This window comes from Perognathus longimembris, chromosome 4, assembly GCF_023159225.1.
Source record: "Perognathus longimembris pacificus isolate PPM17 chromosome 4, ASM2315922v1, whole genome shotgun sequence".
In the NCBI taxonomy this organism is placed as follows: domain Eukaryota; kingdom Metazoa; phylum Chordata; class Mammalia; order Rodentia; family Heteromyidae; genus Perognathus; species Perognathus longimembris.
The window spans coordinates 33,239,040-33,815,755 of NC_063164.1; the positions used below are offsets into that span (position 1 = coordinate 33,239,040).

At 37.6% G+C, this 576,716-nt stretch overlaps 4 protein-coding genes across 8 annotated transcripts in view; 3 read left to right on the forward strand and 1 right to left on the reverse strand.

The window, feature by feature from the left end:
• Hecw2 (HECT, C2 and WW domain containing E3 ubiquitin protein ligase 2) overlaps positions 1 to 20,775 on the forward strand; it is a 336,885-nt gene extending 316,110 nt beyond the window's left edge. For all 3 annotated transcript variants that reach the window (XM_048345051.1, XM_048345052.1, XM_048345053.1), the window contains 5 exons: positions 98 to 244; positions 1,006 to 1,120; positions 3,428 to 3,513; positions 4,774 to 4,886; positions 17,976 to 20,775. In XM_048345051.1, coding sequence (XP_048201008.1) covers positions 98 to 244; positions 1,006 to 1,120; positions 3,428 to 3,513; positions 4,774 to 4,886; positions 17,976 to 18,087 — 573 coding nt within the window. In that variant the 3' untranslated portion in view covers positions 18,088 to 20,775. The remainder of the gene's footprint in view (positions 1 to 97; positions 245 to 1,005; positions 1,121 to 3,427; positions 3,514 to 4,773; positions 4,887 to 17,975) is intronic.
• A 22,757-nt stretch (positions 20,776 to 43,532) lies between these two features.
• On the forward strand, positions 43,533 to 71,361 carry Stk17b (serine/threonine kinase 17b). The gene is made up of 8 exons (XM_048345054.1): positions 43,533 to 43,768; positions 53,698 to 53,863; positions 58,415 to 58,627; positions 60,270 to 60,414; positions 62,909 to 63,035; positions 64,717 to 64,765; positions 65,831 to 66,010; positions 68,178 to 71,361. The coding sequence occupies exons 2-8, from the start codon at positions 53,742 to 53,744 to the stop codon at positions 68,458 to 68,460; spliced, it is 1,119 nt and encodes a 372-aa protein (XP_048201011.1). The 5' UTR covers positions 43,533 to 43,768; positions 53,698 to 53,741; the 3' UTR covers positions 68,461 to 71,361.
• Positions 71,362 to 111,118: 39,757 nt separating this feature from the next.
• Positions 111,119 to 317,475, forward strand: Dnah7 (dynein axonemal heavy chain 7). Its single transcript, XM_048344207.1, has 65 exons — positions 111,119 to 111,238; positions 117,151 to 117,213; positions 119,766 to 119,828; positions 121,244 to 121,352; positions 122,498 to 122,645; positions 126,409 to 126,496; positions 127,500 to 127,680; positions 130,131 to 130,206; positions 132,296 to 132,421; positions 136,668 to 136,787; positions 140,928 to 141,111; positions 141,706 to 141,885; positions 147,669 to 147,941; positions 148,725 to 148,852; positions 151,240 to 151,318; positions 155,467 to 155,691; positions 158,857 to 159,003; positions 161,104 to 161,789; positions 164,461 to 164,647; positions 178,080 to 178,273; positions 180,141 to 180,339; positions 183,612 to 183,752; positions 187,282 to 187,494; positions 188,468 to 188,577; positions 192,687 to 192,855; positions 193,714 to 193,816; positions 193,941 to 194,068; positions 197,772 to 197,984; positions 200,705 to 200,803; positions 203,609 to 203,857; positions 205,012 to 205,161; positions 207,118 to 207,300; positions 208,387 to 208,563; positions 211,990 to 212,121; positions 213,613 to 213,837; positions 217,240 to 217,437; positions 221,168 to 221,323; positions 223,963 to 224,131; positions 225,923 to 226,049; positions 227,547 to 227,766; positions 231,353 to 232,225; positions 234,766 to 234,995; positions 238,224 to 238,554; positions 239,155 to 239,501; positions 245,229 to 245,409; positions 247,088 to 247,273; positions 251,633 to 251,796; positions 259,226 to 259,380; positions 266,192 to 266,382; positions 270,535 to 270,668; positions 271,311 to 271,646; positions 277,069 to 277,195; positions 278,094 to 278,288; positions 280,581 to 280,673; positions 283,973 to 284,149; positions 286,994 to 287,155; positions 288,039 to 288,239; positions 292,483 to 292,644; positions 294,018 to 294,203; positions 295,066 to 295,203; positions 301,386 to 301,616; positions 303,868 to 304,020; positions 305,331 to 305,508; positions 309,151 to 309,254; positions 317,269 to 317,475. Exons 1-65 carry the CDS (start codon positions 111,224 to 111,226, stop codon positions 317,473 to 317,475), a joined length of 12,075 nt encoding a protein of 4,024 aa, XP_048200164.1. The 5' UTR covers positions 111,119 to 111,223.
• Positions 317,476 to 317,693: 218 nt separating this feature from the next.
• On the reverse strand, positions 317,694 to 397,466 carry Slc39a10 (solute carrier family 39 member 10). Of its 3 annotated transcripts, none has more exons than XM_048345057.1 (10): positions 397,446 to 397,466; positions 351,729 to 352,750; positions 348,806 to 349,013; positions 336,860 to 337,029; positions 335,131 to 335,319; positions 332,120 to 332,240; positions 329,650 to 330,018; positions 328,882 to 328,962; positions 321,189 to 321,379; positions 317,694 to 320,474 (listed from the first exon to the last, which is right to left on the reverse strand). In XM_048345057.1, exons 2-10 carry the CDS (start codon positions 352,737 to 352,739, stop codon positions 320,316 to 320,318), a joined length of 2,499 nt encoding a protein of 832 aa, XP_048201014.1. In that variant the 5' UTR covers positions 352,740 to 352,750; positions 397,446 to 397,466; the 3' UTR covers positions 317,694 to 320,315. The 3 variants fall into 3 exon arrangements, with proteins under 3 accessions (XP_048201014.1, XP_048201012.1, XP_048201013.1); XM_048345055.1 differs by lacking the exon at positions 397,446 to 397,466 and adding an exon at positions 394,572 to 394,645; XM_048345056.1 differs by lacking the exon at positions 397,446 to 397,466 and adding an exon at positions 368,573 to 368,713.
• Between the last annotated feature and the right edge of the window lie 179,250 nt (positions 397,467 to 576,716).

Sequence of the window (576,716 nt, forward strand, 5' to 3'; positions counted from 1 at the left end):
TTGGGGGGCCTGTAAGCCAGCCGAGTTCCACTCATTGATAGCAGCATATACCATCAAGTTATCATGTTGGGTCAGTTCTTTGTTTCTTTAATCCCAGATTACTGAAAGAGAATTGAAGCCAGGGGGTGCCAATATCCCAGTGACCGAGAAGAACAAGAAGGAGTACATTGAGAGGATGGTGAAGTGGAGGATCGAGAGAGGCGTGGTCCAGCAAACTGAGAGCTTAGTGAGAGGCTTCTATGAGGTAAACAGCAGTAGCCCTCCTGCAGGAACAGTAAACCACACTTTGTCCTGTGGTGCCTTCCATGTGTACAATGCTCCCATCTCCTTTCTCTTCGGCTATTTTTACTCTTGCTCTCTTTGTTGAAAAAGGCCAGCATTTTCCCTACATATCTTGGAAGCACACACTTAAAGGCTTAGTCTGCTTGTTATAAGAGATTACTGAAATCAATACTGCAACCTGATTTCAAGTAGCATATAGTGTTTGAATGCCTGCTAATAACATTTGGGTCATTATTCTTATTCATGCTTCAATGTGGATAATCAAATCTCATGCTTGATTAGTGAAACAACTTTATGTGTGGCTCACAATGAGTTTGCTATGTGTATTACATGTGACTTGTTCTGTTCTGTAAGAGCACTAGATCTTTTTCAGAAGAGAAACCACAAACTGGTATTATCAGCCAATTATGGTCAATTATGAAATTAAAATCCTCCTCCCATCCTACTACTAACCAGACTCAACCCTGCTTAGCTTTTGAGACTAGATGAGATTAGGCATGTTTAAGATGATATGGCAATAAACAGAACTGAAGCAAATCTTATCAACCTTCTACCAAAAATGGGGGGACACATATTTGCAGAAAGGATGTACAGTTTTCTTACATGAGGTATACTTACATTATTCCCACAATTCCTTGTGCCCTCTTTTCCTGATGAGACTTAATGAAAGCTGATGTGTCTTCAGGCCCAGAAGCCATACTCTGTACTCTATTTTCTTCCCAGGTGGTGGATGCCAGGCTGGTGTCTGTTTTTGATGCAAGAGAACTAGAACTGGTCATCGCAGGCACAGCTGAAATAGACCTCAGCGATTGGAGAAGCAACACAGAATATAGAGGAGGTGAAATTTGATTTCTAAGATGGCACGATTTTAAGTTTCAATTAAAGGGAAGTGTGGGTCACCATGCCGGTTGAAACACAGGACAGACAAAATTATTCTCCCTTGAGACTTGGGCAAGGTATATTCCCCATTCCCCCTCCCCCACCCCATCACCTCATCAGCCAAAAGAGGGAAAGCCTGCTTACACCCCATCTGAGGATGTCATAACTCTTAATTGTCTGTGAGGAAATGTGATCATCAAAACACTAATTAATTATTTTATGGTATTTTTAGTGGAGCAGCAGGGAGCTGACATCCAGCTGGTCAGATTCCACCTATTCCATTTTCATTCTAAATCTTCACAAGGGACATGCTTTGAGTTTGCTAATCGGCAAGTTTTCTGCAGTTCAGTGAACTATCCATTTTAACTCATTCTGAGATAAGGTTCTCAAAATTCAACAAGTTTGGGAAATCCCTTCCAAATTCAAGCATTATGTTCAATTCAAGAGGAAGCCATTGCCAGTCCTCCAATTATCTGTAAGTTGAAACAGAGATTAGAAGCAAGAAGTAAGTTGAAACAGAGATTAGCAGCAACAACAGTTACATAAATTTGGAGTACAAGAAACCTTAACATTTTCTGCATTGCTTTGGGGTTTACCTGACCTTGGCTCTCCCACCTCTTTCTGGCTCCCATGGCTGGCCTTGCTTGCCTTTTCCCTCTGACAGATTCCATCACATGGGTGTTTCCATTGCTGCTCTTTCTGAAGTTCTGAACTAAGTTTTACAGTTGGCCTCAGGTGTAATCCATATGTGGCTTTGGTAATTATAACGTTGCTAACCTATAGCTGGTCAGACTCTACCTGTTCCATTTTCTATTTAATATTCAGGTTTCTTGTACTCTGAACTTACAAAACTGTTGTTTTTTTTTTAATCTGTTTGAACTTACAAATAACTGGAGAAGTGGTTTGTTAGCAAAATGTGTAACTTGTATCTTACTGTAAACTGTGTCATCATTCCACCTCAGGAAATCCTAATAGAAATACATTTGATCAGATCAGCCAATCATACTGACTATATCTGACTAATCAAGGACCTGTTTCTATGGTTACTGTTGATCTTACCACGTGAGCTTCTTCAAAGGGAGCAGCAAAGGGCAAATACTCAGCTGCCATGTTTACTCACTCAATTGCTGGCAGCGAATATAGAACCAGCTAGTCTGCCACTTGCCACATGTTCACCCAGCAGCTTTCACATTCACTGCTCCAGAAAAGCCTGAGCACAAACAGCAGAGGCAGAGTAGAGAATGGCTGATTCATAAGATCAGAAAACATAAAGGCCACAAAGACCCTATGAACTTATTTGGTAAATGAGAGCACTCTAATTGCTCAGTAACAAGACGTTTTTACTAAAGACTGGACATGGACCCTGGGCCTCAACCACACCCAATCTAATTTTGCTTATCCTTCCCCTGGTCTCCTCCAAATAAGACTAAACATCACTGATAAAATGGCAAACAATAAAGTGAGATTCCCCCAAATCCTGCAACTATGAGAACCTGTAAGAAAACATTCTGATTAAGATCACTTCTAACCCCTTCCCTTTTGGGGTGTTCATTTAATTCTGACCCAGAATTCAAGTGAATGTCATGCATATAAAATATGACTATTAATTGGTTTAAATCGTTAATTGTACCTTAATCCTTTGTCAGCCTTCTCTCTGAGCTTAATTCTTTTTCACTGAAAAATAGATTCCACAACCACTGCCCTGTGAGATAGGACTTTTGACATTCTGTTAGACTCTACCAAAATGTGGACTAAAAGTCTTTGTAGTTGATGACTAGAAAAGATTTGTTAGTTGAGTTAATTGTTACTTTTCTGTGATTATTTTTGGACTATGAATATGATATGTTGGTTAATGGCTCTACGCGAACCCATGTGGGGTTCTGCCTTATTTGCTATTGGACTCTGAAGCTTCGTATAACATTCAACTTTGGTACCTGAAAACTATTTCTATAGGATTGACTGAGAGTTCATCATTTCCAATCACTGCAATTATATTTTTCAGAAATGAGAGCTAAAATAGCGTATTTGTTATTCATCCCATTTAAGTGGTGACTAAATGAAAATGGATATCTTGGTTTCATTTAATTTTTTTTCTTTACCTTTTGCTACTTCTGGGATCATATTTCCTAGTTGCTATTCCTTAGTTGTAAGTTATAAACTACCTTTAAAGAAACTAAACTGCTGAGAGTTTGTCTTTTGTCATGTTTCTTGGTGGGCTGAGGTAAAGGAGTCAAAATTAAATGCACTTTTCTGGTTGCTTTAATAGGATACCATGACAATCATATTGTAATTCGGTGGTTCTGGGCAGCAGTGGAAAGATTCAACAATGAACAACGGCTAAGGTTGTTACAGGTAAGATGCCATTAGTGTCCTTAACATAATAGTATAAATATTGTTGGAAGTGTATATTTTTGACAGTCACTAAGTATTTTCAACAATCACTATGTATACTCTGTCATGCATACATTTTTATGTACATACCATTTTATGTATGTATTTGGGATGTCCTATTTCCATACTACAAGTTTTCTGAGGGCATCCTATGCAACTCAATTGCTGAAGAACATCCAGGCCAAGCCAAGGCATTTCATGAGAAGTATCAGGAAATACCAGTGCCAACCCAAGAATCCCAGGGACAGCATTTGCCTTCAGGACGCCTGGGTGTCCTTCAGTGAAAGGCCCAGTACTCTGCAGCCAGCATCTCTAGCAACAGAAAGAGTCAATGTCCAATCCCTCAAAGAGAACCAAGTTAATTTTCAGTTGTTTTGCTTTTTCTTAACTCCCCTCAACCTTTAAGACAGGTTTTAATGGATTTTATGCAGTTCCTTGATTTTTTTTCAAAAGTCTTTTCCTTCATCTAATTTTCTGCAAATTTGGAAAACAGTGACATGCAGAAACATTGAGAAATTTTTCTTTTTTTCCTTTCTTTCTTTCTCCCTTTTTTCCTTCCTTTTATCCTTCCTTCTCCATCTCCTTCCTTCCTTCTTTCCTTTCTCCCTTTCTTTCTCTCTCTCTGTTTCCTTCCTTCCTTCATCCCTTCCCCCCTCTCTCTCTCTGTCTCTCTCTTTCTCTCTTTCTTTGCCATTCAGTTAACCCAGGCAATTACTGATTGCTAGCAGCTGAAGTATCAGAATTGAGGAAGTCTCAGGCAGAGTTTACAAGTTGACTGTGTCTTGCCTTCTTTGGATTAAAGATCTGAACCCTAAACTTGCAAACTTAGAAACCTTCTTTTCAATTCACTTCAAGTTGATAAAGAACCGAGGCTAAATAGACCTAAGTTAACTGATACGCCTGCCTATTCATTTTTAATGAGAAATATCTCTGGTTTCAGCATTTGCAATAGTCAACTGAACCTATAATTTATTTTCTAAAACCCCTATAACAGCCCCTTCTGCTTCATAATGCACTGTCCTTTCTTACCCATAAAACTGTTCTACAAACTTCCACCTGTCCCCTTTGCAAAGTAATGTGCTTTGCTGGCTACAGTCTCTGTTAATTCTATCTATCTATCTGTCTGTCTGTCTATCTATCTATCTATCTATCTATCTATCTATCTATCTATCTACCTAGGGGTTTAAGTACACCATATTATTTCCTTCTATTTTTTGACAGTTTGTTACAGGCACATCCAGTATTCCCTATGAAGGATTTGCTTCTCTCCGAGGAAGTAATGGCCCAAGAAGATTCTGTGTAGAGAAATGGGGAAAAATCACTGCTCTTCCCAGGTAAGACAGAAAATTGCATTGCTTTACTACCACCCCAGGGTTCTAGGGGAGACCTTAGATTATTTGTATGTGGATGGATGGATTAGATTCGATTAAAATAGATTTCTATTTTCATATCAAAATTTTGGAAGAAAATTTATACAATGAATGTCTGGTTAGCTTTCTAAATGAAGAGCTCTCTAGCCATCCTTAAAATATATACATCTGTATCGTAAAATATTAGTTACAACAGAAGCAGAACATTTGCCAGTATCAGTTAAGCAACAATGGGCATCGTACTTCTGCCTCCAACATAACAGCTAACAGCTGGCACAAGCTCTAAAAGTTGATATTGATTACTATTTCAAATTTTTATTGCCATTGTGGTGGCTAAGGAGTTTATATCTTAGTTTATATGGTACATAGATGATGTCTCCTGAATATTGTCTGCCTTACTTGCAACAAGATCATACATTTCCTTGGAGCAGAAAATTTTTACTTTGTTTCTGCTACTAATAAATTAACTAGACTGGCAAGATAGTATTTGTTAATAAAAAAATGCCTGAGGGTGAATGCACTTCCTTTATCTAATCAGTATTTTTCAAATAAAAAGGACCTTACATCACCTATAATCTTACTAATAATTAAACTACAACCTGGAAAAGCCAAAATATCAACCTAAGTTTCTTTCTGTAGAGGTAACCTTGAGAATTGTTATGGTAGCTATAAAAGATGATTGTAGATGGCATGGTAGATGTAAAACCAAATTTGAGAAATCTTTCAAGGCTTTCTTGGCAACTGCAAGACTTTAACTCTCAAGGATTGTATTTTTAGCAGATGAAATAAGATGGGGAAGGGGTACCGAAAATACAAATGCAAAGAACAATGAAGAATGCAAATGCTTGCTTGTCTAAGCCTCCTGGATTAATTTTCAGGCATCACAAGCTGCATAGGGGCACTGATTAGTATCAGGTGGTCTTGATGTACCCAAACGTGGGGGGGAGTTGTAATTTTATTATTTGAAGAAGTCATTTATTGTAGTTGTATACATCTTTGTTTCTAAAAAAAAAAAAATCCCAAAAGGTGCTGTAGACACTAAGACACTTCACTCTTCTGAAAAACGTAAGAATTAGCAAAGAAAAATCAGGAAACAGCAAATTAATCATGTGGTACCTTCTGTTGACATTTATTTATTACACTGAAGTATAAGGGAAGAAACTGGGGTAATAAATAGATACATTGGCTGTTTGCATTTGATCAAGGAAGTTTCATGAAACCTGGTGAGCAGAGAAAAGTCATTTATTGTTTTCTCATCTACCTTGTAGATTCGTATTAAACACTTTCATCTATCAGGTGTCTGTGTCTCATGCCTATAGTCCTGGACACTCAGAGGATTGAAATGGAAAACATTGTAGTTTGAAGCCAGCGGGGCAAAAGTTTCTGAGACCCCCTGTGTCAAACAATAGCCGGGTGTTACCCATATGCCCGTCATCCTAACTATGTAGGAGGCTCAGTTCAGGAAGATTGTGGTTCTGGATTGGACTGGGTGAAAACAAGACTCTATCTCAGAAATAACCCAATCAAAAAGGGCTCAGGTGGTAACATGCCTATGTAGAAAGCATGATGTCTTGAGTGAAAATCCCAAGCACTGGCAAAACAAACCAACAACAACAAAACAATTAGTCCAGTCTTTGGCCCTGAGGAAGCATGCAGTTAGTGGTGACTACCATTGATTACCATGAGCCGCCAGCTGAAATACATATTAGGTAGAAGAGTGGAAAAAGAACAGAGCTGGAAGTTAGAAGACCAGGGTTCTCATCTCAACTCTGCCATCATCTGACCCTGAACCAACAAGATGACTTGATCTTTTCAGTTTTTTTTTATCAAAAGACTGAGAGTGATGGCAGGTTGGGCTTAGTTAAGTAAGAGGTAAGATGAAAGGTTGTTGCAGCATCTTGAATCTTGGGGGTTGGACTGAAATCACATCTCTACTTCCCCCGGGTAGCTCCAGGAAGTTCCTGTGCTGACTCATTAGAGATGACCTCCGTAGTGTTGCACACATGCAGTTGGGTAACACACAGTGCCATGTACACCCAAGCCTGGTTCTGCATTCTTAGTTCTACTGGATTCTAAAGAAGCACAAATAAAGACAACAACCTCTATAAAGTGGAGTGACAAAGCCATGCTTAGAGAGTATTTGTGATGTCCATTTATAATCTTCAGGGTAATGTGTTCCCTTTGTTCTTGTCAAACCTTGGTCCTGAATCTCTGGAAGCCTGAATCTTTGTATAACTGTGTTAAAATATGAAAAGAAGAAATAATAAAGCACTTCAGTGCATGACAGTATAGTCTTAGTAGAAGCACATCCTTCACTGACAACCTAGTCATCACTCTTTATGCGATATATTATTTAGATGTGAAAATATAGATTATTGTAGACTACAGAGTCCATTTCTTCCCTTCTCAGAACATATACTCAAGCTGTTTTCCACTAGTAGCTTTATATATATATAAATTATACATAAAAAGTTATATATAAATATATAATTTATATGTATATAATTTATATATATTTAAATATAATATTTATTCATAGGACTGAAAAGCTGTTTGGGCTCATGCTTGTCAGCCCATTAGTATTTCTGTGTCTATAGGTATTTTGGAGAGAAAATGGATGAGTCCTTCTTACTTTAAAAATGTACCCGTTTGCAGTGGGGAAGGGACTATGTGGGGCAAGTGTGGGCTGTTCTGGAACCCAGAACAATGAGGGAGAACACCTTAGTCTTTCACACATGATGGTTCAGGGCCATTCAGTCTTTCACATAAGAAAATATCTCATTCTTTTCCCAGATTTCTTGTACTCCCTTTGTGGTAGCACAATGGGAACCAAGAAGCATATTAAAGTGTGTATGTGTGTTCTCTGAAGCCTGCACAACTTGCTTCTGTTTCTCTTTTTCTCTTCTGTGATAATCAAGTAACTAAAGGTATAGCTGGTAAGTGATGATGGAGACCTATGGCTGTTTCCAGAGGAACATAGAGCCTGAGCACATTGCTGTACTTCCTCTGCTTTGTGGTTAGTGGTTGGATTTACTCTGTCTTCACAAGTCCAATATCTGCTCATAATGTGTTGAACTTAAGAAGCAGAGAGCGAATTCATTTTATTGTTAATCCAAAAATTGGGCTGCCCACAAGCCAGCTTGGGAAATGCACAGCATGGAGTATAACATTCTAGTGTTCACAGAGTTCCTGTGATTGTCCATGCGAGTTTTGCCCTTTGGTCTGATGGATCAGATGAGTTGGGGAGCTGAAATTACTATGGGGCATGTGAGATAGTGTTGGGCTTTGCCAAATGGGAAATGGAAATTTTATTGTAATTTGATTTTTCCAGACAAGTTCTTTCTATGAAGCCCAGGTTGGCATTGAACTTGCAATACTAATGATTCATCCTTCCTAGTGCTGAGATTACAGGGATGTTCTAATATGCCCAGCAGAAATTCTAAATCCTTCCTTCCTTCCTTCCTTCCTTCCTTCCTTCCTTCCTTCCTTCCTTCCTTCCTTCCTTCCTTCCCTCCCTCCCTCCTTTCCTCCCTCCCTCCCTCCCTCCCTCCTTTCCTCCCTCACTCCCCCCCTCCCTCCCTCTCTCCCTCCTACCTCTTTTGATGGTTAATAGGAGATATGAGTCTTATGGACTTTCCTGACTGGGCTGGCTTTGAACCTCCATCCTCAAGTCTCCACTTCCTGAGTAGCTAGCATTACAGGTGTGAGCCACTTGGTGCATAAATTTAAAAATATTTTTAAATGAAAACTGTGTTTTAAAGTTCCATTTTTTACTCTTATTATAAAAAGTATTTTTTTTTCAAAAATGACAAGAAAAAATATAGACAAATCTATGAACCACTTGTCTCCAATTAAATAGCAAAAAGCTAGAAGTGAAGGTATGGTACAAACAGTAGGGAGCCAGCTGTGAGCAGAAAAAGCTGAACAAGAGTTTGAGGCCCAGAATTCAAGCCCAAGTACTGGCACAAAATCAAAAGACAGGATGTGAAAAAAACAATATATATATATATATATATATATATATATATGCACATGTATGTGTGTGTGTGTGCACCAAAAGCTCACTATTGAAATAAACTCTGTGAACACTTTGGAGGATCTGCTTTCTCTCTCAGGCCCAGTTATGTCTGAAAGGCCTACCTTCCTTCTGCACCCTGTGTACCTGCCATGCTATATTTCCTTCAGAGTACTTACCCTGCTTACCTCTTGCATAGTTATTAGCTGATTTATTTATGTGCTCCATCCATAATATAACCCCTTGAGAACAAGGACTTTGTTTAAATTTATTATGATTTTTTCCTTACCTTGTACCTTGCACTCAATACATACTATTTTTATGAGCTTGTTTCTCTCTCTCTCTCTCTTCTTTCTCTCTCTCTTTCTCTCTCTCACCCCCCTCCTGTCTCTCTCTGTCTCTCTCTCTCACACTCAGGATACTGGGCCTTCCACTTGCTAAGCAGCTTCTCTAAAATTTAGCCACACCCCTGTAACTCTGTTTCTCACTGATTAGTTTTAAGAGGGTTCTCATTTTTTTTTTTATCCCAGGCTGTCCTGGATTCCAACTGTCCTGTTTATGCTTCCTTTAATATAGTTAGTATCACAGGAACGCATTTACACACTTCAGCTTTTTCTGCTGAGATGTGGACTTATGAATTTTACCCCTTCAGGCTGGCCTGAAACTTTGACCTTTCTTATCTGAACCTCCAGTGTAGCTGAGATAACAGGCATGCATGACCTTGCCCAGCTATTGTTTGAGATGGGAGTCTCATGATTTTTTTTCTCTAAATGACCTTGAGCCTTATTACTCCCACTCTCTCCTGAGTAGCTAGTGCAAGCATGAGCCAAGCTCAGGAATGACGGGGAGCCACTCTAGATAAGGTATTTCCAATAACTTTGGTAGCCTGAAAAATTGGAGGCAAATACTAGTATTTACATTGTAGAGCTTCAAAGATGGCATAAACTGAGTCATGCAAAGTGCTTAAAATGAGGCCTAACACACCACTCAGTAAATGCAGCTGCTAATTCTATTGTTCATAATATCTAGCCTTCAGGGCTGGCATGGTGTTTTAAAATATTTAGATGTGTCAAATGTTCTATATCCACCTAGGATATTGTATTTTCTTTGGACTGCCCAGAATTCTCAGCCCTGGAATTTTCCTGATTATTAAATGTAGTTACCCTTCCCCTGTGTGAAAAGCTTTCCAGAGGCAAAGAACTTAATATGCTCAGCATGCACAGCTGGAAGAATTCCTCCTACTAGCCATTGGGGAAGCCGGGACTCCCACTAGAGAAGCATAGATCTAGGCTCATGCTCACTTAGGTGGCCTACTGAGACACCAGAATAAGACATAGTAGAATATAAACCAAATTTCTCTAGATAGCTTATGATATTCCTCATGCCCTCACTATGGGCAAAGCCTCATGGGAGATAGAAGCTGATCTCTGTCCACATGAACCTTGAAACACAGAGGGAATTATTAGATATTTACATGAACAGGTAGCCAGCATCATTGACCACTAGTGATAGGAAAAGTGAGTGGTTGGAGTAGAGTACTGTAGAATTATTTCACGTTAGTTTACATTTTTGACACCTGATTAACATTGAGTGTAGTTTGTGTACATATTTATGATCTAGTCTTTGTAGGAACTCCCTATCCTTTATTGTCTAACAACGTCCTAACAAGAAATTTTGAGTATTACCAATTATTTTCAAATATATGTTTATCTAGCTATTTCAACCTTTTAAACATATAAATAAATAAAGGTGTTGATAAAACTCTTTAAGCCAACAAGACTCCTGCTGGATGACTTTGATGGGGTTCTATCACTGCATAGTTGGCACTGTGTGTTCTCATTTCTGTTTCTAAGCTCTGGATTTGTCTCCTATCTTACCCACTGCGTATATTCCCTGCCTGGATACTGGTACTTCTGCCAACCCCTGAACACCTGTCTCTTGTTCCCTTTCATCCAATAAATGAGAAGGACCTTGCTGTACCCCTTGGCTTCTCAATGAGGCTCTGCCTCCCTCTAAGCCTCTGGGCAAGCCTGGTTCCTTTTTTCCAGTTTCCTGCTAATGCAATGCTTTCCCAGGCTTCCCTACCATTGGCTGAGAAGCATCTTTGTTGATCCTGAAAACCCTGCCCACCTACAAATCATCTGAGCCTTGACAAAGATAGTGACCTCTATATGGCCTGCTGGACTCTGCTGAGCACACGTGAAGCCCCTGTGTTATTATTGTTTGGACACTGAGCCACAGAGAGATAGCCCATGGTAATCTTTTGATTAATAAACAACATTGTCTACATCTTCAGGAGCCAGGCCCGAGTGAGGGCTCAGTTTCTCAAGCTGATCCAAAAGAACGCCATACACTTGTCCGGGCCAGATCCCCTAGTTGCCAGCACACCCTTCAAGGGCTCCCATTTTGAGGTCAGAACATAATAAACCAGAGGGCTGAAATCAGACCTTTACTTTTATCCTCATCTGCCAGGGAACAGTTCACTGCTTGGCCTGCAATATATGCTTTTTAAGTATTTGTTCACTAAGTGAAGGAATAAAAGATAGATATTGCAGATGGAAAGTTTTTCTCATTGTATGGCAATGACAAGCTTTCACAGTGTGGGATCATTGAAGGAAATAGTCAGAGCTGTTTCTTTGTTTTTTTGTAAGTGGAAATAAGAGGGTTTTATTTGTAAGTTGAAGAGTTGGAGTCTGCCTGAAGTTAAAGGGACCCTGGAAAGACAGAGAAGTAGAGGAGTGAGATGCAATATCAGAATCTTTGCAGACATGTCAAAGCAGCCTGGCTTTGCCTATTGTGTTCTGTGAGGAAGGATAGCTACTACCACAGGCATCCTGATTTACTGATTTTCAGGTACAACTGTGAATGCAGAGTGCTTTTGCGTCATTTTTAAAAATTCATCAATTGATGAAGAGGTGGTAGTAAGTACACTGAAATTTGAAGTGAGCTGAAATTTGCACACTATGACCAATTGAAAAGAAGAAAGCATTGACACTTTCTAAATTATAATGCAAATTAAAAGACTTAAGTCAGTGCAAAGATGTTTTATTTCCAGGATTACATGTACTACATAAAACAAGGCTCATGGTATTTCCCTCTTCTCCTCTCCCTGTCTTAAAACCTTCACTGTAATCTCTTCTTTGTCTTCAGTTTGGGATGTTTGTACAAACTCATTTCTTGGAACATGAGGAACAAGTGGGTAATAAATACATCCACCTCCACACAAAGAGAAAATACATTCGTTGATGAGCCAACCCAAAAATGTGGATGGAACTGTGATACTTTTGACTCACAGGGTTTGGATACTTGACTTGTTGGTCTATAGGAAATTAGAGAGATTAAGCATGTTAACAGCTGAAGGGTCTAGAAAGCACCAAGACATCTATTAAGTCAGACCAGATGTCTGGACAGTTTTAAAAATCTCCTTGATATGGATGCCAACAAGATTTCCTAAAGATGGGTTCAGACCTGCTCTCCTTGAGTGGTTTTGGCTGCGTAGATTAAAACAAGGTAAACTCATTATAGCTTCAGTGTGGTAGGCTTTAAAAGATTTGAAAAAAATGTTCCTTTACTGAGACTGAATAACTGGATGTAGTTTTGCTGCCAATATCAACACAGTGCAAGGGCCCTCCTATTATTTTCTACTAGAGTTTTCTTAGGACATAGAATGGGGTGGGAGCAGGAGTGTGAAAAATATCAGAGAATTTTGTTTTTGTTTTGCCTTATTTTCCTCCTTCTTGTTCTTGGCTCATGGAGCAAGTTGATGGTAAATATTGGGCAATGTATTTAACCACACTGTTCCTCAATTTCCTTATTACCAGTGCTGCCTTGTTGACAAGCAGTTTTGAAATGTTTGCAAACACACACAATTGTGTGACTATCCAACATGGATATCATCTTTCTAATCTACTTGATGTCTATTTAATAGTGGTGACCATTGACATTAGACTCACTTAGAGGGGTCCTTAAAATGAGTTAGAATATTAAGGGGTATATAATCCCCCAATCTCTGTTGTAAATAATTTCTTATGTGATTCTGAGGTAATTCAAAATACCCTCTTGAGTGTCTCTATTTTCTGGTAAACTTGAGATTGAATCTAGATAATATGATCATTTAAAAATCTCTGGATTTTCTGAACAGACCCAGTCTTGGCTGTTTCTCCCAGAGCTACTTCAGATTGTGTCTGAATGGTTCATTAAAAAGTATTATTTTTTTAAAAAAGGCAGACACCTGTGTGACTCACACCCTAATCCTAACTACTCAGGAGGCTGAGATCTGAGGCTCATGATTTGAAGCCAGCATGAGCAGGAAAGTCTGTGAGACTCTTACTTCCAATTAACCATTAAAAAGCCAGAAATGAAGCTGTGGCTCAAGCTGTAGAGAACTAGCCTTGAGGGGGAAATAGTCCAGGCCTTGAGTTCAAGCCTTAGGTTCAGCACAAAAAGCACACACACACAAACAAACAAAAAACCCTGACGTTTACTTTATCAGCTCTGATTCTCAAAATTTGTGTAATCATGTGGAAAATGTATGTTGTAGAACGATGGAGACTGGAAGTTCACAGTCAGGAGTGGGATGAAGTTACCACTCAGGCATTCAAGAATAGAGGAATGGAGCCAGCGAGAAGAGAATCCCCCTGCTTTTAGTTTACTGCTGGACTTTCCCTAGGAGATCCAGGGGTGAGAGTCTATACTTGATTTAACCACTGACTCAGCTTTGACCTTGGGAAACCCATTTAATTTTACCCCACAGGTTTCCTTTCACAATATATGGTGTCTCCATCCTCATGAAACATTTTACAGGAGTTATTTAGTTTATTTAGATGGAAAGTTGTATTATGATAACTATAGGTTATGCAACCAAGTATAATTTGAGAAGTCTTGCTAACATTAGATTATGGACAGGTAGTGGTGATTATGTCTTATGACTGAATAACAAAAAGATATGCTGTCCAGCTTTCCCCTTTATGTTGAAAACTGATTTGTGTCCAGGGTTGGGGATTTTCTGGATGAGGTACTATACAGATACGACAGGATCTGCAGAGAGACCTGAAGAATTCAGATAACTCTGCTGGAAAACTGGCAAAACAGAAGGACAGTTGCTTCATCCTAGCTTTGTCTCAGCAAAGAAGAAAGAAGTTTCTACTGTGTCACCTCATTGTTTGCCACCTTCCCTTAGATGTTTCACAGCCTTGAGACTTGTTGCTAGTTTTTTAATTGCTGCAAGACATATATAAACTTAACAGCTTTAATCAACACATGTTTATGATGTTGCTATTTCTATGGGCAGGAATCTAGGCACAGCTTAATGGAGTCTTCTGCTCAGACTCACAAGTCCAGAATCTGGTATCTATAGGGATGCATTCTCATCTGTAGGCTCAGGAAGGGTCTGCTTCTGAGCAGTTTAGGTGATTATGACATTCATTTTTGAGGATGTGGAATTCATAGCAGTTTACTTTTTCAAATCCAGCAACAGAGTCTTTCTTTCTATTGTACTACTTAAACAAAATCAGTAAGAAACCCTACAGCTTTAGAAGATAAGTGGATTTCATACCCATTAGGATGGCTGTTGCAAAAATAGTTGTTTTATAAAAACATAAAAATTGAGTGTTGGGGGAGGGGGGCGCTGGGAATATGGCCTAGTGGGAAAGTGCTCGCCTTGTATACATGAAGCCCTGGGCTCGATTCCTCAGCACCACACAAATGGAAAAAGCCGAAGGTGGTGCTGTGGCTCAAGATATAGAATGCTAGCCTTGAACAAAAAGAAGCCAGGAACAGTGCTCTCAGGCCCTGAGTTCAAGTCCAAGGATTGGCAAAAAAAAGTGAGTGTTGGCAATAATATGGAAAGATTAAAGCTCCTGTTTACTATGGATAGACTAAATGGAAAATGGGCAAGGCACTGTGGAAAACAGTGTGATGGTTCCTAAAAATATTAGAAATGCAATTAACATGTAATAATTCTACATCTGGATATATACCCCTACACCAAAAAATCCCACTGAAAGCAAAGACTTGAACAGGTATTTGTATACTCGTGTTTTTAGTAGCATTATTTACAACATTCGGAATTGAAATAGTTCATGTCCATCAATGGTTGAGTAGATAAATAAAATGTGTTACATGCATAAAGTACAATACTATTCAACCTTTATAAGAAAAGAAACTCCGGGCTGGGGATATGGCCTAATGGCAAGAGAGCTTGCCTCGTATACATGAGGTATACATGAGTTCAATTCCCCAGCACCACATATACAGAAAACGGCCAGAAGTGGCGCTGTGGCTCAATTGGCAGAGTGCTAGCCTTGAGCAAAAGGAAGCCAGGGACAGTGCTCAGGCCCTGAGTTCAAGGCCCAGGACTGGCCAAAAAAAAAGAAAAGAAATTCCGATACTGACCACAACATAAACCTTGATAATTTTATGCCAAGTAAAATATTAGCCAGATACAATAGACAAATATTTTAAGGTTCCACTTATATAAAGTACATAAAGAAATAAAAAGAATGGAGACGGGAATTACAGTGGTGGTTCCCAGGATCCTGGGAGATGGTGGAACAGAAATAGCTGTTTCGTTTTGAAAGGTACAAAAATTCTGAGGATAGATAATGATGATGACTGTCAAATAATAGAAGTGCACTCAGTTCTCCAAAAGTATGAATTTGAAAACAGTTCCAATGGTAACTTTCATGTTCCATGTATTTTACTGCAATAAACACAGTCAAAGGAAAAAAAACAATAAGCAAAGGAGATGAAGATGACAATTCACAAATAGGCAAGGCAACAAGTAAGAAGACCCATGAAAAAGTACTCAACCTTGTAGGCAATAAAGAAACAAATATTAGAAAGCAATAATGTAGCACCATCTTTGAGTCTAATGGGATTTTGAATATTCAATGTCTGACATACAAATTCTGGCATGTAATTCTACCAGAACATGTTTTACTTTTCTGCTTATTCCTCAAACCCTTCCCTCCTCAGAACACAGATACAGTCTTTATTTAACATTTTAATATTATTATTTTTTAGTATGCTACTTAAATTTCTTTAACACCTTATCCTTAAGGCACAAAAGTGAATTATAGTATAAAGAGGCACCAGAAGAATTGTATTAAATGCAATTCTGAAATGCCTTTTGTATTTAAAAAGAAAACTACTTGCCATCAAAGATTAGATTATTCCCACTAATATATCCAGAGTTTATAGTATCAGTAGTAAAATGTGAGTCACAGTGTTTCTATGTCCTAGCACTGGCATCCTTACAATCAAACCACGTGTATCCTTACAACTCTTCACAGTCCAATTTATGCTAAATCATGTGACCACACATCTGTTTATTATCTGTTTATTATCTCATAGTTTTCATGGGTCATTGTTATCTTTTGGCAATTTATTGAAGGTAATTAGAGTAAATTATTTTTTTTCAAATTTTTATTATCAAACTGATGTACAGAAAGGTTACAGTTTCATACGTTAGGCACTGGATACATTTCTTGTACAGTTTGTTACCTTGTCCTAAATCTTTTGGATGACAAGGAAATGTGGCTAACAGTGGATCTATTATTAGGCAAACACATGTGCCAGGCATTCTAGTTAGCATATTTATGCACACCGTTCTGAGAAAAGTTATATTATTCCACTTTTGCAGTTGAGCAATTTAAGTCTCAGTGTCCTAATAAACTCACTTCAAATCATACAGCTAGTTCGTAGAGCTGGAATGCACACCCAGATCTCTCTACCCGCAAAGATCTGATCTTCCCACTCTTCAAAGCAACATCTAGGAATATTAGCTACCTGTATTTCATACATATATGCTTTACTACACATGTCAATGTCTTTATTGTGGTAAAATACATCACAGAAAATTGATTTATAACAACAAACATTTAAACAGGCCACCGTAGAAATCGCTCCTAAAATTTCATATTGGAGCATTTTAAAAATCACTCCAGCCATCAAGCTGGTGTGCATTCAGAATAGAGTGCTTCCTGTTCTGTGTCAAAAGTGCAGATGGTGTTTCCTGATAAGATGTACTATTCAGAGACTGTCTACTTTTTTAAAAATTGTGATTCAGGTGCAAATAACAGGAAAATGTTTTTTTTTTAATTTCCTATCTTGGCAAAAGAGGAGGTTATTTCTTTAAAAAGAATACATAGTGTAATAGTGATTTAAATGGCCATTTTTCTACATTGTGAATGGGGAGAAGACAGATTATACTACAGGATTCAAAGAAGTAACAATGGCAGACTGACTTGGACAGAAATTTTCGGCTGGGACTTTCCCAGGATTTGGAACCACTAGGCAGATCTTCACAGACTTTTGGTGTTCTTCCCTGCCCAAGATGATGGAAACACGCCAAACCACAGATTTGCAATGAGCCATCCAGGCAAATGCCAGTGCCGAAGCAAATTGTTTTGCAAGGCCTTTTTCTGGGTCTTTTAAAAAGTCTAATACCACAAGAAAGTAATTAAATAAATGAAACTTGTCCTTGTACTTCTTACACAACTCAACAAGTAGTGATATATGTGTAACAGAGCTTTTAAATGGTTGTGAAGGGGTAAGAATTGTTTTTTTTTAATATCATGCTTCCCTTAGAAAAATTCAATTATGAATTCTTTAAGTCATAATATTTTCAGTTTTTTTCCCAAAGGAATGTAACAATTGGTAACAGTGGTGGTCATGCCTATAATCTTAGTTACTCAAGAGGCTGAGGTCTGAGAATTGAGGTTCAGAGCCAACCATACCAGACAAACCCATGAGACTCTTATCTCCAGTTAACCAGCACAAAACCAGAACTGAAGTCATGGCTCAAAAACAGAACGCCAGCTGTGAGAAAAGCCAAAAAAAAAAAAAAAAGTCTGAAAATTCTGGAGTTTAAATCCCAGGACTGGGACACACAAAAAAGAAACAACAAACAAATTGGCAACAGACTTGAAAATGAAAGACAGGCCAAAGTGTGTGTTTGCACATGCGTGCATGTGTGCAATCAGGCATACTTATTTCCCTAGACTAGTTCTAAATCATGTACTGCTCTTCTTTTGCAGAGCTCATACTTGTTTCAACCGTCTGGATTTGCCTCCATACCCATCCTTTTCCATGCTTTATGAGAAACTCTTGACAGCAGTTGAAGAAACCAGTACCTTTGGACTTGAGTGACTTGGACACACAGTGGCCAGCTCTTCATGGACAGGCAGAGCAGGCAGCTGGCCCTCCAGAAGAATGAACACTGGAAGTCCAGAGACGAGGCTTCCACAGAGTAAAGTGGGGTGCTGTTGTTTTCTGGGAACAAGTGCTCTCCCGTTGGGAGAGTGGCCGATGACAAGTCTTCATGGCAGGATTTGGGTGAGCTTGATGCCCAGGGGAAAACCCAACAGTCTTTCAATCAACAGTTCTTGACTGCCAAAATTATTTTCCCATTTTTTTATGTTCTGAGATGAAGATGAACCTCTACGTGATCAGCTCCAGGATAACTTTTAGGGACTCAGGAGAATCTTGAAGCTTTCCCTTGAACGTGATTCAAGCCAGACTGGCAACACTTCACCCAATCTCCAAATTAGTGTGAGTTAAATCTCATCATGAAAACCAATCTATTTCCTAGAAGTACATTTATTTAAACCCTCTGTTTTTACAGAATATTCAGTTCTTGCTTATGAGTGCCTGCATGATGTACACTATAGGTTTCAGTTTTCATTGGACACAAATGAAAACTGAAACCAAAGTCAATATGAAGTAACTTTTAATGATTTGCAATGAGGTGGTCTGTGACAATGTATATGCAAGTGGTATGTGTGTAATTATGGCTGAAGACAAACTGTAACTCAATGAATTACTAAGGACAGATTTTATGCTTTATAATGCATGAAAACAAGTTTAAAATAACTAACAATTAATCACAGCATATCAGGAAAAATGTACACAGTGACCTTTGATTATTTTTATAGGTTCATTATATTTATGTTCCTTAAGATGTAAATAAGAACCTATCATACTATATGTGTCACCTTTCCATTTTCATGTTCCATGCTTACTTGGGCATCATGCTGGTATGTATTTCTTTAAGCACTCTCAAGGGAACAAAAGGGCCTTTTATTTTTATAAAAGTAAAAAAGAAAAAAAATCCCAAAATATTTTGCACTGAATGTACCAAAGTTGAAGGGACATTACAGTATGACTAACAGCAAACCCATCACTCGACAAGTTCAGTAGAAAGTAGCTTCTCAATCAGACTTCCTTCACAGTGCCATGTCAAACACTACAAGGACTGTGCATCTAAGTAATAATTTTTTAAGATTCACTATATGTGATAGTATGATATGCATTTATTTAAAATGCATTAGACACTCCTCCATCCATCAAATACTTTATGGGATGGCATTTATTACAGGTATTTCGTATCTCACCCACAGCTTTTTATTTTTACAGCATCATTAAACACTGATCTTGGTTAGGGAACCATCAACCACACCGAAGAGATCAGCTCTCTTTAGTAATAGGAATTCCATTTTCCCTTATCAGTAAAGATATCACAAGGTGAAACACACAGCACTATATTTCTAAGCCTGCATTTTCACAGATGCATAATTTTCTTATTAATTCCAAGACAATTTTTCTATGGTATCTCAAAAATGCAAGACATCATTCACCTTAATTCTGCTTAATTTTTTGAGAGGATATCCTTCATTTTCATTGCTTTTGAGATTATTCTACATCATTGTCGGCTCTTTGATTTATGGCCATCAAGGATTCAGACACACAATGCAGTGGAGATCAATTGAGGGTGATAAAAGTATTGGATTAGTATTTAGTTTGCCAGCCTGTGGGTTCCTAAATTTTTTTTTAAGAATCATGTATTTAAGTAAAAAATGGAATTCCTGTTATGAGATACAGGCAATCTTATATTTTATAGAAGTTCATATGCCCAGTTTTCATAGGGGTTTTATAGGAACTGATTGTTTTCCTCTTCATTAAGCTGTGTTGATCACTGGAGCCATCAAGAGAATACCACTCAGGTTGCATTCCTGCACTAAAAGCAGGTACTATGGGGTGGGAAAATGTCTGAAAAAAGGTTAAAGGAATCGGGGGGTGGGAAGGAGAAGGAGCATATTTATCTCTATACTATAATTGGACAGAAAAAAGGAAGAGAAGAAATATCTAACTGGAAATACTTGTTTGTATATATTGACCATGAATACAAGTATATATTTAATTTGGCAAACTATTTTTACTTGTTTGTATTTTTTTCATTTTAAGAAAAATAGTATAATGCACTAACATACTTTTTAAAATCACCTTTTTGATATATCAGAGCTAGAATTCTCAACAGCTTATAGGGAAGGTTTCATTTCTTAAAAAAAAAAAAAAAGTTACACATTACTAAACCCTATCAGCATTCATTTTGGTTTGAAACACTTTGTTTCCGTACATCATTTTGCTCCCTTAAGAGAAATTTGAAATAAAATGTATCTCCCTAATTATTCCTAACAAATACATTTCCTTGTTAAGGCATTCAACTTCTAAAATAAATGTTCTCTTTAATGTATGCAGACATCGTTCATGTCTAGTAGAATAGTCTAGCTGACACTTCTCAGAGTTGGGAATTATCATGGATGTATTTAACATATCAAAAAACCATGAAAGTTTATTATTCTTCATTAAGAAAATGAAAATCCAATAATAACCACATAAAACAGTGAATAGCATTTCCACAAAATAAATTAGATATGAATATATTCTATAATTTTAAATATCCAGAAATATTTTTTCTGGGTTATAAATTCAAATAACTTTGTCCTTTGATCTTGTTTTCTTTAACAAATTAATAATCCATAATTGATGGCCTTATAGTTAAAAGCCAGCTGTGATACAGCACATATTTGGCAGAACATTTCTTAGAAAAGAGAATAGGCCCACTATTGGCATACCCTCTAGGTCAGTTGCTGTGTGTAATGATGGAGCTACAGATTCTGAATCTGACCCTTAAAAGCTCACAGCCTACAAGAGGAGACATCAATATCCCTCCAAAAATATTTTAAATAAAACCTAATTTCTACAGTCAAGAAATGAAGAGAAAAATCAACAACGCTATATTATAAACTGAAGTGGTGTATTTACCAACTCATGTATTGGATATAGTGCAGCTAAAATAAATAACACAAATACTGTTTTTATTGGTAACCAACAATACATAGTAACTCACAGTGAATTTGCACAGTGATGGTTTGCAGCGTGTATGTGGAGAGCTGAAGTGTGAAGGAGCAGCAGCTCAAGAATTGGCAAATTGTGGAAGGCATGTGAAAATTAAGTCATTTCCTTCTGTTATCCTTCATGTATACGACCATATACTTTTGGTTTTCAGTGTAAAAAAAATCCAAGTTTCTAGGCCCATACTACTTAGGAAGTCAAAACATTTTTCTTGTGCACAAAACGAATGGATCCAGATCAAGGAAATATAGTTACAGATTTCTAGCATATGTTGAGTTTATAATTTAATTGAAATTTTATAATAACTGAAATCTGGAAAATACTATTGAGCTACAAAGGAAAGAATAGCTTGCAAAATTTTGGTTGCAGGTGATACTCATTAACTTAAACTCAAGCTTCATGGTGGAATGATGACTAAGATTTTAACCATTGCAGGCATAATAAATATGTTGCAACAATAGCAAAGGTGGTATGTGTTTGCCCAGTGCTCTAGAGTTCTGCAAGGCTTTCTGGGTTTTATCTCTTCTGCTCCTCAAGTACATTATTGGGGAGAAGTATCCAGCTGATACTTCAGGGTCAAAGCTGGTTTTCATGGCTAACTTGTGGGATCAATTTCAGTCTGTACACAATTGTGTGCTTCAACTCAACACACGTGGCAACAAATGTTTATGCTACTATGTTCACTTGCAGCCAGTTTTAGACCATGCTTCATTTTCCCAAACTTTCCCTTTCCTAAGTTAATACACTTCAAGTGTGATACCTTCTAAAAAAAGTCCATGAAAAAGTAGTATACTCATGGAAAAAATTATAGGCAATAATTTTTTTAAAATTTTTATTGTCAAAGTGATATACAGAGCAGTTATAGGCAATAATTTACTTCTCATTATTTTTCATAAGAAATTTAAAACAGGAGGCAGAATTGGTTGGTTTGGATGGATTGATACAGTATTGCATAAGAAGCAAGTGCATAGAAAACAGGCATGAAGTAGCAAGTCTTGTTCTACTTTTTCAATTGTTAATAAGAATGGATGTCAAAATGCCTTGATAAGTGGAGCCCAGGAATAGGGAAGAAAGAACTATTGTGGATTCCTATTCTCTATCTTCCTTACATTTGTCCAAAGGATTTTTTTTTCTTTTTTGCACAATTTTTATTTATAACTGGGCTATTTATAACAAGGCAAACATCTTATAGTGTAGAGTCTAGAAGTCTGCTCAATTTATCCTTACTTAGGAAACTCCAGAGATGGGAGACGGTGCCATACCACCATTAAAAGGCATCACTAATCCTTCCTAATAGAAAACATGCATGCAAAGATCCCAGCCTAATCTCTGAGCCAAGTTTGAGTTTCAGACCCTGTTTTTCCACTTTATCTCTTTCTGATTTACTTGATGAGGGACCACACTCAATCTTAGCCATCGTATGTCCCTGGGACTTGACTTTAAATTAATGAGAATGTCACTTAGAACAACATTCTATTGTGGAAAAACGGATGTCTTTCTACTTTAATTGTGTTTTCCAGATCATTTGTGTAGCATGGAAGCAAAGGAATGCAAGACATTACAGTTTTCTGAATTGTGGCTTATGGCCAACTGCTATCCACTAAAAGGGGGATAAAAATAAAAAGTGGAAAAATAAAAGCCCAGCAGTTGTGCCACCCCCAAGAAGTGAATGCTAATATTGACCAGCTGTCGGGCATCAGGACTAGGGCTACATTCCGAAGAGCTGGCATAGGGATAAAGTGACCATGTGTGTTGCCCATATCACAGCAATTTGGGTCGGGAGTAGAAGGATATTTAAGTCAGGAGAGTAGTTGAGAGAGTCTGCAAACAAAAGTGCGAAGATCATCTTAGAGTATGCTGGTTATAATTTGGTTCCTGGCTTGGTGCTTAATGAAGGCACTGCTTGGAAATCTTCCAGCTTTGGGGGGCAGGGAGGGGATGTCCTCATTTTATAACTCAGTAGGTTAATATTTTCTATATGGCAAAATGGAAGTTAGCCCTAAAGTATTAAAGCTAACCAGAGTGTAGGCAGGAAGTTCAGCAATTTTTGCATTAAATTATGTTGTAGATTGTTTTGACTTGCATAATTACTATTGAATACTGTATATGAAATAAAGAAAGGGTGCTTTTACCTCATTATTCTTAATTTGTTTTTAGCAGACATTCTTTGATACTAGAATAGCTTTTTTGAGACATTGTTGTGTATCCAGCAGTAACTGTTCCCCTGTAATCTCAAAAGAAAAATCCCAAGAGTGAGGTTACTCAGTTGCAGATGGAGACTTAATCAGTGTTTCCAATTCAAGAAGACAGGAAATACATTGACTTAGATTTCTATCTTCAAGGTACTTTATTTAGCAGCATTTATTGAACAACATTAGCAGAATAGAATGATTATTTGTATGGTGTCTGGAAACGCAGGAAAATCAAATGTGTGTATGTATGTGATTTGTATGCTAGTGCCCTTGGGTAGCTGATATCTGCCTATCCAGCTTTTATTAAAAGAGATATTACAACCCCGAGGAGTGTTGATAGGCATGTTGAATGATTCAAACTGAATCAGCTATTACTGATGCAGATCAGGAACCATCAGTAAACTTCTGGTTACTATCACCTTCTAACTAAAAAAAAAAAAAAAAAAAAAAAAAAAAAAAAGATGCAGAGTGTTCAAGAAATAGCTTGGAAGGATTAACCAGGAAACACAGAACTGAATGTTCTTTTAGGACCCTAATGCTCTAAAAGATGTAATTTCAGCCTATTTTTTCTTCATGTACTATTATAAGTAAACTTTTGGGCTGTTGGTAGGTTGGAAAGTGCATAAGATTACATGTTTTTATAATAGGGATGCAGGCATTCCAAAATAGATGAATTAAATTACATGCATCTCTCTTGCCACTTACTGAAAGTATTAATCTAATTTTATAATAATGCTTACTTTTTAATATCAAGGCTCTGTAAAAAATCATTTATTTCTAAGATCTCAGTAGAGCACAGGTGGTGTATTTTTTTAAGCCTTTCCGTTTCTCTTCACTATTACCCCACTCATTACATCTAGTACACCATCTATCACGGGTAATAGCAAAATTTCTATTTTTGTTGTTTTGATTTGTTTCATATTTATTCAATGTGATTTTTAACAGAGAATAATAATGGGAGAGATTTGCTATTAGAATCAAGATTATACAGCACTCATTTCACTTTACATTTAAAATACTTTTTCTCGAAGCCAATTATGCAGATTGTGGACATCCTAGAAATGGTTCATGGTGGTATTATATTAAAGCTTTGGACTCTGAATCGTGACTAGTTGTTTGTTTTTCTGGGAAGTCTGTATTCTTTTCCTTACCGGAATTCCTGACTCTTGTGTTGTATTTTTTTATGATTATTAAATGTTTTGAGGGAAAGATATTTTAATGTGTACAATTTGTTTTATTTTCATACTGATCTCTATTTTTGTTTAAAACCATGTTACATCATGAAATCACTTAATCCAAAATAAATCTTCTTTAAAAAACAAATTAGGATTTTTCTGTCATACTTGTTGGGAAGAAAATTTAGAAGGAAGTACAAAAGTCATGATAAAGATGTTGGGATTTGTATGCAGCTCTATGCATTTATAATGAGGAATCTTTTTTGTTTACCCTACCAAATATGAGTTGAGATTGTCAAGTCATCTTGATTGAATGCATGAACACACGTGTAACCCTAACACAGCTACCACCCACATAAATTCAATTCTGTTGTCTCTTCCCACAGGGACATGCTAGGTATTTAATGAGTCGCAGCAAGGGATGGAGTATTGAAATACTTTGGTCCAGCAGATCCTAACTGTATGAAATTTAGATCCACTATTAGAATAGATGCTGATTTACCAAGAGGAACCTAGAAATCCAGTTTGGGGAGGCATGAGGGTAATTTTGTTGTTGTTGGTTTTGTTGTTTTGTTTTAAGACAAGGTTTTACCATGTAACTTAGGCTGGCCTGGAATTTGCTTTATGGCTGGGGCTGGCCTGGAGCTATCATCTCTCTGCTATAGCTTCCTGATTGCTGGGATTAAAGGCATGCACCTTAATACCCAGCACCATGATGCCCAAGCTAGAAATCCAAATTTTTGTTATATTCCCAGTTTTTTTTAATTGGGTGAGTCAAACTGGTTGTGTCTATAGGTTGAAGGTCTGCAATGGAGAAAAGTGAAGACCTATTAGGAAGGTAGTTGGCCACTGAAGGACAAGGTGAGTACATGCTGTGGAGGAAGTCAATTGCTGAAAAATCTACTTGTGGTTGTCCACTTTTCATCTCTCTCTTTAAACCAGCTGATATTCATTCGTATGAGTTTCAAAGGATCCCTGTCAAGATTTTGCACAACAGATGTGCCATTAAATTATTTACTGTTGGTTTTAGATTGGAAATCAATTTCACATGTTACATGAAAGCAATTAAAGTAGAAGATGCAACTTCTATAACATTTACCTTGTTACTGAAAGGGAAGAACCAGAGACTGTATTCATGGCACTGACTTCCTTTTTGTGTCTCATCACTCTATTCCCCCAGATCAACCTAATTTTAATAAGACAGATTGCCTTTGTTATGTTCTTTTAATATAAAATATAAACTCAGTGAATGTGTAATAACACAAAATTTACATCACTCAGGAAATATTTGTGAAACAAACATTGGGAAATACAACAATAAATGAGAACATCTATTAAAGTTATGTTTACATTGATACTCATAAGTTCTATATACTTTATTTGCCTGATTAGTTAAAAACAAATTTTTCAAAGATATTGCCACTAGTTTTTCATTTAGAAAGAAAATGCCAGTAACTTTCAAAATACCATTAGAAATGTGTGTACATATATGTATATATAAAATAATGTAAAAATACAACTCTGACTATACAAAATACTTAGAATAATAATTCATATCTAGGTTGACATTCAACTGACACTGGAATGAACTCAAGTAGCATCTCTCTCTCTCCATGCTTCCACCTCCAATTAAATTCCTTAGCTCAAGGCCCAGTAATGGCCTGCTGTTTGTCTAAATGTTAAGTATGATTTCTTTAGAATTAGATATAACAATATAAGGACATCTTTTACAGTAAGTAAAATCAAGTAAAAAAAAAACCCAAATGTGGTTTGCCCCTAATATTTGTATGTGGAACCCTAATTCCCAATGTGATAGTGTTTATGGGTAGGGACTTTCAGAGGGACAAAAAGATGGAACTCTCTTGGATGAGATCAGTGTTCTTACAAAGAGATCACAGAGAGCTCCTTTACTTCTTCCTGGTGAGGACACTGCACAAAGGGAACCAGCTACCAATCAGAAAGTTGGCTTTCACCACACACTCACTAGACCTAGCTTTGGCTTCCTCGTCTAGACAGTTTGACCCAATGCACCAAACTCCAGTGGAAAGGCCAGCTCTAGGAAGAAAAAGCCAGCCAATAAAAAGAAGAAAATATACCTTCTAATACTTAAAGCAGAGCCAGTCCAGATGGCCCACTCCAGGTCTCCTCAGGGTAGTGGAGTCTGAAGGAAAACAAATTTGTCTGGTGAGACCAGAAACAAAATGAGACATCCAGACTTCCATCCAGAGCTTTGGAGCTCTGGTCACTTTCCATCCTCAGGGCCTGGAAATCCAAGAGAAATTTCAAGTGATAAAATCCCATAATAGAATTCTTAAAAAAAAAAAATAATGTGGGCTGGGAATGTGGCTTAGTAGTAGAGTGCTTGCCTAGCATGCATCAAGCCCTGGGTTTGATTCCTTAGTACCACATAAACAGAAAAAGCCAGAAGTGGTGCTGTGGTTCAAGTGGTAGGGTACTAGCCTTGAGCAAAGGGAAGCCAGGGACAGAGGCCCTGAGTTCAAGCCCCAGGACTGGCAAAAAAAATAATTTAAAAAATAATGCGATCCCAAACCCAGCGGATACAGAACAGCATTGTTTTTTTTCTTGGAGATGAAAGGAGAGTTCTATTCTCAAATAACCTGGCTTCCTAAAACAAAATTCAACAACAAAACGAACAAAAGCAATTTCAACTTCTGGCTAAAGAATTCTTTACCAATTAGTGTTAATTTACTATTACTCAAGTTTTAGTTAGGACCCCTATCATGATCTCTTAAACTTTAAACGATGTACTGGTAAGGGTAAAGGACCTTTCAAATAAGGATGTAGCTTGATGCTAGTCCTACCCATACCAAGTTAGTTGTATGTTTCATTTTTTTAAATTAAATTCTTCACATACCAAACTTGGTTTCACTTTGAGAATAGGATGCTTCCCCCTTTAGCAATAGTAAAAACTAATTACATTCACCCTTTCCCCAAATCTTAAAGACATTTTGATGATGCAGTAAGATAGCATCTTGTTTTATGAATTCCTTGGCAGCTGCTGTGTGCCCTGGAGTGTGCACACATTGACTTGAAAGCACGGTCTATAAAACCAGTCTCTTCCGCACATAGTACTACTAATGATTTCCAGCTCAAATGTTTGGGTTTGTTTTCTCTCATCTGCAATTAGCCTGTCTGTTATATTGCTCATTACAATGTTTAAGGGGGAATGAAGATAACAGGCTGTCTGAATCTCAGAGCCCAGCAGGAACGTCAGCAGTGCTGTGCCTGATGTATATATATGTGTATGTATGTGTCTTTCCTAACTAGCCACACAGCTCAGGGGTGGCAATGGATGCTCCCGTACCTATTAGTGAGTCCTATAGCTAATTTGGATGTGTACTTAACTAAGACATAGACCTCTGTTTCAAAACTTAGCCTAACTCCTTGGAGAAAGTACTTAAGTAATTCTAGGGAAAATATTGAACCTGGTACATCTTGTTCCACAAAGCAAGGAAGTGAGATGAAAACAAATTCACACACACACACACACACACAATGGGAACTTGTCAAAAGGATGCAGAAACTAACTAAAGAGACAAGTGGCTAAAGTCAAAACAATTTGAGCAACACAATAAGTAAGTACTTTCAGATTAATTTAAATGATAAAAATAAATGCTGTACATAGTTAAATACATGGTTAATTCAGTTATTAAATGATGCTACAGGGCTGGGGATATGGCCTAGTGGCAAGAGTGCTTGCCTCGTATACATGAGGCCCTGGGTTCGATTCCCCAGCACCACATATACAGAAAACGGCCAGAAGTGGCGCTGTGGCTCAAGTGGCAGAGTGCTAGCCTTGAGCAAGAAGAAGCCAGGGACAGTGCTCAGGCCCTGAGTCCAAGCCCCAGGACTGGCAAAAAATAAAAAATAAAATAAAATGATGCTACAAATATCCTGTGCAGAAAAACTGTAAATAAGTTATGTATCTCCTTAATTTATGTTGATATTAAACATGTCTGCCACTAGTGACTTCCTTCCACAGAATACAGCAAAGGGAGGGAGGTAAGAGGGAGAAAAATGATTACTTGGAAGAAGACTGACAAATGCTACTACATCAGCCAGAAGATGAAGGTCAACAGTCACAAATCATGGGTACTGTGTACCTTTTACTCTAAAGTGATAAAAATGGCATATCATAATCCCAGTCTACCCATGGGAAAGGTGTCCCACAAATTCCAATAGATGATCAGCAAAATACTTAGCCAGTGTGCTTCACAACTGCCAGGAACATCACAACCAAGAAAACCAAAAAGTGTCTGAAAAATGGTTTCTCAGACAAGAGTTGACTAATGAGAAATGGTAACCAAATATAATGGCAACCTGGATTGAAACCTAGAATAGAAAACGTTCACCAGGTAAGTATAAAGGAAATCTACAAAGGCCCAATAGCTATACCCTTATGAACACATACGATGATGCTAAGTGAAATGAACTCCATGTTATGGAAACAATTGTTATATCACAGTTGTAACTACTTTCAACGTCACGTGTATCTGTAGCTTCTATTATTGATGATGTTCTTGTATCACCTTCCTGTGGTTGTACCTACACTATCTCTGTAATCTTATCTGAGTATATTGGAAACCATGTATACTGGTATTGGAAGTAGGAAATTGAAAGGGAATACCAAATTTGAGAGACACAGGGTAAAAAAAAGACAAACAACTACAAAAGCAATACTTGCAAAACTGTTTGGTGTAAGTGAACTGAACACCTCCGGGGGGTGGGGGAAGGGAAAGGGGGAGGGAGGGGGGTATGAGGGACAAAGTAACAAACAGTACAAGAAATGTATCCAATGCCTAACTTATGAAACTGTAACCTCTCTGTACATCAGTTTGATAATAAAAATTTGAAAAAAAATAAAGGAAATCTACATAAAGCACAGACTTCAGTGAATAATTGCATATTGACATTACTTTTAATTGTAATTAATATAATTAATAAGTCATACTAATATATTAGGGGGAAAACTTGAATACAGATGGATGTGAAAAGTCTATATGATTTTCTCCATTTTTCTGTAAATCTAAAAGTATTCTAAAAGCCAAGGATACTGAAAACGTTGAGAAAAATTAGCACAATTAGCAACAAAGCCCCCAATTCAACTCCTAGGATAAATAGATCACAATTATATTAATTCATTACTGGACTCAGAGATGAAAAAGAATCAGTTACAATAGTGTAATTGAATCTCACAGACAAAAGATGTACAGCACCAAAAAGAGGACATAGTTAAAAACTCCAGAGATATGATGCTTAAAATAGACAACTAGAGCCTGCAGTGAACAAATCAGGAAGATGGTTGCCTTGAGATACTGGCTGGAAAAATGCAGGGGAAGCTCTGGGCTTCAAAGTTTTCTCTTTCTTGAGCTTGGTGATGACTACAGCTACATACATATTTACTTTTGATCAACTCTACACCTAAAGTATGAACACTTTGTTATAGGTCAGTAGGACAGGAAAAAATTAACCTTCATATTCAGGCTGTGTTGCTCTCAGAAACCTCACCAGCACATCTTTGTGGTAGTGAGAATTGAAGTCATGGCCTTGTGCTTGCTAGACAAGCATTCTACCACTTGAACTCTGCCTATCTCCAGCTAGGATTACTACCATGTGTCAACATATCCAGCATTTATTTGTAAAATAGGCATAATTCCATTCTCCTACTGTTTTTCATATTAAATAAGATAGTGTGAATGTAGCACATAACTTTATTCTTGATAAGTCTCAGTACCTGTTACTTTCTTTCTCTGCTCTATTCCAGGGAACTGGCCTCTAGGGTCCTATGTATCCTCTCGGAAGGCCACTAGATCTCAGTTCTATTTTGAGGAAAGGGTGACTGACCTACTTGATCCCAAAGTACCAGTCTTCCCTAGACCAGCTGACCAAATTACGTATTTGTTTAGAACCCTGTGGAAACTCTTGTAGGAGTGACTTGTCCATCTAGCCCTTTATCCATCCAGTCAAGTCATTGAGTTACTGTTTTGTGCCAGGCACCATGGGAAATTACTAGGAAAACTGCTAAATAAAGCAGCCGTGATTGCTTACCTGTGGAACTCCCTTTGAGACATTTACAGTTTTACAAGAATAAGAGATAATAAACAAACGAATCTGTGATTTCTAATGGTCAGTTTTTTTTAAGTGCTACAAAGAACAGAAAACTGCAATGAACAGAAAAAGGCTCTTGGAGGCTGTCACAGGTCAGAGAACTTAAGGTGGAAGAGCGGCAGCCATGGCAGATCAGAGGGAAAGCTCCCACTGCATCCTGTCATTGCAGCCCCATAAAACACCCAAAATAATTACAAGCCATGCACAAAAGAAGAGGCCCTGCCAAGAGAATCTTCTTGTATATGAACGCTGTAACGTCTACCTTGCTTCTCAGAGGTGTTTTCATCTACTTCCTGCTCCTTAGAAGTTACCCAGATAAGTAGGCTTCCACTGTGGTAATATAACCTCATTTATATAATGAGTTATGGAGACGGAGCATAAAGGAATGGGAGAAATGAGGACAAGTGACCTGTTCTTGTCAATAGTGGGGCGTATTGAAAAAGACATGAGATGAGCAGTCTGAGTTCTAATTCTGTCTCCGTCTAGTGGGCATCCGGCTCTCTGCGCAAGTCCTGTTGAGCCTGAATTTCCTCTCCTGAGAAATAGAAATAATTAAAGCTGTCCCAAAGCTGTACTTCACGAATTAAATAAACTGACATACATAGCATCTTCCATGAAAATCAATGGTCAAGTTGTTTTTAACCCCATTTCATTTCACTGTGAAAACATCATTCCTTTAGGTTCCCATTTATGTTATCTCAGAATGGAAATATCTACTTTTAAAAATAGGTATGTTCCTTTCTCTAGCTGCAGGTATGACAGCCACAGCACTTAGTGTATATTGCTGTCTGGACTTTGGATTCTCCTGATGAATTACTTTTTCTTTCTTCCTCATTACCCATGGCTAATGCATCCATAGGGCCTCCTATAATGATTCAGATAAAGGGCAAGAGTGAGAAAGGAGAGAATAGGTCAGCATGTTTCTTTCTGAATAGCTTTCACTGTTAAGGTAGCCAGAAAGGGCTATGACGTTTAGCTCTAGGCTGAACCTTGACCTCTGATGTATAAGTCCCTTTTACATCTGTAAGACAGAGTGATACTAGCCTTGGTGACAGTCATCTCATGATTTTGAGACCCAAATAAACACTGTGCAATGTTGATAACTGGCTCTATGTTAACTCTAAATTCTGTACAGACTTCAAGAGTCATTTAGTACTAGCATATACTGTGTCACATTCATGGCTAGTTTAGAAGCTTTAAGCCTGTGCAGGACTGAGCTACTCAAAGGGGATTTTTCTAGGTCAGAGAGTAAGGAAGAGTGTCTCAGAGGCACTACCTATTTTTACCTTGAAAGAACAACTTTCTCAGAGACACAGCTAAGAGCAATGAGAACTCAAGGGTTGAAAGCCTGAGATAATTATATTGCCAAACAAAAATAGCTATTTTTGATGATTTGGATAATTTTTCAGTAAATAGAAATGTGCTAGTTGCCTAGGTTAAACTGAACAAGGTTTACTAATGTAGGGGGAACTGATCAAATCTTTATTTTTGCAATTTCCTGTGCTTGGCAAGAAGAAAAGACAAACATCTTGAGTGATGAGCAGGAAGAAATAAAGACAAATGATTTTATGCCCATGTGACTTCTCTCCATCATGCCAAGATAAGCAACTATATGGTGTTCAAAAAATGCATATTTATAAATATGTACCTCTAATTTAGGTTTGCAAGAAGTAGGTTTATTATTAGCTATTACACATACCTGTCTTTCAATATCTCAACTTGCTCTCAAGGTGAGGTGTATTGATTTATGTTTTTCAGTTGGCTTGTACTATACACAAGCCTTTCTTCTAGATAGCCAAAGTCCTCTAACCTCAAACCCAACAATCTAAAAGCATGATAGGGGAAAAGTAAATGGTGTTCCCCTTGTATGTTTTTCCTAAGTTATTTCAAGATACCTCTTCAGATACTCTTTAATCTGTAGTACTAGCTCACTTTCAGGTAATATTTCTCCTTCCAGAAGAAGATACTATTCTAGTCAAAACTAATTGAATTCTCTAATGATTCGAGTGGCCATGGAATGGGTAGACCTGAGGAGCCTATCTGGTCTGTATACTTTGTTCCTTTGATGTCTAGCAGAAAAAAACACAACTAGAATTAAATAAAATACTTCAAATTTTGCTTGCAAAAATGTAGTGGGCAGAACCATTTCAAGAGCTAGCAGCTCAAATAGAAAAGCATTATATTTCATTTACCACATAAAATAATAATGAAAAGAAACCAAATAGTAACCAGTTCCCAAATCTTTTCTGCATAATTTGGTACATTTGAAATCTAGTATGCATTTTATGCCTCTTTTAAGCACTCCATAAAACAAGATACTCTCAAACACGTTAGGACATTTCTGTTTTGATTGGCCAGAATGTCTGGAGGTACTTGAAATGATTTATAATGAACTAAGCACATGGCATGGAGTCACCAGCCGTTCTCTTTAGTCTCTCACTTATTTTATAGAGACTGCATAGCTGGGAAGTAACACAATGAAAAGTCTCCCATTCTTCTGGTGGAAAGTGAGCTCAAAATTTCGAAGTCTAAGTCAAAAATTAAAGACTAGAGTAGCATCTTGGCTGGTATTTTTTTCACATCTCATATTGCTAATTTGTTTCATTTGTTTCAAACAGTTTTTTTTTTCTGTGACAGCTAAAGTAAAGAGTAAGCGTGTTTTGTTTTTAGGTGCTTTGATTATTTACATCTTATTTACAGAATTTCAGGAATATTGGTTGATATAAAGGAGGTCAAAATATATAACACAAATAGTTGAGAGTCCAATTTTTCCTAGAATTCTTGCAATTCAGAAGTGAAAGTAAAAAAAACAGAACTCCCAAGGAATCAAGAACTCAATTAACAAATGGGCAAATTAACTGACTAGACAATGCTTGAATGAAAAATACAATTGGCCAACATATGACAAAATGATCAATATCTCTGATGATAAACACCATTGAGAGTTCATCTGACTTAGTCAAAATGTACATCGTCAGGAGCACAAACAACAAATGAGATGGTGAAGGTGGAGAAAATAAATTCTTACATACTGTTGGTGGGACTGTAACCCAGTGCAACTATTATGGAAATCAGTATGGAGATTACTCAAAAAGCTGAAAAGAGAACTACCTTATATTCTGGGGATATGACTTTCAGACATGTTTCTGAAGGAATGTAAGTCAGGATGCAGGAGAGGCATTTGCACATGCATGGCAGTGCAACACTATTTGAAACAGCCAAACTATGGGGAAAGCCCAGATACTCTACAAATGACGAGTGGATTGACAACATGTGGAACATATTCCAAATGGAATATTGTTTAGCCAAAAGAAGAGTGAAATTATTTTCAAGGAAATTGATGGAACTGAAGACCATCGAGTTAACCAAAGTAAGCCAAGTTCAGAAAGACAGAGATTGAATGTTTTCTCTCATATGGAGATACTAGATCTAAAGATATGAAAGACAAACATATGTAAACAAAAAAGAACATATATTATGTATATATTATATATGCAACATTTGTAATTCTGGCACTGTTTGAGAGGATTATAAGGTGTTCATTTCATCTATGAATGAAGTTTATAAAATGAAATTTCCTGAAAGCTGTTGGGTTGGGGAAATTAAGTGAGGGGTTAATCTGACTAAAGTTTTGTATATGCATATGTGGAATGCCATGGTGAAGCCCCTTTTAACAATTAGCATATAGTAAAAAAGAAACTAAATGACAGGAAGTTAAAACAGGTCCTGTCTGGGTTTTAAGTACTAATGGGAGGAGGGATGGTGAACTGAGAGGGTGAAGTAGGAAAAATATGGTCAAAATACTTCATGTACACATATTCAATTGAACAATGAAGCTCGTTGAGATTGATTTGGGAAGTTAAGGAAGAAGATGAGGGAGAACGATGGAAGAAGTGAGTCTTATCAAGGAAAGGAACTAAAAAGGAATGTATTTAAAGGTATTTCAAGTTATCCATAGAAAGGAGGGAGGTCCAGGTTCAGGAATAGAAACAATATTCATGTTTGTGGATGTCTTAGATGAAGCACAGGAGCTTAAGATCAACTTCAAGTGGGCATCGCTAGCAGTGGATGTGGAACGCAGTAGAACTATTGTTTCTGGAACTGACATCCCTGTGACTACTCCTTCTATGTCAACATTGTTTATGGCCCAGTGTCACTAGCTCCAGACTCAAAGGTCAAGTGTGTACGTGTAGATATGAGAGTCTAAAGTACCTGCTCCTGCCCAGCTGTCCTGGAGGTGAAGAGGCACTACTTTCATTTAGACTCAAGGAAAAGTTTGAGATCCAGGGTGATGAACACCCCAGTACTGATCACTAGGATTAGAATAGAAAATCTCAGTCCTCAGTCTTAAACTTTTTACTTTAGAAAAATTACTAGGATCTCAAAGAGTTTTTGTTTTATGTCAGCTGTATCTATCAATTCCTCCTATACTGGAAATCAAGAGAAAGTTTCAAGATAAAATTAAATGTTCAATTAATAAAAAGAACAACTGCAGATTACCAAGTTCTTTTGTAAAAACGAGGCATATTATCCAATCACAGAAAAAGAGCAACAAGTTACATTGTTTTATATTTTTGTATTTCCTTTCATATCTGACTTAATAAGAAGCAGTGTACATTCATACATGTTTTTGTGATAATTTGTTGTAATATTACATGTCCACTCTACAGAGAGACTATAAGAAGTGAATTATTTTGAAAATGATTTTGACCTTGGAGATTCTGAAAAGGTCTTGAAGTCTCCTCATAGCTTAAGAACTGGCAGAGGGGAGATACATCTTGTGGTTGAAATTGGAAGAGGCATGTTACACTGAAACACAATTCTTTTCACCTCTTTCTGCATTCCAATCACATACATTTTTTTTCTCCAAGGATGGCATGAATCAACCTGCATCAGATTACTAAAATAATCACATTGCAAATAGACAACACAAATAAGAGTAGAACCATTTTTTGGTCCTTCTGTGGAGCTTCTGTTCTTTGACATCAGGGTGGCTCTCAGCTCTAGTTTTTGGTTCTGCATTTTCTGTATTTGGGCAATGGCAGACTCATTCTCTCTCTTTTTTTTTTTTTTAAAAAAAACTGTTTATTTTAGTTTTAATTTTTCAAAATCATTACAAAGATAGTAGATTTATTGCATACTCTATGACTAGTTTCCCCTATTATCTTGTACTAGGAAGGTACATTTATCATCTTTAGTGAATGAGTACAAGCACATTCTTATTAACTAAAACCTACACTTTACTCAAAGACCAGTTTTGACCTAATGTCACATTTCTGTTCCAGAATTGCATCCAGAATGCCACATTACAAATCCTTACATCTCCTTGGACCCCTCATGGCTAGGCCCATTTTTCAGAGTTCCTTTCTTTTTGATGGCCCAGACAGTTTCGGGAAATGTGGTAAGGTACTTTATAGAATGAACTCCAACTGGATTTTTGTCTGACTTTTTTTCCTCATAGCTGGACTGAAGCTATAAGTATTGTGGCAAAAGACTAGAAATCACTTACTTTGCTGTTGTATTAAGGGTGAAAGCTCAGTACAGTGTCTAATAGCTGTAATCCCAGATACTCGGAGGCAGAGATTGGGAGGATCACTGTTTGAGGCTAATTTGGAATGAAAAGTTCACAAGATCCCATTTCAACAAATAAGCTGGGTGTGGTGATGTGCCTATGATCCAAGGTACTCAGGAGCAGAGGTAGTAGGACTCAGTGCAAACCAGCTAGGGCGAAAGAACACTGGAACCCTAGCAACATAATAGAGGGGATAACAAGTTTGACAAGAAATGTACTTACTACCTTATGTAACTTATGTAACTGTAACCCCTCTGTACATCACCTTGACAATAAAATTGAATTAAAAACAACAACAACAACAAAAACAAAAACGGGCTGGGAATATGGCCTAGTGGCAACTCTCGGTTCGATTTCCCAGCACCACATATATGGAAAACGGCCAGAGTGGGCACTGTGGCTCAGGTGGCAGAGTGCTGCTGGCCTTGAGCGGGAAGAAGCCAGGGAAGGTGGTCAGGCCCTGAGTCCAAGGCCCAGGAATGGCCAGAAAAACAAAACAAAACAAAACAAAAACCTAAAAGCTTAGGGGATGTATGTCGAGCAGTAGAGTACCTGCTAAGCAAGTGCAAGGCTGTAGGCTCAACTTCAGTATCTCCTATTAGATAAATAAATAAATAAATAAACAAAACATCAAAGGCGCATACTATCAATGTGACTTAACAACTGCTGATGTTAATCTTGATCATCTGTCAGATTTCTCCACTGTCCTTCCAACTTAGGTGAAATAGCTACATATTTACGAACATTTGCATGTTATGAATATCTTCCTAGTTCTTCCTCACGAAAGATAGGTTTATTCTTTGTCAAACACTTACTCAATTATTCACTTAGCTCAATATAAACTCAAAGATATTTACCTATACCTTTTTCACTTACTTATTATTGAGTAATACGTTATACTTCTCTATTTATTTGATGTCTCTAAGTGTCCTAGCTTTGGTTATGGTGAGTTCTTTCACTTGGCTCCTGGTGCCTTTGACATGGACTGTTACTGTCTAAACTTCTTTCTTTCTGAGAGTAAAAGATGCCTCAGACCCTTCTGTACAGCTCTACCCACAGCATAGAATCAGCTACTTTCCTACAATGTTTTGTTTATTTTTATTGGAAAATGGAATTAGAAGACAAGACCTGAGTACTATGCACATTTGGTGTTTCTTGGGTCTAACTACTTTTAAGTATTCACAGTTGACAGAGTAGGGAAAGAGAGATCACACACTAACTCATGTATCTACCTGTGCACATATACAATATACAAATACTTCTCCAATTCATTGCCCCAGGGAACATTCTAACCTCCTCTTGCATTTGTTATGTTTTCAAATGTATTTGAAATGGTAGGTGTGAGAGGAAACAAAAGGATGAAAAGAACAGAGACTGAGGTGAGTTGTTTATTTGTGATGGGGAGGGGGGTGTTTGAACATCACCTGCTAGGCGAAGGCTCTGCCACCAAGCTAAAACCCCAGCTCTAAAGAGCTTTGTCCTCTGGTAGAGACCCACAGTAAATGTGTGGTGGGTGGACTTGAATCTGGACTCCATGTGTTACTACTTGACTTCCTAAAGTAGAATAGAGTCCTATGTCCCTTATCTTTTTGGAGTGGGGGAAGTCCTGGGGCTTGAACTCAGGGCCTGGGTACTGTCCCTGAGCTCTTTTGCTTAAGGCTTTACCACTTGAGTCACACCTCCACTTCTGGCTTTTGGTGGTCAAGCTGAGATAAAAGCCTCTCCGTCTTTCCTGCCTAGGCTGGCTTCAAGCCACGATCCTTAGATCTCAACCTTCTGAGTAGCTAGGATTACAGGCATGAGCCACCAGTGGCTGACCATGTCCCTTTTTTTTCAGATAAAAAAAGAAGGAAACTACAGTACTGTAACTCATAAGAATGTGAGGATAGGCAGAAATGAGCACAAGCAGCACATTTAGAACCGTGCCAGGCCCATTACTTGTGAGCTGTTCTTACAATGTCCATCATGAGGCAAGTATATTATTATCTCCATTTACAGATGAAAAAAACCAGAGGTAGATTTTCTAACCTGCTCAGAATCTCACCGCTTATAGAGTACTCTCTCATGAACTGTGACTCTTCAGGGGAGATGCGAACATCTCTAAACTTATTTCTCTTTCTGTGAAAATAAATAAAATAAATAAATAAAATAAAGTAAAATAAATTTCTCTTTCTGTGAAATGCTGTTCTGGAAGTCTCCGGGTGAGGCTATTACTCACAGAGATGCCTTGATTGTTCTCATGTCAGTGATAGCATGAGACTCAGCACCATGAAAATTACCATGAACCACATGGTTTAAACCTTTATGCCACAAAGGGACACACTCAGTGAGTAGACTGACTTTCTGTGTGCATGTGTGCTTTGTCACCTTCCAGCCCATGAGACTCACTCCTGACAGGGGCTAAAAGTCAGCTCCACTTCACCTATCCCTGCTCCTGCCTGTTGTAAGAAGACTCGCTCAGCAAATGATTACCTGCCAGGTGCTCTGGGGAATGTGGCACCAGTTCATTATCCATGGTGGGTACTGTTGGCAGAGGAAATGTCTTAGGAAAATAAAAAGGGGAATGACCTTCTAGGGAGCACTAGCAGGTATTGTCTACTCACAGCAAACCAATGGCCATGCTAACTGCTGTATTCATTGCTTTACTCCATTCACTGTTTCTCTTCAATTCTTGGTGATGACTTTCTTTATCTCACACAAGCCCTTTGACATCATTCTTGGTTAGTATTCACCTTAAAGATTCATTTTGAACCTGGTGCTTCTACTAGGCAGATTCTGAAAAGTACTCACTCCCCTTTCTTTTCCTTACCAGTCACTTTACCATATTTTCCCCTCAGTGATTCCTTCTAGTGCCTATAAAGTTATTAGACAAGTCCTCACACAAGACCTACTATGTCTCTAGCATTTGCTAATGAGAAGGGACAGCTGTGAGCCAGACATTTGTGGCCCTTTCTTCAGGGAGCTGGTAGACCATTGGTGAATAACAGCAGCTGACATAAGACAAGTGTTTAATCTTGTCAGGCACTGTGCCATGGTGCACACTGTCCCATTTAACTCTCCTCAAGGTAACTATTCCTATTACTTCCATTTCCCAGAGAAGAACACTGAGCTCTAGCACCTGGATTGGGAAGTTCTGCGTGTGGAATATACACCAGATGAACTGCACATCTGTCCTCTCTTTCTCACAGCTTCTGAAGAGGTAGACTTCAGAGCCTGGTGCATTTGTGGCTGGAGGATATCTGCTCTTCTACAGCTCTGCTGAAGTTTCTACTAAATACTTTGTTTTGCAAATATAAGGGAGTCTCTGAAGCACAACTTTAAACAACTGTGGAAGACAGCTGGGAAAGGACAGCTGTAGATAGAAAAATGTGGCTGGATGCTCTGGAGATAGGCGGGCTCTGTGTGCAAGGACAGGAAGTAGTGACAGCCTGAGGTGAGAGGCACCTACAGACTGAACCATACTACAGTGATGGAGGTATAGTAAATAGTGAATGATTTACTTTTGCCAGGTTATGCAAATGCAATTAGAATATAGGCTTGCTTCCTTGGTCCATATCATTTGACTGCTTCTTCAAATAAATTTGAATTTTTTTCCCCCTGAAGTATGTCTGATGTAAGGAGGAGAGAGGCTCTTAGGATTAAGAATCAGGAGCTCTATTGTTCTAGTATTTACCAAGCAGTGTTTAGGTGTGTGATTTTTTTTCCATGTCCCTAACTTCTCTCATTCTAGGTTTTCACATTTCTGAAACAAGGGAATTAGGTCATTGACCTTTAAGGGTTTTGAAGTACAAAAGTTCTCTGCTACCATGATTTATCTCAAACCTAGTATTAGGTTAAGCAAGTTGAGCTGTAGACACAATCATAAGGGCAATTTCCTATCCATTAAGACCTGCTGCACAGTAACCACCAACCATGAATGACTGTGGAACACTGGAAATGTGGCTCATATGACTGAACTTCAGTTTTATTTCTTTGGAATAAGAAAGTGATACTGTATTCACTTATTGAAGACTTTTCATACGTTCAAAGTAATTTAAGGATGTGAATCTCCCTTCTTCAATGCTTAACTTTGTGAACTTTAAATACAGATAATAGCACCTGGATTATGAAGTACTGGGGGTGTGAATACAGACAGCAAATTAAGGCAATCTAAGAAAGAAAATAAAATATTACAATAATTTTCATTACACATTCACATGCCCATACTTTTGGACACGCTAAAGTAACTTTTTATTATTGAGTTTAGCTTTACCTGTGTTTTGCTACTAAAAACACTGCTATTCGATCATTTAAAACGATGAATGTTCATGACATTTCTCGTGGACAGCTTTCGAGGTTGGATTCTATAAACTTTGGTAGGTGGTTTAGATTGGCACCCTGACCCATCATGGGTGTTTTCAGAGAAAAGAGTTGTGTCATCTTTTGAGGAAGACACTTGTCCCAATCTGAGTCACTACCATCATCAGGAAAGACTTGCCCCAATTACCTCTGTTTTATGAGATCCAGGGAATGTGAGGCCTGGTAGAGTCTGTCTGGTTCCCACTGCTTTTGTATTTGGGAGGTGGTGCAGGCACTGTGGACCCACACATGTTGGCATCTCCACCTCCACGTGAGTACACCCAGCCCTCTTCCATGGGGGATCTGATGAAGCAGTTATCGCCATCCAATCCTTCTGGTGGTGGAAGCTTTAGCCCTGCCTCTAGATGTGGATGACTATCTTTGGGTCTGGCTTCCTTCATTCAGCCTGGCTACAGATGGGTGTATTGGTCAGTTGTAGTCAGACAGTAGTGCTTGTTTCACTCTCCATATGGATTTAATTCTGAGATCTTAACATTAAAAAATAACTGTGAGACTTTGCTCATAAGAATATGTGCATGGCAGGAGTTTTTTGAATTTGAGACCTTCTTTTCTGTGAAAAATCCTACCTGCTTCTCTATCTATAATATAGTACACATAGACAAGATTAGTCTAATGGAAGTACACTCTATGGTCATAACCTTTGGTACAATATAGAGCAATAAAAATTAAAATAAAGGTATTTTCTTGTAGCTCTGGAAGTGAAAAGTCTAGGTCAAGGTATCCAATTTAGTTTCTTCTGAGGCTGCTTTGCTTAACTTTCAGATGGCTGCAGAATCCTCACATGGTTGTCCCTCTGGCTGTGCTGTCCTAATTTCTCCTAGAAAGGACACCAGTCATATTGCATCAGCACCTTCTCATATGACCTCATCTTTAAAGGCTGTATCTCCAAACTCAGTCATATTTGGTATGTGGTGTTAGAACTCAGCATATGGATTGTGAGAATGCAATTCAGACTGTAACAACAACCATGCCTGATCAGCGTGTGGTATTCAAGGATTTTCAGCCTTATGAACTATGTGGTCAGAGGCACTCCCATAGAACAACCATCAAGCCCCAGGAGGATGTCCGGCTCAAGGTATGGGAGGAAGAACATAATTTTTGGCATTGCTCTTAGTGTGCTTAAGTTAATCAGGCAGCATAGAGGAATGAGTTGAATATTGAATGTTCTTGAAAGGCTACACACCTGTAGCCTCCAGACTTCTCAGAACCATGAATTTCTTATTTGAACCACAGTACCAGAGACCAAGCAAGTGTCTTTGAGAAAGCGTGACTAGTCTGACAATGGCTAGGCACTGGTGGTTTATGCCTATAACACTAGCTACTTAGGAAGCTGAGATTTGAGGATCTTGGTTCAAAGCCAACTCAGGAAGACTCTTACCTCTAATCAGTCAAATATTCTTATGTCTAATCAACAGAAAGCCAGAAATGGAGACATGGCTCAAATGGTAGAGCATCAGCCTTGAACAAAAAAGGTGAGTAAGAGCACGAGGCCCTATGTTTAAGACACACAATGAGAGGTGGAGAAGGAAGGCTGGTTGAAGTTAGTTTAGATCTGGAGATTGAGTGTTGAAATTAAGGAGGTTCCAGAGTAATATACCCACACCCACATACAACCTCAAAAGGCACTCCAAGGTTGCAATGTGAAGAAGTGCTAGTGTTCCAGTGGTAGTGCTGGGATTTCTGTGAAGTAGCATCCATATCGATGAAAGAGATGATACTGATATGCAGACTCTGAACAGTAAATGTGGGACTTTGTTTCCATCCTAACTTCAGGCTTCTTCTGCTGGCCCTGTTGTTAGCAAGAAGGAATTAGCCAGATACAAGCAATATTTTCCACTTGACAAGGGAACCAAAATTAACCTGTGAGTAAAAACTTCATGAAATGGCTATGGGGCATTCAGTGTATTTATTGTAGGAAAAAATACAACGGGAGGGAACAGATGAGTAGGAGGAGGATTTGTTAGGTGTAGTGTTCTATAGAAAACAAGAAAGCCTTCCATTCAAATTGTTGACTAGTATAAAAGGATGATTTTATTCCCAATAGTTTCCTACAATTTTAAAAAAATATATCTCCATCGATTCCTAGATATGTGTGTGTGTGTGTGTGTGTGATGTAATCTAGGATCATGTGGGTGTGGTAGTATAGACATGGTGTGTGTGTGTGTGTGTAGGATGTATATCTAGGATCATTTATGGGTGTTGTAGTATAGACATGGTGTGTGTGCGCACTGAGGGTATAGCTCTGAGGTCTAGAGGTTAGTCCACAGAGGTTAGTGCAAGGACCTAAGTTCAGTCCCCAGGAAAGGTAACATCTGAGTAGGAAGTTGCATATGACAAGCCTGCAGTTCATCCATCCTGTCCAGATTCTTCCCGCACCGCCTCCAGCCAATGCCTCAGGACACCATTCTCTAGCGAGGACATCAGCAGTGAGACCCAGGCTCCATAAATCCGGAAGCGATGTTGTTGATTCCAGAAAATTCAGCCCAGCGGTAGCAAACTGGACTGTGTCCACTTGTGGAGTAGTTCGAGGTTTAAGGGAGACGGATGGAAAGTCAGAAAGTAAGTCCCAAGTGGGCACCGAAGTTTGGTTAGGAAGCCACAAACAGCTGGGAGGAACTTGGATTTACTCTCCCCACTGTCCGGATAGTCTCACCGCTGGAGATGGGACGGGGTGCACTCGGAATGCCCGCCCGGTGCACGGCGCTGCGAACCGACTCACCCCTGCCGGGATGCATTGGTCAGCGGAGTGCCCCACCTGTGCTCCCAGGCAGGCCAGACAGCCACGGAGCCGGGCGGCCGGGGGCACACCGGCTCCCCGCTGGTCTCCGCCCTGCAGCGCGGCGCCACGCCCCTGCGGTCACGTGACAGCCCCACCCTCATGGCGCATTGCGATTGGCTCTCCCGACGGAGGGGGCGGGCTCCCGAGCACTGCCCCGCCTCCGATGCGGCTGCAGTTTTCAAACCTCAACTGTAAAAGCTTTGGGTTGCCGTCTTCGCTGCCGGTCGCCGGGAGCCACCGCGCTGGTATCCGAGTCACAAGTGTCGGCTTCGGTCCGGAAAAGTAAAAGCGGGTCGTGCCAACCCCGGGGCCGCCCAACGCCTCTCCCGGCCAGAGCTGGAGACCACGTCCCGCGGCGGCCACCCGCGCGGAGCCGGACCGAGCCCCCTAGGAGGGAGCCGCGGCCAGAGGACCTGCGGCGGCCGGAGCGGTCAGTGTCCAGCGCCCCGCGGGGTCGGGCTGGGGGTAGGGGGATTGACCCCGAACCCTCGACTTCAGTATCGGAGCCCCTGAGCGGGTGAAGGGGTCTGCAGGAGGGGTCCGCGCGGGGCGGTCGGCCTGGGGGAGGTGGGTTGGGACCCCGTCACGCTCAGGTGTCCGTCCCGTTGCCCGGCGGTCTGGCGGCGGGCGCGCCAGCCCGGGAGCTCGAGTGCGAGTCCCGGCCTGCCGGTGCCCGCGGCCGCGCCGCCCCGGCTCCGCGCGGGGCCCCTTCCCGCGGCCCCTCGCGCCTCACGGCGGCTGCTGCCCTCCCTGGCTCCCCGCGCGCTTGGGGCTGCAGGGCCGGCTCACATCTGGATTCGCGGACGCGTCCTGGCCACAGCTGCCTTTTTTGGGGACAAAGTTTGTGGGGGCTCTCTGCTTTTCTTTTCCCTACTTTTCTCTTTCCTTCTTTTCTTCCTTTCTTTTAAGCTACGTGGCGGCTGCGGTTTGACATTTATCCAGGTTCCTTGTTTTATCATAAGGGGAAAAGGCTTCTATTGCATTCCCTCGGAGGGATAGATAAGTGGAGATGAAGTTGAAAGAAAACTTTTTAAGGTCAGCTGGTAGCTGGTGTGAGGTTTTTCCTGTCTCTGTGTTGGGACTAGGGGCACTCTGCCATCAGTTTATATATGAAACTAAGAAGAAGAAGAAAAAAAACTTAAAAAGAAAGCAGTTATAATACTCAGATTTCGATAATATTTAATAAGCTCGTTGGTTTGGGCTGTGTGTATCACGTCCAATGGTTGTTTGGCAGATGTGATGTTTACACGTGCGGTGATCTTGATACGCTGAGCCTCGCAGGGACTTTTGATTCGGCCGGGCCCTTGAAGTTTTCATGCTTGTGCGAACGCGTGCCTGAGACAGCAAGATCGGTAGAGATGACTGGGCATCTTGAACCAAGTGGAATCTTGAGCCAGGAGCACAGTTTTCTTACAGGGATAGATGGAGCTGCTTCCTCACAGGCAACAGCCTTCTACCATTCTGTGGCGAACTGTCTCGAGGTAGCTTTCAACAACTTCAATGGTTGGCATAGCACACACCTTTGTCATCCCTGCACTTACGGAGGCAGAGACAAGAGGATGGAGGGTTGGAGGCCAAATAAGACTATATGAGTTGGGAGTCCAGACCCTGCTTCCCAGCCAAACAAAGCAAAGCAAAAACAGAACAACAGCTAAGTGTTTACTTTATAAGCATTAAACCACAAATTGTGACAATAAAAGAAAAGCTAGTCCATAGAAACAGTGCCTAAACTTTTAGACAACTTTCTCCCCCAGTCTCCTCCTCCTCTGAGTGGATACTCAATTTTCACATACTTTTCTAAAAGTTTAATAATTGGAGTCACCACTAGCTGCTTTAGTTTTTTTTTAAGATCAGTTTGTAGAATCTACAATGGAAATAAATTATGCTTGTGTGGTAGTATGTTTTAATCAGAAAAGTAAAATTTCTCTATTAATTTGAAAATAATTTTGTGTGGATAAAATGATTGCTGTTTCTGTTGGGATCGTGGAACAAGAAATTACAATTTGGTTAGACAGGATCCCATTATTTTAGGAAAATGGATATTTGGCTAATTGTTCACTATGTCAGTGTATGACTAACAAATCTGAAGAAGATACAGGCATCTTGTGCCAGGTGCACATGCCTAATCAATTTTATTTTTAAGTTTTGATTTATGTATTTTTAAGATTTTGTTTTGACACTGTTTGGCAATTATAAAGGACTAGTTCCTTGTCAAAACTGGTCCTGTTTAATTTTAGATATTCAGCTTAAAACTTGGGAATCAAGAAAATAAATTACTACTACCTTATTTACTTAATCCTTGTCTTTAAATTGCATATACAGTATAATACAGTGTATATTTCCATTCTTCAGTGGTGAGCATTGAACCCCGGGCTGTATCTCAGCCTCCTCTTACCACTTTTAAAAGATTTTGATTTTTTTTTTCTAAAGAATGATTTTGCAGTCTGTACTTGTTTGTGTCACAGTAGTGCCATTTAGGTACTCCCTTTTCACTTGGGAAAACTTCACATGTCTTCATTTGCTTGCATTTTCCATAATATTCAGGACAACATTCACTGATTTTATTAGTAAGCAGATTATATTCTATGAGAAAATATCAAAGAATATTTTTTGAACTCGGTTCAATCCTCATCTTCAAAGGGAAAAATGCTTTTATAAATTAAGATCGAAGCTCATCTTTTCATATATATATATATGTTGTATTCTTGCAAGTTTCAAGACATACTTTGTTAAATTTTATGTTTGATTTAGTTGTCTTTTCCCCAAAACGTTTTATGGGAACCTCACAGCCATTCAACATGTAAATGAGTAAATTTCTTTTCATATTTATATGCAACCTATTTTGGTTCAGCCTTTTCCCTTTGCAAGCTACTCCAAAAGAGGGCGCAGTTAGACTCTAAGCATTGACAAAAGACTGAGATGGCTGTCTCCTCTTCAATAATCCTTAAAGGACCAGATTCCATTTTGCATTGTAATAGTAACTGAATAAACACTACTTCAGTGGTGCTCTTAAGTAAACAGTAATTTATCTTACAACAGAAACCTAATTTTGCTTTCGATGAATGACAAGCACTGAATGTTGGCCCACCACATTTTTCAACATCTTTTTTCTTAGTTCACAATTATGGGATTTAATTCTGAAGAGACAGCATCAGGCCTCAATGTCTTGGCCCACAGTTAGGTCTTAGTTTGTTCATTGTCTGGGACTTCAGCTTTTGGATAGTGCATACTAGACTAGTTGGGCTAAAGTTAGTCTAGCTGACTCCCTATTATGATTTTAAGGGGATTAAATTGTTGAATTGTGATTTATGTTCAGTATTTTAAAACAAACAACATAAACTTGTTAGTAAAATACATAGAAGAAATACAAGCCCTTTGTTGAAATAAAGTCTTTCTCCTTATCTCTTATATAAGTTTTTCTTCCAATACATGGATAATTAAAAATGGGTCCGTCTGCCACACCAACAAAAAGGTTTTCTTTACTTTTTATGGATGATAGATAAACAAATCTCCACATCCTCTGTTTTTTTAGGGATAATTTGGTGTCCATAAATGCCCAGATAGCTAAGAATTGCTTTCCTGTAATCTCATGACTTGCTTTGCTTTCCATTGCTTTTCAAATTTGCTTAATAAAGATCAAGATTTAGATTTTCTTCATTAAAATAGTTCTTAAAATATTGATGCCTTTGAATTCAGTATTTATGTGAAAACAGTCTCTTAGTTTGAAAAAGTTGGCAAACACAAAGTAAATGGTCCATTCTCCTTATATTACAATAAATGTTAAAAATATTTGTGTGTGTGTTTGCTAGTCATGGGGCTTGAACTCAGGGCCTGAGCACTGACCCAGAAGATTTTTTTGCTCAAGGCTAGTGCTCTACCATCTGAGCCTCAGCTCCACTTCTGGCTTTTTGGAGACTAATTGGTGACCAGAGTCTCAAGGACTTTGCTGCTCTGGCTGGCTGTGAATCACAATCCTCAGATCTCAGCCTCCTTAGTATGACAGGTGTGTACCACTGGCACTCAATGATACAAATAATTTTATCCATGTTTCTGGGCTTCTTGGCCACCTTCTTTTAAGTTAAATTTCTTTAAATACTTTTAAAGTAATTTTAATGCTTCCTTATTTAGCTAAAAACTAAATTAAGCAGACTAGCTCATGTTCTGTAATTTCAAGATCGATCTCAAGTTATACTGACCTGTTGAAAATGAGAGATGTAGCTAGAAATTGTTAAATGTTACCATTCATACAAACATTTTCTGGATTCTTATCAGTTTTGCGATACCATTCTGGTTGTCTAATAAGCATAGAAGACAACAGGCAGGGTGCTCTTCTCTGAAGTATAAAGGAGAGACATTTAAGTCTGTGTGTTGATTTTTAGGGAACGCTTCCTGGAGGGGAGAACATGCAGAAGAACTACCAATTTACAAAATGTAATTGAAAGGATGATTGCGAGAAGTATAGGAAGATGTGGAGACAAAGTATAAGATTAGTGAGGGCAGAAAATGAATCTTGTATGTACTGTCTTTCGGGGTCTCTGTGTATCAAGTTGTTAGGGTTTTAGCTCACAGATGTCGGGGTGCTAATGAAGGAATCAAAGCAGTTTCATTCTCTAAAAATTTTCATTATTGTATGTTGGAGCATCTAATTTGATAAACCTTTATAAGTTGGTAACTTTGATATGAATTATTTTGAAAATGAATGTTTTAAAATGGAGCTGTTTAGAAGTTTATAGGAACTGGCTGTTGTATTTTTTATCACATACTTGCTTTCTATATTCAAGTCAAGGCCCAGCTCAAACTTAACATTTCCTTTTGTTCCTTTCCTAATCCGTATCTGGATTTTTATTGTGATTACTGTAATGGAAGTGAGTGAAAAAGACTGAAAATTAAGTGCGAGACACCATTGTTCCTAGTAGTGTCTGCATAATTGAAATCTTAATGATTTGTCTCACCTCTATACTCTATGCAGTGTCTAGCGCTTGTGTCTATATTTGTGTACAAACACAAATTTACTTACTCATGTCTCTTAAGACTTGTTTATTGGAATAGCTTAGTAAAATATTATGATGTGGATTTCAATTGGAGTAAGACATTTCTAATTTAGATTCTTTTATAGGTCTATGAATAGTGGTAGAAGACAAGAAATGGCCTGCTTATTGTTTATTGGAAATGGAAAAAAATGGTGGGAAATTTAGAATATATATGGAGAGTCTGAGTGGCTGATAACCTTGTATCTTATATGAAGGGCATCCAGATGTTCGTGAAGGGTCCAGTGGACAAAGGCAACATTCATGCTCTGTAGATACCAAATTGGCCTTAGAAGGAAAAACAGCAAAACATCTAGCTTGAAACAGCTGGTTTAGTTGCAGTAAATACAAGAAAGATTAACTTAAGAAATTCTGTGTGGACACTTAACACAGTTTGTGATATAGGTATATTAGCATTAAGTATAGGAGCTTAGGGTAGAGTTTTTATTCTTATTCTGAGAAATGGCTTTTGTTCCAGCATATTCTGAGCCAGGGCGAAATATGTCATGATTCCAAAAAATGATTTTTGTATTAGCACTGAAAAACTGGCGTTTACCCAACATCAATTACAACTACATCTGTCATATACATATCCATACAGTGACCAGCAGTACATGCAAATGGTACAGAACTTGCGAGGTAAAACATTAAACACATGCCAATGTCCACTGTTTGAAGAGTAGATTGGAGAGAGATAAGATTAATAAACAAGACTCTGTTTAAATTATCATTATCCATTTTTATTCCCCTTTAAAATGAAACACCCAAGTTCTTTTCCCCCCTAATATAAATAAATAATAGGCTATACCAAACATAATTTTCATCAGTAAATTTGGATATCACATTCTGGATTTTTTTAAATGGGTTCCAGGATAAGTCTGAATTCTTGTACGAATACCCATGATAAAGGCATATGTCTTAAGGGTAATGGTTGTTATTCATTACAGAGGATTATAATTGTAAATTGAAAATTTGCTAAGTGTATTTCCTATTATACTAAAAACAATGAATATCCCTAAGTGCTGTTGTAAGTAGATACCCTAAATTCTTATATGGGTCTCTACAGAAGAACTGATGTAGGCTTTGTATAATGAACACCATCATCTACATGTAAATGCAGAGAAAATTCTGAGTCCTGTGAAACCTTACCTATGCAGGCTCTTGAGCTTCTGGCTTAGTAAACCCTTGTCATCTAAGTAGATACCTTTTGTTTTTGAGTATGAGTAAAGGATTTGTATTTTCCTAGTCTGTCTTTTTTTCATAATTTTTTATCAAAAATTATTGTCATAAGTATTCATATCATTTTGGATTAATATATTCAGTCTCATTATATAATGAAACATCACAGCCATCTTTATTTTTGCCCAAGATCATTTGTTTTTTTAGATAATTTAAACATAGGAAATGATAAATACTATCCATAATCTCACCAAAGATAATTACTGTAATAATTTGCCTTAGTTTTCCAATCTTTCATTTTACTCAGTCTTATCATCCCATATATAAAATTTTATGTCTTTATATTTCCATCTAATAGTACATTTAAAAAGTTTCTGAAAGAAATACAATTCTATTTGTATATACTTAACTGTTTCCTTATTGTTGGATTTGGGGGGCTCATCAATTCAAGTTTTTGAAGTTTTCTTTTTACTATTATAAATCAAATCACATTTAATTGAACAAAGGCCTTTTACTACATGAAAAAGACCATATTGCTCTTGAAAATTGAGAGCAAGATATGCTCATTCATAAAATACATATTAGTTCTACCCAGAGTTCTTATGAATGGATCACATTGAAATCAATATATTACACTAGGGGATAAATACCTAGAATGCAGAATGTAGGTGACTTGACAAAAATATAGAATGAAGACTCTATACTGCTGTCTCTGTGATTGAATTTGGCATTTTTTTAAATTGATAAACGATGTTAGCAGAGTAGCCCAGTTGTATCATGATGATGACCTATCCCTTCTTTTTTTTTTTTTTTTTTTGGCCAGTCCTGGGGCTTGGACTCAGGGCCTGAGCACTGTCCCTGGCTTCTTCTTGCTCAAGGTTAGCACTATGCCACTTGAGCCACAGCGCCACTTCTGGCCCATTTTCTGTATATGTGGTGCTGGGGAATCGAACCTAGGGCCTCATGTATACGAGGCAAGCACTCTGGCCACTAGGCCATATCCCCAGCCGATCTATCCCTTCTTTATGTAGATGTGTGTAATGTGTGACCTTTTATTTGTAGACCTTTTATTTTAGGCATAAACCTGAAAGTCCAAAGATGACACAGAAAAAAGTAACAAACTGATTGACCACAGAAATTGATGCCCACAATAAAATTTTAAGAAAATAATATATGGCCACTCAGAAGAAGCTGAATGTCCTCAGAACTAAGATTTTGTTTTGTTTTTGTTGCCAGTTCTGAGGCATGGACTACAGGGCCTGAGCACTATCCGTGGCTTCTTTTTGCTCAAGGGTAGCACTCTGCTACTTGAGCCACAGCGCCACTTCTGGCCGTTTTCTATATATGTGGTGCTGGGGAATCGAACCCAGGGCTTCATGTATATGAGGCAAGCACTTTACCACTAGGCCATATTCCCAGCCCCAGAACTAAGATTTTAAAAAGAAATCAATAAAAAATGAAAACAGAAGAGTTTTATAAGTTGAGTTTGGACTAACTTAAGGTGCAGTTGTATGTAATGACATAGTGCAGCTACTCAACAATGTTAGGGCATTACATAATGACTGTGTGTGTGTGTGTGTGTGTGTGTGTGTATCCTTTTTTTAAAAGGGATAGTCATGGTGTGCTATCTTGACTAGCACCTTACAATTATCATTCTACAAGAATTTATCATTTTTTGGTGTTTACTCCTTAGTGATCTACAAGATGAGTTCTGTTTTATCCATGTTTCAGAGATAGTAGAATTGAAAATTTTCTCACCAGTAATCAGGGAACTGCAAAATAAAGCACAGTAAAATCCCATTTTTCCTTCTAAACATCAGAATATCCAGAATTAAATGTCAGAATGAGGCCAGTGTTGTCAAGGTAGAGGTAAATCCTTTTCTCCGGTGCCCATGAGGGAGGATATCAGTTAGAAAAGAACAAAGGTATGGCCAGGTAATAAGGTAGGGAAGAATAGGTGTTATATTCATATATTTTTGTATACATTTGAATCATTTCATGTTTTTAAGATAAGTGGATTGGCACAGACTGGATGGCTTAAACAAATTCATTTTCTTGCAGTTCTGGATCAAGGGGTCAGCAGTGTCAGTTTCTTCTGAAACTTTTTCTCCTTGGCTTGTAGAAGGCCATCTTCTGGTGTTTTAACATAAGCCTTTTCTGAGTTTTTGTCCTAATCTCTCTCTCTCTCTCTCTCTCTCTCTCTCTCTCTCTCTCTCTCTCTCTCTCTCTCTCTCTCTGTCACGATGCCAGTTATGTTGGATTAGGGCACACTTTAATTATCTCATTTTAACTTAGTCACCACTTTAAATGGCCCTTCCTCTAAAAGCAGTTACAGCTGGGGTTAGGATTTCAGTGTATGAATTTGAGAAACCCATACTGCAGTCTGTGATTTGAATTGTGTAAATTGTGCTCCAGAACTCATATTGAAATCCAAGTCCCTGTGTAAAGAGGAAAAATGGTAGAAGTAGAGTACTGGGAAGTGTTTAGGATTAGATAAAACTCATTTGGAATGGAAACCTCCTTGATTGAATCCTGGTAGCCTTGTAGAAAGACACCTATTAAGGCACATTCTTTGCCTCTTGCCACATGATACTCCATGCTGATTCAGGGTTCTTCAGGCAGAATGCTGTCACCAGATGAGGCCCCCAGGCCTGGAACCTCAGGATGATGAGCCAGGATAAACCTTTTTTTTTTTTTTTTTTTAAAGCAGTCTGCCTCAGGAATTCCACTGTAGTAACAACAAAAACAAAAGAATTGACCCAGACAGCAAGGAAGTTAAGGACTCATTTCTGGTACCATGGACCATTGTAATCTAGTCCCTAGTATATTTCAGCACAAATGTTATTTTCAGTATGTACGCTGTTGCCACTGTACTCCTGGGGGTGTGGGGAAAACTCCTAGGTGTTTCTTTCTCTGTAGACCAAGGGATTTAGAGCAAATGAATTTACTGCCTTGAGACTAAACCATGGAGAGAAGATATAAAATTGAACCAATGGACTCTAATCACACTACCTACTTGCTAAATAGATGGTAGTTAGTATTTGAATACAGGACAAAAAAGAAAAGTAAGTATCAAGCAGGAAATAAACAGTAGGAATGGGGCCAGGAAAGAACACAACCTAGAGGTTTATCTAGGAGAGAAATAGTGCTCAATCTTTTCACTAGACAAGCAGCAGAAAATCAGAAGTATCTTGAAATACATAATTTCCTATACTCATGAATTCGTTAGTATAAAATAGTCCATTTCATATTAAAATGAAATACCACAAAGGTAACAGATAAAATGAACTTAAGATATAGATTAAAACTTTAGAATAAGGCTTTGTATATGGCAAGTCACTCATCCAACAAAATGATGGCACTCTCATGCATGGCAGGCTCTGTACCTGCGCCTGACAGAGGAGAGACTCCAAGACCTAGGAGAGTTTCTGAATTTAGTTTTGATGAGATAGTCCATTAGACAAGTTCCTTCTTGTAGTCATCCACAGGTCAGTAATATAACACATATGTGATTGGTGAACCAAGTTTGGCCATGTGAAATTAAAATAATAACCATTCCCTTGGTATGTTAAATTACCTACTTGCTTGAAAGCTCTAAATAATGGGGACTTAAAATAGAGTGGATTACTTGCATTAATGTTTTATGATTATTTCTTAAGAAGTTGGAAGGATTTTTACAGTAGTTTTATTTTTTATTTATTATTAGTATTTTATTTTATTTTATTTTTGCCAGTCCTGGGCCTTGGACTCAGGGCCTGAGTACTATCCCAGCTTCTTTTTTGCTCAAGGCTAGCACTCTGCCACTTGAGCCACAGCACCACTTCTGGCCATTTTCTATATATGTGGTGCTGGCAAATTGAACCCAGGGCTTCGTGTATGCGAGGCAAGCACTCTTGCCACTAGGCCATATTCCCAGCCCAGGAATTTTATTCTGAAATGAAGCCAGTAGCTTTATTCAGGTGCCATGAAGGTGACACTATTTATATGTGCTTTTTGTTTTTCTTCTGTCAATAGAATATGCTCTTTAAATCATTAAAAAAAAAAGTTCTACCTCATTGCTATATTTGGAGCTGTAATGCACATCCTGTCTGAGATAGCATTTTTTCTTGGTTACATTTAAGTTACATCCTGTCTCTTTTCTCCTTTTAAATAGGTAAAACTGAGTGAGTAGAGAGGCATATCTGAGAGTCATTCACTATGTCGCGGAGAAGATTTGATTGCCGAAGTATTTCAGGCTTGCTGACTACGACTCCTCAAACACCAATGAAAATGGAAAACTTCAATAACTTCTATACACTTACATCTAAAGAGCTTGGAAGGTATGAGACTATGATATGAGTGCTGTTTGAATTCAAATTTGGGGGTTATGTATCTACTACTCTCACTCTGGACCATTGACAAAGACTAAAAAGAAAAATTCATCATGTCTGTTGCCATCTGAGGCTGTGAACAGAAGAGAACTTGTTATAATGAGTTCCAAGTTCAGCTCTTGAGTTCTGCCATGTGCTCACTGTGTGACTTCAGTTAAATTGCCATGGCGCCTTTGTGCCATACTTTACTCATGTGAAGAAGAGGAGAAAATATTATATTTATCTTACTTGTGAGTTATATTGCTTCATATTTGTCAAATGCTTAATATAGAGTTACAGAAATTTTTGCTTAATGCTTTTTTAAAAATTGTGCTTGAGGTAATAGGGAGAAAAAGAGGCAATAGGGAGACTCCTCATGCTCCAAATTCTTGTTTCCTAAATTAAACAATAATTAACTTATATCTGATTATTATAGTTCTATATTACAAAAAAAATGAGTGTTCTATAAGTAAAAGCTTACCTAGTCTGCCTCACCTGACCACAGTAAGCTTCTTAAGGCCAGAAGTGGCCAAATGTCATGAGACCACGTAGTACTACCATTTTAACAGGCATAAAAGTTACAAAAGCCATGTCAATTTATTTACCTGTTCAGTCTTCTTGGTTTTAAATTAAATGTAATAAATGGTGATTCATTTATACCTTTAGTTTGATTGCAGTGATGGAGGTAAATGTTGGCTAAAATGGTTTATTCAGTGTTCGTATTGACAGACTACATTTATACCACTTTTTAGTGCTTATTTTCTCTCTTAAAATGAGCCTGTCTGGCTCCCTCTCTGACCCTCCCTTCCTCCCCCTTCTGTCTCTCCCCACCTCAATTTCCCTGTCAAATCTGTGTCATATATTAGTAGAAACAGAGCAGATTATCAGTTGACCTTCTTTATGCTGGATGTAAGTTATGTGGTCTACTTAGCTCTATGTTTGCTTTTTTTTTTTTTTAAGTGAGAAGCTGGACATAAATGTCTCAAAGTTTCCCTTTATTACTAGAATACTTGGAAACTTCCCTGAGCAGTTAATTAGATATAAAAAGCCTTGATCAATCCACAAAATAAAATTTTGCTTTTATTTTACTAGGTTGCTATTTTGATAGGTAAATTTACTCTTTATTAAATTAACTTTACAAAATACCAAGTATTGTGGGAACGATGATGTCTATGACCTCTTTTTTTTTCTTTTCAAAGGTTTTTGGAGAACTTAAACTTTGAGGAGACCATTTTCCTTAACTCTAAATTTATTTTTACATACCATCATAAGTAATAGCTATAAATTTGAGTCAGCATACTTTTAAAAATAGTTTAGCACAACATCTCTTGGTAGAATGTGATTAGAACAAAACTGGATTGCTAATACTCCATCTTCTTTTATCTTCATGAGACATATAGCATCTTTCTTTGAATTCTTTCCAGCTAATGAGTTACATGCTGAATATTTATGTACTTGATTTTAGACATTGATGATTAAAAATTATGACTTTTCATCTGTCAGGAACTATCTTAAAGTACTTTCAATATTGTAACTTTGTATACTATACTGTGGCATATAAACATATAATTCTGCTGTATAAAACTATGAAATTATCTTTATAAATGAACTGGTTCTCATTAATTAAATTTAAAATGTTAGTGTTTGGGAATTATTTTCCTTTAAGAATCTAAAGGAAAATTCTTTTTTTAAAAAACTGTTCTCAAAAACCTTGCATTGTTCCTGTTTTTAAACATGTGGGGTAGGTTTTTTCCACCCCTCCCCCAGCTGAGGCAAAGTTTCTTAGGCCTTGTGGTTAGAAGGGTGAGGCGGCTTCAGAAATCAACGTCAGCTTCCTTTGTGGCTTAGTCTCCCCATCCCTTTACATTTTATTGTGTGTTCTAGAATGTAGAAGGGTAACTAACTGCTAGACCTTTTCACTACTGGGAAATCTAGGCAGCCTTGGCTCTTTTGACCATATGTATTAAGTACAATTAGTAAATTTCAAGTTTTCTTTAATGTTTCTGTTAAATTGGGAATATGAACTTTATATATTGCAGATTCTTTTTGATACTTCTAAGCTACAACTATCATTTTAGACTAGAAAAATACTTGCATTTTTCCCAAAGCATCTGATAATTATGATAAAAATAGTTTCCTTGTTTCACAATAAATGCATATATGCACATATGCATAATGTTATAGGAATCTCATACTTTAAAAAGCACACTGTTTTACCACAGGATAAAAAATAGCATAGTAAATGGTAGTTATTTCAGTTGCTTTTAGACATTAGGTAACTAAATGTGGATTTGACAATTACTGAAGTAATTGGGTCAGATATGTCTCTTGCTTTCATGGACCCTTTACTTAGTGGTAAACAATGGCAGATAAATCATTACCCAGGTCATTTGGTCACCTTTGCCCTGGTTTACTGAGAATTAGTTTTTAAAAGTTTCTTAATACCTGAGACAATTAGATAAAAGGTGTTATTCATTTTTGGTCCTTGTTTCTGGGAGAATTCTAGAAATACAATAGATATAAACAATTGTAGAAGAACCAAATTGTCATAATTGATACTGCAAATTATTTTTTTCAGATGCACAATTGTCTTGGCTAACTAGTTTCCTGAATTTTATAAGATAAATCATTTGTAAAATTCCTTTCTGTTTTTGACAGGATTTTGCATCTAAATCTAAGAATTAGCGGAAGTGAATTAAGTTTCCTAGCCTGGGCAGAAGTGGGGCGGGGCAGGGGGAGGAGTATAATTTTACAGGGAAAATTATTATGTAATAGAACAGAAAGTTAGAAATTCACATTTCACTGTTTTAATTCTTGACACTCCCAATTCTTTATATGACTTTCCATGAACCATTTGATCTTCTTCCTACTCAATTTATCCAATATAAGTCACCAATGATTTTGAATATAAAGCTAAAAGATTGGTTACCTTTTTATATGCTTATTGAAATACATCTATCTATTCCTTCTGCATACAGTAAGAAAATATTTTATAGTTAAACATTCTCAAAGAATCAGTTCCATATATCCTTATGTATTTAATGCAGATATATTTTAATGAATTGAGAAGTCAAATTATAGCTGAGATACCCCTGCCCATTGCTAGCTGTACGCTTTAGCTTGTTTTCCCAGTGGCGCTCCTTGAATTTTGAGAAAATTTGTATAAAGAATGAAGAGAAGGAATTTTTGTCTTGCTGGAATGGCAAGAAAAGTACAATTAAATAATTTATTGTTTCACTTCACACATACCCTTTACACCAAATGTGTTAAAAATGTTTTACTTGTGAAAAAGCACTGTTAGAAGTATATTCAGAAGGGAAGTGATGCAAGGGTTGTTGAACCAAAGTTACTTGCTGAAGATTGTTTACTTATTCCTAACTTGTTGAGACCAGAAATGAGAGAGTAATTTGAGCCTTAGGGCAGAAGTTCTTAACTTTAAATCCGCTAGACTTAGGTTTAGAAGACTTATGGATAGTTTATGGGTACAAGATCTGCCAACTCTTTGGAACTGACTGTAAAGCTTCCAACCTGTGGGCTTATATACATTTTCTCAATCTGCAAGCCATTCTCTTTTATTAGTTTTCAAAGTAATCTGACTGTAGATATCTTTAAGTCATCGTAGAACCAAATGTTGGGTGATTGTGGGCTCCTTATACATAATATTCCAATGAGAACTAATTCTGGCATGTTCTTAAGTTTTGGCCAAGAAGTTGGGAACTGTTAGTGGAGAGGAATAAAAACGTATTTATTTCTAATGTGAAAATTATGACCTTAATGAATAGGATTGCATCTAGCTGTTAGTAACCATTAATTTTCTTAGTTGATTAAGAAATGTCTTTAAATCCTCTCCACACAATACCCTTCTCTTGGATATCTGTTATAGGCAACCTTTACTAGTGAGCATTACTAAGGAATACACTGGCAAAACAAATTGAACATTATGATAGGAAAATTCCAAGCTGATAAAAAGTTATATTCAATGACCAATTATTACATTAAAGTTATATATATGAACGTTATATATATGAACTGTTTTGCCTTCATTTCAGTTTCTTATATTTGAAAAAGAGATATTTTGCTTAGAGATTGTATGTGATCCCTGAAGAAAGGTACAATTTGGGAAATAGTTTGTTTGAATCTTTCCCTTGACCAAATTATGTGTCTTCTGTGAGGTCTACAAAAACAGGATTTTCACTTCCTGCATAGAATCATAGGAATCAAGAGTATAATGTGGAGTTAGTATGTGAGAGAGATTATCATTTGAAAATGTCATGTTAGTCAGAGTAAATTTAATTCTGTCTTACCTTGGTACTGTAGCTCCATCATTTGTATTTTATGTGGTAGTACTCTACATTTTATAAAAATACATATGATAAGTGATCCACTGTAAAGAATGAAGACAAATTTCGATAGCATGAATATTTGAAAGAACTGACTTTAAGATGGGGATGTAATAGTACCTGTAATATTCCAGTTGTTGTTCTCTATGGAAAAGTTAAAACTGTTCTTTTATCTCCCCAGGGGGAAATTTGCAGTGGTTAGACAGTGTATATCAAAATCTACTGGCCAAGAATATGCTGCAAAATTTCTAAAAAAGAGAAGAAGAGGTCAAGATTGTAGAGCAGAGATTTTGCATGAAATCGCTGTGCTGGAATTGGCAAAGTCTTGTCCTCATGTGATTAATCTTCATGAGGTCTATGAAAACACAAGTGAAATCATTTTGATACTAGAATAGTAAGTACATAAACACACAAATATGCTTATTTATTTATTTATATATTGGGACTTAGTGGGCATACTGTGCATGTACAACCCTCTTCTTTCACTAGAGAAGGCATTTGGAGCCTGTTATGTGTATGATGTCATGTTTTTCAAAATAAATTTTCATTGAACAAATACTTGAGTTCAGCAAGAAGCCTTCATATTCAGAAAGGCTGGGTATTGGCTGGAATTGGTACTGTTTGTTGTCTCGATGTAATAGTAACTAAATTTACTGAGTTATTTATAATGTGACAGATATTGTGGTAAATACTTAGGAAAATGTTCTACTTTGATCTTTATAACATCTATTTTGCTCAATATTTTAAATGATTCTCTAATTTATTATACCCGTGTATGAACTATATTTATTCATACATCACAGTAGAAATCATAAAAACATTTTGTCTCAGTTCAGATAGCTGATTAGTGACAGCTAGATTGAAAAATGGCAGTCTTGGTTTCCATAGACAGGCCCATAGGCACCCTGCTGTCCTGGATCTTATTGCCTAGACACTGGGAAGTGCTTTCCTCCATAACTTTCTCTGTTTATGTGTTACCTTTCAACATGCCTAGTCAAGAACTTGTTTTATGAGAATCTGAAGTTTCATCTCTTCATTTTCTTCTTTGCTAACAAATACATTAGTGATATTAGTGAACATTATTAGCTATATTATCTTGAATCTCTCTTCATGAATGTGTTTAGACCACTTTCAGTTTTGAGTGTTTTTGTTTGGTTAAAATTAAATGATGTAACTAACCAGTAAGGAGAGAAAGTGAAGGTGTCGCTGTCAGCCTGTGCCTGCCCAAGAGATCCTGAGAAAGCGTATGCTAGGTACACACTGACACACATATATATCGCACATATATATCATGTATATAATCACATATTTGTTTGTATATGTCATATATACATTTATATGTGTACACATATATCATAGGTATGAGCCACCTCATACATGGCATATATACATATATAGAGATGACACACATATACATATGGCACATATATGATATTTTGAGGTTCTAGTCCCAAGTATTCTAGGGTAAAGTACAATACAGAATATTGGCTAAGAATGTAGAGCCTTATGCACATTCATATTTGGGGCCCATTTATAGTGTCACCCCTTACAATTACTTAAACTATAGCTATTTCTTCATCTGTAAAGTAGGAATAGTAACCACTGTAGTTGTGATGATCAAAACAGATGACATTTATGTGTGTGTGTAGCTCTATTTATCTATGTATACACAAGAGCAGAGCTCAGTGATAGCCACTATTTTTTATTACAAAGGTAAGGGAGACTATAGCATTATTAGATTATAAAATGGTTCAGTTTTATTTACTGAGTATGCACAATAAATTTTATTAATTTCATTAAATATTATTTATTAAGTATGAGTATTAGTATCCAGATTTAAATTCTTCTTGTCATTTGTTCTCTTGTTTAAAAATCTCCTTCCTCTCACCTGCCCATTTTCTCTCTCTTTCACACACACATATACACACAAGCACATACACAAATTTGGATGGCTTTGTGCCTTTCACCAAAGAGGTCTATAAAATTTTTAAATGATGGTTTATTTTTTAGGTAAACTTTTTTGAATTTTGTTTCAGTGCTGCAGGTGGAGAAATTTTCAACTTGTGCTTACCTGAACTGGCTGAAATGATCTCTGAAAATGATGTTATCAGACTTATGAAACAAATAGTTGAAGGAGTTTATTACCTACATCAAAATAACATTGTACACCTTGATTTAAAGGTAAGGTAATGTGTGATTTAAAGCTACACAGCACTGTTGTTCCTTCTCTGCTCTTAGTAGGCAGAGTTTTAGACTGCTTGATAGACAGTCATGTCCTTACCACTTGGACACTGCACTACCTGCCTGCATGCTACATCGACTGAATTTGTCTTGGCAGATAGTAGACTGCATGTGTGAGCTGCTGAGATTAATTACTGTTCATTTAAAATAAATCATTCTTGAATCCTGTTGTCTTTGTACTCCATCTCACTCCTAGGGCAATGACTTAGGCCTTCTTGTTTTATGAAACTTCTACCTCTGAAGTACCTAATTCTTAGATCCTTTTCTGATGATGGGCTTTTTATGAATCCTTGCTCATTGACTCTAAATATTTTTACTTATCTCTCTCTTTATATTATGGAACCTTTGGCTCCTTCCAGATCATTCCTCCCTGACCATACCCCTACAACTCTGAATTTTCATGTTTTGTCTTTTTTCCTTATCTTCTTGTCACAGCTACTCAAAGACATTAAAGTCGATATTCATCGGTCTCTTTTTAATTTTTTTATTTTTTGCCAGTCCAGGGCCTGGGTGCTTTCCCTGAGCTCTATTTGCTTAAGGCTAATGCTCTACCACTTGAATCACACACCTCCTCCACTTTAGGCTTTTTCTAAGTAGTTTATTGGAGATAAGAGTCTCACAGACTTTTCTGCCCAGGCTGGCTTTGAACTGTGCTCCTCAGATCTCAGCCTCCTGGGTAGCTATGATTACAGGTGTGGGCCACCCGCACCCAGCTTTGGCTCTTATTCTTTGAACATTCAGCTCTTCTTTTTCTGTACATTGTTTGCATCTGCATGATCCTTTGGCTTCAACTCTCATTTTCAACATAAAAATAATAATTCTAAAAATTTCTAACTATATCTCAGGCTTGTCTCATAATTCCCAAATCCTTTTTCAAACTGCAAGTTTGATACCATTTGAATGGCCTGTAAAATCTTTAAAATATGGGCTGGGCATAGTGGCACATGCCTGTGGCACATGGCCCAGCTACATAGTAAGTGTAGACAGGATCCCAGTCAAACCCAAAAACTACCAAAGACAAAACAAGCCAAGATGTACTTGAAACTTCATTGGCTATCTTTCCTTCTTTTACCTACTTTTTAACAAGTGTTTTCCATATTGGATGGAAGAACAAGCTTTCTCTGTGTAGGGGGAATAATTATTAGGATTTAATAGCCCTCCCATTTCCACTACTGGCAAGATATTAGAACGGAAGCCACGTAGTAAATACCAAGATAATTGTGCTCTCATTACTTTCTTTTGAACTTTTGTACTGGCAAAGGTAAACCAAGTGTATTATATAGGATTATGCAATACTGGGAGTCAGGGGTAGCTTGTAAATGTGATTTTTTTTTATAGTAAAGCCTGAAGTTGACAACAGGACTAATTACTCTTACAGTAACACAAGATTTCCCAGAAGTTAGGAGAGGTTGTGAGAACAGAATCTCTGCATATATCTTGGTTTTGATAGCAATAAGGAACTTTCTCATAGTCTACAGACTACAGACCTACAATAACCAAGCAAAGTCACCTGTTCTGAGAGGTGATGGATGAGGAGTGTGCAGGCATCTTTTTTTTTCATTTCTTTTTTCTTAATTATTATAGTAAAGGTGATGTACAGTGGGGTTGTAGTTACATAAGTCAGGTAATGAGAACATTTCTTTTTGGATAATGTCACCCCTCCTCTTTCTCTCTCTCCCAGTTTTTTCCACCTGTCCCCATTCACAAGTTGTATAGTTCTTTTTCAACATAGTGTCTAGTGAGTACCACTGCTGCATTTGTTCACATATCTGTATGTTTTTTTTTTTTACCATCCATTGTGTTTACTTGTAGATTTATAAGCACATTCTAGTTACCACAGTGAGGGAAACTATGCAACCTGTGTTTCTTTGGGTCTGGCTTACTTTGCTCAATATAGTTTTTCCAAGTCTTTCCATTTCCTTATGAATGTGTATCATGTATCTTAATGCTCTCAGCTGTGAACTTGGGAGCAGCAAGACCCAACTCATCCAGAAGCATTACACTCTACTGAACCATTTTCTCCTTCTGGCAATGTGTGCGTACTCATTCCTTTACTGTACTACTCCAGAGCACCTTCCTCATTGGCCTACTCTTGTGTGTCTTTGAGACAGCGTAGGCATCCTCTGTACTGTACAGACATCCTGGCCCTGTTAATGTCAGAATTAGATAGCCTTGTCTTTGTTACAGTCTCCTCCATACCATATCATCAATATGTCTATCTGACTTCTCTTTTTTCCAAACCGACAATCTTTTTTTAGTATGTTTGTTACTTTTTGCATTAATAAATATGTAGCTCTTCCCAAATAGTAATTAAGTATTGGTAAATTGTGTAATGAAATACATCATAGCTAAGCAATACATTCCACTTAATTTATCTCCATCCTGAGACTAGTATTTTTGCATTGCTAATTACTTTTTGTTGTACTTTCTTTAGCCCCAGAATATATTATTGAGCAGCATATGCCCACTTGGGGATATTAAAATTGTGGATTTTGGAATGTCTCGAAAAATTGGGAATGCTTGTGAGCTACGGGAAATCATGGGAACACCAGAATACTTGGGTAATGATTTCCTTTTATTTTCTATAGCGTTTTGAAATTTACTGAGTAAATGAAACTTCTTTAAAACTATTTTATGATGAGGGGTGTAACTCAGTGGTAGAGCACTTACCTGCATATATGAAGCCCAGGATTCAGTCCCTCAAAGTGAAAAAAAAAGTATTTTATAACATATTCTAGGACTTAGTTTAATACACTGGAAGTGGATATCACACATTTAAATGAACTACAATAGGTATAGAACATTTACAATAATTCACAAGAAAGTAAATGCAAAAGTTTAATATTTGTGTCCATAAGGAAAGAGAAATGGGTAAGAAGGAAAATAGAGAACAAATGAAAAGAAGAAACAGATAAGATTTAACCATTCTACTTTAAGAACCTTGCCAATAAAATGAATATAAAATGAAAAAAAAAGATAAATAGAATCAGATAGTCCATGATGACTTTGAAGCCTGGCTTCAAAGGTCTCACTTCCACACTCCTGGCCCTAGCTCCAAGGCTTTTGCAGCACCAGTATCTCTGGCTTGCAAGGAAGAATTGTCAGCAGGACAGTTTGTTGTTTGTTTTTGCCTCTATTAGATGTAAGGCTTCCCATGGGGTTTTCAGAAAGAAGGATACAAAGTTCTCTTTAGGACTTCACCTATAATTAACCAGTCAGAGAATATTGTACTAACTCCATAAATTAGATCATGCATTTGAGAGATTCTTAAATTATGTGAAGCAGCATGTAACTTTAAGGTGTTTTGAATTAGAGCAATGATAATTTCATCTTTTGTTGTTGTTTACATATTTGTTGAAAAGATAAGAGTAACAGAATATGTATCACTCAGTTCAGTAGTTCTCTTCCAGAAATGAAAATCAAAGCAAATTAATAACTTTTGAATACTAATATAAGCTAAAGTTTCATAGACTAGGTAGTTGTAATTACTGGCAAAATAACTCAGAGTATGTGAAAAGGTAGTAGTTAGTTTAATGAGATTGGCGATATATATGACTGAAAGGCTTTAAAAGTAAAAACATTAAGCTTGAGACATTTCTCTTTGTAGAAATTAAGAAACTATATTGTGAAACAAAATGACTTTTCAATCATAAATCTTAATGTAGACTTTTTGTAGTAATATAGACTTAATGTAACTAATTAGCAAAAGTATATGGTAGTGTTGATTTAGAAAGTACAATGAGTTATTTTTGTACCTTTGTTTTGGCAGGAGCAGAGAAAGCTGGACATTTATCACTGAGGAAATTAGGTTATTGACAGGGCAAGAATAGTATTTATTCTTGAAGACCTAGCACTTCTAAGAAGCATAATTATAACTGCATATGATCTTTTAACCCCTTAAATAGAAACTTAAATCAAGCCAATAAAACAATATAAATTAATTCCTAAGAAAGTTTTAAAAACTTTAAAAAAATCTAGCTTCTAACATTTTATTTCTTTGTAATTTTCTTCTTTAATGATTTTTTAACTACATAGTTGTCAGCATTTTGAACCACCCGGTCATACAATTTGCTTAATATTGGAAATGTTAAGTGTCTAATCACAAGATGATTAAAGCTATGCTAAATTCCCATTAAGCTTGTATCACTTGACTTTTCAAAGTGAACTCCACTTCTAATTTATGATAATTATCATGGCTTAACATTTGTCAATGTTGAATTTGAATTTTATTTTCATTTTCAGCTCCAGAAATACTGAGCTATGAGCCCATTACTACAGCAACAGATATGTGGTAAGCCTCTGTGTGGTCTGAATGCCTTCTGGGGTATTGGATAGTGTGTATTCTAAAGTCTTTGTCTCAAGTATAAGTAAGGTTTTCTTCAAAATATTTTATTTGAGTATCATTATTATGCCCCAGGACAGTGATCTCATGTCCACCCTTTTCTAAGTAACAGGCTGTGAGCCAAAGGTATCAAAATAAATAGGAAAGCCCTTTCGGTGATGAAGATTCAGATGAGTAAGAGAGCAAAACAGTCTTAGTGCATCACCTCGTGTTCTGTTATAATGATACAGTAGTCTACAAACCTGGATGGAGTTTGTGAGGTTCCTCCTGCCAATGGGAAGCATCTGGTCTATGTCTAGAGGAGTTAGGCAAAGGTATTTGCTACGCAGAGAAATTTGGTGGTGCCCACACATTTGTTTTATGAAGGTACATCTCTAGGGAGTTGGATGTTTTGTTGGCTAGCGCAGAGACTGTGATAGGGAAGCTGACTTCCTAGGTCAAGTGAAAGCTTAAACTTCCTCTTGTGTTGTAGGAAACTACCAATAGTTTGCCAGAGAGAAGTATGTTCTGGCTAAGTGTGTGGGCCATTCACTGCATTGTCTTCATCTGGCTCCCAAGTACCAGTCTGGTTACTAATGCATTCAGTTTCAAAAATTTTGTAGTGAGAAACATGTCCAGCCACATACTTTGTCAAACTTATTTACCCTCCAATTTCACTGAGCCTCTGTTACATCTCCTAGATCCTTGATGTATCATGGATACCATTGAGAGACTGCCACAGCAGTTTTACGCCTGTGCTGAAGGCTGCACTATAGAGGAGATGATGTATTTTAGGACCGTGGGTTTATGCTATATAACACATATGTGTACATTTCCTGTTCTCTTTGTGAAGCAAACTTTGAAGTAACCCCATTATTTTAGTTTTAATAATATAATAACTTTTATAAGTAATTTAAATCCACAGTTTATCTGAATCAGATTTAAAGATGGGAATTTGTAGCATATTGATCATATTTTCTATATGTATTTTCAAATTAACATAGAATTTATGTTTCTTTCTCCCTTGTTTTTCAGGAACATTGGCATAATAGCATATATGTTGTTAACTCATACATCACCATTTGTGGGAGAAGATAATCAAGAAACCTATCTCAATATTTCTCAAGTTAATGTAGATTACTCAGAAGAAATATTTTCATCAGTCTCACAGCTGGCCACAGAATTTATCCAGAGCCTTCTAGTAAAAAACCCAGAGTAAGTAAGAATATTCATTTTTTAACATTATAAAATAAATAATATGAACCTATTTTGATAAGAATGTACCTACTTCATTACATGTAGATTGGGTACCATTGAGAAGAGAAGTCTGAGGGAAGGGACATAAGAGAAGAGAGAAGGGAAATAAATATCCAGAATACACAGATACAGAGTTTAATCAATACACATATGTAATTTTCCTAAGGAAACCCATTGTTTTGTACAATTAATATATAACATTCAAAAAGTAAAAGATAATAGCTTACATTTTGAAAAATCAAAAAGGATACATTCTGGACTGGTATACAATTATTAGAAATACTAAAGTTTGGAGTAAAATGGAAGGACAGGTAATAGAAATGATCACTGAATAATGAATTGGTAACTTCAAATAGAAAATATATAGCAGGAAATTCAGAATGAAGGGAAGGTTTGGGTTAGCTCTCAGCTAGCTGATCCTTGTAAATAGTTAGAAATAGACTGCCCATGATAAATTAATTCATTGTGAATGATTTATAGTTTAATAATGTAAACATTACTGGAGGATCAGCTACTTTTAATACAAGGGACTTGAAACTGTGTCTTAGTATCCTTACTGATTTGGCAACTTCCAGGCAAGAAAATAGAAAATGAAATATTTTTTTGTGTTAAACTTACAATTATGATTATAGCTGAGTGTTTTCCCTCCTTTTGCAAATTGTGATATTTTACTATATTACTATAGTAATTTAGTTGAAACCAAAATTTCAAATCTCCTAGTGTTAGCTTAACACCATGAAAGACTAGCCTGTGTGTTTCAAGACTTAGAAGTTGCTACCTTTAACAATCTGATATAATAGAGAATATAAATTACTTATTTACTTCCAAGGGTTTGTAAATGCAAGAGATTTTAAGAGTTTACTAGTTAAAAATGTGATATTATAAATAAATTGTCCAAAGGGCTTCATTGGGATATTTATATACATATATTATACATATATTTATATACACACATGTATAACTTTAATCTAATTCAACCATCTATATTACTATAGCTTAACTCCTTTCCTTCCTCCCCTCTCTTTATTAACAGTTTTTTGGCCAGATTCATCATGTTATTTTCATACAAATACATTAGCATACTCAAAAAAAAACATATTAGCATACTCCTATGATAGTCATCCTCTGTCACCCTATCTTCCCTCTATCTTGTTGGTCACCCCCAGTTTTCCTTTTACAGTCATGTCCCATTATTACTTTAGTTAGGCCTTGATTCTACATATGAGTGATACTTGTCTTTCTGAACTTGGCTTATCTTAGAAGTCTAATTTTATTAATTTTACCTGTGTTTACAAGCTTTTTGACTGGAGTTTCAGGTGTAAGGTCCATGACAGGTCAGGATTGGTTTTCCCCTACAGCTGTCTCAAGCATTGAATATACACAATAGCACACAGCAGAATCGGAGGTACGGGGGACTCAGAGCTCAAACTTTCCCTTGATGTATTTCACTTCTGTGTCTTTAGATGGACTTATAGCTGCAGTGCTATAACCTGTCTACCTGCTACTGGTACTTAGAGCATCTCTTACCTGAACGTAGCCAGTTTATAAGAAAATCTGTCACTTTCTTAAAAAGTCATATAAATGTTTTTCTGCAATAACGGAAATCTCAAGATTAAGTAGTTTCCACTGTCTTCTAGTCAGTGGCCAACCAGAATCAAGATTTTTGGTTAAACTAGTGTTTTGCCCACTAAAAATTATTTTCATGTAAATTGCCTTTCCAACAAGAGACTTAAAAAATAGACTTTTTTTTTTTTTTTTTTTGCCAGTCCTGGAGCTTGAACTCAGGGTCTGAGCACTGTCCCTGGCTTCTTTTTGCTCACTCTGCCACTTGAGCCACAGCGCCACTTCTGGCCTTTTCTCTATATGTGGTGCTGAAATTGAACCCCGGGCTTCATGTATACAAAGCAAGCACTCTACCACTAGGCCATATTCCCAGCCCCCAAATAGACATTTTTATACCTCCCATATGAATATAGCTTCATGCACTGAAGGTATAGTTCAGGATAAGGCCCAGATTTGAAGAATTTGAGCCCCAGCAACACCCTGCTTCTCAGAAAAATCCCCACACTGAAAATGTTTCCATTTGACCTCAGTTCTCAATTTTCCCTTGGTGTTTGTCTCATAGGAAAAGACCATCCGCGGAAACCTGCCTTTCTCATTCTTGGCTACAGCAATGGGACTTTAGAAGCTTGTTTCATCCTGAAGAAACTTCCAGTGCCTCTCAAATTCAAGATCTCCCTGTGAGGTCCTCTGAAGACAAGTGTTGTAAATCCCCCTGTAATGGGAGCTGTGGTGACCGGGAAGACAAGGAGAATATCCCAGAGGACAGCAGCATGGTCTCCAAAAGGTTTCGCTTTGACGACTCTCTGCCAAGCCCTCACGAACTGGTTTCAGATCTGCTCTGTTAGCACTTTCTCTCTTTGACTCGTTTGGACTGACCGAAATTTGACATCCACTCCAGGATGTGATTGTATTTTTTAGCTTTCTATATGTTTATATTATATAAATGCACTTTTACATAGAGGAATTTAGGGAAGCATTTTAATGCTAAATTTATAGTTGCTAGCATATCATTTCCTCTCCTAAGATGGTTCTACAGAACAGGAAATATTTAAATATATGGCAAAAAATAAAACAATACATGTGAGTTCACATGTGTCAATTCAAGTTCAGATGAACTTATAAAAAGGTTTGACATATCAGGGGAAAAAATGGTTTTGTGGTGGTTGGTACAAAATGGAGACATGAAGATTTACTAGCTTCCAAGGTGATTCCTTTGCCATGACTCTCTTGAAATAATGTGTTTTGGAAAACAGTGCCAAGTTCAAAACAAACTATGTACTAATTTGTAGGTCCTCTAGGGCAGCTTATAATTGAAATTATTTTCCAAATACAAGTATTTTGAAACTTTTTGAGATTTCTGTTTTATATGACATGCTCTGTAAAAGATTTCCTTCAGAATGAAGAGGAATCTAGGTCAAAGATAGTCTCTAAAAGTCAGAGAAAACAGTAGCATCTTCATCTTTTAACACAAATGTCTTTTACCCACTCATCATACTCAAATCTAATAACAACTGGAAGATTGGAACTGCCTCATATACAAGTATAGAGGTTCATTGTTCTTTAGCTAAGAGCGGCCATGCCATCTTTCTAGTCAATAGAAATATTTATTGAATGTTGCAGAAAATGTTGACAAAGCCAGGCGGCTCACTAAATCTTAGATGTCTTCCAAGTCTCAGAATACAAGCCTTCATTGAGAATTCTTAAAGTATGCCTATCTCTGATAGGCCTGTTACACAATGCCAGAGTCAGCAGTAGCAGCAGCATAAAGCAGAACATCAAGCTCTTCTAAAACTATTGTGTGTAATTCCCAGCGAGGAGCCTCCCTTCAAGGCCATCTACAGAGTGGCCTATAAACGTGGTCTTCTGCTGGGAGCAATTCAAGTAAGGATCTGGGGAGATCACTATGATTGACTGGTGGCTGGTGACTAGGTTCAGCCCTAATTATGGGAGGAGTATTATGAAGGGTATGTTTGGGGGTCCTCTTTGATGAGTTTCCATCTTGTGGTCATTAAAAGCCTATTGTAATGTTATGTTCTGATAACTATAATCTCAGGACATGTTACTAGTTCAGACTATATGTTGACAAAAACAAAACCATTTTTCCCAATGAATCAAAAAATACTCTAAAGACCTTTATATTATTAAAATTTTAAGAAGACTCCAAATTCTTTATATAACTCTAAAAATATTCATCATGTGACTATATTTGATCATATTTCAAGTTCCTTTAAATCTTTGGCATTTTCAAAAGAAAATCTATTTGTACTTTGTGTTTGTGTGTAAATGTGTATAAGTGTAGGTGTGTGTATATATATGTATAGGTAAATAGATAAAATACTGTCTTTAAACAACTTTTTGTTCTTTTGCTCTAGTATACTGTGTTCAACTCAGGTGCCAAAGGAGCTCTTTTTCAATGAAAAGTAAATAATAAATAATAAGCATAAGTTCTTTGGGAAGTAGTTTGTTGGTCCATTGAAACTATAGACACTGTAGATCTTTTTATCTTCTGGATTAAGATAGTTCAGGTGTTGTTGAGGTATTGGAGAATCTTTCCCACAAGATCATAATATATTTTTTTTAACTTTTTAGAGGAATTATACCAGACCAATCAAAAACTAAAAATGAAGAGATATTTGAATTTTGAATTAAAAACGATGTCTTAAAAATCATTTTACACTGGCTTTCTTTTACTCTGAGGAATCTTAAAATAGTTTAAATGTTTCTCCCTTAGTTAGTAGAATACAAAGTGATAAATTTCTATATCTTTTCGCCTAACATAAAATTTTATTGTAAAATAGCAACTAATAGTTGCATAGAAAATGTCAAAACTGTCTTTGGATAAAGGTGTACTTAAATACTTTGATTTATTAAAATGTGGAAATAAATGAATTCATGAGAATTCATTAGCAAAGATTCACTAGTAAGAGTTTATTCTTATTCTTTTTTTTTCCTCCCAACCTTGAAAAGAAAATCAGTCAAAAACAAATGATGTGTCTTTACAGCACACTGAAACACATGTGAAGAGAACTTACAATTGGGATAGTTTGTGAAATTGAATTTGCTTTTTGGATAAGATCCCTGGATGGGTGAGATGATGTGTAGATGAAAACACAGTTGTCATTTTAATTCATTCTCCTGCTTTAAATTTGCCTAACTCTGAGCAGTGAAATAATGATGACAATTTAAACAAAGCAAGGAGTTTCTGTCCTGTAGTCTGTGAGGCAATAAGGTGATTGTGCCAGAACATAAGTGTGAAAGAAAGTCAGCTGAACCAGGGTGATAACAGACGCTGCTGACCTTCATCTCTCACGTCAATAGATTGCAAATAGTTCATGGACTATACTTTGAGAAGCTTTGCTCTAAGCGGCATTGATAGGTATTGATACTTTATAACTGTTTACATTTCCTCTGGTTTTGAATTTTTGCTTTGATATCTGACTTGGTAACTTGTCCTTATTGTGTAAACAATTGTGCTTTAATTTCAAGTTATATTAAAATAATTTGATTTCCAATTTGGGAGAATATTGTCAACTTATAATTTTATAAAAGTATTTTAAAGAACAATAGCTGTAAATTTCACATAAATGGCAACTGCCCAGTCACCTAAACTTTCATTAAATAATCATGTTGTTTATGAACACATAGATATTGTGATATTCTAGGTTTTAAAACCTAGAAAACTGTGTATTATCAACTTAATGACCCTTTCCACAAAAAAATTAAAAAGCACTTTGGTTTTTTACATTTATAGTTGTCCAGTATTTTAAATCATTTTCAATTTGTTGTTCTTCAAATCTCGTCTTGATGTTCTAGCCTTTGGCTCAGGTTATCATTGAACTCCCTTTCTATTACATCTATGTTTAGTAGGTCTTCTCCATTGGAAAAACCAGGTAAGTTTGAAAACAAGCAGCGTGATATGGATAGAAAACAGAGAAGTCACATGTTGAGAAGTTGAATTAGGAGTCTTTATTAGCTCAGTGACCACAGACTCTTAACACAAAGACCTGCAGCCCCATGAATACACTTAACACTTAGAAAACTGAGCCATGAGAGCAGGGAAGTAAGAAGGAACAATAGCAACAAACCAGATCAGTGCCAACAGAGAGCTGAGGTGGGATGCCATGTTAACTGGAGGAGAGACAAGAGACAGGACAGGAGCAGACAGGAGACATGTGGCATGGTGTCCCCGTGCCTGAGCTGATCCAGGCCTATTAGGGTCAGGTCAGGGGGCAGAGTCATAGAGAGCTTGATAGTTTAGGACCCAAGACTGGCAAGGTCTAGTAACTTACTGTCCACGTCCCCACTCCTGCCTCTAGGAATTCAGGTATGCCCATCGCCTGGGAGGTGGAATTTCCCTGCCTCTACCACGAAGACAAGATGGCATCAGTTAAACCCAATACCCTGTCATCCACTACATGGCCAAGATGGCACCTTTTAGATTCAGTATCTGTACTTCAGCAGGTCTATTATCTGGTAATATTAAGTAATTTTAGGAAATTTGAATATATTACTTATTGAGTGTTTTTTGTTTTGTTCTTTTTTTTTTTAAGTTAGAATCTGGATGGAGACTAAGGGGCAGTTGGTTCTCATTATTCATGCTAGTGGAAGTCTATAAAAACTTCCATACTCACTGAAAAAATGCTGAAGGATTGCATCAACATTATGCTTCCAGGACATTTTAAACAGTGAAAAGCAGAAAAATTAAAAAGAAGAGGGACACCAAAATTACTGTGAAAGAACTTTCTTTTTTTTTTTTTTTTTTTTTACAGAATGAGAGCTGGATGGAAAAGAGTACTACTCAATTGCAGCTGAGAATAGTTCTGCCCGATGAACTCAGCTTTTGTTTAGAGAAAATAGTAAGGATTGGCAGGGAGGGGGTGTTGAAATTAGATCATCACAGAAGACACAGATAATTTAACTCTCCTGAAAATTTTATACTTTTCCAGGTGATCAACTCCTTATGTAAACAAGTAGAATACACAATTCAGCAAGTATTTGAGATAGTATTGGAAACAATGGACACACATTGGAGAAATAAAAGGGCACACACAAAGGGAGATTCAGTACTGAATATCTTTGTGATGAGTTTATTGTGTCAAGTGTGTGGCCAAGCATTCTTGGTATAATTTCTGCCTTTGTATAATTTCTGCCCATTTACCCTTTCATGTCATTCAGCTGCATTTGTGGGTGTGTTGGATGAAGTATCTGATAGCATGTAAAGCAGAGAGAAACCCCCAAACTTTCTTTTGGGATTTTATTTGTAAATGCACAAGTCCATTGGAGAAAAGAATAGAAAAGCCTCAGAAGGAAACAAAGAGATCTCTGGGTCTGTGGACAGTAAGAACATCCCCCTACTCTCTAGAGAATGTTGAACATATCACAGGACCTTGCTAACAGTGTAGCTCCAGGAGCTCAGGTCAGACCAAAAGGGTTCTGGAATGTGCGTGGCAGGAGGAAGAAGACAGCATTGCACCTAAGAAGAGTCTCATATGGGTCCTATGATAGCATCCTTTATTTTATGCAACTCCTCATGCACAGAAAGTTCCTACTAGAGAAACAACAGGTTTCATCTAACAGATTCGAGTGGTGTCTCTTGGTAAAAATTCAAAGTATTCAATCACAACTCAAGGCTCAAAGATAATTTTAACCATTGTTAAAGATACTCTTGATTCATACCCCACCATCCATAGTCAATTTTTCCCCCAGCTCCCTCCACCTCAGGGGCTGTTACAGCTCACTTGGAAGTAGGGGGTGAACTAGAGTATGGCTAGGTAGTTGAGTTTCTCTAAGCGAACCAGAAATATTGCTTTCTGCTCCCAGCATCTTAAGTGAGAGCTATTTCCATCTCTTGTAACTACAAGAGAGAGGACAAGGGAATCCTGGAGATGCTGGCCCTGATGTCACAAACCTTCTGCAGTCCCTGAAACAGAGGTGACTACCATTCCTTTCTTGACTTTTCACTCTGTGAAAAAAAGTCACTTTTCTAAAGTCACTTTTCATTGTGTATTCCGCTATGAGCATCCTGGAAGCATCCTTGTTTCTGAATCTCACATTTCCTCCTAAGGCGGCAAACAATGCAACAAGGTGCCCAATTATGTTCTGGAAGCACTGTGCTCGCCAGGGTTGATAGTGCTTTTTTTTCTACTGCAGTATTACTTGGAGGCTTTTTATTTACACTGGAAATCCCCAAAGTGAAGATCAGTTGTGTTTCATAATAACTTTGACTGTACTAACATCTCTTTGGTCTTTTATAGTTGTTTGTTTTTTTTTTTTCCAGAGCTGAGGACCGAACTCGGGGCCTTGTGCTTGCCAGGCAGGCGCTCTTCCACTGAGCTAAATCCCCAGCCCCTGTACTAACATCTCTTTGGATATTATCCATGGAAAGAGACTTAGAAACAGTACTAGATGTCAAAGCAATATGGTTCAATAATCTCCTAAATTGTAGCCTACCCAAGAATAGTATCCAAGCTACTTTGTAAGAACCAATCAGTTGTCCTGGAGAAGGGACTGGAAAAGTAAGTTTCTGCTAAGTAAGTTTCCAAGGTTCAGATAAGTAAGATTACTTTCAGTTGCCCGCTTCTTAGCATGGTAGCCTGCATATCATTATTAGGAATCATCAACAGATGAGACACAACAAACTTGGTTCTCATAGGACCTATTGTCTTCATGTTTCCTTGGTAGAATGGCAGTCACAGTCTTCTGCTTGGGGTGTCTCATCCCAGCCATGCCTTGGTTTCTAGAATCTATACTCCTATTGATCCTTCACTTCTATCAGTTTACCTTTTTGGTGATACTTTCCAACATCTGAAAGTGAAAGACCTTTCCATGTCTTCTGATTTCTTGATCTATCATTCCCTTCTGATTGAGACTAAAAAGTTCCAACATTTCCCATCTAATCTTCTCATAGTCACACACACACACACACACACACACACACGCACACTTCTGTCTTATACAGAAATGTTTTGCTTTGTAGAAAACAAATCAATCCCCCACCTTATTAAAATGTATTGTCATTTCTCTTAAAATACATTGCTAAAGAAACCTTCAGAGCATCGCAAGTGAAGAGGGTGAGTACAGGTATGGTTAGAATGAAATGAATAATCTCTCACACTCAGGTTCGATTCCCACCCTATGCTGTGGACAACTTTCAGAACATGAAAAAAAAAAGATTATTTTATAACTACTTTGGAAGATTCCACCCAATGTGGTTCACCACTGGAATTTAAATTTAGTGATTATAATACCCCTTTGAAAGGCCAAAGGAAAGATATATGCTAATTATCCCGATATTTTTGGCCAGGGTAGAATGCAACTGAGTCACCAATTACAGACACAATTGCTAGTTAAATGTGTTGCTGATTATATTGCCATATTGAATGACAAAAAAGAGTACAAATTGTGAAGAAAATTACAGAATTATTGAACAAACAAAATATAACAGAATCTTTATGTCTGGTAATGATAGTGCACCTTTAAACCCCATAACTCAATAATCATAAATAAGTTATAAAGCTTCAGGATCTTCCTTTGTTTCAGTGTTCATCATTTTATATTTAAATTTTATAATTTTTATAACTGCCTATATAGTTCACTCAAAGTCTTTATGAATGCAATATTGTACTTTATTCCTCCCTTTGAAAGCAGCCCAATTTAATAAGAACGTGATTAGGTTTTAAACTGAGATTTGCACAAAAAGATCTCTGAAATAAATGAATATTAAAGTAATCACAGACCAAAGACCATTGAAAACAAGTTTAAAGGGAGAAAAAGAGCTTGGCCATTTATTGAAAGGCCTTTTTGGCTGCTTGAACCTGTGTGAACATCAACTACTTCTTTCTTTTACAAAATAGCAGTCATCAGCTGTTTGCTTCTTTGATTAGTTCTGGTCCCAATTCATTTAATACTAATGATTAAGCATGGGATACTACAAATGAACCTGTCTCCTTTTTTTCCCAGTAAGAGAATAATTACACTGGCCAATGGATGGAACCTTTTATATCACTAAATTTGTTAGAGATTTAATTACTTTGGCTTTCTTCCAGTTCCCCTGACCAAACATGACAAACAGTCCCACAATATTGTAACTAAGTAGTCAGTTTAATTTCGGAAGCTCTTTCTAGTGTGTGTCTTTATTAACTAGTTGTTTTTGTGTTTATAGCAAAAGTATTTCCTGTGGGTATTCCTGTATGCTGAGATATAAAAATATATAAATTAGAAAAGGAAGAATAAATTTGCTGAGGGCCTGCTGTGAATCAAGAATTACATTAGGTTCTTTTATTCTTGCTGTTTTAATTTGCATGGCAATCCTACAAATCAAATATCACCCTCATTGTGTAAGTGAGAAAACAGTGTCAGGGACTTAGACAACTAATTACCATGGCTGAGATTGGAGCTCAAGTTCTCCTAACTTCAAACGCCTTGGTCTTTTCTGTCATACCAAATGTGAACTAAAATTTCCAAGATCAGTTCACAAACTACAGAAAGTGATTGGCATGTGTCTTCCTTTAAAATGGGATTAAGCATTTTAATTTATGTGTGTTTAAGTAAAAGCTGAACATATGTCAAAGAAATTTAGACTGAAATAGTCTAAAATGTAGTACATGGTGCGTTACAGAATATACTTTGCTGAGTAGGAGAGAAACACGAACAATTCACACTTCAGTGAGCCATTTATACTATGTACAATTATTGGATGTTTAAGATGAAGGAGCATAAAAGATGATTTCCAGTAGTGTTTTTTAAAGCAACCGTTTTGATGGCTGTCTATTTAGTAATTGACTGTCTATTACTAATTCAGGGAATACAAAAGGAGGAACAGTCTTAGGCTACATTGTTGGGATCCTGTTTTTATTCACTTATTCTTTTGGCAGTATTGAGGGTGGAACTCAAAGCCTCAAGCTTGCTCAGCAAGTGCTCTACCACTTACGCTGTGGTCCTGGTCCTATTTTATTTCTATTTTCAAAATGCTTTATTTGTGTATATTCATAGTACAAAATAACCAAATTAAGGGGTTTCATTATGAAGCCCAAGCTCACTTCACACATGCTTATGATATGCCTGGATCATATTCATTCCCTCTCGTTGTCTTTCTTTTCTCCTGCTTTCTCTTCCCAAATAGTTCCCCTTCCACTCACATGTCTTTTCTTTGCAAATCTAGATTCTGCATATGAGAGAAAATGTGTGATGTTTGTTGTTCTCAGTCTGGTTTATTTCACTTAAAATGACCATCTTCAGTTTCATTCATTTTTTTCTTCAATCAATGTAATTTCATTCTTTATAGCAAAACTCCCCCCACCACTCCATTGTGTATTTGTGTATGTATATGTATGTATACAACATGCATGTATTTGAGTACATATACGCATATATATGTATATGTATTCACAAAAAACATTTCTTCATCCATTCATCTGTTGATGGGCATCTGGGCCAGTTGAATGAATATTGTGAGTAGTGCTGCAATAAACACCATGTTCTAGCAGGTCTGTTGTATAGAGTCTCTGATTCTGCAGGAATATACCCAAGCAGAATCATAATGTAGGTCTCTTCTTAGTTTTCTGAGGAACCTTCATTCTGGTTTTCATTATGCTGGGCTAATTTAAATGGCCACCAACCATGTGTAAGGATTTCTTCCCCCCTTCCTCCATCCTGAAATCATTTGATTTGTTTCTTTTCTTTTCTTTTCTTTTCTTTTCTTTTCTTTTCTTTTCTTTCTCTCTCTCTCTCTTTCTTTCTTTCTTTCTTTCTCTCTCTCTCTCTCTCTCTTTCTTTCTTTTTTTTTGATAGCCTTTCTTATTGGGGTGAGATGTAATCTTAACGTAGTTTTAATTTGCACTTTCCTGATGGCTCAGTATGTTGACTATTTTCTCATGTATTAGTTGAGGATTATGTGTTCATTTCCTTTGCCTATTTATTGGCTGGATTATTTTCCCTTTTGGTACTTAATTTTTTGTTCTTTTTGTTTAATTTCAACTGGAGTCTTTTTATGTAGCCCGGGCTGGCCTGAACCTCATTAGGTAGCTCAGGCTGAACTCAAACTCATGAGTGTGAGGATAACAACTATGTATTACTATACCCAATTCAGTGTTGAATTTTCTTGAGTACTTATTCTAGATATTAATCCTCTGTCATGTGTAAATGACAAAGATTTTATCTTGTGTTCAGGTTAACTTGAGCCACAGTGCCATTTCTGAGAAGCAGGTTGTTGCTGGGGCTCGATTTGAGCCTTATTCTGGGCCTTATTCTGAACTATACCTTCAGTGCATGAAGCTATATTCATATGGGAGGTATAAAAATGTCTATTTGGGGGCTGGGAATATGGCCTAGTGGTAGAGTGCTTGCCTTGTATACATGAAGCCCTGGGTTCAATTTCAGCACCACATATATAGAAAAAGCCAGAAGTGGCACTGTGGCTCAAGTGGTAGAATGTTAGCCTTGAGCAAAAAAAAAAAAAAAAAAAAAAAAAAAAGCCAGGGACAGTGCTCAGGTTCTGAGTCCAAGCCCCAGGACTGGCAAAAAATATTATATCTTAAATGAAGTTTCTTGGACATCCTGCTTTTGGATACACAGTTTGGGAACTCAGGTTGTGGCCAGCCATGAAGGTATAAAAGCATGTTTCTCCTTCAGAAATCTTGCAGATTTCTCATTACTGCATAGCTGATTAGATGATGTGACTAGCTCAGGGTAGGGCAGTAAAGCAGACCAATGTGGGAAATTATCCTCCACATTTGAAGGCTGACTATCAGTCTTATGACATATTTTGAAACCAAGACTTCCTTATAATATTGTTTGAAATGGAAGGAAGTAATTGGATATGCAACAGAAGGAACTCAGAATCATTTTTTTTTTATCGCACATCCACTTACCCTATCTACAAAAGGGAACAATTACTTCATAGGATGTGGAGAGTGTGTTTCTCGAAATTGCTGAGTAGCTACATGACTGACTATTGGTTGACATATCTATGCTTCTACAGCACCTCATCTTCTTGCTTTCTTTTTTAAATCATGCCTCCTCCGTAATTCCTTGAAGTCTTGGTATTCACTCCTCTCCCTATTATGAAAATCTCTTTACAGAGAATCTGCAAAAATTAGTATAACTAGTATAAATACATTTTCCAACAGCAGATTGTTGTTACAAAACCAAAAACTACTTAGTCTCTTATGCTCATTCTCAACCTTTCTACTGTCCAATCTCATTCCCATTTGTGTGATTGAACCAATAGGTGACATTTGTAAGCTGTCCAAGTGCGTGTGGATAGTTAAACACAAGAATGCCAACTTCCTCAAATTGCCAAGACTACATTTATTCTTAGAAAGTTTAGAAATGAAAACAATCTGACTATATGCGAGATGCACAGAATTATTGTCAATTTCCTTTTGCAAAATAATGTTCAAATGTGTACAAATCTTATTTAATTCTTTGAATAGGAGATGTTCCCATTTGCGTTGAACTTATAGCAAAAGCCTATGAATTAGATTACTTTTCAGAAAAAAATATCTCTCTAGCCTCCCTCAGGGAACAGAACCAGCTTGTTAAATATCACAGGTATTTATCAATCAACAATCTGCAAACCTCACTAGAAGCTTCAATGATTATGTTAGAGAGCTAAAGAGTCTTCTAAAACATACACTAAGATATTTGTTACTAAATGGTGCCTTTATATTGGAAGATTTCATTGTCAGAATATGATGTGACCACTCAGTATCTTTGAAACCACAGAACAAATGAGATACTGTGTAGCAGAAGGAAGCTAGGTCATTGGAGGTGGGAGATGCCCTTTAAGACAGAATTGTGGCCCAGTTCCTTTTTTGTATGTTTATTTTGCGTCTTGGCTGTCACAGGTCTCTTCTGCCACATGCCACCATAGGCACAAAGCCACAGGGTCAGAAGACTCTGGACTGAAATCTCTGAGACCATAAACCAAAATAAACCTTTCCAACTTTGTGTGTGTGTGTGTGTGTGTGTGTGTGTGTGTGTGTGTATGTGTGTGCACCAGTCCTAGAGCTTAAACTCAGTGCCTGGGTGCTGTTCCTGTGCTTTTGTGCTCAAGGCTCCCAGTCTACCTCTTGAGTCACAGCTACACTTCCAGCTTTTTGTTGTTAATTGGAGATAAGAATCTCGGAGACATTCCTTTCTAGGCTAGATTCTAAGTTCGGTCCTCAGATCTCAGCCTGCTGAGAAGCTAGGATGACAGAAGCCACCTGCACCTGGCCCTTTCCAATTTTAAAATTGACTATCTTAGGTATTTTCTCAAAGTAGAGGAAAGCTGAATGTGCAAATCAGTTTTTTTTTTTGTTTTTGTTTTTTTTTTGGCCAGTCCTGGGCCTTGGACTCAGGGCCTGAGCACTGTCCCTGGCTTCTTCCCGCTCAAGGCTAGCACTCTGCCACTTGAGCCACAGCGCCGCTTCTGGCCGTTTTCTGTATATGTGGTCCTGGGGAATCGAACCTAGGGCCTCGTGTATCCGAGGCAGGCACTCTTGCCACTAGGCTATATCCCCAGCCCTTTTTTTTTTTTTAATGGTCATCACAAACTCCTGACTCAAAGGAGGAAGAATTCATTTTGGTTTATGGTACCAGAGTTCTTAGTCCATGATGGCTTGGCTCCTCTGCTCCGGGACTGGGGTGAAGCAGAACATCGCGGCAGAAGGAGCATGGAAGGAGCATGGCATCCAGGAAGTAGGGAGGGGACAGGATATGACCCATGGACCTACTTCCTATCACAGGCCCCGCCCCCACTCCTTCCACTCCCTCCCAACAGTGACATCAAATTCTCCACCCAACCCTGGATTAATAATCCTCTGAGTAAGGCTGAGCCCTCCTTCTCCAACTGTTTTCCAAAAGCCTGACCTCTGAACATTGCTGAATTAGGAACAAAGCCTTCAACATGTGAGCCTATGGGGACATTTCACATTTCATCAGAACACTAACATAGAGGTGTGTCAGTGAAAGCAGTACTGCAGTGCTAGATTGAAAACTGGGAGTTTTCCCAGTTTCTAGTTATCTACATCCAACATGCTTTTTATTTCTTATTTTTAACAATAGAGCATTTTATGAGATTGGGGGCAAAAACTGTCTCCACAGCAATAAAAAATGTAAAACTTAAACTATAGACTGCCTTTTTAAGGAGCTGGGATGGTTTTGGGAAGTTTGTTGTGGTGTTTCATGACACATATATATCTTTTTTGAGTAATGGCAGAAAATTAGAGTCATTTTTATCTACTGTGTCCCATAACCATTTGTCTTGGACTTATTTTCCCCAAATGTTTAAGTTACAACTTGGAGGGTGGACCGGATACCCTTGGTCAGAAACAATTATTATTCCTTTACTTCAAATATCTATAAAATCCTGATGATGATTTTCCAGGCCCTTGTGGCTCATTCCTATAATCCTGACTACTCAGGAGGCTGAGATCTGAGGATCTCAATATGAAGCCAGCCATGATAGGAAAGTCTGTGAGAGTCTTATGTCCAATGAATCCCCAGAAAACTGGCAGTGGCATTGTGGCTCAAAGTGGTTGAGTGCTAGCCTTGAGCGATAAAGCTCAGGGACAGAGCCCAGGCCCTGAGTTCAAGGCCCCTGACCAAAAAACAAAAACAACCTTCTTGTGAAAGATGACTTTTTTGTTTGTGTATTTCTTTGCTTTATCTATTATTGACAGAGAGGACCAGTAAACCTTGAAAAACCACTATTTTGTGCCACTAAATTTTATTCATGGTGTTTTTTCACCAGATTCCTGTGATTGTAGGCAAACAGTGGATCTCTGGCCTCAGTTCTCACAACTGCTGTCATTTGGAGACCAACCACAAATTGTTGAGGAATTCACTGTGAGCTAAAAAAGAACTTCAAAGCACACTCCTTGAAACCTCTCTTAGATTTCTCTTGTTGTCAGGCTCAAATTCTCATTATCCACTGCAGTTTCCATTTCCTCCTCTTCATGCGAATGTATTTTAAGGCCAAATTGCTTTGCAAAACAAAATGTTCTGGTGGGTTTGGATCCATAACGATATAGTGATGTTGGCACAGAGCTGCGGACACATGTCCCGGAAGTGCTGTTGTATAAATGTGATAGCAATTTTACTAAAAATAAGGCCTTGCTTTGCAATTTCTTGAGGTAGGGATAGAAGAGAAGCTCAACAGTCCTTCACTTTACCAAACGCTCTTTCATTTCCTGCTGGGTGCTGTGCTTCAAGTCTCCACAGGAATGAAACTTCCAATGAGATTTCCATAGTGGTTTCTTGGGAATGTCCAGAAATATTTATTCACTTTGGGTTTTTGTTCTTTGTAGAAAGTGCTTGCAGTTATCCATTTTCTAAATTCTCATTCTCCCCCCTCCCCCCACCTCAAATTTTTTCCTCTGTCTCTCTTTCTCTGTGTCTATATCCTTAAGAACTGAAAAGTTATCTTTTATGTTTTGTAGGAAGCAAACAAAATTTTCTTTCCTTCCCTGCACAAGGCTGAGAGATTTTACTTCATGATTTTAGAGTTTCCAGTGATGGATTCTACTTGACGGTGACAGTAAATTTACTAATGTTTTCCTCTTTAAATCAATTTCTCCCCACACTTTTCCTGACATTAGTTATTGTGTTAGTGGGTTAATTATTTTACCATACAAAGTGGTCATTGTTCTCTGTGCTCACACAGTGAATAGTTCAGGCTGGTTTTTTGTATGGAGGCCACTCAACACTGGGCTTTGGGGATGTTTGTCAATTTGCGGAGAGATTTTCCTTCATCTATTTCAAAGTTTTGTAATGTTTAAGAAATTTTGAGGAAGAACAAAGAATCATGCAGTTCAAAGTAGCCCAATCCTTGCTGGACTCTGGGTCATAAGACTAAATTCCTTAGTTTGTAGGGCTTAGCTTTGTTACCTATGGTGGATGGGGCCTTTCTTCAACTACATTTGTGTGTGTGTGTGTGTGTGTGTGTGTGTGTGTGTGTGTGTGTGTGTGTGAGCCCTGGGGCTTAAACTCAAAGTTTGAGCACTATCCCTGAGGTTTTTTTTTGTTTTTTGTTTTTTTTTTGCTCAAGGCTAGTGCTTTACCACTTGAACTACAGCTGCACTTCTGGCTTTTTGCAGGTTAACTGGAGATAAGAGTCTCACGGATTTTCTTTCCTGGGCTGTCTTTAAACCATGATTCTCAGATTTCAGCCTTCTAGGATTCTCAGATCTCAGCCATCTCTAGCTAGAATTACAAGCATGACCCACCAGTGCCCAGCTTTACTTTAAATAAATAAATATATATGCATATTTCTTTAAGGCAAACACACACACATATCTGTAACATAGGAATATAAAGGCATTTCAAAATTTCATCCATTTTTGCAGCTCGTCCTTGAATTCATGAGCATCCTGCCTCTACTTTCCAAGTGCTTGGATGACAGTGTTTGCCACATAGGGCTAAGCAGGTTTTAAACATACCAGCTGTGCAGTGAGTCTGTTGATGGTATTCATAGCTAACAGCTTTGAAGTATGATAGAAATCCTACCGTTATCACTTCTCTTCTCATTGAAACCCCTTACCAATTGGCAAGGGCAAATGTTTTTATAATTATTTTTTTTTATTAAGACTTAAGTGAATAAGCCAAAGTTGCATAACTCTCAGAGGTACCTCAAACTGCTATTTTTAAAAAGACCATAAGCACTAGAAATTTGTTTTATATAGTTCTGGAGGGTGAATATCCAAGATCAAAGCCAATTTATTTAGTTCTTGATTTTCAGACAGATACCTTCTTGCTGCACCCTGATACACTGAAGAACAAGAGATGTTTCCTCTGGTCTCCTCTTCTCTTGGCATCATGACACCATTCATGGGTGTCTCCCTTCATAATGTTATTAGCTGCAGAGATCCCAAATCCGTTATACCATCACCCTGTGGGCTTCAACAAGTTGGGAGAGATACAAATGTGCAGTCCATAGCGAGAGACAATTTAGGATAGAGGCAAAAATTAAACTAAGCCAGTGTGTTTGATTTTTACCTTTATTGTTGAAGACTTCAAAATACCTACATGCCTGCAGTTTCTATTATTCCATGTGCTTCCCATAGGCTGAGTACAACATTGCAAATTTCAACTGTCCACTGAACCGGTGCATAAGCACCTTAAGTCCAATACAAAAAAAAAATACCTGAACGGGAGCACTAGAATCTTACATTTCTCAATGCCTTCAGCAAATACTATATTCTGTATTGTTTGGAATCAAATTGGTAAAAAAAAAAATAGCAGAATATGAATTTTTACAAAATTATTCTTACAGACTATAAAGCAAACTTTGATATGTTTGCTTTAATAGAATTTAAAAGGTTATAGATATTCAAGAAATATCACAGTATAGTTTCTCATCTCTCGTATTAGAGGTATTCCATCATGTTTTATTAATTTTTTAATTAAAGTGGAAACCACATTTACTTTAGATGATGCATACAAATGAAATCAACCTAGATCTTTATGTGGTAATCCATGTTGACTTACCTTTTTCTTTTCCACATTACACCGTTAAGTGTATACTTGACTCAAAATATTCTAGCGTACATTATATTTAATCATTTCATGCCATATTGTTTTGTGGGTATAGCATCTTGCATTTATAGAATCTACTGTTGTTGGATATTTCAGTTTGTAAACTATTCATTGTTGAAAACAAATTCTTCTTTTATCCTTGAAGGAAAAAATTCTTTGGAAACATTCATTATTTTCTTATGGTAATTCCTTAAAAATAGCATGCCACGGTTCAATGGGTTGATGCAGCATATCATCCCCAGCTCTGGGAACGCAGGAGAGCCATAAGTTTGAGATCAACCTCAACTACACAGCAGGATCCCATTTAAAAAAATAAAAGACTGTCCAAGTCAAAGGCTATATAAAATAATTTTTCTCTTCCTTTTAGAAAAATTATAGTATTTTAATGTCCACCAGCTTACTGAGAGTTCTCATTTTTCCACCTTTTCTAAAATAGGGGTTTTCTGGATTTTTAACTCAGTATTAGTTTAATAGGAGAAAAATAGCACTTGGTTATAGTATTCACTTATTATGATGAGGCCAGGCATCTTCTTATGGTTTATTGACACTTTGTCCTTCTCTTTTTAGTGTCTCAATGTGTTTGAGAAAAAAAAATGTTCAGTCACAACAATATCAAATAGTATTCTAATGATTAATCGAGAAAAAAATTAGATTTATTTTTAAGAGTCTTTTTCCTTTATTTGGATGCTAAGGCCATGCCTTTGGGGACTAGAGGCTTCTTTATAAACCATGTTTGAGGCCCTCTAGCCATAGTCTTGGTCAGCTTGGTGGTGCCATGCTTTACTGCTGTGTTTGAACATGCATACGGTAGACAACAGGTGAGCATCTATAGAGTTGGGCAAATAAACAATCAAAGGACCCAACATAGACCCTTTATTGACCTGACTCAAAATGAAAATGCTGAGTTGCCAGGTTATTTGTGGTTACAGAACTCTTATTCCCTGATACTTTAAGACTATCAAATTCAGCCCTATCTGTAATTGAATTAGGAACCTACATTCTTTTCTCCAAAGGGATTGGTGATTCAAATCCTGCCTTTGACATTGGATAGTACTAAAAGGATTTCAGCCAATGAATGAAGTTTCTATTTACAGAAAATGTCAAGGATGTTAAACATGAAAGAGAAATAATATCATTGCTTTCTATCTAACTTAATCATTGAACAGTGAGAATGTTTCTGCCAAATAAAATTCAGGACAAACATTTATTCCTGAGAAACTAGATTAAAGGTTTGTGGAATTTTAAAAGATCTAAAAGAAATGGAACATGAGCAATTATAGGTGGAAAGTCAGATGGAAATATGTACATGTTTCAGTCAAAACGAAAGAGCTTTGTTCTTCAATGGCCAAGATAAATGTCAGCAATTATTCCCCTGTTTATGGTTGGTATATTTTCCAGAATTTGAAAATTGTCGTCTGTAATTGTAATGTCCGCTTCCCCAATGCTACCTCTTCTGTGTGTATGCACGTGCACATACATGCATACCCACACACATGTACTCTCAATTACACACCCATCAGTCCAGGATTGAATATTCTTCTACTGGAAATTATTCAAGGTAATGGGCTCTGCATGTCTAGCTTTTAAATGAAACTCGTGAAGAGCAAGAACTCAGTAAATGGAATTGTAGTTTATGGAAGAATCTAACATAGCTATCACTCACACAAGAATAAAGCATTCAGGTAGGCAATTCTGACATTTTTATTTCCATGTGTTGGATAGAAGCCTGAGCCTGATAGATTTGAGACTTATTCAAGATTATATGGTTAGTGACAGAGCCAAAACTTGATGTCAAACCTCCTATTTCTAAAAGTGTAACCTTTTAACTGCAAAAGAAGACCAAGTTATATATCACTGAGTTTCTATTCCATATCATAAAAGTGAATTTAATGTCATTTTAATACTATTTCAGTAATATGTTTTCCATTCTATACTTGTATATACCTTGTTTCATATCCCAAATAGTTTAGAGCAACCTATAAGGTGGATGTGGAGTGGGAAGAAGAGGGGAGGGGAGAAAAGAGAGAGAGAACATATGAAGATCAAGAGTTGTGAGAATGTACACACTAGAATTACCATAGCTAACATTTAGAGACTGCCATGTGCCAGGCACGGTTCTAAGCCCTTTCCACAGATGAATTCTTTCAACACATACAATATCTCTGGAAGATAAGTGCTACTATAATTCCTATGTCATAACCACAGGAACTGGAGCAGAGAACGCCAATAACTTTCTCTGGATACACATAAAGCTCACAAGTGGTGAAGCCAAGACAAAAAATTTAAGTAACCATAGCCCTAGCACCAGTACTCAAAGCATGGGATCCTGTCTCAGACTTAGCATACTTCTACCTCAGTAAATTGACATTTATTGAAATCAGTATTGAATAAGGCTTTTTAGTTTTCTCAGCAGGAAGTTACGCTGACTGTATACTCAAATCTGAGTATACAGTAAACTTTGTGCCTCTGTTTCCTCATCTGTCCAATTTTGATCATATTAGTATCTGCCATATTAAGTCTCTAGTGTGAGCATCAAATCTGATCATAGGTGAAAAACACAATATTTCAAACAAAGTATAATTAATGCTAGCTGTTATAAATATTGTATAAAAATTTAACACTGAGATTGTTATTCGTAGGGCCCAGTTTGGTCAGATTCTCAGAGAAGAATCTGAATCATCAGGACTAAGAATATAAAATCAGGCCTAAACCATACAGCCACTAATTGTTGGAAGTTCAAATGTTAAGTACATTCCAGCTGTTTGGGTCAATTGCCTGACCTAAATTTGCCAAATTTAACTATCCTAGATCAATAAAAATCTATTGAATTTTTTAACCTTCAAGCTTTCTTGGCTAGTTTATTATCCTTTTACTTTTAAAGGTACATAATGCTAATCACAGAAATACAGAATAAATAAAAGACTGTGTAATAGGAAGACGTGACAAATAAGCTCCTGTCTTATTACTAGGTAGTGAGAGTGGAGTGAATCATAGTCCTCGTCATACTGCTGCCATTGATGCATGAGTGATCATATTTTATTCTGTTGACATCGTTAAATCACATGACTGACGAAGCCTCACTGCCAGAGCAACAAGTAGAACATTGCTAGAATCTGCCTCCTCCTTCATGTTGTTTCCTGTGAATCTTCTGACCCTAGGTCTTCCTGCTAGATATGACCATTATCTTGAATTCTGTGTTTCTCATGTCGTTGTCCTTCTTCATGCCCACATACTCATACACTCATATGTGTGTAACTTTTGATCCATTACTGAGATATTAACAATCACTTGTGTGGACATATAGAGCTGAGGGTCAATAATTTACAATATTTGTATTGTTTTATCATGTGGCTCTTCCACAGTTTATTTAGCTTTTTCTGATAAAGCTGGAGGTATATATTTCTTTTTGTCTTAAATGTTTATTTTTTTTAAACATTATTAAGCTGGGTGCTGATAGCTCATGCCTGTGATACTTGCTACTCAGGAGGCTGAGATGTGATGATCACAGTTCAAAGTCAGTCCAGGCAGGAAAGTCTGTGAGACTCTTCTTTTCACTGAACTACCAAAAAAGCTGGAAGTATAGCTGTGGCTCAACTGGTACAGAGTTAGCCTTGAGCAAAAGAAGCTCAGGGACAATAACCAAGCCCTGAGTTCAAGTTCCAGTAATGGCATACAAAAAGCATTTAGAAGCTGGCTATGCTGGCACACACCTGTAATCTCTGGGCAGGTAAAGATGAGAAGGATCACAGTTGACAGCCTCAGTAAAATGTTAGCAAGACTCATTTTTTTTGGCCAGTCCTGGGCCTTGGACTCAGGGCCTGAGCACTGTCCCTGGCTTCTTCCCGCTCAAGGCTAGCACTCTGCCACTTGAGCCACAGCGCCGCTTCTGGCCATTTTCTGTATATGTGGTGCTGGGGAATCGAACCTAGGGCCTCGTGTATCTGAGGCAGGCACTCTTGCCACTAGGCTATATCCCCAGCCCCAGCAAGACTTATTTTAACTAATGAGATGGGTATGGTACTTTAAGCTCCTCTCATATCTGAGAGGTACCAAAAGGAGGATCAAACCTAAGGCTGGCTGCAGGGAAACAATAGGAGTCTCTAACCAAAAACCAACTAAAGTCAGTAAGAACTAAGTGCATGTCCCAAGAGAGAGAGCACTGCCTAGCAAGCATGAGGCTCTGAATTCAAACCCCAGCAGTACATAAAATAAATTATTAAGATCAATGATGAATGCAACTTTACATTCTGCTTTCTTCCTGTCCTTGAATTTGCTATTGTATTCAAGAATTTTCTCATTTTTTATTATAAAACTTTAAGACAATAACATCTTTCTGAATGGGTATACCACAATTTACTTGCCCTCTTGTTATATAAGACATTAAGATTATTTCTCATCTTGGTTAGCATAATTATCATTAGAATGCACATTGTTGGACATAAGGAGGGTTTCAGAACTCTGTGTTAATTCCTGAGAACGATTTGTGAAAGCAAATCTACTGTGTCAGATGCTCTAACATTGCCGATCATGTGCCTCTGCCCACATGGTCCTCCAGTGCCTCAACCTAATTAAAACTCCACCAGCCAACTTTATTCATAAATATATGACAAAATTAAATCACTCTTTCATACTTCTGTAGCCAACTGCTTTCACTCACTTCACTTTGGAAATAGTTAAAAGTACAACAGGATTAGACAATGAGTTTGGAAGAGGACAAACTTATTCATTACATTTTCCCTTCTACCATACCAAATATCTGTTTTAAATGTCCAGATAAATGATTAATGTCATTTTATTTTTCTTCTAGATATTCGATCTGTTTAAAGAGAGCCAAAATGAAAACACCATAGTGCCAGAATGAAAACAGGAGCCATCCCTTGTGGTTGCTTAAGCTATTTCCCCTGGATGAACTTCTGAATTAGCAATGAGCTTTCTTTCTGTATCTGAATCTGTCATCTATTACATGAGGATTTAAAACTGCCTCCACTCATACAGCTAAGGTGAAATGATTTATATCAGGCCCATGTTAAGTAGGGTTCTTTAAGTCAGTGTAATACAATTATTTATGCCTCCTGAAATCTCAAATGGATTCTAAATACCTACTCAAATTCTTGAGAATCAAATACTAAGAAGATAATACCACTAGAGACACAAAATAATAGTCACTGGCTCTTAATTCAGGAAACATTTTAAGGTCTATTCTAAGCAAAGAAAAGTATAAACTAAGTGTATACTTCCTTGATCAGAAGCAAAAACTGCAAAACAATTAAGGAGTATACATGCCTGCCCGCCTCACCTAACACACAGCCCTCTTCTACAGCTCTGTCATGAAATGTTTGCTCCCTGATAAGGCTGATTGCTCAAAAGGAAATGTTATCTCTTTGCTACACCAAGCTGTAACCTCTTTTCTTCCTTCCTTAATATAAAGTAAGCAGTCAAGCTACCAAGCCCTTCCACTGTCCCAGGGTAGGGTTGGAGGTGGGAATATATCTTGATTCCCTTTCCTGGTGAATGATGTAGAAACAGCCAAATGATTCAGTTCTTGATAATTCCACAAGACTATGGGGGACATCCATAGACATGCTCCTAGTGCTTAAAAAAGAGACAGATGAGGGCAGAATGTGGTGATGTATGCCTGTAATCCTAGCGGCTCTGGAGGTAGAGATTACAGGAATCACAACTTGAGGCCCATCCTTTAATGGTTCACAAGACACCAACTCAAACAACAAGACAAGAATGCTAGTCTTGCCTGTAATCCCAGATATGCTGTAGATTCATAGGTAGGACTCTCAGGCTGGGCCTGAGAGTGGGGAAGGGAAGACCCTATCTGAACAATAACTAAAGCAAATAAGGGTTTGGTGGGGAGGGGGGGATAGCACCAATGGTAGAATGCCTTTTTTTTTTTTTTTAATTGTTTGTTTTCTTTTTTTTTGGCCAGTCCTGGGGCTTGGACTCAGGGCCTGAGCACTGTCCCTGGCTTTTTTTTGCTCAAGGCTAGCCCTCTGCCACTTGAGCCACAGCGCCACTTCTGGCCATTTTCTGTATATGTGGTGCTGGGGAATTGAACCCAGGGCTTCATGTACGCGAGACAAGCACTCTTGCCACTAGGCCATATCCCCAGCCAGTAGAATGCCTTCTTAACAAGCACAAGGCCATGTGTTAAACTGTACCCTCAGAAAGGGGTGTTCACATGACAATTGCTCTTATCAACTTCTGGCCACTATGGTGTCAGAACATAGAGTATGGAACTGTGTCCAGTTTCAAGCATGAATGGACTAACCTAAAGCCTTCCTCTTGGGAAGACCAGAAATCTGAAAAAATAAAGTGACATCAAGATCTCATGATGTCATTGAGCAGATGAATTAACCAACCCCAACACTCTCCCTCTGCTGCTCTGCTCTTCATATTTGAGATAATAGAAACCCTCCCTCCTGCAGCCACGTGGCAGCTGTGGCTTCTGTGGTATCTGAACAGCAACATCCCCACACAGGAGCACATCTCACCTGGTTACCTAGGACTTGGACTTCCTGAGGCTGCTGTAAGTGATGACCACATCGGAGTGGCTTGCGTGACTCAAATTTATTCTTACAGTTCTGGAAGTTGGGAGTGTACAATCCATTTGGTGGCTGGTTTGGGTTCCTTTTGGAGTCTTAAGGGAGAAATCTATTTCCTCGGATTCCAGATACTGCCTCTTTATATTCCTTGGCTTGTGGCCTACCCTAGTCTATGCAGGCTGGTATAATAAGATGCCCTAAACTAAACTAAAAAAAAAAATTTAGTGCCTATAGTCCTAGAGGCTAGAAGTCCAAGTTCAAGATATCTGCTGGTTTGGTGAAGATGAAAGTCCCTTTCTCACATCTGGTCTTTCCTGCTGTATTTCCACTGTCAGCCCCTCACAAGCCCCTCCTCTTTTGTACCATTACTGGGGCATGAACTCAGGAACTGGGCACTGACCCTTAGCTTTTTTGCTCAAGGCTAGCACTTTAACATTTGAGCCACAGCTCTACTACGGGCTTTTAAGTAGTTAATTGAAATGAAATAAGAATTTCATGGACTTTCCTGCCCCAGGCTGGCTTTGAACTGAGATCCTCCTATCTCAGCTTCCCGAGTAGCTGGGATTATAGGGGTAAGCTTATTATATAACCCAGCATGATCAATCCTCTTTGCCTCTTCTCTATAATAATACATACTTTTGATGTTCCAGACACAATACGCTGGAAACTTTATCTGTGTTCATCCAATCCTCTGAACAGGCCTCTGCAGTCCCTACCATTGCTGTATCCATTTTACAGAGGAGCAAATCCAACTGCATTTTCCTCCACTCACATAGCTTGCTATCAATGCTTATTTTTCTCTGTTATACGGGAATTGGTAGCTTGGGTCCTTGAACTCTTCCAGAAAAAGACAGTAACTTCAGACTCCTACCCCTGTGAACCAGTTAGAACACCATTAGCTACAATTTTCACTTATCCAAGAAGGTTTAAACAATAGAGTTTTCCATGTCTCCCAACTAGCAGTCCAGAAGTGGGGCTAGAGGAGTAGGCTAATTAAGCAGCTCAGTCATGTGGAGGTTCCTTTTATTGGAGAAGAAAGGCCTCCTCTTCCCCCCAAGTCCCTAAGCAGTGTTTCATTTTTGGCTCCATCCCTGCCTCATTCACTGGCAAAGGGAAATGGCAGGTTGTGATTGGTCTCTGGGCCTGAGCCTAATTACCATGAGCATATTGTTGCCTGATCCCTGAATAAAGCCAGGGTCTATTAGCAAAGAGGAAGACAGGGAAGCAGGGAGCCTGGCCTCTCTGGGACATGAATACCCACAGAATGCAGAATTCAAGATGCCTACTTAGGAAAAAAACAAAACAAAACAAAAAAAAGCCCAACAAACTATACCACTGGCCCCAGCCAGCATCATTGCCATGTGTAACTAACTGGCCCCCTGACTACTTTTGCTGTGATGTAGAACAGACTTCAAGGGCTGCTTCTCAGCTGAGCTGTCCACAAAGCAGAATACTGTGTAAGCTCCTTCCATATCCTGTATGACTCAATGGGCCATGCAGTCCCCAGTCCCAAATAACTGTGATGATAATCTTTCTTTGTTAGGAAGGAAAAAGTTCTCATCATAGGTCCAATGTGTTATCTTTACAGATAGAGACTTTTCGTGGTCACACAAGTTTTTATAAGGTTTCTCACTTTGTTCCAAAATAATTTATTTCACTAAGAGAAATGCATGTGACAATTTATCTCCTCCAGAGCAGAACATGGCTGAGTCACTGACAGAGGGATTCAACCTTCACTGCTAAGCAACCTCAGACCCTCAGACCACCCAGGCAGGGTCTCCGTCCTCCTGCCTCTCTCTCCTACGATACAGATTCATGTCAGAACCGGTGGGGGAACATGTGATGCATATGGCATAGTCACTCAACAAACCATTGGATCAGGCCCATGATTGTTTTCTCTGATAAGAAGAGTAGGATTGTTTAGACTACATATTGAAACTACATATTGAAACTAAATGTCCCCTTACATTATCTGAGCACCCAAACAAAGTCATGAGCAGCCTCTACCTAGTGAACAATATAGAGCTGTCTGTGGGCCAATCCTGCTGTGGTAGCCCAGCTCATGCCTCTGGCACTCAAGGGAAGGCTGGATATGGCTTCACTATCTGTCTTTCCTGTTCTTCCACATAGAGCCACGTCTCTGGAGTCATTTCACCTCAGGAAGCACAGCAATGCCCTTTGCACAGGTGGAGTCCTCCTTGTAGTTCCAGCCAGGCCATCTTGTATTTGTCAATGCAACATTACACAAAGCCCAGTGGAATCAAGGATGATATGTAAGTGGAATGGTCTTGAGACAGGGCAATAAAGAGTTGATCTGGCCCATTTGGTTCTATACGTACCCTGGATGGGAGGCAGGGATTGGGCTGGGTGCTGCACATCTAAGTGTGACCTTTGCCCACTTCCTGCTTTCTCTGTCCCCACCCTCACCCAGGATTTCACCTCTGACTCCACTCAGCCCCTGAAGCATCTGAGGACATCAGCTAAACCTGTGTCAGAAAACAAGCTTGTTTTGCTCTTCCTCTGAGTTGTGCAAGTATACTTTGCAGTTGTCCTTCCTGCCTCCATGGAATTCCAAAGGGAAGGATGAGTTTGGTAATTGCAAGTGAAATGTTATCAGATCTCCCTCTTCTAGCGTGAGTTCTTGTGTATGCTGGAAAAATGAAGCCCAGTCCTGATCCTCTGTTATGGATCCTGGAAGCTGCATGCAAGGAATGGGCCCCTGGGGCTGAGGACTCACATTATGAATCTCACACCATCCATGCCCTGGCTTTTTCGAGAGACAGAGCGAGGGTCAATCTCTGAGGTAGAAGGTATCGTAAAAATCTCTGATTTTAAGAGGAGTATTTTGAATCGATGACACATTGAACTTTATTTAATAGGCTACACTTGAAGGAAAATATTTCCTTTGTAGAAGCCAGCCTCTATGATGTTTGGGGGGAATTTTCCAGTAAATCATCTGACAGCTGCATTACTGTACAGACCTGGAAATATTATCCTTTCATTCGTTTACATGCGTTTTGGCTTCTGGAAACTTCACATGCTTTTCTTCACCAGTCATATTTTGTTCCCAAAATATCAGCTCCTGGGGAGGAGTTCATAAAGGCTGACAAGACAAAGAAGGGTTGGGAGCAAACCTTCTGGATAGCTCTGGTTATTACTACATACAAATGTAGAGATTTGGGGACAAAGGGAAATACTAACCACCAGTTCACAGAAAGGCATTTGTATCTGTGAGTACGGAAGTAATGGCTGCAAAGGTACTAGTGCAGGCTGTGTGTGTGTGTGTGTGTGTGTGTGTGTGTGTGCACGAACATGCCTGTGGGTGGGGATATAAAGCGGGACAAACCTTGGCAGAAATCTGGCCAGTGGAAATCCCCTCCTTAACATTGCAGTGTGAAGACTCTCTTTCCAAAGGACTGGATGGACTATGCCACTCCATTGAGTTGTGTTTGCACAGTCCTGGGACTTGAACTCAAGACCTGAGAGCTGTCCCTTAGCTTTTTCCAATCAAGACTGGTGCTTTACCACTTGAGCTTTTGGGTGGTTAATTGGAAAGAAGAGTCTCACTGACTTTTCCTGCCTAGGCTGACTTCAAAGGGAAATCCTCAAGTCTCAGCCACCTGAATAGCTAGAACTATAGGAGTGAGTCACTGGCTCCTGGCTAAGCTTAGAATTCTAAAGCCTGTCTATGTGACAGCTCCCTGGAAGGTACCAGTTCCAGAACACTGTCATGAAGTTTGATTCCTACAAGGGGCTCATGGCCAAGAAAGACTGATAAATCAAAGATTGCAAGCTTTTAAAAATTGAAGTTGGAAACTCATCATCAATGACTTCAGTTCATTGGAGCAGAGTTATTTAACTGCCTTAAGGGAAGAGGCGTTTCCTATAGAGAATGCAAGAGGGCAGTGAAGAAACAAGGGAGAAGTAGAAAGCTTTGTTCTCAGAAGCTGGCATGGGTCACAGTGCCAGCAATGGCAGACCAGGGGAGGTTATGTGGCTTAGATTGGAGTTGATCAATGAAAGAGCTGTCAAGGAGATTCTCAGTGACTGGTAAGAATAAAAGCAGGAAAGGGGATCATTTGTGAAAAGTTTGCAAATCACTGGGGAACATGGTTTTGTTATTTAAATGTGTCCCCCAAAAGTTTGTGGTTGGGAAAGTTAATCCCCAAACTCTAACATTGATGGCATCTGGAAGAGGAATGTTTGGGATGTAATTAGGATTCCATGGGGTGATGAGGGTGGAAGAGAGGAAGAGATTGTTGAGCCAGAAGGCTTCCTCCCTCCAACCCTATGATGCCCTTAGTGTTAGGAACTGCCTGCAAGCCCTTACCCCATTCTTACTACTTAGACCTCCAACCACCTCAGGATTATAACACACAAAATTTATTTTCTTTATAAATTACTGAGTCTCAAGTACTCGGTTACGGCAACAGAAAACAGATGAACACATCTAGATTCTATTTTAGCTCAACTATTAATTTTAAATCAGAATAAGTCCTCACTTCAGAAATTTTTATGCACTGATACATTAAGAGATAAGTAAAATAAAATCTCTCTCTCTCTCTCTCTCTCTCTCTCATCTTAGATGGTGAGCTACCTCAATGGAAATGAAATGGTCAGCCTGATTACTGAATCAATTATATTTGAAGGTATGACTTATGAGAATGGTCAAATTAGTTTCCTAACACTGTTCTCAGTCTTAGACTAAATTCAGCCCAACTGTGGCAGTCTTAAGACTCTTGTGTTATGTTGGTTCAGTCCATGGAGGGAAGAGAGTAAATTTCTAGTAGTTACTGGTTTAAACTTATTTGTTTGTTGGTCATGAAAGTTGAACCCAAGGTCTGGGTCCTATCTCTGAGCTTTCTTGCTCAAGACTATAGTGCTTTGAGCCACAGCTCCACTTCCAGTTTTCTTTTTTTTTTTTCTTCATCCTTTCGTGTTAGTATTTGTGTCATTAGGTTTTGGATCTACTTCTCTCTCTCTCTCTCTCTCTCTCTCTCTCTCTCTCTCTCTCTCTCTCTCTCTCTCTCTCTATCTCTCTTTTTTTTTGCCAGTCCTGGGCCTTGAACTCAGGGCCTGAGCACTGTCCCTGGCTTCTTTTTTGCTCAAGGCTAGCACTCTTCCACTTGATCCACAAGCTCCACTTCTGGCGTTTTATATATATGTGGTGCTGAGGAATCAAACCCAGGCCTTCATGTATGTGAGGCAAGCACTCTTGCCACTAGGCCATATTCCTAGCCCCCAGTTCCAGTTTTCTAGTGGTTAATTAGAGATAAGAGTCTCATGGACTTTCCTTCCTGGATTGGCTTAAACCACAATCCTCAGATCTCAGCCTCCTGAGTAGCAAGGATTACAGGTGTGAGCCACCAGTGCCTAACTTTGGTTTAAACATTTTTAAGTGGACAAGATTTACTCAAATGAAAGCAAATTTTGCTCACTAAATTGAACAGGTGGAACAATATGACAAGAATGAAGCTCTTATCTCAAGAACTCAGAAAATTTTTATAGTTTTGCACAAGACATCACATGTAGGAAACTATAACATTCATAAACAACACTAAGCAAATGGGTGAGTTATCTTGAAGTTAGGGAAACACTAGCTTGGGAACTCTGGCCTCCACAAGCCTTTCCAGGCTTGGCTTCCCTGACACCTGTTTGGGGTCCATCATTTGCTCTGGTATGGAATTTGAGCAAACTGATTGGCAAACTTTAACAGATATCCTACGTATTTTCTTTCTCTCTTTCTTTCTTTCTTTCTTCCTTTCTTTCTTTCTTAATTGAACACAAATTTTTTGACAAGGTGTTGTGCAAAAAGGGTACAGTTACATAGTAGGGCAGTGTGTACATTTCTTGTGATATCTTACACCCTGTTTTTCTATCTATTCTCTAGGTCAGGTAGACATATATACAATATACAATGTATCAAGAACATATACAGTAGCCACGTGGCCACGCCCAAGAAAGTTCGCCTAGGGCTTTAAATGTAATGTCGACATTAGACCATATGTCGACAGTAGTCCTATATGAACATACATACATAGCTTTTGAGCTATTGTATTCCCTTGAGAGGTCAATTTTTGAACTTTATATGTTGAGTAATTGTTTGGTTTTAGTTACATACTGTTGGGTCGCTGCCCCAATCCTGTGGGGAATACTATTTGACAAGCAGTTTTTGGTTTCACAGACTTGGTCTCTACTGTCTCTCCGTCACCCTTTGTTAACAGTCATATACCAGGGAGATCATGCACCTTTGTTTTCTGTGTTCTAGGCTTGTCTCGCTCAACATTATTTGTTTGAGTTCTGACCATTTCACCATTCCTAATCGCTATGTAGTATTCCATTGTGTATAAGTACTATATTTTTTGGATCCATTTGTCTGTGGAGGGGCATCTGGGTTGTTTCCATATTTTGGCTATTGTGAATTGTGCCGCGATAAACATGGAAGTACAAATGTCTTTTTGGTATCTTGGGGTTTGCTGTTTAGGATAGATGCCTAGGAGTGGTATAGCTGGGTCATAGGGTAGGTCTATATTGAGCTTTTTGAGAACCCTCCATACTGTTCTCCAAAGTGGTTGTACTAATTTGCACTCCCACCAACAATGGAGAAGGGTTCCTCTTTCCCTGCACCCCCTCCAGCATTTGTTGTTGCCTGAGTTCAGAGTATAGGCCATTCTAACTGGGGTGAGGTGGTATCTCAGGATTGTTTTTATTTGCATTTCCTTTACTACCAGGGATGTTGAGCATTTCCTCATGTGTTTCTTTGCCATTTTTATATCTTCTCTTGTGAAGTCTCTCTTTAGCTCCTTTGCCCATTTCCTAATAGGTTTATTGGGCTTGGAGGGGCTTAGTTTTTTGAGTTCTCTGTAGATGACAGATATCAGGTCTTTGTCTGTTGCTTTGCTGGTAAATATCCTTTCCCATATCATTGGCTGTCTTTCTATTTTGGTGGCTATGTCCTTAGCTGTGCAGAAACTTTTTAATTTGTTGTAGTCCCATTTGTTGAGTCTTTACCCTATTTGTTGTGCCCCTGGGACTATATTCAGGAAGTTTCTTCCTGTGCCTATAAGTTCTAGCGTCTTTCCTACTCTGTCCTTCAGTAGTTTCAAGGATTCAGGTCTGATATTGAGGTCCTTGATCCATTTTGAGTTGATCTTGGTGCATGGTGATAGGCTTGGGTCTACTTTGAGTTTTCTGCATATGGCTGCCCAGTTCTCCCAGCACCAGTAGTTGAAGAGGCTATATTTATTCCATTGTATGTCTTTAGCTCCTTTGTCAAATATCAGTTGGCTGTAAGAGTGCGGTTTTATTTCTGGGTCTTCAATTCTAATCCATTGGTCTTCCGATCTGTTTTTATACCAATACCATGCTGTTTTTGTTATGATGGCCTTGTAGTAGAGCTTGAAGTCTGGTATTGTGATACCTCCTACACTGCTTTTTTTTGCCTAGATTTGCTTTGGCTATTCTAGGTTTTTTGCTGTTCCATGTGAATTTATGGATTGCTTTCTCTATTTCAGTGAAGAATGTAACTGGGACTTTGATAGGTATTGCATTGAATTTGTATAACAATTTGGGCAATATGGCCATTTCCACTATATTGATTCTGCCTACCCATGAGCATGGGAGGTCTTTCCATCTCCTTGTGTCTTCTTTGATTTCCCTTATTAGATTTTTATAGTTTTCATTAAATAGGTCCGTCACGTCCTTGGTTAAGTTGATCCTTAGGTACTTTATTCTTTTTTTGGCTACTGTAAATGGAATTGTTTCCATCATTTCCTTTTCTGTTTGTATATTGCTGGTGTACAGAAAAGCTGCTGACTTTTGTGGACTGATTTTGTATCCTGCTACTTTGCCAAATTGGTTTATTAGGTGTAGGAGTTTGGGTACTGAGTTTTTTGGGTCCTTCAGATATAAGATCATGTCGTCTGCGAATAGGATAACTTGATTTCTTCCTTACCGATGTGGATCCCTTTGATGTCCTCCTCTTGCCTTATTGCTATGGCTAGGGATTCCAGCACTATGTTGAAAAGAAGTGGGGAGAGTGGGCATCCTTGTCTTGTTCCTGAGTTTAGGGGGAATAATTTAAGTTTCTCTCCATTTAATATGATATTAGCAGTTGGTCTGTTGTATATGGCTTTTATTGTTTTGAGGAATGTTCCATCTATTCCTGTTCTCTCCAAAGCTTTTAGTAGGTATGGATGTTGTATTTTGTCAAAGGCTTTTTGGGCATTGAGTGAGATAACAATGTAATTCTTAATTTTAGATCTGTTTATGTGGTGAATTATGTTGATTGATTTACGGATGTTGAACCATCCTTGTGACTGTGGGATGAAGCCTACTTGGTCATGATGTATGATTTCCTTGATCAGTTTCTGGATCCTGTTAGCTAATATTTTATTGAGGAGCTCTGCGTCTGTGTTCATTGGTGATATTGGTCTGTAGTTCTCTTTTTTTGTTGGGTCTTTGCCTGGTTTGGGAATGAGTATGATATTAGCTTCGTAGAAAGAGTTTGGGAATGAGTATGATATTAGCTTCGTAGAATGAGTTTGGGATTTCTCCCTCTGTTTCTATTTCGCGGAAGAGTTTGAGGAGTATTGGTATTAGGTCATCACTAAAGGTTTTGTAGAATTCGTTGGTGAATCCATCTGGGCCTGGGCTTTTCTTTGTTGGGAGGTTCTTGATTACCTCCTGTATCTCACTGTAAGTTATTGGTTTATTTAGTTGATTTATTTCTTCTTGGTTCAGTTTGGGCAGTTTGTACTTCTCTAAGAATTGATCCCTTTCTGTAAAATTATTGTTTTTTGCTGAGTAGAGGTTTTGGAAATAGTTCCTTATGTTTGTTTGAATATCGTGTGTACTTGCTGTAATTTTTCCGGTGGAGTCCTTGATGAGTATATGAGTCTCTTCTCTTCTTTTTTTTGTAAGTCTTGTCAATTTTGTTTATTTTCTCAAAGAACCAGCTTTTAGTCTTATATATTTGTTGAATGGTCTTTCTATTTTCAATCAGATTCATCTCTTCTTTAATCTTTGTGTTCTCTCCCCTCCTAGTCGTTTTAGATTCTGTCATTTCTTGTTTCTCCAGTTGTTTTAGTTTCATCGTGAGGTTATTCACCTGCTCTGCTTCCATTCTTTTACTGTGAGTGCTGAGGGCAATGATCTTGCCCCTCAGTACTGCCTTAGCTGTGTCCCATAGGTTTCTTTGTGATGTGTTTTCATTGTCATTGTGGCTTATGAATTCGTTGATTTCATCTTTAATTTGGTCTGTGGCCCAAGCTACATATTTTCTTACTTCACTTTTTTGAGGCAATCATGAGATTTTCTTCCCCCCTTTAATATTTTAATCAGTGTAGTATGCTCCAAACAGTCCTCTGATTGTCTGACCTCAGCTGAATGTGCTGCAATTCAAGTGGATTCTGCCACTAACTACCCAGAGTAAGCACAGACCCTGAAGACACCAATCCAGTACCTGGAGGCCACGTGCATTCTGACTAACTGCTTGTAAATCCAGGGCTTTGCAAGCTCCACTTCCCTTCCAGTCTGACAATTCCCTGGGATGACTCATTGCACTCAGAAAAGCCTTGTAAGTATGATCATAGCTTTATCATGAAGAACACAACTTGAGAACAGCCAAATGAGAGGAATGCATAGGGAAAGCACTGAGTTCCCACTCAGTGAGGTGGTGTGGGGTGGTGCACCAACACTCTCTGTGTGTGTTACCATTGCAGCCTAACTCTCTGTATGTTACTATCCAAGAACAAGGGGTGATCACTGACCTGGACTCTTTCTGCACCTTGTAGTTCAATAGTGCTTTATGAATGTTTTATTACATCAATGTGACTGACTGAAGACTAAATCATTAACCAGTAAGGATCCAACAGTCTCTAGCCTTCCTTCCCCTCTTCAAAGATCAAGTGATGGGGCAGAAAATTACAACCCTTTGTTTGCTAAGTCTGATGAATGGCTCCTATACCATCACTTTCTAGGGATCTTGAAGGGTCACCTCAGCATAATCTTGGGGAGGGGAGGGTGAGAGGGCTTTATTACCAATAAAAAGAAGTGGATATTCCCATTCCTCAGGAAATCTTAAAGCTTTTAGAAGCTCTGTGCTATTTATCTATATTATACTAGGGCCATGACCAGGGGCGTGTGTGTGTGTGTGTGTGTGTGTGTGTGTGTGTGTGTGTGTGTGTGTGTGTGTACTATATCACAATAATGGAAATTATATTAATGTCTTTGAAGTCTTAACGAAGTCAATCTTAAATAAACTACTTGTATTCTGTATTCTAAAATGTTTGGGTTTGGATTTGGGTTTTCACATGGCAAGGGTAGCCTCGAATATTTTTTATGATGCTGTCATTATCTAATTTTATTCACTAGGTTTGACTGGGCTTGTTAGTTTTTAAGTCTTAGAAAGGTTTAGATTAGAACTATGTGTTTGTTGATGGTTTTAATATTCTATACAATATTTTTTATGCATTCATCCACTGCTGTATAATTCAATGGATCCCATATGTTGGCTGCTTTGAATAGTGCTACAATAAAGATGGCAGTTCATTTGACTTCTTTAAATATGTTAATTTCATTTCCTTTGGGTATATACCCAATAATATGGATGCATAATGTTTTTTGTTTAGATTTATTTTGTTTTCTGAGATAAAGTCTTATTTTGGAGCCCAAACTCAAGATCTTCCTGTTGAGCTCAACCTCTTGAGCAATGAGATTATAGGCCTGTGCTCAATAAGTGGGATATTTTCTGGACCCTAGTGACATAAATATGCTGGAAACATGAATTTCAAAATAATATCACAAATGTCAGAAGAGTTCTGCTGTACCTCTAGGAAGCAGCCATTGCCTCTCATGGAAGAAATGATAATATGTGATCATTAATGAAAGTCCTTAGTTTACACTAAGATTCACTGTGTTCATGGTTCTGAGAAATATCTGTGTTCAGAAACCCATCATTATAGTATGAATTTATTTTTATAACTACAGTAAAAGTTATAAAAAATAATGTTTATTTTCTAGACTATGGTGGAAAGCATTACTTATCGTGTCAGGATCTTGCTTTGTTCCCTGACAGTTGAATAATGTTGAGAGACCATGTCTATTTATTGCTTCTACTACTACTACTACTAAAGGCTCAACCTAGAAAAATAGCTTTCCTTGTTAATTTATGTACATATCCTTTGGTTTAGAGAAGATAATTTTATTAAGGTCATTCTTTTTCAAAATATAGAACAACTGGAAGATGCTTTCGTATCTGTTCAATTATATGTCTAAAACTATGCTGGATTCATTTGGAAGATACAATTCTCTGGAAAAATCTTCCTAGAAGAGTTGATCTTTGAAGTGAAGAGAAAAGGTAACAAATAAATATCTATCTATATCTATCTCTAGATATTCACAAAAATCTTCCAGTTGGCATACACGATACCTTCTCATCCATATCTACAATTGTATGTATGTATGTATGTACATACGTACATATCTATCTATCTACCTACCTATCTATCTATCTAGAACAGAGTAGCATCCATACAAACTATAGTAGTTGATAAATATTTAGGAGCTAAAATATCTGTGTAAAATAACAATATAGATAGATACTCTCATAGGTACGAAAAAGAGAAAGTGGCATCCATTCAAATGATAGTAATTAATATTGGAAGATTACACTATCCAAATTTTCACTCAAAAATTAACAGACAATTATAGGTGGGTGTTTAAACAAAAGCTTAATTGATGGCACAGCGTCAAATTGGATGGGGTAAAGTTAGATGAAGAAAGTTGCAGAAGATAAATAAACTCAGTCAAAAGTGCAGACATTCACAATAGGATTAGAGGTTCTGTGAGGGACGATATAGAGTCTGTACAGGAAGAGAACTGAAGAAGATGTTGGGTGAGAAGAAAAAAATAATGGATAATCTTCTGAGATACGGTTTGATGACACCAAACCAAGATAGTTTCCTTACAGATTACATCAGTGGTTTCTGCTTTTAAATATGCATGTTGGATAAACTGGGACAAAAAAAGACAATTATTTAGACGATTCATACAGGGAAGGATGATCAAAGTAATAGCAGGAACTGGATTTAGATCTGGAGGACAGGGGGAAAAAACAATATGAACTTATGATATTTAACTTAGAAGACAGGGGAAGCTGAGGGCAAAATGCAAAACAAAATTGAGAAGATTGAGTTTGAACCTGTAGTTGTAGATGATAGGGAAATAGAAGGGAAAAGTCATGTGGTCACTAGACATGAGAGATAGGTGAGAGACATGTGTTCAATGCGTGACAGCATAGTAGGGAACTCAAGGTTAGGAGCCATAAGCACCCTGGGGACCAACAAAACTTTGAGATGAGTCCTTGGCATGAGAGCTGCGGGACTGGGTACAGAAGTTCGAGGACTCACAGTGGATGGCGAGGGATAGAAGAGCAAGAAAAGGAAGTGTGAGAGAGCCAGGGGGTGAGGCAAGACAGTCAAGGGAGACCTCGAAATAGATGACAGCGTGTTACATTCTTAATGAGTTACTTCTCATTTTTCTTGATGAGAAATCAGGATCTAGAGGCAGAAGAACAGGGACTTGGAAGCCAGCCTCAGTTACACAAGGAATCTCTGTCACACACACACACACACACACACACACACACACACACACAGAGAGAGAGAGAGAGAGAGAGAGAGAAACAGTGACACAGAGAGATATATATCAAGAGGTAAGGAAATTGATCAATGGGTAAAGATGACTCATTTGAGGATTTCATATGTGAAAAGTAGAAAATGATTGAAAATTCAGAAAAAGTATTAAGATAATGTTTATCACAGCAAATTAAGTCTTATCAGACATTAAGAACAGAAGGGTAGGAGTTTGCTTCCATATATTTTTCTGTGTCTTTTAAACTTTAGATATTATTTGAATACACTAAACATACATTATGCAATTGTTTTGAACATGATAAATGTCACTTATTAGCATCTGAAAGTACATACTTACCTTGCCTTCTTCTTCTTTTTTTTTTTTTTTTTTTTTTTTGGCCAGTCCTGGGCCTTGGACTCAGGGCCTGAGCACTGTCCCTGGCTTCTTTTTGCTCAAGGCTAGCACTCTGCCACTTGAGCCACAGTGCCACTTCTAGTCATTTTCTGCACATGTGGTGCTGGGGAATCGAACCCAGGGCCTCATGTATAGGAGGCGAGTACTCTTGCCACTAGGCCATATCCCCAGCCTTACCTTGTCTTCTTGGAGAACATAGGGCCTTGCCTATGTGGTCCCTTACCGGAGATCTGGGGCCACCTAAACCAGTCATACTTTACAAAGTGTTAAGTTGCTCCCAGCAATACAGAATTAGGGTAATTACTTATTTTTAATGACTTGCCACTTAGGGAACAAATGATCCAGTTTATGTGTGAGGCTTTCTCCTTCACGATCTTGAAGAAGATTCTAATTCTACTTTTAACACCTTTTGATTTTTTTATGGTTAGACTTAGCTTTGTTCTTTTTTATTGTCAAAGTGATGTACAGAGGGGTTACAGTTTCATACATAAGGCAGTGGGTACATTTCTTGTAAAGAAATAATAAAAGCTTCCATTTCTGTTCCAGTTGTGTATATGGTTAGAGGCAGGTATATTTACATGTGTCAACTTTTCATTACTATGTTTTATGACCAGTAATTAGATCTGACTGAAGAAAAAGCGGCTAATGGGTGATAACAATATTTATCTCATACATTTGGGGTTGGCATCCATCATATGATGGCAGCAGGAACATGTTCCAACTCAAGTGAGCACTCTGGAAAAGCTATAGCATAAGTACCAGGAAAACCACACAAATAGAAGTCAGATGTGTTTCTGTTTTGTTTGCTTATGAAACATTACAGGCTACAGTTTGGAGTGGGGGGGAAAGGGTAAGTTTCAGATGCCAGCAGAAAACTGATTGAGACTTCATCTGCACACTTATCCCTGATAGAGTTGTCATCCACCTGTTTGTGACAAAGCAAACTGAAGGAAAAGGGTCACGGAATGACATTCAAGTGTGAACTTCGTATAAAGCACTGTAGTGTGCACAAGTGAAACACTACAACATAGGACATGATTTCTACCTTACAAGAACTCCCCACCTTGGGAGACAGGAGAATAAAGTGTATATAAGCATGCATTTCCAGATGACTTGAGTTGGAAGATATCAGCAGGGCTTGGAGAGAAGAATTCAGTTAAACTGGGAATGGAAAGGGGAAGAGGAAATGTTGACATTTGTGGAGGTAAAGGGGAAGTTACTTCATGGACAATAATCCTTGCCTAAATTTCAGGTGCCTTTCTCCCTTCTCCCTCTCTAAGCTCATATTTAGGAGTGGGAGATTATGGAACACATGGGATCTTGGAGAAGCCTGATTGCAAGGAGTACAGGACACTAAGCCTCAGACTATATTCTATGCAGTCTGCAAGATTTCTTTGTGAATGTGGTCCTGATTTCTCTATGGGTCACATTCTGTACTTGTCACCAGCACTGAACAAATCAGTTCATAACACATGACCCATGAGCAGATCATTTACAGGGTCATTACAAGAAAGGGTTTCAGAGGGAATGCTAGCTTTGTACAAGGAACTAAACTGGGTGTTTTTTGTATACTATGTGAGTCAGTCTTCACCATGATGCACACCTGTGTTGTTATTTCAATTCAGAGAGATGAATGGCAATTTAGACATGTAAAGAAATGGCTGGGCAGTAGTGGCTCACACCTGTAATCCTGGCTACTCAGAAGCTGAACTCTGAGGAACACAGTTCAAAGCCAGACTGGGTAGAAAAATCTGTGAGACTCTTATCTCTAATCAGCCACCAGAAAGCCAGAAGTGGAGCTGTAGCTCAAAGCGGTAGAGCACTAGTCTTGAGAAAAAGAGTTCAGGGACAGTGTCCAGGCCCTGAGTTCAAGCCTTATAACAGATGAGAGAGAGAGAGAGAGAGAGAGAGAGAGAGAGAAAGAGAGAGAGAGAGAGAGAAAGAGAGGTAAAGAAACGTGCTCACCTTAAAGCAATCAGTAGAGACAAAGTGGAGATTCCTAATAGCTTAGAATTTTTTTTAAATTTTTATTGTCAAGCCGATGTACAGAGAGGTTACAGTTTCATACGTTAGGCATTGGATACATTTCTTGTACTGTTTGTTACCTCCTCCCTCATTCTCCCCTCCCCCTCCCCTTTCCCCCCCCCATGAGTTGTTCAGTTGATTTACACCAAACAGTTTTGCAAGTATTGCTTTTGTAGTCGTTTGTCTTTTTACCCTGTTTCTCTCTATTTAGGTATTCCCTTTTAGTTTCCTAGTTCTAATACCAGTGTACACGGTTTCCAATGTACTCAGATAAAATACAGAGATAGTGCAGGTACAATCACAGGAAGGGGATACAAGAGGATCATCAATAATAGAAGCTATGGTTTCACATTGCATAGAATTTGTAAAACAGCCTCTTTTCCTCCATCATACTCCTGCCCTAGAGACAGAAAAGGCATCTTTTTTTTCTCTCTCTCTCTTTTAATTGCCAGAAAGATTTCAGTGTTGGATGTTACAGTAAAGATTTATTAAATTAGAAGGTCAAACTAAGTATTTGGTAGGCTGACTTGTTGGATGGAATTTCCACTCAACCTTTGATTAACAACAGAATGTCTTTGCAGTATGTTCTTTGGAAAGATTACCAAAGTAAATAGAAAGTTTTTTTAGTTGCCCCAAGCAATCATGAAAACATTACATATCTATGTGATTACCATGCAGCAAAGTTTTATTGGGCAAATAAAAGGTCCAGAAAGAACTCTGTGCCAATGACCTTTCAGCCACCTGAGAACCGGGGAACATGACGAAGTATGGTATACCCATGTCCTCAAAGTCCACAGGCATTTAGAGTCTCAAAGTTTTGCTTTGACATTTTGGCTTACAATAATCATATTACCAGAATTCACAGAAAAGAAGAGCTGATGTTTTCCTAAATAAAAATCAGCTGATGGATTTTTTTTACTTCACATTGCTCAAGAGAAAAATGGCTTAAAGTGTCACCTGAAAATGTATCATTACCATAGAAATATAAAATAGCTTGTTAATAAAACATGGCTTAACAAAGAAGTCAGATTAGTTTCCAAATATTTATGTCATTTGCTCTATTTTTTTTTTAGTTTAAATTTTATTGTAAAGGTGAAGTACAGAGGGATTAGAGTTAAGTAAGTCAGGTGATGAGTACATTTCTTTTTCAATAGTGTTAACCCCTCCCTCATTTTCTCCCATTTTCCCCCTCCCTGCTTGTCTTAATACATGGTATTTCTTGTAGAATGTCTGATGATTCCGTGTTGATTAGTTCTGTAGATTCCCCCCACCCCCACCTCATTTTTCTCTTCCTGATTTGCAGGGGCCATATCTCCCTCTAGTGTTCAAAGAAATCAGTGCAGCCATCTGAGTTTTCATCAATCTGGTTGTGATTAGTAGAAGGTCAATGTGGTAACAGAGCAACAGAGTTACTTGTTTTTATGGGAATTTGTCCATACATAGCTCAATATTTTCACAAACAAACACCACATGCATGAATTGTCAACCACTTTGTAGAGTTCGTGTATACCTAAGTTATTTTAGTAACTCTTAACTCTGAACTTGTATAACTTTCTGTTAAAGGGTTGAACATTATGTACAGTAATTTCATAATCTCAGATAAAGTCATAATTTCAAGTCTTGTCCTTGAGTTACTATTCTTTCTTTTTCCCCTTCTTGGTTGAAGGGCTTGAACTCAAGACCTAGACACTGTCCCTGAGCTCTTTTTTGCTTAAGGCTAGTGTTCTACTCTGGCTCTCTGGTGATTAATTAGATATGAGTCTCATAGACTTTCCAACACAAGCTATCTTTGAACTGTGATCCTCAGATCTCAGCCTTCTTAGTATCTAGGATCATAGGCATGATGCACCAGTGCCCAACTTGAGTTACTTTGCTCCCTAACCCCCCCCCCCCTTTTATCTCTCCCTTCCTCTTACCACTCACTTGATGACTTCTATGACTATTTCTGAGCATCTTTGAGTGACTAGATAATAGCCATTCAGGATTTAATTCTTTGTTTTCTTTATTAGAAAAGAGCTTGAGTCTGGCTGTGCCTGTATTTCCTGTGTCTAGATAGTGCCTAAAAGAGTCCTCAAGAATTAAGAGTTGACTGGGCAAGATGAGCGAGACAGGATGGAATATAAGTTTACAAAGAAAAGTCCAATTCTGGACTTAATTTCTGAACTTAATTTTCTCACCTTCATCTCATACCCTATAAGAATATAAAGCTGACACCCAGCTTCACAAGGAAGCTAACTAATGTCAGCTTCCTTCCACACGTGCTACAGTTTCAAAAGTAGGTTAAAAAAAACAACAAAGAATTCAGCAGATGCTTAAACTTATTCAATGTAATTTAAAGGAAAAAATGTTTTAAAAAGTTTTACAAAAGACTCTTTTTACTATCAATACAAATTTGGCAATAAAATCTTTACACAAACAATTGGCTCGTGCCTAATAAAATCATTTTAGCAACAAAAGAGCAAGAAAAACCCAGCACACAAACTAAGAGAAAGCACAAGACCAGAAATGCAACTGAACTAATGCTCAGTGCCCTAAAATATCAACTAGCCACTGCAGTTACTATTTCCAGAGTCTATCTCTTAAAATGGACTCCCATGTTTTCAAAGTAGTAAATCAACATTAGTATACAGATAGCTCTTCCCAAATTAAGCAGGATATATCTAAGGGAATCTTTCAATCAGACAAGTAATAGGAGTGATAATTGGAGGTCTCCAGTGGCCCAACACATCTAGTGTACAAGACATTTGGAGAAATGTTCGTTGGAATTGTCAGAAGTTTGACCTGGTGTTAATCTGGACAGTGGGAACAAGGGATTAATTTGCTTAATTCTGTCATGTCAGTACATAGTCAATTAGTCACATTACTGATTATTATGAGAATTACTGTGGGAACCCAGTCTCGGGAGCCACATTCCCTTTGCTGGACAGAGATCAAAATAACTGGAAAATACTAAAGAGGTGTCTTTGCCAATTTTCATAAAAATTGTTTTCTTTCTATACTTCTGGCGAGATGCCGTTCCAAAGACAAATTTAGAAACAGGATTGTTTCTCAACTCAAATGAGAAGTTGACCCCAGTGCAGAAGCTATATACGGAGGCCTGGCAGAGGCAATGTAGAAAGTCAAAACAGCCTATTGTTTACGTTACTTCCATTACAGCTTTTGAGATTGGGGTGAATGGATAGGGAGATAGCACAGGATTGAAGAACTGTTATAGACAGGAAACAGTGAGAGGTGAATGGCTGATTTCTGGGACTCATCTCTGTCTTGTGCTGTTGCTGTGAATTTGTCTATACCACTTCCTGGCCTGCTCATATGAACTGTGACCCTCAGGAAGTAATCACTTGACGTTGGACATCTAAACACCTGAGAACTACTGGGAGTAGTTCTGGCTGTGGGTGGGCAGCCATATTGCCATCACCACCACCTATCAGCAAAACTCTTATCATCTTTATACACATTAGGCAATCTTTCATTTTCTCCCTTGGGGTTTCCTTTTTGCCCCCAGTTCCTCAACCCACCCTTCTGCTTTCTGTCTTTATAAATTTGACTAGTTCAAGTAAATTCTACATGTGAATTCATACAATATTTGTCTTTTTGTGACTGGCTAATTTCCGTTAGCACTGTGTTTTCAAGGTTCATGAATGTTGAGTATGTCGTAGAATTTCTTCCTTTTGAAGACTGAATATTCCTCCTACTACATGTATTCACTACATTTTGTTTACCCAACCATTCATCAGTACACACTTCCATTTTGCTATTACAAATATCACTGCTATAAATATGAATGTACACATATTTGTGTCCCAGCTTTCAATGATTTGAAGATTTTAGGTCATGCAATTCTATTTCAGTTTTATGCCCCCCCCACCCCCACCACCACAGTGTCCCAGTTATGTTCTTTTTCAAGATTATTTTGGCTTTGGCTATGAGGGATCTCTTGAGATTCTATAGGAATTTCATGATAGAGCCTTCCCATCCTGAGCCTTCCCTGTCCTCTCCTCCCCTTTCTGTCTCCTTCCTTTTCCTCCCTCTATCTCCCTCTCTCTCCCCCTCATTTCAGTCTCCCTTCTAACTCTCCTAGTTTCTCTCTCTCTCTCTTTCTTGAGACAAGGTCTCACTATGTAGCTGAATCTTGCCTCAAACTTGGGGTCCTCCTGTCTCTGCCTCCCCAGGGCTATTTCCTTTTCTCCCCTGGACTCTTCTTTTTGCCAGTAGGATTGAGCCACGATGATGCTTGCCATTTCTTAACATAAAACGTTTCAGCTAGGGGATGTATGCCTGTACTCCCAGCACTCTGAGCTTTGCCACGTCCAGTCTAGATGATACTCTGAAACCCTGTCTCAAAAATAAAGCAGAAGCAAAGAATAAAGCAGGATGAAATCAAGCAACACCAAGTTGCCCTATGAGCCTTAACTCCTTATCATGACTTATAAGGATTTTAAGAATGACAGGCTTATCCTTTTAATTTGCTCACGAGACTATCTAACCTCTCTGTACCCAAATGTATTCTCCAATCTTTTAGAACTATTTGCAGTACTGGGACATTCTTTTCATGGCCCTATCTCTTCCTTCAGACCTAAGCTTCTACTTCCTTTCTAGATTTCCATGAGAAATCAGCGATTGCTTTGTGTTCTCCCTGAGGACTCACTCACAACACTTACTTTATAAATGCTTGGCTCCCCGCCCCGACCCCCAACCCCATGCTGAAAGGGACTGTCTCCCTCCCTCTGTGCCTGGCTCTTTGCACAACACCCTTCATGTAGTAAACTGTCCCTGAACATGGATTCGCTTGCATTTTTTGGTGCTTCATTTTCCAGTATTCTTCCAAGGGATATTTTCTAGTGTGGGTGTGGGTAGGGGATGGGAGTTTGACAGCAGGAGGGTAACGAACAAAGGTGTTTACTGGTTCCAGTCTATCATGCTTATTCTCATTATTCCACTCACTCCTGTTAGCAGTGCAATTTGCAATCACTGCATTCCACTCGTCACAGGTAAACCTGCGTCAGGCGTTGAGGCCCGGGTAGGAGGGATGCATCCAACGCGGTTGGAAGGTGCAGAAGGCCTCACTGAGGAGCTGCTTCAGGGATCAGAGCATTCACACCTCATATAGCAAACGCCCCGGATTCTCCGGGGTTCCAGACGCTCTGGACCATCCATTCACACCACCCTAGTGCCAGTGCCGCGCGGGACAGCGCCCCCTGCCGGATGCGCGACCAGGCTCCGCCCAGGTCCCAGCAAGAGATGACCGGAAGTGGAACCTGCGCCCGGCCAGTTGCTTAGCAACCAATGCTACTGGGACGCTAGACCGCCCAGGAGCCTAGGGAGCAGGCAGCGAGCAGGCAGAGCGGAGACTGCCCACACCGCACACCAGAGGGCACATTTGTGGTCCCCGGGGTCCGAGAGGACCGACGAGGAAGAGGAGCCAAGAGCCGCCCGGGGTGGCCAGTGAGTTCTCGCAGCCATGAACAACGGGAAGGTGAGAGGCGGCTCCTCGCCAGGCTTGCGGCGGTCCCCACGCAGACCCCGCGTTGTCCAAAGTGTCTGAAAGGCCCCCACCCTGCAGATTCTCCGCTACCCCAGCTGTGACCCCGGGGCGCACAGCTACCTTCACCCCCTTTCCCAGCCTGAGTATTGAGCGCTTTGCCTGTTGCTTCGTCAACCGCTCGCCTCTGCCGTCGCCATAGCAACCGAACATAACAGTCCAGCCCCACAGCGCCCCCAGCGAGCGGATGTGGGAGTGCAGGTGGAGAGGAGGCTGGGCCCAGAGTTGGAGCAGGCTTGGGTTCTTGGCTGGCTTGTGGGACTTGGGACAAATCCCCTATAGAAGAGGAAAATCAGAACACTTATTTTCTAAGCTTGAAAAGTTCTAATACACCACAGTTATAACATATTATACAAAAGAGGGTTTGGTTTGCAGGGAATACCACTTAAGAAAATATGCCTGCGGTGTATAATAAAGGCTACATTTTACAATGGTTACTTTTGGAGAAAATGACTTTCCTTATAACTATAGTTCAAATAAAAGCAGCAAAATCTTTTAAAGGTCAGCACAGAATGGGAAGGAAGATGTATGAGCTTTTTTTTTTCTGACTCACTAAGGAAAGAACTTGAGCTCTTTACACGGGTGAAAGAGGAAAGAACCCATTGAGCAATCTGGATCAAACACAGTTTTGTTTTTTAATGTCAAATTTTCCTTATCTTCTTTGTTTTGATACTAGACTCTAATTCTATCTTTTCCATTGCTCCAGTGCAGGGCTACTTGGCTTGTTTCTGGGCCTAAGATGAGGACATAGTGGAGTAGAACTGTTCACCTTATGCAGCCAGAAAGGAAAAGAAAGGAAGAGGAGAGGAGAGGAGAGGAGAGAGGAGACAGAGAAGGAGGGAGGCAGGGAAGGAGGGAGGAAGGCCAGGAGAGAAGCTGGAGACAAGATATCCCTTCCAAGTTGTGCCCACACCTTCTTCCCCCTGGGCCCTATCTTCTGGTAGCCACTCATCTATGAACTCATCAACAGGTTACCCTGTTAGCCCTCTTCTGATCCAGTCCCCCTCAATAGCACCACCAGCTAAGAACCAAGATTTAAGAGTTTTGGGGGGACATTTTCTACACAAACTATAGCAACTATCTATTGGATTGTAGATTATTATCAGAAAATGTCAGGACTTTTATCCACTCATCAATCAGATAAATGTTCAAGAAAATGTAACTCCAGCATTTATCAAATTTCATAAAAACTGAATGCTAAGAAATGGACACTTGTGGACATATACCAAAGTATTATTAGTTACTAGTAGTAAAAACAGTCATCACAAAAAGAATGTTGATGCAAATAACTTGTAAAAACAAACCCTGAGAAACTGACTACTAGTATCACTCCTAATTTTTTCTAAAGTTGTAATCAGAATATTAATTTAAAAGGTATGTGAACATCATCATCACTATATATTAAGTAGTCTCTTTGATAGATAATCCCAAATTGGTCCTTGGCCTGATGTTGAACTTTATCCTACATTGTCAAAATTTGAAATATACCTTTTCTACATCTTTCCATGGTAGTCAATAGCTATTGTTTCACAGTTTTCTTAACTCTTCTACTCCTAAGAAGCAACCATTAAGTATTGTTTCTTTTGCTGGGAATATGGCCTAGTGGCAAGAGTGCTTGCCTTGTATACATGAAGCCCTGGGTTTGATTCCTCAGCACCACATATATAGAAAATGGCCAGAAGTGGTGCTGTGGATCAAGTGGCAGAGTGTTAGCCTTGAGCAAAAAGAAGCCAGGGACAGCACTCAGGTCCTGAGTCCAAGGCCCAGGACTGGCAATAAATAAATATATAAATAAGTTTTGTTTCTTTTCTGTGAAACTGATGCAGGGAATTGAAACCTATCAAACCCCTCCCCGCCCCCAAAATATTGTGTTTTATTGGAGAGCCATCAGGATCTTAAACAATGGGCATTAGTTCACCTGAGATTTTACTTTCTACACACTATTTTAAGCAGCAGATGGCCCTCTCCCACTGTTTTGGTTGGTTTGTAATTTTAAAACTTACCTTGCTATTTTGTTTTATGCTAATTTAAAGTACATTTTTCCTTCTGGAATGATGGAAATTTTTATATATTAATCTAAATCCAATAGAATGGATTAAACTTTTGGAAATGCCATTTTAGTGTGACATTTACTTACATATTCCTTCAGTTTGAGAAATCGAGCAGGTGGTAAAATTGTATTTACTGAGGAGGTTTTAACATATTCGTCTCATTAGTGGAAGGTTGAGAGTGACACGGCATTTTGCAGAAATAGCAGTCTAGCTTTTTTCTCTGAGGTATTTAAAAGAAGTAGAAGTCTTTTGCAGTTTCTCATTTCATTCTCAAAGTTAAAACTTGTGACATTTGAGTTTTAGTTGAAGAACTTTCAGAGGTTTAAAGGTATACATACTCAAAACCTTCCACAAAATTCTTTGCAAATTAACCATGGATTGTGGCAGAAAAGAGGAATAAAACCTGTAACGTTCTCATTCCTATAATGCACTTTTCCTATTTCATTATATGTTTTCAATGCCATTGCTTTAAAAAGAGGTTAAAAAAAAAAAGACTGGAAAAAGTGGGCTACAGACTGACGGCACAGTGATAACTTTATTGACTATAGCTCACACTTAGGTTTCAGTCTACCTGATTAAAAGTTTGTTTTTGAGACAGCATCTCAATATGTGTCTCAGGTAGGCTTTGAACTTGAGATTCTCCTGTCTCGTCTCCCAAGTGCTGGGAGTACAGGTATGTGTGATCACACCAGCAACCTTATTCATTTTTGAGAGGTTATCAATCAACTATGCATGCTAAATCACAGTGGTTCACACTTGAGTTACATTGTTTATATTGACTCTTCCAATGGATGAAAATCAATAATGTAACCTCAATGCAAAGCCAGCTGATTTGGGATCAGATGTTTCAGTTTTCATTGTGGAATGTGAAATTATAATAGGATTCCTACAGAAAACAGTGAGCATGCTAAGTATTTAATTAAAGAGAATAACAAAAGCGATCACTTAAAGAGAGGAGGACTCGGAACAGCAAGCGGTCTTGTGGGAAGACCTGAATGTCAGAAAAATTCAACCACTGCCAGAACCAAGGAGAACAGGAGTTCAGGCCGGACACTCCAGTCTACTGAGATGCCTCTTGTTGTCATCAGAATCTAGTGTGGAGGGCCCAGACAATGCCCATGCATAGAATTCAGCCTTACTGCCACAGAGCATGAAGAAAAAGGTAGACATCAGCTCAGGGACAAATACAGTATAACCATCACATAAACTATTACAAGTGCATGCAAATGTCATGGAAATTATTCTAAGTAGATACAATTCCTTGTTTTAAGTGGTTGTGTTAAAAATCTTAAGCTGTTAAGCCCTTGTATATATTTTTTTCTATTCAAAAGTTTATCTCTAACAAAGGAAATCTATCACCTTTATGAAGAATTATAAAAATCTCTTGAAGTATACACTCCAAGTATCAACAAAGCAATATATTGTTAATCAGGTAATGGAAGAATTACTACCACAATGATGCCAATTTCTTTCAAATTATGCTAGAAAGTTAGTGTGTTTCTATTGAAGCTCTCAAAGGTTTCATACAACGTGTATGCTAAAATTCACACTTAAGATCATATTTAATAATAACTAGTTGAAGGGAAGTCCTTATAAACCTCAAGAACTGTTGTAAATTATAGTGATTTAGACAACGTGATGCAATTTGTATAGATAAACAAACCAAAGAAATTAAAATGACAAAAGGTTTGCATACACAAATCTGTATGTGTTATACCTACCTAAGAAGTGTTTATACTAAAACACTCAGCAAAGGTTATTTACAAAGACTTGTTTTGTAGTAGGAAACAGCATTTTATCATCAAATGTAGGTGTAAGGAGAAGTGCCCACCAAAGAACTCAGGAGAACCATTCTCACCCAAAGTTTGATTGGTAACTCATTGGAGATGTGGTGCTTGCTCAGCCTGCCAGTAACAGAAGCATTGGGAGGTGTAGCAGACCAAGGCTGAAGGAGGACTCCACCTGATGAGATGTGGAAACTCCATGTGATTCTCCCATCCTCTGTCGTGTTCTATGAAACTTGTGGAAAGCCAAGGAAATATCAGTACAGCCTGCTGGAGGGAGTATCTGCCACAAGTTCAGCCATGCAACCCAGGTGAAGAAGGTTCCCTCAGGCTTCTGGGCAGCCATACTGTGGGAGCAATTGGAAAAAGCACTAGAACCCTGAAGAACCCTCTGTGTCTTTAAGCATGTTTTATAATAGTGTGTCAGTGGACAAAATAGAAATTTGTTTCCTGTCAAATATCCCCAAAGAGGTCGTTTAACAGGTGCTAAGTAAGTGATTTTTCCAAAAAAACAAAAACAAAAACAAAAAAAAAACAACCACTGACTCCACACTTGGGCCTGCAGATATCCACAGGGCATGTAAAAGCAAGATAAAAAGCTTGTCCTTTCTGCCTCTATTGTATTTTTGTTGTTCTCTGCACTGTTCTTTCTGCAGCCACCCGGAAGCCACCTGGAATCGTGCATGTGCAAGTCTGATCAATAACACCTCAGGACCAGAGCTAGAAACTGCCCTGGGAACAATACTGCCTTTATGCTGGTGATCAGAAGAACATCGTGAGAGGAAGGTCAATGTCCACCTCTGACTCCAGCACCACACCTGTGGTCAGGACTGTTGAATAGTTATGCATATCTCTCACTCCTTGTCCCAATTCTTCCCATGTTTAAACCTGAAGCTCATGTCTGCACCACAAAGATAAACTGAAAGGCTCTGCACTCCACCACCATTCATCTTTCTATTGGCCTATTAGGCCAGTGGCCAGACCTGACATGTGGAGCCCCTGGGGTTAGACCTCTGGGCTAGAACTCAGGCTCAAACAGATTGCATATTTGGAGGGGATTGGTAGTATGACCCATATTCCTGCTTACAGTTCAAAGTACTGTTATTGCTCTCAACACTGCTTTCTGCCTGGGATTATTCACTGTTGCCAGGGTGGCAGCAGTGCTTTTGTCTTAAGGGCACTACAGTTTTTACCTGTGGTAACCTGAAGATGCCTTCACTGGAATCCATTCGCCTTAGGATGTGGACCCCTCTGGGAAGACATGAATTCTTAATCATAGGGAAGGGGGTGGGGACGAGGAAGCTCTGGACACTACTTAAATTCCAGGAAGTCCTCAGGAGAAAACAGCACTCCTTTTCTTCTTCCTTTTTGTTGGTCCTGGGGTAGAACTACTTTTTCAATAAATTGTCTTGGCACTCTTATCAAGAATCGATTGATCATGAATTATGAGTTTAGTACTGAACTGCCAGTTCATTGTGTCTGTTTGTCCTCATGCTAATATCATGTGCTCCTTATTTCTATGGTTTTATAGTAACTTATGAAAAATGGAAATATTAACTTTATTGTTCTTCAATACTGTTTAGCGGTTCTGGGTTCTATTCAATTTCTTTTTCTTGAGAATTGTATGATCACTTTGTTAATGTCTCCCCAAGTTATAGTAAGAGTTGGATTAAATCTGTCTATTTTCTTGTGGGAAGGGGCTGCATTACATTATACTGATGGATGTAGTATAAATAAACTTGTTTCTTGATTTCAGTTTTGATGTTTTTATTGCTTGTGTCTATGTCTAGAAATAAATTTTATCTATTGATCTTATGTCCTGCAATCTTGCTGTGTTCATTAGCTCTAATAATGTCTTCTTAGTGGGTTATAGATTTTTCTGTATGTAAGATAATATCTATATGGATTATATATGCTGTACTTTATAGTAAACATTGTGTAATTTGGCTTAATGGACAATTCTGGCACTAGCAGGTTAAACAGGTTTGTTTTATTATATTTTTTTACACAGGATAAGGCACCCAGCAAAGAAAAATCCAAGGTGCCAGTAAGATTCCAGACACCGTTGTCGACGGTAATTTATGAATATATTATTATGCTTACCTGCTTTTCTAATAATGTTGTTTATTAATTTTGAGGTTAAAGAATTTCTACTATCAAGTTCTTGTTTTATCTGATTTTATTCCAATGAAGGGATTCTACTAAGCACATATCTTAGGAAAAATGACTATAATTTTTTTGTGTGTGTATGTTTGTGTGTTGATTGTGGGACTTGAACACAGGGCCTGGGCACTGTCCCTGAGCTCTTTTGCTCAAGGCTAGTACTCTACCACTTTGAACGCCAGGGCCACTTCCAGTTTTCTTGTAATTAATTGGAGATAAGAATCTCCAGGGGACTTTTCTGCCTGGGCTGGCTTCCAACTGAGATCCTCAGATCTCGGCCTCCTAGGATTATGAGCATGAGTCATCAGCGCCGGGCTCTATCTTAACTAAAATCACTGTGTCTATAATGTCCTAACACATACTCAAATCTGAGGATTCTGAATAAAATAATTACCGAGATTAGCACTAAGAACTAGAGTTGGAACTTTGTCCTTCATGACTCTGTAACCTTAAGACTGTCCCTTGCCTCTCTAAGCTTCAGTCTTGGAACCTGAAAATGAGAGGATTTGATGGTCTCTGAGGAGGCGGCTGTTGTATTGAATGACTATGCCACGAAGATATCATAGGATTTGCTATCCTTTTTCACAGTTTGGCAGTGTTTCATCATCTTGTGGAAGAGGTGGTTAATAGGCATTCCAGTTGATAAAGTGATGGACAAATAAACAAACTGTTTAGTGATTATACTGTCTAATGCTATTGTGTTAAACTCTTATGAGTCTTTGGAGTTGTGTTGAATGTGGAGTTTCTATGTAAATATTATTTTAAAAACTCAGAATAAACTCTATAATGGAATGTTTCACATACAGAGATAATTCCTATTAATTTGAACTAAAAGTTCTTTCAGCTTAAAAAAATAAATGAAAACTTAAGTGAACAATCTTGAACTTGTTCCAAGTATATCTTTTACTTATGAGTCTATTTGTTTTGTTAATAATATTATTATTAATCATACATTTAGAACTCTATTGTAACATTTTTTAGTTCTATGGTTTTCTACTTCACAGTTTCTAGTTCATAAGACAAAAAGTGAAATGAAACAGACACTTCATGTTTAAAACCTAACAAACATTAGCTAGGTGCTGGTGGCTTCTGCCTGTAATGCTAGCTACTCAGGACTCTGAGATGTGAGGATCAGGGTTTGAAGTCAGCTTGTATGGGAAAGTCCATGAAATTCTTATCTGCAATTAAGCACTAAAAGCCAGAAATGGACCTGTGGCTCAAAAAGGTAGAGTTCTAGCCTTGAGTCAAAAAGCTCAGGGATCAGCCCTGAGTTCAAACCAAGGGACTGGCACAAAAAATTAAAAAGACATTTAACAAATTTTGCAATTGCAAATTTTGCATGATCCATGTCACTCCTTTCAATATTCTCACCCATCCTTATTAATCTACACCTTTCCTTACTTTTCTTAATTTTTTAAGAATATGTATTGAGTTTTTGCCATTTAACATTGCAGTTTATGTAAACAGTGCATCTTGATCTGTGTCATCCCTTCAAAATCTTCATTCACATACTGCATACTAAATATTTACGGTTGAAATGAATAATCTTTTCAAGCCAGAAAGGCTTACAGTTGTATAAAATCCTTTTTTTTGTTGGCTGATTTAGACCTTGCACTGTTCATATTGAACTATAACATTATTTGCCTTATTTTTCTTCTGTATTATTTTGAGTTTCATATCTTTTAAGAGAAATCATTTTTAAGGTTTTTTGGTATTTCTTTTTTAAACATTTTTATTGTCAAACTGATGTACAGAGAGGTTACAGTTTCATACGTTAGGTTTTTAAGTGTCATTTAAACAATGGTCTGTTCCAGGTATGTTGTTGTTTTGGTTCTTGTTTTGTTTTTTTTTTAGATAATAAAAATTTGAAAAAAATAAATAAAATTTTCCACCTGAGGGAAGGAAAAAAAAAAAAGAACCTGCAATTCAGACCACCAATTTGGAAAATGTTGCTTGGTGGTTTTCAATTTATACATTAGATTGATTTTTGGAAATAAGATCCAAAATTTTCTATGGCAAAAACATATGATTTCAGACAATTTTAGTTTGGTTTACTTTTTTAAGTCTTCATCCTAAAGCTTTTGTGTCATTAATACTTCTTTTTCTTTTCTCCAGTGTATTTTTCTTTTTTTTGTGAAGTAGTCATTTATTTCAAACAAATTTCACAAAACCTTTCTTGCTAAAACATGGATAGTTTTGAAAACTGACAGTCTATCAGTAAACAAAAAGTATGATGAGGAAGCAAGAATTTGTTATCAATATTATACCCACTTCTCTTCAGTTATGAGAGAACCTGTCTCAAAAACAAGTGAGGAAGCAAACAGGCAAACACACACAAATAGCATACACTTTATTTTATGGTAAGCATGGTAAAATTGAGTCAGGTGAACCAGTTTTTGGTTTTGTTTTGTTTTTTTGCTGTAAAAGAGTTAACAGCCCTCCTCCCCTGTATTTTTCATGCAGGATAAACCAGCCAGCAAAGACAAGTCCAAGGCACCAGCCGGGATTCTGCCACAGTTGTCCGTGGTAATTTACCCACACACCCTCTGCATATGTTTGCCATTGCTGATATGCTGATCCGTCCTTGCACTTGAAAATGCATAGCTGAATTTCTGGATTTGAATTTTGTGTCGCAATTTCATTTTTTGCTGATGAAGAAATTCTATGAGATATATGTCCAGGAAAACATGATCATACGCACAGCTATCTTAGTAATGTCACTGCACTTATCATTTCCTCATATGTACAGAATAATTGGGGATTCGCAATAAAAGAACTGCTAAGATAAACTAGCAGAAGGAATAGCAGTGTTGATTCAGGAATGGAGAGCTGGGGTTAAGATGGTTCTTATAGCTCTGTGACCTTTGGGCAGTCATTTAACCTCTCTGAGCTTCAGTTTCTGGGCTTAAAAATGAGAAGACTTGATGGCCTATAAGGAGAGGGCTCTTGCAGTGCTGAAAGGCTTTCCTAGACCTTGATGTCCTTTCACATGACTTGACAAAAATTATTGACCTGTGAAAGAGGCAGTGAAAAGGCACTTTCAGTTCTCAACCAGTTGGGTGTTACTGGAATAAGATTTATTGTGTATGAATAATGTTGAACTTTAAATGCCATTGAGTTACTCATGAAGCTCCTGGGAGACAACTTTTAAGTGGGGTTTCAATGCAAATAATGCTCTTTTAAAACTATGATGAACAGAAAAGAAGTTTATGATTTTAGCTATTTTAAGTATATAGTTCAGTGTCAGTCAGTAATTCACATTGTTATGTGTCCATCATGGCCATACATTTCTAGAACATTTTCTTGTTCCCATACTGAACCCCTGATGAAAACTCCTGATTACTAGTTCTCCCTGGTCCCTGGAAAGCAGCCACCCATTTTTGTCATTATATATTTGACTATGTATAGACTATGTATATATGACTATGTTTCTGTATATGTTGTCTTTACATATTGGAATATATATTATAACTCTATATATTTGTCTTCTCATTTGTAGCTCAGTTCATATCTCATAATCTTCAAGTTTCAGGAAATGCAGTATTTATTTTGAGAGGCATTTGAAAATCTCAAAACAACTGTATCATTGGACTTGTAACATTGCTTGCAACAAATCATTTTCACTGAAAAATTTGATTTAACATTCTTAAGTAAATTTAAGCGATAGGAAGCTTAAGGAAACTTGCCAATACTGGAAGACTGTGTGGAATGAACACCTCAGTTTTCAGTAACAGGCATCCACAATAAACTAGCAGCAGGACTTGTCTCCACATAGGGCTCACGGGGCCCATTCACAGGTTTGTGTGTTCATGCTTTCTTCCCTGATAGCTCGGTCTGCTTGAGAAAATGTCTGTGCTTTTCATGAAAATACTTGTGTGTTGCAGGGAAAGAGATTTTTTTTTCTAGCTTGTTTATTAATACTATTGAAATCTCATGCCTAGGCGAGTACAAAGCCCCAGTGGCAGCAGACCCCACCTTCATTCCACTTGAATATAAAGCAGGATGAAGAGATTCTAGAACCTTTTACTCTCAAAAATGAGCAATCTTATGGTAAGAACGTTATCATTCTGTGTTAGATTTTCTAGGGAAATTTTCTAGAGAAGAAATTGTACCATTTCGTCAAGAGAACCTTAAAACTAAAAAACCTAATTGGTATTCATGTCATGTAGAAACATTTCTTCCAAATGTTTTCTACCATGCAATAATTGATTCCAGTTCTTATGTATTTCGGGCTATTGTAAATGCTATATGCTGATATTTTAGGAACTGGGTGTTTATTATAAAACTTTGGCTTATCATCAGAATTTGCCTCTGGCTGGGTGCTGCTGCCTTATTCCTGTAATTCTAGCTGCTCAGAGAAGCTGAACTCTAAGGATTGCAGTTTGAAGCCAGCCTCAGGAAAGGCTGTGAGACCCTGAGCTCCAATTAACTATCAAAAAGCTGGAAGTGGAGCTGTGGCTCACATGGTAGAGTGCTACCCTTGAGCAACAACAACAACAAAACATCAGGGACTGTACCCAGGCCCTGAGTTGAAGCCCCATAACAGGCACAAAAGAAATAAATAAATAAAAATTGACTATGCATGAAAGGCTGAAAACTTTTATTTTTCTAAGAGGAATCTGGTAAGTTGTAAATAATGCTACCAAAGTAGTCATTAAGATTATTTTGAGGAATTGAACCCAGGGCTTCATGCCGGAAGTGGCGCAGTGGCTCAAGAGGGAGAATACTAGCCTTGAGCAAAAAAAAAAAAAAAAAAAAAAAAAAGAAGCTCAGAGACAGTGCCCATGCTCTGAGTTCAAGCCCCAAGACTGGCAAAAAAAAATTATTTTGACTCTAAAATATAGATTGTTAGATTGACTACATTTAATTTTTACATTTTGCCATGGTTAATTTTTTTCTTGAATGTGTATATTATTTTTTATCAGCATTGATCTTGTTCATTTTAAGACTAATACAAACATAATGAATAAATAAATCAGCTGAATATTCTTAAAATAGTTGGAGGTTTTTATTATTATGGTGCAGAGCACAAGTTATTTAACAACCTGATAAAGTTATATTTCAAGTTCCTTGAGACCTTAAGGTACATTGTTTTTTCTTGAATGGTACTTTTTCATTTTGTTCTACGTTCTCCCATATTTTAACTTACTTTTTAAATGAATGATTTGTGTATGTTTCTTTTTTTTAAATTCAAGCTGAATATATTGAACACCTTGGAAAAAAAGGCAAATTACTAGACCAAACTGATGATAGTCAAGCTGGGCCATCAACTTCTAAAGCAAAGGTCAAATCGCCACATAAAGAACGAGAAAATTTTAGAAGTACTCTTGTTAATGTTATTATGTAAGTTTTGCAAACTACCTCTTACATGTTACTATAGCTGTATTCACTTGGGAGCTTAAACGCCACAATATAAGAATTCTGGGCTTTCTCTAAGGTTGCCTCAAAGCCTGGTTACAATGAGATTAGTATATAAAGAATGAAGGAGTATGAACGTCCCACTTTAAAATATGAATTGCAAAGGCACCAATGTGTACACTTTATGTTGGCTGAGTGATCAGAATTTCTGAGAGTTCTGGTTATAGTCAGTAAAAGATTTGGCCTCCCCTCCCCCTCCCCCCTACACATTTTGTGTGCTTAGGGGATGTGGGTTCCTTGTTGAGAAAAGGAATCAAATCTGGTGGAACGGTCCCAGTCGAAGGAGGCATGGGTTTGTCTAGTCTGTTTCAGACCTTTTATGGGGCACTGTAGACTGAAAGTCCAGTTCCTCCTTGACTGGGTTCTTCACAGCTCTGTGCTAGTTGTTTAGGACCATTTGTTGGGGCTCTACCTGTCGGCCAGTTTCAGGACGGTTTTGCCTGGCTGGCAGGAAGCACGGGGCACGGGGAATATCGACAGGAATATGCACCGCTGGACTGAGGGTGTGCCCATAGTCTAGAGTAGCTTTAAAGTCATATTTTAATTAAACCATGGTCTGGCTATCCATTCCAGTCTGTCATGAACCTTGCTAGGTAAACCAAGCTAGCCTCAAACTTCGGCTTCTCCTGCTCCAGCTGCCTGAGTAGCTGATACTACAGGACTCTGCTACCATCACTGGCTTAGAAGAAACTTTTTTCTACCTGGACATGGAGCCTCTGTCCTAGACTGATAAACTGATGAGCTGTTTTCTTTTTTATTCTTTACTTCTTTCCCTACCTTCCTTCCTTCTCTGCTTTCCTTCCTTCCCTCTCTTTCTCCTGCCTTCAATGATACATAGAGAATTTTGCCATTGATGAATGCACTAGATGGAAGATGGCTCTTTGGAACAGGGGTAGAGGACTTGGAGTCTTCTTCCATGCTGATGGGTCAGACAGACAGAATGGACTGTCAACACATGGAGTGACTGAGATGAGCTTTCTTGACACCTTCCTGTGCCTCTTAGTTCTGCTCATCCTTCACTTGAAGGTGAGCTCATCTCAGGTCTCCAAGTCCAGGACCCCTCCCCACAAGCACAGCTGTGACCTCAGGATCTGCCTTGCAGTTACTTGTTTCCTACTATTTCCTTTTTTCCCTGTGTGTTATGCATGTGAAAGGTACATTTTTGCTTATTATCTAGCATTGACAGACTAGTGCAAATAGGAGAGTTTTTATATTATCTTTGCTATGTTATTAGAAGCAGAAGTATTTTTTTGTTTACCACAGTATGTAGTTTTTTTCGTTGTACCTTTTTGTAAGAAGGCTATAGACAAACATTGAAATTCAGCTTTTGAGCTTTTGTACTTTAATCCCAGTTATCTTCATTGGTAGTTCTTATATATATGAACTTAACTGTCACCAATTTATTTTAATTTATTTTATGTGTTCCATTTACCATGTGTTGCCCTTGCTTAGTTTCTCTAGGTTTTGCTTTCTGTTGAACTGAGTTTGTTCTATTCCCTGACCCCTTATTTGTACTGTTATGACAGGAGCTGGGCATTGGTGGCTCATGTCTGTAATCTTAGCTACTTAAGAGGCTGAGACCTGAGGATCATGGTTCAGAGCCAGCCTGAGTAGGAAAGTCTGAAAGACTCTTATTTTCAATTAACCACCAGAAAATCAGGAGTGGTGCTGTGGATCAAAGTGGTAGGGCGTGAGCCTTGAGTGAAAGAGCTGAGGGACAGTGACCAGGACCTGAGTCCAAAAAAAATTATGACAAAAAATTATGAAGTATATTTTTATTCTTTTAGTGATTATGATAACATTGAAGATTATTTAATATAGTTTCTATTTTAATATGTTTAAAATTTTAACTTATACTTTAAAAATTTTTAATTCATCTTATCTGTTTTCCCCATAAACAATACACAAGGACTAAGAATGCTTTTTACTTGGGAGGTTGATGAAGGAGGATCATGATTCTAGCGATGTTCATGACACACTGTCTTGAACCAAAAGCTTCCTTAGTTTTATAAAGAAAAAATCAATATAGTATTTTCATAAGTAAATTCTATTTTCTCTTTAATCAGGCCAAGTATCTCTTGTATTGTTTTACTTTTGTATACAATGCTGTCCTGTTGGGCAAAACATGATGGTATGGAAAGCTATATTGATGAGCAAATCCTTCTTTTCACACTTAATTAGCTGTGTGACCAAGGGGAAGTTATTTGATTTCTCTGACATTTAATTTCTTGGTCTGTGAAGTGGGTAAAATTATGTCATGTGTCTTTTAACAATAGACCAGGGTTAGAAATAATATATGTGGAACTACTGAGGATTGCAGTATGTGATTAATTAAAAAAAACAACAACACTATTATTTTCACTGTTTCTGGTGAGCAGAATCTTTGTGAGTAGTCCCAAAATAGTTGAGCCACGGAGTTGTAGAACAGACAGAATCTTCACTATAACAGACAGAATCTTCACTAGGATTGCAAGAGCTTCCCCAGCATTCCTCCTTTGCCTCTTCCTTGACATCGGTGCCCTCGTAGGCATTATTCACAGGATTAAGTAAGTTAGGTAGGATGAGCTTTCCTGCCATTAAAAAAAATACCTTTTATTAGCCGGGCACCAGTGGTTCCTGCCTGTAATCCTAGCTACTCAGAAGGCTGAGATCTGAGAATCACGATTCAAAACCAGCCAGTGCAAGAAAAGCCATGATACTCTATCACCAACATACTACTCAGAAAAAGCCAGACTGGCACTGTGGTACAGTGCTAACCTTGAGCAAAATAAGGTCATGGACAGTGCCTAGGGTAGTTGTGTTTATGCACACACATGCACACATGCACACACACACAAATGCCACTTATTCAAGTTTTATATTTTATAGTGGGACAACACGAACCCAGGAGTCCTGATTCCTAAAATACTTTACTGTTGTATTGATTCCTCTTTTCCTCAGTAATATCATGAGATTACATTGTGGTTAGAATAATCAATTTTTTTTTTTTTTTGCTAGTCCTGGGACTTGAACTGACGCAGGGTCTTGGGCACTGTCCCTGAACTTCTTTTGCTCATATACAACTGGGATCCTGAGCACAAAGGAGTTTAAGGTGATTCCAGAGAAAAATTGGTATTTTCTTGAGGTTGTGAACTGTGCCATTGTGCACTGGAGCCTCAGGACAAGTCACAAAATTGGATTATCTCAGAAATAGGTTTTGAATTGGATTAAGGCAATAAATGTTATAGTATACAAACAATATGAAAAATATTGCTAACTTTCTCTAGAAATAAGAGGAAAGGCCTTCAAAAATATGTGTGTCTATTGTAAAATAGCCTTCAAAGTACTTTCTATCAGTTTTTTAAGCATTTATATATATATATAAAATACTTAATTACTATGTATTTTAGGAATAATACAAGAATGCAAGTTCCAAGAAGAGGGAAGCATATGCATTTCCCCTCTGGAGTGCTGGGGATGATCCCTGGGTCTTGTGCACCAGTCATTCCAATGTAATTGCCTCCCCCTGACTACAAGGAGAATAATTTTGGAGGACTATGTTAAGAAAAAAAATCTATATACCATTTATAAAATGTTCAACAATTTATTTTTCTCCAATTCAATAGAAAACAATCCTAATATTTTGTATCAATTCTTTGTGTTCTTCCTGCCCTCAATCTTCTGACTGTTGTGTTTGTTAATTTCCTAGGCAACAAGGTGCTGATTTAGACTTAGATGACCTTGATGAAAGCAAACTTTCAAAAATGACCACTTCTGCCATAGAGAAAGACATCTTGGTAACAAGTTATTTCTTTTCACAGTAGAACTGAAAATAAAGGAAACACTCATATTTGGTGTTCCTCCCTTGTGCAATGTGAATGTGGAGTAAATACACAACACCATAAAATTGCTATATTGGATTAATGGAGGAAATGTTCTTTTCCTGGCTACCTAAGACCACAATCAAGAAATCCCAATCTATGATTTATAAAAAGTTTATCTCAGTTATGCATACTTTTACCTTTTTATGTAACCCTTACATGACATTATTCTTAAAAGAAATGATCTTAATTATGTAATATACAATTTACAAAGCATACTAGCTTTGTTTAGACAGTAATTTTTCAGGCAATTCAAATACATAACCATTTTTAAAATGTAAATAAGAAAGACTAACATTGCTAATTTGCAAATACTTTGAAATTTAACCTTTTTCTACTAAATGCCATGTCAATACTTGTGGAAACATATTTAAATTAAATTTTCATCATTAGAGAAACATCAAGTTTCATACTAACACTTATAAAAATTATGTGTTAATTTATGTTAATGTATGTACTGGTTAATATAGAATGCTAACAAACAAATTAAAAATTTTCTAAATCCCACTGTGTCCTTCTGGAATTAAATATATAGGTATTCTGGTTTTCATGTAGTTTTTAGGATATACTTCTGATTATTATTACTAGAAGAACAAAAATGAACACATCACATTTTCAAAAACATATGAAGATGTTATACTATAATGCAGCATGTACTCTGTTAAATACATCCCATAAATATGTACATATGAATATAGAACTTGACATTTTATAATAGTTATAAATGGAATTTTCATGAGCTATTATGTTTTAAATTTTTTAACTTTCCAATGAAGCTTTCATGAATTGAACAAATTAAGTTTTTACGGTTTGTGAGTATTTAGGTTTTCTAAAAGTTGGATTTCCTCCATATTTTTATAATTCATTGAACATATGAAAGCACTAAACCCATCTCTGTTTTCCTGTTTCCTCTTTGTAGAGGTATTACTATTATATTCACCATGGAATTGACACTGACCATGTAGCCCCAATGGAAGATTCTTGGCTGGAACATGTATTGAATTTAGTTCCACAGCATCTTAAGGTTCTCACTGACAGCATAATTGTATTATCGGATGAAATGAGAGATGATTATCTTCTTAGTGTAAAGAAATCTATAGGTAAATTGCTATTGCTCTTTGTATTATAATTTAAATATGAATCATAATTAGGGATAATTTTTTGTATTGAAGTTAATACTTATACTAGAAACTACTGTATTGTTATTTATAAAGATTTTATGCAAATTGCATTAATGAAGTATGACAAGGAATTTTTTAAAAGTTAGCCTTTCAAGTCACAGCAGAGGATCACAAGAGCCCAATAGCTATACCCTTATGAACATGTAAGATGATGCTGAGTGAAATGAACTCCATGTTATGGAAACGATTGTTATATGATGGTTGTAACTACTGTCAACGTGCTATGTGTAACTGTAGCGTCTATTATTGATGATCCTCTTGTATCCCCTTCCTGTGGTTGTACCTACACTATCTCTGTATCTTATCTGAGTATATTGGAAACCATGTATACTGGTAAACAGTGGTATACAGGGTAAAAAAAGACAAACAACTACAAAAGCAATACTTGCAAAACTGTTTGGTGTAAATGAACTGAACAACTCATGGGGAGAAGGGAAAGGGGGAGGGGGGAATGTGGGAGGAGGTAACAAACAGTACAAGAAATGTATCCAATGCCTAACGTATGAAACTGTAACCTCTCTGTACATCAGTTTGATAATAAAAATTTGAAAAAAAATAAAAAATTCAAAAAAAAGTTAGCCTTTCTATTTTTAGGGAGACATCCCCTCAGTAAAGGTCAATAATGAAGAAAATTAGAAAATATAAATATTAACTCCTCAGAATATTTATTGTGTCTAATATATGGAAAGAATTATCACTTGAAAAATAGTTTCTCCATTTAAGATGGTCTGTTCCTTCAAAAATCTCTTGGGGTAGGTATGAGATGCAAGTGTGTATGTGTGTATGATTAATTAAAAGTTTTAGATGTTAACAACCAACATCATTATTACTGATAACATAAATTTAAATATGATGCTATGTTGTTGGACCAGAAACTGGCAAATTATAGCTCAGAGGCTACTTTCATGTTTGTAAATCAAGTTTTGTTAGCACAGACATACCCATTTATTCTTACATTGTCTATGGTGACTTTGAGGCCCCAAACAGCATTATAAACCTGCAATAGAGACTTTATGGCCCCAAAATGTTGAAAGTAGTTATATTCTGATCTATTACATAGAAAATACTTGACTTATGATACAGAACAATTAGATTGATCCTAAGTTTGAGTGAGTCATAAGAATTATGTTTAAAACAGTGATTTCTGGCTCAACCTAAGTTAAAATCCATCAAGTTAGGGCCTTGGAATATGTACTTTCATAAAAATTTTTCTGGTTGATTGTGGTAGTAAAGCTGGCTTCATGAATTCTTTGCTAAAAGTAGGAGAAATCACTGGACTGATTTGCTGAGCCTTCAGGGAAATGGCATTCATTTCATTTAAGACTGTTATTAAGTATCTTGTTAACATCAAATTGAGAAGCCAAATAATAAAACAGAGGGAAAAAAAATCAATAGACTCTAAAGCATCAGGTACTGTGATGAAGGAGAAGAGGCTATCGAGACTTGTTAGGAAGGGCTCTGGAGGCTCCTGAAGGAGTCTTGAAGGAAGAGGACAGGCATGAAAAAACAAGGGTGCACTTTTTGGTATCTTGAAGGCCTACAGTTCCTTACAAATAACCTCCCATTCTTTATAACCTCCCATTCTTTATATTGATGGATCTCTTGTCATCTTATTTTAAAAAATTATATTGACTCCACTGCTGAATACAAGAAAAAGAAAATATTGAGAGCCATAGCAGACATATATGAAAGTCTGTTCCAGCCTTATAAGCAGTTCTGAGGGCTGAAGCATAGATGCATTTGAGGGGAAAGTCGCTTTCTGAAGGACTTTGTAAGCTTTGTAAAATCATTAAAGGTAAGGGCCAATCTCTGAAGAATTTCAAGCAGTGGGTAATGACAGTTAAATTTTAGAAAGGACATCTTAAAAAACAGGCAGGAGAATTAGAAATCACTGTGAAATAAATACCACAGAAGACAGACACAGCGAGAGTTGGCCTTAGTGACCTTACAACAAGATGGTTTTATGTTCTGCAATTTAAAAGGGAATGAGGTGACATGTGAGTTTTCTCAGTGAGAGAAAACATCTCTGCTTTGCTAACCTTCATCAGGAATACTTTTGGTATAATAGCTTCTAAAAGAAAATGTAATATTAAAGGCAATATCATTTTCAAATGAAAGAACAGAGACTCATTGTTAACAAAGAGAACACAAAATCTCACAGGCACACACATAGAAGATGTGAGAACAAATGTGAGAACAGATGTGAGAATTTGTGAGAACAAATTAAATTTTTGTCGTAAATTTATAAATTATTGATTATTAAAATAATATATTTAAGTGGTTAATTTTAATTGAATTTGTTTTGTAGCTGTTTTAAAATATACTATTACTACATAGTTATTTATGAAAACTTTTCCATTTCCTTTCAGTTGATTTTGTTCTAAAGGATCCTAGAGAAAAAGAGGATGACAAAAAGACAGATGAACTTCCACCCCATCGTGCTGAGTAAGGGATTGGGTTTTTCTATTGTCATATATGATCAATAATATAAAAATAAATAATATCTAGCAGATAAACATTTCAGTATATGAGTATATGCTGCTATACTCTCTCAAACATCTTTATAACTTATACCTAACATACATATAGTATCTATATATGTGCATGTATATATTTCCTATAAAAATTTAGTTCTCATGATCCTTATTTAAACTATGATATGTTACATTTGAAAATTATTGGATAGATGTATAGACAAGTGGGTACATGGACATATAGGTACTTAGATGCTTAAAATATCAGTACCCTAACCAAGTGCTATGGCTCATGGCTTTAATCCTAGCTATTCAGGAGGCTGAGATATGAGCATCCTGGTTTGAAGTCTAGGCAAGCAAGTCCATGAGACTCTAATCTTCAACTAACCACCCAAAAGTTCACAGTGGGGCTACAGCTCAAGTGGTAGAGCACTAGCCTTGAGCACAAAAGCTCAGGGATAGTGCCCAGACTGAGTTCAAGCCCCAGGACCAACAGAGAGAGAGAGAGAGAGAGAGAGAGAGAGAGAGAGAGAGAGAGAGAGAGAGAGAGAGAGAGAGAGAACACAGAGAGAGAGAACACAGAAAGAGAGAACACACAGAGAGAGAGAACACAGAAAGAGAGAACACAGAGAGAGAGAACACAGAGAACACAGAGAGAGGACAGAGAGAGACAGAGACAGACAGACAGTGACAGACAGAGAGAGAGAGAGACTTTGTGGAAAGTTCTTGGTGTAGGCCTTTGTGTCTCCTCAGCAAATGGTATGGGCTTTGGCTATAGTTGGGAACAAAAGTTTGGTAATTATCTGCACAAAACTACATTGAGGATATTGCACAACATATGCATACATAAGGTTGTATGGATTAACCTATAGAACAGACAATGGGAATCAATTGGGTATACAAGTAGATTTTATTTTAGCCAGTTCACTTATGTACACAGTGCTTTCTGATCCTAATCACCCCCTGACATTCTCTCTTCACTCTCCTCCATTTCCTAAACCAATTTCATTAAGTTGTCTTGTTCCATTTTCACACTCCAATTACCCCTAATATAGCCAAAAAAAATTTCATGTAGCCATTTCCCTGCGTCTTCTACAGGAACATCTAATCTAGGCAAGAAAACAAACATGCTTAAAATCATAGCCAGGAGGAAGATATGTTTAAACATACGGCTGCTTAGAAATAGTGTGAGGCCAATGCACTTGCTAGAGCTAGGCAGTAATCATAGTGCTCTGCCCCACACACAGTCTGGCCTGGAGCATCCAGGCTGCTGACTGTAAGCTGCAATGCACTGCTGAGGCCTCGCACCCTGGAAGAAAATTCAAAGTCTCAGCTCAAATGAATGTGTATTCCTTTTGCACAGTCAGAAAGCTTAAAAATTGTAAATCCAAATGTTTTATGTTGGTTAATGGTATTATAAAAGACAAAAGATAGCTGTTGATACATATCAAGCTCTAGGAATTATGGAATAAAGGTGTCTTCAAATAAGAAAATAAGAACATTACACAGTGACTGTGGTTTGTAAGTGATCTTTCCTTATTAATAGATGGTAAAGTGAACAACTTCCAATAGATAGGCTACAATGTGTTCTTTAAAAAAAATAAGGAAAAATGTGTATTGTGAAATGAACAATTATTGATAAGAAGGAGCACAATCATATCAATCAGATTGATTTTGCTTGACCGTTGTCAATATTTGATCCTACTGTGGAATGAGGAAGATCAAGTATTTAGACAAAACTTACCTTTTGTGTTTAAGATTCAAATCGATTCCATAGTTATCACTATGATGAACTTGTACTAATCCATAAATAGTATATCCTTTATATATTTTAATACGTATTTGCAAATTTTTATCTCTATAACATGAAATACATCATGTTTTTGTTAAGAATCCAACAATTACTCACCATAGTACATTTATTTCTGTAAAAATGCTTTTGTTGTGGTGTTTGGGGCTTGTCCACACCAGTAGCTGCTCCACACCGAGCTGTATTGCTAGCTCCATACTTTCTTCTCGTATTTAAGAAAGATGATGGAATGTTTGTGCTTTGTTTTCAGAATGGAAGTTCTGCCAAAGCCTTGGAGGAGGTCGTTTTTGTCTGCATACAGTTACATTAGGGAGCACTTGAATGCGATGAACCCCACCATGCTGGCTGTGCTGGATCTATGGCACAGTACATTTAAGTGAGCGTTTCTGGTTTTAAAGATGAATTAAAGAAGTTTTAAGATGAATTAAAGCTATTTATAATCACTTGATTATTCCTTTCACTATTTCAAGTGAAAATTAAAATCTCAATGGCACATATTATGAGAGTTTTTCAACATGGGTTTAAGTAAGCTATAAATATAGAGTTGTGTGGAATGGTGAAGTGTGCCTCTGGCCCCATTGTATTCTACTTATGTAGACATGTTCAGGGGCTGAGTCACCACACCCTGCACAGAACACTAGCTGCTGCAGTCTAACCAGTTTGTGTTTTCATTTTAGTCAATTTTGCTAAATTTCTTTCTAGGAATTTTTGCTACATGGCATTTCCCACAATAGTGAAGGAGAACTTCTTGTTCCAAAACTCTAGCTATGTGTATCATACCATTTATCTAATTGCTGCAAAACGTTATTTCATTGTTATTTGTTTGTACTCATTTCAGAACTAGAGGATGTGAGCATCTTTTTGTAGGTTATTTGGTACTGTTGGTCAGTTCCTTTTATCTTAGTCTGTTTTTTATTGGATTCGTTGTCTTTCCTTACTGATTTTTATAGCTTCTTTCTACAGTAGAGGTTTTAGTTTTTGTGCCCATTAGCCTGAAACAGATCAACAGCAGAAACTCATATTTACACTATGTCCATTAACTAAACAGATGGTTTTCCATGTTATAATATTTTTTTGGCTTAAAAATTTTAAACATTTTATTTTTTGACCATTTGGAGATTCCGCCCCCCCCCCGGGTTGTATTTGATATTCTTTCAGATAGCCAACCATGCCATCATCATTTATTAAACAATTCATCTTCTTCTTTTTTTAATTTAGGCAAACTTTATTAATATACAAATAACACAATATCTTACTAGGCACAAATTCTATTAGGTATTATATAATTAGACACATTTTTCAGGCTGGTTTTCTAATATAAGACAATGTATGTTAAATGTTGCAGAACCAGTAACAAGTAACTCAGTGGATTTTTGTAAATTTTTCCATTATTATGTAGTGTTGATTTAAGCTAAAAAATATTAGTCATTTACCCATATCCATATAACTGTACCACATGTAAATTAGGAGTCAAACCAATATAGTTGAAGGACTGAAAAATCAGTTCATAAATTTGTGGCTGGATACTGGTCAATCATTCATGAAATCCTAGCCACTCAGACTGAGATCTGGAGGATCATCTTGTGAATTCATTCAGAGCCGAAACTTCTGCAAGACTCCATTTCCATCTTGTTCTTAATTGACCATCTTGGATCTAGATTAAACTCAATCTATAGCAATGCAGAGAATTCATAGTAACTCACAAAATGTTTTCCTAAATACTTTGTTTCTTTAATCTTTGAATTTCTTTCTGTATAAACATAGCATTGATTTGAAAGTGACTTGATCATATTTTTGTTTGTTTTAGATACAGTTGGTTTATTATTAGTCAATGTCAGGAAACCGAGGCAAAAAGAGAGAGAGAGAGAGAAATAAATGAAATGAGAAAAGGAAAGAAAAAGTAACAGTGTGAGGAAACAGCAGAGTAAATGTGTAAAAATTAAGCTCTTTGGTTATGGTGTCAAAGATGTTAGCAGCAGCAAGTGAAGCAGACCTCAAGGCATGCAGGAGAGACAAATGGAAAAGAACTTTGGCAGTAGGTCTATGTAGAGAGGGAACTCCACCAAGTCCATTGTTGTTTTTAAAAGTCTCCATTGTTTTTACTTTGTGTGAGTAGAGTAGGCAGTATCAAGTGCTGCCTCTTTGAGCAGTGGTCAGTACTGAGTTCACAGGGTGTCCTTACACTGGATGACAGTTGTGGGCCCCAAACGCAGCAGAACATGTTACCATAAGAAATCTGTAATGTGACAGGGGGCTGAGAGATGTGACGGGAAAAACAGTCATCAGAACAACTAAAAACAACAACAACAACAACAAAACAGTGTGGAACCTGAGGGGATTCGCTCTGGACATGAATGTAAAGACACAGGCCATTTGCTCTCCATGGCTGGGTTATGGTAGGGACTGTCCTGAGGAAGTAGTTACAGTGTCTGCTGGTATTTTATTTTTTATCGTAACAGTCAGACTTTTGACCCAGTGGGAAATGTTACTGCCAGAGAATTGGTGGGAAAGTTCTAATGCAAAACCTTTTACCCTCAAGGCAGGACAGAGGGCACTGAGCCTCGAATTGTGTCTCAAATCAAACACTAAGGATCTAAGAAAACTTGGTCTGTTAGCTCAGAAGAAAGCGTATTCTAGGATCCTTGCTCAGCAACAACGACTGTTTCACAGTATATTCTCTGTATCCTAACTTACACCTATGGTTTTAAGATACAAAACAATGTTGAAAATGTTGGCCATGAGGCATAAAAAGAGAACAGAATATATGGGGTACTTTAGACTTTTATTTCAGATATTGATTTGCAGTGCTGATTGTGCAACATGATGCATAAGAAAAGTTCACTAGTAGTCATTGTACCTACTTATGCCTAGTATATTATTGATGTCACATATGGAGTGCATTGGAACTTAAGAGATGAATTTCAGCTTGAGAAATAGATAGAAGCAAGCAGATGGGTTTTGTTTATTAACCAGTATTTTACATTGATCTTTAGTTACAAATTAAATGTGATGCTCCTAATAGTGTGTTTATTAACTTCCAGAGAACATAAACTTTACTTACCCACATGCAAACTAAATAGCAGTTTCTCAATAGAAGGAATTTGTACTTAAATTCAAGACAGTAATGCATCAATGGTGCTAATAGCTAATATCATTCTTATCATTTTAATCTCCCAGAGAAAAAAATTTAAATGCATGTAATGAAGGTATACAGAAAGGCAATTGGCAAAGGAATTGTATTAAAAGCTGTGGGTGTAAGCAAGCCCTGTATTTATCCTAAAAATAAGACAGGTTCAAAGATTTTGATACACTGGGTCTCCATTAAGTGGGAGAACTTGGCCACCCCAGTCGCTCACTGCTATCCACAGATGCTTTCTTCTTAGCGAAAGAACAAGTTTTCTTTTAGAAGAAGTAGATCCTGTTGGTTTCAATCCTTACCTCTTTTTTTCTGTTTTAGTTTGAGTGAAAAAACAACAGTCTCTATTCCCCATCAAATGATCTATTATGATCTTCTACTTCAAACTGAAGTTTCACAATATCATATTGTGTTCCTTTTCAATTTAACTATGTGAATTATTTTTAAATTTGGAAACTATTATGAGTTGGACCTGAAAGTTTCTCCCAAATCTCATATATTAAAGGCTTCATCCCTAATATAGGAATATCGAGAGATAAAAGGGACTTTTGAGAAATAATTATATCATGAGGGCTATGACCTCATCAGTGGGTTAATCACTTGGTGAGGTCATCATTTGATATAGTCTATTGAAAGGTTATAGAAACTTAGGAGGTGGGGTCTACTTGAAATAGTGGGTCCTTGGGTTCTATATCTTACCCAGACCCTTTCTCATTATCTATCTAATCTATCTTCTATCTATCTATCTATCTATCTATCTATCTATCTATCTATCTATCTATCTATCTATCATCTATCTTCATTCTCTTTTCCTTCTTTTTTCCGCTCCCTGGCTTCCAGGAAGTGTGTGGCTGTACATCATTCTTTCACCTCCATAATGCTCTATCTCACTATCAGCCTGGAAAGAACAAAGCTAAGTGATTACAGATTAAAACCTCTGAAATCAGGTGACACTGATTAAGATGCATTGTTTTCATAAACTGCCTTGTTCAATGGCATCTCATTTGTACAACTATTTAAAGATTTTTTTTTCTTTTTTAAAACCCTGGAAACCAAGAGCCAAAATTAAAAAGTTTCCTTCTTTGCTTTTCTCGGGTATTTTGTGACACCAATGGAAAGCCAACAAATGCAGAAAATATCACATTCTTGATTGTTTAATCTAGTAATACAATGTTTTGTGACAAGTCCAAGTAGTAAAACTATCAAATACCAAAAAACTTTTAACTACTCTTTTTTATTTTTAATTTTTTATGCCAGTAACAGGGCTAGACCTCAGGGCCTTGTGTTCTTGCTCAGATTTTTCACTCACCCTTTGAGTCATGCCCCCTGTCTGACATTTTGGCAGTTAATGAAGATGGATTCTCAAACACTTTGCTGCTCTGTTGGCTTTAAACTTTGATTCTTTAGGTCTTAATCTCCTGAGTAGCTAGAATTACAGATATGAGTCACTGGTAGCTAAACTACTATGTATTTTTATCGTTTGCAGAAAATTACGCTTAATCGATATAGAAGAATTTCATAATCGCCAGGATTCATTAGAGCTGTCCACTTTTCAGAACCTTGTCATGAAACACATGGAATCAGCAAAAGAGACTCTACTTAAAACGTAAAGTTAAAAAAAACTCATGTAAAAATAAATTTAAAAGTATAATTGATTGAATATTACATTTTAACTGCTTTGAGAAACATCCTATTTCAACAAATTTTTAATCTTCCATTTGAGAATATATATGTTTGCAATTATCTTGATGTGTAATGTACATACGCATATGTACATATGCATATGTTCTGCATAGCATAGTGTATAAAGAAACAACCATAACTATCCCTGGAATTTCCTAAATGTCTAGTTTCTGTCTTTGACCTGAGAGCAGTGTCGGATACTATTCAGGAGTGATAACAAAGTCATCATCCACCAACTACTTGATTTGATAGCTATTATTAATACAGCCAAGGCACTGTGCCTCTTTCCTTGTCTTAAATTGAGAGATGCCAGAAAAATGTAAAACACAGTTAAGAAGAGGAAACATATAATTTAAATAAGTTTATAACCTCAGTGGAGGTTAGACATATTGACAATGAAAAGTCTTCTTGGATTAGTCCTTCAGAATGGAATATGATAATTAATGGTGTAGGTGCCAGACAATATACTCTGGAATAACATGGGACAATTATCTCTATCATGGATCATTAATGTGTTATAAATAGGACATTAAAACTAGATCAAATTCAAATTAAGATAAGCCAAATTAAAGTATAATGTAAAAGTAGGAGTGGTTGCACTTCCATGATCATGGCACTCTAGAGGCTGAGGCAGGAGGATCAAGAGTTCAAGACCAGCCTTGACTATGTCCTTTGGACTATTTTTGTCTCTTTTGTTCATTATCTGTGCTCTTACCACTTCTACCCTGCCCTGGTCATATCCTGTGTATTGATATTCTTTTTTTTACTGGTATGTTATTCACTTCTTTTTTTGTTCATTATCTGTGCTCTTACCACTTCTACCCTGCCCTGGTCATATCCTGTGTATTGATATTCTTTTTTTTACTGGTATGTTATTCACTTCTTATAGCATTCACCAGTTTAAAGTGTGCAGCAGCACTTTCCCATTCTCTATTCCACAAGCACCTGATACACTCTTGTCTGTATGAATAGCCCTCATCTTAGAACTTTCATCTAAGTGGAACAACATACACATGGCTACTACCTCTGGCTTCTTAGATTAGATTGAGAAGAACTGGAGATGAGCAAACTTAGTGTATCTTTGAAGGCATTTCTAGAGGTGATCCTGAGGGCTCTGACCTAGTGAGTGGATTTACCCCCGATGGATTTATAATATGATGGCATTACTGGAGGTGATATAAAAAAAAGGAAGTGGGCCTAGTTGGCAGAAGTAAGTGACTTAGGGCATGTCCCTGGGGGCCATATTTTGTCCTAGTATCCTCCTAAATTGTTTTTATTGTACTTCCTATCTACTGTGAGGATAGGCAAGCACTTCCTCTGTCACCTAGTACCAGCTCTAAGTTGTTCTCCTTAAGCATGTGGGGCCGACCAATCATTTGCAGAACTCTCCGAGACCAAGTGACAGAAGAAATCGTTTCTTCTTTAAGCCAGTCTCTCAGGCAGTTTGGCCAAAGCTACCCAAAAGCTAACTAACACATATGTGTGTCCCTCCATCTGAATTTACACTGTTATTGCCTTTGGCAGTATCACAGAATTGGAATAACCTATATATCCTTTATTCTTTTTTCTTTTCTTTTTTTTTTTTTTTGGCCAGTCGTGGGTCATGGGCCATGAACTCAGGGCCTGAGCACTGTCCCTGGCTTCTTTTTGCTCAAGGCTAGCACTCTACCTCTTGAGCAACAGCGCCAATTCTGGCCATTTTCTATATATGTGGTGCTGAGGAATCAAACCCAGTGCTTCATGTATAGGAGGCAAGCATTCTTGCCACTAGGCCATATTCCCAGCCCCCAATATATCCTTTTGTCTCTGGTATTTTCCCTTTTCAAGTATCCTGTATACTCCTAGTTCAGCCTCCCATGCAAGTTCATATTTTTCAACCTGCTTTTTAAGATCTTCTGCAACATGAACCTAAATCTACCTTTTCCATCCTCGCCACTCAAAAGACTTTCACCTTGGGCCATGCCTGTAGAAATAATCATGATAAATAAAGCAAAATATAGCTTCTATGGCTTGTTTGTAACCACTTTTACCACTGTTGGAAAAAAAACCCATTTCAATGGGTTAAGTTTAACCACCTATAGAGTTTTAAATCTGTTTCTTTCTATGATCAGATAAGAATGATAGGAAGACTGGAAAATTATCCACTTCCGTTCTTCTTAACCTCATTGATGCTTAGTGTTATTTTCTTTCTATGTGTAATTGTAAAGATTTAGGTATAAGGAGATTAAAATGGGGCAAGGATGTCTTGCACATCATGAGCAAAATGTTATTTACCATGTGTGCTCCAGTTCATTACCAAAGAAACATTTCTTTTGTCCTTTGGTGTGCAGCCTGTGACCCTTCATCCATTAAATCTTCAGTTACCTTATCAAAAATGATCTTGTTCTTTTGAGTGCCTGTAGAAATGTATTCTCTTTTAACTTACTCATCTTAATAATATTTCTTTACATACATCCCTCTTTTTCTTCACAAGTCTTTGAAAACCAAGAAATACTTTGTACTCCAAATGTTTTACACATAATAGGGACTTATATAAATATTTTGGAGGTAATGAGTAAATTTTATTCATCTTTTTCCCAGTTCTGTAGCCCCAGGCTTATTTCATCTTGGTCTGAAACTTGGAAACTTCTCAATCCCTTTTGTTGACTTAGCATGTTTTTCCTTCCTGAAGTTTCTGCTTGTTTTTCCCCCCCTAAATGTGTTGCTTTAACAGTGATGCTTCACTGTAGAAGCAGCTGTAATCATTCCATAGAACTATCTATGTTTCTTCCTTTTTTTCCTTTTTTGGGGGCAGGACCTCACTGTGTAGTCCAGGCTGGCCTTGAACTCTAGATCCTTCCTCATCAGCCTCTCATATGCTGGGATTATAGGTGTGTACCACAACACCCAGTTCTGAATTTGTAATTTTTAGTTCTCAAAGTTTTGCAAAAATTGTTAGTGAATTTCTTTCCATTCTCAATCCCCATCTCCTATTACCTCTATTTTAGACAGTAAGATGATCAGATATGTTCATCCTATTTACCTACTAAATTTTACTTTTTATCCTATTTTTGCCTTTATATCCTTTTAGGGATTTCCTCATTCTTATTTGTACTATTTGGTGAAATTGCCATCCCTCTTCATTATAAAATACTATTACTTAAGTGGAAAATTATATCTCTATCCTTCGACTTGCTGTTTTCCTGTTATGACACATTTCCTTCATTGTTATAAAAGAAAGGTGATGACATACGTTTTTTTGTATCTCCTACAACTTTGTTTCTAACACATAAGTGAACATTAGATATGTATTCTAAATGGGGAAGTCATATATTTAAAGCTTGGATTTGTTTTCTTGGAATATTCAAATAACTCTTGAAATTATCTTATCCACCATCTTTTATGAAAGAAAATCCAAGTATTCCCTAATCCTCAGAGTTGGGAAGTGGTTTTATAAACTGAAAACCTCACTTATTTTCACTACAATATACTATGTATGAAATTGTGTCATTATTTTTCTATTACAAGGACTCCTGGACATTTGAAACTTTTTTATAGAACAATTACTCTTGCAGCATTTCACAAAAAAAAAAGAAGTTGGGAAAACAAAGTGTATGATTTTGTTGATTTGTGTTTTGGGAGCAAGTGGGAAACAGGGACATGAAATACCATGCACACTCGCTTGGCAGAGGCTCTTCAATCAGCCATTCACATTATAGTTCTAAACTAACAAACGTATTCCCCAGAGAACATTTAGGAGGCTGGAGGGAAGTAGCACACAGTATCCAATCAAGTGAGCTCTCATATTTCTTCAAAAATGCCAGGACTCGTAGTTGCAGGAGTTAGATTTATGTCTCACAGCATCACATCACTGAGTCATTTTCTATCGCTTATGATTTCAAATTTCTTTTTGTAGGAGCAGTGAAATATTCTGGCACTTACATTTTGGAGAGTGGATAATGTCACTTAGCAATATACTCCTTTATGAGGACCTTTGGATGTCTCGAAATTACTATTAATGCTTAATGTAAAAGGAGTAATTCACAGAGAGTATTGACTTTGAAAAGTCTTTTGTTCTTTCAAGGTGGTTTCCAGAAGTGCAGAATATTTATTACCAAGGTAATAAAAGAAGGCAATTGCCAACTAGTGACAACAGTTCCAAATTGGAATCTTTTTTCAACTGTGCAGCTACCCTCATGACTTTACAGCTGCAGGAACTGACTTTGGTCTCCATGCAAGATTTCACAGACTTAATTGCACAGCCCCCAGTGAGTACGGCTTGGGTATCAATTTGTGTTTGCTACTGTTCTAAAGTAACTTTTCCAGGGAGAGAGCACTTGCCTGTGGACAAATTTATGCAATTTGCACACTTAGCATATATGATTATCACAATAGGTGAAAAATAAGTAAAATTCCTATCACTAAGAAATTTGCCTGGATAGAATTTTCTCTCTACTTATAAGACTCACATACTTACAATGTGAACAGGGCTTTGGAACTAGAATGGTCTCTTGAGCTCATTCTGTCATGATTTCAATAGCCACTGCTGTGCATGCTCTACTTCCTTTGAGAGCGTGGCAATGTGGGTAACCTGTAGTTCCAATGGATACAAGATACCAACTAGACTAGCATGGTGCTTACTCACTCTTGTTTTCTTTCCAGTCCAGTGCCTTGGCCTAAGAGTCTAGAGTGTGAGAGGAAGTATGGGTGGGCTCCTATGTATTCTAATTCTTTGCTTTATCTCAACTGATACTTGCAAACATACATACACAAATGCATGTACATATGGCTTCTTGTATGTATCTGTGTAATAAATATATAGCGATCTAGAGGAATATGTGTAATTTTAATTTTTTTTGTAGGAATCTGTGAGAGCTTTTGAGCATCCTGGTTTTATCATGAGGCTGATTCTTGACATTGACACCATTAAGTTTGAACCTGATTTTAATGACTATATAGATATCCTCATAAATGTTTATGAGGTCATGATTAAGGCTGTCAGTTTTGTGCCACGAGTTGAAACCAAATTGTATTCCAAGTGGGTAAGTAATGAAGACATTCTGAGGGCTTGGATGTACAGAGTGATATTAATCTCAAGTAACTTGTGGAAGATAAAGATGATTTCCTTCATTTGTGCTATCTGGAATGTGCCTATAAATCTGTAAGTATACATACAAGGTAGTGTGCAAGTGGTTACAAGTGAATTAACTGAAGTATAATAGACTCTATGGAGAGACCAAATAGTATAATTCTTTAGAAATACTTAGTTGAAGCCCACCAAAATAAGTACCAGGAAATAGGTACTTGCAAGAGGGGAGGGTGAGCCAAGGGGAGAGAGGTAGAAGAATGAAGGGAGAAGAGGGGAGAATGCAGGCAAGCATTCCTTGTATATGCCACAGAACTGAGAAATATAAGGGAAAGGGTGGGGTGAAGACGTTGAGGGGATGACACAGGTCAAGATGCATTGTATACATAAACGTCTTTTTTAAATGGCAAAAGAAACCCTCAATACATAACCTAAAACTTAAGAAAAGTGAGGGAAGGGGTGGATTGAGAGGGGTGGGTGAGAATGTTGAAAGGGACAACACTGATCAGGACGCACTGTATTCATAAACTGCTTTGGTGAATGGCAACTCCTTTGTACACCTACTTAAATATAATTAAAATATTTAAAAAATATAGGTGCTGTCCTGAGAATAAGAGAAATGAATGGCCAGGTAACATTGGCTTATGATACAGCTCTTATTCTATAAAGTACTATTTTCCTATTAGCTTCTCTCATAAAATATATTTTCCTAGTCTAGTCCTCCACTGAACTCAGTTGGAAACTTTCTTAGTATAAGAGTTCAAGGGCTGGGAATATGGCCTAGTGGTAAAGTACTCACCTCGTATATATGAAGCCCTGGGTTAGATTCCTCAGCACCACACATATAGAAAAAAGCTGGAAGTGGTGCTGTGGCTCAAGAGGTAGAGTGCTAGCCTTGAGCAAAAAGAAGCCAGGGATAGTGCTCAGGCCCTGAGTCCAAGGCCCAGGACTGGCTAAGAAAAAAAAAGTTTCAGGGACTTTACTGCCCTGGCTGGCATTGAATTGTGACTCTCAGATCTCAACCTTCTGAGTAGGTAGGATTAAGGCATGAGCCACCAGCATCTGGCTGTTCTTAATTTATTTTTTAAATTTCTTTCACTTGTTTTTTTTTCTTTTACTTTAAAAAAAATTATTGTCAAAGTGATGTACAGTGGGGTTACAGTTTCATACATAAGGCAGTGGGTACATTTCTTGTACAATTTGTTACCTCCCCCTTCCCCCTTCCCCCTTTCCTTCTCCCTGCCAGAAGTTGTTCAGTTGGTTTATACCAAATGGTTTTGTAAGTATTGCTTTTGGAGACATTTGTCTTTTTATCCTTTATCTCTCGATTTTGATATTCTCTTTCCCTTCCCTAGTTCTAATACCAGTATATACAGTATCCCAGGGTACTCGGATAAGATACAGTGATAGTGCAGGGACAACCACAGGAAGGGGATACAAGAGGATCATCAACAACAACAACAAGAAAAGTACCATTTCACATGGCATGTTGAGCGTAATTACAACAGTGATACAACACTTGTTTCTACAACATGGAGTTCATTTCAGTTAGCATCATCTTATGTGTTCATAAGGACATAGCTATTGGGCTCTTGTGATCCTCTGCTGTGATTAGTCTAAACCTGTGCTAATTATTGCCTATGAGGGAAACCATGTAATGTAGTCCGTGTTTCTTTGGGTCTGGCTCACTTCACTTAGTATAATTTTTTCCAAGTCTTTCCATTTCCTTACGAATGGGGCAATGTCATTCTTTCTGATAGAGGCATAAAATTCCGTTGTATATATGTACCACATTTTCACACTAAAGCTACCAGCACAACAATGTTCATCGCAGCACAATTTGTCATTGTCAAAATATGGAATCAACTTAGATGCCCGTCAGTAGATGAATGTTCTTAATTTTTTAAAAAGAGACTTAAAACATCTCTGTAAATTCCTAAATAATTTCTGCTGGGATTTTCCATGTTTCATATACATACAGTTGTCTCATATATAATTTATAGCTTACTGTATTTCATTTGAAATTATAATTCTGAAATTTCTTCATTTTGAAAATAATATTCTGTTCATTGAGTTCCTTTTTTATTTTTATTTATATATTTTTTGCCAGCCCTGGGGCATGAACTTATGGTCTGGGGACTGTCCCTGGCTTCTTTTTGCTCAAGGCTAGCACTCTACCACTTGAGCCACAGTGCCACTTCTGGATTTTTCTGTATATGTGGTACTGAGGAATCAAAACCAGGGCTTCATGCATGCTAGGCAAGCACTCTACCACTAGGCCACATTCCTAGCCCGAGTTCCTAATTTTTATTTTCCAAAATTCTGTTAAGTAATTTCTTTAATAGAACTGGTTATTTTTGATAGTGTTTTATACTTACTCAGATTTCATTAAGTGTTTGCTTCTCTTTATACATATTACTTTTTTTATATCCTGTATTTAACAGGTTCAACCGCTCTGGTCTTTTTCCTATCTGGCTAATGCACCTGAAGGTTTATTTTTTTAGGTGCTTTCCCCTGGTTATTATAGGGTCATGTACATAATAACTTTATGTAAGGCCATTTTTGAAGCTGTGGATTAAGTTGATTTCTTTGCAAATTTCATATTTTCTTGGGTGTTTTGGAGACCCCTACGTTAACCTAAGATCACTCTTTCTTTCTTTGTTTTTTCCTTTGTTCCTTTCTTTTCTTTGTTTGTTTTTTCTTTCTACTAAGTCATTGCTTAATGAACATTGGGCAACACTGGTAAGGTGAATTTTTACCTAAATCTAAGATTAAGCTTGTGGCTACAAATTCTTTGTCATTGATTAAAAGGGTAAAAAGAAAACATTTCTCTAAGTCTCCCTCCATCCCCTCTTATTTAAGGAGTCTGATATCCTTGAGTTTTTTCTAGGTTTTTCTTCCTCACACCCTCATTTAATTGTGTTATGCTTCAGTGTTCTGGGGTGTATGTGGGCAGGTTAATTATGACTTCTTCCTGCTGACTCCTGCTGAGGCTCTGTCTCTAGGCCTTGCTAGTTAATGCTCACCCCTTCTACCACACCACCTCACTGGAGAGTAGAAAGCAAGGCACAGACCACGGGCATCAGAAAATCCCCAGTGCAGCTGCTGCTCCTACATCCAATGCCCTCTGACTTCATCTTTTTTTTTTTTTTTTTTCATTTAACCCCTTTCACTTTCTCCTCCTGTTCTGGGTCCCTGTCTACACATTGTAAGAGATCCATTTAGCATTTTTTGTAGCATTATTTATTTGTTTTGAGATAGTTGTTTTTACCTGTTCCCAAATTCTCATAATTAAACATCTCTCAAGAAAATTGCAGTTTATTTTGTTCTTTGTATAATTTCAATTTATTTAGTGCATTCGTTACAATTCTAATGATACCCTGGAAAATGTTGAGGTAGATTATGAAGCAGACAAACAGAACAAGCTAGCAAGATAAGAATAACTAAGCTTCAAGTAGAGAAAAATAAGTTATAGTTGTGCTGTGATTTTGTACTTATAAAATATGACTCTAAGCTTGCTGATGTCTAAGATAAAAAGGAAACTGTGACTATTTTAATTTAGGATTAAAATAGTTAATTTAGATTTCTGTAGGAGAGAATGATATTTTTCCTGGTATCAAATTTTGAGAGCAATGTCTTTCATGTGTCATTATACAGGAGATAATGGTTTTAGTTTCCTGTGTACTAGAATTACCTGGTAACATTTAAAAAATACAGATTCCAGGGCTCACCAAGCCAGCACTATAAATACCTGTATGTGATTCTAGTAATCATCGGGTTTGGAAACAGAATAATTTATAATAATTGCAATTACTTCAATGAACTTTGATAGCAACTAAAAAGTGAAATTCACATTGTTATTTTAAATCACATTTGATAAGAACTGAAAGCAGACTAGAGGGGGAGGGGGGAGGGGGAATGAATGAGGAGGTAACAAACAGTACAAGAAATGTACCCAAGGCCTAACATATGAAACTGTAACCTCTCTGTACATCACTTTGACAATAAATAAGAAAAAAATAAAAAATAAAGTAAATAAAAATGAAAGACAAAATTGCAAGAGGCTAATGTACTGAGTCCCAGCATGTAACTATCTAATGATCAAATTTGATATGCCCTAGAACACCTTAGCTATCTCATACAAAATATAATTTCTCTAAATTCTTAATGGGAGCTGATTAGGCTTCATATCAAAATTATACTTTCTAACATACTTCTAAAGTCCCAGTGTTTAGTTCTTCTTAGGAAGTTAGCTTTATAAACTTTAGAAATTAGACAAATTGTTACTAAATGTAAAAAATATTCTATAATGAATAAAGAACTTCACAAGAGAGCCAATAATTTCACATTTCCCATTGTACGGTATAGATTGTAATCTTTTTTTTTTCAGGAAATATAATACTGAGTACTGAGCCTGGGGTGAATTGATAGTGGGGAGATAGCAGGATTCACTAATGTTCTCATCACTGAAATTGAAAGAAAGAAAGAAAGAAAGAAAGAAAGAAAGAAAGAAAGAAAGAAAGAAAGAAAGAAAAAGAAAGAAAGAAAGAAAGAAAGAAAGAAAGAAAGAAAGAAAGAAAGAAAGAAAGAAAGAAAGAAAGAAAGAAAGAAAGAAAGGAAGAAAGAAAGAAAGATAGTTTCTTAGATGTCCACTAGGGGGCAGAGAAGGCAAATGCTCCCTGATAAGGAATCATTTGATGAGATCGTTTTAACACTCGGGGAATATAACTATGGATAATAATTTTTGTTCATTACCATTAAAGAATCCTGTTTTTGGTGAGAAAGATATAGCATAGATATTTTTCAAAGTAACTTAACTTGGATAATAAACCATGTCCACACATCTATTTGTCTTCTTATTCAAAAAGGAAAAGAGGCAAACTTCTTAAGATTTGTTTGCTTATTTAAGCTGGTCCATACTTGCCCACTGTTATTCTAATTATGGCAACAGAATACAAGCTTTAAAACTAAGGAATGTAGTCTATTTGCACTGCTATTAACAGGATCAAAGATCAGAGCTCAGTGCAGGAGTCAACTGCTGATTGGTTGTCTTTTCCACTCCAGGTAGAAGTTGGCTTACTGAAGAGCATGTTGATGATATTATGCTAGAAATTTTTATTTTCATAATGCTCAATACAAGTAGTACCATAAAAAGCTAGTTACAAAGTAAAATATGGAGTTTGCCTTTCTGTATTCCAAATCTTGTTTGCATATATTTCAAATGACTGATCTTTCAAAAAAAAATCACAACTATGTGAGTCTTTAAGGAAATAAAAAAAAATACATGAAACCTAGAGTTTTTAAAACACTACTGTGATCAGATCAAATACATTTCTATAGATTATTTGGGCGCCAGTGGCTTACCATGTAACCCTAGCTACTTAGGAGGCTGAGATCTGAGGATCTTGGATTGAAACAAGCCTTGGCAAGAAAGTGTAAGACTCTATCTCCAATTAGCTACCAAAAAGCCAGAGTAGAGCTGTGACTCCAGTGCTAGAACTCTAGCTTTGAGTAAAAGAAGTTTAAGGACAGTGAGAACCCAGGCTCATGTTCAAGCCCTGTAATTGGCACAAAAATGAATGAATGAATAAATAAAATTTTAAAAAATAAAAAGAATTCCTCGTGAATAATAAAGAAAGACAATATCATCATAAGATTGGTACTTTTACCAAGGTAAATAAAATGACTATGTTAACTGAAGGTTTTCAAGATGGCTTCTTATTTCTCCTCTTTGTTTAGGAAAGCAAATCCAAGCCAACAACCTTGAAGCCCATAATTCTGGATGACATTGTAAAGGCGCACAAAGAAAAGATTCAAGAGGTAGTCATGAAAGAGAGTGCGGGGCCTATAGAACACCTCAAACTCTATGACAAGTATAATTTTTTAATTACTAAACAAGCTGAGAAAGATGTTGATGCGTTCCTGGCAGAAAATCATAATTATGAAGCTATAATAGAGGAAATTCGCAAATACCAACTGTTAGCAGAGGAAATACAGTTCACGTCTAGAAAGGTGAATGGTTCACTTTGTACAACTTGGATCTGTATCTAATGTCTTTTCCCAGTGTCATTAGCATGCACTTTGAGAACACATTGTGAAAGAATTGGAGAGCCTATGATACATGCCATGCACTGTGGTCAGCCCTAAACACAAGGGGCAGACTGTTCTCATGTAGCTGAGTTTCTAGTTCCATAAAACTTTCTTTATAATGCTATCATCTTCACCCTCAACTCTAAGAGCCTATTTTTTTCATGCTTTATAAATCCTTTGAAAAATGTGCTAATTACACAAATATGTGCTTACTTCTGTTTAGGAGTATCTAATTTTTTTGTGTGTATGTGCTGGTGCTGGGGCTTGCACATGGGGCCTACGTGCTGTCCCTTAACTTTTTCCACCCAAGCTTGGTGCTCTACCACTTGAGCTAAATCTCTATTTTTTTTTAAAATTAATTGGAGATAAGAGTCTCATGGACTTTCCTGTCCTGGCTGCCTTTGGAAGATACTCAGATCTCAGACTCCTAAGTAAATAGGATTAGCCTCATGAGCCTATTGGCCCTACTACTGTCCTGAAACAGAATTGGCTCCAAGACAACAAACTTCAAGATATTCATTCAGAAGATAGTTGTAAAATACAAATGGGTATTCAGAAAACCATCCTTGTATGAACTTGAAAAACAAACCCAACTCAACCTTGTTAGATTGTGCACAAAAATTAAGGCGAGAATGTCAAAAGTATGAGAATCTTTTACATGTTCTTATTTCTCTGTATGATCATTACACTTCTGAACTGTTGCAGACTGTTCGTTTAGGAATGTTTGAAATGCACTGTGAGGAATTAATCCGAGCTCTGGTGAAGCGAGCAGATGTTATTTGTGGGAGACTTATTGCTAGAATGTTCCGGAACCATCAGGAAGTAAATACAAGGTAACTTTGTGATGCTCCTGGTGTACTTTTACTGGGGGGACGGGGCAGTCCTCAAGTGTGATCAACTGGAATAATCGCTTAGGGCAATGCTGTAAGTGACCCAAAGGAGAAGAATCCTGGCATGCTTATTTGTACCTGGCTCTAAGTGACATTTTGTGATGTCGCTATTAATATTATCTCTCTTTTACCATAAATGTGTGTTCCTAATTCTCTAAATCAAGGGCTGAATGTGTTTGCATTTCATTGGCACAAATCAGGCAGATATGTTCTAACTTTAGTGTGTGTGTGTGTGTGTGTGTGTGCGCGCGCGCGCACGGGCGCGTGTGCCAGTACTGGGGTTTTAACTCAGGGCCTGGGCACCATCCCTTAGCTTTTTTGCTTAAGACTAGCACTTTACTATTTGAGTTATAGCTCCAACTCCCAGCTTTTTGGTGATTCGTGGCAGATAGGTCTGACAGATTTTCCTGCTGGGCTAGCTTTGAATCTCTAATTCATATCTCAGCCTCCTGAGTAACTAGGATTACAGGCATGAGCTATGGGTGCTCAACTACTTTTAGATTTTGCTATTTGTGTACTCAGTATACAAAGTGAGTTTTCTAAGCAGAATCACATAGTAGTTGTCATAGTCTATAAGGAATTCTTAAATTTGGAACTTTGTCTTATTATCGTTACTTTCCAAGGCTCTGACGCTGTTGTTGGCTGAACTGGAAACTCAATTGTCAACTAACCTGGAGGTTGGTGGGAAAGCTGACCCGTGTCTGTACATTCACTGACTACTAGTAGTGTGTACATCTGCGAATGTGTTAAAGACAAATCTCACCAGCGTAACTAGTTTTCCACCAACTGCTGCTGGTTGCTGTAGGAACCTCTTTTCTGGTATCAGTCACAAGGGATGGGGGGACATAGCAGTTTGTTTCTGAGAGTGTTCTGCTATATGGACCAGGCTGCCTGTTACTTGCAATTCTCCTGATTCAACCTCCTGAGTGCTGGGATTATAGGTGTGTAATGCCATGCCCAGATCTCAGATTTTTTAAAAATGACTATCAGAGAAACAAGAAAAAATTGCTTAAAATATTTATCTGAAGATGCATAGAAACCCCATGGGAGCTCACTTACTTAACCTGTGTTGGGTCCGGCTCTAAAATACGAATGAAACGGCTGAAGCAGGAAGAAAGGGAAACCGGAATGTTAGAACTGAATGTGGGGTGCCCTATACTGGGCGTTGAAAGTTGGACAGAAAAACAGATTTGATTAATTTCCCTCCCGTGTGAGGTCAGAGAAGAGGGGGAACTAGGGAAGGTGTCGCGTGAGCCCTGTGGGTGAGATTCCGGTTGAGCCGAGTGTTTTGCAGGGCTGGGCGGCTGTCCACGCTCTGCCAGGGAAGAGAGGGGCGCAGAGGACGGTGAAGGAGGCCCCACGGTTCTATATAATATAAAACAGAACCGTATTTCCAGCTTAAATCATGTTTTCCTCTAAACATACCAGAGGGACAGTGAAGATGTCTTTTACTTGTAGCTTTCCACGCTGGGTGAAACGTTTCATTTGATTTCACAGCTGTTTTCCCTACGCTCATGCCGCTGAAGTTTCTCCTCCATCTTTTCTTAATTGTGCTGGGCTCAGTCCAGAGGCCACGCTGGAGGACTGTAGATACGCCGTGGACTCAGCCTCGGGCTCGCTATCCATGAAGCCCTTCACAATGGCCTGGCCCCTGCCCCACCCCTCACCCCTTCTGTGTTCTTGGTGTTAACCTCACCTCCTCAAGTTTGCAAACAGGCTCAAGACCCATCCGTCTTCCAAACCAGACTTCAAACCCAAATCTCCCCTCCTTCACCTTACTGTCAATCATTGTGAAGAACTTGTCTAGATTTTCTTAGCCCCCGTTCCTTTTTTCCCTCCTTTCCTACTCCAGAGTAAGTTCATTATGTACATGTGCACTGTCCAAAGCACGAAGAACTTTTTGCATGACTGAGAAGCTTCTGAGCACAAAGGCCCATTTCAGCCATTCCATCTATGCAGCGCTGATCATTCCTTTCCTCTGTACTATCCTAACTAGAGCTCCAAAATAGTCCTTAAAACTGTGGACTATGAGAATGGCGGTTCATGGTCCTTTCTGCCAACTTGGATTCTGAGCTTCTTGAGAGCCTTTACCTCATCTTATACATTTCTGTAATTAAATATTGTACTTGGGAATGTAAGAGATGATTATTAAATTTATATTGAATAAGTACATGAACACAAATAGGCATTTAGTTCATTAGCTGCTCTATAGGTAAGTTATCATCTAACTTTTCATGTCATGAAGCATTTACTTAGTAAACAGGGAGCTATTTTAGAGTGAAATTGAACCATGAATTTATTTGTAAGATTGCTTTTGTCTGGTGTTTCAGATTATGTGAAGAATTTGAGAGCATAGCAGAAAAAGCTCTCAGCACTCCACCAAACACAGCAGAACTAATGGAAATGAAGGTATTGCTTATAAATGGCTTAGAGCATGGATTTCTGTTCACTATTGACACATAATTCAGAAAACAAGTCACCACAGAGGCTCACACGAAAAGCATTAACACAATGCTTCGTTCGTGGGTGCTCAGAGTGGTGATGGAGGGTTCACTGTCCTGACTGGTCTCCTGGTGTCAGTAGGGTCACTCTTTCCGGTAAGTTAATTGTGGTGTTCCCTCAGTTGGCTCAGCTGACTCTCCAGTGGGTTGAGCACTGTAATCATCCCCCAGCAGTGCAGCTTTGCTCTACTTGTCTTTCAAACTCCAGTAAGGGCACTGAGGTATTTTCTCTTGGTATGCAGAGACACATATGCAGCCCTTTGTGTAAGTGATTTTTCTGGTTCTTTGGTCCCATTAGCTGACAGCTCATTGACCAAAGCAACTCAGAGTGAGAGGACAGCACAGCGATGGGATCTTGGAGAGGTGAAGTATTGGAGCAATGAACGCAATTATCTCCCAGGAACATTTTGAGAGCAGTACTAATAATTATTAATAATCACCCTAATGGGGATAGGCCTGTTCTGTCCAGGGCAAACTGAAAAGTATGGTTTGTTCCCATTTTGAGTACTGAAAATCCCAGTCTTACTTTGGTTCTTTTTCACTATCCTGTGTTTGAAGCCCACCCAGTGACATAAAACAATACAAAACAATTATTTAATTGCCATTTCATTTTCATTCTTACAATGCTACGATTTTACAGAATTAAAAAGTTTCAGTATGCCCCAAATCCCAACAAAGCCCTTTTATTTTTTGATTTAAAAATACTTAAACATGTAAATAATTGAATATGTAAGAGCATTCAAAACTTTGTGTAGTCAAGAAATTATTTTTAAAAAGCTGAAGTTGTGTACATTTTATTTATATTTATTATAACCTTTAGAATCAAGTTTTACACACACACTGCTTAAATGTACTTTGTCTTCTTAAATTATGTGTGCTTTGATTGGGTCATTTGTATGTGGCTCTGTGTGCATGCATGCGTGTGTGTGTGCATGTATGTATAAAATACACACAAAGGTTCATATTATGTTGTGGGACATTTTAATATTTTGCATTAGGTATTGAAGGCTGTCAAGTGATCCTTTAATTATGGATGATTCTAAATATGGTTACAGAGTTATGGAAGTATGACTTCCTCTTCATTAAAGGAAAAGTATTTAGGAAAATTATTGCATATGAAGTGTACTTTGTTTACGTTCCTAGTCAGCAATGGAATTATTTTGGAATTTGGGGTTATATATAACCATCTTAATGGGAATTAGCAATTTGAATTTATTGTTCACTGTTTAAAATGTTCCTTATCTTTAAAAAATTATTCCCATGAGCAAACCAGCTGGAAAATTTAATCAACATACAAATTGCTCGTGTGTTCTAAGTAAGATGAAATAAAAATCCAATTATCTGACTCCATTGAAAGCTGATTAACTAGCTTTAAATATGTATTTTTTCAATTAGTCATCTATTACTTGTGAAAAACACTATAGTTTACATCTTATATGTTCAGATTTTTAACATTAAAAAATTCTTTTTATGGCATAATGATTCTTTATACTTTACTGTGAATTCTTTTCTTCTCAAAGTTATTTTTATGTAAGTAAATATATAAGGGAAGGAAGAGAGAGTGAATGAGAGAGAGATAAACAAAAAGAAAGTACAATGGAGATCACAAATTAAAATTTCAGTGGTACTTGTGTTTAAACTCGGGACATTGTGCTTGTCTGACTGACATTCTATCACCTGAGCTACATCTCTAGCCCTGGTTTTTGCTGTCTTTTGGGGGTGTCTGGTAGACTTTTCTGACTAGGTAGCCTCAAACCACACTCCTTCGTATTTCATCCTCCAGACTTGCCAGTGTTACATGTGTAAACCACCAGTGCCTGGCTAAGCCCCTAAATATTCTTTTATTTGAAATAAAGGATCATTTTCCTTATAGACAGAAAGTTAGCTGATAGGACAGAGAAGGCAAACATAGATGGGAAGGTTACAAGAGATTGCTAATTTTGTCATGTTTTGCTTGGTAGCAAGTTTCTTTTGGGAATTTGTGTCATTAAAACACAAACATTTATTTAGTCATGTTCTGGTGGCTTGTGTGCTTATAATGTTAGCTACTTCAGAGGCTAAGAATGGGGGAATAATGGCTGCATGTCCCCCTGGGCAGAAAAATCTGTGAAACCTCCAACGCAACAGAAGGTTCTGAGTGTGGTGACATGTGTCTGTCATCCAGTATGACTGAATGTATAAAAAGAGGCAGATTGTTTTCTTGACACACACCTAGGCAAAAAGTAAAATTCGGTCTCAACACAACCAGTGCATAAAAGGGCTGGAGGCAGTGAGAACTTAGTACTACAAACATAAGAACATAAAAATAAGTAAATATATATGCATACATATCAATTAATATGTATGAAATAGGTTTGAGAGAACTATATGGATACAAGTACACAAAAAATGTGCACATACGTAGGAACACCTGAATATACATTCTCTTATTCACATGAACATAGGGAGATTTGTTTCACAGAACAGTCTCAGTCTGCTGAAAATTACTTTCTTCACAATATACCTTCTCTCTATTTCTTCTACTAGATCACCAGGGCTCTTGCTTTTTTCTCCAAAATCAATAACCAATTTCTCTAACCAATTATTTTTAATACAATTTATGAACCATTTTTCATTTCACTCCTGACATGAAACGTTCCTTTCAACACTAAATTACTATGTGTACTCTCATCTCTTTTTGAGCTTTCTCTGTGCTGGTCTATTCTCTAGTCCTAGGACAGAATGAAAATCTATTCAATTCCAGCATCTGTATAGTATGCTATGGTTCTGACAGGGAGAGGCCTTATCATTTTCTTTTTTTCACAATTATCTGTTATTCTTGGGTATTTACTATCTCACATGATCTTAGAGTTGTGCCAAATTTAACTTTTAAAAATGTCACTGAAATGTTTACAGAAATTGCTTTTACTTTTATATATTATTTGGGAAAGTGTTTATATTTTTCCAAATGTGTTTTAACACATATTTCTCTACTTACTCAGGATTTGAATGTTGTCTTCCAAAAATTTTTACAGTTTTCCTTATGTAGCTTTAAACTCTTTCTTATTGAGTTGTCCCACAATTAATTCATAGTTGTTAAAACTGTTAAGAATATAGAATGTTTTCCAAATTGATTACTGATATATAGCAAAACTATTGGTTGTGTACATTTATTTCATTATCTGTCCAGTCTAGACTCCTCTTATTTTCTAAAATCTCTATCCATTTTATCAATTGTTTTTTGTGTGAGCAAGATCGATTCTATTTTTGTCATACTTCAAAGGTATATAATCTTTCTCCCTGCAGTTCTACTGTGCTGTTGACTAGGTCCCATTATCCAGTGGAGTCTGACCTTCATTTAAAGCCTCCAGTCTCCTGGCTTGCCCTGCTGCTTCCTGCCAGGGGCTCAGACACTGGCTCTGTCCCTCCACTACCCTATCACGCTCCCTTCCACTACCTGGCCCTCTCACATCTCTCACATTCCCTCTCCTGCACCTCTGTCAACCTTCCTCATCTCCTCTCTTCCTGTTCCTGCTCTCTGGCTGTCGTTCACTGCCAGCTACCATAGCTCCCTATCCTGTGCTCTAACTAGGATTCCATTCCTAGCAGCACTTGTGTGTGCCAGGAGCCTGTAGTTATACTGGTCATTATTTGACTTGTCTCCCTAACTACAGTTTGCAAAGTGTTTAAGGGTAAAACCCATGTTTTCTTTACCACCTGGAATTATCAGCACCTGGCCTAGTGTCCATAACTAGCTGATGTTTCAAAACGCAGTTCTGAAGGAAGTAAAATTATGTAGTTTTTTTTAATCTTTTCTTATCTTCTGGGAGTCTAATCCATTCCTCTCTGGTTTTCCATGGCTTTTTACATTTTGTTAGGTATCTTTTGTCTTTTTCTTCTACCATTTTAGCAAGGTACTTGGGAGGGAGAAGAAATAAACTAACGCCATTCGTTATGCGAGCCAGATGCCTTTATTTCTGATAAGTGCAAATTTATGTAGTGTATTCCCCCAGGCTATATTTTGACAGGAGCTGTTCATTACAGTGCTACCCATAATTTTTGTTTGTTTTCTCTCAGGCCTATATTCAAAAAGTGGAGACTACTGACATGATTGAACTGGGACAGAGATTATTGGATTCTAAAAACTGCCTCGCCTTCCTCATTGAGTGTGTCAACTTTTCTCCTGCAGACATCAGACTGAATAACAGTGTTTTCCAGTGGTATTCAAGAATGGGAGAGATTTTTGAAGAACACAGAAAAATCATTAAGGAGAAAACAGAACAATACCAAGAAGGTCTTAAGGTTGGCATCATAGATGTTTTCTAGAAATGTTTAAACTTTGTACATAGCATTGCCTATTCCTATATTTTGCAGGTTATCTATTACAGTTTTCTCACACTGTAATCTTAGTAAAAGGCAGTACACCTATTAGACCTTTTATAGTACTTGCTAGATGATTAAGTACTGATTGAGTGGTGTATTGATCAATGTGAGGTCATTTCATGATTGCTCAAGGTAAGAGGGAGAAACCTTTGGAAAATATTACCCATAAGTGACCATTAATAAAAGACATTACGTACAGTGCTATTTTCAGTATTTGTTTTATTGCCTAGACATCAGTATGCCCTTGGTGAAAGCTTCCTATATGCCTCATAATCACTCAAGCTGTCCTAAAAATGGGCCAAGAATGAATGTTTTTATTATCACATTAACCATTTTATAACCATATAAAATGGTTTGGAATTTGCCTCTTTCTATCCATCCAGCCTTACCTCCAGTCGCTCCTTTCTTGAGTAACTTCCAGTACTCTGTTTCTCTATGTCTCTCATCTCATCTCTTGCACATTCTCTCTTGTACACTGAGCACATGCTGCCTGCCTTCAACAGGCTTGTCTGTCAATCACAACTCATTTTCTGAGATGCCTTCTCAAACCTCAGGAAAGCTTTTCTTCTGAGAAGCTTTTGTTTTTGCCAGTCTGGGGACTTGAGCTCTGCCCGGGCACTGCCCCAAAGCCTCTTTGTGTTCAAGGCCAGCACCACTTCTGTCTTTTTCTGAGTAATTTATTGGAGATAAAAGTCTCACAGACTTCCCTGCCTGAACTGGTTTTGAACCGCAGTCCTTAGATCTCAGCCTACTGAGTAGCTAGGATTAAAGGTGTGAACCACCAGTGCCCTGCTTCCTCTTACTATACTTTTAACATATCTCAACAGAATGCTTTGCCTAACCATTAGGGTATTATTTTTAGGTATATCTCTCATTCAGTGGTCAGTTCCTTGAGAAAGAAAAGTTGCTTTCCTTTCCCCTTTCCTTTATTTACATCTCACTGGCTAGCACAGTGATTAATCCACAGTAGGTTAGTCCATTTGATCTTACTCTAGCAGAAAATGTGAGACTGGAAAACCAGTGCAGAACAGACATTTCTTTCTTACAGTTGTGGACGCTGAGAACTCCAAATTCAGGGGCTCACATTTGATGAAAGTCTTCTCTACAATCCCATGACAGAGGGGGGGAAGGACAGAGTTCATGAGTACACATGCGTAAGAAAGCAAATGAGAATGAAAATAACAGGCAAGGAAGAAGAGGGGTGGGTTGAATCCCTCTATCTCTTAGGAATGCACTCTTGAGGTACTCTACCGTGAAGGCATATTTATTCACTCATGAGGGTAGAGTGTTCATGACCTAGTCACTTTTACCCATCCCTCCTCTCAGCTGTTTTTCTGTGGGGATTCAGTTTCCAGCATTTGAACTTTGGAGGGTACAATCAACTTATAGCCCACTGGATTACTGCAAGCACTCCATATCTATTCTCTAGTTAAATGGCTCCATATTTTCTTTTTTTTAATTTTAATTTTATGACTTTATATTTTTATCTCATTTGATAAACTAAGGTTCTCAAATATTTAGAGGTTAGTCATTTGTGATTGCTGTTGATCACAGGCCTTCTTCTCTTTCTACTACACTTTAAATAATTAATTCTTTGGGTATGTTATTGGAAGGTAACACATAGACTTAAAAAAGTCTTTGTTTTAAATTATGTTCTATTTTTTACTTAGGCCACTTCAAAAATTTTAAACCATGTAGAAAACACAAGTAGTAAATATTAGATGCTTAAGTATAAATAAATAGACTCTTAGAAAATTATTAGACATTCTAGATTTGTCTGTACTTTATTTTTTAAAGTATTCCATTAAGAAAAGTAGGCATGACATTAGTGAATTGTTCCTTCCTTTATTGGGCTAGAACAATAAATTTGCCAGGTAATTAGATGAAAGAGTACAGAAATCAACCCACATAATCTAAAAAAGTAGAAAGCCTTCTGTTTTTCAATAACTCAGATTTGACTTTTGAAAATTTCATTAGTAGCTATTTTTAGAGCCATAAAGTTTTGGGTGGCTTATCAATGACAACCTTTACTTTTTACATGAAAAATGTATATCTTTTATATTGGAATATTTAGAAAAATTAGTGTTATAAATCCAGATTTATTTTCAAATTTCTTGTGATGAGAGTTTGTGGATCAACAAAAGAACTATTGGGTATCTTGTTTTTTTGTGTTTTTTTTTTTTTTTTTCTTTTTGCCAGTCCTGGGGCTTGAACTCAGTCAGGGCCTGCACACTGTCCCTGGCTAGCACTCTACCACTTGAGCACCACTTCTGGCTTTTTCTGAGGAATCAAACCCAGAGCTTCATGTATTTGAGGCAAGCACTCTACCACTAGGCCATATTCCCAGCCCCTGGGTATTTTGTTTTAATGTTGCTAATTGATATGCTAAGTATTGCAACACAATGGGACATTTCTGTTTATTTATTTATTTTGTCAGTCATGGGGCTTGAACTCTGTACCTAGGTGCCTTCTCTGAGCTCTTCAGCTAAAGGCTAGTGCTCTACCACTTTGAGCCATAGTACCACTTCTGGTGACTAATTGGGGATAAGAGTCTCAGAGCCTTTCCTGACTGGGCCGGCTTTGAAATGCAATCCTCAAATCTCAGCCTCCTGAGTAGCTAGGATTACAGGCATGAACCATCAGTCCCCAGCTAAATCTTTACTTTTCTCCAATTGCTATGAAGTCACCAAATACTACTGAAACCTTTTAAAACAGTTTTCTTTTAGCCAGATACTGATTATTATGAGATTTTTTCCAGAATATTAAGACATTTGTTAGCATAAATTTTTCATCATATGACATATATCATTATTTAACCCATTTTAGTTCAATGTATTATAACTCCTTACCTAGATAGTAAGGTAAACCTTTAAATATGGGAAACAGAAAAATTTTACTGTGTTTATTCTATAGTTAGTATTTTTCACAGTTTAGGTCCCACACATTGGGTAAGACATCTTTATATTTTGCCAGTGACAAAGCATAATTTAAAACAATAATTCTGAAAATCCTTATAAATAAAGGTTCTTGGTGCCTACAGGATTCCACTTTTAAAAATAATAACCAAAATATTGTTGTTATTAGTTACGGTGTGACCGGTTTGTGGAAGAGCTGGAGAGTTATGCAAAACAGTCAGAAGAATTTTATACATTTGGCGATATCCAGGATGTGCCACGGTATCTGAAAAAAGCCCAGACCCTGAATGGCAAGTTGGATATTGCAGCAGACAAGGTATTGCTGAAAAACTTCAAAGAATGAACTAGTTGAAATGAAAAAGTAATGAATTTGTGTTGGTGACTCACCTTAGAGAAATAGCCCTACATAAGTCTGCTTATATTCAAATAGAGAATAATGGCACAACCCAAGTAGATTTCACAAGATGCTCCACCAAGGAGGAGCACTGCTGCATTCTGTTAGAAGTGATGCCTTCATCCTTCATTGTAAAGACAGAATTGTGTCTTCAAATTCACTTTTCATCATTTAACTATTGGCACCGTAAGTTCTCCCATGAGATTTAGAAACTCATTTTTGAGCAGAAGCAAGCAAATAACAGTACCTGGCCACCGTTTTAGCTATCAATCTAGATAGAAGTCAGCGTAGACATTAAGGATGAGTTGTAAATTGGGTTCATTTTTTTCTCTAAGTTCTGTTCCTTCAGTCCTTCTCTTCCAGAAATCAGCCCTGTCATTAGGAATGCCTGGACGAGGGAAAGCTATATATAACCTTTGCAATGTATAATGTTTGAATTCTTACATTTTATTTTTGTAAAAAAAAGGGACATATGAAAATAAGTATCAACTATACAGGCTACTTAAAATTTCAGTAGCCCTTGTTTAACAAATATCTAGAGATTATTTCTATTTTCATAGTATATGTTGAAATATTTGTGATTATTATAAGCCACTCAGATATCTGAATAGATTAAAAAAATTTAAGATGCTATCATATAGAAGTTCCTATATCCAACTCCTTCCTGGCAATTCTGTAGATTTGTCAGCTGAACAACCCACCTCCCTGCAAAGTTCAGAAGTGTACTAAGAGAAAATGAATGATTTCTTTGCCTGCTTGTCTCACTCATCTTTAAAACAAAAGTCTGGTTGCCTTCTCTATATTGGAGCATCTGCAACTGCACTACCCCACTGTCATATCCTGCTGCCAAGTTGCCATATACAAATACAGTTGCTCATTTTCTGGAAAACAGTTGCTGCTCTGAGACACCTCTTTTATTACACTGAACTATTATTGTAAAACTGGTATTAGATTTTCACCTATATATGTCTTGTCCCCTAAACTGGATTACTAATTCTTAGGAAAGGGACTTTACAATCTAGTCCTTTTTCCTATTTTCCAAAAACAATGCTGCCGTATTTGAAATACTTGAATTATTTACACAAATGAAGGCAGCACCATAATATATCTCATAGGAAAAAAGTTCTTTATGTGTACATGCTTATTTAACTATTCTAAGTAATTTATCCAAACATTATTTTCTGAAAACTGCAATACAAAAAAATAAGGTAATACTATTGAGCTTAAAAGAGTAAATTCTATTATTTATTACAGTATGGTTGAATTTGAAAGACATGTGTTAACTGAGTAAACCAGGCAGAAAATGACAAATGCCTCATGAGCTAACAAAATCAACCTTGAAGAAGCAGAAATAGAATAGTTGTTACCAGGAAATGGGACTCATTGGTTGGGAGGTAATAGATGAGAACTTTTGGTTTGATAGAAGAAATAAGTTCAAGAGATTCATGGTACATCATGATTATAGTTATAACAGAAAACTTGAAAATTGCTATGAGAGTAGATTTTAAGTGTTCTCGTGACAAAAAGAAACAAATATGTAAAGCAATGCACATGTTAATTAGCTTGATTTATCCACTGCAAAAGGTTTACATTTCTCACCAGGCACCCATGGCACCCATTACAGGGGTGAGCCTGTAATCCTAGCTATTTGGGAGGCTGAGATCTGATGACTGCAGTTCAAAGCCAGCCCAGTCAGCAAAGCATCTGAGACTCCTATCTCCATTTAACAACCAAGAAGCAGGAAGTGGAGGTGTGACTCAAGTAGCAGGGCACCACCAGCCTTGAGTGAAAAGGCTGAGGGACAGGGCCCACGCACTGAATGCAGACCCCAATACCGGCCAATTAAAAATGAAGTGAAAATAAATAGGAAACAGATCACGGCTCAGTTTTTTGTGGGTTGAAGTTTAAATTTCAGGGTTTACTGAGGGTTTTTAATTTCATTTTTAAAATACTTAGAGAAACTTGATTTTCAATGCCATTCACTTCACCTCTCTACCATCTATTCACCACCTGTCCTTTCAGATTGAACAGTTTAATACTGAGGAGGAGGCGTTCGGCTGGGTGCCATCCGTCTATCCTCAGCGTAAAAAAATCCAGGACAGTTTGAACCCCTATCTTCGTCTCTACGAAACGATCGTCGAATTCAGCACCAAACACCGAGCATGGACCGAAGGTCCGTACCACAAGGTGAATCCCGACCAAGTGGAAACCGACGTGGGAAACTACTGGCGGGGGCTCTACAAGCTGGAGAAAACCTTCCACGACTCTCCAAACGCTCTGGCGATGACCAAAAAAGTGCGCGCCAAGGTGGAAGAGTTCAAGCAGTACATCCCGCTCATCCAGGTCATCTGCAACCCGGGGCTGCGCGCCCGTCACTGGGAAGCCATGTCGGCCATCGTGGGCTACCCGCTGCTGCCGGCCGACGACTCCACCGTCTTCTCCTTCCTGGACATGCACCTGGAGCCCTACTTGGACCGCTTTGAGGGCATCAGTGAGGCAGCCAGCAAAGAATATTCTCTCGAAAAGGCCTTGGAGAAGATGGTTAGCGAATGGGACTCGATGGAATTTGTCATCCATCCGTACCGAGAAAGCGGGACGTTTATTCTGTCCTCCGTGGATGAAATCCAGATGTTGCTGGATGACCACATTATCAAAACACAAACCATGCGCGGCTCTCCTTTCATCAAGCCTTATGAAAAGCAAATGAGGTAAAGTGGGACTGTGTGGTTTTCATGCGACGCTAACATCACTTGTAAAGTCTGAGTCGTGATTTTTCATCCCGTACTTAATATTTTATGTGTGTGTGTGTGTGCGCGCGTGCGCGCGCGCTCTAGCCATTGGGGCTTAAACTCAGGGACTGGGCAGGGTCCCTTTTGCACAAGATTGGTGCTCTACCACTTTAGCCATACACAGTGGCTTCTGGCTTTTTGCTGGATAAGTGCAGGTAAGAACTTTCCTGACCTGGATGACATCAAAACTTGATCCTTTGATTTCAGCCTCCTGAGTAGCTAGGATTACGGGTGTGAGCCACGAGCACCCGGCTTCAGGCTTAATATTTTAAATAGTTTTAAGGAATGGTAGTCTTCATTACTTTCAACAAACAGAAGGTCCTTTACTGTCACAACAAAGATAGCAGATGCCTAGCCTCCAGAGAGTCATTTTAACGGCCTATGATCTGATATTATTTGTAGACCCTCAAAAATGATTTTGTCTCTGTGAACATTGACATAAAATATAAGATAAAAGTTAATTATGCCAGTTCTGAACTATATGAATTAGCTGTCAGAGATGCATGATGGGTGGTACTGAATAAAAAAGAATCAAAATATAATTTTAAACATGAAGTTTTAAGCAGCAAACACAGACTATTTCATGAAACCCTATCTGTCTGTTAGTGTTTTCAGGGTTTCAATTTGTATTGAGCAGTTTCCCTGGGTTCGATTCCTCAGCAACACATAAACAGAAAAAGCCAGAAGTAGCACTATGGCTCAAGTGGTAGTGTGCTAGCTTTGTGTGAAAAGCCAGGGACAGTGCTCAGGCCCTGAGTCCAAGCAGGACTGACAAGAAACAACAACAACAACAAAAACCCGATTGCCATCCTCAGTGTGAATTTGCATGCCGAGGAAAAAGGAGCTGCCTGGTAGGCTCTACCCTTAGTTACAGCATATTTAACATGCTATCATAAATTTGAGCGAGCTCTGATTAGACTTGACTCACTGGACACATTCACAGAGAACACTACCTGAAAAGGGGGATTCCTTGAATTGTTTCCCATGGGAATTTGCACAATATCGTTAGATATTGGGAAATTTTTCATATTAGCCAGAGATCAAAGAAAGAAGGGCACCAGAAGAAAATAGAGACATGCATATTGTCTTATGCAAAAAAAAGTTAAATTCATGGAAAAAAATGGGAAGAAGTGTATTTTTAAAGGACACTGTAAGTGTAATGGCATATGCATGTAGCGCTAGCTGCTCAGGAGGCAGAAGTAGTAAGATCCTGGTCCAGAGCAAGCCCAGGAAAAGTTAGAGTGGTACTCTATCTGTAAAACAAGCTAAAAGCAAAAGGCTGAGGTCTGGGGATCAAGTGGTAGAGTGCTGACTTGGAGAGCTACCTGTACTTCTGGGTTTCGATTATCTAAAATTTCAGATTGTCACTTATAAAAGATAAGGAATGTGCAAAATACACAAGAAAAACTATCCTACTTGTAAGCTTTGTTATTATTAATATTCTTCATTATGGCTGTTATCACTGATAGCAGAGTGGCTGTGGTCAACCTGGGTTCAGATCTCAGCTCTGTCATTCAATCGCTGGTGAAATTGAGTCTGGTACTGTTTTCTATGTGCCTGAGTTTTCCCTAAGTTAATATTATAAAGGACCCAACCTCAAAGGGTTGTGGTAGCATGAACAAAATACAGAGATTTTAGAACTCTGCTTGTAAAATCATTAGCTTATGGAGAATTTTAATGCCTATTTATTTACTTTTTGCTAGTATCAGGGTTTGAACTGAGGGCCTTTTGTTTGTTCATCTGACTTGGCTGGAATTCTGCCACTTGAGCCATATCTTCACATAATATTTATTCTTAAGGACATGTCATTCATATAAGTTATCTATATTTAGGAATTACTGAAAACCTACTGTAAATGTGAAGATGCTTTCTTCTCATGAATAATGTACTAATATATTTAAGAGTATGAAACAAGAGAGGGGGTAACAATGTTTATTAGAAGATGTGTATTCATTACCTTACTTATGTAACTGTAACCCCTTTGACATACCTTTAAAATAAAAAAATAAAGACTGTAAAATACCAATGACATAAGTTGAAATGTTTTATTATAAAAATAAAGATGTTTTATCATTATTATCTTTAAATCATTGTACAGAGGAGTTGCCATTTAACAAAGCAGTTTATAAATACAAGATATCTTGATTAATGTCACCCCTTTCAACATGGAAATAGAGATTTTTATGGCTCCAAATTAAAAGGACAAAAGAAATGTTAAAGGAAATATAAGAGTTTTTGATGTACCTAAATTTCCTGAGAATTTCATAGTACCAATCTTGAAGGAAACTTTACTGTTTCCATATTTTGCATTGAATTTGATCACAGAAAGATTTATTGCTGACACATACAGAAACCAACTCATTTGTAGATAGGTGTATCTAAATGTCTCTATCTGCATAAGCATGAATATTGTTTTGTAAAAAAATCATCCTGTTGAATAAATAATGCTAATCTTTAGATGAAAGGAGAAGAATGGAAATTGAAATAACATTGCACACAAGATTGACAGGCCAGTTGTGGTTTTGACTTTTGTTCTCTGAGACCATTGCTTGGTTTGCTGTTGATCAGAGGTATTTTGTTTGCTCCTCAGGGAATGGGAAGCCAAGCTCCTTCTTCTTCAGGAGATCCTGGATGAATGGCTGAAGGTGCAAGCCACGTGGCTGTATCTGGAGCCCATCTTCAGCTCTCCAGACATCATGTCTCAAATGCCTGAGGAAGGAAGACGATTTTCAACTGTGGATAAAACATGGAGAGATATAATGAAAACTGTTGTACAAGTAGGTAATAATCTCTGGAAATGTGATTATTTGACATTCACATAAACTTATTATTTCTAGTGAGCAATGATCTTTTTCTTATATACATCCTCCCTTCAGCTCTTACTTCAGAATTCTAGGAGGAAGAAATATGGTAATCTAAACCAGATAGTCTTTACTCATTGGTCCTTGAGGTCCAAATGGAGTGTTATTCAGTGGCCTTTGGTACTCTTCCACACACTCTGATAAAAAGACAGTGGATTCGGAGCAGGTTGTCTCCATCTATCCTATAGCAACTTTGTTATGATGGAAAAAAAGATAGTTTTCTCTGTAAAAGGAGGACTTGATTACTTGGCTGTATTTGTATCAACACCTCAGACTGCTCTTCTACCCTGAGCTCTCCTCTTCCCCAGGATGCAGGTTAATCTGAGGTCTCCATGTTGGGAGATGGAGGGCACTGCTTTCCCACAGGACTTTTCTCCCCTTTCTTTCCATCCTAGGTCTGCCATTTAGTGTGAGGATAAGGATGAGGTGAAGAGAAAAAGAAAAGCCAGGGATGTGGAGGAGTAAGAAGGAGGGAGCAAGAGCAAGAGAAGAGATCAGAAGGCAGGAAAGTGTCTCCTATTTTCTTGATTCTGCAAGATGGACCGTTCTTTTTGTTTGTGGGCATAAGATACTCAGCTTCTTCTCAGAGATGTTCAGGGGTTCTTTTTCCTCGTGTCCATCATTTCTGTGTGGTAGAAAGCTTTGCAATTCCTTCTAGTTTTTGAAATATATAGTATACATTTGTTACTGGTAACCATGCTATTATGTAATGATTGCCCATCAAAACTCCTCCTAGTCTGTCTTAATTATAACATAGTATCTATTGATCAACCTTTCCCAACCCTCCAGGTCCCACTATCCCCCCCACCTCTGGTACCCACCACTCTACTACCATCACCTTCTAGGAGTTCAACGGTTTTAAGATTGTATAAGAATGAGATCATGCAGTGTCTGCCTTTCTGCTAGTAGCTGATTACACTTCACAAAATCATGTCCAGTTCCATCTATGTTGTCACAAATGACAAGATCTCATTGTGTTTTTATGACTGACCAGTATTCTAGCATGTATATATGCCATGTACAAGCCTTCATCCATTGATAGATACTTAGATCGTTTCTATTTCTTGGCTCTTGTGAGCAATGCTACAATGCGCATGGAAATGCAGCTATCTCTCAGTATACTGATTAAATCTCTTTTGGATATATACCAAGTAGTGGTTTTGCTAGATCATGTTCTATCTTTAGTTTTTTGAGGAACCTCCATACTGTTTTCCATAATGGCTGTATAACTTCATTCCTGCCAACAGTATGCAAAAGTTCCTAGAATCTCTGTTATGCTTAGCAAGTTTTATTATCTTCCTATACTTACCTAATAATGTCTCTTTCAGCTTGAACTCCACTTAGAAGTTCTTGTAGGACAGGTCTGATAATGATAAATTCTCTCAGCTTTTATCTTGGAATATCTTTATTCCTTCTTCATTCCTAAAGGCCAGCTTTGCTCTGTACAGTATTTTTATTGTTTTGTTTTATAGAAAACATAGTCTCATTATGTAGGCAATGCTGGCCTCAAACTCAAAGAGATCTGCCTCAAGTATCCTTCATACAAGCCAGGGCCACCATGACCAGCTTGGGTATAGTAGTCTTGGTTGGCAGTTTTTGTTTTTCCTTTAGAACTGTGAAATTCTCATGCCACTGTCTTTTGGTCTCTAATACTTCTGCAGAAAGGTCTGCTTGCAAGACCCTTATGTATGGCTGAGTTGTTTTGGGTTCCCCCCCACTCTTGCTTCCTTGAGAATCTCCTCTTTAACTTTCAAGATTGAGATCTTGGTTGTATCACAATGACTGATAACTTCTCCCTTTCCTGTACCTGGGTATTTCTCTCTCTCTCTCTCTCTCTCTCTCTCTCTCTCTCTCTCTCTCTCTCTCTCTCTCTCTCTCTCTCTCTCTCTCTCTCTGTATGTCTGTGTGTGTGTGTGAAGTTTTCTGTTGTTCCTACTCATTTGGCATCCTTGAGTTTCTTTTTAACTCCAATAAACACATATATTTGCTCTTTTACTACTGTCCAAAAGTTCTCCTAAACTTTATTCATAGTTTTTCTCATCTAGCTGTATATTTTGACATAGGGTGGCTGCAAGCTCTCTCATGGTTTCTTCTGTTTGAGCTACCCTGCTCTTAATGCAGTCTTTTGCATTTTTAAAAATTTTCTTAGTTTGTTTCCAGCTCAAAGATTTATATATGAAATTTTAAATGCTTCCATCTCTTTGAATTTCTCTGTTTGAATATTGAATCATTTTCTCTGTGTCCTCTGGAGTCTCATTGAATTTCTTTAAAAATAGCGTTTTAAATTTTTCTGTCTAAGACTTCCTCCATACTGATGACTTCCTGGAGACCTTCTGGCATCTGATTTTGACTTTAGGTCAGACTGTGGTTTCTGAAAGTGCTTGCTGCTTATTGACTAGACACCATATGGGCCTTGAAGGACTAGGTCATTTCTTTTTCCTCCTATCTTCATTTGTGTGTGCCTGACTTTTTGGAACTTTTAAGAAAATAGGCTCTTCTCTCCTATCTTTGAGTCCCTTCCATCATTAGTACTGAGTACTTACCAGGGCCAAGTTTGTAATGAATTTGCTATTGATGTGTCATTACTCTTTCAGTAGTAGAGAATGATCTAAGCTCATACGTGTCCCAAATTTACAGTTGGCTCCTTGTTCTGAATGAACCAGAGGCGTGTCTAAAAGCATAGTTGATCTCCACAAGCCTTTCCCTGGCCTGGGATAGACCTAGGCACCTGGAATTCTTCCTGGATCTGCAGAATCATCAGGAATAGGACAGTGCTGCAAAACTCCATCATATTCTGAGTCCATAGCCCATTGGGACCAACAGAACACTGGAAGAGGGCCAAAGCCCATGTCCCTGCAGGCTGCCTCCTGTGCGATCATGTGCCATGGCTGTTATTACCAGTCACTGCCGACAGTGGCTGCACTAGGAGTCTGGTTGACTTAGACCCCATGTCTTCTTCTAGTACTAGGGCTACTTCAGACAACCTGGTAGGTCCAGGAATGGGGACCATTTGATCTAGTTTTTTGACCAGCTGTGAATAGGTAAAGTGTTCAGATTGGCTCAGTGTAGTTGCATGAACTATCTTGCTCTGCTAGTTGAGGGACTTCTAGCTGTAGGCATCTTTTTGATATTTAGTGGTATCTTCAAAATGATAGCTTTTACCAGATGTCTCTAAGGCATATCTCTGCCTACACAATGTAAAATTGAGCACTGATAGTACTTACACATTACCAAAAATTCACTTACTTAAATCATGCTCTGGGTCTTTAAAATCATTTTTGGAACAGGTCAATATTGTGGAAATTTGAAAGACAAAGATGTGAGATGGGTAGAATTTTTTCAAAAGCTCCAGAGAAGTTAAAGAAAAGGCATAACTGATGATTTTATGTTTTCTGCTCAAGATGTGGTTAGAAGACTAAGACACTTCTGTGGTCGTCTTTACAGAGCCCCTTACTTCTTGTAGGTACCAGTTTGACACAGCCAAGCTTAAGTTTTAGAGTCTCATCTAAAGGCTTGACAAATTATAATGTAATTTAAATGGAAATCATAGTTCCTTTCACTTAGCATAATCTTATATGTTCATATGTACATAGCTATTGAGCTATTGTAATCTTCTGCTAGGACTATTCTAGACATGTGCTAATTATTACCAATGAGAGAAACCATAGAGTCTATGTTTCTTCGGGTCTGGCTCACTTCACTTAGTATGATTTTTTTTCTGAGTCTTTCCATTTCCTTACAAATGGAGCAATGTCATTCTTTCTGATAGAAGCATAGAATTCCATTGTATATATGCACCCCATTTTCTTGATCCATTCATCTACTGAGGGGCTCTGGGTTGGTTCCATATTTTAGCAATATGGTGCAATGAACATAGTTGTGCTGGTGGCTTTAGTGTGGTCTTGCTTGTAATCCTTTGGGTAAATGCCCAAAAGTGGGGTTGCTGATTCAAAGGGGAGCTCTATGTTTTGCCTTTTGAGGAACCTCCACACTGCTTTCCAGAGTAGTTGAACAAGTTTATACTCCCACCAACAGTGTAATAGGGTTCCTTTTTGGCCACAGCCTTGCTAGCAGTGGTTTATCATTGTTGTTATTTTCAATGGACCATGTGAAATTATGCCTTTTTCTTTTGTCTTTCTTCCCCATGGTTTTACCACTGATGTCACTGTAACTGATTTTGGTACCCTGGTATTACATATATGTTTATCGGAACTAGGGAAGGGAAGGGGAACATCAAATGGAGAGACAAAGAGTAAAAGGCAAACCATTGCATCAGTAATACTTAGAAGATTATATGCTGTAAACCAACTGTGCAACTTCGGGGAGGAGAGGGAATTGGGAAGGAGGGAAAGTAGGAGAAAAATGAGGGAGGAGGTTACAAGTTTGATAAGAAGTGTACTCACTGCCTTACATATGAAATGGCAACCCCTCTGTACATCATTTTGGCAATAAATTATTAAAAAATAAGAAATCACAGTTCCACTTTAGGGTTGGCCTCAAAGGACAATAGTTATGGAATCTTTCCAGTGAGCACAATTTCAAGACAAAACTGGTTTATTTAATTTTTTAACCTTTCTTAGAAAGAGAGATGATTAAAAGGATTATGTCAGTATTGACCATGGTCAATAGTATACTTGATTATGTAAACTTTATTATGCAAATGTAAACTTATATGTAGTAAACTTGATTATGCAAATTGAGGACCTACAATAAACACATTGGAGAAGAGGTATATAAGCAACCATAGAAATAGTCCATAATGCGAGGATCTTTATGTTCCAGCAGAATGCTTAATAAAAGGCACTAACTGCAAAAAGAGGAACTTAATTATCTGGTTGACTAGTTGTCATATTTTGTGAATGTCAGCTGGAATATGTCAGTGATTGCACAGTGAGCTATGAAATAGAATAATCATGTAATATATTGTCCAAACTGGATAAGTTTTGAGAGGTAGGGCATTAATAATTAATCCAGGACAATAAGCATCAACCTGACCTCTTCTTATCAAATAGCTGAGATGGGTGGTCATTCGAGGTATACACCAAGAGTCATGCTGGCAGGGGTGGGGACTGTGGGCAGGTTTACCATCACTAAGGCTCCCCCCTTCCCATTCTCACCCACACCGCTGGAGCTCAAGCTGCCAATCACAAGAATGATCATGATGCTTCAGATACAGTACCACACCTGGAGGCAGCCACACATGGGACTAGAATACACTGGCTTTCTTTCAGTATGGAAGGGAGCCATGTTTGTCTACAGCAGACAAATTTTTCTTTTTCCAGTCCAAGTTTCTGCCAATGCTGCCATTCACTGACTTACTGAATGACTTATTCCTTCTCACAGTTTACACACAACACTGCTTCTCCAAAGAACTAACATTATAAAGGAAATGAGGCAATTGATTGACATTCATTAGATTTATAGGTCCTCCTGTGAGAGTTGACCTTATCAAAGTGGAATGACTCATACTAAAGAATCATTTGCTGTGCCTGAGAGAGGACAATAATTTTCTGGCTTGAGGTACATTTCCAGAGTGTATTTTCTTCACAAGCTCCACAAATACCAGGTTCATCCTATAGGTATCATGTATGGCTCGGGGAGTGAAGTGAGAGTGGCCCTTTGGCTTTGTTTGTTATGAAGCCAGTACTGATCATTTTAGAAGATTAAGTGATTTTCATATCCGGCGAGAAATGCTTCTTTCTGTGTGAGGACATAGAATGGCTTTATTCAGTGGGGCGTTCTTGATGTATTTTCACCACCCCTTTACCCTCTCTGTCCTTGGAACTTTCCACTATGATTGGTTTCTTCTAGACACCATGGCTTCCTTCTTGTTTTCTTTTCCCCTCACACATACCCAATACATTCTTCTCTAGGGCCTTTGCATTGCTTGGATCCTTTTCCTGGAGTGTTTCATCTCAGAATATCTGAAGAGCAGTAACTTCATTCCTAGGTCTTTTCTCAGGTATTAACTTTTGTGAAGAGGCTCATATTGAGCTTCTTATTTAAAATGGAATCAACTTTGCCCCTTGGGGAGGCACTCCTTATCCCCCTTGCTTTATTGTAGCATCTACCAGCTCCTAACTCATTACAGGTATGCCTTGGGAACATTTTGGATTTCATTCCAGCCCTTTGCAAGAAAGAGAATATTGAAACAAAGTATCTCATATCAAGTATGTAGTTTCCTAGTGCAGATAAAAGTTTTATTTTTGCTGGTCAATTCAGTGTGTAACAACACTATGTCTGGAAGAGAAATGTACATGGCTTATATAAAATATTTTGTTTCCAACAAATGGTTATCAATAATCTGAGCCACAATTTACTCTAGGTGTAATCGTTTTGCTGTGTGTAGGGCCCTGGACTCCATGATGATGAAAGCTGTCTGGTCAAGGCCATGGTTGCTGATACTTGGAGTGGCTGTGGCATTTCCTTCAACTAAGGCAGCAAGGAAATTTTCCACATCAATCTGCTCTTCCTTTCACAAAAGAATTCTCTGTAACATGCAGTGCAATCCTATTTGGTGGTACTGTCCCACAGTGTAAGTTTCAGATTGGAGTCTATGGCCACATGTGGTGACTCATACCGGCAATCCCACCTACTCAGTAAGGAATAACTTGAGGGGATAACAATTTTAGGCTACCCTTGCTAAAAAGTCAGTGAGATCCCCATCTCAACCAAAGAAGTCTGTCAAGATGGTGTGCTCCTTTCATGCTAGGTATGTAAGAGGCAAAAATAGGAGGACTGTGGTCCTGACTACGGTCCTAGTAAAACCATAAGATTACATCTTAAAAATAATTGACTGTGTAAGTGTTGGGCCATGATTGAAGTGGTGGAGTGCTTGCCTAATAAGTGCAATGTCCTGAGTAAAAACAACCCAGCACTGTGAGCCAGTCAATCAATCCATCCATCCATCAATTAAAATGGAGTTATTCATCTCAAATCCCGCAAGTGCTTTGACTCAGGACCTCAATCTTACTGGGCAACTTGTGTCACACCCCCAGTCCCTGTTGTTGCCTATAAACAGTAGATTCCATCTCAAGAAAATAATCTCCATTGATCAATAAGCCAGGCACCAGTAGCTCACTCTTGTAATCCTAGGTACTCAGGAGGCTGAAACAGGGTCACAGTCCAAAGCTAAGCTGGAAAGAAAGATCTGTGAGGCTCCATCTCCAATTAACCAATAAAAGCCTAGCTAGCCTAGCATTGCTTCAATGGTAGAGCAAGGGACAAGTGAATGTGAGGTCACAAGTTTAATCATCAGTACTGGGGTAAAAAGAGATAACTCCTCCTCTGTTAGAATTTTAACATCATTTTGTCACAAGTTAGTTGCTTCCATTTCTTACCTCAGGTTGTCTTGCTATTTCCACTGCATCTGTAGTTATTTCCTGCATGGAGGTATTATACAAAATAATTAGTTTCATAATGACACATATGACCTATATATCATGACCTCATGGATATGTTATATGAATATATACATATATATATATATATATGAAATGCACTGTGATTAAGCTCACCCTCCCATACCCTTCCCTCTCTCTCTAGTGAGGCATATATGTATATTTTTGCCAGTCCTGGGGCTTGGGACTCAGGGCCTGAGCACTGTCCCTGGCTTCTTTTTTTTTTGCTCAAGGCTAGCCCTTTACCACTTGAGCCACAGTGTCATTATTGGCTTTTTCTGTTTATGTGGTGCTGAGGAATCAAACCCAGGGCTTCATGCATGCTAGGCAAGCATTCTACCACTAATCCACACTCCTAGCCCTAGTGAAGTCTTTTTAAAAAAGTGTATTATATTTAAGTAGTCCTACAATCAACGTTATCTGTGAGAATTTGGATCAATTTCCAAACTCTTGTGCATGCTGCTGGTTTGGGCTCCACTTCCCATAAGTCACAGCTGCTCCTAATGTCATCTAGGATGGAGAATCCTTTTCAGATTTTCCATTTACTTTACCCAGATCAATAATTTGATACACAAATGTATTTTTTAAACAGTGAGACCTGTAATTCAAACTTACTTTTTGATCCTTAGGCCTATAGAATGGATGTTGTGTTCACAAGCATGAAAAGAGCATTTGTCTTGCTGTATGTCTCTATCAGAGCTTTTGGTGACTAGGTGTATTTTTAAAGAGCAGTAATATTTGGAAAGTCTTTTTTTTCCCTGAGCAGTGGTTCTCAACAGTAGGATTAAAATGTGTAGTATATCCATGCTGGAGACAGATATGCTGTCATCCTGGCTTTGTTTTCCCATTTATAGAGCACAGGCTGAGTAGATTTAGTATATTTTCTAAAGGTCGTAAGATTTTTGGAATAGTAAATGACTGATGGCTTAGCCAAAGTTGAAGTTACCAGTTGTATTATCCCCAAACAAGAGAACCAGCCTGTCCTTTGAAGCTAGCATTGACACTTCCTCCTAGCTATAAAAGTCTAAGATGACATCTTCCACTAAAAGAGGTGGTTTTTTAAAAATAGATCAAAACCTATTGTTAATGTAGGTAGCCACAGCCATGAATTTATCTGAGCTAGATTTTTCTGAATAATTTGTGCAGCATCTACCTTAACAATTACTACTTCTTCATCTACACCTTGATGTTCTGGAATCTTCTTTCCTTTTAAACTCATGAATCAAGCTCTGCTGGCTGTTTCTGATGTAGCTTCCTTGCCTCTCAGCCTTCAGAGAGTTGAGGAGGGTTATGGCTTTGCTCTGGATTAGGCTTAAATTTAAAGGAATTCTGTGGCTAATGTGATCTTTTATCCAGCTCACTAACACTTTCTTCATATCAGTTATAAGGTTGTCTTATTATTCATGTGTTCACTGTAGTAGCATTGTAATTTTTTTTCTTTCAATGTTTCCAAAGCAACTTTTTCTTTGCATCCACAACGTTTGACACACCTTTGACAGGCCTTCTTCCCTTTGCTTAGTCCTTTTTACTTTTATGATTTAAAGTGAGAAAATGTGATACATTGACTAGAGATCACTGGAGGTTTGTCAGTTGGCCTAATTTCATTATAACAGCATCTCAAGGAATAAAGAGGTCTTGGGAGGAGAAATCAGGGGTGGATCTTTCGTGGAACAGTCAGAACACAGACATCTATTGATTAGGTTTACGATTTTATATGACTGTGGCTTGTGCCAACCCAAGACATTACACTTATAACATCTAAGGCCACTGATTTCAGAACACCATAATAGATACAGTAATAATGAGACTGTCTGAAATACAGTGAGAATTACTCACATCAGAGAAAGGAACATGCTGGGTGCTTGTGGCACATGCCTAGAATCTAGCTACCTAGGAGGCTGAGATTTGAAGATCACAGTTTGAAACCAGCCCGATCAGGACAGTTCATGAGACTCTTCCACTACAAGAAACAAAAAAAACAAGTTGGAAGTGTAGTTATGATTCAAATGGTAGAGCACTGGTCTTTAGCACAAAGGCTCAGGGACAGTGCCTAAGCCTAGTTCAAGACCCAGCACACACACAGAAAAGGAAACTAAATAATAATAATAATAATAATAATAATAATAATAATAAAACAAGATGAAGCATGATATAATGAAATATACACCTGATATATGTTTGTACCTTATGATGCTGATGTTTATGAATCATTACATTTGTTATTTATTGTCTGTCCTACCTGGAGTCTGAGGGTACTTGTCTTGTTCATTCTTGACACCCAAGCACTGAGAACAGTTATAGAGATATGACAGAGAGGCTTATGGTAGATATTTGTTGAGTGAATAAAAAAATAGTCAAAACTGATGCTTGAGTTGTGTTTCTGAGTGAAAAAAATAATTCTCTCGAGATTCAATTTCAGGTGCATGATCTTTGAGATCTTAGTCCTTAATCCTAGAAATATCCCCATCTTAAATAAAAAAATAATTCTACTCCTGATAAGATAAAAGAATCTTAAAACTGTCAAGGGGCTTAAAGCACTACTGAGTCAACACCCATTTCCTTTCTGAGAGCAAAAGTTTTAAGGAGGGGCTGACCAGCTTCCCACTGTCAGAGGAGGTCTGATGAGGAAGTTAATGCCTCTAGAAGTTTACTAAGCAGGTTTGAACTTCCTCCATTGAGCACGCACACAGCTATATTTTCTATGATGCTCCTTAGCTGCAGTAATTAAGTTTCAGTCGGTGACATCCCAACCCATCAGCACAGAGACTCCCATTCAAGCTGATGAGATGGTGATGCTTGGGAGCAAAAGAACACATAAAATTATAAAGTTATTTTTTTAACATATGGAAGTTAATAATTCATCTTTTTCCCCTCCAGGGGGCATAGCATGTCAAGTTCCAAGTTTCAAGTAGGTTCTTGTTACAGTATCTTATTGCTGTGTCCTGTGAACATAGCTAATCAGTGCCAGAGGACAGAGGGCTGCTGTCTGTCTGCAGGCTGAGCAGGTCTATATTCGCAGCGGCTCGAGCACTCAACAAGTATTCATGGAGTGCCTACTCTCCACCAGGCTTTATGGCAGTGCTTAAAGGGACTCAAAGTCAGTTGTGTTTGAAATTGTCTAAAGTGTCTCATTTTCTGACCCCTTTCCCCCCAGTCTACCAGGATGTCCCTACCCATATTCCTTCACACTGGTTACAGGTATGGAGGATGGATGAAAGGCCTAGTTTTAAGTATGTGTACGCCATCTAAGCACCATATTAGTCTCTTAAAATACGTTATCTAAATTGGCTTTTATACTAACCTTGAGAGGGGCTTTTATCCCCATTTTAAAGTCAAGAGGTTGTAAATAGCCAAGGTCACAAAGGTACCAAGTAGCAGAGGGAGAGAAACCAGGTCTGTCTGCTTCTAAAGTCACTTTTTTTTATCGGAGACATTCCTTATTACATTTATCTCTCACTGGGAGAGAGGCGCTATAGGGTACTTCCAGTCAGGTGATGGTAACTTGCATGCATATCACTTATATCCACACCCAATGTCGATTATTATCCATGTTCATCTAGAAGCACTGTATCTGCCACAGATTAAGTCATTGAGCTAATCTAGCTAAGTAGGCTTGACCTGGTCACCCAGGTCAACTTTGTATCAGGTTCAGGATCCTTCACCTCAAACCTGAAACTTTTATTCTGAATCCTGAGATTCAGGATGCTCAACTGGTAAAAAGTGTACAGAAATATACAATTTAAAAATCTAGAAATCACACACTTCTTGTCTCTAATACTTCATTTACTTTTGTGTGGTCATTGCAATATTTCGTGAAGGAATATGACCTGCTGTCTTGTTTTATTTTACTTTTTATTTTCTGAGACAAGATTGGGCAGGATTTCATAGTGCAGGACTAGCCTGAGATTCTTCCAGAATGCTGGGGTTACAGTTGTATGCCACCATATATGGCTGACTGATTCTTTTAAAAATGGTATCTTTCAGCTTTAAGATATTAGACGCATAACACCAATCATTTTGGTGAGAGTAAAGCAGCACTGATAATTTGTGAAAGTGGTTTTTCATTTTCATTTTATATCAACAAAGAAAAGCGTTTTTTTCCAGCAGGTGGTGCTCAAAGCACACCTTTTTGGGGCTTGGATTTAGGCATCCACGACTGTTGCTTCTGCACTGGGTAAATTGTACATTTAGAATGATGGTCTGACAAAATATTCTGAAATCTATTGAAGAAATGGCTTAGCAAGAAAATATGAAGTGGAGGCTTTAAGATGAAATAGAGATTAATCCAGCATTTAACAACAACAAGAAGATTGATGACCTGAGTCTTTTTCATGTTTTGTATATATGTGTGTGTATGTCATGTGTGTTTGAAACACAAAATGGTTGGAAATTATAATAGACTGTCTTGTTACAATTGTTTTAATGGTAAGTTCACCTCTACAGAGGATACATCTAATATTTTTTGTTTTACTTAGAACATAGTTGTTAATAACAACTATCTTGATGAAATTTTTTACGAGATTGTTGTCCTCAAGTTACCTTGTTATAATTCAAATTATATCTTTTCTTTTATTATCTTTAAGTAGTTGTGCAAGGGAGGTATCATTTAACAAAGCAATAGATGAATACAATGCATCTTTATCTGTGTCATCCCTTTATATCTTTCCAGCTACATTCAAAGTACATTACCAAAAACATACAGTAGTGATTCTTGCAATAGAATAAAAATCATATATGAAATATTTTGTAGCCCATATTTTTGGTTGTTTTGTCACTTATGGCTGAATACAAAAAATCAACTAGTTAACCTTGAAAGTCCATATTTACTTCAAAAATAACATTCTGTTATTTCTAGCTCATATAAAACTTCCAGAATGCCCTGTAATTTACATTAACAAATCTATGGTATGTTTCCATGTGAGTTATTAGTTTGTCCAGTGATTGAAATATGTATTGTGCTTTAACATCTTTTTAAGATAAAAGCATTTTAAAGCTTATTTAGAAAAGACTTTCTTTCACTTTGAGAACTTTTCTAACTTATAACTCCACACACTGAGTTTGGAATTATAAGACTAAGAATATACTCAAAGGACATTGATTATGTTAAAGAAAGGAGAGAAGAGTTTTAATTATGACTGTATCTAGACTGTATTTTATATGTATTTCTAAGATTCTCATAAAAACTGTGGTTAGTGTATATATAGTTTGAGGTATTAATGAAGCACTTTAAAAATATGATTTTCTAAGATCAGCCTTTCATTCTATTTCATTCTATTCTTATTTTCGAAGTTGCAGCATGAAAGGAAGTCTTTTTTAAATGCTTGCTTCTGTGTGGCTCACTTGGAAGCAAATAGCTTGTGTGTAGAAGCTGTATCATGTGACAGAATGGCCAGAATGCTATGCTGTATAGGTGTGCCAGTCCTTTAGCAAGCAGAATTACAAGGTGGTTGGAGGTGGGGGGAGGCAACGACTTGCAAAAACCTTACAGAAAGCTTCTTTCCCAACACTTGCTTTTTCATACAACAGGGTTTGAATTTTTTCACTCTTGCTGATAACAATACTATTCAAAATAATCTTCTTCACAATGACTTACTATTTTGAGTATGGTCTTATCTTCAAAGAATAAAAGACAACAAGTCACATCTCATTCTACTTTGTTTTCCTTCTTATTTCAGATGTGTGCTTATTGTTTTTCTGTCTCTTTCTCACCTCTTCCCTTTTACACTTTTTAGGTTAAAAATTCTGACATCGTGGATGTGTATCTTGTCAGTGTGAATGTTACAATTAAAGAAACTCAATAGACCTAAACTATGCAAGCCTACTTAAAATATTCCTATTAAAATATATATAATCTTTGAGTCAGAATGTGTAATCTCAAATATAATAGTGATATAAGTGAAATTAATATCCAATATTTTTAGTTGAGTGCTTTCTCTTTTATTTTTTAGGATAAGCATGTTCTGTCTGTTGTAACTATTGAGAAAATGCTGGAAAGAATGAAGAAATCCAATGAACTTTTGGAACTCATTCTTAAAGGACTCAATGAATATTTGGAAAAGAAACGTCTCTTCTTCCCCCGATTCTTTTTCTTGTCCAATGATGAACTTCTCGAGATCCTATCTGAAACTAAAGATCCTACAAGGTAGGTCATTTACATAACAGACGCATGACTCCATTTATCAGCTTACATTTACTTTTAGAATGAAATGTAATAGAACTATTGAGCTTTTCTTTTACTTGTGGGAGTTAAGGGAAAACAAAGCAAAATTAATTAAAAAAAACCAAGGTCATAGAAGTAAAAAAGGGACCACTGGGGAGGTAGAAGAAGAGAAAAAAGAGAAGGAGGAAGGGATCAGAAAGAATAACAAGGGCAGGAACAAACTCAAAGTACCTTATGTACATTTATGGATGTTCCACAAAATCCCTTACTGCAAGTTAATATATGGCAATAAAATGTATATTGTATAATGATTTATACTTGCGTATGCAAATGTCCATCTATATAGTTCATAAACAAGTATATTCATGTAATTTTAAAGGTGGAACAGATAGATTTTAAAAGATAGAACAGAACTTATTGTATATAACCAACGTTTATGTAGTCATTTGTCTTCAAGAATAATAAAGTAGTATCAGCAACCAATTTGAAGCATTTTGAATCGTTGTCTAAAACCTAATCACTGGAGGATAGTTCTTCCTAAACATTATGAACCTTGGAATAAGTTCTTATTTTTTCACATTCTTAAAGATTTTTTTCAAGGCCTACTCCTCTTGTACATCACATCCAGAATAAAGAAATGCCCTCAAAGGCTGGCAGTGATCCACACAGAGGCTCCCACAATCTTCTCCCTGTATCTCCTGCTAGTCTTTGTGCTCACTACTCCACCAGCCCCTTGGCAATTCCTCTACACACAGGCCAGCTTCCTTCCCCTCCCCCGCCCTGCATACAGTACTCCTTTCTAAGATACTCCTTATTAAATGTCCATGAGACATCTTCCTTCATCTTCTAGAGGTCTCTGGGGAGACTTGCTCAAGTATCTCCAGTCAGGGTGGCCTTGCCAGACAATCCTGTTTGAAATACCAATCCCTTGCCCCAAGTCCTCCCGACCACCATTTTTATATTTATCTTTCCTGCCCTGTTTGCCATCTATTTAATTATTATCACTATGCACAGTCTACAATTTATTTCTTTGTTTACCATTTACCTTCCTCAAGCAGAATCTAAGCTACTTGATTATGATAGAGATTTTCAACTGCTTTTCCTATGCCAATTCTCCATTCCTTAGAATAGTGCTTATTATATAGTAGGCAATGAATACTTGCTTTGTTAAAGAATTTCATTTTTGTATCTATGCTTTCAGAGGAGGAATAACATTGTCCAGATTAAAAAGATAAATTTAGGCTCAGGTTTCCATCTGAGCTTTATTTAACTGTTTTTTGCACAGTTGAAAAATGATTTCTACTGGTTATTGGTAATGTAGCAAAATTGAGGGGTTTCATCCAGCCCAGTGATAATATACTGGATCCACTAAGAGTTGGGTATGTCAAAGCAGTTGGTTTAATAAATGGTAAAGTACTCAAAAACTAAACCTAGTCTATAATTTTCAAGCAGTCTCTGGCAATTCCACTTGAAATGGTGACTTTAGTGTATTTGAAAATTCTTTGTGTTACTTACCTTCTGATTAGTTTCTTCACATGTTAATTTAAGCATCTTTCTACTCACTGTTTTGCAGACAAAGACTCGTTAGTGGATGTCTCCCTTAGTACCTCTTATTATAATCATAAGCTTACAAATCATTTTTCATTATTCAATTAATATTGACTGGTTACTGAACTATATAATCAATGTGGTCAGAGATTGTATTTGGTTTTGTTTTTGCTTTATTGTGGTTGTTGACTAACACTTAGTATGTACACATAGATTTTCAGTTACCCTGTGACATAAAGTATCTGGGTATTCTAGGAATTGCTTTAATTGAACAAATTCTTTAACATTATTTTGCTTGTAGGGTGCAACCTCACTTGAAGAAATGCTTTGAAGGAATTGCAAGGGTGGAATTTACAGAAACATTAGACATTACTCATATGAAAAGCAGTGAAGGAGAGGTGGTGGAGCTCATAGAGACCATTTCAACAGCCAAAGCGAGAGGTCAAGTGGAGAAGTGGTTGGTTGAGCTAGAGAGAATCATGATTAGCTCTATCCACAAGGTAGCTGGTTTTCTTATCATTATTTTTAGACTAAACTAATGTTATTACAATATGTCATTGATAAACCTTAAGTGGATTACCTTTCCAAGGGTAATAGATAACTTGAAAGCAAAGAGATACTGTAAGTTATTTTGCAATGGTTCACGCAAACTGGGACAAAAATGCAATCCATACACCATCTACGCCAATGGGATTTCCTTTAGTAATACATCTGTCTCATTTTGTACAGCCACCTTTCATGCTTTCAGTCCGAATTAAACTCACATTTGCCTTTGTGCTCCCTTTCTCATCCTGACTTGAAATAACCCGTCAATATGTTCTCAGTAATCCCCTTGATATATGTGGCTCTGTTCTATGTGTGTCAAAGTGCTGTGTTATCCACATGTACATCAAAATGCTGAAAATCATGCCTCTTTCCTTTAATTAAGGGTTACTCCACGTTTTTTACCTTTCATAAAACATGCTCTTAGCTAAGTCATTTGTAATGATTTTTTTTAGTTGAGTTTGGAGTCATATCAATAAATAGAGCCCTTGAGTTTTTGTTGCATATGGGCTTAGTATTAAAGTTTCTATTCAAGAACAAAAATCATAATCTAGTAGAGGAGTATAATTAATGAACCCACTATAAAATTAATATTCTATAGTTTTCCAGCACTGGAAAAATTTATTAGACTCCAGGTTTTCAATATTACTATATGTCTCAATGTTTCTTTATAGTTTTAATGACCTCCTTTACAATATTTTTAATAAATGCAAAATGATTTTGAAATTTGGATTTTATTACTTCAATGAATTATGTGACAAGGGATGTACTTACACTTTTTAGTTCTTTGAATTATTATTTTTTTGTAGCTGGGCTTGAACTGAGTAGTTAGGAGTACAGCTTCAAGCTTCCACATGTGGTTGAATGACTTATTTTCTTCAGATAACTCCTCATATTTATAAATATTGGAACAGAGAAGATGATCTTTCACAGGCTTTCAGTTGATAAACATTAACAAATAGCATGGCTATTTATGGGGCAATTAGAAATGTCCACTCTGACCACCATTTAACAATACTGAATTGGAGTCTGTGGTTTACTAATTGATGTGTGACATATAGTGAGAATACATTATTGTAGGCATATTTTATTTAAGGTACCTAGAAAAAAATATTTAGTATGCTCCAGAACGTTAAGATATAGTGGCAAGAAGATCAAAACCTAACAGGTCTAATTTGCTAGAAAACAACTTCTATCTGCAAGTTAAAGTTTCTGTATACCTGACTTTCAGTATATAAAATATACACTGAAGAAATCCTTTGCATGCATTTTCCTCATTGTACTAAACACATAACAGTGATATCTACAAACTCTCAAATCACTTAGCGACAAAACAAACACTTTCAAAGTTGCAAAGCACGGAGGAGTTGAAATACAAGGAAATCATGGGAAGCTTTGTCTATATTCTGTAGAAGAAACCAGGTCTGATTTTATTTAACTATACTTGGATTTTATCCTTTGTGCAAGTAAATAAAATAACTATGGAGTAAATATTAGTCGCATGCCCATTCCATTTCTAACATGCCCCAGTTTGGATAATAAACTATATGGCCATGAGAAAAAAATATAGTGGCAAGTAACTGTATAGGAAGAAGTTTTTTCACAAAATGCTCACATGTAAGTTTTTGTGGTTAAAATATGCAAAAATTCAACATAAATACTATAAGTAGGGGAACATGTGTTGTGCTACATATGTATATATTATGTTTGAAAGGCTGTTGCATATATACACATATGTGTGTATATATTATGTACATAAGGATATTAATAGATTTCACATCAAACACTATAGAATTTTTTTTTTCTTCTGTCAGTCCTGGGGCTTGGACTCAGGGCCTGAGCACTGTCCCTGGCTTCTTTTTGCTCAAGGCTAGCACTCTGCCACTTGAGCCACAGCGCCCCTTCTGGCCGTTTTCTATATATGTGGTGCTGGGGAATTGAACCCAGGGCTTCATGTATGGGAGGCAAGCACTCTTACCACTAGGCCATATCCCCAGCCCCATTATAGAGTATTTTTAAATTTAATTTTATTGTCAAGATGCTGGACAGAAGGGTTACAGTCACATATGTAAGGTAATGAGTACATTTCTTGTCACACTTGTTACTCTCTTCCTCATTTTTCTCCCATATCCCTTCCTTCCCCCAACATGATATAATTGCATTTCTTCTCATCTAACTAAATAGAATTCTTCTTAGTGATTTATATTTTAATATCTTCCTCTTGTCCTCCTCACAATGTCCTAGGGCACATATTCACTCCATCTTGGCATTCCTCTACTGAGCCTTTCTCTTCTTTTCCTGTGTCTCCACCTTTCAGTTGTCCATTTTCACCTGCCCTTTTAATGACTTCTTGGTTTTTAACAATGTCTTTATTATCAATAGCCATAGTTCAGTGTTTTATCTTCGTTCAGTTCCATACATCTCCTAGTAAGACTAGAAATCCAGAAAGTTTTCGCCATTCTTATATATTTCTCTGAGAAATTTAACTTTGACAGTCCTTTCTGAAGTTCAAACACTAAAGTGTATATCACTTCTTAGAGGATTTTACTACTTTTGGTTGGTGTCTGTGACAGAGTAATGTATTTCCCATTGATGGCTGGTAGCAAAAGTAGACAAAGGAGTACAGTGAACGTATGTAGAAAAGTACATAAAGTAGACTTTCTGACTTTGTAGGCCTTACCTCTCCATGAAAAAAAATTATACCCTTGTCCTCATCATTGTTGCCTTGGGCATCAAACTGTAAGGGACTGCAGTCTGGAATGTGGATATATTTTAGAGGATAATGTGGTTTGTCTGTACATGTGTGCATATGCATACACATAGTTGTGTGGACATCTGATGTAACAGAAAGAAAATTACCTGCCATGAATTTGATGCATCTCCATCTGGAATTAATTAAATTTAGATATTTTCAGTAAAATCACTCATTCTTGTCAAATTGAAATGTATGTAGGATGTCTTTGGCTAAAACTGGTGAAATGGTCATTCAATATAATATGTACAATATGAGTTGATAATGTATCTGCAACATGATCTGCTATGTAACCACCAATTTGCTCACAAGTACTCGAGTAAACTAGAATTTAAATTGTGTAATCACATGTTTTATGTGAGTTTTTCATAATTGGTTAAAATGTTATAAAATGTTAAGCAGTATGAGAGTTAGTTTAAGAGTTAAGCTCTCAACTGTCAGGAAATTTCACCTTTAGAATTTCCTCTTTATCATTAGGTAATTGGAGATGCAATTCTGGCGTATACAAAAGTTGAACGAATTAATTGGGTACGAGATTGGCCTGGACAGACTGTTCTCTGTGTATCACAAACCTTTTGGACAAAAGAAGTACAAACAGCTATTCCAATGGGGCTAGATGTAAGTTTTTATTACCCTGAGGGTTTTTAAAGTGCTTTAAAAATAATTATCATCGCTCTAATACATCTACTCTTTTTTTTTCAATTTTTTATTATCAAACTGATGCTAATACATCTACTCTTAAAAATAAAATTAAGTCAATCACTCAAAGTCACCTTTATGCTGCAAGCCAAATTATATGCTCTTAAAATAAAAATTCACAGTATTTTAGAAAAGAGTATTCTGATATTCAAAGTTTATGTCAACACAGATTGTTTATTTACATTTTGTAAAAGTCAACGGCACTTGATTTTCAGTCTTGCTACTGTATCTTTCTACATTTTTGTGCCTTTAAAGTAGAAAGATGATGGACCAACAAACTTCCTAGGTAGAAACCAAAGCAAATTAAATGAGACTCCCTAAGTTTAGATAACTTAGGAGGATATACAGTAACAATTCTCTTTTGTGCCATGCATACACAAAGCATTGGTTGACTTTCTTTGACTGTTTTCTTAAAAATTTTATGTGATGATTTTGAATAAATAAGAAATATTTTGAATGATACTCACTATTAAATATTTTCCAGTGTATTTGGGCATATGAATTTAATATTATTATTTGGTTGGTTGCTATTAATTGGAAGTCAATTACAGCTGATGCTGGTTTGTAACACCTGCAATCTTACTCAAGAGGCTGAGGTCCAAGAGTTGTGATTTGAAGCCATCCCTGGCAGGAAAGTTCGTGAGACTCTTTACTTCCAATTAACCACAGAAAAGCCAATGGCTCGAGTGGTAGGGTGACCAGGCATTGAGTTCAAGCCCCAGCCCCAGCACTGAAAACAAACACACAGACTCTCAGACTCAGACAGACACACATACCAATTACACTGAATGTAATGTACTCATTTCACATGTCAGCTGTCAGATGACTGATGGGTTAACTGGAATCAGTAATTATAGATCTTTACTTTTAAACGACAGGGTTTGAGTATATTTTTGACAGGGAAATTAATATACCTTTAACCATTTAATGTATGGTTGAACATTAATAAATGTGGGAGTTTGAGTGGAAAACATTCTTGGTAAGCAGACAGATTCCAAAAGAAGAGCAGGGTAACTAATGCATCAATCATTCCATGTCATCAAGCATCATCACTTTCTTCTCTGCAGGAAAGATAAGGGTATCAATCAAGATTTTTTTCAGGTAAAGGTTTTCTTTGTGGAAATCAGAGCAACGAGGCACAAGGGTTTCCCTGGTGGCAGGAAGAACCTAAATTTACTCTCATGAGAAGAATCTAAATTTATTCTCATGTCTCCCCTCTTTTTTTCCCCCTCCCCTCCTTTTCTCTTCTCTTCCTTTTCCTGTTTCTGTTTTCATTTTTTCTTTTGTCTCTTCCCCTCCTTCTCTTCTCCTTTTCTTTCTTCCCTCCCTCTTTTTAAAAATTTTCTGGTACTGAGTTGTAAGCCTTTAACACTTATTTTACCAATTAAGTTATAATGTACCTGTTTTGTTTTTTCTTAGTGTTTTTTAGATATTGTTTTAATTAAGATTTTTATTAGCAAGTTAGTTTTACAGGGAGATTTCATCGTGACATTTCCATATATGCATACAAGGTACTGATCAAACTCATTCCCTCTATCACTTTTCCTTATCCCCCTTCCATCTTAAAGCAGGTTTCTTCTTTCTATATTTATATATGTATATAAAGCACTTTGTCTGTATTCATAAGGTATCATTTTTCCCCAACAGCATTCCTCCTACCTATAGTCTCTTGCACAGCGTGGATGATGGGCCTGTGCCACCACATGTGGTTTATTGATTGAGATGGAGGCTCACTATGTCTGAGCTGTCTGTGACTATTATGCTCCCAATCTACCTTTTAATTAGCTAGGATTACTGGCATAAGCCACTGTGTCTACTGTCTTTTCATTTTAAAACATTTCTCAGGAACTTCCCTACATAAGGAATTCCTTTACACAAAGGTGTGTGGTCTCTACCTCCTTGCTTGACAGTTTTCCAACCCATTAAAACAACTTTGCCACTCAGCCCTTGGAGAAATTGGTGGGAGGGAACAAAATAGCAAATGTGGGCAAATAAAAACATTTATATATCTTAAATTTCCTCAGTTTAAATGTGTTGTTCATTCTATCTCTATCCTATGTCAAAATCATGTTTGCCTCAATCTTATGACAAACCAGCTAGAACAAGCAGAATTGAAATCTCAGTGGTATGTAACATTCCTTGCTGGTATTTCAATATGTCCTCTGCCCAAGCTACCTGTTTTAAATTCTTGCACATTATGTAAGGATACAAATCCATTTTTAGTTGTTACTTTCTTTTGTTTATATCAATCTCCATTTATACTTAGTTCAAATTACTCATTTACTAATGATTATTCTATTGATTCTGTTACATAATATACACTTAATATAGGTTTGGAAATAAAGGCATAATGAGAACTCACAGTGCTTCCCTGAGTAGCTGTTAGGTAATATAAACACATTGCTTTCATAGCTTTCAGGTTGTACTTTCGTATGTCCCCAAATTATATCTCATCTATGAGTTCTAAGCCAACACCAACAAGATTTGCATGAATCCCTTCTGAGGGTGATGCCCCATAATTGAATTACTTTCCAGTAGGCAGAAACACCACAGATCAAGCCTCCAGAGCATGAAGCTTTGGGGAACTCACTTCAACCACATACCGTAACAGCATCTTTGTACTTAAGTGGCACAAATCCCACTCAGAAAGCTATGTACTAGAAGAGGCCTTAGGGCTTCATCACTGCTGTGGTCTTACCTTTATCTGTCTCTCCCGCTTCATCTGGTCTATGCCAGACTTCCGTCTGTAGTGAAGATGGAGGTTTGTAACAGGTCAGATTAACATATTCACACTCTCCTATGAGCTCATGAAAGTCATGTTTTTCTTTTACTCTGTAAAGCTTGGCTCTGATTAGCTCTCATGCCCTCTCCTTCATGTTGCTATCGTGATGGAGTTATATGATTGCCAGCTTCAACAGAACCATAGAAAATAGAGAAGACTACGACGGGTGCTGGTGGCGCCCACTGTAATAATAGCTACCCAGTAGGCTGAAATCTGACCACTACAGATAGAAGCTAGCCTGGGTAGGGAAGTCCATTAGACTCTTATCTCTAATTAACCACCAGAAAACAGGAAATGGCACTGTGGCTCAAAGTGATAGAGTGCTAGCCTTTAGCAGAAAGGCTCAGGGATAGTGCCCAGGCCCCGAGTTCAAGCCCTATTACCAATAAAAAAAATAAAGAAGAAGTAGAAATAGTAAATGAAAAATGTTGACACAGACACCATATGTCCTCTATATCTTGCCAGATTGGTCTTGTTTATCAAAGACCTTTGTAGTATAGAAAACAGACTATACTTAAAGCTTATAGAAAATTATGATTAAAAAGCAGAACATTATATATATGTATGTTTGCACATATATGTATATATGTATATATGCTAGTTCACTGTTTTTTTGCCTGAAATGATTCTGACTACATTTGGAAATTATATCTTATTTTCTTTCAGTTTCTTCATAAATACTTGGAAAAATGTAACAAACAAATCGATGATATTGTCACGTTGGTCCGTGGCAAATTGTCCAAGCAGAATCGTGTTACTCTGGGAGCCCTGGTGGTACTAGATGTCCATGCTAGAGATGTCCTGGCTGTACTTGTGAACAAGAACGTCACAGATGACAATGACTTTGAGTGGTTAAGTCAGCTTAGGTACTACTGGCAAGTAAGTGACATCACTGGGTGTTATCACACAGCAACTTCAGCTCATAGCTTTTTAATTTGTGCTTGCTTATTCATATATGAAATAGTCTCAGTAAACAGGATTTTTGCTGATGGCTGACTACACATACACACATGAGCATTTTTCCAGATTGAAGACTAAGGCACTGAACAACTATATATTATCAGTAGCTATATTTACTATCCTTATTTCTATTGAATTGTTATATATAATCCTGCACATATACATATTAATAGAAACAAATGGGCAAACACTACTTATGCTTTCAATTTACAAAACATTGGGACTAGTCTGTTTAAAGTTGTGGAATTAGTTTTTTATTCTAGCTACATCTGAAGAATGCACAAATTAAACTCTTTTAGTTTGATTTAGTCATTAAAGCTTCCTCTTATTGATAAAGAGAAGCAGTTGGCAGTCATCTGTGTGGATGATTTTCATAAGGACTGGGATGGAAGGAGGAACAGTTAGTACTGTAGGCCAGGAGAGCTGAAGACAGGAATTGGGGCTCAGAAGTACCAACCTATGGGTTGTTATGGACATCTTCAGATATACAGGCAGGAGGAGAAGAGAGGTAAGACCCAGAGTCCTCAAATGCCTCTGGAGTGCCTTGTTTCAAATGCCCCCTCCTCCCTTTGCTAATGTATGACCTTGTTCAGGCTTGTTGCTCCCTTATGCATCAGTTTCCTCATCTGGAAAACAGTGACAGAAGTAATAGCCATTGTATGACTGGTGATACAAGGCACCTAACACATTAATTCTAAATCATTCTGTGGGAAAAAGAAACCACTGAGCTCACCTGCTTACTCATGGAAACTGCTTATGGAATTCTTCTACTTATTCGAATATATGGAAAAGCACATTTTAACATATATTAGAAAGCTTGAGATTTCATTTTGTCTAACATTTGTCATCTAACTTCAATTCACTTCCGCCCCCCCCCCCCAATTCATCCTAGGAAAACCAGTTACAAACAAAGATGATCAATGCTGGTTTGCGATACGGGTACGAATATCTTGGTAACTCCCCTCGGCTGGTGATTACTCCGCTCACAGATCGATGTTACAGGTAAGTCCTTTAAGGATATATTGGAAATAAATTTCACTCACCTCTGATCACTGATTTGTCTTAAATACCAGATTATCTTTCACACAATGTATTTATTTAACTTGGGTGGATTTTTGTCATAGTCCCTTAATTCTTTCCATTTTATTTTTAATCCTCCCCCCAATTTCCTGAGTATTTTCATTTGTGCTTGGGCTTCTATGTTCTATGTCCTGGTGACCCCAAGTCTGTGACTCTCTTGTGTAAGTTTGTGCTGTATGCATCTGTGGGGTGTCTTTCCTGGAGACTCCATAGGTATTTCCAATTTTTGCAAAAGAAAATTTGCCATGTTATCCCCTAAATTCACTCAGCCTCCTTTCAACTTCATCACCTTTATAAATACCTGACTCTGCCCCTGGCTTTTTCTCAGGTCTTCACATCTAGTCACACACAGAGTCATACTGATTTATTTGGTTTAAGTTTATTAATTTACATTTTTTATTTCTGCTGTTCATTAGCTTTCTTTTTCAAACTAAACTTTTCTGTAACAGTTCTAGATTTACAGAAAAACTCTGCAGAAAGTACAAGGAGAAACTTTGCAGAAAGTTGGCTATAATTGATAAGCCAATATAGACGTATTATTATTAACTAAAGTGTTTAGTTTATGTAAGAGTCTACTGTGTTGCATGGTATTAGACAAATGCATAACCTTATGTCCCCATCACTGCAGTGACACACAGAATATTTTCATTGACTTTAAAATTTTTGTGTTCCACACATTTATCCCTCCTCTCTCTCGCCTATATTCCAGACAACCACCTATATTGTTTGTTCTGTAATTTTTCAGTTTCCCCAGTGCTATATTCTTGAAATCTAAAGATTGTCTTCTTTAGGAGACAGTCGCCAAGCATTATGTATTTAAGTTTTCTCCACAATTTTCTAAAGTTGGATGGAGCATTTCTCTTTATCTCCAAATGAAACTCTCTTGTATGAATATACAATGCTTTTCCATTCACCTGTTGAAGGACATCTTGGTTGTTTCCAGTTTTTTTGTGATTTTGAATAATCTGCTACAATATTCATAACCAGTGGTTTTGTGGGAGAGTAGATTTTAACTCATTTTGGAAAACACCTGGGAATACAATAGCTGGATCATACAGTGAGTCTATGCTTAGCTTGGGAGGAGAAGCCAGAATCTTCCAAGGTGTCTGCACTAGTCGCATTCTGACAGCAAGGAAAGAGAGTTCCTGGGGCTCCACATCCTTGGCAAAATTTTGGCATTTGGGTATTCTAGACAAACTAATAGACGCATTGTGCATCTTATTTTGCAATTCTTTAATTATATGTGGTGTTGGAAGTATTTTCATATGTTTGTTGCATATCTTACTCAGTGAAGTATTGTTAACTCTTCTGCCCATTTCGTAATGAGATTATTTACCTGTTGTTGAGTTTTGTTTTTTGCCAGTCCTGGCAAAAAACTCAGGCCCTGAACTCAGGGCCTGAGCACTGTTCCTGGCTTCTGTTTTTGCTCAAGGCTAGCACTCTCCACTTGAGCCACAGTGCCACTTCCAGCTTTTTTTTCTTCTATATATGTGGTGCTGAGGAATCGAACACAGGGCTTCATGTATATGAGGCAAGCACTTTACCACTAGGCCATATTCCCAGCCCCCCAGCTGTTGAGTGTTGAGAGTTCTTGTATCTAAAAATCTTGTAACTGGGGCTGGGGATATGGCCTAGTGGCAAGAGTGCTTGCCACTATACATGAGGCCCTAGGTTCAATTCCCCAGCACCACATATACAGAAAATGGCCAGAAGTGGCGCTGTGGCTCAAGTGGCAGAGTGCTAGCCTTGAGCAAGAAGAAGCCAGGGACAGTGCTCAGGCCCTGAGTCCAAGCCCCAGGACTGGCCAAAAAAAAAATAAAAAAATCTTGTAACTAATATATATTTTTAAAAAGTATTTTCTCTCCATCCACAGCTTCTGTTTTCTGTGTGTGTGTGTGTGTGTGTGTGTTCCTGTGTGCTGGGGCTTGGGGCTTGAATTCAGGGACTGCAAGTTGTCCCTGAGAATTTTTGCTTAAGTATTTTTGTACTCTACCACTTGAGCCACAGCTCCACTTTGTGTGTGTGTGTGTGTGTGTGTGTGTGTGTGTGTGTGTGTGTGTGTGTGTGTTTAGTTGGAGATACGAGTCTTGTGGTCTTTCCTGCCCAGGTTGGCTTGGAACCACAATCCTCGGATCTCAGCCTTCTGAGTAGCTTGGATTATAAACATGAGCTGCCAGTACCCAGCAGTTTCTGTTTTCTTAATAGTACCTTTTGCAAAGTAAAATGTTTTTCCTTAGTAAAGTCCTTTTTTGTAGTTATTCTTGTGGAGAGATGTTTTTAAGACATTATTATATAGATTACACTTTTTGGAACTTCTTTTGTGGTTTTTATATAAGCCTATAATCCACTTTAATTATTTTTGTGTCTAGACTCATTGTTGAATGGGAGAATATACAGTTGTATCAGAACCGTTTGTTGAAAAGAACATCCTTTCTTCATTGTGCTCTCTCTTTGCTGATTTGTCAGTGATCTGATTTTATTTTAGAAATGTTTATTAGCCAAAGGTTAGGGTTTTAGAATTTACGTTCCTTTCCCATCAGAACACTGAAAATCTAGTCTATAGAAAACAAAGTTTTAGTAGTAATGGCCAAGCAGGCATCTGATCCTCAGCTCTGAGCTCTTAAATAGGATCTGGGCTGAGGAAGATACCTAGCCTGATGATGGTTAATTATCCCCTCTTCTTAGAGCTATAGGTGTTTTTCCATATGAGTAGAGAGCTGAATCAAAGAGAAACCATGGTGGGTCAAGCACCAAGCTTTGGTTGAGGAATGAGAACCACCAGTGACCCCTCCCTATGTTTAAGCAAGGTCTCATTTGTGTCAGAGTTGGGTGGAGAAAACAGCTGGAAGTTTCTGCTGAAATTCTCTTTATATGACTTACAGAGCCAACCTAAGAGGAAAGGAAGGAACATATAACTCAACAAAATCTTCTTTCCTTTTGTTCTCACCTATCACAATTGTACTTTCTCAAGGATTGCATTCAAATACAGCCTATGAAGATCAAATAAGATCTGTATTAAGTTCTATTCCAAACTCTTCCTCACTCATACCATTTATTTAACTCAGCACTCTTCTATGTATTGTTTCATCTTTTTCAAGGAAGTTCTTCCTCCTTTCATTTACCAATAGACATTAACACCTTCTTAATTCCCTTAAAACATCACTTTTCACAGGCAGACTCCTTTGACTTTCTGGCCTACAACCTTTCCTGATTCTCATCGTACCTGGGAATTTCTTCTTAGTGCTCATCACAATGAATTGAAAATGCATTTCATGTATTTTGTATTATTTCTTGTCACTTTTTCATGTTCTGTGCTTTTCTCTGTCCTCAGTATTAATAATTCTTTTGGCACAAAGGAGGCACTTAATAAAATGTATTGAACTCTTATAAATAGAAGAGCAGTTTTAAATTATATTGTTTTCTAGAGAATTCCTAGAATTGTATTCAAGTGACTGATATAACTTCTCATGTTTTCATCAAAAATGATGATGCCTTTCCAGGGGTAGCTTAATGGTAGAGCACTAGCTTTGAGCAAAAAGCTCAGGGACAGCTCCCAGGCCCCCAGTTCAAGCCCTGGGACAAATGTGTGCACTTCCGCTCTCCCCCCAGGAAAACACAAGCTATGGACTGAGAGAGACATTTAGAGACAGATGAGATTTCCAGGTTTCTATATTGATATGGAGGATGCACCTCAGTTCCCCACATTGCTCAGTTATGAAGATCTATTATCAATTTCTGTATAGGCAGAAATATGGTTTTTGTGTCCATGTACAGATATTAAAACAAGATGAACCTCTGCAGCTTTACTGCCTGGTTAATTTTCGCTCGTTGCGTTCCATATTTATTGATGTCACTTTTTTCCCTTTAAAAATGGCCAAGGGCTGGGATATAGCTCAGTGGCAAAGCATTTGGCTAGCATGCACAATACCCTGGATTGGATCCCTAGCACTGAGTTAACAAGACTAAGTCCTGGTATGTATGTTTCTAAACTTTCATTACTCTACATATATTTGGTATTTCTTCTCTTTCAGAACCTTATTTGGAGCCCTTCACCTGCACCTTGGAGGAGCACCTGAGGGTCCAGCTGGCACTGGAAAGACAGAAACTACCAAGGACTTAGCAAAAGCTGTGGCCAAACAATGTGTTGTTTTCAACTGCTCAGATGGGTTGGATTATTTGGCGTTAGGAAAATTCTTTAAGGTTTGAATTCATTCCTCATTAAAAAAAAAAATCTTTTGCTAGTGCCAAGGCTTGAACTCAGGGCCTCCCTCTTACTTGGCTTGTTTGCACTCTGCTTCGATATCTATGCCTCCAGCCAGCTTTTTGCTAGTTATTTTGGAGATGGATACTTACAGACTTTTCTGACTAGTGCAGCTTTTTGATGCACAAACCTCGATATTTCAGCCTCCTGAGTACGTAGGACTACATGTATGTGCCACAGGCACCTGGCCCAGCCATAATATACTTTTAACGACACATCCTAATTAATCTTTCTCAGTGAACTTGGAGTCCTTGTTTTATTTTTGCTTTTTTTCTTTATTCTAAATCAGATATCTACTCTTGCAAGTCGGAAGATTCCAAAAGCTGGAATTAAAGATATGAAAGTCCCTATTACAAACCTGAAACCAAATAATACCTATTTGCCAGCTGTTAGGTACTCAGGTGTTCAAAGTATAATTCAATCTCATTGACAGCAAAAGGCATCTTAAACAGATTATTATAACCTATTCTATTGGGTTTATATAGAAAAAGCAAATAAATCAACTTGTAAATAAAAAGCAAGTGACACTTGGGAATTCCAGGTGTACATCTTAATGCCAGAAGATATACAGTGAGGGAAAAAAATAAATTGGAAAATTTTCCAGTTGATCAAGCTCTTTATTCATGAAGAATAATGAATTGGTAATGAAGAAAAAGGCTGTCTTTAAAGATAAAGGCAAATAAGCAATTTCCGTGAAAGGATATTAAATCCTTGCAAAGATCGGGTGGAAAATGTAACATTTCAATGTAATATTCAATCAGATAAACTTGAAATTTTTCATTACTCTTTCCTCCCAGGGACTGTTATCTTGTGGAGCCTGGGCTTGCTTTGATGAGTTTAACAGAATTGATTTGGAAGTACTTTCTGTGGTTGCTCAACAAATCCTTACTATCCAAAGAGGTAATGGTAGTCTTTCTTTGCATCATGCAAAAACGAAAAGATATAGAGGATGCAATGAATACCACAAGCCGCATATACACATGGAGATGCTAAGTCCTTGCCTTTCATTCTTGATTACCCATAGGTATTAATGCAGGTTCTGATATACTGGTGTTTGAAGGAACTGAGCTAAAGCTGGACCCCACGTGTGCTGTCTTTATCACAATGAACCCTGGGTATGCTGGGCGGTCAGAACTTCCAGATAATCTGAAGGTACGGAGGGTACCACTACATCACCTATTTCCTTTCCACAACATACAAAGCTAACCTAAACAAGAAAGTTTATGTTACCCTAGGATTTTATCCAAAATACATGCTTTTAAGCATATTAAGCTGTTTTAGAAAAATAGCCAGAAGGTATTGTTGAGCTTTTTATTATTCTTTTTATAAGTACATATTAATTATACAAACTAATAAATTTTATTATATTTTCGTATAGATAGATAAATGTAATATAGTTTGTTCAAATTTACTTCTATTTTCCTCTATTACCCCTCCCTCCTATCTTCCACTGGTCCAGAAGATAATGTTTAAAGCCTCAATTGCCTTTTTTTTTTTTTTTTTTTTGCCAGTCGTGGGCCTTGGACTCAGGGCCTGAGCACTGTCCCTGGCTTCTTCCCGCTCAAGGCTAGCACTCTGCCACTTGAGCCACAGCGCCGCTTCTGGCCGTTTTCTGTATATGTGGTGCTGGGGAATCGAACCTAGGGCCTCGTGTATCCAAGGCAGGCACTCTTGCCGCTAGGCTATATCCCCAGCCCCTCAATTGCCTTTTAAAATGTAAGTGCTCATATCATGTACAAATTCCAAAATTTATATTTTTCATATAGTGCTATTTTAAAATGTGAAAATTTTAAAATATGCCAATTCTATGGCTACGATATTGTAACCCTTCAGTTATAAATACATTCTACAAGTTTAAACAAGACAGTTGTATATGCTTTTATGCATGCATGTGTGTAGACTGCATATTCTTTCAGGTTGGTATTATAGCATGAGTGTTTTCTCATCTTTGTAAATGTGATTCAAATTTTAATAAATTCATTGAACTGGAACTTTTTTCCTGTTAGACATTTGGTTGCTTTTAGTTTTACTGAAGACAGAAATTGAAATTATAAATAATCATAAAAGACAGCTTTTACTTAAGGCTTTTCTCTGTTTTAAAATGTTTCCTTAGCTAGAGTCATAGGATGAGAGCTATGTTGCTAAATTGCAGTCCAAAACAGGCTGAAACAATTTGCCTCCCACCTCAGTTCTCAGTTCTCATCAACATGCAGCACTTTTTTTGTTGTTGTTAAAAAGGAACAAAGGCTGAGCTTTATTTCAAAACCAACTTGTATTTATTAGTAAAGCATGGTATTTGTTTTCCATATCGTTCTTTCCTGGATAATCCACATTTATTTGCAGCTAGTGGATAACAACAATGGAGAATTGTTCAATGATGACAATAGATCCCAAACCAAGTCCTAGGACAATATCCCACATGCCTTGTCCGGCGCCCAGTGGTAGATTGACAGTGCTTCAGAATAAAGGAGCAATTTCTCTTTTCTAGCATCAAAGCTTTTGTAGGACTAATGGCTGCCAAGTATTTTTGCATTTCTACTTTATGCCCTTTTATGTGTTAGGTCAAATGTCCTTTTGAAGGAAGAAGGTATGGCTTAAAAGGAAGACTAGGAAATCCTTTAAGAAGCATCTGGTGACTTTTCATTGCAATTTTCTCTTGAAAAACCCTTTTTGTAGAAATTCTGTTATGCATTTACTTATGCTATTCCTTTATTCAGTAGGATCAACCTGAATGCATAAATATTTATAAAAGCAGGGATGGCAAAACCCTGTGAGTAGTGTGTGATAAAAGCTGGACACCATCATTACTGTAGCTACAGAGTGTTCCACGGTGTGCCCATGAAATCATCTCAGAGTGTCACATGGTGGGGTTGTGGAGGATAGATTCTTCTATACTGAGCCAAAGGTTCATCTCAAATTCTGATAGCTTCTTGTTGTTCCCATTGTGCTGTCTTCTTGGCTAGAGCTGCTACGGAACATCTGTTTTCAGTATATATGTATAGAAATTCCTAACATGTCTGAATGTATTCCTAAAAATAAAAATAAAGCCAGCTGAGCCCTCAAAAGTGTTGTTATTAGTCTCCAGAATCATCCTTGAGCCCTCTCTCTCCTTTACCTGGTGAGTCAGCCAGTTACCCACTTCAGGCAATCCTGCTCTACTGGGACACCTTGTGGCTGTCTCCTCCCACCCCCTCACTTTTGTTTCCACCCACATCTTTTATGTGGCTTATTACCTGTCATCAGTCTCACAAACTCTTCTGCCCTGGATGGCCTCAAACAGATCCTTCTGTGCTTAGTAAGTGGGATTAATCTGCATCTGACTATTTTCTTGGCTTAGTCTATGAGAGCCTTAGCATTAGGAGCCAGTGTGCGTATGTACTGCCATTTCCCTGCACCTGTCAAATGATGACTTCCTGCTTTCATAGTCCCATGGCTTTCCACACCCTAATTGCTCTCTCTTGAGTGTTTTGCTAAATTGTCACTTCCTTGCCTGACACATCAATTCAATATCATCTTTTAAACTAGCATGCATATGTGCATACCTGTAGTACTGCTGTGACCACCTGTGTGATGTCTGTGGAATTGGCAGAGGTTTGGAACTGAATCCTTCCATGCTTGCCAAAGTACTAGCCTGGTAACTACAGACTCACAAGATTTGGAATATCTCAAAATATTTTACTTATCTACTGTAATCTTGTTTTTAGGGGTTACCTAATTAGCTTCAGGTTATGTAATTAATTGGGTCCTCAGCAAGTACTGATTGAGGCCCAGCCTCCCAACAGCAGGCACTTTCTCAGTCCCCGTGAGAAGCCAGACTTGAGACACTCTAACAGACTCATTTTATTGTTTGTTTAATACTCTATATTTTTGGGGTTTTTTTCTTTCAAAATTTTAAATTTTGTATTATCTTTTTTTTTTTCCTGGCCGGTCCTGGGGCTTGAATGCTGGGCCTGGGCACTGTCCTTGAGCTAATGCAAGGCTAACGCTCTACCACTTGAGCCACAGCACTACTTCTGGCTTTTTGTGATTAATTGGAGAGAAGAGTCTCATGGGATCAAACCTAAATAAAGATCCTTTATAACCTATTCTCAATTTGTGTCTTGAGACCCGTGGGAAGGGGACTAGCACTGGTTGTAACCAACCTAGACAGATGTTAGATGCATTGTAAGGTAGATAGGGATCTTCATCCTCTCCTCAGATACGTACACTGAAGCTCAGACAGCCGTGTGTAGCTATAATAAAACATTTGAGACTGTGTAGTTTGTAAATAAAAGATGCTTACTTGGCTCATGAAAAAAACAGAGTCTCATGGACTTTCCTGCCTGGGCTGGCTTCACATTGCCATCCTCAGATCTCAGCCTCCTGAATGGCTAGGATTACAGGTGTGAGTCACCAGCGCCTACCTGTGTTATCTTTTTTTTTTTTTGGCCAGTCCTGGGCCTTGGACTCAGGGCCTGAGCACTGTCCCTGGCTTCTTCCCGCTCAAGGCTAGCACTCTGCCACTTGAGCCACAGTGCCGCTTCTGGCCGTTTTCTGTATATGTGGTGCTGGGGAATCGAACCTAGGGCCTCGTGTATCCGAGGCAGGCACTCTTGCCACTAGGCTATATCCCCAGCCCCTACCTGTGTTATCTTTAAATAGTTACACAATGGGGTCTCAATTCAACACACCAATTAATCAATGTCATCCCTTCCACTTTGATATTCTTTTCCCTATAGCATGTTACTTCCCATAAAGAATCTAACATCATTAATACATAACATTTAGAAGAAAAAAAGCCTTACAAAACTTACTGATATAATTATGATACTTCCTTAATAGCAATTCAGGCTTTACTTTTATCTTTGCCTCAAAGGCTCTCTTTCGGACAGTAGCAATGATGGTCCCTGACTACGCCATGATAGCGGAAATAGTCCTGTACTCCTGTGGGTTTGTCACTGCTCGGCCATTGTCAGTGAAAATTGTGGCTACGTATCGCTTGTGTTCGGAGCAGCTTTCATCTCAGCATCACTATGACTATGGGATGCGGGCTGTGAAATCTGTGCTCACTGCAGCTGGAAACTTAAAGGTAGAAACGCAAGTACTTCTTCTTGTACATTTCCCATTAGCCCATCTTTGGACTGTTGTCTGCACTGAGGGCTATTAGCTAATTGGTTTCATTAACTAACTGAAAAAAGTAGTGTTCAAAATAGTTTATTATTGTTCACACATGAAAAAGAAATTTTTATAGTGATTTTTAAGTCTTGTCCATGAAATTCTTAGTGATTTAGGTTATGTTTCCATAATTTAAAATATTAAAAACATGTATGACCAATTAAGAAAAATAGCTTACTGTTGAGAAATATTTTGAAGGCTTTGTTCATATACCCTTAACATAAATACCAATTACATCTAACTCTGAAATAATAGTAAGTAGTAGTTTTACAGTACAATGATTGCACTAGTCTGGTGCCAGTGGCTTGGCTCATACCTGTAGTCCTAGCTACTTGGGATGCTGAAAATGGAATAATCAGAATTGAGGCCAACCTATGGAGAAAAAAGTCAGCAAGACCCCACTTCTCAACCCATAGCTGGGCACAGTGGCATATGTTGGTCGTCCCAAGTTCCATGGGAGGCTGGTTAGAAGGATCTTGGTGCTAGGCCAGCCTGAGCTGAAAGGTTTGTGAGATTTCATCTCTATAAAAGGGAAGTTGGAGTCTGTGGCTCTCACTTGTGAGCCCATGGATGATGGGAAGCCTTTAATAAGTGAATTAAGGCCCAAGCATATGCCTGAGTAGAAAGAAGTGAGACCCTATCCTAAGAAAATATAACCAGTGAAAAACAGGACTCAGTAATACTGCACCTGTCTAGCAAGGACAAGGCTCTGAGTTCAAACCCCAGTATTAATGAAGAAAAAAAGTTTGCATTTAAAATAGCTGAAACTACAATATATAAATATGAAAACTCCAAATACTTTGGAGACTTGGATATTACATTGGAAGCATTTAATGGGAAGCATAAAATATAACTATACATGATTAGTTTCTTTATGAAGGCAAGACAAGCTACAGTTAACAGCATGATGAAAAATGTGACCTTGGAGTTTACAAGATTTTCACATTCAGGATTGTAAAAGATACACATTTAAAAATATATCCTACATGATTGAAAACAATGGCATACATTTTTATCTTCTGTAATAATGCTATCAAGAATTTTGATATATAGTGGTGATATTCTATTTCACATTAGCCTAACATAGCTTCAAATTATAGGTCTTTTTTTTGCAATAAACAAAAGTGCCTAGAAGCAACAATTTATATTAACCTGGCACGTCAGGATTGCTTTGTGGTCACATAATGCATTCATTGTCCTAGTGGATGTCATCACTGAATTCTTGACTATAGAATGAAGCCATTAAAGTTAGGCTGCAAATGAATCCTGCAAATGAACACCATCATTCTTTGTCAAAGGCTAATTTAAAGTTGTTGAGTGTTTGGGCTTGAATATTTTGAAGTTTGTTTCTATTATAGCAAGAGACAATTTCAACATTTGCCTCAAAGTAATTGCCTCTCAAATAACAAAATAGGCCATCTGATACCTCCTAACTCATTTGTGGTTGGGTAGAAAACAACACCCAGATAAACAGGGTGAGCTTTTCTGTCTAGAGCCCTAGAGATTCACAGTTGGTTGAACCTGACAGATGGGTGTCTGTAGATTTGTTACATTAAAGTTACTAAAGTAAGAATAAAGGATTTTCTGGGTAGAAATATTTTGGAAACCGAAAATGAGAGAAAGAGTTTATAAAATGAATGCATGATAGTAGAAACTTTGGAGTGACACATTAAAGTTGGGAAGTTTGTGTTTTTGTTCATCCTGTGAACATTAATCTGAGAAACAAGTTCGGGTTCAGTCAGAGTCCATAAAAACTAGGAGCATTATTTAAGAAAGATTGGAGATGGATGCCCATGGCTCACACCTGTAATCTTAGCTACTCAGGAGGCTGAGATCTGCGAATTGCAGTTCAAAGCCAGCTTGGGCAGGAATGTCTGTAAGACTCTTATCTCCAGTTAACCACCAGAAAACCAGAAGTGGCACTGTGGGTCAAGTGGTACAGTGCTAGCCTTGAGCAGTAGGGCTCAGAGACAGCACCCAGGCCCAGAGTTTAAGCCCCATGATTGACAAAAGAAAATTCAGTAAAGATGAAGTATTGAAATAGTGACTTCAAATTTGGTATGGATGAGGAAAATGTGTAAAAGGATGAAAAATTGGTAGAACTCTTATAAAATTATGACTAATTTTTTTAAAAAGCACTTAAATTGTCTCTTGAGACATTTTAGTTGTCCCTTAGGTATGTATGAATGAATATTAGCCCCTGCCAAAAAAATAAAACAACACAATAAAAGTGGATGGAGTAGTGATGCATTATTGATATAGTTTTTGTAAAAAAACAAAAAGGTACAGAACTCTATACTCAAAAGTCTCAGCATCAAAATATGGGCAAATGAGAGAATGTTATTTATATGTTTTCAATTTAGCTATAAAATTTCAGAGTGATTTCCTTCTTCTAATAATTTGTTTTATAGCACCAACCTAATGCTAATATTCTCAGCAAGTACTACCCAACACATAGGCAATAGCAGCTCCAATGTAAATGTCAGTTTCTGTAAGTAAAAACAGTCCAAGAAAATGAAAAAAGACAGATACTTTTGCATTTATTTAACTTGCCTGTTTGTGTATATGTGAAGCACACAAAAAAATAATGTATTTAGCAGATTCTGGTAGTTTCATAAGTCTGTTTTCTTACAGCTGAAATATCCAAATGAAAATGAAGAAATTTTGTTGTTCAGATCTATTATTGATGTAAATCTGCCAAAATTTTTGTCCCATGATTTACCACTCTTTGAGGTAAGAACATTTATAATTCTAATATATCAAATCTCTTATAATAATGTAGTATTAATCAAATGTCCAAGTTTGTAAAACTCCCAGCAAGAAATTTCCACTATAAAAGACAGTGACATAGTTCATAGAAATACAGATCATTTTTCTAGTTTTATTTAAAGTGTGTCCAGATAGCTTTGTTGCTTCAGATGACTTTCAACAACTTGAGATTTTTAAGTACACTTTTTTCCTGTAGAATATAATGAGCACACAAAAGTTATAAAACATTTACTTGTAAATCCCATGAGAATCTAGGCTCTGTGAAGAAAAGTAATTTGCCTAACATTATACTGAATCCTTATCACAAATTAGGGGTTTGGTCAATGTTTGTTCAATCACTGACCAAAGAAATAAAATAAATGATGTAATTTCCTTAAAAAATTAAATGATGTTTATGAAGATTATTTTTCAGGATAACTTTAAAGAGGAATTGAGATTTATTAATCATGTTTTTTAGTGATTAGACTTATGAGTAATTGAAAGGAGAGAGTATTAAAATAATGTTTTTAAGTTTCTACAATAATTGGGTGTCATTCTTTTTCTCTTTTCCATATCAGATAGAACCAAAAGGGAGCAGGCTTCTAAGCATCCTATTGTGTTATGTGGCCCTCTCACTCCTCCAGAGGAGACATTTAGCTTTCAGCCTGTAGGGACGGATACTATGGCCCAGTGTCGCTAGCTCTCTGTAGCTGTTTCTACCACTTATCTCTCATCATTCTAAAAGGAGTTTTCTTTAGTATTTAGAGTTAACAGTGCAGACATTTTCTGGAACAGCTCATCAAGGAAAGATTGCAAATTTTCCTTGGCATTCATGTACTGTACAGATTTTCCAGGCACAAAAGCTGTTTTCAGGATGTGGAAATACATCTCGCTAGATGTTTTCTCATGCAGTTGTGCATTCACTCAGTACACATCTATTGAACTGTGCTTCTCCAGTGAAGCAAGCTTGACATTTTCAATTTCTCTTGCTATGAGACTCTCCTGTGTGCTTCAGGCCACAGCCCTGGCACTAGATAGCTATAGAGCGCTCCAGACTGACAGGCAGGATGCCTCTCTGTTTCTAGCTCTACGCCAGAGTGAGAGTGGGGGCTAGTGGTCTTGGGTGAGAGACACTGTTCTGCATTGTCCCCTTCTTTCAGGGATATATTTAAGCCATTTGAATGATATGACAGAATATTTCTGTTTATTTACCAAACATTATGTTCCTAATGTAAAGTAGAAACAGTCTATAGATGGGGTGGAGGGAACTCCTGGGAACACAACCCAGGACCTCACACATGCTAAGCATTAAGTCTTCTACTGAGCTACATTCCCAGCCTGGGCGAAGTGCTGTTTTAACCCTTTACAAGTAGTAATTTCTTCAATGTTCCAAACAACCCAAGGGATAGGTATAGTCATTATCATTATTTTACAAATGATGTCACGGAGGAACAACAATGACAGATAATGTATATTTATGGTGAGTACACAGGAGTAGAGATTTGAACCTGGTAGTCAGGCTGTAAGATGTCTTTAACCTACTCAGCTTTGTGGATATTTTCTTTTCTTTACCCTAGAGAAAATTAAACTAGTATTGTAAGCTAGTATTTTTTTTCTATACCAATATCTAAAGATCAAAATTTAGGAGTAACTCAACTGATAACACAAATTCTGAAGGTAGAGCTTGACTATATGCTCTCTTTCTAAGCACCCCTCTGAAATTTAGTTTGTATTTTCAAAGTAAAAAAGAATAGTTATGTCTAATATAAGTCATGGTAATACTCAGAAAACATGATTACCAACCTATGAAAGGTCCTTACACTTTGTCATTAATTTTATGCTAAGTATGAACTGTAAATTTTTCTAAACATACATTATATATCTGTATTCATAATGAAGTACCCAGACGCGAGGCAAAATACCACACTTTTTTTTCTTGTAGTTCTGGAAGCTAGAAATCTGATTAGAGTTGGTGGGAGAGCATGCACCCCCTAAAACTCTAGAGAAGTGTTCTTCCATGCCTAGTCCTGTTTTTTCCTGGCTCCCTCCACTCCTTGATATTCATTGGCTTGTAATTGCTTCACACCAGTTCAAAATGAATCCATCACAATGTGACCTTCCCTCTCTTTCCATGTCAGAATCTCTCTTCTTTTCTTTCATGTAGCTACCATTGACTATATCTAGTACCCACCTTAACCCAGTATGAGGTCTTCACGAATTTAGTGTCTTAAGACTTTATTTTCAGAATCAAGTTATATTCTCAGATTGTTGGTTGACATGGAATGTGAGAACACCACTCAACTGCACTGTCTACCAAATAAACTACCTCTAAACTAATTTTTGCATATATGTAGATATTCATTAAAGTCAATTATTTGGGTGGACTAGTTGTTCTAGCACTATGTCCTGGCAACTCTTCTCCACTGAATTACCTTCTCACCTTCATTGAGACATCAATTGTTTTTATATATGTGGTTATCTTTCGGCACTCTTTGTTCTATTAACATATTTATTACTTTTTGACAATATGACAGTCTTAATAATGAGCTTTGAAATTACATAGTGTTAGTATTCTAGCCTTTTATTTAAACTATCCTAAGATGAAATATAAAACTTCAAGCTATGACAATTCTAGCAGAAGACGAACAGCAACTTCAACTATTATTAATTTATGACTTTATTTTCATCTATATTAAACATGTATATATTTAAGCCAATGCAAAACTATTTATTTAGGTATATTTACTATACATACATAAAATGTAAAATTTCCAAATTATCTCTCATCAGGGAATTACTTCGGATTTGTTTCCTGGGGTGAAACTACCAAAACCAGATTACAATGATTTGCTGGCAGCTATAAAAGACAATTGTGCAGCTATGAATTTGCAAATGACCAAATTCTTTTCTGAGAAGATTCTTCAAATCTATGAAATGATGATTGTGCGCCATGGTTTTATGATTGTTGGAGAGCCATTTGGAGGAAAAACAAGTGCATATCGTGTGTTAGCTGGAGCACTAAATGATATATGTGAAAAGGTAAGTGTGTTATGAATGCATAATTTAGTTTTAGTAAGTTTTGTGCTCATCTTTTCTTTAATTTGCTAGTTTGTATTGTAAGCTCTAAAAGTTTTGAAGAGAACGAAGCATGTTCCATTGCTCTACAGATATATAACAGTAAATAAATTATTATGAACATATGAAACATGGAGAATTTTTAGGATAAACTGGCATTTGTGTAATGGCTGCTATGGGATACTATGTGTGGGGAAAATCCCCTAGAATTAAAACAATGACAAGAGTCAGTCGTCATACAAATTACTGACTTTAGTTACGTTTAGCTTAGTGTATTAGTATAAGTTAATAATAACATTGTGTCACATCAGTATTAGATGTTACTAGTAGGGGACATTGCTGTCAGGGAACATTTGGGAGTAGAGCATTTTTGAGAATCTATTTCTTGTACAATTTTTCTATAATCCTGAAACTTGTCTTAAACATAAAAGTTCTATTAATAAGAAAAAAGGAATATGCTCCAAGAGCACTAGCATCTCTTATGAGAATGCCACACACCAGTTTTGACAGTTCTGGCTCAAATGGAATATTGTGTTCTCTATCAGAAGTACATATTTCTCTGTGTTTTTACATCTTTAATTGTTTTTCTTGGATGACATTTTATCTCAAGGTTCTGCAATTTTATCCACTGACCAAATTCAACCAAAGCCTATTTTTATTATATCAGTGAACTCAAAATGGTGCTAACATTTTTAAAAAGTAAAGAAAATTAAAGAAAGCAAATCAGAATGTGAAGTCCAGAAAGTCTATAATATTTACTATCTGACTTGTTACAAAAAGAAAACATGCAGTACTGTGTTGTAGTTTTAAATTCAGTTGCATAAACTAAGCACTAATTACTTCCTATGTATTTTGTAAGCTTTATAAATATTATTGTACATAAGACTTTAGAGTCTTATTTTTCCATTTTTCATTGGTATTGTAAGGGGAATACAATTGTTTTTTATATATATACATTTATGTTGTGCCCTGGTTCCCTGTTAAATCCGTTCCTTTCTTCTGGTAGTCTCTCGGTATATTTCTCACGATTTTCTAGAAATGATATTTTCTGTAAATATATATATATATATATGTATATAGAACTCTTCAAAATAAATGACTGAATTTTTTTCATTAAGGGGCTAATGGAGGAAAACAAGGTTCAAATAACTGTTCTAAACCCCAAGTCTGTCACAATGGGCCAGCTGTATGGCCAGTTTGATTTGGTGTCCCACGAGTGGTCCGATGGGGTCCTTGCTGTCAGTTTTAGAGCATTTGCCTCATCTGCGGTACGTACTAAAGTCCTTACATGCATATTTTTAAAACATCATGATTTCTTGTGATCAATTTGATTTTTTCAGTTATTTCAAACATTTGTATTTATCACTTAAGATATTGATCAAAATAAGCATATGACTGGCCCTCAGGGAGCATTTTTGGTAACGAGCAATATAGACACTTACCCACATGCCAGAGGTCTGTGTTAAGAGGCGCCTTTGCCTGGTGAGGAAATGAAACAATCAGAAAGAGACAGTTCCCATTTCCTCTCCAATGCTAGATGATTCAGGAACACAAGCATCTAAATATCACAGTCCTTCCACCTATCTGGTGGTGTTCTTCCTTTGCCCATTCTTTGAGCTGCTGCCACTAATTGTGAGATACAGTCCTGTGCTTTGAGAGAAACTGCATATCTATCTTGGAAAATAATACTATAAAGTTCCAACACTTTCCATCTAGTCCATTAGAGAAAGAATTGACTGCCCATGGAAGAGAAAACAATGTGCCAGCTGCTGTCTTACCTACTCTTGGCTTATTCTGTTCAGTTTTTGTTGCCTGTGTCCATGAATGTGCCTACCGACCAGAACAGTATGAACTTGGTTGTCATCTTTCAGCAGGTTCTGTATCACAGAGTGTGATGTGATCATACAGGGAAATACAGCCTGCTAATGTTTGTAGGAAAGGAGTCTAGACTAGACATATCTAATTTGTTTATTAAATCATTCTCTTTATAAATTTTTTCTTTATACCATACATCTTAAATTTTATGTTCTTTGCTACTTAAGGACGGTGTGAACCATGACTGATGACTCAGTATAGGGACAGAAATCTCATCTCTACTCTTGATTGGCAGAATGACATGAAAAGCAAGTAACAGATAGAACCAAACTCTTATGGTGGCAAATACCTTTCTGAGGATCAAATTCAACCTGTAATTTGAGGAAAAAGTAACTTTCAGGCACAGGCCAAGCAGACTGAGGTCTGGAACCACTGATGTGGCTCTCAAGTTCTCTCTTGCCAAGGTTCAGTCACACTGTTCCAGAACAGCTTATGACATCTCTAGATAATATATAGAGTTCTGTTGTTTATACAGAAATGATCCTGCAAAATCTCTGTTGTATATTCAGCAACATTGCTTATGTTTTTCAGGAAGCTGCATCCCATAAATAGTGAGTTTTAGTGGCATTAGGTAGATTAATCTGGTCACCCAACTCATTAACAGTAGAGCCAAATGAAAAACAAGATCCTTTGGGCTGTGATGCTCAAGGTTACATTTACATGACTGTGTTTCCCAAGGGAAGGGTAACAGACATGGCAAGTGCACAGCTCAAGTAAAACTTGAGGTGATCATGGTGTGTGTGTGTGTGTGTGTGTGTGTGTGTGTGTGTGTGTGTGTGTGTGTGTGTGCAGGTGTGTGTGTGAGAGAGAGAGAGGGAGAGAGAGACAGACAGAGAGAGAGGGAAGAGAGAGAGAAAACAGCTCTCCTATATTGCCTTCTCTGACAGAATTAGCTCTGAATGTGGATACAGGTGGCCTGAGCCCAAGGCAGACCCACAGTCTTTTAATGTGCTGTCTACAGGACTGAATGTGCTATATCTGAATAAAAATTATATTTCCCTGCCAATTATATTTTTACTTCGAATATGTTCTAAAACATAAAACATGATGTAAGTCTGAGTAATATGAATTATGAGGAAATATGTTAGGTTTTCATCTTTTCTATGGCAAAAAATAGGTTTCCTTGACTATAAATACATGACATATACACACATAGAAATATATACACATAAATTATATATTGGTATACATATATTTACCTGTATACATACATATATACCCTGTTCAAAGTTATCTTTATATTTCATACTATAATTAACTCTGGGTTGTATTATGAAATTTTAAACTGTCACTGTTGAACTGTTTTCTTTGTCTCATTTTTGCCCTTCTTGACCATGTGCATAAAATAGACTCCAGATAGGAAGTGGCTAATTTTTGATGGACCAGTGGATGCTGTGTGGATTGAAAATATGAATACTGTGCTAGATGACAACAAAAAGCTGTGTCTGATGAGCGGGGAAATTATCCAAATGTCACCACAAATGAATCTGATTTTTGAACCAATGGATTTAGAAGTTGCTTCCCCTGCCACCGTAAGTTCTTAGTTTTGACATCTTCTTATAGATTTTGCAACGTTAGAACTGTCTTATTTACTCATTGGCTTTAAGTGAAACTTATTGGGAGAATTTATTATGAGAGTAATCTATGATTCTCATGGACAGACATATCTGTTGACATACTCGGGCAAATGGAATGATCAGGGTATTTTTCTTTTGTTTTTGTTTTCATCTACTTGGTAAAAAAAAAATTGAAATCACAAAAATTGAGACCATGAATAAATATTTACCCTCCCAAGACCTTCCTGACATTGGTAAGAAACAGATGTGGCAAGTCATAGTAAAGTCAACTGACACCAGATCTAGGGCCCGACTTCTTGTTTAAATTCCCACCTGACCCTTGTGCTCACAGTAATCACATGAAGTTTTTTTTTGTTTTTTGTTTTTTTGTTTTTTGTTTTGCCAGTCCTGGGCTTGGACTCAGGGCCTGAGCACTGTCCCTGGCTTCTTTTAGCTCAAGGCTAGCACTCTGCCACTTGAGCCACAGCGCCACTTCTGGCCGTTTTCTATATATGTGGTGCTGGGGAATCGAACCCAGGGCTTCATGTATACGAGGCAAGCACTGTTGCCACTAGGCCATATTCCCAGCCCCGTCACATGAAGTTTTGTTGCCTTTCATTTCTCTGAGTGTGGTGATCAACAAGAGGGTCTCAGGGCAGCTATTCATTCTGTCTTGCTCAGTCAGGACTGCATGTAGGCAATCCAGTCAATAACAAAAATGGCCTGAGGAAATACTGAGCCTTGCTCTTGGAATTTTCAGAACTGTGAACTATCTGATGACGAGACAATTAGGTGCGCACATGAATCATTTGTCCACACACCTCCAAGTATGAGAGCCCAATTAGCTTATATCACCCATCTCCTATAGAAAGGATCTGTGAAGAGCCTCCTGGGAAGGTGGTCTCTATCTTGTCTGATCAGCTACCTTCTCTATTTTAGTAAATCTCTTCCTGCATCAACACCTCTTCACTAGTTAGTTGACTTTTGTTCTAAACAGACCGAGTCCGCATGTGGCAAACATACCTGTTGTGTCTTAGTGGTAAACGGTGATTATTTCTCCAGGTGTCCAGATGTGGCATGATCTACATGGAGCCTCACATGCTAGGCTGGAGGCCACTGATGCTGTCCTGGATCAATGTCCTACCTGCTTCAGTCAATGCTATGCAAAAGGAGTTTATAGTGGGCTTATTTGACAGAATGGTTCCTCTTTCTGTGGAATTCATTAGAAGGCATACAAAGGTAAGAGGAATAGGAACTTTAAGATTAAGATAATAAATAGATGAAGGATAAACAGAGTTAGTCAGCCTCTCTTACTTAACATCCACAGGGCTTTCAGCCTACACTTCCCAAAGACTAAAAAATAGCTGGCTTAACATACTCATTTAACCTGGAGTGTCTTTTGTACTACTTCAGGTAACTTGAGGCTATGTTTGGCCAGATGCCACTTTGGTTTAGTGGGAGGATAAACAGACACCATTGTAAGCAGTCTCTGGATGGACACAATGTGAGCCTGTGAACAGTGAATAGAGAATGTGAGTCTGCGCTGCGATGAGCTGGGGTATAGAACACTGCTGTGCTCCACTGCAGCAGCTGCTCAGTCTGTGAGAAGCCTGTGAATGCAGCAGGCTGGCCATTCCCACCATGCCTGGCATTTCCTTTGGAGAAGAACAAGCATCACAATGGAAAACTCATGTTAACCAAATATATTAATCTCAATGTCTTTTTTTAATCATCAACGAATGGATAAAATGTTTGCAATTTTTCTTCTTCTTTGCCTATTTTAACTTTTTTCTTCCTCATCTTTGTGAGATGGAGTCTTATTCTGTCACCTAAGCTGGTCTCTAACTGTAAATCCTTCCTGCCTCAACCTCAGTCATGCTGGAATTACAAGTTTGTACCACCAAGACTGGCTGCAACCTTTTATCTGGTTAAAATGAAAATATTTTAATTCACATAATGATTCTCCAAATATACTGAACGGGAATCATCTTAAGAGTTTGAGAAAACATTATTCTCCTGGTCTTTTAAAAATGTTTTTAAAGCTGAAGGAGGATGAATAAGGTCAAACGCTTTATGTACATGTTCAAGAATGGCACAGTGAAGCTTACTGATTGGTTTGGAAGACAGGGGAGTGACCAAAGGGTGGTTAGGATCAAGGTATATCATACCCACACATGAACATGTCAAAATGGAACCCCCTGTAACAACTAATTGATGCTAATAAAGTAAGTGGGAAAAGCAAAATCCCCAAAGGCCTGTGTAACACTGTCTGGATAGAAAAAATATATATAAGAAATGTTGTTACTTCTTACTTAGGATGGGCTATTGTACTTTAATTATTTTTTTTTTTGCCAGACCTGGGGCTTGGACTCATGGCCCGAGCACTGCCCCTGGCTTCTTTTTGCTCAAGGCTAGCACTCTACCACTTGAGCCACAGTGCCACTTCTGGCTTTTTCTATATATGTGGTGCTGAGGAGTCGAACCCAGGGATTCATCGGTGCGAGGCAAGCTCGCTCTACCACTAGGCTGTATTCTTAGTCCCACTTTAAATTTTTGTTAAGTTTCTTTACTTTTCAGATTTCCAACAATAAGTCAGTTTGTGGTATAAAGATTTGAAAGAGATATTAAAGTAGGAAAATCTGTTCTCACTTTCACTCTACCTTAGGTTAGGAGGTGAGTAGGAGGGAAGTGGGAAGGGAGAAAAGTGGTAATGAGAATGGAAGTCCGCCTGAGTTCTTGAAGCACCATCAAGACTCTTAACCTTTCTCCAGCTGGAAATTACAGGGATGCTTAATTTCTGCGTTGGAAGATGTTAGTCGGAAGTCTTTCAGAATGACTTTGGCACAGGAACAAACAGGGAAATTGGACTGATATTTCTCCTGCTGTTGGAGGAAGACTGAATGCAGATGTTTGGCTTGGGGAACAGATTTAGAGAATGGATTTAAAAACCATGTTAGTGCTCATCTACTCAGAGAAAATCTGAGGCTGAAGGAGGAGAGCAAAGGCTAGAAGCCTTTGTGAGTTAGGCAAGATGATGGGAAGGAGGAGAAGATTTTATTAAGGAAGTAGTCCAAATTATGGTATGCTACTAAGAAATTAGGTGAGGGCAGACTCACAATCCACAGAATTGGCAATTGATAATATGGGCTATCCTTGGCAAAGCACGTGAATGGGGAGACAAAGGCACTTTAGGGTAGTTGGCTGAAAAATGTGAGCATCACCAATGAGAAAATGGGTGTAGGCTGCTCTTTCAAAACACTTGACTATAACATGTTGCTGATACAAAGTCATATTCACAAACCAATTGCACATACATGAACTAAGGTTCACAATAAAACAAGCTGCGGAATTTAGTTTTTACAAAGAACTGAAAACATTTTCCACATAAGTTCTTTCTATAGCAAAATGTAAAACTTGTAAAGCAAAGTTTGTACAGCATGACTTTTGTCCTCCTTGAAGAAATTCTAAATGTCTATTCTTTCTCATGTGTAATAAGAACCTGCCTTTTTTAGAATTTTTAAATTGTCATTAAATAGTTGTACAAAATAATTGCCATTTGACGAAGCAGTTTATGAATACAATGCATCTTGATCAGTGTCACCCCTTTCCTTTTTTTTTTTTTTTGTTGCCAGTCCTGGGGGATGGACTCAGGGCCTGAGCACTGTCCCTGGCTTCTTTTTGCTCAAGGCTAACACTCTACCTCTTGAGCCACAATGCCACTTCCGGCTTTTTTTTTATATATATATATGTGGTGCTGGGGAATAGAACCCAGGTCTTTATGTATACAAGTCAAGCACTCTTGCCACTAGGCCATATTCCCAGCACTGTCACCCCTTTCAATAGTACCCATCTTATTTGTTGTAACAACGGTGTCTATTTTAGTATCCCATTAGTGACAGTTCCCGTCTGAGCCCCAAACTCACAGATCTTGTCTGCCACTTCTTCTTAGTAGGTGGGAATGGGTAAACAGGAAGCCATCTGCTTTTGGCCTTGCAAGGGCTGATTTCAGGGAGTGAGCTTTTACATGTTCACTGTGAAGCAGTCCAACTCTTAATGCTTGGAATAGGGCTGGGAGGGCAGCTGACAGAAGTTCCTTGAGACCTTTATATGCCACTGGGTTCCAGGAGCTCTACACGATATATCATTTGTCAGTTGTTATGGTGAGTGCATACTGTTTACAGAACGCCAACAATGGTTTTGTGGACTTGAGATTTGGAAATGTATTTCATAGGGTGGTGTTTACTCTAATGACTGCTGTGGCTCATAAATATTTTCTAAAATGGGCTTATTTATTAAAGCTTGTAAATTTACTAATTAATTACCTTATCTGAAAGACTATTTAGTGATTTGATTTGTGAAGTTAGTAAAGCATAGAATCCATGCAAATGTGTACCAGGATGTTTCTTTTCTGAATTTGAGAATTAGTGTAAGAGAGCTTGAAGAGCATATACTACATAAGTAAGACATTGCCTACTGACACACTTGAGGCAAGGAATTACTATGCCTCAGTTTCCCTTTATAAACCAATAATTAGAACAGTACCTATTCATGTGTATAATAGCAGTTTGGATTAAATGAGCTGAATAAACACTAGCTGATAATATTTTATCTAATGCCTAATTTAATACCTAAGTTATTTATTACAGCTTTTCTCTGACTTTTCAGGAATTATCTCCTACTTCGGATACAAACTTGGTCCGATCCCTAATGAATCTGATAGATTGTTTTATGGATGACTTTGCTGATGAAGCCAAACAAAAAGACCGAAATGACCGAGAAGCATACTCTTTGCTAGAGGTAGGACCCACCATTTTGTGCAGGGTAGAGACTTATTTGGTTCCTGAAGTTAGAGTCAGGACAGCAGTGGGAGCTGAAGTGAGAGGGAGAAGTCAGGCCCCAAACCAAGTGCTTGCCCACCAACTTCTGGCCCAGTAGTTGTGTTGCATCATGGGGTTTGAGTGGACCCCAGTGATCCCTGGAATCATCTGATGACCCTCAGCAACCATTTATTCTCAATATGGGGCTGGGAATATGACCTAGTGGTAAAAATGCTCACCTCATATCCATGAAGCCCTGGGTTCGATTCTTCAGTACCACATATATAGAAAAAGCCGGAAGTGGCGCTGTGGCTCAAGTGGTAGAGTGCTAGCCTTGAGCAAAAGAAGCCAGGGACAGTGCCCAGGCCCTGAGTCCAAGCCCCAGGACTGGCAGAACAACAACAAACAAACCATTTATTCTCAATATGTTGTAATTCCCTTCCAAATTATAACTCACTACCTCTTTTTCTTTTATTTTCTTCTTTTTTTCACAAGGAAAAATTATATTACCTTACTACACACAAACTATACCTAGTAAGGTAGATGCATAATGTATATAAGTATACATTTTGGTTGAGGGAAGCAAGAAAACATAGGTAACTGATAAACAGGTTTTAAATTTTATTCTATCTGTGCCTCCCATAATGCTGGGACCACAGGCACCTGTCACTATGGCCATTTTCTTTATATTGTTGGGCTCTTGCTAATAACTTTTTTATTTGGCTGGCCTTGAGCTGTGTGATCTTCCCAGTTTTACCTTCTGAGTAGCTGGGTTTACAGTCATGTACCACTACATCCAGCTTGTTTTTAAGGTGGGCCTCCCTTGCTAACATTTGGACTAGGATGGTCTCAAACCACCACACTCTGATCTCAGTTTACAAATTTGATAAGCATATTCATTACTCTGTTGTCTTTAGCATTTAAAAGGAGATTGATTTTTAAATAACCAGATTTTCTCATCTCCCTTGCTGGAGTTTGGTAAGAAAAAAAAAGTGTCTTTTGTTTCCTGTGGGATGGTAATTCTTGTTTATATAATTAACATTCAGATATTATCACAAAGGAAAGAATGAAAACCTGTTCTACTTATACCCAGAATTTCAATATTTAAATTATAAAATGTGTGTTATTTACCTATTAGTGTGTTCTAACACACTAATAAAACTTACCTCAATGCTCTTTTTAAAATCAATCTCTTCCCATGCATTTAAAAATCATAAGATTTATTAGAGTAATTATTCTAAAGTTTCACTATGCTAGAATTTATACTTTGTATTATCGGGAAGATTTTATAAGCTATCCAATCTGAAAGAAAAACATGTAATTATTATAAAAATCCTTCTGTGATCTGTGCTGTGTTGTAGTTCATGGATTTCCTTTCAGAGATACACATCTGGATAATACAATTTCAGCTGCAAGGATAGTTTGGAGTTACGTCTTAATTGTGCTTCATCTTCTCATCTTTCCATTGCAGGGCATTTTTCTGTTTTCATTGATCTGGTCCGTTGGCGCCTCTTGTACGGATGAGGACCGGGTGAAATTTAGTAGGATTCTTCGAGAACTAATGGAAGGTCCAATTTCAGACCTTACTCGAAATAGATTTAAATTACAAAGTGGTACAGAAAATACATCCACAAAGAAATTAACTGTCCCATTTCCTGATAAAGGAACAATTTATGACTACCAGTTTATCAGTGAGGTGAGTTCTGAAGCAAGCTTTGCAACCGACAACCTGGCAGTATCCTCTGAGACACAGCCCATGTGGGCCTTGTGGCCATTTCTCCATCGCTATTCATCTTTACAGACTACCTCCATTCAAGGAGGGTATACTGGCTTTGGATTCAGATATACCTGGGTTTACATCCTAGCAAACTTTCTTTCTATGCATCTGTGGATTAGCTAATTTCCCTGAACGTAGTTTTTCTTAGCAACTAAAATATGAAAACAATAACACTTGGCAAGCTCATTGTACTCATTAAATAGAATCACATGCATGCCATATAGATTAGCGGCAGGCACATCTGTTAAAAGATACCTGTTGGGGTTTCTTGTTAGTATATTACAGGCAGTAAATCCTGGTGAATTGCAGCTGTTTAAATGTTAATTCAACATATCCCAAGTGGATTGAATAATAAAATGAAGCAGAGTGCTGGTGGCTCATACCTATAATCCTAGATATTCAGGAGGCTGAGATCTGAGGATTGATCATCTAGAAGCCAGCCTAGTGAGACGTTGTTGCCTAAAACTCTTTATCTCCAGTTAATCAGCAAAAAATCTGGAAGTGGAGCTGTGGTTCAGGTGACAGAGCACCTTACTTGGTTAGAAAAAAGTCAAGGTAGAGTGTGAGGCCTGAGTTCAAGTTCTAGTAGTGGGGCTGGAGATATAGCCTAGTGGTAAGAGTACTCGCCTCGTATACATGAGGCCCTGGGTTCAATTCCCCAGCACCACATATACAGAAAAAAATGGCCAGAAGTGGTGCTGTGGCTCAAGTGGCAGAGTGCTAGCCTTGAGCAAAAAGAAGCCAGGGACAGTGCTCAGGCCCTGAGTCCAAGCCCCAGGACTGGCCAAAAAAAAAAAAAAAAGTTCTAGTAGTGACACTAGTAGTACTAATACTAATGATAATAAAAATGTAGGTGGTCAAACAAGAACACACTAAAGCCACCAGCACAACAACGTTAATCGCAGCACAATTTGTCATAGCTAGAATTTGGAACCAACCCAGATGCCCCTCAATAGACAAAGTATCAGAAAAATGTGGTACATATACACAATGGAATTTTATGCCTCTATCAGAAAGAATGACATTGCCCCATTCGTAAGGAAATGGAAGGACTTGGAAAAAATTATACTAAATGAAGTGAGCCAGACCCAAAGAAACATGGACTCCAGGGTCTCCCTCATAAGGAATAATTAGCACAGGTTTAGGCTAGTCACAGCAGAGGATCACAACAGCCCAATAGCCCTTATGAACGCATAAGATGATGCTAAGTGAAATGAACTCCATGTTATGGAAACAACTGTCATATCACTGTTGTAATTACTTTCAACATGCGATGTGAAACTGTAGCTTTTATTATTGATGATCTTCTTGTATTCCCTTCCTATGGTTGTACCTTCACTATCTGTGTATCTTATCTGAGTACATTGGAAACCGTGTATACTGGTATTAGAACTAGGAAATAGAAAGGGAATACCAAAATCAAGAGACACAGGGTAAAAAAAGACAAACAACCACAAAAGTAATACTTGCAAAACTGTTTGGTATAAATTAACTGAACAACTCATGGGGGAGGAAAGGGAAAGGGGGTGGGGGGAATGAAGGAGGAGGTAACAAACAGTAGAAGAAATGTATCCAATGCCTAACATATGAAAGTGTAACTTCTCTGTACCTCAGTTTGACAATAAAAATTTAACAAAAAAAATGTAGGAGGTGTTTGCTTGCTTGTTATATATGCCATCTCTGTGCTGAGGACAGAGTTTTGGATACACACACACACATACATATATACATATATATCCTAAATATATATTATATATACATACTATATATATCCTAAATTTATATATATATATATGTATGACATCATATCATATCCCCATAGGTGGTCAGGGTTTTGTTTTCTCTTGCTTTTCCTTCAAGGCTAACACTCTACCACTTGAGCCACACATTCAATTCTGCTTTGGGGAGGAGGGATATAGTTTTTATTACAGATACTAATTACATGTACTTTCCTACTTGGACTGGCTTCCAAATGCCATCTCAGCTCAAACCTTCCTGAGCACCAAATCCTGGATTTAAAAAACATTTTTTTCACTTTATTAAGAGAACACTTTATGTCCCATTAATGTTTCTTCAGCACATTTGTTTTCTAAGACCTCTTTAGAGTCTATCCAGTCTTTGTTGTTGTTGTTGTGGTTGTTGTTTTCAGTTTTTCTACTTTACAAATACTTCTTTGGTGATTATTGGTGGACACAATCATGGTATACATATCTAGTTGTTTTCTTCAGAGAAGTTTCTAGAAAAGGCATTGCCTTTTCTTTACCCTGAGCCTTGACACATTGCTATGTGTTCCAGGACACTTTTTTTTTTTTTTTGCCAGTCCTGGGCCTTGGACTCAGGGCCTGAGCACTGTCCCTGGCTTCCTTTTGCTCAAGGCTAGCACTCTACCACTTGAGCCACAGTGCCACTTCTGGCCGTTTTCTATATATGTGGTGCTGGGGAATCGAACCCAGGGCTTCATGTATACGAGGCAAGCTCTCTTGCCACTAGGCCATATTCCCAGCGCTATGTGTTCCAGGGTGAGACTGATGCACTCATCCATGAGAACTGTAGGTTACATGAAAATGGGAAGGAAAGATGGGTCTGAATTCTGATAGGAAGTGAATGACCAGAATTTCTATTTTATCCTGTAATAAGAACAGAGAGGGGCAATGGCATTCTACCAACAGTACAGTTTTGAAAATTTTTTGTGATAAACACTATCAAAATAAAAATTATAGTTCACAAGTTAATCAGATGTGAAGTTGTAGTAATGTTTGTTCATAATATAATAATCACAGATTAGAAAATTCTGCTGTTCTGTGACCTGTCAGGCTGCCATGTGAACACAGTTAAAGCTACAGACTGTATATGAGTATTATATTTTAGTGCATTATTTTATTAGAATTAGAATTTTATGAAAATAAACTTGTTTTTGAGAGGACAAGCTGATTTAACAAACAACACTGTAAAAGTCAAGCAATAAGTAACTGATCATCCAGGGTTCTCCCTGTAATATTCTGTGTTAATATTTATTGAATAAAATTTCTTTTTATTTAACCTATGGATGCAGTGAATTTTTCTCAGTGCTCCTAAATAATCCTAGGTATTAGCATAAGCAGTGATTTTTTTCATTTTAATTGAAACAAGTGCTAATTTCTCCTTAATTTGCATATGAAATTTAGCTTTTGAACTGAATGTTGTGCTTAAAAGAGTAAAACACATGTGTACCTCTCAAGGTTTGTTGGTCTTGATGTTCTCTACAGTGCTTTCAGAAGTACAGAGCTTTTAAAGATTTTTCACAATCTAACTTTCACTGCTTTTGCTGTTTGTTATTAACAGGGACTAGGAAAATGGGAACCCTGGATAAAGAAGCTGGAAGAGGCTCCACCAATTCCCAGAGATGTGCTATTTAATGAGATTATTGTGCCAACTCTCGACACAATCCGGTATTCTGTATTAATGAACCTTTTGACCACACATCAAAAGCCTTCAATATTTGTAGGACCAACAGGAACTGGAAAGAGTGTTTATATCATTGTAAGTATTGTAAACACCTAAATATTAGGATGTGTGTAATAGTGCTACCCATGCTATTTTTTAAAAATAAGATTTACTTTTAAAAGTATTCAAGTGTTTTGTTATTTGAACCACAGAGAACTTGGGAATAATTGATTAGCTATTAAGAAAGTTGATTAAATATACAATGCCTTATCTTTTATTTTATTTGTTTTCTTAACAACTCAGCTGGTTGGGTTCAGATTTTCTTCTCTGGTAGGCTGGGCTTTCTGTGTGAGTAAATTATTGTTCCATTTGTTTTGGCATGTAAATAACAATAGCTTGATCAAGATAAATATTACATCACTTAAAAAGTATGCTTTAGGGGCTGGGAACATGGCCTAGTGGCAAGAGTGCTTTCCCCGTATTTATGAAGCCCTGGATTCGATTCCTCAGCACTACATATATAGAAAAGGCCAGAATTGGCACTGTGGCTCAAGTGGCAGAGAGCTAGCCTTGAGCAAAAAGAAGCTAGGAACAGTGCTCAGATCCCAAGTCCAAGCCCCAAGTATGCTTTAGTAAGACTTCATATTTAACTTTAGAAATTATTTTATGTCTGCAAGATTACTGTGTAGTTAAATCCCTGTCCAGGAAAGATAAGGCAGCTGCTGTTAACAATTTTAGCAGTTTACTCCTAGCCCCTCTGCAGTCCCAGGTTACCACTTAATTTACATTTCTACATTTTCAAAAGTAATTTTTACTTATTTATTTTGCAGTACTAGTTTTTTATTTTAATTTTTCTTGTCAAGGTGCTGTACAGAGGGGTTATGGTTACATATGTAAGGTAGTGAGTACATTGCTTGTCAAACTTGTTACCACCTCCCTCATTTTCTGAATCTCCCCCCCCAAAGTTGTACAGTCAGTTTATAACATATGCTCTTTTAAGTATTGCTGTTGCGTTGGTTCACCTTTTGCCCTTTGTCTCACCATTTTTACGAAATGCAACAACCTGAAGAGAATATTATTTCAGGCATTAAGCTTCCTGGTTAATCACTTTAATAAAATAAAATGTAGGTGCATACAAAAGTTCCTTATATGAACAAATTCTCAATAAGATTATTTGATAGAAATGTCTCACTAAAACAAACTCATTCAAGTAATTTCAATGAATGCTACTTTCTCAAAGTAATTTCTTTCACAATAGAATACATTTTGAGCCCCCAGACTTACATATGTATTATTTATGACAAAGATATAATTACTTCACTGGGGCAATAAATTGTCCCTGTAAGGCATAGTAGACAACTTGATTCAGTATAACCCTTCTGAACAACAGCTTAATTATTATTGAAAATTCAACTAATCTACTTCTAAGAACCTAAGCAGAGATAGCAGAGATAATAACAAAAATTTACCCACAAAATTAATTTGAATCTTATTTTTAATGCAAAATACCATGAATTGAATTGTCATAAAATGTTAAATTTTTATGACATTCCTGTAATTATCTTGTAGAAGAAAAATGAATTGCAAACATATTTATAATACAAGTGAATAAGAAAAAAAGCAGATTATAAAATTATGTTCCCAGGTTTATTTGTTTGTTTTTTTGTCAGCAGTGGGGCTTGAACTCTGGGACCGGGCACTATCCCTGAGCTCTTAGCTCAAGGGTAGTGCTCTACCACTTAAGCCACAGTGCCACTTCCTTACGTTCCCAATTTTACAAAAGTTAATGATTTTAATACTAGGCCAGACTATCATCTGGGCTAAATTCGATGGCTATATGTGAGAAAACAGCTAATTTTTTCTTGAAACATTACCTTTATTTATGCAAATCTCCATTCCCTATCTCTTAATGTCATAGATAAGCCCCTGATCATTTTCAGAGTTGTTTTTTTCTTTTTTCCAAATACAAGCCAAATCAACATCAAGTCAACTTCTCCCCTGCTCTCTTGTGACTATTCCCTGATATAACAAGCACTTCGTCTATGATAACATGTAATTCCAACACTTTGTAAAAGAGATTACATAACAAATTAATACTAGGACAATTATTTCACTACATTCTTAAATACATTCCAGAAAGATTAAGGATTCAATTTAAAATCAGAGTCAGTGAAAAACCAGAAACAAGGCATTGTCAAAAACTGGGAGAGCTGAATGCTGATAGCTCATGCCTACCATAATAGCTATTGAGGAGGCTGAGATCTGGGGATCATAGTTTGCAAACAGATCAGGAAGAAAAGTTTGGGAAACTGTTCCTAAAATAATCAGCCACAAGTGGAGCTGAAGGCATGGCTCAAGTTGTAGAGTGCTAGTTGTGCAAGCATGCTAAGCAAAGTGTAAAGACTTTAATTCAAAATCTATTACTTCACTTAGTATGATGTTTTCCAAGTCTTTCTATTTCCTTACCAATGGGTCAAAGTCATTCTTTCTGATAGAAGCATACAATTCCATTGTGTACATATACTACAATTTCTTGATTTGTTCATCCACTGAGGGGCATCTGGGTTGGTTCCATATTTTAGCTATGGTAAATAATGCTGCTATGAACATGGTTGTGCTGGTAGCTTTAGTATGGCTTTGTCTATGATACTTTGGGTAAATGTCCAAAAGTTGGGTTGCTGGATCATAGGGGAGCTCTATATCTATGTCTATGTCTAGCCTTTTGAGGAACATCCGTACTGCTTTCCAGAGTGGTTGAACAAGTTTACGCTTCCACCAACAGTGTAGTAGTGTTCCCTTTTGGCCACATCCCTGCCACCATCTGTTGTTATGCAGACCCAAAGAAACATGGACTCTATGATTTCCCTCATTAATAATAATTAGTATATGTCTAGGATAGTCCTAACAGATGATCACAATAGCTCAATAGCTATATACATATGATCACATAAGATGATGCTAAATGAAATGAACTCCAAGATATGGAAACAAGAAATTTATCATTGTTGATGTTATTTTTAACATACTATGTGAAATTATTTCTTTTTTCTTTTGCCTATATTCCCTATGGTTAAGTCCCTGTTGCCACTATATTTGCCCTGGATATTGTATGTATGTTTGTATATTTTAATGTAGCAATGAAAAATAAGTAGTATTCTGGTTAGAGATTACAGAAAATGCAATGAATTGGGGTGGAGTAAAAATGAAATGAATTATAATGACATGTCACAAAAACCTTTCTAAAGACACTGGTGACAGTAGATACATTGAAGAAGTTAAAACTCTTATGATGAGAGTCTATAATTGCACATAATTTACATTTCTAGTGAGCTTAACTTAAAACAAATGTACAAACGTAATAGTTAATGTGTCATGTACGTATGTACAACTGCAATAGTTAATATGTATTATGTCTACTTCACATTTACATATCAGCTTTACTGATGTGAGTAATTTCCTTCCACATAAGCACATAGTTTTGTAGAATATTTTTAATTGATGTATACTTTATCAATTTAAAAATGAGTCATTTTGTAGGCTTACACTTAATTTTGAGAGTTTTGTATATTAGCATCATATACATTTTTACCCAGGGGGCCAAATGGAATTTTGTCTGTGGGAAAATTGTAAGAATTACTAATAGTTTATTCAAACTGAAGACATGTAATGATCAAACAAATTACGCAAACATATATTTTATTTATTTAGTTTTTAAAGCATCAAGTTAAAAATATACTTTTTTAAAAAATTTTAAATCAATAGCTATCAATTTCTATAGTTAGAAAAACTTTTTAACACTAGCTTACTTACTATTTCTCTTACACAGAATTTTCTTTTGAATCAAATCCATAAGGAAATCTACAAACCTCTCATAGTAAACTTCTCAGCACAAACTACAGCAGCTCAAACTCAGAATATTATCATGTCAAAATTGGACAAAAGAAGAAAGGGAGTTTTTGGTCCTCCTTTGGGCAAGAGAATGGTAATGTTTTTGAGAAATTATTTACCTTCCTAATTCTATCTCTCCTTACTTTATTGTTGAGTAAGCATATATTAGTAATATGAAGTTTTATCATGACATTCCCACACATGCACATATACTTCAATTCTCCTCACCCCTCAGTTTCTCCTTCTTTCTTTATGGTTCCCCCACTTGTCCTTTCCTAGACAGCCCCTCTTTTGCATTCATGTTCTGTTACCATTACTGTCATCACCACCAACATCATCCTAGAAGTACACTTCACAAATGAGTGAAAACATTTGATATTCAGTTTTTTGGTGTATCTTGTTCAATATAACAATCTCTTGTTCGATCCATTTTCATGTAAATGACATAATTTTTTTCATTATGGTTTAATAATATTCCTTTAGTATATATGTACCATATATGTACCATTTCTCCATCTATTCATCATTTATTGGCACCTCAGTGGATTTCATAGGTCAGCTGTTGAGAAACAAATGTTCAATAATTATGGCAATGCAGTTACGTCTCATATATTGATTAACCCTTGTTTAGGTATACACTTGTTTATAAGTCTTGTTTAGGTATAATATGGTATGGTTGTAGGATAGGTTCTCTTTTTAGTTTTCTGAGAAACATCCATCCTGATTTCTGTAGCGGTTGTACCAGTTTACATTCCTTCCAACAGTGAATGAGATTTCTTCCTCCTCCTATGACCCTCTATCCTTGCTACTATTTGCTGTTGATTGACATTCTGCTTTGGATGAGATGGAATCTCAGTGTAATTTTGATTTACATTTCCTTTATGGCAATGATGTTAAATATTTCCTCGTGCATTTATTAGCCATTTGAATTTCTTCTTTTGAGAACTGCCCATTTAGCTTGTTTATTTGCTAATTTAATTATTTGTTCATTTTCTTCTTAATTTTTTGAGGTTTTTATATTTTGGCTATTAATCTTTTATCTATTGAATATCTGGCCGAGATTTTTTCCACTCTGATTGTCCCTTGATTCTAGTGGTATATTATTTGAAATGCTCAAACTTTAATTTGATGCAGTCCCATTTGTCAATTCTTGCTCTTGTTTGCTAAGCAATTGGAGTCTTATTCAGAAAATACTATTTTTGCCCATATCTTCCAATTTTCCCTATATTTTCCTGGAGTAGTTTCAGAGTTTCAGGGATTAAGACCTTCAGTTCATCTTGAGTTGATGTTTATGTGTAGGGTAAGAAACAGTGGTCAAGTTTCAGTCTTCTGCATATAGATCACCACTTTCCTAGCATCGTTTGTTGAAGATACTGTATTTTCTCCAGGGTATGTTTTGTGACTCCTTTGTCAATGATTAGGTGGCTGTATTATGTTTTTTGTTTCTGAGTCTTCTGTTTTCTTTACAATTGTTTTTGTGCCCATACGAATTCCACTGTTTTTTTTTGTTTGTTTTTGGGGTTTTTTTTGTTTGTTTTTTTACTTGAAATATTGGGCTTCTTCTTTTCCAGAAGTTTAGTTTGATTTTTTTTCAGGATTTCTGTACTATTGAATCTCTTTTATATCTTATATTTTTCTCTATGTCATTTAGCTGTGTTTCCTTATATTCTCTTTGAGTCCCTTCAGCAGCATGCATCTTCTTAAATTCATTCAACTTCTTATATGTCTCCTTTTACATTTTTTGTTCATTCCTATAATCATGCTTTTGAGTTCTTTGTGATTTTTCTCTCTGCACTATCCTTAGTGTCTGTTACTGTCTGGTTGGTGATATTTAGAGGTTCCATGATGCCTTGTTTTTAAATACTTCTTTTGCTCCTGCATTGAGATTTACATAACTGAGGCCAATTCATTGATTGCAAGTTTGAATCATCTCAAACAGGACACAAAGAGATTTTGGCTTCTTCTTCCTCCTGCCCTACAAAAAGCACCTAGACTAAAGCTGCAAATTGTTTCTTAATTTTCTCTGTCACCTTTCTGTTTTGTTACACTTTTCAGTTGAACTGGTCTTCTCATATGGTTCTTGTTATTCTCCCTCACTTTCCAAACATCTCTCTTTTGTTACTCTGATTCTTCTTATTCACTGACTCCAACAGAAAAAGCTTCTACCATACCATCTTGCTTCTTTCCCACTTATTTTGTATTAGCACATCTCAATTGTACAAAAGGATTTCTTTGTAATCATTCTATGCATGCATGTATGTACTTGGATAACACTCACCCCCTCTTATTCTTCTCAATTCTTTCGGTAACATATGTTGTCCTCAGAGTGTTTTCTGCTTGCATTCCTAGACCTTTGACAATTCAATGAATAATTGACTGATCTCTGTTTTTCTGTAAAGAATTTCCTTTTTATCCTAACTTTTACCCCTCAGTGGTTGTAATCTAATGCCCACACCTTTCTCATCTGTTTTGCAATGAAAAAAAGCCAAAGAAGATTGAGAAACAAATTCTATGAGAGGATAACTAAATACTAATCTACTAACTTACAAAGAATGGTAATGGGCAATCTCCATTCTTAGGTAAACAATAAATAGGGAAAATATTTCCTTGTCCCATGTTTGGAAAATAAGCCATCACTTCCTTTACATGTGCTTTGCAAGAGAGTCATCTAATAATTTGTCTCAACATTGTTTACATGATATTTTCTAATGCCTCCTCTCTTTTCATGTTTAGGTAGTCTTTGTAGATGATGTCAATATGCCTGCTCGAGAAGTCTATGGGGCCCAGCCTCCCATTGAGTTACTTAGACAATGGTTAGATCACTGGAACTGGTATGATCTCAAAGATTGTTCTATGATCAAACTAGTGGACATTCAGATCATGTGTGCTATGGGACCTCCAGGTATATATTCCACTATTGTCATTATTAAGATGGGAAATCACTCTGGCTATATCTAGAGATAAATGGAGAAAGAAAGAGAAGCCCAAATAGACAATCTGAATACACACACACACACACACACACACACACACACACACACACACACACACACGTTCTATGTATACCCAACATTACTTAATGAAATTTGCCACAATGGCCACCTTTATAAAGTGGGTAACCTTTGTTGTGCCATTCACCCCCCACATTTTCCAAATCTTGGTTTCTCCTACTTTATTGGACTTAGCATCTCATTTCATGCCCTTCCATTCCAAGAAGTCAGACAGAGCTCCCATCACCTTCCCAAGACAGTTCATTTCCTTCTTCTTCATTTCTTAATGCTTCATTCTGATAGAATTTTTCTTCTTCCTCCCAATTAACTCCTATTCTTGCCAGTCTCTGGTTTCAGGTAGGCTGCTTAGAGGAATTTAACTAGAAAGTGTCTGGAGGAACTTACCTTTAGGATTTTAAAGAGAAATTTAAAACGTGAAAGGACTCTGTGTATAGGAAAACTGTGTTAATATTCTAAAATGACTTGATTTGACTGAGTTGTTAACTCTCCTCTTAATGACATGGTAGTGTGTTTAAGATACTTCTTGTGTGAATATTCCACTTTAAGAACTTTCTTGTATTGGTCTCCTATGCCAACCTTTTCTAAATATTTGATGTGGATAATTCATTTTAAATCAGTAATTTCTCTCATCATGCTCCCTGGACCATTTTTAACCCTTTGTTTTAAGTATTTGTCTGTAAGGCTCCTGGTGTCAGTCCTTTGTACTCAAGTACCCAATTTTACCTGCAAAATTAGCGATTGATCAGAGTTGTAGACCGATCCACAGCATATCCTTCCCAGGACCTCACTTATAAAAGCACTGCTATTTCTGAATGTCCTAGGGGAAGCAGTTTAAAAACAGTGTTGGGATAGCTGTTCTCTACTTCCCTTCTGTGACTGTTGCCACTTCCTTAAACATGCCCAGGTAAATCAGTGAGTATTATAATTTTATTTAGAAATCACTTCTTTCCCAAAAGTTGCACAATAGTTTCATACTTAAAAAGCAAATGCATTTGTCTATGCATTTATTTTATTTGTTTTTCTGAGGATCAAATATAGGGCCATGAGCATACTAAGTACTGACCCTTATACATTTTAAAGGAGATGTAATTTTATTAAATTACATACTGAATTCCAATTCACCTATCAAACCCCAATATTGTAAGTGCATTGTATGAAAATGAGATGATCTCCCCAAATTTTACAAATAAAATACGCCAATGAAGTAGATTTATGTAATGCATAGGTCAGTCAAAGAAATTCATTTCAAGAATTTGGGCTGAATTTCACCTACATGAGAAGGATCCTAAAGTTTAGCCAGTTTGATTCTCCAGGATATTAATATAACACTCTATCTTAATATTGTGCAATAATGAGAATATTTATTGCTTTAGGCTGTGAGCCTTGAAAGACATGACGAGCAACCCTTTTTGTATATTCTGATTTCCTTTGGAGTGTATATCCAAGATTATGTCTAGCTACTTGGTTGTTTTCAAATAATTCAAGTAGAAAACACTATCATGAATTTGAGAGGAAAATAATTTTGATATCAGGACTTCTCAAATAGTAGATTCACTTTAAGATTTTTGAATGTCATGAATTGGTCAGTTTTCAATGATTTTTTAAACTGTAAGGTATTTGGAGAAAAAACAACCATCTGGTATAGTCTGGTAATGTTAAGAGTTACTCTTTTTAATATTTAGGTGGTGGTCGAAATCCAGTAACTCCTCGATATATGAGACATTTCAATATTATAACAATCAATGAGTTTAGTGATAAATCCATGTTTACAATCTTCTCTAGAATCTTAACCTGGCATTTAAAAATCTGGTAAGTATTGTTTGTTTATATATTGGGTGCCATAAGTCTTAGAAACATGTAATATAAGGAATGCATCTCAAACATTTCCATGAAGATAATATTCCCCTTCCCTTCTCATATGACAACACAACACAAAGAAGCAGTGTGTTCTGCTAAATAAAATCCATCTTTAAATTACCATTTTGAGTCTTACAACTGATGACAACTAATTCTGGAAAAGTTTCCCAGAACAAGCTTATGCTATGACTTTGTTTCTCTCTCTCATAGAGCTCCTGTCTAATTTTGAGGATGTCACCTTGGAGCCTGTTCCATGGGGAATTGTGCCTCCCTAGCTCTGGAGTTATTCTTACCCATAGACATGCATGTCAGGAATCCATGCTCACTTGGCCAGTAACTCTCTTGGTTCCCTGAGGCCCATTCTTGAGAAACTGTCATTCCCTACCCTATCCAATGGTGATGGAGGAGAGCACTGGCTCCTTGTCTTGATATGTAGAGTTCATCTTTCCCAGAGAATATTCTTTCCCTGTGTTTCTACTCTAAATAGTGTTCTTTGTACTATATATCTTAACTTAGCCTCTTACTTTGCTTTTTATTTTTAATTGGTCATGGGACATGAACTCAGGGTCTGGGTGCTGTCCCTGAGGCTTTTTCACTCAAGGCTAGAGCTCTACAACTTTGAGCCACAGTGCCCCTTCCCATTTTCAGGCGATTAATTGGAGACGAGTCATGTGGTCTTTCCTGCCCTGGCTTGCTTTGAACTGAGATCCTCAGATCTCAGCCTCTTGAGTAACTAGGATTACAGGTGTGAGCCACAGGCACCCTGCTTGCTCTCCCTTTCTTTATCATGTATTTTTATTTTTTCTTTTTTTTTCTCCAGAAAATACTCATTTCAATAATGTTGTTTATGGATTCTATTTATTTGCAATTGAAAGTACCAAGAAGTGAAAGTGTTTGTTTGGTAGACACTGGATTTGGAGATTCAAATGGGTTCTTTGGTTCTATTACGTTGTTTAAGTAGTTATAAGTCCACCATGATAATCCTGCTTTGATCACAGTGGCTTCTTTGGACATAGTATGAAAACACAAATGGCAATAGTTGTACAAGAAATGGAAACCAAAGATTGTTGTAATAAGAAATGGGTATTTTTACAAATCAAATGAATACAATTAGAATTAAAATTTTATGGGGCTGGGAATATGGCCTAGAGGCAAGAGTGCTTGCCTCGTATACATGAGTCCCTGGGTTTGATTCCTCAGCACCACATATACAGAAAATGGCCAGAAGTGGCGCTGTGGCTCGAGTGGCAGAGTGGCAGAGTGGCAGAGCCTTGAGCAAAAGAAAAGAAGCCAGGGACAGTGCTCAAGCCCTGAGTTCATGGCCTAGGACTGGCAAAAAAAAAAAAAAAAAAAAATTAAAATTTTATTACTGGTCACCTTAATTGTTGGTTAAATAATGTGATTCTACATTTGCTTTTATTTTTCTCTTATTTAAATTCTTTTTTAAAGTTATAAATTTCCAGAAGATTTTCTAGATCTGACCACACAAATTGTAAATGGCACCATGATTTTGTATAAAGATGCAATGAAGAATCTCTTGCCTACTCCAGCCAAATCTCACTATCTGTTCAATCTTCGTGACTTCTCACGTGTCATTCAAGGTATTTGCTTGTCAAGACCAGAAACAGCAGAAAATAAAGAAGTGATAAAACGTCTTTGGGTTCATGAGGTAAAATTCCATGTTATTGAAATGCAAGAAATAAAGACTTATCATGCCAACTGAACAAAAGGAACTATTTAGCAATTTATATTGTTGAATATTTAACAATTTGAAATTATGAAGGTCATGAGTGAGATAATTCTTACATATTTAATACTAAGATATTCATAGTGTTTCTATGGCTAACATACCATACTTAAGAATTTCTCATGACTTATAGAATATTTTGAAGTAGGTAAATGATTTAATTTATGTAATTTAAGTAATTTAATCATTAGTTGAACAAAAATTTTCTGTGATGCTGAAACATTTCTCAAGGAAATGTTTTATAAGAGGTGAATTGTTTATCTGTAGTACTACCTGCTGTCCCAAACAGATCAAAACTACAAAACAAATTTAAGGATTAATAATTCAACAACATGAAAACTGTGGGAAAACGTGTCTAAGTTCTCTTGGGAATAAGCATATGGATGTGCATTTTCTCATAGAAACTTTATGGAAAGAGGGAATAGAGGGGGAAAAAAGAAGAAGGAAAGGAAGAGAATGCAAAATAGAATGTATCAAAAGTGATAATTCAACTTTAGTGGGCAAAGGCTGTGCAAAAATGGAAGCAAAATGTGTATGCCTAATCCATTTAAATCTGTAGTTATTTTCATTTTATAGTTAATTTAATTGCACATAACTAAGAAACATTGGAAATGGGAATATGCTACTATATTTAAGCCATGTATTACAGTTACCATCTAAAAAGTCTTAACAAGTCACTTTCTATATATATTTTAAGATACATTATTTGAGTGCCTAAATCCTTACAAATTCATATGTGTATTCAAATTTGAGATCTATTCCACTGGGAAATCTTGGTCACAGCATGGTCACTAAAAGTGTTGTTTAGTAAAGACTGTCTAGTGATTCTCATAGCTCATCATTGAAACATATTTAACTGGCTGATGCATGCCATACTGAGAAATATGCTGAAAGCACAGAAAAGCTAAAGGGAAAGATAACACTGAATTCATGTGAAGAAGTATGCCTTAGCTTGTTTAGATTATAATGACAAAGAAGTACGCCTCAGTTTGTTTAGACTGTTGAACAAAGAACCTTTCATGGCTTATCCGTAATGAGCATTTATTTCTCTGAATTCTGGAGGCTGATGGGTCCAAGATCAAGGATTTTTTCTGTAGGGAGAGCCCCTTCTTTGCTCACAGTGCCTCCCTCTGAGCGTTCTCATGGAGCCTGAAAGGCTCCTAATTATCTCTCAAAGGCCCCATTCCTTAACACCATCTTAATCCTCACCTTATGGTAGGATTCAACATATTAATTTTGTGGAGACGTAATATATATATAACAGGTTGCATTGCCAACGGCATCATTTTGTCCTGAGCAAATTGTGTTCCAGGAAGCATCTGGCACTCTTCATCTCTGGAGCTTTGCCCTTTCTTCCTGGAATATTCTTTCACCATTGTCTATCAGGAGCCTTGTCCATTTCCCTCCTTACAGCCTACTTGATGTTTAGTCTGCCTGGGGTGATTTTTTTCCCCCTCCCTAATACTGATCCGCCCTGAGCTCCCTCCCTGCTTTTAATCAAATCTCTTCTACTCAATGAGCTCTATGCTGAATCTCTATTTAATACAAGCTCAATGCCCTGCTCCCACAATAGCAGTTCCTGTAATTTATCAGCCTCTGTCCCTACCATACAATTTATTGGTTGTGTTTATTTCCTCTTCCTCAGATAGGCTCATGCTCACACAAGGAAGAGATTTTTTTTTTCATTCCTTTATATGTAGTACCAAGCACAGTGTTTGGCACATTGTTTTCAGCACTTCAAAAACTATACTCTACACTCTAACTGGTACTTTATTTCTGTTCACTCAAGAAAGATTCCTACAGGAGCCAGTATGACTCAGAGTCTATGGTAGGCAGCCTTTTCTTCTGTGCATATTGTTACCACATTAGAGGACCCAATAAAATTCTAATGTTTGAAACATTAGAAAACACTGGCTTCTCTATGGCTTTCAAACTTTACTGAGAATCTTAGATAGTTTGCTTGATAAATACAGATATTCTGCAAAACTGCTCTAAGATATAACAGAACAATAACAAAATAAATAGAACCTGTCATGCTCCAAAGGATGTTACCAAACCATAGAATGAGAGAGGATACTTGTAAATCATTCATTTGGTAAGCGTGAAGTTGTTAGAATACAACTGAGCTTGTTTTTAGTATATAATATAACCTATTTAATAGAAGACAGATCTGAATCCAAACATGATATTCAAATGGACAATTAAAACCTGAAAAGATGCTTAAACTGTAGTGAAATACCTTTGTTACCTAGTAGGGTAGCTGTCATCAAAATGTAGGATAATAAGTATAGGTGAGAATGAGAATGTGAAATATTTGGCACCCCATTCTTTTTGGTGGAAATATAATATGGAAGCCAGTGTACTGTGCCTGTGAAGCTTCCATTCCTGAGAAAGGAATGGTGGCATTCAATCACTGACTTAGCAATAAACTCAGTTTAAAACCAGGATTCTCCCACACTGTTATCCTCATGTCAAGACAGTTTGCTTTACTTACTTCTAGTGTGTGTTTCTCATGTGCTGTCATTTTATTTGGGTGCAAATCCATGAGATTTTTAAAGTAGGTAACCCCACTTCCAATTTGCAGGTGAGAAAGCTGGTACTGATGATTCAGTGGCTCGTTCATAAAGGTGGCCAGTATCCAAAGTTCTGCTGACAAAAATATGTACTATATACAGCATATGTATAGTAGCCTGCTCAAGACACCATGACAAAACATAACAGACTCAGTAGCTTAAAAGAAGTTGATGTTCTCAAAGTTCAGATCAAGGTGCCATCAATGTTAGTAAAAATTAAAAGAAGAGAGGCAAGCATTCCAGTGTCTCTCCTTTTATGAGGACATTACTATCAATCTAGGGCCCTATCTAGATGATCTCACTTAGTCTTAAAAATAGATCATTTACTGAGACACTCCAATGGCTTTGAAGAAATAGTTGTATGTATGTAGCATACTTGACTATTTCTTGCAGTGCATGTAAGTGGATTCGTTTTCGAGGTTTGTCCTTTGCAGTGACTTCTAGGAAAAGCAATTAATAGATTTCCAAAACAACCTCACCACCTAAAACATTTCCTCTTCAAATCCAAACAAATGATATCTACTGACTTTCAAATACTTTCAAAAAGTTGTCTGTCTTGGGAAAAGGAAGTGTCATGGTGAGGGAAGTAGCAAATCCGGGGTACCAATGCCCAACTCCAAGACTGAATGATCATCAAAGACAGACCTACTTGAGGCTTCCATTCCCTTCACATAGACACAAACTACACCAGCTACTCCTCCAAACTACCTCTCAGTTAAAGAAAACCCAATGTCACCGTTTATAGTCCAGATGAGTTATGGTCAAAATTCATATTTAAATTTTATTTTAAAAGTCTTATTTGGATGTGCTTGTAACCAAGCCTATAAAAATTTGCTGACAATGTTTTTATATTATTTATTTTATGACTGACATTATAGAAATAAGAAAACAAAAACAATAATTTGTTCCTAAAATCACTTTTCCAAATGATCTAGGTCCTGAGGGTTTACTATGACCGCCTTCTGGATAATGCAGACCGAAGTTGGCTTGTTAACTACATACAAGATGTTCTGAAGAACTATATGTATGAAGATTTTCATGAGCTTTTTAAAAGTTTAGATTTTGATGCTGATGGAGTGGTGGAAGAAGATGACCTAAGAAGCCTGATGTTTTGTGATTTCCATGATCCCAAGAGGGAAGATATCAGCTACCGAGAAGTAAAAAATGTGGATGCTCTTCGAGTAATAGTAGAGTCTCACCTGGAGGAGTACAACAACATGAGCAAAAAGCCCATGAACCTTGTCCTATTCCGATTTGCCATAGAACACATCAGCAGAATTTCTAGGATCTTGAAACAGCCCAGAAGCCATGCCCTCCTGGTTGGAGTTGGGGGCAGTGGAAGGCAGTCTGTTACCAGATTAGCAGCCCACATGGCTGATTACTCAGTTTTTCAGGTTGAAATCTCCAAGGGCTATGGTACCAATGAGTGGCGTGAAGACTTAAAAGTGATCTTAAGAAAATGTGCTGAAAGTGACATGCATGGTATCTTCCTATTTACAGATACTCAGATTAAAAGAGAATCATTCCTAGAAGATGTCAACAATCTGCTAAATGCTGGGGAGGTCCCAAATCTCTTTGCATTAGATGAGAAGCAAGATATCTGTGAGAAGATGCGTCAGTTAGATCGCCAGCGAGATAAAACTAAACAAACAGATGGGAGCCCCATAGCTCTTTTCAATATGTTCATTGAACGTTGTCGCAACCAACTGCATGTGGTTCTTGCCATGAGTCCCATTGGGGATGCATTTAGGAATCGGCTTAGAAAGTTCCCTGCTCTTGTTAACTGCTGCACCATTGACTGGTTTCAGGTATTGCTATGTACATTTTAGATAGACTGCTAGAAATATTGGATCTTCACCAGGGCTCATTTTATAAACTCCTGCCGTACTAAATGTAGGTTACAAAAATTATTTAGAGGGCTGGGGATATAGCCTAGTGGCAAGAGTGCCTGCCTCGGATACACGAGGCTCTAGGTTCGATTCCCCAGCACCACATATACAGAAAACGGCCAGAAGCGGCGCTGTGGCTCAAGTGGCAGAGTGCTAGCCTTGAGCGGGAAGAAGCCAGGGACAGTGCTCAGGCCCTGAGTCCAAGGCCCAGGACTGGCCAAAAAAAAAAAAAAAATTATTTAGACCACCATCATGCATTTCAGTGGATTTTAATTGTAGAAGTCATGGGAAATAGGAGTATATGTATGTGGTTATTAACTCAATGTGTTACAGACAGTATACATGAAAGACTTCATGGAGAAAAGGCTACAGATGTAGGCAGGGTTAAGGGGGCCAATAGGGTATAATTGAAGGTGCAGGTGGCTCACACCTGTTATCCTAGTTTGGGAGTAGTTATCCTACTTGGGAGGCTGAGATCTGAGGATTGAAGTTTGAGGCCAGTTCAGGTAGGAAAGTTCATGAGATTCATCTCCAATTAATGACCAAAATGCCTAATGTAGAACTATGGCTCAAGTAGTAAAGTACCAGCTTTGAGTGAAAAAGCTAAGGGATAGTGACCAGATCTTGAGTTCAAGGACCAGTACTGAAACAGGAAGAGAGAAGAGGGGAGATAATGAGAGGGGGAGAAGGGGAGGGGAAGAAGGAGAGAGTGGGACTGGTAGGGGGGAGATGGGGAGAAAGAGAGAGGGGGTAGTCAAGGGCTCAGCAAGTGGTAGAGTAAAAGCAGGAAGTTGTTACTACACCTGGGTATAAAAGGGCAGAAGGAGGGAAGTGGTTCTCCTGGAGAAGGTAGAGCCCTAAAAGGCCTTTGCAATAAGAGTAGAAACTAGAAATTCAGAATTCATCTGCTATATTCAACATGTCTCTCTTCTCTTATATGCTTCTGTCTTCCCTATATCCAACTCCAGCAATAAAGAAAAGGATAAGGGGGGAAATTTTCTTATGATCAACTTCTGAATCAGAAAACATAGAGCTGAGCAGACAAAGGCTGAGAACATAGGATAGGAGTGAGGGAAGGAAATAGAAAAAGGAGACTACTAGGCTCAGTGTGAAAAACAATTCAGTTCTTCCTTCTGGCTTTAACAATGCATTCTCCATATGGATGGTTAGGGAATTTGTGGGCTGTGAGTAGGAGCTAATGCATAAGAATTGATTATCTTGAAAATTTGCAAAGACTCCTCATATTTCCTGGTATAATTATTTCATGCTGAGCAGATTTTCTGAGCTCTTTCTTGCTCTGTAGTCACTCTTACTTGAAAAGTTACAAATGAAGAAGCACTTAGAGTACACAAGATGTCTTCTCTCCTTGAGCTTACTTTCAATGAACAAAAAAATAGTCCATCCTATAGCACATCAAATAGGGGGAACAAAGGCTTTCTTGACAGACATCCTCTAAGAGGAAACCTGAAAGACCAGAGTACCAGTACTGAGAAGATCTCTAACCTAATCAAGGCAGGAGACTAGAAGGAAGGAATGAGAGGGAGGAGGAGCCATCAGGATGACATGAGCTAAGGATACTTGGCATACTTAATCTCAGGAAGGTGTGAAGGCCCAAATCAGGAAATGATTTTCAAAGTTTATTTGGATTATTATGGTATATATGCTGGACAAACATCAAAGGATTTTGACAAAAGCAGATGGACATTTTAAAAGGATTCCCCTGGCATGTTATGGGGTGAATGAAAGCAGCTGGAGCAAAACTGGATTAGTCCAGGCAGGTAATGGACACCTGAGTTGGGACAGTTGTGGTAGACACAAAAGAAGAGAAAGGAGTTAGAAGCCATTTTAGTCAGGGCACCTGTATCACTTGTTCATGGAATGGATGTAAGAGGATCAAGGCAATCAAAATGATTCCTGCTTAGTGTTTGGCTCAAATGATTCATTGAACAGTGGTGATATTTACTGAGTTAGCAAAGACTGCCACTCTTTTGTGGGAGTCAGGAATAGTGTTTGGGGCTTGTTGAGGTTAAGATTTTTAGAAGTCATCCAAAGTACATCTAGGAGGTTCTCATTTATATGATTCTGGTTGAGTCGAGGTAAGAGAACAATAGCATTTACCTCAGAGAATTGTTGAGAGAATTAAATGAGATAATATCAATAAAATATACACAGAAACTGGCATTGCATACTAGGTTCCTTACTTCTTTTTGCTAATACAATACTCATAAATAATTTCTCTCATCTCACAACACAGTACAAAGAATTGCTGTTACACTAGCCCCTGCCATCCGCTCCCAAACATGCAAGTACAGGACGACAAAGTGTCTTTCCCACTCCTCCCCCATCCCTCATGCTACCCCTACCCATCTCTAATATTCTACAACCACAGGGGTTGCCATAGTAGTAGATTTGTATACTATAACCTTGACGAAGTGCTAAAGCATTTTTTTAAAATATAGTCATGGCCTGAAGATGCTTTGGAGGCAGTGGCCTCACGATTCTTAGAAGAAATCGAAATGTCCGAGGAAATTCGAGAAGGCTGCATCGACATGTGTAAAAGCTTCCACACATCCACCATCAATTTATCAGCATCCTTCCATTCTGAACTTCAAAGATACAATTATGTGACCCCCACCTCTTATCTTGAACTGATCTCCACCTTCAAAGTACTGTTAGAAAAGAAGAGAAGGTAAAAATGAAGTTTCATATTTCTAAGTAAATTATGACTTTCAAAATATTTGCGTATAGAAAAATGACATAGCAATGATATAAGAGAAAGCTATTTCACATAGGTACTGTTTTGTTAAAACTTCCAGAGATTGGACCTTTTAACCCATAAGCATGGGGGAAGGGCTAGGAGGCCAGTTTTAATTTTTATATATAGATAGATCACCTAACATATCATAAATGAATAAATATTGACAAAATGAAGGTGGGTCCTCAGAGGTGTATGGTAAGACAAGTGTTCTCTGACAGTGGTGTTTAGTATTTATCACTAAGATATTTTCTTTTACCAGTAATTAGATGACACAGTGCCTTCTATATGAACTTCTCTTTTCTGATAAGGAAACATTACTGTATGTTACAAGCTATAGGAAATACTAAATTGAGTTTTCCAAAAACTTGCCTCAAGAATTTAAATAGTGAGTAGGTCTGTTAAAAAAAGTTTTAAAAACTACTAACATTCAGCTAGAAAGTTGAAAGGTTAGAAAGTTTTAGTGATCTACTTTGAGTGAGGATCTTCAATTCATATTGGATCTTATTCAAAAACTTATTTTACTTTTATCTTGCATTTATACTTTTGAGGTATTCCTTGTACTTTTCAAGTTCTGATTTAACAAATCAGTCTTTCCCAGGATCTTAAATAATTTACAATCCTAGTGTGGTAAACTTACACATGTCGTGAGACCTAAGTTCTGTTCAATGTTTAACCATCTATAAAATGCATGAGATTTTTACCTAAAAACATAAGTCTTAATCTGTGGCCCAGTTACTTAATATTTGTATTTGAAATTCAAGGCTAATCTATTAATCTAACAGAACCAATTATTTAAAATATTAACAATATACTTAAAACACCAACAGTCACAGATTGCTTGAGTGTTAATACTTTGGTTTTTATAATAGACATTATAGCTATTTCTAAGTTTTTCAGTAGCAAACTCATAATCTCAAGCATTTCAAAACCATGTTAGTCATTTTGGCCAAGATGCTATTTGGATACGGATATGACAGTTTTCACCAGCATGCAGGGAGGCTTTGGTTGCACCATCAGAAGCTGCACAGCCCTAGTCACTATAGTTCACACCCATGGGCTTCATGCCATCAGGAATTGCTTCAACAACTTAATAAAATCTGCACCTTCTGCACAAGGTTCCTTGGTTCTGTAGATAATTGTCTTCCTATGTAGATCCTTATTTAATAGAATCCTGCTCTTCCTTTTTCCTTATTTTTCCAATCCAGGAGGATCAAAAGTGCTTGAAGACTGATCAAATTCTGGGAACCACTCATGGTCAAGGCTCTGGTTGTTCCAATATCTAAGGCCACTTCTCTGAAGACAGGATTATAGTAATGAGATGTAAACTTATAGAAAGGTGGAAAGAGCTTTCAAAGCATCCGCAAAATCTCTAATTTTAATCTTTCAATTTTTATTTTCCATTCTCTGGTAAAATTAAAAAAAAAAACAGATTCCTCTTTACCTCCACTAGAATCCCTTCCCTGTGGTTACATTTCCCTTAGTAAAGGAAGAAGCAAGTGTCCAGGTCACCTGCCAAGGAGTCGTGGGATGGCGCACCATCTGAACCAGTTTCATTCTGAGAGGGATCAGGTGTTTCCTGTGCTTGCTGCACAAGGTCTTAACAAGACTACATCCAAACATATCACATTGTATGTGCAGTCACCTCATACTGTATTGTACATTTAGTCCAGTTCCCGTTACTGTCAAATGTTTTGCTTACTCAGAACAAACTCAACATGTGACAAATATGTACAAGGCCTTTACTTCCATTTCTCTTTCCTGCCCCCCGCCCAATCTTTTCTAGCTACCTTTATTCAGCCTAAGTTTGTTTCCTACATGCTTTTCTTTGTTGATGTTTTGGTTTTGTTTTTTGCCAGTCCTGGGGCTTGAACTCAGGGCCTGAGCACTGTCCTTGGCTTCTTTTTTGTTCAAGGCTAGCACTCTACCACTTGAGCCACAGTGCCATTTCTGTCTTTTTCGAGGCAAGTACTCTACCACTAGGCTTTTTCTATATACGTGGTGCTGAGGAATCGAACCCAGGCTTCCTGCATACAAGGAAAGCACTCTACCATTAGGCCATATTACCAGCCGCTACTATTTTTTAAAGTGTTTCTAAAATGTATTATTTTTTCTTGGAAACATATATACAGCAAGTATTTAAAAAGTAAAGCAAGCACTGAGAGTGAGCTTGGTAGTAGAACTCCTGCCTAGCAGATATGCAATAACATAGCAAGAAAAGAGCAAGTGAAGGATAATTTTGTCTCTAAAGAGAACATATATGAATATGGGTCAAGGTTCCAGAAACATTAAGATATTGAGTATTAAAGTCCTTCAAATTTTTATATTGTTTTTAATCAGTTATTTTTACTTTATAATGACTTTTCACCAAAGTTACTCAGAGCATTCTATTATTATCTGTCACTTTTGTCCACTTTGTCATAATAAGGAGCTTTTGTTTCAAGACAGAATTAATCTTAAATACATTTTCACCTCTGGCAACATTCCAAATAATATATTTTTGGTTACTGAAGTCTGTTTCAAAGGGCTTCAGGATTATTAATGTAGAGGAATGAACTTAACACAGTGACTAATTTTAAAGGTGCATTGTGTGTGTATGAGAGAGAGAGATAGAGAGAGAGAGAGAGAGAGAGAGAGAGAGAGTTGGTACTGGGGCTTGAACTCAAGGCCTTTTCACTTTTTCACTCAAGGCTAATGTTCTATCGATTGAGCCACAGCACCACTTCTGGCTTTTTAGTGATGAACTGGAAAAAGAATCACAGATTTTTCCTGTCCAGGCTCCCTTTGAAACAAGATCATCAGATCTCAACCTCCTCAGTAGCTAGGATGACAGGCAAGAGCCACTGACATGGTGTATATTATTCATTTTGATAGAAGAGTATCTTGTCTTCTGTTCAAGATATTTATTCTTTTGAATTTTGATAATGTGCCTAGATATTCTGCAGATCCTGAAAAGACACAAAGGTATTAGACATAGTGTTTGCTCTTAATTATGCACAATCGACTTTTTCTTTTTCACTAACTATTCATCTCTGTGGAAATCTCTCAGAGCTCTCGATAGTTAGATCTGAAGACAGCCTAAGGAGCTTAAGGACGTTTCAGTATTTCCTCCATGTGGGTGCAGGTCCTCACTCTCGCCTGGTTTTGTCTTCTTGTTTTCAGCGAGGTGATGAAGATGAAGAAGAGGTACGAGGTGGGTTTGGATAAGCTGGATTCTGCCTCATCTCAGGTAGCCACGATGCAGCTGGAGTTGGAGGCCCTGCATCCTCAATTAAAAGTCGCCAGCAAAGAGGTTGATGAAATGATGGTAATTATCGAGAAGGAGTCGGTGGAGGTTGCCAAAACTGAAAAAGTAGTGAAAGCCGATGAAACAGTGGCGAACGAGCAAGCCATGGCTGCCAAAGCGATCAAAGACGAGTGTGATGCTGACCTGGCCGGGGCCTTGCCAATCCTGGAGTCTGCGCTGTCTGCGCTGGATACCCTGACTGCCCAGGTGAGAGCTTAGCCAGGCACCTGCTAGAAAACACGTAAGCGCAGCGCCACAGAGCCCTGATCAGCATGGTGGGCCACAAATCTCCTTGGTCTCTCCAAATTCAGTCTGAAATTTTAATGAAATTGTAAAGATCCACCTGAGAGAAAGAAATGCATGTGCATGGCAAAGACAGTTTTAGAAAAGAAGCAGCCAGGTGGGAGAAGCTGTCATAAAATGGCAATTCTTCCAAGAACTTCTCACAACTTTGTAAGATAATAAGAAACCACTTAGAGTTCTTTCTAGTTCCTTCCTTCCTTCCTTCCTTCCTTCCTTCCTTCCTTCCTTCCTTCCTTCCTCCCTTTCTTCTCTCCCTCCCTCCCTCCCTCCCTCCTTCCCTCCCTCCCTCCTGCCTTCCTGCCTGCCTGCTTGCCTTCCTGCCTGCCTTCTTTTCATCCTTTGTCTCCTCTCTCTCTCCTCTCCTTACTCCTCGCCATTTCTCTGTCTCTCTCTTCCTCGCTGCCTCTCTCTCTGGCTCTCACTCTCTCTCTCTCTCTCTTTCTGCTTTTAATTTTCTTTGGGACATCATTTCCCTTTATAAAACTCAGAATGTTGTTTTTCAAGGATATCACAGTGGTCAAATCCATGAAGAGCCCCCCAGCTGGTGTTAAGCTTGTCATGGAAGCCATATGTATCTTGAAAGGCATCAAGGCAGACAAAATCCCTGACCCAACAGGTTCAGGAAAAAAGATGGAAGATTTTTGGGGCCCAGCCAAGAGACTTCTTGGGGACATAAGGTTTCTACAGTCGCTTCATGAGTATGACAAAGACAATATTCCTCCAGCTTACATGAATATCATAAGAAAAAACTACATTCCAAATCCAGATTTTGTTCCTGAGAAGATCAGAAATGCATCCACTGCTGCCGAAGGCCTGTGCAAATGGGTCATAGCAATGGATTCCTACGATAAGTGAGTACTGATTAAAAAAAAAAAAAAACACCTAGTTGACACATTGTATTTGGGGGTTGGTCATTTAGACAATTTATCCTAATTATGTTATACTCAATTTATATGTAACTTAAAAGTTAAACAAGTGAAAACCCCATCAGAATGTCATTCTGGGTCTGCTGTGTGTTTATATATCTACTGGAGACAACACTGTACCAAATAAATAGGACACATAGTTGAATGGCTCATCAACTTTTTGAGCTCAGGATGCTTTTACACTGTTAAAAATTGCTGAAGACCCACTCATGAGCTTTTGCTTATATTTACCATATTAGAAATGAGAGAGAGAGAGAGAGAGAGAGAGAGAGAGAGTATGTGTTTGTGTGTATACTGGAATTGGGGCTTAAACTCAGGGCCTCGGTGCTGTCCCTTTAGCTTTTTTGCTCAAGGCTGGTACTCTACCACTTGAGACAAAGCTCTACCTCTGGTCTTTCGGGAATAAGAATCTTACCAACATTCCTGCCTAGGCTGGATTCAAACCAGGATCCTCAGATCTCAATCTCCTGAGTAGCTAGGATTACAGGCTCAAGCCTCGAATGCCCAGCTAAAATGGGACATTTCAAAATGCTTTTTAGTTCATTTTAAATGAGCAATAAGCAAGGCACTGGTGGTTTATGCTTGTTATGCTACCAATTCAAGAGGCTGAGATCTGAGAATACAGTCCAAAGCCATCTCAGGAAGGAAAGTCTGTGAGACTCTTATCTCCACTAAATTAACAAAAAACTGGAAGTGACCCCTGTGGCTCAGGGACAGCACCCAGACCCTAAGTTCAAGACCCAGGACTGGTGCACACATAAAAGGCAATAAAATGTGATGTAGATAGCCTTTTGATCACTGAGAAATGTATATTTTATCACAAGAAAGGGAAAGGAGGCAAAATAAGGCCTTATTTTTTTTTCAAGTTTCTACAGGAAGTGCTTTAATGTTAGACCACTAGATTCCCAAATCTGCTTCATCCAATGTGATGCAGTTTCTTGTTTTGTTTGAGACACAGAAGGAAAATCTTGTACCAAGATGTAGTCGTGGGGACGATGCTTGTCTAGCCTGTCTGAGGCCCTAGGTTTTATCCCAATGCCAGAAACAGACAAACAAAAGCAAGGGAGACTTCATGAAGCTTCCAAAGATGGGGCGGTCTTCAGGATCCCGGTTAAAGGCCAGGTTTTTAAAATGTCTGGTATAATATGTATTTGTGTAACAGGAGCTTCTTTGAAGGTTACATGAGAACCTTTGGTATTATGCTCAAGAATAGTACAACTTTTTAGTTTTATTTTCCAAAAAAAAGAGCAAATATTACAGGAAGTCTTTTAAACTCATATCCAGTTTGAATCATTATACATATATAGCAGTGGCATATGTTTTATACTATCATATGTTATAATAACTTATCTTAATTTTTTTCATTTAGAAAGATAAGATATTTGAATCTGTTTTCTATATAGTGAGAAGAAAACAGAGATCCATTTCTTAAATAATTCCTTTCATTGCCATATATATTTGTAGAGCAACTGCTTTGGCCCGATATGGTCTAGGATTTTTTCCAAAAATAAAATAATAATGTAGGTACTGATGGCTGATGTGTATGATTCTAAGTACTTGGGAGGCTGAAATTGGGAGGATTGCACTTTGAGGACAGTGAAGAACTGGGCGCATTTCCAATGTGGCATACTTCCAATGCCCGAGGTCTGACAGAACTCTGATAGACAGATAGTGCCAGTGCCGAAGCACATGCTAAGGTAAGAAGGTGATACCTTGTCCCAAAAACAACCAGCAGAAAACATGGCTGGAAGTATAGCTTAGTGGTAAGAGTGCCTGCATAGCAAGTGCAAAGGAGAGTTCAAACTCCAGTACTAAAAACAAAAAAAAAGAAAATGACAGGTAAATAAGAGTACTTCACTACTACTTCTCTTTCTCCTCATCAATAGCTTAGGCTAATTTCCATTAGCTCTATGACGTTCTACATTAATGTTCTGTTCTCTACTTGCAAAGTCACCAAAGTTCACCCTAGCATATATTTTATGGGTGTGTTTACAACACATATTTGGCAGCTATTTTAGTAGTTCTTTCTTTTTCCATTAGCACATACTAATTGTAAAATGGTGGGTCTCGCTTGACGTTCAAGGACATGTTTTGATCATATGCACCACCCCCTCATTTCTCTCTTGTCCCTACTCGTTTTCACTCGATTTCCTCTTCCCAAAGAATTCTTCTTCTATGTCTTTTATTTAATCTAGGTTCTGTATATGAGAGTGTGGTACTTGTCTTTCTGAGCCTGGTTTATTTAACTTAGTTTGATATTCTCCATCCACTTTCCTGAAAATGACACAAAAAATGTATGGCTTCCTTTTTGTCCACTTCCTCACAAAAAATTGGCCAGTTGTTTTCTTCATGAAAGCCATTCTGCCTGGAGTGAGTTGAAATCTTAATGTGTTTTTATTTGCAGTTTATTGATGGCTAATGATGTTAGACGTCCTCTTATTTTTTCTTCTTTTTGTGGTAAAGGGGTTTGAGTGCAGGGCTTTGTGTTTGCTTAGGTAGGCACTCCACCATTTGAGCCACACATCTAGCCCTTTTTGCTTTGGTTATTTTGGGGGAATAGTCCCACTTTTTGCTTGGTCCAGCCTAGGCTCTTATCTTCTTATTCATGCTTCCTGCCATAGCTGGGATGGCACATGTACCACAACACCCATCTATTGGTTGAGATTCAGTCTCATGAACTTTTTGCCTGGCTGAACTGGAACTGTGAGCCCCCTGATTTCTCCCTCCCACGTAGCCAGGTTTACAAAAGTGAACCACTGGCACCTGGCTCTTCTATGTATTTAACAGTCACTTGTGCTTCATCTTTTTGTTTTTCTCTGCCAGTATTGAGGCTTGAACTCAGGGCTTAATAGTCTCAGCTCATTTGCTCCTGACTGGCACTTGACCACTTGAGCCCACACACATTTCACCTATGATAACTGTGGAGTTCACACATGCCAATTAGTGTTTGGACATTTGTTCTTTTGGTGTTTAATGCTTTTAGTTCTTTGTATATTCTAGATGTGAATCCTCTTTTGGATGAGTAGCTAGCAAAGGTACTCTCCTGTTTTGTAGGCTGTCTCTTCATTTTGGTGTTTGTTTTTTTTCTTACTGTGAAGAAGCTTTTAATCTGATAGGATTCTATTAGTTAATTCTTGCTATTATTTCCTGAGCTATTAGAAACCTACTCAGAAAATCATTGCCTGTGCTGTTATCTCCAAGTGTTTCCCTACATGTTCTTTCAATATTTCAAAGTTTCAGGCCTTAAAGTCTACTTTGAACTGATTTTTAAAGAAATACAGATCTAGTTTGAGACTAGTTTGCATGTGAATATCCGGGTTTCCCAGTTCTACTTTTTAAGCAGACTCTTTTCTTCATTATGTTTCTAACATCTTTGTTGAGAATCAGATGGGTGTAAGTATATGGTTCATTTATTCTTACTCTATTCTAGCCCATTGATCTACATGTCTGTTTTTATGCCAGTGCCATACTATTTTTATTACTAAGGTTTAGTAGTATAATTTGAAGTCAGGTGTTAGGATACCTCCAGGATTACTGATTTTGCTCAAGATTGCTTTGTGTACTCAGGGCTTTTTAGGCTTCCTTAAGATTGCTTTTTCTACTTCTGTAAAGAATTAAGGCAACCCAGGGCCATGGGCCAGGGCCATGAGCTCCCAAGTCTCTCTAGGGATTTCCAGGCAGTGGGGGCTGGCTCCTCCCCACAGAGGGTGGGGCCAATCTCAGGATGACCCCTTGGGCTGATTTGAGCTCTCTGCTGCTCACACAAGTCCCCAGACAAACCCTTGCCCTACCCATGATGGACTCTCCTGGCACCTTCTACCCCAGTACTGTGGTAGTGTGTCCCTAGGTCCCTGACTTGTGATTGTTCCTTGTTTTCAGGTGGCCATAGTAGCTCAGTCTCAAACAGTAGACCCCTTTTTCTTAATGGAATTTGGTCATGGCACTCCCAAGTTGGGAATGGGGTGTGAAGATCTCTTCTCCCATGGTGGGCTGCTATGCAGGAGGAGTCACTGTTACAGCAGTTACAACCAATCCCTGCACTGAATTTAGTGCTCAGGAGAAGTGTGCATTACCTCTGTGTTAAGACTACCGTTCTCTTCTCACTGGGGAGCCAGGCTTGGGGTGCAACTATTTCCCACTTTTCTCTGTGCTACCTTTCTGTTTTTCAATGCTCTTCAGTTTAGAGTTATTCAACTCTCCCTTCCTTCCTTCCTTCCTTCCTTCCTTCCTTCCTTCCTTCCTTCCTTCCTTCCTTCCTTCCTTCCTTCCTTCCTTCCCTCCCTCCCTCCCTTCCCTTCCTCCCTTCCCTCCCTTCCCTCCCTCCCTCTCTCTTTCTCTCTCTCTCTCTCTTCCTTGGGGTTTTAGGTGGTGTGGGTTGGTATCAGTCCTGGAGCTTGAACTCATGTCCTGGGCTCTGCTTTTCTGCTCAAGGCTAGTGCTCTACCACTTGAGCTACAGCTCCATTTCTGGCTTTCTGGTGGTTAATTGGAGATAAAAGTCTCATAGACTTAAATACTTGGGCTGGCTTCAAATTATGATCCTCAGAATTCCATCCCTTGAATAGTTGGGATTATAGGTGTGAGCCACTGATGCTCAGTTTTCACTTCTTAATTCTTGTTTCTTTTCTTTCTTTTCCTTTGTTAGACTCCTCTCACTCATAGACTGAAATGGGAAGGGCTTATCTGCCATTTTGCCATGAAAGTCTTAATAGCAATTTTATGCAACTGTGAGATATAGCTGGATTATGAAATGAAATATCAAATATAGAAATCAATGTAGAGGGGCTGGGGATATGGCCTAGTGGCAACAAGAGTGCTTGCCTCGTATACATGAGGCCCTGGGTTCAATTCCCCAGCACCACATATACAGAAAACGGCCAGAAGTGGCGCTGTGGCTCAAGTGGCAGAGTGCTAGCCTTGAGCAAAAAGAAGCCAGGGACAGTGCTCAGGTCCTGAGTCCAAGCCCCAGGACTGACAAAAAAAAAAAGAAAAGAAAAGAAAAGAAATCAGTGTAGATTCGTTTTTATCTGTTCCAGGATTCATTTTTTAAACATAATAATTACTTATTTATTGTCAAAGTGGGGGGGGGGGTAACAGAGGGGTTACAGTTTCATATGTTAGGCCATGGGTACATTTCTTGTACTATTTGTTACCTCCTCCCTCATTTCCCCCTTCCCCCTCTCTCTAGATTCTTTTTTAAATTTACTTTGTTGTTATGATGAAGGTGATGTACAGAGGGATTACAATTAGATGAGTCAAGTAATGAGAACATTTCCTTTGTAAAATATCTTCTGTTCCCTCATTTTCTCTCAGTCCCTCCCTCTTATCTCCACCCATGAGTTGTATAGTTGACTTTCATCAGTGTCCAGAGAACTCCACTGCTGCACTTTTTACCTTTTCTCCCTTAAGTTCTGTACCCTCCCACCAACTCTGCTAAAGATGTGCACTTGATTACTCTACCCATAAGGAAAAGAAGATATAATCATCAAAAATTAAAATAAAAGAGATCTCTTATTTCCATATCTTGGAGTTCCACATCAATGTAGATTCTTCATGAAGTGTTTTCAGTCATAGTTAGGATATTAAAAAGTAATTTTAGAAAGTGTTCTATAATGTTATTTACTTTTCTAATCGCCAACCCCTTCTTTTGCAGAGTGGCAAAAATAGTAGCTCCCAAGAAGATAAAACTAGCTGCAGCCGAAGGGGAGCTCAAAATTGCCATGGACGGTCTCAGAAAGAAGCAAGCAGCCCTTAAAGAAGTTCAGGACAAACTGGCCAGGCTTCAAGACACACTCGAGTTAAATAAGCAAAAGAAAGCTGACTTGGAAAACCAGGTACATGCTGCTATATGCTAGTATGAGCAAATCCTCAAGTGCTGTGAATATGAGTGATTCTTGTAGCACATAACATACCAGTCCAGTCCTTGACCATCTTTTTCTATAGGATCATCCCTATAATCTGTATTAGCACAAGTGTAGGATGTTCTGCCAATCTTCAAGATGTGATCTTTGGGATAAAACAGGGAAATGATCAGTTTCAGTGTAAAGTAATATAACCAATGCTAGATATCTAGCTGTTCATTGTAAACTTTCTTCAACTTTGTTCTGTGGTTGACATTTTTACTTTTTATGATAAAAATGAACAAATACAGATATTTATGGTAAATGTCTGCCTTTGGAGAAAACATTTTAGGTAAGACACTTCTTTTACTAGTTTGTAATGTCAACTATATCACAGTTTAAGGCTTGACTTGGTTTAGTAAAGTGTTGTTGAAAGAAGAATAGATAAAGAAGAAACTATGAAAGCAAATTAGAGAGATTTTTTTTTAAGATTCACATTTGGAGCTGCAAAAATATTGTCCATTACATAACTTTTGATTTTCAGACCTATCTATATGCAAATTTATGTTTTAAATGCACAAATTATCTACAAATATTTATTTAATACAAGTACTGAAGTACTAGGAAAAAAACATAGGATAAATTCTAACTAAAATAACATAAGTGACTTATTTGAAGTAAGTGTTGAGTTTCTCTCTTTAGGTAAATTATATCTATTTGAACCTCAAAATTAACTTTACTTAATGTTGTCTCTTTTTCAAGAATAATGATTCACAATCACTTAAAACTAGTTAAAAATAATTCAAGCATTAAGCTGGGGTATTGTTGTAATATGAATTTAAATGGCTTTTCCTTAAGTTTACTACCTTCATATCCCTTTCCCCCAATTTTAATTAAATTGTTTAATTATATGCAATCAAATCTGGTATTTGTCTTATGTACAAAGTAGCTTTTTAGATATTGAGTAATTTCCTAATTTAATCTTGATTGCAAGTATATGAATGGCACTGTTTAATAACTTGAGACTATACTAGTTAAACGTATAGACTGTTGACATTTGTAACTTTTGAAGTGATCTTGAAACCAACCATAAGTTAAATAAGATAGAATGTTTGAAATACAGTGCATCCAGATTCCCCCACTTTGGCTCCTACTCTAACAGTTAATCTTAACCTTTCTCTTTGCTTTTCCCTCCACTTTTTACAAATTCTTTCTCATTGAGATGTAGGACAATCTTCAGCTCTCTTTAAGGCCAGAACTCCATTACCCAGGACATGCAAGTGCCCTGTCCTACCACTGAGATACAGCCCAAGCCCCCTTTTTCAGATTATTTTAAGTGGAATTCAAACCCCTATATTTAGAGAAGAATATTCTTCAGTACCTTAAGTTCCAATGTCTTGTACTGTATGTCATTTCACTCATTTTCTTTGTATTAAATGTTAAATATCTTCCATGATTTCCATAAATTGTATTAGAATAGGTATTTTCCTTAAAAATTAAAACTAACACAGACTTTCCCACATTATAGCCATATGTCATTTCCTTTAGATTATTAATATTTTTTTAATTCCAGAGCAGTTTAGAAGAACACATCTCTGAGATGGAAATCTTGCAGAATTTTTAACTTATTCTATTTAGGGATGTTGATAAAAGGCTTACTTTTGTTTTCGAGGTTGACTTGTGCAGCAAAAAACTGGAAAGAGCTGAGCAGTTGATTGGAGGCTTGGGAGGTGAGAAGACTCGGTGGAGTCACTCAGCTCTGGAGCTTGGGCAGTTGTACATCAACCTGACAGGTGACATCCTCATTTCCTCTGGAGTCGTTGCTTACTTGGGAGCCTTCACATCCAGCTACAGACAGGTGAGTGCCGGCCTCCCATCATAGCCAATGCTAACCTCAAGACTTTGGGTGTGATAAGACAAGGAATGTCCAAGATTGTGAAATGATTTGTTATTCAATAAATTATCCTATGCTCTATGAAATACAGTTCTAAAATCTCAAAGCCCCAACCACTGTCCACATCATCCCATTCTACCTCTGACAAGGCTTGAGGGAATGCTGTTTCCTTCTTTGCTTCACTATTTCACGTGAGGGCATACTTTTATTCACGAGTCTATGATTCCTGTGAATTTATTCTCTGAGTCCCACTCTAATCTTAACTCTTTGTCTTTCTCAGATGAAGACATCTGACAGTTCCATCAAAGGTTTCTCACTCAGTTTTGCTTTGTTTTGGTTTTGGGTAGTGCTGGGGACTGAACACAGGGCTCAATACATGCTAGGCAAGTACACTAGAGCCGAGCTACATCCCCCACCTCTGAAAGCCAAATCGTAAGCCTAAAGGTTGTCATGCCAATATATCAGTGCTCTGCCCAGATGCCTGACATCTGTGTGCTTTCACATCCAGAAGCTGACACTTAAGAATCTGTTCTCCTTCTCTCTGGTTGGGACAAGTCCTTGAAACAACTTACACTCTCACCGTTCCTTGTAAGACCAAATAGAGGCCAGGCTCTTCAGTAAGGGGCTGATTCCTCACCTTTGATTAAGTTCTGCAATTTCCCTTGTCATGTTCCTCTGGAATCTGCCCCCAGTGTATCACCTCACACAAATCATCATCTCATATTCTGCTTCTGGGAAACCTATGAGGAAACAGAGTCCTTCCAGCATATAGTCCTCCCACCCAGACAGGGCCTGAAGCCTCTAGATACCAAAGGCCCTTGACAAAGAGGAAGGTCTCCCCTCCCAGCCTTAATCTTAAGTTACTGTCAGTAATTCATTAAGCCCGTTGGAGTATTTCCAATATTCCCAGAGAGTTTTGTTGACAAGCAGAAAGTTCTAATCAGGCCCAAAGTCGTCCAGGCACAGTACCCATGCCATTCCCTAGAATGAAAATCCCATACTGCTGGAAGGACATAGAAGCCCTGAATTTGACTAATCTGAACTTTCTACCCTAACTTTTCCCTGTCAATAATGAAAGATCATCTTTTATGATGAACACATTTTCTCAATAACACAGTGTAATGACTTTCATCACTTACACCAAAGTCCTTGGCTCATTTCTTGATTTACAAATTAAGAGTCCCCTATGTTCATTCATTCCACATATGTCTTTGGTGTTGCATTCATATAGACAGTAATCAGGCCCTTAACTTGCTAACTCAGGATTCATCTGTGGTAACACACAGTACTGTCAACTTTCAGCAGCATTCCATAGCAACTGTTGCTTCCATTTTCTCTGCTTTCCCTCTATCATTGGTCACTTACTTCCTCCAGCATTAAGCTGTGTCTGAGCAAACTTGCAGACCTCCTTCGCCCCTATAGCCTACAGGTCAACCCTACAGCTTGAAAACAAATAGAAGAAAACATGCCAGTAAAACTGTGTGCTAACAGAAATTATTACTGACCCTCCAGCTTACATAGCCACACCACCTGTTCCCGGTATCAACAGCCAGTTAAACGAATCAGCCAGATGATGTTTATTAAGTACTGGTTAGGGTAAGAAATTTAGTTCCCATGATCTTGATCTTTAAGTGTGAATGCATGCATTCCTATATGTTTACACTTGCAAATATGTCATCTGGCAAGGGGAGTTTGCAGACAGAATTAAGGTTGCCAAATCTTACATATCACTGCAAGATAAGCTTGAGATATTTGTTGTAAATAAAAGTAAGGAAGTGTCCAAAGAATAAAAAGGACAGGGGAAAACAAAATCAAATTTAACTTAGGATATAATTTCTTCATCACAATAAATAATAGTAATAGTAGAAATCGTTGAATAAAATATGAAAAGATGAATCTATACTGATAGAAGTTGATAAAATTTGAAACTATGAGTGCTTGACAAAAGCCAGAACAGTTTTCTAGTCACAAAGCATCTTTCCACAAATGGCTTCAATATGATTGCAAAGGGAAAACTAAAAAGAACAATGTAACAGGAGAAATGCTACAATATATCAGGACCATGGTCTTCACTGTTTTGAACCATGGTAAAAAGTCTGGATTCCTTTTATATACAGTTTACTAGATGTTTGCCCCACTGATTTTCCTTATGCTCTAGCACTACTGCTTTATAGTAAGCAACTTCCAGAAACTCCATATATCCAACACCCAATGACAGACATTCTTTGTGCCCATAAAATTCCTCAACACACCCAGCACCAGGAAGTACATGAAATCTAGCTAATGCCCCCGTTTGCCACAAAGAAGCTGCCTCTTACAGCTCCGGCTTGCAAGTTACCCAGTCTCTATCTAGTACAATACCATGTATGTTACCCTCTTTCTCTGTGGAATTGTAAATAAGAATTCTGCCTTTCATCTATCTAAGTATCTTTGTGTTGTATCCTAATCTCCAAAGACCCTACAATCATACGTAAATCAGATAGTAATGAAATGGCATTCTTACTAAGCATTATTACTAATATCAATAAGTAAATAATTCATGTAGTATCGTTGATGGGTTTCCACAAGAGCCTGGTTTCATTTTTGTGTAATGTTCCTCCCAGAGTCCCATGACTCCCATCTAGAGGGAACCTCATACAGACTCGAAAGTGGTGAAATTCTACGTATTAACTGACATATTAGGGTCAAAAAGTTATCAACTCTTCCAAAAGTTATATGACTTTTCCTCTGCAAACCTAAAAAGAATATTGGGGCAACCTACTCTGTGCAGACCTGGGGGAGATGGTTTACCCTCCATGCTGTCTCAGCCAGTGTCTTCCTCTCCTTCACACAGCGTCTTTATCAACCCAAGGGTTAGTACCAACCTCTTGAATGTCCACCTTCCCATTTTGCTTGCTGATGTCTTTCCTTTGTCCAGCTCTAACTTATTTTCTCTCCAGTCATGACTTTTGGTATCTTAACCCAAACTTGGACATTGACTTCTATCTTTCTGAGTATGACCTTGGCTTGACATTCTCCTGGCCTTTGGACATCTTAACTGACCCTGTGTCAGGTAGAATGCAGTAGGCTCCTAAGCATGTCCTGGTCCTTGTTGGAACCTAATAGCCTGGTGGGTGGTTCATCCTCCAGAGTACATGAGAATCTAAACTAAGTGTTTTCTATAATATACTTTCATAATACTGTTGAAGTTTTTCTGAATTTAAAGAAAATGCACAGAAGGCCGGGTGTAGTGATTCACAGCTGTAATTTCAGCTTCTTGGGATGCAGAAGTCATGTTCATCATGTTTTAAGGTCAGCCTGAGCAAAAATTTAGTGAGAACCCATCTCAATCCGTTATCTAAGTATGGTAGTACACACCTGTGATCCTAGCTATGTGGGAGGTATAAGTAAGAAGAACATAGTCCAGGGTAGCCAGGGAAAAAATGTGAGACAAAACCCTGCCTGAAAAATAACTAAAACAAAAAGGGATAGGTGGTATGGCTCAAGTGTTAGAGCATCTGCCTGTTAGAAATAACTCAAGATGGTGGGATGTCACGTAGGAATAAAGACACCAGCTTGAACTCAGAAAGGCAAAGTTTAATTCTCAGAAGGGCGCAATGCTATTGAACAAAAATCTGGCAAGTAAGCATACAGAGCAGGCATGCCACTTGCTTTCCATTCCCAACCCAGAAACCCTGCCCCTCTGCTTATATTGGCTGAGTTCAGTTTCACAATCTGCAAAAGGATGTGGCTTAACAAAATTTAAGGAGCTTCTAACAGGATGTGTTAAAGTGCCCAGGAAAAGGATATCATATGTAACTAACGTGTCAAGCCACTGGCCAAAGCAGAACCCTTTAGAAAAGTAGCTGTCCTCACATTAACAGAAAGGAAGCAAACTACTTTGATAGAAAAAAAAATGCTTTTTTTGCTTTTCGCATACCAACAAACACAAGACCCTGGGTTTAACTAGCATTACAACCCTCCCCCCTCCAAAAAAAAAAAAAGGAAAATACATAGGAAGACATAACAACTTCCACCTACTTTGTAAAAACAAAGTTTTAGAATAATACTTGGCGGTTTTTTTTTCAGATACAAAATTCTGGCTTCATTATGTGATTGATCTAGGATTTATCTCAACCCCAATTGTAGTTAACTTTCATTTAAGTGCATAGCTAACTGTAACTAATAATAGCAAAGTAATTTTTTATTCTGATTGACAAGTCATTTCTGAGGTGGAGTTTCAAGAATGGCTTGCTTCTCAGTAAGCAGTTAGTGGGATTTTACAAACTATTCCATGGGTGACCTCCAGCCTCATATTTACACCTTTCTGTGAATGTTTTAAAGAACCAAACCAAAGAATGGACAAGTTTGTGCAAAGGAAGAGACATCCCCTGCTCAGATGATTATTCTCTTATGGGTACCCTGGGAGAAGCTGTGACAATTCGAGCTTGGAATATTGCTGGATTACCTTCTGACTCATTTTCCATTGATAATGGAATCATCATAATGTAAGGAAAATGTTGTTTCTCACAAATGGGTCTTTATTAATGAGTCACTAGATATATTTGTCTGCAAACATTTGATCAATTTTAGGTTGTAAATGTCTGGGTATCAAAGCCAAATAGATTTAATTAGCCAATTAATGAATAATCACTTCCTTATTTTAATATCTAAATACTTAAATATTGGAGACTATTGCGAGAAAACAAATGTATGATTTTTTTTCATAATTTTTATTAGGAAATAAAGGGAAAACTCTGCCTTAAGTGAAGTTAAAATTTTTTCTTTCCCATAAAATATGGAGTTTTGTTATTATAGACTATTAAATGTTCAGTCATGAATTTTTGGTGGTGGTTGGTTAGGTTGTTCCAAAATCTGGCCCAGGCCCAGATATAAAACCAGTTTTAATTATACAGATATATTTTTGGCCTTGGGCTGACTGGTACTTCTAAGCTAGTGGTCACTCTTTCTGGAATCTTCAGGCTAGTAGATAAATCCCAGGGGGATGCTAGGACTGTGTTCATCCTCTTCTCCAGTTCGCACCTCCCAGAAATCAAGAGCTTCAGCCTGTCCCAGTGTGAGGACAATTATGAATTGTGTTACTGTCAAACTCGCATTACTTTGGGGCATCTGATAACTGGGTTAGTCTTCCTTGATTTTACTGTATTGGGAATAGAACAGTTGCTTCCTCTTCCAATATAGGAAAACAGTTCTGTTTTACAGGACTATTTACTATGGGAAATATAACTAATATGATGACTTAACTTAAAGTAAAAATGGTTGGGGTAGGGATTTGATTTAGTAAAGTAAAAATAACCAGTAAATATGATGACTGGTTACTCTTAATTTTTTATATCTTGCAGTTTGAATGCCATCCCATAAATTAAAACTTTGGTAAACATGTTTCTGTGTTTCATTATTACTTACCAATAAATTACAATGGTGTATGGATTTCTTTAGAATCTTTTTCCTGACTTGTTTGTTCTACAAAGATTTGAAGTATGTACAATTTGATTATAACATAAAAGGAGCTAAATCTGATGGAACCACATGAGGCAAGTTAAAGGAATAATTACTATTGGATCCTTGAGACAAGCTAATTCCTCTAGTTAGGCCCTGAAGTAAACTCAAAAGCTTTCTGGTAACTAAGGGGGGAAAAAAAGCTATCTCACACAGCCAAGGAAAGCTTAGGCAACATTTTTCAGGAAATGGCTTAAACTTAATTATTTTGTTGGTTTAGGGAAAAAAGGCTTTGGAAAGATTTTTGTTGGTCACTAATGTATTCAATTCTTCTATTCAATAATATAAATTAATCCAAAAAGCAATTCAAGAATATAAATAAATAATAAATATGTACATTAGCTTTCAACCAAAATAGCAGAGTTTCTAGGTGTCTTTTCACAAGTATAGAATGAGTTCACTGTTGAATTTACTTAATATAACTGGCATGCCAAATGTGTCTTGATAATTAATATGAGAATACATCTGAGATATTGACATATATATATAATTTCTGAGATTTTTAGCATCTTAAATTTTCACTTTTGTTCATCTGGACCAATCAACTCAAGAATGAAGTATGGCCCAGTTTTTACTGTTTCTATTAATGTTGCTGCCGTAATTTTCTGCTTAGAAAAGAGCTTTGACTCTTCTCAAATATAGCTGTGTGAATCCTACAGAGTGACAATTGTGTTTTTTAAAAAAAATGTTATTCCACTTAGCAAGGCATTTGAAATTTTTGTATCCATCTGAGGTCAAATTGCATCTTATTTTACTGGAAATAAATATACCTTTTAATTTTGAATCTACTCACATTTCAATAATAGCAATACTGTTGCTTTTTTAAAAAATTCCAGACCCTTCATTAATTATTACTCAAGACAGCACTATCATGTTTCAAGAATGAAGTAGAAAATGAGTCATAACTCTTGCATATTTGCTGTTCATTTGAAAAATGTGGAAATATTAGTAAACAAAAAACAAAACAACTTACGAAGCCAACTTTACTAAGAAGTTCCATCTTGCTTCCTTTGCCAGTTTATATCAGTAATCTTCTGCTGAGAGGCTTCAGTATATAGGTTTAGGGGATCATTTAAAAGTAGCAGATAAGCATCTTATTTACTTGCATAGTGCCTCTTTCCATTCCCCTAGAGATCCTGGCTTGATAATGATAATAGCTAATGTTGAGCACTTATGTGGACTAATCCTTTACAAAGTGCCCCTTTCCTCATATTATGTTAGCTTAATATGGCACTGATTATTTAGGAAAACTAAAAGTCTATAACATCTGGATAGATTATAATATAATTAACTTTTGGGGCCACGGGCATATTAAAGTTCCTTGGTTTATCTGAATTTCAAAGGTTAGTGATCACATTAAATATAATTAGATCCTATCTGAACATTTCTCCAGTAAAGGATGAGGTATTTAACTGCTTGGTAAATTCAGACCATAAGTGATACAACTGCTTTTTATTTAAAAAAAAAAAAAGCCAAGCTTCCATTTCTGTAGGAGAGAGACATACTAGATTTATTTTTGGAGCTATAATAACCTCGAGGGATTCCCCCTTTTCCTTGTCTGTGTTTATGCATTTGTATCTGTATAAAGAATACAACTAAATTTCTAAATGCCCCACTTCTAGATATATAAATCCATTGCTCTTCCCTGCATACTGCTGTGAATATGTCTGTCTTATCACTGTTAGAAGTCCATACTTTGCAAGTAGCCCAAAGAGCACCTAATAACATTCCTCTCCAGACAATAATGAAAGAACAATCTCTCTCACAACCTAGACCAGGAAGTGTTATACAAATTCACTTTTCACTTTGGAACTACAAGTTTTAAACTACAAGTTTTCGATCCAAGAATATTTGATATAGGGGGCTGGGAATATGGCCTAGTGGCAAGAGTGCTTGCCTCGTATACATGAGGCCCTGGGTTCGATTCCTCAGCACAACATATACAGAAAATGGCCAGAAGTGGCGCTGTGGCTCAAGTGGCAGAGTGCTAGCCTTGAGCAAAAAGAAGCCAGGGACAGTGCTCAGGCCCTGAGTTCACGGCCTAGGACTGGTCAAAAAAAAAAAAGAATATTTGATATAGGGAGTGAAAGATTGTAAGAAATAACATTTTCCTATAAAAATTATTGATGGTAGAGATGAATTAAACAAGAGAATTCTGTGCATTTGGAATTTGGATTTGTTTGCATCCAAAAAGTGAAGTTATTAGAACCACCATTTGGTGAAGATAGCCTTCCACAACAATTACTGGTACATTTTATTCTGAAACCTAGTTGTATCTTTTCTATCTACCCTGGAGAGAATTTCTTCTGAAATTCTATTCATCTAATATTTTTGGAAGCCCTAATTTTTAAAAAGAGACACAGACTAAAGTCACATGTCCTGTCTTTGAATCAAAAAAAGATTTCACATTGAAAGTGTTTACTGATAGAAGTTTGATACATTTGTTTATTGAAAACAACAATGTCCATGTAAAACTCACACATACAAACTTAACACACATAGACACACATAGCAAGGAGGAGGCAGAAGGATTTCCAGTTATTCCAGAGCTTCTTGCTCCTGTGTAACACTGACTTCCCACCCAATGGTCAGCCTCCTGCTCCCTCTGTCCCTGCCTGTGTGGTAACAGACACCTGCTCTCAACTTCCGTGTGTTCAACATTTTAAGGTTCCACTGATGATATTATTCAGCACTTTTCTCCTGGATTATTTCACTTATCACCACTTCATCCAAGAGTCATAAATGGCAGGAGTTTAACCTTTTGTAGAACCAGATGTTTTTCTACTGTGTATATTGCAGCATATTTTCTTTATCCATTGAAGGAAATACAGATGTCTCTTCTACATACTGACTTCACAGGTACACATAGCACATGTTTTACTGGCTTCACACATGGGTTTTAAGCCATGGTAAATGTTTTCTTTGCTGTGTATAAGCTCTTTTAGTGTTACCCCTTTAAATGATTTTGGCTTTTTAATTTCTGTGCTTTTGAGGTTTGTTGGTTTTTTTTTTTTTTTTTTTTTTTTTTTTTTTTTGGCCAGTCCTGGGCCTTGGACTCAGGGGCCTGAGCACTGTCCCTGGCTTCTTCCCGCTCAAGGCTAGCACTCTGCCACTTGAGCCACAGCGCCACTTCTGGCCGTTTTCTGTATATGTGGTGCTGGGGAATCGAACCTAGGGCCTCGTGTATCCGAGGCAGGCACTCTTGCCACTAGGCTATATCCCCAGCCCTGTTGGGTTTTTTTTTTCAAAAAAAATCCTCACTTATCCCAGTGTCAGGAAATATTCCCCTACATTTTCTTCTAATAGTTTTGAGCTGTTTTGAGTTAATCGTTTTAACTGCAAAATATCCAATTTTATTAGCCAACTTTATTGAAAGACTAATTCATTCAATCCATGAATATGGGAAAGCTTTCCATTTCCTTAATCAGTATTTTATAATTTCCATTTCTTTGGTTAAATTTATTCCTAAGTATGTTTTATAAATAATGTAAACAGATAGGATTGCTTTCTTTTTTTTTGGCTAGTCCTGGGCCTTGGACTCAGGGCCTGAGCACTGTCCTTGGCTTCCTTTTGCTCAAGGCTAGCACTCTGCCACTTGGGCCACAGCGCCACTTCTGGCCGTTTTCTGTATATGTGGTGCTGGGGAATTGAACCCAGGGCCTCATGTATACGAGGCAAGCTCTCTTGCCACTAGGCCATATCCCCAGTCCCCTAGGATTGCTTTCTTGAATTTTTTCAGATAATTTGCTACTGGCAATTCTTTACTCCTTCCCTCCATCCCTCCCTCCCTCCCATGCTCCTCCCTCCCTTCCTTCCTTTCCCTTTCTTCCTTTTCCTTCCTCCCTCCCCTCTCTGCTCCCTCTCCCCTCCCTCCCTCCCTCCCTCCCTCCCTCCCTCCCTCCCTTCCTTCTTTCTTTTCTTTTCTTTCTCTTTTGGTTATAGGTTTTGAACTCGGGACCTGGGCACTTTTCCTTGAGCTTTTATTGCTCAAGACTAGTGCTATACCTCATTGAGCCACACTGCCATTCTGGTTTTTTGATGGTTCATTGGAGATAAGAATCTCACGGACTCTTTCCCAGGCTGGCTTTGAACTGAGATCCTTAGATCTCAGCCTCCTGTGTAGCTAGGATTACAGGCAAGAGTCACCAGCTTCTGGAAAATATTTTTAATGTGCTATTTAATTCTATAATGGCATTTTGTTGAGGATTTTTGCATCTATGTCCATCAAGGATATTTTTTCCTATAATTTTGTTTTCATGTAGTGTTCTTCACTGTATGGAGGTAATGCTAGCCTTATATATAGATTCATTCCACTTCTGTTTTGTTTTGTTTTGCCAGTTTGGGGGCTTGAACACAGGAACTGGTTGCTGTCCCTCAACTTCATTCACTCGAGGCTAGTGCTCTACCCTAGAGCCACAGCACCATTTCTGGCTTTTTCTAAGTGGTTTAATGGAGTTAAGAGTCTCAACAGATTTTCATGCCTGAGCTGGCTTCAAACTGCAATACTCAGATTTCATTTTCCTGAGTATCTAGGAATTCAGGCATGGGCCAACAGCACCTGGCCCACTTCTATTTTTAAAGAGAATTAGTATAAATGGACTTGATATTAATTTCTTTTTTTTTTTTTTTTTTTTTTTTTTTTTTTTTTTGGCCAGTCCTGGGCCTTGGACTCAGGGCCTGAGCACTGTCCCTGGCTTCTTCCTGCTCAAGGCTAGCACTCTGCCACTTGAGCCACAGCACCGCTTCTGGCCGTTTTCTGTATATGTGGTGCTGGGGAATCGAACCTAGGGCCTCGTGTATTTGAGGCAGGCACTCTTGCCACTAGGCTATATCCCCAGCCCCGATATTAATTTCTTAAGTGTTTTGTAGGATTAAATCATGAAATCTTCTGATCCTGCATTTTTATTTAGTAGGTTTTTATTACTGATTCAATTTCATCACTAGTCAGTGGTCTGTTTGAGTTTCTTATTATTCAGTCTTGCTAAGGTACATTTGTCTAGAAGTTGTCTACTCATAGATTATTATATTTGTTGGCATGTAGTTGTCCTTAATACTCTTTGATGATCTTTTGTGTTTCTGTGGTATCCATTGAAATGTTTTCCTTTTATCTGACTTTATTTGAATTGTCTTTGTCCTTTTTTTTCATTTGGCTAAGGACTTACTTTTTTATCTTTTTTAAAGAACCATCTTTTTGTTTTACTGATTTTTTGGTATATTTTCTTCTACATTTCATTCATTTCTGTTTTGTTTTTTAGTCATTTATTTCCTTCTAATTATTTTAAGTTATAGATTGTTTAGCTGGAATGTTTCCACTTGCTTTTGTAGTGGTGGCACTAGGGTTTGAACTCAGAATCTCATACAGGCTCTGTATCATGAAGCTACATTGCTAGTCGTGTTCTATTTAGAGCACCGGAATTTTCTTTTTCTTTTTAAAATGTTTTTATATTTAATAGTTGTACACAAGAGTTACCACTGAACAGGAAGTTTATATGATTAGTGTTACCCTATTCAGCATTCTCATCTATCCCTCCAATCCAGTCCTCCCCTCATTTTTTCTTAATTGTGTAGCATAAACATTGAATTTTGACTGCATTCTTCCTCCCCCACATCTCTTCATTTGTATACTCGTCTCTCCTTGGTTTCTATAAACTATCCTTCTTAGTATTGCTTTGGCTGTGTTCCACAGGTTTTGATATATCTCCAGTTCTCTTTCTATTAGAAATTTTTCAGTTTTCTTCTTGAATTCTTTTACTTTTATTTCTTTTTATTTTTTGCTGACCCTGGAGCCCAAATTCTTAGCTTGGATGCTGTCCATGAGCTCCATTTTGTAGCCCTCTACCACCTGAGCCACAGCACCACTTCTGGCTTTTTCTGTAATTAATTGGAGATAAGAGTCTCACAGACTTTCCTGCCTGGGCTGGCTTCAAACCATAATCCTCACATCTCAGCTTCCTGTGTAGCTAGAATTACTGGCATCCAGCTTCTTGGTTTCTTATGGTGTAATTCACAAAAGCAGAAACTATTTTCACACATGTAATTTAGCACTTAGAGATTGCAATTTTTCAAAAAGAAAAAAAAGAGCAAAGAAACTTGTTTTATTTTTTGTATTTGTTTTGGTTTGGTTATTTGGTGCTAGTGTTAGGTTTACACTTAGGGCTGGGTGCTGTTACTTAGCTTTGTAGCATGCTGCCCCTTAAGCCACAGTTTCACTTCTGGATTTGTGTCATGATTTTTGTAACTGTCAGTTAAGTAGCATATTCTAATCTTAATGTGTCTGTCTTAAAAACATTATTTCTTGTCAGGTTAAAAGTAAAATGTTACCACAATGGATAAACTTTAAGAAAATGATGTCAAATGACTAAAAAGCATAGTGGTAAATCATGATTTGACCAGAATCATCTCTCATCTCCTTTTCAGGAATGCAAGAAGGTGGCCTCTAATGATAGATCCTCAAGGTCAGGCTAATAAGTGGATCAAGAACATGGAGAAAACCAATAGTCTTCAGCTAATTAAATTTAGTGACCCTGACTATGTCAGGACTCTGGAAAACTGCATTCAGTTTGGTACTCCTGGTATGTAGCTTAGATGTTCGTTGTTGTAATGGCTGGGGATGACACAGTCTGCCAAAAAGCTATGTCAAATTAAAGGGAAAAAACCCCACAAACTTATTTGTGTCAGGTATAGTCCTTATCAATAGCAATCATAGGAGAACTTTAGTAGGCAGAAGCCTTGTAGAAGATACTAAGGTTTACTTTTTCACGAGACTCATTTGCTATGTTTCCACCCAATTAACTTTTAATTTTTGTCTGTTTTCATTATAACTTTACTCAGTAATTAACAGGCCACTTGGTATGGCAGTAGTACTTTAACACAACATTTGTCCAGTTTTCTGTTTGTTTTCCTTGTCTTTTTATGCCACAAAAGTGGCCAGGAGAAGAACAGATTGTACATGTCTGGTTATGATCTGCTATTTACAATGGAGAGATTAGAGAGAGGATACAGGATTTCCAATTGAGCTCTTATGTCAAAACATAAACCAGAAATCTGTGATTTGAGTTAATTGAGGTCATTAATCCTGCTTTGAAATTCATCTGAATTATCCAAATTTGAACAAATAAATATAAACTCTTATGAAACTATGACATATTTACTCTCTGGACAACTTCATGAAGACTCACTTGCTACTAGTCCTACTATGATATGGTAGAATCAAAATGAACACGTTAGTAACCTAAAAAGCCATCCTAGGCTTCCATGTTAATAATGGGCTTTCAAATATTAATTCTAATTTTAGGTTCTGTCATTTAAGTGTAAAATAAGAAAAGTCTATTTCTACTATAGAATATTTTATTTATGTAATGGATGCAGATGCATACCAAAACACAGGTAATTCATGTACTGTTATCTATATACATATCTATTGCAAGCATTTGTCATTTCTTTGTGATGAAAATATTTAAAACTTTTCTTCTAGTTTATTTAAATATGTAATACATTATTTTTATAGTTACTGTACTGTGAAATAGATCTTATATTGTCTATACAGGTGATAAAGAAGTTAAACAAAAAGTATACCTTCGCTCTCAAATATTTTTCTTGTTTAACATTTCAATCATTTTATGTGCCACTGTAATAAAAGTAGAAAGTGAGCATCTATCACAATCCCTTACTGGAGCAACTGTTACAAATACAGACCCTTGCTCTTGATTCAGATAGTATCTGCCTCTGACATTGTTTTTAATTCAGCTATTCAATTTCTTTATTTGTATTTAAAACCAGAAAGCCTGAGAGCAAAATGAATTACTGTATATTGGATATGTAGAACAGTGCCGATAAATGCTCAATGTGTGTTTTGTTTGTTGTTACATTTTTGTTGGTTTGTTTGCTTTTTTATGCATGCTAAGCACATGCTCTGCCTCTAGACTATAGACTCAACCTCATTTTGTCTGTTGCTTTAAGAAAGTTACAGATAATGCACTATGAGAATTCAAGAGAGTTAGGGAAATCTTTTTTTGAAAGAATTGGTATGATAAATACTTTAAGTAATTAAAATTACTTTATTTAAAATAAATATTTCTTAATATAATAAAATGTAATCAAATGATAATTGAGCATTTATCATCTGCTTGACATTGTTAAGATTTCTCTGATTTCTGCTATATACCTAGACGTTTAAAAATCTATAATGATAGAGGAGAAAGGGACATAGACAGCTTATCTGTCTGTTTTTCAAGTTTGGGTGACAGCAATGGGAGATAAAACTAATTTAGCAAGTCATAACCAATATTGTATTAATAAAATATGATAAGAAAGAATATATTGGATTAAAAAGCAAAGAGTGAGAATAAGCTTTATTTTATAAAGCTCTAATGTGTATTATATCTATTTATTTTTTTTTTTTTGGCCAGTCCTGGGCCTTGGACTCAGGGCCTGAGCACTGTCCCTGGCTTCTTCCCGCTCAAGGCTAGCACTCTGCCACTTGAGCCACAGCGCCGCTTCTGGCCGTTTTCTGTATATGTGGTGCTGGGGAATCGAACCTAGGGCCTCGTGTATCCGAGGCAGGCACTCTTGCCACTAGGCTATATCCCCAGCCCATCTAATGTGTATTTTATCTAGATTGAAGATTTGGGATGTATTTCTTACTTTGAGTTAGGTCCATAAACACTTGAAATCCAATAGTTATCTAAACCACTTCATTTTATTAGCATGGTAAGCAGGGTATTAGAGAATGTTAATTAAATGGCTTCACCAAGACTGCATCCAATTAAGCAAAGTGAAAAAAGTCATTCCTAGGTCTTCTGCCTCTGGTCCACACAGCTAGACTTTCAGTTGATTTTAACTCATTTGAGAAGAGGGATTGCTTTTAAAATGTATAATGATTAATTTACCATTTCCTCTCAGAAGTGGAAAGTTTAATCGTAGAGTAAAAACAGGTGAAAGATGTATAACTATTTTTGTATTTAACTATCAAAAATGAATTCATTGCTGTGACAGTTCTGAAACATACGATAGGTTGATGACTTTCCTACTTAAGAAATTATCTTTAGATATTGTCCGGTTCTGAATGTCTTTGATCCTCCCTCACAGGAGCCTGGTCCCTGGATGGAGAAGGTAGAGGGTTGCTGCCTTCACCTATTTTAATGTATTTCAACCAAAGGCAGTTCTCCATTTTCTCTTCTCCCTTTTCTTTTCTTTTTTTTTTTTTTTTTTTTTGCCAGTCCTGGGGCTTGGGACTCAGGGCCTGAGCACTGTCCCTGGCTTTTTTTTTTTTTTAATGACACTCTGAAAGTTTAAAAAGTATTCTGCTGCCAAAAAAGACAGCCAATGTTCCAGAAGATGTAGGTACATTGTATTCACTGTTCCAGTAGTTAAAAGTATGTGTGGGATATTAATTATATAAATACTGCTGAGAAGGAAATCCATGTGAACACATCTTTTAATGACTTTCTATTGAATCTCTGGAAAAAAGACTCTATCCACAGCAAAAAAATGTCCTGTTTGAACCTAGTTTGTTTTACCTTTTTCTCTTAATTTACATTTTCTTGTTTTATTTACATTTCTTTTGCCCTTGCATATAACAAATCAAGGACACAAAACTATTACATTTTATGTTTCTTTAATTTGGTATTCATTCAATTGTAAACATTTATTTTGCTACTCCTATATCCCAAGCACTAAACTACAGCATAAAAAAGACACAGTGGTAGTCTTTGCTTTCATTGAACCTATTGGTTTAAGGGGGATAAGACAGAAACTGCAGATGAAGGGAGAATTTGAAGGACTGGGAGGAGGAGTACTTAAAACAACATTGTTTCACATCTCAGCTTCTGTCTGTTGTCTTCTGTCAACCTGGTGAATTTCTTTAAATTTTATTTAAAACTATTAAACTTATTTAAATCTTTCCTCTGCAAAGCTATTTTTCTTAGGCATTTGGTTACATTGACAAAAGGCTCAACTAGCATATGCATATATTTCCTAACCTCACGGTGGTTGTAGTTTGCCATCTGTCTATAGTTGGGGTTGGTTAGATGACTATATTCCAACAAGATGAAGGTGGAAGCACCATTTGTGGCTCCCAGGAAATATCTAGAGAAGACATTTTTCCCTTCTTCCTGATGGGTGGAGTATGGCAATTGACCAAAGAGACAAAGCCACATGTGGAGAATAGTGCAGAATACTGTGAGGGGATGAAGACTTAGATCTCTCGCAGTTCAGACACACTGCCCCTTTTTCCCTGGAATAAGTGTCTGAGGCTCCCATTTACATGAAATACAAATTCCTTTTTATTTACATAATTATTTTAATTTGAGGATTTATGATAGCTACCAATAAACCTAACCATTAAGAACATATCACCCAGTGAAACAAAAATGAGCTAATATGTAAACATTAACCTGTAATTCCAGAAGAAAATTATTTACTTAGCCCATAACAGCTAAAACACCCTAGCTGAAGCAGCAATTTTACCTACCAAGCTACAAAAGTAACTAATACAATATTTAATGCCGATAGTGTCACATAGTAGTTAGGAAAGAAGCATATAAAGCAGTACTGCCTCAGCAAGTAGGTCCTTGCTTGGTCTACTAGCTGATATAACTGAAAAATTTACTTTAATTGTCTGTGCCTGGCTCATCTGCAAAACTGGGGTGAAAACAGCCCACGGTGCTTCAAGCAGTAAGGATTGTGAGAAAATCCAGTCAATATGTTATTTAGCATCTGTAAATAGTGTGATGTTGAGTAAAAATAGACTTAAAAACAAGTGACAGTCTCATGCTTGTAATGGTAGCTACTCAGGGGACTGAAATCTGACGATCACAGTTCAAACCCAGCCTAGGTTGTGAGACTGTTTTCTTCATCCACCACCAAAAAGCCAGAAGTAGAGCTGTGGCTCAAGTGCTAGAGCCCTAACCTTGAGCACAAAAAGCTCAGGGACAGTGCCCAGGGCCTGAGTCCAAGAACAGACAGACACACACGCACACGTATACACACACCATACCACATCACACACCACATATATACACACCACATACATAAAAGACAGCTAATTGAAACTCCAAAATCTCTGCAGATTGTCAGAAAGTAGTTTATTCCCAATAGTTAACTTTTAATTCCACCTCTAGAAATCCAACCTATAAGCAGACTGAAATAAACGCAAAGATCTATTATTCAAAATGTTCATTGTAGGATTATTAATACTAGTGGAAAACTGGAGCAACCTAAATAATAGAAGATTAACATTTTTAATATATTATGATGCACTCATTATTTAGCCATGAAAAATAGTCATTTTGTGGTAGTACAAAATGGAAATAAGTTTAAATATCAGCCAATATGTCCCTCTGGCCATGATCCCAGAAGCGGAGGAAATTGGTAGGACAATTTTAGAAATCCAGTTAGCCAGGACTAAGCTGTGGGAAGCGAAGGGTATGTCTGCATTTCAGCGACAACAGAGATCCAAATCCTTGTCGTGTCAGTTCCCCAAATCCCTCTTCCTCTCCAGAATGACTGTGTACCCATCCTTTAGGGGATATCTGCAAGGTGCCTGCTCTAGTCTTGGCTGTGATTGCACCACAAGCACTAAAAATCTTGGCAAATGCATTTAGATTTTTAAACATTGTCATCAATCTTTTATCCAGGGTTTCTTTTCTAGAATGTGATTCAAAGAAAATATTCTGAAGGGCAAAGTTTATAGTAATGCTTACTACTTAGAATGAGAAAAAAAATCCTTTTTTTTGTTTGTTTGTCACAGACCTTGAACTTACGGCCTGGGAACTGTTCCTGAGCACTTTTGCTCAAGGCTAGCACTCTACCACTTTGAGCTGCAGCACCACTTCTGTGGTCAATTGGAAATAAGAGTCTCACAGACTTTTCAGCCTGGACTGGATCTTCAGATCTCCGCCTCCTAAGTAGCTAGGGTTACAGGCATGAGCTTATAGTACCTGGCTAAAAATCCTAAATTTCTAGTAGTATATTGTTTTTAAAAAAGAAAAAATATTAATGTGTTTATTAGAACTTGAATAAGCAAAAACTGTTACAATAATTTCCAAATTTGGGGGAAATATTTATGCTAAACTATCAAATAAAATAATCAGGATGCAAAAATTAGTATATTGTTTAGTTGTCTACATGTGGGAAAAGATAGCCTAAAGAAAAAACAACCTTAAAGGGGTCAAGTAGAGATGAGTAGAAGGATGGATGGGGAAATGAATAGAATGCAGGCAAGAATGCATTGTATATGTCACAGAACTGAGAGAAATAAGGGAAGAAGTAGGTGGAAGGTTGGGGAGAAGATGTTGAAGAGATGACACAGGTCAAGAAGCATTATATACATAAATTGTTAAGTAGCAAAAAAAATCCAATACATAACCTAAAAATAACAAAATTGAGGCCAGGGGTGAGTAAGAATGTTAAAAGAGGTGATATCAATCAAGATAAACTGTTTCCATATACATCTCTGTTGAATGGAAACTCCTTTGTACAACTACTTAAAGAAAATGAAAAAATATAAGATATTTTTTAAAAATTAAAAAAAAAACTGGAAGGTCCAGGAGTTAGCCACTCAGGAGGTTGAGACATGGAGGATCATAATTTTAAGACAGCCAGTCAGAAAAGTCTGAGAGTCAACATCTCCCAAAGTAACCATCAAGAAACGCAACTGGAGGTATGGGTGAAATGGTAGAGCACCAGCCATAAACAAATCAAAAAAGTGTGGAGCTTTGCCTTCAAACACCCATGCTAGCAAAAGTTTAAAAATCCAAAATATTAAAGAGAAGATGCAATTGACTCCACAATTATTATTATCCACAATTATAGTTGCATACTATATTGCATATGCAATATAGTTGCATAGTTACTCCTTTTCTGTCAACCTGTATATCGTATCAATCAATTATATAAAACATTTACTGTGAAGAGATGAAGATTAAGAAAATGTGATTAGAGGTAGTTCTCTAATTTCTTCTTTATAGTTGCCTACATTTACTATCTGTTTGACAATAGGCATGAATTATTTTTATAATTACAAATACATGACCTTTTAAGTCACCACAACTGGAAACCTTTTCTCCCCGGTGTCACAGATGGTTAGCTTAAACAGCCATCATGCTTGGACACACAGTGTCTCACAAGCCAAATGGGGCATATCAGCCAGGGCAAGTTGGCTTGGTTGACTAAGGGGCCAACAGGCAGACCTGCCATGTGATCCTGTCCCACAGAGATACAATATTTTTTATGGCATGATTTCTCTGTTCTTACTTAGAAGACAAAAATAATTTAGAAGGTTATTAGAAACAAAAGCATTTTAAAAGCTGGAAACAATCAGGGTTGAATGTTTATAGACAGTATTTGAAATAACATGGAATCTTCTGTTAATTTTTATTCCAGTACTGCTAGAAAATGTTGCTGAAGAACTAGATCCTATTTTGGAACCTCTTCTACTGAAGCAGACTTTTAAGCATAGTGGAAGTTTGTGTATCCGACTCGGGGACTCCACAATTGAATACTCTCCTGACTTCCGCTTCTATATCACTACGAAGCTGCGAAACCCTCATTATCTTCCTGAAACCTCAGTGAAGGCTAGTACCTTAAGTGAATGTTCTTTATCAAAATTGACAGTTAGCAAATGTATTTTCCTCAGAAGCTGTAAGAGGAGAAAGTCTTTCTCAGAAATTTGAATTTTCTCCTTCTTTGCCGATTCTTGAAATTGCTATAATAATTTCCAGCTGTTGCTTTTGTGCACATGTGAGCAATAAAGGAGCCTTCAGTATTCAGTGAGAAAAGGCCATTAGAATCTAATTTCTACAATTGATATTATTCTTAGATTTTTCCTTGTTAGAAGTACATGACATATTTACATTCCTTGTAGTCCATGATAATATGCCAATTAATATAAGAAGAGAACTCCATTCTTCTTTGGACTAAGGCTGAGGCTGATTTTATATAATTATTTAAAATCACCATTTGGATCACCATCCTTTGAAGATACTAAAAATTCCTCTAATGAGTAAAATTAGTGTTGTTCAGTGACTGAGTTGACTGGAGAGCTTGGCCTGCACCGAGGCTCCTGACGGTCTAGGGGGTACGCCATATTCTTTTGTATTTCTAATTCTTAGTCTCGACTGTCAGTCAATACATGTTTGTCAGGGGAACTAATGAATGACTCAGTGATGGAAGGACTTCACCTATAGAAGCACACAGGAGAGGACATGAAGAAAAAAATTGATTCCGATTTTGTAAGGCCTGTGTAGAGTCTCTAGCTCTGCCAGTGGTGGGAAATGCTGTCTTTTATTGGAGATATTTAAATTAATGCAGACTTCCTTCTGCAGAGAAGCAGGAAAAGGACTGTGATGGCATAATTTGTCCTCTCCATTATGATTAAACACGATGCCTGCTTGGTAAACATAGCAGTATCCACACACAGCAACTACCATGTGTGAACACAAGAACTCAGGAGCAGCTGTGTGGCCTGGGAGCTCAGATCTGAGGAAGAATGGGGGAAGATGGGCTGACCCTTGAGCTTAACTTTGAAAACAAAACGTTACAATATAGAAATTCTTAGCCATTGTTTTAATTACTTAAAATACAATTTGCTATCTAATCATCCGAAATTATCAGTTACTTTTTACCTGTTCAGAAAGAGACTACCTTCTGTAGTTGGGAGCCTGGGTGTGAACTGCTGCTCTGTTACTCACCAGTATTTTTCCTCGGGGCTTGTCATTTTACCTCTCCTGCCTCAAATCCCTTGTGCATAAATGGCAATGATGAAAGCCTCTGGCTCAGAGAGACTAAACAAGCTAACTCAGGCAAAATGCTCAGTTGCTCTATGAGTGTTAACTATGAGCATTATTATTTAACTTTCAAATATATATGAAAAAGAATGAAGCAAGACAGAAATCATAAAACCCCAGAGCTGTGTTATGAAAAAATAAATAAATAATATGGGAAACATTTTTACATCCCAGTAAAAAATGTTCAGATACTGAACATAACATAAACAATGCTTTGTTTCCTAATAACTGGTTATAGTAGCAGTCGTAAACGCCATGGGGAGGAAACTGATATATGATTCAGTACTGAAATCCTTAAGATCCCCAGAGTGTCTTACTGTTCCATTATTTTTAATTGCTGGGATTGATTAAACCGGGATTAGAAAACATAGTGAAACAGCTCTATGCTTTCATTTACAATTAAAATACTTCCTCTTGATCCCACTTTGTAGGGTCTGTTATGTACCTTTTGTTTCCAAAAGCACCCAAGGGCTAGGTATCGTGCTGCTATAATCCTTTTGAGTCTAAATGAAAATAAAACTATGACACTATTTTTGTATGACTTTAAATGTTTAGGAATAAGTGTCCAGATCTGCAAAGTCTTGATTTCAAAGATCTAGCTTTATGGAATAGAAATTCTTTCTTGTGTTTGAATGTAGTCAAGTGAAAATTATAAAAATAATTATAAAAACAAACAAACAACACTAGTGCTCTGCTAATAAGCCTTCTCACAAGCTACATGTGTTGTGTTTGGTAAATTGTGGTAGGAAAATATCTTTAAAACTTTTGGACAAAATGGTTGCTATGTACAGAGTTCAGTGCTGTTACCTGAGTTGAGAAGGTTATTTCCTAATTAGAAATCTGCTTTCATGGGGAAGCTAATGAAATCTGGGGCAAACACTGAGTTGGTTTGTGGTAGTTTCTGAGATTTTTGTAGTATCATAGAGGGTAAGAAAGCGTGTCTAATGTGAATAATAAAGCAGAGTTGGATTCTCATATGACATGACAGAGACCATGTCCCTGCGCTTATCTACAACAAAAGAAGACTACTCCTTGGGGCCCACTGCACCCTTTCCAGTGGTAGAGCAGTGCATTTTCTGACTTATGTGCCCACCTTCCTCAGCTGATTAGCCTGTCCTGTTTTCTGTGCCAGGAGTCATCCTTCTCAGCCCTAGCTGTGCAATCAGAACACCACCCAAAGAATCAGACCAATTAATCGATTAATCAAGACACTATTTGTGTCTAAATTCTTTAGAAGACTCCAACAATCAGCCAAGGCTGAGACATTCTGCCCTCATCTTTCCCTTGAAATGAAGTCCGTTCCAGGAGAGAAGGGTACCCTAGGAAGAAGCTGTCTTGGACTTCCAGAACTGGGTTTGAAGCCCTTCCTCTTTGAGCAGTTTGTTTACCATTGTCAGTGCCCACCTTGTCCCATTGATGTTGTTAATATTTCCAGATAAAATAAAGATTCCAAGGACAAGGACCATACAACTATATTACTCTTCCTCCTAACATAGGTCTTGATTCACTGTAACTATACTTTTTAATGAAATGCCTTGAAGAATGCCTAAAATTTTAGGAATCAGGAACAGCAGAAAGCAACTCCATGTACAGTGTCTGTGGGCAATCTGATTGTTCATGCAGTGCATTTTAGGGAGCATTGCTTTGTGCCAGATAATAGAGCTACAGGTTCAAATAAGAGATGATCTCTGTGCAAATGTGACTTTCACTGTAGTCTAGGGGAGAGACGTGCAACTCATGCCTGCATTGATGAAATGTGTTGCTCTAGGTGTTAGGATCCTAGTGAACCCTCTGTCTGTCAAGAAAAAGTAGCACTAGATTTCCAACTTGGCAGATGGACAGTTGACCTGATGGATTACAGGAGGAAGGGTATGCAAGTAGGGAATACATTGAGGCACATGGAGGCATTTCACAGCTGGTATGCACACAATTCTATACAGTTCCCAGTGTAGCTATAATGAAGGAAAAACAGGAGCCTGAAGACATTGGTGTAGACCTTCCCTTAGGACATGTGGGCAGATATACTGTCAAATACATGAAAAATAATAAAGTCAGGATTTCAAAGAAAGTCAGGCTCAAGAAAGTACTTATTGGATTATGGATTGGTCAGAGCCAAAAAAATTGCTATGGTTTATTGCTGTGTGTATTGATGGATACACAGAGGCATGAAAGGAGTAGATTGTAGAGGGCTGATAGTGAAATGGGTTGGAAATAGAAAGCACATATAAATAGCATTTTCAATTAAGTATAGTTGTGCGGCAAATAGATCATTTCATAGCAGAAAGGGGTTGTGGGAATAATAGTAAGACTTGTTTGTTTTTAAAAAGAGAGACCACAATATGTAAGGATGAGAAAGAACCTGGAGGAATTTTAAAGATAGGACAACAGAGAGATCTGCCTGAAAGAGCTATTAGGTACCCATATGAATCAGTGCATGCAGACAACCTCTTGATTGATACTATAAAATGTAAATATCTTAGTGTACAACAGTGGCTCATTACCATATTGTAAAAAGTTCACGTGTAACCTACAGTGATTTTTTTTGTTCCTCTTTTCTCACTTTGTAATATTTCTTTTAGTTTTGACATCACTTAGATACTTAATATGTAAATCAGCTAGTAGGGCCAATACGAAGGGTTGCTTCCAGCCTGATTCTAGTGGATTTGGGTGTTAAAAAAGAGTTATCAGAAGTCAGAACTATCTGAAAAGAAAAATGAGTTGATTACCAGCAGACCCTTTGGGTATTGAACCTCTGATTAGGAACAACTTTTGTGAATTTTTAATGCAGCAGTCATGCTTGCCTGTATCTGCCAGAAGCCTACTGTCATGTATATTATAACAATAAGCACAGTGATTTTTTGGCTAGAACTTGAGGCATATAAGCAGAAGCTTTTTCTTTGAAAACAATACATTTTCAAATATATTCTTTCTTGCTTCTAGGTAACATTGTTGAACTTCATGATAACTCCAGAGGGAATGCAAGACCAGCTCTTAGGAATAGTGGTGGCACGAGAAAGGCCAGACCTTGAAGAAGAAAAGCAAGCCTTGATACTACAAGGAGCAGAAAACAAAAGGTTTTCAGCGTTGTAAATCATTTTCTTTTGAGATCACTTAAAATGAGCTATGGCTCATTTTTTTTAAGATCTAGAAAGTTTTAAATGTAAAGAATGATAGCCTTCTACATTCATTTAGAGTGATATTACTGAGTATATTTTTACATGTAAGTTTTAACACTAGGGCTAGAAGGCCTGCCACAAGTGGGGAAAAAATAAGGAATTTCAACTCTGTCACTGTTTTAACAGAAAGGTTACAGTGTTTGTTATGTAACCAGAGATGCCTGTTTTCACTGAAGTACAGCTGGATTGAATGTACCCTATCCAATAATTTCCATACTACAGGTAGAAAGGGGGAAAGTCTGTACACTGTATAAAATGTTAGAAAGTAAACAGAATGGAACTTTCTGTTCTCTCTGAGCTGCAGCACGCAATGGCTGTGTTTCTAGACGAGCCACAGAAGGGGATCATTAGAACAGGGACTGAGCAGTCTTTGTGACATTTCGTAAGATAAATTAATTATGTGACATTGCTATTATAGACATTTGTCCCAGAGCAATGCATTTGTTTAGTTTACGAGTTCTTTTCTCCTTTTAAGAGAACATATATGTGAAGTGATTTTTCAATGTTTCTTTCTTCTGAGAAAACTGTGTTCTATTCCAGGCAGTTAAAAGAAATAGAAGACAAGATTTTAGAAGTTCTTTCATCTTCAGAAGGCAATATATTAGAAGATGAAACTGCTCTTAAGATATTATCTTCCTCTAAGGCCTTGGCTAATGAGATTTCTCAAAAGCAGGAAGTGGCGGAAGAAACAGAGAAAAAGATCGATACCACCCGCATGGGCTACCGGCCCATTGCCATCCATTCCTCCATCCTGTTTTTTTCTATTGCTGATTTAGCCAACATTGAGCCTATGTATCAGTATTCACTAGTCTGGTTTATTAACCTATTTATCCTATCCATTGAAAATTCAGAGAAATCAGAGGTGTTACAAAATAGGTAGGTAAAAGAAATAATAACCAGTACTATATAAGTTATGAGAATTAATCATTTGTAGCTTTCGTTTTTGTTTCAGAATGTGAACATGGCCACGGCTTACCTTTTTTATCTTTGATCATTGTAAATAAATTTGTAACTAAATGGTGAGTAAATCTGACAGAAATTGTAGAGGCAATCAAATTTAGTCTGTTAAAAATTGTATATAGAGGTAAAGGATTATAATATATCTCTAGAAAAAGGAAAAACCCTTATTTATCATTGCAAAATATATTGATTGTTGGAGATGTAGAAAGAGCAGTTGATAACCTCAGAAAATATTTCTCCTACTGTTTGAGCTTGCCTTTCAAAAGCCGCAGTTATACATTTTGATACAAACATGTATAAAATTGGCCAGATACTAGGATGATAAAACTCATATCTTACTGTGATTACTTTTTGTTATTAAGCTTCTTTTATTTATATTATTATTTACATAAAATGTAAATAACTATTATACTAAGTAAAGGAATTAAAAGCTTAACAATAACTGTAGGAGAGAATAAGATTGATATCTTATTGAGTCTTTCTTTATTAGACTAATAAATATATACAGCTAGCACTTTGTGTGTGGCAAAAAGAAAGAGAAAAAATTGAAATATCTATGAGAAACAGAAGAGGAGAAAAGAGAGTTGCTTCCTGGGAAGGAATGCAAGATGATAGAGTATATATTTCATTTGTACATAACGATACTGAAAGGGTTTATGCTATTTCTCTATTCCCAATTCCTGAAAATCTCCAGTTAGCAAAATATGAAAAATTTCCATGATCTTTCTTTATATTTCCTAGCTGCTTGCATTCTATTTTACTTAACTAAACATGCATATCTAGTTTTCACTCAAGCTCCCTAGATTTTTTTTTCAAATTCCATCACTTATTACAGTGCTAATCACATAACTACTTATATCAATATTCAGGTTTTCACTGTGGTTCTTAATTTCAAACTTTCTTAAACAATAAGTGCTTGAACATTACCCTCTAATTCGTTTAAAGCCCAAGTATCTTCTGAAGTCTCGAGAAAAACATTTATTTAATGTGCCACTTTAGGGCATACTTTTACATAAAATTTAAAACTTAAGACAATTCTATGCTTCAGATCTAACTCTTAGTCCTTTATATTACTATATCTAATTAGAAGCCTTCTAAAATATGTCATCTGTTGATTTATAACATCATTAAAGATTTAAAGAAAATCAAAGACATTTACCCAGATGTTCATTTGAATGAAATGTAGAAAATAATTATGGCTTTTTCCGACCTGGGCCAGTTCACCCCTCCTTAGGCAACCTGGTCTTCCCTGGCTCCCGGGAGGTCACCATATTGATGCCGAATTTAGTGCGGGCCCTCAATCAGCATAGTGCACTGCAGCCCAGAACTCCTGGACTCAAGCGATCCTCTGGGCTCATCCTTCCGAGTAGCTGGGATTACAGATGCGTGCCACCGCGTCCAATTATGGCTTTTTCTTTGGAATTAATTTAGAAACAATGAAAATCTTATGTATGACAATAATAAATGTAAAATATAATTCTAGAACTAAAGATAACTAGAGAAAATATAATTTAAAGCATTTACTGGAGTTATTATCATGCTTCCAGAAATGTGAAGGAATTAATGAATTTTCAGAAATGAGTCCACCTGTATAACTAGCCTGCAGCTCAAGACACAGCACATTATCCACGGCCCAGAAAGCACTGCGCAGGAAGTCACTGACTCTAACACCATAGATCCTGCTCTAACACCATAGATAGGGGCTGACTGCTTCAGAATCTTGTAAAATAGAATTGCCGTTTGAATTTTCTGTGTCTGACATTGTGTATGCCACACTGTGCTTGTGTAATTCATGGATATTGTTTGGTATCTTTCAGTGTTTGTTTGTTTTCATTTTGACAGTACTCCATTGTGTGACTATTGGTGAGGAAGTATAATTAAAATCTGAATCCTCTTCAAACACAGAAATCCTCTTCAGAAAGGTAGTAGAGAAAGAAAGCAGTTTCATTCCTACATAAGCATTGAACCCGAACTTGATGTGAATCCTAGCCATCTGTAGCGATTGCAGACAGAAAGAGGTTCTCACTTCCTTATGGTAGCCAAGTATGAAGTCACAGTTCACCCTAACTCTTCCTGTTAGTTGAAATATCTATGTTAGCAAAGAAGCTTTATCTGGAGGAAATACACACTTTCTATACAGACATGACAAAAGATTCTTTTCTGCCCTTGAACTGAAGTGAGATATTCCTGATGATTCAGAGCTGGGTTTCCATGCCTGTGAGAAAGACATTCCTGGGACGTACATCAAAGGCCTGATGAGCTTTTGATAGCTTTTGGGAATGTTTCAAAAAGAACATATTTAGAAGTTTGGGTGCTCTACCATAAAAACTCTTAAGAAAAAGGAAAAAAGGAAAAGATTTCTGATTTTCAGCAGTAGATCGAAGCTTTTATTTGTTTTTATTTGAATTAACACTTTGTCCTAAAGCATTTATCCATTCTACTGTTGAGGATATTTCAGCTTAGTGTTGTTACAAATTTTTGCTTCCTCAAGCATTCCTGTGATGAGTTTTCATCCAGATGAGTATACATTCCTACATAGAGAACAGTAGGAATCGAGCTGGCAAATAATATTCCTAACCAGCTACAATGATGAGAAACTTTTACCCAGTTCTATTCAATTATTTTCAATAAAAGTAAGTTTCCAAGTAAACATTTTCTCACCAAGAATTAAAGAGCTGTCATAGTGAGCTGTCATAGGGATGACATGTTTATCTGCTGTATTGGTTATTGTTTGGCATTGTGACCAAAACACTTTAGAGAGACAGCTTAAGGGATTCAGTACATGATTACTTGGCCTCACGCACTTGAGCAGGACAACATGGTGGTAGAGGCATGCTATCATAAATTCATCTCTCATAGGACAGGAAACAGAGAGAGCAAAAGGAAGAGGCCAAGGACCCACTTCTAATGACTTACTTCCTCCAGCTAGGCTTCACCTTCCAAAGCTTCTCAAGCCATCACCACCACGGGGTCAATGACATGTTATATCTCAAGCATAGTATCAGCTTATCCTTGATAAACATAAGATAACCTCTGGACTTTAGTGAAGTATTGGGCTCAACTATACCAAAAGCATAAAGAACACATCTATTAAATATTAATCTACCAAATTGTTTCAGAATCTTAATGTTGGTCTAAAATTACATCTCATTTACTCTTATTCAAATATATAAATATTTTATTCTTCTTTGACTTTTGATAATTACTGATCACATTTATGTAAGACAGTATGTTATTACTACTTTGATCAATATTGTAAGATTGTCATAAGGATTTGATTGATCTTATTTATAAAATGCATTGCACTGGAGTTTATAGAGATAAATAAGGAAACGACTGTAGAAGAAAAATTGTTTAATTAGGATAGTTTTGTTGAAGAAACAAACTGAAATCTACCTCTATATATGTACGTATATACATATAAATGACCTACATGCTTTTATTTTTCCTTCCACTTTTATCAAGACCATTTTCTTTGTCTCTATTAGTCTTTTAAAACAGAATTTGTAGTGCTACATACCATTTTATGAATGTAAGATAAATTTATTATGATAATATTTGTAGGTAGTATCTAAATTTTGACTTATAAATAATATTGCAATAAACATAAATGTCTATGTCCCTAATTATTTCTTCATTTATGATTTCCTTTTCTGGATGATTACTTTAATACACAAGTCAATCAGAGGAATATAAATGAATTTATATTACAATGTATCACTCATCAGCATGGAATGTGATAAATTTTCATGTCTTTCCTGCCAGTGGAATAAATTTTTAAAGTACTATGTTTTAATCTACTTGTTATCACTAGTGTGACTGAGTTTGAACTTCAAATACCATCAACCCTTGTAATAATTTTCCTTTTGATCTTATACACAATAGGAAATTTGTCTGAGCAAACAGACATTTATATTTTTGTTCTAAAAAGACCAAATAGGAGTAACCTATTTGAAAGGTGAAACAAATTAAGCACTATGCAGGAAAAGATCTGTGAGTGTAACAGTGGAAATAAGATTACTGTGATATTTTAAGTACTCTAGGAATTTAACCATATTTAGTAACTACTATCAAGATATTCTCTACAGGGTTCTCAGCTAGAAATAAAACGCATCAATTTATTATCATTTTCTTTATGGAATGATGGCACAGAATAACATGGATAAGAAATAGTCATCTAAAGAAAAAGAGGATGTGTGACAGCATAGAATATCAGTATGCAAATTAAAAGATGTGATTATACTAATATATTTTTTCTAGAGATTAAGAAATACGAGTTTGATTTATTGATTTTCTTTCTTCAGATAAATTTATCTTCTTAGAAACTTGGGGCTACTAGTCAGTGTCATTCATTAGTTATTTGAAATATTTTTAATCAACTGTTCTTTTCTGTTAAAATCTATATTAAAATCAAAATGTTAAAAAAATTTTAATATAATGATAATTTAATTTTTGTGTTATTTAGGTTAAAGTTCACTATATTCATGTTAAGGTTTATTGCAAATTCAGATCACGCATGCTAGCAGTTCCTAGAAAATCACTAGTCACAAATATTTGTAATTATTCATATTTCCATGTTTTATCTCTGTGGAAAATTAAAAATGTAGTTTAAATTTTGTAATTTTTCTATATTCTCTTGGCTTTATAAATGAGTAGTACAGCTCTAAAGTTGCTGTAAATTTAATACAATGCAGACATTAATTTTGCACTACTTAGTTAATACATCACATAAAGTATTTAGAAATATGTTTAAAGGAGTTTAAATTTTACCGCAAAATACTCAGAAAGTTAAAAATAGTCCACAAACCTTTACCTATAAAAGAATTGTTTTTACATGCATTTTTTCCCAGAAATAAAATTAAATTTAAAAAAAATCAGTGACCAGGCTTTAATGACTCACATCTGTAATCCCAGCTACTCAGAAACCCGAGATCTGAGGATCTCAGTTCAAAGCTAGCCCAGGCAGGGAAGTCTGTGAGATTCTTTTCTCCAGTTAGCCGCCTCTAAGCTGGAAGTAGAGCTGTGGCTCAAGTGATAGAGCACTAGCTTTGAGCATGAAGCTCAGGCAGAGCACTCAACCCGAGATTGACAAAAAACAAAAAAGAAAATTAGTGGTCAGTAAAATGCAATTCAACTACAGTGTTTCTACATCTCATAGCTCTCAAATTGAGAATGAAGATCCTTCATTGCTTGGGTAGTGTGGAGTAATTGACCAGAAATTTTACTAAAATATTTTACAACCAAATGGTTTATAATAGGTTTTCTTAAAAGCATTTTTCTTTCAAGGCATAACTTATCTATTTGTATGTATTCCTTTTATTTTTCTGTTGTCACTTAGGCTTCAGATTCTCAAAGACCACTTTACTTACTCACTGTATGTGAATATCTGCCGGTCACTCTTTGAAAAGGACAAGCTGCTCTTCTCCTTCTGCCTCACTGTGAATCTGCTGATCCATGACAATGCGGTCAGTGAAATGCCATCACATGAACAGTGATTTATCAATGTGCTCATTTGCATGGAAATATCTGTTTAAAGTTGTAAACAGTGTAAACATGATATTGATGATTGTGTAGTTAAGGCAAGGCATTTGAATAAGACTCAGCTTCACAGAAACTATAAAGCTAGCTCAGAATATAGTTACTGTCTCTGAAACATATGTTTTAATTTAAAAAAATAGATGTTTCTATTAGAATCTCATACAACATGCACACGTTTGCTAGTTACATTTACATATTCTCACCAAGTAATAATGTAAATGGTAATATTTTAAGACATTGTGTCAAATTCCACCATTATCTTATGTAAACGTCTGTGATTTAAAAAAATCTGTTCATTGATATATAGGAAGCACTTTTAGGAGAAAAGTGTTGTATAAAGTCACTACACATTTATGTGAGATATTTTTAGCTCATATATAAATGTATTAATAATTGAAAAACTTAAAGCTTTATTCTTTGCATTTTGTGTAGGACTTTCATAACAACTCGTATTTTAAGAAAAACAATTGAAAATGTCAGATTGATGGTTTTCTACTTTTTTTTTTTTACTATTTTTATAGCTGATAGGACTTTAAGCAGACATTTTGACAAAGGTATATTTAAATAGGATATATTTAGGTTTTCATGTTCGAACTGACCATTCTGGAGGAAAATGAATAAAATTAGCTATTGAAAATGGAACTATTTTGGAATCTAGTAATAGTGGACACTTTGGTGTCTTGTGACACCAAAGCTGAGCTGTCATGGTTAAGAATTTCATAGGAACCATATTTGAAACTTGTAAAGTTAGCAGTCTTAAAATGGTCATAAACTAGTTTATGAGGGTTTCATTTGTGACTCTGTATGCTATCTTGCTTTTCAAAGATTAATAAAGCTGAATGGCGATTTCTGCTCACTGGAGGAATTGGGCTAGATAATCCTTATACCAACCCTTGTACGTGGCTTCCTCAGAAGTCCTGGGATGAGATATGCCGCTTAGATGACTTGCCTTCCTTCAGGAGCATTCGCAAGGACTTTGTGCGCTTAAAGGATGGGTGGAAAATTGTGTATGATAGTTTGGTATGTTTTAACCCTTTGTCTTTTTCCAAAGTGTTTTAATGGAGAAAATACTGTTAAATAGCTCATCTTTGCATAAAAGCAAGATTTTAATAAGTTTCAAACAACTGGTCAGATGTTAAAATACAAGTTATGACTGATATTATCTCCACCTTCCCAGTCAGTGGCTGTATTTTTAAGTTTCCATCCAAACTCCTTGAAATGTATAGAAATGGAAAGACCTACAGGGTCCTTAAAAATATTATTTTGCAACTGGGCATTGGTGCCTTAGGCCTGTAATTGGAGCTACTCAGGAGACGAAGATTTGAGATCATGGTTCAAAGCCAGTCAGTCCAAGCAGGAAAGTCTGTGAGATTGTTACCACAAGTTAACCATCAAAAAAAGCTCTACCCCTTGAGCTGTGGCTCAAGCCTCAATTGGTAGCAAACTAGCCTTGAGCAAAAAGCTCAAGGACAGAGCTGGGAATATGGCCTAGTGGTAGAGAGAGTGCTCGCCTCATATACATAAAGCCCTGGGTTTGATTCCTCAGCACCACATACATATAAAAAGCCAGAAGTGGTGCTGTGGCTCAAGTTGTAGAGTGTTAGCCTTGAGCAAAAAGAAGCCAGGGACAGTGCTCAGGCCCTGAGTTCAAGCCCCAAAACTGGAAAAAAACAAACAAAACTCAAAAACAGCATCCAGGCCTTGAGTTTAACTCCTAAAACTGGCGCACACACCCCTCACCCCCCACACACACTATACTCATTAGCATTTCTATGCCATTTTTGTTTATTATATTTTTTTATTTTTTTGTAATTTAAATTTTTGTAATTTTTATCACACAGGTGCTGTTTATATTTTCTGAATGTGGAAAACAAGTTAATATCTTTCTATTTGAAGAAAAGGACTATGTAGTAGTTTAAAACAGTGACTCAGATCAGTTGTGTCTATGCATAAGCTCACATCTTTAGAATAGATCACGTTTGAGTTTCTCTTATTAATAATAAATATGCATTATTTATTTATTTTTAATGGTACTGGATTTTGAACTCAGGGCCTCATGTGCAAGTAGGTATTTACCATTGAGTCATGTCTCTAGCACTTTTTTTTGCTGTGTGTGTGTGTTCACACACGCTGGTATGGGGCTTGATTTCAGGACCATACATACTCTCACATTTTTGCTCAAGTGTACCTCTCTACTACTTGAACCACACTTTCAGCTTTTTGCTGGCCAGATTTGCATGTCTGATAGGTGTGATCCACTGTGCCCAGTTATTGGTTGAGGTCTTGTGTTCATACCCAGGCTGGCCTTGAACTGCAGTCCTTGTGGTCTTAGCCTCCCAAGTAGCTAGGAGCACAGGTATGAACCACCAGTGCCTGACTGCTTTTTGCTAATTTTAAATTGAAATTGAGTAAACTATGTTGAGGCATGAAGATGTATGATTTGAGAAACCACATAGCTTACCCTGAAATCTCAAAGGTATCAATGTTGACAGTAATTTTTTTCTTATTTATTGTCAAAGTGATATACAGAGAGGTTACAGTTTCATACGTTAGGCCTTGGGTACATTTCTTGTACTCTTTGTTACCTCCTCCCTCATTCCCCCCTCCCCCCACCCTTTTCTCTCTCCCCCCATGAGTTGTTCAGTTGGCTTACACCAAATGGTTTTACAAGTATTGCTTTTGTAGTCTGGTCTTTTTATCCTGTGTCTCTCGAATTTGATATTCCCTTTCACTTCCCTAGTTCTAATACCAGTATATACAGTTTCCAATGTACTCAGATAAGATTCAGTGATGGTGCAGGTATAACCACAGGAAGGGGGATATAAGAGGATCATCAACAATAGAAATTACGGTTTCACATGGCATGTTTAAAGTAATTACAACAGTTGTTTCCATAACATGGAGTTCATTTCACTTAGCATTATCTTATGCATTCATAAGGGCATAGCTATTAGGCTCTTGTGATCCTCTGTGGTGACTAGCCTAAACCTGTGCTAATTATTTCCTTTGAGGGAGACCATAGAGTCCATGTGTCTTTGGGTCTGGCTCACTTCATTTAGTATAATTTTTTCAAGTCCTTCCATTTTCTCATGAATGGGGCAATGTCATTCTTTCTGATAGAGGCATAAAAATCCATCTTGTATCGAGACTGTTGACAGTAATTTTACCTCAACTTTAACAAAGTAATAAGATTTGCCCAGGCATTCTTGATTTCACTGAGTTATTATATGTCTTTAAGAATTGCTTTATATGTCAAAATACGGTTTCTTTTTAGACATATCTGACATTGAGTTCTATGCATTGTCATCTTAGGATCCACACCATGAGTTATTCCCTGAGGAATGGGAAGATAAAGCAGATGAGTTTCAAAGGATGCTCATCATTCGTTGCTTAAGGCCAGACAAGGTAAGTGTGAGCTTTGGAAGCAGTTCTATGAGTTCTGTCCCTTTTCTCTATACAACCCATCACATGTGGGTTATCTGTTCCCTTATGTGCATATGCAGTTATTGTGCTTGTTTTTAAATAAGGGAACATTAAACTTATTCTACCCAATACTTTAGTTCTCTACTTTGTAACTTCTCAGGTATATTCACTAATCTCCTGTAGAACTCTTCCATTGCCCTTGAAAACACGTGCAAGTGTATAGACAAGGATACTTACTAATATTTCTGGTTTTCCTCTCTTTCTGTGTCTACTTAAAGAGATTTGGGTCACAGACCCTTTATGAACCAAGAAAATGTGCACACAAGTGTCAAGGCAGAAGCATGTAACTGCCACTGTGAGACTCTCCAAGGCATGTCCCTGACACCAAAATTGTGGTCGTGTGTTGACTTCTAAGTGCCTTAATCACTCTTGATTGCTGAGCCAGCACATGGAGGGTTGGCCGCCTGCATACCTTATTTCTTTCCACAGTCAAAAAAAAAAGAATTTCTTTGTAATAAGCCAGCACAATGAGGAAATGCTTGTAATACTTGTAGAGCTAAACTCAGTCTGCCCTGATACAATTAACTAATTACTACTATCTATTCCATCACACCCATGCTTTAATATGTTATTGTACATTTATTAATACAAATATTAAAATATAAATACTGAAACAACTTTAGCATTAGGCAAATGTTTATATGACTATTAAAAGAATATAAATACTAAAAAAAGGATATAAATACTAATAAAGGGGCAGCACCCAGGCCCAGAGTTCAAGCCCTACAACCAACAAAAACAAAAAAAATTGATTAAAAATTAATATAAGATATTATTAGGATGCCATTATATTATATGGGAGCTTCAAAACTCTTTCCTCTTTGTGTTACAAGGTCCTCTAATTCTTGTGGTGATTTGATTATTTTGGAATCTATATATTATAAAATATAACATTTTGACAGTATGTTTTTAAAAGGGAGTTTTCAAAGAAGAAGGGTTATCAGTATATTTGAGAAAGAATCAGTGCTTTCCTGAAAGCTAGCAGTCCATAGATCTTATTTCTTTCTCATCTCTAAATCAAGATATTGGATGTGTCACCACCAGGCAGTGACAACTTTTAACAGTATACTTTGTTAAACCAACTCATGTATACTGGCGGGCAAGGGGTGTGGGGGGAGTAATATCCTCCTTTCCACTTCTTTCCTCTCAAAACCCAACTTCACTCAGTGGTAAAATGTCACAAATGCCAGTCCTTCAAAATGTTCTAGTTGAGAAAAATATCAAAGATTCTTACAAAATCATTGGTAAGATAGGCCAGTACTTTACAATTAAATAGTTGATATTTTACTGACAAAAGAAACACACCAAATGGATTTATATTGGAGTTTGGGATGTTTGGAGCCCATTTACCATCTGAATAGCCACTACACACAGTTCTTTCCTTCTAAATGCAAACAAAAAGCAAATTAATCAGGTTTCAATAAGGAATGTGTCAAATATAAGTTAATATATTGGTCTGACTTCAGCTAAATCATGGAGGAATCTGCAATAAATAGAAAAATTGTACAGGGAAGTCCACAAACATCTTTCCTGCCTTTGAGAAGATGGTTGCCTAAATTAATTCATAACTTTTGTTACTGACAGGTTTCATTTTACAAACCTAATGCTGGCATAATAGGTTGTGAAATGGATCCAATTCTATTGCTTTGCATAACTAGCTGGCACTGCTTCATTTACCTCAGGAGGAAACAGTTCAGTCTTGGGAGTAAGCAAGTTTTTATTTGGTTCTTAACATTAAAAGTGAAGCAGTGGTCAGGAACCAGTGTCTCATACCTGGAATCCTAGCTACTCAGGAGACTGAGATCTGAGGATTGTGGTTCAAAGCCAGCCCAGGCAAGAAATACTGTGAGACTTTTATCTCCAATTAACCACCAGAAAACAGGAAGTGGCGCTGTGGCTCAAAGTGCTAGAGTGCTAGCCTTGAGCAAATGAGCTCAGGTACAGCAAGCACCCAGGCCTTGAGTTCAAGCCCCATGACCAAGAAAAAAAAAAAAAGAAAAAAAGGAAGGAAAAGGAAGTAGTACACGTTGTCTCCGTCACCCTTAAGTGAGCATCCCTGACTTGGTCATCTAGTGCTACCAGAAGAATCATTTGACCACATTGCCCTGGTTTGCATACAACTGACATGACCTCAAACCACTGGCAAATGCAGGACCATTCATAACTCAAACCTGCCACAAGTAAAAAATCATAGTCCTCATTCTTTTCATGTGTAGTAGTACAATTTAGTGAAGAAGTTAGTCTTGGGAGGACAGACAGAACTTATGAGATAAATGCTTTACTTTCTTTTGCTTATTATCTTTTAACCTGGTGGGGGGAAAAAAAAAAGATCCGCCACCAGAAAAGAATAAGAAAGTGAAGGAAAACACAATGTATGCCTGGCACAAGCATTTAGGGTAGTGAGCCTGACATCTCTGTTAATTCACCATCAGGTGTCTGGTGTAGGAGCAGGCCCCATCCTCTTAGATTCCTCTCAACACTGCTCAGGCTGGGGGTGGCTTCTACTTCCCTTGAGTCTAAAGCAGTGTATCTCCTTGTGGAGCTCGGTGAATCTCCAACTCAGGCCTTCTGTAGCAGATGGGCCAGATAGTGCTCAGCAAACAAGTGCCCAAGCCTTGCTGTGTGTTCCCAGAGATGGACCATCGTTTCTCTGCTGCAGAAGTGAACTTTCTCTAGCCAAGACTCCTGCCTGGTTGGACTAAACCTCTGCTCTGTTTTGAGTGGAATATTAGTAATGTGTTCTAAGTCTCGTATTCTTTGTTTTGTCTCATCTCTTTTCCTTGGTTATATCAATTCTTTCTTGATGGTATAGAGATTTTTTGTATAACTTTCCTAGTTTTGAGTATGGACTTCTAAGATTGTAATTCATGTTTGTAAACTTAGTAAAGAATTAAAGAGCGGGAAGTGTAGCTCAGTGATAGCATACCGTCCTAGCAACTACCCTGAGTTTAAAATCCCCAGTACTATAGAAAGGTAGTATTAAGGTTGCTTTTTAATTCTCCTTCTATCTCTTCAATAGTCATTAAAAGGAATGAAGTGCCTAGGAATTTAAGTCATTTAAGTTGTTTTCTCTCTAAAAGATCTTTATGTACATCTCTTAAAGAATACTGGAAGTTAATATAGCTAGTCTTTTGCTTTATAAACACCTTTGAATATGAAGTTTTTAGGTTTTTAAAAGGATTTTTGGATATTGTTTCAAACATATTTTTGTTTTTTTCTAGGTCATTCCAATGCTGCAAGAATATATAATCAGCAAATTGGGGCGTGCATTTATTGAGCCACCTCCGTTTGATTTATCCAAGGCATTTGGAGACAGTAACTGTTGTGCACCACTGATTTTCATCCTCTCTCCTGGAGCAGATCCCATGGCTGCCCTTCTAAAATTTTCTGACGACCAGGTATCTTACAACAGATGGGGTTATCTGATATTATTACTGCTTTTATAGAGGAATATTTGGTTGCAATTAAAACCTTGAGGCATGAGAGAAAAGCAAAAGCTGTCACTCAGTTCTTGAAAAGCTTGGGGTTCCAAAGGTTGGAAGAGACCCAAGAGAAACAATACTTAAATGGCAGCACTGACCTTGAACCACTCCTCAGTCCTTATGCCAATTACAAAAGGAGAATTAGGATTGGATGGGAATGTGCTTGCATTCTGTTTGGATGTCAGCTTGGATCTCTGTGACATCATTTGTACCTGAGCTTGCATTGACTTAGTGTGGACAGTGACCCAAGGTCGAACCTTTTGTGATCCTGCCTCTCTCCCAATCTCTGACCTTCCAGAACAACTGTGCCTTGTAGTCACCTTGCCAGAGTAAAATATGTCCTACTGCCTACATTTCTAGACATTAAAAATCATTCAGATAAATTCACTATAGCTGTTCTTATGGTATAGATAAAGAAAAAATGAGTATTCTTCAAATAAATTTACTATAGTTATCACTCAAATAATTACTTAAATTATCAAATTCATTATAATTATTCAAATTAAATTTAAATTGTCATTATTCAAATAAATACACTGTAAATGTTCTTATGGTATAAAAAAAGAAGAAATAATGGGTGCTTGAACATTTCTGAATTGATTTTTCTCCCGCTTGCGGTGCATCCACAAGGTTATTAACCTTGGTATGGTAACACTGGTAAAATTTTAAAAATCAACACCAACACTTATACTGAGTAAATAACATATTTTAACTTTTCTAGATGTTATTATAGAGTTTATCTTGAACCCTTACAGAACTCTAAGAGGTAATTGGTATCTGCACTTCACAAGGATACTAAAGCATGTAGTCATTGCCTTTTAAAGTACTCTGCTGGGACAATTTACTCTTTAATGGCTCGTTTCTTTGCATCGATATAATTCTTACATTTTGGAAGATTTATTGCCTACCATAGTACTTACTGTTTGCCAAAAACTGTTGAGACAAGGCTGTCATGATTGGAGGAGAAGAGGTCTGAGAAGTGTTAGAATTCTGATTATGTTGGTTCTTATAGGCTATACCAATGACTGAGTAATATGGAAAAATTGGTAGGATTTTTAGAAACAAAGTGACATGATTGAATGTGTAGTTTATAAAACCATATTAATTAATTTGAGGCATGGAATATGGAAGCAAGCCACTAGTCAGAGGGCCTGGTAAAATCCAGAATGAAGGGGAGAGAGGGTGGGAGGGGTCCAGTGGAAGTGGTGAGATGTCTTAAAGTATCAATTGTAAGTGGATTCACTTCACTCATTCTCTGGCTACTATGTAGGCGCTGCTCCATGCATGTCTTCATTTTCTTCCCATGCATGTCCTCACTTTCTCTCCTTGTAAGTTCTTTCCTTTCCCTCCCCTCCCTCCCTCCCTCCCTCCCTCCCTCCCTCCCTCCCTCCCTCCCTCCCTCCCTCCCTCCCCTCCCCTCCCTCCCTCCTTCCCTCCCTCCCTCCCTCCCTCCCTCCCTCCCTCCCTCTTTTTCTTCCTTTCTTTCTTTTTTGGTTATGGAGCTTGAACTCAGGTCCTGGGTGCTGTCCCTGAGCTGATTTGTGCTTAAGGCTGGCACTCTACCACTTAAGCCACAGTGCCACGTCCAGTTTTTTGAGTGGTTAATTGGAGATAAGAGTCTCATGGACTGCCCACGCTGGCTTTGACCTATGGTCCTCAGATCTCAATCTCCTGAATAGCTAGGATTACGGGCATGAGCCACCCATGTCTGGCTGCATGTCATCATGTTCCCTCCATGAGTGCCTTCACTTTCTCTATATGCATGTCGTCACTTCCTCTTCTTCTTCCAGAAGTGGAAGCAGCTAGTGACATTAAGCCATGGGTATTCAGAGAGAGCCCAGGACCCTACTCTTCTGCTGCTACCATAACTTGAGGTCCTTTCCAATAAGGAAGTCTGATAATAAATACTCTAAAAAATACAGAGATTCCAAAGCCACAAATGAATCAAGATTGATTTCTAAATTCTGGGGAAAACTGAATTCTGGATAAACATTCCCATAGATTTTTTTAAAGAAACCTTTAAGTTGGACTCGGTAGTTCATTGTTTTTTATTGTCAAAGTGAAGTACAGAGGGGTTACAGTTTCATATGTAAGGCAGTGAATACATTTCTTATCCAACTTTAAAAGAAAATAATTTGGTGGTCGCGGAGCTCAAACTGAGGGCCTGAGCACTGCCCCTGAGCTTTTTTGCTCAAGGCTAGTATTCTACTACTTTGATCCAAAATACCACTCCCAGTTTTCTGGTGGTTAATTGAAAATAAGAATCTCATGGCCTGCCCAGGCTGAATTTGAACCACGATCCTCATGTCTCAACCTCCTGAGTATGTAGGATTACAGACATAAACAACTGGCACCATTCTCTTAATTTTATGCAGTAGCCAAATTAGTTAAAATCTACTAAGCACTGGCCTGAATGAAGTAGAGCAAGCTCATTTATGCATTCATATTTGTCTTTTAAGCTTTGGATTTTAAAAATTACTATGAGGCAACTAGTCCTTTTCATTTTCTCTTTGTTCTACGGTCTTCTTAATGTATGTTTTTCTGTTATTGCAACTAAGACACTAAAGAGTTTTCTGGTTATTGCCATCATTGCTCCCTGTATACTGACTTTTTATCTGTTGGCTATTCTAGAATATTTATGTTTGAAAATTTGAGCCATGTTAATCATTGCACTTTACCCATTTAATAGTTTTGAAATGATAAAATTGATTCCTCTAAAAATGTGATGCTAAATAACATCTTTATTGTTCTTGTGTACAGGGATATGGAGGCTCAAAACTTAGCTCTTTATCTCTTGGTCAAGGCCAAGGGCCTATTGCTATGAAGATGGTAGAAAAAGCTGTCAAAGAAGGAACATGGGTGGTTCTTCAGAACTGCCACCTTGCCACCTCTTGGATGCCAACCCTGGAGAAAGTCTGTGAGGTAAAGGTGCAGGTGTATATTTAGTTCTTAGATGATGTTTCCTCAATTTAATACATGGTATACTTGCCATTTAAGGACCTTCTTCCAGTCCTCTGATTTGAAGGATTGCATCTTAGTGGCTGGCCTGCATCACAGGAGGGCTGGGCTTGTAGGCAGAGGTCAATGTGGAACAACAGAGGAAGACACGCAGGCCATGCCAGATTTCCTTTAACAGAGCCGAGGGTGCCTCCAGAGTAATGAGAATATCCTTGATTCAGAGGACCAGATTCACAGATGAGAAGAGACCCTAGGATAGAAATAGCCTCATTTAATTTTTGCAGCAGTACTGCCGACCCATGGTAATATTCCTAGGCCTTATATAATTGTGCTAATTAAAAGTTCTATTATTACCCTCTATGGTTCAAGCCTGGATCCTTTATCAAATGGAACTAATAGTGATAATTTTCGATGATTCAGGATATATCAGTCCTGCTTACTCTTTAAAATATTCTCTTATTTATTTTTTTAAATCCTTGCTTGGTTTCAATGGACTTACCTGAGTTCATTGTGTACTTTCATAGCCTGGCTACAGCAAGAAGAACATTTCAGCAACAACAGTGCACACAGAGAAATTTGGGGGTGGCCTAATTTTTATGTTGGCCAACTTTCATTATAGCTTTATAAATTAATTTTATCCAGGAGAAGGGCAAAACTGGATCCCCTTAGAGGGGCCTGTTGGTTCAGTGGCAGAAACAGAATTTAAGGCTTTGGCTAATAATTGAGACCAATCTCTACTATGTGTAAATGCTTCCTCTGCCAGCCTATCTGTCCCTTACCCATATTCTCTTACAATTTTTCTTGGTGCTTTATTTACTCTCTTTGTTTCGGATTCATTTTCTTACAGGAGTTAAGCCCAGAAACAACACATCCTGATTTCCGACTTTGGCTGACAAGTTACCCATCTCCAAATTTCCCCGTGTCCGTACTGCAGAATGGCGTGAAAATGACCAATGAAGCACCAAAAGGTTTACGGGCTAATATCATCCGATCATACCTCATGGACCCGATCTCTGACCCTGAGTTCTTTGGCAGCTGCAAAAAGCCTGTTAGTAATGGCTAAGTCTTGTTACCTTAGCCCTGTGAAGCAGTTCAAGTGGCCTCTGGTGATCAGGAGGTGTACGTCGAGTAAAACTACAAATTAAATTGGCCACTTGCACTGTGGTGCAGTTGGTTTTGATTACTGATTATTGACTGTGCTGAAGTCAATTTTATTAATATTTGATTTTAATTTTAGCACCCGCCTCATTCCTGCCCAGCTAAGATCTTATGTGGTGTCATTAATAATGTAGCTTCCTATTTAGAAAGTCAGCTGTAAGCCATTCCTGGTACAAATCTGCAAGGTTGGAGAATCTTGTTTCAGGATATTAACTGAGCCCTTTGCTATTCACAGCCATATCTCTAAATTAAAACATAAAAGTATTTCCCCCATATAACCATAATGAGAACCAAAATGATACTCCTTCTTGATTGATGGGACTCATAAGGGTCTTTTTCAGCATCACCAGCCAAGTAGGGAAAACCCCCACTGTTTTCATGATTAGAATTCTGCGTGAATGTCTGTGACCTAAAATTGTCTCACAGTGTTTTGCCATAATTAAAAATGGAAGAGTTTCTTTTTAAAAGGGGTTATGAACCTTTGTAAGTTTTGCCATTAAAAGGCTTACACTCTTGGTGTCCAAATATGAGTTATGTGCACAACAAATGAAAATGTAAAAAGCGAGGAAGTACTTTCATTAGACAAAAGCTCGGACATTAACTAAAAGAAGCTTCCTACATTCATAGCTAAGTCAGTTTTTATCCCAAGCTTCCAAAACCTGTCATATGGCTAGGTTTTTGCACTGATTAGGCTCAGAAAGAGCAAGTTACTCTCACGTAGGTGGTGAAGGCATTTCTGAATAGGACCAGCTGACCAGAGCCCTTAGTGCAATGTTCATTAATGTCCTTTTTTCCTATGTCAAAAATTATTTCCAGAAGTTGTCATAGATTTTTAACAGTCCAGGAATTTACAAAACATCCCAGCCCAAACCAAAATCTCCTAAAACACCAAAGCAGACCCTTACATTTTTTCTGTTGAAACTTGTTTATTTGAAACTAATTTTAAACTTATGGAACTGTTGTAAATATAAATACAAGTTGAAGGAATACCCCTATAGCCTTTGTCTGCACTCATCTCTTGTTAATGCTTTATCCTATTTGCTTTAGCATTTACTATGTTCCCCCTGCCCCCTCTCTTTGTATGCACCTGGTAAGTTATCTGTCAATATCCATGGATGATGAGTTCTAGGATCTCCCTCAGCTGGCAAATCTGAAGATATTGAAGTCTCTTATGATAAATGGCATAGTATTTGCATATAAATTACATTCTTCCCTTTGCATACTTAAAGTTGCCTCTAGATTATTTATAATGTATAATAAAATATAAATGTTATGTCAATTGTAATATTTTCCTTCCTTGTTTAGGGAATAATGATAAGAAAAATCACAATCCTTCTCTTGAGTGTTTTCAGTCTGATGTATTTGAATCTGTGAATGTAGAACCAGCAGAAGATAGAGTTCCATTGCATACACACACACACACTCACACACACACACACACTGGCAGTGCTTGGGTTTAACCTCAGAGCCTTTACCTGCTAGTCAGGCACTACTTGGAGCTATACCTCCAGCCCATTTTTTGCATGGTTATTTTTTGAAACAGGATCTTACTTCCTGCTCAATGTGTTTCTAGACTAAGATATGACTACTGCCCATCATAGTGAAGATGACAGATGCACACTACTCCTCCTTCTATGAGCTAAGAAGTCTCCATAGGCTGATACCAAACCATAATCCTCTTGTTCTCAGCATCACAGTAGCTAGGATTACATATGTAAGCTACTGGTGGCTAGATGTTTTTTAAGAATAGGGATATTATCTCATCATGCTATAGGGTTTTTTTTTCTTTAGTAAATTTAACAAGGATACACTTTGTGGTTAATCTACCACTCATATTCTATTATTATATACTGATGCAAGAATGTCATTTGGAGAATTTCTCCTGTCCATGAAAGCATGTTACATTTCTTTGATACTTGTCTACTTAATTAGTTAGTTTGTTCATTCCTTTGGGGACCATACGCATGTTAGACAAATGCTGATTTATACCCTTGGAACTCTTTTACTTCTTGGACATTCCCTCAGCCTTTCTTTATGACACTGCATTTCTGAAGGACTTATTTCTCCCTTTAAAAAATAGAATGTCTTGCATTTGAGGTTTATTTGATGTTTTATCATGATTACATTCAGATTATTTATTCATCCTAAGCCAAAACACTAAGGTCATTAAGTGTGACCTTCAAATACCACATCTACTGGTATATGATGCTCATTTGCCCCTCATTGACATTGCTATATTTTAGCATTACTAACTTTTATCATTGGGACCAAATATTGACTGATTTCTCCATTGTGTAATGTTGTTACAACTAATAACCAGTTTGTGGAAACACATTTTAAGACAGTGAAATATTTTTTTCCTCATCCAGACTCAGCCCCATCCTGATTAATATCCACTCAATATCTTAAGTGATAGAGTCAATGCTATAATGATTTCAAAGCAATTACTTCCCAACTGCAGACTCACCATATTTTATATTTGACACTCTAAGCAACAGTTCTTCCTTCTTTCATGTTTATTTATCTATTATTGGTGTTCATTTAGAAATTTCTGAGATCTTTTCCCCAATGATTTGTAATTTGTTACTATATTTAAGGCCTTTGGTTCTGTTTCTGGTATGACCAGTAGGAATTCCTTAGACTAGTTCATCTATACTTATTTCAGATCCTCTCTCTCTTTTTTCTGGTCCTGAGGGTTGAACTTGAGGCCTGGGTACTGTCCCTAAGCTTTTGTGCTCAAAGCTAATGCTCTACAACTTTGAGCCACAGCTCCACTTCCAGCTTTTGGTAGTTAATTGGAGATAGAGTTTCAAGAGCTTTGTTGTTCAGACTGGCTTTGAGCCACAATCCTCAGATCTCAGCCTCCTGAATAGCCAGGATTACAGATGTGAACCAGTGATGCCCAGCTCCCATCTCTTTAAAGAAAATCTAAAAACCATTATTATTAGCACCTCTTCTGCTATAAAATGCTCAAGGGACATCTTGTATCTATTCTGCACCAGCTATAGGCTAGACATTTTTCAGAAAAGCACCACTTACTTGCAATGATAAATGATACCGGAGATCATGATACGATTGCTGGATGAGCTCATTGATACTATATTGTCTTTGGTTCATTAGAGAGAATTTGAAAGTATGTATATGTTTAAATATATTCATATGTCCAGATATTTGAACATATACACAATACTAGTACATGTATATGTGTATATACTTACATAAATATTTTAGAAATGATTGATTTACACCAATACTTCTTATTTCAGGGTGTTTTCCCAAAGTTGTTGTTGTTTTTGTTTGTCTGTTTTTCTTCATTCCATATTTATATGTCTCTTCCTCTACATTGAGAAACCTGGCTTTCAGTAACACCTACACAATAATTGATTTGATCAGATCTCTAATATATTCATTCTAGAATTAGCACAGCAAGTTATACTTCATTTTCTTTAGTTAACTTTATCCTACCTTTCTTTTGTCAAATTTGAGGACTTTGTCTCTCACTATCCCTCCTTTGTTTAAATTTATACCATTTTTCTTTTGCCTCCTATTTTCCTTTTTCAATTTTGTTCTATATGCAAGGAAAGCCTTGCAATATATAAAATAGTAAACCTCTAAGTAGAGTGTTAATTCCTTCTAACTTGAGTGTAGAAAGTAGACTTCACATTGCCTTTGGCTTCTAGGCCTCAGTTACTGTGTCTGAGGAAATCACTTCACAAATCTTCTCTCAAGCTCTATTATGACCACTTGGTAATTTCCTAGTGGTTTCTAGAGCTATCTAATTGACTTCAATGATCTCCTTTAAAATTTCTCCATGGTTCTCTGGTACTACCCATTAGAACTCATAATTTTTGCCTGTGATGCTTTTGGGGGGACCTCCAAAATCCTGTAAGGTAACTGAATTAAATGGGCCCATTCTGTTTCATAAACATATAATGTAAAAAGCAGTGTGTGCCAACTGGACATGGTGACAAATGGGCATATTTTTGCTTAAAGAGTCTGAGTTATGCTTTGGTATGAATACATACCTATGATATTTATAAATAAGGAATTTAATTGGTGTCAATTTAAAATATGATACATAAGATATAATGTGAGGCACAAAATGATATGACATACGTTTTTTCTCGTTATAGGAGGAATTTAAGAAGTTGCTTTATGGCCTCTGTTTCTTTCATGCTTTAGTACAAGAGAGACGGAAATTTGGACCACTGGGATGGAATATTCCTTATGAATTCAATGAGACTGATCTGAGAATCAGTGTACAACAGCTCCACATGTTCCTGAACCAGTATGAGGTATCATAAAAATCACAGCAAGGGCATTACCTTTTTTGCTCTTTATCATGTTGTAAGTGTTTGTACAGTGAGCAGGGACTTCTGATTAATTCTGTTCTTATAAAAATAAATTGCAGGGTAGTTCCCAACAGCTTATTAAACAGTACTTTATTATAACAGGATATTATAACTGCTCTGTTAGGCAGTTAGGATGTCAGTTTGTCTCTTAGGATCCTATATTTTATCATTTGTTTTGACACATAACCAGCAGTGGAAATCTGAAAACTAATGGTATCATATTTATTTTGAGAAGGACTTGAGAACATAAGTCAACCAGACTCCAAATGAGGAGAAAAAAAGAAAGACCAGTTTTCCTCTTTTCTGGAGCATGACTTTGTTTTTAGAGAAATGACATTATAATTTCATTCCAGAATTTCTCTGGACCATTTGTCAGGAAAACGAACTATTTCAGCCAGTGATGTAAAATCTGAAGTATAGATTCTGAAAGGCAGCCAAACAACCCAATGTTAAATCAACCACATCTCTTCCTCTACAGTTTTCATCCTCACTCCAGCCCCCCCCCCAGGCACCCCCATACTACACATGCATACCCAGAGACATAGTTTGGCAACATTTTCAATTTGTTTTTTATGTGCTCCTTTCCCTGGAAAAGAAGTAACAATTTCAAAGGATTTTCAGAGTATTTCACAAAGTGAAACCAGATATGTCATGAGATTTGGGGAACAATAAATGTAGAGTTAAATATACTATTAGGATACAGATGGATGCAAGAAGGTGCTGGGGGAGAAGGATCCATGATCTCTGAATCACACTGGGCTTGCTTGGTATGCCACTCAGAAATGAAGCATTTGTTCAGGGAGGCCTTTTGGCACATAGTAGGTACTGAAATAATGTCAATCAAGTAGTAAATGGGTTTGCAACTAAATGAAGGAGTTCTCAGTGAGACAATAAAATAACAAAAGGAGAGAACAATCTTGGGAAAATTGCAACAATTTGTGTGTGTGTGTGTGTGTGTGTGTGTGTGTGTGTGTGTGTGTATTTTCCAGGAATGGGGCTTGAACTCAGGACCTCACACTCTCACTTGACTTTTTCAATGAATTCTGATGCTCTGCCATTGGAGCTAGAGCTCCACTTCTGGCTTTTGGGTGGATAATTGAAGATAAGGTTCTCACAGACTTTTCTGCAGAGCTGACTGACTCATGAACTTTAGATCTCAGCTTCCTGAGTAGCTATGATTATAGATGTGAGCCACTAGAGCCTGGCTTTATTGCAACTTTGGATAAGATGTTTACCAGTAAGTGTCAACAAATAACACAATTTCACGTAATTTATTACTGATAATCACTAGCCATGACTTGAGCTCTTAATTTCAGGAATTGCCGTATGATGCCCTGAGGTACATGACTGGCGAATGCAACTATGGGGGCCGGGTGACGGATGACTGGGATAGGCGCACCCTGCGCAGTATTCTGAACAAATTCTTCAATACAGAACTTGTCCAAAATCCAGACTACAAATTTGACTCAAGTGGAATCTATTTTGTCCCTCCTTCTGGAGATGTAAGTGTGCCCTTTGAGAAATCTGAAAGCAGTCCTAGAGTGTAGGTCATTCATATGGTAGACCAAGTCAATATGAGGAGTTTGGGCAAAGTCACCAATGATTGTCTGGTGCAGGAAATACACACAAATACACACACACACACACACACACACACACACACACACACACAGAGCAGTGTTATCAAACCACCAATGGCCAAACTTCTCTTGCCATACACATTTAAGGATTTTTGCCTATGATTTTGTGGGCACCAGGAAAGCATAAAAATTTTAAAATAAAGTGTATATCAAATATCAAATGTGCACAAAAAGATGCAAGTAGTGGCTGTTTTAGAATAATCAAATTTCAGATAATTATACTCTGAATTAGGAATATCTGAGTAAACCAGAAATAATGACAATAATAATAATTGTTACTATTACTAGTTTTTTTTTTTAAAGGATTTCTCTGTGTAGCCCAGGTTGGCCTCAAACTTGCTTTCCTCTTGGTTCAACCTTCCAAGAATTAGGATTATGGTTTTGTACAATTATGTTCACCTCAGAAAAGATTGTTTTTATTGTGATTTTAATAGTCATCAGGAAAAATGTGACACACAAATTTCTCAGGAAGAAATTTCTAATCAAATCAGAAGAATTCCCCTTCATTAAAAAACCCATTCCAACTGAATGATAATTTTCCTTTTCTTATTTTTTAAAATCAAATCTTGTCCGCACTGTGGCTGGGCAGAAAGGACATGAAAGCATTCAGATTGCTGTCTCACAGGCTCATCCACACAATAACTCTGAAAGTTATCTCTTTTCTGCTGAAAATTCTACTGTGCAGCTGATTTTTAACCTCCTGACATTTAATTTATCTTTGCAGCACAAAAGCTACATTGAATACACGAAGACTCTGCCATTGACCCCATTACCAGAAATCTTTGGGATGAATGCCAATGCAGATATCACTAAAGATCAGTCAGAAACTCAACTGCTGTTTGATAACATTCTTCTTACACAGGTGCGTGATCTGCTCAGGAGCTGGCTCCTGAGCCATGACATGTTCCAAGGGGTCTTTGTGCCAGCACTCGAGAGCCCTTGGCATGATTCTCCCAAAGTGGTGTTGCATTTGAAGGAAAACTCACATACATACTAACATACATACCTTTCATATAGATTAAACAATAGAGTACCTGAATATGTGGATTGTTTCTCCAACAACCTTTGGAATGTTTGAGTATCATCCTCCATATAGAATTCTAGTTTATCTGTTTTACCTAAACTTCAACCGAAATACATAATAAATTGTGTTTATATTTTCTTTTTTATTTTTAATCTTTCTTTTTTTCTCTCTCCCCCTTCCTTCCTTCCTTCTTTCCTTCCTTCTTTCCTTCCTTCCTTCCTTCCTTCCTTCCTTCCTTCCTTCCTTCCTTCCTTCCTTCCTTCCTTCCTTCCTTCCTTCCTTCCTTCCTTCCTTCCTTTCCTTTCCTTTCTCTCTGTGTGTGTGTGTGTGTGTGTGTGTGTGTGTCCTGGAACTCGAACTCAAGGTCTGGGTGATTTCCCTGAGATTCTTTTTTTTTCCTCAAGGCTAGTGTTCTACCAATTGAATCACAGTGCTACTTCTGTCTTTTTCTTGGTATTTAATTGGAGATAGGAGTCTTGTGGCATGGAATTTTATGCCTCTATCAGAAAGAATAACATTGCCCTATTTGTAAGGAAATGGAAGGACTTGGAAAAAATTATACTAAGTGAAGTGAGCCACACCCAAAGAAACATGGACTCTATGGTCTCCCTTATTGGGAATAATTAGTACAGGCTTAGGCAAGTCATAGCAGAGCATCACAAGAGCCCAATACCTATACCCTTATGAGCACATAAGATGATGCTAAGTGAAATGAACTCCATGTTATGGAAATGATTGTTATATCACAGTTGTAACTACTTTCAACGTCCCATCTGTATCTGTAGCTTCAATTATTGATGATGTTCTTGTATCACCTTCCTGTGGTTGTACCTACACTATCTCTGTAATCTTATCTGAGTATATTGGAAACCGTGTATATTGGTATTAGAAGTAGGAAATTGAAAGGGAATGCCAAAATTGAGAGACACAGGGTAAAAAAAGACAAACAACTACAAAAGCAATACTTGCAAAACTGTTTGGTATAAGTGAACTGAAACCTCAGGGGGGGAAAGGGAAAGGGGGAGGAGAGAGGGGGGGTATGAGGGACAAGGTAACAAACAGTACAAGAAATGTATCCAATGCCTAACATATGAAACTGTAACCTCTCTGTACATCAGTTTGATAATAAAAATTTGAAAAAAAAAAAAAAGAGTCTTGTGGCATTTCCTGCCTGGGCTGGCTTTGAATCATGATCCTCAGATCTCAGCCACCTGAGTAGCTAAGATAACAAGTGTATGCCACCAGTGTCAGGCTCATTTTCAGTTTTCTTAAGGTTGAAAATAGAGTTTCAAACAGTACTGCCAAAACAAATTCCAAAAATATACTTGGGTAGCAGTTTGAAAACAGAATAAATCTAGAATTTTACTTATTTTAGATTATGGCCTCTTACTAATTCAGCCGCAATTATTTTAATGATTTATCTTTTAAAAATATTTCAGAGCATTTTACCTCATTTATAGAGAAACAGTTCCTTTCAACTAATATCATGTCAGATTTTCATGGTGTGTGACACCCACGAGTGCAGCAGTTAAGTGTAAGGGATCTGGGTGCTGGTGGCTCACACCTATGATCTCAGCTACTAAAAAGATGAGATCTGAGTTCACAGTTCAAAGCCAGTTCAGGAAGGCAAGTCCAATTAACCAGCAAAAACAAACAAACAAACAGAAGTAGAGGTATAGCTCAAGTGGTAGAGCATCAGCAAAAAAAGCCATGCCAAAAAAAAAAAAAAAGCATAAGCGCCTGAGTTCAAGCCCAAGTACCAACAAAGAAAAAATATACAAATAAATTTAAATTTAAAAGGTTAGAAGAAAGATTCATCTGATTGTTGGTAGGCCCAGGAAGGTAAGAGAGTAATTTAGTTTAAGTGTTGTAGGTGTAAATCTGTACATCTGAATGAACACCTGCCAATCTTGATTGTCAATGAAGAGAGCTCTCATGTTATTCTTCCTTCAGAAGATTCACCCGTTTATTTTCATCGGTGAAAGCAAATTAATCCACCTGGCAGGAGTACTCTTGTATTAAATACACTTTTAATAAACTAAGGATAAATGTTCAGTCAAGAGAATTATCTAACTAAATTCTGATATCTTTTTTGTGGGCACTCAGAGTGAAATAATAATGACCGATTTTTTTATATAATGCTTACTATTCACTGTTCTAAGTTTATATAACAATGTAATACTTAGATTAGGTGGGGAATATTATCATTACCATTTTACAGCTAGAAAATTGAGACACAAAAAGATGAAATACGTAGCCAAAGTCAGCTGATAACATTTGAAGACAGACTCGAGGTTAAACAGTAGTTTGGCTTCAGGGCCTATGCTATGTATTGCTGTCCTATGCTTTCTACCTACATTCACAAAATGAGATAAGACAAAAAAGGCAGACCAAGATGCTGAAAAAGCTGAAATTAAGAGGATGCTGTGGGGTGCCATTATTGATGATAGAGTTTGTGAAACTCATATTTCTTTTTTATTTTATTTCTATTGTAAAGGTGATGTACAGAGGGGTTACAGTTACATATGTAAGGCAGTATATTTCATGTCAAATTTGTTACCTCCTCCCTCATTTTCCTCCCACCTTTTCTCCTCCCCAATTTCCCCTCCCACCACACACACCCAAGTTGTACAACTGATTTACAGCATATTGTCTTGTGAGTATTGTTGCATTGGTTCACTTTTTACTATTTGTCTCACCATTTTGATGTTCCCCTTTCCTTCCCTAGTTCAGATGAATATATATATATAGTACCCATGGTACCAAAATCAAATACAGTGATAACGGGTAAAACCATGGGGAAGGAAAACAAAATTAAAAAGGCATAATTTCACAACAACAATGATAAACAACTTCTTTCCATAACTTGTCATTTATTTCACTTAGCATCATCTTATGTGATCATATGTATGCAGCTATTGAACTATTGTGATCATCTGTTAGGACTGTCCTAGACTAATTATTGCCAGTGAGGGAAACCATAGAGTCTATGTTTCTTTGGGTCTGACTCACTTCACTTAGCATGATTTTTTTACCAATGTGGCAATGTCATTCTTTCTGACAGAAGCATAGAATTCCATTGTGTATATATACCACAATTTCTTGATCCAGTCATCTACTGAGGGGCAGCTGGGTTGGTTCCATATTTTAGCTATGGTAAATAGTTCTGCAATGACCATGGTTGTGCTGGTAGCTATAGTATGGTCTTTCTTGTGACCCTTTGGGTAAATGCCCAAAAGTGGGGGTCCTGGTTAATAGGGGAGGTCCATGTTTAGCCTTTAGAGGAACCTCCATACTGCTTTCCAGAGTGGTTGAACAAGTTTACACTCCCACCAACAGTGTAGTAAGGTTCCTTTTTGGCCACATCCCCTCTAGCATCTGTTGTTAGTTTTCTTGATAATGGCCATTCTTATTGGGTGAAGTGGAACCTCAATGTTGTTTTGATTTGCGTTTCTATTAAGGCCAATGATGTTGAGCACTTCTTTATGTGTCTCTTGGCCATTCTCATTTCCTCTTCAGAGAAGTCTCTTTTTAAGTCTTCAGCCCACCTATTAAGGGAGCAGTTTTTTCTTTGAGGATTTGTTTTGGGGGAATTTGATTTTTGAGTTCTAAGTATATTTTAGATACAAAGCCCATGTGTGCTATATGGCCAGTGAAGCTCCCAGGCTTTCTTTGTATTGATCATTCTATTTATCTTCCAAGCTATGTCCTTTTCCATGCAGAAGTTCTGCAGTGAAACTTGTATTTCTAACCTACTCTATAATGACATTTTCTAATAAGACAAAAGGAACAAATACTGTTGGTTTTGCACATCGATGACATTGAAGCTTGTTATTCTTGCAGTGGGGCATAAAAGCATCTAAACAAACATAAATAAGTAAAATTTAAGAACATTAGGTGCATACAGAACACAATGGTCTGACAATAGGACATTTACAGTGTCTTTTGGCTTTATTTAAACGTGATGGTGTGTGTCCCATTACAGAACACATAAAATAGTGAGCTCATTCCAACAGAAAATAAGCCCAAACCAAACAAATAAGTTTAATACACAAGGGGTATCTTCTCATTATGTGATGAACCAACCTATTATGAAATCTTCAAACCCAGCCTGACATATACGAGTGTAGAAATGGTTAAAGTACCCAGAGTCACAGAGAACTACAGACTTGGGAAAGCAAGTTAATAATGCTAATACTTTTGCACTAGCAAATTTAACTGAAACTTCTGAGAAAAAAAGACAGGTATCAGCATTAGAATGAAATTTTTTGCAGAGATATTTTGCTTATGTTTAACTATCATATTCTATTTTGAATAGGTAGATTGTTTCAATGTAACTTATTATAGAGGTTTTCTTAAAAGGTTAACTCTGTGATGTCTCCTTAAGAATGAATTCCCATTACCTTATTTAATTAATGAACAATAACCCTTAGATGATTTCAAGTGGCAATTGAATTCCTTTAGGTGATACCTAAGAAAAGTAGAATAAAAAGTGGAGATGACTGAAAGAAGCAATTACAAATAAGTAGAATCCAGTTGCTCTTCTCTTAGTCCTTAATATCATCTGGATATCACTTTCATAAGCTAGCCATCACAATTATGTGATTATGATGTGTGAGAAGTATCTGTATTATTATAGTATTTTTCTTACCTATGTGGTGGGGTTATATAGGCCTGGAGGGTTTTGTGGGTTTTTGTTTTTTTGGTTGTTATTGTTATTTGGGAAGGTGCACAGTTATTTCTAGAAAAAAATTGTTTTAATATAGTCCCTTATATCACATCAAATACAGATGTAAATCAGCATATGACTTTTTAAATGCTGTGGAAATAGATACTCGATCAATTTTTTTTCCTTTATTGTCAAAGTGAAGAACAGAGGGGTTACAGTTTCATATGTAAGACAGTGAGTACATTTTTTGTTCAGCTTGTTACCTCCTCCCTCATTTTCCCCCCACCTCCCCTTTCCCCTTTCTCTCTTCCCCCAAGTTGTACAGTTGGTTTACACCTCAAATATTTTTTCTCTATTATTTATTTATTTAGCTGTAAAACAAATACCTTAGAATAATAATGAAAGATTATTTTATGGGCATATCTCATTTTTACTAACATATTAAAACTCTGTAACATTTAATTATTTTATTGTACAATTTTATAGGATCTTATAGTGGTATATGGTAGGCAGGTTGAAGCTTAAGGAAAAACAACAGTTAATATTTATGGAGTAGATTTATAAAATTTAGTATTTATAATATCACAAGCAGAAAACATAAAATCTGACTGAAAACTGAACACAATTTTCCTTTGGGTTGGAAACTGTCAGATATATTTATTTTATTCTAGTAGTGCTTGTTTTCTCTATACCCAGAGACACATACATGCATATATTTGTGCTAAGATTTAAAGAGCCTTTCTAAAAAATATAGATTCATTTGCACAGTGCCATTATAAACATAAAAAACAAAAATTGAATTGCAATTCTTCTTTGCTTCCAACGTGAATCACTAAAGTCTGTCTTTTCTCCATAAGTCTTCCAATTTCTTAGAAGAGACAAATTTGTTTTCCTTGACCTACAACTTCAAGGAGAAAACAATATCTCTATTTTTGGCAACCAGCCTGCACCACAGTTATTAGCAAATATATGTTGTAGCAAGCTTACTCAGTGCATGATCATATTTCCTCCTGTGGGTTTTAAATCAAATCATCTGTTGGTTAACTCTGCCACTGTGAATGCTTTTCCCTACCTGCAATGTCAAATCCATACCCTCTACCCCAAACCAATAGTTTATTTCCTTTCTCAACACCCTCTTTTGCCTCTGGAAATGTGATACACTCTTCTTCCTCTCCTTTTCACAAACGTTTTCTCCAAAATGTTTATCCTCTTCTTATGTGGAGAAGGATCATAGATAATGTAGCCAAACAGTGTACTTTCTTATAAATATTTATCTCAGAGGATTTTTTTTCCTTTTTAGCTATTCTTAGACCTTTATGAAAAGCTCTGAGTTATAGTTTCCATTTTTCAGTCCCGATCATCAGGAGCTGGTGCAAAGTCATCCGATGAAGTAGTAAATGAGGTCGCCAGTGACATCTTGGGCAAACTTCCAAACAACTTCGATGTTGAGGCTGCAATGAGGAGATACCCAACAACTTACACCCAGAGCATGAACACTGTGTTGGTCCAGGAGATGGGTCGATTCAACAAATTGCTGAAGACCATAAGAGACTCATGTATTAATATCCAAAAAGCAATCAAGGTAGGGTGAACTACACAAAACAATCCTGGAATCGTAGTCATTGATGTAACAAACATTTATTAGGCAAAGATGCTGTTAAAACACTGTTCTTTGTTCTAAGGGTAGGAAAAAAGAAAAGCCTCTCTACTCATTAGGAGTTATAGAAATCTGTGGATAAAAAAATTAATAAACAGTTAAATGTTTGTACTGACTAGCAGTACTCTGTTAGGATGTATCCTAAGAAGACAAAATGAAAGATAAGTACCTGTGTGCTCATAAGCTCATGCTCTTGTGAGAAGAGCAAGAAGCTAATACACACATCATTTTGGTAAGTGATAAATGCCATGGGAAAAAGAAAACCAGATAAGGGGATAGAAAATGATGGGTGGGAACCTCTTTCAGTCACCCTAGGTCCAGCCCCTCTGAGCAACTGACCTTTGGATAGAGGCCTCACTAAAGTTAAAGGAAATGCCATGGGACTGCAGAGGTAAGAGCATTTCAGGCAGAGGCCTTGACAAGAAAGTTGCTGCCATGGTGTCATCTGGGAGGATTACAAGGAAGGCTGGTGTGGCTAGAGCAAAGCAAGTGGCTAGAGCAAGGCAAGGGGATGGTAAGATCAGACCATGGTGGCATAGTCAACTTTAGGCTCCTGAATTTTATTTTAAAATATAAAAGTAAAGAGAAGGCTTCAGATGGTTTAAAGCAATGAAGTGAAATAGTTCTGTTGCACATTTTCTTTTAAAATATACTCTGATCACTGCAGAAAGATTGTAGGGGCGCAGGGGGATTGCAGACAGGTGAATCAGCCCAGTGTGCTGCTCTCGTAGCAGCTTTGGAGTGGAGAGTAGCAGTTGCCTTTGCATTGTGATTGACCCAACGAGTCTACTAGGGTGACGGAAAACCAGTGTGGAGAGGAGCAAGACAGGAGTCAAGGAAGACTTCTAATTGTTTGACCTAAGCAAGTAGAAGCCTTTGGGGAAAGGGAAGGTTTCAGAAAGAAAACCAAGAATTTATTTTGATCAGCTTAATTTGGAATGTCTCACAGATGCAGCAAATTGGATTGCTCTTAAATACATGCTTGGAAGTCAGGGTTGGAGATAAATTTAACTCTGTTAACATGTTGATTAAATGTTGAAATAAAAACTTCAAATTGTCTCAAATATTTTGGTAGTACTGAGGAGCAGAAGTTACTTGAAGCATCATTTCTCCCCCCAAAACATTCAACTCATATGAACTACTTATTGTTTCCTGTATCAGAGGAGCCTTTCATCATTCTCTGAATATGTCCCCAGTATGGGGGGAAAATTCCAGTTTGAAAAACCTAACTTGAAATGATCTTCATGATGATCCTTAAGTCAATTTATAAGTCTCTTGTCTCTCTTCAGTATTTCAATGACCCAATTAATGAGCCTAGGATACCTCATCCCAGATTCTTTGGTAGAATATATTTTTTAAGAATTATGACCAAGAAAACAGCAATTCCCAGGATTCTTTTTAAAACAGGACAAAAACCTATTTTGTACACGTCAAAATGACAAATTTAACAAAGGACGATATTGAACCTGTTTTCTTTAAAAAAAAGTAAGCTCTAAATTTTCTTAGTAGAAATTTAAAAGAGATTATAAACAAATGGGAATATCTTGATTTTAGATTTCCAAAAAATTCAGTATCATACAAATGTCAATTAAACACATGCAGATATAAGAAGATTCTATTTTTGTTTACATGGTACTATAATAGTGTTTCCATAATAGTCAAGTAAATTCAGTCAAACTTACATTGATTCAATAGCTAATAAGTAGTCAAGGCCTAATGAAGATCAGCTGGCCTTTTTATTTCTAAACAGTACAAGAAATGTATCCAGTGCCTAATGTATGAAACTGTAACCTCTCTGTAATTCAGTTTGATAATAAAAAATGTATATAAAAGAAAAATTTAGCAGTGATACTTACAAGACAATATGTTATCAACTAACTGTACAACTTGGGTAGGTTGGGGAGTTGGGGAGAAAAATGAGGGAGGAGGTGGTAAGTTTGTCAAGGAATGTACTCAATGCCTTAGGTATATAAATGTAATCCCTCTGTACATCACCTTGACAATAAAATTAAATTAGAAAAAAAAAGAAAAGTTCAAGAACTCTATGCCATACTTCCAGACAAAAGCAAACATCCTCACTTTCTGAAGACAGTGAGAGGATAATTGTGAGGAAGGCATTGAAAGGAGGCTGTTCCTAATCCATTCCTTCATCTTAACCAGGTTAAATATGTTTCAGGGGCTTGTGGTGATGTCTTCAGAGCTTGAAGAAGTGGTGAGCAGCATTCTGAATGTCAAGATTCCAGGAATGTGGATGGGTAAATCCTACCCAAGTCTTAAACCACTTGGCAGCTACGTGAATGACTTCCTCGCAAGACTAAAATTCTTGCAGGTGAATTCATGCAAATGACATGTATTAACCTATATTATCAAGTTTCTTCTGGTTTCATTTGCCCCATTAGAATACTATAGCAAGAAGAATTGCTCTCAAGTTACCCTGCACACCCCAGATACAAATAACCACTAATGAATACTATGCTATATAGTATGTAATTGTCACACTGAACTGCCCAGGTAGTGGTATTGCAAGTGGAAATATTGCCTAAAACCTCAAGGTAGATGAAGTTAGGTAGTCATCATCTAGCATGCTGATTATCCCAATAATATGTAGCATTGAAGTCAATCCCGATTGCTGATCTTTATAGGGAGCCAGAGAAGATAGTAGTGATTAGTACTCTTCTAGGTCTTGAAGTCATTGGATAGATGGTTCAGCCCAAGACAGCAGTACCTTCAAGTGTCTAACGGCCTTCAAAATGAGAATGGGCAGAAGTCTGCCCCCTTATTCTGTCTCAATTCTGATGGTCCACTATATTCTTATTAACAAATATATTCATTAGAAATATCAGTAGATTTTCTAGAGACCATACACAAGGCATTGAAAACTGAGCACATTTCTGCAAAGATAAAATACATAGCTCATTTCTCATATCAATCCTGGTAATATCAGTTTCCCTACCTTGGGTTCTTATAGAGACAAGAATTTCATAATAATTTCTCCAGACTGGCTTCTGTGATTTGCTACTCAGTTAAAGTTGTTATTCAAATGCTCACCTTTAGAATCTATTCCAAGAATAAAGAATTAAGGCATTTCAATATTTCTAAAGACCTTAGGCTCACACTACCCTTCTTGTTTCGGGAGTTTTTGTACAATATGTTTCCATAAGTTTGATTTCATTGTATTTTGGTGAAGTAGGAGGAAAATTTCCTTAAGGAATATTCTACTGGATACTAATGACTAATTAGAACAAAGTGAAGAAAACTTTGCCCTATGACCAGACTTTATGGGCTAGGGGACTCATATTCTACTATAGAACAAACTTTGTACCACACATATGCACTATAGTATGCCAACTTTCTGAAGGAATGATTGGTATGAAACATTTACATCTACATTTGTACACTCTGTAGTTCCCAAGATGGTGTGATGGACCTGAAGTCAGAGCAAGCACTTGTGATGCTATTTGTTTTTGGGTTTTGTTACTTTTTTTAATTTAAGGGTATGCCTTGTTATTCCTCATTTACTAGCTCATTTTCTGGGTTACCTAAAGGATCACAGGAGTATTTGAGGACACATTTTGTGAAGCAATGTTGAATTTTAAAAATAAACTATTATTCATACACTTGTATTTTGATCCACCACAGCAATGGTATGAAACCGGCCCTCCTGCAGTCTTCTGGCTCTCTGGCTTCTTCTTCACACAAGCCTTCTTGACTGGTGCCCAGCAGAATTACGCCAGGAAACACACAATTCCCATCGATCTTCTTGGCTTTGATTATGAAGTAATGGAAGACAAAGAGTACAAGACTGCCCCTGACGATGGTAAGTGTGGTGGTAAAGTGTCGTCATGACAGATTGTGTGGGCTCATGGACACTGAGCATTCACATTTTCACTTGCCTTCCTCAGCTGTTGAAGAGTAAGTAGGTAGTGACATTGTCTACAGTTCATCTTCAAGTGGTTGAGAAAAATTATAAGGAAGGGGAATACACATAAAGAAAATGGGGAGAAAATAACAGGAGAACATGTATAAATGGTATATATTTCCTGTATATTTCCAAATTATTTAAGTTAGAAATTATTTTAATAAGAACAAAATAATCATCAAATTAATATTAAATTGGATAATTACCCATAATCTTATGCTGGCATTAAGGAATCAAAATGGTTGAGCAGTGAAAAAAATAGAAATTTTCCTTAATCCTCAAAGAGTACAAATTACAGACCCTTACCATTTGTATTCTCTCTGATTACATAAATCATTCTGAAACTCATAACTAATATGTACATTTTATTGGTAGGCTGATTGTAAGGAATCTATTTTCTTTTTTTTTTTTTTGGCCAGTCCTGGGCCTTGGACTCAGGGCCTGAGCACTGTCCCTGGCTTCTTCCCGCTCAAGGCTAGCACTCTGCCACTTGAGCCACAGCGCCGCTTCTGGCCGTTTTCTGTATATGTGGTGCTGGGGAATCGAACCTAGGGCCTCGTGTATCCGAGGCAGGCACTCTTGCCACTAGGCTATATCCCCAGCCCCAGAATCTATTTTCTTAATTGATTGACTATCTAATACTTTGTAACTACTCTTATGTTTTATTTCAAATTCAGCAGATAGAACCACTGTTTTAAACAAGCATTATTTTAAAAATATTGTAGATTCCTAAATTTTACCCAGACAATGCTGACTTTAAATGAATGACATCAACCTAATATAATTCTTCATGTATACTGCTTTAATGTGTCAAAGACAAGTTCAATTCCTTAAGCATCACTGAATGATAGAGTGACTTGCTCACTCAGGCACTGGAGATATCAAAAGGGAACAACTTAGAAACTTTCCCTCAATTAATTTGTATCTAACCTGTTATGAAGTACTAACAAGTAGACAAGTAAATAACAATAGTATCTGATAATTATATTACTCTGATATGTGGCTTTATTTTAAATGGTCACATATTATAAAATGTAACAACTCATTTAAAATTAGCAGGCGGATCAGGGTGACAGGCTTGAAAGCACCAAGCCCTATTAGAGTCTAAAGCCCCTAGAAATGGGTTTTCATACAATTAAAAGGAAACATTCTACATAATGAAGAGACAGCCTACAGAATGGAAGATAATCTTTGCCAGCTATTTTTCTGACAGAGAATTAATATCCAGATTATATAAAGTAGTCAAAAAATGAAACATCAGAAGAATAAATAATATAGTCAATAAGTAGGCAAATGAACTCAGGAGATAATTCAAAAGAAACAGCAGTACTGGAAACAATTAAATGAAACAAGTGCTCAACATTATTGACCTTTAGAGAAATATAAAACAAAACAACACTGAGGTATTATCTTGCTGCAGTTAGAATATCAAAGAAAAGAAACTACAATAAATACTGGCAAAGATGCATGGCAAAGAAACTCACAGTGTCTGTAGAGCTGTACATTTGAATAGCTATGGAAATTAGTTTATCAGAAACCATATTCCCAAAACAGTCTAAATAATCATACAATAAGGTTGCTACACATTTCTGCTTATTGTGACATTATTCACAATAACTAAGTTATGGGATTAGTCTAGATATCCATAAGTGGGTTAAAGAAAAATAAACCTTAATGTTTTGGGAAGTAGGGGATGAAGGAGAGTGATGGAAGGTATACTTGGTGCATATATGGACATGTCAAAATGAATTCTCCATGCACAAATAATTGATGCTATTAATGTGGGGAAAATCAAAGAAAACATGCTGTGTACGTGTACGTATGTGGTATGGGCTTGTGTGCGTATGTAGTATCAACCACAAAGAAAAATTAAATCATGCCACTTGCAGGAAGTGGATGAAACTGTAGACTGTTTTGTTTAGTAAAACAAGACAGCCTCAGAAAGACAAGTATTGCATGTATTCTCCCATTTGTTGGCTCTCAGGGGGAAAACAGCAAAGAAACAGGGAGACTATTAGAGAAAGGGAAAGGATCATGGGATGGTGGGTGGATAGGATCAAAGTATGAGGTGTGCATGAATGAAAGTTCACAAAGAAACCCATTAATTACTGTGCACAATTTTTTTAAAATTCAGTCCAGTAGTTTGCTAGCCACAAGGAGCTAGTGACTGCCATATTGGATGATACAGGTATAGAAGATTTTTATCATTTCAAAAAGCCAGATAGACAGCACTGCTTCAATAGATGTTTTTCAACTACACTAATTGATTTTATTTATGCTCCAAAAGGGACACAAAGTAGCCATGATTATTTCATATGTGTTCAGGTTGATCTCCAGAGGGTTGAACAAGGTTCTAAGGTTCAATGAAGTGCTCAAGGTCACACAGCAAATTAGGAAGCTAAACTATAATCTTTCTAAGCTCTGAATTCTTTCTCATAATATCTGTACAATAATAATTTTAAATATGTACGGGTATATACATGTATTCAGTCTCTGAAGCTTTAGGGACTGGAATAGAGAAGGTAACCTGCATCTCATTGGTTTCCTAATTTGTGCTCTTCAATTCATGTTTGACATCACATTCTAGGAAGAGTTTATGCATGGGTCTAAAGAGAGGTCTTGGCAATGAGAGTAGTTTCTAAAAGGGGAGGAGAAATTTAATTTTCATGACACTAGATATGTGCAGAGTAGTTTACTGGTTACACTCTTCCTAGCAAACTCTGGGTCCTTGTAATCACACTAACATCATGGTTGTGAGGAAATAGGGATGTTTTCAGACTTAATAGTGTCTGACAATATACAATCATGATCAATTAAAAATACAAATCTTTTCTTTTTTTTTTTTGGCCAGTCCTGGGCCTTGGACTCAGGGCCTAAGCACTGTCCCTGGCTTCTTCCCGCTCAAGGCTAGCACTCTGCCACTTGAGCCACAGCGCCACTTCTGGCCGTTTTCTTTATATGTGGTGTTGGGGAATCGAACCTAGGGCCTCGTGTATCCGAGGCAGGCACTCTTGCCACTAGGCTATATCCCCAGCCCAAAAATACAAATCTTAATGGGGCGCCAGTGGCTGACACCTAGCTACTCGGGAGACTGAGACCTGAGAACAGAGATTTGAAGCCATCCCAGGCAGGAATTTCATGAGAAGCTTATCTCCAGAAAACCAGAAGCGGAGTCATGTCTCAAAGTGGTAGAGTGGTAGCCTTCAATACAAAAGCTCAGTGACAGCACCCAATCCCTACAACTGACAAAAGAACTAAAATAATGTCAACATGTACAAGAACTTCTCATAGACTAGTTTCAAACTCCTTTCTGGTTTTGTCTCACACACCTAATTTTAAAGCTGTCTTACTTAACCAGGTAAAGTATAATTTTTGAAATATGGGTGCTAAAACAAAACACTTTGGATATGGCCTTCTTTTAGAAAAGCTATTGGCTACTAACCTAGTACTACTACGTGTATAATATTTACATTTAATAATTGCAGATCAATCAACATGTATATGAGTAGTATTCTATTAACTGCTGTCTCTTATGCTTAGGAGTTTATATTCATGGATTATTTCTCGATGGGGCTTCCTGGAACAGGAAAACAAAGAAACTTGCAGAATCATACCCCAAAGTTCTTTATGACACAGTGCCTGTGGTTAGTATTTTCTAATGATACATGCTGTATGTGTGTATGTGTGTATGTGTATATATGAACATGCCACCCATGCAGTCAAGTTTTGTTATCCATGGTAATTGTATTCTGTAAAGCTGCTACCAACAGTGAATTAGTGAATTGTGACATTAACTGCCAGAGAAAATAACAGCTTGAGTTTTAGTAGTCTCAATGACTTTTGTCAGTTGATTGATGCATAACATTGTTTTGTTTTTTTAATATATTAATTCATGAAAAAGATTGCACAGCAGCTCACACTTGAGAATCATTTGAAACAAGAAATTCACCAACAAAAATGACAAACAAAAAATGTGAACAATTTAGCACTACATCAACTCTGAAGATGATTCTCATTTACACTTACAATAGCTGAAAAGTTATATCCATGAGCTTTAGACACAGAGGTTGCTTTATGCAAGTCTTTCAAAAGCCACAGAGCACTGCCAGCGCTGATTTGACAATTAGGAACTCACTTTGGTGAGTAGAGGAACTTGAAAACAGAACAGTGAGTAGCAACTGCTTATACTTAAGCCTGTGTGAATGACTATATCATGAGAAGGGGGCTTTTCACACAATTTAAAGGGCAGGTCTAGGATGCTATGAAAAAAATACAAACTGAGATTTGCATGAACTATGGGTTTGTAGGAACAGCTTGTAGACAGGCAAAAAGTGCCCAGAACAGCTGGGGTAAGTTTGGGATATATACCAAGGCTCACAGTGAAAAATCACAAGGTAAAAATAAATGGTTTTAATTTCAGGAGTTGTTTGGGGTTAAGATATTTTCTTTCACAAGTAAACTCATATTAAGTAACTTGGAGGGAATGAAAGTTTATTTACAAACCCACAATGGCTCTTCTAAATACAGAAATGAGCTAAGGAGAAATAAAAATTCTTGTTAGAAAAATTCATTTTTTGGTTCAAATGAAGTATGTCCAGGTTGAGAGTGTTTGGAGGTGTATCTGGGCATCTAAAACTCCCTTGTGGCTCCCTGCATATCAATCTGGATTCCAAAATTATATGAGAGGATTTACAGAAACGGTCATTATCATTTTAACCTACTTTTTCTTCTTAACAATACCAGGGTTTGACTGAGAGTCTCACACATATTAGATACTCTACCACTTGAGCCATACCCCCAGACCTATTAGTTTCTTTAGGTGATTTGTTTTAACCTGAGCAGCCTAAAAGGGCTCAGAACAATGTTGTTGTCGTCATACAGCTTGAAGGATTACTTGTTATTCCCACTAAAAATACCTTTGCCAACTGTTCATCTGACAGAGGTGAATCTCCAGAACTCAAAATCATAGCAAAAGAACAAGTAATCCAATTTCTCAAAAGAAATCCAAATGATAAATATGTGGGGAAAAATGTTCCATATCATCAGCCATCTGGGAAATACATATCAAAACCACAATAGGTTCCTATCTTACCTCAGTTAGAAAGCTGTTAGAAAAAAAAATAAACAAATGATGAGGATGTGGGGAAAGGGAACCCTTATACACTTTTGGTAGTAATGTCATTAGCTGTAGTCTTTGGGAAAAAAATATGGAGGTTCCTCCAAAAGCTAAAAATAGAAATATGATATGAGCTAGCAAACCCATTCTTGGGTAAAATATTCAAAGGAAATGAAGTGGGGCTGGGAATATGGCCCAGTGGTAGAGTGCTTGCCTTGTATTCATGAAGCCCTGGGTTCAATTCCCTAGCACCACATATACAAAAAAAGCCAGAAGTGGCACTGTGGCTCAAGTGGCAGAATTCTAGCCTTGAGCAAAAGAAGCCAGGGGCGGTGCCCAGACCCTGAGTCTAAGCCTCAGGACAGGCAAAAAGAAAAAAAAAAAAAAAAAGGAAATGAAGTCTGTGCACAAAAGAAGCACCTGTCTGTCAAGGATATGGTGGCTCTGTTGATAATAGCTACTTGTTCTGTTTTTAAAAGTCTGTTTTGTCAGATATATGTATAGCCAGTTGAGCTTGTCTTTAAAATCCATTTGCTTAGAATATCATTTCCCATCTTTTCACTTTTAGTTTGTGTACATTCTTAATGGTGAGCTGAGTTGCTGGTAAGCAACTTTTTTTTTTTTGAGAATTAAGACCATCTGCATTCCAATTTGTACTTGTTATTTACTGATTTTCCCCTAGTTTTAAATATAATGTAGTTCTTTATCTCTTTTCCATCTTTGTGGTTTGATGGCCTACTGTATTGTTTTGTTTTTGTCTTTCTCATTTGTGTGCATGTTCTTTTAGTGATTTATACTTTTCCCTGCTATTATGATCGTAGTCATCTTTCTTCCACTTTTTTTTCCCACATTAAAATAGTAAGGTTATATTTCATTGCTATTGCATAGATAAACTTACATCACAATTACCAACAATGAGGTCATTATAAAATTTTAACAATCTTCAGTATAATTAAAATATGGGACTGTTCAGAAAGCAATGTTTTTTGGGAATATCTAGAAAAATAAAGACATTTCAGTAATTTTCCTGGAGGAAACCCCTTATTTGGTGCTCTGTTTTTCTTTCAATTAAGATATTGGCTACAGGGCCGAGAATATGGCTTAGTGGTAGAGAGCTTGCCTGAAAGGATATGTCCCGGCCATCCCAGGGGCTTTCTTCCACTTTTGAGTATCACATTCCCTTAGCTATCTTTTGCAAAACATTTGCTAAATTTTAAGTTCATATCTCCTTATGATCATGAGTTCCCTTAGTTTTTCTTGGAAGGTCTTTATTTCTCCTGCTATCCTGAAGGATAATCTTGCTGGGTATTATAATCTTGCTTAGGAGTTTTATGGTTTGGGATTTTTTTTCATGACTTAAAATATATCATTCCACACTATTCTGGCCTGTAAGTTTCCTGCAGAGAAATCTGCTGTTAATCTAATTGGGTTGCTCTTAAATCTCTTCAAGATTTTAAAGCAGATGTGCTACTATCGAGCCATGCTTTCAGCCCTTTCTTCCACAGGTTATGTTTGAGGTAGAGTCTCACTTGCTTCCTTCTTGGGCATACATAAGGACCACACAAGCTTTCTATTTTTCACTTCCTCCTATAGGTTGACAGGTGTGTGCCACAGTACCCAGCTTCCACATCAATGGAATCATGCAGTCGTTTCTGCTTGGGGCAGCCTGGAACTGCAATCCTCCCAAACTCAGTCTCCAATGTAACTAGAATTACAAGCAGAAGCCACCACACCCCCTAGTTGGGCAGGAGTCTCACAACTGTTTGCTTGGGCTAGCCTTAAACCAAGAATCTCCAGACGTTAGTTCCCAAGTTACTAACATTACAGACATGAGCACACAGCACCTGACCACTTCCTGTATTTTCACAGTTTGACAATTATATCTCACTTTGAAGATCTTTTCTGGTGTTGCCAGTTTGGGAGTTTCTAAGCCTCCTGTACCTGAATGCTTATGTTATTTTCTGCTATTATTTCATTGAATAGGTTTTCTATACCCTTAGCCTTTATTTCTGCCCTTTTGTATATGCTGATGATGCAAGTGTTGATCTTTTAATCTTAGCCTTTTAATCTTTTAATCTTTAGTCTTGAGAGAGGATCTTATATGGCCTCTTTTTATTAGGTTTTTTTCTTTTTTTTTTTTTTTTTTGGTGTGTGTGTGCTGGTGGTAGGGCTTGAACTCAGGGCCTAGGTGCTGTCCCTGAGCTTTTTTTTTGCTCAAAACTAGTTCTCTACCACTTCCATAGTTCCACTTCCATTTTTGGCAGTTAATTGGAGAGAAGAGTCACCTGGACTTTTGTGCCCAGGCTGGCTTCAAACTATGATCCTTAGAGCTCAGTCTCCTTATTAGCTAATATTGTAGTTGTGAGCCAACAGCACCCAGCTTACTTTTATTTTTGAGTGATTGTAATGTTGCAAAAGACCAGTAGTCTTTCTTCACCTGATCTAGTTTGTTGTTGAGTCAGTTGAATTTATCTGAACCAATTTATTATCTGAACCCATACTTCTAATTGTTTCTTTTTCAAGCTCTCTTTTTGCTAAACTTTTATTCATATCCTACTCGTCTTCCTAATTTCATTTAATTATCTGTATTTCTTGGATCTCATTGAATTTTTTAAAAATATGATTCTTTTGAATTAACATTTTACAGTACTGGGATTTGAACTCAGGACCTTATGATTGCTAGGTAGGTACTCTTCCAATTAAGCCATGTCTCTAATCCATATTGCTTTAGTATTTTTCAGGTAGGGTCTCACATTTTTGCTTGGGGCTGGTCTCAGATCATAATCTACCTACCCCCGACCCCATCCCCCACCAAACTGGGCATTATCAAGTCTGGCTCATTTTGTTGAGATGTGGGAAAAGGAGTCTCACTAATTTTTTGCCTGGTGTGAGCTCAAAGCATAAACCTCTTGATTGCTACCTCCCAAATAGCTGGGGTTGTGAGTGTGGTCCACCATACATAGATCCTTTGCTCTGTTAAATTTTTTATCAGGCATTTATTTCATCCACTTCAGGGTGTTGGGAATATGTTATTAGAATCATGAACTTTAGGACAAGTCATATTACCATTTTCATATTTTGTGCTTTTATATTGAGATTTATGCAGTTGGTTAAATAGATTATCTCCCACTTCTATGGACGGCTTTCTTCGAATTTCTCCTAAAAAGGTGTTTTGAATTATCTGCTTGTTATTTGTAACTGAGTTTTTTCTTAATAGCTGAATACATAGCGTAATTTTTCTGGAGCTTTTCTTGGCTGTGATGAGTTTAGACACATACTGAAATGGAGTCAGGCCACATACTGAAATGGAGTCAGGCAGGTGTGGTGTAGATAGTTGAGTGTGTAGCGTGCACACTGTCCCATCACTTTTCTACTGGGAAATGAGGGTTTCCTCAGGCACTGTTGACATTGGCTGCCCTATGAATGAGTTTCTGATCTTCTGAAGCATTGGTGCAGGTCACATGCTTCAGGGGAAGTTAAAGGCAGGAATCCTCCATTTGGATACCCTACCCAGGATTTGGACCTCTGAACTCTTGCCAAGCTGTGCATGCCTGGGGATGGGCAACAAAGCAAGAGGATTTTGTCTCTGAGTTTAGTTCTAGCACTCTCCAGGGACCAAGAGAGTATGGCCATGGCTGAAATTCTTCTCAACTGAGGAATGCAATAAGGCAGCACTGGGCAGTTTCTTTGGATCTGCTTAGGCTGTGTGCAGAGGAAGGCAGAGCTACAATCAAAGCTGTGTTGACATTGCTGAGTCTACTCTGGCACACCTTTGTGGATGGGAGAGCAGTGAAATGTCAGGACTCCTTTCTCCACCTTGCCAGCATCAGGGGGCTGGGAGGGAGCAACTTTCCAGTCCTCACACCATGCAAAGCCATGGAAGACTTGTCGCTCCTCTCTCATAAGGCAGACTCTCTGAACCCCAGTTCTGAGTGTGAAAACCAAATGAAAGGTATAGAGGAACCCCTTCTTTGAGTCCTTAGAAACATCAGGCTTTGACAAAGTAGTGAGCCTGGGGAGGGGAAAACCTAGGCGGAATAACAGGAGTCCAAAACAGCTGGGCCTAGGCAAAAGAAAGGAATGAGGAAGACCACTCAGGTTATGGAAAATTCTGGGAAGAGAAAGCTTAAAGCTTAGTCACACCTAGAACCAGGATTTTTATTGGTTTGATTGCCTTTTTTTACTGGAATTGTATCACTTTGATCACTTTGATTGCTGGGGTTTACTGGAATTGTTATCACTAACAGTAACTCTGCTTTCTTACTTTGCCTAACCTGCCAGACCACCTGTGTGTGGTAAATGTGATGACTGTCTTTAAAAGTCCAGCCCCAATGGGCCCCAGCACTGTTTGTTACCATCCCAATGATGGCAAGCAGATGCTGTGCACAGCTAAATAGACTCCTAGCTCGATTGACTGAGTGCTGGTGACTATTTTTGTGGTTTCAAGGCCCACCTGGGTATCTGGTATGCAACACTGAGAACAGCACCTTCCGCTTCTGTTGCCCACTGTCTCAGCAGCTTTGTCTGGGCTGGCAAGGCAGTGCAGTCCAAGGTCAGAAAACAGGATCCTTTGAGGGGCATCCACTGAGGGGATGAATGGATCAAGAAAATGTGGTATATATACACAATAGAATTCTATGCTTCCATCAGAAAAAAATGGCATCACCCCATTCTTACGGGAATGGAAAGACTGGGGAAAAAATTATATTAAGCAAACTAAGCTAGACCCAAAGAAACATAGGCTGCATGTTTTCCCTCATTTGTAATAACTAGACTATGTCCGTAAATCTACAAGTTAATCCAATGGCTTGTAAAAGACAAATAATTACACCTGGAGATGATTAATTAAACAGTACTGTAAGCATTTACACAGTGAGAGCAAAGGAGGATATTATTAGGAAAGGAGAGGATCACAATAGATTAATAGCTCTGTGGATATGACCATGCTTATCACAATGAGCTCCAAGAAATGGAAACAAGGTTTTTTATTGTACTGTTTGTAATTTTTTTCTCCCTTTGGTTTATTCCCTTTTGTAGCTGTTTTTGATTTCTGTACCCTTTGTCTTGTATGTAAGTTTATCTGATTTGGGGAAGGAAAGGGGAAATACAGAAATGGTGGGACAAAGGTTGAACAAATTCAACCAATTCAAGTGATGCAAACTAGACACTGTTGGAAATGAATTTTACAATTGGGTGGGGGGCTAGGAAGGACTAAAGTGGGAAAAATGAGGAGGGGGTAGGACTGTTCAAAAAGAAATGTACTCATCACCTGACTTAAGTAACTGTAACCCCCTCTTGCACATCACCTTTACAATAAAATTTAAATTAAAACCTAATTAAAATGTAAAAATTACACACACACACACACCAACATCCTTCTCAAGATGTCTTTTGCACCCTGGGTACAGACTCCTGGGGGTGCTGGGAGATAAAGTTTCTTCCCAAAGGCAGACCCTCCCATGGATTTCAGGCCCCTAACATGCATGGAAGCACCGCAGTACTCTTCAACATATAGAATTCCAGCACCAGCACTTAGTAGAAAAGGAAACCTAACATTCTTTTACCTTCACCCTATAGCACTGTGGTCCTCTCCTCACCATGGAGTGGGAACTGATATTGGGCTGTTTTGTCTTGCTATGTTGCTGTCTCAGATCTCTACACCTTACAAGGTACCTTTTCTCCTGCTAATGTTGTGATGGTCACTCCACTCACTCTGCACCACTGTGCCTGCTGCTTTAGTTCTCTGTAAAGGAGCCATGGGGATGCTAGATGCTTCTGTTCCACCATTTTGCAATTGTTTTATATTACTGAATTACATTTTTTATTGTTAGGCATGAATACCTAAAAAGACAAACCTAATTCAAAAGATTTCTATTATAGAAATTAAGAAATCAGATCATAGTCATTGGTCCTAAGTAAAATATATTTTCAGCACCCTCTGTTGATGCTCTGAAGTCTCAAGATTTATGAAGTTAAAATACTGATTAAAGGTTTTTCCTATTACATTTTTGTTTATCATGAATACAAAGTGGGGTCAGAAAGCATCAAACTTCAACAGAAGTCTCTATAAAGTGACTGCTGCAGTTAATCATTCTCAGTAACACATCAAGGTTAATCATTAACTTGTTGTAAGCATAGCATAATATACATACTATGCATCATAGGATAATCTCTCATAATGGAGAGGTGGACTGGTTGAACAATTGGTTGAAAATCTCGATTTTTCTTTGTGACTAGATTAAAATGAGTAATTAAGAAACATGTCTTAGGATGTCTTAGGATTCTGAGTAGCAACCTTCCCTTTGAAGATGTATTTGATTTTTGCTATTATTAATTCCACAATTCACTCCCAGAGGAAAAAATGGGAGAGAATTTACAAATAGTTGGGTAACATACCTTTTGAAAGGGTAAATAAACACTTTATTTTTTCATTTAGTTTTTAACAGGTTCTAAAATTAGCTATGAGAATTCTTAAAAGTATTTTACTCTGAGAATACATGTAGGTTTAATAGCCTTGACAGAGGTGTTGTACTCTCTTGCAGATGTGGCTAAAGCCCTGTAAGAGGACGGATATAACAAAACGCCCAAGTTACATTGCTCCGTTATATAAGACGAGTGAGCGGAGAGGAACGCTATCCACGACAGGCCATTCCACGAATTTTGTGATTGCTATGATTCTTCCCTCTGACCAACCAAAGGAGCATTGGATTGGAAGGGGCGTAGCACTATTATGTCAACTGAACTCATAACCCCAACTGTAATTCACTTGTTCCCACTTCCTGTTAGATGGCTCAAGTACATTTTCCTGTTTAAGCAAGTTTTTGGTTGAAATAAAATGGATTATATCTCTATTCTAATTATGAACTCATGTGCAAAGTTACCCTATATTTAAAATGAGTCATAGTTCAATGTAAAGAAATGTTCTGAAATACATACTAAAGAAAAAAACGCATTGGTATATTTGCTCTTTTTGAATAACTTTATTTTGGGAGAGTTCCATAAGCATTAGGAACACACACAAAATGACACACCACTGTTGACAATGAAAAAAAACAGCATTTTATCATTTCCAGCTTTATAAATTTTTTTTAAAAAATGATTCAGTTACAACAAAAAAAGAGTTTAGATATTTTAGCAAGTATCACCTTGCAGGACCATAATCACATTTAAGCCACTGACTCACTGTTAATGGAAAGAATTCACACTGCATCTAGTTACTATAGTATTTCTAAGCATAATCACAGCTGATTGACTGCAATGTGATATACACCAAAATTCATTTGGATGTCACACAGTGACAGCATTGTACAAGTAACAATAATGACCTCCAACAAACACAGGTTAAAATCGGACTGGTCAAGCTAAACGGAATGTTGGAGCCAAACAGAAATGTAGTGGAATTAAGATTGTCTAGTAAGACTTGAAACTGTACATTAGGATGATGTGAAAACTAAATACTGGTGGAACCCTATCAAAATACTAGCAGCAACTGTTACCGCCACCGCCCTCCTAAAAGGTTAAGAAAATCTAGCAAATAAAGGAAATACCATTTTTTAGAGAATATAAAACATATACTTTAGCATAACCGATCTGCTTGAAATGAGGCATTTATTTTAAGAATGGGAGTTTATTCCAGCTGTTGCTCTTAAATGAAGTAGATTTAATGTTGGGATGCACAATCCTCCTTGCTTTAAAACCCCCCAAAATGAACTACAAATGTATCTTGGTTCAGAAAGCAAGATACTGTATCACTTAAAGTTGGCAGTATTAAATAAAATATCAGCACCTTTCAGCTAGGTTGCTTGAAGGGCCAAGCAATGAGATGAGGACTGTCCTAATTCAGCGCCCAGTGCCGAAAACAATCTGTGTACAGAACTCCTACTTACTACAAGGAGGCCACAGAGAAAGCCAAAAATAATTTTTCAAATTCAAGCAAAAATTCAGATGTAACAAAACCTAAGCAACCTTGCTAACAGCATTAAGAAAAAAACACTGACCATAACCTTACTAATACCGGGATACATGTGCTGCTCTTAAAGTTCTGTTTTAAAAAGTCCATACAAAGAGAAAAGGAATTGTGTGAGAAGGAGTAAATGAAAACATGTAATATGGAATGGAAAGAGTTTGGCTCTTAGAGAGTTTTGAATTGTAAGTTTTTAAAAAGAACTACACAGGTTGTCAAGCGGGTTGAAAAAGCTAGCTGCACATAGTTCAAATACAGTTTACCTGGCCTAAATGACGACCATGTGGCACAAGATGTAAACAGAAAGCTACATGCATGTGACTAGTACTATAAATTACCGAGTAAAACTTGAGGATAAACATGGCTTGCACTTCTCACAAATCATTTATATTATGTAGAAGAGGGCACCTACACAGGAAGCCAATCCCTATTAGGCACAAACAATCTTGGCACAAAATGAGGGTGATTTCAGCTTCATCATTTGCTTGGTACCATAACAGTCAAGGTATCAACTAAGTTTTTATCCTGGTAACTGTTTGACACTTCATATGCAGATTAAATATGAAAACTTGGATTTCCTGCCTTACAACTTTGCTGCCAGTCATAGCATGTGCTTTTGGTTGCAATGCCAAACTAGGGAATGATGTGAATGTTCAGATTTCCATTTCGTTAGTCCTTAAAATTGGAAAATTAAGCATTATGTTCAGGTTTATTTCTTTGACATTTTCTAGAGGGTTAAAACTTTAAGGAAAAAGCATCTGACCACATGCTCTTGACCCCCACCTTCCTCCACCAAAAAAAAAAAAAAACCCAAAAGCAAAAACAAAAACAAAATTAAAGTTTAGGAAAAAAAATACCATCCCCAAATACCAAGTATTGTAATAATACAAAGAACTGTTATGAATCTTTCATTAAACTGAAGCTCACACAAACATACAATCACAATTTTCAGTAGTTTAGGCTGCAAGTTTAAACACTATGCAAATATATACAAAAATAGTAACTCTAGATTCAAGAATAAGGGTTTTCCCGATGCTAAATTCATATTCTAATGCAGCCTGGGCTTTCCTCTAGTTTCTACAGTCTACTTTATGCGGTTTCAATGTTGTGTCAAGTTGATCCCTATTACCCGATATATATATGTGTGTGTGTATATATACATATACACATATATCTATGTGTATATATATATGTACTGAATGAAAGGGCACTATAGTTCATACTTAGCACAAAGTCTGCTCAAAGTCCATTTAAAATATTTTTAAAATTTAAGTGATTTTTTTGGTTTGATTTCTATTTCTGCATAGTCACAGAAGTGTCTACTAATAAAGAGACTAGTGTTTTATATGATTATTTTTTAAAAAGTCTTAATCAAACTTGTATCAGCATTGGTTCCTGGAGTCCTTTTCTCCTATCTTTATCACAAACTTTATGTTTTTAAAACCCCTTCATGCATGGAAAACAGTACTGAGCACCAGTCTTTCGCTTTTAGGCTCAAATCTATGGAACTTGTAACTAGTGCAAGCCACTGACTTTTCTTTGAGCATTGTGCATACAGTACAAGAACAGATGCAAAGCTGCTTCAGGGTTAACATGGTCGTAACCAATAGCGATTACTGGGAATGGTCAAAACTGGATGTCAAACACAATCTTGTCTTCATAGAGGGCGATCACCAGCATGATGGCAAATCCAAACAGCAATCCCAAGTTCTGAAGAATGAACTGCCCCACTGGACAAAAGCCATGTTCTTCATTGTCGCCATCACCATGCAACATTTCTGGAAGCTAGAAAAAAGAAATTCATCTTTAGAGGCAATTTAAAGTTTGTTATGTTCACCCAGTTGGCAACTTGTTCCTTTTCCTTAATGTTTACAAGATAAATCTTTTTAGCATGGCATTTTGTGTGACTGTCATCATCGGGCCAGTACCTGTCTGATAATATGGATGCAAAATAGTGCATTCTGGTTTTTTTCCTGCTTAACCTAGAAAATACATTAACTTTGGAATCCTAATGGATTCATGTAGATGCATGTTTCATTGCTCTTGAAATAACTTACGGTCAAAGGACTGTTGTTATTTATCATTTGGCTTCCTTATAAACCCTTTACTCTTGCTTTTAATAAACTCTTATATATTCTTAAAGACTTAGCTCAGATTTCCTATTATAGGAAAACGCTAGTAACTCTCCCTTTTAGCCAGTCTCTTTGGAGCTCCATAAACATGCTATATCTAACTATACTAACACACATCAGAACACTTGTGACTAATGGCTACTTTTATTCTTCATTAAAAGTATGAACCCTTCTGTTAAAACACTCAGTCATTCGTATCTCTACCTTCCTGGTTCTTGACTCGGTTCACTCAATCCTAATTATGAACTACATTTCCTATGGCACATAAAAAACAAAAAAAGACTTCAAATCATCACTGAAGACTTTCACAACCTACAGCAGCTGTAATGGAAAGTTCAGTATAACATACAAACATAAAATTTCTTACCATATCCACTAAGGCTACATAGAGGAACATGCCTGCTGTGATTGCAAAGATCCACAGTGTGATATTATTGGCATACTGGCCAACAGCTGTGCCTATGAGCATGCCTATGTAGGCCATCATGGCAGAGAGGAGGTTGTACACAATTGCCTGCTTTACAGTCATGCCTGCTTTCAGAAGAACTGCAAAATCACCTGCAATTAAGACATAATAGGAGAGTTTTAAAATGGTATGATTTCAAAACACAAGTCTGAAAGGAGAAAAGTCCTTGAAAGATACATCTTTAGTAACATGAGTCAGTTTGATGGGGTGACAGACTATTCTGTATCCTGACTGTGCTTATACAAATGTAATATTTGTTAAAATCCAAAGAACTGTATACATTAAAAAAAATCTTACTGTGTAACTCAAAACATAAGATTTCTTTTTGAAAAAAAATCAAGAGAATCACAAGTAAAAAAAGAACAGTGGCACTCTTTTTTCAAGTAACAAGAGCTGTCTGTTCTCAGATTATTTTGATTTTTCAAGGGATATGACTTCAGCAAGAAAAGACAATCTCTTAAGGATGCTTTATGCAGTGTCAGAAATATGCCTTATTTCTGAAAATCCTAAAATCTATGATCCTATCACAGTGTAAATTATTGTCCTAACTAATGCCTGTCAGAGCATCCAATACCTCAAAGAGCAAACACCAGGTTCTTAGTAGGTCTTACTGTCAGGTTTTTACCTGTGAAGAAACATGGATACAAGAACAAACCAAGGCAGAGCACAAACAAGAAAATCCTGATTTTCTTTTTAGACATCTAAGCAAAAAGCTACAAATGTCTCAATGTACAAAAGAACAATCAAAAAAGGATTACTGCTCCAAGAAATGCTAGCAGAGGGCAAAATGTTGCCAGGTAGTATTTTTGAAGCTGAAGGATCAAAAGCAAGCAACTACTTATTTATAACACTTTTGGTTATCAAGTCAACTACTGAACATGCAATATATTCAAGGTACTTTATATACTAAGTGCTCTGGAATTGGTGAGGGTTTTCCTTTCACCCTTGGGGAAGGATCTTACATCTTCATATCTAAAAATGCAGGAGCTATTTTTCTCTATTTTCTCATGACTACCAGGGCCAAGTCAGTATTAGGTAAGGAGAAGTTAACAAAGAAACTAGTACAACATCTTTTTCTTTTCTTTTTTTTTTTTTTAACAGATTCCATTAAACTGCTACCAACTACAAAGATGAAACGAAAAAAAAACATTAGTTTGAAAAGGCAAATCACCAAGGATTTATCTTCCACAGCTTCTAAATTTTCATTCTTTACTATTTACTAGGATCAAAAATACTGTAGCTTAATCATCCTGCTAAGAGTTAGATTTTAATATCATCCTTATCTCTTCTCTCCTTTGGGGCTCCATTTAATTTCTTCTTCTTTTTCCCTCAGCTTCCTTAAGAGCTCCTCATTTCCTCCTCCACAAATTTCTCCTCCATTTTTCAATTAATCATTTTGAGTCAATGGTGCTATATGATCAATTTTATGGGGGGGCAGGGAGATAGATAAAAGAAATGAGACTACAGAACTGTCGTTTGGGTTATGAAATGCATATGATTTCATAGTATGGCTTGAAAAAGAGGATGATTTAATACTCAATGAACAACTGATTACTCAATGAATGAAATAGGAACAAAATAGTCTGTTTCATTGTCATTGCTACCTTCCCTGTTATTACTGGATAGCAGGATAATTTTCTTCATTCCCGAGTAGCAACCACATAGCATGATTTAACTCATCAAGACCCAGCATAAATTACTTTTGTTTAATATTTTAAAATTGATATAAATTACTTCATTGATGTAGAGTTGTATGGATTCTGACAAGCATATATGCCATGGAGATAACCACTATTTAACTCTAAAACTGTTTCATTACCTACCTCACAAAATTCTCCTCAACCTTTAAGAGTACCTATAATTTGCTTTGTGCCTCAGTTTTACCTTTTTTGGATGATATAAATTATCATCCAATTATACAATACTTCTTCATATTCTGACTGGATTTTACATATATTAGAAAATCATGTTTTATTGTGAAACAATATTCATCCTAGAGATAACACCATAGTATGTTTACATTCATTCACAAGTTTGGGGTCATTGTTTGCAGTTGGGGGCCATTATGCATAAAATCACTATATAAACCAAAAGCAGGTTTTTATGCAAACCTAAGTTTTCATTTCTCTTTGGTAGATATATACTAAAGGGGAATTCTGGACATTACAGTAAACATAGTCCCCAGAAATTCACATAGTTCTAAGAAGTAAAGTTCAGCTACTTGAAATTTCACCAGCAAAGTGTAAAAGCTCTTAGTTGCTCTACACCCCTGCCATCCTTGACTGTAATAGCAAATCCAGCATCTGAAATATCACATTTGATTTCTCCTATGTAAAACTTCTTCCAGTGAAATGTCTTTCCAAATCTTTTTGTGCTTTTTTTTTTTCCTTGAGGGATAAGGGTGGATGTCACTAAATTGAGAAATCTAAGCCTCTTTTGTTCTAAAGCCCTTTATTCTTAATGGATTATGCTGTGTCTAAAATCAGTTTGTTGTCCAAGGACACTAAAAGTATTTTGTTTTCTTTTGGAAGTGCTATATTTTAGGCTGTCCATTCAGATCAATGATTTATTTCCAGTTTGTATTTGTGTATATTATAAGGTATGGGCCAAAGATTTTTGGTTTTGTGGCAGTGGATGTTACCGTTTATTAAAAGGAAGGAACATCCTTGCTACAGCATCAGTTGTTAAAGACTATCCTTTTTCTACATGGAATTTGCTTTACATTTCAGTTGAAAATAAGTTGTCTATGTGTATGTGTGTATGTGTGTGTGTGTGTGTATGAAGCTCCATTTCACTGATATTTATGTTGATTATTTTACCAAAACCAATTATTTTTATTTTTGTGGCTTTGTAATAAGTTCTTCTTTGTTCTTTTCAAAAATTTCTAGCTATTCAAGGTCTATTTCCTTTCTATATGCATTTTTTAACTCACTTATTTTTGCAAAGAGTCTGTTGATTTTTTTCAATCTACAAGAATTCATGTCAACAAAACTGAGTCATTTAATTCACGAGCCTGGTGCATCTCTTCATTTAAGCCTTCTTGGATTTCTTCTGTTAGTGACTTGTGGTTTTCAGCATACAGGCTTTATATGTACTATGTCAGATTTAAGCTAAGAATTTTGTGCTGTTAGTGCTATACCTCAAATGTTTTTCTGTAATCTCTGTAACAAGTGAATTCTTTCACTTGAAATCTATCTTCTTTTTTTTCCTTATTTTAGGCTACAAATTCTCAAAGGTTGCTGTGTATTTTCTCTATGTCTCTTAGTAAAAACCTATACAAACATTTTGAAAGTATGTCAAAAGATTCCTCACATCTGGGATTTAAGCTAAATTTTCAAGTCTATCCACCTTTTGACAAATCAATATTCCTTCCTTTTGACAAAGGACATTGTTAAAACAACAAAGTATGCCTGGCAAAGGCATTGTGATCCAATGCTATAGTTATATAATATCTGCTAACAGCAACTAAGAATATTTTTTAAAACCAAGAATTTATTTATGGTTCTTTATTCTAATCTTACATAATACTTACACATACACTGAAATTCCATATAAACCTATAAAATGAATGAATGTTCAATCTTCCCTGGACAGTGTAGCACATCATGCAAAACTCATTTTTAATTTCAATTTGACTGAATAGACTGACAAAAAAAAAAAGCAGGGGAGAAAATGTTATAACACTATAATTGACTGTAGCTGAGTCTTAAAAACATGGCTGTATTTATTTCCCAAAATGTTATCGCCTTGAAGCTGAAATACATTGCTCAGCATCAAAAAGAGTTAGAATTATCTGTCCTTCTAGATTACCCTAGTTCCTTTCCCCTTTAGATGTCCTTCTTCAGGCTTTCTTGCAAAAGCTTGTAACGGTCCCTTATTTCAGGGATGAGAAAGTGAGTAATACAATAATGAGTCAGTAATTCAGGCAGTTTTAATCATTACTTATATAACCCAGGGCAAAGATGAAATGAGGATATGGATTCGCTATTTCCTTGGATGGTTTCAATTTCTTTTCTTTTCTTTTTTTTTTTTTTGCCAGTCCTGGGCCTTGGACTCAGGGCCTGAGCACTATCCCTGGCTTCTTCCGGCTCAAGGCTAGCACTCTGCCACCTGAGCCACAGCGCCCCTTCTGGCCATTTTCCATATATGTGGTGCTGGGGAATTGAACTGAAAGCTTCATGTGTAGGAGGCAAGCACTCTTGCCACTAGGCCATATTCCCAGCCTGGTTTCAATTTCTTCATGAAAAATTTCCTTGCGAGTTGTATGATTCTAAGGTTCTAAGGATATATTTGTTCATATATCTGTTCATATCTAAACACAAACAAAAATAGACCTAGTATACCATTGGGAAACAGCAATTTGTTCAGAAGAAGAATGCCAAAACTTGGAATCAATGACTGATTGAGAGTAGGGCTCTAATATACAGCAATGTGATTTAAATAACATTTTTTTCCTCTTAGGGTCTCATGTTCCAATTTAAAACTATGGAAATCCTGGAATGGGTTTTTAAAAATTATTATTAAAGGGGGCTGGGGATATGGCCTAGTGGCAAGAGTGCTTGCCTTGTATACATGAGGCCCTGGGTTCAATTCCCCAGCACCACATATACAGAAAACAGCCAGAAGTGGCACTGTGGCTCAAGTGGCAGAGTGCTAGCCTTGAGCAAAAAGAAGCCAGGGACAGTACTCAGGCCCTGAGTTCAAGCCCCAGGACTGGCAAAAAAAAAAAAAAAAAAAAAAAAAAAAAAAAATTAAAAAAAACCTACATAGGACAAAAGAGATTTTAGACCAAATAAATTATCCTGAAATGTGATAAATTATACTTTTGCCAAAATCTTCCCAATCATTAAGTAAACAACACAATATCCACCTCAGCCTATCAGGCACTGATTTTACTCTTTCCTGAGACTTCTGAGAAAGAAGACTGATACCTGTGCACATCCTGTTTCTTCCTAGGTAAGTAAGAACAGATGATCTAATCAGAACTAAATATTCATCTGGTCTTCTTTTACAAAAACTACTCCATTGCTATGCTAAACAAAACCTGCGCCCTGAAATAATGTTTTATTTCCTTATATGTGGTCAGCAGAGTAGTTCATGTTGATAGAAGCAAATGTCACTTCCAGGGTGGGGGGGAAATAGGGTTCTCCCACCCCCATGTTCTTTCATTCTTAGTAACCTATCCAGATAGGTAATATATGTCATTCTATCACTAGGATCGGACTAGGTTGATGTGCCTTCTCACAGCAGTGGCAAAACCCCAGCCTCTGGTTAGGTGAATGAAGTTAAGGGGGTAAATAGGCAGACACACTAGGAGTCTAAATGGCTCACTCAGCAGTCCTAGCCCAAGGAGAGTTCTCCAATCTAGCTTTTTTAGCCAGAGCTCTGCATTGAGTACCAGGATTTACCTAACTAATAACCAATGACGGAATTTGTTCTACATGTAGCTAGTATGCCTCACCTGAATCTCCTTCAATGAGGAACTAGAGAGAGAGAAAAAAATGAACAAAGTGGTTAAAAAAAAAAAAAACCAACTGTCCCTCATCTCCAAAACTTCTTGTTTCCAAATCTGTGCCTGCTTCCCTGGAGGTAAGGCAATTTGATAAGGCCATACTTAAGCATAAAATGGCCCAACACACTCTATTCAAGGGAGTACAGATAGACGGGCAGGGAGAGAAATTGTGTGTGTCTGTGTGTATGTCTGTGTGTGTGTGAGAGAGAGAGAAAGAGAGAGAGAGACATTATCCAAATCTGTTACTAAGAAAACTTTGCAAAAGTGGATGACTAAAATATGAGGTAAATCAAGATTCTCATGTACAAAAATCTTGATTTGCTATAAAATTAGGGCAATGGTATGCTATCTGCTAGTTAAAGAATGGTACAGGGGCTGGTGATATGGCCTAGTGGCAAGAGTGCCTGCCTCATATACATGAGGCCCTGGGTTCGATTCCCCAGCACCACATATACAGAAAATGGCCAGAAGTGGCGCTGTGGCTCAAGTGGCAGAGTGCTAGCCTTGAGTAAAAAGAAGCCTGGGACAGTGCTCAGGCCCTGAGTCCAAGCCCCAGGACTGGCAAAAAAAAAAAAAAAAAAGAAAAGAAAAGAAAAGAAAAGAAGGGTACAGATAATTTATATTTAAAAACCTACAGTTTAAGAATTAGGCCATGTAAAGAGGAAACATACTAAATACCAAAAGAAAGATGGAAACAAAATAAAATTTAGTAGGAAAGTAAATCCAAGGCATAAAATAGTGAAACACAGTAATGAAGCTAGAGAAAGATTCTAAACATGACAAATCAGGAATTAGTATAAGTAATGAAATAAGCTTGGCACTGGTGGCTTACAATTCTAGCCACTCAGCAAGCTAAATTTTGGAAGATCATAGATTAAAGCCAGCTGGGCAGAAAAGCCCATGAGACTCCATCCCCAATTAACCAACAAAATGCTGGATTAGAGGCATGGCTCAAGTGGTGAAGTACTAGCTGTGAGCAAGAAAACCAAGCAAGAGCAGGAGAGACCGAGTTTTTTTTTTTTTTTTTTTGGCCAGTCCTGGGCCTTGGACTCAGGGCCTGAGCACTGTCCCTGGCTTCCTTTTGCTCAAGGCTAGCACTCTGCCACTTGAGCCACAGCGCCGCTTCTGGCCGTTTTCTGTATATGTGGTGCTGGGGAATCGAACCTAGGGCCTCGTGTATCCGAGGCAGGCACTCTTGCCACTAGGCTATATCCCCAGCCCGAGAGACCGAGTTTTGAGCTCAAGCTTCGATATTGGTACCCAAATTATAATTTAAAAAAATAAAGAAGAAAGAAAATAGATTTAGTACTCACCCCACGTTTGGTAAAATATATTAAAGTGAAGTAGAAAGGCTAGGTAGAGGACAAAGGTGAGACCCACTCAAAGGACTAATGAATCTAGCTTTATACATTGTGAAGTTACTGATATATAAGGGAAGCTTAAATTCACTTAAGAAAATAATATTAAGATATTGGGGTACTATGATTATGTAGTATTAGATCATACATATACATAAGTATGCATATAGAAAACAAGAAATCATACAAACCTCTCATTTTATACATGAAATGTGAGAATTATAGGGAAGGACAATGGTTCTGGGCTAGCATAAGCAGAAAACAAGATCTTATTTGAAAAATAACTAAGGCAAAACAGGGATGAGAGCATGATTCAAATACTAGAGCACCTGCCTAGAAAATGTGAAATCATAAGTTTAAATCCCATACACATGTATGTGTCTGTGTGTCTGTGTGTATATATATGTGTGTATGTATATATACATATATATATATATGTTCTTTCTTTCAAAAAGAATGTTCAGTGTGCTAGTCATAATTTACAACTCTTCATTATAGTAATACAATTGTTTCTAAGTACTAGGAAGGCACCTAGAAATGAAATAATTCATCACTATATTAGGATGTTACATTATTAGGATACACCTTAGGATTAATGACACCTTTTGTGCTTGTCATCAGTCATTTTTTAAATGTTTTACCATTTCTAAAATTTAAATGTATTTCACAATTAAAGAAGTCTTAGCTTTGATAAAATCTGGTAAAACTTTTAAAGCTCCATTACCTAATTCATGTGGCAGCTCGTGACAGAAGACTGCTATTGAAGTACTGATTCCTCCTGTCAGTCCAGCACTAAATGCCGCTCCTGAGGAAGACGAAGAGAAGACAAGTGAAGCTTACTAATCTTGTTTTTCCCATTTACACTACAGATGCAAAGCTCTTGTCCATGAATGTCTTTGTGTCTGTGGGGCTCACCTATCTTTTATTCTTAAGTGCTAATAGCCACTATGGATACTGAAATATGGTCTTTGCTTTCTGAAAGATATCAAAGCCTGCTTCTGAATAATTAATAAAGTATAGCCCAAGCAAAGCCATTTATGGGTCATATTTATTGTTCTCTTAAATTGGTAATAGGTATTTGATACAACATATTTTTAACACTGTAAATTTTTCTTCACTTACTCAAAGATATAAAAATTTATAAAACAAGGTTAAATTGAACTGTTCTCTTTCAGATATGTAGATGTACTTGAAAGTCTAATGTTGAGGTTGCACTTTCAATATACCATGTTTTGAATGAGAAATCAGTTATCTAAGAAATTTACTATAGCCAGTTGTTTACTCTACTTCCCAAATTAATTTTTACCTTTATACTTCCAAATATATCTATCAAAGGCAGGACTGTAAAACCTGAATGATAGCAATAATAATCTAACAGTATATTTGTTAAGCTCTAGGTGAATTTTCATCTGATAAATAGTTCATAAGATTATAGACATAGAATAAGAAAAAACTTCAGAGAACAAATGATACCCAAGTTGCAGTCACTTACCAATTGCGAGCCCATCACTGAAGTTGTGGATGCCATCCCCCATGATTACCATCCAGGCTATATTAGCTATTCCTGTCTCTTTCAGATCTGATCCAGAATGACAGGGACCGTGAGAATGATGAGAGTGTTTGTGGTGCCACTGGTGATTATGTTTCCTCAGCACAGTTTTATTCTCATCATGGTGGTTATGAGCAGTAACATGGAGATCATGCTCATGAATGGCATGTAAGCCATCACTGTGAGAATGGTCCATGATTTTCTCCTCTTCTATACAAAGGAAATTTTTAGGAGGAGATTCTTGTTGGCCTTCTAAATCTGTCATTTCAGTTTCATTAAGTCGATCTTCAGAAACAACAGAATCATCAGTTCCTACAGCAGAGCAAAAGAAATGTTTAATCAATAAGCAAATGCCTATTTGTGAGCCAGGCAACTAGTAGTGTAACAAACATTTCTAAAATGAGTCTCTTAAAAGTTTTAAGGAAATATATTTCTTTTAAATATTTAAAAGTCATTCCAATGGAACAATGTTGTCTAGAGGAGTTCTACTAAAGTTTAAATTTGTCGAATCATAGAGTTGGACAAAGTTCTTCACACCTCTCAGTGCTCCAGCAACTACTGACAAGCTATTCAGAAACTCAGGCAAGTGACAATATCTGATAAGCTTATTCTTAAACACTGAGGTTGGCCTTTCAATGGGTTTTCCAAAACCTAGTTTGTTTCATGACAATGTTCTTGACTTCCCAAATGTGATTTAGAACAGAGTTTTACTAGATTCTAGGCTTCCCTTTTTTTGAGGGGGTGGGGGGTGGGAGGGGACAGTTGTGAGGCTTGAAATCTGGGCCTAGGCACTGTTCCTGAGCTCTTCAGCTCAAGGCTAGCACTCTACCACTTTTAGCCAGAGGGCCACTTCTGGGTTTTTTTGGTGGTTAACTGGAGCTAAGAGTCTCATAGACTTTCCTGCATGAGCTGGCTTTGAACTGTAATCCTTAGATCTCAGCCTCCTGAGTAGCTAGGATTATGGGCGTGAGCCACAGGCTTCCTTTTTTTGTAGACAATCACTGGTACATTGAGGGAAAACCGTTAAATAGAAAGTGAGAAAAATTAGGTTAAAAAATTGTGTTGCTCTGCAGACCAAAAAAAAAAAAAATCCATAAATAGAAGGATGGTCTATAAATTTCTACTAAATTCTGGACCCAACTATTCAATTACAAACATTGTTTACTTCAAGCTCCAAGAAGATATGTAAAATGTAAGGCAAATATGAGACCTTCTGGAATACAATGAGAGAACATATAGGATTAAATTGCCTCCATGAAAAGGACAAACTTCATAGTAAAAAGAGTGTCTGTTAATGAAAGGGACACCACAATTATAGCAGAGGGTCATTAGCATACATTGGAAAGATTAATTCTACTTGGGTGATTTAGATAAAGAACCATGTTGTGGATGTAACCAATTCCACAACCATCCTAAAGATATGGGGGGAGCAGGTGCTTTACTTTTTCTTGAATATACCTCAATATATTGAGTATTTAAAAATAAACAAAAAAATTAAAGTGAAAAAATTTTTTAAAAGTTACGTTGCTCTGAAAATTAAGAAATCTCATATCAAGCAATACAATACTTGGACCTTGGCCTTAAAATATAAGGCCAACTTAAGCAAAAAAAAAAAAAAAAAGAAGAAGAAGAAGAAGCCAGAGACAGTGCTCAGGCCCTGAGTCCAAGGCCCAGGAATGGCAAAAAAATAAAATAAAATAAGGTCAAGACCATTTTTTTCCCCTTCAGTACAGGCAACTTTTCCAGATGAGACCAATTACATATGGATAATAAAGAGATTTTTCACTATCAAAAAATAAAACACTGGGCTGGGAATATGGCCTAGTGGCAACAGTGCTTGCCTCATATACATGAAGCCCTGGGTTCAATTCCCCAGCACCACATATATATACAAAATGGCCAGAAGTGGCGCTGTGGCTCAAGGGGCAGAGTGCTAGCCTTGAGCAAAAAGAAGCCAGGGACAGTGCTCAGGCCCTGAGTCCAAGGCCAGGACTGGCCAAAAATAAAAATAAAAATAAATAAAAATAAAACACTAAATCACTACTTAGAAAGACTCTTTTTTTTTAGAGACATAGCTTTACTATGTTGCCCAAGCTACACTTGAACTCATAAGCCTCCCTGCTTCTACCCTTCGACTGCTGGGACCACCTTTTCAAATTTTACTTTTTTTTGGAAACTAAAAGTACAAACTGTTTCTTACTCCTAATATATTTCAGACCACATTAAATTGTAAGGCAGAAATTGACTAAAATGAATAAAATCATAATTAAGACACATTAACAGTTTGGGAAAGCTATTAATATTAACTAAAATTAAGGAAGTTAAGAGAAATTGCAAATGTAGGCAGTTTAGAATCAATATTTCAATTTTTTGTTATTTTGAAAGTTTCTCTTTAGTCAGAATTATTGACTACCAGCAAGAGGCTTGAGTTGAAGCCAGTCAGCATCGGGGGTGTTGTTTAACTTATGATCCGAAAGCTTTCTTCCAATAGTTGATTCTTCCGTGCTCTGCTTCATAAACCATTTCTGTTTTCCCTGAAAATAAACATCAGTTTAAGATCTATAGCAACAATTTGCACTAATATCCACTTACTAGTTCCTATGCGGAACAACTGGTGCTAACTTTATACATGTATATATAAATTATTTGGAAAAGTAGTGAGAAAAAAAAATCACAGAAGTCAAAGAATCTAACTAGTTGCAAAATCCCATTAAAGAATGAGAAGTGCAATGTACCACCAATGAAATGTGTAAAATACATGAAATATCTCTCTAGAGGTATTAGGTAACAGAGTAGTAGTCCAATAGTACTTGGAAAGTTCTGAAAGTTATAAAAATTAGAGCTTATTCCTTTTAATTTTAGTACATTTAATGGAATTGCACATTTTTCTGAAGGTGACTAAAGTGGGAAAAGTCAAACTTGAAATACTAAATTTGTAGCTTACTTCTAAGACTTGTGAAGTTTACTAATGTCGAACACAAGTACATTCATCTGTAAAATGAAAACAAGATTGTTATGAGGATTAAATGAGATGGTATATGACCAATCTCATTAATTGAGTCTTAATACCTTTGCAATAATAACAAGTATTCTTTCTTACTACTTTGAATTTAGAGATCAACCATAATTTAATCTATCCTGTTACTTATTACTTTATTTTATAGTAATTATTTTATTTCATAGTTTACATTTAAATATTTCAAGTTTGGCTTTTTATTATTTTCCAATACTTCCAATTTAAATTTCTGCTCTCCTTCACTGTTAGTTCAAGGAAGCTAATATGCTAGGACAGTGTTAAAATAAGTCAGTGCTATCAGGGAGATGTTACTACCTGGAACAACACTTTGTTGGTTTTGTTGATAGGCTAAGCTATAGTCAGCCGCTTAAGTCTTTTAACTGCAGCATAAAAGTGAGCCTATATGGCAGTTGAACAGGAGGTAGTATGGCTATCATCCATTTCTTCCTTCCAAATTGTATCCATAAGCAAGGGGACCCTACATATTGCCCTATAATTTCGACTAGTGTTTTGGTTCATTTTGACAACTACAGTGCAGCATATATTACAATATGACTTTATGGAAATAATAAGCTCTTTTTTCTATTTTACATCCTTTCCTTTCTTTTTACCAACATTCTAATTGTGCATATAAATAAGAGTTCACTTTGGTATTTCAAAGCATGCACACAGAACATACTGATCAAACTGGGGCACATGTCTCTCCATACCATTTTTATATTACTAAGCATTTGAGCTCATTTCTAGATCTTCACAAAATATATAAAAGGTTACTGTGAACTCTTCTGTGATTTCTATATGTTATCCTCTCCTTCTCTTCCTAACCTCTAATAAACACTATTCTACATGGACATTTGTTACCTTTGACATATGTGAGAATATGTAGCGCTTGTCTTTCTGTGTCTAGTTTACTTCACTTCACTAATACACTTCACAAATAAATCCAGTCTATCCATTTTGCTACAAATAACAGGATTTCATTTTCTCTGTGGCTGAACAATATTCTACAGCATACAATACCACCAGTTTATCCACTCATCTGTGGATGGACACTGAGGCAGATTCCTGTCGGCAATGGACATGGGCAGTTTAGTACGCCTCAGAGGTTTGATTCATTTCACATATATATATAGATAGATAGATAGATAGATAGATAGATAGATAGATAGATAGAGATAGAGATATAGCTAGATAGATATAGATAGATATAGATAGATACATACATATACTCAGAAGTGGAACAGCTGGATTATAATAGGACTATTTTTTAGTTTTTGAGGAACTCTTCACTACCAGTTTCCCACTAATACTGTGTAACAGTTCATTTCTTTCCAACACTTCACCAGGATTTATTAAAAATTGATTATAGCCATTCTAACTGGTAAGATGATAAACTATAGGTGTTTTCCTCTTGGTGGGTGCTGGAGCATGAAGCTCTACATATATGTTGACTGTACAGTTTACCAGTGCACTCTCAACTATCCCCTCACTGAGGTTTTGATTTGCATTTCCCTTAAGGGAACTTTCTATATACTTCATTGTCATTTTTTTTTACTGCTTTAAATATTTAAATGATACATAAAAATAAAATTTCCAGGGGCTGGGGATATGGCCTAGTGGCAAGAGTGCTTGCCTCGCACACATGAAGCCCTGGGTTCAATTCCCCAGCAACACATACACAGAAAATGGCCAGAAGTAGTGCTGTGGCTCAAGTGGCAGAGTGCTAGTCTTGAGCAAAAAGAAGCCAGGGACAGTGCTCAGGCCCTGAGTCCAAGTGCCAGGACTGGCAAAAATAAATAAATAAATAAATAAAAATAAAAACTCCATATATAATGGCTCAATTCTATGTTTTAGTACATGTGTAAATTGTATAACATTTAAAGCAGATTAGACATAAGTATTTTCTCAAATATCTCACCTATATTTCTATTTGGTGAGAACTTACAAAATTCTTTTTTCTAGCTTTTTGAAATTTATAGTTTGTTGTTGTTATTTATGGTCATCCTATTATACAGCACACCAGAACTTTTTTCCCTCATTTTTCATTTGCAACTCAAACTACCACTTTATAAGTGTATCATAAACTGGCTAATAGAGTCATCCATCTTATTTAAATCAATTAGATGGGATGCTGCACAAAAGATGCAAAACTTGAACCAAAATGCTAAAACAAATGTACTAAGAAAAAATGAGTAACATCAAAGTCAGCCTTTCCTTACAAGATTAGCTGTTAAAGACAAAGATAAGAGCTGCTAATGGCACTCAGTGGTAGAAGACCTATAAGAAAAATTAAGATAAAAATAGGTAATGTAACAGCATAACAATTAAGAAAAGGGTATGTATGGGAAAACATGAATCTTGGTTTGAGTCTATATCTCAGCAAATGAAATATGTTAAAAAATACTTACTCTTTGTTGTTTGTAGTGTTTAAACATTCGAATGCAGTGTTCAATTATAAAAAGCAAGTAAATGCCTCCAAGAGCAACAAGTCCTTTCAACACAGCATCATACTCTTCCAGAAACTTCTTGGGTTCGTGCCCATGAGAATGTCCATGTCCGTGTGCATGCTGATGACTGTGATCATGTCCACCCTGAGACTGTTAACAAAAATGAAGATATTTCTAAACAGGTAACTGAAATGATATTTCAAATTTGGGGATCACAACTTACAATTTATTATAAAACACAAAATACTTATTAGCTTTCACCTTAAAATTTAGTTTGGCTATTTTTATTTCTTAATACATAGAAGTTCTATATATTTATAAGTGGTATATAAAGTTTCAACACATACAAACATTATATAATGATCAAATCAGGGTAAACATATTTAGCTCCTGAAACATCTTATCACCTCTTGGTGCAAACATTTGCAAGTCTTCCTTCCAGTTTTATAAAAAAAAAATATAGTTCATACATGAAGGAATGGGTTCAATTCCTCAGACCACATATAAAGAAAAAGCCAGAAATGGTGCTGTGGCTCAAGTGGTAGAATGCTAGCCCCAGGACTGGCCAAAAAAAAAAAAAAAGTTCATTATCCTTATACTACTATACAATAGCTTACTAAGAATCCTTTCTCCTATCTAACTATGAGTTAATACTTACTGAACCTACTCTCCCTATTGCCCTCTCCTTTGTACTATCCCCAGCCTCTGGTATGGAAAACACTATTCCATTCTCACCTCTTATGAGATCACTGGGTTATTTTATACAAATGAGATCATATGTGAGTATCTTTTAATTTTCAAAATGATATTTTAAATAGTATTTCACTTAAAGGCATCTTCCATTTAATTTACATGACTCTGTTCTCTGGAAAGTACTAAGCTTTGTAACAAAGTAAGTACCATAAATTTTATCCTTGTGCTGGTAGCTCATACCTGTAAATCCAAGCTACTCAGGAGGCTAGGACCTAAAAGAATTTGGTTCAAAACCAGCCTAGGTAGAAAAGTCTTTGGCAATCTATCTCCAATTAAACAGAAACAAAACAAGTTGAAGTATGGCTCGTGTGGTAGCAATTAATCCAAATTAGAGTATAGACGACAACAAGAACAACAAAAAAACCCACAACAAAATAGAATGATATATTAATTAAAATAAAAATTACCTATATAAAAATAATACAAATATTAACTAATAAAAAGCTGTATACTTGGGGCTGGGAATATATGGCCTAGTGGCAAGAGTGCTTGCCTCCTATACATGAAGCCCTGGGTTCCTCAGCACCACATATATAGAAAACAGCCAGAAGTGGCGCTGTGGCTCAAGTGGCAGAGTGCTAGCCTTGAGAAAAAGAAGCCAGGGACAGTGCTCAGGCCCTGAGTCCAGGGCCCAGGACTGGCAAAAAAAAAAAAAAAAAAAAAAAGCTATATACACAGCTATATATACTTTTTCTTACATAGTTTTCCTAATGCTTTCTTGATATACTACAAAAATAAAAGATATACCATTTATTGCTATTTAAAAACATAATGATTCAATTTGCTTCATAAACATTCCTATAGAAACAATGAAAATGAGAAGGGGCTTTATTCTATAATCAAATAAAACAACAGTAGTACTAGCATGGTACTGTGACAGTGTATAACTTAATAGCACTATCCTCTAAAGCATTTTTTAAACAAAAAGAGTTCTTACATGGGGCAGTAGATGAAGAAGGGCATCTCCACTCATTGTTCCTACAGCTAATGCAACAAGGAATGTGAGAAGGAATTTGAAGCATCCTTGGTTAATGATGGGGACCAAAATCACGCCCAGCAAGGAAAGAAGGCTAATGACAGTGATAGAAATGATACCACAAATCCATGCTGTAGGAAAAGAAGAGTCAACATTAGTGAGACAGTAGCAAAAAAAAAAAATGTTCTGAAGAATAAATAATGTAGATCTGCTAGATTTAGATTCAGTGGCATCAATCCTTGCAACAACTTAAGATATACAAGACATGGAAGACAGATTATCTTACCCAGACTATGTATGCTTTTAAAGAGGCTTTACAGCACTGCTGTACTTAAAAATAAAGCAAAAACAAGACAAATAATCAATGTGAATACTTCAAAAAAAAAAGAATTAAAGGACTCAGATCAATTTATAAGTAGTACTTTCAGTAGTTTGCATTAGAAAAAGCAACAGAAAATGACTTATGGCTATGATTCACTCAGTATCTAGACTGTAAATAAGCATTTCCTATGTTTTAAAAACAAAGCATAAAGCAATAAAGCTGCTTTAAGGATATAAAGGACATAATTTTTAAAATTTTATTGTCAAGGTGATATACAGAGGGGTTACAGTTACATATGTAAGGTAGTAAATAAATTTCTTGTCAAACTTGTTACCTCATCCCTCATTTTTTTCTCACTTCACTCTTCTTCAACACCTCTCCCAGTTATACAATTAATTTCCAACATATTGTCTTGTGAGTATGGCTATTGCATGGGTTGGCCTTTTATCCTTTGTCTTATCATTTTGATATAATTTTACAACTCTCGAGTGTTAAATGAAGCTAAATATTATAATCTTTGTAAATTCTTCTAGTACAAAGTTTAAGGAATAAATCAGATCAAAATTCAAATTTAGGGCTGGGGATATAGCCTAGTGGCAAGAGTGCCTGCCTCGGATACACGAGGCCCTAGGTTCGATTCCCCAGCACCACATATACAGAAAACGACCAGAAGCGGCGCTGTGGCTCAAGTGGCAGAGTGCTAGCCTTGAGTGGGAAGAAGCCAGTGACAGTGCTCAGGCCCTGAGTCCAAGGCCCAGGACTGGCCAAAAAAAAAAAAAAAAAAAAAATTTCAAATTTACTCACAAAAAGAGGTTAATAACAAAAATGTCATATTACTGATAGCTTTATGGTTACAAAGAATTCAGAGGGCTGGGAATATGGCCTAGTGGCAAGAGTGCTTGCCTCGTATACATGAGGCCCTGGGTTTGATTCCTCAGCTCCACATATACAGAAAATGGCCAGAAGTGGCGCTGTGGCTCAAGTGGCAGAGTGCTAGCCTTGAGCAAAAAAGAAGCCAGGGACAGTGCTCAGGCCCTGAGTTCACGGCCTAGGACTGGCCAAAAACAAAACAAAACAAAACAAAAAAACAGAAAATTCAGAGCCAGGCATGGTGGCACATGCTGAGAGTCTCAGGTGCTCCATAGGCTGAGGATCACAGTTCAACGCAAGGCTATACAGTACAGTTCAAGTGGCACTGTGGCTCAAAGAATGCTACCCTGAGCAAAAATACTCAGGGACAGTGGCTCGGTTCTGAGTTCAAGCCCCAGGACTGACAAAAAATTTTAAAAAAGGATGTGTGTAACTCAGAAGTAGAATACTTGGCTGATATGCACGAGGCCCTGAGTTTTGTCATCAGGGTTGGAAATAAAAAGAATAATTCAGTTGTCTTTCCTTTCATTTAATTAATATCAACAACGCCCAACCCAAACTGATGTACACAGAAAAACTATCATTTATTTGACAGTGAAACTAAAACCTTCCACAACAAACACAATAACCGTGGGAGATTTTAATAACCCACTTTCACCAAAGGACAGGTCAACCAAACAAAAAAGAAGCAAAGAAGCCTCTGAACTAAATGACACCATAACCCAAATGTATTTAACGGATTATCTACACAGTAATCCACACAGGAACAACCCAATTCACATTCTTCTCAGCTGTCCATGGAACATTCTCTAAAATAGATTATGTCATAATATACACAAAGAACCTAAGCAAATACAAAAGGATTGGCATAATTCCTTGCATCCTATCTGACCATAGTGGAATCAAACTAGTTCAACAACAAAACATACTGCAGGACATCACTCAAATACATGGAGGTTGAATAACAAACTGAGTCATAGAAGAAATTAAAAAATAAATTAGAAAGTTCTTACTATTCATTGAAAATAAAACACATCACAATGGAAATCAGTAGCCTTTCTATATGCCAACACTGTATAAGTAGAAAGGGAAATCATGAAAACAGCCCGCCATTTGCAATAGCCTCAAAATACCTATATACAATGGAATTTTACACACCCATTAGAAAGAACAAAATAATGTCATTTGCAGGGAAATGGATGGAATTAGAACAAATCATGTTATGTGAGGTATGCCAAGCTAAAAGTGACAAAGGGTGTATGTTCTCTCTGATATGGGGAAGTTAGATCTAAAACACATGGGATATGCAAATTACACAAGATTCTAGATATACACAGTGAGAACAAAATGAGGACAGTCTTAGAAGAGAATCATAAAGGTACAATACCCAAGCACCTCTTCATGTATGTAAAATAATACACATACTAAAATGAACTCTAAAGATATGGAAACAAAGGACTTCGTTAAATGTCTTTTTTCTGATGACTCTATATAAGGAAAAGGTATTATATTGAACTTAGAAAACTGACTCTTCAAAATGAATATTTTTATACATATTAAAAATAAATGAGAAGCGGGACTGGAGATATGGCCTAGTGGCAAGAGTGCTTGCCTCGTATACATGAGGTCCTGGGTTCAATTCCCCAGCACCACATATACGGAAAATGGCCAGAAGTGGCACTGTGGCTCAAGCAGTGGCAGAGTGCTAGCCTTGAGCAAAGAGAAGCCAGGGACCCTGAGTCCAAGGCCCAGGACTGGCAAAAAAATAAATTAATTAAAAACAAACAAACAAACAAATAAATAAATAAATAAATGGATGGATGAATGAATGGATGAAAGGTGGTTCAGCCTAGTTACATAATATAATGCTTGCCAATAAGTTCATACTAAACAGTAACAAAATGTCAAAACTCAAAAAGAACAAGACAAAGTTATGACCTTGAACCTTTAATTTTTAAAGGCTTTTTCTACTTCTTCAACTAGAAGACTATATAGAACATGCTGGCTAATATAATGTCTTATAGGCTGCCCTCAATTGATTTAATGAACACAATTCTAGGACTAAATATGACCCTACTTTTTAATAATGATCTTTGCTGTGTACACAAAGAAGCCATCAACAGAATCAAAAGCAACTCAAAATGGGTGAAAATTTTTGAAAATCTTGTATCTGATTAATACACAAATATCCAGTAAGCAAATGAAAATAATCTTGCCATCACCAATTATGTGTGTGTGAGATGGGGGGTGGGGGAGGACACCCTGGGACTTCAACTCAGGGCACTGTCCCTTTGGGTGGTTTTTTTTTTTTTTTTGGTAAAGGCTAGCACTCTGCCACTTGAGCCACAGCTCCACTAACAGCTTTTTGGTAGTTAACTGGAGATAAGAGTCTTGTTTCACAAATTAAATATTAATTCATATTTATCAATAAAACCACTTGAGCTTATAGTTATATGACACTTTTAAATTTAAAATTCAATTGTATTTATAGACACATAACTATTAAAACATTTTAAATTTTTTTTAAAGTCTCAACATTTTCCTGCCTGGGCTGGCTTCAATCAGTGATCCTCAGATTTAGCTTCCTGAGTAGGCAGGATTAGAGATATGAGCCACCAGCACTCAGGTGAGGTACCATCATACACTTGCTAGAATGACTAGTACCAATAAAGGTGGTAATAACAATAACAACCATAAACTATAGAAAAAGCAAGTGTTTGCAAGAATATGGAGAAAGTAGAGAAACTAGAACCCTTGTACACTGTGGAAGGAAATGTAAAAGTGGTATGGCCACTTTGAGTATGATAGTCTCAAACAGAATTACCATATAAATATACAATCCCACTTCTGAGTAAATGCCCCAAAGTCTCAGGAAATGTTTATATACTTACTATGGAGGAGTATATAAAGGATTATTAACAAGAACTATCCAAGTGTTCATGGAGAGTTGAGTGGATAAACAAAATGTGCTATATACAAGTTATGGAGTATTATCTATCCCAAGGGAAGAATGAAACTTAATGACACAATCCTAAGTAAAATAATCAGTCACAAACACACAAAAAAACCACTATATAATTCAACTTACATGAGGTACTAAAAATCATAAAGAGGGATAGCGTGCTGCTGGCTTGTGCCTGTAATCCTAGCTACTCAGGAGGCTGAGAGCTGAGGATCACTGTTCAAAACCCAGCCTAGCCAAGAAAATCTGTGAGACTCTTACAAATGGAGGGAACAGGGCCTAGGCCCTAAATTTAGGCCCCATGACCAACTTAAAAAAAAAAAAATCATAGAGATGGTAGAAAGGAGGCTTGCCAGAGTCCGGGATATATGGAGAGCTACTGTTTAATGCATATAAAGTTTCAGATTTACAAGATGAAAACAGTGATAACAACTGTATAACATTAGGAATGTATATATCCACTGAACTGTACACTTAAAAAATTACTCAGATCACAAATTCTGTTATGTGTATTTTTAAAGTATTTGAAAAAATTGTTACAGCAGCTAATTTTACACTATTTGTATTTTAACACAATTTTTAAAAGTTAAATTGACAAAGCGCAATGTCTAAACTAAACCCAGGAGCTGCTAAATGGCAGAGGGTTTGCCTGGCATGCATTGGACCGGACCAGAGTGCGGGGGGGCACAAATGGGGGAACCTAAACTGAAAGTCCTTTAACTTTTAAACTACTGTTTAACTAGAAATTAGTATCTGAAGTAAATCCTTGACCAAGTGCTTCATTTATTACTCACACGTTTGCCCCACAAAAGTGACTCTACAGAAACAAAGATTTATAAGAAACCAAGTATAGTTACACATTAAGAAAAACTATTAGTTGGGGGGTGGCAATATGGCCTAGTGGCAAGAGTGCTTGTCTCGTATACATGAAGCCCTGGGTTCGATTCCCCAGCACCACATATATAGAAAAGGCCAGAAGTGGCGCTGTGGCTCAAGTGGCAGAGTGCTAGCCTTGAGCAAAAAGAAGCCAGAGACAGTGCTCAGGCCCTGAGTTCAAGCTCCAGGACTGCCAAACAAAACAAAACAAAACAAAACTATTAGTTACTTTAAGTGGCAATCTTTCAAAATTCAAGCTACTTATAATAAAGGAAGAAAGGCAAGAGTGCTAATTAGGGGCTGGGGATATGGCCTAGTGGCAAGAGAGCTTGCCTCGTATACATGAGGCCCTGGGTTCGATTCCCCAGCACCACATATACAGAAAATGGCCAGAAGTGGCGCTGTGGCTCAAGCGGCAGAGTGCTAGCCTTGAGCAAAAAGAAGCCTGGGACAGTGCTCAGGGCCCTGAGTCCAAGGCCCAGGACTGGCAAAAAAAAAAAAAAAAAAAAAAAAAAAGAGTGCTAATTGCATAAAACATACTTATCAGAATACACTATTTCAGCACTAATTATATATATATATATCTTATTCAATTATTTCAGTTTGTTTTAAAAAAATTATTTCAGCACTTTAGCACTACAGAATGCATTGTACATTCTTTCTAACATTTATTAGTCTTTAAGGAAACAATTTTCTGACCTGTAAGTGTGAAGCTATTTTGAATTTATTGTATTTGAAATGTTCTCCTGTTACTTATTTTTAATTTGTAACATTTATCTGTAAGGACACATAAACTATTAACTTCTTCAATATAGGAAAATCTCTTGGTTTAATTTGTAGCTACACTTCTATTTCCCATAAACGATACCACTGGAGATACGGCTTTTAAAATACTTACACCAAACTAACAATATACAAACTATTAAATACAACTAGTAAATGTTTTCTTTATTTGTACCTAAGACAGCATATGCAATAAAAAGTGCTAAATGTCTGAAACAAGCTTCACTTATTCTGCAAATTAGGTCGCTTAAAACATTAAAGGTCTTCAAGCTTAGTTATTCAACAACTCCCTTTCTCATTATCAAGAGAGAAAATGCATTCTTTTAAAAAGAAGCGCTCATCTGTGGAAACTTTCTAATTAACTTGGTGCAGAGCATGTGCAAGATGGCAGTTTTCTACACTGTTTCAGCATTTTAATTGGCAGAAAATGCTTAGCGGCCTGTTCACAACCTCCCTTGGTAATTAAGCTAGGGTCAACCCTATGACTAAATGAGCCAATCTTGTGAAACAAATGATTTCCACCATGCACAGTATACAGCATATTTGGTTTACAGCAGTCTTTGAACAAAGTTAATGAGGTAGTAGCTGTGTCACTATGGGAGATTTATATAGAACAAGTTAACCTTTCTTAATGGTGTAGCAGTCATTAAAAATAATTACTAGCAGGGCATTCTCTGTAACAATTATTAACATCTATCAGGCCATAATTAATTCAAGCTGCATTTTGACGCTGCTAATAACCACCTGCAAACAACTCATCTATATTCACTATTAGTAAGGTATTTGTTTTCAAGACAAATACTATTTCCTCTAAGGCTTTTCAGATTGAATAATTTGTAACTTTTAATATTACTACAATTAAATATCTATCAATGGCTTCATTACAATATATGGATTACAGAAATATTACAAAAGACAAGTCTAATTAAAAGTCATAATTCACAAACGATTATGTGAAACCAACTGGAAGTTTTTGAAGCCTTCACAATAAAAAAGCTATCGGTTTTAACTTCAACCACGTCAGTCTCCCTTTTTCCCCTGTGTAGATCAAATGTATTTTATTTAATTCTGGTTTCCCTTTTTCTTCTGTTATGGAAAGGGACTTGAGAGGGGCCTGTGTTGTGCCTCTCAAAGGTAGTATTCACCTGCATGAGGTCATTAGGTATCTCAAGCCCAGTTTGTAGACCTACCTTGTCTGTCTTTACTGTTCTTGCCTGACTGAACCCAGACTGTCTACTTTAGAAGAAAACAATTCTTGAAGATTTTTTTTCACCAACGAATCTATACTTCAGAACAACACATACCAATATCTACTCTCTCACTTTCCTATGTCTTCAAATCTTTCAAAGATTCCACTCAATATAGATGTTTATAACTCTCCTCCTTTCTCAGTCACTTTCATTGTGGCAAAGCATTCTTAACAACCCTTTCTGTAGGAAGCAGTAGAACGAGAAGTGTATTGGTGGAGAACAGTGCCTGCCATTCTAAGCTTTGGACAGAGACTCTGCAGTTCATATTGCAGCTCTTCTAACCTAGCAGCTAAGTTACTTAAGTTCTCTAAACCTTCTTTTCCTCAGCAAATGGAAACAAATAGAAGTACCCATCTTGTGGATTAATAAATTATATGAGCCAGGCACAGTGATGCATGTCTGTGGTCCCAGTTACTGCAAAGGCTGAAGCAGAGAATCATGTTAGGATAGAGTTTGAGGAGGCCTAGGCAACGTAAGGAGATCCTCAACTCAAGATTACTGATGGATGAATGAATCAATCAATCAATAAATGAATGAAATATCCTTTCAAAATTATTCAGCACATAAGGTTCCAATAAATATAGCCTATTACAATTTATTTATCTAAAGTAATTTTTCTATTAAAAATTAATGAGAAGTAGAAATACAATTAACCTAGTCTTATTTTGGTAAATGACAGCATTTGTATTCTTTGAAACTTTAAATTGTGCCTATTTTGTTTCTTTACTATGAAATTTTAAAAGTCTTTCAATCATTTATCTTGCTCAAATTTAAATTTAAGTCCGAATATATTCATAAACATCATTTTGTCATTTTGATTACTATCCTCAAGGCCACCTTGACCCACATTTCTGTATTTATTCACTATTAGTAAGGTATTTGTTTTCAAAACAAAGACTATTTCCTCCAAGGCTTTTCAGATTGAGTAACTTGTAACTTTTAATATTACTACAGCTAAATATTTACCAATGGCTTCATTACAATACATGGATTACAGAAATAGCTCAAAAGACAAGTCTAATTAAAAGCCATAATTCACAAATGATTATGTGAAACCAGCTGGAATTTTTAGAAGCCTTCACAATTAAAAAAACTATCTTGGCCCACCTAACTGTATTTATTATTCAAAATCCACAATAATTTTATTATGGGTTGGCATCTTGTAAAGTAGCACATGAAAATCCCTTGTTTTAAAAAATTTTCTATCAATGTTACTAGGTTGATTGATATAGCTAATGATCTTCAAAGATGCATTTTCAACAACCATCTCTCCTGAATTCTAAAAGTTTGCATACTAATATATTTTTCCATTCAGTCAACGAGTGGTTGCTTTTTTTCCAAAGTTCTCTTTATTGAAAGAACTATAGACAGAGATGAAAGGTCCAGTCATTGCCTTCAAAATCAGTACTATGAAGGAGATAGGTAGGTCTGGCAAGGAAAGGTGGTTAGTAAGTGAACCAAGACAGTCTAATGCCTAAACTGAATCTGTAGAGTATAGTAGTCATGCAGAAAAGAACACAGAACAATAACATATTAAGGTTAAACTACATAATATGTTAAGGTTATCAATGGAAACAAGAAAAAAGAATGAAAGCTAAAAAATAAGATGCAAAGGCAAAGCGTCAGAAGTATTACAGAAAGTCTATGTGTCAAGTAGGACTCTGAACTTTAAGACAATAGAGCATAATCCAGATACACATAAGAAAAAGAATAAATATATATATTTATATATACATATGTATATATGTATGTATATATAGATGTGCATGTGTGTGTGTGTGTGTGTGTGTGTGTGTGTGCGTAATTAGTACATTACATGAAATCCATGCTCTCAGGGAAAGAGGTTAAAAAAAAAAGTATTAGTTGCCAAGTATTAAGGAGTATAAAAAAGTATGTGTCAAAAATTATAAAGGGGCTGGGAATATGGCCTAGTGGCAAGAGCGCTTGCTTCCTACACATGAAGCTCTCGGTTCGATTCCCCAGCACCACGTATATGGAAAATGGCCAAAAGGGGGCACTGTGGCTCAGGTGGCAGAGTGCTAGCCTTGAGCAAAAAGAAGCCAGGGACAGTGCTCAGGCCCTGAGTCCAAGGCCCAGGACTGGCCAAAAAAATAAATAAATAAAATTATAAAGGTGAAGTGTTATATCATTGTTGTAATTATTTTCAACAAGACATGTAAAACTGTAGATTTTTTGTTCCTCTTGTATTCCCTTCCTGTGGTTGTGCCCTGCTACCACTTTATCTCATATGAGTACCTTGGATACTGTCTGTATATACGTGTATTAGAACTAGAGAAAGGAAAGGAAATATCAAAATCGAGAGACAAAGGATAAAAAGACAAGTGACTCCAAAAGCAATACTTACAAAACCATGTGGTATAAACCAACTGAAAAACTCATGGGGGAGAAAGGGAAAGAGGAAAGTGAGGGGGAAGAGTGGGGAAATGAGGGAGGAGGTAACAAGTTGAACAAGAAATGTACTCACTGCCTTATATATGAAACTGTAACCCCTCTGTACACCACTTTGACAATAAATAAGTAATTAAAAATAATAATAATAGGGGCTGGGGATATGGCCTAGTGGCAAGAGAGCTTGCCTCGTATACATGAGGCCCTGGTTCGATTCCCCAGCACCACATATACAGAAAACAGCCAGAAGTGGCGCTGTGGCTCAAGTGGCAGAGTGCTAGCCTTGAGCAAAAGGAAGCCAGGGACAGTGCTCAGGCCCTGAGTCCAAGGCCCAGGACTGGCCTAAAATAATAATAATAATAATAATAATAATACATTATAAAGGTGAAACCAGACTTAGCTAAATTGAGAAGATAATGGCATAAGAATTATTTGCTCAGATAAACCTTAGGGTTTATGGGCTTTATCATTTATTCGACTTAGGAATTATACACAATTTAATTTTTGAAATGTGGGCCCAGCCAGGAGCCAGGGGCTCATGCTTGTAATCCTAGCTACTCAGGAGGCTAAGATCTGAGGATTGCAGTTCTAAGCCAGCCCGGTCAGGAAACTTTGTGAGACATTTATCATCAATAAACTATCCAAAAGAGCTGGTAGTGGTGCTGTGGCTAAAGTGGTAGCCCCAGGACTGGCAAAAAATAAAAATAAAAATCTTTAAATTAAATGTAGGCCAAGATGGCCTAGATGATAGTAATCAAACTATGGGCAAGCATGGAATGTCCTTATCTACATGAAAAAATATCTTCTTCAAGATGAAATTTAGTGGAAAACGCATATAAAATAGTTGGCACATACAGAGCAAAATGGTTAGTCATCAGAATTATATTCTCCAGTAGTATCAACTGCTGGTTCTGAGATCTTGGTGCTTTTTGGGAAAAAAATATCATTACCTCATAAGACTGTGAGAAGTAAAGGAATTGAGTTTGGAAGAGTATCTGCAATGTATGTTTTTTAAAGTAAGTAGAAAAATATGTATCAAATGTTAGCTATCACTAAAAAATTCTGTATCAGAGGATCTAATTTCAGAAAGATAAATTTAGTTTAAATGTTTAGATGTTTTGTAAGAGGGACAAGAAAAGTAAGTAATAGGGCTGGGGATATGGCCTAGTGGCAAGAGTGCTTGCCTCGTATACATGAGGCCCTGGGTTCAATTCCCCAGCACCACATATACAAAAAAAATGGCCAGAAGTGGCGCTGTGGCTCAAGTGGCAGAGTGCTAGCCTTGAGCAAGAAGAAGCGAGGGACAGTGCTCAGGCCCTGAGTCCAAGCCCCAGGACTGCCCCCCCCCAAAAAAAAGAAAAGTAAGTAATAAAAGAAAGTAATAAAAATGTCTCCTCAAAAAACAAAAAAAAAAAAACGGATTCAGGCACCAGATGGTACATCCTCAGGAGGAAGAGAGCAGAAGGATCTTGGTTTGAGGCCAGTTCAAGAGAACAGTACGTGAGTTTAAATTGATAATAACCAGTGAAAAGAGTGGGCGTTGGGTGTGGCTCAAGTGGTAGGGTCAGCCATCAAGTATGAAACTCTGAGTTCAAACCCCAGATGTACCAAGCCAAATTTAGGGTAATACATGATATAGTAGAAATAATTAGAAGGTATTTAAGGTATTTAAGAGCTATTCAAGTGGACTTTGTAATTGAGTATGCCAGAGGAAAAAGGTAAAAATAAAACAGAAGAAAAAGTCAGAGTTCTAGATTCTATCAAAAGAATGATTGGCATTTGCGATCTAATAAGTACAAATTTTCCCATGGTACTAATTTTGAAACATTTAGAGGGAAGTACCTATAAATATGGAAGCAGAGCTACCCATCTAACTAGCTGCATATAATGGAGAGGGGGTGGGGTGGCTTGAGAAATTTAAAAATGTTATTAGTTTTATTCTAGTTGAAGCTTGCTAAAAGGTTGATAAAGTTCATATGCTAACCAAGGGTGATAAAGTTCATATGCTAACCATCTGGCATTCCTCAGACATTCCTGGAGTTTAACCACATTAGCTTCTCTTTTCATTTCTTTAAACATATAAAGATCTTTGCTTTTTGCCAGTTCTACCAGTACTAAAAGTTAATTATAACATTTAATGATTTTAATTAGAGAGCTCATTATTTACCCTTGCTCATCAAGAAGGATCCAGTTATCCGAAACTTTTATTTCCCTTTTAATCTAGTTTTCTATCCATAGCAAAACATTCCTTGACAATGCTAGAATGTTTGAACCTCCTGTCTTCCTACAATATTTTTAAAACAAGCACACTAAAACCTGATGCACTAGAGTCTGATACTGACAATAAATTGACATTTCTTTCTAATTCAACCATATCTTGAAACATAAGTACAAGCAGTATTTTAAGGGGGGAAACAATGAAATCTCTTTCTTACCTGATGCCCCTACATTTGCCTTATCTTCAGGAACCAGATTTTTATCCTTATTTAAATCTTCAACTAAAAGTTTGTCAAAATGCTCAATACAAAATCTGCTGTCGATCTGATACAGCAATGCAGGGCAAAGGTATGTAAATAGATCAGGTGAGATGGGAGCATTGGCACCATGACCATAGTACTTTAACAACTGAGTGACGTTCAAACACTGCAAGGAAATTGATAAAACAAATTAAGAAAAAGGATGTCTTAAAGAAGATTATGCAGGAAAAATAAATTATACAATAAAAATATTCTACTAGTTGAAAATAATATAAGAGATATCTAAAATAAATCAAACTTTATAGGAATTTATGTAAAAAAATTGTGGTGATACATTCAATAAAACTGCTCAAGACTTTTCTATGGGTTTTAATCAGTTTTCTACTCCAACACTGAAAAATGATTTATAACTATATCCTCAATATTCTTATTATATAGGAAAAAAAGTCATTTCTCTATCAAATTACAACCATAATCAACTCAAAATTCATAATATATAGCTTAGAGTAGCTGCTTAAGTGGTCCTGTGCAAGGCTCTAATTACAATGCCAGAACAACAACAACAACAACAAAATCACATTAAAAAAATGTGGAGGTGGGAGTGGGGGAGCTAGTGGGTCATGCCTGTAAACCTCAGGAGGCTGAGATCTGAGAATCATGGTTCAAAGCCAAAGTGGGTGGGAAAAAGCCCATGAAACTCCACTCCATGAATCTTCACTCCAATTAGCCACCAAAAAAGATGTAAGTTGAGATGAGGCTCAAGTGGTAGAGTGCCAGCCTTGAGCAAAAAAAGCTTAGAGGCAGTGCCCAGATCCTAAATTCAAGCCCCAGGACTAGCACAAAGAAAGAGAGAGACAGAGACAAGGACAGAGACAAACAGAGAGAGACAGAGAGATAGACACAGAATATTGGATTGGAAAAGTCTATCCCAGTGTGGGCCAACGCAGAAAAAAAAAGACAAAAACAAATCTAGTATATATAAGACCCTTGGCTAGATCCCTAACACACACACACACACACACACACACACACACACACACACACACACACACACATCTATGGGCAGGTTAATCCGCTGGTATATTAAAAACAAAACAAAGTAGGTAACAAATGGCAAGCAAGTTTGGATCTACCATGAAGTAATAATACAAGACAAAGAAAAGTCCTGTCCTTCTTGCAGTTATAACACCCTTGCTACCAGCTTTTTCATTGACCTGCTATCTATCTCTCTGTTCTCTGTACCTGATTTTATCTACTGCCAAAAAAAAAAAAAAAAGACCAAGAAACAAAACAATTAAAAAGAAAAAAAGAGAGAGAAGAAGAAAACCACCAGAAGCTGAGAACTAGTAGTGGCTCGAACCTATAAATCCTAGCTACTCCTCTAGAGGCTAATACCTGAAGAGCATGGCTCCAAACAAGCCCAAGCAATAAAGCCTCTGAGACTCTCACCTCCAACAAACTACAAAAACAAACAAATAAAGCTAGAAAGTATACCTGTAACTCAAGTGATAAAAGCACTATCCTTGAGCAAAAACGATTAGGAACAGCACCCAGGTCCTGATTTCAAGTCTTAGGACCAGCATTATTTTCTTTGGGCTGGGGATATAGCCTAGTGGCAAAGAGTGCCTGCCTTGGATACACGAGGCCCTAGGTTCGATTCCCCAGCACCACATATACAGAAAACGGCCAGAAGCGGCGCTGTGGCTCAAGTGGCGGAGTGCTAGCCTTGAGCGGGAAGAAGCCAGGGACAGTGCTCAGGCCCTGAGTCCAAGGCCCAGGACTGGCCAAAAAAAAAAAAAAAAAATTTTTTTTTCTTTAAAAATCAGGAAACAAAATCAGAACCAGCAAAAAGAAGTCAATTCTCAGGTCCTAATTACCATGACATGCTGACATGCCTCATTCAATGTATATAGAACATGTTCAAAAACCCTAAGAAGGCTTGGGAATGTGTCTTAGTGGTAGAGTGGTTGCCTAACATTCTCAGTACCACATAAACAGAAATGGCCCGGGGTGACACTGTGGCTCAAGTGGTAGAGTATTAGCCTTGAGCAAAAGAAGCCCAGGAACAGTGCCCAGGCCCTGAGTAAGTCCTGGGACTGGAAAGAAAACAACAAACAAACAAAAAACAAAACCCTAAGAAAACTGTGAGGATACCAATAACCAGAGTAATAAAAACCTCACAGGTCTGAGACAAATTAACATGACTGTTATCAAGATGATATTATATAAACTTATCCATGGTAAAATTTAAAATCACACTAAGATCTTAATAAATGTTACTTTAGAGTCAGTGTTTATGACTGTTAAAAACCAAAGTATCTGATGATTTAGCTAAAGGAGAAATACAAAATTATTTACTTACATGCTAAACACATCTCAGTGATAGTTACAGAAATGATATTGATAGAAGGGTAAGGTTGAATGTTTTCTACATTCAATAGTGATGTTTTATTATTCATATGAAAAAATATACCAATTCAATAATTTTTTCTAAACTGTAAAAAGGATGCTAAGTAAACAAGGCTGTTGTTATACCTTTAATGAAGCAGAAGTAAATGTGCATAAGGAAAATAGCTTTGCTATTTAGTTGGGTTGAATCCAACTAAAATGGGAAGCATAGAAGAATATGAAATCTAAAAGAAAAAACACCACTCCATCCAATGGAGTTTCCTATTACTGTATTCTCAAACATTTAAAGTTAGATTTGAGAAACTAGATAAGTAAAAATCCAGACAAAAAAGAAATCTTCACACTAATTTTGGTTCCTCAATATTTTTGTGTGCTTGTTTTCCTCAGGAATGTGATCCACATGAAAGTTTAAATGATTTACTAGTTTATCTAAAATGAACCACAAGATGTTTCCATCTCTTTTTGTACTTACTTCATGTGGATGGTCATCTTCATTATGATCTTTGTGATTAGCAGCTGAATAAATTGCACTTTTTTTAACATGTGGTGCTTCACGCTTTCTAGTATGTCGAAGTTCACCGTTCTCAGGATCAAGCTCTTGGTGTCCATGACCAGGATCATGGCCACTATGTTCTGGAGGATGTACATGAGCATGACCCGGGTTATGTACACGATCAGGCTTGTGGACACGGTTGTGTTCATACTGTTCACCCTGATCATGGTTAGGGAGCAAACCTGGAGTAATGACCTCAGAGTTTTCATTACTTTTCTTCACTTTTTTCTTTCTCCTTCCTTTTAGTGGCTTAACTTCAGATTGTTCCTGGGTTTTATTGGTCTCTGTTGAAGGTCCATGACTAGGCTCCCCACGCTCACTGTGAGTAATAGAATCATTGTGAACATGGCGAGTGGTGTTGTGGTCAGGGTGATGATGGAAATGATGGTGATGATGTAAGCGATGATTATGGTCATGCATATGTTTATCATCAGATTTTACAGGTACTTCAATTGTCTCTTTCTCTGGATCACATTTATGGTTTCTTTTTGTTGGTACACTGGTCACAGTTTGATTTTCTGGATTTAAATGATTATGGGAATGCTGGTGGTTATGTGAATGAAAATGCTTTCCCTCTTGAACTGCCAAAATATCTAAGTGAGAAACATGATCATGGCCAAGATCATCATGATTAATCTCAACTACTTTTATCTCTCCAAGGCCCAAGTTTGTTAAAAGTTTCTCCAGACCAAAAAATGATAATCTTCCATTTTCGCCATAGCGGTCAAAAAGTTTTTCAATATAGTAATTTTTTTCATTTTCAGCATCCTGCACTGAAAATTTGCTTGACTCCAATTCTGTCGTTCCGCAATGGTGTCTGTGAAGCTCCTCAGGTCCATCGTCATGTTCTGCATGGCAATGGTTGCAATGATGGAAGATAAATGTCAGCAAACAAATGAGGCAAAATTTTGTGTGCATATGTACCTTCATTTCTATTTTTCCTAAAAGGATTTAAAAAGACAGAGGGATTAGTTCACATGCAAGAACACTCAAAATAATCAAATTCTCTTTCAGTTGCTGATCCACTAAGCAAATATTTCACCTTATTTATTTCATGTCTATCATTCTTTTGTTATCCAATCCCCTATTCAAAAGGGTCTCTCTTAATTAATAATGTTAGTGTAAGCCTTTCAAGTTAATATAAATTCCTCCAGATTCAAAACCACATCTTCTCCCTTTAAGTAGAAGACCAAAGTGTCTTTATAGAGTTACACAAAGATTATTGGCTTCCTATGTGATACTTTACAAAAAGAGTGCTGGTCCTGGTAAAGTGAAGTCTTGGTTACTGCAAAAAACAAAAGGTAACAACTTGAAAAAGTCTTTATTTACACATGGTAAAATTGGTAATATGGAAAACCCAAAGACAGTTACAAAACCAATCTCAAATAGTTGCTAGATATAAGTACAATAATTTAAAATCAATTGTTATTTCTAGATACAAGAAATACTTTCAGAATAAAATTAGAAATGCCAGTTATAATAACAAATAATAAATGTAACAACACAGAAGATCTTTATATATACAAGAATTACATATTACTCAAAAAAATTAAAGACCTACATAAATGGAAGGCTCTATCAGTTTTATCATTAAATGAGCTACAGATCTAATTCCATCACAATCAAAATCCTACAAGTTACTCCGTAAAATATGATGAGCTATTCTTCATATTAATATGGAAAAAGAAAGGTTCAAGAGTGGCCGTATCATGCTTGAGGGGAAAAAAAAAGTAGGGCAGCCAGGCACTGGTGGCTTATGCCTGCAATCCTAGCTACTCAGGAGGCTGAGATTTGAGGATCGTGATTTGAAGCCAACTTGGGCAGAAAAGTCCCTGGGAGACTCTTATCTCTAATAATCTACTCAAAAAGAAAGAGAGAGAGAGAGAGAAAGAAGAGAGGAAGAGCGGAACAAAGACAGATGGAAGGAAGGAAGGAAGGAAGGAAGGAAGGAAGGAAAGAAGGGGCGAGCAAGCCAGAAGTGGCACTGTGGCAAAGGTATAAGAGTGCTAGCCTTGAGCTTTGAGGCTAAGAGACAGTATCCAGGCCTTGAGTTCAAGCCTCAGGACCAGCAAATAAATAGATAAATAAAAAGGTGTACGTACTTAACTAGTTATGAAGGACATTGTGATATGTCATATATGAACAAATTGATTAAGAGTAATAAGGTACAAGAACAAATAGATCAGACAAACAAATAGTCTTTTAGTTGATTGTTTGGTTAATCAGACTTCCACATAGAAGGAAAAGAAAATTCTGAAGTTTTCAATATATATATACACACATAGACATCTACATATTATTAGAAATAAATGTACATAATGTATATACATATTATACATATACATATATATGACAGCTAATTACATAAACCATTAGTCTGTCATAACCTAAATGCACCAGTGAAAGAATGGATAAAAGAAATGCAGTAATTAAAGATTAAATTGTGGATGTAATAGTATGTCTTAAGGCAACATACACTAGAGAAATCTCAAAAATATCATAAGAAGTTATGTAAAGGTACATGCTATGTCATTTATAATTTTCCAACACACAAAAAAAACTTTCCTTTTCAATAACAATATGACACCTAAGTCTTTCCTTCTGAGTATTAATACATGTAGCCTATAACATGGATGTGATTACATTTTGAAGAGTGTTTATCTTATGTAGGACAGGATGGAATGAATCGGCCAGTGGAAGCATTTATACATAGTTAACTTTAACTGCAGTGTTTATTTCTTTAACAGAGGCAACAGGATGAGGAAGGAAAACATTGAATATTTCTTAAAGCATGATAAACAAATGCAAGTGTTTTTTATTGATCATTGCAGTTTTTTATCATTATTTGATCAGTATTATTGATCATTGCAGTTTGGAAAGACACCATATAACTTAGATCAGTGGTAAATGAAGATGTGGTTAGGGGAGCAGTAGTGTAAGGACCATGTGAGCATGCAAAATGCCAATTATTTCACTCCATTCTTACCTACATGGACCAGCCATGTTTTTGCTAGCTTTTCTAGTATGCCTGATACAAGATGACATATGAGATGCAAAGTTTATACCAATGAACTATCAAGTATTCTAAAATGGTACTTAAGTCAATCAAATATTATGATTACCTAATAAATCAGGCTGACATGTCAGGATGTAAATATTAACTTATATTCTAAAGAATGTATTTCATTTCAAAGTTACACTGAATTTGAGATTTAGCTTTTAATCTAAACATTTCCATTTCTTACATAGTCCCATGATTCCATTCAGTCAGTGTGTGTGTGTGTGTACATACCTCTACTGGGAATTGAACTCAGGGCCTGGGATCCATCCTGAGCGTTTTTGTTAAAGGCTAGTATTCCACTTGAGCCATAGGTCCACTTCTAGCATTTTGGTAGTTAACTGGAGAAAAGAGTCTCAAGGACCTTCTTTCCTGGGCTGGCTTCAAACTTTGATCCTCAGATCTCAGCCTCCTGAATAGCCAGGATTATAGGTATGAGTCACCTACACCTGGGACAATCAATTTTATTTGTTCCATAATGAAGATGAATGGGTATGGGTGATTCAGATCAGTCAATGTTAGGGGGGGAAAAGACACAAATACTTTCAGTTCCTAAATACTTTATTTCTTGTTGTTATCTAAGATTCTACTAGAAAATGCTAGTAAAAAGGTGAAATCCTGAAAGTTGTTCTGTTTTTTGAGACATGTCATGAGGTTTCTTCAGTACACATTATTTCATTGTCATATGAATAGTTACAAGTAGTTTGATAGGTATACATATATTGATAAAACACTATCACATGCATGACTCCATGAAACATAAAAGCTCCATATAACATACACAAAGTTTAACCTGGACATTTATCGCTACTCTTTAAGTGCAAAGATTCAAAATGTAGAGTCCCTTAATCTCTTACATTCAAATTATTATAGAAATGAAAAGCTATAAGGGACATCATAATCTTAATAATCTTAAATCTAGCTTTAAAGTAAATCATTCATAAATTTTGCATATTTAGTATAGAAGTGTTTTAAAACTTAAAAATCATGTGTTTGAAAGAAGTATGCAAGCATCAACTAAAGTAGCTATTTCCCAAAAGGAGGTCCCCAAGGGCACAGGTCTAAGGATAGCTCTGATCCAGTCATTTTTAAACATACTAGCCGTATAATGGTGCTAATTCAGCCACTGAAAAGAGGTCCAGAAATTTCATCTTCAACAACAAGGACGTTGGAGTTGCACTTAGCAATTTTCACTCTATTGGCAAGAACTTAGCAATGTAGCCTCAAATAGGAGGCTAGAAAATAGCCTCACCTATAATTTTATAGAAAAGTTCCACCTATAATTTTATAGAAACTTCTATATAGAAAAGTCTCACCTATAATTTTATATAATATCACCTACAATAAGCATTCCACATTCTGATCCACAGCACAAAATATCTTTGATGTTAATCCATACACCATTCAAACCCTAATTGCTCCCCTTTATAGAACTCAAGTGTGTCTTCCTTAGCCAAAGTATTTTATTATGACTATGTTTTGGAGTTTTCCAGATTTTGTACACTTAGAGTATTATTTATCGCTAAGAACACTTTTTCAATCTGGCAAATCTATATGGAGCTAGATAACACTCAATGTTCTTACTAGATGCTATGAATACTGCTGTTATTATCCTACAAATGAAATGCAAAGACACCACCACAAACTTCACGTTTTCACTATTGATTTTCATCATAGTTAAAATTTACGTGTTCTATCATTGTGTAGTATCATTTTGTTTTCTTTTCTTGAGACAAGGTTTCACTATGCAGCCTAGCCTGGCCTAGAACTCATGATCCTCCAATCTCAACCTCCTGAATGCTGAGATTACAAGCATATACCACCATGTCTTTGTTCACTGCATAATTTCTAATTAAGAAGAGCATAGCAAAACCAGGCGTGGTGGCTCAAATCTGAAGTCTTTGCTACTCAGAAGGCTGACATCTGAGGATCATGGTTTGAAACCAGCCTGGGTAGTAAAGTCTGTGAGACTCTCATCTCCAAATTAAGCACCAAAAAGCTGGAAGTGAAGCTATGGCTCAAGTGGTAGAGCACATGCCTAGAGCACAAAACCTTAGGGACAGTGTCCTAGGTCTCAAGTTGAAACCTTAGGACCAGCATGAAAACAAACAAAAAAGAGGATATAATGAACTTACAGTAATACAATTTAGTCATTACCATTTTACCTTTTTTTTTTTTTTTTTGGTGGTTGTAGGGTTTTTGTATTCAGGGCCTGAGCATTGCCCCTGAGCTTTTGCTCAGGGCTAGTACTCTACCACTTTGAGCCACAGCACCATTGCCAGTTTTTGAGTGGTTAATTGTTGATAGAAATCTTATGAGAACTTTTCTGCCTGGACTGGCTTTGAGCCACAATCCTCAGATCTCAGCTTCCTGAGTAGCTAGGATTATAGGCATGAGCTACCAGTGCCCAGCTTATTTTACTATTTTTTATATAAATACTTTACTTTGTATGAAAAGAGAAAATTAAACTTACTAACCTTCTGCATTTAACATTCATATTAGAACTAAATATTCAGTAAAGTTAGTAGTTATACTTTTGGTATATGAAGTAACTAGTTCCTCCTACTGGGAGGAACTCTGGACTGTTATTAAAGTTCCATTTCTTGACCTGGTGCTTGGTTGCATGAGTATACTTTATTCATGAAAACTGTTTATGTTTTACACATAACTTTTCTGCATGTTAGAAACTGAAACTTAATTTTAAGCCCTTCAAGAAGAATATATATTTCATCTTTCAAATGGTTAAAATCCATTTTTAAAAAGCTACAACCAGACCAAGCACTGGTGGCTCATGACTGTAATCCTAGCTACTCAGGAGGCCAAGATCTGAGGATTGTATTTCAAACCCAGCCTGGACAGGAACATCCGTGAGACTCTTATCTCCAATTAACCACCAGAAACTGGAAGTTGAGCTCAGGGACTGAACCTAAGCCTTGAGTTCAAGCCCCATGACTGATTAAATATAAAAATAGAAAGCTTAGAAACATTGAATAGATTCAGTGCTTGTAAAAAAAAAAAAAAAAAAAAAGGTCAGTTTCTATGTCCTTTTTTATTCAGCTTGCCCCAGTAATAACATCTACGAACTAAACTCCAGATCTTACTAGATTTTCATCATCTTTTACATGCACTCTTCAAAACACAGTAATAAGAGGCTTAGGAAGGTGGTCAAAGAGATAGGAGGAAGGCTAATGAAAAAGCTGAATGGTAATGACTATAGGTTTACTTACATATATTATGAAAATGGAACAATGAAACTTGTTGAAATCATTGGGTTTTTTGGGGGGGCGTGGAAGAGACAGGCGGGGAGTTTGTAAGGCTATACCATTTACATGAGTAGAAATGTCACAATGAAATCCCCTGTACAAGTAATGTATTGTAATAAAATTTAAATACTGCAATCTTTTTAAGCAACAAGGAAAAAGAAAGAAAAGATAACATTGTTAACTGAGAGATCTTGCTTAGCAAAAGCACATTCTTAGAAGAAAGGCTAGCTAGATCCTTAAGGAAAGGAAATTAGGGATAACTTCAGCAGCACATACACGAAAACAAATTACACAGCAAAGTTTAAATAGTGCATGAGATAAATTTGTTAAGTGTTCTCATAAAATAAGTGTAAGATAATGCATAATTTAGCCATTCCATACTGTATACATATGTTCAAAGACAATGTTGTACATAAAAAGGCACAATTTCTATTTATCAATTAAAAAATTAACCAAAAAGAAGTTGGGGTTGACAGTTTACAAAAATCTTTAAGAACAGTCTTACTATTAGTTCTTTACTGTATGAAGTGTAAAGTTACAGGACTGTATTTATTTATTTAGTGCCAATCATGGGGCATGAACTCAAGGCCTGAGTTCTGCCCTTGAGCTTTTTGCTCAAGACTAGTGCTCTACCACTTAAGCCACAGCTCTACATCAGGCTTTGTGGCAGTGAGAGATAAGAGTCTCATGGACTTTCCTGGTCCAGCTGGCTTTGAAGGCAATCCTCAGATCTCAGTCTTCTGAGTAGCAAGGATTACAGAGCTGAGCCACCACCAGCACCTGGCTCTGAAATGCCTTTTGAAGGTACAAAAATGTTTTACAGTTTTACTCTTTCAGTAAACAGGTTTCAATCCCTTTCCATTGCATATGGAGGCATACATACAAAACACCCATGATTTCAGCACCAACTTGCCACATATTATAAAATGGATCCTTAGCGGATTGAAAGTATGTTGGCAGCACAGAATGTCCAGAGTCATTTATATATTATACACATACACACATACCACACGCATCTATCTATATATATGTGTGCTGGGGTACTGGGGCTTGAAATCTGCGCCTCGCACTCTCAACCAGATTTTTTGCTTATGGTCAATGTTCTACCACTTGAGCCACACTTCAGTTACAGCTTTTTGTTGCTTATTTAGATAACCTCCTGGATTTATCTGTCAGAGCTGGCTTAGAACCTTGATCCTTAGATCTCAGCCTCTTTCGTAACTAAAAGCATAGATATGAACCACCAGTGAGTGCCTGGTTAATACTGACAGTGGCTACTTCTTCCCACAGGTAAGCTTTCTGCTCAATTATTTTCAGCTATCCTTATGGTTTTGAACCATCAAAGCCTTTGTAACTATTAATGAAGAAGATACAGTTTGGCCACTTAAGGCACTTAAATGTTCTTGCAAATTATCCAAATGCCAAAGCTACTCTATTTTTACTAGAAAACTACAATTTAATTATCAACTATCAATCCAGTATCTTTATTACAAAGTTTAATAATTTCATATATAAGAAAACTTCACAAATTCCTGAACATAGTCCTAACTATATTCCCTTTCCTTTCATAGGTACATTCTAAAACACAGAGCAGCTTTAGATTTTGATGTACAACAGGAAAATTTTGAAAAGAAAATTATTAATGCTAGAAAGAAAACGTACTTCAGGAAGAAAACATTTCTACAATGCAGCTACTGTATATTGAATTTACATTTAAAAAATATGTGGGGTGGCAGTAGCACTCAGGCCCTAAATTCAAGGCCCAAGATCAACACAAATAAAAGAAAAAAGGAAAAAAATAACACTATATTTAATATTCTAAACCAAAATACAACTGGGAATTAAGAGTATAGGACATGGGAATGTATGCAAAGAAGTGGAAGGGACATAATTTAATCACTTTTCACTACACAGAAAATGGTTGAAGTTCAAAGTCAGCAAGAAACAAGGAATATGCTATTGGGAGATGTGTGAAAGTGAACAGCAAAAGCAGCAACAAGAAACTAGGAGCTTGTGATCTCTAAGCAGACTGAAAGGAAAAGAATTTCTCTCCTCCTAAAAAGCTTCAGAAACTTCACAGAAATATTTGAACTATTTAAAGAACTATTTTATTAAGTCATGTTTATGCATTAGTTCGATTAAAAACTGGAGTAAGCATTTATAAATTTTGTTGCGCTATCAGTAAAATTACATCATCTGCAAGAAAATCAGTTACAGCTTAAGATTTTCACAAGCATTTGTAGTTTAAACCCCAATATGCAAACATTTTAATTCCAATTAATGCCATTATTGTTGGTTGTTTGCAATTAATTCCAAGGTATGGAGAAAGACTACAAAAATGTTCATGTTTTTTAGGTCTTATAAATGATTTCTGGATAAAATAATCTTGGTTATACTGCCACCAACAGTACGATCACAGCACTCTAACAGGATTGCTAATTATGAAAGCAGTAAAAAGATCTTGCCTTTTTGTTCCATGGCCTAAAACTGTAATCAACATATATGGATTTTATGTAATATAAGTTGGTCATAGTTCATTTTTCAGTTCTGCGTGCATATTAAGTCTTTAAGTCCCTGTTGTACACAGTTTCATGTAAAAAGAAACAAAATGTGCTGTATTTTCAGGTTCATGATTTTTAAATTTAAGAAGCCTTTTCCATTTCTTCTCTAATATGTAGCCTCCTTCAAAAGAAAATACAACTAAAAAGAACAGGATCCATCAAAAAGTAAGACCTCTAACACCCATGAAAGAAGTCCCCTCACAAAAGGATTGTCAGTTTGAGGTAAGTCAGGACTATAGGACTTTCTTAAACTTGGACAGAGTGCTTGCTTAGCATGCACCAAAAAAATAAAAAATAAATAAGACTTATCAGTTAACCCAAGAGACTGTTTTAGACTCAATGACACATTCAAGTACTTGTTTGTATGGTAAAATCTTTATAGAAAATTTAGGGTTGTTAATAAAGTATTCATTATGTTTACTGCAAATTTACAAAAAGTTTTACTACCTCTTTTTGTGATCTAATTTTAGTACAGTTTATTTCCTTCTGTTTTTAAATGTTGGTAAGAGATTTTTTGAAAATAAGCTTTATATTTATACTAATTTATTTATTCTGAATTATTCAGTTCGAGAAAATAAGAATATCCTAAGTAAATATATATTCTAAGCATTCTAATTCATAAAGTAGTATTCTATACGAAAATGGTCCACGGGAATTGAACACATGGACACATTACTTCATAACGTATTTATCACATGTAAGATTGTTACATAATTTTATGTACACTGCCAATTAAGTTAAATACTATTTTATAATGTATCAGATATATTTATTTTTTGTTACATATGCTGACCTCATTTTATAATGTAATTAGTATATTATTCTACCTTACTGATAAGGTATGTAAAGTAATCTTTCCATAGCCCACTTACTAGGAGGCTATGTACCTCTGTAACAAAATGACAAGTATATTTCTTCACATATGAACAGAATATCAAAAGGATTTGTCTCCAGTAAGGTCCACTGAGAGGTAACAAACCAAAATATGCATTCACTTATCATCAAATTATGATTTCTTTATGAAATCAGAGAACAGAAGAATAATATAATCAACGGGAAAAGGGTCAGGGCCAAGAAGACATAAAACATTAAAATCATGCATTTTCAGCTCTGAAGAAGTTAGGAAGACACAACCACTTTCTCAAGGACAGAAGATAAACCGAAGCATGCTAAGTAGCAGTAGAGACAGTCTGGCAGAGTTAGGTGGTAGACCAGCACTGAAGTGAGAGCTTCATATTCCTTTTGCAATGTAAAGCAAGATAAAGGTGTTATTTTTCCAAGAGGGAAAGTGGAAAAGATAAAACAGAAACACCATGATTTAAGTTGAAATCACCCATGGACTAAACATATGCACATTTTACTATTTTACAGATAGACATTCTAAAAGAATGTAGATATTTAAAATTAGAACAAAATATAAAATAACAACAGAACATTAGGAACTTAAGAGATACCAGACTTGAAAGGGTCAAATAATAACAGGATTGGTGGGTTGGTGTCTCACAACTTACTCCATTCTAACTTTACAGCACAAAAGTAGACATGAACAATAAATAAGGAAGCTGAGGTCAAGTAATATTTACTTTACAATTACATGCTTTGCATTTGATTTCTACTAAGTATTGAAATGTTGAGAGATGATTTTTTAAATTTTAATAGTGTCTTCCATGGTTGAAAAAAAAAAAAAGATTGTCCTACGGACCAATTTGCTGAGCTCTGGGTTTTGGCTACATGGTTAGAAATTTCTACTCAGGGCGGGGAAGCTGGTTTAGTGGTAGAGTGCTTGTCTTGCATGCATGAAGCCCTGGGTTCAATTCCTCAGTACCACATACACAGAAAAGGTTGGAAGTGGCACTGTGGCTCAAGTGGCAGAGTGTTGGCTTTGAGCAAAAGAAGCTCAGGGACAGTGCCCCGGCACTGAGTTCAAGCCCTAGGACTGGCAAAAAAGAAAAAAAAAAAAAAAAAAAGAAAGAAAGAAATTTTTACTCAGCAGGACAACTGTAGAAGAAACTGGCATTTTTAAAACTCAAAAGTTCTTACTATAACAGTAAGTTCAGAAAAAAAAAGTCTAGATTTGTGAGGGCACATCGGAAATGGCTTCTTCCAGCTTAGATACTAAAGGAATAGCACGATAGGATATGTTCCCTTATTGCTGCAATTTAATTTTCTATTTCCTATATTGAATGAAAATAAATCTAAAACTTAACCTAATCACTTCAAAGTTGTAGATAATTAAAGATGATTAAAATTACCTCTCAAAGTTCATAGCATTTCTCCTAACAATACTTCTGGTCCTATGAAAGTACATAGTCTTATTCTATCAGTAAGATGAAGATACATCCTACAACATTCTCATTTACTTTTCTCATTGCTAAAATCCCTTTCTTAACTGGCTGACTGATCTCTGGATACATACTAAAGACAAAATTAGCATGTGTGTTAAAAATATTTATAGTAGTATTAACTGATGTTACCTCTTTTAGCACCAGAATATCTAAAAAATCATAAAATGTAACTATACAACCAGGTAGTTATAAAATCATCTGCCATTAGCTTTTTGATGGTAAAAATAAACAAGATTTCATCCTTATATTTGTATTAACCTGTAACCACCAAGTAGCATCCTATTATATCTTTCAGCATTATTCTATTAAATATATAATCCTATATCTGAGCAATCTAAAATTCTTTTTTTTTTTTTGGCCAGTCCTGGGTCTTGGACTCGGGGCCTGAGCACTATCCCTGGCTTCTTTTTGTTCAAGGCTGGCACTCTGCCACTTGAGCCACAGTGACACTTCTGGCCATTTTCTGTATATGTGGTGCTGGGGAATTGAACCCAAGGCTTCATGCAAACGAGGCGAGCACTCTTGCCACTAGGCCATATCCCCAGCCCTAAAATTCTTATATCAACATTTCCTGCCAAGTGCCAGTGGTTTACCACCTGTAATCCTAGCTACTTGGGAGGCTGAGGTTCTGGTTCCAAACCAGCCTGGGCAAGAAAGTCCATAAGCCACAGCTGGCTCAAGTGGCAAAGCACTAGCCTTGAACAAAAAAGCTCAAGAACAGCATTCAGGCTTGAGTTCAAGCCCCAGGCCTGTAACATACACACACACACACACACACACACTCTCTCTCTCTCTCTCTCTCTCTCTCTCTCTCTCTCTCTCTCTCTCTCTCTCTCTCCTCTCTCATTGTGATAAGACAATGTTTTATAGTATTCTAAGTATTATGGTGCCCTCCTAAGTAGTGAGTGGGAAACAACTTGTTATTCTTTACTGAAAACTTTGGTTTGATTTGTAAACTGCTTCATACCTATTAAACATTTTAAATATTCCAGTAAAATTTTTATAGTTTGAGAATATATGTGGTTATTTAAAAAAAAAAACAACCTTAAGTTACTGTGTAGCCCACCCAAAGAACTTCTAGGAAACAGAAAGGATAACAATAGTGTAAAAAATACAGGGCTGGGCATATGGCCTAGTGGTAAAGTGCTCGCCTCCTATACATGAAGCCCTGGGTCCGGTTCCTCAGCACCACATATAGAGAAAAAAAGGAGCCAGGGACAGTGCTCAGGCCCTGCATTCAAAGCCCCAGGACTGGCAAAAAAAAAAAAAAAAAAAAAATACAGATAACTGTTAATAATTTCAAACTTTCCAGTTCATATAAATGAGGACAAAATCTTGTGGTTACAAAAAGGACCCCAAGACATATTTTTTCAAGTCATTTGTCTAATAGACACATCTCAAAATAAACAACAAAAAACTCACCACGTGAATTTGATATATTTTCCAACTTTATTTTGCAGTACAGTAGAAATACAAACATATGGGACTAAATTAAGCCAGATGCAGATTTTTGTATCACCCTTTTCAAGATAAGTCGAAATTAAATAAAGATTTTATCATTCATATACAAAGTTAATTTCAAAGGAAAATCCTTAATATATTAATCATTTCTCATTTTGGAAGGGGGAAAAAAGGCCCACATATACTTTCCCAAAATAATTTGACATTCTAGTTTTCTCTCCACCCAATTTTTTTTCTTATGATTTGGAGAACTAGGGGCTAAAAAGTAATCAGAATTAACCAGTTCAGAAGGACCAGATGGACAAAGTCCAAAGGCCTGACATCAGGTCTATTATGCTAGTATAATTAATTTAAACAAGTATTTTTTGAAAATGTGCAGGTGAAGCAGAGCTCACCATGTTGAGAAAATAAGACCACTAGGGGGCAACCTCACACTGTTGCGACTTCCACTGGGCAGTCAACCTATTGAGTACATCCTATGTATTTATCTAAGCATGTATAAATATGTACATATGTGTAATATATACACGCATCATGTGGATTACAAGGGATCAAGCTCCAATTAGAGCCTGTGCTCTACCACTAGTGATAGCCTGTCCTACAATGAATTTTTGTTTGTGTGTTTAATGTCATGAGTACTATATGACAGCACATCCCCTTCAAGGGTTTTGGTTTGGCAAACAAAACAAATGTACATTTATAGAAATGCAAGCAAGGAAGTAAACTATTATATGGTTGGATGCTTATGAGCAAAAGTAGTATGCTCTCCAAGGCCTAGTAGAAACCATCAAAATCTGACCCAAGTAGTAAATTATCTGCCTAACAAGTACAAGCTCTTGAGTTCAAATTCCAAAAACTCATACACACGAAAAAAAATTCTAAATGCTGAAATGAATGACATGGACTAAAATGAATTGTATACATAAGCTGCTTTGTTAAATGGCAACTCTTTTGTACAATTAAAGATAATTTTTAAAAAATCATTCTGGGGTTAGTCATTACTGAAGGAAAAGAAAATAAGAAAGTAGTCCTTTGACAATGAAAAGAAATGGTTGTACATTTAAAAAAATAAAAATGAATTAGGTATCTGGTTGATTACCTTATAGTTACAGTACTCGATAGGTTCTATGGTACTTCTAATGCACAAATCCACAGGATAACCAAACTGGTTAACAGTAACTATTTCAAAAACAGTAGCTATTTTCAATGTTCATTCAAAACTAGGTTTTAAACTTTTACTCACTCCAAAGCCCCAAATTCTTTTCACTACTGGCGATACCCAGGATGGAGAAATGATAGGGGAATAGAATAGTGTCAAATTTAATTTAATTTTAAGTGACTTATTTTTCTCTTTTTTGGCAGTACTGGGGATTGAATTTAAGAGCTTCAAACTTATTAGGCATGGGCTCCACCACTTGAGCCACATCCCCAGACCCTTGTTGCCTTTCAATTCACTTTAAAATTATTTTTAAAAGGAGCACTTTTGTGCTATAACTATTTTTTCGATAAATCACTTAAAGATAGAGGGAAGAAGGGGCATTTAATCTCTACAGCAGTGTCTGCTAAATACCTCCTCAAAATACTTTAAACCAAATGGTCCCCCACCCCCATCCCCATCCCCCAAAAGGGGCAGAGGACTAGCAGGGAATAGTGGTACATGTAATCCCAGAACCCCTAAAGCAGAGGCAGGATCCTAAAAATTGGGCCTCCTGGATTACTCTTAAAACAGACTTTGCAAAAAAGTCTGCTCAGCAAAAAAGATGGGGAGGGTGGGAAACTGTTAGCTTTAAGCTGTTTGTGGAATATAAATTGGTAAAACAGGTTAAGCACCCCAATATAAAATCTCATGTGTCACAAACATATCTACATCTGATTTCAACTCAGTTTGACCTGAGTTAAAATGACGGTACAGGAAAAATAGAAATATTTCAAAATTACAAAATAAAACTTCCGGTCACATTTCAAATAAGACATTCAACCCTCTACAGCTGACCCTCATACATCACTGATGTCTCCTTAAGTTTTCGCAGTCCACTTCTTTTAAAATAGCACCCAGGTGGTTCTTGTATGGGGCCTATTGACAGTCTATTGACAGAGTTCAGGTAGATGAATTTGGCCAGGGAAAAAGAATGTATATTAATCTTAACTACTGATATTTAATTAACCACTGATATATGTGTTTTCCCACCATTATTCCTGAATGCAGGCCAAAACTACAGGAATAGGCCACAGAAAAAAATTCTAACATTAAAAACCTTAAATATCATTAAAACACTTTAGTTTGCATTAAGCAAGCCATAGTGCTATTTAATACCTCTCAGTGACTACTTCAGGATACTCGTTGTAATCCTACATAACCTTTAACATTTGAACCCAGTAGTCTTGATATTTGAGCCACAAAGAGGTTTGAAAAAATTTTCTTGGCAGCCCGTCACTGTTCTTATTTCCACAAAATTTATCACTGACATTATGTATTTGCTTCTCTCCCTGGTGTTAATGTTCAGCTACACCTAAGACTTGGGCTCTGTCTGGCATAGATTGCCTAAGTCTAGAAAAAAAGGACTGACTCATAGTTAACTCAGAATTATCCGCATCTGATTATTACAGCAACTGACTCAAATCATCTGCAGAACAGGCAGTCCTCCTATAAAACCGCACACCCGAGTCTGGGGTTGAGGCTTTCAGTTGCATGGAACTGACTCGATTCTAATACCTACTTTGTTACTTTCTTCTTAAAATCTGGTTAAGGCTTTTTAGGCATACATCTACAAACAAAACACAAAAATATAAAACCTGTCACATGCTCGTTTTGCTCCAAGCATAATTCTGTTGCACAGGTTAAAAAAGAAAAACAAAAACGCAGCAGTTAGCAGGGAAGACATAAATGAAAGTAAGGGGTGGGGGAGGTGATCCCCCTTTTTCCTCCTGAATTTCAGTGTGGCAGGTTTGGGGTGGGGGTGGAGCAGGACCCTCGCAGTGGGGATGAGGATGGTGGTGGGGATTGGGGGGGAGGGGGTCCCCTCCTGCACGTGCCCAGCTCCTTACAGTCACTCCGCGTGCACCGGGGGCTCCCACGTGAACATCTCCATGGGAGCCACAGGAAGACCTTCCACGTCACGTCGCCCGCCGCCGAAAGGGTGTTCCCCCCACCCCGGGTCCCCTCCTGGGCTCGGACCCCCATCCCCGCCCCAGCAAGCCGCGCAGGTTCCCACCGACGCCCCTCCAGCCGCGCCCACGGCGCCCTCCACCTAGGAACAAAGCCCGGGCCGCCGTGCCACCTTCCCACCCCCACCTCCCCGCTCAGCCTCGCCCCGCACCCTTCAACTCCAAGGGACCCCCAACAGCCCCACCTGGGCTGGTGGTTTCGGTTAGTGCGAGGGGGTGGGGGGTGAAGAACGAACCCCCCGCGAGGCCTCCGCGGCTGCAGCACGGCCGCCGCTGCCGTCCGTTACCCTCCGAGGCCGGAACCGCGGCGCCCGGACTCCATCCCGGGGTCCCCGCGCCCGGCCCCGGCACAACTGCCCCGCAGGACTTCCGAGAAAGCCTTGGAGACCCGTGGCCGGCTTGGCTCACCTCCCCCCCGCCCTCGGGCTTCCCCCTTGCCCACCGCCCCTCGCTCGGCGCGCGGGGTCCCCACCGAGGCCCCGGACACCGCCCCGGACGCCGCGCGCGGCCCCCCAACCGCCGCAGCGCGCGCCCCGGTCGCCGTCCCGCCGCGGCCCGGCCCGCGCAGCCACCCCGACCCCCCGCAGGAGGCCGGGCGGGACCCGGGTCCCCGCGGACGGAGTCGGGCTGCCGCCGCCGGCCCGGCCCCGGACGGCCCCGGGCGCACACGAGAAGCCGCGGTGCCCCCACGCGCTGCCCGCCGCGCGCTCCGCTCCGGCTGGCCGCCGCCGGCGCCGGCTGCAGCAGCTGCGGGAACCCCAAGCGCCCCGCTCCCTCGGGAACCCCGTCCCGACTCCCCGTTGGTGTTCTCCCCGTCTACCCCCACGCCGTCCCGGGACTCGCAGCCTCCGCCGCGCATGGGGCCGGTTCTGGGGGAGGGAATGTAAACAAATCGGGGTTTTATAGTTACCTCACACTCGAGTGCCGTGTGCATCTCCTCTCCGCTCGGTACCAAACCCCGGCTGCACCAAATCGTGTATTCACCAAAGCCGACTGCGCTAACTGCGTCGCGGAGGCCAGCGCGCCCGACGCCCGGCTACGCCAACGGCGTACAAGGCCCACTCAGGTCCCTGCGCAGCCGCACCCGGTCCGCCTATGGGTGCTACGCTACGGGCGTACACGCACCAACCAGCCATTCACTTCGGTAGCGCGGCTTGCGTAGGGAAACTGCACCACTCGAGGATTCTACACGGACGGTCGGAGCCACAGGAAACTCGAGTCTACGCAAAGTGCGGAGATCCAGGGCTCCGCGCTAGTTTTGTTCCAAGAAAGGACGTCGCGGGGGAGTTGGGGCGGCTTCTAACGCATGCGTGGAGCGCCCTTCACCACTGGACACCCGGCCCAGCGTGGCACATCATGGGTAGCTGAGGCCTTTGGCAGGCGGATGAGGGATGTACGCCCTCTGAGCAAACGTTTTATTTTAGCCAAAAGGTTACAGAATGATAACGGAGGACTGTTTTTCTTTTTTAATGTACAGGAGTTAAACCATTACGTTAAATCAATCCCTCCTTCCCTGTTAAAGTAAACGTTTCCGTCTTAGTGGGGAAAAACAACTTTCATGATAAGAGAAAAATGTTTTGTATAACCTCCCCAACACACACACACACACACACACACACACACACCCGCCACCGCATCCCCCATTTAAAGCTCACTTACTGAAGGCCTTCCAAAACTAAAAGGAAAAGTTGAGTCTTGACAGCATGCCATTCACTTCTCGCAGACTCCTGCCCAACTTTTGCTCACCACCTCCTACTTAACTGATCGGTGGTGCTACCACCTCAAGGCAAAAGCTCTGATCAGCCAAACAGTTCCACCGACTCAAGCCCGCTTCGTGCTCATTCTTGCTCCCATTCCTATGCCATACCACCCTGACTCGCCTGCATGGTCTCCTCCCCTCTTCTTAAGCAACTAACAGCCCACATTTCCCTTAAATGGTGGCTCTGGAAACTTGCCCTTTGCTCACAGCTCTGCTTCCTGGCTCTTAATCCACAGGTTGAGGCTCATTTGTATTCTGCCTGGGGTGCTAGTGTTTCTGTATTCAACCAGAATCTGCTAATAGTGAGCGAATTCTAGGGGATGTCTCACCAAGTGATATGCAGAGTGCACAGCGCCACGACCAATAATGCATGCCAAACTTTATGTATCAGGTACATCCAGGGGGCTTCACTCGTGTATTGTTTTAATACCCATAGCAAAGTAGAAGTAAGACTTAGCCAGAAACAGAAGCAAAAGAAATTCAGGTAATTTACCTCTGATTACAGAGCCCTAGAATTGGGATCCAAATCTATTCAGTATGGCTGCAAAATTCTGCTAATCTGCATGTTGTACTTTTGTGGAAGGTTGTCTGGTGATTCTTTTAGACACTTATTAAATGTCTTGCCCAAGTGCTGTGACATTAAACTTCTCCTAGCTTCCCATTTCTTTCTTGGGGAAGCCAGCCTATGACTTTACTGAAGCCAAGAAAGGAAGAAAGAAATTCCTGAGGGGTGTAGGAAAAGAGTGTCAAGTCTCACTCTTGCCATTTTGTGAAGGACAGTGGTCATGGTTTTTAGATCCATAGAGAAATTCAGGAGATAAAGAAACACTATAGACCGGAATCTTTACAAAGTTCATAAAATTATGATAACATATTCTTTGAATTTTAAAACATAGAAAAACCATCCAAGCCAGGCACCAGTAGCCCATGCCTGTAATCCTAGCTACACAGGAGGCTGAGATCTGAGGATCATAGTTTAAAGCCAGCTGTGGAAGGGAAGCCCATGTGATAACTATCTCCAATAAACTACTCAAAAAAAAAAAAAAAAAAGCCAGAGGTGATGCTGTGACTCAACCACTAGCCTTGAGCAAAACTCAGGGACAACGCCCAGGCCTAGAGTTCAAGCCCCAGGACTGAAAGATGACAACAACAAGAAGAAAGAAAGAATGAAAGACCTTCCAAATTACCCTCATAGTTTATGGCTTGTATGTATTCAGCTGAACACATTATCATCACCCTTAAAATACACATTTCTGTCAAGTAGCATACCCCATTTGCATTCCGTACTGCCTTTTCTATTATATATTTATAAGGTTTGTGTTTACTGGGTACATGTAAGAATAGCTAAACCCTTGATGAAGTGCTTCCATGCAAGTTGGTCAATAGGTACTGCTCTGAATCCTCCAGGCTTCCCACCTCTGCCCTAGTCTTTGTAAGATTTCTTAAACCTCCAGATTTTAGAAATTTAAAGGCTAAGATAGGGGCCCTGGGACTCACATCCTAGTCTACCTGTTGGTGCCTATTCATTATATTTTAAATGTCACTCCTTCATAAAATCATATAGTAAGCTACTTGTGAATGAAGATCATGACTCCAAGTACTTTTGTAAATTTATTCAAGTGTTCATTCACAGATATCCATACTGATCTGACCAAAATTATTAGCTAAGATAAATGATCAAACTACAAACTTTCTACTAGGAAAAGGAATTCTGAAAGCAACTTTTAGGTTTACACAAAATAATTTGTTGTAACGAGTAATATAGCAAAACTACTGCTAAAACAAATGACTACATGTTAGGATAAGGACTATTCCTCCCTCCCCCCAAAAACTTTTATTAGTTGAAAAGGAAATTTCAAGGAATCTAATATGTTAGAATCATAGAATTTTCTTAAAAGTTATGATACTTTCCCCACACATTCAGTTTATAAAGAAGCTCATTTAAAGCACAAGCGCAATACAAGTGGCTTCTAAGCCCCAGGGCAAGAGGAAGTATCCAGTTAAGTGTAAATGATTTACCTTTTATTGTTTTGCTTCCTCACACTGCTTCAATCACAATATTACAACACATATGGAAAGTTGTAAATGTGACATACCTAAACTTTTAAGTGTGACCCATTAAAATAGAGAAAATAAAAAATCATACCTCACACCTTTATCAGTAACTGTGATTGAAGGAACCCCATGTCATAAACTTCATTTTCCCTCTCAGTGAGTAGAAAATTGTCACCATCCACAACAGTGAAGACGTTCTAAAAATTAAATCTATAAAGAATATGAATGATTCTAACACATCAGGACTTCCAAACTCAACTGTTCTTTCCATGAATCCAGATTAATAATCACCGAAGAGAGCAAAACTTTCTTAAATTCATCTTCAGTTTTAACTCTGATTTTCATATGGGCCAAAGGTTGAACCAGAAAATGTTATGAGTTATAGAGACTACTAGTCAATAGTATATAAAGAGTAAATTATGCTGATATATCAGTGGTGTAGAATGGGTATACCAGAATGGATGTTTAAAAATTGGGAAAAGGGGCTGGAAATATGGCCTAGTGGCAAGAGTGCTTGCCTTCCACACATGAAGCTCTCGGTTTGATTCCCCAGCACCACATATATGGAAAATGGCCAGAAAGGGCGCTGTGGCTTAGGTGGCAGAGTGCTAGCCTTGAGCGGGAAGAAGCCAGAGACAGTGCTCAGGCCCTGAGTCCAAGGCCCAGGACTGGCCAAAAAAAAAAAAAAAAAAAAGGGAAAAGAACACATAAAGATTATGTAAGTGGCTTTAATCTTAGGATGAAAAATTAGTAAATACTCATTCCATTTTAGGGATCATTCATTTCAGCCATAGATTTAGATCTAGACAAAGAAATGTAAAAGATATGTATCATTACTGTACTTTGAAATGAGTGACACCATGTAACAACATCCATCAATGAAATAAAGAAATATGGCCCTACAGGGAGGTCTTTTTCAATAATTTGAGGGACTGTGGCTGTATTATGTATTTTACTTATATCTTAAGATGACTCTGCACAATTTTTAAATTTGCTATTCCTAGATCAATGATGCTGGGGGTTTGGCTCAGTGACAGACTTAGTACAAAGAACCTTGGTTCCTTAAAGAAAAAGAAAGAAAGAAAGAAAGGAAGGAAGGAAGGAAGGAAGGAAGTGGGCCTTGAGAGGTTCATGGATGTTCTCTGTGGTAGAGCTCAGCTCCAGCTGTCCTATGCCTGTTTCTGAAGAGTGAGGCTTGTGTGTCTGAGAAGGCCATCCTTTTTCATAGAGCCAGCACTGTACGATGGCAGAAAGAGATAAACCAAATCAACCCTGGTGACAGACACCCATCTGACATGTCTTGTCAAGAAATCATTCTGAACCAGTAGGCTTATGCAGAGACAGAGATAGATTGGAGGAATGAAACAACACAAAAAAATTAAGCAACTTCCCACCCAGAGGAAAAAACTAACTTCTTTATGATTTGTCTAGATGACTCTAACATCACACTAGCCAGCTATTTTGTCCTACCACGGCAAGGCAAACAAAAAAGACCCTTGGCATGAAGCATCTCTTATTATAAGAGTGGTAAAAACAGGTTTTAGAGTTGCCTCTAGTTCACCCACAAGTTCTTTATTAAAGAAAAATGTGACCTGATTCAAGAGAAAAAGACCTACTCATGAGAATAAACAAAAGTGAAAGAACGCAAAGTAAAAACCAGACTCACAGATGGGTCACATGCTTGCCCAAATGACGTCAGCAAACTTTCTCACTCCCAACTTCTCTGAGCACATTCTCCAATCCCTCCCTGGGTAGCCCTTTACCAGAAACGGAATGCAATTTGGCTGTTTACCAGTAGGATACTGGTAGTTTAGAGATAATATGTCTTGGAACTTAGTAGCAAAGCAGATATGGGGAGGGCAGAAAAAGTGGAACTAAGGAGATCTAGTTTAACCAGCTAGGATAGTACAGTTATCATTTATGAGGTGATAAAGTCTATAAGAAATGCTAGTAGAAAGAGTAGACTTGGCAAACATCCAAAGCTGAGCTGTGAACATTGTATGGTTGCAATGTCTTCTAGGCATTCAACAAAACAGATTCAAGTCTAAAGATAGAAATAATAAGAATCATTAGTCAATAATTCTTTTAAAGGAGGAGAGAAAGAGAAAGAAAATTCTTAGAGCATTTCAACATTCAGGGACCAGGGAGCAGCAGATGAGCAAAGGACAAAAAAGACTGAGAAAGAAAAGCCTGGAAAGGTGAGCAGAAGACCAAAGGTTTACTTAGAAAAAAGTAGTTCAAAGAGAAGAAAGGAATCAATTGTCAAAAGATGTTATAAGCACAGAAAAGTGAAGAATGGATATGTCAGCTATACTTAGCAATGTTGAGGCCAATGGAAAATTTGACAAGGCAATTTAGGGAGAGCAGTCAGGAGAAAACTGATATGGCTGTATTCAAAAGAGTAGAATTAACAAATGCATGATGGTGATGGCTGAAGTAGGAACTGGACCTCTCTCCTACCTTTTTGGAGAAAATAGAAGTAGCACAGTTTATATGCTGATGGCGGTGGTCCAGCAGAGCAGATGCAGAAAAGAGAGGGGAGAGTTAAGGGAGATGGCATTTGTAGGATGGTTCTAAGGAGCAGTAGATGGGGCTTGCCTCAGCTAAAATATGGAGTCCTTCATAATAAAAGGAAGGCAGGGAACTGGAAGCAAGTAGTCAATATGGTGATACAAACTTGTGCAAACTGTTTTGACAGCTTCAGGGTGCCCATGAATATAAAACAAGGTTTAATCTGCTAAGGATTGAGGATTGGAAATAAAGAGGTTTGAGAATCGGGCACCAATGGCTCACTGTAATCTTAGCTACCCAAGAAATTAAGGTCTGAGGATCACAGTTCAAAGCCAGCCAGGGCAGGAAATCCTGTGAGACTCTTTGTGTGTGTGTGTGTGTGTGTGTGTGTGTGTGTGTGTGTGTGTATTTAATTTAATTTTATTGTCAAGGCAATGTATAGAGGGGTTACAGTTACGATCTCCAATTAAGCACCCAAAACTAAGGAGTGGCACTGTGGGTCAAGTGGTAGAAACTGGCTTTGAGCTGAAAAAACTAGGGGATAGTGCTTTGGCCCTGAGTGAAATCCCCAGGACCAGCACAAAACAAACAAACAAATAATTTGAAAATGCCATCTGATGAGAACAAATTTCAAATCTTCTGAAATCTGAAGGAGACATATTTCACAACTAACATTTATAGTTATTCAAATAATTTCTAGCAAGAATGTAGCAAAATTCTAAATATTATAGAAGGCAGTCAATGAAGTGTCTTAACAAGGGTGGCAAGTGTAGAGATTTCATAAATTTTCATGTACTCTCTAAGTAAAACTCAAATCTTTTTTTTTTTTTTCAAAATAAAACAAACCTCTTTCCTGGTCTTCCCTTAATCCTATTAATCATAATTTTTTCCATCACACATTGCTGGAGAAATTTTTTAATATCCCAATGTTTGTGAGGAAGGATTCTGGCAATGCCTGTTAGTTAGTGACCCACAGTACTTAGTTTGTGGCTTTCTCATAGATGACCTCATCATCAGCCTCTGATGATGTCATCACAACCAAGTTTCATTCTAATTACAATGACAGCTGCTTTTTCTAAGCAGTTAGGTTTCAGAGTTGATCTTCCCACCCTAAAGTTGCAAGATTAAAATGCATCAGGCACAATTTCAATGTTGTAAATGTTAACTCCTTGAATTCCCACAACTTTGTGAAAGAGATATTATGTTGTGCATCTTATTAAAATCCTAATATTGAGAGGCAGGATGCCAGTTATACTAACTCTTAAGCAAGACCCTGTGGGGACCTATTTTTGTGAGAATATCTCTGAAATGTTGGAAGGAAAGAACGAGAAGGAGAAAGAAAAACAAAGGAGAGGAAGGAAGGGGAAAGAGGGAAGGAGGGAAGGAGGGGAGGGATTAGTAGATTCTAATTGTAAATGCCAGTGGTTAGTAGAAATTTTTTGTTAAATGAAATAAAGGATAGAATAAAAACATATTAAGATTTGTTTTGAACATTTGTTCTCTTTTGCTTTAGTTTTCAGCCTGACTAACTTAAATCAATTCCAAGGACAGTGCTAATCCAGTCTTTTAAATTAAAATTTTCATTAGCCAATCAGACATATTCAGTTAAATGCTTTCCCTCTTTCACAGTGATTTCAGCTAATTGTTCGAGTATTCATTTAGATCAGTAAAATTACATAAGAGGAATTACATCTCTTTTAATGACTTCAATCCTAGAAATAGAAATAAGAGCAACTAATGTACACAACAACAAAGAACTGTGCAGGACAATTTAAAGAAATTCATTCAGAACAAAAATACATGTCAGTTTGTAGTTTGTCAACATATTCTGTGCATCTACCTTGGGAAAGAAACAAGTATTAAGGGGTAGACATAAGTATTTATGTACAAGTTTGTGTTTCTATTATGTGCAAACCACTACATTTAGTATCTAGGATGCCAATATGAACAAAGGTGAGATTATGGCCCTATCAATGCCTATTGTCTGGTGGGGGAGGTAATTAGAGGTAATTACAGTACACAATTGAAAGTGCTATGTTATGTAGGTATGGATAGCTATAGCAGCAAAGGCAAAAAAATAAAAAGGAAAACACTCATGTGTTTTAAAAGTGACATTTGCTTTCTGACTTAAGGATAAGCTGGAGACAGCCAGGTAAAGGGGAGGTGAGGTGGGAGAGACAATCCAAGCAGATGCATGACATGAGTGAAAGCATGGATTTAGTTTAGAGGAAGGAAACAACACAGTCTTGTGTGTTTGGGGGATGGAGGATTAGGAGAGATGAGACAGGACTGGTAAGCAGGGCCTTTGTGTACCATAGTAAGGAGTCTGAATGCAACCCCGAGGGCCTTAAGAACCTCTGAAGAATGTTAAGTAGGCAAGTGGCATGATCACGGGCAAGAAGGGAAGTGAGAGAATGTGATTAGTATGGTAGGCAGAATAGAACCTTTCCCCCTCCCCCAAAATGCCTATGTCCTAGTAAGTGGAAGCTGTGCATCTGTGAAGTTACTCTTGTAAAAGGGACAAAAACTAAAGGTGGAATTAAGGACTCAATTTAATTGCAGAAGTCCCTAGGCGTGGAAGAGGAGAAAGGGAAGAAAGCCAGAGGGAGATAAAACTAAGGCAGAGGAGAAATAGAGTGATTATGGATAAAGGAATTTGTGCACAAATGGAATATGGCAACATCTAGAAGCTAGGAACCATGGCAAATGGACCCCTGCTCTCGGAGTCCAGTTTATTCTCCCGAATAAAGGCAGTCTTGATGACAACGTATTTTTGGCTCAATGAAGCCCAAGTCAGACCTCTATCCTACAGAACTGAGAGATAATAAATCTGAAAAGTTTTAAGTTTTCCATTGCTATAGCACCAATAGAAAACTAAAGTTAGGAACCTACTATTAATAATAACTTTGTGTGAGTCATGAGAGGCCTCAGGGTAGTGGGGCAATTTCAAATGTCATCTCTACTACCTTTCTACCTGAGGCATTAAGATGAACTTTCAGCCTCATTTACAGTACTTGAAGGATAAGCAGTATTTTGCAGGGTTTTCTTTAATTTTTATTTTTAATCAACACAATAAATATGCTAACACTAGCTCCTAAATCCATATAGAAATTTATCTTACAATGTGAATAGTGCTAGAAAAAACTATTTTAAATGAAACTTACATTTACCAAAAACAAAGAAACAAACAAACATTATGTTGTCTGATTTCCCAGTGTAAAATACCCAGAAGAGGCAATTGATAAGACATTGACAATAAGTCTATTGCCTAGAGGGTAGGAGAGAGGGGGAGGAAGTAAAAGGGTTGGAAGGGAATGGAAAGAGAAAAAGATAGGAAGTTAATGTTAAGTGGGTACAAAGTTTCTGTTTTCTATTTGGAATGTTAAAAATAATGAAAGGGGCTGGGAACATGGCCTAGTGGTAGAGTGCTTGCCTCATATATACATGAAGACCTGGGTTTGATTCCTCAGCACCACACATATAGAAAAAGCCAGAAGTGATGCTGTAACTCAAGTGGTAGAGTGCTAGCATTGAGCAAAAAGAAGCCAGGGACAGTGCTCAGGCCTTAAGTCCAAGCCCCAGGACTAGAAAAAGAAATTTTTTTTAATTAAAAAACATTGCAATACCAACAAGTCTATAGTATTCAAAGAATGAACTATGTTATAGCACATAAATCATTTAGTTTGGTTTGTTTTCAGTGCTAGTGATGGAACTCAGGCCTCATATAGCATGCTAAATGTATACTACCATGGAACCTCACGGGCCTATAACAAGTAATTTTGGAGAAAATTTTCAAGAAAGACTTTGTAACTTTCTTCTTAGACTTCAAATAAGAACTTCAAATAAACAACAGTAGCTTGGTAGATGAAGCAATTCTGATATAGTCAAAATTATGTAGATATGGGAGCCAGTTCGAGGTCATAATTCTGCTTAGTACTCTTGTTTTGTTTTGTTGTTTTATTTACTCATTTATTTTTTTAAAATAAAGCAGCCAGATTGGTCATGGATGAATCCACCTTAAATATGATGTAAATATGATTTTCAGATTAATAGGCTTCTTTCCAAAACAGAGCTACCTTCTTTGGAGCAAACTTAAAAGTAACTACTTTATCCTTAACCTATCAGTTATGATTAGCAGTAAGGTTCTAATACTCCCATTTATAGCTTTTTTAATTTAAAATTTTATATTTTGTAGCTCTCTACATTTATACTAAAAGTAATATTTTCTAAATATTTACTGCATCTGTACAATATTTAAGATTGTACCCAAAAAATGTTAAATTACAAGTTTAGTGGCTGATTATCAGACATTCTCAGTTAACCAGATTATGGGAAAGTACTGAAGGATAGAAAGGACATATCAGCTAACACAATACTGTAGCAATCAAGTGCTGATAGCCTCTAATTTATTAAAATCACATAAGTGGTTTGTGGACTAACTAGAGTTAAATGATCTTACTAGCCCGCTAGTTTGGGACTAAAGAGGAGAGCTCTACCAGTTATAAATGATTGGCCAGTAAAGAACAAGTAAGATGTTAACTAAGAAATTCAGGTTCAAAGTTCAAGTTTCTTCTCTTTTCTCATCTCTCTCATTCAAATCCAGCCTAACAGGTCTTTCAAAGTACTGGAAATAAACTAGTCTGTAAAATTATTTGTCCATTAATAATTAGTAAGAGAGGTAATAGTATGACTGGGAATCATTTGAATGACTGGAGCAAGTATAATATTCTTTAATAACCCTATATTCTATGATACACAGATTGCATGGTTTCACAGTATTGAATCATTCCAAACCAACAGAAATGAAGTAGGCAGATTTAGAAGGGCATCTATCTCTCAGCATTTCCGAAGTCATTATCACTGTGTGTACTCTACCTTCTATTTCCTCTTCTTCATAGCCACACATGCTTAGCTAGATCTTTCTACTTTTCTTACTTGACCCCCTTTCCAATTCACCTATTGAAGTTGACTTTAGCTAATGAACCTATTTGTCACATTAACTTGTGTTCTGTTTTCTCTACTACACTTGAGGTTGTTTACCACTTCTTCCTTGTCCTCAGTGAATATAGTGAGTTTGATAGAGTGAGAAGATATGCCTAGTACACATAACCAAAGTGGTCCCTTTTCCTCATTCTGATTTTCCCACTATATAAGATTTTTTTCCCCTGGCTGGTTCTCTGGCCTCCAGGCTCACTCCTCTTTAGGTACATTGGTACAGATAATATGCTTCTGATGTTTAAAGAATCTCTCTCTGGTTCATTTTCTAGTTTTTTCAAGTGTTTTTTTCTCTCTAAGCTTCCATACACATAGGTAATTTCTTCTGGCCCTCTTATTTACTATATCATAGCAGTGTTGTAGAGGAGTGCTTAAGGACACCATATATAAAAGTCTGTAGGTACTTTTATTGAAAGGATAGTTTCCACTCGTCCCCCAAACCTGCAGATCCAGCATTTTAGAGGTGAAGAACAAAGACTAATCCTGCTCATTTTTTTTGAACATTTAGAATGAAGGGGTTGTAGATGTAGGTCAGTAGTAAAATACATGCTCAGTATGCATGAGGACGGTCCCTAGGTTAACACTCTAGCACCAAAAAAAAAAAAAAACCACAAAAAAAAAATTACATCAGGGAAATTGTTTAACACATTTGTCTGAGTGTATACTCCTGTAGTAATCTATGTTCGATTATTATAAAAAATTCCTGAGACTTTGTAAAGAAAAGATGTTTATCTAAGTCAGTTTTAAGAAGTTGAAATTCGGGATTGGATAGCACCATTTATTTGTTCCCTGGTTTAACCACCTTTGCTGAGTTATCCTATGGCAGATAGTACCATCATTGAAGAACATGCATGTACAAGTGATCACATGGGCAACCAGAATGAGGGGACTAGAGAACAAGACTTCTTGGGGATGGGGGGTGGGGAGGTGTTGCTCATTCTGAGGCTTAAACTCAGGCCCTGAGCACTGTCTCAGAGCTTTTCTGCTTAAGGCTAGCACTCTACCAATTGAGGCACAACTCCACTTCTGGCTTTTTGGTAGTTAATTGGAGATAAGAGTCTCATGGATTTTCCTTCCTGGCTAACTTTAAACTATGATGCTCAGCTCTCTCAGCCTCCTGAGTAGCTAGGATTATGAGTGTGAGCCACTGGTGTACTCAGCAAAGACATTCTTTTTTTATAACAATATTTTCACAGGAAGTAATCAGAGCTCATAAGAACACCCTTAACCTATCTGAGAGTAACTCTCCAGCAGCACTCCAAAGACCTAAAGACCTCCCACAAGTTCCAAACTCTTTTTTAAAATTTCTTTTTTTTTTTAAATTTATTTATTTAATTTCAAAGTGAAGTACAGAAAGGTTAGTTTCATATGTAAAGTCCTACCACCTCATAGCTTCACCACACTGAGGGCCAATTTAAATTTGGGGAATAAATCATATGTAAATCATGGAAAATGCCATGGTCTCTGTTAGTATCTATTGTCTGTTTGTACCTATCTGTCTGCTTCAGATGTAAACATCACACTTGGATGTCTCACAGACAATTTACAACATTCCAAATTTTAAAAAAATTCTCTCTCCATCTTTCCACTCTTTCTTTTGTTTCCCCTAGTTCTCAATAATTCTGTAGTACTTCTAGGCTGGGGGAGGTTAGCACAGCTAGGGAGTCATTTTTTCTCCTCTTTAGTGCACTCTCAATACCTATGGGTTATTTTTTCCTTATGATACTTTTTCTTTTATTTTGTTCTGTTTTAAGGCGACAGTCTCACTTTCTTGCCCAAGTGTGCCTGAAACTCCTAGGTTCAAGGAATCGTCTTGGCTTAGTATTCTCAAATAACTGGGGCAGTGGGCATGTACCACTTGGCCCTACATCTTGTGACTCTTGTGACATCTTGTGACTCTCTACCATATCACCCACCACACTGCTGTGATAGTTATTATCATTTATTACCTACAACTAGTTGGCTCCTGATCAAACCCACCTCTCATCCATTCTCCACAATGACTATCAGACTCATCAATAATTGTCAGTTATTTTCATGCATAAAAATTCCAAGTTCAGCCATGGTCCTTGGATTAAATTTAGCTGACAAACAATGATTGAATCTGTTCCCATCATTGTCAATTTACCTCCCATTATTTCACTCTAGATTTATACTGCTCAACATGGTAGCTTCTAGTCGCAAGGGGTAAAATGTGGGCAGTCTACATTGAGATACAATGTACGTGTACATACATTGGATTTGTAAAACCTAGCACAAAGTTAAAAATTGTCTCAATAATTTTTCATGTTGATTACACATTAGATGATAGGATTTTAAATACACTGAGCTAAGTAAAAAATGTTAAATTTTACTAGGTCTTTTGTATTTTCAGTATGCCAACCCTGGCAGACTCCTATTTCCAATGAACCACCAAAATCCTGAGATGAAACTGTGGCTCCAATGGAAAATCACTAGCTTTGAACACAAAAGCTTAGAGAGAGTAACCAGGCTCTGAGTTCAATACCCAGGGCCAGTTTACAAAAAAATATTGCATTGTTTTTCTACAGGATAATACAACTCTAGAACTCTGTAATCTAGCCATAACAGAAGACTTATACTTCCTTATATACCATGCATTTTGTTGCTTAAAGTGCCCCCCAACCCTTTCCCTGCGCATCTTTTCCCCTTCCTTTATTTCTTATTTGTCCTTCAAGGTTGCATTTACCCATCACTCTGAGCTGCCTTTTTCCCTTTCCCTTCTCAAAGCAATTATAAATTAGGAGTTCTTATATTTATTGGCACTCAGACTTCTCACCATGACATATACCCTGCACTATAATACACTTGTGGTTTGCTTGTCCACTCCCTCCCTGATATGTCTAATACCAGTTTCCCAATGGCAGGGCCTGTGCCTTGTTCTATCATCCCTTCACCATCCCGCACTGTGTGCTTAAAGCAGGTACTCAGTATAAACTACTAGATCGACTACTGGAAGTGGCTTTCCTGGATCACAAGCATGACAGGTGGCTGATTATAATAGTATGTGTGGGCCGAGTTATAAATTAATGTCTTCTGTACATCCCTAACCCATCTGCATCTTATCCAACAACAAACACAATTCATTCTCAGTAAAAAATAAACACATATACATAAATCTCATTTGCCCTCAATAAAAATAAATAAAACGTCAATAGTTAATTTGATGGAGGAAATTATCAGAGAACAAAATGAACACAACTTTTGTCTCCTAAATATTTTTAAACTGCTTTACTCCTAGAAGATATTCACTGTGAAAAAAATTACCTAGTTGATAGAAAACATTTTTACTGCATTTCTGAAGCTAAATCTTTGCAAGAATTTAAATATGACCCCAAGTCAAATCACTTCCCTTATAATCTACTATTGGCATTCACAGAGAAGTTTGGCATACATCAAAAATTCTGGCATACTTGCACATTTACCACATTACTCTGTTCAAAAAATTTTACTGTATGCCAAATATAAAAGTAATAGGAACAGAGAGTAATGATTTAGTTTCCTCAGTCTCATCAGTGACACATTTTATCAAGTAGCTTCAGTGTCCATTCAATCTGGCCACTCTTAGACCTTTATTTATTTATTTTTTAATCCTCTGGGGCTTTTTATGACTTCACTAGGGCTTTTGTCAGTTTGTGTTTTTGTGAGATCAAAATGTCTTGAGGAGGGGCTGGGGATATGGCCTAGTGGCAAGAGTTCTTACCTCGTATACATGAGGCCCTGGGTTCAATTCCCCAGCACCACATATACAGAAAACAGCCAGAAGTGGCACTGTGGCTCAAGTGGCAGAGTGCTAGCCTTGAGCAAAAAGAAGCCAGGGACAGTGCGCAGGCCCTGAGTCCAAGGCCCAGGACTGGCAAAAAAAAAAAAAAAAATGATGCTTAAGGTCTGATCCCCAACAACCACAAGAAAATTAAAAGGAAATGGCACTTTACCTCTGAGGTCTTCTACCCAAAAACTCCGAGTACCTATGTAGTTGTGAGAAAAACAACCAAGTCTTTTATAAAATAAAATATCTGACAGTTTTCCTCAAACTGTCATGGTTATCAGAAAAAAAAAAAAAAGAAAACAATAAACTGTCACAACCATGAGGAACTTTGTGAGTTATGAAGGTTACAGATAATGTGGTAGCTGTTCTGGAATACATAGAAAAGATTCAGTTAAAACCCAAAAAGTGGTATAGACTGGACTTCATTTGATAAAAGTATATCAAGGTGAGCAGGCACAGTGGCATGAGCCTGTATTCCTAGCTGTTTGGGGAAACTAAGGTAGGAAGACTACAAGGCAGGGCACTTAATACAAGCCTGGACAACCTGGCAAGATTTCTGGCTAAAAAATAAAACTCATAATTGTAGCAAATATATCATCCTAATGTAAAAAGTGAATAATTGGGAAAACTGGTAATGAAGTATATACGATTCTCTGTACTATCTTTTCAATTTTTCTGCAAATCTGAAACTGCTATAAGGTATTTTATGTTTAAAGTCCTCATTGACTTCTTCCTTGTTAATTCTCATTAGATTTTTAATATCTTCCTCCTGCATTATAGGATAACATTCTCCTTTGGTAAACAGTTTCTTCCTTTAGCATCTCCAATGATGCCTCCTTGTACTGCCTCACTCATTTTTTCTTCTAATCTTCATTCCCTAGCATGATGACAGTCGCATGACTTTACAGTATCTGTCAGGAGGAAAAAAATCTCAGCAACTCCTAGAGCCTCAACTATGTCCTTTTACTGAACATACCCAAATCTGTACTCAAAGTGTTCTCTCTCTCTCTCTCTCTCTCTCTCTCTCTCTCTCTCTCTCTCTCTCGTCAAACCATATTTCCCACCATCTAGTGGCCATTTCTACTCACAGACATTTAGGCATATTAAATTCAACATGTCCAAAGGAAAATGCTCACATAAATTCATCACTGTTTTCTTCATTTTTATTCTTTACCATTCCTTACTATTCCTTTACCACTGTTTTCCCTGGTTTCATACAAATATTGTTTGAATCTATTTCTGCCTTGTCTGTCCACTGTCACTGCACTGATTTTCTTGAACAGTTTTCAATGTGTCATTCACAACAGTTGTGCCTGACTTATGGGGTAAACTGTGGAGGTGAATCCAGCATGCCCTTATAGTCATGACAGACAAAGGCAACACATATTGGTGTTTTATATTCCCTGAAAAAGCAAAAACCTCTTCCAAGTGGAGCAAAAGCTCTCAAATTGATTTTGAGAGCCAGATCAGAGGCTCAGACATCTAACTGCCCCTGTCTACTTTTTACAAGCAGTTTGTGAAGAAAGCCTTTCCCTAAAGTCTAAGGCTTGAACTCAGGACCTGGGCACTGTCCCTGAGCTGTTTTTGCTCAGGTCTAATGCTCTACCAATTGAACCACAGCTCCACTTCTGATTTTGGGGTAGTTAATTTGAAGATAAGAATCTCATGGGCATTCCTGCCAGGACTGGCCTTGAACTTCAATCTTTAGATCTCAGAGTAACTACGATTACAGGTGTAAGCCACCAGTGCCAGGCCTCAATCTGGTTGGTTTTTGTTTTTGTTTTCTCTTTTTCCAATCTTATACACACATGTACTTAAAAGGGAAGTATTGTATGAACATGTCTAAGTAATTCTAGATATTCTTGTCTAACACTCAAACGTCAAGACACTTTTAAATTAATTGCAACATAGACTCTGGAAACAAAACAGTAGCATTTGTAGTATACTACCCATAATATTTTAGTCCTTATAACTCCTGTTGAATGGGTCTTTTTAACTCATGAATGACTTTGGAAGATGGGAGAAGAAGTGAAAAAATATGGTTTCACTGAGTACCTGTATCTTTCAGTGTTGACCTATTTCATCATACTATATTTACAAAACATGTTTGATAATATGACCCCTTATCTCATTATCTGGGAGTCTGTCAAGCTCTCAGCAGTGGACACAAGTTCTCCAGTGTTGTTTTGTTTTATTGTGTTTTGGTCTGAAAGCTGGAATTTTATCATTTGTAACAAATACTGTCAGTGTTTTCCTTGAAGTGACAGGCTTGCTTTGTTCATGTTCAAGAAAATGTCTGTAAAATACCCAAGTCTGAATTAAAAGGCTGTCAGTCTTTCAGGTTAAAAAAGGGAAAAAAGCTTCATGAAAAAGGTGGATAATTTCAGTACAGAAATCAAACAAGTGCACAAGGGATACTGAGATTGATATGTAGAAAGTACTTTAGCATGCATCCAAAAACAAAAATGAAGAATCAAAGCATGAAACTTTGTAGACTCTCTTGACAGTGAAAGATCTGACTACTAGCATATACTAATATGTTTTGGCACCTTTCCTATGACTGGTATTAAACTGCTGGCAAAACTACCACCATTGCTGCTGCTTCATCTTTAGCAGTAAAAAATCCAGGTCATATCTTGTCATTAGTAGGAAATGATCTCAGATCTCAAATCAATGTGATATTTTATACGATTTTATTTACCTGTTAATTACAGAAGAGATATCTTCTCTTCCCTTCCCTTCCCTTTCTTTTCTTTTTTTGTGGGAGGTGTGCTGGGATTTGAAGGGCTTTGTGGCCACTTTACTCATGAACCTAGCCCATTTTGCTTTCATTTTTTTCAGATAGAGCCTCCTATTTTTGCCCAGAATCTGCTTTGGACCATGATCTTCCTACCTACACCTCCCATGTAGCTGGGATTACAGGTGTTCACCACTGTGGAGCAGGTGTAATAAAAATGTAAACTTAAATAAAGATACGAAGACACTTACAGGGGAAAGAATACCTCACTAAGAATTTAGAGACTCAACAACATTATTCCTTCATTATAGATTAAAAAGTAACTAGGTGTTGAGGCAAAAGCCTTGGATAATTCAAGTGTTAATAAGACCAACAGATTTTTATTACAAATCAATAAAACACAGTACTATTCTTATGTTCTACCACCAAAGCAGAGATATAGTCATGAATATAAGCAGCAAAGCAAAGCGTATTTATGAATTGTTAACTTACAATTGATTCCTATACAGAATAAAAAAAGAAGTCTGTCTTTAGATATCTGAATGTAATTTTAAAATTTCTAACCCAACTCTTTTAATCTTTAACACACTGTGAGATTCAAAAGGTGAAATGCAGCACTGGGGATATGGCCTAGTGGCAAGAGTGCTTGCCTCCTATACATGAAGCCCTGGGTTCAATTCCCCAGCACCACATATATAGAAAACAGCCAGAAGTGGCACTGTGGCTCAAGTGGCAGAGTACTAACCTTGAGCAAAAAGAAGCCAGGGACAGCATTCGGCCCGAGTCCAAGCCCCAGGATTGGCAAAAAAAAAAAAAAAAAAAAGATGAAATGCCTACATCAGAGAAATACTTCAGAAAACAATGGTCTTACTGACATAAAAGTTATTTTTTAGCTCTCCTATCTACTTCCCCTTTGTATGTTAACAGAAAAGCAGAAATGATTCACAGCTATTTGTGCCTTACAAGATGAGAGTTCCTGTTTCTACAAGGAGGATTTAGTCTACTATATATAGAATGGTTTTAAGAGAATAACAATATATGTAAAAGATAACTTTAAAGTTCTCTAATCTATAAAAGTTCTAAAGCCCGAAAGACAAGGATACATTTTAAGTTCAAACATGAAGTACCACCAAATTACTTTCATCTTTTAATTAGATGTGTTCAGGAATCAGTAGATATCACATTAAAAATATTTTAGAAATCAGGTACTAGTAATTCACTCCTGTAATTTGAGCTATTAGGGGGCTGAGATCTGATTATCTCAGTTCAAAGCCAGCCTGGTAGGAGGCTCATATTCCCAGTTAACCACCTGGAAAGCAGAAGTGGAACTGTGACTCAAAGTGTAGAGTACCTCAGGGGTAGTGCCTAGGTCCTGAGTTCAAGTGTCATGATTGAGAAAAATAGACAAGTTGTATCTTGATGAGAAATAAATGAAGAGACCAAATTGTCAAGTCAATGTAAGTCTAGATTAGAGGAGAAATGAAACAGTGAACCTTAATTCCTAGGAACAGATGAAGTATGAGTCATTTTGAAGGAATAAGAAGTGGGGCCAAGTGCTTTGTATTTGATATTGTGATGCAAATAGGACTTTATGGAGAAAGCTTTCACCATGAAGTTCATTGTACTATTACCTCAGATCAAAAGCATGATGGAACTCTTGTTCTCTAAAATCAAATCAAATATGGCTAATGCCATTCTCTAAAATCTTTTGAACAGAGAGCCTCCTCTATGAAAATTATATTACCCAAATGAAGAGTTACCGTCCTGACTTCTTCAGTAATTGTGCTCTGTGAAGGCAATCACTGATCATAGCATAGCAGTAATTATGCATTTACTGAAGGTTTTCATCCTGTGAGATGCATTCTAGTTGCTTTGTCCTTTCTTGCTTATTAACAGTGATCAGTGTATCCATAAAAGTCTGCATTGCTTTCTACTTTAAAATGGAGTAAAATTGATCTGTGGTGCAGTCGATACTTCCTCATGTCTCTGTTGCAAATGGACATCGATGTTCTGTAACTGGTAAATATTTATGACTATAAAGTGCAGTTGCTTTCAAGGATTTTTTTAAAGAAATAACTTCAAATCAAAGATTTGGCAATGATTAATTTATATTCTTTAAACCATCATGAAGTTGTAAAAGAAAGCAGGGTAGGTTATTAGCAACTTTTTTTTCTTACATTTGCAGTACTCAGGATTGAACCCAAGAATGCGTACATATTAGGCAGGCACTCTACCACTAATATCCCCAGCTCTATCATCAAGTCCCATAAACTTTGAAATAATGTGTTTTGAGGGTGAGGGTACTGTTAAAAATGTCATTTTAAAAAGTTGCTGTGTGCATTGGGTCTGAGTTATATATAGTGTGGGCTTAAATTAGAAAGTCGGTTTGACATTCTAAATATGGATGCCAAAGTGAAAAAAACAAAAAAACAAATTCAGTTCTAGTAATAGTGTGAAAATATTTCTTCTCTAAATTGTCCCTTTCAATCAGATTTCATAGGATTTGATTGAGATATTTATTTCATTGAATCAACAGAAAGCAATTTTGATGAGTCACTTGTTTTAGTGCAGAACATTTGTCATGACCCAGACTGGAAAACAGGATATGATACACTCAGTCTGCATTTGCATTCAAATACAGATACTGAGTTTCTGCCTACTGGTGCTGTGGTGGTACCCTTGAGGGGCAGTGCTGCTGTAGACGCATTAGCAAGAAGAGCAGACAGACTAGAAATACACCTAGGAGGTTGAGTTGACAAGACTTGATAATGAATAGTAGGAGTGTAGTTATATACTACATGCATGGAGCTATTTTTTAATAAGAGGGAGAAGACAAACAAGGGGAAGAAATAGAGGTGAAGGCTGAGGATAAAAGACTTGAGAGTTTGATCCATCAGACACCTCAGCAGAGAAGTCAAGTAAATAATGGACCATACAGGTCTATTTCCAAAGAGACATGTTTGAGTGAAGTTAAAAAGATTAGAGTTGTATTTATGTGACACTTAAAATTAAAGGGCAGATAAAATTCTGTAGGAATAATTAGCATGAAAAGACCCAGGATCTCTACCTAGAAAAATTAAGGAATTCACTATTTTTTTCTTTTGCATTAGTTAGTTTAACTTTTTGGGTTTCTGCTTCCTTTTCTCTTTTGGGAATGAATATCTCTGACTCCTAATCTAAATCTGGCAATGCCTCCACCATATATCTTTACCCTTTTTCTTCAAAATGCTAATGGAAAGTTGCAATAAATTACTCAGGACTACTTTGTATTTGTCTCTACACTAGAATTGTATTACACAAGACAGAGGTCTGATTGCTACTATCATTAGCAATATTATTACTCATCATTATTATTTATTGTACGTGGGATGGTTAAGGCAAAGGCTTTCCATTTTAGTCTGCATCCCTAGTGGTAGGCACATAATATACTAGAGGTTCTGAGCAATGAGTAGATGTGGTCAATGGTTGATATAAAATGAGGCCACAAAGTTGCTAGTACAAATTTAATGAGGACTAATAAATGTAACAGTTTAAGATGTTATTTATCTTGACTTTCCCAAGGGGAAAGTAAATTTAATATAAGGTATTAAGACTGGAGGGAGAAAGAATAACTCAATGTTAGAAAATGTGCTTAGCATGTACTGAGTTTCATTCTCAGAAACAAAAGAAAAGAATCAAATACTTTATGATTTCCCTCCATTGTGAGTCTGGGATGTATGAATGTTTATTAAGAATTTTAGATAGAAAATTAATAAATCTTTCAAGTGTGTTCTCATAAACTCTGAGGGTAGAGGGCTGTGTGTGTCTCACAGTTCTCTTAGAAACAGTCCATAAATGTTTACTGTTTCAATTCATGCTTTAATTACAACTTTAAGACTTTATTCACATGCTTTAATTAAAGCTTTTGCAAACAAGTTAGCAATGATATTGATTTTTCTGGCATTTTTGTTGATCTTAAGTGCCCATTTCTTGTAAATGTCTTTTATTAAGACCAAAGGTTCATTTCTAAAATGTATTTTAATGTCTCTTTACAGAACGAGCTCTCCCAGAGGACTTAATAAGATGTACACATAGCACACACTAGCAGAAGTTTGAGGTTTAGAGTTGTATTTTGACAGTGATCCATTACCATCTTCCCAATTCCTATTCCTTCTCAACGGGGTTTCTCTGCCCCTAAGTACTTAGAGATTCACCATACAGCTTCTGGCCCTCCAGTATACTATGCACATACTGCATTTTCCTTCCCTGAGGTTTACTTCTCTTGTTTCCAATTCCTTCTTTGTCTCATTTCCTATTCTACAAAGCACTGTATCCTTGCGAGCAATAAAACAAACATAGCATGTTAGAACTGGCAGGTCCTTAGAAGTCTCTCTCCTTGCTGGCTACTATTCTAGGTACATTAATTTGAATAATATAATTGCCTTTTGGGTGTGCTACTAATGGTGGGAACTGGTGCTGTTCAAATCACATCATGAAGCCTCTCCTATACAGAATACCCTAAATGTCGCATTTATTTAAATGAGCGTCTCCATGTTACTTCATTATAAAACAAAAGAATGGACAATTATTCAAGTTGTAGCTATTTTGCTTAAATTGCTGAGGTCGTATGAGTCACTGGAGGTGGATGGCTTGTTTTTCCTAATAACGTTGAACTTATAAACTTATTGTTTCAAAATATTTTAAGAGATAGCTCATGGAAGACTGAATTCTCCAATGCCATTTCAGAAAATTGGAACTTCTGGTTAAAGACCCCTGATCTAGATCACCTTTTAAAAAATAGTAAAGCTTCATTTAATATAGAAAAGTAATATTGTAGAATACAATTTTGAAACAGATCTTTGAGCAGTTGAGAATTTACAGATGCATCATCATGAATATTTTCCCGCAAGAAATATACATTCATGCTTTGAGATAAAAACAGCCAAGGGATATGGCAAGACAGTTAATGTGCAAGGAGAGAAACTATATCTCCAGGCTATAACTACTTATCAATTTTCTTGCCAATAAAACTTGGCAGCCAGTTTGTGGGTCTAGGATCAAGATGAGTAATTCTGTATAGGAAAATCATGTCTATGGGGAAAATTTGCTCAAGGAAATAATTCCCCTTTGGTAGTATTTTACCTGACATCCTTTTTACTTTTATCTGCACTGCACACAGATACCACCCACAAGACTCTTAATATAGTCTATGCTGTGCAAGAGAAATCCAAAAAAAATGTTTCCTAAAATCTATTGAGGAGGCTTGTTTTGTTAGTTTGTGTTTTTAAAGAAAATTCTTCTACTTTCATTTACACAGAATTAGAAAAGCTCTAAGTGGTTTTCAAAAAGAATTATATGGAATAGTAATGAGTTACACAGAATGGTAACAGTAATAGTATTCTGTATAATTAATTAATTAATTAATTTTGAGTTTATTATCTACTATCTCAAAGTAGTAGAAACAAAGCCACCAAGGAAGAAGTAAATTGGAAAACAACCCTATTAATGTCAGCCCACTGAGATAGATTGGCTTTCCTTGCCACCAGAACCATACTGTCTTGCTGACTGGAGTATGAGAATATCAAGGGTATTTGATCAAAAGAGAACAGGACAAAAGAAACTCTCAGAGGAGTTTAAGATTAGGAAGGTAAAAGAAGGACTCATTTTAGAAGAAATCTGTGATTTAAAAGAGATTGTTAGTATTAACATATTGCTAGTAATCATTAAGCTATAAACTGCAAAACATAAAGCTTACAAGTATATAGATATCAGAGACAAGTAGGGATGGAAGAGGAGAAAAAGGAGGGGTCCAAGAAGTGAAACTACTGCAAGAGATAGGTTTAAGAAAAGGTGAATTCAGACAGATACCAATGGAGAACAATATTCAATAAACTGTGATTTGATACATTCCAGAATGGAGATCTTAGATTTGTGGTAAATTTTTTTCTGAAAAGATCAGGAACTTTAATTTCCTTGTACAGAGTACTTGCTAAATAAGGGATTCTCCATGTAGCTCTTCATACTTTAAAAACTCACAGATAGGTCTCACTGTGTGAAAATGAGCTTGCATACTTAACCTTCATCCTAGGAAGTCTTGTTACATCTCTCATATGTACCATTTAACTGAAGAACCACGCTAGCTCTGAATGCTAGAAAAGTATTTTCATATTTGTCTACTTACTATTCTTTTTCCCAGGTTTACTTAAGTATACTTTCATAACTCAGCTATTTTCTCTAACCCTTTAATTATCACTGTTGCCTCTTTGAATGTTCTTCAGGATTTTAATGTCTAAAGCCCCGAAGCCCAAGCTAGGATATAACATGCTGGTATTGGCAGGCACAGGGTAATGCTAAATTATTATTGTTAGTTAACTTGATGCTTCCTATTCCAGTTTACAAGGCTTCTGTAGTTTGTTTGTAGCTTTATTTCTTTTCTTTTTGTTTTTTATTATATGCAAGTGAAGTGACCTCTTCCCAGAGTTCCCAAGTCAGCCATCGACTAAAGTGGGAATCTGCAGATCTACATTGTCACTTTGCTAGCTTCTCTCCAGTTTCTTTCCTCAAGGACATTACATGAATCACATTAAACCTTCCCTTTATTTCTATATTTATCAAAACCTTGGCTCAGCGTCAGGCAAATGCAAATAGTCCAAATATGGTACTGATATCTGAAATTCAAAAACAAGCTGTTCTTTTCATTATTATTTATACATCTGCAAATCTGTTCCTCTTCTTACATTCTCTGTGTGGGTTCTCAGTGCTATCACATGCCCACGCTAGAAGGTTTAGTTGTGTGTGTGTGTGTGTGTGTGTGTGTGTGTGTGTATCTCTTCTCTCTTACTACCCATGGCAAACTCGTTTTTTAAGCTCTGATGGTTTTTAAATATCCTGTTGAGTTTTCATCTTAACTATGGCCTTTCCACTCCATTTCACTCTTCTACCTGATTTCAGGACTTTGACGTGCCAGGATTGGGCTGTCACACTAACCTTTGGTTTCCTTTTTTTTTTTTTTTTCCAATTCAGTACATCTTTTTGTAAACATATACCTTTTCAAGTCATTTTCTAACAAAAAAAAATCACAGCTGGTGCTGGTGGCTCACGTCTATAATCCAAGCTACTCAAGAGGCTGAAAACTGAGGATCAGGGCTCAAAGCCAGCTGGGGAGGAAAGTCCATGAGACTCTTATCTTCTTGTTTTTTGTGTTTTTTTTGCCAGTCCTGGGCCTTGGACTCAGGGCCTGAGCACTGTCCCTGGCTTCTTTTTGCTCAAGGCTAGCACTCTGCTACTTGAGTCACAGCGCCACTTCTGGCCATTTTCTGTATATGTGGTACTGGGGAATCGAACCCAGGGCTTCATGTACACGAGGCAAGCGCTCTTGCCACTAGGCCATATCCCCAGCCCTCTTATCTTCTTTAAGTACCAGAAAACTGGAAGCAGAGCTGTGACATAAAGTGGTAGAGTAAAAAAGTGAAAAAGCTCAGGAACAGCACCCAGGCTAGTACTTCAAGCTCTAAGATCAAATAATAATAATAACAACAACAATAATAATAATGAGAAGAAGAAAAGGAGGAGGAGGAAGAAGATAGACAATCATAAGTATCAAACCCCAAGATTTTCTATGAAGCAAAGACAAACAGGCCAACAAATCAACAAACAACTCCACAATACCATATACAAATGCCAAAAAGCCAATTAGGAAAATCATTAGCAACTCACATCAAAAAAGGGTAACATGTCTAAAATATAGAAAGCTTTTGGAAATTAATAGAAAAATTTTCAATGACCCCAAATTTCAAATGGGCAAAGCATGATCGGCCTTTTCCATTGTTTCTGTTTTCCATAATGCTTTAAAATATGATTCATAGCTGGGTGCCAGTCGCTTTCTCCTATAATCCTAGCTACTCAGAAGACTCAGATCTGAAGAACAGGGTTTGAAGCCAGTCTGGAGAGGAAAGTCTGAGAGGCTCTTATGTCTAATTAGCTATCAAAAAACAAAAAAACTGGGGGCAGGGAATATGGCCTAGTGGCAAGAGTGCTTGCCTCGTATACACAAAGCCCTGTGTTCGATTCCTCAGCACCACATATATAGAAAAGGCCAGAAGTGGCATTGTGGCTCAAGTGGCAGAGTACTAGCTTTGAGCAAAAAGAAGCCAGGGACAATGCTCAGGCCCTGAGTTCAAGCCCCAGGACTAGCATAAATAAATAAATAAATAAATAAATAAATAAATAAATAAATAAGCTGGAAGTGTAGCTATGGCTCAAGTAGTAGAGCACTAGCCATGAATACAAAAGCTTGACAGTGCCCAGGTGCTGAGTTCTAGGCACCTAGACCAGGAAACACACACACACACACACACACACACACACACACACACACACTTAATGGATAAAGAAGAGTATGGCTCAGAGATAAGAGTACAGTGCTTAGTACACATTTGTTTGGGTATATTTAAAGAGGCACACAAAACACACAGACAACAATGGTCAGAAGCTCTTCAGGTAGATGGGGAACAAGAAGAGCTAAAAGCAGATATATACCTTAAATTCTCTTCTCTTTTGTGTTTGTTTCCAAGCTGAAGATCAAATCCAGAGCCTTGTATTCTTACCACTGAGCTCTATACCCTACCCCATAATTATTTTTAAATGTAAATTCATCACTAATTAAAAACTTAAAAATAATTTTATTTTGATATTTCCAGGAATTATAGCATGGCAAGAGCAATGTTCAATTTTTAGAATCATTTTTACCTTCCAGTTGTAATCAACCAGTGGAATCAAATCAGCTAGATTTACTGTTAGTTCCAAATGCTGTGACCATACGAATGGATCCTGTAACCTCCTAGAGACTGAAGTCTGTGACTCTAATCATTATATAAGTAAATAACTGAATTCACTATACTAATATTTGCTTTGGGTGGGGAGGACTCATTATTCTGTCATTAATATTTATTAAGCTTCTTCTACTTTACTAGATACACAGAAATGTCTCTCAATCTGAATCCTCTCGATTACAACCAGTCCCAAAGCCCTTCTTCTGCTCAGTACCATGATCCTTTGCAACACACGTGTTATAAATGTTTCTATACCTAGAGTTTCTGCATTCTCCTTCCTCATCTCCACCTAGCATCATAGGATTCAGAGCTCAAGCATCTCCTTAGACAAGCTCGGTTTCCAGCCTGGGAAAGTTAGAATTGCTCATGTCTCCTTGGAATCTTCCAGTTGCTTTTGTGAATAATTCCTGGTCCCACATTAGAAGGTGAAACTCCTAAAGGATGGAAAGAAAGGTATCTCTTTTTGCTCACCTCATCAGGGTCTGGCATTTTGACACGTGAAATCCATGTGAATATTTGTTGATTGAGCTAGTCCATGCTCAGGGCACTGTGTGGGAGCACAGAATAGGAAACCACAAGGGAAAATGAAAGCTATGAGGCAATCTCTGCCTTCAGGTAGTTTATCAACTAAGGAAGTTACAAGAAATACTAGTAATTATAAGGCACAGTGGTCATTGCTTTAGGAGTTAAACATATATTTGTATGGAATTGAAAGTGACATAACTGCTAGAATTTAAAAATACAAGTACTATTTATCTGAAAAAAAATCAAACAGTATTTGAAAAGTGGCTTTGAAAGAGTAGGGTGATAGTCATAAGAAAGAGTAAGGCATTTCATTCAGAAAGCCAGGAACCCACTGAGGAGGGCAATGGCGCTTATCAGTGAATGGAATGGAGGAAACTGAGGAAAGAGATCCTGGGAGCCATTTAGCTAATGCCTGATGTGAGAGATATTGCTAGGCTCTGTGGAAAGAGCCTTCATTATGGAATGCCATCTGTCCCATGTTTTGAAAAAGGAAAACAGACTTTAGTTGCAACTGTTCCTTTCCCCCCCATTAATATTGATAGCAACAATGCACATAGTTGAAATCAGGCATAAATAATCAGAAGATGGTGAAGACTTTGCACTTTGCTAAAGAGGGAGTTATTAGTTAGTAGAGCTTGGAATGTTAAAATTTATATGTGCAGCTGGGTGCTGGTGGCTTATGCCATAATCCTTGCTACTATGGAGGATGAGATCTGAGGACCAGGGTTTAAAGCCAGCTGGGGTAGGAAAGTCTGTGAGACTCTTATCTCCTATTCCACATACCCCCCTCTCAAAATAATATTTTAAAAGAGCAGAAGTGGAACTGTGGCTAACATGGTAGAGTATTAGTCTTAAACAAAAGCTTATAAATTCAATTTTGGCAAGGTAAAGTTATTCTTTTTAAAAGCATGATTATAGGCTACAATCCAAATAAATGAGAAAATGTTCTCCCTTGTGATCTCATTGGATATATTTAATACAGAGGGATCAGCCAAGGATTTCATGTGAGGAATTCTTATCAAGCTCCTAGTGTGTATCAGATGCTATTCTAAATTCTGTAACTTCATCTCTTCTGTGGTCATAGATTTCATTTTCATTCCTACAGAGCCATCCTCCTGGAAAATGGATATCATTACTCATGGGGTGAATGATCTCACAAAATAAAAGTGAAGATGACTGAAATTAGTACAGCCCTCCATGGAGAGCAAAGACTAGGAGCAGAAAAGTTACTTTGTTTTGGAATATTAAGGACCCCAGAAGAAAAGGAGGAATGGAACAGGTGCTAGTCCACTGGGAAGTCTTTCTTTATACCTCTACATTATTAAAGAATTTGTCAACAATCACAAACTTTAAAATGTCAACACTCACATGTGGCTTTCAAGGAACAACAAATATCAGCAACCATTTTCTCTTGCTTCCTCCAACAGTTATATGACCTGGTTTCTTTCTTCTTTTTTTAAAGTGTGTATTTGTGTGTGTGTGTGTGTGTGTGTGTGTGTGTGTGTGTGTCTAGGGATCTAATTCAAAGCCTTTCAGCATGCTAAGCAAGTGTTCTAACACTGTGTCATGTCCTCAGCCCTATACTTTTTTACGTTACATTGTTATATTGAGTGATGTTTTCAACCTTTGTATATTGAAATATTACATAAAATTACTTCCATAAGCCAGATGCTAGTTGCTCATGCCTATAATCCTAGCTACTCAGGAAGCTGAGATCCGCAGACTAAGGTTCAAAACTAGTCTGGGCAGGAAAGTCTGAGAATCTCATCTCTAATTAACCACCAGAAAACCAGAAGTGGTGCTATGACTCAAAATGATGGAGTGCTTGCTTACCTTAGGTGAAAAAGCTCAGAGACAGTGTCTGGGCCCTGAGTTCAAGCCCTATAACCACCATCACCACCACCAACCCCTCAACCTCCTCAACACACATAAATAAGAAAAAAGAAAAATCACTTCCATGGATAAATATAACTGGTGATTTACAAATTAAAAGGTCAGTCTAAAGCTTCAATCTGTTAAATATCTACTTCATTATTGCATAACTATTTCTGAAACATACTAGATATTTTTGTAACTAACCCATAAAAGCAAAAAAATCAAACTTTCACAGAAATAGATTTCTATAAGAAGCTTATTGGTGTTTTTTAAAGAAAATTCTTAAGCACTTTCAACACTTTAAACATTAAAGCATATCTGAATCTATATTCACTGAGAGCAGCTGTATTACTCCCTCTACAATTTTATAAAGCATGCACTTCACTACGTTTTGATACAAAGCTCACATGTGTTTTTCAGATGTACACACCCATAGTGTGTGTGAGGAAAAGGAAACAATGGCACCTATTGGATAGGCAAGGCACACAGGCATTGACAAAAAAGGAAAAGAAACAATTCTTCGGAATTCAGAATTCAAAAGAAAGGGGCGAAGGTGCTATCACTAAGGAGGAAGAAAGATATACTTCCAACAAGAAACATTTTCCCACCCGGGCACACAGGACACAGGTGGCGGCAGGGGTGGGGGAGGAGGGAGCACCGGGAGAGAGAATGTTGCCTATGGCCCCTTCCAACAGAAGCTCCATTCATATAATAAATTAATCCACTTACAGGACGTGCTTTACCTGTTGTAGGGAGGTAAGTTCAGTCTCTTTCTCCTTCTCTGAATGAATGGAGAAGGCTGGCAGCTCACCCTCTGCCTCCCACCACAGGAATGTGTACTATCTAGAGAACTGTTTGGAAACTCGGGGTACTTAAAAGGAGCTGTATCAACAGGTTTTTCCTCCTCCACAACACTGGGCCAATTGTAAAAGTTGAATGAGAACCTTGAACAAGTTCAGCACTATCATAGGAATTCAAAACCAGTTCTGGCTAGGTCGCCCCTCCACCCCTCCCCCACCCTTTGCAATAGAATTACAATTTCTATCCTTATCACTTCAGTCTTTTCTGATGGGGCCATCAAGCAGACAAAGGGCGATTTCCTGGCATCCGACTTCAGCGAAGCTAGAAAGCAGGCTTTGGAGTTTGGTTAGGGAAGAGACCTGCAACCTTTCTTCCCCTAAGGAGGTTTTTGTCAAGAAAACTCTGGAGACTAAAACTTGTTCTTCCTATATTACCAACTCTAGTCTTTGACATATATAGTAATTCTAAGGCCACCACCCTTCAACAAAATATTTCTTCTTTTTTTCCTCCCTTAACTTTGGCCTACAAAATGTTCACTCTATCTTGAAATAAAATTGCTTCCAGTAAGTGAGTGATGAGGTTACAGTGGTCAGCGGCTTGTCCTTGTCCCACTGGTTGGGTGAGTCAGCTCTGGAGCCCCTCTCATTCTCTACCTATGAGTGGATACGGAGTTCCAGGAAAACTATAGTCCTATTTTAACTGTCTACTGATGACATAAAAACTGGGAGCTGAGATATCACTTTTTTAAATGATTAATTCATTTGGATTTTAGAGTTAATGTCCAGGACTTGGCTTGTAGTGTTTATGAAGTAGTATCAAACAATTACCTGGGGGGGGGGGGTGTCAGTCTAGATTGGTCTCGAATGTGAAAACCTACTTAGCTTCAAAGTGCTGAGTTTACAGACTTGAACTACCATGCATGGCTTAAATCGCCACTTTATTTTTTTATTATTATTTTTTTTTTGGCCAGTCCTGGGCCTTGGACTCCGGTCCTGAGCACTGTCCCTGGCTTCTTCCCGCTCAAGGCTAGCACTCCACCACTTGAGCCACAGCGCCGCTTCTGGCCGTTTTCTGTATATGTGGTGCTGGGGAATCGAACCTAGGGCCTCGTGTATCCGAGGCAGGCACTCTTGCCACTAGGCTATATCCCCAGCCCGCCACTTTATTTTTGTATGTGCCAGTACTAGAGTAAGGGTCTAAGTGCTGTCTCTTCGAGGCTTTTTTGTTTTCCTTATTTATTTTCTCAAGTCTGGTGTTCTACCAGTTGAACCACAGCTCCATGTTGGGCTTTTTGGTAGTTAATTTGAGATAAGAGCCTCCTGGACTTTCCTGGGCTGGCTTAAAAACTTAATCCTCAGATCTCCAGAGTACCTAGGAGCCACTGCTACCTGGCTAAACTGACTTGTTTTAAGAGAAGTGGTTTGCCATGAAGCTTCCCAAAATATAGCTTGGTCTTAACTGAAAATAAATATACTCTCATTTCAACAGTGAGCAATATTAGAAAAATATGGGTTTCCATCATCATTAAACAAACAAGAATTCCATTAAAAATAAGCCAACACTTTCAAAATGAACACTAAATAAAAGGAAATCCTTAATGATAGAAATGTAAATATGAGCAACAAAAAGTACACTGACCAGGTACCAGTGGTTCATACCTGTACTGCTAGCTAGTTGAGAGGAAGTGTTGGTGAAGTTATCTTTGATGGAGACCAACTGGAGCAAAAGTTCCTAAGGTCTCCATCTGAAGCAATCCCAGCACATATCTGTCATCCTAGCTAACTTGGAGGCTGAAATTGGGAGGACTGTAGGTCTAGGCCAGCCTAGGCAAAAGTGAGGCCCTTCCTCAAGTAGTAGAATACTTGCTTAGCAATCATGAAGCCCTGAGTTTAAACCTCAGTACCACAAAACCCAGTAATTTTCCAATTATGATTTCTGAGAGATTCATAAAATTGAAAAGGGCATAGTGTTTTGTTAATTAATTTAGTAATGTGACAGATTCTAAGGTTCAAAAAAAAATCACAATCTAAAAAATAAACTTTTCTTGGTGCCAGTCCTGAGGCTTGAACTCAGGGTCTGAGCATTGTGTTTAACTTATGTGCTCTGTCACTTGAGCCACAGCTCCACTTCTGTTTTTTGGTGACTAATTGAAAATAAGAGTCTCACAGTCTTTCCTACCAGGGCTGGCTTGGAACTGTGATCCTCAGATATCAGCCTCCTAAGGAGAGAGGATTAGAGGTATTGCCATCAGCATGTAGCTTAAGTCTAAAAAGTTTAAGGATTTGAGGAAGCAAAATAAAGTTGTAACAATAGGAACGAAAAACACATAATTAAAGTGGAAGACAAAGTACAAAGAGAAGAGTCTGAGGTAGAAATGAATACAGACGGTGTGTTTTACTATTCTCCTTGCTGTGATTTTCAAGTTTCAGATTCTTCATGAAGAATGGAAAAAGTAACATCAAGAATTCTCCCATAGGAAAACTACTAGATCAACCAAACTGCTTAGTGAACTTGGCCTTGAAACTTATGATTTTACCACTTCTTAAGGTTATGATGGAACTCTTCAAGTAGTTTCCACAGGGCATGGAGGGTTTCCAAAAATGAGGTAAAGAAGTCTGTAATCATGTAAGCATTACTTAGTCACTGCACATTATGATGATCAGATATCTCTATAAAATGAGAATTATGAGTTTCAAGATTTTCATACTAACATGCCTCTGCATTTCTCTTTCCCTTCCTCCTCTCTTCCTCTTTCCCTCTTTTTTCTCTACTACTCTTCTTCCTTGTCCTCTCCTTCTCCTACCCCTCTCCCTCTTTTTTGCTCCATCTTTCTAACTTGGAGCAACAGCAAATTTTATCTTCCTTTGTGTTCTGATATAAAAAAAAAATAACTAATATGAAGCAAGATTAGATGGGCAACTATAAACCCTCCAGAATTGTACAGTCACAGTTTTGGCAGGGAGATGGTAGGGAAAAACTAAAGAATCTACACCGGATATACTAGAGGCAGCCTTACTTACAATAGACAAACATAATTTTTCATCACCAGGGAAAGAAAAATGTTAAGATATATTTTTTAATGTAATGAAACATTACATAACAAATTACTGACATATGGAACAATATGGATGAACCCACTGACTTAATTTTTATTAAAATACACCAGATATGAAAAATAATATGTAACTAAGTACATAGCTTGAGGTTCTATTTATATGAAGTCCAAAATCAGGCAAAGCATTTACCAGGAAAAGGCTATTAATTGGGAAAGTGCTTCAGGAAACTATCTCCTAGATCTTGACTGGGGAAATCTGTGCAGGTGTGTGGGCTTGGGATACCATTAAAAATCTACAGAAGACATTTATTCATGGTAATACAGTTAAAATGTGAAGTCAGCAAAAAGTATGGTTAAATACCAAATGATAACTACATACCATCCTCCCAATTTAAAAGGAGAGTACTGAAGAAAAGAAAAAAATGACAATAAAGCTGGATGTTGTTGGTTGCTCATGCTTATAATCCTAGCTACTCAGGAGGTCGAGATCTGAGGGTCCATGTTCAAAGATAGCCCAGGTAGGAAAGTCTGTGAGACTCTAATCTCCAATTAACCACCACAATGCCAGAAAGGGCTCTAAGTGGCCTATCCTTGAGCACAAAAATAGGATTGTGGAGAGTGCTAGCCTTAAGCACTAAAGCTCAGAGACAACACCCAGGCCTGAGTTCAAACCCCAGAACTCACACACACACATACACAGTGGGTACTAAATTGCATTAGCTTTTAGGAAAATTAGTTAGTATTTCTTTTAGTTTATTCTACACATAGTAACAAAAGCTAGCATAACATGATATAATTGATCCTAATATGGAACCACTTCAAAGAAAAGAGTAAAAAAGCATGCACATACAGAAGTAGAAGATAAAACCCAAGTAATTATTTTTTTAAAAGAGATAAAACTCAAAGGAGACAACTAAAATTCAACCATTAGTGATCTCATACTGATAGTCAATTCTTTGCACCATAAAATCCTAAGCTGATAGAAAACATTCTACTGGGCTTGTTTGTTATTTTATTTTAGCTTCTCAGATGAGAGACAAGTTTGAGTAAGATTTAAAAAATCTGAACACTTCACTTTTTTGATGAAAATGAGTCTGAATTCAGTTTAAGTCAGTTTTAAATTAAAACATAAGCTGTTACTGAAAGAATTGTACCAGTGCCTATATTGTTAAAGATTCTTTGCAGTTAATGCTATAAAGCATTTTAAGGTAGTATGCTTTGTTGTTTCTTCTCACAATTCAGGCAATACATTTGCCTGATATAGAGTAATCTGGAAGTTAAAATTTTATCATAGAATAAAAGTCGTAGCAAATGTGCCAAGGCCTTAGTAAATGAGCTCACTTGGCTTTCAGGGAGAATTTTTCAGGTTTGTAGTAGTTGTATATTTGGTTCAGGAATAACTAGAATAAATTTGTGTGTGATCTTAAACTTACTCTTGGGTAATCAGTCCTTCTTCATTCCATTAATTACAAATATACCTGCTTAAGTTTAAATTTAGCATTGTAAGACAACAAAAAAAAAACAGAACAGGACACTTTTCTTTCAAGATTTTGGCTCTCTCATTTGGTTCAAAGTCAAGACAGTAAATTGCTATTTTTGAAACTGTAATCATATGTACCTCTACACTGCAAATTCCTTCCACTATTCTTCCAAAATATTCACTGCCAATATATACTAGGACATTTACTCTGCTAACTATATCATGTAGCAAATGGTAAATAAACAGAACTCACCTTCTAATGAAACTTCAATAGATGATTTAGGATCTTCAGTTCATTTCAGTTAACTCCAACCCAGGTAGCCAATCACTGAAGTGTCATGGGTCCAGGGGCTGTGGAGACTAAAAATAGGATAAAGCAAATCCCTCCTCCTAAACTTGCATTCATTTAGATCAGGTTGGTGTTAGGGCTTTCAAATACAAGTTTCAAATGAGTGTTTTTCTTGAAGGATGCTCACTGTTATCCCTAGCCAGCTAGAACCTCACATTCATTTCTGTTTAAACCTTCAAGTAGTTCTCTTTTATGTTGGCTAACCCTAAGGAGTTTATATCCAACATCCATATTTGATGTATTTTAATTCTGCCTTGTAATGATCTATAGATAAACGCATTCATGAGCTCATCTTCCCCTTAGGACTTACACAGGTCACAGGGGTTAAGCTGACATGTTTTACTACTTCCTGGCAATTCCAAGTCTGACTTCATAAGTACCTTTATTTCTGTGCTTGCTTCCAAAAGTTTGGGAGTGAATGTGATTAAATAAATAAAGCATAGTATTTTGGATTCATCCCTTTACAACATCATGACTATAATAAGCTAGTAAAACACACATTCTGGCGTCCCTTCTTATTTACATGGCTCCTCTCCAATTTTTTTTTGCTTTCTTTCTGTGAATATCACCTTGAAATCTTGCAAATTCTGTATCACTTCCTAATAGCATGAATGACATCCTGAGTTGAATATAACACATGCACATAGTTTGCCTACTTTATTAATGATGGTCTGAAAAATACAATTTGCATTTGAAAATAAAGTATTTTTTAAATGTATTACTCCTTCTTTTGGTTAAAAAAAATAGGAAAGAAGAGACTGGGAGAAAATTAATAATCCAAGGAGAAACTAAAGTTGATATGACCTGAGTCTTTTTTTGTTGTTGTTTTTTTGCAGTCCTGGGGCTTGAACTCTGGACCTGGACCCTGTCCCTGAACCTCTTCATACTCAAGACTACTGCTCTACTACTTGAGTCACGGTGTCACTTCCAGCTTTTTCCGCGTAGTTTATTGGAGATAACAGTCCCATGCACTTTCCTGCATCTCAGCCTCCTGAGTAGCAAGGATTGCAGGCATGAACCATTGGCACCGGGCTTTGGAACTCTGGAGGGACTTTTAATTGCAATGATATCAAACACCACCTTCTAACTTCAGTAACAACATAATTAATCCAATCACAGATAAGTACACGGCCAGGTAATTGTGGCTTATGCCTTTAACCCCAGATACTTATGAGGCTGAAATTTGAGAATCTCTGTTTGAAGTGAGCCCCAGCAGGAAAGTCCATGAGACTCTTATCTCCAAGAAAACCAGAAGTGGAGCTGTGGCTCAAGTAGTAGCACAAAATCTCAGGGATAGGACCTAGGCCTTGAGTTCAAGCCCCAGGACTAACACACACACACACACACACACACACACACACACACACACACACACCCCTATTGAATGAATTTATTGAATCTTAAGAGAAATGCAAATGCAAATCACAAATGATATATCACCTCACACCTATTAAGAAGGGTACTACCAGAATGATGATAGGCAATAACTGTTGACAAAGGTGTGGAAAAGGGAAAGAAACTCTTGTTCACTAATAGTGGGGTTGTAAATTAGTCTGATTGTTATGGAAAATAGTATAGAGGTTCCCAAATCTAAAACCAAAATTACTATATGACTCAGAAATCCTACTTCTGGATATTTATCCAAAGAAATTGAAATCAAGCCAAGTGCTGGTGGCTCATGCCTATCATCCTAGACACTCAGTAGGCAGAGATCTGAGGATCATAGTTCAAAGACCGCCTTGGCAGGAAAGTCCATGAAATGCTTATTTTCAATTAACCACCAGAAAACCAGAAGTAGTACTGTAATTCAAAGTGGTAGAGCACTAGCCTTGAACAAAAAGCAAGCTTAGGGATAGTGCCCAAGCCCCAGCCCAATCACTAACAAAAAAAAAAAAAAGAAGAAAGAAAAGGAAAAGGAAATCAGTATGTCGAAGAAATATCTACATACCAGTGTTCATTGTGTCATTATTCATGACTTTCTAGAAATAAAATCAACCCAAGTGTTCATTTCAGAAAAACTGACAAGGAAAATATGGCATACATGCACAAGTGAATATTCAGTACTGAAAAAAATAGGGAGTCATTTCATTTGTGAAACACTTAAAGCTAAATGAAAGAAGGCATGCACAGAAAAGCAAACACTGGAGGATCTCAATCATGTAATCTCATAGAAATAAAGAGTAGAATGGTAAGCACCAGAAATCAGGGAAGGGAACTGATGGGAAAAAGGAAAGATATTGCTCAAAGGTTAAATGGTTCTCTTAGGATGGGTGCTGCAGTTGCCAGTGGCTCCCGCCTATAATCCTAGCTTCTCAGGAGGCTGAGATCTGAGGATCAAGGTTCAAAGCCAGCCCAGGCAGGAAAGTCTGTGAGATTCTTATTTCCAATTAGCCACCAAAAAGCTGGAAGTAGAGCTGTGGCTCAAGTGGTAGAACACTAGTCTTGAGCACAAAAGCTCAGAAAAGTGCCCTGAGTTGAAGCTCCAGGACTCACACAAAGAAAACAAAAGTTTCTCTCAGAAGAAATAATCTTTAGTGACTTACTAAAATGAATAGTGAATATAAAAAAGTAATAATGGGAACTAGGAAAGTGACTTAGTGGTAGAGTGCTTGTCTTGTATTCATGAGGCCCTGGGTTAGCTTCCTCAGTACCACATAAACAAAAATACATAAGAGAAATAAAATTGGAAGAGAAAAAATTATTTTTAAAAAAGTAATAATGCATTATATACTCCAAAATTTGTAAACGGTATATTTAACATTTTCAGCACAAAAATGAGTATGTGAGGTGATGAATCCAACTGACCATTTCAGAATGTATGTGTTTATATTTATTTAGGCATCTAATGAATGTTTTCTAAATTGGAATAAATTAATTTTACTCAGGATTCCTTTTCTACCATGAAAAAAGAAAACAGGCAAGTTATCTTTGTTAATACCGTCAACTTTATAGAGCACTATGCAAGTGTATTGAGTGGCCAGAGGAAAATAAAGTAACATGGTTGATTTTTCAATTGTTTTGTTTCTTGAGAAAACTCAAATGAGCAGCTCTTGCTTAATGCTTAGTGCTTGCAGTAAGTCCTTACCAATGTGAGGGGCATGTTTTTGTGACATTTAAATGCCTTCTGGATAGCATGGGTAATAACCAAGAGTAACTAGAATCCCTGAAGTAAAACTGAGGGCAAGTTTATGAAACAAAAAGCAGCCCGCACCTGAGTTTCCCTTCAGCCATATCCACATGGCACACTGCATCATAAAAAGTGCAAAGGATAAATGAACCCTTGGATTGTTTATGTTTGAGTTTCTCCACATTCAAACCTGGAAAAATCATAGACTAAGCTGACTTGATTTTATTGCTTGCACAATTGGGATGGGTCAGGGAAGGAGAGACAAAGAAGGTAAACTAATAATTGTACAGTATGTCTCTGTACCCTTTTCTGTGAATTTATGATCTCTCCTATGAAAGCTAAGGTACAAAACCATCACCAACAAGGCAAAGGAATAAAAGCACATCCCTGTTCTGTTTGGAAGGTTAGTGTGTCAGACTGGTTTTTAGTACTAGAACTTTACTGAAGATCAAATATCCTATTTTATCTGGGTCTTGTTATGAAGAATTACATCTACTTTCTTCACTTTTTAAGTCAACTTATTTATTTTATCTTCTCTGTCATCCAGATCTTCAACATGTATGGAGAATGAAGAGGTTAGAGGCTTATGATATAGTTCAATGGTGGAATGCTCTGGGACCTGGTCTTAAACCACAGCACCACAAAAAAAAAAAAAAAAAGAAGGAAGGAAGAAAAGAAGGAAGGAAGGAAGATGAGAACAAGAACACCAAGCAAACACAGAAAGTAATTTATAGTGCAATTGCATATATTAAAATGCTGTATAAATTTACATGTATACCATAGACAATTGCTATAACTCTACCTAGCAAATAAATGTGTGTAGCACAAATATACACAAATTTGGTTATAAAAAATGTTTTACTGTTGTTCATTTTCAGATGACTATATTCAGTGAGAATTTCTCCTACTTAGGCCCAAGGAGGAGTTGCCTATGAACATTCCCAAACTGCCTGCTAAAACAGCACATTCAAAACTAAAAAGCAGGGGCTGGAAATATGGCCTAGTGACAAAAGTGCTGCCTCGTACACATGAAGCCCTGAGTTCAATTCCTCAGCACCACATATATAGAAAAAGCCAGAAGTGGCTCTGTGGCTCAAGTGGCAGAGTGCTAGCCTTGAGCAAAGAAAAGCCAGGGACAGTGCTTACTTAGGCTCTGAGTCTGGGCCCCAGAACTGACAAAAACAAAACAACAACAAACAACAACAACAACTGAAAAGCAAAGAATACTGATATTATAAATTAGAACTGAGTGGGAAAATAATCCCACTAGAGACAGCCTGCAGTTAAACTCTAAAGTACAAAATAAAAAGCTCTCTAGCTTGGAAGACAAAGCTGAACTGCAAAGTGAGGCCCATGTGCCTTACTGAGGACAAGAAGCCATCTACATGTGGCCCACCCAAGGCTGGCTCACTGTAGTAGATAGTTCTTTGCCCACACTATGAAATGTGAGCACTGACAAAGGAAACACAATAAGGTAATAGAAAGGGAGACTGCAGTTTGTTAAATCAGGATGAATTTGAGATGGAAAACCTCACCTGGCCTGAGAGAACAAACATTTGCCATTGTATTTGCATTTTTATATTTCCTGACCAGTATTATTATGTTCAAAGTAAAGGCAAGCTAATATTCAAGAGTCCATTATTTGGGGTTAGGTCCACTTGGGATCAAATCTTGATATTGCCACTTTTTTTGTATTAGTTATATAGCCTACATACACTCAAGCTTCAAATCTCAGCTTCCCTTTGTGTAAAATAGGATAATAATCATGCCTATCACATAGGGCACTTGTTATGTAGGTCAGATGACATAATGTATGTAAATAAAAGCACTTAGCACTGTAACCTCCTTGTAGGTTGGCTAAGCAGCTTGGAGCTCCCTTTGCTCAGCCTCTCCCATCTGGAAGGTGACAGGAAAAAAAACCACTGTGGGATGGGAAATCGGATAAATTGCATCTCCTGAACAAGGGCTGCTGTGAGTACTGTCTTCTTGTTATCTTAAGATGTCCTTCGTGCTTTCCATCCTTGCCATCGCCAGAGGTTGCTAAAGGTACTCTTTTATTTGACAAATGTTTAGTAAGTGCTGCTTCTGTGTCTGGCGTGTAGTTATCTGTTGGGAATAATTTAGTCACCACCTCACAGAGCTTGGTGAAAAATAGTTAATGAGCACAACAACTAGGCAAAGAAAACCACACTGCAATAATTTTCACTTTTTTTTCTATCATGCTGGGGATTGAACCCAGGGTCTCATGCATTCTAGGCAAGTACAGTACCACTTGATCTATACCCTTAGTCCTTACTTGCTTCTTTTCAAAAGAAAATAAAGCCCCAGAGTTCCATTGTGAGTGAGTAGTCAAGGGAAGACCCATGAAAAAAAGAAAACTTAAGTGAAGATACAGTAGGTTACAACAAAGCAGACCTTCTTTCCACACTGGATAGCCTTTCTCTGAAGAGCTTGTGAGAGCTTCCTGCAGTCACTGGTCTTACTCTCCAGAGGTTATCTCCAGAGGCACTTAGACTGACTCCCAGAGTCTGGTCACAGCTGTGGCTACTGCTCAGTCCCATACACACTTACATGGGCTTTGACTCCAAAAAGACACCAGGCAAACAGGTGCCCTCACAGGAGGCTGTATTCATTGTATCATGAACAGACAAGAACAAGTCAGCCACCCTAGACACACTTTGACACAATGGGAAGGTTTTACAAAGTAGGCTGGTATGAGGGACCACTTAACTCATAAGGATAGGCAATGTAGAGAGCCCACATTGCTGGAGACTTGGCCTATGCTGCAGATTCCAGTTCCCAGGTAATGCATGATCCTTCTGCGTGATGGGCTGGTTTTCTAGCTAAGTGGAACAGTGGAGCCCTTTCCTGCCAAGGAAGGGTAACTCCTTACAGCCCATGTTTTCACCCAAGCCCTTCCTTTCCCACCAAGTGCTATTGCAAGGGGGCTTTGTCAGTGGAGACCCCAGAGCTGTGACTAGTGATCTCCTTGTCAAGTTCTCAAAATGGATAGTTCTTATTGAATTCCAAATGGTTCTCCTTTATATCAGAGTAGCATCATTCTTCCTGATTACAAACAAAAGTGGAAAGAGTCACTTTTGAATTATACTCATCTGTAGGAGTAATAAAAAAAATAATCAGGAAAGAAATGGAAGGGAAGATGAGTTAAAACAAGAGAATGTTTATCTTTGCATACTCTGAACAGTACCCAATTAAAGGATTCCAGGGGGCAAAGAAGTTTTTACAGAGAAGTGCATTGAGTTAATCTCAATCGGTTTAACAACAACAACAAAAGTCTACATGTAATATTCTTCTGGCTAGCATGCTTACCTATCAAAACCTAGAATTATGCAGATAAATTCTCAAGCTAAAACATGTCTTGCCTAATTAAAAAATACCTCAGACTAGCAAGCAGGCCTCTATGATTTTAAAGATAGTACTTACACTTTAACTAGAAGAACTGGCCAGACTTGATTGTTAGCAAACTTTTCTCAAAGGGAATTAAGGAAGAAAAAGAAGGAACAGGTTTTAGTGTTCTACTAGAGAACCAAAATGGCAAATGCTGAAGTGAGCATCAATAAAGCATACCATTTAATGTGGATTAATTTAGATGCATTAATTAGGAACAATAGAACCCTCCTACCACATTGGAACATTGCGAAAATTCGAACTCTAGTCAATAGCCTTCACAATTTTTCAATTAGTCACAAGTCCAACCTAGAAATCCTGGTTTTTCTAGCATGCCAGTGGATCAATAACAATTTCAAGGGATGTTGCAAAAATCTCACAATAAAAGGAATATTGATTTGCATGATTTTCAAGAGGAAATAAACACGTGATATATATATATATATATATATATATATATATATTTTTTTTTTTTTTTTTGCCAGTCCTGGGGCTTGGACTCAGGGCCTGAGCACTGTCCCTGGCTTCCTTTTTGCTCAAGGCTAGCACTCTACCACTTGAGCCACAGTGCCACTTCTTGCCGTTTTCTGTATATGTGGTGCTGGGGAATCGAACCCAGGGCCTCATGTATACGAGGCAAGCTCTCTTGCCACTAGGCCATATCCCTAGCCCCGTGATATAATTTTTTTGTGGGGATAGGAGTGGGAAGATCAAGGAGGCTCCTCTAAAATGACTGATCTCTCTATTGCAAGAACTACCATTTTTATTCCTTGGCCACAAATATAACTGACATTTTATTCAAGAAGAGCTATGCAAAGAAGAAAATGTTTTGTGAAGACAAAATATGATTTTAAAAGTTGAGGCAGATGTTCTCTCTCTCTCTCGTTCTCTCTCTCTCCCCTCCCACATATATTACTTACTTTAGCTGACTGATAGTGATAATGAATCTAGAGAATGAATCTTGCCATCTATTACTTGTGGAAAAAACAGAAAACCTAAAATTAAGAATTAAGGAATGGGGGCTGGGAACATGGCCTAATGGTAGAGTGCTTGCCTTGCATACATGAAGCCCTTGGTTCAATTCTTCAGCACCACATGTATAGAAAGGGCCAGAAGTGGCATGCACTGTGGCTCAAGAGGTAGAGTGTTAGCCTTGAGCAAAAAGAAGGCAGGAACAGTGCTCAGGCCCTGATTTTAAGCCCCAGGACTGGCAAATAAAGAATTAAGAAATGGCCAGGTGCCAGTGGCTCACAGCTGTAATCCTAGCTGCTCAGGAAGCTGAGATCTAAGGATCATGGTTCAAAGCCAGCAGGGGCAAGAAAGTCCATGAGACTCTTATCTCCAATAAACTACTCAAAAAAGGCTGTGCCTCAAAGTGTTAGAGCACAGGCCAAGAACTCAGGGACAGCATGCTGGCCTTGAGTTCAAGCCCTGGAACAGACCAAAACAATAAAGATTTTTAAAAATTGAACAAATGATAGGATTCATTCCCCATGGAATACAGCACCTTTGCATTAGACAAAATAGAAACAGGAAAACAGAAATACCTAACCTTTCCCTTATTGTTCTTCCTGGAAGCAGGTCATAATAGGCCTAGGAGCCTCATTCCAAGCACTCTTGCTTGCTAAGCTTCTCCCAGATTACTAAAATTCCATCATACCATTTGATCAAACCTTAGCATAAAAATACATAGGTCTCCATGAGTCTTCATTTCCTTATGAAGGTTCTCATGTCATTAGAACATTAAATAAATAGCGTACATTTTTTTCTTGTGAATCTACATTTGTTTATTTATCACACCAATTCTGTGGCTTACACTCAGGGCCTGGGTACTGTCTCTGAGCTCCTGTGCACAAGGCTACTAGTACTTTACCATTTGAGCCACAGCTTTATTTCCAGCTTTTTGGTGGTTAATTGGAGATAAAAGTCTCACAGAGGCTGGGAATGTGGCCTAGTGGCAAGAGCGCTTACCTCATGTACATGAAGCCCTGGGTTCGATTCCCTAGCACCACATGTATATAGAAAACGGCCAGAAGTGGCGCTGTGGCTCAAGTGGCAAAGTGCTAGCCTTGAGCAAAAGGAAGCCAGGGACAGTGCTCAGGCCCTGAGTTCAAGGCCCAGGACTGGCCAAAAAAAAAAAAAAAAAAAGTCTCACAGACTTTCCTTCTTGGGCTGTCTTTTGAACTGCAATTCTCAGGTCTCAGTCTCCTGAGTAGCGAGGACTTTACTGCCCAGCATTAATCTGTCCTTTGTTACAGGGGTCTTAACCCTGAACTTAGTGATAGGTGAGGAAAAGAAATCTTTGCTCTCCTATACAAAGAAGAAATTATTAACTTTCTAAACATATTGAAAATTCTCAAATATTTGGGTTAAATAGCATGCTTTTAAGTAGCACATGGAATAAGAAAACATTTTGATGTAAACAAAAAATTAAAATACAAGATGGCAAAAACTTGGGACGCAGTTGTAGTAGTGTTACATGAAAAATTTACATATAACACTACTGCTTCTAGCAGGATAAGATGAACAATCTAAACTTTTCTATTAAGCAGCTAGTAGAAGAAATTAAGCCCAAGATGAAAAAAGAAGATAACAAAAGAACAGAAATCAATGCGATTTAAAAAAAAAAGGACAGTTGACCAAGCATAGTAGCAATGTGTGTTATTGCCTGGAAGCTGAGGCAAAAGGTTTACCTGAATTTGAGATAAGCCTCAAATAATAATGAAGAGGAGGAGAGAGAATACAAAATAAAAATAAGGAGGACACCATTGCCTCAGGCCTATAATCCTACTTAGAATGATGAGATCCAGAGGACTGTGGTTCAAAGCCAGTTTGGGATGAAAAGCCTGAGAGACTCCATCTCCAAAATAACCAGCAAAACACAGGACCAAAGGCATGGCCCTAGTAGTAGAGTACCAGCTGATTTAATGAGCCAAGTGACTGTAATGTCTTGAGTTCAAACCACAGTAACAGCAGAGAAAAAAATAAACCAAGAGAAAAAGTGCTGTTCAAGTTGTAAGGAAGGAAAAAGAAAAAAGAAAAACAATAGAAAACAAAAAAAATTGACCTTCTGATTTGGAGAGAGAAATGGAGACAAAAACAAATAACAAAACAGCCCGATAGACTGGGATCTGTTGGAAAGTTGCTATGTTGGACTCATGGCTGCCAAATAGCATAAGTCATTTCCAGAAATGATGTCCTGTATTATACACAGTTATTACCTAGAGATCTGACATTAGTTAAATATCAATTTTTGCAACAAAGCCTCATTTCAGAGCAGACCCTCAGGCTTGCATAGTGCATACTCCAGCTGAGGGTTTTCTTCTACTTCAGGCTGAGAGCTGCATTCTTCTTTGGCAGTTAGACCTTCATCTCTTTGGGGAATGAAGGTTTCCCACAGATGGGCAGCAATTATCCTAATTTGCCTCATACCATATTTCTGTCATCCGGCTCTTCCCTGCTGACCGGCTGGTCAGTTTCTCTTACTCATGTCTGATGAAGCACTACAAAAACAAGATAGAAGAAATCTGAGAGTCCAGGGTGTTGGCTTTAGAAACCACATTTTTCTCCTTCAAAGCAGGTATCCTTTTAATCTAGATTCAGTGGAATGTAACTATTCCTTCTATTTCTTTAAATTGTTACAGACAGCAACTCATGTTGAAAGATTTTTTTTTTCCATAGCTAATGAAGTGCTCATTCCTGAAGTAGCTGCTGTCTTAAATGTTTAAGGGCAATGGTTTCTCAGAAGGTACAACCTTGGGCGAATGCTAATGAAAATAAGCACATTCTTGAAAATGCTACAGAGCATGCAAAGAAGTGATCTCTGTGGAATGGAATCTTTCCTCCAGCAGTTTGAGAGGAGAAAGAGGTTTGTGACATGATGCTTTGGCAGCCTGTGGGAAATGGCAGAGGGGTGATGATTGATTTTCATGGAGTATCTGGGACTGAAATCTGAAGAGTTTCAGAAGTGGAGGTGAAAGAGACTGTTAAAACTCAGCTTCATCTCACAGACCATGACGCCAATGCTTTAACAGGCAGTAAACTCTATGCTTACCAAGGTTGCTACTGATAGAACACTTTCCAGTGCTCTGCATATATTGTTTTGACTTAAATCGGTGCCAGGGCCACTGTTCTCATTTAACTGTGGCATCCTAACTACTTTGCGAGAGTGTAGTGGATTCTTATAGTGACCTTAACTTTCTCCTGCCAGAACTGGGTTCAGTTACTGTTGACTCCGTTTCTAGTGCTCTGTCTCCACCCAGTTCCTCTGGGAACTAGCCTCCAGGTGACTACTCACCTCCTTATGGGGCAATTGCAAAGCCTGCTTGACTGACCTCTTGACCAACACTTCCCCCCACTCATGGACTATGCAAGTAGGCCAAGTGACCATCTCTAATCCAGAACTCATGTCCATTTACTTTGAACCCACTAATTAGAACCCTCAAAGGAATCCTGCTTAGGTAATACCCTGGATTTGATGAAAGCTTCTGTCTGGTTGATCGCACATATATGTCCCAGATGGCTCCGTCACATTGGTTCAGCAAAGTATGAGCATATTGTCTTTAGAGGGGCTGGAATATATTGTTTTTGTTATTTTAAATGTTTTGACTTTTTTTTTTAGTTGCCCCCTCTGAGTCTCACCCAAACAACATACCCTACTCTAGTTTTCTTTCTCAGTCAGGGGAGGAGCCTGTCCTAGGTTACTGCTTATATTCTCAGGACTAAGGAGGACAAAAGTCAGCCAAGAGTCACAAGGTATATGCCACTACTGACAAGTTTTCTGCTAGGTGTAATGGTTCATGCCTGTAATCTAGCACCAAAATGGTAGAGGCAGGAGGATAGCAACTATGAGGCCATACTGGTCTACATAGTGAAGCCTTATCTCGTCAACAACAATAATAATAAACAATAAAAACCTCAACCAACCAATTAAATAAACAAAAAGTAAGTTTTCTATGACAAGTATATCTGATCATATTCAAAATGCTTAGGCATTAGACCATTCATGGAAATAAAGTATGGAAATCTGAGCATGGTAGTACACACCATCCAGCATGGTGGAGTAGAGGCTGAAGCAGGAGATTCACAAACTTAAGACCAGCCCAGACTGCAGGATGAATTTTGGGTTGTCTGGGCTGCATAGTCTCAAAACAACCAACAAACCAACCAAACAACAACAAAAACACTCCGGAAGTACTCCTTGAAAAGTACACTGTAAACATTCACAAATATCTACCTTTCTTCTGGATCTCCTCAAGATCAAGTTAGAGGAAAATATAACAGAGACACAGCAACTCATATGTGGCTCGTTGTCATGAAAAAAGGCATACATGTATTAAGCTTACTTATACACAGAGTGCAACTGTAGTTTTCCTTATATTGGATAGAGGGATGATAGTAGACATGTGTAATCTTGGGAACACTCATCTAGCCTATACCATAGACAATCATTGCTCACTATTGGCATTAGTAGAAAACAGAATCACTCTGATACAGCAATGGTACAATTGTAAATTCAACTGATCTTTTTGTCTTCCTAGGCTCCAAGGAAAAGTAATACTCTTTAGACTCTAATCAGACAAGAAACTTGGCTAAATGAGAATCACAACTAGAAATTTTAATCCAAAAATACCCTTTTTCACATTAAGTGTTTATTGTTTTTCCAGGAAGATTTTTTTTTTATATCTTCTTTATTCAGTCGAGAAGCATTGAAGTCTCAGGAGACTTTTATCTACAAGCTTCCTGCCTTTCATATTTTTCCTAGCATACATTTGACCTCAGTTCGACAAACAAGGACAGAACTTGAACTTGCACACACTGATCATTAATTCCTCTGAAAGAAAATCACTAATTAAGCAGCAATGTCTTCACAGTTTCCGCTCTGTTGAAAACAGGACATTTGTTTTCTGATATGAAGGCAGGAACTTTATAGCAAACACCATTGAAAACTCTCCTATTTTCCTTTGGAGAAATTACTAAGAAGAATTACAGTATCTCTCCTGTTTTCTCCTTGTGTTATCTTTTCTTTTTTTACTGTCAGTCCTACAAAATCTGCTCTTATAATTTCTGTATTAAAAATGAACTATCAGAACATCTCTTTTACTGCTCTATTATTATAATTTGATAACTGTTTTATGGAGAGCTCAAACTGTACTCTGGCAAGAGGAGACTTCATGATTTACATCGGAGGTTGGCTAACTTTTTCTGCAAAGGGACAGAGGGTAAATATTTGGGTTATGGCCCTTGGGGCACCTGTTTAACTTTGCCTTTGTAGCTCAGAAGTAGTCCCAGACAATATGTAAAGCTACAAGAGTGGCTATGTTCCAATAAAACTTTATGAATGGCTGAAATTCAAATGTCATATAATTTTCACGTGTTATGAAAATATTCTTTAGAATTTTAATTTTAACCAAGAGGTGGGCTGAGGGGGGAACCTTTTTGTTTGCAAGCTGTAGGAAAACAGGCAAGGATCCAGGATTGGCATGTGGCGAAGTAGTCCATTGGTCTGTAACCTTGAATTACGTTAACCCACATACCATGCTATAATTGCTGTTGAAAGACAAATCAAAATGCCCTAAGTGTACATTATTAAGACCACTGGCATATCAGACTATTTGGATTCATCTGTAGGAATCTTCAGAAGCTTGTTTGAATCTGGATTTTCAAAGATTTCCATCAAGTACTGAATAATGAGAATCACAGGGACATCTAGTTCTTGATATCTCTCTGGCCTGTTCCATATATGCAATTTCTGTCAAGTCCTGGTATTTTGTCTTTACTATTGCTGATTTAACATAACTAAGCCATCATATTCTCTCCATAATTTTCTAGTACAAATAATGTTCTAAGAAAGTATCCTATTGCTACAGATCCCTGTTTCTAATAAGGATGTGGTCCCTAATCTGAAAAGCCATAGTTTAGATGACTAGCATACTCAAATAACAAATTAAAGACTTTAGTTGCAGTCCGTATAGTTAGATAGCTTCCACTACAGTGAGAACTTTTTTTTTTTTTTTTTGCCAGTCCTGGGCCTTGGACTCAGGGCCTGAGCACTGTCCCTGCCTTCTTTTTGCTCCAGGCTAGCACTCTGACACTTGAGCCACAGCGCCACTTCTGGCCATTTTCTATATATGTGGTGCTGGGGAATCGAACCCAGGGCTTCATGTATACGAGGCAAGCGCTCTTGCCACTAGGCCATATTCCCAGCCCCAAGAACTCTTTTCATTAGTGCTTTTACTTTTTTTTAAAAATCATCCTGGGGCTTGAACTCAGAAACTTGCACTAGCTTGATTAGCTTGCTTGGTTGGTGTTTTACCACTTGAGCTATACCTCCAGCTCCCCTTTTGGTTAGTTAATTGAGTCTCAAGCTTGAGTAGCTTGCTTGGCCTGGCATCAGACCCTGATCTCCTGGATTTCATCCTCTTGAATAGCTAGGATCACCCGGCTAAACAACTGGCATCCAAATCATGTATGCTTTTCTATAATAAAGTACTTCATCTATAAAAGCAATAACTTCTGCATGAAAGGATTATCATATCATAAAATCAAAAGCTCGGATCCACTGGAATGGCATCTTCCATAAGAAATGCAAAAGGGGCAACATGGAACTAATGGTAGAGGACAATTTCTCTTACTGCTTTATGCTGACATCTCCTAGTGCCAACTGTTTCAAATATTGAATTGATTTTAATCCCCAATTTCCTGTCTTAGTCTCTTCCTCCCATACAGCAAGATATACTAGTCAAAACTCTTCTGTTGTTTTCCTCCTGAGACACTCTTTCAAAAGTTCAAACTAGTTGTGATGAATGTCCAAAATATTTTTCTCACTCTTTTAATACAAGTCCTTGATAGCCCTTTGAAAAGACAACTCAAAGTTATATCCTATAAGTCACTATAGTCTTATAGCCTAGAAAATCACTGTGACAACTTTCAGATTACTAACAAGGGTTGTCTTTTTATTTCCATGTTACGCGGTCACTTCCTTCCCTTTGGATCCCAAAATGAGGAAGATTGGTGCTAATTCCTCATCCTCCTTCTTTTGTTTGGAGAGGTGAGACTGTAAAAAGAGATTAATGTCTGCACTCTTGCATTATGATTGCACTCAAGAAACAGAAGCTCATCCAAGTCCTGAAATCACTGTTTTGCTGTGGAGGATAGAAATGATTTAACTTTAAAAATTTTTTAAATCTTTCTTTCTTTCTCTTCCTCTTCTTTCCTTAAAGTGCTTAAAGCTAGCACTCTACCACTTTAACCTCAGCTCCACCTCCAGCTTTTTTTGGTACTTAATTTGAGGTAAGTGTCTCATGGTACTTTCATTTCTTTTTCTTTCTTTTGTTTTTCTCTCTTCCTTCTATTTTTGAATATGATAGATGACTATTTTAAATTGAAGTCATGTTTTATAATGTTGGGTGTGTCATCTTCACAGCTTTACAAATGAAAAGATGGTTGTTGTCATCTGAGAACTTAGAATTTGGTTAGATACAGCACCAAGGTTTGTGGCAAAGCAAAGGCAGAACACACTGTCCCTGAGGGCCCAGTCACAGGGGTCCTGGCACTGCGGCTGATGAAGCTGGGTTTTGCTGAGTTTGTCTTCTCAATCCTGTCAACTCCAAATCCTTTCTGCAGAGCACTTGTGTGCCTTCACCCTCCCCCCCACCACCATCATTCACATTCACACACACACACATTTGAGTGAGTGGCTGAACTCTTGGAGGAACAAGAATGAGGAAGTGTTTGGCAGGTCCTAGTGCTTTCTTTGTTCCCTGAACTTTTGCTCTTTAGACACAATATTTGATAGCAGCATTCCATTTCAGAGCCTCCTTTGACATCTGAGAGGCTTTGATCCTCTCCTACACAATTCCAGAATGTGCCTTATTTATAAACACTACTATTTTTCTTTGGTTTTATTTGTACATGCACTAAAATTGTAGACAAAAGAAAAACAATACTGCCCATGTTCCTGCACCCCCTGTTCCTGCACCCCCTATCTAGCCCTATCCCCACCCATTCCAAGTCTTAAAGTCAAAGAGAGTGAGACAAAATACTTTATGAGTCAGGGTTCACTTCTAATTTATTATCATAAGAAAGTAATGAAATGCTACTATTGGTTCTTTTTCTTTTACATCTGCTACTAAATATTCTAAGGGTTGGATAGCCTACAAATATTTCAGTTTAGAAATGTCTATCATCTTTTTTTTAAGATATAAAAAATAAATACTGTTTAGTCTACAATTATGGCAGGTGCAACCAGGAGCCTGCTGACATGAGCCTGGATGTTGCAGTCCTGTTGTCCTGAGGAATTCACATCGTCACCTCTGATATATCTGGTCCTTCAGTCCTCAACAGCAACCCCTGAGCCTCCCAGCAAACAAGGGGCTATGATAGCAAAGGGATGCTTCTCCTACCTAGGGTATCCTAAACTGAAAGTCTATTACTCTTAGTAATGAACTTTTTTGGATGCTATTTCTTAAATCATAAACTTCTCAGTGGTCCTAGAGAGCTAAAAGGGACTCCTAGTGTGTAATTAAAAGAAGGGAAATAGATTGAAAGCAGAGGTGAAGATAGCTGAGAAGTAGGGATTCTAGGCCTCTGAGGTTCATTTGAGCAGGTTCAAAAGGAAGACGTAATCAAGACTTGAGTGAAAATACTCTAATGGTCTAAACTCTTGTGAGGTTGTGAAGAGTTTAAGACTGGAGCAACAGTTCAGCAATCTCACTACTCCGTATCTCTCCATAGGAAATAAGTTGCTGAAGATAACTGTGCTCCACCCTTATTACAGTACTATTCATAATAGCCAAGATTTGGCATCAACCAAGATCTCTACTGACAGATGAATAAAGAAAATATGGCAAATGTATAGAGAGGAATACTATTTAGCCACTGAAATGAAATCCTGGCTAGGCAGTGAATCACCTGCTATAATCCCATCACAAGAGGCTGAGGTGGGAGGATCCAGCCTAGGTTACAGAGTGAGACTGTTTGAACAAAAGAAAATAAAACAGAAGATGAAATATTATCATTTACAGCAATATGGGTGAAACTGCAGGTCATTAAGAAGTGAAATAAAATATGGTACTTATACACAATGGAATACTACATAGCGATTAGGAATGGTGAAATATTGTTATTCGCAGGGAAATGGTCAGAACTCGAACAAATAATGTTGAGCGAGACAAGCCTAGAACACAGAAAACAAAGGGGCATGATCTCCCTGATATATGACTGTTAACAAAGGGAGATGGAGAGACAGTAGAGACCAAGTCTGTGAACACTGTATATGTGCTTGATACATTGTAAATTGCATATGGGTCTACCTGACCTAGACAAGGGATGGAAAAACAGGTTGTAAGATATCACAAGAAATGTACACACTGCCCTACTATGTAACTGTACCCTCGGTGCACAACACCTTGTAAAAAAAATTTTTTTGCTTAATTAATAATAAAAAAAATTTAAAAAAAAAAAAAAGAAGTGAAATAAAGTAAACATAGAAAGGAAAATCCACATGATCTCACTTGTATGTGGAAGCTTAAAAGTTGTTCCCATAGAAGCTTTCCCAGAGGTTGAGAAGGGTAAGAGGAAGACAGGAAAGGGGGAGTTAAGTACAAAAACAAGCCAGGTGTTGGTGGCTCATGCTTGTAATCCAGGCTTCTCCTGAGGCTAAGATCTGAGGATCACGGTTGGAAGCCAGCTCATACAGGAAAGTCTGTGAGACTCATCACCAACTAGGCCCCAGAAAATGCGAAGTGGCTCAAAGTGATAGCCTTGAGCAACAACAACAACAAAAAGAGCTCAGGGACAGCACCCAGGCCCTCTCTGTAGCACAAACGGGTACCTATACTTACCAATGGTTTATGGTATATTTAAAAGTAGCAAAAGGAAAAGATGTTTAATGCTCTTGACACAAAGTAAAGATAAATGTTTACAAAAATGTATACATATTGTGTGTCAGCTGAAAAAAGAAGTAGTAGATCACCTTGGGATTTGAAGAATTGATAAATATATATCTCCTTGGCTAACTGGAGTAGGTCAAATAAAGACAAACCAAAATTGATTAATTTATTAATCATTTAGTTGCTTGTTTTGTTTTGTTTTTGGCCAGTCCTGGGGCTTGGACTCAGGGCCTGAGCACTGTCCCTGGCTTCTTCTTGCTCAAGGCTAGCACTCTGCCACTTGAGCCACAGCGCCACTTCTGGCCATTTTCGAGACAGAGTCTTGACATGTAACTCAGATCAATTCTCTGTCTTCCTGCCTTGGCCTCACATGTACCAGGATCACAGATGGAAACCATCATTATTTATTATTATTTAATAATTATCATTAATTATTAAAATTATTGTGTGGAGCCAAGTGCTGGTGGCTCACACCTATAAATTCTAGAGCCTGTAAACTCAAGAGCCTGAGATCTGAGAATTATGGTTCAAAGCCAGCCTGGGCATAAACATCTGTGAGACTCATCCCTAATAAACTACCAAACTCTAGAAGTGGATCTGTGGCTCAAGTGACAGAGTGCTAAAAGTTCAAGGAAAGTGCCCAGGCCCTGAGTTTAATCCACAGGACCAGCACCAAAAAAAAAAAAAAAAAAAAAAAAAGAGTGTGGAAAACCATCTTGAAGATTGGAAAAAAAAAAGCAGAAATAAACCATGCCAACAGAAGCAAACAATCTTCAAAGTTCACATCATCAAAGGTGAGGATGTAGCTCAGTGTACAGTAGCCAGATAGCCTCAATAAACCCCTGTAGACATTCTGCATAAAGAATAAGACACAGCTGGGAAAACCATCTTTGACAACATCTGTGACGCTTGATGTGTGGCAGATGCTAGTCTTATTCAGTAGCATGCTTAACCACTGCTTTGTCACAGTGAATGGCAGAAAAATCCGAAGGTTTCTTTAAGGCTACTCCTAACTTCCACTTCCTGAAGGCTTTACTTTCTAAAATCACATTCTGAGAGAGAAGTATTTAGAAATCTAAACCTGGGGTATACCTCCTATACTGACTGGGTGGCTGTGAGTTTCTGGAACAGAGTTAATTCACACTTAGGCTCATCCCATAGCCCAGAGTCAAAGCTCTAATCCCAGGAAATGGGTCCCCTCCCCCCTACACTTCACATTTGGCATTAACCTGAAGTGCCTACTGACCTGTTTAGGCTTGTAAGTAATTTTCCTTTAAAATTGTATCCTTACTGCAGTTAATCTTAAGGTGCAACATATTAAAAAAAAAAAAAAAGCTTTAGGAGCAATTTGAGTAGAAAACACAAAGTATGAAAACCAAGATTTGAACTTTCATCCTTGTTCTATGTTCGATAATAAGTTGATGAACACAGTTTTGACTTTGTCTTGTTCAATTAGTCTTTGTATTGTCTTTGATTCTTGACCTCGTAAGGCCAATGTCATGGATACCATGAACTAAGTGTTTAAATGTTCATACTTTATTATCTGAATTAGTCTCATTATCCTTGTTTTGTCTAATTCGCTTTATATCTACCAAATATATACTATTTGTATTGGAACTTGCAAATGACAAATTTAGAGTAGGAAAAATTTCCCCTTCTTTTTATTAATCTTCATTAATTGTGCAAAATAATGGCCTTGATGATATTTTCATAGTTACATATAACCAACTTTAACCTTATTTACTCTATCCATTACTTGTTTTTTTTTTGTTTTTTTTTTTGGTTTTTTGTTTTTGTTTTTTTTGCCAGTGCTGGGCCTTGGACTCAGGGCCTGAGCACTGTCCCTGGCTTCTTTTTGCTCAAGGCTAGCACTCTGACACTTGAGCGACAGCACCACTTCTGGCCATTTTCTATATATGTGGTGCTGGGGAATCAAACCCAGGGCTTCATGTATACGAGGCAAGCACTCTCGCCACTAGGCCATATTCCCAGCCCTATCCATTATTTCTTATCTCTTCTGTCAACTCCTTTCTCTTCCCAAAATGTACTTTCTCCTGCGTGTGTGTGTGTGTGTGTGTGTGTGTGTGTGTGTATGTGTGTGTGTGTTACTGATTTTGGAACTCAAGCCTTACTCAGGTACTCAACTATTCAAGCCACAAGCACAGTCCTCTTCTTAAAACTTTTAAAATCTACATTCCATAACAATAGGATAATTTTCAGTACTCAATCTGCCCCTTATTTTTTCTGACTATATCTCTTTAATTATATATAAATTCTTTTGGGATTGTGGTCAATTCAAATAGATAAGGTTATACTATCTTCTTATTAGCCTTTTACATATTTCATTGATTTTTGTTTGTTTGTCTGCTTGTGTGATGGTCCTGGGGCTAGAACTCAGGGCCTAGAACCTGTTTCTGAGCTTTTCTTGCTGATGGTTAGCACTCTACCACTTGAGCCACAGCTCCAGTTTCAGCTTTTGTTTGGTTATATTTTTTATTTATTTACCAGTCCTGGGGCTTGAACTCAGGGATGAGCACTATCCCTGGTTTCTTTTTACTCAAGGCTAGCACTCTGCCACTTGAGCCACAGCACCACTTCTGGCTTTTTCTATATAGGTGGTGCTGAGGAATTGAACCCAGGGCTTCATGTATATGGGATGAACACTTTACCACTAGGCCATATTCCTAGCCCCATTTCCAGCTTTTTGGTGGTTAATTGGATATAAGAGTCTCAGGGACTTTCCCGCCTTGGTTGGCAATGAACTGTGATCCTCATATCTCAGCCTCATAAACAGCCATGATTATAGGTGTGAGCCACCAGCACCCACATAAGAGTTTAATTCTTTTACAAGCTTATAAACTTTACTAATAATGTGCATGTTTTAGATAACATAGCAAGTTGTCAATTCATAGTATTTAGTATATCTATTGTATGAGCTATAAAAGACAATGCATCACTATCTGTGGGTAAAAAAGTATATTTCACACAGTAGGAATTTGAAGTCTTTTGCCTGTTGCTTCCTTTTTATCTGAATCAAACCATTTATCAATAAAGTTATGAACTGACGCGAAATCCTGACATCCAGAAAGCTGAGTTAAATCCCTAGCAAGGAGAGGAGGGTGGTGTGAGAGGAAGGAGAAGAGGAAGGAAGACAGGAAGAGAGATGAGAGGAAGAGGAAGGGGAGGAAGGGAGAAGAAAGAGAAAGTTAAAATACAAGTGGTTGTGGTTTTGCACATTGCTTTATATGATCATTTTAGACAATGATGACATATACCCAACATTCCACATCATCCTGGAATTGAGGTTCTTGTAACTGAAAGCCAACACTAGTATCAAATCAAATCAAATCAAACATATATTCCTTGCCTCATTTGCTTCCTTACAAACTATGTGGACCATACTACAGATTCACAAAACTTCAAATGAACCCTTCATATCACTTAGAGATATGGAAAAGAACCAGCCAACTCTGCTTTGTTTCTTCTTATAATAAATTGCTTTTTTAAAGCACAGATCTTACAAGGTACTGACAGCTCAAGGCTGTAATCCTACGGCTGAGATCTGAGGACAGCTGTTCGAACTCAGTCCACGCAAGAAAAGTCCACAATACTCTTTGTTAGCATTTCCCTAGCCTCAGGTCCTCAGCTCCTCCCACTAGCCCCCAGATCCACCCATACCTAATGAGCCACTCCTACTCACTACCTAACTACTTCCCCTGTACCCCCAGAGAGAGAAGCTGCCACCTGGATAAGGTGCAGACGCCAAGTAGCTCCCTCTCCGTGGGAACTATGGCCCCACTAATAAACCTCCTTATGAATCTTCTTCTCCTGCCTATGATTATCTCAGCATGGTCCTCTGGCATGGCCGAGACCTATGCTTTCACTCTTATCTTCAATTAACCACCAAAGGCCAGAAGTAGAGCTGTGGTAGAGCACCAGCATTGAGAAAAGAGCTCACAGATAGTGCCTAGGCCTTGAGTTCAAGCCCCAGGATTGACATAAAGCAAAGCAAAAGCAAAAACAAAAACAAATAAAGCACACACAGAATTTAAAGGACTCCTTGCGCATACAGTGAACATTAACAATTCAATTTTCTTTTCTTTGGAAATACTAGGATGTGAAGTCAAGTTTTGTACTTGCTAGACAGAAGCTGTATAGATTGTACCATGCCACCAGCCCTTTTTACCCTGGTTATTTTTGACATAGGGTCTTGCTTTTTGCCCTGCTGGGTGAATGCTAGATTTTCCTCCTATTTATCCTTCCCTCCATAGAGCAACATTACACTTTTCTGTTACACTTTTTCTGTTGCATTGAGGTCTTGCAAATTTTCTTTTGTAACTAAGATTATAGGTATGAGCTGCCACACCCCATAGCAATTCAATTTTCTATGTGCTGAAACCTTAAATTGTTTACTACAAGAAATAATTCCTATGTTACTACTAATTAGCAATTACATGAAAGCAGGAAGAGGGGGAAACCGAAGAGACAAGACAGACAATTTTCAAGTTCAAATTGAGCAAAATATTTCCTTGGCTAGAAAATTTCTATTCTACAGATATTCAAATTCATGTCTTCAACAAAATAACTCATGGGTAGCTCAGAAGCACTCACCTCTCCTTTAATACCGGTCCAGGAACACCAAGTTCAAATGTTCAAGAGTAGGGTAAAGCTGGGAGTCAGTGGCTCATGCCTATAATCCCAGCAACTCGGGAGACTGAGATCTGAGGAGAATCATTTAAAACCACCAGAAGCAGAAAAGTTCGAGATCCTTAGCTCAAATGAATCAGGAAAAGAACTGGGCTGGAGGCATAGTTCAAGTGATGGGGCACCAACACTGTTCTAAAAAGAACAACTGAGAGCTCAGTGTGAATATAGAAAATAGACATTGTAGTAAAAAACGAAACAACAACAACAAAAACAAAAACATGTCATACTGGCTCTTAAAAATACCTTTCCCATTGTCTCAGTTACAATGCAGCTTGGCTAGAAAAGGACTTACCTTGGCAATAAATTTTGAAGTTCAGGAAAATTGATGAAGCTTTCCTCTACCTTAAACAAATGTCTGTATCTTTGTAGGGAAGACTCCATGAGGAGACAAAATGATGTGAGGCAGGGCACTGTAAAGTGTCTTCCGGAAAGTGCTTTTGGGAGGAATTTGCCCTTCCTAGTTAGCATTCCAATGGAGCCCACCCAAATCCTAATCTACTACCTGCTTCTAGCTTTTGTGATTTTTATTGCATGTTAATTCTCTTTGTTTTTCTTAGCGCAGATCATTAATTCCTGAATTTCCATGCTCTACTTCATACCTTTAGCAAAGTCTGTAGGAAGATTATATTATACTTGTGATATAAAGAACCTTCAAATGAATCCTCTAGAGCAAGGAATGTAGTTCCTTGGTAAAGCAATTTTCTGCCATGCTCAAGGTCCTAGGTTCAATCTTCTGGTACCACAAAGCAAACCAAACCCAACAAAGACATTGGCTATGTCACTGCAAACACACGTGTCAGGAATGAAGGCTGCCTTTGTGGCTTTTCTGTTTTACACGTTACCAAGTGAGTAATTTACACATGTGTTTTCTTTCAAGCTTCCACACCTTGCTCTGCATGAACAAAAGAGATAGGCCACAGGTCCCCAGCAGAATGGAGTATCTTACATCTCCATCGATATTGAGATCTCAAGAACAGGAGAAAGGAGATTATCTTTCAGTACTAGGTAAAATTAGAAATCTCATAAAAAAGTTGACAATTCTTGGAAACAAGGCATCAACAGGTACATTGCTGCCAACATCATTGCAAATGGCGATTTTTGCAGTATGTTTAATGTGTAGTATGGAATGCAGTATAAGACATTACACTGGGGGAATATGGAGGTCAGATCTGGCCAGTGCCGTATTGGCCACATGGCAAGCTTGACCATGTGGTATTTCTAGCATCTTGTCTTGACGGGCATGCCTGGATTCCTACAGGAAGGGAAGTCCCATCCCCAGGTAATGGGAGTTCCTAAATCCCAAGAGACAGGGGCAGGCACATAGCCTATAGGTTACTGAACCTGTCAGTCAAGTGCTTGGAACTGGGAGCTTCCTGTGACCTAGCCCCCTTACCTGACCCTACTTAGGAGCAGGCCAGCTCAAGCACCATTATGCCATCTGGTGTTTCGTCCCCATGGCGTCCCAATTCAGCTCTCCATTGGAGCTGAATTGGTTTGCTGGTATTTAGAAATCTTATGAAAGTAGGTCTCTGTGCTATTGTCCTGTTTTGTGTTATATGTTTTTCTGAAACCTGGGGACAGTCCATCCGGAACTTCCCAAATAAATCCATCTTTTGACTTGAGACTGTCTCTAAGTGGTGGACTCTTGTAGGGGTGGGGGATCCTCTACCCCACTCTGCCGCCACCCCCCCCACCCCAGCTCCATTACAGTATGCACTTTTCAAACTTTATACTTAATTCGCCAAAACATCCTGTGAAGTAGGGGCCGTTTCCATCTCCATTTAACAAAGGAAAGACATGGGACTGAAGGTGTAAACCTGCTTAGAAGAGAATCCAAGGAAGAGTGGTGCTGCTGTCCCACTAAGATGCAGAATAGGGACTGCCAATTCGTGTTCTTTAACTCTCAACTTCTAAAAGTAAGCCTGTGGAACGAGTGATTCTTGGAGAAAATAGGTGATCTTAGATATTGGGTATCTCCTTAAAGGAATAACTGGTCATAATTAAATATATTCTTGATCAAGGGTTTTAAAAAACTATTTATCTATTTTTAAATTCCATAAGCTGACAGAGTGTAAGAGAATGAATTTAGTGATTTTAAAAAAATCTTTATTGAAAAGGTGATGAATGGGGTTACAGTTATGTATGTAAGGTAATGAGTACATTTGGTTTTTTGGGTTTGTCTTTTGCTAGTCTTAGGGCTTGAACTCAGGGCCTGAGCACTGTCCCTGGCTTCTTTTGCTCAAGGCTAGCACTCTTCCACTTGAGAGACAGTACCACTTCTGGCTTTATCTGTGTATGTGGTATTGAGGAGTCAAACCCAGGGCCTCCTAAATACTAGGCAAGCACTCTACCATTAAGCCACCTTCCCAGCATCAGTACATTTGATTTAAATACTTACCCCATCTCTCATTTTCTCCCACTCACCCCTCCTTGCTCCCCTCCCTACATTTAGCAATTGTTTGTGGCAAATACAGAAAACCTAAAATTAAAAATGAAGGCATGTTAGGCATAATGGTATGTTGCCTGCACCACAGAACTTGGGAAGGGAGAGGAGGATCAGAAGTTAGAGGCCATCCTGAGCCCAACTTTTGGCCCTCCTGGCTATGTAGTGAGAGCTTATCCTAAAAAATAAACAAAAAAATTTAAGAAAAAAATCACTCCAGGGAGATATATAGCTCAGCAGCCGAGCACTTCCCTACCACATAGGAGCCCCTGGATTTGAAACCAGAGCACTGTGGGGATGGGCACATTGGTGGGGTATAAGAAAATGTAAAGAGAGCCATGGATGTGGTAGCTCACACCTGTAATCCTAGCTAATCCAGAGGCTGAGTAAGTTGTAGATCTAGAGAGTGCAGTTCAAAGTCAGTCTGAGAAGGAAACTCTGTGAGATTCTTATCTCCAAATAACAACCCAAAAGCTGAAAGTTGGAGCTGTGGCTCAAGTAGTAGAGTGCTAGTCTTAGATAAAACAGCTCAGGGATAGTGTTCAGGCCCAGAGTTCAAGCCCTAAAATAGCACCAAAAGAGAAAGAAGAAGAGGAGAGTTAGGGAGAGGTAGAGGAGAAGATAAGAGAAAAGAGGAAAGTAGAGGAGGCGTGGGGGGGAGGAAAGAGCAGATAAGGGTTAGAGTGGAAGGGGGAGAAAAAGTACAGAAGTAGAGGATATGAAGGGAGCATTGATGACAACATATACTAGTGATCATTTTTGTAGTGAAATGATTTTTTCCCCCATTTATCATGGGACCTGGGTGTTGTCCCTGAATTGAGCCACAGCCCCACTTCCAGTTTTTGAGTGGTTAATTGGAGATAAAAGTCTCATGGGGACTTCTCTGCCCAGGCTGGCTTCAACTTTCAGTTGAATCTTCAGATCTCAGCCTCCTCAGTAGCTAGGATTACAGGGGTGAGCCCCTGGCACAAGGTATAAAACGATTTTGCAGAGTATTTTCTCCTTATGAAAGGACAGAAGGATAAAATGGTGAGTTTTTGATAGTTACTCACTGGTGTCTTGAGCTTCCAGATTTTATAGAACTAGTTATCAACAAAGCCTAATTATTATCGTACCAGAAGCTGTCTGGTTTAATCTTGACTTCTTCCCCATGGTGCATTTCACTGAATGTTGGCTTTCCTGGATTTCATTGGTCATTTCAGATTTCCCACTAATATTTTTTCGTGCATCTGCTCATCAAGTGACAGATTTCCAAATAGATCTCAAGTCAGCCCTAAAAACCTTTCCCATTCACTGTATTGTTTGTGAGTGTGTGCTTATCTTCTGCTTTAGCAAATGCTTTATTGTTTAGTAACATCTGAGATGAGGAACAAACTGGAATCTGTATCTGAAGCATGAATCTTCTATTCTTTTAAATAAACCATCCAGAAACTATCAATACTAAATGTGGGAAGAAATTTTTTTTTTTTACTGTATCTATAACAATTACTGAAATATCTTAAAGGAAGTAGCCCTTCAAATTTTCCTTAGACATTTACATTTGTGCTATTTTAATTTCAATTATATACATACATGTTTAACAATTCATTCATGTATATCAAAACATGAAAATTTTATAGCATTTGATTCAGAAAGGCAAAATATTGCTTTTGTAAGGTAGAAATATACATTTGCATTTTAAGGACTGAAGAATAAATTCCAAGATAAGGTTTGTCCTGTTAATTGTTGTTGTTTTTTAATCTTGTCCAGGTTAGCTTGAATTCCTGGGCTCAAAGGATCCTGCAGCCTCAGCCTTCCAAATGGCTGGGACTACAGAGGGTTGCCATCAGGTTTAAGCCATAGTCAGTGGCCTTGATGGAAAATAGCTGCAGTTCTCAGGTTCCCCCCACCTCCCCCGCGCAGAATTGTGCTCTTCACTCCCCCAGGGACCCTATCATCTTTTACTCTGGAAAGTTTATCTATTCCCCACCTCACCAGACTACTAAGAGCTAGCTAAAGTGCAAGTGCTCTTGCCCTTCCTGGAAAAGAAAACACAACACAACAGAAAAACAAAACAAACCCACCTAGCTTCCAAATTCCCCTAGGAGGGGACAAAAGCAACTAAAAATAACCGGCTCTGGCCTCCTCTCAGATTTATCTTTCCAAATAAACCTCTCTTCTGCTCAAGCTTTTGTTGCTCTTGGCTTTCTTTTTATACTGTCCTTTTTTTGGGTAAAGAAATAATATTCTCATTTCTCTTTCCTTCCTTCTTTCCTTCCTTCTTTCTTTCCTTCCTTCCTTCCTTCCTTCCTTCCTTCCTTCCTTCCTTCCTTCCTTCCTTCCTTCCTTCCTTCCTTCCTTCCTTCCTTCCTTCCTTCCTTCCTTCCTTCCTTCCTTCCTTCCTTCCTTCCCCACCTCCCTTCCTCCCCCCCCCCACCTCTCCTATTTTTCTTTGACCTCAGGAGGTCAAACCCAGGCAAGCAAGTAGTCTATCAACAAGCTAGACCCCATTCCCAATAGACTCTTTCTCACAGTAATTCAAGGCAGTTGCTGTTTTCTTTGCACTTTAAATGGCATGCTCTTTCAACAACTCTACTATTGTTTTAAAAAGTTTTGCTGCAACTTTGAGAACAGGTCCTTTGGAGCTGTTTCTTATTTATTTTGATGTGGTGCTATAAGATTGGCTCTAAGGGTCTCATGGGGACTTTTCTTGTCTGGCTGGCTTCGGACTGTGATACTCAGATCTCAGCCTCCTGAATAGCTAGGATTATAGGCGTGAGCCACTGGCACCCAGCTCTCATTTCTTTTAAAAAGTATTTTCTGGGCCGGGAATATGGCCTAGTGGCAAGCGTGCTAGCCTCATATACGTGAAGCCCTGGGTTCGATTCCTCAGCACCACATATACAGAAAAGGCCAGAAGTGGCGCTGTGGCTCAAGTTGGCAAAGTGCTAGCCTTGAGCAAAAAGAAGCCAAGGACAGTGCTCAGGCACTGATTTCAAGCCCCAGGACTGGCAAAAAAAAAAAAAAAAAAAAAAGTACTTTTCTTTGAATAGCAACAAGGTACTCTGATTATTGAATCTAGTAAGTAGCTTCTTTTCACTTGGAATTCATGCTTTTCATTTTACTCTTTCTTCTTCCTCTACTTCCATCTGTTCTTTCTCCTTCTCCCTCTCCCTTTCCTTCACTCCCCCCACCTCTCTCCTTTTGCCTGTCGTCTCTTATCTCTTGAGTGGTTCATGCCTATAATCCCAGTTCTGAGCTCATGATATGATCCTCACCCAAAAGAGGGAGAAAATGGCTTAGAAGAAAGCAATCACTGAACCCTAATCTATGTTAAGGTTGTTAGTAACTTTTAGTAAACAACATGGTTCATTTAGAAACAACACACAGCTTCTGCTACACTGAAGATAAGGAATGTGGTACATCCTATTGATTTCAATATCAGGTTTATGACAGGGAGATTATACATTCCAACCCTTGTTGGGTTACCTACTTTGAACACTATACACATGTTGAGGGAGAATATAAATGCTCTGTACTGCACAAAAAGAAGCCCATAATTGACTTTGTTGATAGTATCTGTGTGGTTAGAGGATAAAACAGGAAGTGCCTTTGTTAGTAGGCAGAAGAACATAAAAGTTTTGTTTTTAAAAACACTTTGAACTTTCCTCCCAAAGAGGACATTTTTTCATGCAGGAACTTTGGGTGGGACTATATGGCTTCCTGCATTTTCTTCAAAGTGGTAGTTTGTTTTTGTTTGAAAATAGTTTGAAGGGAATATATACTTAGCCATTTTGGTAGTGATTAATATTCATTTCCTTTTAGGTTTTTATAAGCATAGGCAATCATTTGACATGTAGCTAAAAAAAGACCAATACTGATTAAATACCCTATCATTTCTTTTTGGGCAGGTGGGGTGGACTAGTACTGGGACTTGAACTCAGGGCCTGGGTACTGTCCCTGAGCTTCTTTTGCTCAAGGCTAGTGCTCTACCACTTGAACCACAGTTCTACTTCTGGCTTTTTTGGTAGTTTAGTGGAGATAGGAGTCTCACGGATTTTCTTGCCTGGGCTGGCTTTGAATCGTGATCCTCAGATCTCAGCCTCCCGAGTAGATAGGATTACAGGAATGAGCCATGGCACCTAGCTTTTGTTTTATATTTAGGGAAAAATCTCAGTATATGTTCTTTGATACTTTCATTTTTTCCCCCAGAAAATCTGGGGAAATTTTGTTCATAGCTAAATGTATGGACATTTTCTTTTTCTTTTTTTTTTTTTGCCAGTCCTGGGCCTTGGACTCGGGGCCTGAGCACTGTCCCTGGCTTCTTTTTGCTCAAGGCTAGCACCCTGCCACTTGAGCCACAGCGCTACTTCTGGCCAGTTTCTATATATGTGGTGCAGGGGAATCGAACCCAGGGCTTCATGTATATGAGGCGAGCACTCTTGCCACTAGGCCATATTCCCAGCTCTGTATGGACATTTTCTTGAGGCCATCTTTTTACCCAAATATACTGGTGTTGAATAAGCTTAAATAGGTCTTTGGGTCTTTGAAACTGATGAGGTAGGATTCCATTTCCTAGGTTCTTTGTGCACAGATACTCATAATGGTGGAATACATGAATTGATCAAGATGCATATTAGTCATAAATTGACATGTTGCATTAAAATACCTTGTACAACTACTTACTCATAATAAAAAGTAATATTTTAAAGAGAAAAATGTACCAATCGTGAAAAAATGAAGAGAAACTCAAGAAGGAAGTAATATACTAATTAGGTAAGTTTTGACTTAAGAGGTTCATTTCTAACTTTCTAAGTTTTCTCATAGCTACTGTCTGATTGTAGATAAATATTCTAGAACAAAACTTGTCATTCTAAATAAATATAAATATACATTATTTTAAAGGTAGAATGAATGCAAGGTTCTTCTCTTCATGGAATAAGATTATCTCAGCCAGGTGATTGTGGCTCATACCTGTAATCCTGACTATTCAGGAAGCTGAGATCTGAGGATCGCCATTCAAAGCCAGCCCAGGCAGGAAAGTCCATGAGACTCAGATCTCTAATTAACTGCTAAAATACCTGGAAGTCTGTGGCTCAAGTGTTTGAGTGCTAGCCTTGAGCAAAAAAGCTCAAGGACAGCCCATATACCCTGAGTTCAAGCCTCAGGACTGACACAGGAAGAAAAGAAAGAAAGAAAGAAAGAGAGAGAGAGAAAGAGAGAGAGAGAGAGAGGGAGAGAGAGAGAGGGAGGGAGGGAGGGAGGGAGGGAGGGAGGGAGGGAGGGAAGAAGGAAGGAAGGAAGGAAGGAAGGAAGGAAGGAAGGAAGGAAGGAAGGAAGGAAGGAAGGGAAGGAAGGAAGGAAGAGAATATTGCAAATCAGGCTATACCAAGATACTGGAGGGAAGAAATGACAAACAGTAAGCTTTACTGCTAAGTTGTCATCATACTACAAATATAGCCAATTGTAGTAATAAAATAAAAGACAATGTCTCCACATAACCAATCAGGAAATAAGATAAAATATTTCTTTGTGTACACCAAGATCTAGTCAAGGATTTGTCCAAGGACATTTTCTTATGAATCTTACTTTGTGATCTTAAATACATTTGAGTTTGCATCTTACATAATAATTTCTTCATACAATCTGTGCCAAAAGAAACCTTTCTGACTTATCTATTTTAGGTTATAGTATGACAGGCTTTAGTGAAAAAAGAAAATAATAAATAAAATAAAACCTTTGAGCTAGTCTATTCTACCTAATCTCCAATCCTCAAATGAAACTTTCTTTGTTCTTTTTTTTTCTATCAAAAAAGCATAGATGAGGTAAAGTTCTAGAACTAGAGTAAAACTCATATCTTTTCATCCCACAAGAGTTATTTTAACAAAGTTTGCCTGTGATTATATTTCTTTCTAAAAAATAAAAATAAAGGGGCTGGAGATATGGCCTAGTGTCAAGAGAGCTTGCCTCGTATACATGAGGCCCTGGGTTCGATTGACCAGCACCACATATACAGAAAACGATCAGAAGTGGCGCTGTGGCTCAAGTGGCAGAGTGCTAGCCTTGAGCAAAAAGAAGGCAGGGACAGTGCTCAGGCCCTGAGTCCAAGCCCCAGGACTGGCCAAAAATAAAAAAATAAATAAAAATAAAAATAAAAACAAGACAAACAGCAAGGTTTAACAGAGTGGGAGAAAGTGAGAGTAATCTGTCTTTATGTTTAAGAGTTCAGTAAGATCACAGGGTATTTAGGTCAGCCTTCAAACCTCTTCTGTCTTCAATGACACTGTCTTCAAGCCCACTTTGTGTTTTGCAATTTGTATTGGAAATTAACTGGCTTTTATGTATGCTGTTGGTATTTTGGAATAGAAAATTATAAAGAAGAAAAAAATGAAGATTGAAGACCAATATTATAGTTTTCAAATTAATTAATTTTAGTGCTGAGATTTAAACTCAGGGCTTCACATACGACAAACACCCACAATACCACTTTATCATTGAGCTAAACTCCCTGCTCTGATATAGTTTTCAGATAACCATTTGGTAGCAAGCACTATCTGAATTGTTACCCATTCACATGGCCATGTACTAATGGATATTATCTATCTATGTATCTGTCATGTATCTTGCTAGCCTCAATTCAAGTAATGTAGTTTATCATCCATTAGTATCTGCAAATTCTCAGGTATTAAGTCATAGTTATAATTTAGAAAGACATGTCCTGTTTTATTCAACATAGATGTTAGAATACATGTGTCAATATTGTAAGGCCTGTTGGTATATACCTAGTAAGTATGGTTGTAATTAACTGTCATATTTATCATTCTTTAAAACTATGATCTCAAACTAGTATTTAAATCAATTTTTCCTTATTTAGAGCTATAAATTCTTTGTAAATCTTACAGATTTATGAATGCATTAGATAATTATTTTACCCAATCACATCTACATGACTTACCACTGACCATGCTTAAATAAAGTACATTTTCATATATATTTCTACCTGCACACTTATACATATATCCCACATGTATGAGCTTTATTTTATGGGGGTGATAATGAATGTCCAGTATTAGCAAGACTATATAGCTTTGCAATTCCCAGCTCCCCCATGTATGTATACACACACACACACACACACACACACACACACACAATCTGAAATTTCTATAAGCACACATTTATAACATGGCTTGGAAAACATTTAAAGGAAGAATTAAGTTAAGAATTAAGTTTTTGCAAAACTGTTTGGTGTAAGTGAATTGAACACCGGGGGGGAGGGAAAGGGGGAGGAGAAAGGGGGGTATGAGGGACAAGATAACAAACAGTACAAGAAATGTATCCAGTGCCTAACATATGAAACTATAACCTCTCTGTACATCAGTTTGATAATAAAAATTTGAAAAAAAAAGAATTAAGTTTTGATTTAAGATGAATATATTTTGAGTTCATTTTCTACAAAGGTACACAGGAAAAATAAATCTCAAAGATACATATTTTATGAAGCCACATCCACCAGACATATAAAGATCAATTATTCTGACTCGGATTTATAGATCATTATTGTTATTTGTGATGTTGAGGATTGAACCCAAGGCCTATTCTCTACCACTGAGCTATTCCTCCTTCCCCCCCAGAGTTGGAGATTTTCTGATATAGATTTGCAAGATGCACACCAAAGAAAACACTGAGAATTTGCCTGAGCTGTTACTGTGCCAATTTACCGACTGCTATCAAGTAACATGGCACAATGCCATCTAGTGATGAGTGACCAACAAAAGATTAGCTAACCTCAGAGGAACATTCCTATGATTTTATGTATAAGGTAGAGAGTCCTTTGGGGGAGAGTTAAAATGGACAGAGATGAACTCAGATACACTTAGCACATGAAAACTGATCACTGACCTGCAGCTTATATGAACGTGGAGACACTGTGTTGCCACTTACCTCCAATCGTCTCTGCTCCTGCTGCAGATGCACTTTTCCATCCAGTCCACAGCTGGACTCAGAACAGAGGATGTTCTCTATGGTTGCAGCCCCCATCTAATGGCAGGTGCTAGAGGTGGAGCATTTTAGAAACCAACGTCAACAAATTAACAATAACAATAAAAAAGGACTTCAAAAAAGGGAACCGGGATGATTCTTGAAACAATCTGTGCCAAATTAAAAATAATAACAATAATAAATCAACAGAAGTTCAAAGAAGAAATCTAAAATAGGGATTGGCGGAAATTATCTTTTGTTGTTGTTGTTTATTTTTTCATTCAATGACTGATGCAGTCTTGTTCCTTAAACCAAATCTTCATTGAAAATGCCAGTGACCACCCCCTCCCTGAATGGCTATAGCATTTTGCCCCAAGGGAAATAATTTTCTCCAACATTTTTCACTTTTGTAAACAGATGGCATAGAATATTTTTTTTCCAAGACCAACAATCTGTCAACTGTGGGATTTTTTTCTCCCATCCAACAGTTCTTTTTTAGTTTAATTTTCACAACTAAATGAATCAGTGTTGCTGCTATAGATATACTGAAGAAAATGAGATACTTTGCTGTATTCACATATATCTGTTTAAACTCAAGGGGGATATTTCAGTTGCCTTAGAAAAACACAAAGTTAAAAAAAAAAAAGCACTTGTGATGTAAAAAGAAAACCTTATCAAAATGTCCAGCTTCAAGTCCATTAAGTTGTTTTCTTTCTCCAGTTGCCTACATGCTGTGATTGGAGCACAATGTGTGGAAATTACATAACCATTCTTTCCACAAATCAAAGCTATTGAGAAACGGGAAGGCCACGCAGAGCTGAAGCAAGAAACGTTGATTAAAACAATTCCAGTGTGTTCTAAAAGTCTTCTTCCTTTTAAGTAACATTTGTCTCTTCAGTTTCAACCATCACTGAGACTTGTTTTGTTAATTTTTTGTAAGTGCTGGAAATGAATGGAAGTCAGGGCTTCAGGCGTGCTAGGCAAGTAGTCTACCCATGAGCACATTCCCGCCCTCTGTATTTCTTTTACTTTTTTTCCTTTGTTCAACTTCATTTTTATTCTAGGCAAAGGACCCTTAGTTTAAGTATTACTACCATCATGAAACATATAGTGTTAGGTACCAGTGGTTTACACCTATAATATTAGCTACTCTGGAGGCTGAAATTCAAATCATCCCAGTTAGAAGCCAGCCCAGACTGAAAAGTCCACATATCCATCTTCAGGATGACCAAGCAAGCTAGAGGTCTCACTGAAGTGGTAAAATGTTAGGCAAACTAGCAAGATGAGCAAGCATGAGGCCTCCAGTTCAAAGCTAACAAAACATTCAGTACATGTTCGATGACTTATGGAAAAGTATTGGTGTCTTTTTTATTTTTATTTTTTGGTAGCAGTTCTGAGCTTGAACTCAGGTCCTGGACACTATCCCTGAGGTGCTTGTTTTTTTCCTCAAAGCTAGCATTCTAACACTTAGGCTGAAGTAGAGCTGCTGATCTAACTGGTGCCATGTTGTCTTCATGGTAGAGGAAGGGAAATCCCACTTCTCAGGTGATAGGCATGCCTGACTTCCTAGAGGCAGGGGCAGGGACTTGTAAAATAGGTTACTGGACCTGCCAGTCTTGGGTCATGAACTCTCAAGCTCCCTGTGGCCCTGCCCCCTGACCTGGCCTTATTGAGGCCCAGACTAGCTCAGGTGCCACTACACCATGCCATAATGTTCCTGTCCTGTCTCCTGTCTCTTCTCTGGTTACCATGGTGTCCACTTCAGCTCTCCATTGGAACTGATCTGGTTTGTTGGTATTGTTTTTCTGCTTTTCCTTACCTCTCCTGCTCTCATGTCTCAGTTTTCTATTAAGTGGATGCTAAGTGACTCACAGGGCTGCAGGTCTTTTTGACGAGAGTCCACCTGCATTTGCTGGCCTTCTCATAAGACTCCCAATTTGACCTCTCAGAATGTGGGTTCTCACCATATAACCAAGTAACCATATAATCATAGCTCCATTTCTGCCTTTTTGGGTAGTTTGGTGGAGATAAGAGTCTCTTGGACTTTTCACAGACCTCAGCCTTCTAAGTGAATGAGGTTAGGATTGGGTATGAGCCATTGTTGCACAGCTAGTTTTGGTGTCTTCAGCTGAATTCATCTGAGGTTTATATCAACAAGGCAAAGTCTTTTCTTCATGAATTTTACATTTCAGACAATATACATTTAAATGATTATTTTGGCCAGAGATCTGGAATGCATCTTAAGAGTGAAATGAAACAGTCATTCCTAGCTTTCTGTGGTCCTCTCCTTGCTCCAGCTGGCAGTTGTGCAGGAATAATCACACACTTAATTTAGTGTCATAGCTTCTGCTGAGGACTCACCACACTCCTACCCTGTGCAGTAATCACCTCTGAAGTTGGGTTGGGATGAGTGTTAGGATCTCCCGAGATCCTAGCTAGAAATCAGGAGCTGGAAATGGGTTATATACTTCAGAGCGAAATAAAGATTTTTGTTTTGGAAATTTCTACTAGGGTATTTTATTAGCCCTTTCAGAGTTTGAAATCATTTTGAATAAGTAAAAATAGCCTGGAAAAAAATAAAAACCTAAAATTTAGGTATGTTTTGACACTTTTCAGCATCTGGGATATAAGGAAACATAATAAATATCTTTTAAGATTCCTAGATTTATGGTCAAAGATTGTTTTAGTCTGTAATGTTTCTCCTCAAAGAACTGTTTGGGTGTTCTGTAAAGCAAATTTCTGAGATTATAAGGCTCAAATAGCAATTAAAGCAAAAGTTTATGATTGGTTACCTAGTCTAATTTTAAATCATGGAGGCAGTTTTACTTTTATCTTTAAATATAGTGTCATTTTCTTCCTATCATTTTCACCTCTGGGATTTTTCTCAAGATGTATTCCTTTCTTCCCACATCTCTTTCTAAAAGAATCTATTTCCCTGCTGAACAGATGGGTTTAGTGGCTCACATTTGCATCATATGACCCATTCCTCTATGTATAGTGACTGGACTGGTATGTGAAAACCTATTCTGAGAGCCTATATATAGGTTAGGCCCAGATAGCTACACAATATTGTTTGAGAATTTTCACTAAGGCATAGAAGTCATAAATTGTCCATGGTAAATCTCAACTATTCAGACTATGACGTAGCCTAAAGTAGAAGCCTTCTCTTAGGAACCAGTCTCAGAGAGCAATATGGTTTTATACAATGAGAAAACAGATAAGCCACATATTGAAAAGTTGAATCTTGGAGTCTTTATTAAAAGGCTGGCAACTGCATGGTGGACTCCTATCTCAAAGACCAGCAGCCTGAAAACACACTTAACACTATTAGGAAACAGAACCATGAAGGCCAAAAAGGAAAAGAAGAACAAAAATAATACCAACAAACCAATTCAGCGCCAATGGAGAGCTGAACTGGGATGTCATGGTGTTCAGAGAAGAGACAGAAGACAGGAGACAGGACATGCTCATGGACACATGTGGCATGGCATAATGGTACCTGAGCTGGTCTGGGCCTAAGTAGAGTCAGGTCAGGGGAAAGGGTGTCAGGAAACTCCCAGTCCCAGGCACTGGACTGACAGGTTTAGTTAACCTATCAGCCAAGTGCCTGCCTCTGTCTCCAGGTATTCAGGCATACCTATCACCTGGGAGGTGAGACTTCACCTTTCCCCATCACGAAGACAAGACGCTCACCTACCATTTGGTTAAGATGGCAGTGGCCAGACCCAAACTCCCTATTTCAATGGAAAGACCTACAGAAGACTGCCAGGGTCTCCTAGGTGACATGTGGAAATCTTTCCTCACCATCCATAATGTTTTCTACCCTTTCAGTGAATGTTACATCATGGTTCCTGTGGGATTGTTCGTATCCAGAAACAATCCCTGAATTTCTTAAACCGATGAGCAATATCATATTCCCTGTCTACAGGACTCTGACTCAGGGAACCAGACTCTGGGAACCAGTTGTGGATCATGAGGAAACAGTTACTGGAGATTTGGGAAAACCAAATTCCTTTCTAATTCATATGAACCTCTCCATGCTGCTCTTGTAGTTATGGCATGAGAAGCATGCCACTGTGATTGTTTTTGACTGCTATTAGAGGAGACAACTCACGATGAAATTAGCATTATGCAAGGCAGAGGACAGCAGTGGGAAGAAAGGGCCTCACTGACATTATGGGATTATGGGTTAAAGCCTGACCCTGAAATGCAGGGCCAATAAATTCCTTGAATTATTTGGTTGGATTTTCTTCCACTTGTAACTGAAACCTTAAATTTGAGTGAGTTAATGATGTTCTAGATCACAGGAGACCAAGCAATCCCTATAATTTCCCTAAATTGAGGCATCCTTAGCCTCTTCTCCACTGTGTATTGTCTCGTCTTACCTTTACCTAACAGAATGCTTGGCACATTTTAGTTAAATAGTTGTTAAATATTTAACAGTATTTGTTAAATGATGAGTCAATACATTTTAAATAACACATCCATTCCCTTGTTTTATTCTGTCAATGATATTATGTGTATACAATCTTTGAAAGTAGGATTTTAGAGAGGCATCTGACTTTCAGGTTATGTGAAGCAGTCTTAGAGGAGAAGAAAGACAATGATTAATGAAGCAAAAGTGATTAGAGAAGCTGGTTCACTTAATCAAGGTTGGAAAAAGTTAAAGGAAATGCTATGCAGACAGGATAGGTCAGAGCATATTTATTGTAGATAGACTATGGACACTTTTATTTCTACCTTGATAGGACTGTTTACTCTGTATTTGAAAGGCAAAATTAATAGTGTGTGTGTATGTATGTGTGTGTGTATGTGTGTGTACTCTGGTGTTCAGGCCTCATAATAGACCAAAAAAAATTCTTATCAATTAAGGGTGGATCAGGAACTTTGTACTTAATGTAGACAATCCTGCCTTGTAGTTACCACTAGTTCTATCATATGGATGGAGAAATTGAAGAGGATACATGAATTAACTTGCCCAAGTGAATAAGTAACAAATTTGAGGTGGGAGTTAAAGGGCCCACTATTACTTTATGATAATTAGAAGACAGGATTAATTGATGACCTCTCTGTTCTTGACTAGGTAGGTCTGGTCTGAGCTCTTACTGAAAAGATGTCAAGTATGAGTAGAATATTTCTGGAGGAGTCACAGGAAACTGTAACCGTGGCTCCCTTCATGCCTGACATGCAGTGTGAGTTCCAGAGTTTCATGTCCTTTCAAGTTTGGAACACACAGTATGCTTATTTAATTTTATCCCAAAACTTACATATTAAGAAAAAGTTCATATGGAAATTTTTTTCTGATAATGTGAAAGGCCTGTAATACATGATGTAGAGACCTCCTCTAGACCTAAAAATTACTTTACTGTGTGAATTCATGAAAGGAACTCCTCTGTTTTAGCCAATACAGAGATTCTTACACTAAATGTTCTCTCAAAGCACTGTAACTGCCTGGAAGAATCTTCCAAAAAGGTCACCTGTATTTTTAGTAGTATCCATAACTTTTCAAACAATCAGATGAATTAAATTAAATGCTGAAAGTTAATCATTAGATTCAGAGTAGGACAAAAACCTGTTTCCAGGGTCCAATAAAACCTGGAAGGTCCTAAAGGGACTTGAAAGCATAACATTGTTGTGATGAATACCAAAGTAGGAGTAGAGAAAACAGCACTTAAAGAGTCCAACAATTAATCATTGAAGATAGCTCCCAAGGGTGTGTACAAGCTGAAAGAAGCATGCTTTGCACATTTCATTTTCTTAGGAACACAGCAGGCATCTTGTAAAATCACTAGGACAAACACCATAACTGATACAAAGGAGGATAAAGAAAATTCCTGTACACAGACACTGGAAATTTGCCTCTGCTTTCTAATGAGATGCCCTGCAGGAGACAAGAACCCCCTTGGAGTCTGACCTTGTCTTCTTACTGGAGACAATTGTGTGTGTGTGTGTGTGTGTGTGTGTGTGTGTGTGTGTGTGTGTATGTAAAATAACTGCTTCATGTCTATGATACCTTTGAACTGTCAGAGACCCTCATTTGGTGTTACTATAAGAAGCTTTTAAGGTTAAACATGGCACAAGTTTTCAATATATCAACTTGACTGTTCATGGTTTGGAGTGGTTTGAAACAATAAAAACAATGAAAATCTTTTAACACACCGGAACTAACAGGAACACAAGCCAAACAACTAAGCTCCAGTGTTTTTGGCATCAGAGATAGTCACATCTAATTTTGCTGCTACAGAAAGTGAATCAGTTCTGCTAACTAAAACCCACAGCATTTTGGACATTATTTTTCTGAATTCCTTCAATCTATTTTAGTGTTTGAAAGGGTAAAAATTCTTCCTCAGCCTTCTTTTTGGAAAAGTCTGTGGCTTTCTTTTGATCTCTGCTACTGATTCACAAGTCACTTTTGGTTGAAGTTGCAAAGTGAAAAAGAGATTTAATTTATGGAATTGAGTGTTTTGTTTTTCCTGTTCACAATAATGCATTTCTTTCTCCCAGGCCACAGAATTCCACTGCAAACTATAAGGGAAGGCTCTGATAGCATTTGCTAAGACCTTAGAATGACAGAGATTGGGGCCTTGAGAGGGATTTTTGATAAGAAAGTCAGCTCTTCCCTTTGGTGTAGCCCCACAACTTTTATGAGAAAAGAATAGGGAGGCAGCAGTGAATAAATCTATTGTATATTCACAGCTGGAATTATAATAAGCCTGAAGCAAATGCTGGAGTCCTTCCTGTTCTTCTCTTTTCTACCTGAGACTTCAGTAAGCAAGCTTCCTTATGTTAGGCCAGAAGCCACCAGTACTAGATTTTACAATGGTGAGGTCAGTGCTGAATGGGAAGTGCCACTTGGTGCTATTGTCATACATACTTCTGCCAGTCTTAACAGATCTTACAAGACAATGTAAGCTAGCCAGTCTAATAGATCTTCCCCCAAATCCTTATTAGGATTTGTTCATTTAGCATAATATTTAGTATGTTCTCCTCCATTCCAATGTGACCAAAGTCTGAGGGTCTTTCATGAAGTTTCATAGATTGTCTCATTTAAAACACTACTGTAAAAATGCTCCTAAGTTAAACATTAATGTCAAGTTTAATCTACAATGTGGTTTCTTCCCTATTTGTGGCCTGACTTCTGTTCCTTTTTTTCTTCTTTCTTTCTTTAAATGTGTACTAGAAGAAAGTAAAATCCTCTGAGAAAAGGAGTTCATGACTTCCCCTGTCTCATCTGGAGACCTGTGCTCTGTTTTGCTTGTTATATTTTTATAAAAGCATTGAGATGTATCTTAATGAAGAGAGCCCTGAGAGCCTCTGTCACGAACTTTACTGAACTCAAATTGGAAGACAAGAGAACATAAAACCATGAATTCAGAAAAACCCTTAAGGGAGATCTTTAACAGTCAATAGCTCAAGTTCTGTGTTATTTTGAAGTACAGATAAGAACATCCCTTTAAAAGGAAGATTTTATGATTAACGAGATAATGTGTAAATGTGTTTTGAGATCCTACAGCAAAATAAAGAAGCTATTATTATTTGAGATTACCATCCAGATGCAGGCGCTGTAAATATGTCCCAAGGATAAAATAAAATATAAGACAGATGTAAAATTTCCAGATTATCAGAAAGCTCCAGGGAAACTGGCATATGGTGGGTATCCTTGGACAAATATGCTAAATACATACTTAAATGATAAACTGACTAATGAAATTAGAGAGATGCGTTAAGAGCTATCACCAGAATTTGATGAGTCCCCGGTGTACTGATAGATAAGTGGAACAGAATTCTACAAGGGATTTGTAGGTTCCTGCCAGTATTTGCCATAGCCCCTCTCCCCTTTACTATTGCTAGAGAGAATGATTCATAAGAAAAGCAGAACTATTCAGGCTCTTACTCCTTGTAAGGGGGAGTAAAACTGAAATCTGTTAAGAGAAAAACATTTGGCAATATTTGTCAAAATTGTAATTTCTTTTTGTTTTTCAAATTTTTATTATCAAACTGATGTACAGAGAGGTTACAGTTTCATACGTTAGGCATTGGATACATTTCTTGTACTGTTTGTTACCTTGTCCCTCATACCCCCTCCTTCCTCCCCATTTCCCTCCCCCACCCCCAGGAGGTGTTCAGTTCACTTACACCAAACAGTTTTGCAAGTATTGCTTTTGTAGTTGTTTGTCTTTTTTTTTTTACCCTGTGTCTCTTAAATTTGCTATTCCCTTTCAATTTCCTACTTCCAATACCAGTATACACAGTTTGCAATATACTCAGGTAAGATTACAGAGATAGTGTAGGTACAACCACAGGAAGGTGATACAAGAACATCATCAATAATAGAAGCTACAGATACACATGGGACGTTGAAAGTAGTTACAACTGTGATAAAACAATTGTTTCCATAACATGGAGTTCATTTCACTTAGCATCATCTTATGTGTTCATAAGGGTATAGCTATTGGGCCTTGTGATGCTCTGCTATAACTTGCCTAAACCTGTACTAATTATTCCCAATAAGGGAGACTATAGAGTCCATGTTTCTTTGGGTCTGGCTCACTTCACTTAGTATAATTTTTTCCAAGTCCTTCCATTTCCTTACAAATGGGACAGTGTCATTCTTTCTGACAGAGGCATAAAATTCCATTGTGTATATGTACCACATTTTCCTGATCCATTCGTCTACTGAGGGGTTGGTTCCAGATTCTAGCTATGACAAATTGTGCTGCGATGAACATTGTTGTGCTGGTGGCATTACTGTGATTTTGTTTGTGGTCTTTTGGATAGATACCCAAAAGTGGGGCTGCTGGGTCATAGGGGAGTTCTATATTTAGCCTTCTGAGGAATCTCCATACTGCTTGCCAGAGTGGCTGAACCAGTTTACATTCCCACCAACAATGAAGTAGGATTCCCTTTTGGCCACATCCCCCCCAACAACTGTCATTGTTAGTTTTCTTGATATATGACATTCTTACTGGGGTGAGATGGAATCTCAATGTTGTTTTGATTTGCATTTCTTTTATGGCCAGTGATGTAGTGTGCTTTTTCATATGTCTCTTGGCCATTCTCATCATGTACACCACTTTGACCCAGAAACTCTATGACTAGTAGTTTATCTTATGAGTCTGCCTGCACTGCTGAATTGTTTATAACAGCAAGAATTAGAAACTTACTAAGTATTTTTAGCAAGAGAATGGTCACATACATTGTAATCATTGCAATAAATTACTGAGTTGTATATTATACAATGAAGAAGACAGAAAAATTTGTATTTGCATATATGAAAAGATCTCAGGTATATGTTTTCCAAAAAGATGCAAATAGGATGGCAGCAATAGGTATGGTATGACTCTACTATGTTAGCCAGACAAAGGAAATGTCTGTAAGTCGGGATACATATAAAATATGTTTACATTTGTATATACCAAATAATGGGAGAGAAAATACTATGGCAGAGAGGAACCAATTTTCTTTTATTTCCTACTTCTAAAAACCATGTATATGTATTGCTTCTTCTCAGGTCCTTCTTTTCTTCTATTGAGCTTAGAAGTCACCTTGGGAAGCATTGTCTTTAGGCAGCTCACATAGTGGTCATTATTTCCTAGACACAAGAAGCCCTGGACACCCACCAGGCATTAGAAATCTTATTGTCATCACACAGAGTGAGTGACTCCATCAGAGCCACCTGGTTTGCATCTAAAATGTCTGTTGGACCAAACTCAGTGGGATTTTCTAAGCCAGAGAGAGAGGAAAGGGATAAAATGTTTTTTCATCCATTTGGAGGTATAGCTCTGTGGTGGAGTATTTGCCTAGCTTGCATCAGATACTGGGTTTAGTTCCCAGCACAGGGAAAGAAGAGAGAAAGAAAGAAATGAAAACAAAAGGAGAAAAGAAAAGAAAGAACAGAAAACAAAGATAAAACAAAAAATTTTCAGGTATTTAAAAAAAATCTCATTACCAAGCACCTTTAGATTAATTAGTTACCTAATTAATTTCGGATTTTGGAATTGAGGGAAAAAAAGACCCAGGTAGCCAGGCTAGCCCACCATCCTGAAGAGAGGGTCTTGTCTGTTTTAGGTAAGCCAACCATAATCTGACAAATTGCCTAAAGGAGGGAGAAGAAGGGAAAGGTTACAATGTCTAAGGCCAAGCCTATTATTCTCTGGCTACCATCTGGGAGAGGAAATTACCTGTGTCAAACAAACCAATCATGTGCCAGGCTAGCCTGCTTTCCTGTGGCTACCTCCCATGACTGGGTCTTGCCTGCTTCAAACACACCAGTCATTATCTGACAAACTGCCTGGAGGGAGAAGAGGAAGGGGAAGGGGGGGTTGGAGCACATAAAGCAACAGCCCAAGACCAGTAGGCAGCCCTGCTGCTTATTTTTCTGAATGAAGTTTACTTTATCCTTGTTAAATAAACTCTGTATAATTGTGCTTGCTGGTCCTGACTTTTATTTCTGTATTGTTAGAGAACAAGAATTTGCCATGCTCAAGCAACAGGATTGAACTCAGGGCCTCACACTAGTTGAGTCCACTGAGCTCCACAGTTCAACTTAAAACATCGATTTGCTGCAAATTCACATAAAATACACCTGTAGTGATGTAACTGGTCAGGATATTTTTAAAATTGACAGTACTGAGGTGTGAACTCAAAGCCTCATGTGAACCAGTTGCATAGGTGTTCTACCACTTGAGCCACTCTGCCAGCCCATTTTTCATTGGTTATCTTCAAGATAAGGTTTTGCTTTATGCCATGCCAGCCTGGGCCATGATCCTATTTGTGCTTCTCCATGCAGTTGGAAAATGCTGCCACACCCAGCTATTGTGGATTGGGGTGACAGGCATTTGGCTCGCCTGCCTGGACACTGGTTGCAGTTGCGATGAGATCTCACATACTTTCTGCCTGGGCTGGCTTTGAACCACAGTCCTCCATATCTGTACCTCTGAAGTGACCTGGTAGGTCACAAATCCTTATTTCTAATTTTTATAAGTTTACTAAAGAATGTAAATGTTGTTTCGCATATACTTATTGTTTTCATAATAAAACATTTTTATCTTGATCAAGTACATTTAAAGTAATACTCTGTCAATAAAAATATGGAAAGCTAACATATACTTTTCTATGATAGTCTTATTTGAAAACCAACATACAATATACATTTGTGGAAAAAATATTTACTATGAAAATTGACAAGGGAATAGAAAGTAGCTAAAGGTTAAAGTGAGGTAAAGTGAGGGCTGTCTAGCACACAAGATGCCCTGAGTTCAAACCTCAGTACTACTAACAAGAGAAAGTACATCGTGAAGTACTACTAACAGAACAAATAATCTATACAACAATTTGATAGACATTCGATTATTGAAGAATCTTACATTTTAATTTGTCCTAACAAATACATCATGCATGAGCTATTCAGGTTCAATAAAAAGAATCGGAGTACAGGCATGGACATACTATGCAAGTATATAATTATGAATCATGGCTAGAAAATAAGTTATTTGCAAGCCTGGTAAATTGGTCTTCATCACTAACATAATCTTCATGTGGTATCTTACACAATATCCCAGGGTTAGAGAAGAAAAATAAATCACAAATTATTTCCCATTTGCAATGTGTTCAAATTAAAACAGCATTCTTTGATAATAATGACTTGTCTATGCTATTTAAAACCTCTTAGGAATGATGGATGTTCAAAACCACTGTTATGTAGCAGAAAGAAAAAAACATTGTTGGTCTCCACTTTGACCCACTTGGGCTGGCCTGGAGCTTATGACCACATGATGAAAAAGACATGTGATATCATTATTGTTCTCCTTTTTTTTTTTTTTTTTTTTGCCAGTCAGGGCCTGGACACTATCTTTGAGATTTTTGCTCAAGGCTAATGCTCTGCCTCTGGTCTTTTGATAGTTAATCAGAGATAAGTGTCTTAGGGATTTTCCTGCTTGCACTGACATTGAACTGTGATCCTCAGATCTTTGCCTTCTCAGTAGCTAGGAGTATAGTATAGGAGCCATTGGTGGCTGGCCATTTTCCTGTTTTAGCAGATAAAGCTGTGAAAATACTTTCCATCATGAGCTAGCATTTTTAATTTTTGTTGTTCTGGGAATTGAACTCAGGGCCTGATGAATACTTGGCAAGTGCTCTATTACTGAGCATATCCTCATCCTTAACTTCATTTTTTTTCCTTACCTTTAACTTTCTGCGGGTGAGGTGGTATTCAGGATTAATTTTAGGGCTTTGATCATACTGAATAAGCATGTGATCTACCACTAAAGAACAACCCTCAGTCCTTATGTTTTCAAAGAGAACACACACACACACACACAAACACACACACACACACACCCCGTACAATGAATTCAAAGGTAAACAAAGAATTATAATTTCCTGAAGCTGAAGAGAAGTTCTTTATATGGGGTCTAGTTAGTTTCCTGTGACTATAACAAACTGCCTGAAGTAATCAACATATCAAAAGAAAAAATATATTTGGTTCACAATTTTGGAGGTTCCAGTACTATTTCTTTAACCCTGTGGCGAGGCAGGGCATGACAATGGTGAAAGGTAAGAGGAAGAGACTAGGGTCCCACAGTCCTCTTCATGGACACACCCCACAGGATTTAAAGCTCTTTCCTGGGCTCCACCTCTGAAAGGTTCTATCTACCACCTCCCAATAGCACCACCTGGAGACCAAACCTTTAACACATGGGCTTTGGGAGTCACTTAAATGCCAACATACAGCAGGGTCTTTGGGTCAGCATAATTCACTAATTCACATGACTGGGAACTTGTTAGAATTAATTCTTGGACCGAACTGCAGACTACTAAGTCACAGACTGGGTGTGTGGCCCAGCAGTGGTTATCTGAACAATCCTAAAAATGTGAGGATGCCTTTCAAATATGAATATTTCCAGTGTGACATTGACTACCACAAAATGTCTTTGCCCTCTGTTTGTCTGTCTCTGGGCCTGCAATGAAGGAATATCTGTTCTCAGTCTATATCTACATTTCTGAGTGATTATCTTTCACAGTCAGAGTTTCAGACTGCTTCCACAGAACCACACATAGGATGCACTAAAATGTAGACTACTGGCCTTCTCTGAAGGCAGGGACTGGATAATTTGCACTTTAAAGCACATATCCTAACCCCAAAATTCTTATTTCATTGCTGTAATATTTCCTGGGACAGATTCTTAGTTTTTCTCTTTCTATTAACATACATTATCTTTACAGATTCTTTAGTTCATATTATGCCTTACCTTTCTCCCTCCCTCTTTCTTTCCTTTCTCCCTCTTTCCCTCCCTCATCCTTCCTCCCTCCCTCCCTTCCTTCCTTTCTTCTCCCCTTCCACTCCCTCTCTCCTTTCCTCCCTCTTTCCTTCCAACTTCCTCAGAAAAAGTATCACTATGCAGCCCGGCCTGTACTCACACTCATTATCCTCCTTCCTCAGCCTGAGTGCAGATATTACTTACTATAGGTCAGGTGCTCTTCTACGGAACTTATGTGAAATAACTCAGCAGCTTTTTACAGCAATTGACATGTGAGGAAACTGAAACAGAGAAGTTACACGAATTTACCCAAAAGTGACCATGATTCCAACCCTAGGATTTGGGTTCAAGAGCCCACACCACTTATCACATACCTTCTTTTCTTATTTTACAAGTTCTTTTGACTAAGCTTATTTATTTCTTCAGCTTCAGTTGCCATTCTATAGCAAATTTCTATTCTATTCTATTCTACATCTCAGTTTATGGTGTGTCGGTTCTTCTTGTCACCAGTGCAAGAATCCTGATTACTTAGTTGATTACCTAGTATGGTATTACCTAGTCTACATCCTGGTACTTTTTATTTCATTTCAATTTCCTCCTGTTTTTCCTTACTGTTACCACAACAACACAGCTATACTGCAAAGCTCAGAAGTGATAATGTTAATAAATTACCTACTCTGGTGTACAGGTGAAGTCTATGAAAGCATAGGTCCCAGCCATCCCAGAGGACCATGCGGAGATAATCACAGACAGGAGAAGAAAGTTCATAAGGAGGTTTATTAGTGGGGCCATAGTTCCCACGGGAGAGGGAGTTACATGGCGTCTGCACCTTATCCAGGTGGCAGCTTCTCTGGGGTAAAGGGGAAGTAGTTACTAGTGAGTAGGAGTGGCTCATTAGGTATGGGTGGATCTGGGGGCTAGTGAGAGGAGCTGAGGACCTGAGGCTAGGGAAATGCTAACAGTCTACCTATAAAACAGGAATTTATAAACTGATTCTCTCTCTCTCTGTCTCTCTCTCTCCATATATATATATATATATATATATACATATATATGTATATATATATATATATCCAGGAAGAGCTAGTAGAAACGAAACATTCTGGCAGGCATACTGACACATACCTATAATCTCAGCACTTGGGAAACTGAGTCAGAAGGATTGTGAGTTTGAGAACCATCTGGGCTACATAGAACTAAACTATATAAACTGGTTTTCTGAGTTCACTTTTCTCTTTTCTTTGTCGTATTTCTTTGGATCATTTTTTAAAAACTTGTTTTCAGTTTTGTTTTATGTTACTGTATTTACAATAAGTACCTTGCAGTTTCACAAATGCACCAACACAAAGATGCTTTTGTGTGAATTATTGAGTATGTATACAGATCCTTGCCTTTGCTTCTCACTGGAGAAGCACCTATACTTCCCAAGTCTCAGTTCAGAGACATTTTGTTGTTATTATTGTTAATGATACCTAATTAATGACACTCCAAACAGACACAGGCACTTCTGTGTTTGTGTGCTAATAATACTAGACTCTGAACTCAGGCGCTGTCCCTCAGCTTCGTCACTCAAGGATGGTGCTCTACCACTTGAGCTAAAGCTCCACTTCCAACTTTTTCGTGGGTAATTGGAGTTAAGAGTGCAATGGAATTTCTTGCTTGGGATGGCTTTGAGCCCAGTCCTCAGATCTCAGCCTCCTGAGTAGGTAGGATTACAACTGTGAGCTGCCAGTTGCTTGGCCCCAGGTACTTAGAAAACGAACAAATGGGTTCCTTATTTGCTTAAGTGTCTTTGTTTTGGTGTAATCTCTGTGAGAAAATGTATCATCTTTCTATTTCACTGGCCAAAGATAGGGTCTATATTTAGACATGTCTCATCAAATGATTCTATAAATAATAAATCATTTTTTTTCCTGAGGAAGTTCTATGTAACAACAAACAGGTCACATTTCAATGACATCTTTGTAAAGCCATGTAAAATATTTGCATATTTTAGAGAGATTACTGTCATTTATTTTTGACAGTACTGAGAATTGAACCTGGAGCCTTCTCTTCTAGTACAATCTTTATAATTGTGAGCTCTTTAAATTACTTTTAAAGGCCTGCTTTTCTGCAGCAATGATAAATAAACCTTTCATACAATTGTTCCAGGAACCAGGGAAGTTGGGGCAAACCACATCCTGCACTCAGAGGAGCTGACAAAACCCATGAGCACAGCATGAGAGGCAGCTGAGGCTCAGCCTTGTCCTAGTTTGTTTATCTGCAGCAAGCTGCTCATGAAAATGGTGGATTCTCTGACTTTCAGTATGCCAGGCGTTGGCTGATAGGGTGGTAGAGAGAAGGACACAATAGAGCAGGAAATTGCTTTGAGGCCCCTGGGTTCTAGTTTCTAATTTCCACAACAAGAGGACACAAATGAGAGCCTACCTATGATTTATTTTTTCACAGTCCTAGAGTAGGGGAATCTGATTCAGGGTGTTGGTAGGAGAGTTGGTTCCTTTTAGAAGCCCAGAGGGAGAAACTAACCTGGGCCTTACTAGTCACTTCCTGTTGGCATTTTTTGTGCCTTCTAGTTGTGCCCCTCCTTTCCCTCATTCCATGATCGGAGTCAATTACTTCATTAAACAAGTAGTTATTTCTTATTATGTTCAGACATTGTCTAGCCTAGAAGCTAGGACCTGGAGAAAATAGACAAAAGCCTCTTGAGGTTCATATACAAGTGTAATGCCCAGATTTCAAGGCCCCCAAAGACAACCATCAGAGTCCAGAGTCAAAGCCAAACCGCAAGGGTCGTTTATTACGAGTTCGAACCTGGTCCCCCCCCCCCCCCCCCCCCGCGCACTCGTTGCCAGTGACACTGAGAGGCCCCGGGCACAATTCCAGCACAGTTTTTATAGATGGGTATAGGGAAGATGAGGGAAGATGAGGAAGACCCCCGGTTACAAGTACATGACTGGTTGACATTTGCCCTAGTTTACCGGTTGCCTCAGGATTGGCCTGGGTCTTCCCACCGAAGCATGGGCCAGATGGCCTTAACCTTGGTGGTGGGCCTCCAGGAGTGGTCACGTATCCACATTCCTGGAGCCAGATGGTTCCTATCTCCTGTGCCCAGGTCCCGGCCGGGGTCTGAGAGCTGACAGTTATGTCCAGCCTTGAGTGGGCTTTGGGCGCGGACAATTAATCACATCCCAGGCCAGATGGCTGTTATTTTCAGTGCCCAGATTCGGGTAGTACAGAGTTCACAGGGGGGGGGTGGGGAGGGGTGGTGGTGTGTGTGGTTACAGAGTAGCTATAGGAAGACTGCTGATATTTTTCTACTTCCCCATGGGTTAGCAAGCAAAGGTACAGAAGCAAAATAGCTGTTAGGGGCATAATGGTCACAATTTTATTCTCTACGCTCTTCACAAGCAATGAGACAAAGGTGATTTTACTAACCTACTGTAGAGCCAGAGTGACCATAAGTCCTACCCTCCACCCCTCGCTTCCTGGTAAAGACCATATCCAACCGGGAGTTATGAGTGGAATTTTCAGTATCTAATCGTGAGTGTGATTTCCAGTATTTGTGAGAGGGATTTCCAGTACCCAATTGTGAGTGCAATTTCCAATATCTAATCAAAACCCTGCAGCTGTTCACACATCCCCCCCTTGCTACACCCCTATGGCTTAACCAATCAATTTTAAGTGCATCAGTCCCTTGAACTGATCAGTGACCCTTTCCAGATTCCTTCCTGCCACCAAATGCACCAAACATGCTTTAGGATTATTTTTTAATTTTCCCGTGTATTGATTTTTAAAATTTTAATTTATTTATTTATTGAACACAAATTTTTTGGATAGGGTGTTGTGCAAAAAGGGTACAGTTACATAGTAGGGCAGTGTGTACATTTCTTGTGATATCTTACGCCCTGTTTTTCTTTCCCTTCTCTAGGTCAGGTAGACATATATACAATATACAATGTATCAAGAACATATACAGTAGCCACGTGGCCGTGCCCAAGAAAATTCGCCTAGGGCTTTAAATGCAATGTCGATATTAGACAATATGTCGACAGTAGTCTTATGTGAACGTACATACATAGATTTTGAGCTATTGTATTCCACTCAGAGGTCAATTTTTGACCTTTATGTGTTGAGTAATTGTTTGGTTTTAGTTACATACTGTTGGGTCGCTGCCCCAATCCTGTGAGAAATACTATTTGACAAGCAGTTTTTGGTTTCACAGACTTGGTCTCTACTGTCTCTCCGTCTCCCTTTCTTAGCAGTCATATATCAGGGAGATCATGCCCCTTTGTTTTCTGTGTTCTAGGCTTGTCTCGCTCAACATTATTTGTTCGAGTTCTGACCATTTCCTGCGAATAACAATATTTCACCATTCCTAATCGCTATGTAGTATTCCATTGTGTATAGGTACCATATTTTTTTGATCCATTCGTCTGTGGAAGGGCATCTGGGTTGTTTCCATATTTTGGCTATTGTGAATTGTGCTGTGATAAACATGGAAGTACAAACGTCTTTTTGATATCTTGGGGTTTGCTGTTTAGGATAGGGATTGATTTAAGTTTCTCTCCATTTAATATAATATTAGCAGTTGGTCTGTTGTATATGGCTTTTATTGTTTTGAGGAATATTCCATCTATTCCTGTTCTCTCCAAAGCTTTTATTAAGTATGAATGTTGTATTTTGTCAAAGGCTTTTGAGGCATCGACTAGATAACAATGTGATTCTTGATTTTAGTTCTGTTTATGTATGAATTACGTTGATTGATTTACGGATGTTGAACCATCCTTGTGACTGTGGGATGAAGCCTACTTGGTCATGATGTATAATTTTCTTGATCAGTTTCTGGATCCTGTTAGCTAATATTTTATTGAGGAGCTTTACGTCTGTGTTCATTAGTGATATTGGTCTGTAGTTCTCTATTTTTTTTTTTTTTTTTGGCCAGTCCTGGGCCTTGGACTCAGGGCCTGAGCACTGTCCCTGGCTTCTTCCCGCTCAAGGCTAGCACTCCGCCACGTGAGCCACAGCGCCGCTTCTGGCCGTTTTCTGTATATGTGGTGCTGGGGAATCGAACCTAGGGCCTCGTGTATCCGAGGCAGGCACTCTTGCCACTAGGCTATATCCCCAGCCCCTGTAGTTCTCTATTTTTGTTGGGTCTTTGCCTGGTGTGGGAATGAGTATGATATTAGCTTCATAGAATGAGTTTGGGATTTCTCCCTCTGTTTCTATTTCATGGAAGAGTTTGAGGAGTATTGGTATTAGCTCCTCATGAAAGGTTTTGTAGAATTCATTGGTGAATCCATCTGGGCCTGGGCTTTTCTTTGTTGGTAGGTTCTTGATTACCTCCTGTATCTCACTGTAAGTTATTGGTTTATTTAGTTGATTTATTTCTTCTTGGTTCAGTTTGGGCAGTTTATACTTCTCTAAGAATTGATCCATTTCTGTAAAATTATTGTTTTTTACTGAGTAGCTCCTTATGATTGTTTGAATATCGTGTGTACTTGTTGTAATTTTTCCAGTGGAGTCACTGATTTTACTTATATGAGTCTCTTCTTTTTTTTGTAAGTCTTGCGAGGGGTCTGTCAATTTTATTTATTTTCTCAAAGAACCAGCTTTTAGTCTTATTTATTTGTTGAATGGTCTTTCTATTTTCAATCAGATTTATCTCTTCTTTAATCTTTGTGATCTCTCTCCTCCTAGTCGATTTAGATTCGGTCATTTCTTGTTTCTCCAGTTGTTTTAGCTTCATCATGAGGTTATTCACCTTCTCTGCTTCCATTCTTTTAATGTGAGTGCTGAGGGCAATGATCTTGCCCCTCAGTACTGCCTTAGCTGTGTCCCATAGGTTTCTTTTTTTTTTTTTCTGGGATTTTTATTCTTTTATTTTCAATTTATTTCTACAAGTAGGCAAGAGAGAAAAACAGCCCTCATTAATTCTTTTTTTTTTTTTTTCTCAAATTTTTATTTTCAAACTGACGTACAGAGAGGTTACAGTATCATACGTTGGGCGTTGGATACATTTCTTGTACTGTTTGTTGCCTTGTCCCTCATGCCCCCCTCCCTCCCCCCCTTCCCTCCCCCCCTTCCCTCCCCCCCGCCCAGTTGTTCAGTTCACTTACACCAAACAGTTTTGCAAGTATTGCTTTTGTAGTTATTTCTCTTTTTTTACCCCGTGTCTCTCGAATTTGGTATTCCCTTTGAATTTCCTACTTCCAATACCAGTAAACACGGTTTCCAATATACTCAGATAAGATTACAGAGATAGTGTAGGTACAAACATAGGAAGGTGATACAAAACATCATCAATAATAGAAACTACACATTCACATAGGACGTTGAAAGTAGTTATAACTGTGATATATCACTTGTTTCCATATCATGGAGTTCATTTCACTTAGCATCATCTTATGTGTTCCTAAGGGTATAGCTATTGGGCCTTGTGATGCTCTGCTATGGCTTGCCTAAACCTGTACTAATTATTCCCAATAAGGGAGGCCATAGAGTCCATGTTTCTTTGGGTCTGGCTCACTTCACTTAGTATAACTTTTTCCAAGTCCTTCCATTTCCTTACAAATGGAACAATGTCATTCTTTCTGATAGAGGCATAAAATTCCATTGTGTAAATGTACCACATTTTCCTGATCCATTCATCTACGGAGGGGCATCTGGGTTGGTTCCAGCTTCTCGCTATGACAAATTGTGCTGCGATGAACATTGTTGTGCTGGTGGCATTACTGTGATTTTGTTTGTGGTCTTTTGGATAGATACCCAACAGTGGGGCTGCTGGGTCATAGGGGAGTTCTATATTGAGCCTTCTGAGGAATCTCCATACTGCTTGCCAGAGTGGCTGAACCAGTTTACATTCCCACCAACAATGAAGTAGGGTTCCCTTTTGGCCACATCCCCTCCAACAATTGTTATTATTAGTTTTCTTGATATATGACATTCTTGCTGGGGTGAGATGGAATCTCAATGTTGTTTTGATTTGCATTTCCTTTATGGCCAGTGATGTAGAGCATTTTTTCATATGTCTATTGGCCATTCTCATTTCCTCATCAGAGAAGTTTCTTTGTAAGTCTTTAGCCCACTTGATGAGGGGGCTGTTGGTTCTTTGCAGTTTTGTTTTGGAAGAAGGTAATTTTTTTAGTTCTGCATATATTTTAGAGATGAGGCCTTTGTCTGTTGAATGTCCGGTAAAGATTTTCTCCCAGTCTGTGGGCTTTCTGTTTATCTTGAGAGCTATGTCCTTTGCCGTGCAGAAGCTCTGGAGTTTGATGCAATCCCATTTGTCCAACCTTTCTTTGATTTGTAGCCTTTCAGGGTCTTTGTTAAGGAAGTTCTGTCCTGTGCCAAGGAGCCCAAGTGTTTCTCCTACTCCTTCCTTTAGTGTCTTCAGGGTGCCTGTTTTGATTTCAAGGTCTTTAATCCATTTGGAATTGATTTTGGTGCAGGGTGATATATAAGGATCTAGTTTTAGTTTGTTGCATGTGTTGAGCCAGTTTTGCCAGCACCACTTGTTAAAGAGGCTATCTTTCTTCCATACTATTGTTTTAGCTCCTTTATCAAAGATTAAGTAGGCATAGTTCTGTGGGTTTAATTCTGGGTCTTCAATTCTGTTCCATTGGTCTTCAGGCCTGTTCCGGTGCCAATACCAAGCTGTTTTTATTACTATAGCTTTATAATACAGCTTGAAGTTGGGTATTGTAATTCCTCCAGCACTGTTCTTTCTGCTTAGGAGTGTTTTTGCTATTCTAGGTCGTTTATTGTTCCATATGAATTTCTGGATTGCTTCCTCTATTTCATTAAAGAATGGTGTTGGGATATTAATGGGTATTGCATTGAATTTGTAGATAGCCTTTGGCAATATTGCCATTTTGATTATATTAATCCTCCCAATCCAGGAGCATGGGAGGTTTTTCCATTTTCTTAGTTCTGACTTAATTTCATTTTTCAAGCTTTTAAAGTTCTCTTCAAAGAGGTCTTTCACTTCTTTGGTTAAGGTTATTCCTAGGTATTTTATGTTTTTGGGGGCTATTGCAAAAGGAGTTGCTTTCCTGATTTCAGCCTCGGTCTGCGGGTTGTTAGCATAGAGAAAGGCCGTTGATTTTTGAAGGTTTATTTTATATCCTGCGACTTTGCCAAAGTTTTGTATCAGCTCTAGTAGCTTGGGGGTAGAGTCTATGGGATTCTTTAGGTATAGGATCATGTCATCTGCGAAGAGAGAAAGTTTAACTTCATCTTTTCCTATTTGGATCCCCTTTATATTCTCTTCTTGCCTAATTGCTCTGGCTAGGAATTCTAGTACTATGTTGAAGAGCAGGGGAGAGAGTGGACATCCCTGCCTTGTTCCTGATTTTAAAGGGAATGGCTTTAGTTTTTCACCATTTAGAGTTATGCTTGCTGTTGGTTTGTCATAAACTGCCTTGATTATATTCAGGAATGTTCCCTGGAATCCCAGTTTTTCCAGGGCTTTTAGCATAAATGGGTGCTGGATTTTATCGAACGCTTTTTCCGCATCCAGCGATAAAACCATGTGGTTCTTTACCTTGCTCCGGTTGATGTGGTGGATTACATTAATTGACTTGCGTATATTAAACCAGCTTTGCATCCCTGGGATGAATCCAGTTTGATCGTGGTGTATGATTTTTTTGATGACTTGTTGAAGTCGATTGGCCAGAATTTTGTTGAGAATTTTTGCATCTATGTTCATCAGGGAGATTGGTCTGTAGTCCTCTTTCCGTGATGAGTCCCTGCCTGGTTTTGGGATGAGGGTTATACTGGCTTCATAGAATGAGTCTGGCAGTGAACGTTCTCTTTCAATTTCATTGAAGAGTTTGAGAAATATTGGAGTGAGTTCTGTTTTGAAGGCCTTGTAGAATTCTGCTGTGAATCCATCTGGACCTGGGCTTTTCTTGGATGGGAGATCATTTATTGCTGTTTCTATTTCAATACTGGATATGGGTCTGTTTAGAAGGTTTAAGTCTTCATAGTTGAGTTTGGGGGTATCAATTTTTTCTAGGAAGTCATCCATTTCTTCCAAGTTCTCGAATTTGTTGGCATAAAGGTTTGCAAAATAGTCCCTTATTATTTTCTGAATTTCGGTTATTTCTGTGGTGATGCTACCTGTTTCATCTCTTATCTTGTTTATTTGAGTGTGCTGCCTTCGTTCTTTGGTCAGGTTTGCCAGGGGTCTGTCTATCTTGTTGATTTTTTCAAAGAACCAACTCTTTGTTTTGTTGATTCTTTCGATGGTTTTTTTCGTCTCTAATTGATTTAATTCTGATTTGATTTTAATTATTTGCTTCCGTCTATTGACTTGGGGTTTGGCTTGCTGTTCTCTCTCCAGAAAATTAAGGTGCTTCCTTAAATTACTGAGTTGCTGTTTCTCCAGTTTGTTGATGTATGTACTCAGAGATATAAATTTTCCTCTAAGTACTGCCTTTGCTGTGTCCCAAAGGAGCTGGTACTTTGTGCCCTCAACTTGGTTGAAGTCCATAAACATTTGAATTTCTGTTTTAATTTCTTCAATGATCCACTGATGGTTCAGCAGTGTGTTCTTTAGTCTCCATGAATTGTGGGATTTTCTGTGGTGGCTGAATGAGTTGAGCTCTAATTTTATTCCATTGTGGTCTGAAAGAATGCAGGGAATGATTTTGATACTTTTGAATTTGTACAGATTTTCTTTGTGCCCTAAGATGTGATCTATTTTGGAGAATGTTCCGTGTGCTGCCGAAAAGAATGTGTATTCTGTCCTTGCTGGGTGGAATATTCTGTAGATGTCGATTAAGTCTAGTTGGTCTATGCAATTGTTTAGTTCTGTGGTTTCTTTGTTCAGTTTTTGGCGTGTTGATCTGTCCAGAGGTGATAGTGGAGTGTTAAAGTCCCCCACTATCATTGTGTTTGGGTCTATGAATGTTTTTAGAGCCAGTAGTGTTTGTTTGATGAAGTTGGGTGCTCCTGCATTTGGCGTGTAGATATTTAGGATGGTTATTTCTTCCTGTTGGAGAGATCCTTTTACTAGTATGTAGTAACCTTCTTTGTCTCTTCTTACCTTTTTTAATTTGAAGTCAATTTTGTCTGATACTAGGATTGCAACTCCAGCCTGCTTATGGGGGCCATTTGCTTGATAGATTTGTTTCCAGCCTTTCACTTTTAGAAGATGTTTACTTTTGCTGGATAGATGTGTCTCTTGGAGGCAGCAGAAAGATGGATCTTGATTTTTGATCCAACTTATGAGCCTATGTCGTTTGATTGGAGAATTAAGTCCATTAATGTTGACAGTTAGGATTGAGAGGTGATCGTTTGTTCCTTTCATTATCACTGTCTTGTTTGAAGCTGTGTCTTCCCATTTCTTGATCTAGTGTTTACTAATTAGGGTTCATTTCTCTGTCTGTGTTGGGATCCTGATTATTTTCCCTGTATAGTACATCTTTAAGGATTTTGTGTAAAGCTGGTTTGGTGGAGATATATTGTTTCAGTTTTTCCTTATTGTGGAAGACTTTTATTTGACCTTCGGCTATGAAGGAGAGTTTGGCGGGGTACAGAATTCTTGGTTGGTAGTTATTTTTATTTAGAGTTTGGTATACTTCATTCCAGGCTCTCCTTGCTTTCATGGTCTCTGCTGAGAAGTCTGGGGTAATTCTGATTGCTTTTCCTTTATATGTGATTGTTTTCTTTGCCCTAACAGCTTTGAGTATTTTTTCCTTGCACTCTGCAGAAGCTGTTTTGATCACAATGTGTCGATGGGAAGTCCTATTCTGGTCTGGTCGATTTGGGGTTCTAAATGCTTCTTGTATCTGTATAGGCCTTTCCTTCTGGATATTTGGGAAGTTCTCAGCTAATATTCTGTTAAATAGGTTGCCTATCCCATTAACCTCTTTCTCCAAGTTTTCCTCAATACCTATTATCCTTAAATTGGGCTTCCTGATTGTGTCTTGAATCTCCTGTAGCGATCTGTTTTGTTGCTTGGACTGGATTTGTATTGATTTTTGATCTTTCTCCATAGAATCTAAGGAATCTTCAGCTCCTGAGATTCGATCCTCTGCTTCAGTTAGTCGGGACTGTAGGCTAACTACTTGATTTCGAATCTCTTTTCCTTCTGACTGGTCTTTCCTGATGTTTTCCATGTCATTTCTTAGGTCCTGTATGGACTTCTTTACTTCATTAACTTCATTACTTTGGTTTTGAGTGTTGTCTCTCAAATCTTTAAGTTGGGTAGCTATCTTTTCATTTGACTCTTGAAGCTCACTTATCTTTCTATTTGTGGATGCCATGAAATTCTCCATTAATTTTTGCTTTGCCTCCTCACGCTCTAACATAATTGACTGAAGAGATTCAAACTTTTCATTTATCATGTTTATCAGTAAACTTTGTAGAGCATTTTGGGGGTTTTCTTCTATGTTTTTGATTGACTGCTCTGCTTCCTGCTTGTTTTGGGTGGGGGATAAGACTTCATTATTTGCCATCTTTCTTGTGTTTCTTCTGCCCATTTGAATTGGGAATGCCAACCTACCAGCACCTGTGAGCACTGTTTAAGACCCAAAGCAGCCCTTACCAAGCACTGTTGTGTAAATCTTACAATTTCACAATTATAAACAGATAACTTGTATACCTGTCTATAAAGTTAGATTTGGTGTTCTAAAGAATACAATTTCAATATAACATCTGATCCTGGGCCCTGTAATCAGTAGTTACTTATTTACTGTTACAACCTTATACGCAATTCTTGTTTTTATATTAAGTTCTTTTAGGACTGGCTTTCTCTATGAACCCCTTTGATTCACTCGTATTAAGCTGTGATATCCTCTATCCAATAACCAGAAGTCAATGGAACCTGGAGGTCCAGGCAGTAAGTCCGGAGGGTAAGTTGGAGGTAGTAAAGAGAATAGAGTAAACTGTATTGGGGGGGTGGTGGTGGTGATTTTGGTTTAGTTTCAGTGACGTGGAAATGTGGAGAAGAGTAGAATCAGTAGAAAGAACATTCATAAAATGACAGACACTGGAGAGTTAGCAGAAAAGGGTGTAGGTGTTATTTATAGGAAAGTAATTTTTATAGGAAGAGGACGCAATGAGAGAAATGAAGTAAAAATACTGGAAGACAGATACACAAAACAGAGAAAAATTATTTAACAAGGAAGTATAAGTAAATAAAAAGGAAAATAACCGAAAAGGAACAAACCTAGCAAATAAACAAACACACAAAAAAACTTGATACAACAAACCAGTAAAAATGGAAAACAAACAAACAAACCAAAAAAAAAAAAAAAAAAAACAAAAGAAAAAACAGCCAATGATGTTTCAGGTGTGAAAAAATTAAAAAGAAAAGTTAAAAGAAAAGTTAAAAAAAAATGTTTGAAAAGAAAAAGAAACCAGTCTCTCGTTTCCCTGCAATGGACTGCAGTCTATTTTCCTGATTGGCTGATTTGACTTGATTTCAGTTGGCAAGGGGTGGTTCTGTTCTGACTTTCTCCCCTGTTGGTGCAATCGTGGGTCTCTGAGGTTCGCACAACTTGCAGGCAGGCCTTGGGCGTCCTCTGTCGATGGGGACGTGGGCAGTCACAGGAACTGTGGCTCCTCTGTCTGCTGTTGGGCCGCTGCCTTTGATGCCTGGTCTTGACTAGACTGTGAACTCAGCAGAGCATGGCGCCTCTATCCTGTTTTGCTCCACTAAGAGTTGCTTGCCTGAGGGAGGCGGCCTCCTTGGCATAGGTAGCTATGGAATGCAGCTCCGTTTTGGGCTGTGAATTAGTTTCCTCTGTGACGGGACCGTTTAGCTGTCCCCGGAACTGTTTGTTCCTCCTTCTGTTGTTTCCGTGCCCCTGGTAGCTGCTCGCAGCTTTTGCTTTAAGTTTAGAAGTTCCGGCGGGCAGGGCGGGGCTTCTCTGGCTAGGCCCCGGACTCGCCTCCCACCAGGGCAGGGGGCGTTCTTCTGGGCGGAGCTGGTTCTCACTGATTCCGCCCCTCCTGCCCTTTTCAAAGATGGCTTTTTTGACCTCGCTTTCCCCAGGCCCGCTTCAGTTTCAGTCTGGTCTGACCCTATGCCAGTGGCAAAGATGGCGCTTTGCTCTGGCGGTGGGGACAGGGATGCCTTCCAGAAGCTGGACTGTGGGCACAAGCGAAAATAATTTTTTTTTTTTTTTTGCGGGGTACTCACGCGGTCTCTGCGATGTCAGGTCCTCCGTGCTCGGCTGCCGTCTGGAGTATTTCTCGCTTTAGCTGCGTGGAGTGCTGGGGGCTGTGCCCGGCACTGTGCCGGAGCCGGCGCTGGCGCCGCGGCGGGACGCCGCCTGGAGCTCAAAACTGCGTTTTCAGACCAGCAAAGTTGATTTTTCCTTCCTGTAGAGAATCCCTGTACTGTTAGAAGTTACTTTGGCTGTCTTTCTCGGAGAAACAGTTTCTATGAGGTGAGAAAACTACGATATCAGAGGGAGCTCTGCAGGGCACAGCCGCTCCTCCGCCGTCTTCTCCTATCTCTCGTGTCCCATAGGTTTCTTTGTGATGTATTTTCATTGTCATTGTGGCTTATGAATTCATTGATTTCATCTTTAATTTGGTCTGTGGCCCAAGTGTTGGATAACAGTGTGGGGTTTAGCCTCTAAGAATGTGTATAGCCTCTGTGGTAACCGTTGTTATTGAGGGTTACCTTTAATCCACTGTGATCAGATATAATACATGGGATGACGTCAATACTTTTGTATTTGCTGAGATTCTTTGTGTGGGCTATGACATGGTCTATTTTGGAGTATGATCCATGGGGTGCTGAGAAGAAGGTGTATTGGGTCTCTGTAGGGTGGAAGATTCTGTATAGGTCTGTCAGATCCATTTGGATATGGTGTTACTTAGGTCCTCAGCTCCCTTGCTGATCCTCTGGGTGTTGGATCTGTCTCTTGGAGAGAGTGGGGTATTAAAGTCACCCACTATGATTGTGTTTGCGTCTATCTTGTTCTGTAATTCTTTTTTTTTTTTCTTCAAATTTTTATTATCAAACTGATGTACAGAGAGGTCTTGTTCTGTAATTCTGTGAGAATTTGCTTGACATATGTAGGGCCTCTTTTGTTTGGTGAGTATACATTTATCACTGTGATGTCTTAATTCTGGATTTTTTCTTGTATTAATATGTAGTGTCCTTCTTTGTCTTTTTGAGTTGATTTTAATGAAAAGTCCAGCTTGTCTGAGATCAGGATGGCTACACCTGCCGTTTTGGTAGGTGCGTTTACTTGGAAGATCTTGCTCCATCCTTTCATTCGGAGCCTGTTTTTGTCCCTTGCTGTAAGGTGTGTCTCTTGTAGACAACAGATGTCAACTTTTTGTTTGCGAATCCATTCAGCCAGTCTGCTCCTCTTTATCGGAGAGTTTAAACCATTTATATTCAAAGAGATCAAGGATAAGAGTGTTTTTTCTCCTTCCATTTTCTTGTTGGGCTGTTTTTCCTCTTTTTTTTCCCTTGTCTTTAGTGAGCTGTTCTTTCTGTTGGGCTTTTGCTATTGTAGTTTCTTTCTGTTTCTGTCTGTGTCTCTTGTATGATCTCTGTTAGGTGGGTTTCCCCTCTTAGAATTCGCTGTAGGGCTGATTTTTTATTCACATACTCCTTTAGATCCTCTTTGGTATGGAAAGATCTGGTTTTCCCTTCGAATGTGAACTCCAATTTTGCTGGATATTTGATCCGAGGTTGCATATTGTTAGCCGGTAGTACTTGGATAGTGTTCTTCCACTCACTTCACGCTTGGTAGGTTTGTGTAGAGAGGTCTGCTGTTATTCGAACGTTTATTGATTTGTTAAAAGATGCTATGATGTATGCTAAGTCCCTGCCTTCCCCCCAAAAATGTATAAAACAGCTGGGAGCCTGAGGCTCAGGGCCTCTTGCGTCACCAGCGTGCTGAGTTGATGGAGGACTGAGCTAGCTAGAAATAAATGCCCTTTTTGCTGATTGCATTGGTCTTGGTCTCTGGAGGTCTTTCGGGGGATCTGAACGCGAGCATTTCACTACAATGTTTGGATTTTGCCTTGCTTTTTTTCAGTTGTGTTAAAATAGATGATAATGTGTCATCTTCAGTGTTAGGCCAGATTCCTCGTTGATTGACTTTATGTGTTGTAAGTCAATAGATTGAGAAGGGTTCAGAGACACGCACATGTCTAAGTGTGGCAATATTGAGCAATACTGGAACTATTCCTATGACCTTGACATTTCTAGTTCTATAGTCTAATCTAGTGAGCTGATGAGTTTACAATGAAGTAAACTCATTTATCTAGCTCTAGAGAAACATTTTGCCAATTTTATAGTTGGATAGTTCCCTTAAAAAACATGTGTTAGTAGTTATTTCAGTATTAAGATTTCCCATAAATTAAATCTGTGTAGATAGATATCCAGCTGAGCTAGAATTTTACCAAAAATAACAGAGTCCTACTAATTAATATGTTAAGTAACCTCATCCTCTCTGTAAATAATATAGGTGGTGATTTACCCTTCTGTAAATGTGTAAATTAAGTCGCCAGGAGGTTAAATACTTTGCTCAAGGTCACTGTATGTGGTAGGAGAGAAGTCACATCTAAGTGTCTTGAGTTCTAATTTTTTTTCCAGTCCTGGGGCTTGAATTCAGGGCCTGAGCACTGTCCCTGGCTTCTTTTTGCTCAAGGCTAGCACTCGACCATTGAGCCACAGCACCACTTCCAGATTTTTCTGTATATGTGGTGCTGAGGAATTGAACCCAGGGATTTATGCATGCTAGGCAAGCACTACGCCACATTCCCAGCCCCTTGAGTTCTAATTTTTTTTTTTGGCCAGTCCTGGGCTTTGGACTTAGGGCCTGAGCACTGTCCCTGGCTTCTTTTTGCTCAAGGCTAGCACTCTGCCACTTGAGCCACAGCGCCACTTCTGGCCGTTTTCTATATCTGTGGTGCTGGGCAATTGAACCCAGGGATTCATGTATACAGGGCAAGCACTCTTGACACTAGGCCATATTCCCAGCCTCTAAAATTTTTTACATTAAAAAAATCTGTTTTCTGCACTTAGGAGTATGCAACCACCAGCATCTATAAATAAAAATTTTAGTCTAGAAATAATAGTCCATTTAAAAAATAAAGACTTTACTTTCCAATCTACTTATTATAATATCACTATCAATGTAATATTAACAATGCTATGGTTTATCTCAGTAATATCTATTGAATGATGATTTTATTCTAATGATTTTCAAGGACAGAACACTTCAGGTATCTGGATGTTTTTAGGTGAGAAACATTTACCTTCCCAAATTCATTCAGGTGATACTGCAGTAGAGTATAGAAAAAAATGTAATTGAATTTTTTTCTTATTAAAACAGTCTCTTCCTAGGCCTACTCTAGGTAAGAGTGAGCTGTGAGTTGCTTTTCTTGGCTATATAGAATGCCTGGTAGTTATTCTCTGAGACTGGATGAAGTCCCACATTTGGGAGTTAGGGAAATGGCTCAAATTCTAGTTTTTCTGTATTTTATAGAATAGTGCTATCATCTCCAATCTGAATCACAAAGGAGAAAAAATCCAGATGGACATTTACTACCCTCAAAATAGAGGTTGCATCACATAAATGTAGTGCAGTACCTCCTGCATTTAAATTAATTCCATATACTTAAAACGTATTAGGAGACTCTGGTTCTGCAAAGAATTCATATTCACAAATTTCAAGGGATTCTTTGTAAAAATGTATAACTGGAATCAAGATCTCAGAAATTATGTGTGTCTGAAGTAAATTTAATTAAAAAATTTTGGATACTGTTAATTTGGAAAAATCAAAGAGATAAGGGAGAAATTTTTGAATTGTTGAATACAAAAGGAAACAATCTTTTGAGATAACTACTTTCTTATATGATAATTAAAAACTTTGGCCAAAGTTTTTTGCGCAAGCTTTTTTATACAACTTTTTTTTTTTTTTGGCCAGTCCTGGGCCTTGGACTCAGGGCCTGAGCACTGTCCCTGGCTTCTTCCCGCTCAAGGCTAGCACTCTGCCACTTGAGCCACACCACAGCGCCGCTTCTGGCCGTTTTCTGTATGTGTGGTGCTGGGGAATCGAACCTAGGGCCTCGTGTATCCGAGGCAGGCACTCTTGCCACTAGGCTATATCCCCAGCCCACAACTTTTTTTTTTTTTTAAAACAGAAAGCATAAACATGCACTTAGCACATTTTCAGTTTTCAAGGCTTTATTGATAATTCCAGAACAGATAACAAAGAAAAGATCAATTGATTGTATATTGCTTGTTTTTCTATTTATTAATCTTTATTTTGAAGGAATTGGGGTTAAACTCAGGATCTTGTACTTTCTAGGCAAGCACTCTTGCACTTGAGTCACAGTTCTTATTTTATGAAGTATTCTAAAAGAGTTCATTAGCCAAATCTTTATGTAGACAGAGACATGAGCTACATTGGTATATGGAGAATATTCTACCAGGACAATACCATATCTGTATCAATTTACATTGTTATTGACCAGAATTACAACCCAATGATGACATATACAATAAGATGAATTTTGTTTAATCTTGAAAACAACAACTCATCCCCCACAATCCCTTTTAACTCTGCTGAACATAGATACTCTTTCTCAGTCTTCTTTTCTGGTTCTTCCCAATCTTTGTAAATGCCGAAGACTGGCATGCTCTGTAGGCTTTTCTCTAATGTCTCCTTAGATGACCTCATCTAATGTCAAGAAGCTAAACACTACCTCTATTCTGATGACTCTAAAATTTATATTCTCAGCACAGATATCTCCCTTGAACTCACTTGCACATATCCAACTGGTTACTGACAGCTCTACTTTGATGTCTACAAACAAACCCTGTTACCACCTCCCCACCTCTCATACACATTCTTGCTGCCCCCACCTCCCAATCTCCTCCTCTTCAGTTCTCTCAGTCTAAAAGACAATTCCTGTCTTCCAATTGCTTGAGTAAAAAGCTATAGTATCTTTATAGATTCTTCTCCTGCCTTGATTCTTGCTTACTTGCAATCTATCAGAACTCTTTCAACAAGTATTTTTAGAGTGCCTACCAGGTTCCAGGTACTATGCTAAGCACTGCAGATACAGAAAAGATTAGTCATGTGCCTTGCCAAGGTGCTCAGAATCTAGAGGAGGAGGACCATTTCTCAAGGAAAAATGTATCTTATTTTAATTTAAAAAAAATATCATTAAGTAGTTGTAGAAACAATTTACAATTCACTCAATGATGTAATGATTACAATGCCTCTTGATCAATGTCACCCCTCTATCAGGTAGTCCCAGCACTTAGTAGGCTAACTGGAGAGGATCACATCCCTTTTAGTCAAGAGTTGAGATTACTCTGAGGATCATAGGGAGACTTTGTCTCAAAAGAAAAGAAAGCAGCAAGGCCAATAAGAATAAGATACATTACATTTTGGGGGGGAAGGGGGGAATGAGAGAGGAGGTAACAAACAGTACAAGAAATGTATCCAATGCCTAACGTATGAAACTGTAACCTCTCTGTACATCAGTTTTATAATAAAAACTTAAAAAAAAAATAAGTATATTATAGTAGTAGATAGTAGATAGCGAAGGAAATGATTCATACCCTGACAACTTTTTGATCTCAAGACAAAATGAACAATAAATTATGCATAATAAGTGTAGCATAAGGGGAAATACATAAGACTGTGTATGTATTTTAATATCTTTTTATATTTTGCGCAGAGGAAATTCAACAGCAAAGAAAAGGCTATGTTCCTTAATTCATTGCTTGAATCACTACAACTCACAATTCATTCATGTTTTCTTAAATCTGCAAAGAACAAGTCCAAATGCTTCAGACTATGAAGAATAGTGACTAAGCAAAGCAATCCCATTTTTCCATACCTGCCTCTTTCTTTAAGCAATTAGTAATACGATTTGAAGCTGGTTACTATTTTTTAAGGGAACAAACTTCATGATTTTATTGTCTTTGCCACAAAGTGAAAGGTGATACCAAGAATGATCACTTGGTCTAATCTCTTATCTCTTCCAACTTAAAAATGCTCACATTTCTCAGTAGCTAGAATTCTCTCACACCGGCAGTTAGCCTCAACCACTGGAGCCTTATGACAGACTTCTTGGTTGGCTTTTTTTCCCTACCATGCACCATTTCCCTAAACATACACAGAATCCTGGTCCTCCTTGGACTGTGTCACTTTGGGGCTGGTCTTTGCCACACTTGTCAAAGAAAGTTCACAGGATTTTCAGGAACTACCACATCACTACTGGCACAAAAAGCCATTTCTCAAAATTAATTTCAATGATTCATTTAGATGGTCATCCATTTTTTCCAGTAGATTTTTTTGAGAACAAATTAAGAGCTAGGGCTATAGAAGAGAGCAAAATGGTGATTCTTATCATCGGGTTTATATTCTATTCAATCAGACAGATAATAAGGCAATTTATGCATTAGGCATAGGGGCACATACTTCTCATTCCAGCATTTGGGAGACAAAGTCAGAAACATAGTGGCAAGTTCAAGGTCTAACTTGCTCATAGCAAGAGGAAAAAAAAAAGTAAATATACATTGGGTCAGATGGTGCTCATCATTAAGAGAAAACATAAAGCAGGATGAAGGGACAGGGAATGTTGGAGGCAGATATAGTATCTTCAGTAAAAATCTGATGGAAATAAAGAAATGATCCATAGATATTCCAGAAAAAAAACCAGCCACTATTAAAGCTTTGAGTCAAGAGTACTCCTAGCCTGTTCAGAAATAAAACCCAACATAATGACTCGCATCTGTAATTCTACATATTCAGGTGACAGAGATTTGAGGATCACAGTTCGAAGCCAGCTCAGATGAAGAAACAAATAAAAATGACTCTTAACTCCAATTAGCCATCATAAAGCCAGAAGTGGCAGTATGGCTCAAGGCTCATCATGGCTCATCCATGAGCAAAAAAGGCTGAGCAAAAGTATGAGGCCCAGTGTTCAAGCCTGGCACACACACACACACACACACACACACACACACACGGAAAAGAAAAACATAATATGGTGGAAATGAAGGAAGTTGTAAGACCTATAGATATTTGAGATGGGGGTGGAAAAGAATACCTTGTGTGTCATTGTAAGGTTCTTAGCTTTACACCAAATGGCACAGAAATCTGGAACAGTTTTAACAGTAGTATGTTGGGATTGATCTGAGTCTCAGTGAAAGAATCACTCAATACCTTAGCTTGAAAGGAAACTTTTAATGTTAAGGCACAGAGACACATTGGAAAACTACATTTGTTCAAAAGGGACAGAAGTGTAGTTTTTGTCTGGGTGGTAGAGATAAAGGACTCAACATGGGTATACTTTGGTAACTGGAGGAGGGTACATATATATGACTTTGGAGGTTCTTGCATGACATACATTTGGTAGCTGTTGAGTTGAATTTTTCTGTGTACATTTTTTTTAAATATAAACTGGGCCTAATAATGGGCCACAGAATTATGAGGAGGAACAAGTGGAATGAGATGCATATTTTTTCCCACAGAATATAGTAAGCATTCAATTTATGGCCTATGGGCTGGGGATATGGCCTAGATGCAAGAGTGCTTGTCTCCTATACATGAGGCCCTGGGTTCAATTTCCCCAGCACCACATATATAGAAAATGGCCAGAAGTGGCGCTGTGGCTCAAGTGGCAGAGTGCTAGCCTTGAGCAAAAAGAAGCCAGGGACAGTGCTTAGGCCCTGAGTCCAAGCCCCAGGACTGGCCAAAAAACAAAAAAAAACAAATTATGGCCTATAATCATTTCAGGTCTTTATTCTTGTTATTATTAGTCTTTCTTTGGTTTTGGTGACCAATTTACCCTATCAGGTAAAGAACATAGTAATAAGTATTATGGACAGAAGATCTTTCTTTCTTTTTTTCTTTTTATGGTGCCAGTCTTGAGGCTTGAACTCAGGACCTGGGCACTGTCTCTGAGCTTTTATGCTCAAGGCTAGTGCTCCACCACTTTGAATCCTAGCTCTGGTTTTTTGATAGTTCATTGGAAATAGGGTCTCAGGAGTTGGGCACTGGTGGCTCACACCTATAATCCTAGTCAGCAGCAGATTCATTGTTTGGTGAGATCTCTTTCTGGTTTGCAGAATGAGGTTTTCTTGGTCTATAATTACCACCTAAGAGAGGAATCATCTCTGTTATATTTCTTATTTGGGCACAAATTTCATCCATGAGGGAAACAACCTCATGAACTAATTTCTCTCAAAGGCTCCGCCTCCTAATATCATTTAAATATTAGGGGATAAAATAACCTTCAGTCCAAGCCAGGACTAATGCCTGATATCCCAGCAACTCAGGAGGCTGAGATCTGAGGATGGGGTTTCAAAGCCAGCCCAGGCAGGAATGTCCCCGAGACTGTTTTTTATGTTTTCAGTTGTGGGGCTTGAACTCAGGACCTGGGTGCTGTCCCTGAACTTCCACTTTATCCCAGGTGGGTTGATCCTGTGGACAGGAAGAGCAGTATACTGTGATTCTGGGTGTGTGAAGAGCAGCACTGCTGAATTATCATAGAAGTGGATCAAACAAGCACACTGTCACTTGCTGTGAAATAGACAAATATGCATTGTCATCTAATAGAATGCTGTTAGATAGAAAAGTAATTCTGTAAGTTGAAAGATAAAACAATAATACAAAAACTATGGTATCTAGGGCTGGGAATATAGCCTAGTGGTAAAGCACTTGCCTGTATACATGAAGCCCTGGGTTCGATTCCTCAGTACCATATATATAGAAAAAGCCAGAAGGGGCACTGTGGCTCATGTGGTAGAGTGCTAGCCTGGAGCAAAAAGAAGCCAGGGACAGTGCTCAAGCCCTGAGTTCAAGCCCCAGGACTGGCAAAGAAACAAAACAAAACATAAACTATGGTATCTAAATGAATGTTTTTGAACTAAATTTCTACCTTTTTATTTTGTTTTGGTACTGGCAATTGAACTCAAGGTCTTACTCATGCTAGGCAAGTGATCTGCCTTTGAGTTCCAAGGCTTTGAGCACACAAAGTGCATTGTCTACCATGTAAAATTCCACAGCAGATGTATATTTATAATATTATACAACTATCACCACTATCCGTTTCTATAACTTGTTCATCTCCAACAGAAACTGCAAAAACAATAAATCCCTAGTTTATTTTCCTCACAGACACTGATAACTTCTATTCTACTTTCCATCTATATCAATTTACCTATTTTATGCATCTAATGCAAGTAAACTGTTTTACTATTTGTTCCTTTGTGTCTGGCTTATTTAACATAGGATAGTACTTTCATGTTTCATTTATAATGTAATATGTATCAGAATTTTATTGCTTGTTGGCAACAAATAATATTCCATTGTTCATACTCAGTAACATACACCTCTCTAGTTTGTTGATGGACAGTTGAGCTATTTCTACTCTTTGGCTATTGTAACTAATGCCACTATAAATATTAGTGTACAGGGTTATGATACCATGTTGCCTTCTTTTGTTGTACTAGCTCTAACTTATTTTTTTATTTTAGTATTTGCTGTAGGTTTAGGTTTCAAAAAGTTCTTTAGATTATTACAGTTTACCTTCAAGTGATACTATGCTATTTCACATATTAGGATAAAAAACTTACAACCATGTACTTCAATAGAAATGCAAAGGCCTGATGAGTTGGGGGACTAAATGTTGTATGACTCAGCATGAGAGCCATAGAAGATAAAATGAGATCTCTTAATTCAACTAGAAGCCAGAGGGGTGATTTCTTTTCCCTACTTTCAGTTCTATTCCTGCTTTGGAGGAAGTCCATCTGCTTTACAGAGTTGATGGATTCAAATGCTATTATCACTTGGCAGCACTCTCAACAACACATTCAGAAATAATCTCATCTGGGTAGTTCATAGACACTTGATTACAAGTCACCCCACACATCTGCCTTGCATTCCCTCGTGCATATTCCTAATTCCATCTGAGGTCATTTTCCTCAATAAGGTTGTCCTTATTTCTTTCAGATTTATTGGTAATGCATTATTTTAGGTTTGTATGTTGAAATCTTATTTCACCTTTGGAAGAGCTGTTTTCACTGAGGATCGAATTCTAGCATGACAGCTTTTACTTTCAGTATTTTGAAAATATTTCCCTTCTGTTTTCTGAATTGCGTTATTACTGAGGAGAAGTCTGCTGATATTTAGGTTTGTTTGTTTATAACGTGTCTTTTTTCCCTCTGTTTTCTTAATATATATATAATGTATATATGTCCATTGCTTTACTTTAGACTAGGTCTTTCTGTGTAGCCCAGGCTAGTGTTGAACTTGAAATCCTTGTGCCTCAGCCTTCCTGTGGTAGGAGCACACTGATGGTCACTATACCCACTATCTGGTTGTTTTTAGAACTATTACTGGTTTCGGGTATTTATTTTGTGCATGCTCACGTGTGTGTGTGTGTGTGTGTGTGTGTGTGTGTGTGTGTGTGTGTGTGCCAGATGATACTGGTATTTGATTCAGGTCTTGAGTACTGTCTCAGATATTTTGCTCAAGGACAGCACTCTACTCTACCACCTGGACACAGCTCTACTTCTGGCTTTTTGTTGGTTAATCAGAGATGAGAGTCTCATGGATCTGTCTGCCTGACCACTTAACTAAGTTTATTTACTTATTTATTTTTTTAACTTTTTTTTTTTTTGCTAGTCCTGGGGATTGAGCTCAGGGCCTGAGCACTGTCCCTGGCTTCTTTTTGCTAAGGCTAGCACTCTACCACTTGAGCCACAGTGCCACTTCTGGCCATTTCTGCTTATGTGGTCCTGAGGAATCAAACACAGGGCTTCATGTATGCAAGACAAGCACTCTACTGCTAAACCATATTCCAGCCCTTAACTAAGTTTTTTAACATCTGGAAAACAGCAAAATGTTTGTTCTAATGTTTATGTGTAGCCCTCTTTCTCTTCTTTTTCTTTCTCCTCCTCTTCCTCCTTGTCCTCCTCCTTCTCCTTCTTCCTTCTTTTCAGTAATGAGGTTGAACACAAGGCCTAATTTTTTCCTAGGCAGGCACTCTCTTATTCTATCTATGCCTACAGCCCCTTTTTGTACTAGTTATTTTTGAGGTATGGTCTTCATACCCTGACTTGAAATGCCTCCCTGTGTCACTGAAGACAGACACATAACACTGAATCTATTAATTGTATTTTCCCCAAAACTGGATAGCAAGGATGTGCCACTGTGCCTTGCTATTGGTTAAGATGAAGTGTCACAAAGTTTTATGCCCAGGCTGGCTTTAACCGTGATCCTCTGACTCTAACTCCCAAGTAGGTTGGATTAGAGGCTTGAGTCACTGGCTCAGCATTTGTCTACTAATGTGTGTGTGTGTGTGTGTGTGTGTGTGTGTGTGTGTGTGTGTGTGCCGGTCCTTGATGTGAATTCAGAGCCTGAGCTGTCCTTGGAATTTTTATGCTCAGGGCTAGCACTAGATCACTTTAGACACAGCTCCACTTCTGGCCTTTTGGTGATTAATTAGAGATAAGAGCCTCACATACTTTGTTGCCCAAACTGGCTTTGAACTCTGATCCTTAGATCTTAACCTCTTAGGTAGCTAGGATTACAAGTGTGAGCTAAATTCTAATATCTGTTTTAGTACTTGGCTTTTACAACTTAGCCTACATGTTTCTTGTATGCTTGACATGGTGAATTTTACCTGGATTTATGGGAAGCCAATGAAAAGCATGATTTATCCAGCTTTTTATGGCTGTGGGCTAAATGTTCTCTGTCCATGTTAAAGCCTTGTTTTAGGATGCGTTTTTTTTTTCCAGTCCTAGGGCTTGGACTCAGGGCCTGAGCACTGTCCCTGGCTTCTCTTTGCTCAAGGCTAGCACTCTACTTCACAGCAGCATTTCTGGCCTTTTCTATTTATGTGGTGATAAGGAATTGAACCCAGGGCTTCATGCATGCTAGGCAAACACTCTACAGCCAAGCCACATTCTTAGCTCTGCAGTTTAATTTCTTTAGATGTGTTTTGAAGACTTATTTAGTAGTATAATACAGTGCTTAGTCTAGGTATAATTATTTCCTACTATGGAGATAAGAGTACTGAAGTGGTAAGTAACTCAAAGCCCCACAAATCATGAAGTTAATTTAACCTGATGAAGAAAACCTAATGTCCATCAAACCTGATGTTTAAATGTGTGACTTGACGGTTAGACTTGTGTGAATGTGAATATCCTACCTTTGACTCCTTGTATGCATTTCTTTTTCCATGGCTACAGGTTTTTCCCGCAAATGCTTGTATTGATTAGAACTATAAGGACAAATCTACACACCTGAGTTCTCTCTTAGGTAGGCGTTCTCCTCTCTGGTTTTCTGCTTTATCAATTCCTGTTGCCTTGGAACCATAGCTCTGCTTTATCAACTTGTCATTCACTGAGTGTCCAACTCTGCCTGAGCACTCCCTCTTTGTGCCATGCCTGGAAACTGTTTCAGTACAATAGGGTTCAGCAAGCACAGGGCTCATGCCATTTTATTATCTCTCAAGGATCATGTTAGTTTGTTGCCAGATGCTCAATATTTTGAAAACTGTGTATTTGATCTGTTTTTCTTCTTAGTGTTTTAGCTAGTACAGTAAGTTTGCCCTTAATTAGTGTATCTTTTCTGGAAAAAGCCTCAGTAGTTCTTCAAAATAAAAGTATGTTAATGCAGAAGAGGCAATAATGCTGTATTGCCAGAAAGATAGAAATGTTTTTTGAAAGAATACTGTAAAATTGTGGCTATAAAATAGTATGTTTGCCTTCCAAATAAACCTGATAAAGTGAAGAGAATGTAGGCTTTGGATCTGGTGATCTTAATTCCAACTCTATCACTTACTCTCTGTGTCCTGGAGATACACACACACACACACACACACACACACACAGAAAGAGAGAGAGGGCGAGAAATAATATATTATCTACATACTCTATATCTATATATTTTCACACACAGAGACATAGATGAATATATATATATTTCCTACCATAAGTATATGAGTATCTAGATAGTGATATATGAATATCATCAGCTTGATATAGGGGTTCATATCTGTAATCCCATCATTTAGGAGGTAGAAACAAGACCTTGTGAGTTTGAGGCCAGTCTGAACTATTTAGAGAGACTCTGTTTCTGAAAACCAAGAACAACGACAACAAAAATAAACTCAATTTCCTGAGGCAATGTCAAGTATGCAGTAGACCCTAAACAAAAGTTTATGCCTTTTCTCTTAGCCTCTCTTACCACCCAATCTCACCATTTTGCAAAATAATCATGCATGTTTTCTGTTATGGTTTTATATAACTTGGAACAAGAACAGAAGGCCTCATTATAAATTTCTTCAGGGTATAAGGCATAGGGCTTTTGTTCCTTTCTTCTTTTATTTCTTCCTCCATCAAACATTTGCTCTATAAAAGAGAATATGTTGTAAACTATGAAATAAAATATGCACAATAGGGTTCTTCCTTGCCAAGATCTCATAGACCAATAGGTGAGCTGGGTGAGTCAACCACTATGGGTAAGATGGCATCATAGAAACACTTTGTTTGCAAAAGAGAAAGTTGGTGGCTTGCTGACTGATAGATAAAAGCACCATGTCCATATCCAATGTGTCTTCAGCTTCTTTTGTTGTTTACTTCTTCTGTATCTGATTGATTTCAAGGCTCCAGCTCTGATCTCACTGACCCTGTCACTGCAGAAACCATTTGATTCTTCCTACTTAGTGTGTTCAAAAGTCACTTTGTGGCAGACCATATCCTTAATGAGCTGACAAAGCTGAGGCTAGAGTTCCCCAAGTTCCCGCACCTCATCTGGGGGACTCATTGCCTCTGGACACAAAGTGATTACCTAAGGCACTGACTTTTGGAAAAAGATGAAAGGCATCTCTGTAAGCCTTCCTTGATCTTGACACTGAAGGCCTTCACAGCATTCTCAGCAAGTCTTACTAACTCATCACCAACTGATCAATAGGAATTTGGCAGAGAGGAAGAAAGAAGGACAGGATTCTTTTCCTTCAGGCAGGGAATTAAAATGAACACAAAGAAGGGTGATCTTTCCAAGGAGAGAGCACAGGACAAAGCCTGGAGAGAAGGCCTCCATTCTCACCCTTTTATGTAAAATAGCATCAGGCAACTACTTTGGAGTTTTAAAATTCTAGGCTCTCGCTGTGGAAGCAATTTAATATTGTACTGTTATGCACACTGGGAAGAAAGCCCAATAGAGATTTATTATCATTTGTGTTATTTTAAAAAAGGTTTGATTTATTTATTATTTTTTCAGTGTTCCTTTCAGTCCAAGCAAAATGAATTTTCTTCCTAACTGAAAGACAGTGGTAAATATTTCTTTCCTTTCTAATTAAGTAGAAAGAGAGGGAAAGATGCTTTTACTCTAGCCCGGAGGATGTGCAACAAGGCTCCGCAGATGGATTTCTGCTCTTCTCTCGGGTATGTGGGTAAGTCCACTTGCAAAGTAGCTTTTGCTCTCCCATCCTACCAAGGAAATGGCCCACTGCCAGGCAATGCAAGATTTGTCTAAATTTTCTAGGATGGATAAGAATGTTGCATATCTCTAAGCTCTGGCTTTAGATTAGAACCTCATAAAGGCTAAGAACATGTGTGCATGTGTGACACTACTTCCTAGCAATTGAAGCTCACCTGCTTTGTCTTAGGGGCACTTAGAATATGTAGAGGCACATATCTTTAAAGTCAGACTCTCACTCTGCCATGAATGGGGTACGCAAATTAATCAGCTGCTCAGTGTTTTAGTTCTTACCTCTGAGCTACCTTCTTTGCTGGATAGAAGGATCCTATAAGCTATTCTTTTTTGTCAGTTGCCGGGCTTGAACTCAGGGCCTGGGTGCTGTGTCTGAGACTTTCTATGCTCAAGGCTAGTGCTCTACCACTTGAGTTACAGCGTCGCTTCTAGTGTTTGAGTGGTTAATTGAAAATAAGAGTCTCATGGGGACTGTCTAATCTGGCTGGCCTTAAACTGTGATCCTCAGATCTCAGCCTTTTGAGTAGCCAGGACTACAGGCATGAGCCACCAGTGCCCAGTCTTATAAGGTAATTTAAATCAAACTGAGACAGTACTGAGGAGGCTAAGTAAGCTCAAGCAAGATAGGTGAGCCAGGGCAGAACAGAAGATAAAAGTCAATAACTTAATAGTGCAGAAAGTACATACAATGTTGTTCTCATTTCACAGATGAAGAAACTGTGGCACAGTGAGTTTAAGTAACTTGCTCCAGGCCATGCAGTTCAGAAGAGGCAGAACCAGTTTAGACATTAGGTTTTCAGGTACCTCAGTTGATCTAGTGTTGTCTCTGCTATGGACTACTAAGGTGTATAAATGTGATGCTTGACTAATGGGACAAATGTAAAGCTGGAATATAGGAACTATTACATGTGTAGGAAGTTCCAGGCTTCATGGTATTGCAATACATAAACCAGGGAATACCCAGAGCTTTTCTTTGATAGCAAATGAGACACTGATATTTCTATGTTCTTTGTACCATCCAATGCTCAGGCACCAAGAATGGACATTTTTTTACATTACATCTGACATTCATTTTCCAGAAGTGATCCTCACAGTATCTCTTAACGGATCTGTTCAATACTGGCTTAAACAAGTGAAAGATATTGTATCCTGGCTGGGAATGTGGTTTAGTGGTAAAGTACTTGCCTAGCATGCACAAAGCCCTGGGTTCTAGTCCCCAGTACCACATAAACAGAAAAAGCTTCAAGTGTCGCTGTGGCTCAAGTGGTAGAGCACTAGACAAAGAGGATCAGGGACAGAGTCCAGGCCTTGAGTTCAAGCCTAGGACAAAAAAGAATGTACCTTCATCTCATTGCAAATGCACATAAAGCTATTCTTTGTGACTTGAAAAATTGTAGTTGTTATTAAAGCAGTCATTATATCAAATTACTTATTCTTAATGAATTTATTATTACAACCTCCTGGACACGTGTAGATTATCATTTCTGTTACTCTTCCCAAGGTTATATGCTTTGCTTAAAATCCTCTGTAGCATTTAAAGCTATGACTTTTTGAAAGAAGAATTTTTTAAATGCATGACATCATGTTTCTAATGAACAAAGCAGCAAACATTTTATTCCATTTATGTTCATCCCCATGCTTCAGTTCTAACCATCTTAAAAACCTTGTTATGGAGTTTTAGTATCTAGGTTTTAGTTATGCAACTTGAGACAACTATTGTACTATTTGAACAGCATTGTTCCAAGCTACTCTCTGGCATATCCATGAAACTTAATTATTTTGTAGAGGTGTGAAGATTAAAAAAGAACTGATGGCAAAGAACAACCTTCATGTACAAAATTACTATGTATCAATGATTTTGTTAGGACAATACACTGACAATGTAATATGGACTCAGAACCCAAACTGGATAGTGTAAAGTTTGGACATTCTTATGTCACTATGTAGCAATTCAAGGCCAGAGATGGAGAGATGGTGGGCTAAATACAGCCTGCAGGCCAGATTAAGCCCACAAGGATATGTGTCTACACTTGGCTCCCACTGACAATTAGCAGCACTTAGCGCTTCGTGGTGCTGACTCACAGGCACTCTTGGCACTCGAAGCCCTGTCAGTTCCAATGCCAGTGAATTGCAGAGAGGTGGGTGGGGGCCAGTGTAAATCTGGCTTCCAAGGCCCCTTTTGGCTCTTATCCCCTGGGACATGTTACAGATCTGAAATTGACTAAGCATGCCCATGGGAATAGTGCCTTAGCCGACGGAAGAAAGTCACAAGGACTTTCAAAGACCTTGTAGGACCTCAGCCCCTCTAGAAGGATCCTTTAGGGATTCACAAAAGCTTGGCATTCGTTTATGGCCACTGGTTGCTGCCTTTTTCACCAGCCCATTACCAGTTGCTCACCAAGAATTACTGTCCCTTGGAACTGAATCTGGTGCCAACAGAAGTCACAGCTGCCCCCTTGCTCTGCTGTGTAGTGGGCAAGAATCTACTTCACTGTGAGTTACAGTGCTTTGTTTATTTACTCTGATCAACATGGGCCCTAGACAAGAGCTGGCCCTGAGACAAAATAGAGTAACAGACATGATGCTAGATGAAACACTGATCTCTAATGGTAAAGCTTGGGTTTGACATCCTGTTTTATTATGAAGTCTTTCCAAATGGGCTCATAGTGTCTTCCCAAAACAGTTGTCTGGAGGAGAACACTGCCTGACACCTTGCTTGATGCATTGATCTCCACTTGAACCTTGGTTGTGGGCACAACTTGAGTCACAAGAGAACTTGATGGACACGGTATTCATGACATGTAAAATTTGCTCTTCATTTTCCTATAAAACATAGGAAAATAACTAGAATTCATAGACTTGTCTGTAACAGGAAAGATTATCTTAGGGGCATCTCAGAACTCTCTGAATATGACATGATATATAGTAAAGAAAGGACAGAGAAGAAAAAGTAGTATGGGTAGTACATTGAAAGTGAGGAACAGAATGGAAAATGCTAAAAGAATGATAATTTTACTCTCTTTTAGGCTTCACATTGAATTACATTTTTTTTTTCAAAAAAAGCCCCATAACTTTAATTTTAGTTCTAGGAAAATTGAGGTGGACAATAAAGAAACTTCAACATATTATACTGAAAAAGAAAGCAGATCATAAGACTGAATGCAGCAGACAACAAGCATAATTGTATCAGTCTCTTTTAAACTTTCATTTTCAAGGTTATCACCCTTCAGCGAAGATAAACACTACTAAAAGCTTGTCAGCTCTTTCTGAGACAGGAAAAAGGATTTGTTTCTCTGCCTGTCTTGAGGAGATAGATGTGGGCATCAATGTCCTTCCTGAAGCAGTAGATGAGCCTGAACAAGATGAAGTGGCAGCATGTTGATGGACTATATTCAGAGGTGACGAGCAGCCTTGCAGACAGCAAGGTTTTCTCCATTATTCTCTAAGCAAGACTTCAGAAAGCTCTTACAATAGGAAAAAGGAAAAGAGGAAGAAAAGCGCCTTGGCAAGGTTAGAAGTTAGCAATGCATTGTGCCTGAAAGAACCAGTCAAGAGATGAGGACAGAGAAGTTTCTTCTATTTGAAGGACATTTTTTCTATTAAAAAAAAAACCAACAGGAAAAGAAAATGAAGTCTCTTAAACATTCAGAGCAGAGAATGAAACATTTTTAAGGTTAGAGTCACAGTTCTGTTACAAGAAAGGTTACAATTCCCTTGATAGATGGTGAACTTGCTAGCTCTTTGAACATTTGTGATGGTTGTAACTGTAAAGTTTTAAAATATTATCTCATCCAATTTTGTCTAAGAGCATGGGAAACTGAAACTCAATGCTAATTAACTTACTTGACTCACAGGGGTATAGAATAGCCACAACCAAATCTAAGTTTTTATTCTCTTACTCTATGTTATACTGAATATACTCTATGTTGGACAAGACTGTGTGTGTGTGTGTGTGTGTGTGTGTGTGTGTGTGTGCATGTTTGTGTGTCTGTGTTATTAGTAAACAAATACATCAGGGAGTCATACCATGAGGCAGCTGTCATTTTTATCTTAAGTTCCTTGCTGGATAATTCTGAGGTGAAGCAATCTGTCCCCCAAAACATGGCCACCATTTCCTCTAGGCATTGCATTGGGGTCCTCAAGGTGACAATGATATTCTGAAGAGCAAGGGACATTTCCTCTACTCTAACTCCACCTTTTTGTCTTAAACCGTTAACACTAAATGAAAAGATTTAATTTAGTGTCAAGATTTAGTGTCAAGTTATGTCATAATCTATCATGAGGTATAAGACTGTTTTTTAATTTCTTCAACTTCTATTACTGTTATTTCTATTGCTCAGTGGCCTCTGGCATCGATACATTGGGAAATTGGCCAGAATTAGGGTGACCTGTGGGATTGTTTGTTGCTTGCTGCTTGAATAACTTTTATTATTCTCACTGTGTACAAAAGGTATCAAAAGTTTATAGCTGTACATCTCTCTCTCTTGGAAACTTGGGCCTTTAGGGAGTCAAGAGTCTTGGCAAGAAATCTGTTTTTACTGACAAGCATTTAATACAGGACTGGTTTAGGGGGAAAAATACCCTTTACTATTCCTTTCACTCGCCAGGTGTTTGTGGGTTGGCTACTTAACCTCTCAACAACTCCTTTTTCTTATTTTAAAGGGATAGTAAGAGTAGGAAGGTCTATTTTGAATAAAAAAAAAGGAGAGATACTGTCTTAACACACTTTCCATCACTTTGACTTAGGAATCATTACTATTTCTATTACCTACCATTCCTTTCACAAGGGAACAATAGGAAAAATTGACTGGAAAGATTTAGGGATTTTGGGAAAAATATATGCAAATAACAGATTATAAAGAGTTTTCATGCAGTACATAGAGAATTCTTTCAATATAAAAATAAGAAAACAAATGATCCAATTCGAGTGTGGGCAAAGATTAGAATACAGAACAAAGAATGTGTACAGATGGCCAGTAAAGATTCTCATTAGTTTGGGCAATGTAGATGCAAATGCAGTTAGATAGGATTATACAGAAACTAGAAAGGCAAGAATAAAAATGATGTAATGCCAAGTATAGTTAGGGATGTGGAGGCACTTGGACTTTCATATGGTGCTGGAAGGAATGGAAAATGTAAATTGAAAAGCAATTTGGCAGTTTAATCAAAGTTAAAAATACCTTTTCCTAGAATCTACCCAAGAGAAATGAAAACATAAGTCCATAAAAATTGTATGCAAACGTTCATGTCTATATTATTCAAAATAGTCAAACAAAAAAGTAGGGAAAAATTAAATGCCCATCAACTACCGAGTGGCTAAACAAAATAGTACATATCCATTTTACTGAATACTACTCAGGAATGAAAAGGAATGAATTATTGATATTGGTGAACATACTGGTGAATCTCAAAATATTATGCAAAGTAGAAAAAGGAGACAACAGGAACTCTAGGTGACAAGATTCTATTTATGGGCTGGGAATGTGGCTTAGTGTTTAGGTGCTTGCCTAGCATGTATGAAGCCCTGGGTTTGATTCCTCAGCACCACATATACAGAAAAAGCCAGAAGTGGTGCTGTGGCTCAAGTGGTAGAGTGCTAGCCTTGAGTAAAAAGAAGCCAGGGACAGTGCTCAGGACCCAAGTTCAAGCCCTATGAATGAAAAATAAAAGATTCTATTTATCTGAAATGTCTAGAGAGGGCAAGGTTATAGTTGTAAAAATCAGATCAGTAGTTGTGAAGGTATGGGAATCTCTGTGCTCATAATATGTATGCATAGAAGGGATTGTCACCGTAAGCTGACATTCTCATTTGTCATTCTGCCATCTTCAGATTCGCACTCCTGACCTGTGATAAATGCATCTTTATGTAGCTACACAAAGTGGTTGAAGGCAAATGGACTTGTGGAAGCTTTTAGTTTAATGGAAGCAATGGTGGTAATGGAGCACAAAGGAATGCATTTCTTTAAACTCTTTGATTTGTATGTATAAAGTAGGTGAATTTTATGGTATGCAAATGATACCTAAATGGAGTTGCTAGAATACATTTGAACAAAGGCTACAATGGTCATTGGTTGGGATTTGACTTTTGATATTTTGGTAAGAGTAATATAATCTTTTTCACATTGGAAAAGCCAAGGTATGTTCAGTTAGTACTCCCTAACATGAGAGAAAAAAAAATTCTACTTTCTTAAGAGATAAAGAAAAAGGCAGTAAATTGTCAGCAGTATTTCAAGTCACTATATAATGATGTTCAGTTTCCATGTTTGAAGAAGGAGAATTATTGGCTTTGATTGGTTCACATTGTGAATAAAAATAGATAACTGATATATTTGTATATTCTGTTTTGGTTTTTGATTATCTACACCATTTGTGTTTGTCATACATGAGCATATGTGAGAACATGTAGCTACACAAAGATGCATTTATCACAGGTCAGGAGTGTGAATCTGATGATGGCAGAGTGACAATGAGAATGTCAGCTTGCAGTGACAACCCCTTCTATAAGTACATATTATGAGCACAGAGATAGGGTTTAAAATGACAATTCATGAGAATATAATTTACAAGGCCATGGGGGAATAACAAAAGATGCCTTCTTTGAGGAAAGAAGTGTTAGACATTCAGTCTTGATTTAAACAGGGCATTAGTTTTAATGAACAATGAACTAACAGATCTAAACATACTCTGAGGACTTCAGCAGTAGTTGGTTAATTGTTTCTCTCTCTCTCTCTCTCTCTCTAAAAGTAAACTACTGCAAACAGAACATGTAAGTCCTTCTACCGAAACAAAAACCTTTTTCTAAGGGATGATGGTGAGCCAGACTCTCAAGGAGTAAAACTTGGTCCTGTCATAGTAATTTACAGATTCCTGGGATATATTTCCCAGGTGCTCATCATCAAAAGAAAGACTTTGCTGTTCTCTGACTGTCATGTCAGCCAGATAGGATGTCAACAATGTCATGAAACATGTTTGGCTAGCTATGAGAGGACAGAAAGCATAGCTGGCTTAGAGTGAAGTTCCAGGTTTTCAATTTCTACAATTCTGGAATGTGTGTTTCTAGAAATGATCTTATTATACTGTCTTCTTTTTTCTTGAGATGAGAACATAACAATGCCTCTGATCATGTTTAAGTCTAAAAATAGCTTGGAACTTTGCTTATATTTCTGCAATGTGTCATTTCCGTGACTCTATGGGAAGTGGTGGAGCTATTTGTGAATTATGACCTAACAGATGAGACTAAGGGAAAAAAATGAGTCTTATGGGAAGCTTGAAGGTGAGTAAGTCTGAGGGGCTCATGCTGGGTCTTTATAGTTATGTTAACAGTGTAATCATGACTATGTTTTTCATAAAATATTTACTAGTTCTAAAAGGATTTCCATTTAATCACTCTTGGAACTTCATGAATAATAGATTTGTGTTTGCAACTGCAAGGATCAGTGGACCTTTGGAGTTGGAATGTTCATTTCATTTTAGACCACAGTCCCTAGTTACCTACCAATTGTTTGATAAGTATCTAGAATTTGTGTATTTAAAGATGTTTCAAGATATACCTGGATAATTTAAGTAGGGTGAGGTGTCAGGACCAATGACTTGTAAATACTCTTTTGTTCCACATTTGCACACACAAACTACAGAAAAGGTGAAAGATTTTGTTTCCCTCATTATGATTGGGAGTGAATAATGATTGTCGTGTGTGTTTTGTGATAAGGTGGTACCTCTATGTTAGTGTTGCCATGCAGGTTGTACTAGGAGTGGCACCTCTGTTGGAGTTAAATCCTTGCGTCTATGTCAAATCCTATCAAGTATCCCCCAGAATAGAAGCAGAAGGCAATGCCCTACTTTTCCTTTCCTGCTAGAGAGCCCAAGCTGAAGAGTCTGGATAAGGCTCAATGATATAACAGGGAATCTGCTCTGTAGAAAATAAAGAGAACAAACACCCTTCTTCTCCTTTCTTTTCCCCCTTGCCTTCTCTGTCCCTTATCACATCTTTATTTTTCCCCTTCTTATTTCCCCATAAGTGAACAAAGAAATGCATAGTCATACTTTATGAGTTGACTACTGAAAGAGAAATAAAAATTCCATGTTTTATAACTACTCATGTATTGTATGATGAATGTATGATGGTCATCTGATGTTCAACTATGCTCATCATCATTTTGTAATTTATAAATAAAACAAATAATACACACAATTATTTTCACTGCAGATTTAAAATAAATCACCAAAAACAGAGCATGGGCACTTATTTGGTAGTTTTTATGCAGTACTCCCTCAATTCAGGCAATGAACTAAATAATTTGATAGGCCTCTGTCACCTTTATAATGACATAAGAAAGATGTTATTACTTTTCAGAATTTAAACAAGAAGGAAGGAACCCCCACAGCACTGCTTCAAAGAAAGAGCACATCAAATTTTTATCTGCTTTAATCTTTTGTGGCAGCCTGAGGTCTGTTTCAAAATGGGAGACACCAAGTAGATAATTTCCTGTTATTAAAAGGTATTTGAGACATTGATAGCATAAAACAGGTCAAATGATGACAGAAGAAGGAAGAGGAAATGGTAAAATGTGGTGGGAAAATAGAAGTGGGCAGGAATTTGCACATTATTTCCAGCAGACAAATGATTATATCCTCTAATAGAGGATTGACGTGGCCTTCTGAATTTAGCAACAGAATTATTCAGATGGACAACAATAGAACACAAAAAATTGTTGTTATTCAGTCATTTGGGAGAGTGGGACATATTTTAAAAATTTCTTTTTTCTTGATGAACATTATACATATAATTTAACATAACAACTTAAATGTTTTAATTGTCATCCTCATTTTCTTCTTTAGAAAACTGCCACCCTCTCTACATGGTTCCTTGTTCTAATTCTTTTAAAACATTCCACCTTTCTTTCTTATATGCTGACTTCATTTTGGAATGAAATAAGATGTGTCTGGACCAGGTTTAACATGATGTTTAATTTTAATGGAGTCTAGCCCTGAGTTTAACATTTTAGATACACTTGAAAGACCCTTCAGGATGTCCCTTCAGTGTTGGGAGAGCTGATTCCCTCTGCTCCCCTCCCATCCTACATCCTTGGGTTGCTCATACCTGAGATTTTACCTTGAATTTTCTTGCCCTGAGGTTAAACACATAATCCTGGGAAGAATCAGTCATTCTTTATTGTGAATGAGTTTTAAAAGCTGCCTTTTGATAGTTTAATAAGGATTAAGAACAAGATGGTATTTCTGGGGATGGAATGGAGTGGTTGAATGTTTTGCCTGGTATGCATGAGGCCTTGAGTTTGATCCCTAGCAATGCACAAACAACAAAATAAGAGTGTTTTGTAGACATTGCTATGGTGTTGATGGAGAGATTGCTGAATACATTGTGTTGTCTGCCACGCACTACCTGTAAACATGTACATATGGAATATGGGATAATGCTTACCTGTTTCCTCTATCAGCAACATTTGGAGACTCAAATGAAAATCTACCTATAGCAGAAGACTTGTAAACTGTGATGCACATGCAGAGTAAGAATGCTATAGGGACCTACCAAAGGGAATGTGGTCAAGGAAACAAGTTCCTGTACCACAAACTAGGTGGATCTTGAAGCCTTGCTAGACTCAAACTTGGAATTTTGACAATGAAGACAACAGGGACATATGTTACTTTCTCTATATTATTGTGTTAGACCATCCATGTTGCTGTTCTTCTCCAGGTATGTCCTTGGTAGTCTGGTGGCTACTGCTGATTGACAGCAGAGTCAGTGGTCCAGGAAAGAGCTGTGTTTCCTATGGAAGATGGGGGCGGGGGGGAATGGATACCAGATTACAAATCAACCTTTGTCTTGATGGTTTACTTTTGCCAGAAGCCAATTTTTCGTTGTAGAGGAAGGAATGTGTTGTGAATCAAGATGACTCATCCTTCGTAGCTGAGTCATTTAGAAAAACAAATCAAAACTTTAGCTTTGGTTGTTGTAGAGCAGTGGTCTTCAAATGGGGACAAGTGCCTTCCAGCCCACCTCCATTGACTGGCAAGATGACTGGCAGTGCTGTGATACCAGTGTGGAGGTGGGAGGAGTGGCTATAGCATTGCTGGTAGATGGAGCCCAGGAAATGTTGTTAAGTATTCCAGACACACAAGACAGCCTCCCCTCAAAAGAATTAAGTCCAAAATGCCATTGGCGCTGAAGTTGTGAACCTTGCTTGCACTAGACCTAGGATACATTGCCAGCATACAACGAAGTGGGAGAAACATGGGGATGGAAAGGTCAGAAGATATATCCCAAAGATAATGGTGCTGGGATTTCAAAAGCAAATGTGTGCACACTTGATTTTGTGAGTCGTCAATTTCAAAGTTGATTATTAGAAAGGTGGCATTTTGAGTTGAAAAAGCATTGCTAGAGGCTGTGTTATAAGGAATATAGAATAGGGCATAGGTAGGTAAAAATATAAACTAACATATTAAGTATTTTACTGAAAAGTTCCCTGACTCATAAACCATCACTAAGGTTTGAATCGCTGAGATGGAGCAGTGAAAACAAGTGTCATCATTGTGAGGGACATGGGTCAAGTGAGAGGGTCAACCATGGCCAAGGACATGTTTTTAAGAAGATGTAAAAGTATAACTGCAATGTCACTAACAAAACACTTTAAAGTAATGGATTACTACTCTGTTAGTTCATAATTTATTCTGGCAGTCTGTTTAACCATATGCATAGGCTTCTGAATATGATTTAAATGTTAAATCCTAATTATGAGACTTTAATTCAAAACAATTTTAAGTAATCTTGTTAAGAATTCATAAAATGCAAATCATAAAGTCATTCCCATTAGGGAAATGCATGTACATTTTAATATTGGACGAGCATAAGTCTCTCTGGACTATTGTCAAGTTGTCTAACATGAAAAATAAACAATAAAAGTAGCTAAAACCTTTAAAAGATTATATTTTGAATTATGTGGGGATATACAAGACATAATTCCAAATATACCAAATCTCTTTATGAACAATTGAAATCATTAAAGAAACAGATGATTATGGGCCTTTCCAACTTTTACCATTGATTCTGTTGGCTTCATTAGCTCCTATCTTGTTTCATCAGGCTTTCTTTGTATATATTGAATTATTGGAGTCAACTAACTTGGTCAGTGTGCTTCAAGGGTCACCACACATGTTCTTTTGTTCAAATTAATCAGCCTGTAAAAAGAAGGACAATTCAGTTTTACCAACTGAATTGAGGAGAAAAAAATGAATACATCAAAGCAAGTGTGAAATTCTTTCCAGTTGGCATGCATGGTGAATGTAGCTAATAATAACCTCTTGAATTTTCTGTCAAGCAGATCAATATATCTCTTTATTCATCCAGGCTTACATTGTAACATCCATTCATTCCTTCATTATTTATCCACTTACAATTTATTGAAACCTTAAATTTGTGCTTAGTCACTGCACTGTGGACAAAATTAAAGGGAAAAATGAAGAGGTTTCACACAGTCTATTGGGAAAGAGCAATGTTACAAAGTACAATGGTAGATGAATTTAATGAACTGGCACTTCATGGAGGAGCTGCGGTCAGGCAGATAGCCCGGGCAAGAAGAATAGGCCTATGAGCAACCAAGGATGTTGTGATTTATATTGAGAGAAGATAGTTGTTAAGTTAAGGTGGCAGCAGGATGGTGATAGGACATGACCTTACTCAACATTTATTTGAAAGGTGACACTAACAGCTTTTGTGGCATAGAGGCAAAGAGAGCAGTGATGATTAAGGTTATTATTTATTTATTTTGGTGGACCTGAGGATTTAGCTTCCTAGCTTTTACTGAGTAAACCCTCTCATATTTGAGCCACCAGCCTTTTGCTTCTAGTTTGTCTGTAGATAGGTTCTTATCTGGCTTATTTTTTCACCTAGTCTCATTAACATTTTGCTCAGGCTGTCCTTGAGCCTGTCTCTGCCTCCAAAGCAGCTAGGATTACAGTTGTTTACCACCACACCCAGCCCAAGATGGACTCTAAAGATTTTGATGAGAGAACGAGGTTAGAAGTGCTATTTACTATGACAGAGAAGATTGACAAGACAAGAGGAGGGACCTTGTTTTGTTTGGGCATGCTAAATGTGAAATGGCAACCAGATATCTAAATACCCATTGAAATAAATAGGTCACTTAAGTTTGGACACTGCATTGGATGTTCACATCTGAGAGTCTCAAGTACACAGATGGTACATAAAGATATAAAACTGGGATAACGCCCTAGTAAAAATATATAGACAGCATAGATAAAGGATGGGCTGATGAACAAATATATGTAAAGGATGGGAAGATGAAGGAGACTGCAAAGGAGGAACCAGTAGAGTAGGGAGATAATCTCTACTATCCGGCACACCAGATGCTTGAGACTATATTGAGGAGGAAAGAGTGGGCTGTGACAGACTCCTGATAGGCTTAGGGACTAAGAATTAGCTACTGTGAATATCTCTGTAACCTGAGTATCCTTGTTTGGAAGTTTGGGCTGAAAGACTGATTAAAGAAGATTCAATATAGAGTGAAAGAGGAAGATATGATATGAGGGTTTGTCTGAGAACAGAGCAGAAAACTGGTGAAGAAGGAGCTGGAGTAGCAGACATATGAGGGTTTCCTTTCAGGGAGGTTTAAACATGGAGTCATTGCTGCCTGTTTGCCTGCTAATAAAATACTATGGTGGAGAAAGGAAAAACAGTGATGCAGTCCAGGCAAGAGTACTTCCTAGAGCTGGCCTTCATCTAGGCTCTAGGGTTCACCTGTTGCAACGTGAGCAGGAACAGAGATTGGTGAGGCCTACATGTCTGAAGTGTCCAGCAGATAAGTGACTGTAAGTTTTATCAGTGTATATATGACACAGATAGTGGGGGAGGGGGACCCTGGTTTCTAGGGAAACAGACTGACTATACTTTCCATGGTCATCATGCTTCCCATGGGTACTCCCAATGGCCCACAAGATCTGTCTGTGACTTTTCAAGGTCATCACATGGTGCTGATACATTTCCTGAGACCATACAAACTGGCACAGCCAGCTTGCAACCAGCAGAGCCCAGCCTTCACCTAATATATGTACAGAGGACAAGAAGGATAATGGCGCTACAATGACCTTTTGGCAGTAGGATGCCTAGGACCTTAGTTATATGCTATTCAGTCTCTATGAAAAACAGACACAGTTATCTTGGTGGGTTCGCACAAACATGGGAGTGTGCAAATACACATCAGTTACCTAAGCCATACTGGTCAATCAACTTGTAAGTCAGAGTTTGCACCCAATGAACTCCAGCCAGTGACTCACCTGCCTTTCTTGATTCCTCCAGAAAGGCAAGAGAGGGAATGCTGTCCTTACTGTTGCAGGGCTTTTGATCAGTCTGCCTTGGCTGTCTCCTGCTGGGCTTACTTTAGTTTTCCTATGCTTTGTATCCCACTCTGTTCTTTGTTTGGGACATAAGAGACTTGGAACAGGGTCATGCCAGGAGACTTCCCATTCTCACTGGGTCACACAAAAGTGCTGTGCGAACTCAAAAGATGGCTAAAAATACACTGGGTACTAAATGGACATGTTAAATTTTAATTCCCTGGTACAACCATTTGAAGTTAAAAAATACAAAGTAATAGATTTCTTTTTTTTTAAAGATGGCTAAAATGAAACCAAAGTGCTGGGTAGTAATCTCCTTTCTATTCTATGTCTCTTTCCTAATAAACTCTCCTATCACTTTCACTACATTTCACATGTTGCCTGAATTCTCTCATTGGACTCAAGGATGAAGGTTAATAGCTGCTCTGACTTTCTGATGACAGATGGGGTATTCCTGATGTTTTTCAGCTCTTAGGGCATGCAGTAGAAAATCAGGTCTCTGCTCCAGGCTGATTAAAAGAACCATAAAGAGCAAGAAGACAGGAGAAGAATGATTAACAAAGCAAAAAGTACACTTGAGGGGTAAGGTGGACAGTTGGATAAGGACAGATTGTCTAGAATTGAACAAGGGTTTGGAGTTTTTATTGAATAGCGTGGAGTCACTAGGTGGCACAAAACCAAGCTCCTTTTGTGGCTCCTCTCCAGAAGGTCTGATGACTATACAGTGTCTTCCTGAGAATGGATGGCATGCACCAGTACCTTTGATCCTCTTTGCTGTTCCAGGTTCAACTTGGATATGAGGAGTATTCATAAGAGAAGCTAGGGCATTACCTTAGTCACTGGCCCTGGGTGTGGGCCCTGGGGTTTTAGAATGGAATCTTGCAGCCCAGAGCATTTCCACATTCCTTACATTAACATGCCATAGCATGTGGCAAAACCAGCATGCACAGTAGAATCCTTTCCCTCCATCTTGTTTAATGGAGAGCCTATAATATACTCAATCTTGGCTGGCTTTAGGGTCCCATAGAGAGGTTATAAAGATACTGATTCCTGGGGCCTCATTATTAACCAATCTGGATATTAATGTGTCAAATAATCCAGGTTATTACAAATCACTGGCTTAGATGATTTAGCATTTTATGTATTCAGGTGACTAGAAAACAAGAGAATTGATTAGTGTTTTTAGGGTGGTACACGTACTGTAAGAAACACTGTACTATTTTGGGAAGAGGAGATTTACTCTTGGAGCTTGAGTTCTCCACAAAGCAGTTCATGGGACAGTACTTGCACAGGAAGTTTATTGTGGAAGAGAGAATAGATGTAGGACCGAGCTAGGGGAGAAGGTACGCAGAAGAGCAAGCCCATAGAAACCTTTGCAGACCCCAGGGATAACTTAGTGTTAAAACACGGTGTCAGTGGTGCTGTTCTCTATAGGGTTGACCATTGCCTGGCCTCTACCAGTTTTTTTGAGAAGGACACAGCTGGAGATGGGGCAGCATTTTGCAATTGCTTAATAAAGATGTTGAGGGTTAGGAGACCAAGAGCTTGGTGGACACATCATGGTATGCATTCAGGTTGATATCACAGGTCCACATGCCTTCTTCCATCTATGAGGCAGGCTAGATGGGATCCACAAATCTTGGGAATTTCTTTTTTTAAGAAATATATTTACTAGCTTATGAATAAGTATTATTAATTTTTCTTAAAATCTTTTTCTAAGCTGGGTTCTGGTGGCTCACACCTGTAATCCTAGCTACTGAGGCTACGAGGCTGAGATCCGAGGATCACAATTTGAAGCCAGCCCAGGTAAGAAACCCTTATCTCCAATAAATTACTTGGACAAAGCTAGAAGTGGAGCTGTGGTTCAAGTGGTGGAGTGCTGGCCTTGAGCAAAAACAGGATCACTGACAGCACCCAGGCCCATACTCAAGCCCCAGGACTGGCTAAATAAAGAAACAATCCTGTTCTACAAAAACACATATAGTTCACAATTAAGCAAATTTTCTTCTACAATTGCAGTCAAGTCAATGTCACTGTAGAAACATGGTTACTGGCTATCCTTACCTGCTCTTTTTCTGGTGCATTCTTTGACAGCACAGAACTATGGAAATCACATAGAACTTTTACTGCTTTTTTTTTTTTTTTTTTTTTGGTCTTATATTTGCATTGTGAAAGCATGGCAACCTAAAATACAAAGACAACTGGGAACTTAGCTGAGCAGATAAAATAAAATGTCTGAAGCAAACCAGTGCCAATACCCATGGTAATGAGGAAGTTGGAGGTTTCTTGCCCCTTGCACTGGCACTGGCAGCAGCCATGAGAGCACCTAGCTGCATGGAAAAGCCAAGGTCAATGAACAAAGGAAGTCACAATGACATGTACTCATAAAATAGAGGTAAGGGTTGATCCATCATGATCTGCTGTAGCCATTATGGTTGTGCTATTTAAAAATTATCACATATGTTTTAAAGGAAAAATCATTAGGAGTACATGGCTAAATAGATGCAGAGCATAGCTGGAAGGGAAGTTTCCAAGCATCAAATCTGCTTGATGGTGCCTCAAGTTTTGATATACTAAAGGCCTGTATCTTTGCTCTGAAGCTTTAAAAGTCTTATTTGAAATATAGACTTGCAGCTTTCAGAGGTGGTATGCTTTGAACTGGCAAAGTATTTACTCAAAAGGGACTGTTTTAAGCAAGAAGCTATACATCAGCTTAAACTTTTTCCTTTTTGGTTTTGTTTTCTTGGTGCTGGGGTTTGAACTCAAGGCTTAATTACACATTCTATCATGGAGCTGAACCCCTCCCCCAAACCTTGAAATCTAATTTTAATTAGCAAATATTAGTGCATTTTTTTCTTTGCTTGTCTCAATGGAATAAGGTGGCTTAATCTAGCTTTAGAAAAGAAAGAATACTTCAAACATGATAAAGAAAAAAAGAAAAACAAAAATAGGTTTATCATACTATATTTGCATTGTTCTACATTGGTTTGTTTCAAATATTTATTTGTTATAAATATTTATTTTATTGAAAAAAGCAAATTTCAAAGTGACTTGAGAATATGTTTTACATGAGAAAATGGCAATATTTATATATAAATTCCATTAGCTATTTTTGGGTGCTGGAAAAGTGATTCAACCAGTCATTCCTAGGCAGGAAATGACATTGTTCCATCAGCCATGGAACACGAGAGTTGACTTCTTATGTAACTTGATAAACCACAAAAAGATGCGCCTGTAAGTTCCTCAACTTATTCTTCCCTCACCACCACTTTGGGCCATATTCTGGAAATTTTCCTCTGAAAAATTCCTCTTATAGATTCATGGAAAAGGAAAAGATTGACATCTGGATCCCACACCAGTGTGAGTCTCAGTCAATTTTAATGATATCTGTACCCAGAAGAGGAATTGATTAGGTGTCAAATCTGCTCTGTGCCTCAGCAGCTGAGCTTTTCTTTTTGCTGTACAGTGGCAGAGTTTTAATAGTTAACTTAATGAGTGACACCATTAATGTCATAGCATTTCAGCTATTAATCAATGAAGGAAGTAGAAAACATTTGTTTTTTTTAATCTGATGGTAAGATACTTTAAACTTCTATATCCCAGTAGAAATTTGGTCACATTATGTCGAAAATGGCAACATTTTGTACATATTCTAAAGATTAAAAAAAGAGATTCCAAATTAATTTCCAACATGTCTAGTTTTAAGTTAAAACTTGTGTGTGTGTGTGCGTGTGTGTGTGTGTGTGTGTGTGTGTGTGTGTGTGTGTGTGTGTGCAGTTCTGGGGCATGAATTCAGAGCCTGGGCACTGTCGTCCCTTTGGCTTGTTTTCACTCAAGTCTAGTGCTCAACCACTTTCAGCCACAGTGCTATTTCCAGCATTTTGGTAGCTAATTGGAGATGGTAGGAGTCCTATGGACTTTACTGCCTGGGCTGACTTTGAACTGCAAGCCTTAGATTTCAGCTTCCTGAGAAACTAGGATTACAGATGTGAGCCACTGAGATCTGGCTTAAACTCTTGGATTTAGGAAAAGCCTCTCCAGTTTCACAGGAAGTAGAAATTTGAAGGGAAAGTTTGATAAACTGCTGTGAGAGCAGGGAAAGAAATATTCCACCTTTTTTCTCTTAGGAATCTTGGCTGAGGTTGAGAATTAAATTGACATAAAACAGATTCACAGGAGAAAAGCATACAAGGGTTTATATTTTTGTCATGGGAGCCTTCATAAGGAAATGGTGAAACACATTGCTTCGATAGTAAGCTGCACCACAAGCAAAGGAACTAAAACATGTGAGACCAAAATGGACCAACAGAAGATGAATCTTTTAAGAAAATCTGTTGTCACAGAGTGTTCACAGTATTAACTTCTTGTCCTTGATGAGAATGTTGTTTTGCTTCTGGCCTAGGAGGACATCTATCCTGTGGGAAATATGTCTCTGGTTTTGAAGAGAAAGAAGGAAGGTCAGACTAGTTTTTATTTATTTATTTTTCTCCTTGCATCTGCTGTTCTTCACTTGCTTTTAGCTCAAAATAATTCTGTGTTAAAATATACTATTTGGAGGTAGTGCTATCTGCACTTGTAAATGGGATCAAGAAGGAAATTTTAAGCAAGCCAGCAAAGTTGTTTTAGGATGTTTATTTTGATAATAATATAGGTTGTGCTGTAAAAAGAAGTAAAATAGCCATTAGCTCTCTGTGGCCATTTTCATCAAAATTTATTTAAATAAGACAAAGTTAAAAACTGAATTCACCTGGTTCCATATTTCATGTGTTTAATAGCTTAATGGCTATACATGGCTACTGCTTGAGAAAGATTTAGCTATTGCCTCCTTATAGGAATTCTGTTGCAGAGAACTGATGTAAATGATACACTAGAGAAAGGAGACACCAGAAGTAGGAAAACAATTAAGAATCTATTTATTAGTGGAGTATGAGATAAAAAACTGAAGCAGATATATGTATGCCCTAAATGCATTGTTTTAGTTCCACACCTTTACCATTAAAAAAAATCTTTTGAAACAATAATACTTTGTAAGGAAGAATAGATCAATTAGAAAAATAAAATGTGGTTTCAACTCAAGAAAGCATTTTGTTATAATCTAAGAGTTTTGATGCTAGATATGACCTTTCCTGTCTTCTTGTCTAACTACCACTTGAATGGCTTCACTTTAATGGGCCATTCAGTTTACATTAGAATTCACCAAGGATCTGAGAAAGTACATTGCTCTCCTGAGACCTAACATTTCGCCTTGGTGCACCATCTGTCCTGCAGGGGCTGATACAGGCTTCTAGAAAACCCAGGGCCAAGGATCAAGAGTCCTGAGGATCAGTCAGGGAAGGAACTGGGATAAAGTCTTCAGATGCCTGCATCAGAGCTATTTCTCTAAGACAGTCTATTTTCCTTTCTTTCCATTTTCACCTTTAACAGGAAAAAAATAACGTTCCCAGAAAGTCACAGGGTAAAATTATATGCCTTGATACACTTTGGAAAACTTAAAGAGTGGTACATGGGGAAGTTTTTATTATTATAAAGCATGGGGAAACTTTGGTGACACAAGAAAGAGGAGGAAGCTGATATTATCATAGAGGAAACCCTGAGGGAGCTTGAGGTTATTGTTTCAGCAGAGCTGCCTTACAAAGGACAGTTGTTAAAGGATAAGGCATATGAGGTCATATGAAGTTATTTTAACATGCATAAATAAAGACAAATATATTCCTGGTCTAGGGATTCATAAGAAAAGGCACTAAAAAGTATTTATGGTCGGCTTTAGGCAAGAACATAAACATTTAGGTTTATAAAGCAGTAAAAAACAAAGTCTTAAGACAAGTATACTTGGAAGAACCAAAACACAACTATCAAATAACCTATTTAGGCTTTTATTTAGACAGTTTTTATAGAAATAGAATGAGAATATAAAAACGGGATCTGATATTTTCCAAGAAAAACCTGTTAGTTTTAACATCTGGTCAGTTTCCACAAAGGAAGATGAAGAAGCCCATTTTCCAAAGGGAAAGGCATGAGGAGGCTGACAGGACGTAGATTTTAATCAACTAAGATCTGGCTGAGGTGCTTGATCTCTCAGCACCTAAGAAAGTCAGAAATAAATATCTATAAATGCTCAACTTTGCTCTCTTAGGATAGAAAGCTGAAAAGCAGGGGTGATTTTTCAATTGGGACTGAGACTATGACAAAATATTGCATATGACACAAATGTACATTGTTGAAATTTGCCTATCTCGTTTCCTTTGTTTATTGGATCTGTCCACATTCACGAAATAGCTGTATGTGTGTAGTATCATCTGGTTGCTGTGCAGAGATTAAAATGAACTGTAATATAAATGCTTAAATCTGTCTATTATAAAAACAGGACTGATCTTCCATGCACTGGCTTTTTACCAGGAAGGCTCTCTGAAAGGCTGTGTTTCTCTGCACTTTAGATTTCTCACCTGTAACGTTCAGCATATGGATAGATGTTCTCTGAAATACCAGTAGGACTTTATTGCAGCAGCAAAAACATCTTATTCTTACCAAGAAGCTGAAATCTGGGTTGTTTGTAGTTGGGGAAGGATGAAGGAAAAGAGGGGCAGGTCAATGGAGAGAGGAAGGGTGGGTGAATACTGTCACAATATCCAATGTACATGAGTGACAAGGGAACTGGGTAAACTGAGAGGTGGAGATGGGAGGATAGGGGAATAATGGATGCACTGTACTCACAAGCTGACACATTTAATTGAAACCTGTTTGTACAACTGAAGCTATGAACCTCATTTACTAAGGCTATTTGTTTACTTTTTTTTTTTAACCTCATATTTTTTTTTTTTTTGGCCAGTCCTAGGCCTTGGACTCAGGACCTGGCCACTGTCCCTGGCTTCTTTTTGCTCAAGGCTAGCACTCTGCCACTTGAGCCACAGCGCCACTTCTGGCCGTTTTCTGTATATGTGGTGCTGGGGAATTGAACCCAGGGCCTCATGTATATGAGGCAAGCACTCTTGCCACTAGGCCATATCCCCAGCCCTTAACCTCATATTTAATTCTCACATTTTCTCAACTATTGCTAGGATGCCATTTTGTATTCCTGATTGGGAAAGGGCAGGTCATGTTTTGATTTTGTAGTTCTGGAAGGAGGCAGAACAAGAATTTGATTCCTTGCTGTTATGGTTTGGATGGGACTTTTAGGAGGTAAAGCCAGGTGAGAGGTCCTCAGGCCTTTCTGGGTGCTTTGAAGGAGACTATGGGACCCTGGTCTTTTTCTTTTCCTCTTTGCTTCCTGGCTCATGATTGAAGACATTTATTAGTCCTCACACTGATGCCAGGATGTTCTATCCTTGCCGAAGTCCCGAAGAAGCCAGTCCATCTCATACTAGACTGGGACCTTCATTAGAGTTAGCCAAAGTAATGTACCAATATACATGCTCATGACCTCATAGACTATATGCTTTGAGTATTACCTAACTGTGTCTGTGACAAGACTTATGGCAAACAAAAACACATTTTCAACCTGTAAGTCTCAAGGGGACTCAGCTAGAGGGATTAAGTCTCAATTACTGTTTTTTTTAGTGTCTTTCATTTCCTATAGGGTCAGATAAGGTGAAATAAAGGAAAGCATCTGGGACAGAGTTATGTACCTCAGTGATACACGATTTACATAGCTAGGTTCAGCATTCAATCTGTTGTAAAAGAAAAGTAATTTTTTTTTTCTGGCTCAAATGGTTAGCAATGATGATGTGCCTAGCTTAGCTGATCTTATCTAGACATTTGGTCATTTAACTTTGTAATATCAATATGCCTTTATTTAAGGGTATGTAGATTTGTGAGTCTACATGAAGTTAGAAGAGCTACTACATAAAAGCTCTGGGACACATGCTGCCCCCCCCCAAAAAAAAAGAAGCTACTGTAGGAAAATCTCATAGGTCCTTACACAACTTCTACATTTCTATTGTACAATTGCACAAGCAGGAAATTCAGGTGCATATAATCCATCCACCTAATTAGATCTTCCCAGGTTTTTGTTTATTTGTTTGCTTTTGTGCCAGACCTGAGCTTGAACTCAAGGCCTGGGTGCTATCCTTGAGTTTCTTTTGCTCAAGGCCAGCATCTACCACTTGAACCACAGCTTCACTTTCAGTTTTTTTTAGTTTATTGGAGATAAGAGTTTCATCTCATGGATTTTCCTTCCTCTGACAGGCTTCAAACTGTATCCTCAATTTTCAGCATCCTGAGTAGTTAGGTTTATAGGTTTGTAGGTATGAGCCATTGGCACCTGACTAATCTCCCCAGTTTTGTAAGCATACACTTCTGTGTCTGTGCAAGTCTGTATTTGTCCTACACGCACATTTGTCACATGCACACAGGTGATCCTACCAAGGTCAGGATTCAGAAAAGTGACATGACAAGGGTTTCACAGGCTACCCTTATGAAGCCATAATCACTCCACTTGTTTGGAATCTGACTTCTACCACCTCCAGTCCTTGGTAACCATTAACTTCTTTATCTATTACTTTGTCATTTTAAGAATATCATTTACTGTATATAATATACAATGTATAACTGTTGGAGATATACATTTTTTGCCCTTAGCATAATTGTTTTGAAGTTCAACTAGGTTATTAGTGTACTAATTCCTTGTCCTTTGCTGTGTAGCATTCCAAAGCCTGTTCATCACTGCTAATCGCCACCAGAAGACATTTGGGTTACTTCCAGTTTTTGTCTCTTAAGAATAAAACAGCTATAAATGTCCATGTCAAAGGTTTTGTGTAAATGTAAATCTCTATTTCTTTGGGATAAATATCCAAGAGGGATATTTCTGGTTGTATGGAGAGCTCATGTTTCATTTAATAAGAAACCTCTGTGAGTTTTCCCAAAGTGACTGTGCCATTTTACATTTCCATCAGCATCCTGAGTAATGTTTGCCATGTTTGGAGTAGAGCCTGCCCCCTACAGGCCAGGCTGGCCACTTCGTGGCCCTTGTCTGCAATGTATTTTCTCTGTGAACTTGGATTCTGGGAAGGAGGAGAAATGCTGGTTGCTTGCCTAGCCTAGGGAGAGAACATGTTCCCTGGAATTCTTTTGATTTTGACTGCTCCTACCCAGCATGGCATTTCTGTCATGCTGAGCACAGAGAGTGGGCTTGAGACCTGGGGAGATCAAATGCCACAGCTTCTACTATTCTTGATGAGTTTCGAGAGATTTTCTTGAATTTTTTTTATGGAAGTTTTTTTTTTTTTTTCTTCAAATGTTACTATTTGTGTTTTTGTTCCCCCAGCTCTCCCCCTTTGCTCCCCCCCATGCCCAATACTGTAGATTACATCAAGGGCCTCAAACATGCTAGTCAAGCACTCTACCACTTGAGCTAATCCCCAATCCCAATGGTATACACTTACAAGTCCTTTTAGAGATGCAGTCTGCAAATAGTTTTTTTTTTTTCTACTTTGCTGTTTGTTTCTTTTCCCTTGTCCACCTTTTTGTGGTACTGGAGTTTGAACTCAGGCCTCAGGCTTTGTAGGCAAGCACATTGCCACTTAAGCCATTCCCCTAGTCTTTTGATGTTTTGGTTACTTTGTTTATTTGTTTTGTTTACTTGCCAGTCCTGGGGCTTGGACTCAGGGCTTGAGCACTATCCCTGGCTTCTTTTTTGCTCAAGGATATCACTCTACCACTTGAGCCACAGCACAACTTCTGGATTTTTCTATATATGTGGTGCTGGGGAATCAACCCCAGGGCTTCATGTATGGGGAGGCAACAAGCACTCTACCAGTGGGCCATATTCCCAGCCTATTTTGGTGATTTTTACTTTAGTGTCTTGACTTTGCCCAGTCCAGCCTGACACTTCTATGTATTGCCTCCTGGGTAGCTCGTGATTACAAATGTAAAACACTGTACCTGCCTTATTTGTTAAGAAGTTCTTTTTAGTTTCTTGTCTTGGCTGGGTTTGGGCATTGATCCTCCTAATTTCCATCCTCAGAGTAGTTGGCACTACAGGAATGAACTATTGCAACCTGTGTATCTTTTCCCATTCTTTATAGAACCTTTCACCAAGCAAAAACATTGTTTGCATTAGTTACAATATATACTTTTCTCCTTTTATTTTTCCTCAGGGACTGTGCTTTCAGTGCCAAATCTAAGAACTTTTCATTTATCCCATGATGCTGCAGGTAGTTTTAAGTCTCTGATCCCTTTGTGTTGACTTTTCCTCATAAGGTGTGAAGGTTAGGATGAAGATTTTCCCTTTATTTGTTACATGGGAATTTGATCATGAGCTACATTGAAGCCATATTTTGAGAGGTTGAATCCAAAGTCTTTATTAGAAAGCCATCAACTCTGAGTGGACTCATTGTCTCCCTGAAAGTTGAAGCTTCCAATGCTCTTAATACTTTTAGAAAACTGAGCCACCAAGGGTATTAGACTAAAAAAAGAACAGAAAACAATCTCAACTAATCAGTTCAACTCTAATGGAGAGTTGAAGAGGGATGCCATAGTGACTTGAGAAGAGTTGAGAGACATGAGGCATGGTGCAATGGTGGCTGAGATGGTGGGCCTAAATAGGGTATGGTTAAGGGGCAGGGTCAAAGGAAGCTTGAGAGTTCAAAGAGTCTTTTGAGTTCATGCCACAGGTCTGGCAGGGCTGGGAACCCATTGTCCAAGACCCTCCCCATCTGCTTTTAAGAATGCAGGTGCTCAAAATCAATTCCAAATGGATCAAAGACCTCAAAATCAAAACAGACACCCTGAAAACACTAAAGGAAGGAGTAGGAGAAACACTTGGGCTCCTTGGCACAGGACGGAACTTCCTTAACAAAGACCCAGAAAGGCTACAAATCAAAGAAAGGTTGGACAAATGGGACTGCATCAAACTCCAGAGCTTCTGCACGGCAAAGGACATAGCTCGCAAGGTAAACAGAAAACCCACAGACTGGGAGAAGATCTTTCCCGGCCATTCAACGGACAAAGGCCTCATATCTAAAATATATGCAGAACTAAAAAAATTACCTTCCTCCAAAACAAAACCATAAAGAACCAATAGCCCCCTCATCAAGTGGGCTAAAGACTTCTCTGATGAGGAAATGAGAATGGTCAAGAGACATATGAAAAAGTGCTCTACATCACTGGCCATAAAGAAATGCAAATCAAAACAACATTGAGATTCCATCTCACCCCAGTAAGAATGTCATATATCAATAAAACTAACAACAATTGTTGGAGGGGATGTGGCCAAAAGGGACCCTTTCTTCATTGTTGGTGGGAATGTAAACTGGTTCAGCCACTCTGGCAAGGGGTATGGAGATTCCTCAGAAGGCTAAATATAGAACTCCCCTATGACCCAGCAACCCCACTTTTGGGTATCTATTCAAAAAACCACAAACAAAATCGCAGTAAAGCCACCAGCACAACCATGTTCATCGCAGCGCAATTTGTCATAGCTAGAATCTGGAACCAACCCAGATGCCCCTTGGTAGACGAATGGATCAGGAAAATGTGGTACATAAACACAATGGAATTTTACGCCTCTATCAGAAAGAATGACATTGCCCCATTTGTAAGGAAATGGAAGGACTTGGAAAAAATTATACTAAGTGAAGTGAGCCAGACCCAAAGAAACATGGACTCTATGGTCTCCCTTATCGGGAATAATTAGCACAGGTTTAGGCAAGTCACAGCAGATGATCACAAGAGCCCAGTAGCTATACCCTTATGATCACATAAGATGATGCTAAGTGAAATGAACACCATGTTATGGAAACGATTGTTATATCACAGTTGTAACTACTTTCAATGTCCCATGTGTATCTGTAGCTTCTATTATTGATGATGTTCTTCTATCACCTTCCTGTGGTTGTATCTACACTATCTCTGTAATCTTATCTGAGTATATTGGAAACTGTCTATACTGGTATTAGAAGTAGGAAATTGAAAGGGAATACCAAAATTGAGAGACACAGGGTAAAAAAAGACAAACAACTACAAAAGCAATACTTGCAAAACTGTTTGGTGTAAGTAAACTGAACACCTCATGGGGGGAAAGGGAAAGGGGGAGGTGGGAGGGGGGAATGAGGGACGAGGTAACAAACAGTACAAGAAATGTGTCCAATGCCTAACGTATGAAACTGTAACCTCTCTGTACATCAGTTTGATAATAAAAATTTGAAAAAAAAAGAATGCAGGTGCTTATTACATGCAGGTAAGTGTGGGGAAGTAGAACTTCACCTCTAGAGTTTTCAGAAAGTCCCCATCATCCACCAAGACAGCACCATCTAGACCCTGTAACCTTTTCTCACTGGTTTTATGTATACATAGAATCAAATAATTGATTCTTCAGTGAGGTCCCTCAGGATCTTGAGCTTTACCCAGCTAATACAATTCGGAACTACGTTTCCAGAACAAATGAGAAGACGAGGACCTATGATTATACCCAAGAGAAGTAGAATTAAGGACCACATGATTGTAGATATTAGAGCTCCATATTTCAATTTGTCTACTTAAAAAAACCCTTATAGATGTCTAATTACTCTATTACTATTTATTGTAAGAAGCTGCACTTTTTGCATTAAAGTGCTTTTCATCTTTGATAAAATGAGCCAAATGTGTTTGTGTGTATCCATCCATTTAGGTGCTTCCTATTTTGTAGTATTGATCTATGCGTGTATCCATCAACTAGCACGTCACTGTCTTAATTACCATAGCTTTATAGGAAGAATTCATAGTGGATGCAGCCATTCATTTTATTATACTTCACTTGATTCTTTTGCTGAAAAATATTTTAGACATATCAATGCCTTTTGGTATCAATTTTAGAATATACTCATTTGTATTTACCAAAAGGTATTCTGTTAGAAATTATATTAAAGCTTAGATTGCTTTGAGGAGAATGGACATCTCTGACATGCCCCTGTATTTTTGCACTCAATTCATTTTTTGTTGTATTTTACAAATATAAGTAAAGAATTCAGAAAGTTATCTAACTCATAACAATATCAAAGTACTCATAATTAGTTAAGAATACTTTTTTTCTTCCTGAACTCCTTGGATTGATTTAATTTTTTACATTAAGGTTTATAAACACAACTCTGGTTTCTATATAGACACATCCCTGGATGACCTCAGCAGTCATGATTCTAACTGCAGTCAAACTAAAAGTAAATGTTTGACTTGTTGGGGGAAAACAGTTTGCTTAACCAAATGACTCGTGGATTGTAGCCCTCTAGAGAGGACTGAGAGCACATTAGACCTTCCAAAGTTCCTCAGAATTGGAACATGTGTTGCTAAGAAGGGATTTTTACTACACTACCTGCCCCCCCCCATCCCATCCCGTTTCTAAATAGGATTGAAATTGGAAAGTGCTTATCTCAGTGCAGCTTTTCCATTTTGTTTTGCTGGTTAGTACTACAGCCATCTCTGCTAGGTGAATGACCCCACACAGAGAGAAGGGAGAACTGAACTCTTGTGGTTGGTGCTATTATTCCTCCTAGCTGAAAGATGGCATGACAGCCTCTTCTGTAGCTGCATGGGGGTGGGGGTGTTAAAGGAACTGTGGAGAGTTATGCCTGTAGTTGTGACAGTTGTCAATTTGTCTTCCTTAAGGATAAAAACACATCTCCAAAGTAATCTTTATTTTATTTTTTGCAGTTGCAGTTTTGTAAACCACAGTATCCTTTTCATTTTAAAATTCTTTTTAATTAGCTAGTAAAAATAGAAAATTGATTCACTGGCCTTTTTCTTTTTTCTTTTTCCCTCTTTCTTTCTAGAACAATTTATTGGCACTTATTTTTGCTAGGGGTTGGGGCAGAAAAAAAAAGTGTTGATGACTAAAACCCAGGAAGTAGGTCTCTTGTTACTTGCAAGCTATATATTCTTGGTTACAGCCAAAATACTTGCTAACTATATATTTGTATTTCTTGGAGCAATAGTTGGTCTCTTTATTGAAATGGAATAAGTCTCTTCTATCCCCTCACGCTCATCCATAGGCTGAACACGGAGCTACATTTGATTCTCAAACACTTAAATAGAAATTTTCTTTTGTAAGGCTCAGTTTACAGACTGTCAGATTCCGAAGTCTGGTCTTGGAATGGAACTCTTCATTTCATTCTTCATTTTCCATTTCCTCCGTGGCATCCATCCTTCCCCAGAGCTTTCTTCCTGCTTCTAGTTCCTCTAAGGTAGTCACTCCTTTAGGCCCTTCTTTTCCCCTGGCGCCCTCTTCTGTGCTGTCTAACTCTAACCTATCCTTTTCACATACCAGGTCAACACTGAATGTCTGAGCTTAAAATGCCACAAAGATCCAGTGAGTGCTCTCCTGACTTTGATATGTTTACAAAGTAATTAAGACCTTCTGATTATTTCTCCTGGAAATCTCCCACTTGATCTCTACTGCTCTAAGCCTGCTCTACCTTTTCCTCTGAGGGAAAGCCTTTTGCTCTCCCCAGGAATTTTCATGCTGCTGGTTAAAGTCATGGCCTAATCTCTCTTATCTGGCTCTCTTATCTGGCTCTCTAAGATAACAAAAATTAAAGCAAGTTCAAGTGCTTCTTAGTTGGGAAGAGACTTTTAAATTGGTTCTACCACCTTGGCCTCTGGGAACCCCTATAAAAAATTCCCATTAGCTTTTGTGTTCTGTATTGGGAAAAACCATGTGGTTGCCTGTTCCTATGGCCAGACTCCATAGAAGGCTAGTATGATGAGGCCAGGATATCATGACATAATGTTAGGAGAGCAAAAACCAGATCATTGAAATTTTTGTTACCCTCTGGGGAGAATTGTAATTCACCTATAGCTAAAAAATTTTGAGTATTCTAAATTAAGATGCTTCTTAATGGATATTATTTTATATGTAGTCTACCTAATGTTAAGGAATATTTTCATTTGTCTCTGGAATTGCAGAAAGCAACTAATGATTGCAACATAGTTTTGCTTTTGAGCTTTTGAAATGCATTTTTCAGTCTTGGCATGCCCAAATCAAAACATTTTGTATATAGGGCTGAGGATATGGCCTAGTGGCAAGAGTGCTCACCTCGTATACATGAAGCCCTGCGTTCGATTCCCCAGCACCACATATACAGAAAATGGCCAGAAGTGGTGCTGTGGCTCAAGTGGCAGAATGCTAGCCTTGAGCAAAAAGAAGCCAGGGACCCTGGCTCAGACCCTGAGACCAAGCCCCAGGACTGGCCAAAAAAAAAAATTTTTTTTTTTTGTATATAAATCTCTTCAGAATGTTTGTTAAACTACTACATAAAGTTAATCTGTAAAAATTGTTCCTCAATCTGTGATTTCAAATAGTTCTAACAAAAAAAGCAGGTGCTCGAAACTTAGTTCTCTGTCTTAACCGAGTCAAAGTTCATTTGAGTGTATAGTTATGACAAAGTCTTTTACATATGGCTGTCTTCTAGCTTCAAGTAGAGATGTAAAAGTGTGACGTTAATTATTTCTCTCTTTTATGCCAAATGTGCTTATAAGCCTTTGATGACACAAAGCTGAGGAAGATATTTTACCAAGCAGGGAACCTCAAAATTAAAATACTTGGTGATGCTCCCTCTTTTCTGACTTGTGCTCATGTGCTCCCAATAATAACAAGGAAAGATTTATTGCCATAAAATACTGTACACATGAAAATAACTAGCATTCTGGCAATTGCTAACACTTTTAACTATGGCTATTCTAAATCTTTTAATCCTTACAGATTTGTTCTCTTTCTGGAGTACTTACAAGCAGATCCATAAAAAATGAGTCTTAGAAATATTTATTTGTCAAACTGAGTTGGCCTTTTAATTTAATGGATTATAGGTATAAACTCTTTTGAATCCACTTCTAAATCTCTCTGTTGATTAAATTTGGCTAAAATGGGTCTCACTGACATGGATTTCTACCTGACTTGAAATTCTCCCCAATATGACATCTCAATGAGAAAAGACTGAACAGGGCAACACCCACACTCTTGATGAGTGACCAGTCAAAGACCAACATGTTAAAAAACAAACAAAAGGGCTGGGAATATGGCTTAATGGCAAGAGTGCTTGTTTCGTATACATGAAGCCCTGGGTTCGATTCCCCAGCACCACATATATAGAAAACGGCCAGAAGTGGCTCTGTGGCTAAAGTGGCAGAGTGCTAGCCTTGAGCAAAAAGAAGCCAGGGGCAGTGCTCAAGCCCTGAGTCCAAGGCCCAGGACTGGCAAAAAAAAAAAAAAAAGTTAAAAAAAACAAACAAAAAAACAAAAATATAGAAAATAAAAACCTAGCCAAACAAAAACAAAACCCCTAAAACCTGTTCAGGCAGGAGGAAATATTGTCAGATGTCAAATGAAGCCACTTGTGACAACCTTTCCAAAGTAACTAAAGCTGAGAGATTCTAAAAATATGCTTCATAAACACAATTTATGATACTAACACTCATTCCTGTTGACCTATCAACCAGACAGGAATTTGCATCTTACCTTTCTTGCACATGATCTTTCTCTAACTATAACTAACCTAGATGGTCCTTCTTACGGATGGATGATCACAACTTCCTTGAAAACAAGAGGGCTGTTAAATTCATACCACTGCTAATAGGCCTCAAGATGACACTGAGTCTAGGAACAAAAATCTAAAAAAAAGTTTTTTCCTTTTTAATCTATAAAAACACATCACTTAATATACCTAATGCTTTAACTATCTTAGAGCAAACCCTCACTAATCAGTAATCTTACGAAACAAGAGATGCCTAAAGGAGAATCTGCTATGGTTTCGGAAGACTGCTGCAGCTTTTGGGTTAACAGAGCAGAACAAGTACAAACTAATATCCATAAATTAACCCATCATGCCGCTCAACTTAGAGAAAAAAGCACCCAAAGATGACTCTCATGGAAAATGCCTGGTCGTGGTTATCCTAGCTTTATTCCCTACTTGGTGTTGGGAACCAGGAAACAAGCTTTGTCCCAGATCTCAATGCCCTAGGCACAGCAGAACTGTTCAGCCTATTGTAACTGACTCCCAAATGTGCCAGTCAGCAACATCCCAGTTTATCCAACAGCCTCAACAGTCCCCTCTGTTCATCCACTTAAAAACTCCTGTAGTCTGTGCAAAACTCCTTTCTTACTCTCTCACTCCTCTCTCGATTTCACTTGGGACCTCTAGTATCTATTTTACTTCTTTAAGCCATTGAATTTTGTTTTATTAACCTTTTAAACCAGATTTGTTTCTTCTCACCTCCAAGGCATAGCTCAAAAGTTAAGCTACAGTGTGGCTTTTATTCTCTACCATGTGATCTTCCCATGCCTGTTAGCCCAGTGGACCTGGTTTTTCCAAATAGTTTTATTCTGATCCCTTTGTGTTCCCAATGATCACTTAATAACTTCTGCCCGAACAAAGAGTAAATAGACAGAGACAACCTCCACCCCCTGTACACTCAGCTGAAAATGGTCACAAAAAGGAGACATTTCCCTCACTAAAACCAGGATTTGTTTTTGTGCTCCTGTCAGGGTCATTATGGAAAAGGCCCCCCACTTAAGGAGACATGGTGGACAAACAGCAAGGTCCAGGTAAAATACAGAGGTGAATCAAGCATGCAAAAAGGGCCAGATGAAATATAGATATGAAACATGAGCTTTGAAGATGTTCATACACACCCAAAATGTAACCTGTGGTCCCCAAGAAAGAGCAAGTCAATATGGACATAACCAATAACAAACTCTCCACCACCCACTTAACCCCAAGCCCATATTGGCACGATAGCAGTAGCAGCAAGCAGCAATACTTTGTTCCGTAGCCACCTGCCATTTTTCTTTAGTGGCATCCTAATAAATCTCCTGTCTTGGTAAATTCTTTTACCAACCCAGAGTTAAGAAAAAAAAAGTCCACATCACTAAGGAAGTTAAACAAATATGTAAGGTGAGTCAAGCTGCTGTAAGTGCTGTGATAAAAGAATGAAGCAGGGCAGTTGATTGAAAGTAACTGGAGTGCGATGTTGTGGTCATCAGAGAAAACCACTCTTTAAGATGGTGACATTAGAGCAGAGACATAAATTAAGTGAGGAAGCAAGACCTTTCTCCTCTGGGTTAGCGTGTTCCAGGTAGAGAGATTGGTAAGTGATGAGGCTTAAAGCATGAGAATGTGCTTGATGTATTTGAAGAATTGCAAGGAGGCCAAAATGTCTGGAGTAGAGTGGATGAGGGCGGGAAGGAGAAGTGGGGGAAAGAGCAATAGGAAACAAGATAAGAGAAGCTGCCAGAAGCCAGATCATGCAGGTCAGGGTAAAGACTTAGAAGTTTTTTCAAAATGTGATAAGAAACCTTAGAGAGCTTTTGAGGTTTCACAACAAGATCTAGTTTGCATTGTAAAGCATCTCCTGGGCTTCTGCAGTAAGTGGAGCAGAGGGAAACTGTGATGAGGCCCTAGTCAGAAGCTGCCTTTGCTTGCAGCAGTTGTCTCTCAGGAGAGCATCTTTCATTCTTTGATCTCTGTTCTGAGATGCTGTGACCTGAGCCTTAGACTGGCCTGTTTATGCTTGGGTGGGGGGAAGATAGAGGGGGAGAGCTGCAGTAAATGTGTCTCTATTCTCTTCTTGGAGGGGTGAAAGGAGCTGTAGGACTGAATCTAGCACAGGTGATGGAAGGATGGCTGTGGTAAATTTCATCACATTTGTGAGTTGTAGAAGCTATCCTAGGGAAATGATTATCTTTTAATAAAATAATATTATTTGCTTGTGGATCTTACTTGCAGGTTTAGATCAACTGACTTAAGAATGCTAAGAGTTAAATATTAGGGAGCTATTCATTTCCCCTAAACCACAATTTGGAACCTGATCCGAATTATATATTTATAAGGTTATAAAGATATCAGGAATCAATAACACTTGAATGAACAATGTGAACATAAAAAAACAAGTGAATTAAGAATTTTGTCATGGTTGTTGAATGTGGAACTTGAACTCAGGGCCTGGGTGTTGTCCCTGAGCTTCTTTGTGTTTAAGGCTAGCACTGTACCACTTAAGGCACAGAACCAGTTCCAGTTTTTGAGTGGTTAATTGGAGATAAGAGTCTCACAGGGGCTTTTCTGCCTGACCTGACTTTGTACCTTGATCCCCTGATCTCAGCCTCTTGAGTAGCTAGGATTACAGGCATAAGCCACGGGTGCCCAGCTTAATTAAGGATATATTTTTTTGACTCAAAAGATGATATCAAATTGAAGTCTGAATAGTTCTCTTCTGAGTCAAATACAGAATTTTTTGAAAAAAAAAAAAAGCACCTAAATCTAAGGTGGAAATTTGTGTATTAGTTAAGTACAAAGACTTTGGTTAGTGTACTGAATATCAGTGTTCTGTTACTGTAGTGAAATATTTGAGGCTGGGGATAACTTTATAAAAGGTTTATTTAGCTCACACATTTGGAGGTTGGAGGTCATGTTATTGGCATCATCTTGGCCCTGGTAATCTTGGTCCTCAGGGTAATAAGAATGAATAGAAGGAGAAAGATAGATGGTCACATGGAAAGCCAGAGAGCAACTAAAGTCTCATGAGAAATACATTTGTCCCTTCCAAGGGTGTATCTCTCTAGCAGTGAACCAAGGACATCCCATTAGGTCCTGTCCCTTAAAGCTTCCATGGCCTTTTAACATGGCCAGATCAAGAGCTCATGTTTCCATACAGGATGCCTTGGGAGACACCTAAACCATATCCAAACCACCAGCAGCTAGGCTCTTTTTGAATTATCTTTGCTTGACTTCAACTAATATTAGTAAGTAAATAGAGTAGAATACAAAATATACAGAGAGGTTTTGCTTTGCCCTATACTGGTGAAAAAAAAGTGATTAAGGTTCTAACCTTCAGCAAGAGGTAATACATCTGTGTTTACAAGTACACAAATCACCATTTCCTCTTTAGCTCCTCTTTTAATATTGGGGCACTAGCTCTTGACTGCTGAATTTCATTAATTAAAAAAAGAAAGAAAATCTCATGAGGACGGATTGAAGTAGCCTGCAGTTAGAAGAGAAACTTGATATTAAGTCTCAAGGCTTCTGACACTGAAAGAAGACAGATATATTGTGCCCACATAAAAGCAACTCCTTTACTTAATTTCCCAGAAGAACATTTACTGGGGCAGAAGATTTTCTTTGATCTGTTCAGGAAATCTATCATGTCTGTTTACTTACTTTTTAAAGATCTAAGCTGGACCACACTTACTGAGCTGATATTAAAGTCACTATGTACATTATTCCAGTCTAATTAAAATCATGAGCACACATATCTGTGCACTCTGTAATAGGGAGAGAGATAGTAGTCTTGTTCCAAGGTTAACCTCACTTAGGAAAATAAAAATCACTTTTTTGGCTATAAGTTCATCCAGTTTGCATGTAGGTATTTATTTGTATCTTCTTTGGGCTATGTTTACTTGTATCATGACAAATAAGCCAAGTATTCTAGATACAATTTATTCTGGCATAAGGAAAGTAATTCGTTTCAAAGTGATGTGTGTGTGTGTGTGTGTGTGTGTGTGTGTACATATACACTTTTTTTTTTGCCGCTTCTTCCTGAGTTGTTGAGAGGGAGATGAAATAAATCACCTGATTTGAATGTATGTGGTTCTTTTTCTCCCCTCAATTGTGACTTTTAATAAACTCATTTTAGATTTTTTTTTGTATCTTAATGTATTCCTTCTCTGTTCCTACTACTATTACATAGTTTTTAAAAAAGTTACACAGGGTCTTTTCTGTAACTGAATGATATTTCAATACACCTTATAATTTTTCATACATGTGCATGCAGGAGAAAGTCGTGCATATATACATCAGTAAAAGCAATAGCATATCTTCACGATTGAAAGATTTCAGGCTTCAGGAAGTGGGGCTATGGCTCCAATTGGTAAAGTGCTAGCCTTGAGCACTAAAAGGCTCAGGGACAGTGCACAGGACCTGACTTCAAGGCCCACAATTGACCAAAGAAAATGGGAGTGGGGAAGATTTCAGATTTCAGGCTTCATAAACCTTATACCATTTGAGTGATATGGGTTAGGCAGATAGAAATGGCATAATATACCCAAAGGAGCCAGAGAAAAGCTATGGCAAACTATCCACATACCTTTACAAAACATTCTGCTCCATTGTTGTTCTAGAGTAATGCTTGACCGTGGGTGAGGCTACTACTTGGGAACATAGCCATCAATGATCCCAATAGGGACTTTCCTTACTCCAAATGTTAGTTAGCCAGAGTCCTCATTATATCTCACTATAACTCTGGTTTCTTGCACATTCCTTCCTTCAAATAGCCTCTTTGGCTCTGAGGATGCTTTATCAGGTAAACCATTCCCAGTTCATTGGTCCTTGGAAAAGCTTTCTAATTTCCTGGAAAATTCCACCCTTATGTACATGTCCTAACCAGAATCATCAACTCTGTCCTTAAAAATATTTAAGGCCTAATAGCTTGGTGCATTTGCTTGGTTTCCTCTGAGGGTTGTACTATAGCTTTTTAGTCACCTATGCTTAAATAAAAATCTACTTTTTGCTTAAATAAATCTGGTCTGCTAAGAATTCCTGTATGTGTTTGTTCTTAAATTCTTTCTTTGGTGAGATCAAGAACTCTGCTGACAAGAGGAAAATCTGAGATGGGAATAATGTAATTGCTTTTACTCTAAAGATGTCCAGTGGCATAGTATTTTGGAGTCAAGTTTTGAAGACTGATTGAAATCCTTGATCAGAATCACTGATATATTATTTAACCAACAATGTGAAGCTGGACAAATTGCTTAAATTCTTTAAGCCTTAGCTAGGATAATGGGAATAATGGTGCAGTACTTTTGTAAGAATTAGAAGTTTATGTACAAAAGCATCTTTTACCATCTCTATCATCTCTAGCAGACAGGAGTAATTCAGCCAGATGTACCTGTATCTCTATCTATCTATCTATCTATCTATCCCTATATCAATGAAAGAATTTGTAATAACCCAGTAATGTCCAACTTTCAGAAAATTCTGTATAAAATATAGGAATAAGTTAAGAATAAACAATATTCCACTCAGATTTTATTTACATGTGAAAATACTTTTACTTGTTATGTCTGTGGTTAATACAAGGGATAGTCTAAGATTTCACATTATATTTTAAAAATTTTGTTGTTTTCTTGGTTCTAATTATCAGCTAATTTGTTTAGGAGAACCTGAAATACTGAATTATCTTACATTTAAGCCACTGTCTCTCCTTAGTTTATTTTTGATGTTACATTGTGCCAAAAGGAGTAAAATCAAATAACAGCTGGACTTCATGACACATTTTCATCTGAACATCCTAAGTATCATGCACAAAAAATGTGTTAAGAAAAGTACTGGTTGGAATTTCAGTATTGAGAACTTCAAGTAAATCCTTTGATGAAAATAAAACTTGGATTTTCTACCATTGTTATTACAAGAAGTGTCTCGGGGCTGGGAATATGGCCTAGTGGCAAGAGTGCTTGCCTCCTATACATGAAGCCCTGGGTTCAATTCCTCAGCACCACATATATAGAAAAGAGCCAGAAGTGGCACTGTGGCTCAAGTGGCAGAGTGCTAGCCTTGAGCAAAAAGAAGCCAGGGACAGTGCTCAGGCCCTGAGTTCATGGCCCAGGACTGGCAAAAAAAAAAAAAAAAAAAAAAAAAAAAAAAAGAAAAGAAAAGAAAAAAGAAATAAATAAAAGAAGTGTCTCCTTGTAGACCCAACTTACCTCAGACATTTGTCTTATCTTAGGTTGTTCTACTAAGTCAATGTCCTGACCTTATGGTACCAGGAATTTAAGACTCCTCCTCTTCAAACTGTGGGCTTATAATGATACTTCTCACTTCTCTCATTTCTTAATTTCACAGGTGAAATGAGTTGGGACATTCACAGAAAATTCCAATAGCATCATTATGGTTAAGTTTAGGATTAAAAAATAGGAGAAATGAAACAAACCTCAGTGTAAATGAATGTGGATATTAAGACTTTAAATTATGTGGACTTAAGAGCCTTATGTTCCCTGATGAGATGTTGTGGAAAGATCCTACCTCCAGTGTTGTAGATTTGTACTTTCTTATTTACCAAGAGGAACTCTTTCAGGGTGGATGCTCTGTGTGTTCCACACAGCTCTCTTCAGGGTCAAGTTATTTATTCCTGAAACTACTGAGAGAAATGGCAGCTGGCAGTCCTCAAGTTGTCCTTTTTCTGAAAATGTCACTAAATGAAGCAAGGAGTTTTACCTTGGAGGAATGATTAATTGATATGGGATTTCAAATGTTCACTTGCCTCAGCTGAGACAACTTTGAAGGACTTGGTTTCAGAAGTTTCAGATATCGTTTGAAGCCTCTAAACAAAAGAACATTCCTGGGATGTTTTATTGTAATTACACAAGGCCAGAGAAAGAAAGAGGTAAAAAACAAAACAAAACAAAACAAAAAAAGGTTGTAGTCTAAAATGAATGAACAAAAAGCCATTTTTTCATTCTTGAATGATCTACTAAAACACTCAAGTCCCATCATGGAAACTCCTAGGGTTTCTATACCTTGTTTGTATAAAAAGAATTTTGGATCATAAACCTCAAACAATTCAAAAGCAACAGTTAGTTCTTGTAGACTGCCATCCTATTCTAATAATGAGACCCAGAAAAAGAGAAAGTTGCTCCATTTTTACTCATAATTATAATTTATTATATCCTCCAACAAAAATGATGAGTACAAACCAGAAAGAGCATCTAATAAACAGTCAAGAGACAAAGCTATGAATAAAATCTGATGTAGGTGTTGGGACGAAATTTCAGGATGATTACGGTTACTATGTGAAAGTTACAAATGGGAAAGATGGATAACATGAATAATCAGATGGATTATTCTATCAGAGAGGTTAAAATCATAAGAAAAATGAAGTGTAAATGGTAGAAATAGAAAATAATGATGGGCTAGTATAACAGAACATAGAACAGCACCCAAGGACTATGCCATAGCAACAAGGAGTAAAATATTTTTATAATAAGAATCTCAGAAAAGGTTATACAGGCAACATAAGAAACATTTGAAGAAATAAACACCAATATTTTCCCCCAAATCAATGACAGACACTAAACCAAAGTTCCATTTAGACACTTAACCAAAGAAAACATTCAGTGTAACAAACCCATACACATACAGCCCCTCCCCACATCCATAGATATTTGATTTGCTTTAAGCAGTTTCACAAAGAGCAAACTTTGATGGCAGCCAGAGGAAAAAGACATACTACAGGGAGAACAAATATAATAAACCACAGTTCTTGTCTAGAAACTATATAAACCAGAATACAATGGTGTGACACCTTTATTTAATGTGTCAGAAGTAAAATAGCTGTTTATTATAGTGGAAGAGAGTACTGTGAGGAGACTGGCACTGATGTTGTTTTGAGCTCAGTAGTGGCTCTCTGAAGACCAAGACTGGCTGCAGACAGCTGCATGTGTGGCGCAATGGCTAGAACATCTACCTCTCAAGTATGAAGCTCTGAGTTCAAACCCCAATGCCACAAAAGAAAACAACCCCAAAAGAAACTGGCAGTAGAAAGTGCTGTCTTAGAAGTGGAATCTCCAAGAGCAATGACTTTGACTTTGATTGACAGACTCGTGAAAAAGGAGCATATTTCCAGGGTAACATAGATGGGGAGTTATCAGTGGTATTTTACAATCTATGCAGTTATATCTTGCAGTAAAGTATCACAATCTCCCACACAGTTCACAGACCTGAGTCAAGTCTCAGACCCAGAGCCTACTGAATGAATAAAAGGCCTAATCCTCATGATGAAGGATTCCAACATCACTTATGAAGAGTGATTATTTCTCCAGGCTATTTACTTGGATAGCCATATATTTAAGAAAGAACATGTAAAATATTGTTTGAGTTATGACTGTGACCCAAATGTTTTGTTAGTTGTTAGGCATAGAGTCCAAGTTGACATTGATACCTGGACCCAAAATATCCTCATGGCTACTCTGGTATAGTAATAAAAAGTGTGTGTGTGTGTGTGTGTGTGTGTGTGTGTGTGTGTGTGTGTGTGTTTAGGCAGAACAATTGCTCCTTAAAGGCATCCTAATATCTAGGAAAAATGGCAAAGGAAATTGAATGTTTATGGGTCAAAAGGAGATGGAGATTTCTATGAAGTTACATCTGCATAAATTGATCCTAATGCCTACTCCTCATCGATTCCCCACCATTGACGTTTGTGGAAACATCTTGTACTGAATTTGGGTTCAGTTAGTAAATATTCTCTTGAGAAATGATACTTACAAAAATCATCTAACAATTGGATCTGCCATATTTTGGGAGCATTGCCTGAGTAGCTTACAGTCTCTCTTTTGTCACCTTAGAAGTAAGTGATGGCTGATTGAATTGGGAAAAACTTGGACTTCTCATAGATCAATAAGTAAGATTGTTCTACTTATTGACTCAGGGATTGTATTACTGGAGAAGGGCCCTTTTCATATATATATTGAACTTTTTTTATTCACACAGATCTATTTTCCTTCTGTGTTCCCATAAGCATGTCTAATCGAAGTATTGATCATAGACCTGTGCCCTCCAATATGGTAGCACTAGCCACACATAGCTATTTAAATTTGAATTTTTAAAACTAGAAATTCACCTAGCTGCACTAGTTATGTTTTCGTGCTTTACAGTCACATGCATCAAGTGGCTAATCTATTATCAAATAGATGCAAGAACAGAATATTTTCATCATTGCAGAAAGTACTACTGAATAGTACTATCATAGAGCTTCTGATCTCTCTAGTAAGAATTTAGTTAACTTTTCCCTTCCCAGGAGTGTAAACAGTACTATATACCAATAATGCTTCAGTACCATCTATTTTTTCCAAATTCAAATCCATTGGCTTACAAATTCACAAGCACAATACACATAAGTTCTTTGTGCCTTGATATCCACTAGAAATTAACAGGATTGCTGGTTGTGGTGGTATGATCCTATAATTCTAGCTATACAGGAGATGGAAATGCTTCAAAGCTACCACATGAAAAAATGTCAGTGATACCCTCCTAAACACACAGACACACACACACACACACACACACACACACACACACACACACGCACACATCCCTGGAGAGGGTTACTAGCTTTATCTAGCTAGGACTCAGAAAGTATGAATAGCATGCCTAGACTCATCTGATTTAAAAAAAAACAAGCCACATTTCAAGTGGGTTTTGCTAATTCTGAAATACATGCTTTAGGCCATACTGTGCTCTACAACAGCTTAGTTGTATCAAATCAATTGGCAATGAATGCAAGCTTGTTCTCATAATCTGAAATTCTATTGAAGGAAATTTCCAATTTGTTGTGAGGTCTCCTGCCATGATACTTTCTTTCTCTTGCTGTTTTGGAGATTACTTCCAGAAGGCAAAATAAAATAGCTACAGATTTTAATCTTTGTGGGTTGAAACACTCATTCATTTATAGCATGACATACTATTACCAATATACTTGCCTCTCCCACATGACTGTTTTTATTCTCTCTTCAGTTGAAAATGCTGGCATATATCACAAGGTGTGAGAGGAGGGGCTGTGTCTCTGCAGATCCGAGATACACAGTGTGCCAAAATATAGATGATATGCGATAGCTTGTGATAACCAGCCTGTCCTCACTCAGAGAAGCATCAAATCTTTCAGTTGGCTGTACCTTTGTAGTTTGACTTACCTAACTGAGAATTTGTTTCTTATCTGTTTTAGGATGCTGCAGAATTATTTTTTTTAAAAAAACAAGGTAGATTTTCTTCTTCTCATAGCCATAATTAAAAAGTGCCTTTTTGATGAGTTTGTTAGAGAAATTAAACTATAATTGACCTTTTTTGTCCTTGTTGTTCTAACTGTTGGCATCCACTTTTATAGGGAATCTGGAAAAAAGGGAATTTAAAACATACGTTTTTATTGAGGCCCACGTGGTGCTTGCAGCTGCTGTTACAACAGTGTGATCAAACATAGAACTGATGAAAACCTACAGGGATTATTTTCTAATTCAGCCTTGAAGGAAATTTACAACATTGAATGTGTATGATGGTTGAGGCTGGCGAAGACTTAAGATGATCCATTTCCCTTATCTAATGAATCCAGGCCCTGGAAACTTCGCAAAAATCTTTAAACTGCCAAGACACCAAGAGAGTTGATGTGAAATTGAAAGACAGCTGGCATGGACTAAGAGCCTCTTGAGTTTAGCTCAGGAAGCTGAAAACTTGCACAGCTGTGAGACTGTCAAAATGAAGAATTCAGCAGAAGGGATAGTCAAAATATTGCTATTAGAAGAAGAACTTTATGCCTAAAGCCTTTACTCTACTGAGAAGATTCTTCATTTCACATAAAGGACGTGCATGACATTTTAACATTTATCTCCAAGATAAAATAGAGAAAATGTTTCCAACTCCATCAGTGAATGTGAGAAAAATCCAATTACATTGGAGGAGTATTAAAAAATTAAATGATCAAATTTTATTATTGGAAATAAAACCCATCTGATGTGGTTTCCTTTTTCAAGCTGTCTACTTTCAACTTCTTATTCTTAAGAAGCCAGGAGGATATTTTAACAGTTTGCTTTATTATATAATGAGAAACTTGTCAGGATGTTTTGGCTAAGAGCTCTCAACTGATTATTAGGTAGAGAAACAAAGCTTGCTGGATATGGCACTTTCAGGCAATAAACCACATCATCAATTATAAAGTTACATCTCTCTTTTAAGCCAAACAAAACTCCAATTCAATGAAATTCATGACATAAGTAAAAATTTGACTTATGGGAAGATACCTGAACATTAAAGATAGTGTTTACTGACCTGTAATTATAAGTGTTATTGTATTTATGAGAACTTAAAACTCTGGCTACAATTTCAAAGGACCATAATTATTACTGTTCACATTGAACATCACAAAACTCTTAAGTATTGTATGTATGCTTATTGGAACTAGGGAAGGGGAACACCAAAATGGAGAGATAAAGGGTAAAAGGCGAAACAATGCAACAGCAATACTTACAAGACAATATGTTGTAAATTAACTGCACAACTCAGAGTGGGGAGGGGGGTTGGGGAGGAGGGAAGGTGGGAGAAAAACAAAGGAGCGGGTAATAAGTTTGATTAAAAAATGTACTCACTGCTGTACATGTGAAACTGTAACCCCTTTGTACATTACTTTGACAATAAATAAATTTTTAAAAAAAAACTCTTTTGCAACAATTTGAATTGGGAACATAGGGGTATAAGTCACTCAAAGAGTGTATGGTCTGGATTTTAATTCCCCGAATCAACAAAACAAAATAAAATAAACAAAGACCCCAAACCCAGAGCAAAATCAAACAAAAACTATATGAGCATTAAAAAAATAATTTAACCTATTTGTTATTTGACTTGTGGTGGAGTATAACATAAAACAGTGTGGTTATCGACATATTGCAATACATTCATAGACTCCTGAAGGTGAAGAACATACAAGCTTTATGGTCACATGTAGCTGTAAGACAATTAGTCTCTTCTTTGTTTTTCCAAGCCTCTACTAATCTTTATTATAGTACTATAATAGTGCATTGAGATTGCAGTATACCTGCTTTGTTCTCTGCTAGACAATGAGCACCTTAACATAACACTCACATCTTACTTTTACTTTCAGTAGCAGACAATCCAGCAATTCAATGATGTCATCTAGGACTGCCATTATTTCTACCTTCTGCTCAGCAGGCCCCACTGATGATGTCATCCTCAGATTGGTTCTTCCTGTAGTCATAGGATTTTTGCCATTGGCTTATTGCAAGAGGCAGCCTTTATTCTCATTTAAGCTCTCAGGAAAAGACAGAATGAAAGAAAGAAAGAAAGAAAGAAAGAAAGAAAGAAAGAAAGAAAGAAAGAAAGAAAGAAAGAAAGAGAAAGGAAAGAGAGCATAGAAAAAAGGAAAAGAACGGAGAAGAAATAAATAATAGAACAATACTCCTTTCTTTTTGAATTTTACTTTTATCTTGAAGTAGTTGTACAAAGGAGTTGCCATTCAACAAAGTATTGTATTAACACAATAAATCCTGACCACTGTCATTCCTTTCATCATGCTCGTAGTACTTTACTTTTCCATTCTGAGCCAGTTAGTATGACAGACGAATGCCTTCTGCCAAGTAGCTGATGTTAGAGCTTCTTGGCTGTTTTGGGGATTTAGGATATTATAGTTTCTTTTTTTATTTATTTTATTATTTTATTTTATTATTTTTATTTTTATTATTATTAATTGAACACAAATTTTTTGACAAGGTGTTGTGCAAAAAGGGTACAGTTACATAGTAGGGCAGTGTGTACATTTCTTGTGATATCTTATGCCCTGTTTTTCTATCCCTTCTCTAGGTCAGGTAGACATAAATACAATATACAATGTATCAAGAACATATACAGTAGCTACGTGGCCACGCCCAAGAAAGTTCGCCTAGGGCTTTAAATGTAATGTCGATATTAGACAATATGTTGACAGTAGTCTTATATGAACGTACATACATAGCTTTTGAGCTATTGTATTCCCCTGAGAGGTCAATTTTTGACCTTTATATGTTGAGTAATTGTTTGGTTTTAGTTACATACTGTTGGGTCGCTGCCCCAATCCTGTGGGGAATACTATTTGACAAGCAGTTTTTGGTTTCACAGACTTGGTCTCTACTGTCTCTCCGTCTCCCTTTCTTAACAGTCATATATCAAGGAGATCATGCCCCTTTGTTTTCTGTGTTCTAAGCTTGTCTCGCTCAACATTATTTGTTCGAGTTCTGACCATTTCCCTGCGAATAACAATATTTCACCATTCCTAATCGCTATGTAGTATTCCATTGTGTATAGGTACCATATTTTTTGGATCCATTCGTCTGTGGAGGGGCATCGGGGTTGTTTCCATATTTTGGCTATTGTGAATTGTGCAGCGATAAACATGGAAGTACAAATGTCTTTTTGATATCTTGGGGTTTGCTGTTTAGGATAGATGCCTAGGAGTGGTATGGCTGGGTCATAGGGTAGGTCTATATTGAGCTTTTTGAGAAACCTCCATATTGTTCTTCAAAGTGCTTGTAGTAATTTGCACTCCCACCAACAATGGAGAAGGGTTCCTCTTTCCCCGCACCCCATCCAGCATTTGTTGTTGCCTGAGTTCAGAGTATAGGCCATTCTAACTGGAGTGAGGTGGTATCTCAGGGTTGTTTTTATTTGCATTTCCTTTGCTACCAGGGATGTTGAACATTTCCTCATGTGTTTCTTTGCCATTTTTATATCTTCTCTTGTGAAGTCTCTCTTTAGCTCCTTTGCCCATTTCCTAATTGGTTTATTGGGCTTGGAGGGGCTTAGTTTTTTGAGTTCTCTGTAGATGGCAGATATCAGGCTTTTGTCTGTTGTTGTGCTAGTAAATATCCTTTCCCATATCGTTGGCTGTCTTTCTGTTTTGGTGGCTATGTCCTTAGCTGTGCAGAAACTTTTTAATTTGTAGTAGTCCTATTTGTCGAGTGTTTCCCCTATTTGTTGTGCCCCTGGGACTCTATTCAGGAAGTTCCTTCCTGTGCCTATAAGTTCTAGCGTCTTTCCTACTCTGTCCTTCAGTAGTTTCAAGGATTCAGGTCTGATATTGAGGTCCTTGATCCATTTTGAGTTGATCTTGGTGCATGGTGATAGGCTTGGGTCTACTTTGAGTTTTCTGCATATGGCTGCCCAGTTCTCCCAGCACCAGTAGTTGAAGAGGCTATGTTTATTCCATTGTATGTCTTTAGCTCCTTTGTTGAATATCAGCTGACTGTAAGAGTGAGATTTTATTTCTGGATCTTCAATTCTAATCCATTGGTCTTCCGATCTGTTTTTATACCAATACCTGGCTGTTTATACCAATACCAGGTTGTTATGGTGGCCCTGTAGTAGAGCTTGAAGTCTGGTATTGTGATACCTCCTGCACTGCTTTTTTTGCCTAGAATTGCTTTGGCTATTCTAGGTCTTTTGCTGTTCCATATGAATTTATGGATTGGTTTCTCTATTTCAGTGAAGAATGTGGCTGGGATTTTTTTTTCAAATTTTTATTATCAAACTGATATACAGAAAGGTTACAGTTTCATATGTTAGGCACTGGATACCTTTCTTGTACAGTTTGTTACCTTGTCCCTCATACCCCCCTCCCTCCTCCCCCTTTCCCTTCCCCCCGTGGCTGGGATTTTGATAGGGATTGCATTGAATTTGTATAACAATTTGGGCAATATGGCCATTTTGACTATATTGATTCTGCCTACCCATGAGCATGGGAGGTCTTTACATCTCCTTGTGTCTTCTTTGATTTCCCTTATTAGATTTTTGTAGTTTTCATTGAATAGGTCCGTCACGTCCTTGGTTAAGTTGATCCCTAGGTACTTTATTCTTTTTTTGGCTACTGTAAATGGAATTGTTTCCATAATTTCCTTTTCTGCTTGTACTTTGCTGGTGTACAGAAAAGCTGCTGACTTTTGTGGATTGATTTTGTATCCTGCTACTTTGCCAAAATGGTTTATTAGGTGTAGGAGTTTGGGTACTGAGTTTTTTGGGTCCTTCAGATATAAGATCATGTCATCTGCAAATAGGGATAACTTGATTTCTTCCTTGCCGATGTGGATCCCTTTGATGTCCTCCTCTTGCCTTATTGCTATGGCTAGGGATTCTAGCACTATGTTGAACAGAAGTGGGGAGAGTGGGCATCCTTGTCTTGTTCCTGAGTTTAGGGGGAATGATTTAAGTTTCTCTCCATTTAATATGATATTAGCAGTTGGTCTGTTGTATATGGCTTTTATTGTTTTGAGGAATGTTCTATCTATTCCTGTTCTCTCCAAAGCTTTTAATAGGTATGGATGTTGTATTTTGTCAAAGGCTTTTTGGGCATCGACTGAGATAACAATGTAATTCTTAATTTTAGATCTGTTTATGTGGTGAATTATGTTGATTGATTTACATATGTTGAACCATCCTTGTGACTGTGGGATGAAGCCTACTTGGTCGTGATGTATGATTTTCTTGATCAGTTTCTGGATCCTGTTAGCTAATATTTTATTAAGGAGCTTTCCATCTGTGTTCATTAGTGATATTGGTCTGTAGTTCTCTATTTTTGTTGGGTCTTTGTCTGGTTTGGGAATGAGTATGATATTAGCTTCATAGAATGAGTTTGGGATTTCTCCCTGTTTCTATTTCGCGGAAGAGTTTGAGGAATATTGGTATTAGCTCCTCACTAAAGGTTTTATAGAATTCATTGGTGAATCCATCTGGGCCTGGGCTTTTCTTTGTTGGGAGGTTCTTGATTACCTCCTGTATTTCACTGTAAGTTATTGGTTTATTTAGTTGATTTATTTCTTCTTGGTTCAGTTTGGGCAGTTTATACTTCTCTAAGAATTGATCCATTTCTGTAAAATTATTGTTTTTTTACTGAATAAAGGTTCTGGAAATATCTCCTTATGATTGTTTGAATATCGTGTGTACTTGTTGTAATTTTTCCGGTGGAGTCCCTGAGTTTATGTATATGAATCTCTTCTTTTCTTTTTTTTGTAAGTCTTGGGAGGGGTCTGTCGATTTTATTTATTTTCTCAAAGAACCAGCTTTTAGTCTTATTTATTTGTTGAATGGTCTTTCTATTTTCAATCAGATTTATCTCTTCTTTAATCTTTGTGATCTCTCTCCTCCTAGTCATTTTAGATTCTGTCATTTCTTGTTTCTCCAGTTGTTTTAGTTTCATCGTGAGGTTATTCACCTTCTCTGCTTCCATTCTTTTAATGTGAGTGCTGAGGGCAATGATCTTGCCCCTTAGTACTGCCTTAGCTGTGTCCCATAGGTTTCTTTGTGATGTGTTTTCATTGTCATTGTGGGTTATGAATTCATTGATTTCATCTTTAATTTGGTCTGTGGCCCAAGTGTTGGATAGCAGTGTGGGTTTTAGCCTCCAAGAGTGTGTATAGCCTCTGTGGTATCCTTTGTTATTGAGGGTTACCTTTAATCCACTGTGATCAGATATAATACATGGGATGACGTCAATATTTTTGTATTTGCTGAGGTTCTTTGTGTGGGCTATGACATGGTCTATTTTGGAGTATGATCCATGGGCTGCTGAGAAGGTGTATTGGGTCTCTGTAGGGTGGAAGATTCTGTATAGGTCTGTCAGATCCATTTGGGATATGGTGTTACTTAGGTCCTCAGCTCCCTTGCTGATCCTCTGGGTGTTGGATCTGTCTCTTGGAGAAAGTGGGGGATTAAAGTCACCCACTATGATTGTGTTTGCGTCTATCTTGTTCTGTAATTTTGTGGGAATTTGCTTGACATATGTAGGGCCTCTTTTGTTCGGTGAGTATACATTTATCACCGTGATGTCTTAATTCTGGATTTTTCCTTGTATTAAAATGTAGTGTCCGTCTTTGTCTTTTTGAGTTGATTTTAATGAAAAGTCCAGCTTGTCTGAGATCAGGATGGCTACACCTGCCGTTTTGGTAGGTGTGTTTGTTTGGAAGATCTTGCTCCATCCTTTCATTCAGAGCCTGTTTTTGTCTCTTGTTGTAAGGTGGGTCTCTTGTAGACAGCAGATGTCAACTTTTTGTTTGCGGATCCATTCTGCCAGTCTGCTCCTCTTTATCGAAGAGTTTAAACTATTTATATTTAAAGAGATCAAGGATAAGGGTGTTTTTTCTCCTTCCATTTTCTTGTTGGGCTCTTTTTCCTCTTTTTTTTTTCTTCTTGTTTTTAGTGAGCTGTTCTTTCTGTTGGGCTTTGGCTATCGTAGTTTCTTTCTGTTTCTGTCTGTGTGTCTTGTACTATCTCTGTTGGGTGGGGCTCCCCTCTTAGAATTCGCTGTAGGGCTGGTTTTTTATTCACATACTTCTTTAGCTCTTGTTTGGTGTGGAAAGATCTGGTTTTCCCTTCGAATGTGAACTCCAATTTCGCTGGATATTTGATCCGAGGTTGCATATTGTTATCCTGAAGTACTTGGATGGTGTTCTTCCACTAACTTCTTGCTTGGTAAGTTTGTGTGGATAGGTCTGCTGTTATTCGAATCCTCTTCCCATTGTAGAAAATTTCTTTCTTCGCTTTGTCTGAATTCAGAATTTGCTCTTTAATCTTGAGATCTGAAGTTTTGAATATTATGTGCCTTGGGGTGGCTTTTCTGGGGTCTGGTCTGCCAGGTGTCCTATAGGCTTCGGTTACCTGGATGGGGTCCCTTGTGAGATTGGGGAAATTTTCTGCAAATTTATTGAGAGCACGATTAAGCCCTCTGCTCTGGTATTCGGCTCCTTCTTCTATTCCAATTATGCGCACATTATATCTCTTGTCTTTGTCCATTAGTTCCTGGATTAGTCTGCCCTGAAGCTTCACCGTTTCTTGAAGTGTGGTCATTTTCTGGTTGTTGTCGGCTGCTTCTTCGTCCAGGTGAGAGATTCTGGATTCCATATGGTCAATTCTTTGTGCTGTGGATTCAATTGTGGAGTTTATGGATGTCAGAGAGCTATTTATGGTTGTCAGATCAGCTCTGATCGTGGAAATTTCTTCCTTTAAAGAGTTGTATTTTAAATCTTTTTTTTCATGCATTTCAATTCTCAGGATGTTAAGGTCTTCTTTAAAGGAGGCTTGCATTGTATCCATTTTTGCTTCCATTTCTTTAAAGAAGGCTTGCATTGGATCCATTTTTGCTTCCATTTCTTTCTTGGCTTCCTGGGTGTCCTTCAAGATTTCCGCTCTAACTCCTGGAATTGTTTTCTGATTTCATTTCTGACGCTTTCCATCATTCCTGTTAACATGGCCTCATTTACTTTTTTATTCTTCATCTCCTCTTTTATTCTCCATCTCCTCTTCAGTCGTGCTGCTTTTTGGAGCTGGCGCATTGGCTTGCTCTTTGATGAACTGTGTTATGTTTCTTTGTGATTTGTGCTTCTGGAGATCTGTGGATGGCTTCTCAGGTTTGGTTTATAGCTCTGCTCTCCCTCCTGTGTAGGCACATCTTCCAGAGCAGGTGCTGCCACTGTGGCCCCGCCCACCTGTGCGGCGTATGCCTACCAGAGAGGGCGCTGTCGCCGGGGCCCTGCCCACCTGTGCACTGTGTGCTCGCTACAACAGGCATTGGCGCTGTGGCCCCATCCACTTTAGCAGTGTACGCCTCCCAGAGTGAGCCCCGGGTTGTTGGGTTGTATTTGCACCCTCCCGTGAGTCTGTTGTGGGGGGCAGTTTGTGTGGGGCCCAGTGGGATCAACTGTGTGGGTGCGGGTTAGCGCCCTCAGACTGCACCTCCGCTGCGAGGGGAGGGGATTGTGATCAGGCCCAGGTGTCCCTGCTGTGCTGGTATTGCCCACCAGTGCCTGTGATTTTAGTTGTGCAGCCTTGGGGCTGCTCTGCCCTTCCCCTGCTAAACTGACTTCCCAGCGTCTGATGGGAGCTTCCCACCTGATTTGGGGGTTCTTTGTTCCCTCGGAGTGGGGAGGGGGAGGGAGGGAGATCTAGCTTCTTTGTAGGGTTTGGGTCTCTGATAGCTGGTCTCCCATTGGGGGAGGGAGGGTAATGGGGGACTCACTGATCCTGTATTGTGTGTGTGTCCCGCGCAGCCGTTGGTGCTTCAGGGGGTGGTGAAGTGTCATGGTGGCATCCCCGGCTCCCCCCTTCTTCCGTGCTGGGTTCCCCAGCAGCCATCTGTCTGATCCCGGTGTGGACCTGAACTTCTCGTTGCTGCCATCGCCGTATGTCTTGGTCCACACTCTCCCTAGAGTCCGTAGGGTCCGGCAGCCAGTCTGCCAATCACCGGGTTCCCCTTTCCCAGCCTATCTCTGTTCAGGCCAGGGTCGGTTGGTGGGGGGAGGGTGCTCCGGAGATTCTCCGGCTCCGTGTAGGTTTTCGGCTCTTCTTTTTTACTCCTTTTTGTTTCCTGCATTTCTCCACTGCTTCTGGCTGCTGGCTTTCCTGGCTTCTTGATGGGGTGTTGGGTGTTGGAGTTTCCAGCTCGCTATTCAGTTGGAGCGAATCAGGGTGCCTCCCTACTGTGAAGGCGTCATCTTTCCTCTCCCTATTGTAGTTTCTTTGACTCGAGACTCCCCTGAAGAGATGGAGTCACTTTCTCAAAATGCAGTGAAGTTTATGAAAATGCATGAAAAAAATAGCTATTGATCACTTCCTTCTAACATACACTATTATTTAGGTTTTCTCAAGCTTATCAAACTAAGAGTTCTGTTCTCAGGGCAGGTATTTTGAAAAATATTGGTCTATAATAATACACTCAGGTTCCTTATTATAGACTGAAAAGCTTTTGTCAATGCGACTCTTGACTCTAGCTACTAGTGTGTAGTCATATCAAAGTTATGGTCTAGCAACAAAGAATTTATTGCCTTTCTCCTATCTCTTTAGGTGTCATGATATTTAAAGGTCTTTATATTTGTTTTCTTGACTAGCAAGTTATTTCCACTCTGTCTTCACATCCTTCAAAGTCAAGGTAAGGCATTCATTTCTTCTGAAATCTACCTCTTACTTGCTATTCCAGTGTCTTGAACATAAATCTTTTATTGTTTCCACATAGAACACTATAGTTATTTATTACCAAGCTTTCATATTTTGAATGATTTGCAAATATATATCTTACTCATCTGTGTAGCCTCAGAATTTGAGTGAGGCTCAGTGTCAAATATCTGGCCCAATTGAATTGATTAGTATGTTTTTGAAAATTTAGTATCAATACATTTCCATAATTTTTATTTTCAGAAATGTTAAATATTCTAGTAGTTAAGCTGCAAAATCTTTATCTGATGGCTTGAATAGGAGTTTCTGAGTCGGTATCAGAATGTGAGCTATAAAGTTTTCTAAAATTTATTTTTCTGATTCATCTTATCTAATTTCAAAACTCTAAAACATAAAATTAGATATAGGCATTGTTCAAGTAATTTCTGCTTTAAAAGTTTAGCTAAAAAGAGGCAGGATTAAAAACATATTTTCTGATCGAGAACACATTGAGCGATGTCTGCATAGCTGAAGTTCCATTCTTAGGTCTACAAGTCTTTATTTCTCTTTTATTGTAAAGGTGATGTAGAGAGGGGTTACAGTTACATAAATCAGGTAATGAGTACATTTCTTTATTGAACAGTGCCATCCCCCTTATTTTCTCCCAGTTCCCCCCCCAACTCCCCTCCTGCCCCACTTTTCTTCTTTATATAACAAATATTCAAATACAAATTCAAGAGCTATGTAATATATTCAAGTTTAATAGTAAGTATGAGAGATTATACAAGTATATATTTTTGAGCATATCAGAGAATTAAAATTACTAAAGGTAATTGAAAATTCAGCAAGAATTTTTAGAATTTTTTAAAACTTAAATTGATTTTAATTGATACCCAAAACAAAATATTGTATTTAGTTACATGGTACTGACATCTTTCCTTACATCTATATGTTGTATATTCTTTAAGTCAACTTAAACTTATCTATTGCCTTAAATATTTGTCATTTATGGTAAATGTATTGGTTACTTTTTTTTTTGCCAGTCCTGAGGCTTGAAATCAGGGTATGGGCACTGTCCCTGAGTTTCTTTTGCTCAAGGATAGCACTCTACTACTTGAGCCACAGCAACACTTCCAACTTTTTCTGTTATGTGGTATTGAGAAATCAGTACCTCAGTGCTTCATGCATGGTAGGCAAGCATTCTACTGCTAAGCCACATTCCCATTGACAGTTGTTGTCAGTAGAGTTCAATATCATGTTCTTGGTATGACTAGAGAAACAACTCAAGGGCAGGGTCAATACAGAGTTTAACAGAGCAAGATTTACTAAAACCAATGTGGAACGACTCCCCCACCCCCACCCCAAAGGTAGGAGGATGACAGGAAGCAGGAAAAGAAACCGATTTCCCTAAGCTCTTAGGTATGGGATATAGGTGTTGAGGTATGTGAATTTTATAAATACAATTATAGATTTTTCTAAAATATAAGAAGGCTTTCCCAGCTGCCAAGGATGATTTTATCTAATACAAGGTCTTCAGGGCTAGGCAAGTATAATGAGATGCAGAAGAAGCTGTAAGGAAATGCTAAGACATCAGCTTTTTTGCTTCAACTTAAGAATAAGATCATATGGTACTTGTCTTTACATTTCTGACTGGTTTTATTTTCTGTCATTCTTAAAAATTTTCATTGTAAAGGTGATGTATCGAGGGGTTCAAGTTACACAAGTCAGGTAATGAGTACATTTCTTTGTGACACAGTTCTGTCTTACTTTAAATAAGTATATATTTTACTACTACATGAGTTCACTTATAGAGAAGGCTGATTTGTTTATCTTTAATTTATACAACTAAATACCTATTTCAGGATTTTCTCCTCTTAACATTCCTCAGTTTTTCTTGGAGAATTATCTCTTTTACATGACAGCATCTTTGATGTCAGAATTCTTAGCTCTTCTAGTTGGGTAGCTAAGGGAAGCTGAGAAGATTTGTCTCAGTTAATCTTGAAGGCAGAGCAGTTGATGTTGATGGAGCCTGTAAGTAATACCCAGGAAAGGGAGTTCACCAGTTGATTTTTGCTGTTCATGTGACTGTAGGTGTTCTGGCTCTCGTCCTGAAATTTCAGGCTTTAAAATTTTTTCCCCTCCCCATATTTTTTGCAGAGTTCTTTCTCCTTAAGTTAGTTTCTGTTGCTTGCACAAATAAAACCCTGATTAATATGACACTCAGGATCATTTGGCCTTCAATTTGTTTTCAGCCATTAAAACAATTACATCTTTGTCCACTTGACTCCTTATATTTTATTCAGATTTTACTGTCTGTCATATGGGAAGAAAATCCTATGAATCAAGCCAGCTTCTTTTTATTACTTGCCAAGTGAAGTCAGTTTTTGAAATCAGAGGCTTGTCATGTTCAATTACTTTTGTATAAGTTTTTCCATCTATAGCAAATGCAACTGTCTTCTTTTGTGAATATTTTCTTTTCTTTAAGTCTTTATACAAAGGAGTTGCCACTCTACAGAGCAGCTTATGAATGCAGTGCCTCTTTTTCCCTCTCTCTTTTAATTGTAAAGGTAATATACAGAGGGTAATGAGTATATTTCTTCTTGAACAGTGTCACCTCTTCTCTCATTTTCTCCCAGTTTTTCTCTTCTGAACCCCTTCCCCACAAGTTGTACAGTTCAGTTTCAGCCTGGTGTCTAGTGAGAGTTCTGAGAAGTTAAGGAAGAATTGGAACCTCCATATTGCTTTACAGAGTGGTTGAACAAGTTTGCATTCTCACCAACAGTATAGTAGTATTTTTTTTTTTTTTTTGGTCACATCCTTGTCAGCATCTGCAATTGTTAGTTTTCTTGATAATGGCCATTCTAACTGATGTGAGGTGGAATCTCAATGCCCTTTTCATGTGCATTTCTTTTGTGGCCAGGGATGTCGAACATCTCTTCACATGTCTACTGACCATTCTTCTAAGAAGTCTCTTTTTAAGTATTTAGCCTATTTATTAATTGGGTTGGTTTTTTTTTTTTTTGAGGGATTGCTTTCTGTGAGTTGAAGTTTTTGATCTCTGAGTAAATTTTAGATATGAGGCCCTTGACTATTGTATAGCTAGTGAAGATCTTCTCCCTTTCAGTGGGCTTTCTACGTATCTTGCAAGCTATGTCCTTTATCATGCAGAAGCTCTGCAGCTCCAATGCAATCCCATCTATCCATCATTTCTTTGATTTGTTGTGTTTCTGGATCTTATTTAGGAAGTTTCAACTTGTGCCAAGGAGTCTTAGTGTTTCTCCTTTCCCTTCTTGTAATATTTTCATGGTATCTGGCCTTACATTGAGGTCTTTGAACCATTTAGAATTGATTCTGGTAGAGGGTGATCTATAAGAATCTAGCTTTAGTGTTCTGTACATGTATAGCCAATTCTGCAGTACCATTTATTGAAGAAGCTGTTTGTCTTCCATCATGAGTTTTGGGTTCCCTTATCAAATGTTAGTTGGCCCTAGGTCTGTTGGTTCATTTCTGGGGTTTCGATTCTATTCCATTAGTCCTCAGGCTTATTCTTGTGACAATACCAAGCTGTTTTATTACCACAGCTTTGTAATAGAGTTCAAAGTTTGGTATGAATACAGTGCCTTTTGATCAATGTCACCCTTTTTACATTCTCACCCACTGTTCCAATCCACTCCTTCCCTCACTTTCCTTAATTTTTAGGTTATGTATTGAATTGTTTTGCCATTTAGCACAGCAATTTATGTAAACAATGCATCATGATCTGTGTTATCCATTCAACATCTTTGACACCCTCTAACCCACCCCTTCCCATATTCTTCTTAGTTCTGTAGCATATGTGATGCATTATTACCTGCATTCTGCTCCTTCTCCCATTCAATCTTCTAGCCTTTCCCTTTGAGTCCCCCTCCACCCCCCCTCCCCGCAAATAGCCACTTCCTGGTATTTATTGAATGCAACTGTCTTCTAAGATATGCTTTACCCATCTGTGCAAAGCATGTAAATGTTTTGGAAGAGGGTTTTATTCCTCATTATTCCGATAATTTTCTCACTGTTTATTTTTTAAAAATAAGAATCATTTTTCCAAAATTAGGGTATCTACTTCTTGTGTTTCAAAAGAGCAATACTATACTAGAGAGACATCTGCCTGATGCTTACTCTGAGGAAATGGCGATCTTTCTTCACTGGATTCTTTTTGGGACACTTGTATCTTTGCTTTATTTTGTAGGTATTGATGAATGTGTAAAATCCAGGAACAAAGTAAAAAGAAGTACAATTGTATATCTTCTACACGTTTGCTAGGCCATTGTGAGTATTTGAACTTCATCATAGTGAAAAAGAAATGAACATTATTTAGACAAAGGTGAAAAGGTAGAAATGTTATTCTGAGTGAAATATCTATAATAATTGAAATTTTGAGCCACAGGGACAAGTCAGTCTTTCACCAGGTACTCTCTCAATTTTTTTTGTAGGGTTTAAAATGTGAATGCCTTTAGAATGTCAAACTTAAATATCTTCAAAGAAAAGAAGATCCTTCTGGAATATTCAATGGTCTCATAAGGGGAAGATTTTTGCCTAAAAGGAGATCAAAATTTCTCTTTTATCAAAAGTTCAGCTCATCACTGCAAGTGAAAAGATCAAGGAGCAGCTGTTTAGGACGACAAAGGAGAGACTGCAGCTTTAGTCAAGGATGGTACATGGCCAATTTTGTCTTCTGCTTTTGTGCTGGCTTTGTAAGAGGTCTCAGCCTTGATGTTTTTTTCTATTTTTCTTTTTTGGTGATTATAGAACTTGATTATTATGGGTTTGAAAATTGTAGAGGTTTTTCCTACATTACATCTAACTCCGACAAAATTACCCACTGATGTTAAAGGAAGGCAAATGGAATGGTAGAATTACTGTGTGTGTGTGTGTGTGTGTGTGTGTGTGTGTGTGTGTGTGTGTGTGTAAATTTTTTCTTCTTAGGAACCATTGGAAGGTCAGGAGTGAAGGATGTCTAAAGGAAAATGTTTAAGTGGAGTAAATCAGTTTTCTGAGAATTATGAAACAAGGTACCGTAATGTCTTAAAAAATTTTTTTTGGCAGTACTCTGGTTTGAACCCAGGGTTTCATACTCAGTAGGTTGGCATGATACTGCTGGACTAAACACCACTAGGCCTGCTCTTCACAGGTTTCATATGGAAAGGATCTTACTTCCCATCCAGATGGGCATGTACCTATTCCATGCTTGGTGGACACTTAGGCTTCCCCATCATCACTGAGATGCCATGTGCTGACAGCATACATTACAGGCCTGTGCTGCCACATTCAGATTTCCCATGGAGATGGAGTTTCAAGGCCTTTTTTGCTGAGACAGGCCTGGTATCATAATGCCCACTGCCCTTTACAGCCTGGAATGATAGGCAAGTACCGCTGCTCCAGCTATGGGTTGAGAGGAGGTCTCAAATCTTTTCTTCCCAGGATAAGTTAAACCATTGTCTCCCCATTTCAGCCTCTCAAGTAACTCCAGTGTTCCTAGAGAGCAGACATCTATTGTCTCCCTGCTCTGGAAGCTGCAACTCCAATACTGAGGTAATGATGGGTTTGTTTCTTCTGAGGGTTTGGTTGGAAAGATTCTCTCTAGGTTACTTCTCTTGACTTTTTAAACAGCTAACTTCTCTCATAATGCTCACATGGAATTCTCCTTGTGCTTGAGTCTGCCTCCATTTCTTGTTTTAAGAATGAAATGGAATATACTAGGTTAGGATCCACTTCAATGCCCTCATGTTAGCTTAGTTACTTCTGCATAGATGCCATGGAGATAAATCTATGTAACAGGAACTTGGAGGAAACAAACTCAATCTATAACAAAAAGATGCCAAAAGGAAATAACCCCCAACATAAGTTCTTATCCTGGGCAGAAAAAAAAGAAAAGTTTGTACAGTTTTTTTGGTGTGTGAATTTAGACTGCATGAGTTTTACTGGTGAATTTTTTTTTTCTCATGGTCTTTTCACTTTAGTCCCATTAAAAATCAGAGGCCAGATGTGGCTGTATATATCTATAATCCCAGCTTTGTGGAAGGCAGAAGTTGGAGATCAGTTGACTGAGAACAGCATTAGGTGAAAAGTAGTACTGTGTCTGAAGAATAAAAACTAGAGCAAAAAGGGTTGTGGGTATGATTCTAGGGGTAGAGCTCCTGTTTAGAAAGTAAGAGACCTTGAGTTCAATCCCTAGGACAAGAGGAAAGAAAAACAAAACTAGGAAACCTTCTCATCCTTGGTTTGTAGCTGCTCCATTACTATTTTTATTGTTGGGTATATAGTGGATATAGTAGATGTGGCTCTGGTTACAATGGAAGAAAAGGTGGAATTCCAACGATAGCTGGGACAGGACAGTAAGAAGACTTTCCTCTGATGTGTGATGAAAGTTCTCAGATGACTCCAGGTACCTTTACGGATGCCCTAGTTTATTTCAGTGATGCAGGTGGCCTCCTGCAATTCTAGACAACATCATTCTTGACAACATTGCTGCTTTCATTTGTAGGCAATAACTTCTCTTGAAGAAATGCTTCCCAGAATGAAAAGTAATTGAGGAAAGGAAAGACTAGAAATACTGCTAGTCCTGGAATGCAGAAGTCCAGATGTGGTGCAGACTTTTCTTCATAATCCTGGGGAAGGGGGTCACTGAGAGAAGGCGTTGTTTTCTGTGGTAGAAAGGGCTATAGGCAATGCTGGGACTCAGAAATATATATATATATATATATATATATATATATATATATATATATATATATTTTTTTTTTTCCTGAGCAATTTGATCTCAAAGAAAGTAGGCTGAGACTCAGGTTCTTTTAACTGTACTTTGCTTTGCTTCTCCTGCTCCAAGGGCCTTGGAAGGCTTTCTGAAAGTTCATCTCTCTGACTCAATTAGAGAAGAAATAATCACCTCTGGTACCTTCCCAAGATGACTCACTAAAACCACGTCACAGGAAGAAAGACTGGGGTCTGTCAACACATGGAATTTTTGTCAAGCACCATTGTCTTCTATTTCAGTCCCTTAAAGAATCATTTACAATCCATTGTCTGCTTTATGAGTTCAACAGACTTTGTTCCAGGCCACTGAATGTTTTCCCAGCCTGGTGAGTTTCTCAAACCTTATTTACCATTGCTCTGATGTTCCTCCTTTCTCACTCTTCTCTATAGTAAAAGGGATACATATATCTTTGAATAAAATCATGCTATGTGACTCTCCCAAGGCTTGTAATAAATTAGCATACCTTTTCTCCAATGAACTGTCTTCATTAGTTCATTCCAGTGAGCCCTTTTAGAATAAGGACACAGTTCCTGGCACTGGTAGGGCAAGGATTTCATGACATGGGGGCAGAAGGACACTTCCTTGGATGTCATATGGGCCTGGACAGCAAACGTCTCATTTTGATATATTTTCTTAGACAACTAAGAAACCTGAGATTCTCTTGCAATATTTGTAAAGGCCATGGAGCTTAATAGCATGATCTCTAGGTGAGGCATGACAAAGATAGGAAAGATTAAATTTCTCCTTATGGGTGTTTTCTCAGAGTCAAAATTAAATTTAATTATTAAAAATAATTAAGCTTGAACATGAAAATTTTATAATAAAATGGCATTTCAGTATATATCTTTTCCCAAGTCCATTTCCATGATATCAGAAAGGTAGCTTGAAATTGACAAAGCCGGGAAGTATTTTCTTTATCCTCAATGTGATTTATTATTATTATTTTAATTTCTTAATTGTCAAAGTGATGTACAGAGGGGTTACAGGTTCATATGTGGGGCAGTGAGTACATTTTTTATCCAACTTGTTACCTCCTCCTTCATTTTTCTCCTGCCTCTCCCCTCTCCATTTCCCCTTCCCCGCCATGGTACAGATGGTTTACACCATACAGTTTTTAAGTATTGCGGTTGCATTGATTTGTCTTTTTATCCTTTGTCTCAGCCGGATAGACAGACGAAATAAGAGGGAAATTAAAAATACATACATCAAAAAGGTCAGATTCAGGAAATTAAAATGGAATAAGGAAATAAAATAAAAGTGAAAACTCAGTGGGGAAAAAGCTGAGGAATTTTCCTGGCTCTTCCCTCCTTCAGAAATATTTACACCATGGGAATTGGCAAATGTTACCCAACAGTAATCTTCTCTTCCTTTCCTCCTACAGAACATTTTTTTTTGGGGGGGGGGAGGGAAGTATTTGATGTTAAATATTCAACAGCATGCCAATGAGTACAAGGAAAGAAGAATTATGAAGATAACTACAAATTGGAATTGATAGGATTAGGCAGAAGAAGGGAATCAGGTTTTTTTGTTTTTTTTTTTTAAAGCATATTATTGAGGAGGCTGTTTTAGCAGAGACAATTTGACAATGACTATTTCCTCTATATGTGACTGAGTGGAGTTTGCAAAGGAAAAGAGGGCAGAAACATGGCACTAATTGGCATCCAGCCACATTCTAAAGCAGTGATTTTTGCATGCTGCACAGCTGCCACAGATCAAATTAGAGACAGATTTACTAAGCATATCAATTAAAGGATAATTTAATTCAATATAGTGGAAGTTAGACAGTCACTTCCTTCTACACTTACTGAAACTATGGACTGAGTTGCCTGTTGTCCAGTTCTCATTCTAATATGACTACTGCTGTGTTGTCAGCTTCCATTTTATTTTATTTTTTAATAATAATTACTTATTTATTGTCAAAGTGATGTATAGAGGGGTTACAGTTTCATACGTTAGGCCATGGGTACATTTCTTGTACTATTTGTTACCTCTTCCCCCTTTCCCTCTCCTCCCTTGAGTTGTTCAGTTGGTTTACACCGAATGGTTTTGCAAGTATTGTTTTTGGAGTTGTTTGTTTTTTTATCCTTTGTCTCTCAATTTTGATATTCCCTTTCAATTCCCTAGTTCTAATACCGGGATATACAGTATCTAGGGTACTCAGATGAGATACAGTGATAGCACGGGGACAACCACAGGAAGGGGATACAAGAGGATCATCAATGAAAGAAGCTACAGTTTCACATGGCATGTTGAATGCAATTACAACAGTGATATAAGACTCGTTTCCACCTTCCATTTTAGTCTTGCCTTTTTGTCTTGTGTTCGATAGTTTCTTGCTGGGCCTTTGCTTTTCTTGCTGTCTATTCTTCTTTTTTTTTTTTTTTTGGCCAGTCCTGGGGCTTGGACTCAGGGCCTGAGCACTGTCCCTGGCTTCTTCTTGCTCAAGGCTAGCACTCTGCCACTTGAGCCACAGCGCCACTTCTGGCCATTTTCTGTATATGTGGTGCTGGGGAATCGAACCCAGGGCCTCATGTATATGAGGCAGGCACTCTTGCCACTAGGCCATATCCCCAGCCCTCTTGCTGTCTATTCTTATAATGCATAACTTTCCTTTCCTATTCTGTTTTTTTCTTTGCTATGCATTTTATACTTCTTCAAGTATTCTTCTGCCCTTTTCCCCCACTCCCTGGCTAGTTTGGATAGGACCCATCCATGCAAAGATTTCTCTAATTTCCTCTCTGTTGACACTCCATCTGTTTTAAACACCTGTGTCTTTACAGACCTTGAATCTCTGCTGAAAATGCCATTCTTAATCAAGTTAAGCTCTTGGGAGCTCAATGTTCTCTTTCACAGAAGAGGAGGGTTTTACTTCCCTCACAGTACAATTTAAATGATGTTATGTACATAATACACCTAAAGGATCAGTAAAAACTACCTACTGTTTTCATTTTTTATCCACACTGAAGTTGTTCTCTAGTAACATTCATACTAAATTCCAGATCTTTGGTGACAAACTCAAATGCATACAGCATATGGACAGAATATGAATGAAAGATATGGACTGGGTTGAGAACTAGCAAAGATGGTAAAAAAAAAATGAAGAGTTTAATAAGCTGCCTAAAGCAGGCAGCCACTGCTTAATTCTGGACAATGGAAATGCAAGCTTAGAATGAGCAGTCTTTTTGTATTTTAGAAACAATGTAAATTGGTGTATTTATAAGGAGTTTCTTGAAGCAAAAAAAAGTATTGCTCAATGTTCAAAGTTCTCCAAACAAAAGAGGTTTACTGGTTATATTCACCAGCTTGAAATCTCTGTTGGAAATATTTATTGAGCTGATTTGGGGCAGTTGGTTTCTTATTTATTAACAGAAAATTCTATCTTTACACATGATGTAGCTGATTTTCTAGCATGAATACATTTGGAAGAAAATCCTTTTCCCCTATCTTCATATCATTTGTCCTTAGAAATGCTTGCATCAACCACTTTATGGGGAAACTGCAAGCAGAAAAACAAACAAACAAACAACAGTTCTATATGAACCTAGTTTTGCTACAAATAAATAGAACCACACTGAAGGTGGGGAAGCATAGAAGCTGATAGCTCTAATTTTGGAAAGCTGTACTTCACCTCTGTACTGTGAGATTAAATATAAAGAGCGATGTATAAATATACAGTATTAGAACGACTACGTTTATTTCTCACAGAGTAATGAATGGGCCAGCAGTTCTGACAATAGGTATATGATACTTGGGATTGAACATATAAGTCAATGCAGCATAGAAATTAGATATATCAGAGAAAGTTTCAAGTAATGAAAAGGAGAAGACTAGAAGCAACACTGAGCTGCTGCATAGCAGGGCATAGTGGGAAGCAGAATACTGTTCAGCCCTAACCTGAGAATATGTTGTGTTACAAGTCAAGTGTGAATTCAATTTGCAGATGGAATTAAGGTTGATAATTACATGAGCTTCAAATGCAAAGATTATCCTGGATTATCTGTGTGGGTCCAGAGTAATCATAAACCTAATTATAAGTGTAAGAGGACCGTAGGAGAGTAAAACAAAAAATCACCATAAAGCAATGTGACCAAGACTTTAAAAACTATTGTTGCCACTGAAGCTCTGAAGGGATTTTGAGCCAAATTGAAGGACCTCTAAATGCAAAGGCCATAGTCGAAACAATTTGAGCAACAAAGTAAATAAAAGTAGTACTGGATTATAATTCATAAAATACAAACATCTACAAGTTTATGCTGCTTTAATATATTTGAATAAATAAGTAAAAAGAGGAAGAACAACAAGTGTGTCTTTTATTAAAGAAATTATATTTATAAATCTTTTAGAAAAGAGAGAAGCCAGGCATCGGTGGCTCATGACTCAGTTAGCTGAGGTGTAAGGATCAAGGTTCAAAGCCAGCCTGAGAAGTCTGTGAGACTTTTATCTGCACTTTAGCTGCCATAAAAGCCAGAACTGGAACGGAAAGTCAAGTAGGAGAGCACTAACCTTGAGCAAAAGAGCTCAGAGATACAACCCAGGTCCTGAGTTCAAGCCCCAAGGTGAACACACACACACACACACACACACACACACACACACACACACACACTGAAAGAAAGAAGAGAAGAGACACAAAGAGAGAGAGGGAGAGAGGTAGAGAGAGAAGTACAGAACAATGACCACTGAGTAAATCTTGCAGTAAGAATGTACAAGCAAGATCCATTAATGGATCTTAAAATTCATAGGCAGTATGATAAAATTAAAAAAAATGCATAATTTTAAACAGTCTTCTTCTAGACTTGAAAATTAATTACAGAGAGAAAATAGTAATTTCACAGTGAAGAAGCCTGACAACATCTTGACCAAGTTCCAGGTTAGCATTACCCAAAACAGGACATGGAATGTGTCGTCGAGTCACCACCATCAAGAAAGGGCCAATAGCCCTTCTGTGCTATTCTTCCCCAAAATGTGTAACCTCAGTTGGATTAGGATTCAACTTGAGGAATATTCCACAAAATAATTGTTCAATACTTTATAAATATGTAGAATGTCATGAAGAACAGGAGTATATACTATAGGAATATCATAAATTGAAAGATTCAAATGTAATGTGAGATTCTGTGTTACCCAGAATCAGAAAAGAACATTAGAGAAAAACTGTGAAATTAGAGTAAGGTCACAAGTTCATGATATTGTACCAGTGTTCATATTTTTGGGTAAGAAATATGTTACTACAGGGGAAGCTTGAATGAAGAATGTTCAAGAACTCTCTACAATTCCTGCCACATTTCTGTAACCCTCAAATTATTTCAACACAGAAAGTTTTTTAAAAAAAGAAATACATCTGTAATCTAAAAGTCTGACATCCTCTAAAGTCTGAGACTGTTTGAAAATTCCACCCCTGACCTCATATGACAAATCACAATCAAAAGTCAGGTGTGAGTACTTGTATACAATCACTTTCATGATAAAAATAGGAGAAAGCAAATGTGAAATGCTTAAGTCCATCCTTCATTCTCAGCACACACAGGAATGATGAATTGGTAGGTAAGAACCTGTTCCTTTCTAAATACTAGCACTGCTTGTAATGCAAGTCTACATTTGACAGCATTGAGCTATTTCACTTGAAACACAGCACTGGCATTTTATAGTGGCCCACAGCATCCCCGGAATTCATCTGATTCCTGTATCTCATACGATAATTGCTGAGAGAAGTAGCAATTTGAGCCACTCAGTTGTGTAAGAGCAGTATGTTTTTATGACTTTCTCATCTCATAAAACAAGGCAATTTTTTCCCTCCTTACAGTTAGAAAAAGCTTTAGATCAAGATAAACCTGACCCGAGGCTCCACATTTATGGGCCCAATTTATTCCCTCTGTAAATTCTTGGGACAGCTCTATGTGAATTCTCCCACAGGGTGTGAAATCTTATTTTAGTCAGGTGTTCATGTCTTTTCATGTAATTAAGCAATTATTTTCAAATGGATTAAAATTTTTAGTAAGCTCTGAACGATGTCAGTAAAAATAGCACTCTGCTGGATTTATGTGGAGTCTTAATCCTGCTTGTTCACAGAATGTTTATCAGCTGAAGAAAGAGTAAATATTAGCCTTTCTGCTTTGTAGACAAATTATTTGATGCACTTGAAGTGATACTGAAAGTCAAAACTGGGATATTCTGGAGTGCAGTTCTAGTAATATGGCTTTTCTGTTCTTCATTAATACCCTTTTCTCTTTTTCATCTGTTGCATACAAATAAACCCACATAAATATTTTGAAGGAATAATATTGAAAAAGTAGTGGTTAAATACATTTCTGAAAGGGCTGGTTGAGAATGATGATTGTTGCTATGGGTTACCAGCTTGCTTTTGTTTTCCTCCAATTGCTAGCATACTCTAATACCTGGAATATCCCACAATCACATTTCAGCAGCCTTCTTAAAATCCTATTAGCCTAAATTTATTTTCTAACTTTTGTGTTTACTGATACTGGACTTTGAACTCAGGGCCTGGTGTTTGTTAGGCTGTCACTCTGCTTCTGAAGCACATCCAGTTTTATTTCTCGTGGGTTATTTTAGGATAAGCTCTGGCTTCCCACTCATGTTTAAGGCTCAGCCATGATCTTCCTACTTTAGGCTTGCTGGGATTGCCGATGTACAACACTGTATTCAATTTTCCTCTGTTGAGAAGGAATCATCTAGATTTTTCTTCCCAGACTGGCCTGGAGCCTTGATCTCATTTTCCCACATAACGAGTATTATAGGTTTGAAGCATTATTCCAGGCCTCATACCAGAAAATTTATAATACAAATGTAGCTTGAAGACATGTCTTCATTTTCTACAATGTATTCTCCCAGTTTTCGGATAGAAACAGGATAGAGTGTCCAGATAACCATCAATTCACCAGGGAAAACTGAGAATTCAGCCTTTCCAGGTACCTACTGTGATGGACTCAGTTTGGAGGTTCAAAATAATCAGTTTCTCAGATCTTGTGAAGTGTGACCTTCTTTCAGTGCAGAGGCAATATATCTACATTGCCCTCATTAGTTTACGGGATTTAAATGGACAGGCAGTGCCAGTGATTGTGGAAAATGATGCAACTGGCTTGCAATCAGTAGAGTATTCATCTACGATGAAAGAGCATATGGATATGAAACAGAGATTGCGTCTGTCTGTGGAAGAACTCATGATTGTGGGCTCACTTGATGGAACTAAAATCTCACAAGTTAGACTAATAAAGAGAGGTTTCCAGAAATGAGCTGACTCGTGTCAAAGAGAGCTAGAATGTAAATGGTAACAGGAAAGTGTAGACTTTTGGCATCCTTTTCCCCAGTTCCAGGTACAAATATTAAGAAGTGACACATAAAAAGAGAAAGTAACACATAAAAAGAGAAACTGAGAGAAACATAACTCTGGTAAGTATAAGATGTATATATCTGTGGACTAGAAAGAACACAACTGCAAAGTATGGAGAGACACTCACCCTGATGTCTTCCAGGAATTGTGTCTGTTGGGTACAGAGAAAATAAACCTAGAAAATGTAGAGTTCTGGAATGTCCTTTTGAAGTTGGAGATGCATGGCTTTCTCTTGTGAAGAGGCTAGAAAGGTGGTGGCTGTCTAGGGAGATACTACAATGGGTACTTGGAGAGGCAAGAGCACCTGGATTAACCTAAAGGCAGGATCAGAGAAAAGTTGTGCATTTATTATTCGTAGAGGGCAGAAACTCAAGACTTCTAATAAGTATGAACTGGTTTCTCCAGAGGGTTGTGTAGATGAATTCACAAGACTGCTAGATTGGAAAGATTAAGTATATTGGAGAGAGGGCAAACACTTCCTCCTGAAAATGAGTCTGTAAGCCAAAATTATAAAACACTTGAAGGCAATGAGTAAGTTTGATGATGGTGTTGAGAAATATATTCATAACATCATCTATAAAAGAGTCAAAGTTAAAGCAATAAAGAATGAAGAATATCAGAGTGATATGATCTTACTTATGTCTAATAATTATCCGACATTAAAAAAATAGACATGAAGGAGAAATTGGTAAGAATTAGAGAAAATATCCAGACTGTTTTAACAACAGAAATGAGAACTACCAATTTAGCAAGACAGGATAGAGATTAATTGTTGTATTAAAAATACACTCACACAAGTTTGAAAACAAATGTACTCACTGCCTTACATATGAAACTGTAATCCATCTGTACATTACTTTGACAATAAATAAATAAATTAAAAAAGAATACACTCACACAATGGCTAGAATAGTAAAAACATATGTATTTTTAGACCTATATGGTAAAAATGAAAAATAAAAATCCTGGAACATAGAGAAAAAAACTTTGCTACCAAATACTCATTGAACCAATTTCTGTTAGAAATACATGGTAAATGACAATGAAAAAAAATAGTCTCAAAGTAATGAGGCAAAAGTATTATCCAAGCTTGAGAGCAAAACAATTACTTTAAACAATAATTTGAGCCAGAGGCTGGTGGCTCATGCCTAGCTAGTCAGGAGGCTGAGATCTGAGGATTGTGGTTCAAAGCCAGCCTGGGCAGGAAAGTCTGTGAGACTCTTCTCTCCAGTAAACCACCAGAAAACCAGAAATGGTGCCGTGGCTCAAAGTGGTAGAGTGCTAGCCTTGAGCTGAAGAGCTCAGAACAGTGGCCAGACCCTGAGTTCAAGCCCCACGACTGACCAAAAAAATTGAAAATCATAATCTATTATCTAATTAAAAAAATTGCAGTACTGAGGCAAAACTCAGGGCTTGTAGCTTGTTAGATAGTTGCATTTTTTTAACCACTTAGGCCACACCCTTAGTCCTCTGAAACTAACTTTTAGAAAACAGATTATATTAATTTACTGCCAACAGATTTTCTGAAAGAACAACTAAAGTATGTGCTTCAATAAGAACACAAGTAAACCCCAAAAGATAGTGATAAGAAAAGTGAGCCAGACCCAAAAAACATGGACTCTATGGTCTCCCTTATAGGGAATAATTAGCACAGGTTTAGGCAAGTCACAGCAGAGGATCACAAGAGCCCAATAGCTATACCCTTATGAACACTTAAGATGATGCTGAGTGAAATGAACTCCATGTTATGGAAACAATTGTTATATCACTGTGTAACTACTTTCAACGTGCTATGTGTAATGTAGCTTCTATTATTGATGATCTTCTTGTATCCCCTTCCTGTGGTTGTACCTATGCTATCTCTGTATCTTATCTGAGTATATTGGAAACCGTGTATACTGGTAAACAGTGGTATACAGGGTATAAAAAGACAAACAACTACACAAGCAATACTTGCAAAACTGTTTTTTGTAAGTGAACTGAACAACTCAGGGGGGGGGGAATGGGAAATGGGGAAGGGGGAATGAGGAACGGGGTAATAAACAGTACAATAAATATATCCAATGCCTGATGTATGAAACTGTAACCTCTCTGTACATCAGTTTGATAATAAAAATTTGAAAGAAAAAAAAAGAAACAGCAAAATACATGTGAGTGGGTCTTGTAATGCTAACAAATGTTTTTAAAATAAGAATTATAGTACATAAATTAGTTTCCTGTGAGGTTAGTAATTATTTGCATTTATTATGAATTATGTATTATTAACTATTTATTGTTTATCAAAGAAATCTCCCCATGATTTACTAAAGCAAAATTCCCAAATCCTCTAGTAACACCTTATACAACTCCAATAACTTTCTACTTGTGCAATTTATTGGCGAGATCCATTAAAATTCTATTATCTATTCTATTTATCAGTTCTTACTGTCATTTATCTGCCAAGATTGCATATGGTGAATTATTATGATTATGATTATGCTGGTTCTGGGGCATGAATGAACTCAGGGCCTGGGTGGTGCTGTCTTTGTGTTTTCTTGCTCAAGTCTAGTGCTCTACCACTTTTGGCTTTTTTTGTTGGCTAAGTGGAGATAAGAGCCTCCCAAACTTTCCTGTCTGGACTGGCTTTTAACTTCGATATTCAGATCTCAGCTTCCTTAGTAGTTAGGATTATAGGCACGAACCACTGAACCAATGGCTTATGGAGGATTTTTAATTAGCACTGAAATAACTGAAAATATTATTCTGTCATACGTTAGTACACAATAATACAATCCTGTGCACTTCTAATTTATTATTTTTACTAAGCTATATTGAAAATTTCAGTACTTAATATTAAGAATAATGGAAACAGGTTTGCAATAGGGACACATAAGCGTGCAACATACACACGCTTACCCCACAGAATGGTGGGGTTCAGGGCTATTTCTGAAAAGAGGTAACAGCCACTTGAAGTCAGGAGAAGTTTTCCAAGATAGAGAAGAGAACAAGAAATTGAAAATGTAGTGAGCTCTAGTGTACAGGTCACGAAACTAGTTTTAAAAGGATGAGAAATAAATGGCTTTGGCTTCAGGCAACATGATGTCTAGATATCACAGCCTTCAGATAAAAAAGAGTCAGGATTACAATGTGATAAACAGACATGTGCTGAGCCCTTTCTAGGATCTGGCACTTGAGTTAGTTGATGAGAAGGAATATGGAAATGAATAAGAGAAAACCCATGGTCTCCAGGGGGAGTCAGTTTGTGGAGAGACAAGCATATAAAATAATTTTACAAGACATGCTAACATCATGATTGAGAAAGGTGGTAAGAGAGTAAGAGAAAGGAAAATTAAATTCCAATTAGGGATAATCAGGAAAGTGTGTTAGAGGACTAATTTAAATTGGATCTTGAAGGATGGTTAGGGGTTTTATGTCAACCAATGATGCTGAGCATTCTTAGCAAGGATAGAAAGTAAGTCACATAAGAAAAATAAAGCTGAAAATCCAGTTCAGTTTCCTTGATTTTAGGCCTTCCTATTTCTCAGGATAAAAACTAATCTTTCTCTGAAGGAATTTACCAAGTTCATCGAAACAAGCGAATTGTTACCTGTTAACAGAAGAAAGAAGTTGAGGAACAAGAAAGAACATAGTTCTTGAAAGAATAAACAGTGGGTCATGCCTTTAATCCTAGCAAACTTGCTACCTGGAGATTGAAAGGATCACAGTTCAAGGCCATTCTGGGAAAAAAACCAAAGTTCATGATACCTCCATCTCAAACAATTAAAATGTTGGGCACTGTGATGTGATGTACACTTCTCATCCCAGGTAAGCCTGATGGATAAATAAGTAGAATAATAACAGTCTAGAATGGCCCAGACAAAAAGGCAAGACCTATTTAAAAAGACACAATAAAAAAAAAGATTGGAGGTGTGGCTCAAGTGGTAGAACATCTGCCTATCAAGGCAAGGCCCTGCTGAGTCCAAACCCCAATAAGGGTTAAAAAAACAAATAAACATAAATATATGTATATACAATATTGCTTAAGTATGAAAAAGCAGCTTTGTACTGTATGTGTTATTTTATGATTTGTTTTATTTTACTCAACGTTTTCTCCATGTGAAGTATATAGCTCTACATAGATCTGGCTGATTTGTTTTACTCTTCTACTTACCCACATTCCTACTAATGGCCATTTAGATTCTTCTGAAGTTTTTAACATTAAAACTATACTGTCTTTTTGAATATAACTTTACATGTTTCTTTGTGCACATGTACAAGCTTGTCTAGAGAATATACTTAGTGAAAGAATGGCTATATAAATACAATTTCAATTTACTAGATGTGGTCTTTTATTAACCTTTATCTCTTCACCTCTTCCCTCCTTTCAGGATATCTTATCTTCTAGCAACAGTTACTTGTTAGGCTTCTAATATTGTTCACTAATTTTCAAAGTGGTAAAAAGAGAACTGAGAGATCAGGGTACTGAGAACAGAAAACAGAAGACAAAGACAAGGAGAAAATGAGGAAGAAATTAGAAAGGCTTCAGTTAATGTAGCCACTCAGGGAATTTTGGCCCATAGTCTGTCAGGAAGAGGATCCCTATGTTTGGAATGGAGAACTCCCGAGAGACTGCTGACCACACGAAACCTTGAAACAGAAACTTTGGTAAGCCAAGTGTGTTCATGGCTAAGGGTTTGTCTCAACTGGCGTTTTCCCTTGGCTTCTCTGAGTTTCAATTTTTGACTTAAAAACATGAGGCAAAAAAGAGGAGGAAATAAAAGTGATAATCATCCTCATCTCTAGATATTATGAAGATTAAACAAGAAAAACTGGTTGAAAGAGTTTCATACATGTACTTGTAACAACTCAAACATTTTCTTATTCTCTATCCACGCCTTTATTTTTCCAGTGTTTCAGTTTCAGTCTCGTAAAACTGTTCCTTCCATGTTAGGCCACTCATCTTCTTTACACTCTGAGCATACTTTTTAGTGTGAAATACAGACTAACAAATATACTCCAGGGTTTCACCAACCATGTAAAATAGGCTAAAATACTCACTTCCTGGTTGGGGTACTTCGTAGTACTGTCAGAGCTATTTTGGTAGCCCCTCCTAGTGCAAATGTCATTCCTTCTCAAACATCATCATGGTGAGCTCCCTCTTTTCCTTCAGACTCAAACTTCACCTCAGTGAGAAGATTTTACTGACCATCCTGTTGAACACTAGGTCCCATTCGCCACCATTCCTTTTTGTCCCCTACTTTATCTCATAGCAGTTATCTTAGCAAACACATTAAATAGTTCACTTACTAATTATGACTACTCCTTTCTATCCTTATGTTCCATATAGACAGGAAGCATGTTTTGCCCATCAATAGATTTCAAGGTTCTAGAACAATGCCAAATACATTGTGGGTGATCGATCAGTCAGTATCAATGGAATAAATGAATACTTTGGGGGCCAGTATTGTTTGGGAAGAATAGATCCAGGAGCTTTAAGATCATATGGATAGTGTGAGTGTTCCTTAAGTTCCCACCATTTGTGCATCACCAGTTTTTGATGTCTTGATTTTTTTTTTTTAGATATTTTAGTGAAAAGCTGAAAAAGTTTAATCAGGGAATGTTAGATGTCATTTTACACTAGATATGCCAAGTTATCTTTAAATGTAATAAATGACCAACAAAGTCACTAATAAAAATATTGATTATAAGAGGCCATAGAGTCCTGAAGTACAGTTCTTGAAGACTCTCTTTAGTCCCTTCTCCCCATTCTAATTGTAGTCATCTGATATGTACCATTAATCTTTTTTTTTTTTTTTTTGGCCAGTCTTGGGCCTTGAACTCAGGGCCTGAGCACTGTCCCTGGCTTCTTTTTGCTCAAGGCTAGCACTCTGCCACTTGAGCCACAGCGCCACTTCTGGCTATTTTCTGTATATGTGGTGCTGGGGAATCGAACCCAGGGCCTCATGTATACAAGGCAAGCACTCTTGCCACTAGGCCATATCCCCAGCCCACCATTAATCATCTTGTATTTTTCTCTGTGAGCCACAAAGATATTTGATTAAAATTGGTGAATACTGGGCAAGATTCAAGACCAATAATCATAATAAAGATTACTTACCATGTGCCAGACACTATGTTACATTGTGTATCCTATTTTACTTAGTGAATTTATACCACTTTTGCTTTTTTCTCCTCCTCTTCTCCCCTGCGCCCCCCCGCCCCACGCCCCATAATGAGTGAGGTCAGAAGACTGTTGAGTGTGGAAAATATTTGGTTCTGAAAGTCTGGCTCTGGAGTCTAATTACCTACTCTATTTCACTGACTCACTGAGCACTAGGATGGAGAAATATAATCTGGGTCCTCACACAGACCTGAATCCTCCTTTCTAAAGAAGAATATTTAGAATGATAGAGAATACCACATGAATCATAGATCAATGTTCTGCAGTAATGCTTTTACATTTCTTTTCAGAAAAATCCAGCAAATGTCTTCCCCCTCTTTATGGAGAAGACACTTGATTCCAAAACCAGTTGGTGGCCGTTAAGGACAACAATCCAGGAGGAATACTAGTCTCCCTGAAAAGTAGAAGCTGGGCCATTTTCCTGACTGAGCCTGCTTATTTATAGCTCTTCATAAATACCAATTGTTTGAACCATGAGAGTGGCTTTGCTTTAACAGATGCCTCTGACCTGCTGCCAGTGAGTTGCCTTTGATCTTGTGAGCCTTTTACCAAGTTCTCATGCGATCTCATCTCTCTGCCCCTTAACTGAAAGCAATTTTCATGTTTTATATTTAATCCTTAGGAGGCACTAAGCCAGGTGGTGAATTAATTGCTTTCGTAGGTTGAGAAAAGATCTCAACTTAGTTGCTTGCTATACTCAGCTAAAGCTAGAAATTTTTCTTTGAGGGCTGTGCGAATATCCTGAAAGGTTTAATTTTGTTAAAATACCTTTTAAAAATAAAGTTTTGGTTTAGTGGCTGATTCTGCATGTTTTGGAATAAGGGTTTCTTTAATCACTAGAAACACTGCAAAATGTGTGTGTGTGTGTGTGTGTGTGTGTGTGTGTAGTTACTGGAGTTACTGGGGTTTGAACTCAGGGTCTGGCTGCTGTCTCTGAGCTTTTGTGCTCACGGCTAGTGCTCTACCACTTTAAACACAACTCCACTTTCAACTTTTGCTGGTTCAGTGGAGAGATAAGCGTCACAGAATTTCCTGCCCAAGTTGGCTTTGAACTATGATCCTCAGATCTCAACCTCCTGAGAAGCTAGATTTACAAGCATGAACCTCTGTTCTGCCTGAAATGTTACTATTTTTAATTTGTTTATAAATAAGTTTCCTTCTAGCCAATGGCAAACATAGTATAGCCAAGGTTTGCACTCCTTGGACGTAGTATGAACTGAGGTCTTTGTTACTGGAGACCAGACAAGTGAAACCTAATTTGAGCCAGGCACTGGTGGTGACTGGCTCAGCTACCCTAGGTACCCTAGATACCTACTCAGGAGGCTGAGATCTGAGGATCTCAGTTCTAAGCCAGTCCAGGCAGAAAAGGCTGTGCAACTCTTACCTCCAATAAAGTACTAAAAAAAAAAAAACACCCCACAAAAAAAGTCGGGATACTGTGGCTCAAGAGGTAGAGTGCTTGCCTTGAGCAAAAGAAGCTCAGGGACCATGCCCAGGCCCAGAGTTTGAACCTTAGGACAGGCAAAAGCACAACAAAACAAAACAAAACAGAACAAAGACCGAATTTGAAGTTTTTAGAATTTATCTGGAAGGTTACTATGCACAGGGGAAAATCTGCAGAGAATACTGTGCCATTAGCATTTGCAGGAGGGGAAAAGGTGGGAAGAGTTAAGAGAGCTCTGTATTTCTAAAGCAGGGAACTCAATCCCAAATCTTGTCACTAGCATGAATTTTCAAACAGTGGATAAGCTCCCTTAACATGACTGCATCTCAGTCTCTGTATAGAAAAAGAAAAAAAAAAAAGTGCTTCCTCAAAGAGGTATTCTGGATCCACTGAAATAAAGTTAGTTGGGTAGGTAGTTGGTTGAGTCTGTAACTGTCAAAATATATTGCCAATTACTATGGACTTTGATACTCTGGACAGGGTCATTCCAGTTGAGGAGGATATAAGCACTATCACCTCCCTGTCTTATAAATGGTGAGAGAAACTATATTTCAAATATCTTGAACCTTATTATTTGGAAAGATGCAGGGAACACTGGCATCTTACAAATACCTTCTCCATGAGTTCCTGTTCAATAGCAAGCAATAGAGTAATAGAAGAAAAAGCTGCTCTTAGATCAAATGGAATACATCTTTCTAGAATGATTGAATGCAAACCTTGGCTATGCAAGCATTTTCAGAAGAAGGTCATTGTCTATGGAATTAATTTTCATTCTTGGCTCAACAATGCCTGTTAGCTGTCAGAGCTTGATGAAAATCCCATCTATTTAGTTAGGTGCTGCCTTGATTGATGGAGAAGGAGTGATAGGATTTAAGGATAAACATCTATACCTAGGAATAAATTATTTAAGTATCCTTTAGTTCCGGGTAGAAACTAAGCATCTGTCTAGACATGTAATATAAGGTAGAAAATACAAGATCTTCTCATAATGTAGTTCAATAATGGAAGTTTTTGTGTGTTTAACAAATAATATATGCTCAGTGAACGGTGTTATTCTTGTGAATTAAGAAATAAAATGTTTTTTACTGCCTTGGATCATCCAGATTTTTATCATTCACCAGATACTGATCCAGAGCCCATTATATTAATAATATGTTTTCCCTCCTTTCTGTGTTTTTATCCTCTATTTAGCAGTCAAGCCTTGTTTTGTGTAGGTTTGTTCTGAGAAGACTGTACCTATAACATGTAGATCACATGTACATTTTCATGCTCTTCACATTCTACTCCACAAGAGAGGCTAGAATAAATGATTCCTCCTCATCTGCAAGGCTACCCTCTGAGAATTGTTAGCATTTTGTGAGTTTAACATCATTCACATTTGAATGGGTTTCTATTGCATATTGCCAGTGCACTTCATAAGTATTTCATGAACTCTACTAGACTGTGATTCCAGGACAAAGAGTCAGTATTGAGTGCAATTTCTAGTTCATAAGTAAGGAAATTAAGTTGAACTTAGACTGTGGCATTAAAGTAATTCATACTTTAAATTATGAACACATAAAATTGCATACCACAAAGAACACTCATCTTAAAAATTCAGAGAATCGCTTAATTTTAAAGAAAATGTACAATATGTAAAGTTGATCATTGGCCTATCAATTCACATCTGAAATTTATGTTACAATTGCAGCAAAATGTCCTGCATGTGGTCTTTTCAACATATATACAAGTGTCAAATTACACTTTATAGATGCACTAAATGGTTTAACATTTGTTGGTAACCTATCAAAGGAAAAAATATTTCAGAGAATTGAGAGAGGGAAAGCAATGCTATACATTTTTTCTTAACAGGGCCCTCAGTCTAATAAAGATTAGATAGAAAGATAGTAGAAATGTTAAGGTACAAAGCAACAAGTATACAAATAAAATGTTGAAGATGAGAGGAAGATAAGATTTATTTCTCTTTGCAAGGGTAAGGAGCAGTTGAAAGAACTTGGTAGAGGTTGGCTTTTATGTTGGCCAATCAATCACCAAATGGTTGAAGAGGAAGGAGTATCAAGTTTCATGATCCACTGGGTTCCTATTCCCTGGATGATGATTTCATTGTATTTTTCCACACCTGTCACAGTTTGTGTTTCCTGGAATAGTATTTCTCCAACTTGTCTTGCAAATTCTCACTATACCTTTAAGATGATCTAGGGACTTTTACTCTGTCTCACTTTGCTCCAGTCTCACAAAGTTTGGTCAGAGTTTCCTTTATAAATTTTGTGCTCTCTGTTCTAATAGAATCATTTTATTTTGCTACCATATTTTTAAACGTGCCTTACAAATAATGTAACTGCTTGGAACTGAGAAAAACAAACACATGTTAGTTGTCTAAACAAATGAGAGAATGAGTAAGGTTATGCTACATATATTATCAGAAAGTTTAAGGCCAGCCTAGGACACAAAGTTAGACTCTGACTCAAAAAAGAACCACCTCAAAAACAAATATACAACCAGGTACCAGTGGTTCCTGCTTGTAATCCTAGCTACTGAGGATCATGGTTCAAAGAAAGCCCTAACAAGAAAAATCTGTGAGACTCTTATTGCCAATTCAACACCAACTTCTGGAAGTGGAGTTATGACTCAAGTGGTAGAATGCTAGTGTTGAGCAAAAGAGCTCAGAGACAGTGCCGAGGCCTCGAGCTCAGGCCCTAGAAGCAGCACACATAATAAAACATATGATCAAACAAGCAGAGATAAAAAAAACCTCTTTCAAACTGTTTAACTGATTCATATAGATTTTTAAAAATCTTTTCCAATTTCTTGGGATTTTGATCTAATTATAGTGACTGACTTGAGTGTTTCACATTTACTTCACTGCTTTCCACAAGTGAGTGATTTAGGTGCCAAGTATATCTCCAAATTTCTCTAACCCCAGGGAGTAGCCCCACCACTCATCCAATTGTGGGATAGGTAGTCTGTTTCTCTTGCTTCTTAAATTTGAGCCAGGCTTATGATTGTGTTGGCCAGTAGAGTGAAACAAAAGAGACGCTGTGCATGTGTGACTTCTAAGAAAAGGCATAAAGAAAACATACTTCTACTGGTTCCTTTTTTGCCATGTGAAGAAGCCAGAAACCAGACCCATGGCCAAGTTCCCTTTTGCCTTCGAGATGGTGGGGCAAACATAGAGCCATCCCTAGGTGACACTACCGGAAGACCCTTCCTGTCAGTGTTTGAAGTTGTGATGTTTCAAGCCATTGGGGTTTTAGGAGTTTTCTCAAAACAAACAAACAAACAAACAAAAAAACAGATACTGGATGCTACAACAGAAGTACCCTCAAGAGTTTTTACTATGTCAGTCTAAGATTGGACACTGTTAATAATAAAGCATTATACACAGGCTACAGAGCCCTGAACAATACAGATGAATACACTATCCTTGAGAGCAAAGGTTTTTGACTAGAGTAGGCCTTTAAACATTTGTGGACCATATTAAACTCTCTTTTATGTGGTTGCTTTTCTTTACTTTCTCTACCTTCACCTTATAAGTCCCACCACATTTCACCCTATGCATTAAAAACAACAACAACAACAAAGTACCACTGAAAACATTTTTAAAGCAAATAGGCAGGAGAACACAGTCACCATATATTTAAAGCCTTTATTCAGACAATTGGCCCTCTTGTGAACTAGTAACTAGATTTTATAGATACTGTAAATAGCATCTGCAGAAATTCATTTAGCACAAAATTATATTTCCCACTCACTAGACAATTAGACCATAGTGCATGAAGGGTGGAGTGGGAGGAAATTATCTATCAAGAATATCTCAAGGCATTTGGCCAAGGTCCAGATTTAGGATGAACCTAGTTAGCATCCTGTGCTATGCATTGCAAAAGTAATTTCCTTTCCAAAATTGAAAATTAATGTAATGGTCCTGAAGGGAAACATTTAATAATAATCAAGTCAAGGCATAAAGCACTCGATTCTCTTCTGTGACCTTAGTCCTGATGCGTTAGTAACCCTGCAGCTCAACTCTTAACTAGATTGTGGTACAGAGACCCAACCACTAAGCCATGAGCTTGGGATGCTCTTCTTTCCCCATCTCCTATGATAATCTGTGTTGCATCCTTGAATGTTGCTAAAGAACACAACAAGCCGTTTGTTTCCAAGTTTTTAGATGGAGGCTTTTGTCTAAATGCTGGAATCCATATGAAAAAGAAGAAGCCATCTGAGCCCTGGGTGTGGGGTGCAGACTTGTAATGCCAGCACCAGGAGGCAGTAGGTTTGGACTTTGAGAATAGCTTCAGCTATATGGTACAATACAGTGTCACAAAAGAAACAAAACAACAAAGAATGAAGAAAAGAAGACTAAAGCCAAAAATAGAAATGAAAAAAAAATTACTGACTGAGATATGTTAGGATCTAATTCAGTCCAATATCTTATTGACATAACAGTAAACAGTTATGATTTAAAATAAATACATGAGATATCCTGGACATTCAATCCTATTATTATAAAACCATTAAATAAACAGAACTTAATAGCACTTAATAGCAATCTTATTATAAATTACAAATCTCACAATTATCTGTTGTGAAAAAAATCTCTACAACCATACAAAATGACCATAGTGTTTTTGTAATTTTAACGAGAAAATTAACCAGGCACCAGTGGCTCATGCCTGTAATATTTCGGCTGAAATTTGTGGATCAGTTATAAGCCAGCTTGGGCAGGGAAGTCTGTGAGACTCTCATCTCCAATTAACCACCAGAAAACTGGAAGTGGTGCTGTAGCTTAGTGCTAGAGCCAGTAGCCTTGAGCAGAAAAAGCTCAGGTACAGCACCCAGACCCGGAGTTGAAGCCCTACAACTGACAACAACAACACAAAGTAAGAAAAGAAAACTAGATAATTTTAAACAAGAGGTATCTGCTTTGTAGTTTCTTCTTTTCTTCCTTTTAATTCTTTCATTCTCCTTTTCTCTCTTTTTGTCTCCCTCCCTCATTTCTTTCTCTCTCTTTTTTCATTCTTTTTCTCTTTCTTCTTTCTTCCTTTCTCTCTCTCCTTCCTTCCTTCCTTCCTTCCTTCCTTCCTTCCTTCCTTCCTTCCTTCCTTCTTTCCTTCCTTCCTTCCTTCTTTCTTTCTTTCTCTTTTCATTCTCTCTTTTGCTTTCTGTCTCTCTTTCTTCCTCCCTCCCCCCTTCCCCCTCTCTCTTTCTTTCTTTGTCCCAGTCCTAGGGCCTGCTTTCTGGGCCTGGGCACTGTTCCTGAGTTTTTTCTCAAGGCTAGTGCTCTACCACTTGAGCTACAGTTTCACTTCTGGCTCTTTGATGCATAATTGATATGAGTCTCACAAGACTTTCCTGCTTGGAGTTGGTTTTGAACCACCATCCTGAGATCATAGTCTCCAGAGTACCTGGGATTACAGATATGAGCCTCTGGTGCCAGCAACAACTGTAACTTTTATATTGGTTATGTTTTCAGTCCTGGTTCTGTGGAACTAAGCATAATTGTGGAATCTTGAAATCATCTTTCTGCCTATGAAAGGAATTCAGCATAGCATTTTTGACAAGTATTTTTCTGGCAAAGAACCAAAAAGAGGAATTAATTGCTCACAAGACAAACAAATTCATTGTTGGACAATTTAAATTATATTGCATTTTCTTAACTTGCAGTCTTAGTTCTGGCCCACAGAGTGGACTCTCCTTTTACAATGTAGTGCTTCAAATAGTTGTCAATATTTATTATGGTGGTTTGGAAAGATCACTTTGCTTGAAGGGTAGAATAAGCTAGGAGAAGACCATACTGAAAAGAAAGTAATGAAACTAAACTGACAAAATGTAAGAAAGGGGTTGTGACAGTTCTGAGGCTTTTCATTTCCAGAGTGTCCACTCATCTCCATTTGTAAGTTGTACATGTAGAGGAGATGGTAATGGAGTGTTTTGCCATTTGGGAAATGATCTTAACAATATCACTACTATGCACAAAATAAGCCAAAAGGAATTGGAGATGAGTTAAAGATTTAAGAATAAAAATGAGACCATTAAAGTACTGGACAAATTATAGGAGATATATTTTTAGGATTACAGACAAGTAGAAATATAAGGATAGTTGAATGGTTAAAAAAAGACCTGATATACTGGTATTAGAACTAGGAAATTGGAAGGGAATACCAAAATCGAGAGACACAGGGTAAAAAAAGACAAACAACTACAAAAGCAATACTTGCAAAACTGTTGGGTGTAAATGAACTGAACAACTGAACAACTCATGGGGGCGGGGGAAGGGAAAGGGGAGGGGGGAATGAGGGATGAGGTAACAAACAGTACAAGAAATGTATCCAATGCCTAATGTATGAAACTGTAACCTCTCTGTAATTCAGTTTGATAATAAAAAAAAAAGACTGCCACTGATTGTTTGAATCAAGCAAGTAATATCGTTGTGTTTTCTAAGGAAATCAGTCTGCCTGTTGTACAGAGAATGGATGTATGAATGATGCAAGTATTGTAGAACATGTAGAACATGTTCTACATGTAGAACCATTTAGAAACATGTAGAACAACCTCACTTTTAGGTTTCACATGTAATATATTCTATGATAACTGATATAGTCCCATTCGCTGAGTGGCTTCTATTTTATTAAATGAGATTTTCTGAATATTATCCAGTAGAATTGGAAGCAAAATGTTGAAGGGATATTAGCATACCAATGTCCACTGCTATGCTACTGTGATTTGAATGGCTTTTTGAAAGTCAGTTGAAATATAATTGACATTCCAACAGTGTTGTGACATGGGACCTAAAAGTCAGGAGTGCTCTGCTCTTATGAATGAACTAATGCTGTTATCTTGGGAGAGCATTGGTTATTCATGAAGAAGATGAGGTTGCCTTTTTCTGTTTCACACATGCTTGTCTGCTGGTCTGCATTGTGATGATACAGCATGGAGAATTACCAGATGGAAATGTCATCTATGAGCCCAATAAACTTCTAATGTCTCTAAAAAAAAGGACCTTCATTCTTTATAAACAATATAGTAACAAAGTTTGTTTTATATTCACATGTCTGTGTTTTATATTTACATATAAGCTAAAATCTATTTAGCTTCCATTTTTCTGAATGCAAATTTAGAAAGGTGAACCCCAGTGTATCAACTGCAATTATCCCTCAGAGATAGAATTCTGGGTCATTTTTTCTTTTAGACTGTATTGGCAGTATATATTCCTAAAGTTATTTCAGGCTGGATGAGAGAAGAAAGAGAGTTCAGCTAAACAATATGCAGGCAAGGAACAATACCAAAATCCTTTATCGTGAAAAATAATTTAGTTCATCTACAGCTCCCCACCTCACCCCCCGGCCAAGAAGGTGACATAAAATTAAAAAAATCTAATAGGGACCTGAGAACATGTCTATGCCCAGGGACGTTTCCATGTTTCTTTTTTCCTTTTCTCATAATTAATATATACATGAGGTTGGATTTCAGTCTGATTTACACTTTAATGCTGCAGTTAGAGGACCTCCAATCTAACTAGAGAGGATCTCTCATGATTACAGAACGTCCTGTTTATAGTGGTGCATTTTTCCCTGCTAATTTTTAACTGCAATTGAAAATAGGAAAGGAAGTGCTGCACGCATACATACACACAGACAGAGCACCATGCACTAGAGCCTGCAAAGTTAAGTTCTACAGATGTGGGAAGAATGAAAGCTTGAACTGGGGACTGGAGGGCACTGGCCACTTTCAAGGGTATAAGAGGAAGTAACATATTGCAGGTCATAATGAAAGGACACAGAAAACCAAGATTCTGGGAGTCACAAGCAGGTTAAGAGTCTTGTAAAAGGTAAGTTAAGTGTAAAATGGTGAGGAGAAGGATTTACAAGACAGAATAAAAAGCCAGGACACTGAAAAAGCCAACAGGAGAAAGAAATAGACAAAGGCCAACAGGGAGAAAGAAATAGACATGTTTAAGATGAAAGTAAATGATTAAAGGGGTATAGCTGAATGGAAGCTGAATGGAAATGTGTGTGTGTGTACAAATTACCTGTGGGTGTTTCTCATGTCCAGCCTTTTATCCACAGGCCCACCCACGATCCCGAGGCTCTGCATCACTCTCTAGATCTCAGTGAGGGAGTCTGATATTTTGTTCTTTAGCCCTGCTTGGAGAAGCAAGGAATCCAGATAACTAAGCCTTGGAAAGCAGAGGAAGTATCTTTCAGACTACATTAGGGAAAAGGATGTGGTAAATGCAGAAACCAAAACTGCAAACAGAACAGAGAAGGTTGTTTATGCTAAGTAAACTTCTCGCTTCTTCATGAAGTAGGAGTGAGCTCATTTGTTAAGAATGAGGGAGTGTGGAGGACTGAGGGCAGGAAAAGAAGTGGTAAGTTTTGGATTACTGTTGTAGGATGCTTATTAGGAGATCAAGAGGAGATGAACTGCTTTACTGGTGAGGTACCTTAATAACATAATTAGAGCATGGGATGAAGTGTGGGTTTTAGGAAAAGGAAGTAAAGATGATTTTCCCCAATTAAAATTAATGAGATAAATTTTTACCCTTGGTAGCCACTGTATACTTGCTAATGACTACCTTAAAAGGGTGAGGAATTCAGTTCACCCATTACCTACATAGCTCAGCCAGCCCACCCCCAAATTTAACTCAATTGGCTAAATTTTTTCTACATTCCAAATGGACTGCAAACCAATTACAACATATAATGACAAAAATATAGCGTCTACCTGTAATCAGGAAGCCCAGAATGAGACAAACAAAAATACGGAAGAAAGAGCTCTTTTAGACTTCTTCCTATGTAGACAGTTTTTGATTTATCCACCCAAAAGACTATCCTAGGTGGCATCCCCTCCTCCCCCGCAGGATCTGAAGCAGACATTAATCCTTCTGCAGCAAATGGCCTGGAAATCCCTAATGACCTGAAGTTTTCCTGATGTTGGCTTGGCTTTGCTGGAAACCAGGCCTCTACCATCATTTGGACAGCCCTTCCAGGGCTCTCAAATGAGGACTTACTCTCAGATGTTACTTTAAGGCCTGGTTCTGAGAATAATGAATATTGCTGGACAATGGACCTTTTCTATGTGCCATTTTGTTCATTAAAAATGCAATACCAAAAGGAGAAAATAAATTGTAGAAACTCATCTGAAGGAGTCCTCCAAAATTTCTGGCATTTACAGTGTGAGCTGTTTAAATGTGTAAGGGCAAACGTGAGGCTCAGGCTGGGGTGGAATCAGTGTCTTCGGATTCCCCAGTTTGTTCTAGCTGTGGCTGCCACTGCCCAAGTTTGATACTTTTACATTTGATTTTTCCTTGAATATTAATAATTTTAAGAACTATGAGCTGTCTTCATCTTCTGATTATTTCTATTAGATTGATTTTCTAAAATTCATTTGACATTTTCCTTGCCAGCGTTTCTCTGAAGTCATTTTAGTGAAGAGTCACTAAATTATCTAGGCATTCACTTCTCATCACCTGTCATCTTTTGGAATTGTTTACTTATCCATCTGAAATTACTTCCTTCTTTCCTTCCTTCCTTCCTTCCTTCCTTCCTTCCTTCCTTCCTTCCTTCCTTCCTTCCTTCCTTCCTTCCTTCCTTCCTTCCTTCCTTCCTTCCTCCTCCTCTCCCACTCCCTCCCTCCCTCCCTCCCTCCCTCCCTCCCTCCCTCCCTCTCTCTCTCTCTCTCTCTGTCTCTCTGTCTCTCTCTCTGTCTCTGTCTCTGTCTCTGTCTCTCTCTCTGTTGTTGGTTATGGGGCTTGAACTCAGGGCCTGGGTGCGGTCCTTGAGCTTCTTTTGCTCAAGGTAAATACTCTGCCACTTGAGCCACAGTGCCACTTCCAGCTTTCTAGAGTAATTTATTGAAGATACGGGTCTCATGGAGTTTCCTGCCCCTGCTGGCTTTGAACCTCGATCCTCAGATCTCAGTCTGCTGAGTAGCTAGGATTACAGGCATGAGCCACTGGCTCCCAGCCTGATTCTGATTCCTAATCTCACTTATATTATGATTGCTCTTGGGTCAACTGAATAAAAGAAAAAAAGGAACCAAATTATTGTGAATGCTACACTACTACCTTCCTCATTGTTTTCAATCATTTACTTTAAATTAACTTAGTATGACTAAGGAGTTAGTCTTAAGATTGTGATGACAAAACAAAAAAGTAAATCAAATCTAGTAAGAAATATTCTAGTTATTACTTAACTAACTAAAGTCAAGTGATTTTAATAAATAACTCGAAATGGACTTAACTCTTTTAGCAGACATGTTGAGGGACTGTCCTTGGCACATTTCAGATGACTGTCTGATCTATGAAGATATAGACATTGAACCAAGCACACCGTAATGTAATAGATTCCTTTGGTAAAATGCCTTACCTTATCCTGCCTCCATTCACATAGACATATCTTATGCTTAGGGACTCTAAGGAACCGCCAAATATCAGAGTTGAAACTCAGTGGTAGAATACTTGCCTAGCTCGTGCAGGCCTTTGGTTCAATCCCTAGGACCCCTCATCCTCCAAAACTTATTAGGATTATTGCCTTGAATTAAAGGTTGAACAGAATTATTCTCTGTGGCAACTATAAATAATAACTAAAGTTCTTTTTTTCCTTTTGGTCTTTTCTGTCATCTCCAACTATATCCAGGAAGGATATTTCAAAATGGAAATCCTTCTATTTTTGTTTGCACAGCCTGTTCGGCTTTTGCTCCCACGGATGTTCCACATTTACACACAGGAAAGAAGACCATCTGAAGCCCACCTCCGCTGCCACAGAAGGGCGGCAACACAGTAAAGAACATTTGATTCTCTCCCCAGAGGAATTTTATTAATTGCCTCCCAATAGTCATCCACATGACCATTAGGAATATGTGGCCTAGAACTGTCTTTTGACATAAGCTTGTCCACATTCTACCTCTCTAGGGCAAAGAGAGACTGCTTGGTGTCAGAAAAATGCTAATTGTATGGTGAAGATACTTTCTGGCTTATTACTAAAGGAGTCTTGCTAATGATTGTCTTGAAGAGGCTTAAGCATCAATTAAAAGGTAAATGTAATTATTGTACTGACAGCTGATATATCCAGAAATGATCATTCTTTATGAAATAGTAATGTTCAGGCATGACTAAACTGTTTCTAACTGTAAATTTACTTCATTGTTTATACTTAGTGGAGAAAAAAGTTAATTGAAATATGAAAAATGTTGAGTAAGGAATTACAGTAATTTACCAAGTAATATTGACTCTAGTCACTTTTACAACTAGAATTTGCTGAAACACCTCACAATTATTTATACATAGCAAAAAATTCTTGGGATGGCAAATCAATAAAACATTACCTCTTCTAGAGACATTCTTCAAACACTAAGCAAAAAATAAAAAGGCTGTGAAAACAAGTGCACTAAATTTTATTTCTGCTGAATACAAAAGCCCCATTAAACACTTAACTTGAAACACTAATTGACTGTAATATTGTCATTGTAATCAGCATAAAATCAGTGTTTTTCTACATATGTGCCCTTATAGAAAGGAAGATTTTTTTTATGCTTACCTTAAAGTATTTGCATGTCATAAAGCCATGGTTCAAATGGTATTTAGTTTATTAACACACTAGCTAACTGAGGTGTAACTAATATGCAATGAATTTAAACCATATTTGCTAAGCAACGAAGTGGAAGAACACATAAATAGCAATTTAAGTGCATTTATTTGCATAAAATGAATTAAAAATGATTTGATCTTTTTCCAACATGGTAGCTAACCTGACTCAGCATCTTTCCCATTAGCCCATCTTTATTTATTGATACTTTATGACCATTCTTGCTCGAAAGTATCTTCTATTTTTTCTGAAAAGATACAAATACCTTGTAAGTGTTATTTTAAGTGAGGCTGATCACTGTTAGAACTTGACAGTAAACTGTGTTTAGTTAACAAACGAAGAAGAGAACTTTTCTCTAGATTATCAAATAACTTTCCTGCTAGCACTATTTTTTTTAAAGTACATGAAAATAAGTCTATAGCAAAGTTGAATAAAGGTGTTTAAAAAATAAAGGTGACAAGTTCCTTATTGCTTAAGAAACCTTGTATTAATAAATGTATTAATAATTTTTAAACTGTTACTTTTGACATTTTTTAGTTGGCAGATATTTTCAGCTGTATTTTACAAAGGAATGAATGCTGGAGATGTTTATGTTTCATCAAGAGTGAATCAGCTGGAACAGACTAGAGCATATGGGAGGAAATGAATGCGATGACATATGAGAACGCTGTATTTTCCATTGAATTTTCTGCAACCCTGAAAGTATTCTAAAGAATAAAATCTACTAATTAAAAAACAAGAGAGTGAGTTTAGTGAGTAGTAACTTTAATCAACAAATCACTCACAGGGTAAAAAGACAAATGACTACAAAAGCAATACTTGCAAAACTGTTTAGTGTAAATCAACTGAACAACTCATGGGGGGAAAGGGAATGGGGGAGGAGGGAAGTTGGAATGAGGGAGGAGGAAACAAACAGTACAAGAAATGTATCCAATGCCTAATATATGAAACTGTAACCTCTCTGTACATCAGTTTGACAATAAAAAATTAAAATAAAAACAAAAAACCCACAAATCACCTTGATTAAAATTCTTCTGTGGCTATTTCTGTCCTTAATTGTTCAGTTCCTTATCCTTCTTTACAAATTAAAATACCAGGATATCATAGATTGCTTATTCCACTCTTCATTTTCTCTGCTACATCTACACCTTAGCACACACTCAAATACTTCTGGAATTTGTAAAGTTTTTAACTCTCGTGTGTGTGTGTGTGTGTGTGTGTGTGTGTGTGTGTGTGTGTGTGTGAGTGCCAGTTATGAGACTTTAACTCAGGGTTCTGTCCTTGAGATTTTTTTGTCCAAGGATAGCACTGTACTACATGAGCAACACCTCTATTTCTGGCTTTTTGGTGGTAACTTGGAGATGAGAGTCTCAGGGACTTTCTTTCCCAGGCTGGCTTTGAATCGTGATCCTCAGCCTTTTTACTAGCTAGGATTACACATGTGAGCCACTGGGACCTCTGGCTCTGTCTGTCCATTTAAGTTCTACCAGGAATTTCTCAAGTCTTCCTTTAGTCATGAAATACTCTATAACCACGTGGCCTCAAGTTAAGTCTATCTGTACTTCAACAAGAATTACTTGTACCTCCTACACTAGAGATTCAGCCCCTCTATGGAAAGATACTACACTTGATGTTTCTTTATTGTTCTTTTTCAGGAACTTTTTATAGTAGGAGGAAAAACAATTTTAAGAAAAATGTTCATACTGATTTTGGAAACCCATGTAGCAAGGAGAATGTGGCAAAGGGCTGGCTCTGTTTGAATTCCTTGAACTCAGATGTGCATATGACAAGGATACCAAGTGTGGGCAAGAGTGGGTAGAGGGGAGGGAAAATAAACAAAAGTGATGAACTACGTAGGAGAAAACAGCAGTTATTAAAGAATGTAAAGCCAGTGTCTGCTTCTAGACACGACCCAATTTGTGGTATAGGTCATGGAGCTTGGACTCAGGGCTTATGTGCTGTCCTTGAGCTTTGTTGCTCAAGGTTAGTTCTCTCCCACTTGAGCCTCAGCTCTACTTCTGGCTTTTTTGGTCCCTAACTGGAGATAAAAGTCTTACAGACTTTCTTGCCTATGCTTATCTTCAATCCTCAATCTTTCAAATCTCAGCCTCCTGAGTAGTTAGAATTACAGGAATGAACCACTGGTTCCTGGAAATACACTTTTCCAAATACATATGGATTGATTTACCCTTTGTCCTTTGTCTCATCATTTTGTTATTCCCCTTCCCTTCTCCAAATCAGATCAGTGTATGTACCAGAAATAGAGTACCAAAATAAAAAAACAGGGCTGGGAATATGGCCTAGTGGCAAGAGTGCCTGCCTCATATACATGAAGCCCTGGGTTCAATTCCTCAGCACCACATATATAGAAAATGGCCAAAAGACCACAAACAAGAACACACTAAAGCTACCAGGACAACAATGTTCATCGCAGCACAATTTGTCATAGCTAAAATATGGAACCAACCCAGATGCCCTGCAGTAGACGAATGGATCAGGAAAATGTGGTACATATACACAATGGAATTTTATGCCTCGATCAGAAAGAATTATATTGCCCTGTCCGTAAAGAAATGAAAGGACTTGGAAAAAAATTATACTAAGTAAAGTGAGCCAGACCCAAAGAAACATGGACTCTATGGTCTCCCTCACAGGGAATAATTAGCACAGGTTTAGGTGAGCCACAGTAGAGGATCACAAGAGCCTAATATCTATGCCCCTATGAATGCATAAGACAATGCTAAGTGAAATGAACTCCATGTTATGGAAACGAGTGATATATCACTGTTGTAATTACTTTCAACATGCCATGTGAAACCGTAGCTTCTATTGTTGATCCTCTTGTATCCCCTTCCTGTGGTTGTACCTGCACTATCACTGTATCTTATCTGAGTACATTGGAAGCTGTATATACTGGTACTAAAACTAGGAAAGTGAAAGGGAATACCAAAATCGAGAGACACAGGATAAAAGACAAATGACTACAAAAGCAATACTTGCAAAACTGGTGTAAACCAACTGAACAACTCATGGGGGGAGAGGGAAAGGGGGAAGGGGGAGGGGGGAATGAGGGAAGAGGTAACAAACAGTACAAGAAATGTATCTAATGCCTAACGTATGAAACTGTAATCTCTCTGTACATCACTTTGACAATAAATAAGAAAACAAAAACAAAAAACAAAAAATGGCCAGAAGTGGCGCTGTGGCTCAAGTGGCAGACTGCTAGCCTTGAGCAAAATGAAGCCAGGGACAGTGCTCAGCCCCTGAGTCCAAGCCCCAGGCTTGGCAACAAAAACAAAAAAACAAACAAAATAAAAAACATGACAACATGGGATAAACCAAATGGGGGAAAAAAACAGAAGAAAAAAGAAATAACATCATACAGTACATTAAAAAAACAAAAACAAAGAAATAGAAAAACTCTGGTTTCCAAGGAGTTCATTTCATTTAGCATAATTTTATATGGTCATACATACATAGCTATTGAGCTATTGTGATCCTCTGCTAGGACTATCCTAGACATATACTAATTATTACAAATGAGGAAAACTATGGAGCCTATGTTTCTTTGAGTCTGGTTTACTTCACCTAACATGACATTTTCCCCAAGTCTTTCCACTTCCTTATGAATGGGGCAATGTTATTCTTTCTGATGGAAGCATAGAGTTCATATATATATATATATATATATATATATATATATATAATTTTTGTGATTCATCTATTGAGGGGCATCTTGGTTGGTTCCATATCTTAGCTATGGTAAATAATGCTGCAATGAACATAGTTGTGCTGGTAGATTTAGTATGGTCTTGCTTGTAATCTTTTGGGTAGATGCCCAAAAGTGGGGCTGCTGGGTCATAGGGGGAGCTCAATGCAACAGCAATACTCATAAAACACTATGTTGGAAATGAACTTTACAACTTGGGAGGGAGGGAACCTCAGTGAGGGAATGTGGGAGAGAACAAGGGAGGAAGTAACACTGTTCAACAAGAAATGTACTCATTACCTTACTTATGTAACTGGAACTCCTCTGTACACCACCTTTACAATAAAATAAAATATTATTAAAAATACATATGGATGTCATTTGGTCAGAACAGTTGCCCAAGGATAGAGGGAAGCCTTGTATATTTCCAGATTTCAAGCATACATATTTATAAAAGTGCTTATACTTTTAAAGAGTCAGGTATTCTATGGATATTTTCTGCCTATTCAGTACCCTTTTCCTCATTGCAATGATAACTATTTTAGGATTAGAAGTTTTCAAGAACTCAGACCTTTCTTAACATAACACTTCACGCAATAAATCAGGGTGCTGAATAAATATTAGAAGAGGAGAAAGTGGAAGATGAACAGCACAGACGAGCTGATCTCATTGACCAGTTCCTTATCCTGTGAAGTCTGTTTTTCTCTTCTAAGACTAGATGTAAAATAGTATTTTATTTTATATAAATTCCAGGAACTGATTCAATAAACTCAGAAATATTTTGTTGCTGCTTCCTTTCCTCTAACTAGTGCATGCTGGAATTCAAAGATAGATATTTTCAGCAAATTTTTAGCTATGTAGAAAATTAGAATTCTGAGTCACTTTCACAAGCTGAAAAAATAAATACATTGAAATACCATGAGGAGAAGTGAAGGATAAATTTCTTTGTGACAGGATAAAAATCTTCAAAAGAAGATGCAAAAACATGTTAGCTGTAGCATATATGTTCACTAAAACTTACTGTTGTAAAAAATGTACTATACAGAGACAATTAAAATCTTCCAGTACAGACCTTAGTATTTGCTAGAAATCAAGGTGAAGGTAAGATGGTAACTTTTCTAGCAAAAAATGGCTGATAGGTTAGAAAGACAGGAATTTATACCAAGTTTCCAGACATCAAATAGTCACAGAAGGACTAACATAATGGTAATGATATTTTATTAATAAATTATACATCATGTCCTATTTGGTTCACAGCAATTATAGGAATAAGGATAAGGAAAAGAAAAATGGGCAAGGATCCATATAATACAGTAACTGATTACAGATTTGGAGAAAAGAGTTTTAAAAAGGGAGTTTTAAGAATTCTAGTTATTGTTTAAAGGAACTTAGCTACTAGCTTCAGTTATCTATGATGCTAGTTATTACATCCAAAGTGGTAGCCAGGTATATTCCATTGACTAAAGTCAGAAGTTGAGACCACAAAATTTATGACATCTACTAGTTAAATGTCAAATCTCTTCCTATTTAGCCACGTATTCACGTGCTTATGGCATCATGCAAAATATGTTTGGTCTTATGTTCCTGACACAGAGCTTGGAACCTTTAAAATATTCTGAGAAATGAGAGTGATATAAACAGTTTTTCATTACATTTGATTCTTTTACAAAGTTCCCCAAACCTGCAGAATTTCTGTTATAAAGGGCTTCCTTTTCAAGCCCTTTTAGCCACAGCTGAGCATATGCTTTCCCAGGCTGTGTCTTCCTGGTAGAGAGATATCATGTGCTATATGTTCTCAGCATCTGAGGTCCATCATAGCTGGAATGGGTATTTTATTTTCACTTGTTCAGTTATGTCTTCACAAGGCAGTTCCTGTCAAATGAACTGTTATCTCCTAGGTGTTAGGAGACTGAGTGGTGACATTTATGTCTAATATAATAGAGAATGTTCTATATGTAGATTGTGCAGGAACTAGGGCTTCCTTTTCAAAAGGTTGTAGAGATGTTAGAAATAGGGAAATTAATAGGATCTTTTGAGAGTCAGTTTGGTAAGTTCTGGGTGTGGCACTACATCCATTGTTCCTTCTAATAGGAGGCTGGAGTGACCCTGATTGAGGTGTGACAAGTCAACAACTTCTTTCTGCTCTTTGAACAGCTGTCTGCGTCCTGGGCAGGACTTGATATGGTCCTTCCCAGATGGATTAGAGTTTATTTTCCTTCCAAACTTTTATGGGGACATAGTTTCCTGAATAGTGAGGGTGAGCTGGCAACTCATGAAGTGGGAGTTTGAGTCTAATGACCTCAAGCCCTAGAGAAAGCAGAGTAGGGACACAAATTATAAGCCTTCAGGGCACATTAAGTGTTCTAGGACTTAAATGATGACCTTTTTGTGGACCTCTCAATATCTTTGTTTTCACTATTGAGCAAACCTCACTTATTAATAGTTGGAAGGTTTGAGTTGACCAATTCTTAAGTAGTTAGCCTGACTAAACCATTGGTTTATCACAGAATATTACAGAATATACATTGTGTTTGTTTCCCTCAATTATCTGGGAAGAACCACCTCACCAAAAGGGATTTCTCCTAGGTCCCATCTGACCTTTGTCTGACCTCTGTCTGATAGTCTTTCAGATGCACCCAATCATGCTTGATAGGATCTGGCAATTGCCCATCTGTTGGGCTGGGTTTAGACAATCATCCAAAGTATTAGATCATTCCTTCTTCCCCACCTCCTATTTTCCCCCACCCTCACACACCTGTCAGGAATGACCTTGACTAGCCTGTTACTTGTTGGAGTTACACTCTTTTCTGTCAAAGTGGTTGCTTGACCTCAGCACTTCCATTTTAAACGTAGCCACCATCTTATAAAAGCCATACCCTGTTACAAGAATTGTTTTTCTAGGGGCTGGAGATGTGGCTCAAGCAGTAGAATTTCAGGTGAGTAGTTATGCTGTAATTGCTTTTCCTGGTTTTGTCTGATTGCTCAGGTAAACTTTTAACCCCTTTCAAACTAGCCTATTGCACAAGTTGTGAATGTAAGTTCTGAATGTTAGGGGTGAAACAGGTGGACTTTCTGCCCTGTGGCTTGCTTACTTGGCTTCCTGTCAGTAACACACCCTTTTGCAGAAGTGAAATCTTGCTTTGTGGAATTCCTTTCAAGCTGATGTTTTTATGGGATTCCTTAATATTCCTGAGACATTTTCATGAATGGAGCTGATTATCTGGAGAACATTCCCTTGCTTGAGGTGAAGAGATGATTACTGAACAGATTATTAAAGTGAGTAGACTTGATAACTTTATTGTATTTTTTTTCAACTTAAAAAAATTTTAGAACACTAAGTTACATAGCAGGAGTCCAGAAGTTATTTCTGAGTTTACCATGACTGGATGATGTACCTTCAGAGTATGAATCTTGTTCAATATTGCTGTGAGAGCAGCCTTACAAAACCCGTGCTGACATACACATTAAATGGAAAAATCCTTTCCTTATCTACATTCTTACTTGAATCCATACCGTGGCTCTTTCTTCTCTTCCATCTATCTTCCTTAATTAATTTTACTCTCATCATGAGTCTTAGCTATGGACCACAAGGATTCCTTAGTCTTAATAATTTATTATGAGAAGAATTTATATGATGTATGGGCAATAGCTGTGGTGGTTAACTTCATGTCAACTTATCTTGGTTATCCATTATAGTGGTGCACCTGTAAGGGAGTTTCTAGATGAGAATAACAATTGTAGACTGAGTACGACAGATTGCTATTCATGAGATTCTTCCTACCTGGTTGTTAAATTCAGATATTGGTGTTTTTGACCTTGGATTTCAACAGAAACATTAGCCTTTTTGGAGTCTCTAGCTTGCTAACTTTGGGACAAGAAATACATATCCATGACAACAAGTCTCTGGAGACTTCAGCTTCCCAACTGTAAACCTTTGTGAGCAATTCCTTACAATTCCTCTCTGTCACAAATATATATGCATACCTATGTTTATGCACACATGCATATCATATAGATATATCATTCATAAATGTATATAGTACATACACATATATATCACATACACATATGTAATATACATATATCACATATATATCATCCACACACAGTCACATGCAACCTAATGGTATTTAGGTCTGTGATGGACGATGTACATATATACATATTCCTGTAAGATTATAATGGAGTCAAAAATTGTATTGCTTATTGGTATCATAGCCATCCCCACATTGTAACATAACACATTGCACATGTGTTTGTGACAAAACTCTCGTAAACAATTCTACTGCACTGCCAGTCATAAATATATAGCACAAACAATTATGTGTAGTAGATAATACTTAATAAAGGTAAATATTATTTTTAAACTGTTACTAGTTTATGTATTTTCTGTACTATACTTTCACTTGTTATTTTAGAGTCTTAAGCTTATTATCAGTAAACTTAAAAACCAAATGCCTGAAATCCTATCCACTTAGGAATCAGATAACAATGGATCATGGTCCAAAGCCAGCCTGAGCAATAAAGTACATGAGATTCTTATTTCCAATTAAAAATGAACAACCTGAAAGTAGACCTGTGGCTCAAGTGGTAAAACATTAGCTTTGAGCAAAAGACCTCAGGACTGGCACAAAAAACAAACAAACAAAAACCACTAATCTCAAGATATGCTGGCAGCAACTTCATATACCTTTTGAGTTTTCCATGTGTTTTGATCGCATCAAAATGTATGTTTAGTGATTGATCTGCTGCATCCAGGTCTCTGTGTGTGCACTCTATTATGTTTATGCAATAGGGAAATTGTCAAATATAATTTCTCAGAATATTACCATTAAATAATACATGGCTGTTTTATGCACATAAATTATTATGTATTTTTTTTATTAGAAACAAATATACACAATGCATCTCTCTCTCTCTCTCTCTCACTCTCTCTCTCTCTCTCTCTATCTATCTTTTCTTTTTTTTTGGCCAGTCCTGGGGCTTTCACTCAGGGCCTGAGCACTGTCCCTGGCTTCTTTTTACCCTAGGCTAGCACTCTGCCACTTGAGTCACAGCGCCACTTCTGGCCATTTTCTATATATGTGGTGCTGGGGAATTGAACCCAGGGCCTCATGTATACAGGGCAAGCACTCTTGCCACTAGGCCATATCCCCAGCCCTATCTTTTATTTCTTATATTGGCTGTTTCTATGGCACGACCTCTGATAGTTACATATGAAGTTAAACATAACTGGAAAATTTTAATCCTTGTCAATAGGAGAGTCAAAAAATTGCGATTTTACACAATAACAAAAACACTATTCAAGCCAGACACTGATGGTTTATGTCAGTGGCTACTCAGGAGGCTCAGATCTGAAAATCGCAGTTCAAAGCCAGTCTGGCCAGGTAGATAGCAAAGTCTGTGAGACTCCTATCTCCAATTAAGTCACAAAAAAAGCTGGAAGTGATTATGTGGCTCAAGTGGTATAATGCTATCCTTTAGGAAAGCTCAGGGACAGTGCCCAGGCCCAGAGTTCAAGCCTCAGGACTGGCAAACAAACAAACAACCCCCCTTAAAATACACACAACAAAACAAACACAAATAAAATACTACACAGCAGTAGAAAGAAGCAACAACATAGAACAAAATAAATGAATTTCAACAGAATTAGACTGTGCAAAAGAGGCTAGACAAAAGGACATTCTGATTTGTACAGTTCAAGAAAGGATGGTGGTTATATGGGTGTGTAAGTTGTAAAACCAGCCTGCACAACTAAAAATGCATGGCATTTTATTCTATATACACTGCACATGAGTAAAGTTGACTTAAAAATACCAAGGAAATTCTTGAGTTTTATTACAGCATCATATTTACTTCCACACATGCAATTTTTTCCCTTTCATTTTTCTTTTAAAAGTTATTTTATTATTATCATCATTATTATTATTACTTTTGGGTCAGGGGGCTTGAATTCAGGCCTTGTCCCTGAGCTCTTTTGTTCAAGTGCTCTACCATTTGAACCACAGCTCTCCTTCTGGTTTTCTGGTGGTTAATTGGAGATAAGAGTCTCACAGACTTTGCTGTCGGAGGCTGGCTTTGAACCATGATTGACAGATCTCAGCTTCTTCATTTGCTAGGATTACAGGTGTGAACCACCATCTCCTGTTTTCTTTTTATTTATTTATTTATTTTTATGTAGGAGAAAACAATATCACTATGTATCCTTGGTCTTGACCTCCACATCCTCCTGTTGTAGCTCCCCAGTGTTGGGATTGCAGTTTGTGCCATTATGTCCTTTTATTTTCTTTTAAATTTGGGAAAGATTCATATTATTTATGCTGGAAATTAACCCTAGGTTTTTTGTTTCTGCTTCTAATAGTGAGAAATTGTGCAAAATTATTACAGAAAAATTCTTTCTCCATTGCTTTTTTATATTACACATTGAAGTAATGACACAGAGAAAGCATCACTTTTGCTATACACAGATAAAACCCTTCCTAGCTTCATTGGTTGCAGTAAATTTAAAAGTTCAATACCTCAGACACTGTAAGCCATTGTCACTGTATCAAGGATAATAGCAGTTGTTCCATAACTCATATGTTAAAAGTTCTAAGTCAAATACATTTTCCAAGGTGCAAAAGTCTACCTTCATGTAATTTAGCAGACAAAGCAGTGTCTGAGGAAATATTTCATGGATTTCCCCACAGGAATTTTGGACAATCATCAAAGATTGTAATTGTAAGAAAAATTTCAATGTTATGAATCCCAAAGAGGAGAAACATGCTTATAAGAAAATAATGTAAATGGAATAAAACGTAAAGATGGAATAAAAAATAAAATGTAGATGGAATAAAAATTCACCCAAGGAAAATTATTGATGTCTTGCCAATAGTTTCCAAAAATTCCCTGCGAGTGTGGCTTAGTGGTAGAGTGCTTGCCTAGCATGCGCAAGGCCCTGAGTTCAATTCCTCAGTGCCACATAAACAAAACAAAAAAATATTCCCTGCTGTTATAACTAGTAGAAAATGTATGCTGACACATACAGACTTTGTGTTATACTGTTTATGTAGTTTATATAAGCATATTGTGCCAGTCTGCTTTTCATTACTATAGCCAGTATTTGAGATAAATAAGCTTACAGAGGGAAAAGGTTTATTTTAGCTTGTAGTTTGGAGGTTTCAGTCCATGGAAGGTTGGCTGTGTTGCTTTTTTTTCCTGCAGTGGGGCAGTACATGTTGGTGAGGAGGGCATGGTGGCACCCTCATGGTGACTGAGATGCCTAGGGAGTGAAGAAGAGACCAGGCTCCTACAACCTCTTTTGTAGGCATTCCCCCAGTGGCCTAAAACCTCCCACTAGCCCTACCATTTAATGGTTGCACAGTCTCTCTAACATGCCACAAGCTAAGGACCAAGACAAACGCCTTTGGGGACACTTACCTGAACCATAGGACATAATCTGTAAATAATGGAGACAAAATTCATAAATCAACTTTTGTCTTCAGTCAGTGCTCTGTAATAATTTTCATTTCTTTGAAGAGGCTATTGGATTGCCATTTTGTAAACAATTGCTCTTATTTATGAAGATTTTGTTTCTAATTTATTCAGAAGGTAAACTAGAGCAAATAACAGCAGAAAGAAATCATGCAAGCAGAAGTAAAAGGGTTGAGTCATGGATCTGATAGACAAGGAATGTTCTATGCATCTTTAGAAGAATAATTGACAACTATTTGCATAGGAGAACTTTTTTTTTCTTTTATTGTCAAAGTGATGTACAGAGAGGTTACAGTTTCATACGTTAGGCCTTGGGTACATTTCATGTACTGTTTGTTACCCCCTCCCTCATTCCTTCCTCCCCCTCCCCCTTTTCCTCTCCCACCATGAGTTGTTCAGTTGGTTTACACCAAATGTTTTTGCAAGTATTTCTTTTGGAGTCGTTTGTCTTTTTATCCTTTGCCTCTCAATTTTGATATTCCCTTTCACTTTCCTAGTTCTAATACCAGTATATACAGTTTCCAGTGTACTCAGATAAGATATAGTGATAGTGCGGGTACAACCACAGGAAGGGGATACAAGAGGATCAAGAAAAGAAGCTACGGTTTCACATGACATATTGAAAGTAATTACAAAAGTGATATATCACTCGTTTCCATAACATGGAGTTCATTTCATTTAGCATCATCTTATGCATTCATAAGGGCATAGCTATTAGGCTCTTGTGATCCTAGGAGAACTTTTAATTATGACTCTATATCAAAATTGGTTGGGAACCAAATAAACCTCTGAATTCTCTGTATTTCCAAAATTTTCTAGAATGTTCATGTATTTAGTAATTAATGATGAAATAATTAATTCTACTTCTTAATTATTTCCTAGTGATTTCATGAATGCATTGTTGGTTTAGGACACTAATGACCCTTGAGTATCCTCATTTGATCTTTGATAACATGAGAGTTTCATTTATTGTTGATGACATATTTGATAAACATCAGAAACATTCACAGCCTATTAAAACATTAGGTACATGTGTATTAGTCATTAATGTTAAATTTAAAAGTTTAAATATGTTTTTAAAGTTTGAATGATTACATAGTTGTTTATCCAATAAATGAAAATGAATTTCAAGGTAAAGTCTAATTTTCATCTAAATTATTAGGTTTAAGGGTGTTTTTGTCCATGTTTTATAATTTTGGTGATGGTTTACGATACTTTTGAATTCTTTTTCTTTTTATGTTACAATACATTTAGTGCCCATGTAATCTTGCCTATAAATTTATTATAAGCCCTTTGAAAAGCATTAATAACCCATTTCATATTCTAAACCATTCTTATGGCAAAACATTATTTAAAAAGTTATATCTGCCATTTCCACATTAGAATATTATTGTCTTTTTGATATGGCGAATTTTCAGAAGACAAATATCCCTGACTTGCTACCTATTTGGTTACAAATTGGTTATTAGAATGTAATAGTCGTTTCGGTCCAATGCTAATAGTTATTGAAACAATTTCATGAATCAGAGAGTGTGTAGTACATTTGATCACTGTTAAAATTGGTAAGGACTAAATACAAGGGCATTCCTAACAAGACTCTATTCCTCTAATGAAGCTCATGACAATGCAAGAAGTGCCTGGATCTTCAAAGTAATCATGCAGAATATGTTGTGGATCCTCATCAGGTCCTGTGAATATTTTACAGGTAAAATTGAGACAATGGAAGTTAGTGGAAAATATTCTAAGTCAACTGAGTTATGTGTACTATTACTTTTAGATACATAGTTATCTGTTTCGTTTTTCCTGAGGAAATGATCATTTACAGTTTTACCTTCAAGTTTAAAGAAAAGGCGATAATTCACTGACTCTTTTTTCCTAATTAAATAAAACAATTGTTCAGGCTTATCTTAGGATGGAAATAATTGAAACCTAGAAGGAAATCCATTTTGAAGTTATTGTAGAAGTGAGTTTGACCCTTTTATATATTACATTAAAATGAGTTGAAAGTATACTCTTTTAAAAATTATTTATTGTCAGTGATGTACAGAGAGGTTACAGTTTCATATGTAAGGCAGTACATACTGCCTTATCCAACATACTGTTCTTATCCAACTTGTTACCTCCTCCTTCATTTTTCCCCCCTTCCCCCCTCCCTATTTCCCTATACCCCCATGAGTTGTACAGTTGGTTTACAGCATGTAGTTTTGTAAGTATTGCTGTTTCTTTGGTCTGTCTCTCCATTTTGATATTCCCCTCCCTTCCCTAGTTCCAATAGACATATATACAGTATCCAGGGTACCAAAAATCAGTGACAGTGCTATCAGGGTAAAACCATGGGGGAGAAAGACAAAAGAAAAAAGGCATAATTTCATGTGGTATGTTGAAAATAACAACAACTTGTTTCCATAACTTGGAGTTCATTTTGCTTAGCATCATCTTATGTGTTCATGTATATATAGCTATTGAGCAGTTGTGATCTTCTGCTAGGACTATCCTAGATGTGGACTAATTATTACCAATGAGGGAAACCACAGAGTCTATGTTTCTTTGAGTTTGGTTCACTTCACTTAGTATAATTTTTTCGAAGTCCTTCAATTTCCTTACAATGGGCCAATGTCATTCTTTCTGACAGAGGCATAGAATTCCATTGTGTATATGTACCATATTTTGTTGATCCACTCATATACTGAGGGGCATCTGGGTTGGTTCCATATTTTAACAATGACAAATTGTGCTGCGATGAACATAGTTGTGCTAGTGGCTTTAATGTGGTCTTGCTTGTAATCTTTTGGATAGATTCCCAAAAGTGGGGTTGCTGGGTCGTAGGGAAGCTCTATGTTTAGCCTTATGAGGAACCTTCACACTGCTTTCTAGAGTGGTTGAACAAGTTTACACTCACACCAACAGTGTAGCAGGGTTCCCTTTTGGGCATATCCCTTCTAGCACCTGTTATTATTAGTTTTCTTGATAATGGACATTCTCACTGGGGTGAAGTGGAATCTCAATGTTGTTTTGATTTGCATTTCTTTCATGGCCAGTGATATGGAACACTTACTTCTTCATGTGCCTCTTGGCCATTCTCATTGAAAGTGTACTCTTAAAACACAAATGCTAAACATGAATCATTGCTACATGTGGATATTTGGGAAATAATTAAAAAGCAGAATTAATCTTTTCACCCTGAATTACTAAATATGTGAAGCGAAGGCAAATAGATAGTAAATCTCTTTGCTGTCAAATGACAAGTTGTTTAACATCAAATGACTTTGTCAAATTATTAAGTAAAATTATGAGATAGCATGATAAACCCATTTAAATGGCCAAATGTAGAATGATAATGATGTAAATGCTGGTAAGGATGTGGCATAACAAGAACTTTCATTTACTTTGGCAAGATTACCAAATAGCAAAGCAGTTTTTTGAAGACAATGGACATTTCTTCAGTTATTAAAAATACTGTAACCATAATCCAGCAATTACCTTCCTAACATTTTCCCAAATCAACTGAAATGTATGACTGTACAAAAACCTACATACAGATATTTATGGCAATTTTAATCATAATTTGTTGAAACTCAAAAAGAGCCAGAATATTCTTCAATTGGTGAATGGTTAAACTGTAGCATAGAGTTAAAAGGAAATGAACTATTAAACCATGTAAAGATGTTAGAAGAAATTTAAATTCCTATTATTGAGTTAACGAAGTCAACTTGAGAAGGCTATGTAATATATGGCTCTAGCTATATGGCATTCTGGGAAAGGCAAAACTATAGATGGTATACAAAAAAAAAATTACTGGGGCTGGGGATATGGCCTAGTGGCAAGAGTGCTTCACTTGTATACATGAGGCCCTGGGTTCAATTCCCCAGCACCACATATATAGAAAATGGCCAGAAGTGGCGCTGTGGCCCAAGTGGCAGAGTGCTAGCCTTGAGCAAAAAGAAGCCAGGGACAGTGCTCAGGCCCTGAGTCCAAGCCCCAGGACTGGCAACAAAAAATAAAAATAAAAATAAAAAATTACCATACTGGGAGTCAAATGAAGAGGAAGAGGTTAATATACAAAGCAGAAAGAAGTTGGGAGACACTGGCACATACATTTTATATTAACCAGCATTCATAAACTATACAACACCGAGAGTGAACCATGATGTAAACTAAGGTCTTCAGATTAGCATGATGTATCAGTTAATTGATTTTAAAATGAAGTGTTTTGTTACATGACATTAATAATGGGGGACACTATGCATATTTGAGGGCAGAAAGAGTATGAGAAATCTCTATGATCTGATTTATTTTGCTGATAATCTAAAATTACTTCAAAAATAGTAAGAGGGGCACGTAAATGGAGGGACAAAAGGTGAACAAATACAGCAATGGTATTCACTAGACACTATGTTGAAAATGAACCATATAACTTATGGGTGAGGACGGGCGGGAAAATTGGGAGAGAGCAAAGAGTTGACATTGCCCAAAAAGAAACCTTCTCATTACCTGATTTACGTAAATGTAACCCTTCTGTACAATTAATAATAGTATCTTTAAAAACTGGAAAAAAACCCAAAGTCTACACAGTCTCTGCAACAAATGGTATCTGGAAAAATTGGATATCCATATGTAGAAGATTGAAGCTAGATCCTATCTCTATTTATGCAAAAATTAATTGAAAAATGAATAAAAACCCTTAACATAAGACCTGAAACTTAGAAATTACTACATTAAACCTATGGGAAAAACTGGAACATACAGACATATAGGTAACAACTTCCTGAACAAGTCACTCATAGTGCAGCAAGTAAGAGCAAGGATTGACAAATAAGATTGCACCAAACTGAAAAGCTTCCAAGTGCTACTACTCTTGGCATATACCCAAATTAATTCAAATAAACATACAATAGAGACACAGGCACATCAATGTTTATTGCAGCACTATTCATTACAGCCAAGCTATGAAAAGAGCATGCTCTTTAGCTGATGAACAGATGAAGCAAATGTCGTATATATGTACACAAAACAGGATCACTCAGACATAAAGATGAGTAAAATTATGCCACTTGCAGGAAAGTGAGAGAACTAGCGAATATCATGTTAAGCTAAATAAGCCATGTTTAGAAGGACAAACATTTTCAATCATAGATGGAATCTAGACTTAAAGTATATGCTTATGAATAATATATACATAATGTATATATTTGTATATACATTTGTATGTATATATTTATATAACATGATTATAACTGTGGAATTGTGGGATTGTTTTGGCGGGACAAGGAGGATGGAGTAAAGGGACAGAAAATAATAAGGTGGATAATTATGAAATACGTGTGTCTGCACATGAAAATGCCATAATGAAGCCCAATGAAAGCTGTTGAAAAATGGGGGAAAAGAAGAACAAGAAGTCAGGCACTGGTTGAGCATTCTTGTAATCCTAGCTATTCAGGAGTCTAGGATTGCAGTTCAAAGCCAGCCCAGGCAGGAAAGGCCTATGAGATTTTTATCTCCAATTAACCACCAGAAAACCAGAAGTGTCACTGTGGTTCAAGTGGTAGAGTGCTAGCTTTGAGCTGAAGAGCTCAGCGACAGTGCTCAGGCCCAGAGTTCAAGCCCCATGACCTACAAAAGAAGTGAAAGAACAAGAAAATAAGAGGGAAATAAAAAGAAAGGATTAATCTGATCAAAGTATTATATATATGTGTATATCTATGAGTTAAATATTAGGAAACCTCTTTTTATAATTAATGTACACTAATAAACAAAGACAAAAAAAGAGCCACAGGATATCTATTTAGGGAAATATGTTAATTCTCATTTTAAATATGTATATATTCTATAAGAAGCAACTAAGAATAAGAAACAGTAAAAGAGAGTGAATGTGATCAAAGTACATATACAATGTATATATGAAAGATCATAATGAAATCCTTTGACACATTAATATATAGTAATAAAATAAATAAGAATACAAGTTTATGTAGTTGGAGTTGAAATTCATACACATGGTACAGAGTCAGTGAATATTATCTTTATTTTTCTAGAGATCTCAAACTTTTCTGATGGAAGAGAGAAACTTCATCATGGCAAACAATATGTGTATGTTTGGATTTAATATGATTTATTTGTGTTAGCCAAGCTTATATTAGTCAATTGGTGTTTTCCTTCATTTCTGTAGTATATCTGTGCTATCCCTAATGGATTGCGAGTCACTTTCCTCTTGGATGTGATATGATCCTTTTTTTTTTTTTTTTGGAGTTTCCTGTGTAGTTTCTTGTTGATATCTATGATTGCTGAGATTTACTTTAGTCATGATGTTTCTGTATTCTGAAACCTCTTCCTTTTGGAAGATCTCAGATCATCTACTGTCCACTGGACAGGAATTCTTAGGTTTTCTATATGACATTTTCATATTATGAAGTTCAGGGAGTTATTAACTCATATGATACGGTGGTAGCTAGAGCCCTAGGGAAGAATCGATAAAAGTCAGGAGACAGAACTGTTCCCTCCTCAAGTGCATTCAATGTTTCCTACTCAAATTTTTCAACTGGATGAGGCTCCCTCATATTATGACATGACAATTGGCTTTCCTCATGGTCTACTGATTTAAATGCTAGTCATGTCTGAAAAAATACCTTCACAGAGATGTGTACACTAACCTTTTGCCATATAATAAGGCACCATAGCTTAGCCTATTGACATGTAATATTAATCATCAGACTTATCTAGAGAAAAGTGCATGCATCAAGATTTTGCTGATTTCCAGTTGCATTGTTTTGGTGGATAAGGTGATCATAACATAAGTTGGATGCTGTCA

What these genes read in the sequence shown, in the direction of transcription:
- Stk17b (XM_048345054.1), top strand. Translation starts at nt 53,742, where the DNA reads ATGTCGCGGAGAAGATTTGATTGCCGAAGTATTTCAGGCTTGCTGACT. An exon ending in TTGTACACCTTGATTTAAAG is followed by an intron (nt 60,415 to 62,908) that starts GTAAGGTAATGT and finishes TACTTTCTTTAG; the next exon opens with CCCCAGAATATATTATTGAG. An exon ending in GGGAACACCAGAATACTTGG is followed by an intron (nt 63,036 to 64,716) that starts GTAATGATTTCC and finishes TTTCATTTTCAG; the next exon opens with CTCCAGAAATACTGAGCTAT.
- Dnah7 (XM_048344207.1), top strand. An exon ending in GAAAGAGTGTTTATATCATT is followed by an intron (nt 217,438 to 221,167) that starts GTAAGTATTGTA and finishes TCTCTTACACAG; the next exon opens with AATTTTCTTTTGAATCAAAT. An exon ending in AACGTCTTTGGGTTCATGAG is followed by an intron (nt 227,767 to 231,352) that starts GTAAAATTCCAT and finishes CAAATGATCTAG; the next exon opens with GTCCTGAGGGTTTACTATGA.
- Slc39a10 (XM_048345055.1), bottom strand. Translation starts at nt 394,599, where the DNA reads ATGAGGAAGGAGAATGCAGAAACTCTAG. An exon ending in TCAACTCAAGCCTCTTGCTG is followed by an intron (nt 330,019 to 332,119) that starts GTAGTCAATAAT and finishes GCTCTGCTGTAG; the next exon opens with GAACTGATGATTCTGTTGTT. An exon ending in CAGTGATGGGCTCGCAATTG is followed by an intron (nt 328,963 to 329,649) that starts GTAAGTGACTGC and finishes CGTCTTCCTCAG; the next exon opens with GAGCGGCATTTAGTGCTGGA.